Source organism: Berkeleyomyces rouxiae (genome assembly GCF_048999995.1).
Source record: "Berkeleyomyces rouxiae strain 22BRR77 chromosome Unknown BrBRR77_ptg000002l, whole genome shotgun sequence".
Taxonomy (NCBI): Eukaryota; Fungi; Ascomycota; class Sordariomycetes; order Microascales; family Ceratocystidaceae; genus Berkeleyomyces; species Berkeleyomyces rouxiae.
In genome coordinates this window covers 3,959,611-4,498,846 of record NW_027396492.1, presented here as the reverse complement: position 1 = coordinate 4,498,846, position 539,236 = coordinate 3,959,611, and the positions used below count along the sequence as shown (strand labels likewise).

Here is a 539,236-nt window from a genome sequence, read left to right as displayed (position 1 = left end):
AAGTCCAAAAAGGGAAAGTCGACAATAAAAGGGACAGCGAATTGAGCGTCGAGGCCCGGCCATCAACTAAGCTTTTGTGGGGCACCAAATGCGGAATTAAAACGAGAATAAAAACTTCGTACGGACTCTCTTTTTCTGGGTTGTTGCCTAAAAGGGAAGATTCTTACCCCAGACGACAGGGGAGTTGGCGGAGACGAGGGCCCGAAACTGATGGTCCGCGCTTTCTTTTTTTGTGTCATTAAAGTTGCCCAAAGCGGAGTTTACAGCTCCGATAGAAACAAATTTATATGTGTTCAGCATCTATTCAGTTGCGGGAGTTTTGCTGCATGCCGAGCCGGCGCATCAGAGTTGTGAGAAACAGCGGCCGCCAGGTGGGTGAAGGCAGTGATGAAGTCGATGGCAAGAGTGGTAATACAGGATAGTTGATAGTTAGCTGGATGACCTCACAGAACAGCAATAAGAAACAAAGAGTCACACCCGGCCCGGTGGGCTGTATCCGGTGCGTCCGTCAACGACATCCGGGTGCCTTCGGTATGCACCCCGTAAGGGCATGTTCCCGAGTTCTCCGGCACGATATCAACCACAACAGCCCATTGCTATTGTTTATTTCCGGTTATTTTGTCTCGCATGTACTAAATGCACCACTTTGTATCGTTTTTGACAGCCTGGTCGTCTTGTATCGGCGGCAGGCACGTATCAGACGACCTGCCCATCATCAGCCCATATGTAGTGGTGGCGTGGCCTAACCACAAGTCAAGCAGTGTCGTACGACGTTGAAAAGACGCTTGGCAAATCTGACAACACAAGCGATATCTTCAAAAAAGAACTTGCTGACAAAAACTGCATATAATCACGAGCTCTCTTGTCCTGTGATACCGCCTACTCGGAGGTTTACTATGAGTGTCAGATCTCGGCCGCCGAGTGTGTCGTTGGTGTAGGTGTTCCCACCACTAAAATACATGGTGATAATGGCTCTAGTTGCCTTTTTTCCAAGACCCTCCTATTTCCTAGTGCAGCTGCCCCCTGTGAAGGACCTCCACCCCCTGTCGCTTACAGGCGCTTACTGAGTGAACTCCGTCGAAATCATGAGCGGAGGAGGCATCCATAGGCACAATAGGCCTTAGCTTACTCTAAGCCTAAAGCTCTTGGGAAAGACTTTTTTTCTCTTGAAGAAAAAAAAAAAAAAAAAACAGTTCCTCTCTAATTTATATTTGTGTGTGTGATAACAGCCAATGGCATGTAGAGGATAAGCTGATAAGTCTGCCCACATTCTGCCAGTGCCGCCCTCCGGCTCTCGTTTATTTACTGCGATTCTTAGTGCGGAGACTGAAGACTGGAGGGATGGTTAGTTAAGCTGGTATGATCAGCCACATATTCAAACATGACGATCCGATACACTGGTGTGGGGTTGAGAGATGCGGTAATACAGAGTGGGTAACAAGATACAACCCAACCGCAAGATACCAGACTCAGGATTCTAGCTTCTTGTTGGAGGCTCACGAACTTGCTTCCACGACGCCACCGCCTTGCTCCATGCAAATGCTCCATGCGAATATTCGGTTTTTGTACATACAGGTGTACTTGAGCGCACAGACTTTGGATTTCTGGGGGCACAGACTGGAGGATTCCCTCGCTGCTAGCCAATCACACAAAGTAGAGCTGCCATGGCAGAACGGAGTATTGCTTCCTCCGGGCAAAGGCCAGTCAGGTGGACCCAATGGCCCTCAACAATCTTGCGGCGGCGGACGACGCAAAGCACGACACCGCCAACCATGCGACATACACGTACAGACAGATACTGTGTCGGTAGATAACAATCAACACGTCGATGTCTGTAGAACATTCATATCCCCTCCCCTCCCTTCCCCTTCCTCGCCTCTCCTCCCCTCCCCTCCCCTCCCCTCTCCTCCCCTCTCCTCCCCTCTCCTCTCATCTCCCTCGGAGGAAAAGGGGACAGGGCGCCTGTACCCCTTTCACCAAGCCAGTAGAGGAGACGTCCGCGTGGGTGGTGGGTGCATATGCCACATGCCACATGCCTGGTGTTGGGTCCTTAGATTGCATCACATCGCCGGGGGTGAATAGTCCAAAACCCGGATATGTTTGCACTCATGGAGGCGCGTCTACTTTTATTTGTATACTGCGCATCTAGGAAGACCGTGTTTCAGAAATGACCCAACTGTACGACACGCCGACAGGTCCCTCTGGCGCGGAGACTCTCCGTCTGGTGCAAAGCTAGCCCGCCACATACGTACCTGTATGTATGTATGTACATAGCTAGTTGTAGTGTTCTTACTTGAGGCTAGTACCTCTGCGCCCTAACCTCTCTCTCTCGTATGTAACAAAGCTAGGGCTTATTCTACAAGCACCATGTAATGCAAAAGGACGGGCTAGAACACGGCACCGGTTTGTTCTTTTGTTCTGAGCACACTGGTCCCAAGTCTCATACATTTGTGGACCATCAGCAAAAGCAAGGCCCGGTGACAGAGATGAATGGAGATGAGTGAGACGAAGATATGGAGTGCTCATGATGCAGCATGGACAAGGGCCATAGCTTTTGTGTTTCCTTTTGGTAAGACCAGACTCGCATTGGGATGTGTCTGCATACATATTTGAAGCAGCTGTGTATTCTTGAGTAAATGCATGGATGCAAGCAGCTGCAGCACACTTGTCCAAGCTCAAGCTGTAGCCCGAGCTCAAAGCATCGGAATGGATGAGAGGACCAGCCAGAGGAGCAGCACCAGCAGGGAAGGATGGCCACAACAAGGGCGCAGCAACAACGCAACAAATACCGCCTCCCCTGTACTATTGACGGGGTTCGCAAAGCTGATGCTTGTGCACACACCTGCACAACTACGTATGTGTGTATCTATGTATCTGGTTGGATATGTATGGGTACAAGTATTTTAGTTGTCCAAGATACCTACCTACCTGCCTGTACCATGCACCTTCGAAAGCGTCATGGACGCCTGAACGGATCCGCGTTCACGGCCTGCTGCTTCTCAAACATGACCCGGTGACGTTGCAATCAAGCCTCAGAAACAGTCACATGCGAACTTTCTGAGCATCCCGTAATGGGAGAAGTGGCTGGATGGTACAGGCTGTCTGTTCTTCATCACACTGGCCATATATACAAGTACACACAGTAGTTATCAACTTAAAACCTGCCGTATTTATCACGCACGTACAAAGAACATTGCCGCCGTTCTCAGAATCCTAGTACAGAGATCTGGTCATGCAAGCTCAAAAACGGATCATAAGAAATACCCCAGGTTTTTTTTATTTCCGGAATCCGAAAAAGTAACAATGCCACGGCTCGGCCAAGCTAGCAGCACCGGAACGCAGCACAGGCAAAAGCAAGCGAAGCCCACACACATCACGCCAGTCTGGGTTAAGTGTAAGCGAAGCTGCCAGAGGAACCGCTGCTTGCTACGTATACACTATGCTATGACTTTCCCACAAGGCCAATGTCTCTTTGAATATTTCGCTTGTTTGCCTTGGTACTGCCGCAAGTTCCCAAGCCCGGGACCTTGAATCCGGCTGGCATGCGCCAAGTCTCAGCGCGGCCGCAAATAAAACACCAAAAGCTCGATACCCAGGCTGCCCGCACAGAGGGGCCTGGCTTAGCCACCACGGTACTTGGATAAATGTACGTGCAAATATTGATTGCATGCAGCTAGTATTGCATCCAGACAATAGGATAACAAGCGACGGGTTAGATTAGAGTGGCATCGTACAAGGACAAGTACGGGTCAAGAAACTGGGGAAAGACCTTTGTCTTTGTCCCTGGGATCGTGTGGTTGGCGAAGGGCTTGCACATTTGTCGGCTCGGTTGTTGTTTTAGTTCGTGGAAACAAAGGAGCGGGATTTCCGACCGTTTCCGAGTTGAACGTCGATGGCAAAGCCCAAAGTCTTTGAAGTTGTTGTTAAAGACGCATCAAATCAAGGGTTTCCTGGCTGGCATAACCCTTATGTAGGCGAGTCAGGAAACAGCGAGGTTTACACGACATGCATGCTGCATGACGACAACTGCTTCGCTTACAAGCCAAATAGTAGTGGCAGAAAAACGGCCGTAGAGTTGACTTTCTATGACTGGTTTTCCCCTCGCTTTCCAGCTAGATGCTAAAGCTAGCTTCCTCCAAGCAAGGAGAACAAGAACAAAAAGTGTCGGCGTCAAGGCTCCCAGACAAGGGCAAAAGAAAGGGACAGGCCAAAAACATGGAGGTGAATAAGGTTAAGCGCAAGGGCAGGATGTTGGGTGGGCGGAGTGTTGCTGAGTGGGGGTCAGAGACCCATAGATGGGTGGGGCAGCCAAAGGGTTAGCTATGTCTGTGGACCCATGGCCATGGCATTGTTCACCGAGCCACACCGAGTTTACAGGGAAGTCAACAGGCCGCCACAAAGGATCAGTGAGTAGTGGTGGGTACTACAAATATACAAGACACAAAGGTAAGACGCAAGGGAATAGAAGGCCAGCATGCAAGAAAGAAAGGCATTGCATGTCTTTGGTAGAGATGGAGGGAGACGAGAGAAAGACATGGGCAAAAATAGAAATTGAAAAAAAACCTGCTCCTGTTGTGTGGATGTTTGTACGTGTCGTTTGGCATGTGTCGAATGTGGTTGGATGCTGAACTGGCCTCGACGCTCGAGACTCGATGCACAATGCTTGCTTATACTGCTGCGTCTACTATAGTAATACTAAAAGCAACCACTCCCGTCCAAAATAAAAAAGACGAAAGGGCCCGTTGAGAACTTGACACTAAGGCAAATCAGCAAAAAAAAGCCTCAGACAAAAAGGCAAGAAAGACAAGACAAAAGAAGAGATACACACAGGTCCAGACATGGACACATGTATACAAGTCCAAAGCCCAGAAGAGGGCATATTCGAGCCTAGTTCAGGAGCTGAAGACAATCAAGAGCACCTAAAAAAAGGAGGACTTTGCCCCTCCGCACTCGGGGGGCAGTACCCAACATTGTCCGGGATGCCGGCGGCGGCCAGGAGAGCACATTAGCAAAGGGGGTCCTGGCTCGCAACCGCCGGATGGATAAGCTGGCGGCAACTAGGGGATTCTGGCCGCTCTAATTTAGGGGCGAGGGACTTTCTGCGGGGTTGGTGATGTTTCTCGCTTTGAGGGCACCTGTCATGCAGCTGAGGATGTCGAGCCTGGGGTGTTTTTACAGTGTTTTCTCGCGTTGCTGTGCCTGAATCAAGGGCGGCGTTTCTTGATCCCCGCAGGCGTGAACGACATCCCATATTTATGAATTCCCTCGGTTGAGCCTCACATGATGCCAATCGGTATGTTGGGTTGTTCTGTTCTTCTTGTCTTGTCTTGTGTGGAGGGGGCGAGTGAGACTGCACATGAGATGGGCTCGATGGCGATAGTTCGCTGCAGGCATAACAATTGGCTGAGTAGCATAACCACCACGGAATCGCCAAGGTCTGTATGTATGTGTATACTCTTCGCACGCACCTCTCCCCCATCCCTCTTCGGTCTAGCGGTTATCCTCCTTTTCTGGCTCTCTCCTCAGCCGTCGTCTGTGTGCCGTCCTCCCTGGCGAGAACCTTGCGAAGCTTTCCAGCGAACAGGAATCCAGGCTTCCCCAGAAACAAAAGAAAAACAAGAAAAACACTGGAATTTATTCATGTCGGTGTCCCACGTTAATTCATGGCTTTTATTGATGGGCGGCGTTCGAGGAAAGACAGCTCGCATCGATTTAATTGCCGATTTTATAGCCAGGGGGACGGGGCTTTATTCTTCATCTGGGGCACAGGATGCCACTGAAGCACAGCCAAACAACTGAGCATGTATGTATGTACATACATATGTATGTGTGTGTAGCTACATACAGACGTCTATAGTTACAGCTATAGTTGTAGTTACTATAATAACGACGAAGTTGTATGCTGGTAAGTAATAGTGCCAGTAGACAAACGGTAGTCAAATGGCCAGAACATTCGAGTCAGTGCGTGGGCCCAGTTTGCGGCCAACAAGAACTCAGGAGTTTGCCTTGCAGCAAGTCAAAGAAGAATCGAGATGACAGTCCTCCTTTGTGGTTGTCAAGTATCGGGACTGTCTGTCTGTCTGTCTGTCAGTCTCTTACAAAGCCGGGTGTTCTCTTGACCATTGAATTCGGACGAGATAAGAGAGTAAGAACAGCCAGTAAGACACTCCGACGACAGCCACGACGCAATCGAGGGCATGTAAACTTGTACTTTGTAGTTCCTGGTGTTAGCATATAGAACGGGTTTCTATAACCCTATAGTTACAACCTGCCATCTTTCGAAGCTTAGCACGTCAACGAAGAGGAAATCCCGGGTCTGTTAAATACAGAATTTATTGATTGCAGCAGCTCCCTGCATTCAACAAACATTGTCACTTGGTGCAGGTCTGGGACTCTTAGCTCTCCAGCCAGATTCAGAATCACGCAAAATGCGGATTTTGGCAGGCTACCCTGCCCAGACAGTTTTATGTTTATTTATCGGCGATCATGTTCTTGGATGTATTTTTGGGAGGTGACTAGCGCTGTGCACCCAACAAATGGTATTGCATTGTATTTGGACATTTGATGCTGAAAATGTGTGTAGATGTATGTACATACTTACGCAGACTGACTGCGAGGCATGGCGAAAGGTGCAGCCGATGCTGGCTCTGTTAAGCTGACATGATAAAATGAGTGTGAATGCGGGTGTGAGTGTGAAAGTGAAAGCGAACGTGAAAGCGAACGTGAAAGCGAACGTGAGCGTGAGCGTGAACTTGCAGTCACCTGCGCAATGCCCCCCTCGAATCCGCTCCGGGACTCCCTTTTTTGGCTGGTGTTGCCATCTTGGTGCGGTTGTGGTTGCTATCACGGAAGCCTCTGCGTAAGCATTCCAGAGGGAGCGAGAAGTTACGTCCGGCTTTGTAGACCTGTTGATTAATGCACTTTTACTGGGCCACTCTTGGGCGTACCGGTACCTGGCCAGCAGTAGCCGCCGGGGCATGGGGGCGCCTACTTTCTGCATACGATGCTGTGTATTCATTGTTCTCTCTGACTGTTGGTACTCGGCTTGGCCATTGCTTCTTTTTCTAGGACACAACCACTACTTGTGGCTACTTTTTTTCGCTTTTTTTTCTTTCGTCCTGGCATCCCTTGAAATTTAAGCACCGCCAGAAGTGCACCGCGCACCCAAGTAACATAGATAGCTGCCCCCACTCTCCATCTCTCCATATCCCTCCCTCCCTTGACCTCGAGACGACAGCTTGCATTGCATACCTTGCTGCTTTCGTCTCACGATTCACACAGCCAGAGACAACACAAGAAAAGAATCGCAAGAACAAAATCCAAGTACTGGTACAAGTACAAGTACCCGCCCACATAAGCATCAGACCACTGGACTCGACGGCCTGGGAAGACAGGAACCAAGCACGGAACAGGAGGCACCAAAAAGGAAAGGAACGGGAACAAAAAAGCGACGCTATTCCGCTTGGCAGTCACCTCAGTTCAGTCTCCAGCAACACCGCCTGAATTACAGAAGGCGCCCGCCCACCCACCCACCCACCTTCCCAGCGAACAGCAAACGGCCTGTCTTTTTGTAGCGCCTGTTTTCGTTAAAAACGACGCCGCCCGCTGTCTCTGCGCACATTCTTCTTCCTCTTTTTTTTTTCTTTTCCTCCCATACCATCCAGAGTCCTTCTCTACGACCGAGCCTTTGACAAACCTGTCCTGCTGGAATATTGCTCAGGTTTGCCATCTGCCCCGACGAAGGTTTCCTATTTTCTTTCTTGTCTGTCGTTTTGCTTGTTGTTCTGTTCTGCTCGTTTATTATTTTCTGTTATTTTTTCGGAGTATTTTTTTCTCCCTCCCCCCCGCCATCCCACGAACAACGCAAAGCGCCTCGGCCTGACTGCATTGTCGAATTGATTTATTTGAAGTTGAAGTGAAGCGAATCGAAACCCAACTCCCGACGACCACACTCTCGTCCACATCTTTGACATCAAATCATACACACCTACTCTCGTGCAGCTTCCCGCCTCGCTGCTCTTTTTTTTTTTTTTTTTTTCTGGTAAGACGCTCTTTTATCGCTCCTCCTGTTTCAATGCCTCCCTCTTATCGGCCGTCTCGCTCTTGCTCCCGCCGCTGTTTTGTTTCCGCCATCTTTTTGCCACTCCTGATATTCGCTTTTGCGGCTTATCTTTGCTATATTATGCATTTGATTGTATCCACTGGGATTTTTTCTTCCCCAACCGACTAGAAAAAGGACTACTGCCGCATTGCATTGCTTTACATATCACCACACCACCGCCCTTGGTTTCCTTTTCTCTCTTCTCTTTTTTCTTTTCTTGATATTTGCTCTGCGCCTATTGCCTTTCGCATGAGCCTGTGTTTCTGTTCTTTTATTCTGTTTTAATCCATCAGCGTCTGTATTTTCTGCCTCTAATCCAACCCTGCCTTGCTCCCGTCTCGTCGTCAGGCTCGCGTCCGTTTTTGCGTCTTTCTCTGTTTCCTGCTTGCCGTCTTCTGCTTTCTCCCACTCGCATGCTGCTTGCTTCTGCATTGCGTCCATCACATTCGACATCTCCAACAGAACTGATACAGCTAACACGTCACCTCGCTGCTCGCCTGCGTCCCAGTCCAGAATTAGTTCAAGGCTTTTACTAGTCTTACAGATCAAATCAGTCTCCCTTTGTTGAAGCATTGCAGAACTATTGCTTCGCAGCCTGCTAGACAAGGGTCCAGCCATTTCTTTCAGGACACGCCTTGCCGAGATCACACCTCCCGAGCTGGAAATTGCTCCGGTCTGGTCTTTTCCCCATCCCCCATCTTAGACTTCTCACACACAGGGCGACCTCTTGTTCATTTTTGTTTCTTTCTCTCACACAATGCCTTATACGCCCCCTTCTCACTCCCCTGCTGCATCTCCTGTGGCGAGCCGCCGCTCATCCTACAGCTCGTCCTCACCTGCGCTTCCTCGCTCTGCTTCCTACTTAAGGAAGCACAGAAGATCTCCCTCAGCCCCCGTATCTGCTCCTTCTTCGCCCACGCCTTCTTCCACTTCCAACGGCATCGCCTTCTCTGAATCTTCTGCTCTAACTTCCAAGTCCGTTGAGGACATCAGTGGTCGTTTGCTATTGACGCTCCCATCAATCTCTTCAGTAACCGACCAAGCATCTACATCGTCGTCTTCGATACCGGCCTCATCAAACATGGCCACAGCTACTCTGATGTCCGTCAACGTGACGCCTGCTCACATGCTTTCCCCGATGACTTTGTCCCTGCCCGCTTCTCTTAGCGTTCGCCAGTCCCCTCCTCCCATCACCTCTGGCCGCAACATCCCCTCTGGTGCCGTCATCTCCCCACCCGAGTCTGCTTCCGATAGCGATGAGGATGGCCTTGAAATTAGAGGGCGTGACCGTCAAAGTCTCAAGAATCTGAAAATGTCCATCTGCCCTCCTGCGATGGAGGTTTCTCCCGACATGATGGCAAACAGCAGGTCCGATGGTCCTAGCTTTGTATTGTCTCCTAAGCGTGATAATACCGAGGCTAGTGTTAGTGTCAGTGTCTCTACACCTAGATCCTCAGACAATGCCATTGACGGATCCGATGACGAGACTGATGCTGAAATCTACAAGCCCAAGATGGTACGCAAGAAGTCTGGTGAGCTGGTACGCCCGGCACTGCGCCCGTCTTCCAAGTCGCGCAGAGCTATCAGTGCACCTGGAACACCGACCTTCTCCAAGGCTGTTCACTTTGACTCACAGCTGGAACATGTCCGTCACTTCTTGCAGCTTGATCGACCAGCTGCTGTTAGTGCCGGCTCTTCACCCAACGAAAACTACGAGAGTGAAAGCGAGTACCCCTTCTATGACCGCAACACTAGCACAGAGCCGCCCTTCTCCTGGGAAATGATTACCAGTAACTTTCCTGCTTCTTCGCCATACCGGCAGTCCCAGCCAATTTGCCTGGAAAAGGTCTGGTTATCAGATGACCAAAAGTCACTGGTTGGCTCAGTGGCCGTTGCCAACATGGCTTTTCAAAAGCTCGTTGTCTGCCGCTTCACCTTTGACTACTGGAAGACCACCTCTGAGGTAGTTGCTGATTACACTTGCGCTATTCTGCCCAAGATGTATCCCAAGGGTACCGATCGGTTCACTTTTGCTATTCGCCTTTCTGATACCGCAAACCTGGAGAGCAAGACCATGTACCTATGCATGCGCTACAGCATCAATGGCACTGAGTATTGGGACAACAACACTCACCTCAACTTCCAGGTTGACTTCCGCAAGAAGTATCAGAAGCAGAATGGTAAATTTAACTTCCAAGGCAACAAGGTCAAGCCTGTACAGGTGCAGAACCAGTCCAACGGTCTGCCTCGCAGCTCACGCTCGCACTCTGGCACGAACACTTCCACTGGGCCCACATCTACCCCTTCGCAGGGCTCGCTTCCTCGGTCATCTCACGCTCGTTCCAAGTCGATGCCTGCTGGCCTGGGATTTGATGACCTGTCTCTGGGTACCAAGCGCCCCTCGGTCACCAATAACTCGGCAATGAACTCTACCAGTGTACCCAAGACCAGCCCCATTCAGGGCCTCCTGGATGACGAACCAATCACCATTCGCCTAAAGCAACCTCAGCGCGCTGGCTCTCCCGACAGCAAGGGTGACAACTCGTCTACTGGTATGGCGTTCTCCAACCGTTACGACTTTGGTGCCTCACTATCTGCTGCTCGCATGGAACTCAACCCCAACAAGATGAAGGTCAAGGCGGCCAAGAAACCAGTTGCCAAGCCAGACAATGTGCCGCTTGCTCCCCTTACCAACACTAACAGTTCTGCTCCTCGGTCTTCTTTGGCCTCCTCGTCTTACGAGGAGTTGGTCAACAAATACTGCTTCGTAAGTACGATCTAAGCGTGTACTACCGTGTATGCGGGTGTGGCTGCCTAGTTTGATAAAGTACTAACATTTCCCCGGAACTGCAGTTCGGTTCGAAAGCCTCGGGCGCCAGTGCTGACTCCAAGCCCCACAACCACCACAACCACCAGCACAGCGCCTCTGTTCCCCGCCATATCAAGTCTCAGCACAAGATTCAGCACAGCTCTGCCAACAGCCACTCCCATGGACGCTCCCTCAGCTACAACGACCACCAGTACAACTACACCGCCAAGAAACACACCGGCTCCGTCTCCAACTACAACATGATGCCTCTTCAGGAGGCTGCCCTGCGCTGCCAACAAGCTATGCTTGGATTCCCTCCTAATCGCCAGCAGGTCCTCGCCCCAGCTGCCCTAGTGGAGACTAGAGCACCCCTTCCGCCTCAACAGAACCACACGCAGTTGAAGGTTGAGAACAACTTTGTCCCAACTGATGGTTCGGTAACCCCCTCAACTCCTGCCTCTAGCAATGGATCATCACCCACAATTACCTCCGCTTCCCCGAGCTCGCCCGTTTCGCCCCCGAATGTTCTCTCTACTGGCCTTCCTGCAGTGAAGAAGCAGAATGTCAGTCAGTACGGCAATGAAATTCATGAGCGCATATCTTTCGAGCAGTGGGCGGCTGCTCTGACTAGCAATTAGTCGGGTACTCCCCTTGGATTCTTTTTACTTCATTTTACTTCACACTATTCTCTTCGACTTTACACTCTTTTTTCTTTCTTTTACTTCTCACACTCTTTTTCTTTTCCTAATTTCTTCATATCTCTTTTTACTTCTATTCTCCGGCGGAAGCCTTCATTGGCCCCTCTGCCTATTGTCTTTTGATAATTTCTTTTGTTTTCTCTTCTCTCTTGTTCTTTCATTCCTTTTCATCTTGTTTTCTTTCAAGCGACTATATGCCCCTTGGCGGTCGCGATATTTCCTAGCATTAGTCTAGGCCTTTCGACTTGGTAAACTCGGCTTTATCACTTTCTTTTTGAACCTACGAATCTACAACATCTCGTTAACGTTCGCTAGCGATGACATAACCCTTGAACCTCTTTTCTCGACGACCTTTCCTCCGAATATCTCCCGCCAACAAAGCTTCTTCATCTTTTATCTTTCCGTCCCTGACAACATCCTGCTACTTTGGTAGACCCAAAGCCCTTCAACACATGTGGTGGGGTGACCTATTACAGAGCACTCAAAATCAAACACCTAGGAGTGTATGAAGCTCGCTTCATATGTTTTGTTATCCTTTTCTTCTTTTTTTTCGGCTACCTTTCCATCTTGCTTTGCTATTTTTACAAGTTCGGCGCAGCGCTTGAAAGTGGTCATTTTTGTTATGCATATTGTCTCTGCTTTTACAGGCTTTTGACAGCCATCTGGGTTAGTTGGTATGCTTTGATTTACCATCATTTCTTCTCATTTTATGTCTTATTACTAGTTAAGTATTACTCATTTCCTGTTATGTCTGAACAAGTTTTCCGCTTGCTGTTTTTCAGTACTGTTTTGCTGTTTTGTCTTGGACTTGTGGTGTTTTATCAAGACGAGGGCTTTTTCCGTCTTGTCTTGTTTTCTATTTCCTATTATAAAAAGTTTGCCCTAGCGCTGTGTTGCAATCCACTTTCGTCGTTTCACCAACATTCAAATTAGGTTGTTTCTTGTTTTTGCTTGTCTTGGTCTGCATTGTGTTGGGTATAAAGGCTTTACTGTGGGCAATGTGCCAGGAGGCCTGGAGTTTGCTCTTTGCTTATTCTACGTTTTTGATTCTCAATAAATCATTACATTTTTCGAACATGTACACTTGTCCTGTGGCGTATTTGTGTGGCGCTGTGGCGCAAAAGGAAGATCGCGGCAAAACCTTGTCGTGGTAAGTAACACAGACTTGTAGGTCCTCAACGGCATAACCCCGCTGAGGCAAGGAGAGATTGAATAGAAAAGAAATGAAAAGGACGAAGGATAGAATTTTATGGAACACTGGTTTACACCAGCTTCATACTTTTTATTCATTGTTCATTTCTTTTCCATGGTGATGTACGTACATACATACATACATGACTATACAGTTGTCTCTTGTTGCAGTTGGTGATGGGACTGATTGTTGCAGGACAACGTAGTACTAAGCCGCGACTAAGCCCCTCGTGTTCGGGGGACAAGACGACACGAGCAGTATATAGGGAGAGTAAGAAAGAAGGGACAAAAAAAAGCAGAAAACAAAACATTGGAGCACGGCGCTATGATTGGCCTGTTCATTGTGCGAGACAGGACAAATGCGACCTGTTCTTTTTTTAGGCTGTCAACTGCTGGTGGCTATACTACATGTTTAGGTGCTTTTGCAAGTTGGACTGTGCACATGAGAGCAGATGGTTGGTGCTCTTCTGCTCTTTTTTTTTGCTTGCCTTTTTGCGCGTTGTGATGTAATAGCGGGATTGTATTATAGGCCAAAGAGTGGGTTTTGCGCTGTATGTGTGTATGTCTATTGTGAGGACATAGAGGATGTTAATGGGTGAAGAAGCATAAGACGGTTACATCCAGAGTGCAGGCTGCTTATTTTGTGTTTATTCAAGAGGATATATACAAGCATGTGTGTGCATGTATCTGTATGTATGTACTACAATGAATGTCGGATACAGGAGAGATGATACACGTCGGTTGCATTTAGGCATTCACGGAACCGTGGACTATGTAAAAATATGAGTACAGAGGGCCGTCTCGGCAGAGATGCACGGAGAAGGCTCTATCGCGGCTGTCCAACCAGGTGATCACCGGCCAAAGGTTTTGTTCTCACATGTGCCGTTGCCGGAGCTCGGCCACCCTGCTGGCCGGCTGGGATTCTGTGATCCTGTATACATGCACAAGTATGGGTTGCACAATTTACAGCCGCACATGCAGCGCCATGCACGAAGCGTTATAATAGACGACCTGCATTGAATATTGGTGTATTGAAACAAGGATGTATGTCTGCGTGCGAGTCAGCCCACATAGACCCCATCCCCCCCTGCCATCTATGTAACCGGATCTTTACGGTTGTTCGGAAAAAAAAAGAAAGAGCTGTCTAGAGGTCGGCACGGTATGTGGAGATGCAATTCAACCCACTTTTCTTATCGCATTTGTATGCACGACGACGTGATGAGAAGGCTAGACGAAGCAAAAGCGCAGAATTTAGAGGCTAAAGGACGATGCCTGAGCTGCACCCAGGCCTAACTTGCACCTGGGCGGATAGTTGGTGCATGGAGCGGGTTGAGTGTTCAGTGCAAGGACAATGTGCAGATCAAGTCTAAAGAGAAAGATCTGTAGATGATGATAGTGGCGATGCTGATGTTTGCATTTCTAGCGTTACACACTTTGTGGCTTGCAGTTGGGTCTCGATGCGTGTGTCTGATAGACTACGGCTGGACTGGCGCGAATCAGCATATTACGTCGCATTTGTGTTTATACGGGGATACCGCGATGTGGACTTCCTTGTGCTGTCTTGGATACTGAATAACGGCACCCCAACAGGACATGGTAATGAGTAAGTCTGGCTATTATCGGCTCTCTATAGAGCTTAACTCGCGGGCTATTTTTTGAGACACTTGAATGGCAAGGTCGGAGAGAATCAAGCAATCGGATCTTGTGCTGTTGGTATTGATGGTTTGTAGGACATTGACCGGGCGTTGCATCGGGGCTGTCCGTTTCTGTACTCCACATCTAGTCAATGATGCTTTCCCCGCGTCATATTGCTGTATATGATGGCTGAAAAGGGAGTGCAAAGGGTATTTCATGGTTCGTTTAGCTCCCACAATGGCTGAATACATACAACCAGTGGCTAGATTTGGTGTTGTCACTTGTCATTTTCACTCATATTTCTGCGTATGATTGGGCTGTGATGGTGCCATGGTAGCAGACATGTCTTGGATATGAATGAAAGTGGTATGGAGCAGCAGTACTTGGCTTATGGTTTGGAAAAATGCTTCTCTCCTCTACTATATATTTATACCATTTTCTACGTTTAATTCTCTTACCCTCTCGGCGTGTTATTAGGCTGTACAGTTGGACCTGTATCCGTATACACCATATCAGGAAAGCTAGAATGATTCTGCATGCGGCTTGCAGAACCTGTGCTCCTCTGACTTGCCCATATATGCGACTGACTTGTCACATAGATAGACAAGCCACGGCTGCAATTACAAATTCAATTACTTCACGGGAGTTCTGTGACCCACTCTGAAGTGTCTGAACCTTCCGCAAAAAGTGGAGACACCCCGAAAAGGAAGCGTTGGTGACGGGGCTTATAATGGGGCCGTTTTGCGTGACATGTAGTCGAAGATGGAGCCGGAGTGGGGCCGATAGTCCCACACGTGTATTGCGTGAATGTGTTGCACAAAGAATAAATATGGGGCCGTGTAGGACAAAAGTTAGAGAGGTTTCATCTGATCGGTAACTATTGCTTCTAGAACATTGAAACCTTGGCCTGGTCCGGTGCACAGTCCTCTAGTAATGTGTACTTTTATTTCCGTGGATGGGCAAGTTATTCCATCGCCATTGATCGGTGCTAGTATAGCCTGACTCTCGGGGTGCTTATCAAGGTGACGTCGCACGCTGGTAGAGAAAAGCGACTCGATCGAGTCAGTTTTTGTCACCGTCGTCAATATAACGTTGTCATAGGAAACCTTGTCTCGTTTTAGCATGGGCCGTTTGTTTGTTCTCCTGTTTGAAATTCATTTGTCTAGGGTGATATCGATTGGCGTTTACCTTGCCCCCCACAGAAAGTCAGGGGTGTTGTAGTTCGTCGATCTTGTCATGGCGTTTGCCACACATTATGTGTCACCATGTTGTGGGGTTTTTTGATATTCTGACTTGTCAGTTGTGTAACTATTCTTTCTCTTGTAATCCGCTGTGGACAGCAATAAGGTAACCGCATTCGTGAGAATAAGTACTCGGCTAGTGTGAATTATCAGGGATATCCTGACTTGACTAGCGTTTCTTTGTGGTAGCGAGAATAAGCACGAGATTCTAGTGCAAGTTAGTCGATCCTCTCTTAACAAGCCATTTTTAATAGTGAAATCTCCAGATGTATGTATGTACATTGGTCTTTTTGATCTCCATTTAGAAGACAGCAGTTTGGATCCAGCTTCGCGGTAAATTGCTTGCCGTAGCTTTTTCTCCCATTGGCCTTGAAGGGATACCTTTTTGGAGCTGTAAATGGCTACTCACAAATGCCAAGCATCGACTGAATCAAACCTTGACTGGATTTTTGTCGTTGGGCCATATTTTGCAAGAGTTTGAATGCGATAACTCACGAAAAAGAACTCCGTGTCTGTCCTACAGCACTGGGGCAGGTCTTGGTAGGCAAGTCGCGGCTCTTTGCAGTTTTTGGTTTGGCATTGCGGCTTAGAATGAGGCTTGAGTTCAAACTGTAGTCGAGAGCTCAGAAGAAGATACATATGAATTGTCATGTTGATCTATCACTGGAGCGAAAAATGATATTTGAGTATACCCTTGAAATCTGGATCAAGTTTTGAAGACATAGTATAGATTTTTGACTTAGGAAGAGTAACCCTAAATATTTCCAAACTTTGACAGTCCCTCGGCTGAACGAACAAAGTCGAGAAGTATGTCAGTTTCAGATGTCTAAAAGCATATCCATGAGGGGTTCTCAAATTACATACATGGTGAACGCTTTAGTATGACGTCATTTTTATTGACGAACTCCTAGGTCTGATTTGAAGCCAGTGGTTTGTTTTTCATTGTTTCTTTTTCTAAGGCTGAGTCATTTGGACTATGTAGCTGTGAATTTGGCCAAACACCGTAAACTGGGGGTAGCACTGGACCTCAACGTTGGCACAGCATTTGAAGTGCAATGATAATATTTGGACGCAGGATCGGGGGTGCGTAGCAAGAGTAGAAGTGAAACAAATGGATGGGAGATGAGGGCTGAGCCATGGAAGAAGATGGCGGGAAGTGCCAACACATTTTGCTGTATAGATCAGAAGTAATAAAAAGTTGCGAATGAGCAAAAGGCCTCATTTCCGCTGGTTGGAAAATAGGAGTGTGGTCGTGTGTAGGTAGATACGACGCAACACAATGCGATGTATGGCAAGGCGGAATTGCAAAACAAGAGGCCCAAAAGAAGTTTTCGCGCGCCACATCAGGGGGTTGACTACCCATAGAGAGCGGTGCTAACAAATGTTGTTGAAGCTAAACAAGCCAGTATACTCACAACCTTGAGCGCCTGCTAACAAAAAAAGACAGGGCTGCTGTGAGGATTCTTTTAGTATGATTAGTTAGGGTGTCATCGAGATAAAGATACTTGGATGGAGGATAAAAGCACAACGTAAATGGGTTCGTTATACACATGTTGATGAAGAGAGAGTGCGTTGGCAAAAAAAACAAGAGAATAGCAACACTGACAACTCGAAATCATGCTCTCCAGGAAGTTTGCTCGTATCTTGTTTTTTTCAAGCAAGGACGGAGTTCGCCTCTGCCTTCTATATTATCCTTGAAACCCCGAAGAGAGGCTTCCCCAAGAACCCTTATCTTCACAATGATCCCGATATTCTCACCAGGGCTTGGATCGAGAAAATAGGGCGGCCCATCTAGTCGCTCGATTCCATTCTCTAGCAACGGAACCACTGTCGAGTTTGACTCAACAATTTGCGCCGCCCTCCCTTTGAAAGCAAGGCGTGCCGTTGTACTTTAGCGAAATATTCTTTTTCTCAAGAGCTATTCGTAATGCACATAGATCAGGAGGAGGAAAGTCGTCACGTTGGCCGCCTCGCCCACACAAGTGGGAACTTCAAGGCCTTCTCATTGGGTATGCCAGCCAAATCTCAATTCAGCTCAGGAACGGCGCCGCCTGAGATTTTGACCGGGCTTGGGGAGACTTCCGTTTGATTCTCACAATATCTAGTTGCGACCATACTATGCTAAATTTTTATATGCAGGTACGATCACGACATCCTTGTGATATAATTGAATGTTGTACTTGGCTCAAGCGATACTTACGTATATAACTAGCTGTTTCATATGTCAACATCGATACTGTTATTGGCACCAGCCGGCCGCCTTGGCCAACGAGACTAGAACCCAGAGGTTGACTTATTAGCATACCTTTTCGAGAGTTAATAAAAAAGTTTCAACTAGAGGTGTTGAACACAATGATATCTGAGAGATGTCCTCCTTGGCTTACATGGACCTTCTAGTTATAAGACGGAGTATGAGGGGATAGGGGAGAGGGACAGGGGATGTGAAAGGCTTGGAGGGATCAAGTATGTAACATGCGGGAGGTGGGAGTCGTTTATTGCAAGTTGGTCGTTGCAACAAACTTTGTTCAAGCAGACCGGGAACTCGATTCATCGCAATGTGTTTTTCAGAGAAAAATATAACCAACCTTTGTGAGCATGGAATACCCTACTTTCTATAAGATGCTTTCGAGTGCCCCATGAGTTCTTCTCTTTTTAAGGGTGCTCATAACCACTGCAGTACATCATCTAGCCTTGATCTGTTGCTTCATGACGATAACTCATTTTTTATTTTTGCCCCTCAATTGCTATTTCCAAAATGGGTTCCTTCAACCCTTTTCCCCCTCCACACCAGTTGTATCTAAACCCTCTTTCTTCCCAACAAGACTTTCCTCAACTTTCACTTTTTTCGGAGTCACTACCTACAAGATCCCCTGAGCCGTCTTTCAGTACCTCAGCCTGCCTTAACCCGGCTGCCGAACTGCTCGGGAGTACCGAAATCTCAACAGGTGTTGTCGCACACTCCATCTCTGAGATCTTGATTCCGGAAAATACCAATCTGCCGTCCAAGAGACGTAATTCTTCTTTGGAACAGCGCCAGCCCAAAGGAAGCGGCACTACCTGCAGTAAAAGGCAAAGGCATGCCAATCAAGGTACTGAAAACGGCACTGAAAGCAGCAACAACGACACCAATCAGACAGTGGTAAATGGCAAGGGGCCTCATTTTGTGTGTCCTTGGTACCACTGTAACCCTGTTGGTCATCAGGACTGTATCCATCTCAAGCTCATAGAATTCCCACGGCTAAAGCAACATGTTAAACGTCATCTAAATGACTGCTCAACTTGTGAAAAAATGCTCGGGCCTACTGGCCCGCCTACTGACGACTTTCACTTGACGCATGAGCATTCTGAAGGTTGTCTGATCCGTGATGGGCCAAAGGCTCCCATCTACACTATGATGAAGAGCAAGTCGCATAAAAAGTCTGCATCTGACGATTACAGAAGACTCTACGAAGTGTTAATGAAGAAGCCCATGGATAGCGATGCTCAATTCTGTTTCCCATACCTTCCAGGATACGAAATCCTTGTCGGACGTCTCCGGCAGAACGCTATTCCTGCTAGCATTGATATGGCAGCCGACATTAACCAGGATTTTAATCTGAACATGAATGCTGAACAGCTTCAGCGGCTCTCTAAACTCTTGGAAACCGGCTTCACACACAGGCTCCACATCGACGAAAACTCGAGGGGCTTGCTAGCACAGGACCTAAATCAGGCCTTCCAGGATGGATTTAGACCCTCGAGAAACATGGCCTTGTCAACTCCGCAGAGCCCCCAGAGAACTTTACCCAAGACTGAAGTTGAGCAGGAAGATTCCACTCGAGTCACAACCTCCACATCTAGTATTTCGAGCCGCCAGTCTGAGAAGATACTAGCCGATGTGACCAGTCTTGGATTGAGTGGTTTCGAAAATGTCGACTTGCAAGAGGAGTTTTCAGAGGAAACGCTTCAAAACTGGGAGGGCGTCAACATGGATGATATGGAATATTTTAACGGCGCTCTTATGGCCACCGATACATCTGCCGCCAGATAGAGACACAGCTATGGGGTAGAACGTAGCGAGGGGCAGATTGATAGTTACCTAGTTATAAGGTTTGGTTTTAGTTTTGAATTATTAGTTCTATGTTGAGTTTCCAAATAAACTTGGTAAATTGATAGTGTTACGGTCAGTGATGATGACGCTGTTATTAACTATGATGTTGCTTTGTTGTGGTTACGATAAAAAAGATAGTAAAAGTAGGGTGAGGCTATGGAGTACCATTGGACCTCGAAATGCTTTTCCTTGGAGATTTTATGTCGAGTCTCACTCTCCCACTGCTTACTCACCACCATCTACCGTGTTGAGATTTTGCATGGAAATTCAGTATATTCAAGGGAGAGTTCTATGTAGCAGGGCACGGGTTCATGTATGCTAGGAGGAGCAGGCGGGGTATGTAGTCACGTGATGTGGCTGAGCCGTGGCTGGCTTTGTGGCTGGGACTTGATATCACAACACTCCCCCTTTTCCATGCCTAATCGACACAGAAATGTGTCAAACGCTGCTTTGGGCAGGGCTTTTGTGAGCCCGTCAGCAATCATTTGATCTGTGGGGGTGTATATGACATTTATAACCTTAGCCTCAATGGCTTCCCTGAGTGATGTCTGCTTGATGAGGAAGTGTCGGTTCCGGGTAGACACTTTGGACCCATTGGCAACAGCGAGTGCACTTTGGTTGTCCATCTGAACCCTTATGGGTGCCGATTCCTCAATCCCAAACAGCTCTTCAAACAGTGGCTTGAGCCAGATAGCTGTGGTTGCCAGTCCAGCCGCTGAGACGTACTCAGCTTCACACGTGCTTTGTGCAGTCAGTGTTTGCTTGCGCGCTCTCCACATGACCGGTGCCCCGTTTATGAGGAACATATTCCCAGACACCGCTCGTGACGAGGTATTGTTGCCCCAGCTGCTGTCGGTAGATGCTAAGATATCTTTGCCTGGCGTTTTGGGAAACGCAAGACTGTGGGCAGCTGTCCGGTGCAGGTATCTCAGACAATGTTTCAGAGCCTGCTGACAGCCGTCTGTCGGGTTGTGCGTTCTTGCGGCAAGTCGCATCACCGTGTAAGCAATATCAGGGCGCGTGTAAAGGGAAATGTGTAGTAGCGAGCCAACTATGCTTCTATAAGTGTCATGATCGTTCTGGGAGAGAGGCTCACTCTCCTGATCAATGAGGTTGTCGTTGCTTATTGGTATAGACGACCCTCGGCACTGTGATAGATTCATCCGCTCAACTAGTTTGTCAATTTTCGATTTTTGGTCAATGTTGATGGCTGATGATGAGTGACGGATGTTTATGCCCAGGAATGTGGAAACTGGGCCGAGGTCACGAAGATCCACAATTGCGGCGAGACGTACGATGACATCTTGAACGTCACTGGTTTCCTTGGAAAGAACTAGCATGTCATCGACATATACAGCTATCCATACTTGACCATTGAAGAAGATGTTTCCATCGTTCTTCAGCGGGGTGAAACCAATGCTTCCCAGATGCTGTTGTAGCGTCTGCTGCCAGCGCTTAGGAGCGGACCGAAGACCGTATATGGCCTTCTTGAGTTTAAGCACACAGTCTGATGGGAAACCCATGTGGTCGGGGGGTCGAATGTATTCCGGTTTTTCAAGCTCTGCATTGAGAAAAGCGGATTTGACGTCAATATGGTGACAGACCAAGTCACGAGATGCTATGAGAGCCAACACCATTCGGAGAGAAACTCCATGAAGCACATCAGCGCTTATATCCGAGTTGATTTGTTCATCATAGCCACATGCGCACCATCTGGCCTTGTGCGTTCCGTCGTCTTTCTTCCGAAGGACCCATTTTCCGTTCATGGGTCGACGTGGGGCGGCGTGGGCAGGAATAATCTCCCAGGAGCCGTAGGACTCAATGGTGTTTATTTCCTTGCGCATGGCGTCGCGCCACTTATCCTCTTCGGGGCCCGTAAGGGCTTTCGAGACAGAAATTTCAGGCTGGCCTTTTAAAGCCATAATGGACGACTTGTAGGGGAAAACTTTGTCGTTGCAGGACACATCACGCCGCGTAATGACACGCTTGTCAGGTCCATCTTCCAGAACGTAACACGAGTTTGAGGAATGATAGCCTAGTAAGACACCTGAGACTCCTTTGACCGGGACCTTGCCGTTCTTTTTGCCTTCCATCGGCCAAACGGCGCGGCAACCGATAGGATAGAGATTTCCAATATCCGGTAGTTTGCCGTAGACGACCTGGTATGGTGAGGTTGGTACCACCGAGTTTGCCGTCCTGTTGAGGACATATAGGACACCTTGAAGCGTTTCAGGCCACAGTTTGCTTGGAAGATTCGCACACTCGTGGGTAGCGCTCAGTGCCTCACAGACCGTTCGCACGCTTCTTTCAACGATGCCGTTCTGTTCGTGAGCGTAGGCAGCACTGCGTTGCCACAGCATGCCTCGACGTTCTGCCAACTCAAGACATTTGCTGCTTTTGAACTCAGACGCATCATCGGAGTGAAGGACTTTGGGATGTCGTCCAAATTGAGTTTTGAGCTGCTCGATAAAGTTATCTATCAGTATGGCTATATCCTTCTTACTGTGAACAGGAAATGCCCATCTGTATAGAGAGAACTCGTCGACTACCAAGAGGAACTGGTCTGCAAGAGGAAAGTCTGTTGATGATGTGGCTTTGGGCAGTGCGTTTTTACCACCGACCAGGTCGAGATGAAGGTATTCCAACGCTTCTGTGGCGCGCCGAAGCCCTGTTGTAGCTTTCGGGCTGTGTGTGATCTTGGCCTTGATGCACGACTGACATTTGGAGTGGTCGACTTTAAGCTTCAAGCCGTGTTGAGCGAGAGTGCGCTGCACGTAGTGGGTGTTGATGTGCGCAAAAGCGCGGTGCCAGTCTCGGTCGGCCTTCAAGGATGAAACCTTGGGAGTTGGTATGTCGTACCAGATTCTCTTGTTGCGTATGTTTAGTGTTAGTGTTGAGCCTTGGTTGTTGCTCAGGCGTGTGACCTTGTCGGCCAGCGTTTCAAACATGTATCCCATAGAGAGAAGTTCTCCAGCCGATATGATGGCTTCCTGTTGAGGTATGTGGAGCACGTTTTCAATTTTGACAGTGACTCCTTGATCATCGAGAAATTCGACGCTACCTCTGCCTAGGGCTTGCACATGCTTGTCACCAACTACATTAACGTAACTTGCGATTGGAACATACGAGGAAAAATGTTCTTTGACAGGGAGGATGGAGTGATCTGCACCACTATCTACGAGGAAGGCCTCCGCTGTGCGAAGAGAACTAACGGTTCCTTCGGCTTTTGCCTCGGCTTTCGCCTTGGTCTTTCTTTTCCCCTTCCGGGAGCGTCTCCTGCACTCTTCCACGGAGTGGCCATCTTTCCCACATCCAGCACAGCTGAGGCTAGGCTCAGTCGACTCCACTAGTGAGTGTGCACGATTGTCCAGAACATCGAGGAGTTCATCAACCGTTGTACATTCGTCAACTCTTTCGGCCAGTTGGCCATCGATCGGCGAGAGTATCGGTTGAAGGGTCAGAGCCAGCATTAGTCCCAGTTCCGTCAGATAAGTCTCGCATATAGCAACGCGATCCTTTATCAATGTGATGACCTTGGGAAGCTCGTGAATGTTCCTCATCTGCAACGACGCGAGTTCTCTAATTTTTACAGCGGCCGTGGCTCTGTCGATTTTTGCCGCTGATTCCGAGATCTTCTCGAGCATCTTCTTGAGAGAAATGTCATCCCGGAAGGTAACTCTGTGGCTGGACTTCTTGAGAACTTTCATCCAGCAGTTTCTGGCAATCAGGGAGTGAGAGGTCACGTCGACTAGGTCGTCGCCGACAAAGAGGGCAGCGGTGTTGGAAATGATGATGATTTCCTGAAGAGTCTTCAGCCATTTCACAAAGGGAACTTGGCCAACCGCTGGGAGATTGTTATGCGTAATAGATGTCTCGACATCCTGGAGCGGAACAATCACCTCCTTGTTTGTCAACCAATTGCGAGACAGTTCGACAGTTTTGGTATCGATGGTGAGTCCTCTGACGATCTTCTTATCGACCATTTTGAAAAAAATTTAGGGGATTGAGAGGGAGAAACGAGGTAAAAAATTATGCTTTCGCGTATGCACCAAGCGGATGCTGTATCGTGATAACGGGAGGGTGCCTTAATTCGTGAAAGCGAGGGCTCATAACCTGTTGAGATTTTGCATGGAAATTCAGTATATTCAAGGGAGAGTTCTATGTAGCAGGGCACGGGTTCATGTATGCTAGGAGGAGCAGGCGGGGTATGTAGTCACGTGATGTGGCTGAGCCGTGGCTGGCTTTGTGGCTGGGACTTGATATCACAACATACCGCGAAAACTGCAACATTATCCGCCCTCTGCCTCTTCGTAGCTCTTCCGCTTCTCTGATTTGCTCCGTAGTCTATCCGTGGCTGTATGGTATTTCTTCTTTGGGCCATCATTATCCGTAATGTCCCCCTACTTAGCCCCCTAACCGTTTAGAGGCTGCAAATATGCATCCAGAATGCTTTCCGGCGGCTTCTCTGTCGGCAGGTTGCCTCCTTTCTACTTACTCAGACTTTTTGTTGTATCCAAGTCGCGCCGCGCATAGGATTCCTTCCATGACATGTTCTTCTTCCCCCTTGCCGATGAGATGTCGACATGGAGGTGATTATGTATTCCTTCTGGTACATCTAGTTCGTAGACCATTATTGAAATCTGTCTCACGATTGTGTACTTCGCGTTCATCCACTCCAGCTTCCCGTTCGGGCGTCCTCATAGCATGTTCTTCAGGCATAGCCACACTTTGTCTCCGGAGTTCATCACTGGGCCTGGTCTTCTGTGCTTGTTTCTCTACCACTGCATCTGTTGTTGAATATCTGCATCCACCACATAGGCCGTGTGTTTAAGTTCTTTCAGTTTCTTAGCTTTTTTTCTCGACGTCGACCATTCTACCGTCCTATCACTGCCCCACTACAATGTCTCTGTGGGAAGAAAGGATTCACACCCTGGTCGCCTTGGCTAGGGGCTGTTTTTGGGCGCCAAATGTGCCTCTGGTATCCATTCTACCTGATCCCCTTCATCGAAGGCGAACCTGAACTCTCACTTGTCGAGATCCAGTCTCAGTCCTGTGTCCTGCAATCGTTGTACGATCTACGGTACTTTCTCTCAGTGATCTTCCAATGTGGTTTGAGCCCTGTTCTACTTGGAAGGTAAAGTACGGAATATAAATTGTACGGTTCTAGGTGTGGAATAATGGACAAGAAATCGGTTGGCTCAGTTCAGATTTTCATTCTTCTCCTTCTCCAGCCTCAGTCCGTCTATCGTGATATCTGTAGTTGTACAAGTACAAAGTGGGGTAACACCAGGGTTAGCACCGGGACGACCGAAATACCAGCACGAGTGCACTTGCGTGACTGTAGCCTTGTGTATATACCGTGCAACCATGGGGTGGGATTCCGGGAGCGTTTCGCTGTGTGAAATTTAAAATCAAGAAATAATGTACAATTTATTACAATCAGTTACAAAGGTGCTGATATAAACCGTGATATCACTTTATTGTACGATAGAGATAAAAGTAAGAGCATGTTAACGAGATCTTTTTGTCAAGCCCTGGCTTGCCGAATCAACATGTATAAGTGCAACCTGTAACAGATAGTGGTGATATAGCCGTGAACTCACAACGCGGTGGAACAAGTGACTACACACATGTAGCCTACTCGACTGTAGTTGTACTGTTATGAACTGCAACTCTTGATTGACAAAGATCAACGCTTATTTGGGGCCTTTAGCAACAGATTTGTGCAACATGATTGTGTAAGCTAGACTACTTGGCGGGTTGGCAACTAATTGTTAGCTAGACATATGGTTAACTACTGGGAAATATAGACAGCTTATGGATATCTTGGTTACCAGAAACTGCGACACACCGGGGCAACCACGAAGGCCTAAGCTAACTATCTAGCATTCGCTATAGGCTCCCGACCGGCAACCAGCAACTATTGCATGTGTTTACCTCGTAGATGCTTCAGCAACAGATACCTTGATGGATATTGAATGATTAAAAGGATAGGGACACTAGCCGACAACAAGTTCGAAGTGCAGATAACCACACACATAGTAGGTGCTAGTTGCCTGGGCGAGCTGTAATTCGTGAGAGCCCCCCCGTTGCCGTTGAGATGTCCAGTGGTTGGAGGGGAAGAAGGCCAACCAACCAACCAGACTCCACCTCATGTAAGTGTATAAATACAGACTCTTGTCCCTCTGTCATTTCCAAAACCTTTTCCCTCTTTCTTTCTCAGTTCTCTGGACTACAAAACTGCTTCCTTGCTGCCTTCAAACAAAATCTACTCTACCTACTCTACCTACTCTACCTACTCTACCTACTCTACCTACTCTACCTACTCTACCAACCATACACAATGTTTACCATTCTCCGATCCCTTTTCAACCCAGTGACATCGGCATGGACCAAGCTTTATAAGCTGATTTGTTCCGCCGTCCCTGAATTCGAGACGATGCGTCCCTATCTTCGCATTGTTCTAACTTTTACTCGCCCAAAGTACGACACCGGCGGATTCGACGAGGAAGAGGTCCGACAGCGTGTGGAGAAGATGCTAGACGAAATAGCCATGCGACCCTACATGGACGAGATTCGGAAAAACAGGGAAATCGCTCGAAAGGCCGGCGCCAAAGCCGCTCTCAAAGCCGGCAACCGAAACAGCTGTGACGACAAGAACGAGCGCCATATTGCTTCCCTCGACCAGTTGTCGTCTCTATCCGAGGAAACCGCCCAAGATTCTAACCCCCGGAAAAAGTCAATTAGAAAAGCCTCCATCCAGCGCATGGCAACGACAACGTCCAGTGATGACCCGCTTGATCTCTCATCGTCTCACCCACCAAAGCCAAAGTCCGCCCTCCGCCGAAAGCCTTCTACTCAGACCAACGCTCGAGCCGTTCACTTTCTAGGACCCGACAAAATTCACGATATTCCGACCCGCGAGGAGGAGGGAAACACCGAGTGCACGTACAATGTGGCTTCCCCAGGTGAAGACTTCCCCGAGATTCTCGAAGAACTCGATGAAGCTCTCGCTGTCCGAACGCCTCTCCAGCACTGCAGATGGTTCTACTACGACAACGACTATATTCCTCGTGACCACGATGTAGCTCTCAACGCCTTCCGGTATTTCTCAGAGTCCGAGCCTCGTCTCCTTCGCCCCTTCGCGCCAACTGCCCGGTCTCGGTGGGTTTCAATGACTCGCCCGCCAGTTCCAATCCTCTCTGGAGCTTTGCCAATTCGTCTCGCCGCTGTCTCGACCTCGTCTGCTGTCCCTTCTTCTGTTGCCGCCTCGACCGCCAATTTGGCTCCTCCCGCTACTATCGAACCTTCGGTGAACGAGAATTCTCCCAGCGATATTGAGACGCATAGTAACGACAAGTCCTTGACGCCGACTCCGACTACTAGCGAATCAGAGGTCCCTATCATAACGAATTCTTCCAACAATACTCCTCGCTGCCGCCGTGAGGGGCTCAGATCCTCCACTCGAGCTGCTCAAGCTGCCGAAGCTGCCCGTGCCGTCGAAGCTTCTTGCCCATGCCGAACGGGGTTGCGGTCCTATTCTCGGGCTGCCAAGAGTTACCAACCTGATCCGACTTGAGTCAACGACCATATGTAAGTCCAACTTTTAAGCTTGCTAACCATTCTGCACTCGTTTCAGTTTAGGCCCCGACTATGAACGGTATAGACTCAAGTACTGCTACGCCACTTTGAGTACTAGTTATTGAGCCTCCAATCGAGGCGTGTTTCATCGCCGACAGTCGGTCATTTGGCTCAGAGATACAATCTGAACAGCAGGCCCTCTACCAACTGTTTCTGAAATCCAGAGCTAAGTTATTTCCCCCCCCCCCCCCCCCCCCCGTTTCGTTCACTTGCTTTTTAAAGGTTCTCGTTTAGCCATCAGGACTGGAATCACCATTTATCAACAAACCGCAGGGTTTTTTTGGCGCCGTGAGCCTCATGAGCCCCTTGTGGGAGCTGATGACTCCGGTTGTCTCTCCCGTTCTCATGATTAGCTCACACCCCGTCGGGGTTGATGGGTCGCTCCGTCTCTCCTAGTATCGGACTTGATGGCTTCGGCTGTCTGTCCCAGCGTGGGAGTTGGTAGTCGAAAGACCGCCTCTCTTGTCTGCTAAGAAACCTTTGCAGTTTTGTTGATGTGGGATTCCACACTGATGTCTTTCTTGAACCTTTTTAGCTCTATACATACATCCATTTCTATTGATAAAGAATGCCTGCTAACATCATAGTCCATTGTAACATTTCCGGAAAATACTGGCCATGTCCAAGCTCCCTCATTTTTCTCGTACGCCTCTTAATGTGATGAAAAACGCCTGAACCCCATTCGCTCACTCGGCTCCAAGCTAAGCAACGATCAGCTTCTTGACCTGTTGCTAGCTGTCGGTGACATGGATTAACACAGCATGATCTGATTTTATAGAGGCAAACTTGGCATTGAAGCTTAGACGCACGGTGTTTTCGGTTAGATGTAATGCTTGCTTTGGTGGTTAATTATAGTTATGGGTTGATTGCTTTTCACATGTTGCTTTTCGGTTTAACTGCTTGAATTTTGGTTTTACAACTATCAACTTTTCCTATGTGTGAACAATAAGTAACTATGCAAATGAGAGATTGTGTGTACAATCTGGGATGATACGACGGACTGGCTGTGCTGTGTTGAACAATGAACGGAGAGACGCTGAAAATTTCGAGAAAAATCTACCAGATATCTCTTGGAGTTTCTCTTCGTGGTCCGTGTCACTTTATCATTCATTTGGAAAATTCGAAGCTTCTTTTTCCCTATGACAATGTTGCTGTCAAAATATCTCTATGGAATTATATGGTTTGTATGTACATACATACCTACCGTCACAATAATGTGAATACATTCTAGTGCTAACCCTGGTGCCATCCCACTTCGTACTTGTATGACTATAGCTATCATGATAGACGGATTAAGGCTGGAGAAGGTGAAGAATAGAAACCAGAACTGAGCCAAAGGAGATAACAAGCACAGAAACCAGAAAAAGGCGATAGTGAGTAGATTGTGGGATAACAGCGGCCAAAAAGATTCAAGGCTTACATCCTACTTGCACCTTCGATCCAGCGCTGTCACTTTTTGCATCTCACATTTCTTCTTCCTGCAACTAGCTGCACATGTACACAAGTGTTTTCATGTGCAACAAATTGGTCCCGTGAGTAAGACAATGCTTTTGTGACAAATGTGACTTTGGACGTAAAATTGGACTTTGGTGACAAGATGGGAAGCCCTACCAAGTTGTGATAGTTCTCGAAGTTGTTAGACAGGGGTCGCTAGTTGTTAGTTGCCGGAAAAACATGTGTCGCTTTTGTATGTATGTACATCTAGCTGCAGCACATCGTGGTCAAAATGAAGAGGCAATCCGGCTAACTATCTCATGACGCAAAGTGTTGGAGGCTTATAAATGATCCTAGCGACCAAAATTTGCTACTTTTGAACATGTAATGATCGTAGTGAGCTATAAAGTACACCGTTTCCACTCCCCATGCCTTGATACCGATACCCACCACCACCACCACCACCACAGCCCATTAATCTTCATATCGATCTTTACAGCGATTCCTTTCCACGAAAGCATGGGGCAAAACACTGATTCCCAATTTTCGTTTCTTTCAGCCACCGAGACGTTTCGTTACATATTAGATCGACTGAATCGTCAAGGGTACTTTGGGATGGCAGACCATATACACGAGGCTCTCAAGCTTGAGATGAGCTCTGAACAGACCCAGCGACTTGCAATAGATCTAGGCGAATCTATCATTGATCTCTTCAACATGAACAAGTCCTTGCGCGGACTTCTAGTACAGGCTTTGGAACAAGGCATTTCCGCCAGTCCAAGAACTCCACAGTACACATCACACCTTGCACCACAACCACTGAGGTTACGCAGCATTCAACCTGCGGTAGGGACAGGGTTAGACACTGGCGTGAAACCACACTTAGATAGCAGCAATATAGTCAGGAATACATCTCGTCCAGCCAGTGACCTCGAGCTTGCACTTCAGGAAAATCCTCAACAGATACTTACAACGGCTCAAGCGTCTCCGCGGCTTTTATCTTTACAGAGATGCTACCAGCAAAAGCGCTTCACAGCTTGCAGAGCCACGTGTTTTACCAGCCATCCCGTTTTAAGCCGCTCACGCGACCATTGACATAATCTTCGTCATTTTCTTTTCAGGGAATGGACACACCTTCTCGGCAAACAAGGTTTCCACGTTGATATTTTCTTAAGTTAACATGAAACAAGTTTTTTGGAGAGGAAATAGGCTATACATGAGCTCGAGTTATTGTCTAATGGGCAAGATGGGTCATTTTGAAGAATATGAACCCCCGAAGTAGCACAAATACATACACTTATTGCGAAGTATTTTAGAAAAAGAAAAGGCGCTCAGTGGATGGGAGGACTGGTAATGCATTGGATCACACTTAATCTTGGTTGTTATTTAGGAAAATCTATAATTCATTGTTATGTGCAGTTGGTACCTACATACATGGTGTTTCGCTGTAAATCTAGTACACTACAATGAACGACATGGTTTTTTGTTCATTTCATTTCAACTATTTTAACATCAATCGGAGTGTTCGTCAAACACTCATAAGATGACCAGGCAGGTCCTGGCAACCTGGCAGCGGCATAACCGGCTGCCGGGATCCTCCGATTCGGACTACCTTGGTGACCGTAGTCTCCCAGCTCCGAAGAAACTGTAGACGCCGACTCGGGATTTCCCTGTGGTGATAAGCACCTCCTGGCGCGGGATACATCAGGGGGGATACATGAAGACTGTGATAATGAAAAAAAAAAAAAAAAGAATCAGAAAACAGAACAAGAAAAAGAAGCAAGTAATACACGAAAGAAAGCACCCAAAGACAAAACAGAAATACAAAATCACACCACGCCAAACGCCATCGCAGCTGGTCATTCCTCTCTCACCCTCTTCAACTTCTTGAGGAGCTGCTTGCATCCTTTGACTGTAGGGAGAAGCTTTTTAACGAGTCTCTCCGTCAGCCGTAGCCTCTGTGGGATCGAGTCACACGTCCACGGGTGCCATGGGGTCTTCTCCTGTCCACATCTCGGACAATCGTGAGCGGCCCCGGTGTGCTCGAACCTCTGGTGGTACGTGGCAAAGTCGCCGTGTCCAGAAATTGCTGCCATCAATGTGCCAATATCGAGTCGGTCATGTTCCCTGTAGTCCTTGAACTTCCAAGGTTCGACGGGCTCTGGCTTGTCTATATGGGAAGGCCCGTTCTGTGCCCCCCACCACGTCTTGAACTCTGTGGCGGCTTGCTCCCAGCACCAACGTTTTGCCCTGGAGAGCGACATCTCGAGCCCGCCAACTTCAGTCCCAGCAACCCCTCTGGCTAACCGGTCGGCTCTTTCATTGCCGGGGATGTTCTTGTGGCCCGGTACCCATCTGACTCTTGCCTTTGGCGCAAAGGGCCCGCCCTGTCTCAGCTTCCAGCTTGCCAGGAGTCGTCTCGTCTCGTCGATGACTGTTTGGGATGTCCCAGGTCGCCCTCTTCTGCATTCAGACGGTTCACAATGCCCCTGTTGTCAAGACACAGGTAGAGGTCGCCGGTCGTCTCTTGCGGTAGCTCGTGGGCCGCTTGCACGGCGTGTAGGGCTGCGATTGCCTCAGCGTCAGCCACTTCTTGCCAGGTGCCCAATGGTTTGCTACCTTCGGCGCAGGTCGTATTGTCTACCACCAGGGTCCACCCGGCCCCTGCGCCGCCGTCTTTAACTTTCGCCCCGTCTGAGTATGCCCACACCGTATCAGGCCACGCCATGCGCAGGTCTTCTAGATGTCTGGCTACCTCCTCATCTTGACTTGACTTGACTATATTTATCGTCTACCAAAATCACTAAGATCACACGACGCCGGATTGGTTACCGGACGGAAGTTTAAAGTCCTCCGCTCGACACGCCCATCGTTTCTGTGTGTTCGGGATGGCGCACCATCCCCAAGCCCCGAAGAACCAGTGGTCCACACTCCGCTATGAGCAAAAGAAAACAAGTAAAAAAAAAAAAAAAAAAAAAAAAAAAAAAAAAGGGAATAGCAAAGAAAATGAAAGAACACAAAACACGCAGAAACACAGCAAAAAACAAAACCACTCTCATCACCTCCCCCCGCTCCCCCTCGCTCGTTCATCCTCTGAAATTGTTGCGCCCGTTGATGGGGTCGCCTCTCTCGGTGCGTGCGCTCTGTAATGGCGCCATTTCACCTCCAATCTCTTTGCAAGATACTTGCATGAGCTGTTTTTGCGGAGTAGCTTTTTGACAAAGTTCTTCCGCAGTCGTCGCTTGTTGCTCACACAGGACCAAGGGTGGAAGGGTTCCTTTGGCTGCTGGCAAAGCGGGCAGTTCTTCTCGGCCTCTGTGTGGTCGAACCGGTCATGATACTCCGCGAAGTCGCCATGGCCCGCTCGGGCAGTCAGGATGCGAGCAATGGTGGATCTGTGTTGGCCCTTAAGCCAGTCAACCTTGTAGGCGTTTGTCGACTCGAAGCGAGCCCCAATGTGGCTTCTAGGCTCGCAACTCTCGGTCCACGCCTTGAACTCGGCGTTCAACTGCAACTTCTTCCATCTGCGTGCTGACGCAAGGGACATGCCTCCAGGCCTGACAAGCAGGACCTCGCTCTCACATCCTCTCTTTGCCAGCCCGTCGACGAGCTCGTTTCCAGGGACGTTGGTGTGGCCCGGGACCCATCTAACAGCGGCAACCGCTGCATCCAGTGACAAGTGCTCGGTGCCTCCCTTCCAGTCGTGAAGCAACCGGCGGATCTCATCAACCTCTCCTTGGGATGTGCCATTCTTTTTGGATCTGCAGGCGATGCGTTGCGCTACGCCCAGGTTATCGAGGCACAGGTACAGGCTACCCGCCTCCGGAGGAGCATTTTCGACAGCTGCTCGGACCGCGTTGACGGCAGCGACAGCCTCGGCATCCGCAACTTCTCGCAGGGTACCACAGGACCCAAACCCTTCGCAAAGCTTGGTGCCTCCGCAGAAGATCGCCCAGCCTGCTCCTGTTCTGCCGTTCTCGTCGCGCGAGCCATCTGAGTAGGCCCATACAGTGTTTGGGTTTGACTCGGCGACTTCTCTTTGGTGCTGCTCAGCAGCCTCCTCTTTGTCCAGCTGCGGGGGCAGGGGCTCCGGTGGGCCCTTCTCTTCTGGAAGAAGTTTCTCGGACTCGTGTATAGGATTCGGAAGCATCTTCTTGTACTCGTCTATGTGACCACCTAGCTCTGTGATGTACAAAGGGTGGTAGTTGTCTACCGTAGACGCGCGGATGGCAGCAGCCCTCTCATAGTCTCTGAGCAGCATCTCCATGGTCGGCACCGCGGAAAAGATGTGCAGTAGCTTGATGGGCGTCGTGCAATAGACTGGCAGGGCAGCTCTAAGGGCAGCTCTCAGTGCCAGTTCCAATCTCTGAGTCCCTCTGGTTTTATGCATGAAGGAAGACCACGTGGATGACGCATATGTCAGTTGCGGGAGCACGCAGCTCCTCACCACATGTAGCAGGCTCTTCACCGGGGTGCCATGGTACACTCCAGCAAGTGCGCGAAGGGCGTTGGTAGTTCTCTTGGCCTTGGCCGTGACCTGTTTTGCGTGCTCCGCGAAGTTGAAAGCAGAGTCCCACCACACGCCAAGCCATCTCAAGGACTTTGACGGCTTCAGGATGTTGCCATTCGGAAGCTCGACGGTGTTCTTGGCTGAGCAGCCACCAGGCCGACAGTGTAGCAGTCCTGTCTTGTCCCAGTCTAGCTCGAGTTCGTTTTCTCTGCACCACCTATCGACCTTGGACAGAAGTTCGGTGATAGAGAGATTGTTTGTCTTTGCATTTCTTGACGATACCGCGAGCAGGCCGTCATCTGCGTATCCAAGTCCCATGCACGTGCTGTGCAAGTCCGCCATATATAGCATGTAGAGGATGGGGGACACCGGGGAGCCTTGAGGCAGACTGCCTCCTACTTTCCTAGTGACCGCTTCCCCTCCTTCTATGGACAGAGAGACCTCTCGCCCGGTCAGGAAAGATTCGACCCACCTGATCAGCTTCGTTGGCCACCCTTGCTGCCTGAGCCGGCGGACCATTTGTCTTCGCTTCACGGCGTCAAACGCACCCTTAATGTCGTATGTGGCGAAAGTGGTTGTCTCTTTGTACCTTGACCTCCCTTTTATCTTGTCCGCCAGAGCTAGTGTCAGGTCCGCAGCCGCGCGCCGTGGCACTGCGCTAGCGTAGGCGCGGGGGATGATCTTGAGTTCAACTGCTTGGACCGCCAGGCGACGTGCCACCAGTCTTTCCAGACCCTTTCCCAACGTCGAGAGGAGTGAGATGAGCCTGTAGCTTCTTGGGAGCGATTTATCTCGCCCTGGTTTCGGGATGACTACCAGAACGGCTGTCTTGAAGGATTTCGGATGCCAACCAACCTCCAGACAGTCTCGGAACAGTGCCGTCAAGTGTGGACCCAGAACTTTCCATGCGGTCTTCCAGGCGCTGTTAGGGATGCCGTCTGTACCTGGCGCTGTGTTGCCCGGTCGGAAGAGCGCGGTGCGGACTTCCTCTTCGGTCACTTCACCAAGTTCTCGTGCTGCCCTATCTCGTCGGTTGCTCAAGTTTTCGGTTGCTTCTTCTTCTAACTCTTCGGCTTGTGTATGAGTGTCTAGGAGGAGCAGCGCCTTTTCGGTTGTCGTGGACGCCGTTCTGCTCCCTGAAGCCAGAGGAGGCATGCTGTACGTGGCCGCAGCCCGCGTCCATCTCAGTGCCTTGAAGACGTCACCCGGTTCCTGGATGGCCTCGATGTTCCGCTTCCACATTTCCTTCTTGGCCTTGCGCACTTCTGCGTGGAAAATCTTACGCTTGGCCTTGTACAGCTCGAACACATCGTTTCCCCGGTGTGCCAGCCACGCAACTTTCGCTCGGCGTAACTCTCGGACTGCAGAGTCACAGTCACTGTTCCACCATCGTTTTCCAGTCCCCTTGCCAACAGTCTTGGGGGTGGACCTATCCAGAGCCCGGGTCATAGCTTCTCCGATCCTCCTGGCTCCTAGGTCGATCTCCTCTGGAGTTGTCATTTGATGTATTGAGAGGCCAGCGGCTTCTTCTGCGCACAGCTTCAGAAACCTTTCTTTGTCCATCTGGTCCATCTTGTACCTCGCCGTGCGGCCAGATCTTTGAGCGGGGGCTCCTCACGTTGTACCGGTTCGTTTCCTCCGCCCGTTGTTGTTGTTGTTGTTGTTTATTTTTACGCCGTGTGCCAGGGTTCACTGGTCGAATGGGCGTCACAGGCAGCTAGTCCACCTGTGAAAAGAGTATAACTATGAAAAGAGCAGGTCTGCACCTGAACGAAGAGAACAAACAGCTGGAACACGGAGGCTCGCAGCCTCCAGAGTGACCCTAACGTTACCCCAAAGGTCCCAGTAAAACAAATAACGAAATACAAAGAACTAGACAAAGGAAAAAAAGTAAAAAAATTGCTCGGTCTTTCTGCCGGCCTATGCTTGGTTGATGAGGCGTTGCCGCCCGGGGCCCCTCTGTGCCAGTTTGTCGACTCTCTCGGCCAACGTCTTTGCCCCTCGTGCCGTCTTCAATAGACGCTCTACCCATGACCTGCTGTATCTTTTCTGTAGGCCTTTGCATGTCCAAACGTGTGGGCCGTCTTTCTCGGCCCCGCATCTCTCGCACCCCAACGGCGTGTCGTGCTCGAAGCGGACGTGGTACTTGTCTAAGTCTCCGTGCCCCGACCTAGCCGCGAGGACTCTGCCGACGCTGACTCGGTTGTGCTTTCCGGCCGTAGCCTTCCATGCCACCGGTGCTTCCAGATTTCGCCCGGTGCTTTTCCACCATCGATCTGTCGCTGCTTGGAACTCCCGCTTGCGCCATCGTTTCAGTGCAGCCAAAGTCCACAATGGGTTGGGCTGGGCTGTTTCCTCTGTAGTGGCCTCTTTCGCCAGCTGGTCCGCCCGGCTCTGAGATTTCACCTTAAAGTTCGGCTCCGCGGATCCGATTTACAACAAATAACCGGGCAAGATGGCCGAGCGGTCTAAGGCGCTGTGTTCAGGTACATTCCTCCGGAAGACCTTCGCAGTGGAGCAATCCGCGCGAGTTCGAATCTCGTTCTTGTCATAATTTCCTTTTTTTTTCGTTCTGTTTCCTTTTACGAGTGGAGAATCCGGCCGGAGGGAGCGGGCCGCCACATCATTTGGAATGGCCGCGCCTGGTAGCCGCCGGAGGGCCGCGCTAACATGGGGGGTCCACGCCGAGGTTCATGATGGTTTTTCGCTCTTTCGAGAGCCCCCAGGCCACGTCCGCTGATTGGCCCGTCGGCTACATTTTCCTCCATTTTCAGAGGGCACCTTCGACATTTTGACCAAGCTAACAGCTACCATTATTGCAAACTACTTTACTTTATTTTCGCCCCCGACAGGTCCTGTCATCCCTAAGATGATCGCGTCCGTCCACGCGCCCGCGCCCGCCGCGCCCGCGTCCGCGCCTCCGTCATTGACGTATGCGCAGGCCACCTCGCCCGCCAGCGACCCCTCCCCCGTGCCCACCACTGTCCCCTCCTCCGCGTCGTTCTCGCCGAATCTCGCCGGCCAGGCCCCTCAGGGGCTCCCCTCTTCCGTCGCGCGCGTCGCGACAGGCGCAAAACGCGTCAGGAGCGAAGACGCGCCCCTCCCCCAAGAGACCGCCTACGCCCCCATCTCGCTCCCCGTCGGCCCCGTAAAGGCTCTAGCTGACGCCCTCCGCAACCAGAAGGACGCGGAAGCAGCAACCCGTGATAGGATGTTGAACACTTTCTCGGCCATGGCCGACAACTGCCTGGCCGCAATGGCCCCGCAGGCCAGCGCGCACGAGTCGACGCGCAAACTTCTAGACTTCCTGCAACAGGGTCTTCTAGACACCCTCCAGCACGCCATGACAGGCGCGCCCCAGCCTCCCCCCAACCGTGCCCCTCGCGACACGACCCCCTCCCCGGCGCCGCAACGCGAGCGCCCCGCCCGCCCATCGACCCCGTCAGAGGCACCATCAGCCCGCGACCCCCCTGCTGCCGCTCCCGCAGCGCCCACCGAGTCCTTGGATAAGGAATCCTGGAGCACCGTCGCCCGCAAGGGCAAAAAAGCGTCCAAGGCTGCCCAGCCCGCGGCTCCCTCGGCCGGAGCCCCCAAGCCCAGACAGGGCAAAGCCAGCATGGTCCCTGAAAAGGCCACCCCCGCCGACAACCGCCTCTTCGTGGTTGTGCCCACCGATTCCCCCCTCCGGAAGCTCTCGCCGGCTTACATCGTAACGAAGGCCAACGCGGGCATCCCCCGCGGCGAGGGCGCAGGCACCGCCACCGCCACCAAGACGGGCTTTGCCCTGACAGCCGTCCGTGACGTCGGCAAATTCCTCAGCCACGCTGAGCGCATCCGCGCCAACCTGACTGAGGAGAAGGTCCACAAGAGGGACGCTTGGTCCAAGTACATCGTACACGGACTGCCAACCTCGATCACGGTCGAGGACCCCAAGACCCCTGGCGCCGTGATGCTCCACCGGGTCACCCTAGACGATGTCCGTCAGGATATCGAACAGGCCTTTGGAGTCGTCTCCGCCAGCGCCACGCTGTCGAAGTACGTTGGCAAGGCGGGCGTGCCCACCTTCCGCGCCCACATCGCCTTCCACGAAGGCCTTGTGGCCCCGTCTGCGGTTCCCCGTCGCGTAGCGACACTCGGAGAGCTGCACATGGTCTCCCCTGACAACACCCTGGAGCGTTTCCCGTTCTGCACACGCTGCCGGGTCCGCCACTTTGACCGCAAATGCCCGGCCGATACCGAGACGCAGTCGTCTACCCCGGCAGCCGCCGCCCAGGGAGACAAGGCCCCGTCCCCAGTGCCCTCCCAGGCGCCTTCCACGGCCGTCACCTCGGCCCCCCCGGCCCGGCCGTCGTCACAGACGAAGAGCCCTTCAAGCTCCCAGGCTTCCCCCTCCCCTGCCTCCTCGGCGCCCAGCCAGCCACCGACCGCCCCATCACAGGCCGCCCAGCTGCAACCCTACCCCCTGCCCACCTCCAGCGAGTCCCCTGAAACACGGGATTCAATGCAGGTAGACGACAATGACGAGGAACTTCTGTAAATGTTAGGACACCCTAACGACACAGTATTGCAAATGATTTCTGCGAATGTGCAAAGGTCCTGGACCTGTGCACAGTCGTTGCTACATAAGGCGCATGAAGACCAGGTGGATGTGGTCTGCCTCCAAGAGGCCCCGTCAAGCGCAGACCCGGGGAACAGAACGTTCCCTAGGCACCCCTCCTATCAGGTAATAGTCCCGGAGGGTAACTGGCGCTCGAAACCCCGAGTAGCCACATACATTTCGACAAAAAGACACGGGCTTCGCTTCCAAAAGGCCTACATGAGAGAGGAACACCAGGATGTCATCATTGTGGAGGTCCTAATCGGGGGGCGCACATTCAGCATCGTAAACCTTTACAATGCCGGGACAGGTTCGGCTAGGACAGGGGAGGCGCTACGTCTCCTGACCAGCATGCAGCCAGGGCCGCGGTCGGTGGTAGTGGGCGACTTCAACCTCCGCCACAGCGCCTGGGACCCCCGGAGCGACACCGACGACAACGACGCAGAGCTTCTGCTAGCCTGGATGGAAGAGCGAGCCCTCCTCCTTGGCAACGCGGAGGGTGAGCAAACCCACGAGTCCGGAAGCGTCATCGACCTCGCATTGCTGTCTTCGGCACTTTTGTCACGGGCGCGAGCGTCGACCTCCGAGAGGAACTCACCTGCGGCAGCGACCATTTCCCGCTCCTGGTGACCCTTCCTCTGCACGGCCACGCGCCGGCGCCGGCTCCACCCGGCAGGTTCCTTATGGACAAGCTAGACAAGGAGAGGTTCGATGCCGCGTGCAAGGCCGGCGCGACCCGCCTAGACTCCCTTGTCGCGGAGTACCGCAGGGCAGGAAGCCAAGTCCCACAGGACAGGCACATAGACGAGTTTGCGCGACTCCTGCAAAACGTCATTCTGGACGCGCTAATTGCCTCGACCCCAAGATCCGAAGGAAAAGCCAAAAGCTTTCCCTGGTGGAACGACGAATGTCGGGAAGCCAGCGCCGACCAGAGGGCAGCTCGGGCCCGCGTGAAGCACGCCGGCTCGCCCACGGAGGAACAGGAGGCTAGGGCCGTCCGCCGCGAAGCCAAAAAACGCCTGAGGTCTGCTCTCAGGAGTGCAGCCCGGGCCTTCTACGACGACCTCCTCGCCAACGTCGCGCGGTCCCGAGACATCTTCCGGATGGTCAAATGGAGGACGAAAGCGCCGAACCGGCACTCCCCTGCCCTGGCCCCGTCCGATGGCGCGGAAGCCACAGTGCAGGACACCACGGAGAAGATCGCCCTCCTTCGCAGGGTGCACATGCCTTCCGACCGCCCAGGCGACGTCGACCCGCCACACATCGCTCTAGATGAGCAAAGACGGACCCGCATCACCAACGGGGAGTTGGAGGCTGCGCTCCGAAGCCCGCGCAACACCGCACCGGGCCCAGACGGCCTGACCAACAACGTCTTGAAACTCGCGTGGCCTGTTTTACAGAGGCAGATCATGCATCTGTTCAACGCGAGCCTTTCATGGGGCCACCACGCCGCCTCTTTCAAAGAAGCCAAGGTGATCGCCCTCGCCAAACCGAATAAGAAGGACCGTTCTTCGCCGCGGGCCTACCGACTGATCTCCCTCCTCCCGACTCTGGCCAAGTGCCTAGAGAGGATCATCGCCCGCCGGCTCTCTCACTGGGCGCTGGAAGCTGGTCACATCGGGGAGAACTACGCTGGCGCGGTCCCCGGACGCAGCGCGGAAGACATGTGCCTGCGTCTGGCACACTCTCTAGAGTTCTACGCCGACGGCAAGTCAGAATCCTCAGTGCTCACCTTTGACATAAAGGGGGCGTTCGATGCGGTTCAGCCCAACCGGATGGTGAAGAGATTGGTGGAGCTTGGTTGTCCCGCCGAGACTTGCCGCTGGGTGGCATCCTTCTTGTCCGGGCGCACGGCGTCGCTATCTCTCGACGGCGTGGCCGACCCTCTCCAGCCTACAGGCGGCAGCCTGCCCCAGGGCTCGCCCATATCCCCCATCCTGTTCATGCTGTATATGGCTCCGCTGTTCAGGATGAATCTCCCCAGCTCTCTCCGCGGATACGCCGACGATGGCTGCTTGGTCCACTCTAGCTTGTCCTTGGAGGAGAATTGCACCGCCCTTTCTCGCTCGTTGGAACTGGTGAACAGTTGGTGCACAGAGAACGGCATGGCGCTAGACCTCGCCAAGTCTGACCTCCTGCACGTGACGCGCAAGCGCCACGGCCTAAACCCGAGCGCGCGTCTCCCGGACGGTTCCACACTCCAACCGGTGGACCCTCGCGGGACTCTGCGCTGGCTGGGCGTGTTGTGGTCCCGCAACCTGTCGTTCCTGCCGCACATCCGCGACGTAGCCCAGAGGACGGCGCCCGTGATCCGAGGCATCCAGATCCTGTCCGGTTGTTGGAAGGGCGCGCCGATTAGGGGGGCTCTCACGGCCGTCCGCGCCTGCGTGGTCACGAAACTGACATACGCGGCGGCCACGTGGTGGCGCCCTGGCCCCTCGCCAACCAAGCCTTCCTGGGGCCTTCTCGGGGCTGCCCACATCCTGGACCGCACGGTCAGGAGGGGACTACGTGCAGCGCTGCCCTTATATTGCACGACGCCATGTGCGATCTTCAACCTGGCATCGGGGTTCCCCCCCATGAGCTGCGTCCTCGACCACCTCCTGGCCTCGGCCGGCATCAGGGCATCTCTAGCCCCGGCAAACCACCCCTTAGGGTTCGGAGACACCGATGGTGGCAAGCTGGGTACGCTCAAGAGGCTACTCCCGCACAGGATCGCCACGAGCCTCCCTGCTAGGTGCAAGGGAGTGCTCCCGACAACCCGCCCCCCGCTGCAAGGCGACAAGGAGGCCGCAGCCGCGGCCCACCAGCTACTAGTCCGCTCCTCGGACCCCTCAGATCTCTGGATCTATACGGATGGATCCAAGCTGAGGGATGACAAGGTCGGCGCCGGCTGGATGGTCATTCAGGACGGCAGGACCCTGTCCACGGGCAACTGCCCTGCCCCGTTCCGCGCCGAAGTCCATGACGCCGAGGTGCTGGCCATCGCCAAGGCCCTGGCAGAGGTCGACTCATGGGAGAAGCCACAGTGCCGCAAGGTCTGGATCTGCTCCGACAATCTCGCCGCAGTGAACCGGCTCACGTCTCGCTACGCCAAGCCGGGCACCTCCGAGCAGTATCTGAGGCGCGCCCAGATGATCTGCGCAAGCTGGATCAGACCGCACCCAGAGCGGCCACGACCAAGGCCCGGGCCCGACGGCCCACCCGAGGTAGAGGCTATTTGGGTCCCGGGCCACTCCGACATCGCGGGCAATGAGCTCGCAGATGAGCAAGCAAAGCTAGGGGCCAGGACAAACACCTGGCTGGACGGCATGTCGCTCTCCTGGGCCCGCCACTATTTCCGCTCCCGTCTCGACTCTGCTTTCCGCGCCTGGTGGGCAGAGGAGGGACGCGCCATCAGACCCCATCTGCACCGCCCAGTTGAACCCCCCAAGAAGGCTTGGTCAAGTCTCCTTGACGAGACCGATCGCAAGCTCGCCCGCGCAGTGCTGACTGCTCTGTCCGGCCATGGCGACTTTGCGGCCTACCATCGCCGCTTCGAACATGTGGACGCCGTGCTCTCCTGCCCCCTTTGCGGATCGGAGACCGCCCCAGAACATGTTTGGGTCTGCCCCCGGAACCCACAGCGGGTGTCCCGCAGCTTCTTCCAGAAGTTGATAGGCACCAAGCGCGGGGCCACCTGGCTGGCCGCCAAGGCAGCTAAAGCACCCACTGTGCTGCTCGCCCACCGCCGTGCGAGGACTGAGGTGCACCCACAGGCCGCCGACCCTCCCGCTCGCTCCCCGTCGAGCCTACCACCGCCCGCCCCTCCACCTCCCAGTGCGGGGGCTCCCCCGGGCCTCTCGGCTTAGCGCGCGCGCTGCCACTCTCTTCTGTTTGCTCGTTCTCCCTTTCTCTCTCCACTTCCTGTCTTTCCTTTGTCACTTTTCCTTTGTCATGTTCTATCTTTCTTTTGGGTTTGGTCTTCTACAGGGTAAAGGCCGAGGCTTGGGGTCTTGTTTGGGGCCTTACAAGCGAAGGACAGCCATTGCGCTGGGCGGTCGGGGGACCCTCCGTCATTATACTTCGTGCTGTGGGGATTTTCTGTATGCATGATTCTGGGTTTTTGGTTCTTTAGCTTCTGTATGTATTTCTTGGTACTAGTTTTAGTCTCCTGTCGTATGTCGAGAATACCTCGCGAGTAGACAGGTAAAATAAAGACAATCAAATCAAATCAAATGGCCCGTCGGCTAGAGTTTTTCTCGTTTTCCCGCCCTTTAGCCGACGAGCAAATGTTGGTGGGGATGGTAGCTCCACAGCAGGGCTGCCCTGATTTTGGTTCCACCTTTGGGGATGGTTTTGAGGAGGTCTGCTTTTTGTTTTGTTTGCTTTGTTTTTGTACAGCAGGGTTTGGGCCAGGATTCCGGGTTATGTTTGGGGGCTGCACCCACGAGGGACAGTCTTGGTCGCTGGGCGGGTGGGGGACCTCCCGTCATTATACTTCGTAGTGTGCAGGTTCTATAGGCAGATTCGGGTTCTGTGTTTGATAACTGTATGTACCCCCTAGTACCAGCAATGGTCTCCTGTCGTATGTCGAGAATACCTCGCGAGTAGACAGGTAAAATAAGGACTTTCAACTCAACTGCTTCTGTAACGATGTATTCCCGCAAACAATGCACAGAATCATAGGAGAACTCTAGACTAACTACTGCAAACACCCGCTTAGTTATAGCTAACCATCGCAATTATAAACCCAACCAACCAATGAAAAAGAAACTCTAAATTACACACTACTCATCTTCCTTAAACCCCCGACAAAGTCAACCTGGAACGAACTCTTAGAACAGAGACCACAACATCTTTCATCTGGCGGATAATTAAAGTACAAAAGAGCCCAAGTTGTAGCAAAAAGAACATGACTTGTGGTGATGTCTTCATCTTCCAAAATATGGGGAGACCTTGTTCAAGAATCATGCTAGCTATGGATTTATCCGATATTTATCTGCTGATTCCCTAGATCGACAAAGGTTTCTTTGCCCAACCAATCTTGGGGCTGACTGGGTCAAAGACGACAAAGGCGGACTTGAAAGCCGTAGTCCCAAGAACATTGAAGCCAAGTTCATTTGAAGGCTGTAGTACACCGAAGCAGAAATCTGGCTCATCATCAAGTGCGGAATACGTCAGATAGTTACCAGGAATGGTGATTGGGACATCACCAACCTCGAAAGTGAAATCAGGAAGTGTACTGTCGCATGGAAAGATGAATAAAGCATGTTCTTCGAGGTACTTGCAGCCAGGAACCTGTTTGTAGTATGCCGTGTTGTATTGCATAGGAAGCAGAATCAGAGAGCTAACCGTGTCAGCCATGGCATACTCGGTTCTGCTAGTCAAAGGTGCAGTGTCGCTGATGAGACCTCCAATGGTGAAGTTCCAAAGACCCTTTTCGTTAAGCACATCGGAGTATCCAATATCCCCAATGTATCTTTCGGTGTTGATAGTGTTAAACTCAAGGGTTCCTAACTCCCCATGCTTCATGTCGACTGTAAAAACCTTCTCGTCAAGACTTTCCACCACGTTGTCGAAGAAGTTGAGTTGGGGCTCGGGCCTGATCAAGTTTCGGGAGCTGAAGGCCATTCCAATGATACCAGCTACTTCTTCCGTGTAATCAAATTGAGAAATAGTGTCTACCAGCTGAATTGCTTGTCTCTTAGATGCTAGCACAGGATCTATAGTGCCAATGGACACCTCATCTTGGTACACATCGCCAAAGGCGAATTTGCCATTGAGATTCTTGCCTGCCCAATAATAACCTTCCATTTTTGCGGCGCTGGTTGAGTATTCCGGGAGGTGTTTTATGTACCGTTGGTCCTGTGCGCCTTTTTTAGAAAGCGCCCAAACCCCAGCCGATGTCAAATCAAATACGAATTTAAAGGGCTGTTGAAACCGGCTAAGCATGACCCGGACCAAGAAGGCCTTGTCTTCTATGCCCCATATAGATGTAAAGCGGGAGTCACGCTTCTCAAGTCGATCAACGGCGGCCGCAAGGTTCTCGGGCATCTTAACGTCAAATCTTCGGTAAACACTGGCGAGGGCCCTTGATCCATCGGAGCTGAATCTGGTATTGCGAGTCTGCTTCACAGAGAAATCTTCACCGGAAGTCGCTGTGGATCCAATTGCAGGGCCCGGATGGGTAGCAAGATCTTCAGATGAACCGACAGCAGGCAGGGCCAAAGTACAGTGAAAGAGAGTTAAGGCTGTGACCACAGCCGAGGAAATAGATGGAGACATGATGGATTGAAAACGGGGTGGGTAAAGGAGGATAGTAAAACAAAGTTGAAAAAGACAAAGTGATTAGAGAGAGATCTGGAACTTGTCTGTAAATGAGATGAACCAGTGGTTATTTATGCTCGAGGGAAGATGAACTAGTTATACATGTGCAGTATGTTCATATTGTGCTACTCTAGCTTTTGCCTTTGGAGAATCCAACTGCGACCCCTGTGAGCGGAACTCACCATACGCCTGCCAAATGACAGAGTGAAAAAAAAATGAATATTAAGATAGTTTTTGAATCCTTATCGAGCGGAAGATAGGCTTCACGGCGCGGAGAATTTGGGGATAAAGACGCTTGGGTGTAGCCGGTATTTACACCCACAAAGCCCAGGAAGTGAATGAATGGAGGGATCGTTGCAGGACTACGCATGGGTTTAACATGCGATTTTTGCATAATAAAAAAACCGGGACGAAGAAATACAAAACGGATTCTCGGGCATGAACATTCGATCACCATACTAACAACATGGACATGCACGTCTTCATACTTGAGCAAGGAAAATATGGGTTGACAAGGAGCGTGTATTTGCCATGTTGCACAGGCCCGTCCAGGCGTCTAGCTATCGTTGTATTTCCGAGCTAGACCAAAACGAGAGTGGCTAGTACCAAGTACCCTGCACAACTGTTGATGTATTCCACATGACAACCCTGCCGTCTTGAATGTTCGGGACTAACGTCCAACTACATCTACGATTCTCGTCGTCATCATGCCTGGGTGACCTTGTCAAGTTTCGAACATACATTGCATCAAAGGACAGCAACAGGTCCTCATGTCAAATACCAACGGTTTTTCATGTCCATAACCCAAGCTACATGGCATTGGCAAACACCAACAATCCTCTCGCGCACAACTATCCAATGAAACGAAACACGGCAGCTCACCCCAGACACTGTAGGAACAAGGAAGCGCCAGTTACACCCGAGCTTTGCTCTATGTGTACACAAGTTCCTGCATTTGAGTTAGCCCCGCTTAATTCACAAGACAGAAAACTCGTAATGTCCGAGGCATTTCGTTTTTTTATTACCAGCTGCTGAAGGTTTGTGTGTTTCCGTTCTATAAAAAGCGTGGCTGTCACATCACGGATCTCGAAGCGATCTTGTGGAAAAGGTTACCCCAATCCTCAAAGGCACTTTTGATTTTGTTTTCGTACTTATCACTTGTTAATACGACGACTTATTGCTGTCCTTTGACAGGAGTATGTGTCAAAACATGACAAGCTCACCTACAACCAATATTTTGGCGTCGGTGGTGTACCGGGCGGTTGTTGTTTTCGTTGGTTGATTGATTGATTGATTGATTCTTTATTTACCTGTCTACTCGCGAGGTATTCTCAGCATACGACAGGGGACTACAAGTAGTACCAGAAATTACATAGTTACAGAAACAGAATCCAAAATCCAAACCATGCATACAGAAACCCCACGCACAAAGTGTGATGACGAAAGTGTGTCCACCCGCCCAGCCCAAAGGCTGTCCTTTGCTTGTGTGGCCCCAAACCTGGCCCAGAGTCCTGGCCTCGCCGCCGATACAGGCCAAACAGAAAACAACTACAAAGGAAACAATAAAGGAAAGTACAAATGTTTTCGTTGGCCATTTTGACGCCGGGTACCAGGGTTCACTGGTCAAATGGGCGCCACAGGCGGCTAGTCCACCTGTGAAAAAGTAACACTATAAAAGGAGCAGGCCTGCTGTAACAGACGCAGATTTGTAGTTCAAGATTCTATGGTGCATAGGTGGGATCTCTTCCCTCGTGTCAAAGCGTTTAAACTACCACTGCGCCAAAAAGACGAACGTTCACTTAGACTTGCTTACATAGTATGGCTTCTATTTTTCATTATGTACGCTGGGCTTTACTTGGCCACTATGCTGTACGCTAACTGGGTAACTTGGCCTCTTTGTAGTGATTCCGACAGAGATAGTTTGACACCTCGTGGGATTATGGTGAGTTCGTGGTGGGGTAGTATCGGGTAGGTCCAAGACTAGGGGCAAGGATGATGAGCTTTTGAAAACAACTACGATGTATTCGTGAGTGACAAAGAAAATTCCAGGTCAGGGCTATTAAATGTGAAATATCAGCAGTGTTGTCCCTCATTTCCCCGCCTTTGAGTAACTACACGAATCAACCCATAGTTCCAGATGTTTGCGCGCACTCTGTTGTGGCGGATATTGATTTTCTGGCGTTCCGAAGCTTGCCTCCGCCACAGAACCCCAGTAAGTCCTCCTAACCACCATGTTGAAAATATCCCTGGCAAGTAGGCTAGTTAATGAAGAATATCACTGTCATGTAGGAAGTTTCACGTCGTTCTCTATCGTATTTATTCTGAAAGCCCTTCGTTAGTACATAGGATAACATGTAAACTAATCAGCACACAATCCACGTAGTAGCTTGATATTCGTTTCATTCTTATTCATTCAACAGATCAGGTCGTCTGGGTAGGTACATATATACACTAGCGTCACCTCTACAAAGACGCCTTAGTTATAGACTCCTGCAACACCAAAAAAGCCGTCTCTTTGGTTCCCAAGAACCGCCTCTCAGCAGTCTCCCAGTTGATCACATTCCAGATGTTGTTCACATAGGCTGCTTTGCCGTTCAGGTACTATACCAATGCAGTCACCAGTTAGCAAATGTGACATGAACTTTAGCTCCATCTGTTGGGTTCTGCCTCAATGTTTCTCACCTGCAAGTAGTATGCATGCTCCCACATGTCGACACCAAACACCGGAGTCTCGCCCGTGACCACGGGGTCTTGGTCTTTAGTGGTTACAATGCGGAGCGCACCGGTGGTGTCCTTGACCAGCCAGCCCCAGCCACTGCCCTGGATGCTCAACAGCGCCCCGTTAAAGGCCTTCTTGAAGGCCTCAAGATCACCCCACGTCTTGGTGATGCCAGCTGTCAGCTGGGGAGCGGCTTTGACATTGGTGGCATCAGACCCGGTGGGTGCCAAGTTCTCCCAGAAGAGAGAGTGGTTGATGTGGCCTCCGCCGTTGAACTTGATGGCAGCCTGGAGGGCGACTTGGCTGGGCACATCGGCGGTGGAGATGGCGGTAGAGAGCGAGAAAAGCGCGGCGTTGAGGTTGGTCACATAGGTCTGGTGATGCTTGGAGTGGTGAAGCTCCATGATCTGGGCGGAGATGTTGGGCTCCAGGGCCTGCAGGAGTGGCAAGTCATTAGCAGGCCGTTGCAAGAACAAGCATCGGGGTTACAACACTGGAGGCTATTACATTGTAGGGGTACTTGAGAGCGGGTAGCTTGTAAGTAGCAGAAGACATGTTGGGCAACGATTGGGTGGTTTGAGCGGGTTCTCAAGTCGAAAAAGAGATCTAACTAGACATTCAGAGAAGTGAAAAGAGATAGGAACTCGCGGCAGATTTTCATTTATCGAGCAGCTTCAGCCAGCACAGCCTGCTGACAAACAATAGCTGTGGCCAAATGAGGGGTCACTCGATTCTCTGACTGCATCTAGTTCAACAGCCTCAAACACGCTGTGCTCTGATTCCGACGGTGGTCCATCCGGGTTGCGGGTCCCCAGTGTAGTGTAAGTGGTAAACCCTAGGGTTATGTATAAATAGACGCAAACTTGCTCATCAGGGTGCCACATAAACTTGCGCAAGCGCCCCGGCCCAAACCTGGATGGCCACTAAGATGCGGCACCAGGGCGAGTGGCCGGTACTTTGGCCTGGGCCGGATCTCGATAAAGGTGAGTTAGTTTCACGGTTATTTTGAGGCTGTTGGATGGACGTGTATGTATGGCCACGTGCCAAACTAGCTCACATGAGCAGGTTGTGTCAAGATCTGGAGAGCTAGGCTTGACCGGAACGTAAATACATATAAAAGCATGGCGACAATCGAGCAGAGAGCGACATGTTGGTGTTCTTCTCTTTCCACTACGCATCATTTGACCTAGCAGCCCCCAATTGTCGCTTCTTTTCTCTTTGCCTGCAAGCCCAATCCTTCCTGATACTCTTCTCTCTCCCGCCTAGCTCACTCCACCCCACTCACACCATGTGCGGCCCTGACAACTCAACCCGGCCCCGGATCGGCGCTCTAGCCGCTCTCCGGTCTTCCCCCGGCATTGACGATTGCACCGAGTGCGATCTCATCTTCTACACCCCCGGCAGCCCACGTTCTTCTACAGCCACCCATATCCGCATGGAAGCCAAGGGCCTGTTAGCAGAGAAAGATATCCGTGTAATTATTCAGTACGGAACTCCACCCTTTAACTAACGATATGGCGTCCATCTACTAACCGGGACTTGTAGCGAGACTGGAGAACTACAAAAGACCGTCGACCAATGCGGATTCTTCGTCGACTACAGCTTAGGCAAACAGCTTGTACTAGATTCAGACGAAGTCAACGAGTTTGTGCTGCCACAGCCTTGTTCCCTAGAAATTGGTGGCCAGGGCATTATTGGTCGCAGAGTGTCACTTATGTTGGATGATTGTGCAGTGGCAGAGGGTATAATCGGTGTCAATTGTTAAAACAGGTCTCTACTAGAACACGGCATGTTAGGGTTACAGGGGTTTGTTGGGTTTGGGACTGTTTGGAGCAAAAGGGAAACAGGATGGACTTGAGTAACAACCATCAGGTCCAGGATACCACAGTATTGATAGAATTAGCATAAATGAGACGAAGTCATTATAGAAAATGAACCAATAGTTGGAGAATGCGCAAGACTGTCTTGCTAAGAAGTGGCGTTGCGTGTGAAGTTGTTTTTGTTGAAGCTTCTATGGACAGACAGCCATAGATTATCCGACGATACTCCTGCGATAAGATAGCCCGGCTTTTTTTTTGGATTTTTCTCTCAGAGCCGCAAGATGAGCAGCCCGCCAAAACCTGCGACAAGACCTGGTCTCCCTTCCTTTTTTTTTTTCCTTTTTTTTTGGGCTCAATTGTTTGCTATGAGAGTAAGCCTTAACTTGCTTTTAGCATGGCGTCAGAAAACACTTCTTCCGAACCTGTTGCCGCTCCGGCTCCGGCTCCGGCCCCTTCTACCAGCGCGGCCAATGATGAGCAGAAGCCTGGTGCTGCCGAGCATCGCAATGCGAACAAGTCTGGCAACGGCCGAGTCCGCGATGGAGGCGATAGAGGAAAGCGCCAAGGGTAAGTTCCGATTGCTTCCTCGAGACAAAGTGCAGACATTTGTATTCCTTTCCCTCTGCCATTCTGTTTATCATCTTCCAGAAACACCTGCCAACCCATGCTGTGCTAACAGAAATCCCGTCGTCCCGTTCTAGCCGCCACAAGAAGCGCAAGGCCGATTATGAATGGAAAAACACGAACAAGCGATCGCGCAATGACGAGCCCGACGGTGGCTGGCCGCAGCGCAAGCCGCGCGACAATCCCTTCACTGCCGAGGAGATTGCCGGCGAGGAGCGCAAGCCCAAGAAGAAGGTTGCCGTGCTAATTGGCTACTCTGGTACCGGCTACAAGGGCATGCAGATCAACGATCAGGAAAAAACCATCGAGGGTGATTTGTTCGCCGCCTTTGTAAAAGCCGGCGCTATCGCCAAGGCGAACGCTGACGACCACAAGAAGTCCAGCCTGATGCGCTGCGCCCGTACCGACAAAGGCGTCCACGCTGCAGGCAACGTCATCAGTCTGAAGCTAATTCTCGAGGAGGATACCCTGGAAAAGATCAACAGCCATCTTCCCGAGCAGATTCGCGTCTGGGGAATCCAGCGCACCAACAACCAGTTCAACTGCTACAAGAGCTGCGACTCGCGCTGGTACGAATACCTGCTGCCCACTTATTGCCTTCTCCCTCCCCATCCCAAGACCTTCCTGGGAAAGAAGGTTTGGGAGCAGGCCGCTGCCAAGGGTACGCTCGACGAACTGAATGAGCGTCTGAGTGACGTCAAAGGGTTCTGGGACGAGGTTGACGAGAAGGAAATCAAGCCTATTCTCGACTCACTCGACCCCGAGACTCGCGCCGCTGTACTTGATAGAATGCACGCGTCGGATATTTTGACCGGTGGTCTGGTTGATGGTGCTGTCTCTGATGAGCCTGCCCAGCGCAAGCAGAAGGCTGAAGCCAAAAGAGCCTCTAGAGAGGCGTCTGCCGAGACTCCTGTCGAGGCGCCTGCCGCCGCGTCTATAAACGGAGAACTTGAGACAGCTGCTACCGAAAACATCTCTGGGGTAGCCTCTACTACCGAGGAGCTTACTATCGCCTCTGGTGAAGAAGCTACTGGGCCGCGCGAACCGACGCCCGTGGACTTTGCGCTGCGTGACATCAAGCACGCCTACATCAATGCTAAGCGCCGGTACCGCGTTACACCCGAGCGCTTGGGACAGCTGCAGTCTGCGCTAAACAAGTACATTGGCACCCACAACTTCTACAACTACACCGTCCGTACCGACTTCAAAGACGCGGCGGCCAAGCGCCACATCAAGTCGTTCGTTGCCAACACCACGCCCATTGTCATTGGCAAGACCGAGTGGGTCTCGCTCAAGGTGCACGGCCAGAGCTTTATGATGCATCAGATCCGCAAGATGGTCGGCTTGGCCTGCCTGGTCACGCGCTGCGGGTCGCCATTGAGCATCATCGACGCGACGTATGAAGGCGAGAAAATGGCGATTCCCAAGGCGCCCAGTCTGGGTCTATTGCTAGAAAGACCCGTCTTTGAGACGTACAACAGCAAGGCTACGAGTCAGCTGGGGCGTGACTCCCTCGACTTTTCAAAGCACGATGACCGCATTTTGCCGTTCAAGCACGAGTTCATCTATAGCCGCATCTACGAGGTGGAAGAGAAGGACAACAGTTTTCACGAGTTCTTCCAACAGGTGGATAACTTCAAGTCATCCTACTTCTTGTGGCTGACTGCTGGTGGTCTCGAAGCGGCCAGAGCTGGCTCGGGCAAGATTACGGATGCTGTGAATAAAGCTGTGAACAAGCAGATTGAGGGAGAAGAGGAGGAGGATGAGCTTGACGGTGGCGATGGTTAAACGCAGTCATTGAGTTGTCAAGGAGGGGCGCGGAGTTTCGTTTTGACCTGTATAGGGGATATATACCCACGTCATTTTTATATTTCAATAAGAACAGGTATTGAGTCGTGAAAATTAACAAGAGGCAGTCCATATGATTTCGTAACTCGGGTCGACTAATAAACAAACCGCTTCGATCAACAACACCTGACTTGAAGAATTCTGTAATTGAAACACTACAACTCCGACCCCGAAAAAAAAACAAAAGAAAAAAGACAAAACGCTAGCCCAGAAAAAGTTACACCCAGAACCACCTAATTGTGCCCTTCATCGCCTCCCCGTCCATCCTTTGGCATCGGCATCCAAGAGCCCCCAGCCTCCTCCACCACGCCGCGCAACCACTCATCCTCGGCGGCACTGATGATCTGGGCAATATGCTTAACGTCCTGATCGACAGCGGCAGCCCGCTCGCGCATATCGCTGTCCTGCTGGCCTAGCGGGCCAAACACCCACAGCTCCTTGATGCGGCGGCTAAGTGTCAACAGCTCCTTGATGGACTTGTTGAGGCCTTCGAACTCTAGGTCCATGGACATGCCAGACATGGACATTGACGAAAGATCGGTTGACGGCGCGACAGCGCGAGACGTGGCAATGATGCAGAGCTTGCGAAAGCGGGCGAGCACGTCGGCGACCAGCCGGTTATGGTAGTCTGCATGAATATTAGCAGGTGTGGATGGGCTTTCGAAAACAGAGGATGGGGGAAGTTATATACCCAAAATGTTAGTCATGTTCGTTTGGGCCTCCATTTTAACGGCGATTTTGCTTCGCGTGGAAGTTCAACAAGATCAAAATGATAGCTTGAAGCTCGGTTCATGAGAAAGTGAGGAAGAGAAGTTCAAAGTGGAGCTGCGGTTGTGGAAGGGACTCTGTCCACGACAGGCAGGTGTCAAGTATTCCTACAGCCGGCAGCTGGATGTCTGGCAGCTGCCAACATATGCACTACAATCTACCGCCTCTAAGAATACAGATTGACGCAGTCAAAACCTTTATTGCCGACATATTGCTAAGATAAAATGATCATGGGAACGTATACTATCTACTTCTGGAAACACACATCTGACACCTAACACAGAGAAATCTCCTGGACAAACTGCGGGCCATTGGTGTCGGCCGTGCCCCACACGCTGATCGGCACCGATGCCACCTCATCGCCAATCTCTCCATTCGCGCCAATCTTGAGTGCCATCAGGCCCTTGTCGCCCTTCTGGTTGCCGACAAATAGCACATCCTGATCCTGGCATGTGGGCGGCAGACTCATCATGCGGGGCAACTGGCCGCCGCTGGGAACCGTCTGGCTATGCGTCAGCTTGCCGTCCGCGACAAGGAAATGCGTGATTGAATCTTGTGCGTCGCCCGTCAGGCGGTTAGACACGTAAACGTGCTTGCCGTCTGTCGAGGCGAGCAGTTCGCCGGCGCGGGCGTCGGGCTTGGAGGTGCCGTCAGGGAACGTGCTGATGGTCTGGGCCTCTGTGAGAGCCAGGTCGGAACCGGAAGCGGCGACGCTGTAGACGACTACAATATTGTTGAGCTCGCAAACCACGGCGTACATGGTACTATCGCTGGGGCCGGGGAGGAAAGCACCGTGGCGCGGGCCGCAGCCTTCTGGCGCCGAGACGCGCTTGGAGCTGTCGGAGGAGGCGGCGCCAAGTGGCGTGATGACGACTTGGTTCAGGCCGAGGTCGTTTGTGACGGCGAACTTGCCGCTGGGGTCAATCAACGTCTGATGGGGGTTCGAGGTACCCTTGGCGCCCATGGTCCAGGTGCTCTGGAGCGCCAGGTTGTTGTTGTCTCCAATGCTGAAGACGTCAACGACGCCGCTGCCGTAGACTGATGAAATAAGCTGATTGCCAGTCGGCGTAAACTCTAGATGTACAGCGCCCGCAGAGGCGGCAACCTCGGTCACGGGGGTCAAGGTGTTGGCAGTTGTGTCGATAGTCAATTGGCGGATAGTGTTGGAGTTCTCATTGACAGCGTACAGAGTGTTTGGGCCCTTGACAGCCATCCAGCTGGGCGCGCTGCCAGCCAAAACATCTGAAGCCAGGGCGCCAAAGCCATCAGCGGCAGAAAAGGAGAAAATCGTTATGTTGCCGGGAGACCCAACGAGGAGCTTGCGCTGGCTGGGCGTCGCGCGGATCTTCTTGGCAGAGTTAGACGAAGAAGGCGATTCGAAGAAGGAGCCACCCTTGGCATTCTTGGCCGGCGCCGCAGCCGAGAGTGATGCGGCAGCCAGAAGGGCCAAGCTGGAGTAGAAACGCATGTTGAAAGGTTATAAAAAGATGGGGAGGGAGGGGAGTGACTCTGCCGGCAGAGGTGAGAGAGTGTGTGGCGCCAAGATAATGAGCGAGATGCCAAGATAAGAATGAGAGAAAATGGTGAGAGCAGGTATCACCAGTTGTGATTTTTTAAAGAGAGAATAAATAAGCGAGAGAAGCCGGCGCAACACCATAAGACAGCAGGCAAAATCAAATGATGTGGTTATCCCAAGATCATCAAGACAGAGATGTTGAGTGGGAAGCCTCTCTGTATTTATGCGCGCCCTCTAAGCATGTAGACCCTTGCCTAAGTGGCGCATGGGTCCAGTCAGGGGCCGCCCTGTCTCTATCGGATAAAACGGCCTTTGCCTTGGAGAAGCCGAATAAATGTTTCAAGTCTGTGCGATGCACGCAGCTTGATTCGCCAGTATTTGTTTTCTTTTTCCACTTATTCTCTCACATAGGGGTAATGAGGATGCGCACCGGAATGGGGCGAGTCTATTTAGGGTTACGGGGGTTTGATGATCTTCCTGCACACGAAGAACTGGGAGAGAAAAGTTCCGCAGGGAGCCAAAAGTTGTTTCTGATCTTGGCTGAAAGTTACTGATACGCCGCAACGAATTTCCGAGAGCCTGGCACGGGAGGAATCTTCTTCTGCATGTATAGCTAGGCTTCCGCTCCTCACATGATGATGATCATTGGGAGAAGCGTCCCATCTCGTTCTTCTTGGAGCCTTCGCAAAAGGGGTTCTGAGACAGAGAGTTTAAGTCTAAGTCTAAAGTCTAAAAATGTATAACTACGTATATGGGGATCCAGTTGCCGCTTGCCATGATCGGCGTCTACTTGCGTTTCAGATTGAAATGTTCGGAGGCAGCTTATTGGTAACTATATTAGTGGATAGGGTTAACACTGGCGCAGTCCTCTCACACTTCTGTGCAGTGGCAAAAAAATAGCAGCTTCATCCAAGTTGTATTTACGAAAAGTACCCGATAAATGCATCTCCAACCGCCCAACTGTCTTCCTGGACTTCGTGTACCCTATCAAATAAACGCCACCGCGAACATTGCTACAACCGCGGCCATGAAGCTGGCCTTGAGGCAGTTGCTAACACCACCACTGGTCAGAGATTCTGACTGTGTAGCAGTCTGGGTCTCGGTCGCTGTAGAAGAAGAAGCCGCCGTGGTGGTCACATAAGTAGCCTTGGCGGTGCTAGTAAACTCTCTGGAGACTACCGATGTGTGAGTGCTGGTGAAGGTAATAGTTGTATACGCCGCCGTTTCTCTGCTCAGGGTAGTAGTCCACGTCTTAGCCTCGGTTGTCGTGTGCGATAAATACGTGTACGTGCCGAGGGTCGTCGTAACGGTAGTCAGCGTGTATGGGTGCCCGTCCGTTGACTCACTGCCCGCGCCCCAGTACGAGTACGTGAGCGACAGTGTGCATGAGCTGGTTGAGCCGGGTGTGTAGGTATAGCTGTCCAGTGCTGTCCACTCGATGCTAGTGACCGCGACACAGCTACGGTCGGGGAACGGAACGGGATGCGTTGGGAGCTCAGGTACGGGCTGCGTTGACGTGGCGCAGTACAGGTTGGCGTACTTGTCGCAGGTCGGGCCGGCGGCGCCGCACCAGCCAAGAGACTGGTCGCCCTTGCAAGGGTTGTTGCAGACGGCCTCGTCCTGGCGGTTGATCTCGCCGATGGCGTTACCGCAGCGGCAGACGCTGTTTGGGTTAGTTGCGGACTATATTATGGACAGGGACATTGGGAGCTACATCACTCACTCGTTGAAGACACCAACGTAGGAGAATCCCCGACAAATGTATTGGCAGTCCTCGGGTGTCCGACCACCGGCAGGGTGCGCATAAGTCACGTCGAAGTCCTCGGGATGGATTTCAACACAGCCATCGTATTTGAAACCGGATATTACATATTGGCTTTGAGCCGAGACGGCTGTAATTAGAGCCACAAGGGCTGCAGAAATAGAGTAGAGAAGGTGCATCGTGTTCTGCTAAGAGTATCTAATAAGAATTATTAAGAGTTGCCAATGAGCGATGCGTAATGGAGATGAGAAACTGAGGAGAGAATAGAATATGGTGTGAGGGTTGAAGCGGGAAACTATGTGCCTTTTATTCTCCTTTGTATTCGTTGGTATGGCAGGCTGCCTGGGCCTGCTTCTCTGTATCGTTGTACTTCGTCAAAGAACGCATGAAATAAGAGGAGAGACAGAGCGAGGTTCTTGTGTGGAGGATGTATATTCCAACAACACGAAGCTAAGAGGGCACACAAAGACAAGACAGCAGGAAACCATCATCATGCGTTTTCTTTTCCTTGGGATGGAACACAGGACGAATATATGCAAGCTATATCCTTGTATCAAGTCCTCTAGAACTACAAGCGCTTTATGCCAGCTCCTGACTTTCTTTTCGCCCGAGACCATGTATTTCAAAGACATTGGCTAGATGGACGCTGTTTGTCTTGGTGCGAGGCAGAGTATGATTTGTCTCTGTCTAGTAGTCCACTTTTTGCTATTCCCCCACTGACGTGGAACGACAAGCAAGCTTCCAGTTTATGAGAGTCACTACATCTGGACGTACAAAATGTGCCAAAAAAAGTCCTCTTTCTGGTGCCATCTGAACATGTAGAGATGCAGATGCGGTGGCGTTACACAGGCAGCCCGCGTAACCTTGATTCACCATACTACAATGACTTCAGGGTCTTTAGAAAGTGAGAATGTCCAATTGTTGATGGAAGCATATCTGGCTGCCCGAGAAGCAAAATCGGTATCCCATAGTTTGTAAAGCCCAGCTGGTATCATGTGCAACCCAGTTCGGGCATCATGCTAGCAGCCAGGCGTTGTTATCCTGGTGCCCCCAGTCCTCACTTGTACATGTGTCACTGTCTCCTTGGGGCGGTATGTACTGTGTGATTGTCTTTACAGGTTAATAGTGAGCTCGCTTTTTAAAACTAGTTGCATACCGTCGCAAAGGGCATAGATATCACGTGTGGAACAACATCGGCACTTGTATATGCAGTGCGGTGGCTCTAGGGAATCATTGATATGCAAGACCCTGAAATACATGCATCCAAGCCAGTGTTCTCACTTGTTCTAGCACCTGATGTTTCGTCTCCTTGAGCTGGCGGGTAGGGGTAGGTTGACCTGTTCACAAAATAAACTTTCTGTCAAGTCACATGTAAGCAAAAGTCCTTGTTGGCAAGGAGATAGGTAGCGTGCACAGATTCTGAGACAGTAGAGTTACACTCTGGGATGACTTGACAGATAGAGTCAGAATCCAACATTCGTTTCGATACGTACTGTGGAAAATATAACATACTTTGTCCTATCATGTATGGGTCATGGCCCCCAGGCCAACAAAAGCGTCCTAGCACTCCATCAGAGCTCTCTTTACATTGTTATTCTATCATGTTCTAGAGACGAATCTGGCTGTTTTGATTGCCCCTCTTTTGTACACATTACGGCATCAATGCACTCTTCTCGAGGGACCGCCTAGTTCACAAGTCAAAGGGTTATGCACAGAATGCACCGCGCAAACAAGCTCTTTGACGGAGCAAACCGAGACGGAGCCTGTGTTGGCGGAGGAGAATTCATCAAGGCCGCACAGGACGGAGAAGAAAGGAATAAACAGCAAATGCTTTTTCTCATCATATTGGAGGCTAGTGGCAGTGAGACAGCAAAGAGAGAAAAAAAGAGCAAGGGAGAAAACAGAAGAAAGAAATCAACATCATGTAAGAACCGTAGATTCGTTAGAAGATTCAGAGTGACAAAGTATAAAAAGAAAAGAGGAAAAGAAAATGAACAAAGACCATAACGCCGTGAACTCCTTTTGAAAGACTTTTGAGTGGGCGGATGTTTTATATCGCGCGAATATTCAGATCATGGCCGAACAAATGGCGCGACACATGCCGAGAAGAATGGAAACAAAACTAAGAAGTCATCAACATGCGAGCAGAAAGAATTGTCAGCACTCCATCCCGTTGCTGCTTTGTGATCAGCCAAAAGGCTGTCACAAAGTATCATGAAGCATGAAGTTTAGAGACGTGGACTCGGGTGTTTGCCCAAGTCAAGTATGGCCTTGGAACTCTTTCAAGCCATAATGGGCTCAAGCCTTCTTCTTGCGCGAAGATGTTGCCACAAGTTTCTTCTTCATGTGCTTGGGTATCTTCTCCTTGCGTTTGTCACGCTTAGCCTCCTTGACGGCGATCTTGTGTGCCTGTATTGTAGAAAATTGAGTCAGTGACTGGCCCGTCATGGTTGATGTTTCGCATCGCCTTACCTTCTTTTCGTCCTTGTCTTCGTGCTTCTTGCCACGAGGACGGCCCTTCTCAAACCGCTCCTCATCATCAGCGCCAGACTCACTACCGTTAGTGCTGCCGTTTTCCTCATCATCCTCGTCATCTTCCTCCTCGTCGCCCTCCTGGCCGGCAATGACCTTGTCAGCCAAAAGGTTGCGGTAGACCAGGTCATCACCCTGGCCCTGGCCAATCTTCATAGCGTCCTTCTCGATATCAACGACTTGCTCGAGAGTTTGCGGGATATACTGCTGTCTGAAAACAGCATTGGACACCTCGAGTTCCGCTGCAGCCTTCTCCGAGTCTTCGGCAAATGGCTGCTCAGCATATAGTTTCTCCAGTTCCACAGCCATGCCGGCCTCGTCCACGGGGCCCTTGGGCTGTGAAATGAAATCAAAGATGACACGGTCGCTCAGGGTGTTGACGCTCTTGCGGCGGAAAAAGTCGCCAACGTTCTTGATATCCATGCGCAGGAACTCTAGAGAGTGAGGGTGATCGGGCTCCACACTCTGCGACACGTCGATTATATATAGCTTGTTCTTGTAGTAAAGAATGTTGTACTCAGACAAATCAGCGTGCACCAGCCGGCAGACTTGGTACATAATGCGCATTAGACCAAGTAGCTGAGTGTACATAGCCTGCCACGTCTCTTCGGCGTCAATAGGGGCATCACGGAGGCGAGGGTAGGCCCAGCCCTTGCGATCGCCCAGGAAGGACATGACTAGAACGTTGTTCTTCAGGGCAATCGGCTCGGGCGACGGGATACCAGCGGCATGGATTCGCTTGAGGTTACGGAACTCCTTCTCGGCCCACAGCTTGACCATCTTGTGCGAGTTGCTCTTATCGGCTCCCTTGCTGAAGCGGTGCTCGCCGGCAATGTAGCGCTCACGGTCCTTGAACACCAGAATAGAGGTCTTGTAGATTTTAACGGCCTTGTGTACAGGGCGAGCATCAGCATCGGCATCCATGGGGTCGGGGTTCAGAATGGCTTCGTAGACGTTGGCTTCCTTTCCAGTGCTCACAGCACCGTGGACCTCGCTGAAGATTCCACGCTCAATCATTTTAAACAGGATCATGCGCGTACGCTGGTCCATGACCAGTTCCGAGGTGGCACGGTCGCTCTTGTCCTTGGTCTTCAGATCGCGGCTGCTGGGGCCTTCGGAGCCAATCTTGAGCTTGCTAGCATGGTGAGAGAGGGAGCTGATCTGGTCATCAACGCGGGCCTTGGTGTTGACGGTGGGCTTGGAAGCAGCTCCGGCGGTCTGAGGGTTACGGCGGGCATTCTTGGCGGTAGAGTCTTCGATCCATTCAATGTCGGACAGTTGGTCGTCTTCGTCGTCGTATTCTTCATTGTAGGGTTCTTCGGGGGCATCCTGGGAGGCGGCAACGGGAGCAGAGGACGGAGCGGTGACGGGGACGGCAGTTTCGGTAGGGACTTCGGGGGCAAGGGCTTCGGAGGCAGAGATTTCGAGGACAGGGGCTTGTGTGGCAGCAGTCTCGCCAACCGAGGCGGGCTCTGCTGCACTCGCCGGGGTCGAAGCAGCCATGGTCGATAGAGTCTTGGGCGTGAAGAATTGGAGGGTTGTAAAGTGGCGGAAGTACGTCAAAAGCCCTTGTGAGAATACGTAAACAAACGTGCGGAATCTGGAGAGCACGCTCTGTCTTAAGCCTAACATCTGGGTTGGTTGATCTGCTATTTTTTTTTTCGCTGCTATCTTGGCCTGAATAATGCACTCTATGCATACAAGACCGCTGGAGTGGCGAGATGAAACTTTTTTTTTACTATGGAGGGGTAATTGAGTGAGGGTTGCTTATCTTATCGGGAGTGGTGGGATGAAGTGGGACTTTAGGTTATGAGATCATCGCAAGAAGGGCGAGACGGGCTGGTGTTTAGAAGGCCAAACTTACTGGGTAGTAATGTTATATTGTAAATAGTTTGAAATTTGAAAAAAAGACAAAAACTTATGCTACTTTCTAGAAGCATTTTTATGTCTATAGACAGCATCTTCACTTCAATCTTGCAATGAGAATACCGTATGCATACTTATGGGTCGGCGCCGTAAAGTCCATAACTATGTGCACACACCGTCGTAGCATGTCCATCCGCACTGGGACCCCGCCCTATGAAGCCCAAACATCTGAACCAAGCTCCCATGAACCCGGAGTCTTGCCATCATGAACGTGGCGTTGTCTTTTCCAGCTGCATCGTCCTATTTGCGCCGCCTTTTTTCAATATCGTCCAGCATGCAGTCTGGAATTTCTGGTCAGTCTTATTTCTGTCGCTGTTTCAGCTTATTAAAGACCGCTTACAACTGACCACCTTTGCTTTGCTGTTGCTCCCTGTAGCTTCGCAGGAGCTTGTCTCCCAGTTCGGAGAGCTCCAGAGCTCCGACAACCTCTTTGGACTGCTTGCCACGATTAACAACGAGAAGCTCGAGCCGACTCAACTCCTACAGCGCGTCTCGCCCAACTTTGCCGACAACCTTTCCGTTCTTGAGCCCCACCTGAGCGACAACGAAGCGCTCTATGTCATTCTCAAGCGCTACGACTCGGCCCCGACCTTCCTTGCTGTAACCTTTGTGCCTGACTTGGCCAAGGTGCGCCAGAAGACGCTATTTGCCTCGACGCGTCTGACTCTGGTGCGCGAGCTGGGCTCAGAGCACTTCCGCGAGACCCAGTTCGCCAATGCCAAGGAGGAACTTTCGGCTGCCGGCTTTGCTAAACAGGAAGCGCACGCCGCGATAGATGCGCCTTTGACTGAGGAAGAGCAGAGTCTTCAGGCTGTCAAGCGTGCCGAGCAAGAGGCTGGTAGAGGTACAGGGCCAAGAGAGATTCATCTCAGCAAGAGCCTTGCTATGCCTGTGAACGCGGAGGCTTTGGATGCCCTGAAACAGCTTGGCAGCGGATCCATTAATATGGTTTCTTTGGTAAGCTCTCTCCTCTCACATTGTGCTGTAGTGACGATAAACTGACGAATGCCTACTCGCAGAAAATCAACTCCGCCACAGAGACCGTTGAGCTCGACTCTGCCCCCGCCTCTTCTCCCTCGTCCGTCGACGCCGTCGTGCAAACCATCTCGACCACTGAGCCGCGCTTTACCTTTTACCGTTTCCACCACACGCATGCCGGTGCTAATCAGAGCCCGCTGCTGTTCTTTTACACGTGCCCCGCGACACCCGGCACGCGTGCCATTAAGGCTCGCATGCTGTACCCGCTGATGAAGCGCACGGTTCTAGAGGCGGCTGCTAGTGAGGCTAGTGTCACGGTTGACAAGAAGTTTGAGGTGGATGAGCCGACAGAGATCACGGAAGCCACCGTATTGTCAGATTTACATCCCAAGGCTGTGGCACGGACGGGCTTTAGTCGGCCTAAGCGCCCTGGCCGGTAGATGGTAAGCTGGTCAATTTATTGTCTGCTTAGTAGACCCCACGTGTTAAAGTTACAGTGCCAGGTCTGAGTGTGGTATGTATTGCATAAACGAGTATGTATATGTTTGAATCGGAGATAACTACCGATAACTACAATAAACTCGTCATACACAGAAAGCTGCCTACCCTGTCTTCATATAAACTACAAGGGCCTACCAATTACCTTGTCTCTGCTCACCTATCCCTCATACCCCACCTACTCTTCGTAGCTGACTGATTGATGCGCTGGATCCGATCTCTCGATTTTCTCACGCAAGAACTCGTATACTGTGAATGTCACAGCCTGGCCAGGAGCCACGCGCATTATTCTAGGCGTGATGCCCTTGTAGAACGCATGAAAGCCTTCTTGTCTGTAAGCGTAAACAATCGGTTAGTAGCGGCATTCCAGGTGAGACGAGTGGTGGTTGAATAATATGACGTCATAGCTCCGCCGGCCCGAGGTCTCGGAAGGCAAAGCCGCTTTGGAAAATCGGAGAGACAGAAAACTTACTTGAACATGTCTTTGGCAATACTGACGATGCGCTGCCATGCACTCACTCCGGGCTCGGCAGGCGTCTTTTGTAGACGCGTCTTGATGGTATCGATCGGCGCATTACTCAGCGGGCCCATGGCACCACTAACCAGCCCGATGAGCGTAGTCTGCCAGCTGGGCAGCTTCCCGCCGTCAATTTCAGGCTGCCAGCGAAACAGCGCGTCCTTAAAGGCGGTGTAGGCGGTGAAGTTGACGGCCTGGTTGCTGCCCTGGCGCAGCGCCGTCAGCGAGACACCGCGGTACAGGGCGCTGGCGCCTTCCTCGCGCACGACGGTGTAGAGCGCGTGCGCGGCATTGCGGTACTTTGGTACGTCGAGCGGATCGGCCATGCTGTGGTGCTGCGCCTGCAGGCGGATCTTGATGACTTCCATGGGCGTGACGACGGCCACGGCCTCGGTGACGCCGGCGGCCAGACCGGCGAGGAAGGTGCTCCCGGACGACACGGTGCCGGAAGAGTCGGCGAGAAGGCCTTTGTAGGCTTCAAAGGATGTAAATCGAATGGCCATCTTGGGCACGATGCCGGTCATGACGGCGCCAAGGCCCTTGTACAGCGCTAGCGGGGTCTCTTTCTTTACGATTTCGGTGCCGGTGCGGATAAAACCACGGGCAGGCTTTCCGGGTTGTCGTCCGCGGCGGGACAGCTGCATACGGACTTTGATTGTGTCTTTAAAGTGTTAGTGCGAGGGGGGTGCGGGATAACGATTCCGAGTGGGTAGACTCACCTAGAGGGTGGCAGGCGAGGGCCTCCATCATACCAGCGCCACCACCGGCTATTGAGCAACGCTTGTTAGTTTTGCAGTTTAATTTGGGTATATTTCAGGTCCTAGTCGTACCAATTAAGTTAGTGGCCACGGAGGGCTTTTTTCTTTGTTGTGTCATTTTGGGAGATGTGGGCTTGTTGGCGAGGCCAAGAGAGGACGACGACGTATTATTACGGATTATAGCAAAGAAGGGGAAGAGGAGGAGTTGAAGAACACAGGCACTTGACTGAAACACCAGCAGAGCAGAGAAACAAGACGCGCAAAACAATAAAACCGCCTGGAAAAGGGCAAAGGGTGAGAACAAGAAAGACAAGCAAAGACAGGATCTGATAAGTTGCAAAAGAAAATAAAAGCAACGCCGGAAGTCACAAGATTCTTATAATCACGGCCGCAGTGGCCGGCCCCTCATATAACCAACTACCCGTGCGTGTACTTGCAATAATATAGACAGGAACATGTGTCTATCCTGCCGCTCTCTCCAAGTCCATAGGTGCCCTTTCACAAGACGGGGGAGCTGGACAGCTTGTCAGCCGACTAGTCTTCTTCGAGAAGCCGAGCATACGGCAAAAGCCCTGGCGACCGAGAAGTTGGCGGGATTTTGCCGCCCATCCCTTGTGCTTAGCTTTCACGTGTACAGGATACAAGATACATGATGCCGCAGCTGCAGCAGCATTACGCCAGTCGGTTTCCTTCACAGGCCTCGACTTACATGCAGACCTACCTACAAATGCAGCTACATACTGTTGGTACTAGCACGAGAACACTGTATTACTTCCCGGTGCCCCTATCTACAGCACAGCCAATAGAAGCAACTTTGGCCAGCTTCCTAGTCACTCGCTCGGAGAAGAGGGTCTGCTAAATCTGGAGAAACGGCGGCTCCTTTACTTCAACCGGGATGCGGGAACCTGGAGCGAGACAACCTTCATGTCCAGATTCACATGATACATCCCCTTCAGGGTTAGGCGGCTATTGGCTGGGCTTGGGGAGCTTGTGTTTTGGGGTTAACCATCACCTCACACCAAGCCAGCATGATCAAGGCTAGAAACAAGCAAAAAGACAAAAAGATAAAACCAAGCCCGGCCAGTTCTCGTCATGTCTCAGACTCTGGTCAAAACCTCCCTAACTGCTTCGCTGCTTCAAGCAATCCGGACGGACGGACGGGGCTCACATAGGCGACATTACAACCCTAGTGCCACAACCCTAGCCATATTCAACTGACCAAGTCCCGATGAGAAATGAGTTCCCTCGGCATGACCCTGCAACGCTGCACCACAACCGCAGCAGATCCTCCCACCATGTCATTTGGACCATACTAGACGGCTTGCCCTTTTTTTCTTGGCCCCTTCTGGCCAGTGCCGGTATCCCGACCCTTTTCCCCAGAAAATGCAACAAACAAGGGCGAAGGATTGATCATGGCGCAGGGAAGTGTCATATGCAAGGCCTCGGCTGATTTGGGCTCGTCCTGCGGCGATGGATACACAAGAGGCGTCCATATTGCCGGGTGTGTGTTCGCCGTGATGGTTCTTCGGCTCTGATCTTGTACGACTTGTATATCTGCATAGAGGTAACAATAGCGTCGAGTCATGGCTGATCCGGATTCTCCGAGATTGGCCGAGCACTAGTCGGAGTTTACAGAGACTCTGTCGTTTGTATTCAACTCATTAATTCACCTGTTGCCCAGTGCTTACATTCGTCTACCTAAAAACAGTCTGTATTTGGCCTTGCATGTAGAAACCAACCCGTGCCTTTTTCTTTTTCTAGTAACTACGACGCTCTCTGCTGACTAAGAACCCAACAACCACACACGAAACAATAATCGCAAACACACACAGAAAAACGGCGCACAACACACCAGCCTTCTAAACTTCTCCGCTGCTGTCGCCAGACATCTTGCGTTCTTCCATTGCTGTTTCCTTCATGAACGGGCTTCGTGCTCTGATGCTTTGCCCCCACTTCAGCACCGCCAAGGGCGTAGCAACCATTGCCAACGAAATGAACCCCAGCAGCGAGCTGGCCCAGTGGAAGCCGAGGTTGGTGTACATAGACGGAGCAGCCAATGGGACAAGCGCAATCGCCATGTTTTCACCGAGACAGATGGCCGCAATGGCGCTGCCGGCATACTTGCTGTACGCGTCCACGAGATAGTTTGAGATGCTTTGCACCACAGCCGTGGTGCCGAACCCGGTGACTGCCAGCCCAATACTGGGCACTATCCAGTGGATCCCTGGGTATGCGGTCCAGGCATATATAAACATGCCGCCAGTCACGCCAAAGAGACCGCCAACGACGGCCTGGTACAGCCGCGACTCGGGGATGGGCTTGCCCGGAGTCTCAGTGTTGTGTGCGGCTGAGTTGTAGTACCAGTGGTTGGTTGACAAGCAAAACACACATCCTAGGATTTCCCCAATGACAATTGACGCCTGAACGTATCCAGACTTGACTGCGTCCCATCCATACAGCTCGCCATAGACCTGCTCTACCGACTGCGTGAATAGGTAGATGGTTCCCAGGCTGAAGGCCGACCACAGAGTGGACACAAAGACAACCGACTCGGTGCACAGCATGTATAGCGGCCGTTGAACACTCTTTGCGACGATTTGAAGCAAAGGCGTCGTATCAAGTTCCTCGGCTGTATGCGCATTTAGGCCCTGCTGCCGCATACGCTTTGCCTTTTGTCTGAGCAGCACAGAGCTCCGGCTTTCGGGCATGCCAAACACAAACACTGGGAGAAACACGGCTGTCCAAATTAGTTCGACATATCCAATCCAGCGCCAGTCCAAATGATCAAAGATGGCTGCGCCGATGACCGGGCCCGAGCTGGACGCTGCCAGATACATCAATATGTACAGGCCCATGGCCGGGGCACGAGCACGGTCACCGTTGAACACGTTCGTCAGGATGCTCGCCACAGTGTTGGCCAGAATCGTGACGCAGCCGCCGCTGAAGAAGCGCACGACAACCAGCGTCGCAAAGTTACTCGCCACGCCGACCGGGATCAGGAAGCAGATGAAGAGAAAATAGGTAATCAGAAAGACTGTCCGGATGCCAAAGTCCTCCATCATGGGCAGCACCGCCAGCGAAAACAGAGCGCCGCCAACGCCCCATGAGGCCACGGGCCAGTACGAGTGCGGAAAGTGCGCATCGGACACGCCAAATTCGTCGTTGATGGCCTCGTGCGCAACGGTGATGATGCTGCCGTTGACGAGCGAGATGAATGTTGCAAAGAGGCCAAGTCCGGTGGCGAGCCACTTCTTCTGCGGCGACCAGTTGAAGGGGTCCTGAAGGTCGCTGGGGCCGTCCCAAGCGACAATGATGAGACTGGAATCACGCTTCAGCTCTTGGTCTAGGTCTAGGGTGCGTTAGACTGGGAGAACAAAGCCAGTGAGTCGCGATATCTCGGCCTCAGCCTGCCAAGACCAAGAATCCATGTTACATATATGCTTACCTGGTGATGCCGGAGGAGAGGCTTGACTGGTTACACCAGCATTTTGGATAGCGGCCGCCATCTTTTCTACCATCTGCGCCAAGAACCGAAACAAGCCGAAAAAAAAACGCCAAATGAGCAAGCCACAGAACGACAACGTTGCACAAATGTTCAAACAAAGAAGAAAAAATATATATATCACCAAGAAAACCTCGACGCCCTGATATTAAGCTACATGGCACCAGCAAGAAAGGATCAAGAGCCATCTACGGGAAAGCTCTTTGTCCTTTTTATACAAACGCGATCAAGTCTACTCACTAAGAACCCACACTAGCGGATTAAAAAAATTGAGCCGGCGGCAAATCCATACGCCCTTTGCAAAGGTCATCTAAAGGGCTAAAGCCATCTAACAAGGATGTGACTAACAGGAGAAAAGAAGACGAAGGAAAAAAAAAAATAGTGCCACAAAAAGTAAAGGTCTTTCTAAACATGCAAAAAGTCCAACAACCTGTGATGCCACTGCTTTTGGTTGAGTCCAGACAAAAAGACATGGCCCGTCATCGTCGTAATGGTGTGTATTTCTGTCGTGTGGTCTGCATCCGTGGAGCGTGTGGTAGAGGGGTGAAGGGACCATGAGGGCCGTGGAGCAGCAAGCAGAATGCCATTGCCAAGTTCCCTTGTGTCCTGCGGCGAATTCATTGATAGTTTGATGCATACATCTCGGATCCAAGTTCTTGTCCTGGCGAAAGGTCGTGAGCACACTCTCACCTGCATACCTCTACTCTTACAACTGCACACACACACACACACACACATGGCCATTGCGCTCAGTTCGGCATGCGCACACCAAAAGAACGTGAACGAGCCAAGAAAAGGAAAGGAAATTTTTGTGACGAGAGAGGAAAGCTCCTTATTGATAGCAAGTGTCATGATATATAACTCTGTGGCGTCCTTTAGATTTTGTGGTTTTGTTTTTTTTTTCGCCCTGACCGAAAAAAAAGTGCACACCTCCGAAACAAGAAAGCATTGCCGACGGCCCAAAAAAAAGCACCTCCTCCACCACCACTCTCCCCCCCCAAAAAAAAGAAAAAATTGGTATGAGCGAGAAAGAAGTGAAAAAAGAAAAAAAAGAGTCCTGTGGCTACCCGGATTTGATATTGCGTGTACATGTCCTTTCCCCCTTGAAAACATTGACGCATGAAAAAGAGATTAAAAGAAACCAGATAAAAGAGAAGATGGGCAATATAACTAGTGTTGCCACCGAGACCGAGACCAAGGCCACACCGTGCTATGCTATGCTATGCTATGCTCTGCTGGTCTTGGTTAAAGAAGAGAGAAGAAAACAAAAAAGAAAAAAGAAAAGAAAAACGCCGGCTCATATTCATACCATTCATGCCCTCTTATGACGGGGTTCCGCACTCGGCAAGCGCCTTAGTGTTTCCCTCAAACGTGTACAGCCGGACTTCGCCGTCCTCACTGCCACTTGCCATGCGGCTATCGCTAAGACCGACGCAAGTGGCCGGGCCCGAGTGGCCAGCAAACGTGCGTTCGCACTTGCCTGATCGCGGTTCCCACACTTTGACGAGAAAGTCGTTGGCGCCCGTGACGACACGGAGCGTGTCGCCCGTCAGACTCCAGATGCCTTCGACGTGACCAAACATGGTACGCAGACATCTGCCTGTTGCTATGTCCCAGAGTCGGATGGTGTTATCCAATCCAGCAGTGAGCATGTACGACGGAGGCAGTGGTCGCGCTGGGTCTTCCTCGAAGCACTGCCCGAACGTCGATCGCATAGCGGGTAGTGGTGGCGCGGCAGCAGGTTGTCGAGGGTTGTAGGAAGTCTCGGTAATGAGGCCTTTCGGTGCATGTGTGTTGTGGGATTGGGATGATGTGGGCATGGGGCTGCAGTCACGACTGTCGCTAGTAGTGGAGGATGTGTCGTCCATGTTGTTAATCTCTTCGGGCTCGAAATCCTCGGGCATCAGTAAGACTTGTTGTACCTGCCCGACATGGCCATGGTAAATTTTAAGGCACTCCTTGGTGTCCATGTCCCACATTCGAATCGTCAAATCATCAGATGCCGAAAAAATGGTCCTGGACTGGATATCGATACGGACATGATTTACCCAGTCAGTATGCCCACGCAAGCACCACGATTGCCGCGTGTGGAAGTCAAAGAGTTTGACGGTCTTATCTATCGATCCTGATGCTAGCCAGTTATCAACAAAGTGTAGTGCGATGACACCGTCCCGATGTGGCGCCATAGTGTTGATACACTCGCCAGTCTGCCAGTTCCAAACTTTCATTGTTTTATCGAGTGAGCCTGATATCAACTTGGCGCCCTGAAATTGGAGGGTTCTGACGCCACTCGTATGGCCGGTAAGAGTGCGAATAAGCTCGCCTGTTTGCACATTCCAAATCTTGATAGTGTTGTCGTATGAACCTGTAGCGAGGATATTATCATCAAACTGGAGGCACGTAACACCATTTTGGTGACCACGGAGAATTTTGATGGAGCACCGGCCATACTTCCAATTTGAGCCGACTTCAAAACGTTCTCTGTAGACGTCTTTCCATAGCCGCCGCTCTTCTTCCCGGCGCTTTTTGTTTTGGACAACGCGACGATTGCAATCGGCGTCGCTCCTCTTGCGTTTGTTGCTACCAGTGCCTGGAATGCCAGTCTCTGTGTTGGTAGTGTTTCTGGTATCAGCATCGTCAGTATGCTCGTCGGTGACGTCAATGACGACAGCATCAGTTTTTGGCTTCCATTCCTGTAGGCGCTTGCGTTCTAATAATGGTAGACCCCAGCCACACTTAGTGCACTTGCGGTCGATATGTTGAGAACACATACGGTGCCAGACATGGTCGTCATCGGCAAGTTCTCGCCATCGGCGATTGACTTGCGCAGCTTTGCAGAGAGAAACAGTATCCAAGTAGCAGAGAACCTTGTATGAAATCTCAGGTGGCAAGGCAGAAATGAAGTCGATTTTGAGTTGCTCGTGGACTTCTCTGGAGACTGTTGATAGTTGGGGAAAGCAGCACTGGGTTATGATCCCTTGAAGCATGAGTTCACGGTGTTTTGAGGGCGCTGCGGAAAACAGTGACCAAACATGGGTAATGGCTTGTTGGTCATTGGGAGGGAGTTTGTCAAGTTCCTATCAATGTCGAATGTTAGAGTCGGAGCGCGAGAAGAGAATATAAGAATGCGAAATATAGGGCAAAAACAACTGGAACGAGACAGGTTGATGACGCTTCGGTTTATATGGAAAACTCACATTTTGGATCATGGCCATTTTGGTCTCATCAGCGGCACGGCGACACTTGGAGCCCGGTGCGTGCCTATAGCAAAACTTGCTATTGGGGTCTTTGTCCTTGCGAACAAAACCTGTGACAGACAAGTCGGGTTTTCCAACAGGGGCATAGAGGGAAGGGATGTGGTCTTGGAGGAAGGGGGAGACTGTGTTTCCAGAGAGTGCAGTAGTCATCTGGACGAGACGGAAAGAATCAGACTCATCTGAGTGGTGGTAGTCGTCGAGGTCACGATCTTTTTGCAATGTCGCAGCAGAGGCAGCGTAATGGTGGTGGCGAGAATGGGGGTGGGTAGAGTGGTGATGATGATGGTGATGGTGGGGGTGGGTGGAAGAGTGGGCAGAGTTGCTGGTGCGTAGATGGGAGTGGCTGTGGTCGTGGCGGCGATAGTTGCGGTCGTAATGGGCGTTGCGGGTGTCGTGATGGGAATCAGAGCCGTGATGGTTGTCGTCGGCGGTATCGTTGTGGTGGGTGTTGGTTGAAGGCTTGGTGGCAGAAGACGCGGTGGTGGTGGGAGCGGTGGTATTAGTAGGAGAAGGAGTAGTGGCAATGGAAGTCGCAACAGAGAGAGAGGTCGTAGTGTAAGATGGTGTGGAAGATTCTGCTTCAGGTGCCACGGCGGCCGAGGGCAGTGATGGGTGGGCCATTATACACGGGTAGCCGGTTGAGGCGGCAGCAGGCGGGGATACGAATTTGTAGAAGACAAGAATCGAGGTTTCAGCAAGGAGACGGAAAAGGGACAATTGAGCTTTGGCGCGAGAATCGTACAGGATTCTGTCATGTGTTGCGTCATGCGCCAGCAATGGCTAGGAGAAGTTTTAGGCGGTAAAAGCCTGTAAAAGACAGGGCCTGATCGAAAGAGGAAAAGAAATAAAGGGGATAAGCGAGGAAATTCAAGAGGCCTGGGCGGGCTGAGCCTAGGCTAAAAAGGGACCGACCCCAACGATGCGCTGCAATGCGATGGCAAGTTGTAAGTGTCGAGTGATTCAGACGGAGTGTTAAGAATTGAGACTGAAGATGACTGCAGTTTGGGTCTCAGCGCCGTGGCCCGGCCGTTGTTTTTTTCTCTTTTATATCTGGCTGATGCAAATAAGGAATGCGCAATCGAGGAGTGTCAAAGCTCCAAGCACGTCACGATTCGACGGCGAACAGGACAAGACAACAATCAAGCGAAGAAGGGGAGGGGGACGAGAGTGCAGCTATCAACAAAACCCCGGCCGCAGGGATTGGAGGAACGGGCGGCGATAGGATCGATAAGATGCAACGCCGAAGCAGAAGAGCGGGTCTTGCTGGCGCAGAAAGGGCGATGAAGGCGTGCTCGAAAAGACGAAAAGAGACGCGGTTCGGGGCGCTCTGGATGGCGATGGCGATGATGACAAAGGTGAAAAGTTTTACGGGAGAAGAAAAGAGAACGATGCACAAGCAGCAAACTAGCCAGAAGGGAGTTTTCAAATGCAGGAAGACCGCAACAGCCAGAAGAGGCAACTGTAGCTGTCCTCTGGCACGGCGCCTTCCCTTTCCTCTGTTCTTGACTATTAGCTACAGTCTCGCAGGAAAAGTGGCAGGTGCCCGCGGAGAGTTCCTATTCGCTGAAAATGACAGGTGAGCCCGAAGGAGAAAAAATAGGTTGTAGTGCTTTTGGCCTGCGATGGCGTTATCAGCGCGAAAACGAAGGGAGTCAAGTCTCTGGCCGTCGTGCACGCCAAGTCGCTGTTGGCTGCAATGGCGTCTGCCGTTTGCCTGGCGATGCAGCAAACTTTTTTCTTCTTTGTGTTCTTGGTATGTTGACATTCTCGAGCTTTCTTTTTCTGCCCCATAACTGGCAGTTTCCCTGGGTTTTCAGCCCGCCCAGCTGTCGCAAACTTGCACGAGCTGGCTGGGGCTCTGCCAGCTGTCACTCACCGGGCTGTCAGCTGTCTCGCCAGCTGCTCGCTCTTCACAGCAGGGATCTCCATGCTACAGGGGTCTCGGTGAAAAGCCTAGGCCGATGACGCCACTTCAGGATCTTCATCCTCACACGCTCCTCTGTCCTGTCGAGGTTGCCGTTTAAAGAGGGCTTTTAGAGTGCTCCATTTTCGACACGGCCTCCGCTGAGCCTGCGCCCAAAGCATTCTGGCATGAACTTGCCTTTGCCACCGTTTCTTGCACCATATCCGCTATTATCAACGCATCCAAGTCGTGTGAGAGTGAGTCAGCCGCTCTGCGGCTCATGTCCGTTACCAAGCATGCGCTTTCAACTCTAATATCGCCGACACCTTGGTCCTCTGCTCCACGTACCCTGATTCAAATCTGCAAGCTAGTATACATCTCATCCATGCACGATACATACAGCGACAGGCCTCGTTCTAAAATCGTCTGCTACAGATAAGACAATGGCCCTATACGTACAAGATAGTATGTGCTTTTCTGCATACGAAAGACAGGATCTCCTATCACTTATTCCTCTTTTCTCCCCCTCCTTATCCTCCTCATACACTACATGTTAAGCAAACAAAGCTCAGTGACCGCTTCCTACAAGTACATACAATAGGACCCCACAGCATTGTTCACACTTCTTCACGGCATTCCAGGAGCCCGCAGCTGGTGTATCGCGAGAAAGTCATATATATTCTCTCTTCAGGCACCGGATAGACGTCGTTACCAACTGCCACACGGATAAATCGCTTCCTTTGCATCTAGCAACTTGAACTCTCGCTTTCCTCTGATCTTAGCCCTCTTCTTGTCTCAGGTCCTGTCTCATAGGTTGTCTTTCCCTCTCACTCTTTGTATACATCTCGGCTTCGCACTGCCACCTTAGGGTACAACACGCCAGAGTCAAATTACCTGTTTGGGCTTATATTAGTGCTCTGTATAGCTGTGTGCGCCCAAGACCTCCAACATTGCCATTATGCGCCTAAATTGCGAGATCACGCACTGTGCATCTCCCAAGTGAAACTGGGCCTTTTCCCTGGCTCTCCTTCTTCTTTGTCTCTTCATAGCGCCTTTGCCTTCCGTCTTCTCCGCACAAATTGCCAGGCTAAAGGGGGAGGAGATAAATACACACAAGAGAACAGGCCGCTATGCGGAGCACTGCAAAGCCTATTAAGAGTAAAGCCTGATCGGCAGTTGAGTGAAGCTAAAGTCAACCCAGTCTCAAAGAATGAACCGTCCCGCAGTGAACCTATGTCCAGGCCTCTAAAATGCGGGTCTTGGCTCCTGGTGAACAAACATTTCAGACAAAGACTTTCGTGTTGGCTTTCGATGTTCAAGACCTCCTCTCGTTTGCTGGCGAGACAGAACACGACGCCATATTGCAAACCTAATGTATGTAACTACACAATTTTCGCAGTAGTGCCTTATTTCACTTTGACTTTTTGTTTGTCGGTATAGTTAAGCCTTTTCAGATGTGACATAAGCGGCTGATCGCGACAACTTTGTACGTCTATGCATATCAAAAGATTGAGGCGTTGATCTGGGTTAGTGTCGGCGGTTAACCCTACCGGCAGTGTTGCCAGCATCTTCACATATTCACATTCACATTCACATCAGTTGGAACAAATAAATATTTTAACACGCAAAAGATAGTATTTGAAACGGATCTATGGATCCCATGATACATGCATACCAATCATCATCCAAAACCTCAAAGAGAAGATTATTCAAGTTCCCTTGGCCAACATTGGATGATGAATTGGTAGATCAAAAGTCAGCAGACCTGCTGTCGCGCTTTCGAGTCTAAATAAGAGTAGTGAATGAATTTAAACAGCCTAGTGGCATGTGATGAAGCCAATCGCACCACACGCAGGATAGTAGCGGGAATTACGACGTACCTAAAGTCAGACTGGGGTAGGCAAGTGTCTTCCTCGAGTCCTAATAGAATCCAGCGTTGTTAGTAGGGGGCACACATCTTCTAGACAGTTTTCTTCTTACGTCGCAGATTCAGAGGAGTGTTGCACTTTTTGCAGTAAGAAGGAACTACAAGCAACGAAGCGAGGAGTGAGACGCTGTGTTGGCACATGTTGACCTCCAAGGCTTTCTGTAGGGCCTCAGCAGCTTTGCCTTCAAACATTATTTCTGAGAGCTTTTCCGCAGCTAGAGTGGCCTGAGCGATGTCCTTGTGAATATCATCTAGATCCATCATGAGGAAATCTTGGACCTTTGGGAAACTAACGTACTGGTCGTTAGTATGAGCAGTCGCATTAGTACTAGAAGTGGCTTGGTCAGATGACATGGCGACGGTTGCTGGAGCTTTGTGAAACAGGGTGTGAGCGCGGTATTCACAGTCAGAATAGGTTTCTAGAGACAAATGAGGGCCTACTAATCTTGAGTAGAAGAGATAAAGATTGGTGAACATGTAGAGATGGAAAAAATATGGCGTAAGTTAAATAATGATGCTTCAATGTGGTTGACCGGGAGATTTAGGAAAGTGGTGGATAGAGCAATGACTGTATATATAATAAACACCTACAAAACGAAGCTGTTGTTTTCTTCGGAAGTATAAGACCTTGGGTAATCTAAAGATTCATTGTATTCTGAGTTAATGGTGAACGCTTGGTATAAAGAGATTCACAATCTTGTCAAAGAACGCTCTGTGGGCTCGAAACATGGTACCGGCTGTCAGAACGCAACGTAATAATGAAAGGAAGGCAACAAAGATTGAGTCTCTGTGAGTTCTGAGACGACAAATGGAGTTCATTGTTATTTTATCTTTGTCTTGAAAGGCAATTTCAGCAAGGTCAAGGACTGAGCACAACGACAAATGAAAGAATGACGTCTGAAACTCAATCAGATAGCGTAGCACAAAGATGTGTCCTAGGGTTACTAACAGCAGGTACCCTATGCATAAAACGCAGATATGCACCTATCGCAGCCCCATCCCCTATCCGCAAACAGGCCTGGCTTGTCGTCATCAGACTTGGCCGAGGCGCAAAGCAACGAAGCGCATGAAACATTGAAGCTCTTACAGGCACCGTATTTTTCATTTCCAGTTCTCGGAACCCGTCCTGCGCAGGCTGTGCCGACACTTTGTCATCCTGGGCTACACCGAGCTTTTTCTTTATCCTCCAGTCGATAAAATATCGGTGTGCCGACCCTCCCTCCTTTTTGCCGTTGGGAGCCGTCTTCGATTGCGCCATGTAACGAGCCTCGGCGCCCAATATCCCGATAACCAACGCCCAACCAACCAGTCGATGAGCTGCACTGCCGCAGAACCTTTGGGATGATCATTTCCTCTCCGGCGCCTTTTCTTTTGACCGCTGCGCTGTACTTTCTATTGCGATAATATAATTCTCTAGACACCCCCGCCTCGACCAACCAAGCCTCGCATTCTAGGCCTCTCCCACCACGGCCATGGATAGCCCCCGGAGCTCTAACCCGGCCTTTAGCGTCACCCCTACCACCGCCTTCAAGAACGGCTCTTTGAAAAGCGCCAAAGAACCCGTGCCGCTGCGCCAGAGCGATGCTAAACAAGTCCGACAGCAGGCGCAGTCCCACAACTACGCACGCTCCCGCCGACAAAGCCTTGTGGAAACTCCCAAGGCGCCCATTCCCGCTGAGAGACTCATCGATATTCTGCTTGCTGCAAGGAGCAGCCTCGCATCTGTCGCCAATGCCGTCAACGCCACCGGAAACGTCGCCGAAATAACCGCGCTGCTAGAGGATGCCGTTGTCACCTCGGCCCAAACCTCATTCATTGCCCAGGGCATCAAAAGCCAGATTAAGCTCCTGAAGCAGGTTCGGGATAGCTTGCTGGCCACACTGGAAGTGGCAAATGCCGATTTCAAACAAATTCTGGGTGGAATCGACCAAGCCAATGCCCAGCTTCGCGATCGCCTTGCCATGCTTGGCAATACTGCTGTTCATGAGGCTTTGCGGCCGCAGGACGAAGACGTGCGCACTCTGTTAGATTTTGCGGAGGAAGAGAACGTCAAAAGTATTGAGCAAGATGTCAATGTGGGAGTTGAGGAGCTCCAGGTAAGTGTAATGGAGTCCAACAAGGACCAGCCGCATTGGCCAAGCTATGACGTCACCATTATGTGTGTTGACGCTCATTAACACATCCTCTTTTTCAACGCAGGGTGCCCGATCCACTTTCCAGAGCGAATGCGACCGCTTTATATACGATATTCAGACCCTTGAGGATCTCATCGACACTCGCCCCAATGCTAATGCAGCCGACAAGGAAGTACCGCAGGTGTCCTCTACAATCAAGAGCCACGACCCCGAGCTCACGAAGCTTCAAACCTCTGCACAAACCAACCTCGATGATATTGCTGCAAGTCTCGACTCACTATCCAAACACTTCGATCATTGCCTTGTAGCTGTCAAGAGCATGCCAGACGCACTGGCCTTGGCAAATGAACGGGCACCTGAAATCTGGTCGCAGCAGCATGACTCGCTTGACCAGATGAAGCCCGTGACTGCCCAGGAGTTTATGCAGTTAATCCGCGTTGTCGTCGAAGATTCCGCCATTGTCGACGGCGCCAGTGCGCAAATCAACGAGCAAACGCGCATGATTGAACAAGCTCTCTCACAGATGCGCGACAAGCTCGACGACGTGCAGGCGCGCTATCTGCGCACGCTCGAAGCCTTCGCCATGGTCAAGGACACGGGCGCGCGGCTGCACGACCTCATCGAAGCCGAACGCGCGTTTGTCCAGCACTGGGTTCTCGAGAAGCGCAGCGTGCGCGATAACCTGGCCGCTACCGACACTCTGACGCGCTGCTTCGACGATTACCACCGCACGTACCACGCGCTGCTCGTCGAGGCCGACCGCCGCCGCCACATCGAGGAGCGCATCCAGCATGTCTGGGCCAAGGCCCGCGAGCAGACCGAGCGGCTCATGCAGCTTGATGCCGCTGAAACGGAGCGCTTCCGCGCCGATCACGGCGACTCGCTGCCCGGAGACTTGTGGCCGGACCTGGACCGCCCTATCCAGAGCTACCGTGTTGTCCCTGCAGAGGATGACCACCAGGCTGCTGGCGTAGCCGTTGAGTATCGTATGCCTAAACTTCCGCCGGAGCTGGTGGAGTTGGCACGCAAGAGGATGAACGGTAGAGGCGGTAAGGACAAGAGCTCAACACGGGAGCAATATGCGTAAGAGTCTGAATGCAGCTGTTGTAAGCTGGTTTGAAAGTGCGATATCCTTTTTTTCTTTTTTTATTTGAATCCGATGGGTGTTGGGAGCGGCAGCACGAGTATCAGTCTCGTTAGTCTAGTAACTGGTTTCTTGGATGTAGTTATACAAACAATACATGTGCAAATTAAATAACTCCATTGTCACCCGAGTCAAAGATCCAACTAGAATCCGAGCTCCGGCTGAAGGCCGAGAAGACAAGAATTTTTGGATATATATGAGTGCTGCTTTCTTCTTCCCAGTATGCAGATTTGGCTTAGAAAACCATGACCCATCGCTCTCTTCTTTTTTGATAACTACTGAATTCCTACGTTCTCAAATGTCTTTGGGCTTGTGATGTCCTGGAACCGATTTTTTTGACCAAGGATCACGGAAAGTCTCTCTAGTCAATATTGATAGTGCTGTTGCTTCTATTTGTAATTGCTACAACGTGAAGCTGCCCTGGTCTAGCAGATATTTTGTTGTTACACCAACGATCAAGGTTACACAGAACATTCTCGTCGCCTCATTTTCATGGGTTATTGTTCGACGACGCCTGGTGAAAGTCCTTGTTGTGCTTTGTTATGCTTCAGGCATTTTATGTTTTGGACACGACTCAGTCCTGCTAGCTATTAGTTCATTTTTCCTGATATCACTGTTTTTCTTGATTTGACTTGACTTGACTTGACTATATTTAACGTCTACCGGAATCACTAAGATCAAACGACGCCGGATTGGTTACCGGACGGAAATTTAAAGTCCTCCGCTCGACACGCCGCATAGTTTCTGTGTGTTCGGGATGGCGCACCATCCCCAAGCCCCGAAGAACTAGTGGTCCACACTCCGCAATGAGCAGCAAGAAACACAAGTACAAAAGAAAAAAAGAAAAGAAAAAAAAACATTTTCCCCAGATAAACCCTAACCCCCACAAAGAGTTAACCATCCCCACCAACATTCGTTCGACCGAGAAACGTGGCCAGACACAAGGTCGACCATCACAACCAGCGTGGCATGGAAAACCCCGAGTCGTTGAGCAGGTGAAAAACCATACCAGGTGAGTCTCCGGAGGCTGGGAGCGTATCCTTCCGCTTTTCGAAGTGGCCGCCGCACCAAACCATGGCTGAGGCCTGATGCAGTCCCCGAGTGCCACAGCAAGACAAAGGAAAGACAAAGGAAAAAGAAAGACAAAGGAAAAGGAAAAGACGAAGGTGGACTGTCTGAACCTTCAAAGGGACAGTCCCGAGTTGCGAAGATGGATCCACGAGTTGTTGGGTGTGGCGGCGATGAAGGGCCGGCGATCGCGAGGAGGGTGTCGTGAAAAGGGGGCGAGTCGACGGCGAGGAAATCCCTCAAAGTTGGGAGAAAGCGGACTCGGGCTTCGCAGCTCGTTGTCGTGTTGAAAAAAACAAGAATGGCAGCAGCATCGGGATCGTGCTGCTGTCCTCGTGAGGCCCTCAGCATAGGCTCGAGGGGGGGGGAGGCCGACCTCAAAGGTACCCCCCCGAGGGTTGTAGGAGGGAAGGTTGCCGGACTATGACGATTTGATTTGATTTTATTCTTTTACGTCTACCTACTGTTATTTCGCAGCAATACGACGGCATATTCCGGACGGAAGCAGTCGGATGATGTCATCTTCCGAGCAACTCCCGGGCGGTCAGCAATTGTAGGTTCGCAGACTTCAAGCATCTCCTGTGACTTTTTAGGGTCCGGCATTGAAGCCAGGAGGACTTTCCGTCCAGCGCGGCCCGAGGGCACACCTACCTTTCCAGGGTTTGGTTACCTGGTATTTTTGGTTTGCAACAAACCGCGTGAAGTCTAGTCTAAAAGGCCACCGGCTCTCGGCACGTGGGTTTGTCCCCGGACTATGACGTCATTGCGTCTCTATCTATATATCATGATATCGGTCGCCCCAACCACGACAAGCCCTTATAGCGCAGTGGTAGCGCGTGTCACTCGTAATGACAAGGTCCTCGGTTCGACTCCGAGTGGGGGCATTCGAGAGTGGAATCTCTGTCCTGTCCTCATCACAGGGTAAAGCTTTTTCTTTTCTTTCTTTTTGTCTTGGAAATACATTATATTAGTTTTTTTATTATTATTTTTGGTACAGCCGGCAAGTAAAGGGACTATGGAGCCAGTAGAAGAAAAAGAAAAAAAATGTGTGTGTGTGCTAGATATTAGGGTATTCAAGAGTATGTTTTACTACTAGAAGGAAAATAAGAGTGGCGGAGGCAAGGGGAAGGGGGGCTTTAGTTGTGCAGACCGTTCATGACCTGCGGGTAGGTCCGGACCATTTCATCCCAGAGCTCGGGGTGCTCGCGGCGCATGACCTCTGGGTCCCAGCCGGTCGCGACAAAAATGGTGTCAACGCCGGAGGAAATAGGCGTGGTGAAGATGTTTGTGACTTGGAAGCCAATGAGGAAGGCATAGGCCATGACGACGGCAGTGTAGTCGCCGTTGCGGTTATAGACAGGGTCCGTGTAGCGCAGGTATAGGTAGGCCAACAGGGCGGTGACGTAGCCGACCATCATGGCGCCCATGGAGAAGACGGGGCCGAGAAGGCAGTCGTTGACGAGGGCATCGATGCCGCGCTGCTTGATCATGTTCCATGTGTCCTTGGCAGCCTGAATGTATGGTGTGCCGTAGAGGGCGATGTGGGAAAAGGCAAAGCGGTTGATGAAGTCGGCGGCCCAGTTGATGCAGGATAGAATGCAGTCTAAGCAACAGAAGAGAATCCACAAGCCGATATTGTTGTCGGCGCCAGATTGGCTGCGCGCAATGGAGCATAATTGGCGGATAGCCTGGATGATGGCTGTTATCAGAGATCCAAGACTGATAGATCCAAAGGAATAGGTGAGGGCACGGCGCAGAGAGCTGCGCGTCGCATTCTTGGGGAAGTTGCGAGGGCTAAAGTACCAGGATGCATATACACCCGAGACAGTGGTGTGGAGGGTATACTTGAGCCACTCGGAGAACCAGTACATGGAAAAGGTAATGTAGGCGATGAACCCAATCAACTGGGAGCTGCTTGAGTTGTCGTAGCGCACGTACAAGCCAACGAGCGTTACAGAGAAGAGGGCGGCGAAAGCAATACCGACCAGACCGCCGAAGAAGCTGACCATCCAGACATGGCCATAGTTCTTGGCGATATCAGTGGAGGTGCGCAGCATAAAGGCCGAGAAGGGAATACGCTTGCGCCATCCGATAAAGAATATGATCTGAAGGACACCAAACACCAGAAAAACAACGCCGGCGTAGGTAGTGCCAGCCCAGAGGTAGTAGACACCAGTCGCAATGGCAAGCGCAATGTTGAGGATACCCGTCACCCAGATGAACTGCTTGGGGAACATGCGCGCAGCAGTGATGTACGCGTAGCCAAGGACGAAGGCGACAGCGAGACAGAAGCCAAACAGGATGGCAGTGCCAGTGTTGAGGCCAAAGCTCCGATCACCGTCGTAGATGCCATTGCCGGCGCGGTTCGTGCTGGAGTAGCTGGAGAGAGCAAGGGCAGCAATGGCCAAGAATCCGCCCTGGGCAACAAGAAACTACGATTCCCGAAGCAACACACACAGTTAGCAAGACAGCGGCAGATGGGCGACAAGAGTCAAAGCGACTTACCAAAAGGCCGGCCCAGAGGTCGTTCCACTTGGGCTTCTCGATCTTGAAGGCGTCATTGAAGGTGTAGTTTTCCTTATTTTCATTCGTTGGTGGGTAGAAGCTGTAGGCGGGCGGAGGCCCGTTGGGAGGCGGGGCCTGCTGGTAGTTTCCGGGCGCGGGCTGGTTGTTCTCGTGCTGCGGATACGAGCTGTAGTTTGGCTGCGGCGGGTTGGGCTGGTACGGCTGCTGCCAGCCGTACTGCTGTGGCGGATAGCCTGCTTGGCCGTTGTTGTAGGCCATGGTGGGCGGGCGGGCAGTCGGTCGGGGAGGTTAAGTTGATATTGTAGCCAGGCCGGGGATACGAGATACAGAATAGTGGCGGCGCGGGGGCCGAACTCTTGCGGACGGCTCAAGAATACGGAGAGATGGACGATAGCCGAAACAGGTGTGCAGCAAGAAACGCCACGATAGGGGAGATTGTGCAAAGTAGAAAGATAAAGAAGGAAAAAAAAGTTTAAGCGGGCGCACAAGCGGCAGGCGGCGGGGGACAAAAGAAAGCAAAGACCTACGGCAGGAAAGAAGCCCAGGCGGCGTATACGTCCCGATTAGGAAGGAAGCAAAAGAAAAGTGGCGATCTGACAGGAGGAAAGCGCGACGCTTCAAGAGGCAGGAAGATGAAAAGGAAAGAGCAAAAAAAGGGAGGAACAGACAGCAGCTGGCGACAGGAAGGAATGACGGCGGATCGGCCAATAATTAGCACCTGAAGTGCGGGTGCAGGTGCTACAAGTAGCAACAGCCGGTTCCGCTCCTTCCTTGTTTGCATTACCGCTGCCGTGACGTCAAAGGGCCTCCCGCGGGAGGGAGCGCATCTGGATTTGTATGAATGAATTTATGTAGCTATGCAACTAGTTCGCTAACTAGTTAGTTACAGTACTTGGTAGTTATTCTGTGCTATTCTCTGGCCTTCCAGCAGTAAAAAAAAAAGACGACGTCCGAGATGATGAACCTGCCCCGTGCACCGGCTGTCAACAAATGAGAGCGCAAAGAAGGGGGAAAAAGAGAGGCAGAGACCTATAAAATGACACAAAACTATGGCATGTTTCTGGCTCGTGCGTTGCTCTGGGCTTCTGCTGTTTTCATGCGACCGGCCCCAAAAAAGAAGGAAAAAAAAACGACTTGGACAAAAAATATTCTAGTTACATAACGCTTGCTTTTTTGTGCTGAGAATAGAATCATAGGGCAATGTCTCGAGAAAAAAAAAAAAAAAAAAACAAAACAAACAAAACCTCGCCCGCTGTTCGCTTGCGGATCTTCTGTCTTACTTCTCTCTCCCTTATCGTCGTCTGTTGAATACCGCCAAGGAGTCCCATTCCGTCCGCCCTTATCGCGTCAAACAAGACGCGCGCAAGGGGGTTCGGGTTGTTGCACGAAAACATCAAATTTGGCTTGTGTGTGGCCCGGCGCCTGGACCGGTCCCACGCCCTCCACCATCTTTGTTAGCCTGGCTCTTCGCAGAGTTAAATCCAACAACTTGAACTTTGATGCTATGTGGTAGCCGTACGTGCATGAATATTTCCATTTCAACTGTAATTTCCCAAGTCTGATAACACCATGTCATAGCCCCGCCTTACCTTTACTCCGGGTCCGGCACGTCCTCCGGCGCTGGTGCCGTCTTCCCCGCCTCTGCCTCTGCTGCCGCCTTATCCCGCGCCTCCTTGGCAAGCTTGCCCTCCTCCTGGATCTGCGCCTGGCGCTGCTTTCCCTCTTCTGTTGTCGCATCGACCAGCTCATTGACGCCGAGGATGCCAGCGTCGCCAAGCTGACCCACCAGCACCTCTGCGTCCTCAACCTTCATGTCGCCCAGCACCTTGTTCACTTGCTCAAGGCTGCCGCTTTCCAACGCCTTTTGCATGTCGGCCGAGAAGCTCTCAAAGATGATTCTACTCGCCTGCACCTCTGGGTCCGTGCTGTCCTTGGGCGGCACTTCGATGGAGATCTCGGTGCCGGGCTCGACGGCCTCGAGCTGGATCTGCTCGATGCCCTCTGGCTTCGCCGCGCGTTCACGCACGATTTCGCGCGCACGCGTGCGGATACGCATGTATGTTTCCTGCACGTCCTTGAAAAAGACATCCTGCGCCTGGTGGCCGCGCGTGGTGATGCGCTGGAAGAACATGGCGACGCCGTCCTTGCCCAGCGCGCGGCAGTACTGGATCAGCAGGGCCTGGTGCACGTTTTGGCGGCAGAGGTCATCGCGGCCCTCGAGCGCTGCATCAAAGGCGTCAACCATCAGGCCGTCCTGCTCCTTCTCCGAAAGCACCTGGGGGTTCGCGCGCAGGAAGGACAATGCGCCCGAGTGGTCATTGGGCGGGATGCGTGCAAACTGCTTGGCCAGCGGCGATGCGACGACTTCTTCATCGTCATCGTCCAGCGCAGAAGGCGGAGCTCCCTTTTCGCGGCCTGTGTTGATGTCAAAGTTGGGGTTAATGAGCTCGGGCTGGCTCTCCGTCTGCTTGGAGGATCCCGGCTGGCTGGCGGAGCCCTTGTTCTTATTGACGTGAGAACTGTCGAAGCCCGTATGATATGAGTCGCTCGTAATCTTTCTCTCCTCGAGCTTCTCCAGCTCCTCGCACTTTTTGCCGTTCTCCGTGGAGATCTGCTTGATCTTGGCTACATGGACGCCAAGTTCCTCGACAATGGCGCTAAAGCGGTCCTCGGTCGCCACCTTCTTCTCTTCCAGCGTCTTGTTGACCTGGTCCAGCAGGCCCATCAGCATCTCTGTGTAGGTCGGCGGCTTCTTGTCGGCCTCGTGCATGACCTGCGGGCGCGGTGGCGGATTATCGGCGGCCTTGTCCTTGGGCGCCGTCTCCATGATGGCAGCAAAGGCAACCTGGCCAGCATTCTTCTCGCCCGAAGCCACGGCCTCGGCATGCGTCTTGAGGTAGGCAATCAGGGCTTCTATGCGCGCCAGCAGGCCGGCGTCGACAATCTTTTCGTAGTGGTAGGCTTCAATCTGCGCCTTTCGTTGCGCGCGCTCCATGTGGATCTGGTTCTGTTTCGCGCGAATAAACGACTTCTTGTCGACGTTGGGATGCACCTCCACATCAGAGTCGTCGCTCAGCTCGAGAGCGTCCTGTTATAAGGGGCAGAGCGCTGGTTAGTATTGCTTGCTTGTGCGGAGCGAGACCGTGGCAGTGGCGGTGATATCTCGTACCCATTTGCTGTAGTTGAGGGGCATTTTGCACCTAGTAAGACAATGAAACAATGGTAAATGTCGATCTATGTAGTCGTTGGCCTGGGCACAATGAACAACTAGACGGCGAGTATTTCTTTGTAGACGCAAGAAAGATGCAAGTCTTGGATTGTCCAGGCCGCTGTAAAGCTTCACAGAGGTCGGAGGAGGGGAGGCTGCCTGTAATTTAGAAGGCCAAGGAACTCTCCAGAAAGAACTACCCCACCATCCACCCACTGTAGGATTCCCCGAAAGGGGAAGAGCTGGTACAAGGCTGCATGTGGGTCCGTGGGCTCGCGCCAGCCTCGTCTGACATCACCAGACCTACGAGTATTGTTATTCACTGTACATAGTGTAACTACACACAAAGCAAATCAAGTCCCAAGTCCAGAGTAGCGATTCCAATTGACTTAAATGATACACACATACACAACAACGCCATGCTAGCTAGTACTACACAAAACACAATCACAATACAAACACCCCAGTCCGCCTTGTCCCGCCATTTTACTGCATCTTTTTGAGGAAGCCATCCAGGTCGAAGCTCTCCTCGTACTCCTTGTTATCCCACAGCTCGCCAAGCCCGTCGGTCCAGGCCTTCTTTCCGGGCAACCGCACATCGCCCGTTTCCACATCCACCATGTCCTCCTCGCGGCCCTCTATGCCGTTGGCGTTGTTAGCCGGTTTGTCTGATATGAGGTTCGGCCCTGAATCGTCGAGACTGAACAGATCCAGAATCTGGTCGGTGTCCATCGTGGCCAGGCCTGCGTTTTGCTGATTGACCACTGTAGACGCCACGTCAATCTTGAAGCGCTGGAGACTGAGAATCTTTTCTTCCAAAGTACCGCGCGTAATCAGGCGGTACACATTGACCACCTTCTTCTGGCCAATACGATGGGCTCGGTCCATGGCTTGCAGGTCCTTCTGAGGGTTCCAGTCGTGCTCCACAAAGATGACAGTGTCAGCTCCTGTAAGATTGAGACCCAAACCACCCACCGACGTCGTCAGCAACAACACGTCATACGAAGGATCGCCGTTGAACTTGTTGACAATGTCCTGACGCCGGTTCGCCTCGACCGATCCATCCAACCGCAGGTACGATACAGACGGCAGCATGGCCTTGAGCACCGTGTTCTGGACCATGTCGAGCATTTCCTTCATTTGGCAGAAAATCAGTGCACGATGGGGCTTGATCGGCTGGTAAAGAGGGTCGTTGCTGTTTTCGCCTTCAACACCGATGCCGCAATCAACAAGTAGATCGCGCAGAGCAGTCAGCTTGGGTGCATGGCTTGGATCTTCAAGACGCGTGCCCTTCTTGGCAAGCTGTTGCTGTGTATCATCATACGACCTATGTCCGGGCTTCAACACCAGCGCAGGAGAGTTGCAAAGCTTACGCATGTACTGGAGAGCCTGGAAGATGTGCTGCTTAGAATCCTTGTCTTCCTTTGCTGCTTCTTCATGAATCTTTTTGCCTTGGGTTTTGACGAAATCCTCAAACAGCTTCTTCTGCAAGTCCGACATGTCGCAGTAATAGTTCTGCAGAATCTTAGGCGGCAAGTCATTAAGCACCTCTTCTTTGAGACGGCGAAGCAGGAAGGGAAGTACCTGCTTGTGCAAAGCTTCGATGGCAAGAGCACCCGCTTCTTGTTCCTTGGACGATGCTTTGGCGTGGCGAGAAGCACCAATCGGCTTGGAGAACCGATCGTGGAAGACCTTTTCAGCTCCCAGAAAACCTGGCATCAAAAAGTCAAAGAGCGACCACAGCTCCAACACATTGTTTTGAATAGGGGTGCCAGTCAAGATTAGCCGGTGGTTGGAAGCTAGTTTCTTCACGGCCAAAGTAATCTTGGCGCGAGGGTTCTTGATCAAATGGCCCTCATCAAGCACCACATAATTCCATGTTGATCGATCGAGGAAGCCGATATCGTTGCGGCAAACATCGTACGACGTAATCACAATGTCATGTCCCTCAAGCTTTCCTTGCATAGCGCGGCGCTCAGCTGGAGAGCCAACGTAGGCAACGGCAGACAGGAATGGTGCGTAGTTTTTCAATTCCTGAAGCCAATGGCCTGGCAATGTTGGTGGACACACAATGAGGGATGGTAGACGGCGAACATCAGGCGCACCAGTTTTGGCAAATTCCTCGGCTCTTTGGTGATGGTCACTGGAAACAATGCAGATGGTCTGCAGCGTTTTACCCAGGCCCATATCGTCACAAAGGATGCCATGCAAGTGGTACTTGTTAAGGAAGTGCAGCCAGTTGACACCTTCTTGCTGGTAAGAACGTAGCTCGGCCTTGATAGCGACGGGTATCTTGAAAGCCTCAACTTTCTTGGGGTCCAGGAGCTGAGAGATGAATGTCCGCTCGCGATCACGGCCCTTGAGGAGCTCCTCAGAGAGACCCGGGGGGTCGGGAATACCAGCCTCAAGTGGCACCAACTTGACCAACGTTGCAAAAGATGTTGTTGCAATAAGTCGGATATCATTGTCAGAATCACTCATACGACCCAGCACCGGCACAATCAAGAAGATCACGTAGGGCAGGATACCATCACCCATAACTGCGATGAGGTGGTAAATAACCTCAGTGGCACCCTGGCGGTAGTGAAGATCAACTGGGTTGCTGATGGACGGTAGAACCTTTTCAACGAGAGCCGTCATGCCCTGCACCGTAATAACACTGCAAATAGTCGCCAAGCACTTGGCCGCCATGTAACGGAAGACGGACAGTTTGGAGTGAAGGGCCCTGATGATGTACGGTAGCATCCCCAGAACAAACTCGTGTAGATCGGTAGAAATGCTTGGTGTCAATGTACGGATAACAGAAAGAGCGTCAACAACATCCTGTCCCAGTGTGCCTTCGACATCTTGAACAGCCGCAGGGATCTCTTCAGTACTAAAGACTTCCACAAGAGGAGCCTCCATGAAGTGACGCAGGCTGGGAACCATCTCCAGCAGCTTAGGTCCATACGAATGTGACAGCATTTCAAGTGCTTCCTTGGCTCCGCGGCGAGTTATTCTAGCAGCCTTGACTTCCTTGGCCCACTGGACTGCATCAGCATGGTCAGGTCTATCCTCCTCCTTAAGCATTGACAGAATACAGTCTGTCTTGGTAGCATGAACAGGGAATTCGGGCGTCTCGGCGACCTCCATGCATGAGAACTTTACCAGGTTCGCGACAACCTTGTCAGCGGGACCACGGCGACCAAGTTCGACAAACAAGTGGACCAACTGAGCAATGGTACCAGAAGCACGATTCTGTAGCACAAGGTTTTCTTCAGACTTGACGCTATCCATGATGGATTTGATTAGAATGCTAGGCTTCTTAGGTAGAGCTCGAATAGCGACAATGGCGGATGCAGCTGCCGTCTTTACACGAATATCACGGAGTGCCTTGGCAGAGCGAGCGTCTTCGATGGCGTTGCGCGTTGATGTGCGGGCATCTTCGACCTGTGGAGCAACAATCATGCGGTGACCTGGAGACATGGCCTTCTTAAGCTTATCAAAGTCTTCGGCAATGGCCTTTTCGGCATGAGTGAGTGAGAAGGCACTGGGGCCCGCCTCAGCCTCTCCTTGGACGATGACAGGCAACAAAGGCATGCGGCTACTGGACACCTTGCCGTGGTCACGGAAGATATTGAACATTTGCTGACATTGAGAGCGCACTCTCTGGAAGTGGCCGACAAGTTCGCGGTAGGACGGGGGGCGTTCTGAATCGATAATCTTTTGTAGGTGGGGCACAAAGGCTTCCAGAATGCTGGGGTCGGTGCTACTCTTTGCAGTCTCGTCGATAATCATAGCAGCGGTCCATTGTGTCGAAGAGTACGGCCTGCTAATTCCCTCGGCAATGATGGAAGTCAAAGGTTGAACGTAATTGGCAGGCAGAATAGCCAAGATCAAGCCCAGTGCACGAGCACCATACACGCGAGATCGAATCAGGGTGTCCATTCCAACCAAATCAACGTCACCCTGCATCATGTGGCCATCGACATCATGAGTGGTGCCGGAAGCGGAGGGCGGTGGATCCTCGACCTTTGTGGACTTGCGGCGGCGCTTCTGTGGTCTATCGCCAGGAGCCAAACTGTCGATAGGAGAGTTCTTGGGCGGCGCAACAGATGGGATTCCAGGAAGATGGTAAACTCCACCCGAAGGTTTTTGGAACAGATGGGCTTTCATGGGCACATTGTTGCGCGAGGTGCCAATTGGGCATAGGGTCAGTTCAACGAGATCAGTGCTGTGGGCGCCAAATTCGTCAGCCAGAACTTGGGGATTCTTAGACAGGGTGTGTACCAAAGCGGACCAGACCTCCATGGACTTTTCGAGTGTCGGCTTATCTCGTTCAACCAAGATATTCTGGAAAATGAGGCGCAAAAGACGACCATTGAGCCAAGCATTTGAGCTTGCATTAACCTCCAACTTGGCAAAGGTGACGAGGGCCTTAAGCACTGCCAAGCGGACAGAAGTAATGGTGTGACGGAGGAAGGGGTACAGGCGTGGAACAAGTTGGGAGAATGAGCGCTCAGGATCTTGTGCCGCAGTATCTTGCATGATGCGCAGGACCTCGGGGAAGCTGCACATGGTGGCAAGGAGATCCATAATCTTGCCAGTGCTGGCACTGAGATCATCACCCAGATTAGACAAACTGTTCCAGACAATGTCGATGAGGGCATCGAGGCTCAGCGGTCTCATGTCGACAAACTCCTTGGCTATGGGGATTAAGGTAGCAGCACTAGCGGAGCGCACGTCGTCATCGGCATCAGCCAGCCCCTTCATAACAGCCTGGGCAATGCCGTCAACCATTTCTTTGTTGGCTAAGAGCTGGTCCTTGCGAACAGCGACGACGTAGCGCAGACCAATCATGCCACCATGGCAAATACCCCAATTTGAGTTGGGCAGATTGAGATCGGTCTGCATAACCATGCGGTACAGGATTTGGTAGACGCCTTGAATAGAAGATGATGGCAGATGCTTTAATACTGAGCCAAGTGTTTGGCCAACAGTTTCGCGGATGGGAGCTACGGAGGTATCGGAGCTATAATCTGAGAAACGGTCCAGAATCAGAACGCAGCAAAGCCGACATGCTAGATCGTTGAGCCACTGCTCATTCAACTGGTTGTTCTTGTCCCGGGACATGCCACGGAGACGGCCAGCACCAACACCATGCACACGAATCACCTCGCCTATGCCAATTGCAGCACCATGCCGGGTCTCCCAATTGGTGTCAAACAGATCGATTTTAAGGAACTCGCAGAGCCTTTCAAAGGGCCATTCAGAGCCCTCGAGAACATTTTCGGCTTCAATCTCCGACTTGACGGGCGCAATCGGGCCCTTGAACTCTGACACGACCTTTGAATCTTCGTCTACGTCGGCTGGGCGGTCCAAATTGAAAAACTCGTTCACCTTGCCCTTTTTTGAATCGTCGTCGTCACCCCCAACGGCGTCAGCAGTTGGATTACTCCTGCGGATTGAAAGATCGCCGAAGCCCGACTTTCCCTGGGCGGCCTTTTGTGCCTCGCGCTTCCGCTTCCGCTTCAAGACATTCAGCTGGCGAGTACTTAGGCCGGCTTCACCGGGATTAGTAGCACTAGGACCCTCGGTCTTGAGCAAAGCGCCGTTGCCCATTCCATCGAGGTGCATGGGACTACCCACTTCAACGGGCACAGGTATCTCCTCGTCGTTGAACTTGCGGCCAAAGAGACCCAGGCGGCCGTTGAGGGTCTTTTTCAGGTGGTTGAGGCGGCCGGTAGAGTCCAACAATGCAAGATTTACGTCGATGGGACCGCCCCGAAGCAGCTCGCGGCCGTATAGAGCGACATTGGCAATGTTTAGGGTGGCGCAGGAAAATAAGTCGTTGTTCAAGTTCGTTCCGTTTGCCTCCTCCTCTTTTTTAACGGAGCCGTCTTCCAGCGCCTTTACTGCAGAAAGGGACGTATCCTCGTCCTCATTGGGATCATACAGGACGCTGTTCTCGACAATCTTTCCAATGGCATTTCCAGCCGTTACTCTGGTTTCCCAATCCTTGTGTCTGAGGTAGGGGACAACGCGAGCAAGCAGGTTGAACAGCTCTTCGGGCTGTTGCTTTTGCCAGTCGGCAAGCTGGTTGACAGCAGTCTCTCGGATGAGGCGAGTGCTGCCGGTTTCCAATAGTCTAGATGCGGGCGGTTAGATGGTGCAAGGAGTTGGAGTGGGCGCAGGTGGCAAAGGCCTACTCACGTTACAATGCGGTCGAGTCTGGATGGCAGGTCAGTAAATGGGCGCTGAATGGCACACAAGGCAAAGATGCAGGCATCGTAGCCAAAGAAACTTACCTGGAAGCCATGGTGTGCTGGAGTGTGGTGATGTATTAGGTGTAGGTGTAGATGGCAGATGTTTAGGGTTGCTTTGTCATCCTCGAACCAAACACCAGAGTCAGACTAACAGACTGATGGGGGATCACAGCAGATTGGCAGACGCGGTGCAGAACTGGGGCGCGGTGTTAGAGGTCAAGTTGAGTTCAGTTCAGAGGGAGGGAGATTATGCTTTGCTGCAGTGTGCGGTGAGATTTATGAACGCGACGGGAAAAATAAGAGAAGAGCACGGGAAAAGTGCCATGTGAAAAGGCGAGAAGGATGCAGGTGACGATTATATTGGCCACGGGCTTGGGAGGCAGGAACAGGTAGCAGGCAGGCAGGTATTTTATAGTGGGTTGTTGCTATGCTTACACAAAAGCTGCAGGCTTCCTTGTGGGAATTTGGCACTAGCTGGCGAAACCAGACCTGCACAGCACAGATAGACAGATACGTATGTATGTACGTTTAGGAAGGCCAAACGAGGCTGAGGTAGTTACCGCTTTTGAGAGCAGGCAGGCAGCTGTCTACAGAGGGCAAGAATGGGTAACGACGGAGTGAAGGAGAATGAAGAGAAAAAAAGTGATCAAAGAGGCATAGCATGAGTAGGCAGGTCGTGATCGTGTGGAATAGTACAGAGAGAGAAAAAGAAATTAAATAATGGCAGAGGAAGATGCACGCTACAAGTAGTCGTGGTCGTGGTCGTAAAAGCAGGCGGGCGTAGGTGTGTGTAAGACGAACAGCAGCCTTGCTATCAAATCAGACGTGCTGGCTAGGTGCACAAAAAAGCGGCCAGCAAAAAAGATGGAAGAATAAATCGGCGGGAAGAATCAGAGGCGAGGGGGCCGAGGGGCAGGCCGCCCTATAAGTATAGCACATGCTATTTTATACGTGTTGCTGGGCCCATCTTAGGACAGGCCGGGTTTCTGTTGTGTGGTACTGGTACTGGTACTTGTACAAGTACCCTGCAAGTACCGCGCCGCTGCCCACCCGCTCACTTCTCCTAGTCAACTACACCAGAAAAGGCGAAAGTGACTGGCAGGACTTGGCTGGCAACCCCTGTCTATTTGGCCCTAGGTACAAGCGAGGTACTTGTCATCTTGCCCAAAAAAAAAAAAACAAAGAAGGAAAGAAGAGAAAAATTATCACAGCTTGTTAGTCCAGCGGCCTAGGTTGTTGCTCGTTTGCACCGGGCTGTTGCGTTTTGCAAGCTGTGTGTTCTTTTCGGCAGCTGCCCTTGGTCCTCTCTCGCGCTCATTTGCGGACCTGAGCTTCTCGTGATGTCCCAGATAGGAAACAAAAAACTGGGGCAGTGTGCATGTGCAGTTTAGTTTTTTCTCTTTCATTCATTCATCATTTCTTTATTCTCTTTGTAGTGCTGTAACAGACTGACACCGCATTGTATTCAAGGGAAAAATGTGACCGCCGTGGCTTCCAGATCGATCTTCAACGACGGCTGCGGCAGCTACGGGTACGGCAGCTGCCACTAAGCCTTCAACTCCAACTGCAACTACCACAAGCGCACAACTCAACCACCACTCCCACCCCCTTGTGTGGCCAAATATCTAGTCCGTCTTTTGAGTCCCAAGATTCCCAAAGCAGCAACTGCCTGCACTGGCGCACCCACCACCGAGTCTGACTCCTTCCATTCCTGACTGGCATGTGTCTCCATTTTCATAGCGATAGTCGCCCATGAAAAATGCGAAAAATGAAGCCTTTTTGTAGTCTCCATCAGCCGTGCTCCACATTATCACAAGGCTGTGAAAACCGCGTGCCTTCTCCCTCGCTGGAATCGTGAACATCAGCCGACGGTGAAACCACAGATCCACGTCACTATTTTCTTTGTGCTGTCTGTCCTATGATTCTCTGCCACTGGAACTAAAGCCTTGGTGTTCTCGCTAAGCTGCCGGTTGTTTTTCCACAGCATCGACCCTTTCTCTGGAAAATCATGTTCGTCGATAATCACAATCAGTCAAGGGATTTTTTTATTTGTGGGTTTAGGAGGCGTGATCGGGGCCAGCCTGGAACAGAAAAAAAGGGAAAAAGGGGGGGGGCAACGAGCCAGCTGATGAAAAACCACAACTCCGGCGAACCCAGACGATCCAGACGAGACCCAAACCCTCGTGACAAGGCAGCTTCAGGGTTTAGGGGTGCTGGCACAAGCAAAGCAAAGCACCGGTACGAGATACAAGACCTGGGACCCCAGAGGCAGACCTCAACTTGACTTTCATATCCAACATCCACGTCTCCGTGTCTCTTTCTTTCGTGCTTTCTCTGGCTCGCCCATCGTCGCGCTGGTCGTTCCTGGCCGAAGCTTGAACATGCCCCAAAGGATTTGCCTACAACATTAGCGTTCCAGGGTTCTGCCATCCCGTGGATGTGTTCTCTTCCATTCTGCCACTGGTTCACAGTGCCCTGACTCGGTCCCTACCCCTGCCCTGGCGACTGGGGAGAGAAGCTGGGGCTGGCAGTGGGACATAATGCTAATCCAGGGCCTGTGTACAAAGAAAAAGAGCCTGCCTCCTGCCTCGTGGTGCGTGCCGAGTCGAGTCGCACCCAGTCCGATGGGCTCAATCTACAAGCAAGCATACAACTACAACCGTGTAGTTGTGGGCATGGCTGGCTGTTTCCTAGCAAGCTAATCGACACTCCGGCTCTGCCTGCTTTACTGATGCCCTCTGACCTTCCGAGCTACCGATCTTGATAGTCCTCTATTTGCTTTGTCCCGTCTAGCCTGTGCAGATCAGCTCTCACTGTCTGGCTGTGGGGTTTCTCTTCTCTTTTCCCCTGGCCTGCGGCAACTCGACTTGCATATGTCACTTTGGCCTCCCACAGTGATACGGTCTTGGCTGTGCCTCTGTCCTGTTCGTGTCTGCTGACTGGTCACACCCATCTTGATCGCCCGTTCTCCCTGGCCCTCTGCGCCTGTGACATGTTTCTTGCCACGTCTATCTTTCGCCCTAGGTGCCGGCTAGCCTAGGCTTTCTTTTCTTAGCGCTGCTTCTCCGCCCGTCCAAGCTGCAGGTCGGCTCTGGTAATCTGCTGTCCTGTCCCCAGCCCCCGTTGACTTGTCGTCTGATCACACACTGACCGGGTTTGGGGCCATGTCCTCCGGCACTTTGAACAGAGTCACAGCAAGGGAAGAGTGCTGCTGGTCTTCTGGCAACTCTGCAGCACGCGCCGTCTCATTAGCAAGGTGGGAAAAGGCGGCCGTCAACAAAACGACATTGTCACGAATCATCTTAACTCGCTCAATATCGCCCGCTCAGAGAGAGGGAGGGAGCGCCTGGAGAGCCAAAGCTCACTGACCGGAAACAAGCATCCGAAGCCCAGGCCACTGCAATCCATGAGCCTTCTTTCTGTTCGTCTATGCATGTCTCTCTCAGTCATGAGGTTTCATGGGGTTAAGTGGTCGACGGCTCGTGAAATCCCGAGGTTGGGAGCTCTGATGCGCGTTTAAGTTGTCCGAAGCGAGATATGTCTTCTGAAGGATTCTAGGATTCTGGTGGTTAATTGGTCTAGTTATTCGTTGGTTGTCGTTGTCATCTCGTTGGATCTTGGAACGTAATTGACGAGCAGAGACAAGCTTCTGGAAGAAGTGAAGTTTTTTTTTTCACGAATTTTCTCCAGGCGCAATTCGTAAAAAAAAAACCACCACAATCTCGTGAATCGCCAACACACCCAGAATATCCCGAAAAAAAAAAAAAAACAAGAGATAAAAACATGCAGTGTCTCTCTGCCCACGCAGCAAAAATTCAAGCTCTGGGGTGAACCGGGATTGAACCGGTGACCTTTAGATCACTCACTCAATGATGAGACGGCCGAAGTTTGTAGCTTCAGTCTAACGCGCTCCCAACTGCGCCACCACCCCGTTGTTGTGGGATCCGCCATTTTTGCTAGTATAAACTTCAAAATCACACAATAACCCTAACGGTAACCCTCGCAAAGGATCAGCTCTCTAAGCTTCTGTCCTCCACAAGTGCCCAGACGCGTTGCCCTGCACTTTTAACGCGCCACCAACACCGATTGTATTGGATTGACTTTTGGGCAACCAAAAAGGCCGAACGCCGCCAACCGCCTATCTATACATTCCAGGATAGCATCCCCCTCTATTTTTTTTCCCGCCCAGCTTCACGGCGCCACCCTCGCCATCTTCCACGCCCACCGACGAGGCTACACACCCACCACCGCGAAACCACCGATTGCTTTTCCTTCTTTGCCAGCTCAGAATTGACGCCTGACTGTCCGTGTCGCGTCCGATCTTACTTCCGTCTCCTGCGACTCTCCGACTCTCTAACTCATGATCTGTGGTGGCTCTGGTCGCATAGCAGCCCACCATGTACATTAAACAAATCATCATCCAGGGCTTCAAAAGGTGTGTTTATTTGGTGATCGGGCCGATGCGCCATTTGCCTGGCGCAAAGCACCAAGGATATAATGAACCGCTGGACTAACTGCGACTCTCTGGACACATAGCTACAAAGAGCAGATCGTCATTGAGCCGTTTTCTCCCGGCACAAATGTCATTGTCGGCCGCAATGGCGCCGGCAAGAGCAACTTCTTCGCCGCCATCCGCTTCGTACTGAGCGACGCCTATACGCAGATGAGCCGCGAGGAGCGCCAGGCCCTGCTCCACGAAGGCTCCGGCGCTGCTGTCATGTCTGCGTACGTTGAAATTATCTTCGACAACTCCGACGACCGCTTCCCCACCGGCCACCCCGAAGTGGTTCTGCGCCGCACCATTGGCCTCAAGAAGGACGAGTACTCTGTCGACCGCAAAGTGGTCACCAAATCAGACGTCGTCAACCTGCTCGAGGCCGCTGGATTCTCTCGATCAAACCCCTACTACATTGTGCCGCAGGGCCGAGTCACGGCTCTTACCAACATGAAAGAGTCGGACCGTTTGAATTTGCTCAAAGAGGTTGCTGGGACACAGGTATACGAGGCTCGCCGTACCGAGTCATTGAAGATCATGCACGATACCAACAACAAACGCGAGAAGATTGACGAACTGCTCAAGTACATCGACGAGCGTTTAAAGGAACTGGAGGAAGAAAAAGAAGAGCTGCGCGGCTTCCAAGACAAGGACCGCGAGCGCCGGTGTCTCGAGTACGCCTTCTTCCACAGCGAACAGGTTGAGCTACAGGAATCCCTAGATCAGATTGAGCGAATCAGGGACCAGGGCAAGGACGTCACCGACGAGTCGCGACAAGCCTTTATTCAGGGCGAAAAAGCCATCACACGAATGGAGACGGAAATCCACCGCCTGACTCGCGAGATTGACCTGCTCAAAATCGACAAGCGTCAGCTTGAGGAAGACCGCCGCGACACCTCCAAAGCCTTGGCCAAGGCCGAACTGTCCACCAGAACCCTCATTGACAGCCAATCTGCCGAGAAGGACGCGCGAAACCACCAGGCTGCCCAGCTTGCCTCTATCCGCAATGAAATCGCGACCAAGGAGGCCGAGCTCAGCGCCATTATTCCCGAGTATACCCGCCGTAAGGAGGTTGAAGAAAGAACACGTCAGAATTTAGATGCAGCAGACGTTGCACGGTCACGACTGCTTACCAAACAATCGCGCAGCTCCCAGTTCCGCAACAAGAGCGAGCGTGACAGCTGGCTGAACCGGGAAATTCAAGACCTCAGTGTAAACATCAACAGCCAAAAAGCCCATCGTGAAGAAGCCGACCAGGAAGTCACCCGCATTGGCCAGACCATTTCAGAGCTCGAGGCCGAGGTTGATAACCTACGCAAGACCCTTAATAGCTGGGGCGATGACCGCAATGCCAAGTATGAGCAACTGGCCCAGGCACGTGACGTCGTGGACAAGCTTGAGGACTCTCGCCGTCAGCTGCGCAGAGAGGACGACAAGCTCGAGTCTATTCTGGCAGATGCCCGGAGCGAACGGGAGCATGCAGAGCGGGATTTGTCTCAATCCATGGACGGTGCTACTGCGCGCGGTTTAGCCACGATACGCCGCTTGAAGATGGAAAGGGACATTCCCGGTGCATATGGCACGCTATCAGAGCTTCTTGAAGTATCCGACGCCTACAGACTCCCCGTCGAACAGGTTGCAGGCGCCAGTCTTTTCCACTACGTCGTCGACTCGTCCGAGACAGCCACACAGTTGATGGAGTTGCTCCAGAACCAAAAGGGCGGCCGTGTGACGTTTATGCCCCTTGACCGCCTCAAGCCAAGGCGAATTGACATGCCCAGAACTGCCGATGCAATCCCAATCATCAGCAAAATCAAATACGAAGCCAAGTATGACAAGGCCTTCCAGCAAGTTTTTGGCCGCACTATTCTGTGTCCCAACTTGAACGTCGCCGGCCAGTACGCCCGCAGTCACCACGTGGATGGAATCACCATGGACGGCGATACCACCAGCAAACGAGGTGCCATGACTGGAGGTTATGTCGACCCTCGCAAGTCACGTCTGGAGACTGTCAAGTCAGTCAGCAAATGGCGCGATGAATATGATCGTCTACTTGCACAGTCCGAAGACACGCACCGCCAGATGGAGCAGCTCGACCAAGAAATCTCCCGCGCCATGAGTGATTTGCGCAAGGCCGAGCAGACGCTGAGCCAGATGGACCGTGGCCTAGAACCCCTCCGGAACAATCTCGCATCCCATGTCAACCAGCTTGAAGTACAGCGCAACGAGCTAGACGCGGCCATTAAACGCCGCGATCGCATGGGCCGCAACCTCCAGGAATTCATCGGCAATCTCGAGGCTCACCAGGCCGAGCTGGCATCCGACTTCAAGAAGGCTCTGACGAGCCAGGAAGAGGCGCAGCTGCAGAGTCTCGAAGAGGACGTTGTGCGCTTGCAAAAGGAGTGGAACGAAACGAGCATGCACCGCCGCGAGCTCGAGACCCGGAAGCAGGCCTTGGAGATTGATTTGCGCCACAAGCTGCAGCCCACCCTGGATCAGCTAACGTCGATGGTGTTTGAGACTACGTCGGCGACGGCTGGTGGCGCAGGCTCTGTCGAAGAGGCGCAGCGCGAGCTCAAGAAACTGCAGAAGCAGGCGGCTACGACGGAGACTACGTTGCAGTCTACACTCAGACAGCTAGATGACCTGCAGGCAAAGGTCAATGAAATTGAGCATCAAAAGGCCGAGCAGGAGCGTTCGCAGCACGAGATTGCGGCACAGCTCGAGAAACAACAAAAGAAGATTGACAAGAGTCTGCATCGCAAAGCCATGTTGACGCAGCAGCTTTCCGATTGTGCCAAGAACATTCGCGATCTAGGAGTGCTTCCCGAGGAGGCATTTGAAAAGTACGAGTCGATGGAGACCAAGACGGTAAGCCACTAACCCCCCCCTTCCCCTTTCTACCACCTTGAACCAGCGAGTGCGGGATACTAACGACGCATGACCGCAGATCACCTCCCGCCTAAAGCGAGTCAACGAGGCGCTCAAGAAGTACAAGCATGTCAACAAGAAGGCCTTTGAGCAGTACAACTCCTTCACGCAACAGCAGGAGCAGCTCATGAAGCGCCGCAAGGAGCTGGAGGCGTCTCAGGAGTCGATTGAAGAGCTGGTCGCCCATCTCGACCAGCGCAAGGACGAGGCCATTGAACGCACTTTCAAGCAAGTGTCCAAGGAGTTTGCCACCATTTTCGAGAAGCTCGTGCCAGCAGGCCATGGCCGCCTCGTCATCCAGCGCCGTGCCGATCGCCGCAGAGACGACGCCGAGGAGTCGGATGCGGAAAACCGCGGCATGGTCGAGAACTACACTGGTGTTGGGATTAGCGTTTCGTTCAACTCGAAGCAATTTGACGAGCAGCAGCGTATCCAGCAGCTCAGCGGTGGTCAGAAGAGTAAGTTTCTGCATGCTGATCTCTTTTCTTTTTTTTGTTTCTTCCCCCATGTACCAGAGCACTAACACTAAAATGCTACAACAGGTTTGTGCGCCCTGTGCCTCATCTTTGCTCTTCAACAGACCGAGAGCTCGCCCATGGTCATTTTCGACGAAGTCGACGCCAACCTCGACGCGCAGTACCGCACGGCCGTGGCAGCACTGTTGCAGAGCATCTCGACCGACGCCGGCACGCAGTTCATTTGCACGACATTTCGTCCCGAGATTGTCCACACGGCCGACAAGGCGTACGGCGTGTTGTTCCGCAACAAGACGAGTAGCATTGACTGCGTGAGCACCGAGGAGGCGCTGAGCTTTGTAGAGGGGCAGAAGGCGTAGGTGGTGCTGTCAAAAGCGAATACCGGGGGAGGAGGGGAGTGGCTTCTGGATGGAGGGCTATGAATGTTTATGGGTTGGGAGAATGGAGTCTGGTCGGGACATGTGTCTTTTATGTTGTTACTCGCTTGGCTCACATCAGCTGCTCTTTGAATATATGAAATGTGACATCACTACACGCCATAACAAGGAAACTGGTGGACGTGAGGTTAATTCTTTTACATTGTTACAAGTCTAGACATACAGTACATTGGACACTGGGCTCCTCTGCCTCTTCAACAGGCACCGGAAAAGCCCAGTCACTCGCCTCCTCTCTCTACTCCTACAAGCCCGCCATCAAAGTAGCTGTGTACTCAGCAAGGTGGCATGTGCTTTTTCACCGGCAGCACTTACCGGTCAGCCATCATATTCCGCACGCCCTTAAAGTACTCGGGCGCAAGGGTAGCCTCGAGCTCCTCGCGCGTCAGCCACTTGAAGTCCTTGAGACCAAGCGGGTTGCCGGCGAGGTTCGCCTGGCCAGCCATGATTCGGCCCTTGAGGAAGAAAGTCTTGGTGGCAGGCTCGACGACGTGGGCTACGGGTACACGGCCGACAACCCATGTGTTCATGTTGACGCCGGCGGAGGTGTCCATGGCTCTCTTGGCAGCCTGTAGGGGGTGGGGGGAAAACACACAAGTTAGCTATACACTCCGAATCAAAGCCCGATGGGGGGGGGGGACACAGCGGGAAAAAGACCTGGTCAACATACCACGTGCAGGTTCTCCTTCTCTGCCAGCTCAACCGAAGGGAACGTCCAGGTGCCGTCATTATGCTGGACCGTCAGGTACAGCGTGCGGTCCATCTTGCGGTCGAGTCTGCGCACATCGCCCGCGCGATCGGCCTCCGACTCGCGCGGCTGGGGGCTCTCAACGGGCAGGCGGTCCTCGGGGGGGATCTCCTCGGCGTCCTCAGATACGCGCATCTCGGCGTCCTTGAGCAGCGTCTGGGTCAGCGTCGCGGGGGCGCTCAGCGTGTCGCCAACCAGCAGCTCGTCGTTCCACGCATTCGCGCTCTTGCCGTTGTACGTGCCGACCTCGCGCGCTACCAGGCCACCGCGCTCACGCAGCTTGATTGCCCAGTCCAGCTGCGCCGGCGTGTCTGGCTTGAAGTAGAAGCGTTGGCTGAACGGCAGGCACAGCCGCTCGTTCAGCCGCTTCTGGTAGAACCAAAAGGCGCTTTCAAACGCCGTCGGCTCCGCAGTCAGCAGCGGCGCGCGCGTCAGGATTATCCCGGCTTTTATCGTGTGCGAGGGCGGCGTCTCTGGAGCAGGCGGGGATGCTGATGTTGTCGTTGCCGTGGCGTATGTGCGCATGGCCAACGGCCGGCTGATGTTGCGGGGCATCTGGCCGAGGCATTGCATCCCTGGTTGCGGTGCAAAGTTAGCAGTCAGCACATACACAAGTCAAGCGGGCATTGGGCCCCGGGGCCTGCCTCCGGAGCAGACACGTGTGCCGCATCCATCGAGGCAGCCACCAATCGGGGCGGCGGTGGGTGGACAAACGTACTCCGCAGCAGGGCCGAGACGGCCTGTGGTGATGTTCTGGAAGCCATTGCAGACCGAGCGTGTGTGGATGGCCGAAATTCCGTCCTTTTCCTGACGCACACAGGCAAAAAGGCAGATATAGAAGCCGTGGGGAGAGTTTTCTTTTTGCTTCCGCTTCGGCTACAAATTCCTCCAGCCCGCTGTACCCTTTGGCTCTCGGTGTGAAGTTGACCTTTTTTTTTCGCGATCTCTCGATGGCCTGTTAGTCAGCAGGTCCACAACTATCTTGACACCAGCAGAGGCATTTCTCGCTGCTGCTGTGCCAGAAACAAGTCAAAGTAAGCTATCTTTTAGCAGGTCAAGATAAAGCTGATTCCCGCGGTTCGACTAATCCTCATAAAAAGACACAATTCTTCGAGACAAAGCCTCTACTGCCTGCTCATCGTGCACCAGACACTCCTCAACCATCTCCAGGGTTACCACAAGGGTTGTGCTGAATAAGTTTGCGCCTCAGGCGCCAACACAGTGGATCCACCGAGCGACATCAAAACCCGCAGGACACAGCTCGCTTTCTTTGACTTTTTTCTTTCTTCTTTTTTTCTTTTTCATCTTCTATTTTTTGGCACTCCTTATCATCGAAACTACTTTTATTTTTTCTTACCCCAAAGTGTTTTGACCGTTTATGAGTGCCAAGATTGATTGTCGCAGTCTTTTTTCGCTAGCGGTACTCGTGCAAACTTTTGTTTTGCTATACCAACCTACTGGGTTCTGCTGGATAGTTTCTGCTCACATTTCTTGTGCCTGTAAAAAACTTTATATATAAAAATAATTCCTTGATGCCGCAAGACCTCCTTTTTAGTGGTTGAGCCGTCTGGTATCAAAGTCATATCGTAGTAACTGCTATTTCAATTGCGTTTCACTCAGTACATGCATTGACTCGCACGCTTGTGAAATCTGAGTCTAGCTCGCTCCCGTATTATCGCCTAGCCTTAACCCTAAACAAAATGCAACAGCTTCCCAACTCGAGTCAAAATTACGCCTATATATGTACACAACAGGATTCCCGTCGTACTCCTAGAACACCTTAACATAACCAATAATGACCTGCTTGTGGTCCTGGGAGAAGCTAATAAAACGAAAGAAAATTATAACAAAGAGAACCCACACATCCCATAAACCAAAAAAAAAAAACACTTGCTGAGGCTTCTGGATAGCAAAATATCGTGCCTAGGGTAGAAATGTGAACCAAACAAAAAGAGGGAGAAGGAAGAACAAAAGGGAAAAAGAAGAAATCTAAAGCTAAAGACAAGGTGACAAAGAAGAGATAAAAATACACACGAGAATCTGGCAAGCAGACGGCGGGGGAGAGGGGACAACGGCCCTTATGCATCGCCCGAGCTTGTGGCAGAACTCTTTGTGCTTGTCTCAACCGTGGCCTCGTTTATTCGGCGCTGAACCTCGACCGTAGCAAGTTGCACAAGCTTATCCGGAAACCCAGCATCGTCTGTGTTCACGCTGCGCAGCTGTTGGCGCACAGTGGCGAGGGCCTGTGCGCCAATCTGGCCAAACTGCCCGCTGGTCAAGGTGCTGCCGACCGTCATGTGCCGGCGCAGGCTCTGTTGGATGGCTGACGTGATCTCGTCGGGCTCGCGGTTGTAGATGTGCGGAGGGAACGCGAGGGCTTTCATGGCCTCAAAGATTTTGCGCTTTGAGGCGGTGACCTCGTTTTCCCGGAAGCCAAACGGCCCTGTTGAAGAGGCCGAGGAGGAGGATGATGATGATGATGAGGAGGTACCCTGGGCACTAGAGTTGTTGGCGGTGCTACTCGATGGAGGGGGAGAGGCAGAAGCCATTGCTTTGCTAACCCATGTAGGCTCACTTACAAGTTGTGCCTCCTCGGGCGCATCGCGGAGCCACGCCGGAACCCGGCTTCTTGCATGCATAGAAGGCACAGCAGCAGAACTGCGACGCCCAGTCTCTTTTTCCTTGTCTCTCTTTTCGGACTCCCGTACACGGCGATCCTTGGCCTCGCCATCTCGGCCTCGGCGCTGAGAGTCATTGAACATCTGGTTCACTGAGCTATAGTCTGGTTCAATGTGCGATGTCAAGCCAGGCGAGCCTGACTTGTTCATCATAAAGGGAGGACTTTGGCAGCCCGAAGTAGGACTGCTCCCCCGTGACCGGTCAGGTGAGCCAACAGGTGAGATTGCCAAATCACATGTTCCACGGCGCAGATAGTGTCCGACCTTTTCGTCATCCGTGCTAGGCTCGAGACCAACTTCCTTTAGCAGACTCGACACAAACGACGGGCGATCCTCAGCAGGAGAAGCAGCAGCGGAAGTCGAAGGAGCCAAAGCGTTCGCGCGAGCAGAGGGTCCAGAAGCGGCAGCAGAAGAAGACGCAGGCTCGGCAACCTTTGGAGGTGGCCGAGTACAGGGGCGTTTTTGCTTGCGCTCAGTCGGGGGCTCTGGGCCGCTTGAAGGAGGCGCATTTTGTTGTGGAGCAGGGCGTTTTCTGCGGTGCGGTGGGGCGGAGCTGGTGTTGGTGTTGGAACTTGATGCAACAGTACGCGGGTTTCCCGTGGAAGATTCTCCGGAGTTGCCAGTTCCAAGCGCCTCGTCGAGAGCTCCCCATGCATCAACAACGTCTTGGCTCATGGGCTCGGGCACGGAGGGTTGGGGAGAAGGTGTGGCTACGCGTGAAGAGATTGGGAGAGGCGGACGAGCTGGGCGACGAGGTACGACTCTTGTCGAGCGAGAAACCTCTCTGGTGCGCTCGGTTTCGATTCGGGAGCGAATTGCCGATCGGCGTTCGCGCAGCATGTCGATCTCGATGACATCATCGCCCGTGTTGAGATCAATGTTGGTGGACTCGTAGACATGGTTGACGAGGCGGTTCCAATGAGCGCTGGACTCTGGCTGAATGTTTCTAATTACGCGAGAGATATTGCGTAGACCAAGGCGTGTGCGCATGGCGCGGCGTCTGGGTGGAGGACGGGCGCCGTCCAGAGCAGGATTAGGAGCATCAGAAGGGGCGGCTATAAGACCCTGGGAATGGAGATGGGCGCATTCCATGCAAAGCCAGTCGCCAGTAGGCACCTCTTCTAAGCCGATGCAGTACGTGTGGTAGGCGGCACGGCAATTGGGGCCGTCGCATAAAAGTAAGACGCTCTCATCTTCATCTGAAAGACAAATAGGACAAGGATGTGCGTCTTCTAGCTCAATGGAGATGGAGGTGTCAAGATTGTCGACCTGAACAGGCTGCTTCTTGTCCTCTACGCGGTAAGTCTTGATGAGTTTCTCTGTTTAGTGTCAGCAATCAGATACATGGACACACATATTGGGTGTTGGAGGAGGAGTGCAGATGTTGGCAGCAACAGGTTGGCCGGCGTCCGAGTCCAAGGTGTTTGTATGAAGTGCAGGGGGAGTACAGGGATAGGCAGTGAAGTGAGTAGGAGCTGGACTATAGGGCTTATGGGGCAGTGGAGCGCTGTAACAAGACAGCTAGTAGTGGACTAATAGCGGGAGACAACTTACGATTAGGCGGTGGTGTTGAAACATGGATTTTATGAAATTCAACACGGCACATTGGGCACGAGTTGGCGATGTTAGTCCACGGCATGATGCAAGAATGGTGGAAGACATGATCGCAAGAATCCAAATTGGCAATGTACAGGTTTTTGGTGGTTGCAGGGTCCAAGAAGAGAAACGAGTCTGTGGAATTGGAGGAGGAGGAGGAGGCGGTGGTGGTGGAATTGGTGCACGTGGGAGTAGGCGTTGTTGAAGTGAATGCCGACAACGATGTTGTTAGTGGTGGAGAGTCTTTAGTGCTGGAGCCTGTGCTGGAGCTGCCTGTGGCAGCGCTGTTGCTGGCGGCGTTTGGGACGCTAGAAGCCGCTGCAACAAGCGGGTTGGCGACTAGGCCAGCACTATCCTGGACCACTGTAGAGCAGGTGGGAGCCACTGTTAGGGCCTCTAAACATATGGAGCAGCTCTCCTCATCCATTGCTGTTGCCATGCTTTGCGGGCAGGATAGCTGGGCGAAACTGGTGAATATAGAGATAAAAAAAGGAGTGTTGGAAAGATAAGAAACATGAGAGTGCGCGGGGGCTGGTTGCGGGTTGAGAAAGACGGCGGGAGATGGTGGAAATGATGGTTGAAGTTGGAGGTAAAGAAACAAAAACGAGGATTGCGAAGGAAGTTGGGAAACGGGGGATGGAGGTGGGTTTTTGAGTAGTGTGTTTTTTTTTGCTGCTGGTCTGGTTTTTGGTCTTTTGGGGGCTCTGGCTGAGCTCAGGAAGGCGAGTGAGAGAGGAGAGCAAAAAGACAAGGCAGCTAGTTATCGGTATTTGAAGAGGGAGGCATGAAACCAAGACGGGCAGCCGCTGACAGCTGTCTGACAGGTGGTAGGCTGACGAGTGACGGGCTTTTCTCGTTTTCTTGTTGCGCTTGACGTTGGCTACGCTATGGCTACAACGGGCAAGTCCAGCTCCAGCAATTAGCTCCCCAGTGAATGAATTAGTGGGGCTGCTCCCTCCTGCTCCCAAACTATCAGCCAGCCAGCCAGCCAGCCAGCAAGCCAGCAAATGGGTGTGGGAACTAGTTAGGAGAAACGACTAAGCCAGGTGTGACGAAGGAGGGTTGGTAGGGTATGTAAAATAGATGTGATAAAACGTCAAGTAGCCAAGCCCAAAAAATGTCACGGCCTCAGTCAGTCAGTCGTGGTCAGGTCACGAGATAAAGCCAGAAAAGAGATCGAGTTAGAAAAGAGGCTCAATGACGGAAATAAGAACGCGGCGAAGGGGAAGCGACCATCTGGAAAAGACGAACAAGAGACAAGAGTCAGTCCCACGGTGAAGCGAACCGAAAACAGATGGCCATGTACAAATCTTTGCCAAACCTGAGGCAGCACAAACAGCACAGGAGGCGTAACTACATGTCATGCACATACATACATACTGAGTTACTAGGAGATGTCAAGGCGACAGGACACAAAGAGAACAGAACAACCAAGGCAGATAACCAGGGGCCAACACGGACATAGAAACGAGCAAACCCCACACCATGGCGAAAGAACAGTTCGTTCCGTCTGTTCTGCCCTTCAAGGCTTGCATCCTATAATTAGAGAGGCTTTCTTATCACTCGGGTTTTGGGGGAGGCACTGCCAACGAGAAAACCCAATAGTCCTCGGGCCACCAGCACCCGGCCAAGAGAGTCTAGATAGCAGTACTTGGGGGGTACGTTCTCCAGCCCCGGGAGTAGCGCAAAGTCCAAGTACCCCGGTGGTCCCCTCGCCCTCGCTCCCATCTCATCCATCCCATCCCATCAAGCCAAGCCAAGCCCATCGTGACCTCGCCGTCAACCACAGCCATGGACTTCTAGCCTCTTTTACACTATTATTTCCTCAAGCTCCTGATGCCAGTTGATCACACCCTGCCGTCCGTCCTCATCCTCATCTACTTGCAGGATTCATCTTTGAGCACATCCCCGGTCTCCAAATGTCTTGTTGCTGCAGCAAATGTTACAATGTGTGTAGTTAGTCAACCAGTTATGTATGTATGTACATATGTAGACACATACATAAATTTGTGCATCCATCCATTCATCCATTCATGCTGGAATACTTGGGCCAAGGGCCTCTCTATCTCTCTATCTCTCTCCTCGCCCTCGCCCTTCCCTCTGCCGCAGAAAGTCTTGGATCCGACAAGCACAAGCACAAAGAAACATGCTCCCGTCTTCGTCTTGCCCTAGCCTGAGTTCCCTTGTGCCATCTGGGCCAATTGTTTTTCCCAGTTTGCCTCCTTTGTCGCCCGCTTAATTTCGCGCTACGTACTTGACTTGTAGGACCTGTAACTAGTTACATACATGCACATATAACTATAGTTCATCCCTCCCTTTGTTTCCAGGCGACAAAGCCTGTCTGTACATATGTACATAACTAGGACGGTCAAGAGTGACCATGTCTAGCTCTCTGGTTCGACTCGACAAAAACCTTAACACTATGTATGTACAAGTAGTATCCAGACGCTGCAGCGTTGACTAGTTAGTCTGGCCCTTCTGCTCCAACACCAAGTCGGTAACCCTTAACCCTTACATTGGATGTATTTTCTCTTACAAATAAAGGTAACTAACTCGGAGCATCATTTCCTCTTGCTTCGTTACATACATACATCCAAGCACATGCCATGGCCTCCCATTTTTCCTTTTTTTACCCGCTTGTGCTTTCCCGTCTGAAGTATTGCTTTGAATGGATGGATCCTTGTGTCATGCTGCGAGTAATATCAGCAGCTCACCTCTCACCTCTACTGCGTTATTTTGGCCGCAAAGAAAAACTAAAAAAAGCTTTCTATCTCATCAAGCCACCTGAGTCAAATATCAAGCCTATATTGTACCAATGTCTTGCCATGATCCTCACTGCACAAACAAAGAACCCCCACCACCACTCAAAGAGTGCCATGTAGATGAAATAAGCACTTCCCTTGACGCAGGGCATTCATTGTATACGAGACCCAGCACCACCAGTCCTGTCCTTGATACACACTATACGTCCTTACTTGCATGTGTATGCATACAACAGCATCCACAAATGATCATCCCATTTAAGCCTCCCAGCATGTCATACTCTTTCAACCTTGAGCCAGACAGACCCAAAGACGGCACTGGCGTCGGGCCAGCGTGGTCGATATGTCAAGCCATCTTGCCTTTTGATAGCAAAACGCAAAAAAAGGTCCGTCATACAGAAGCTGTTCAGTCTCACAGCTGACATGAACTCAAATCCTTTTTTCCCCCTCAGTCATGACAGACACAGACCTAAAAGAAAAATTAAGCCATTTACACACATGACACAGCGTTTTGATGAAGAGATCTTGATTCTCCTGAAAAGATTTTGACATAGAGAGTCTAGCCGTTACGTTACGCCCGGATCGTTCACGACATCTCGGTCGTTTGCATCATGCCCATAATTTTGCCCAAAAAAAACAATCAGATACCGAAAAGAACAAAAGCATTTTGATTTTTTATTTGTATTGTTCTGTTTAAATCTCGGCAATCTCACGCAGACGACGCAGGGTCGAGCGCATGGTGGTGGCAGCGGGGGTACTACAACGAGAGTTAGCAAATTTATCCCGGTCATTGTTGACGTAGCAAAGGTAATATATCTGCTCGCACTCTGCCACAAATGCCAGCCTTATCCCAACTTGTGTGGCGATGGGTTTACAAGATAGATAGACAGGGCATTTGAGCCTTTTGATAGTATGAAGAGTGAAGATATTGGAAGAGGAGGGTGTTGAGGAGAAACGTACGCCAGAGTGTAGGCACCACCAGCCAGAGTCTTGTTGCAGGACTTGCAGTTCCAGATACCAACGGAGTGACGCTTCACGTTGTCCTTTCCGCAGAAAGCGCAGGTGTAGCGGGCGTGCTGCGAAATCTCGGCCTTCTTGGCGACCTTACGGAGGGAGGAACCGTATCTGACGGTTGGGTTAGTATTTTGGGTCTTGGTAGGCTAAGCTCCATCGCCATCAAAGGATGCTGTTGAGCTTGGTCTTGATCTTAGTCGGAAGCTTTGGGTGGTCTTGGATAAAAGCTCTGGCAGTCGAATCGATAAATTTGATGTTTGTTGTATGGTTGATCATGGAAGGTGGGATAAATTGTGACGTCGGATCCAATTTTCGATGAGAAGTCATGAGTGTTGATGATTCCGAATAGCTTTGATACAAGACAAATCGAACAGCTGTCCTTGCCGCTGGAGCCCGCGAGGTTTTGATTTCGGAGAGAGGGGTGATTCTTACCTGGTACCGTACTGTAAAGTTTTGTTAGCAAAAATCGTTCATGATAGTTTGCCAGAGGTTGAGTGATTCAACGTGTGTCCGACAATGGGACAGCAGCATCATCGCTGAGAGATTAATAACATACCTTGCCGGTAACGCCGACCTTCTTCGTGCGCTTAGCCATTTTGATGTGTGATGTGGTTGGTGAGACTGACGATTGTTTGTCTTGAGATGCGGAGAATGAGAATCTACGCAACAGTGGAAATATCCAGCGTTCCAAGGACGCACAATAATTTTTAGCGTTGTGCGCAAAATTCAAGGGCACTCACGTGATTGTATGGGTCTTCCCCAGTTGTGGGGTATTGTAGTCAGCAGGCTGAATTCTGGAACAAGGTGCTAAAAAGCACCCTTTGAAATGGGCCCGATTACTCATGTCGCCAAAACACCGGCTAAACAGAGGTACCCTAGCCGGAAATTCAGGGGATTAGAAGAGCTGATGGCGGGGCACGCGTAGCACGCGCTAATTGGCTAGTTCCCCTCCATAGGTAGCAGGGGAGATTTTTTGGGTCCTGTATGCTGTATGGCATATGGTAGCCTTTTGGTGGCCTTCAACGAGACAAAGCTCCTATTGCAGATAGTTGACGACACCTCTTGTGACGTTTGTTTTCTGTTGGTCTTGCTCAGGGAGTTACAATCGCCACAGCACATTCGCCATGTCCCTCAACATTCCCAGCGCACCCAGTGCGGGCCTGTTCAAGCCTGGCTACAATAGGTGAGCACTGGCTTCTCAATTGAACTGCAGCTTCATCGGCTGCTGATTCACGCCTCGTACTGTATGCTAACGCCGGCCCAACTTGCCAGCTATGACAACGAAGACGGTGCCGTGCTTCGCAATATTGAAGCATGCCGCTCCATCTCCTCGACACTCCAAACCTCGCTCGGTCCCTATGGCCGCAACAAGATTGTCATCAACCACCTGCAGAAGATGATTCTGACTTCCGATGCTGCTACCATTCTCAAGGAACTCGACGTTGTCCATCCCTGTGCCAAGCTGCTCGTAATGGCTTCTCAGCAGCAGGAGGCTGAGATGGGCGATGGCACTAACCTGGTCATGATCCTGGCTGGAGAGATGCTGAAGAAGGCCGAGGACCTTCTCCGTATGGGTCTGAAGACTGCCGACATTGTCTCCGGCTACGAGATGGCCCAGAACTTTGCCCTGGAGACTCTCGAGAAGCTTGCTGTTGACAAGGTTGGCGATATGCAGTCAAAGGAGGAGCTCAGCAAGGCTCTTCGCACCGTCATTGCTAGCAAGCAGACCGGAAACGAGGAATTCCTCGGTGACCTGGTCGCCGAGGCTGTCCTTTCTGTCCTTCCCAAGAACCCCGTCCACTTCAACGTGGATAACATCAGAGTTGTCAAGATTATGGGTAGCAGCCTGAACCAGAGCCGTGTTGTCAAGGGCATGGTTTTCCCCAAAGAGCCTGCCGGTTCTGTCAAGAAGGCCAGCAAGGCCAAGGTTGCCGTCTACACCTGCGCCATTGATACCAGCCAGACCGAGACCAAGGGCACTGTTCTCCTGAAGAACGCTCAGGATATGCTGGATTTCACCAAGGGCGAGGAGACCCAACTCGAGGCTGCCGTCAAGGAACTGCATGACGTTGGTGTGCGTGTTGTTATCGCCGGTTCCACCGTTGGCGAACTGGCCCTGCACTACCTCAACCGTTACGGAATCCTACTGATTCGTGTTCTCAGCAAATTTGAGCTTCGGAGAATCTGCCGTGTGGCTGGTGCTTCCCCTCTAGCCCGCTTCGGTGCCCCCATGCCTGATGAGATGGGCAACATTGATGTCGTTGAGACCATGGAGATTGGTGGTGACCGTGTGACTGTTTTCCGCCAGGAGGACGAGACCACCCGGACGGCCACCATTGTCCTGAGAGGAGCTACCCAGAACCATCTGGACGATATTGAGCGTGCCGTTGACGATGGCGTCAATGTTGTCAAGGCCATCACTCGTGATGCCCGTCTGGTTCCCGGCGCCGGTGCTACAGAGATCCAGCTTGTCGAGCGGATACAAGCGTTTGGCGACAAGACCTCGAACCTCCCGCAATACGCCATCAAGAAGTACGGCGAGGCCTTTGAGGTTGTTCCCCGCTCGCTGGCCGATAGCGCTGGTCTGGATGCCACTGAAGTTCTGAGCAGACTGTATGCCGCCCACTACGATTCGGAGAACTGGGACACTGGTGTTGATATCGAGAACAATGAGAAGAACGGCATCCTGAATGTTCAAAACGAGGGAATTCTGGATCTGCTCATCACCAAGCATTGGGCTATCAAGCTGGCCACTGAGGCTGTCCGGACAGTACTGTCTGTTGACCAAATCATCGTGGCCAAGCAGGCCGGTGGCCCGAAACCGCCGGCTCCCAACCCTGTAAGTTGATCCCAAGATACAACACATAACCTTCCCGACGATACGAATGCTAACTATCTTACAGAACTGGGATGAGGACTAGTCATTTTGTCTTTCTTTAACGAATGATCTCGGGCATAATGGTGTAATGAATCAATGGTCAAGTCGGAGTCTGGCTGTTTTCAGCTCCCGACTTTTTCTTTTTGGGACTAGCGAACAACGGGACTTGGATGGCTTAAAAATTATTATAAACACGAACAAGACCGACTCTTATCGAGGCCCATTTATGAAGCGTAGGTTTACTTTTTTTGCCTGTAATCAAATACTATCATAATGCATTTATATCTGGTGGAGGATTATTTCATTATTCATTGGGAAGGGAGTAGGGCCTTTAGGCATCGATGATTTTGGTCTCGAGCTTGAAGCCATGATTCGCTAGACGGGTGATGTAGTGGTCTCCCAAGCAAGCGGGTGTGTACACACCGCCTTCAAGTTTAGTGTCAACTTCGAGAAGGACTCTAGCTGCCTCCATAGCTAGAAGGCCAGTCACTGAGAGTGGTTCACTAGTTAATATCCGAGTCTTGCCGGCAAAGTACGTAGTTGGGGGTATGTTGAACACTTACAGTAGTACATGGGCCCAGAGTAATTTACCTGGGAAAAGGCTCTTTTTCCCATAGCATCTGGGGAGGGGACAGCGATGCCTGTGTACTCGATGGTCTCCTTGTTGGCCTGGTCGCGGCTCGGTCCATTGCCAGGCTGGGTGACATATGATCTCGCCCAAGCTCTCAGTGGCGGCGTAGCTATGACCAGCTGCATAGCAATAGTGAAAAAGTGCACCATAACGCCGCGCAAAGCACTACTCGGGCGAAAGTACTCGGCAAAGGAAAAGTCCGGGCCGTATCTAAAAGCCTTGAGCGACGGAACACTCTCCATCAGGCCCCACGAGCGCTCAACCAGCGCGCCATCGGTGCGGGCAGCAAGCGATGTAGTCAGCAGACCAAGGCCGGGCACATTGCGCAGGCCCGTCAGCCTGGCCCACCAGGACTGTGGCGGCGGCGGGGCCGACGTCGCGGGGCGGGCGACGGGCGACCAGGCGTAGGGTGCATACGCGCTCTTCATGTCTGCAAGAGAAAACGAGTCGAGCAGCGAGAAGGCAGTGGCCAGCGTGCCGCCAGACGGCGAGCCGTGGATTTCCAGAGCGACGGTGACGGGGCCTGTGGCAGCGCCGAGCTCGCGCTGTAGCGTCTGGGCAAGCGCCCAGGTGGAGATGTCGACGGGGGCGGACTCGATGCCGCACTGCGGCAGCATGATGGCGCCGCTCTGGGAGGCGGCGCCGGCGTACAGGTCTGACATCTTTTTGGTGTGGACTACCTCGCCGCAGACATCGATGTAGTGGGTGCCATTTTCGGCACAGGCGCGGAAAGCGGGCTCGCCATAGAGGTGGTAGGGCCCCGCGCAGGTGAGCAGAATAAAGGTTTTACGGACCAGGGCAATGGTGGCGTCGGTGCTCGAGTCGCAGACCTCGAGTGCTGGTGATGGTTAGAAATGTGTTGTCTCGAGGGCTCTGGCGGTGAATTGCAGGTGCTCACCGGGAGGCTCTTTCGTGCCATCAAGACTCTTTATGGACTCGGCGAGCTGCTGTAGCTTCTCCGCGGAACGGCCGGCAATGGCCCATTTCAACGACGGCGGGAACTCTTTGACAATGTATTCGCACGTCAAGCGGCCGGTGTAACCTGTGCCGGCGGGTTAGTAGCAGGACAGACAGAAACCTCAAGGGTTGGCCGGCAGATTAGGGTTTACCCGTGGCACCAAGGACAACAATGTCGTATTGGCGGCCATGATCCTTGTCGTACGTCATTTTGGTGGATGTAGTGGTGTTGGCGATGGAAACTTGGATTTATTTGATGGAGTGAGCCTGACGGAAAACACAGAGGCAAAGCACCACCCGGGAAAGCGGGCATTTATAGACGCATCTGCCTTTTTTGTTTTTTTCTTGGCCACTTGACGTCTCCGCTATGCTGCGACATGGCACGCAGAACTAACCAAACGCGAGCTTTGGGCCGTCGGCCATGACTGTAGTTTTGGGGCAGGCTGGCCGGGCTGACGGCCCCGGGGATAGGGTCTGGGAGTAAGACTTAGGGTTTGAAGGGGCGAGCTTATGTTAGTGATGCGAGACGAGCAACGCGTTGGAGAGGAGGCACAGCAACAGGACGGATGGCCTTGAGAGACACGGTGAGGACACGAGATGTTTAGGTTTATTTAGATTTGTTGGTTCTCTGTCTCTGCCTGTTGAACTGAACGTCTCTTCTGCTGTTGCATATTTCTATATTCCCACATTGGCAGATTTGAGGCAAGTTTAACTTGACCCTCGCTTTTCCCGTCTTAGTCTGGCCTGGCTGGAGCCTTTTTTTTCTGCAACGCAGCGCCAGTGCAATTCTTGCCTCACATCCCTCGTCAACAAAAGGATTTGAATTTAAGCCTTCTCCCAGCGCGACTTTGAAAACCTTGCGCATTGCATTTCGCCAGCCCTGCCCTCTTGAATTTCTCCATCAGCTCGATATCCAACACACCGAGAAAACCATTGCCCCGATCCCAATTCAGCACCGTGTCGCATCCGCAGCTTCGCCCGTCTAGTTTCCCGCCACCCGAGCCTCAGCTTCACCGCCCTTGGCCGCTCTGCACCACCGCAGCGCCCTGGCCGCGGCATCTCTCTCGACTGTTTCTATTTCCCTTCCGGTCCGCTCTCTGGCACACACACACACCCTTACACGCACACAGCCCACGGCACCATGGCCCCGCGCGCCAAGAAAGCCGCCCCCGGCGTCGCTCCGGCCGAGTCGTCGGCCGCAGGCAACGGAATGATCCCGCACCCGCTGCCGCCGTCGGTCGAGGAGGCGTACCGGCGCAAGTGCCGCTACCTCCGCCACCGCACCAACGAGATTGAAGAAGTCAACGACAGCGGCCGCCTGCGCCTTGCCCGGCTCAAGCGGCAGGTCGAGAAGCTGCGCCTCGAGCGGGCCTTTTTGCTCGAGCAGATGGCCAAGAGAACAAGTACAAACGTTGAGGATTCCGACGGCAGCCCGAGCCCACCACCAACAGTACGTCTACACTATTCTCCTCAAATCTTGGTGCGCAGTCTTGGAACATTCCATCTTTCCTTCCTTAGTCTTGTCTTGTCTTGTCTTGGCTTGTGATTAATACTCTGTGTTTGATGGATGCTAACCACCGTTTTGCCTGTTTAGCCTAAGGATAAGCCTTTGCGCCTCAAGCGCGGCCACCGCAAGCCTTCCATTGCCGACGACGCTTCGGGAACTGCTGCTGCCGCAAACGGCACGGCGCCTGCATCTCCGACCACCGAAGCCAAGGGCAGTGGCTCGTCCAAGGCCGACGCGGAAGCCGACGCCGACGCCGAATCAGAGTCGCTCCCGACCAGCGCTTTCGAGGTGTACTGCTCGTCAATGCGCCAGAATCTTACTGCCGATAACATGGACAAGCCCGACTTCAACATTGACGATGAGCTAGAACGCGGCTGGAAGGACCTGCCCAATGACCTGCGCGAGGACTACCAGGAAAAGTACAATCTCCTTGTCAAAGAGGCCGAGAAGAAGCAGAGCCAGAAAAAGACAAAGGCTTCTGCGTCGGCTGCTGCCGCCACCAGGGGGAAACAGGCCAAGTCTTCGTCAATAAACGGCAAGGCGGCCGACGGCGACAAAGACAAGGAAGGCTTGGATACGGAGGCCGAGGCTGAGGCCGAGGCAGATGTCGATGTCGATGCCGACGCTGATACCAAGGCCGACGTGGACATTGAGGCTGACGACATTGACCCCGACGCCGAGTCTAAGAGCGAGGCCAAGGCGTCCGAAGTCGATGCAGACGTTGCTGAAGACGAGGACGAGGATATCGAGATGGCCGATGGTCCGGACACGCGTCCGACGTCGCCCAAGAATGATTAGAGTTGGTGTGCGCTGGTGGCGTCCAAGAGATATTCAGACAGACTGTGGTATAATTTAGCTGTGATGTTCGTCGTCTGCCGATATATCCTTGTATGTGTATGGTTGGGTTTGCTGGTTTGGTAACCCTTATTCATATTGGTCGGCCTTTATGGGAGACATGTTGCCATCTCGACGTCGCGGTATGCTTGTTCTTACTTGGAATGTTTGTTATTTTGACTTTCTTCTAGTTACAAAGGGTTCGTTCCCTGTCTTTTGCCATGTGTTTCCCGATGGATTTTATTGCTCTTGGTATTTTTTCTGCAGACGGTTGAATTTAATGACTGGGTTTCTACAATAAACATGTGCGTGCTAGAGAATGCCAAAGATGAGGCCAAGTTGCTGTCTGGCGAAAACAAAGGTGTGAATGCGTGCGGTATAGAGCTAGAAATGGAAGAGTTGGAGGGGATGGTCATGTGGAAAAGACGAGAGATACAGAAGATGCAGCCGGTGCAACCAGACAAGAAGTCCCCGGCTATTCTGGTGATACATAGAGATCGACGATGATATTGATCGTGGCCACGACGACTTCCATGGCGACGAGGATAATGACTGCAGAAGGGCATGTTAGACAATGAGCACAACGCGGGTCTCGTAGTAAAAGGACGGCCTACCAATCCACTCCAGCATTTCGCCGTGGCCATGGGACAGCTGCTCTTTGAGCACAGCGAGCAGGTCTGCAATGACATCGAGTCTGTCTGTGAGGACGTTGAGGCGCTGGTCCAGCTCGAGATACTCGCGCACTGCCTGGTACACGGGCTCCAGGTGTGGCTCTGTCCAGAACAGCTCGGGCGTGTCGAGGACCGAGCCGGTCAGGTGAATGCCAATGCGGAGGTTGAACAGGTCGGCAATGGCCATGTTTATTTGTTTCCTTGACAGGTCGATCTTGCCGGTGAGGGCGATTTGTGAGGGGATGTCTTTGCATTCTTCAATGGCGAGGCCGACGAGGTCTTCAAAGAGGGATGTCTGTGGGGTGATGGGTCAGTAAGAGGATATACGGATGGGATGGGCATGGGAATCGGGTTAAACCTACTTGGACGCTTTGTGCCAGCGCATGCGAGATAGCCAGCTTGGTCATGTAGTTTTGCCGGTCGCGGAGCGTGATAAAGTCGTTGTAGATGCGCGCCTGGTATTCGTGGGTGTAGTAGAAGTTGAAGAGCTCGAGTTGTATGGCGTCCTTGCTGCGAGGCTCAATCTCAAATTTGGAAATTTCCTTGAGGAAGCGCTTCTCGTCAATCTCAGACATGCCCCAGATGACGACGACGCCGTACTCAAAGACAAAGACCTCGGGCGTGTGTACTTTGGTGTCGAGCGTTGGTGAGTCGTCAATAACCGAGTCAGCGCAGTGCTCTGACGAGAGATTGAGCAGGTCGTTCCGGTTGAAGCCGCCGTCCATGTCGCTGCCGGTGCTATGGCGGCGTTCGTACGCCTGAACGGGATCGTCGGGTTGTTGTATGTAGTGGTCGTTGGCGCTGTGGGTGGTGGTGGCCGAGTAGGAGACTTCGTCAATCAGATGCGTGTATGAATATGGCGAGTATATGCACTCGTCAAAGAACTTGGGATTGCCGCCGCGTTTCTTTTTGCCCTTGAGGAAGCGCAGGACAGCCTCCATATTGAAGTGCTCGGCGGTACTGTAGGCCGTGACGCGGGGCAGCCGGTTGCGGTCGGCCTTGCCGAGACGCGCAGCATCGCGGCGGGCAGTGGGGTCCTTGATGCGGGTGTACTGCGAGTAGACGTCCCGGCCGCTCTCGTAGTCTTGGTCGTCGTTGTCAACCTCAGGGTTGGGCAGGATCTTGAGCTTCTGTGCGTTCTTGGTTGTGCGCTGCGGGCCGATCTTGGGCACCGGGATACCGGGCGACACGAGGGCTGTTGAGGCGGGCGATGTGCCGGCCGGCGTGGTGCTATTCCGGCGGCGCAATTTACTGTTGAGATTCAAGGCGGCCATGACCGGGGCTCCGCCGAGGCTGTGTGGCGATTGTGGCGAGGGGCGGGAACGCTGGCGGCGGTGTTCGAGGGCGTCGACTTCAAAGGTGCGTGTGACGGGATTCGGATCGAAGCTAACGGAGCGGGCCTGTTTGCTGGCATGACTTGAAGAGACATTGGCGGCAGCGGCGGCGGCGGAGGCATTGAGGGCAGAGGAGGACGAGGGCGGCTCTGGGCGTGGAAGCAGAGGACTGCGCTCACTGGTCGATGACGGGTCGGTGCTCATGTTGGAGGAGGCTGTGGTGGAGGGCGGGCGGTGAGCTCGGTCGCTTGGAGGAGGACGTGTCGCTGTCACGAGAGAAAGCCCAAGCAAGAATCGAGGCGCGAGTGGCTGTCGGCGTGTGTCTTGTAGCGGTACTTGAGAGTATGGAAGATGGAGTGATGTACTTGTGGTTAACTAGTTACAGAGTGTTACTGGATGAACATCCGCTTTGAGCAAGGCATGTAATAATAGTGCCGCAAACGGACTGGCGGCAGAATCAAGCAGAGCCAGGGTGCCTCGACAATTGCGAGAGCAGGGAGAAAAAAACCGGTGGATAATTAAGAATGTTGTTGCGTGTGGTGGCAAAGGCCGCTTTGGCTAGAGATAAAAACGGCGAACAATGCAAGTGCAGAACCAAGTCGTGAGAAAAAAAAAACAATCCAAATTACGGGCGGCGCACTGAGCTTCGCCTATACACAATAAAAGTGGGTCCCAGCAATCAATGACGCGGGCTGTAGTTTTGCGCAGCGGGCCGGCGCTGTCTTGGTCTTTGAGAGGGGTGGTCCTTGTGCTTCCGGGGCCCGGGAGCCAGGGATCGGGGGTCTTTGTCTTGTATCCAGAGACTGTGATTATGGTTTCGCCTGTCAGCCAGTCTGATTTGAGGTTGTGAAGCCGCACTCCGAGACCACGCTTCTCGCCATCTTCGTTGGCTGCTTGCGCCTGCCAACTGTCCGCCAGCTGTCGACGTTTCACAAGCCCAATTTCCTCACTGCTAGAATTTTCCCAAACGACGTCACTGACTGACAAGCCCGTCCTGGTCCTTGTCTGTTCTGCACAGTCAAAATTGCCGGCCACTCACCGACACCTTTGCTACAAATGCTGTCTGCGCTCCTACGGCCAGTCGGCACCAACGGCGCCTTTTCCGCCTCGGCAGCCGCCCGGTTGCCAGCGGCTGTTGCGCCCAGCGTCCGTCTCTCCACGGCCGTCTCCGTGCGCAGCTATGCATACGCCCGCCGCAGCACACCCTCGCGCATGGTGCTATCCAAGACTGTTGCACGCCCGCCCATGGTAGGCGGCAAGACTAACAAGCGCATGGTCGAGGGCCCCTTTGGGAGCATGAACCAGACTGTTGCGAGACTGCCGTCAAAGGCTGCGCGCGCCGAGAAGCACCGCCGCCAGGACGACGAGCGCCACGACCGTAACCAGCGCCAGTATGCCCGCAGGGACGACCGCAAAGCCTTGAAGATGCAGCAATCGCTGTCAACCATGCCGTACAGCCGCCGGAATGAAATCAAGGACAAGATGATGCGCTTCGAGTCCTTTGACCAGTTTGATCTGCTGCCCCAGGTCCGCTCTGCTGTCTTCTCCGATGTTTTGCGGGGACTGGTTGATATCAAGCCCACTCCCGTCCAGAGGCTCGCCATTCCCGCTATACTATCGCAGAGCAAGGCAAAGACGCGCAGAGAGTACCTTCTTGCTGCCGAGACAGGATCAGGAAAGACGTTGGCATACCTGATCCCCGCCGTTAACGCGTTGAAGACGGCCGAGAGAGATGATCCTGAGATTGCCGACTACAAGGAGCGCCAGCGTGTGGCCGCAGAGAGTATCCAGGGCAACAAGTCGGCTGCGCCCTTTGACGAGCCCCATCCTACAATGGCGCGGCCCAAGGTCGTCGTGCTTGTTCCAACAGCCGAACTGGTTGACCAAGTCGGAGCTGTCGCCAAGACTTTGGCCCACGAAGCCAAGTTTAGATCAGAAAAACTGTCTTCACAGCTAAGCCCACTCGTGATCCACCGGAATCTGTATTCTCCACGAGGAGTCGATCTCATCGTCACCACTCCACATCTACTTGCCTCCATAGCCGGCTCAGACCCCAACGTCCTTGCGCGTGTGACTGATCTGATAATCGACGAAGCCGATTCGCTGTTTGACCGCTCGTTTACTCCCGTCACCACGACTATCCTCGAAAAGTCGTTGCCCTCAGTCAAGCGCCTTGTAGTTTGCTCAGCTACTATCCCCAAGCGCCTAGACAAGTACCTGGCCGAACACTACCCCGATATGATTCGCATCGCCACGCCAAACCTACACGCCATCCCCCGTCGTGTTCAACTGGGTGTCATTGATGTCTCAAAGGACCCGTACAGAAATAACAAAGATCTTGCCTGCGCCGATGCCATCTACAGTATTGGCCGTGAAGCCATGCGCCAAAACGACGGATCCAGATCCGAGGATGATGATATCGAGGTGCGCCGTATCATGGTCTTTGTGAACGAGCGGGAAAAGACACAGGAACTGGCCGAGTATCTAAAATCCAAGGGCATCAATGCTGTAGCCATGAACCGCGACACGCCCGAGCAGCGCCACCAGGCCGAGGCTCTGAATGAGTTCACCACGTCCCAACCACTGCGTGTGCCCAACAAGCAACTTGGCATCAAGCCTGGCAAGTCTCTGCCCAACGTCAAGGTGGTGGTGGCTACGGATCTCATGTCGCGGGGAATCGACACGGTCGCCGTGCGTCACGTCATTCTGTACGATGTGCCGCACACCACCATCGACTTTATCCACCGTCTGGGCCGTGCTGGTCGTATGGGCCGCCGTGGCCGTGGAATCGTCCTCGTGGGCAACGACGACCGCAAGGACGTGGTTGCAGAGGTGAAGAACAGCATGTTCATGGGCCAGGCCCTGATTTAACATGTTGTGTTTGGTGCTTGTATTAGAGGTCTGGCGCTTGCTTGCATGTACGATTATCCCCTGGTTCGGCGGTCATGTAACTATAGTTAATAGCTTTTGTTTTATGCTTCCCCAACACAGTGTGAGTGGCAGTCTGACGTCGCTTTGCCGATTGATAAGATGACGGATATATGTAACTATGTACATAGTTAATGTGGGGATGTGGGGCTGGGCTGCTAGGGCCTAAGAAGCAGGAACGCGCCTCAAGCGCGACACGCTGCCAGAACAAAGCTTTACGCGTTCCTCCCAAAACGGGGCAAAATGGGAGACAAAGCTGATAAGCTCTCTCCTTGAATGGGGCTGGCTGACCCTGTGCCTCGTCTTCCCGCTGTGTATTCCCAGTACAGTTTTTTTTTTTCCCCAACGTCACAATCCTCCGCCTTGTCGCATCTTGCGCTGCACCGATCGAGCTTGGTAGCGCCCTTTTCTCTCTCTTGTCGACTGTCGAAAACCCTCCATCAGCCCCGACCCTCGGAACACGATGCCTCGCCCAACACGGACGCGCCGCATGCGCGGAGCTCCCACCGCCGAGGTGCCGCACCCCACTCGCACATCTCCTGCTCCCGCCGCGCCTGAAGAGAAGACTGGTGCATCGCCTGGTACATCATCGCGCCTCCGCAGCATTAGCAGCGATATATACAGTGCGACTCCGCCGCCATCCACTGCGCCCAAGACAGGCAGCGGTCCTAGGGAAAAAGAAAAGATTGAGCTAGCATCGGCATCCACAGACTCGACGGCCCGCCGCTCTACTCGCGGTAGTCTAGGGGGCTCCAGGTTGCAGTTGGAGGTGCAGATCAAGCAGGACATGCGCGGCAAATCTACCCGGATCGAGACCAAGTCTACACCACAACAACCGTCATCTGTGCGCCGCAGCCGCGCATCGCGTCGAGACACATCAGGCCTAGACATTAATGATGAAGTCTTTGATGATTTGGGCTCCGACTTGAGCGACCTGGATGCGGATCTCGACCTGGACCTCAATGACACCGACATCGGGCCAGAACAGGCGACCGTTTCAGCAAATACCTCGACAATAAGCGTCAGCCAATTCAAGCGTCGTGGGCGTTCGCGCAAACCCAGTTTTGCAGGCAGCGTCTCGGGCCCCATACGGCCAAGCAGTCGCGGCACTGGCAACTCGTCAACCATTGCGTCCACATTCAACATTGGCCTGTTCCGCCGGCGTGCGCGTGAGCCCAGTATTCTGGGCGCAAATAGGCGGCGTCGCGCCAACTCTGTAGCGACAGACAACTCGGATATTGGCACGGACATTGGCACTGATGTGGAGCATGCAAAGGACGACGCAATAAGCGACGGCGACGATGATCTAGAGGGCATGGACGACTTCCAACCAGATGCGATATCGACTCCGCTGAATAAGCGCCGAAGTACGGGCCACCAGTCACTCGATTTGGTGGCGTCGGCGAGTAAATCAACTATTCCACGGAAGCGCAAGACTTCCGAAGCGCACACGGAAATTGGGCAGGCCGAGAAGATTGCTCGCATCGAAGTCGAGCCTAAAGTGGAATCCCAGGCCAAGCCCGACGAGGCTGCCGAAAAGGAAGCCGAGGCAGCCTTGCCGATAGAAGAGTCGGGTGTGGCCGAGGTTGAGGTGCCTGCATCCGCACCTTCTTCGGGCATAAGTCCTGAAGTCGAGGTCCCGGCTTCTATTCCTCCTCCAACTATTGCAGAATCTTCGGCGCCAGTACCATCCATTGAGCAGTCTTTTGCACCCGTAGCACCAATGGATATCGACATCCCTGACGAATCGCTCAGCGATGCCAGCTCCGATGAAGAGTCTCTCCCTTCTCCCCTCTCCGTCCGCAGAGTCACCAACGTCCGCCCCTCCACGCCCACTCCCAACTCAGCCGATCTGGCGCCGCCCATGAGTAGCAGCTCAGAAGTAGGCTCACCAGTCGCCTGGCCTTCCATCCGTGATGTCGGCCGCCGACGGCGTCACGCCGCTCCCACAACGCCAATCCGAGCACGCAACGGCGCCGGCCAAAGGGGACCAGACCATGAGAACTCGTCGCCTCTTTCTTCGCCTCCGTCCCTGACGCACTCGCCCAACTACGGTCCCGTACGCCACGCAAAGGCCAAGTCGCGCCAAGCGCCCAAAGTGCCGCCACCCAAAGTCCTCACGGCCGAGCTGCAGACTCTTCTGCCGCAGCGCCGCACGCGCACGCAGCACGCCGAAGTACACGAGCTCGAGCCCGGCGCCGACGACGACGAAGACGAACTGGTGCGTCCCATGCGGCGCAAGAGCGCCAGCCGGCCGACGAGCAGAGGCAACGCGGCGCCCTCTGCCGCATCTGCACCTGTGACCACTCTGGCCCAGCGCAAGCGCATGCAGTTTGAGCCGTCGCGGCGGATCAGCCGGACATATGGAACTCCCAAGGCGCAGACATCGGCACCCGAGGCGGCTGCGGATGCTCCCTCGGGTGTCGTGGCCGCCGCGGAGTCCCCTGCAGACGCCTCTCCGGAGGAAGAGGCGGAGCGCAGCACGTTTATCCCGCTGCCGGACGACACTTTTACGCAGGATAGTGGGACGAGCTCGGGGTCCATGTCGAATGGCAAGTCCACAGAGCTGAAACAGGCTGTCAGAAAGTTCAAGGAGGTGGATAAATGGGAGATGGAGTTTGAGGAGGTTACGGAGCCGGAGTCGCCGCCGAACGCGCGGTAGCTACCTTTGTGTCGTTGGGGGTGATTCTGGCCGGGAGTGCTATCATGTCTGTTGCTCGGTATGCAACTCGTGGTGGTGTAGTCGATGGTGTAGCTTATGATTACTAGACCTTACGAAGAGCAAAATGCATGTGTTATTGTTATCAAAAAGACGGGTTGTTTGACCATGCCTTGTACTAAGCTGTTTTGACGGATTACCTGAAGTATATAACATACGAAGAGAAAAGAAAAGAAAAGAAAAAGATGCCAACCAAAATGCCGTTGCTGTATGCTCCAACCCCAACGCTCGCTCCCATGCTCCCCCCGACCTTCTTTTGTTGCTTAGTCCAGTCCCTCTGTCCGAGGGGCAAGACGCTTAGGTCTTTAGGACCACCTCATCTAGCTTTCCGTCGATTGGCTTGATCAACGATGCAATGATGTTGGCATCACGCAGAGCAATTGTGATGTCGTCTGCTAACCGGCCCGTCATCTGGAGGGACTGTGCAGATATGCCAGGTCAGTAGGGAGAGTCGCCAAGAGCGCTGCTGCGGTTGACTTACCTGTTTGATGGCGTTAAAAGGCGCCTCGTTGATAGTGTACTCGCGGATGACGTGGTCCGTCTCAAAGTCGACGTAGACTCTGGTATCCCGAATGCGCACCAGCACATTGTCCAGGCGCATAAACATGCGGGCCAGGAGAAGCATGCGCTTCTCATGCACGCGCACCTTGACGCTGTAGATGGAGATGCCGTTGTCGTCCAGTTCGCTCTCGTACAGCACCACGTCCTCGAAGAACAAGATGGGGTCCCGGCGCTTCAGCAGCTCCAGCGGAATCAGCGTCTTGCCCTCCCCCATCATCGCCGCCGACTTGGCATCCAACGTTCCGCTGTACGGCGTCGTATACGACCAGTCGTACGGCTTGACGACCTCGCGCACGTCGGCGTTGCTGGTCTCGCGCGACGATGACCAGTCGCGCGCATACGACACCTGCAGCATGTTCTTCTCCGTCTTGTCGACGCCGTCCAGGGCGTCAAAGGCGTTGAACTCGATGCTCCACCCGGACGGCACATGCTCAATGGCCACCATGTTGTCGCCAAAGATCATCTCCGGCACGGGGATCTGCAGCTTGGTCTCCATCTCGCCAATCGGGCCGGCCTTGGAGATGGGCAGCTTGCGTGTTGAGATGCGGAAGTTGCCCTGCGTGTGTGTCGTCGTGGACGCCGAGCCTCGGCCCGGCGTGGGGAACTTGGTGTCGGCGGGGCTCGTCATCATGTCGGTTGCGGGGATGGTCAGGCTCGGGATGATTGGCTATGCGCGCTGTGGCCTCTGCAGACTGTAGACGGGATCGGGAGGGCGGCAAATGTGCGTCCGTGGATGGCTCGGCGGAGCGTCTCGAGGACAATGCGGTTCAGCTTCGGAGCTTGGTTGCTGCCAGGTGTGGGGCACTTTAGCTTCGGTCAGCAGCTTGAGTGGGGCGGTGAACACGCTCACCGGGGCTCACCGAACATGCTGTCCTGGCAGAGGAACAGACAGACGCTTGGTGTGCGCACATGGATCTGGCTGTGTGGCTCCAACTAACTACGATACAATGAGCGTCTCTCCAGAGGCGACCTGCAGCTGTTACTTAGACGACGGCGCTCGTTGCAGCCAGCAGCGTGCGTGTCAAAAGATGCAGCCCCAAACCCTAACGTGCGTCATCCCTTCAGACCCTATCGCAGGCCGTTGCTGGGTCAACGCCACATCCAAAAACTCAGCAACAATCCCTGTCTTTGACGACAAGGGGTGAGGGGGGTCTTGACATCTTTTCTTTGCAGCAAGCACAACGACAAGGCTTTGTCTATGCCTTTAATTCGCAGTCTTATAAGCCCAGTGCCCAGAGACGTCTAATTTGTGAATTTTTCGTTCTTTTTTTCCCCCATTTTCCGCACTTCAATTTCACATGCCATCATCGCCAGACACAGACATCACCACTCGTCATATCACGACCAATTGAGCAATTACCGCCCTCGGCCTTCCTGCCCTCGCTGTCCCATCTTGTATCTTGTATCTTGTACCCCCTCCACCGCCTTTGGGACCGGCCTAAGTAATTCTCTCACTCTCACAATTCATTTTCATTCCCCTCCGCCATCGCCCATCGCCCATCGCCCATCACCCATCACCCATCGTTTTCTGCGCCCGCCGCCCCCCACCGCGTCGCAGGCTTCCGTCGTCATCACGATGGCCACTCGCGCGCTGGAATCGCGCCTTGAGCGTATGTCGGTGCATGACGAAAATGCCGACATTTACAGCAAGGGCAAGGTGAGCTCGGATTCATCAGGCGAAGCCACAAGCCACTCCAGAATTCTTCCCTCCACGACGCCACCCACGAGACGCCATCAACGCGGTGCCGCCGACTCACGTACTGACTGCTTTCTGTTCTGCCTGCTACTAGACCATGGCCTCCCAAGCCAAAGGCACCCGGCCAACCCTCGTCAAGGTGGCCCTCCAGTCACAGACCACCAGCTCCCACCAGAACTCACAATGGAAAGCCTCGGTGTCCAGCATGAACTCGCCCCTGCGAAAAACCACGGCATCAACAGCCGGAGCCTCGGCAAAAGCGGCCGAACGGGAACGAGAACGAGAACGCGAGCGCGAACGATTACGAGACAGCGACCGCGCCAGTTCGGACGCAGCAGAGGCCGAGCGTCGCTCGCTGGCCACCATCGACCAGCCAGCACCGCCCAAGCAGTTCCATCTGGGCATGTTTGAAATCGGCCGGCCATTGGGCAAAGGCAAGTTTGGCCGTGTCTACCTCGCCCGCGAACGCACTAGCGGCTTCATCTGTGCCCTCAAGGTCTTGCACAAGGCCGAGCTGCAGGTCGGCTGCGGCGTCGAGAAGCAGGTCCGCCGCGAAATTGAAATCCAGAGCAACTTGCGCCACCCCAACATTCTCAAACTCTACGGCCACTTCCACGACAGCAAGCGTGTCTTTCTAATCCTCGAGTTTGCCGGAAAGGGCGAGCTCTACAAGCATTTGCGCAAAGAAAGGAAGTTTCCAGAATGGAAGGCTGCCCAGTATGTGTCACAGATGGCCTCTGCCCTGTCATATCTGCACCGTAAACACGTCATCCACCGCGACATCAAGCCCGAGAACATCCTCATGGGCATCCACGGAGAAATCAAAATCTCCGACTTTGGCTGGAGTGTCCATGCGCCCAACAGCCGCCGAAGGACCATGTGCGGCACTCTCGACTACCTCCCGCCCGAGATGATCAAACCGGGAAGCGCAGATAACTCATACAACGAAAAAATTGACCTCTGGAGTCTGGGCGTCTTGACCTACGAGTTCCTGGTGGGCGAGGCGCCGTTTGAAGACACGCAGGTCATGACACAGCGGCGCATTCTCAAATGCGACATGACAGTTCCGTCATGGGTCAGCCCTGAGGCTAGGGATCTCATTAAAAAGGTGAGTCTGCTTGTACAATTGCCTTGTTTTTTTTTTTTGCGCGGCATCTTTGCTAACTGAAAACCAGCTGCTTGTACTGGATCCCGAACGCCGGCTGCCACTCGACCAAGTCCAATTGCACCCGTGGATCATCAAGCACTGCGTCAAAGGCGAGCGAGCTGCTATGCGCGAAGCTTCTCGGTGACATTGCTGAGACCCCAGGCGTGAACCCGAATCAGAACCACATCACTTACAACTTACGAACCCAAGCATATACCTCATGGAGCACAACATCGATCGAGACTGTGCGCATCACACATACATACCACATGCATACGCCCATTGATGATTACCACGCCACATGTCGCCTGCTGTTTGAATCTTATTTGCGTTTCGCTGCCCCTCCCTTTGTTATCTGTGGCGTGGCTATCGCGGTGAGAGCAGGTTTAGCGCTAGCGAGGAGTGGAAGAAGCCCCAGATCGTTATTCAAAAATGTCTTTTTTTTTCCCGAGTATGTAATCTTCAACTTGTTTCCTCGTCATGGGGATCTCTTTGACAGTGGTGACAACTGTGGAATGGAATGTCCATAACTTTCTACCACATGGAAGCGGTGTATTGGTTCTATGTTGCTACTAGTATGTAACCTAAAAATACAAGAGACCAAGGTCCCGGCGCACAAAACACAGAAGGGCGTGATACAAGTATAATATTTGAAATGAATAGATAGACAAGCAGGACAGGCTAGGCCCTGCGACCGGGCTGCTGCGCTTGGCTATCTGTAGACCTCATCAAACGGACGGGTATCAGCAAAACAAGAGTCCCAAACCTCGTTGACGACTTTGGTTGCTTGGGCCTCGTCCTGGCATTTGGCTCTGGCCATGACCGACTGTATTGCCCGGCCGCGCACGCAGTTTTGGAACTGCGCCGAGAGCTTCCAGTTTCCTCGTGTAAAGACTTCTCGCGTCCACCGGCACTCGCCGCTGAGCATCGAGGCACGGATCTATCATGTGTGTGTTAGTAGGCAGCATGTCCCGGGCCGGCGGTCTTGCTCGTGGCGGAGCACAAAAGCTCGCTCACCTCTGTACAGGCCGCATGGCGCAGGTTATTCTCAGCGTCCATCTTCCAGCGCAGATGGTCCCAGGCGTGCACCATTTCATGGGCCAGGGTGTCCTCCATGTGTTTGCGATTGCGCACCTCGTTGGCGCAGATGAGGATGCCGTGGTCGGGGCTGAAGCCGCCGCCGATGCGGTGCACGTTGCCGTCGTCGGTCAGCCGCGTCGGGCAGCGCCGGCAGATGACGTTGCGGCTGTCCAACTCGCCGTGCAGCATGCCCACCTTTTCCTGCATGAAGCGCACCACGGGCGAGAACTTGAACAGCCAGTCGCGGTACTTTTCGCACCGCGCACAGTCGCGCGCCTCGTTGGCAATGTACCGGCTCTCGCGGTAGTTGAGCATCCCCTCGCCCGTCATCTGCCCCGTACACGCCCGGAAGAGGTTCGTGTACCAGGCGAGCGCCGGGTCGAAGCCGGTGCGCTTCGGGTCGTTGACGAGGGTCTTGGGACCGGCGCTGGAGGCGGGGTCGGACATGGCGGCGGCGGCAAGAGCGACGAGATTCAAAGCAGGAGGAAACCAGACAAAACCCGACAAAGTCTCGGCACACAAAATCAAGACGCCGGCGAGTTCCCGCAGTGCTCGACTTGGTCGTTTCTGCGGAGCCAGAAAGTCGCCAAATTGAACATGCCCCAAGCTCAAGTCGCACCAAAAATTCGTAGGCCGGAATTGAGTGGGGCAGGGTTAAAGTCTGGCACCGGAATTAGCACAGGCTGGAAGAAATTGACACGCGCCTTTTTGGGCCCTGGCAGGTTTTGGTACAGCCTTGAGCAGAAGGCTCGAAATCTTTGCGTCCCGGCATCACCTCCCACCATCACAAACCTCCACACAACCAGCGCCAGCATGAGCGAAGAAACAAGCGCGCGGTCGCTGGCCGACCTTTTGCAGTTTGCCAAGGACTATGCGTCCAAGGAAGTCGACCTCTACGACGTCCTCAAGATCGACTCGACCACCAGCGACAAAGACGTGCACCGTGCGTGGCGGCGGCAGAACCTCAAGTACCACCCGGACAAGACGCGCGACAAGTTCGACCCGGTGATCTACGAGCTGGTCGGCCGCGCCAAAGACATTCTCACCGAGCCGGCGGCGCGCAAGGCCTACGACGACGCGCGCGATGCGCTCGCCAAGCGCCGCGCCGAGCGCGACGCCCTCAACCAGGGCCGGCGCAAGCTGATTGACGAGCTGGAGGCGGCCGAGAAGGCGGCCCGCGAGCAGCGCGACGCCGATGACGCGCGCCGCGCCGAGCTTGAGCGCGAGCGCGTGCGCATGCAGGCCGAGGCCGAGGAGCATGATGAGGCGCTGCGCCGTGCCGACAAGGCTGAGCGCGAGCGCCGCAGGCGCGACATCGACGAGCTCGAGGAGCAGGAGGCGGCGCTGCTGCGGCGGCTACAGGAGAAAAAAGAGCGGCGTGCGGCCAAGAAGAGCGCGCCGGCGTCGTCGGAGGCGGCTAGCGCTGAGGTGTCGGGGTCGGACGTCAAGATGGCTGAGGCCAAGACCAAGAGGAAGAGCAAGAAGACCGGCGGCTACTTTTTCACGCGGGATCCTACGCTTACTTACGATGAAAAAGTTGCTGGTGTCATGGGGAAGCTTCGAGAGGCGCAGAAACTTCGCGATGCAGCGACGGCATAGAAAGGTTCCGGGGCCGCGATGCCTGATGGCTACTGGACGGTTGGCGATTCACTTTTTATATCTCTTCTTCTTTGCAAAGAATCTACATTATAGACCTCCTGGGCTGTCGGCGACATTCTACTTGCCCGTCAGATTCAACACCCGCACGGCATTCCCACCCATTATAGCCCTCGCCTCCTCTGAGCCTTCCCCTACCGCCTTGCTCACTGCCTCGGCATTCAGACTGACGCTCTCCCATTCTCCCTGAGGGTCTGGCTCCAGCGGCGGGAAGAACGGGTGATCCGTACCAAACATTAGTCGGTCAGAGCCGCTGGCCTCGATAGCCGCCTTTAGGCCTACAGACGAGTACACCACTGCATCCAGGAAGATCTGCTCCTTCAGCACCGCCCACAACGACCGTCCCTTCGGGCCAACCTTGCCGGCTGCCACCAAGTGCCCATCGTGCAAGATGCAGCTCTCGATGCGGCCCGCCAGAAACGGCAGCGTGCCGCCGCTATGCGCCAGAATCATCTGCAGGCCCGGCACAGCATCGAATACGCCGGCTAGGAACATGCGCGTTACGGCAATGGTTGTCTCCATCGGGAATCCCATGGCCAGCGGCAGCACATGTCCGTATTCGGTGCTGGCCCGTGGCCCCCACATTTCGTTCGGCAGGCCGTAGTGCGGGTGCAGGAACACGGGTAGCCTGCTCTCGGCCAGCTGCGAGAAGACGGGCAGCAAGGCCGGGTCGTCCAGACCGGCGCCGAGCCCCGACGTGCCCAGGATGATGCCACGGCAGTAGTCCAAGCTGCGCAGCTCAGCCACAGCAGCCACCAGGTTGTCCATCGGCGCTGTCAGCGGCAGCGTGGCGAAGAAATACAGGCGGCCCGGGTGCGTGGCGCACATCTGGCTGAACTCGAGGTTGATGGCACGGGTCTGGGCCGCAGCCGTGGCTGGGTCCAGGAAGTCGCACCACGGATTCGCGAGCGAGATGACGCTGATGTCGATCTTGTGGGTGTCCATAAAGTGCAGCTTCTGCTGCAGCGAGGCGTAGTGCGTTGTAAGCGGCCGGCCCGGAAGTCCGGCTGCGGCGTCCTTGCCGGCCTTTTCCAGGTTCTCGACCTCGGCCTCGAGAAGGATCAGGCGCGGCTCGGCAGCTCCAGGAAAAGAGCGCACGATCGGAATAGCCGTGCGCTTCTCCAGCATGGCGAGGTATGATGGAGGGTACATGTGGGTGTGGATGTCCACGACGGGGGCAGCAGGCGGAGCCATTCTTCTCGGGCCGCTTCGGGATCGGGCGTATCAGGCTCCGGGTAAGTGATTCTGGGCAGCGGTGAGCACGAGAGCCGGCGATCAAGAGGCTGTTGGCAAGGAAATAAAATTGCTGTAGGGCAAAACAAAACTCTACTTGTACACACACGAAAAGATACTCAACCAGCTTAGTTCAATCAATCCGTCGATAAAATAAACTCTTGCAAGGGAAAGCGCCTGTTCTGCCACCTTGGCAACTTCCTCTCCCGCCAAACACGAAGCGGGGCTCTTTTGTCTCTGGCATCAACGGGCCCGCCCCACCCTCCCCCCAAAGCTCACAAAGGGCCCATTGCAGGTTGCTGGGCAATTGCCTGACGTTGACCTGCATTGTTCAGGTGCTTATCGCTAGAACCTGCCAATTAGAACAAAGACAAAGTGCCGGGCATGTGAAGGAGTGGCAACTGCCCTCCACAGGAGCCGATTCCTCGGGCGGGGATTGGCTGCAGCTGGCCGACGGAGCATCGACTGTCTCACTTGCAAGGCAAGTTCAGACTGGAAGACACCGTTCTTTCTAGTTACAGCCAAGTAACTATGTGCGCTGATAACAGAATGGCTGGGCCGCCCGATGCAACAAAAAAGAGAAATGGCGATAATAAAATCGTAGTTGCTTGCTTATCTGTCTGTACCTTTGACTGTGTAGCACATGAAAACTTTCTCCTCGTGACTCTCTGAAAGTCTTGATATCAGCTCTTCTCCTCTAGTTTTTTTAGAGCCTTGGACACCGCTTGTCGCCATGTCTCAGGACGCAATCAACGAGGACGGCCTCGTGATCCCGGTTCATCTCCCCCCGCTCCGCCCCGCCGCCCCGCTCCGACTAACACCGATGTCAGCTGATCGACTTCTCTGCCTTCCTCGGCGGCTCCGAGGCCGCGCGCAAAGCAACAGCCAAGGCGATTCTCGCCGGCTTCCAGACCGCCGGCTTCATCTATCTGCAAAATGTGCCCATCACGCCCGAGTCCCGTGACGCTGCCTTCGCCATGTCGGCACGCTTCTTTGAGCTTCCTATGAAAGACAAAATGGCTCTCGTCTGGTCGACTCCCCAGGCCAACCGCGGCTATTCGGCATTCGGCCGGGAAAAAGTGACAGATCTAAAGACCAAGGCCGAGGTCGATGCTGTCCGCAACACTACTCCCGACATCAAGGAGAGCATTGAGATTGGCCGCGAAGGCGAGGAGGGATTCCCCAACCCCTGGCCCGAGGAAGACGGCACCGCCTTGGAAGGTTTTAAGGCCAAGATGACGGGCTTCTTTGCCGAGTGCAAGGAACTCTACATCGACATCATGCGGGCTATTGCGATGGGCATGGATCTAGACGTCAACCACTTTGACCGGTTCACGGACAACGGCGACAACACCCTTCGGTTGCTCCACTATCCACCCGTCAGCTCCGATAAATTACAGACCGCCGTGCGGGCGGGCCATCACACTGACTACGGCTCCATCACCATGTAGGTTAGCCACGGAGGAGAGGGCAAAATCAAGACAGGAAACCAACTAACTGGCCCGATTGCCATTTGTACAGACTCTTCCAGGACGATAGAGGCGGCCTACAGATCCGCAGCCCCAACGGCACGTTTGTCAACGCCACGCCCATCAAAAACACCGTCGTCATCAACGCCGGCGACTTGCTGGCCCTCTGGAGCAACGACACAATCAAGAGCACCATGCACCGTGTTGTTGAGCCGCCGGTGAAAAGCGCCGAGTACCCGGCCCGCTATTCCATCGCGTAAGTACACAGACAAATATGAAATGGCGACGAGAGCCCTAGCTGACAGCAAGATAACAGATACTTTTGCAACCCCAACTTTGCTTGTGACATTAAAGCAATTCCTGGAACTTATGCTACAGAGTCGGAGAAGAAGTATGAACCCATCAATAGCGGCGAGTATCTGGTGCAACGTCTAGCGGCTACATATTAGTGGAAGGGTCATCGGCATAGGGTTATAGCATAGTAATTAGGGTCCAGTGAAATGTCTCAAAGCTGCAGGCAGCATAGAATCATGTGCCGAATTATATTCTGGATCGTCACCAAAACAACAGAGCCACAAGAACTCTTTTCAATAATGGCGAAGAAGACGCTTTTGCTTTGTTTTATTCACGGCTTCAAGGTATTTATATCGCGTGCCGAATCTACCGCGTGGACTAACTAATACCCTTCTACTATAATCCTAGGGAGACGAGAAAACATTTGGTGAAGACTATAGCTTCACGAGAGTATTACGGGACATTGTGGCGGTCGAGCTGCCGGACGTTAAGGTCAAAGTTCTAGTCTATCCGCGCTATGAGACGCGTGGTAATCTCGGGGAGTGCGTGGGCCGGTTCCGCGACTGGTAAGTGACGTAGACATCTGCTCGACTGTTGTTTCTTGGCGCATCCCTACCATGGATGGTTATGCGCTATCGTTATCACAGTGCCCAGACCTTAACACCCGTCCGTCCCTTTAGGCTACAAGAGAAAGTCATCGATCTAGAGGTGGAGGCCGGCACGCATTCACCGACGATTGACCCGTCTATCCACACAATCCTCATTGGCCACTCGATGGGCGGCATCGTCGCCGCTGAGACGGTGATTGCGCTGACGTCCGACACGCCGATCCTGCCAACTACCAGCAGCAGCCCCACCACCGACGACGACAGCACCGGCTGCACGACCGGCGCCACCGACGCCAGCGTGCCCTTCTCTAACGGCCTGATGTTCCCGTACGTGCAGGGCGTGCTAGCATTTGACACGCCGTTCTTCGGAGTCTCGCCCGGCATCGTCGCGCACGGCGCCGAGGAAAAGTACAACGCCGCTTCGGCGCTGGCCGGTCAGCTCGGCAGCTTCTGGGCGCAGGCCGCAGGGCCTGCTGCGGCGCCGGGCGGCTCTACGCGCGGCACTCCAGCAGCAGGCCCGGACGGTGCGGCGGCCCAGGCGGCTGCGGCTGTCGCCGCCACTACGGCCGCAGCAGCGGCCGGCTCCACGTCGTCGTCGTCGCGCTGGGGCACTTGGGGCAAAGTCGCCATGGCAGCCGGCGGCGCGGCGGTGGTCGCGGCGGGCGCGGGCGCGGCCTGGTACAACCGCAGCAACATCTCGACGGGCGTCGGCTGGGTCAGCTCGCACCTCGAGTTCATCGGCGTGCTGGGCAAGCCCGAGGAGCTGCGGCGGCGCGTGGCGTACATGGCGCGGCTGCAGGCCGAGCAGGGCACGGGCTTTGTCAATGTATATACGCTGCTGGGCCGGGGCGCGGCGCAGGCGAATATCGCGTCGTTGCTGTATAGCAGGGACCGCACGTTTTGCGTGTTGCCGACGGGCAATGCGCCGTGTGGCACGTGGCGCGAGGCGAAGAATGATAAGGCGGGCGATGAGGTTACGGCGCACATTAGTAAGTACAGGATAGGCCGATGTGGTGCAGCAAAAGGTCACAGAAAGGATAGGTGGGCTAACAGTGGTACAGGCATGTTTGAGTCTGAGGAGAACCCAGGCTACGAGGACTTGGTAGAGGCAGCGAGCGACTACATCTCTGCCATGGTGAGGCCAACAGATTGGTACAAGTCTGCGGCGCAGAAGAAAATCACTTATGAGCCCGAATCGTTGATATGAGGACGTTGGGAACTTGATGGAATTATTATTACGAGCAAATAGAGATAGCACTCCATGGGGGCATGTCTGTTATGCTGCTCAACATGGACTTTCCCCAAGACTCTCTCTCTCTCCAACGACCGAGACCCATGACCAACGGAATAACTTGTGGCATTGGGACAAGCCGGGCGCTTACTCTCTCTTGGAATCAGCCTGGGCCAGGCGAGCAAGCACCTTCTTGCGTTGGGACATCATGTGGGTGTAAAGGATATACGATCCTAAAGAAGCGAAGCAGTCAGTCATCCATGTCTCAAGCACAGCATTGGATAACTCAGTGAGCAGGGAGACTTACCAGGCACGTAGACGGCCAGAATGACATAATACACCAGCGGTGGGACGGGGCCGAGGGTGCGCGCGGGCACGATGGCGTCCTTAATCATGGAGCACTCACTGAGGATGCCAATGGGGTACAGCACGTAAAAGGTGCTGTAGCGCAGCCACACGACTGACGGCGGCTCGGAGCCCAGCAGTGACATGACAAAGTATCCGTAGCGAATGACCTCGGTCGCGCTCCAGGCCAGCAGCATGGTCGAGTAGGGCAGGTTGCGCGCCAGGAACGGGTACTGGTCGACGACGCCCCAGACGAGCAGGATGCGCGAGGCGACCTGCATGAGCGTGGTGAGCGGCGATGTGCGGACGATGCCTGGAAGGAGGGGAGGGAGAGAGAGGCGGGGGGCGCCGGGTTAGCTGTCAGAGAAAAGAAAAGAAAGGGACTGCGGGCAGCCGGCCGGCCGGCCGCCGACCTCACTCACCCGTCATTGCGTGCACAACCTCCATCAGCGCCAGCGTCTGCGTCCACTTAGTCCACTCGCCGGCAACCGAATAGACAAACACAGGTCCGCGCAGCCCGAGGATCGCCACCACGCGGCCCAGCACCGTCATCCACGCCACCAGCGACGCCAGGTTGTACGCGACCAGGTACGTCGTTTTGAGTGGGCCGTTTTTGCGGGCCGGGCGGCCGGCGGAGGCGGGTGGAGGGGCCATGATGAGAGGGCTGGAGGGGCTTTTTTTTTTTCTTTCTTTTGGAGAGGAGGCCGAAAGTGTAGCGGTCGAGAACGACGGAGTCGCAACGAGGTAAAGCCTGTATTTTTTCTTTTCGGTACGCGTGGGGAAGGAAAATAAAAGATTGTGTGCGTGAGGCTGACGGGCGGGGTGGAAGCAAAAAATCGTCGAGAAGGACAAAAAGGGCGGTCCTGCTTTTTTTTTTTTTTTTTCAATTCACGTGACGTAGTCAAAGCGGGCGGTCTTTGATTTCCTTTTTTTATCGGTGGTGGATGAAAGAAGATTTGGAAATCTGGCAAGAGCCCAAAAGAAGAGAGAACTCGGAAGTGAAAGTGGTGCAGCTACCCTGAACAGAAAAAAAAAGGACAAAAAGACAGTCACGATCTCCTGGTGCCACTTTTCTGTCATGGCCCAAACAGGAAGTCACCTTGGGAAATCCTCCTGCTCAAGCTCCTGCCTCGAGTCCATCACGGCCTGTGATTGGCCAGAGCTGGTGCTACCATGCTTTGTGCTTTGCAGTTGGCACGAGCTGATACGATGCACTCCATGGGTAGTGCCGGAGATTTGCCGAGAGAGCCCATGGACACATGTGTAGCAGAAAGTATCAAAAAAGCCCATAAATCGAGAAGAACGGCTAAAGGTAGGACCCACTTTAGACGACGTGAGCACAAAAAGGCGAGGCCTAGTTCTGATGTCAGGGTCGCCACTATTTAGCACCGGTGCACTTTAGGCCATGGGCTGGGAACTTCTTTTACTTTAACAACCGGTGGCATTGCTTGATCGCCAGACGCCCTCTTGTTCATCCGCTTCCTACTATGCCAACCTTGGCACTCGCCGGCGGCACTTCGCCTAGCCTAGGCCGTGCAATTGTCACCGCCGTCTTTGCGCAAACTTCATGGAACGTGCTCATTCTTTCGCGCTCGACCCGCTCGCCCATCTGGCTCCGAGCAATTGATCAATATACTCAACGCTACAAGATTGCGGCGGTCGACTACGCTTCCGTCGACTCCGTGGCCAGAGCCCTTGCAGGCCAGGAGGTCCATACCCTCGTCTCTGTCACCTCGGCAGTCGACGGTACGCAAGCCCAGACCCAAATCAACCTCCTCCAGGCGGCAGTGAGCGCCGGCTGCAAGCGCCTCGCTCCATCGCAATGGGGCTTTGGTCACAAAGGCTGGGCCGAAGTGGAATCTCTCCAGTGGGACAACCAACGCGTTCGAGAGGAATGCACAAAACATCAGGATCAGATCGAGATCGGCTACTTCAACCACGGTTCTTTCATGAATTATATCGGCCACGGTATTTTCGCAACCCCGGAGCCCAAGGACTCTGTCGACGAAGCCCTAGCCCGATACCGAGCCGGCGAAGGCTATAAACCGGGCGAGGACGCGGCATGCGAGGGACTTCATCGACAAGGCCCGTTGGCGGACCAGTCTGGGGCTTACCTCATTGGATTGAAGAACGGAATCGCAGAGCTTCCAGTCAAGGATGATGGGCGGTGGCCGCGCATCACCTTCACATCCATGACGGACGTGGGTAAGTTTGTTGCCGCCGCCCTTGACCTACCGAAGTGGGAGGAGGAGATGAGTATGGCCGGGGACACCTTGACGATGGGTGATCTGCTGGCTACCGCCGAAGTTGTCACGGGGAAGAAGTTTAAAGTTACTCAGCTCAAACGGCAAGATCTTTTGGAGAGGCTGGCAAACACCAGCTACGATGACTTCATGGCACGTTTGTGGATCGAGTTCAACCTAGCCTACATCCGAGATAGGGACGATGAGGCAGTTCTGCGCCCTACGCTGAACCGACTGTGCCCAGCTGTGAAGCCTGTTTCTATTCACGAGTACATGGAGAAACACTGGAAAGAGTCTGCGTAATATTGGGCTTTCTTAACCTCCCGTTGCGAGGCGCATGGTTATCGCTGTAGAACCTGAAGTATTTTTGATAATTCCACCAGCCTGGATGTCTATTGTCCTATGCTGCTCAGGGTTCGACAACCTAAACTCCTTTGATTCCCATTCCCCTTTACGCCAATATACTTTCTGTTCCCACGATGTAGCTTCTCTATGTCGGGCTAAATACGGCTCTCGTTGGCCAGCAGCTAGTCAATGGGCGGGTGACTATCCAACGGCCTGTGGTGATCCGCCTACTGCAAGATTGTAGGGCGAGTAGAATGAGTTTGGAGCGTAAATCTCACAATAGGTAATGTATTAAGCATGGAATGTGTAGAAACAAACGTATCCCAACCGTATTACACCCCACTTCTCCAAAGTGGACTCCAACTATGTTTTCGTCCATCCCTAAGGATCGTATTACCTGGTCAAATGCACTTACCACCCTCTCGATCCACTTTCAAAAAAAACATCACCACTTACACATCGGATGCTTCATCGCGTCGTAACGCTTGCAACAATAAGTCAAATCTTGCCAAAAATTGGAGGCCATTCTAAGCCATGCAGTGTTATTCAAAGAAAAAAAAATCCCGAAATCTCTATCGCAAAAATGGCGTGTCAATTTGCCGTCTTAAAATACGTCTTCATATCGCGTCTTCATTGCATCTGTCCAGCCAGAGGAAAGAAATCGCCATATCGGCTGTTACCTGATACTGAAGAGAGTACTTTAATACTTCCTCATCAAGCGGCTCTCACCGGGTGCATATCACCACACGTCTCGGCTCCGTAGAATTTTTCCTTGATATATTTAATTCCCATGCAAAATCATCACATCAAAGCGCCACCCTTGAGGAGCTCTGCACTGTAGGCGCAAAGCTAAAGACTTGGTTGTTTTACTTTGTATTTTGTAGTTACAGAACTAGAGAACCGCCTCAACCTCTCTGGAAGCCATTTTGTTTCTAGCCAGCGCAGACTGGAGATATTAATACATTAAATTGAACATACAGTACACTAAAAGTACAAAGGATACGCAGAGCGCTGGTGCCACAGACACGTCAGCCAGCCTCTTGCTGACGGCTACTCATCGACCTCTTCAATCTGTCCAGCCGCTTCAGCCGGCTTCTTCAGCTGCTCGTTCAGCCCGCGGACCATCCACTCGGGCACAAACGGCTTGACGCGCACTGTCTGGTCGACCTTGCCGTCATACCAGCGAACCTCGGTGATCGGCTTCCCGTCCTCGCCCACAGGACCCTCCTTGATGCCATCCGGACTGCCGACAGGGACCTCGACCGGCACCTTGCCATCGACCTGGAACTTGATGTCGAACTCGGCAAACGGGTTGTACGTGGCCGGCGCATCGGCGTCTTCGCCTGGGATCTCCAGCCCCGCCATCGCGTCGACGCGGCACAGCGCCAGCCCGATATTCCCCACGCCGGCAATCCACTTGCCCGTGGGCCTGATCCTGCGCTTCGCCACGCGGTAAATGTCCGTGTTGCGCGGCACCGGGCCCGCCAGGTCCCGGTCGCCGGCGTACGCCAACTGCGCCGGCGCCGGCGGCGCCTCGTCCCGCGCCTCGTAGACGACGCACGGCAGCAGGCGCTTGCGCACGACGCCGCGGTGGCGCGTGCGAATCGTCAGCTCCTGGCCGACGTAGCAGCCCTTTTTGAAGTTGATGCCGCCCAGCAGGTCCATGTTGACCTCCATCGGCAGCGCCTGCGCGCACACAATCTCCGCCTGGCCCTCGGCGATGCCGTGCAGGTAGCGCCGCAGGCGGTACGCCTCGGGCGCCACATCGGCGACACCAAGCGCCGCCGCCGGCGACTTGCTGCTGTCGTGCGCCAGGATGCGCGAGCACAGCTGCGCCAGCCGCGCGTCCGGCGCTGCCACCACCTGCCCGTCGTAGTACCCCTGCAGCGCATCCTGATCGAGCACCGGCCCGTCCTCGCTGCCGTCCCACGCCGCCCACAGGCCCACCTCGCCGTCGTCGAGCACGCGCGTCGTGAACTTGGCCCGCAGCTGGTACTTTTTGATGTGGCTGGCCAGCAGCGGCGCGTGGTTGGCGTCGACCTCAATCAGAAACGACGCGTCCGGCTCGCCCCGTCCCACGCCCAGCACGTCGGCGTAGATAAAGACGTCGGTGAGCACGCGCCCGCGCGCCGTCAGGAACCCGGCGTACTGCATCGGCACCCACGCCCCGCCGCTCGTAATCTCCGCCGTCACCGCCCCGTTGAGGAACTTGGCTGCGTCGGGCCCCGACACGGAAATCAGCCGCCGCCCCGGCAGCGCCGCCACGCCCGAGCGCTCCACCCGCGCCGGTATCGCAGCCGCCGCGTCCGCGCCAGCCGGCCCGTCAGTGAGCCAGCGCGTCTGGAGAATTGCCCGGCTGCCGCACGCCAGACCCACGGGCCGGCTCGGGCTCTTGAGCCGGGCGCTGAAAAGGCGCCGTACAACATTCATTGCTCAGCTCGTCCCAGACTCCTGCCCAGTAAGCGAAAGAAATTTTGCAGGGAACAGAAGAAAGCTTTCTTGGTAAGGCAGTCCCCCTCCCCAAAAAAAAGATTTGTAAGACGTCCGGCCAATGGGTTAGTCTGTTGCCTATTTGTGGCAGTGCATGGAAGATGCAAGCATGCAGTCAAGAAAAACGACAAGGAGAAGAAGAAAAAAAGAAGGGGCTTCCGGAGGCTTCCCGCAGGCTCGGATGGTTGCTTCACTCAAACACGTTCGAACATGGAGGGTTTACAGCTAGCGATTAATAATGTAGATGACAAGGTTCACATTTAGCCGCGTGTTTAGCCATTAACCCTAATGACTGTACCTGTATCAACTGTACATGTCTACAAATTACAAAGCTCTCCAACCGAGCATCGCAAAAAGGGTCTTTGTAGCCGAAATGTCAGACACCGTAGGCCTTTCCAACATTGCACATCTATGTCTGTCTCGACAGTTCGAGACGTCCCGTGCTCCCCTGTAAAGACACCCCGAAGCGCATGTTTCTGGCAAGACGAGCAGCGAGCCCGGGTCGGTAACGCCAGCGGAATCCTGAGAATGTGCTTAGCCCTCGGCGCCACATCGCGGCATGTGTCCTTGTCTAGTTGTAAGCTACCCAGATAACTAGTTGTGCATTAGTCAGGCTTGCTGAGAGCCGCCGCAGACAGGGTGTCATTGATTTTTGGGTAGCAGCAAGTGTGAGCGCAAAAGGGCGCTTGTAGAGGTCCAGGCATCAGACATGAACGGCTTTGTCGACGAGGTCCCGGGCCAACAATGAGCCCGCCAGCGCCGTATGGGAACATCTTCCTGATAACGGGGCTTCTCTGGGTGTCGGTCTTGACTTGTTTGTCAGAAAAGTGTCTGGGCGGTCCGTGTCTTACAAGCTACCGATCTAATGAGTGGGCACCTGGTACATGTCTTACAAATCAGCACATTACACAAGTCTAGAGACATATGTGGCCACAGGACACACAAACACCAGATCTGGCAGTCGAAGGAGAGAGAGAGGATGGGTGCTGCGAGGCGAGAGGTGAGAGGTGAGAAGTTGAAAATTCAAAGGTTTGGAGTATATAAAAGGACAAGGCCGTCCCAGACAGACCATCGTATGCCTTGATATCCAGACATCTAACTCAATTCAACTCAATAACCATCACTTCGCACACAAACCCCTCCTCCGTTCTCACATCTTATTTTTATTTTTCTTGCCTCCCGCAAATTCACCCGCCCCGCCTCCACCATGTCCACCAAGAACATCTTCATCACCGGCGGCACCGGCTACATTGGCGCCGAAGTGACCAAGAAGGCCATCGCGCGCGGCTGGACCGTGCGTGCGCTGTCCCGCAGCGAAGCTAGCGACACCAAGCTCCGCGCGCTCGGCGCGACTCCTGTGCGCGGCGACCTGACCTCGTCGGACGTGCTGGCGACGGAAGCCGGCAGCGCCGACGCCTTTATCAACGTGGCGTACGACATGGACCTGCGCAACCCGAACAAGAGCTTCGATAAGGCGACGGCCATCGAGCGTGCGATGCTCGATGCCATTGTGCCGGCGCTGCGGCCCGGCAGCGCGCTGATCCTGACGACGGGCGTGCTGGTGGCCGCGATGCAGGCGGACGGCGAGGTCGATGAGACGGCGCCCTTAGGACAAAGCGTGTTTAGCGACCGCGGGCACAACGAGGAGTATGCGCTGGCCAAGGGCCGCGAGCATGGGTTCGCTGTGAGCATTGTGCGGCCGGCGGTCTTTGTCTACGGGCTGCAGGGCAGCGGCGTGGCGATGCTGATGGCGCCGGCGGCCAAGAACGGCGCGGCAACCTATGTCGATGACGGCGCGGCGCAGGTCAGTGCGGTGCATGTGCGTGACTGTGCCGAGGTCTATATGCTGGTGCTGGAGAAGCGCGCCGAGGGCGTGTTCAATGTGTCGGCGGACAGTAGCGTGTCGTACAAGCAAATCACCGAAGCCATTGGCGGCATTCTCAAGGTCCCCGTATCGGGCATTCCAAAGGCCGTTATGGAGGACATGATGGGCCCGATGATGGCGTCATTTTTGTCATCGTCGAGCCGCGTGTCGGGCCGCAAGGCGAGAGAGCAGCTGGGCTGGAAGCCGGAGGAGAAGTCGCTGCTAGATGAAATTACCCAAGGCTCGTATGTTGAGCTTGCTGCGACGCTCAAGATGCAGGCTCAGGAGGAGCAGGCCAAATAGGACAAACAAGTGTCAATGTCAGCTTGGGTTTGTGGGTGTTTGGCCAGTTCCGTATGTATATAGTTTACAAGCTCAATATAACTACCGCTTGTCTGCTTTCATCATGTTTCGTTGTAGTCGGTGTTATGAAGGAGTCTGTCCCTCTAGTCTGTGTCAATTCCGATATATTCCGCACTTGCAGAAACATGTGGGCCACTGCGGAATGGCAACAGCCAAGCGGACTTTAAAGCCACGGGATTGTCTACAAATAGGTCTCCATCTCAACTCCGCCCAAGGGTATGCAGACCGGTACAGAAGATCCGCAGTAGTTTCAGCATGGCAGAAGATTTTGGCGTAGTAGATAGTTACAAGCAGTGCATGATGGACGCATGGTGTGAATATCCCAAACAAAAAAAAGAAGAAAACAAGAAATCGACATAGCGGCGCGGAAATATTCTTCTGTCACTATTTCAACAACCAGCTACACATGATTGTTTTGACGTCCCTGTTTGCCGGATACTGACGCTGAGACGATACGTCCTACGGCAGAGGTTGCAGATGCAGATCTAACCTAAATCTTTGTTTCGAGAGGTGCGGCTCGGCTGCGGCTGTGGCTGCGGCTGCTTGTCAGTTTGAGAGAGCCGCAAAGAGGGACAGAAGACGGAGAGGGGCGTGTAAAGTACAGTCGGTAGATGACTAATCGGCGGGGCAGTTTGAAGAAGGTCTTTGTACTTGAATGTATTTCAATTTGTCGTTCTTTTTTTCTTGTTGAGACCCCTTCCTCCCTTGCATGTACAAGGTCACCGCTACTTTGTCTCGGGTCGCCAGATGGTCATGGCAATCAGTCATCAGCTATCTGTGCTCACGCAAAAAATAAACGGCCATATAAAAGAGCTTTGGCCAGTGTGTCGTATGAGTTGTCGGGGCCTTTTTGTTTTTTTTTTCCTGGTCAGGCAAAAAACATTAGGCGCCCATGGGTTGTTGCGGCGGACAGAGCGGGCAACAATGAGTGAGAGTGACCTAGGCCAAAGGAAGAAGGGAGAAGGGAGGAGGGAAGATGATCCCACCTGGACCCAAGGTCGATCCAGCTTACCCCCGGGAAAGATGGTCGGGGCTCTTTCTTTCTCGGCTCGGCGAGGCGAAAATGTCCGTCTGGTGCGCTGAAGGGGGTGCTTGGTCTTGTTGGGACGGTGGTAGATGTTTCAACGAGAGAGAGAGAGTTGGTGTGCTTATGGGGTTTTATGAAGCACAAGCTATAGTACTTGGAGTATATGCGGGTGTGATATATGATGTCGAAGTGTGTCTCACGTTGGATATGCTGTCACAAGGGAGGGAGGCTCCTCACCGCTGGGTGTCTCGAGAGAGAGTGTGTGTATGTGTGTATGTGTGTATGTGTGTGTTGCTCTCTATATGTGTGGTGCTTTTGGCATAGGAGAGATGGGCCGAAGCAAGCGAAACAAAGAGATGCATGTACAAGTAGTTAAAACTACAGGTATAAAGAAAGACTCGCACAAATCATGATTGCCTGGACATTGTGTTTTGAGGTCAAGCTTAAGCTCAAGCCCAAGCTCAGGCCTGGGAGTCGAGGCTCAGGTCCAGGGCCACCCGGGTCCATGCAAGCGCTTTAATAGTGTCTCGCACGCGTCTATGGAGTATCCATCCAGGTACTAATTATGCTACAAGGACAAGCAGCCGGTCCCGACGAGTCTCTCCCTTTCTGTTTAGCCGCACCGCACCGCACCGCACCGACTTGGCGAGCAGGGTGAAGAAAGCGGTTCTCGGTCTGGCCTCGTCTCACGTCGCCTGGGCCGACACCTTTCTTGGCTCGGCAGAAGGACAGACACTTTGTTGAGTGGTGAGTACGGGCGGCCCTTTAATTGCCCTGGTTCGTGTATCTGATGCAGCCCAGCTTTTCGCAGAAGGGGAGCTGCATGACATGGATGTGTGGATAGGTAGTTAGTTATGTGGGTGGATACATGCAGATATGCTCCAGACCGAAGACTAGGACTGAAGGATCTGGAAGAGCAGCTGGAGGGATTCGGATTCGTTAGTCGATGCGAAGAGGACAGGACGGGCAGGACTGGCCTGGCCTGGTCTCGCGGTTGTGAGTCTGGGATATTCCTTCTTTGGGGATAGACGGCAGGCCAGGGAGCGAAGAATGAGAGCAGAGCGTGCGTGGCATTGTGGAAAAGGCACACAAGCAGACACAGACAGGGAAGAGCGAATATTCTCGGTCAGCCGGGGAGTTGGTCAGGCGGAAGTGCGGGCTGACCGGGAGCCGGGGTGGCTGCGGAAGATGCGGGGGAGAAGAGAGATGGAGGGAGAAAAAAATAAAAAATAAAAAGAAAAAAAAAGAATCAGAGTCAGAGTCAGAGTTTTCGTCGTTTGATGCCAGCCAGCTGGTCAGGCCGAGTTCCACAGAAAAAACGGAGTTTGTTTTTTTCTTTTTCTTGGACAATGGACTTTTGCCCAAAGAGGAAAGAAGGAGAGACTACATAACGTAAGCGGAGCAGATAAAGTGGGGCTGTCTAACAAAAAAAAGAAAAGAGGTCACATGAGCACATTGTGTCTTTTTTATTGTTTGTTTTTTTTTTTCTCTTGGCAAGAATCGTGAGATTAGTAAGAGAAAAAAAAGAAAAGAAAAAAGGTGGTATTGCGACAGGAAATAGTGGAGTTTTTTTGTTTGTTTGTTTGTGAAAGAAAGAAAAAAAAAAGGAGAAGATGAGTTGTGGTAAATTGAGGCCCCGTGAAAGAGTAAAAACGGTGGGTTTTACGAGAGACAAAGACCAGGCCGGTCATCTCCTAAGACCAAGAGGAGAAAGAAGAAAAAACAAGAAAAGAAAAGAAAAAGGAAAATATCAACATCGAAGAAGCTTGGCGGTTCAAGGCGATTATCAATCAATAGCTCCTCCATCACAAACCCAAGCGAAGTCACGGTTTTTTTTTACTTGACACACATTCACAGTTGGGCAAGTCAATCATAAAAGTCCTTAGAAGTAGAAGAAAAAAAGACGGTTCGGCCCCATCAGGAGGGTCGCTGTCTTTCAAGGTACATGTATTCCAGAGTATCAAAAAAAATAAAACAATAAAAGAAATAGATGACTCGACCAGAACTGCAGGCCGTCTATGCGGGCCCAAGACTGGGAGAAGTGTAAATAAAACATGCAGGACAAAGTCCACCAGAACAAAGAAGAAAAAAAAAAAGACCCAGAGAAATATGGCCCAGAGTACGCTAAACGGTACAGCCCGGTACTGTAGAAGAGGCCCGACAGGACATGGAAAAGAAAAAAAAACAAAACGCCTTGCCCATATGCAAACAGAAGAAGAAATTGGTTGAATAGAGACAGGAAATAAAAGAACAGAAAACACAAGTCATAAGGCGTCAGTCAGGTACGCAAACAAGGTACTGAAGGGAGTATAACAAGCAGCATCGAAGCAGGCGGGTGTATGGAACAGACAGGACAGGACAGGCAGAAAGGGAAGCTGGAGCAATGAGCTGAGAAGTGTAGCAAGCAGAAAAGAGGGGAGATGTGAAAAAGCGCGGTGCTCGTCTAATACACCGACACATTCGTCACCAGCCGGGACGGACTCCGCGGCGGCACAGTCAGAAACAGCGACTCCTTGCCGCTGGACTTGCTGCTGGAGCGGTAGATGTCGATGGTAGCGGCCGGCGGCGAGGGTGGCATGTCGGCCTCGTCGTCGGACGAGGAGTCGTAGTCCAGGTCCAAGGCCAGGTCGGGCGGCGAGCCGGAGGCGCTGCCGCTGTGCGAGGGCGTGCGCACGAGGCTCAGCTGCGACAGGTCCTCCTCGTCGTCGTCCAGGTCGGCGTCCGAGTCCGAGTCCGAGTCGACGGCGGAGATGGTGACGACGGACGGGGAAAGGGGCGGCGCGCTGGAGTGGGCGGGCACGCGGCGCAGGGCCGAGCAGGTCTCGGTGATGTGGTCGTCAAAGTCGTCGTCAAAGTCGCTCTCGTCCTCGTCCTCGGTCGAGGACACGTCCCAGTCGTCCGACGACGAGTCGGAGTCGTAGTCGGGCTGGCTGGCATACTGGTCGGCCCATTGGATGTGGCGGGCCGGCGCGGAGTCGGCAGAGGCAGTCTTGGCCGGCGCGGGCTGCACAGGGCCGTTGTACCAGGACTCCTGCGCACGCTCGGCGTCGGCCAGCTCCAGCATCAGCGTGTCCAGCAGATTGGCGTGGCCGACCAGCACGCGCAGGTTGTGGTCGGAGCGCGAGGCCTCGGCGCCCAGCTTGGAGCGGGCGCGGTGGGCCAGGTAGTAGGTCTGGGTGATGGACATGGTGGAGCGGTTGACGGAGACGGCGGGCGATGTGGAGGCGGTGGACGAGACTGAGGAAACCGGCGAGGTGGCGGCGGGGCTACTGGAGGCAGACGCCAGAGGACTGGAGCGCAGGGGTCTGGATGTGGATGCAGAGATCATGGTGGACAGGAGTCGTTGGGAGGGCGGCAGGCGCAACAGTTATATAGGCCTGAGGCTGGAGGAGATATGAGGCCAGGCGGGAAAAAAAGGTACCCTGGCAGCGGTGGTGGTTGCGGACTGCTCAAAGCACTAGCCGCTATGTGTGTGACAAGGACGAAGTTATATTATATAGCAAAGGGGGAGGGCAGAGGAGAAGAGAGGAGAGGAGATGAAGGTCGGTTGAGTGGTTGGACGAGACGGTGATGGTAGAGGCGCTGGATCCCGGAGGTGTGCGAGAGAGCAAGTCGGCAGCGGCGATGTGAGTGTGATGAGACAAGATGGAGAGCTGGTCAGACCTGGACACGAGAAACGGGGGCCCGGCGATGTTTTGTACTTTTTGTGTTTCTTTTCCTTTTTCGACGGTGCTGCCTTGTGCCTGCAAACTCCGTCCGGGCAGCCGATTAAATGGCGGATTTTTAGGCCTAATTCTGCAGTTATTAATCCACCTATTTCTTTTTTTCGCTGCCGTTGGCGGAGGCTTTTTGCCTGTCCTAATTCCACCAACACCCCCTCCCCCTGTCTTTTTTCTGCTTCCACTACATCCCTTGGCCCCGAAAAAATCTCTGACTCAATAAAAAATAGGGGGCGTGGCCACAGGCTCTCGGTGCCACGGAGCTTCTGAGCGCCCTTGCTGCCACACCAAACACTGCTGCGACGGGCCATCCAGGGAGGCGTGGCCGTAGCAATCTGTGTGCTCTGTCAGCGTGAGCCTCAACTTTCTCGCTTGCACGCTGCGTCTGCCTCTGTTTCTGGCTCGCCGCTATGGCTCATCGTGAATCTCAATGGTGGAATCTGACGTTGGTCCGGGGGGAGGAGGCAAGGGAAGGAAAGGGCTTTTGTCATGTCCCCGCGGGGCCGTCACGGAAGTCCCGCGACAGTATCGTGGCACGCATTTCACGGCGGCGCGGTACATGCGCGGTACATTGGGCCGTCGGCCTGGTTTGAAATCAAGTGCGGAAGTAGTCACGATGATTCAAGCAGAGAGGAAGAGACATGTCGCCAGGTCAGCGGGAGACAGACAGAGAGACAGAGGGGAGACAGACTCTCCATCTGTCGTCACCGGTGCCTGGCTTCTGCTGTCAGGGCTTTTTTTGCCAGCCAGTCTGCGACTGTCCCTGTTTGTATACGAGTATCCAGAAATTCTAAATTCTAGGCAGTCCGTCTCTCAGCGCTTCCTTGGGCTTCCAGGCTGCTGCCAATTCCTGCAATAGGACTACATGCTAGTTAATCCCACTAGGCACGCCGGTTTCTGCTTCTGCCTGCTGCTATGTCTACCACTGCTGCTGTTATTGCTACTACTACTGCTACTACTGTTACTGCTTAATCATCCCATCCCCCCCAAGCACCTCGGCATTTAGCCCGCCCTACCAACCGAGCCCAGAACCTAAAGCCTACAACACCCAGAGGCTTCCCTTCTGGGGGCACCGGCGTTTAGCACCAGCCCGAAGGCCTTTTTTTTTTTCTTTTTCTTTGTGTTTGTCTGAAAAATACAGGCCTCTCTCTCGCCCTGGTTACAGCGCCCGCCCACTAAACAATACAAGCCTCTCTCGCCCTCGCTTGCCCTGTCACCAAAAACTTCAGACCAAAAACAAAACAAACAAACAACCTCTCCAGATCCGCAGGCATCTCTTGTAACTACATTCTCTTCTTTCTCTCTCTCCCTCTCCCTCTTTCTCCCCTTTCCAGCATCTTCTCTCTTCTTCTACGCCGGCCCAACAAGACTCCGTTTCCTTCTGTCACAAGGCTCGGGATTCCTAATCCTCGCTTACTCACAAACCCCGACTCGACTACCAGCCCAAGGCCCCTTTCCCTAACTAGGCCTGCCAAGCTAGCCAGCTGTAACTGTATTTCTAAGCTCATCAGAAGAAGAAAAAAAACATCACCACCACCACTACCCAATTCCGCTCTCCCTCCATCATGTAGTTCTGTCATCTATCCATCCCTCTATACCCTATACCCTATGTCATATATCCTTCCTGGAGATACTCGGATTTTACCGCCACCTCTTCTGCCTGCACTGCACTACAAACTGGGCCAACAACAAGCTTCGGGCTGTATAAACTCATCCAACCCGTTGGTACTTTTCAAGTCGGACTTTTCAACTACCCGACACATCTAATAAAAAAACCAGACATCCATCCCGACGCAAACCAGGGTCGGCAAACTCCATGTTAACCCTAGTTTAATAGGTAACCCTTGCGCGCCTAATAGCTCTGCGACTAGCAATCCAGCACCATAAGCACAATCAACTGCACTCTGATATTTCCGTTTCCGACCAAGGCTATTCACCAGGTCGCTTACAGATTTCAGATTCCGATTCAGATTCACAATCTCCTTTTGGTGTAGCCCACATCCCGGCCCCTAAGATTTGCCAGGCCCTCCTTCCCTGCCCTTCCCTTTCAAGGACTCTGTTGCCGTGATGATTGGCAGAATTACCAAATCTAAATCACCAACACATGGGATGAAGGGCTTTTCCGGAATGAGGGGGGGAGACAAGGAACAGTGAAAGGCTTACAAAGGAGAAAGAGAAAAAAAAACCCCGCGATCCGAGATTCAAATGCTGTTTGGTGATGTCGTTGGTGTGCAACTCTATTTTTCTTTTACACAACAGCCGATACTCGTGTACACCACATAAGAATAACCATGTGACCTGGCGTGGCTGGCTGGCGGACGTATGGTTGGGGGCTCTATCCAAGGACACCAAATTCCTACTATCGTGACCGTGACTAGTCGTCCGTCGTGCGGCTCCTCTGGCCGCCTGTGGCCCCCTCAACAAACCCTCCCCCCTCCCCCCTCCCCCCTCCCCCGATATCTTGCTCTTATTACCCCACAAACCACGGCGCATGTTCTTCATGCACTCATGAACAGCCAGCAAGCGACACGACACGACACAACCGGTCTGGCCTGGCCTGTGCTGGTCAAAGGTTCGCAAGGAGGGCAGTGCAGTGGCCAACGATCCCTACCCTATCCTGCCTACGCCTACCGAGTCCAAGGACAGCCCAGCCAGAACAAGGGGACAGGACATGGATGAATACATATGCTTGGCCAGACACACACACACACGCATACTCTATACTCTGTCCCTCGGATGAATCTGTGCCAAGTTGTCTGACCACATACATATTGCCGATGGATGCTCATGCTCATGGTTCCAGCAAGAGCCACTCGTGTCCACCACACGCCGAGTTCATCGTCGATCCCGGGGCATCTGCTGGCCACGGTGTCCGAGAGAGAGAGAGAGACTGCTGTTTTCTTTTCTTTTCTTTTCTTTTTTTTTTTTTTTTTTTTTTTCAAAGACGACGCCGTCTGTGTACCTACGAGCATATGCGCATATGCTCCCATTAACATCACCACCACCCACACTCACCTCCGCAATCACATCATCCTGCTACCCAGACCAAATTAAAAAATCGACAGCTCACAACATGTCAGTCTTGCGCGAGAAGCAACCCAGACAAAAAAAGAGCCGGCCAGCCCAGGGCCTAGAATGCCGGCTGCAAGGGTCTAGAACTGCCCGGTTGTCACTATACTTATGGCTATGACTGTGACTATTGTGACTGCATATTTATTGGTGCTGTGGTTTCTTGTTCGCCTTTTCTTTTGCTGTTGTTGTTTTTTTGCCACTGTGTATCAGATAGACCTGCGGATTGACTTCATCTGTCTGAGAGTGCACACGTATTGTATTTCTATATATCACGGCCTGGGACTTTGCTTTTACTGCCCGAGTTTGCGGCTCAATATCTCAGGTCTGCTTTGCTTGCAGTCATTATCCGTCTTTCGAAAGGCGGAGGAGGCACAGCCTCGGAAATAATGGGCAAAGAAAAAAAAAAAACTGACACGCACTCGGGGGCATCGTCGGTGTAGTAAATTCCCGCAGTTTTTCCTGTTCCTTTTTTTTTTTTTTTTTTTTTTTTTTTTTTTTTTCGATTTTCGATTTTTGTCCCTATTAAGCGCCACGGCCATGACAAACTAGGCAGCTTCCTCGCCGGCTCGAGTCACAACCGAGTCGAGTTTGTCAGCTCCTCGGAATTAGTCATCGTCCGAGATTCCAAGCAAGTCTTCTTTCTAGTCTCTTCTTTTTCGGACTTGGCATCGAGCTTTTAGTCTGGCTTCTAGAAGCTCTGCCTGTTGCCTAGCGTAGAAACACCACCACCAAAAAACAAAGAAAGCCAGTACGACGTCGGATTTCCGCTTATTTCCTTTGAATGGCTCCTCTGCCCCATTTCCGTGTGTTATTTTTGTCTCGTGGCAGCTGCCTACAAAACGGAGATGGGCCGAAGCTTTGCCAGCCTGGACTCCAAGTCTCTGTACATTGTCAATCAGAAGAAGTTTTTCTTTTTTCTTATTCCACCTGTCTGGTCTCGGCCAAATCCCGCCCCCAAATCTGCTCACCAGAAAAAAAACCAAAAAAAACCCACCAAAATTGCATGCCTGGCTTTCAAGCGCGGAAATCCACGCCCAGCTAAGCCCTTTTTGTGGAGCCGAGCCACGTCTATCTTGTTTCTTAGTAAACTAACTAACTAGTTCGTTAAAGTTCAGGTATTGGTCGGCTAAGCCCCGGGGCTTTGATTGGGGACCGAGTACTGCTACTTTGGCTACGACTACAACTCCATATACTCGGTGCTCCTGAGACGCCGGTATCAATAAAGATAAGAGCCAAGAGCATGTACCGAGGAAAAGGTTGTCATGAGCTATAGCACAGAAAGTGTCCGTGTAACTATAGGACTGTACACTGCTGAACCAGCTTTACAGGACTGTACACTATTGAATCAGCTGGCTAATGCCGCTTTCGTCGTGGATGCGGGCTTCCGCGCAGGAGCAAGACAAGCTAGCCCGAGAGGCCAAGTCCCTCGCTGTATCACAAGACCCCAAGAGCAGGAGAGACTGGTCGGACCAGCAGCTCGACGACGCTCGCGCCGATTCTGGAGACGGATACACGCACGCTTGGAGACAGGCACGAGTTGGGAGTACCAGGTGTCTGCTTGTAACTATTGGTGCATGCCCAATTCCGCCCCGGCCGTGCCCTGGACAGCCAGACAGCCGGTGTTGTCAAACGACCCGAGACAAAAGCCCCGCCCAGCAAATTCCGAAGCCGAACAAGCGACGGCGAGGCGCACTCCACACCCACACCCGCAGCGCAGCATACATATTTAGACCACGGCCAGGCATAAGAGAAAGACGGGGCGCAGAGGAGGAGCCAGATGCACAGCGATCATTGCATCCAAGCTCCCTCGGACCAACCCCAAAGCAGGTATTTGCAAGGCGCGTCTGTATAGCCACACATACAACCACATACGCGGCGGCTTGCTCTCGCTGTCCAGGCCTCTCGCTGTGCGTATATATTTTGCCGCTGCTTTGCTCTCCTGCCGGTAGGTACTTCTGTTTGGTGCACGGGGCAGGCCAGTCGGCCCCAAAGACGCCACGCCACTCTGCGTCCTGGCGTCTCCCTTCCCGCAGGTACTTTTTTTTGCTATTTTTGGGAATTGTCACAAAAGAGCCAAGCCCTGAGTATTTGTGCATCGCCAACTCAGGGGGGAGGGGGGAGAGCACGGGAGAAAATCGGGCGGAGAAGGGAAAGGGAGGGGCTCCTGGGAGGGGCTCTGCCATCGGAGCTGGAGCTGGAGCTTGAACCAGGCCGATGGAGAGCCCTCCTTCTCCTCCTCTTCTTCCTCCTCCTCCACTCTCTCTTCCCCGCTCTCAATCTCAGCATCGGAGTCACTACCACTGCCCTCCACCGACTCTTCAGACCTCACCACCTCCAACACCCCGTGCTTGATCCATGCTTCGTTCTTATCCTGCCCCCCTCTCCTCCGACTTGGCTTCAAATCTTCAAGCATCTCGCCCGTGCGTGGGGATTATGGCCGCAGATATGAGGCGTTGGTGACAGACAGACAGGCGCTGTGATATGATGTGATGTCCCCCTCTTCCTCCTCCTCTCAGAAGAGCATTCGGACTTGCATGTAGTCAAGGGCCTTTTTGGCTCATGGCGGAATTAGAACAGAGGGGCGTGTGGCGGTGTTTCCCTTTTCCTCTTTTCCGTTTTTAAACATTTGGCTGGTAGATATTGATAGTCCTTGTATACATGTCCACCCACACACACACACACTCTTTCTCTCTATTCTGCCCATCCCCAGCCCCAATCTATCGACACATGGCCGCATGGCTCTTTTGTTTTGCCACAGACAAAGAATCACGCATGTGTAGATTGGCCGTATGCTGGGAAGTGGGCAATCGGTGTTTCGGTGCTCATTTCTTTTTTGCTTTTTGCGTCTGTGAGGCCCCGGGATTTCACAGCAGTTCTGGCACATTGTCAGGATAGACGCAGAAAGGATCGTAGCAGCTGTCAATAAAGCAGGGCATAAAACAAGCTCAGTGGCAATGTTGCGCCTATATATGTATGTACATACATGCGCTGCGGCTGCGCACAATAAGAACTCTCTCCCATCGAAAAGACTTGCTCGGGTTCTCAGAGCCGAGCTATCGCGTCTCTCCTGTCCGTCCGTTTTGTATCGTCTTGTTGGGGCCTAGTAGCATCTGTCTGCAATATCGATGCACTTGCGCCTAAATGACGTCATATGACAGGTAATACAATATATCGACAACCGCCCAAAAGTCCAAACGCGCGGAACTTTTGCTGCGGCAGCACTCTGCCTGCCTTGCGGCTTTCCTTGGTCTCCGGGGCGTGAGTTTACTGCTGGACGGCAAGCATTGTATTTCTTGTCTCTTCCCTTGGTGCTGGTAGGAGCCGACCTCGGAAGGCTAAAGCCTCGGGAGACTCAACCTCGGGACCGATGGACGAAAAGCTAGCCGTATGTGGCGAGGCTAATGACAGCTGAGGCCCAGATAGCGCGATGATCGTGGCGTGGCGTGGCAGGGCTTACTTGCACACTTACTGGCTTGGGGAGATAATGTAAAATATCCAAGGGAGCAAAAGGTAAACACTAAATTAAGTTGTGCCTTTGAATATGGACTTTTCTTTCGCTTTCTATGAGATAGTTATGCTATGTAATCAATGACTTTTCTTGGCTGCTGGTTCAGTGTCCGTTGCCGTGGCCGAATGAGGAAGCATCTGAGACTTTCCGCCTGGCCTAGAACCACGAGCGTGCTGGGATTCCCTGGACTATCATGGAAATAGAGAGCAGCGCGGCCAATCCCGGCCAATCACCCAGATCTCGGGTCCGGGTCCAAGCTGCGAGCTCTAACCAGCAGCGCATTGATAAGCTCACCCTGGCCTTCCTCTCCCTGCCTCGCGCAGCCGAGCCACCCGGGGGGCAAAGCCCTGCGCACCTGGCGGGGCGTCTAGGCCCTCAGTTTCTGCTTGGTACGCTTGCGCTTGCCGCCCACCTCGCGGTCCTCCTCGACCTCGAGCAGCGCCTCGCGCTTCTTCTCGCTGACCAGCTTGAGCGCGTCGCGCAGCACTCTGGTCTCGAGGTTGACGCCCTCCTCGGTCCACTCCTCCATCGGCCGGCCGACGCGGCTCTCCACGCCGAGCACCAGCTCGACGTCGCGCTGCCCGACAAACGTAACAGCCTCGCCCTTGCGGCCCGCACGCGCCGTACGACCCACGCGGTGGATGTAGTCGTCTGGGTCGCGCGGCACGTCGTAGTTGACCACCAGGCTGACCTCGGGGATATCCAGACCTCGCGCCGCCACGTCCGTGGCCACCAGGATTCGTGCGGCCGCGGCGCGGAACCGGCCCAGGTTGTCGGTGCGTTGGCGCTGCGGCAGGCTCGAGTGCAGCGAGGTCACACGGTGGTCAAGCAGGCGCAGCATGTGGTGCAAAAAGTCGGCGGTCGTGGTGCGGTTGCAGAAGATGATGACAGTCTTGTTGACGTTGGCCTCGGTCAGCAGGAACATGTGCAGGTAGTGCTCCTTGTGCGTCACGGGCACCTTGAGATGCATCTGTTTCAGCGTTGCGGGGATGGCCAGCATCTGCGTGTCAACCTCGCACACAAACACGGGCTGCTTGCCCTTTTTCACAGGCATGTTCTGCAGCGCCTTGACCTCGGCCGTCATGGTAGCCGTGAAGAGCAGCGTCTGGCGCTCGGTCGGCGACGGCAGCACTGAGATGCACTCCTCGACGTCGGGCAGCATGCTGCCGGGGCCCTTGGCGTGCAGCAGGCGGTCGGCCTCGTCGAGCACAATAAACTTGACGCGGCGCAGGCCGCAGATGGTGTCCTCGCCCGACGTGCGGATGTGGTCGGCCAGACGGCCCGGCGTCGCAATGATAATGTGCGGGCGCTTCGCCAGTGCAATGGCCTGCTCGCGCATGTCAGCACCGCCAGTGATGAGCACCATGCGCAGCGTCTGCGGGGCTGAGATGGCCTTGAACTGCTCAAAGATCTGGAGCGCCAGCTCGCGCGTGGGCGTCAGCACGACGCCGAAGATGGCTGACGGGTCCTCGGACCACTTTTGCAGCATGGGCACGGCAAAGGCTACCGTCTTACCCGAACCGGTTCGGCTGCCACCGATGCAATCGCGGCCCTTGAGAATCTCGGGAATGCAGCCCTTTTGAATACCGGTGGGCCGCTTGATGGCCATATTGGCCAGCGACTGCACCAGCCACGGACGCACCTCGAGCGAGCCGAATGTCATGTTGGGGTCGGTGGGCGCGAGGATGGGGTTCGCCGTCATGATTTCGCTGACGGGCGGCTGCTCGGGTGCATCGGGCCCGCCAATCTTGGGCACGGCAGGCGCGTCGGCCTTTTTCTTGATTCTGGACGGCACAGCCAGGCTGGCAAAGACGCTCTTCTTAGGCGCCAGCGAAATGGGCGCGCCATCGTCAGAGTCGGAGTTCGAATCTTCTTCGTCGAGCTTGACATGCTGATCAGCAGCAACACGGCGTCTCTTGCGCGGGTCGGCGCTGTCCAGATGATCGGACTCTGAGCCCGAGCTAGCATCGCTCAGCAGGGCATTGTCGTTTTCTGGAATGGGAGGCATGGCGGAGAGGAGTATAAATCGGCTGGATTTTGGCGGAGAATCAAAAGATGCAAATGCGCCGTCCAGGTGATTTTTTTCCCTTCTAAATGCGCCAGCTGGATAAGAAAAATTTAGCGTCGGTGAGGGCTCGGTCAGCAACAGCGGCTCCACTTCCCTGGACAATCAAACATCGGCAAATTGCCGTGTAAACCTGCGGGTTCTCTCTCTCTATTATGCTAACCCTTGACCCTTGCTGTGGTAACGATCGAAGACTAATCGGCACAAGATCTGCTTCATGTAACTACGCAATGTGGCATTCTTATGCGTGATGAGCAAAAAAAGCGATGAAGCGAGTGGTCTAGAATGGCAAATCACAAGAGAGCACAGCCAATCAGAGACGGCAGCGCTGTATATGGCAACATCACGACAATGCAATAGACGCGCGTTTACGGAGGGAGGGATGGGGGCTTATATAAGTATGCTTTGTAGCTCGTCCGGATTTGCCCATGTGTGCCAAAGTAAAGCGGACGAGATTCCACGTAAAGCTCCAGTTGTCTGGTGTTTGCTGACCACTGCTGAGCGGGTGCATTAGTGATACTATATGGCTTGCTTAGGGAGGCGGAGAGGCGGGAGGCGGGGGACGGGTACTCGGACTTGTGCGAAGCAAGCAGCCCAGCACATGAAACAGAGGGAAGGGTTGTGGCGTTGGGATTTTTGAAACAGGACCCTCTCGTTCCGCCCAGGAGCCGTCGTGCATGCAGGAGGGGAGGCGGGAGGAGAGAGAGAGGGAAGCTTGGTAGATGTGTAGATGGCGTTGTTCATGTGGTTGTTTCTGGGGAGCGGAGGAGAGGGTGGCCAGTGTGTGTATAATTGTAGTGAGAGTAGTGTGCAGTTATAGTGGGCGCAATAGTTGGTGTTGGTGAGTGGTAGCTGTCGTGATCTGGCGGGCCTGAGCGGAACACCAACACTCCCAAGACAAAAAAAGACACGTGCGAGAAACACTGCGGGCAGCCTGGCAACTGTGCTTCTGTTTTACGCTGAAGAAAGAAAGATTGAGAGGGTGCGAGAGGAACGGTCTGGGTATTAGAAAGGACCGGCTAGGGGCAAGCCAGGGCTGGACGTGCGCGGGGGCGACAGGCCGCTGGTCAGCGAGCAGCTTAGAGTGCAGTTAGAGATTGTGTATGCTGCAACTTACAGGCCCCCCCTCTGCAGCTCCAGCGCCCCAGCTCTGCTCGCAGGCACTGGCCAGCCCCTGCCTCTGCACTTTGGGCCAGTGCTGCACCTTCACTGCCACTGTCACTGCCACTCTTTACAAGCCCGCCAGCCTGTAACTGACTCTGCGCTCTAGGCTGTGTCGGCACTCTATCTAGTGGACTCTGCGGGGTCTCACCACCCACCAGCCACTGGACCCCTCACTATGCTCCCAGTGGAAAAAGGATCCCCCCAAAAAAAGCACCATGCCATGGCCCCGCGAACTTGAAACCCCAAGCCTGACCACGCACTAAAACTCGCTCTAGGCATCTTGACACAGAGCTGGCCGGCCAATTCGCCTGCATCCTTTTTTTAAGCCTTCTGGATCCCTTTTTCTCCTTCTCCTCCCCCTTCTCCTCCCACTTCCTCTCCTGTCGTGCTGATCAATCCCATCCCATCCCGTCCCATCTGAGTCCGAGTCCGAGTCCGAGTCCGAGTCTGAGTCTTCTGTACAAGTATCTTTTTTTCTCTGTCTTCTCCCTCAGAGAAGAAAAAAAAAAGACACCCCCTCACGATAGTACCATCCTGGGCACATCTTCGGAAAAACTCTCGACCACCGTCCACCATCCAACATCCACCGCCGGCTCTCCATCATCGAGACACATCGCCTTGTTGTCTGGCTCCAATTCTGGCTTCACAGCCTCGAACCCTCCCGCTCCGTCTCCTGCCCTACGCTCTCCGCCTTTGCTGAATCGCCTGCCTCCGTCTCCTTGCTCGAGCCTCTAGCCTCTAGCCTCTAGCCTCCAGCCCTCTTTGTCTGTCTCGAGCCACCAATTCCCATCTGCAATGGCCGACCAAGCCTCCTCCCATCCGACGCCGGCCGACAGCCTGACTGTATGAACCCTTCGTGCCTTCTTTCTCTCTGCGTCTACTAACATCGCCCTCCCGCTCCCCCTATTCAAGGTCAAGCCGCTCATGCCCTCCCCGGCCGGTCCCTCCGTCCCTAACCTGGGCGTGGGCCCGCCTATGCTCCGCCCGGCTCTCGGCGGCGCCCGCAGTGCCAACCGCGCTCCCAGACTCGGCCTCTCAATCCCGACGCCGCCCAGTGCTAAGCCCGTCAACGCTCCGGGCTCCCGTCCTGCCCTGCCCACCCTCAAAGTCGCCACGCCCCAAGGAAGCAAGACCACGCCCTATGAACAACCCCCCAGACTCTCCACGAATCAGCTCAACCAGTCAGCCAGTGGCGGCAGCGAAAGCAGTGCCGCCCACTCCAGGTCAGGCAGCTTTGGCCCGCTCGACGGCCGCGCCAGCAACCCCACGTCGGCCGCCTCACAATTCTCTGCTCTCTCTTTTGCTTCCCAGTTTGGCATTGGTGTCACCCGGCCACAGGGAACCCCTGACCCTGCCTCCGCAGCCGGCTCTCTCTATTCCGAGCGCAGCGAGACCATGGAGCGTGACGGGAGTACCCAGGGGTTAGAAAAGGGCATGGACAAGTTATCTCTACTAGAAAAAATCCGCGACAAAGATGTTGAGGACCTAGACGACGAGGGCTGGCGGATTGCCAGCTCTGAAAGTCGAATCGTCGAGCTAGGAAGCCTGGGCGAAGGCGCTGGTGGAGCTGTGACCAAGTGCAAGCTGGAAGGCGGAAAGACTGTCTTTGCCTTGAAGGTACGCTTCTATTTCTCTGTTTCTCTCATTATTCCTCCTGCTAACCACCTCCCCCACAGGTCATCACATCCAACCCCGACCCCGATGTCAAGAAACAGATTCTCCGTGAGCTCGGCTTCAACAAAAACTGTGCCTCAGAACACATCTGCCGCTACTGGGGCGCCTTTGTCGATCCTTCCACCGCCACCATATCCATTGCCATGGAGTTTTGCGAGGGCGGCTGCCTCGATAGCATCTACAAAGAGGTCAAGCGCCTTGGCGGCCGGACAGGCGAAAAGGTCCTGGGCAAGATAGCTGAGGGCATTCTCGGCGGCCTAACCTACCTGCACAGCCGAAGAATCATCCACAGAGACATCAAGCCCTCAAATATCCTGCTCACGCGAAAGGGCCAGGTCAAGCTCTGCGACTTTGGCGTGTCAGGAGACTTTGGCACCAAGGGCGAGGCCGACACCTTTATCGGCACCAGCTACTACATGGCTCCCGAGCGCATCACCGGCCAGTCGTACACCATCACGTCAGACGTCTGGTCGACGGGCGTCACGCTCCTCGAAGTTGCCCAGCATCGCTTCCCCTTCCCCGCCGACGGCACAGAGATGCAGCCCCGCGCCGGTCTGATTGACCTGCTCACATACATTGTCAGACAGCCCATCCCGAGACTCAAGGACGAGCCTGACGGTGGCCTGGTGTGGAGCGATAGCTTCAAGTACTTTATCGAGTGTTGGTAAGTCACGCGCCCCACGACAACTCCTTTTTCATCCCCTCCCCCCTTACTAACCACCACCTTGTGATATTAGTCTTGAGAAGGATCCCGCCCGCAGAGCCACCCCCTGGCGCATGCTTGAGCATCCGTGGATGGTCGAGATGAAGACCAAGAGAGTCAACATGGAGAAGTACCTCGCCCAGGTCTGGGGCTGGGACGCCTGATCTCCCGCGCCACATTCATCCGCCCGCTACACACACACACACTCCATCCATTCCTGGGCCGACTATTCGACACCCGCCCGGCCTCTCAGCCCATCCCTCATCTGCGCCCGCTTGCTGCTACTGCTGCACAAAAATGTATATGCCTGCCTGCCTCTACTCGGCGTGCCTCGATGATCCTCTCTCCTCTACAAAAACCTACAGCCAGGGCGGGGGAGGGCACCAGATGGGCTTCTCTGTATCCTAGGGCGGGCTATATACTCTCCTTCTCCCTCTCTTTTTCTCCTTGGGCTTGTGGCTCGGGCAATCTGCAGTCGCAGCAACATTAAATACTAGCAGTCAATGCTGATACTCTCTCTTTCTCTTTCCCCGTTTGGGCTGGGTTGAAACCCCAATTAATCCTCATCATCACCCATTCTCTATGATGTACTCGGAAGCGAAGCGACTTGTTTTTTTTTTACTTCTTCTTCTTTTTTTCCTGTCTCTTTTTTTTTATTACTATTATTCGTTCGACGATATCCTTCACATCTCTCAACTTACCCTTTTTTTTTCTTCTTCTTCTACCTCGGTCTGTCAAATATAAAACAAAAACAACAACAAAAAAAAACTTGGGCAAAAAAAAAAAAAAAAAAGGGCAGGCTTCTCATTTTTCGTGCAACGTCAGACAGAAACCTGCGACTTGCCAAATAGACAAGAGTGTACATTTCCTTCTTTTTTTTTTTTCTCCATTTCCTCAAAGTCCTCCTTTCTTTCCCAAGGTTCGCGTTCTTTTCATAGAACATGTTCCTTGATTTGTTGTTTTCTTCTTCTTCTCATGTATCCATCACATCTATTCCTTCCAACATCTCTTTCCCTTTTTTTTTTCTTTTTTTTTTCCATCTACTCTTACATGTTTTCTTTCCTTTTTTTTATGTATATATCATTTCACACGTTCTGCTGCAGCATTTCTTTCTTCAGTTTTTTTTTCCATGGAACAATATCGTTGGAGATCTATCTTGATAAATCACTACTAGATATGCACTTTCATATATGTTTATATATACCAACCCATGGCAACTTCTAAAACGAAATCAAGACTAACATGGGCCCATTTTGTTGGTGTTGTTGGTTTTTTCACTGTAGAACATGAACCTCTTTTTATTTGTTCCCATCTTGTCCTTTCCAGCTTGTAAATTCTCCTTTTTTTTTTTTTTTCCCCAGTAGACACAAGGCAAAACGCACCCATCAAGCCGTCGCTCCCGTACCAGGGGGAACACCCATCAGCTCGCGCAGCGCCACCGTTGCATATGCGCTCTTGGCTAGCTGGAACTTGACCACTACCGCGATGCTCTTCTTCTCGACCGGCGCTTCGCCCTCTGCCTCTGCGCCCGGGCCGGGGGCCGCTGCCGCCGCCGCCGCATCGGTGGTCTCGTCGACCTTGACTTTTTTCGTTTCCATGGTGGCGGTCTCGCTGGCGTTGGACGGGCTACGCGGGCGCTTCTTTGTTTCCGTCGGCTCGGGCACAGCCTCCATCGTCGTCGTGAGGTCTACCCGTGAAGTCCCTGCGGCTACGGCTGCGGCTGCAGCCGCGCTGCTGGCCGCATCGCACTTGGCCTTTTCCTTGAGGAGGTCCAGGTCCGTGGGCGTCAGCTGCTCGAGCTCGTCGGCGCAGGCCCTGACGAAGCCGCTGGGCGGTGCGAGGAAGCGCGCCATGACGCGGCGGTAGCGGCCGGTCAGCGAAAACTCGCGCTGCGGGCGGACCATGTTGTCCGGATCGATGCCGCCGTTGGCCTTCATGAAGGCGCGGTAAAAGTCGCCAATCTCGTTGGTTGGGAGCAGCGTGCTGAAGCCTGGGGTGGGCAGCACGACGTCGAAGATGGAAAAGGCGCCGCTGGCTGCTTCCTCGGGGGTGACGAGGCGCGCGTGCAGGGACTGGTCGTCGTCGTCGTCCCCGAAGCTGGCGTCGCGCGAGACGTTGAGCACTTCTTCGCCGTCTTGGTCCAGCTCAACCGCCGGGCCTGCGCCGGCACCGGTGTCGTCTGTCTTGGTCTGCTGCGCCGAAGCATCGTACACGAGGTCGCCGGCAACAACCTTGCCGCCGTAGAGCGCCCAGCGCTTACTGGCGGCATAGTTCCAAATATAGCTTTGGTACGCGTGCAAGTACATGGTGCGCAGGCCGCGGGTGATGCGCAGAATGGCGCCCATGTAGTCGGTAGGACGCTGAGATAGGTGGCGGATAATGGTCATTTCGGCGCCGTAGCGACGCGGGAGACGGCGGAGGGCCTCTTCGGCGTTGGCGGTTTCGCGGAAGGTGCGGCAGGCCCAGCTGCGTAAAGCCTCATCTTTGATGGAGCGCTCGACTGGGGAGTTGGATCCGTCGATGCGGTCGGCTAATGCAGCATCGTACGACAGTAGACTCTCCACGGCAGCCTTCATATCGCCCGACAGAATCATGCGGCCAATGTCGTGGGTGCCGATAGCAAAAGTACCAAAGCGCTGGTGACCAAAGTAGTTGATCCAGCCGTGCTCGTGCATATGGGCCAGTGCGGCGTTCACATTGGCGTCAAGCGTAGACACTTTATCGGCAGTGCTAAGATGGGCATCATTAGGAAAGGTGCAGCCCTTGAGCGCAATGGTAAACTCGTTCCCAGCAAGCATTCCAAGGTGAGCGGGCTCTGGGCCGTAGCTAAAGTCGCCGATGCAAATGTCGTACAAGCGCGCGTTGAGACGGTCCAACTCGTGTGGCTTGCGACGACGCACAGAACAGCGCTGCACAGTCACAGCACGGCGGTCCTTTGTGCCGGCATACTGTATCATTTGAGGCTTGAGGTTCAGCTGCTTGGCAATCTGGGCAGCGGCTTCCATGGTATCACGGTTCATCTTGTACAGGTTAAAATGCAGGTACTCGCCCGTGCCCGGGCAATCAATCTTGCGGAAGTTGGAGGCGCGGCCGCTGTTACTGTCGCCGCGACGGCCAATACCGTCAGAAGCGCCATTGTTGGCGCCCCCACGGCGGCCGCCCTTCTTGGGCATTATGGTGGCAACGATGGCACCGTCGTTGTTGGTGGTGGTGTCCAAGGTAGAATTAAAAATGCGTCGCACCTCTTGGTGAATCTTGGATCGCACAGCTTTGTCCTCGACAATTGGGCTGGAGGCTGAGGGACCCTTGCGGCCGGTCAAAGTTTCGGGAGCGAAACTAGATGTGTACAGATTCAAGAAGGACTCGGTAGCATCTGGGCCGAGAAGCTCAATCAGGGCAGTCTTGTCAGCTTCGGAGACGGCCGGCACCTCGGGCTTAACGGGCGCCGCAGGCTCCACGGGTGTTTCAGACCCGGGCACTTGAGCAGTGGCAACATCAGATGCAGCGGGGGCAGCGGCCACCTCCTTGGGGCCCTTTTTAAAGTGGGTGACCTCTACGGGCGTGAAGTTCTTCAGATGCAGAACAGTGCCATCACGCTGGATTTCATTTACCAAGAAGTCGGTGAATCTAGAGCGGCGGTTAGCAAGGGCTTCTTGACGGTGGATGCTTACGACCATGGCAGGCATATAAAAGACCAAAAGGCATACCTGCGTCTCAACGTACCCGACCATGAGAACTGTGACGAGCTAACTCGCTCGGTGATGCCAATGGCGGCGTCGTCCGGGGCGGATCTCTGGTTCTGGCTGGAGGAGGCCATGTTGGTGAGAATGAGAGAAGAGGGAGGATTGGGGTAGAGGGGGGAGAAGTTGGGATGTGGCCGTGTTGGGCAAGATTGAACGGGGCTTGTTCTCGATGCGGCGCTGATGGACTCAGCAGAAGCCAAGAAGACTTTTTTTTTTTCTTCAGAGGCAGTCTGGAACGCGACGCGCTTGGGGGGCTTTGGTGGGGCAGGATTCAAAGGTGCTATTTGCGCAGTCAGGAGACGTGCACCCAGCACTTGGACATCTATGTCAGCAGAGAGGAAGTAAAAAAAATTAAAAAAAAAAAAAAAAAAAAAAACCTCCGGCTGTGACGGTATCCAAGCAAATGGCGATTGACAATGGAGTGCGGCAGATTGAAACCGAGTTTTCTCTCATTTGGCGATTTTTTCACAGGCCAATTTTACAGGAGGTGGCCAGACAACTAGTGGACATAGGCTTGGGGTAGCTCGTGCGCAAAGAGTACCTGCAAGTACGATGATGCAAGGCGCAGTTTTGCAGCGGCAGTGATGGAGCGCAAAGTAGCGGCTGTTAACAAGGTACAAAGGGCACAAAGCACGTGTTGTGTCGTCTCGTACAAATCGGGGGGATCCATACTCGACCGTCTTCGTCTTGTTGTTTTCGCTTAGTGAGGCATTCTTGACGATGTTTTGCCAAGTTTTGTGCTCTCATCTCGTTCTGGTGTGTGGTGTGTGGACAGGCCAGTCGGGGTTTTGCCGTGAGAGATGAAAGAAGCCGAATGTGGTTGGTTGATTTAAGAGGATCTGGGCCAGCCAAAATAAGAAAATGAGAAGAGGATAGGGATCTTGAAGAGGAAGGCAAAAAGGGACCGTCACAAATGAATTGCCGATTGTAGGATGAGCAAACGAGCAGGGGGTTGGATAATAGCAAAGCGGTGGGGACCAAAAAGTGACGAAAGGGCAAGGGTAATAGTGTAAATCTAAATGGCAGGGACAAACAGAACCAGAACAGACAAGAAAGAGGTTTATTGTGGGGACAGGGCGATATGGCGGCCGGCGACTGGCCAGATAAACGAACCACAAATTACATTGCATTACATCGAGGACAGTTTCCAGCAAGCAACAAGCAGCAAGCAGGCAGGGCAGGAACACGAAACGTCAAAGAGAAATGAGGCGCTAGGCGTGACGTTAGAAATGACGTTGAAAGCGGCCTCGGACATGGCTTGGAAGGCAACTTCTCGATCTTTGCCCAATCAAAGCCTTGGACCTGGTGCTATCTCTGCAGCCAATGGCACAATGGCAATGGCGGGACTCCTATCATGTGCCCCGCGTGATATTTTTGCCAGAATATTGTGATGTGCAACTGCTCAATTGACAATTCACTAGTTAGCAACTAGTTGATGCTCTTTCGATTTTGCCTGCTTGGCCCCTGGGTTTGACCCACCTTAGGGTTTTTTTAAGGCCAGATCAGGTCAGGTCTGGCCTGGCCTCTCCTGGCCTGTCAAGGAGCACGCCCAAAAGCTCGGGTAAAAAGAAAAAAAAAAAAAACAAAAAAGAAGCAAAGGCAAATGCGACCTTGCAGAAGGTTATCTTGGGCCTGTTAGTCTCCTCTGTGCTCTGAGACGTAACGTTAAAAAAACTGGTCAGTGCTGAGCAAAAGCCGCCCACAGCGCGAACAACAGACCACAGCTTACAACAGTTAGTTACAACTTGGACTTGGTGCTACCGTTACCTGTAGCCGTGGGGCTGGTGGGCGGTCCTCGGCAGCGGCAAAAAAAAGCACGTTAGGGTTAGGGGAGGGCACAAGTGGGCAGCCCAGGTGGGCAGTACAAGCCGGCAGAATCTAGATCTGGGGTCTGCAAACAAATCTGACGTTTGGCGGAGGGAGGGAGCAGGTAACGGACTAGAGCCGAGTTGGGCTTAGTGGAAGGGAGTTGACAATTGTCAAACTAGGAAAATGGCTCGGGTCGGACAAAGCAGAGCTGGAAAGTACCGGTACAAGCACAAGCACTTGATTGGCTGATGGAGAGAAGTACCTGTGTACATGGATATCGACAGTCGGTCTGGCTTTGGGGCACTCACTGTCTGCGCCTGCGTCTGCCCGGCACGGCAGCCGGAAAGCCAAAAGTCAGCCAGGGCCCGGCAGGGCCTGGCAGGGCAGGCAAAATGTCAGCCAGACGGGAATTTCTGGGTTGGGCAAACAAACGTGCGTGTGTGTGACTGTGACGAAATGCTATCAAAGGGCATGGCGAATATCTGTGATCTGTGATCCATGATCTATGTGGTGGTGTGGTGTGTGGCCTAAACTTGTACTTGTACGAGGCAACGTAGTTATGTAAGCGAGCTGAATTTGCAACAGGTAAGAGTGAGGATTTTTTGTTTGCCTTCCTGTTTGCCATCCATCCTCCTGGCTCTGGTGTTCTTGCTGCTTTCTGCTCGCTTGTAACGTTGGGAGAAAGGAAGGAAGGGTGCATGTACGTCACCGGCCAGCTGAAGGCAGGTGGATTGGTGGATTGGTGGATGGATGGATGGATGGATGGACGTGCTGTGCAGGCAGGTAGGCAGGGTAGATATGCAGGTAGTTACTAGTAACCAGTTGCTAACTAGTTGCTAGTTGGCTATGCAACTGTAGCTGCAGCTGCTGCCTTTGGCCTGGGCCACCCGTGCTTGGTTTGTACTGGTACCTGTGTCTGCACTTGTGCTTATACTATGCAAGCGGTAGCGTGACTTGTTGCAGCTGCGCTTAATTACGTGAGTCAAATGGTGGGAAAGGGGAACCTTCCGCCGCCGTCACAGCCAGTGACTGCAACTGCATCATCTACATACAAGCAGTTGCCTGTAGCTACCAGCAGTGTTTCTTCGTTTGCCACCTCCTCTCAAAGCCGCTGTTCCTTCCTATCCTGGACGCTGCCTTCCTGCAAGTTTGTTTGCTTGGATGAACGGCTTTTTGGCCGGGGTCTTTATGAGGCTGCTTTTTTTTCTTTCTTTTCTCTCTCTGATTTCTTTTTCCTCCTTTAATTGCCTTATCTCACACACACAATTTCTCCCTTTATGCCCGGCCCGATATTTGTTTACTTTGGCTTTGTACTTGGTTGTTTCGATTAGTTACGCCATCCATCCATCGCTACCACAACTTGACGATTTTCTCATTCTGCATTTGAGTTTTTGTGCATGCATCGCACATGCGCGCACTTTTGTGGTCTGTTCCTCGTTTAAAAAAAAGAAAAAAAAACCCTCGGCCTCATTCTCCTCGGCTCTTTGCCGCCCTCCAACCCTCGATGAAAAAAAACTTCCACGCCGACGCCATCGTCCCTCTGTGCTTGCTGACCGCCTAACCTCGTCATCAGAATCAGATTATCTCCCACGAATCGTATCGTAGTCTCGCTCCAAAACGGCGCCCTCTTTTATCCCCCTTCGGGTTACGGCCTCCGACTCACTGCTCCATTCCAAGCAGCCTCCGAGCTTGAGCCTGGGGCTAGTTCCGCCGTCTCGTCCCTGAGCTCGTTTCTGGCTTTGTTTTGTTTCCTGGTATTTAAGCCGCTGGCCTGTAAGCCGCTAAACCCAAAACAAACCAAGGGTGAAAACGCCTGGCGGAAACACGGAAAAAGCCCGGGCCCTGTTGCTTGATTTGATCGTCCTATTTTTTTCTCGATTTTTTTCTCGATTTTTTCTCCCTCATCTACAGGCCCAGAGTTACATATATCTGTCTGCCTCGATGAACCAGATCAAGTCCCAGGCTGCCCTCTCCCTTGTTTTCATACTTTGCACAACCCACAACTCACACTCACCCAATCCAACCAAGGGATCGCAGCCAACGCACACCTCACCCTGAGCAACCCCAAATCTCACCAATCGCTTCGTCAACCACATCCGCTTCGCTTGCACCAGAAAGCGCCTTCGCTGCGATCCTAGGTCCAGAGCAGCCTCCCACACCACTCGGCTCATGGTCAAATCCCGGGGCGTCCTGTTGCATGCAAAAAGGAATCAAAGGAACGCATCACACCGACACCGCATCGGAAGTCTTTGCCCGAACCGACAGCCAAAGGAAGAAGCCCGTCTCCATCTCAACGCCGTTGTCTCCCTCTCGCTACCGCTGCCGTTCTTGTCCTGCTGGGCCTTGTCGCTGTCTCACTTGTTGGGACGGTTTGTTGTTTTCCAAGCTGGCAATTTCTTGACTGTTTGGTGCTCCGTTGTCCTGAATTTATGCCCACTTTAACTTCTCTCTGAATTCTTTTTTTCCTCCCTTTTTTCTCTTTTTCTTTTTACCCTTTTTCTATCTCTTTTTTTAAGCTTCGCCTTCTTAAAACCTCAAACCCCCCACGCTCTCCTTGGGCTCGATTAACACAACACCCCCAGTCGCAATTCTCCGTTCTTTTGTGCTTGTACCACCACCTCGTTTCTTTTGCGTCTCTTCTTTTCTTTTCTTGTCCCCCTCTCTGTTATCTTGCACATGCCATCATCGCCATGGCCAACGTCCATATAAACCCACAGCCCAATCAAGCTACCATCGCCAACAACCAAACCCACCTCCTCTTCCACAACAGCATGGCGCACTACAGATCTCCAACATGGACCAAGAGGTTCTCCCGACGGCCCTCCAGCTTTGACGACCACATCTCGCCACGCCATAGCCCGGCGCTTACTGCGCTCCCCAACGACACTATCCGCTCCGATCGCCCTCGCTCAAACTCCACCAACATCGATTATCGCAGCCCCAACTCAAGCCCACGCATATCGCATCACGATTCTTTGCCAGACCTCATGGCCGAGGTCCGTGGCGAAACCAACTCGTCCCAACATTACCAAACAAAGACCAGAGATGCCACTGTTCACCACAGACTCTCCCAACAGTCTCTCTCAGACCAAAAGACCCTCCACGAATCTTCCGGCCGCTCATCTTCACAATTCAAGCAGGAACATGGCACCATCAGAACATCTTCCTCGCAACCAAATCTCTACGAAAACACCGCTTCCAATACTTCTGAACGCCGCCATTCCGACTCTGATTCTATAAAATTCCTCCCAGGATAGTAAGTTTTCCCCCTCCCCTCCCGCTCAGCACACTCTCTTTTCACTTAACAACTTGCGACTAATACTCTATTAGCTGGTGGATGACCCTTGACGCTGCTGAACAAGATGGCATTGTAAGCGCTGCTCGCGAAGTTGTGAGCCGCTGCCGTTTTAGCAGTACTCGTGTCCTTCCCTTGATGACTGGCACTGAAAACACCACGAACAATGCCGATGGAATCTCACAATATACCCGCTACGGCCCTTGGTCCACCATGCCACTTTCTCTTATTTCGGCCGTGGGCTCCGTCATAATGGTTCTGCGTGGCTCTGAGCTTGTCTCGAGTCTTTCCCCTTCGGCCGGTGTGCGATATGATGGCTACTACAAGGTCATTCAGTACGGCAGTAGCATGGACTCAGAGACTGGCCAACACTGCTGCAGAATCACGCTCCAGCGTGTCGTTGGCCAAACCAGCATTGAAGACCTGCGTCACATTCCACGCCAATCACAAGTCGAGGACTGGATTTTGTACGACCGTCTCGAGGCCATGTCCGATTCCTCTGGTCGGAGCCGAGGCGACCTCATGCACGAACTGACCCAGGAGTATTCGCGCAGATCTTCTGCGTCATCGGCCGAACTTACACTGCCATCTCCTCCTTCTGCAGCTGCAGAAGCCCCCCCGCCCCCCCCACTAGCCATGCCGCGATCCTTCCCTCTTGCTCCTCTATCACTTCCACCTCCAGTTCCCATCAAGGATATCGTGCGAACTTTGCCTGCTGTAATACCCGAGGATCCGTTGGAGGAAGAGTTCGAAGCTCTCGACCTTCATCAAGAGCGTCGCGGGAGCGCCCTGTCAACCTCGTACAAGCTCTCTCCCTGATACCTTGAATGTGTTTGTTCAATTCCACACTTGCTTTTCATGTTTCATCATCGACGACACCAGACTTTTCACACATATTTATCCTAGCATGGCGTTTTGTTTTTGGGTCAATCGGGTTGGCTGGCTTTTCAAGGCCTACTGCAGCGCATAGAGCTCTCTCATCATTTCACTTTTTTTTGGTTATTTATTTTCACAACTACAGCGGGGCTCAACAGGACCACATCATGATTTGTTTTTCATTTAGATATCAACCGGCATGTTATAAAATCAAGACACATTTTTCATCCCATTTACACGTACATACTCTCCAACTCGGCGTGTTTTCTCTCTGCTCACATTGTCGTGATGTGGTGTAACCGTGAATGCCTGTACATTCCGAGTGCCCAGACGCAAGGGTTTATCCGTCCATGCCGCAGTTGACAGTAGGGTTAGGTGTTACACTGCTACCCCTCCGAATAACTACACAGAATCTTATGGACAAGATGTGAATTTTCTGATGCTCTTTTCCCTCTTGTTGGCAGCACAACATTGGAACTGGCCTTGTTTATACGGGCTTCATCTGCAATTGAGGCCAAACTTGTACAATTGTTTCCACATCCTTTTTTTTTTCTTTTTTTCCTTGAACACTCGAACTAGGCGATTCCATATTCAACTCCCTTCGACAAGCGTTTTAATTTTTTTCTTCCCGACTCACGCAATGGCGAAAAAGGGAGCCGATTCAGCCAAAGCCAAGGGCGGTGCTGCAAACAAGGGCGGCAAGGCAGACGACAAGGCCGGCAAGGTCAAGGGCGCCCAGAGCATCAACGTGCGCCACATCTTGGTAATGTCTCACCCTCCGTTGCGTCTGTTTGATGTCGAGTAGTGCAGAATGAAGGGGGAGAGGGAGAGAAAGAGAGAGTGTGTGGCCGTGGCACCGGCAAACAGTGACGACAGCAACGGGCGTATCAGGAAGAAGAGGAGCGGGAGGGAGGCTGATGCGGCTCGCTGGCGTCGGCACTGGTTGCTAGAGGTGCTTCAGAGGCACAGCACAGCAGCAGGGAGAGAGTGAGAGGAGGAGGGGCCACGGAGTTGACGTGGCTCTGAGAATCGAAAGGCGAGAGCTGTGATGTGTTCTCTATTTTTCTTTGCTGACTGTTGTTGAATGTCTACGCCGGACACCACTGGGATAGTGCGAGAAGCATTCAAAGAAAGAAGAGGCCCTTGCCAAGATCCGCGAGGGCGTCAAGTTTGACGAAGTGGCTCGACAGTTCTCCGAAGACAAGGCGAGACAAGGTGAGCAATGTCTTCTGCAACCTGCGACTCTCCCCCCAACAGCTTGGACCTTGGACTTGCCGCTTGCTACACTTGTGCCATCCGATATATCAGCTGCTGCCCCTTTGTGTCCGCAGATACGAGAATCACACCCATCTAACACCTCCACTCCATTCCTTTTGCAGGCGGTGCCTTGGGCTGGAAGACCCGCGGCGGCCTGGACCCCAAGTTCGAGGAGGTTGCCTATGCGCTGGAAGACAGCACCACGGCGAATCCCAAGATCGGCGAGGCCAAGACCGGCTTTGGATACCACATCATCATGGTGAGTCTCGTGCGAAAAAGAAAAAAAAGAGACACGTATTTATGTGTGTGTGGCATGGTGTGCTAATCAGTTTGTCACATGCAGGTCGAGGGCAGAAAATGAGCGGCAGTTTATGCTTGTGGGAGCCCGGCTCCGTCTTGCACGTCATGTAGGTTCGACAATGCACATCGCAACTTCAAAGAGTTGACCTGAATACCAGAACTTGAAACACCAGAAGCCCCTGACGTTGGTAGGAAACTGAAAAATAAGAATTCAGCCTGGCCATGTCTGAAATTACACGCCAGCTGATAATTCATGTGTGTCCAAGACAACAAACATTCCCTTTGTATTGAAAACTTCACCCAGACCCAACGACGTCATAGCTAGTAGCCAGTGTTGGTCTTTCTTTCCCCCGCCCACCCACGTGAGAAGCATCGTGCATGCCTCGCTTATGCCAGAATGCAGACCTTGGTCCCGAACAAACACCACGAAAGACATGCGGGGAAGAGCATGTCAAGACATTCAAAAGCATGGTCACATGGTCACAAAGAGATGCAGGATACGTTTGTTGGTCGAAGAAAACTTTTCGTTGTTCATTGTCGCATGATAACCGGTTTCCCCTATTTAGATGCTGATATGTAGGGCAGCATTATATCTTTTTTTTGGTTGGGTAGAGGCAGAACGCGCTTACTGCTCCGACTGGAAGTAGTTGAGCAGGATGCTGCGCTCCTGAGACTCCTCACCCCAGTCCTTGACGACAACGCAAGAGCAGTTGACGACCTTGCGGGCGTTGCCCTCACGGTCCAGAACGCCTGTGGAATGAACGTGTTAGTTGGCTGTCATTGCATGTGCCAAGAGAGGCATGCGCCCCTCCGGCCGATAGAAATTCAAAAGGTTGTGTGCAACTTACAAAGACCGGCCCACTCGCCGAGCTCCTTGCCATCAGGAACCTTGATCAGGGGAATGTTGTGCTCCGAGCAGAGGGCGATGACGAGCTTCTTGTAAGCCTCCTCCTCGCAAGCCTCGTTCAGGACGCACATGTGAGCCTGGCGACGGTCCAGGGCCTTGGAAGCCTCACGGAGACCGCGGGCAAGACCATCGTGCATCAGAGACAGCTTCAGGACACCCTTCAGGGCCTCCAGAACGGTGATCTGGCCCTTGGGAGCGGCATCGGCGGAGACCTCGACCTCCTGGGGAATGTTATCTTCTACGTCCGACTATACGCAGAGAAAGACTCGGTGGTTAGCATGACTGTCCGTGGGTAGGCTTTTTGTGTCCTTTGATTTGCCCTCTCATCACATGACGAAGCCTGGTGGACGACGCTCGGCTCATGCAGACGGCTGCGCAACTTTATCGACGAGGGGGCCGTCGTAGCTTGTCGTGATGGCGATGAAGAGGAACAAAAGAGATAATCGAAAGAATTACAGCCGCTGTCATCCACGACAGCGGCCATCAAACACGCAGCTCAACTCACCATCTTGACTGTTCGTTTCTCAAAGAATTGCCAGGATCGATCCTCGAAGAAAGTTGTGTTTAGGTGGAAAGGAGAAGAAAAGGAAAAATAGAGCACGACGAGAGTTGATAAAATCGTGCATCCCACTCACAAAAAAAAACCTAGACTTTCGACTTACTCCGCTGGCCACACTAGTTTGCCCACATAAACGCTGAAAACCCGGTTGGCACTGCAAGTGGGCGTATTTGTGGGTTAGCAGCCCCTCACTTGAGCCTTGGCTGTAGCGCCACTTCGCCAGAAGCCACTCATTTTGCGCTGGTGTGGCTTTAGGGCACGCAACCAATATTCCAGTGGGGCACACCAATTTCCAATTGGACACATAATTGTGGAGTTTTTGTGGGTAGGCAAATTTTCCTGGCGCTAGGTGTGCTGCGTTGTTGTTAATAGCTTCTGGCCTTGCTCCCTTGGCCTCTTGATTCCTGCTTGATCGCACCATCGACTTCATCGTCCACAAGAGGTATGTGAACAGACAATTATTGGGAGAAAAAAAATCGACTCGAAGGCGGTTGTATTGTCGGACAGGACTATGGCAAGCCTTTTCACGATGGCGGAGGAGAGCAATCAGGCCGGCTGATCGACCACACTGAACCGCTGCGGGAGTTGGTCTACTCGCGAAAGAAATTATTCGACGACAGCTCTGTGAAATGAGCCGAGCCATCCCCGCGATGCCTTCAATGGCAGACTAGCTGGCGCCTGATACGCTTCTCCTCTTCAATACTGAGCGGCAGAACCCTCGTCACAATTCAATCGTCGATCGAGGGCACTCTCCTCGCTTTTTGAGCCTCAGCGAAAGGCTAACCACATCGCTTCGCACGTTGGCAGATACCTCACTTCCTCACCCGATTTCCCACGATTTGAGAATCTCACAACCGCCAAAATGGTTCGCGCTTCCGTCCTCCACGATGCTCTTAAGACCATCAACAACGCCGAGAAGGCTGGCAAGCGCCAGGCCCTGATCCACCCTTCCTCGAAGGTCATCATCAAGTTCCTGCAGGTCATGCAGAAGCACGGTAAGCCGCCATCATATGATACAACTTGGACAAGATGCATCAAAGAATAAAAGTCGACAGCCCAGCAAGATCAACACAGCATCTCCTTTCCATTCGGCATGATAACTAGGGCGAACGTCTTAATTCCCACGACTCAGCCCCTATAAACTGCCGATATATCAACTGTGGAGATCTTACACGGGCTGTTGACGTTTATTCTTCCGTGCAACTTTTCGTTTAAATCGCCACGACATTTCAACTAACCGTTGTCTTTTTTTAGGCTACATTGGCGAGTTCGAGGAGGTCGATGACCACCGCTCCGGCAAGATTGTCGTTCAGCTGAACGGCCGCCTGAACAAGACCGGCGTCATCTCCCCCCGCTACAACGTCCGCCTGGCCGACCTCGAGAAGTGGGTTGTCAAGCTGCTGCCCGCCCGTCAGTTCGGCTACGTTATCCTGACCACCTCCGCTGGTATCATGGACCACGAGGAGGCTCGTCGCAAGCACGTCTCCGGCAAGATCATTGGCTTCTTCTACTAAGAAGTATCTTTGGACCTGGCGAAAAAAATAAAAAAAGGAAACTATTTTCATAAAGCACAAAAGTAACGACTTGTTTTTTCTTTCATCTATGGGACGTGTGTATTTAAAGACGAGGCCAATGTACGGGATGGACTGTTAAAATGGCATGGCGTTCTCGGGGACCGTATGCAGATCAATCAATTCTTTGACGAGCTTCAAGAACAACAAACACAGGCCAATTGCATGTCCATGCCCGTGGTGTGTGTCGGCACAGACTTGAGGCGGGGCACATGTGTACTGGCCTACAGATGGGTGTAGTCAGGTTGAACGTGTAAAGTTTCGGGTCGTAAAATGGAGTGCAAAAACACGTGGTTGCATGTAGCAGCCGGGAAGAGATGTGGTGCGACTCTAGGGCGGGTGATTTCTTGCAGAGCCTCATCTGATCTGGAGGGCATGTTTGTATTGGGGCTGAGTTGATGGTTGATCAAACCAGGGCTCCGACGTGAGGAGGCCTTGGCGTCCATGGGATCAATGGGCGAGTCCAGGGAAGCATAGCTGGACTGATTCGTAGGGCTGTATATGGAAAAGTGAAATTAAAACAGCGAAGCCATGGAAGCAACCACGCAATGCGTGCGCGTTTGGGGCGTGGCGTCTTGAGCCATTTGGATGGATGATATTTATTGGTGGACAGGGCCCAAAGGGAAAGGGAAAACGAACACGAACGGGCCCTGGTGGCTCAAAACCTGGACCAAACCAAGTGGGAAGGAGCGCAACACGAGTGTTTCCAGTTTGCTGGCAGTGCAGTAATTGCTCGCAAGTGTTATCAGAAGATAGAGACTCTGTTCTGGACAAAGCAGTTTCTCCTTTTGATCTCAAGAGGTTTTCTGGGCAAGTGACACGAATATCAGCTTCTCCTTCTTTTCTTTTTTAAAAACTTTCTCATCTCGTTTGTTCTTTGTGACAGCGGCGCTTATTTCTTCTTTTCTCTTTTACTCGTCTCATTGTTTTTGGTTGCTTGGCTGCTTTTTTGTTTTGGTGTACAAAGTTATAGCCGCAAATCGCCACCCGTTGCCATCGTTTTCATTGTTGACTTACAGCCCCTAAAAAAACAACACAAGAAATCCTCCCCTCCTCTGTACGAAAAGAAATACGGCCCCCCACACGTCGATCCCGCACTTCCGGCGCCATCATGATAGCCGCAAGCCATGTGATGGACGGCGACAAGTCGACTGGCCGGTCGCTGGCGAGCTTTGTGGCCGCGCAAGCCGGCGCTGCGAAAGAGCTCTATGCACCGATCCGGCATTCGCTGCTGAGGGGCTTCGCCAGCCAGCGCCGCAGAGTCGTGGTGGTGTGGCTCGTTTTCGTGATGCTGTGCATTTCCAGCCTCAACTCTCCCGTATCAAACTCCGCACCTTCATACAGCCCCGACGGCACGCTGCTGGCCGGCGAGACGGACGAGGACAGGGCCCTGGACAGCTTGTTTGCGGCAACACAGTCCATGCTGCACCCCGCCATGCGCCTAATCAAGCAGGCCGAAGCTTCGTTCCAGCACAAGGCCGACCACCAGTCCAAGACACTGGAAGAGGCCGTGGCCGCCTACCGCCATCGCTATGGCATCCCGCCGCCGCCGAACTTTGATACGTGGTACCGCTTTGCCACCGACGCCGACTTTCAGCTGATTGATGAATTCGACACGATCCACCACAACCTGCGGCCGTTCTGGGGCCTGAAGCCGGCGACGCTCCGCGCAAGAACTAGGGAGGCGCTTGGCCACGGCAATGATTTGCTTGCAATCTCCATCCGCAACGGCGAGGTCAGCTACTCCAGAGGCAGCCGCGAGTGGCAGGTCAATGCTACCGTGGCCATGATATCCAAGTTCATCCAGTACCTCCCCGACATGGACCTGGCCTTTAACGTCAACGACGAGCCCAAGATCTACCTTCCACACGACGACCTGACTCGTCTGCTCAACAGTGCTGATGCGCGCATGGCAAAGGCCAGCCAGGCCACCAGTCTGGAAGGCACATTTAGTGCCAGGCCCGAGGACATGGGCGCTGGGAAAAGTTTGCTGAACCAAAAAACTACGCGCTTCAATGACATCTCTCGCCAGCAGAGCTGGGGCCTGTCGCGCATGACCTGTGACCCCGCCAGCCCGGCGCGCAGCCTAGAGGAAGATGCGCAGGACGATAGCAGCGAAGCCTGCTACACCGACATGTGCTTTGTTTCGAACATGACGGCCTTTACGGATGTCTGCAGATCGCCATCACTCGCGACGTCGTATGGCTTCTTTGTGTGCCCAAATTCCCTGACTGTGTCTCATGACCTGATCCCCATCTTCTCGCAGTCCAAGTTCTCCACAAGCGCAGATATCCTGTACCCGTCGCCGTGGTACTGGGCTGACAAGGTCAAGTACAATGAAAGCGCAGATCGCAGCTGGGAGGAAAAGGAAGACGACTTGTACTGGCGAGGATCAACCACGGGCGGCTACTCGCATCGGGGCGCATGGCGTCGTCAGCATCGACAGAAAATCGTCGAGGGGCTCACAGTTGTATCCTCCGACGTCAAGATTCTCGCCAACAACGGCACAGCCGAGGAGCCAGCCTGGGTCGAGGAGACGGCCGTCCCTGCGCTGCTAGCCGGGGCCGCCAACGTGTCCTTTAGCCATGTCGGCCAATGCGAAGAGGGCGACTGCGCGGCGCAAAAGGACTTTTTCAAAATCGAAGAATACGAATCCTCAGGCTCGGCCTGGGCGCACCGCTTTCTGCTCGACATGGACGGCAACGCCTTTTCCGGCCGCTTCTACGCCTTTCTACAGAGCCACAGCCTGCCGCTCAAGTACGCGCTGGCGCGCGAGTGGCACGCCGAGCGCGTCCTGCCGTGGCTGCACTACGTGCCACTCAGCCTGCGCGGCCGCGAGTGGTGGGAGCTGCTGCGCTGGCTGCGCGCTGAGCCCGAGGGCCGCGCGTGGGCGCACGAGGCGGCTGAGGCTGGCCGGGACTGGGCGGCCAAGGCGCTGCGCAAGACGGACATGGAGGTCTGGTTCTTCCGGCTGCTGCTGGAGTACGGGCGGGTGATTGACGATAATAGAGAGGATATTGGGTTTGAGATGCCGCGGGAGGCGCCGGCGGCGCCCGAGCCACATGTGGAATAAGATCTGGTACATGTGTACATACATAGGCAGGTGTTTTGTTTTGTGATTTTAGGCCTTGATATATTCTTAGACGCAAGTTGATTCTGGGAGGGCGGATGGCAACTTTGATAATATTCAGCAATGCTTTAAACATTTACATATTTGATTTCTCTAACGGCCCTCAAGCAACAAGACGTCCAAAAGCCTTTGTTTTTTTTCCTTTTCTAATACGATCATGGCAAGACTTGAAAACATGGAATATCACAGGCCAAAAAAAGAACAAGTAAAAAGAAAAGGAAAGAAAAAGGCAATAAACAGATAAAGACCCATTCCAAACTCCAACTATAAACAACCATTTCATATCTGCTCGCCCAAGAGCGCCCGTGGCGCCTGGTGAATCGGTCTAACACATACACGACAAACTGGTCTGGGCGCCTCAGTCGTCGTTTGCGCCGCGATCGCGGTCCTGGTCCTCCTGCGTAACGGGATGGAGGTCGTCGGGCTGGTCCTTGTCGTGGTAATCAGCGTCGGCGTCGGCGTCGAGGCCAGCCGCAGCCTCGGGCTCCAGGTCGACCTGGGCATCAGGGTCAGCGTCGGCGTCGGCGTCGGCAGGCTCCTCGGCGCACGGGTTCTCCTTGAAGGCGAGCATGGCGTCGCGCATGTCCTCGGGCGGCTCCTCGATGCGCACGTCGAGCGCGTCGAGCTCCTGGCGTTCCTCGTCCTGCTGGGTGAAGCCGCGGTGGATGTCGAGGCGGCGCTGGCGCTGGGGGCGGATGGCGGAGCGCTGCATGACGGGGTAGTACCACATGGCTTTCTGGGCGGGGGCAGGGGCAGAGTCGGAGCCGGCGTCCTTGCCGTCGGAGAAGGCCACGAGCAGCTCCTCGGCGTACTTTGTAGTGTGGTTGAGCTCGACTTCCTTGGCGGTCTCGTAGCCGCGCACGCGCTCGAAGCGGAAGCACGGCCCGTTGTCGGACTTGTGCGAGTAGAGCGCGGCGTCGTCGTTGTTGGGGTTGTCGGGGTTGAACTTTGCGCGGAAGCGCTTGGTGTCGGCGGTCGAATGGGTGAGGAAGAAGTCGTAGTTCATCATGGGCGGCGGCTTGCTGTAGTTGAGCGGGTCGCGCTCGTGCAGCTCCAGCGCCTGGTGGTACGCGGCTTCTTCTGACGGCGTGGTCTCGACGGGCTTGAGCAGGCCGTTGATCAGCCGCTCGTCGTAGTGCGTGCTGGGCGGCACGGGGTTGGTCAGGAACTTGATGGTGACGTAGGCGCCCGAGTCGGGGAAGGCGTCGAGGTCGGGCAGGATGGGGAAGGCGTCGACGAGCTTGAGGTTGCGGTTTTCGGGGTGCTTGACGGACGCGGGGTTCTTGCGATAGGCCTCGGCGAACTCGAAGCTCTTGTCAATCTTGCGCCGGATGCCGGCCGGCGAGTCGTCGTCCTCGACGGGCGCGCGGCGCTTTTCAATGCGCTTGGGCCCGCCGGCCTTGCTGTCGATAAAGGTGCGCTTCGACGACGTCGCCGAGATGTACTCGGTGCGCCGCAGGAACGAAACCGCCACGTCGGCCGGCTTGGGCGCGCCCAGGCTGTTGACCGGGCGCAGCAGCGGGCGGTCGCGCGGGTGGACGGCGGGCGCGGCCGCAGGTGCTTGGATTGCTGGCGGAGGGGGGCAACAGGGTCAGTCGGAGTAGGAGAATGGCGGAGCCCGGGGCAGACTTACAGCTTTCGTCGCCGTCGAACACGCCCGGCATGCCGACCAGGTCCAGCGGCATGCCCAGCTCGGCGTCAGCTTCAATGTTGAGCAGCTGCTCGCGCACCATGCGGGTTGTGAAGCCGGGCCCGGTGTACTGGCCGCTCGACAAGCCGGTGTTGGGAATGTCGAGCAGCTTCGGCGGCAGCTGCGGCGGCGGCAGCGTATTGGCGTAGCGCACGCGCGCAATGTAGTCCTGGTGGACCACGCGGGAGCCGTTGCTGGAGGACGGCTTGGAGCTGGACATGGTGGGCGAGTGCCGGAGGGAGAGTGCCGTTCGGAGAAGGCCGTGGATTTCGTGGGTCGAGTGAGGGCGTCTCGGGCTCGGGGCGATCGCTGGTGCAGAAGTGAGGGTGCGAGTTGTCTGCAAGCAGGTTGGCGAGATGCTGCACAAGGCTGAGATGCAAGGCTGAAAGCACGAAAAAAGAAGTGGGGCTGACTATGATTCGGGTCAACAGAAGGCAACGGGGCCGGGAAGGCCGGCGGAGGCTTCGCGGACGCTAGAAACAGGCCGGCAGCATACGGAAAGCCGTGCGGAGCTACGGGAGAGTCCATTGGCCCAGCCGGCGCCCACCTGGCCGAGCCAATTGCCGTGGTCGCCGGCATCGATGGTAGGGTCACGTGACCACATGGCCAGCTGCTGAGTCAGCGCTGTGCCGCCCAATCAGAGCGCACGAGATTTTCATCATACGACTTAGCCGGGCAGACGAAGCCGCAGCATCTTCGTCCCGAGAGAAGAAAAAACCTTTAGCTCATCGATCTTTGAAGACGTGTGTAGAACTTTGAGAAACGCCGCCAGCTGCTGCTTTTTTTCTTCTTCTTCTTCTTTTCTTCTCGCTGCTTCACGCTCAACCACCGCTTGGACTCGGCCGCCTCCACTTCTTGTGGCACATTTATTTTTTTCTTCTTCCTTCTTTTTTTTTCCCGGAATAATCAATCCCCTCTTCCATCTCACTCCTCCTCCACCCGCCACCACCATCCGCCACCCGCCTCCCGCCTCTCGAAATTCACCATGATGCGCTCTGCGACCTCGTCCCTGCTCCGCCGCTCCGTTACCCGCGCCGGCATGCCGGCCGTCGGCACCCGCGCCGCCTCGACCGCCCTGTCCAAGCCCACGCTGGCCAACATCGAGAAGCGCTGGGAGGGCATGCCCATGCAGGAGCAGGCCGAGCTGTGGATGGCTCTGCGCGACCGCATGAAGGAGAACTGGAACGATCTGACTGTGCAGGAGAAGAAGGCTGGTGGGTATTTCCCTTGATACACGCTTTCCCCTCCTCCTCCGAGACTCGCCGAATTCCCTCCGAATCAACAAACAAGCCCGCCCACCCGATTGCCCGAGCCGCACCTCCGTCTGTTTCCGCTTCGTCCAATTGCTGCCAATTGGCCTGTCTGCGGCACGTTCAACCCCCCCTCTCGGACGAGCGGATGCGGCCTGTTTGTTTTCTCGGCCAGCCCAGCTCCCACTACACCCAAGCTAGCCCGGCCCGCCCCGGCCGCCCATCACGTCTCCCCGGCGTCATTGCGCTAAAAGCAATTCCTTCCCCTCCGACGGCCATATATACACTGCGTGGAACAGGACTTTGGTATACTAACTGCTTGCTTGCCCCCCGCCCATAGCCTACTGGATCGCCTTTGGTCCCCACGGTCCCCGCGCCGAGGCCCCCGCCGGCGAGAAGGCCCGCGTTGCCACCGGCACCGCCATCGGCATTGCCGCCAGTCTGGTCATCTTCCTGATCATCCGCTCGCTCGCCAAGCCTGCTCCCGAGACCATGAACCAGCAGTGGCAGGAGGCTGCCAACGAGAAGCTCAAGGTGCGTTGCCCGCCGACAGACACAAGCCCCCCATGTCCGCCGCCCCGATTCCCCCAAGACCAACGTGCTAACCACTTCTCTCTCCCTTTTTCCCCCGCCACAGAGCCAGAACGCCGACCCCATCACCGGTATCTCGTCTCCCGGCTACTCCGGCAAAGGCCAGGTCCAGTCTCCTCCCCGCTATTAATTTCAGCTACTCTCTAGATATCAGTCATTATTCATCCGAACCACCTCTCTTTTTTTTGTTTCCTTTTCTTCTTGTTCTTTTGCTCGCATTCTCTCGCCTGTTTGCTTCTTCCCCATTCGTCAGTAGACTTCTTCGGGGTGATTCAGAGTCTTCTTGACACACACTTTGTCTTGCTTCTTTTCTTTTCGCAATATTTGGTCTGGCTTTGCTTGGGAGTGCGTGGCTTTGTATACTACCATTACCCCCTCTGCTTGTCATTCACAAGAGGCGAAGAACAGAAAACAACCCTTTCTACTCCCCCAAAAAAGAATACTACACCTTGCACCATCTCTCCCAGCAAAGACATGGACAGACAGGACAAGAGACCCCGTGAATGACAGAGACGAAGGGAAAGAAGAAAAGATACAAATGTGTAGTACTAGTCCATGTATAGCATGTAAAAAAAGAAAAACAAAAAAACGAACCCCTCCAGTCGCTTGCATATTTGGACTGTTGGAACTTTGACAAGTATAAAAAAAAACGCTAAAACTGGTAGACAATATCAACAAAAGGCAAAACGAGTGAAAGCCCCGTCCTCCGTTTAACCACCACGGACAAGGAGAAGCGAGAAAGATGGAAACAAAACACTGGGCTCGAGACCCCAACCAAACCAGCCCTTCGGAGTTCGGAGGCGCCGGCCCGGCCTATGCGTCTCTACCGGGCCAAAGGTGCCTGGACGCTAGTAACTAACATGGAATCAGTATCTCTACGCAGGAGGGGAGGCCAAACCCACTGCGGTCCCGCGCCGCCGCTGGCAACAGACTATGCGCTGCCCAGCCCAGCCATCTTGCCCTGCGGCTCGTCGTCGGCCTCGGCCAGCACGCCGGCAGCGGCGCCGTGCACATCGGGCTTGTCCTCCTCCTTGACAAGGCGCTCGACCTCGAGCCGGCCGTCCTTTCCCCAGTACCCGGGCTTCTCAGCGCCGCGGACACAGGCCTCGGTGATGAGGACGTAGGGCATGGGCGCGTCAAAGATGGGCTCGGCGAGCACGCGCTCCATTTCCATCTTGAGCCCACGGGCGCCCGTCTCGGACTTGGCGGCGCGCTCGGCAATGGCGCGCAGGGCCTTGCGCGTGAAGAAGAGGCGCGACGGGTACGTTTCGAACAGCGCCGTGTACTGGGCGACGAGGCAGTTGCGCGGCTCGGTGAGCACGCGGAAGAGGTCGTCGACCGAGAGGTTGCTGAGGGCGCAGATGTTGTGCACGCGGCCAATCAGCTCAGGGATGAAGCCAAAGGCCTGCAGGTCCGACGGCGTCGTCAGGTCGAGCGGGGAGAAGTGGCTAGAGGGCTCGAGCGCGCCGGGCGGCTGCACGGGCTGGTGCGGCAGATGGCGGTACATTTCGAGCGGGAGGGCCGCGGCGCCGCCGCTGGCCTTGGCCTTGGCGGCAGTGCCGACGTCGGCGCCGAAGCCCAGGGCCGGGCGCGAGACGCGGCGCAGGATGAGCTTGTCGAGCCCGACAAAGGCGCCGCAGAAGACAAAGAGAATGTTGCGCGTGTCGACAGTGTACTGCTCGGTCTTACCCGACTGGCCGCCCTGTGGCGGCGGCGGCGACGGCGGCGGCGGCACTGATCCGTAGGCGCCGGGGATTGGCGTGGCGGCACGAGACGAGCGGTTGTCCTTGATGTTGAGCGTCACTTTGGAGCCCTCCACAAGCTTCAGCAGCGCCTGCTGGACGCCCTCGCCGCCGACATCGCGGCCGTTGTTGGTCTCCCGGCGGGAGATTTTGTCAAACTCGTCCAGCACCACGATGCCGTTTTCGGCCGCCTTGACGTCATAGTTGGCCTCGATCAGCAGACGCTCGATGCACGTCTCGACGTCCTGGCCAATGTAGCCAGCCTGGGTAAACGAGTTGCAGTCGGAGATGGAAAATGGTACGTTAAGCTTCTTGCTCAGAGTCCTGGATTATTTGGGGTAAGTGGTTAGCTGACGACTCACAGACCGCTCTGGACACAGACCAACAACATACTCGAGAATATACGTCTTGCCTACGCCGGTCGGACCAATAAGCAGCAGGTTGCTCTTGTCAATGTTGACTCGGTCTGGGCTGTCGGTGGTGTCAGCAAGCTGGAGGGACGCCGAGAGCGCAGCATCCAGATTCGTCTGGGTCTGGCTGTGCGGGAAGCCGGCAGGCGAGGCGGACGGCGAGTATTGCAGCGGGCCCGAGGCCATGTAGTCGTGCGGTGTCGAGTCTTCGGGGTCGTAGCGGGAATAGACGGGGTCGACGTCTCGGGCGTGGGCATCGGGCCCGGTGGCAGGCGACAGCGTGTCTGCATTCCGCAGGTCTCGCAGCTCGCGGTCGCGGGCGATTTGCTGTCGCTGGAGCTTCTCGTAGGCGCTGCGATCCTCGAGCTCAAGCTCGGAGCGGCGGCGGACGGCCTGGTAGTGGTTGAAGATGGTCGAGCAGATGGTCTTTTTGGCGCGGTCCTGGCCCACGACGTACTCGTCAACCTTGGCCTTGAGGTCGCGCGGGTAAAAGGGCGGCACGCCGGCCGCCTTGCTCTTGAAGATGGGGCCGCGGCGGGACTCGACCGAGGGGTCGTAGCTGTTGGTAAAGCCGGAGCCGAAGTCGCGGGTGCGCCGAGGGGCGGTGAGGCGCGGGGCAGCGGTGGAAAAACAGCGCACAGCGGCGGCGACGCCGGGGCTCACTGCAAGCCGCGACAGCGTGAGCCCGGCGGGCGGCGGGCGGGCGGCGCGGCCACCGGCCAAGCGTGGGCGCATAGACAAAGACGATGTCGGAGTCGGAGTCGGAATCGGCGTGGGTACCAACGACGTCATCGGCGCCAAACGGGGGGCGGTGTGGACAGGAGCACGGAGACACGGCATCGTCGAAGCAGATAATGGAATATGAGGGGCGAGCAAGCAAACACGGGCGGAGGGGAGAGAAAGCAAGAATGGCGTATTATTGAGACAAAGACATACATACATTGATGCATATACAGGCCAGTAGTGATGTGTAGTTGACTAGTTATAGTACGTACGCATGGATGTATGTATATAGTCGCCGTTCGCGGCTCCCACAGGCGCAACAATGGGCAGCGGCACAGACTACAGACAGCAGACAGAACAAGAACAAGCCCAGGCGGAGGCGGAGGGGCTCTGGACAGCGCAGCAGGGCAGGGGGAGGGAGGGAGACAAGACAAGAAGAGACAAGGCGAGGGCGTAGTTAACTAAAAGCTCAAGTTTAAGATGATGGGGCGCAGCGAGCCATTTCTTTCTGTCTGGGGAGGCGTGGTGAGACTGTCAGACTGGGAGATGGGGGCAGAGAGCGAGAGAGAGAGAGGAGAGAACGCTGGCCGCAGAGAGCTGTGTACATACATGCAAAGATACTTGATACATATCTAGACAGGCAGAGGTTGTAGTTTGTTGTGATGATGGCCCAAAGCGGCAGTTGATTGTGCGCCCTGGAGTTGGTGGATGCACCAGTGGGCCCAGGGGGCGGATACAGGGGCGGATACAGGGGCTGCTACAGGGGGCGGGGCGCTGAACAGCGCCGAGTGACAGCGCCGGGCCCAGCAGATCAGCGGCAGCTGTAGGGGTTCTGGGGTGCTAGAGTGCTGGGGGACTGCTGTAAACAGCGCCTGTGGAACGTACAAGACACTACCAATGCCATTTAGGGTTAGGGCAACAACATGGGCCATGCTAGTTAGGGATGGCCTGGTGGAACTCTGCTCTGCTTCGGGTGCTGTGTGGAGAAGATACATGTGTATGTACATACAATAGCCAACTATACCAAGAAACACAACCCGCCTGGAGCATCTCGTCTGCGGCCTGCGAGTCTTACTGCGCTTCAGTGGCGTGGTTGAGCGTTTTTCAAATCTGACTCCCCTCCCCCGCCTATTGTGCGACAACATGTGCTGTGTACATATCTACGTAAAGAGACTGGAACAATGCCATTCACCAAGACCAACCGACAGGGGGCTTCACTTCAATCCGGACGACTAGCCAGGCTCAAGCCAGCAAGCAAGCAACCAGACACTTGGATACTTGTCCGGTCTCGCTCGACTCTGGAGCTGGAGACGGAGCGCAGCTTGAAGTCTTGTACATACTTGTACTTGTACCTGTACTTGTACTTGTGCTCAAAGCTCCTCAGTGGGCAAGTGAGTCCTTGGCTCGCCTTGCTCTCCCTGCACAGACAGCTTTTTATGTGTACGTACATACAACAACAGCGGTACAGGCTTGGACTCTGCTCCTCACTTTTGCCACCGTCCTCCTTGCACATCTACTACCCAGACTTGTGCAGTCTGTCTTTCCCCCTCCTTTTCTTTTCACAGCCGTGGGCACCTCACATCCCCATATATGCATACTCTCACTTGTATGCCTCCAGGCCATGCACCCGTCTGCTTGTGTTCAGGGCCGCCAAGTGCTGGCAGGCCCAATAGCAAAAAGCAGCAGACCCTGCGCATGCCGGCAACCCCTCTTCTCAACCAGTCGCACCCTGCTTTCAGCCTCTTGCATGGCGCCGGGGCTGCGAGCGAGCGAGCGAGCAGGTGTAAATGTGCGTGTGTATGTACATAACTATGTGTGTATGTATGTAGGTGTGTAGAGCGGCCTGGGCTTGGTTGCTTGCTTGGGCACCGGTGCCCTCTTCCTGCTTCTGCTGACGGGCGGGCAATGGGCAATGGGCAATGGCGGCGGACGGGAGTGCTTGGGTAGTGACAACAAGTAGAGTGCCCTTCAGTATGTATGGAGATGCTTGTTGGAGACTGGTCAGTTCTACTGTGTATAGTTAGTTATAGGTGGCTATATGTAGTTGAATGGACGTGTAGCTATACATGTGTAGTTGTTGTCTGATATTGGCTGCAGTGGTAGTTGCTTCATTCCCAGCCCACCTTCCGTCCTCCCTTTCTGCTTCCTTCCTTCCTCTCTGTTCCTTCCTCTGGGAACCTCGACCCTCCAATTCTGCCCTTGTATACAAGTACCTTCAACCTCCTCCTCCTCCTCTCCCAATCCCCCCCCTCCATTCCTCTCCTCCAGAAGCCCTCCATCTCTCCTGCTCTCGCTACATTCTCTTTGCTCCCCCTCCATCCCACCTCCCACCTCCCCGCATATCGCACATTCCCTTGCCGCCTTGTCTTTCCCGACATTGACGCCCTCATCTCTCCCTTTGGGCCTCCCTCGACGTTATAAAAGCTTCTCCACCCTCTCGCATCTCACAGCTCCATCTCAGAGCTCCATCCTTCTCCGCCATAGCTCTCTGCCACAGCTCTCTGCCACAGCTCTCTGCCACAGCTGCTCCAACCTCCAGCCCTCACTTCCAGCCCTCATCCCCAGCTCTCAGACTCCCCGCTTCATGATGCCGTCTGCCACTCATGGCGCGCTCGTCGAGCTTGCGCCCAATGTCACGCTCGATCTTGACAAGGTGCCCAAGGATGGCTCTGGTACGTCGATATCCACATCCCCGCATTCACGCTCCCGCCTTCACGCGCAATCTGCTAACCCCTCCCCCCAACCTCACAGGCATCACCTCTCTGGATCCCTACCTCGAGCCTCACAAGGACGCCTTGAAGCGCCGCTATGCAAAGACCCAGGAGTGGATCAAGAAGATTGATGCTGCCGAGGGCAGTGTTGCCAACTTCGCCAAGGTGAGAGAAGAGACGCCCCAGCATGACATCATCGCCATACCCTGTCCATCCATGCTAACCCGAGAGGACATAGGGCTACGAAAAGTTCGGCTTCAACGTCGACAAGGACAACAACATTGTCTACCGCGAGTGGGCGCCCAATGCCACTCAGGCCTTTCTCATCGGAGAATTCAGTCAGTGTGCCCCATCTGCCCATGTATCCTGATGATGATTGTCTTGAGCGTCTTAAATCTACCCATGTATCCTGTAAATCTAACATTTCCATCTTCTAGACCAATGGAACAGACAGTCTCACCCCATGAAGCGCAATGACTTTGGCGTCTTTGAAATCACTCTCAAGGCCGAGAATGGCCGGCCCGCCATTCCTCACAACAGCAAGCTCAAGGTGCGCACCTCAGCCAGCCATCTCTCCCCCAACCTCCAGGGCCACATACTAACCCCCCCCCACAGATCTCCATGAACCTTCCCGATGGCCGCCAAATCGACCGTCTTCCCGCCTGGATCAAGTACGTGACCCAGGATCTCTCCGTGTCTCCAGCCTATGATGCTCGCTTCTGGAACCCCCCGCCCTCGGAGCAGTACAAGGCCAAGAACCCCCGTCCCAAAAAGCCCAAGAGCCTCCGCGTCTACGAGGCTCATGTCGGCATCTCCTCGCCAGAGCAGCGCGTAACCACTTTCAAGGAATTTACCAAAAACATGCTTCCCCGCATCCGTGATCTGGGCTACAACACCATCCAGCTCATGGCCATCATGGAACATGCTTACTACGCCAGCTTCGGCTACCAGGTCAACAGCTTCTTTGCCGCCAGCAGCAGATTTGGCACTCCCGATGATCTCAAGGAACTCATCGACACTGCCCACGGCATGGGCATTGTTGTGCTGCTTGATGTTGTGCATAGTCACGCCTCTAAGAATGTTCTCGACGGCCTCAACGAATTCGACGGAACCGACCACCAGTACTTCCACGGTGGCAACAAGGGCCGTCATGACCTGTGGGACAGCCGTTTGTTCAACTATGGCCACTACGAGGTCATGCGTTTCCTTTTGAGTAACCTCAACTTCTGGATGACCGAGTATGGCTTTGATGGCTTCCGTTTTGATGGTGTCACGAGCATGCTCTATGTCCATCACGGCATTGGCACGTAAGTTGAACAAGAACCCGCCACCATGCTCCTGTCTGTCTTTTTTACACCTACTAACCAAATTCACAGCGGCTTCTCCGGCGACTACAACGAGTACTTTGGTTCCCAGGTTGACGAAGAGGCTGTTGTCTACCTCATGGTCGCCAATGAGTTCCTCCACAGAGAATTCCCCGATTGCATCACCATTGCCGAGGATGTGTCGGGCATGCCAGCTCTCTGTGTGCCCGTGAGCCTTGGCGGTGTTGGATTCGACTACCGTCTGGCCATGGCCGTGCCTGACATGTGGATCAAGATTCTCAAGGAGCTTAGTGACGACCAGTGGGACATGTCCAAGATTTGCTGGATCCTGACCAACCGACGTCACGGAGAGAAGACGATTGCCTATGCCGAGAGTCACGACCAGGCGTAAGTATCAACCAAATATTCTCCCTGTCTAGACCATGTACTAACCCCTACCCCTTGTAGGCTTGTCGGAGACAAGACTCTGATGATGTACCTTTGCGACGCTGAGATGTACACCAACATGTCTACCCTGAGTCCCCTTACCCCCGTCATTGACCGTGGCATTGCCCTGCATAAAATGATCCGCCTGCTGGTCCACGGCCTTGGTGGCGAGGGCTACCTCAATTTCGAAGGTAACGAGTTTGGCCACCCCGAGTGGCTTGACTTCCCCCGCGACGGTAACAACAACTCGTTCTGGTATGCGCGCAGGCAGCTCAACCTCACCGAGGACGACCTGCTGCGCTATAAGTTCCTCAACAACTTTGATGCTGCCATGAACAACGCTGAGGCCAAGCACGGCTGGTTGAGCTCTTCCCAGGCCTACGTCTCGCTGAAGCATGAGGGCGATAAAGTCATTGTCTTTGAGCGCAACGGCCTCGTCTTTGTCTTTAACTTCCACCCTACCCAGAGCTACACTGACTACCGTATCGGAGTCGACACGCCTGGCGTGTACCGCATAGTGCTGCAGACTGATTCAAAAGAGTTTGGCGGTCACAAGCGCCTGGACGAATCGACCCGCTTCTTCACCAAGGACGAGGAGTGGAACGGCCGCCGGAACCACACGCACGTGTACATCCCGTGCCGCACGGCTTTCGTAAGTTGAGACCAAGCACGCCTGAGCTAAGCTCCATGACCGCGACATACTAACACCCATGTGCTTTTCTCTAGGTGCTGGCGAAGGAGTAGACGCCCCGCAGATTGTTTGTTGTTGGAGCCACGGATACGATACACGGAGCGACTTTTCACGCCGGGGAAGTGGTGGAGGAACGCGTCTGCTTTTGCACCAAAAAAAAATATTAATGCAGTATATGCCGCAGGTTGTAGCCTGGGCTCATGGGCTACAGGACTTTGGAATGAATAACTAGTTGGACACATTTGATTGATTATGAGTTGGACGAGACATTTTGATGAGTGTGCATGAAGTTGACAAGGGTTTTAGGGTTTGGTTTCCAGCCAACTACATACATGGCTTTGACAGTTACAAATCACACAGTACCAAGTTCTTGACTTGACTTGACCACCTCTAACCTCAGTAGCAAGTCTATAAGACCCAAAAATGGTCAAGACTTCCCTTATTGTTGTTGTTTACTTCCTCGCCACCATTTCGTGACATGTTTCTAAAAACGGAGCAATATTAACGTGGGCCTTCTTGCTGGCAGGAACGGAGGCAGGAATTGGCAGGAACACGGACAGGCATTGGCAGGCGTCGACCCCATTCAGAGCGAGCAACTGCGCTGTCCTCTTTTTTTTTGCGCCTCAGGCCGTCACACTCTGGCATCAGGCCTCGACAATTTTCCATGGACCCCACCTATGCCACCCCGAACCCCTGCGGCCACCACGTTGAGAAGCCAGATGCTCCCGACCAGCGGCGAAACTGCGGCTAAACCCGGTCGGGCGCCCAATCAGGTTTAGCGCTCGAGCAATTTTCGGCCAGAGAGCCCGTCACGTGACGCCAGTTCCAGCAAGCTCTCCAGATCTTCCAGCGTAGTTTTGGTTTCTCCAGACAATTCTGCTCACTCTCTTCCAACGTCCCTCTCCCCGACTACCAACCTTCATCTCCACCCCATCCAGATACGCTCTCCGCCGTCTGTAGAGATGTTCAAGAGGTGTGTACTAGCATCGCCGACGTGTTTAGACAGGCCAATGGGCTTGATTCGACGCAATTGACGCTGACCGAGTCTCTTCTCTCCCCTCATAGCGGCATTTCTTCCTTCGCGAGAGCAGCTCGCCCTGCCTTCGCGGCGGCGCCCCGTCGCGCTGTCCGCACCCCCTTCCCTGCGCTGAGCCGCTTTGCCAGCACTTCCAGCGTTGGCAACGGAAAGATTCACCAGGTTAGTCTTTGATTGCTCTCCCCGCCGTCCGCCGGCCCATCCGCGGCCGCCAATGGCTCGGCTCCACGACCGCCGAGCCTGCCCGAGCCTCATCCACCTGACCCGGAAAACCCATTGGTCCGCTAACATTGAAAATCCTGCAGGTCATTGGTGCCGTCGTCGATGGTTCGTGCTACGCCCTCATCAGTTGCCATTGCCCCTTGGCTTTGAGCCAATTGCCCGCCCGCTCGCCCGTTCGCCCGCTCACACTTTCACAGTCAAGTTCGATGGCTCCAAGCTGCCTCCCATTCTGAACGCCCTCGAGACCCAGAACAATGGCCAGAAGCTCGTCCTTGAGGTCGCGGTAAGCTCGGAATCCCTGCATCCGATCGTCCGGTTCAACAATGTCTAACTCCCTCGTAGCAACATCTGGGTGAGAGTGTCGTCCGTTGCATTGCCATGGACGGTAAGTCAAAATTTTCTCCCCTCCCCAACCACGTCGCCCTGTAGCCAACATCTCCGCCTCCCTTGCGTGGCTTCATCACCACCATCCACTCTTCACTCCCAGCTGCTAACAAAATCTGCACAGGTACCGAGGGTCTCGTTCGTGGCGCCAAGGCCATGGACACTGGTGCCCCCATCACCATTCCCGTTGGCCCCGAGACTCTGGGCCGTATCATGAACGTCACTGGTGACCCCATTGACGAGCGTGGCCCCATTGTCGCCAAGAAGCACGCCCCTATCCACGCCGAGGCTCCCGAGTTCACTGAGCAGTCCACCGAGGCCGAGATTCTGATCACTGGCATCAAGGTCGTCGACCTGCTTGCCCCCTACGCCCGTGGTGGTAAGATCGGTCTGTTCGGTGGTGCCGGTGTCGGTAAGACTGTGTTCATCCAGGAGCTTATCAACAACATTGCCAAGGCCCACGGTGGTTACTCCGTCTTCACTGGTGTCGGTGAGCGTACCCGTGAGGGTAACGATCTGTACCACGAAATGCAGGAGACCTCCGTCATTCAGCTGGATGGCGAGTCCAAGGTCGCCCTGGTCTTCGGTCAGATGAACGAGCCCCCTGGTGCCCGTGCCCGTGTCGCCCTGACTGGTCTGACCATTGCCGAGTACTTCCGTGATGCCGAGGGACAGGATGGTGAGTCTTTCTTTCCAACAGAATATGTGTCCCCTGTTTTTGAACGCCATCTAATCCACACTCCCTAGTGTTGCTCTTCATCGACAACATTTTCCGCTTCACCCAGGCTGGTTCTGAGGTGTCTGCCCTGCTGGGTCGTATTCCCTCTGCCGTCGGTTACCAGCCTACTCTGGCCGTCGACATGGGTGGTATGCAGGAGCGTATTACCACCACCAAGAAGGGTTCCATTACCTCGGTCCAGGCTGTGTACGTGCCCGCTGACGATCTGACTGATCCTGCCCCCGCCACCACCTTCGCCCATCTGGACGCCACCACTGTGCTGTCCCGTGGTATCTCGGAGCTGGGTATCTACCCCGCTGTCGACCCTCTCGACTCCAAGTCCCGTATGCTCGACCCCCGTATCGTTGGTGAGGAGCACTACAACACTGCCACCAAGGTCCAGCAGATCCTCCAGGAGTACAAGTCCCTCCAGGACATCATTGCCATTCTGGGTATGGACGAGCTTTCCGAGGCCGACAAGCTCACCGTCGAGCGTGCCCGTAAGATTCAGCGTTTCCTGTCGCAGCCCTTCACCGTTGCCCAGGTCTTCACTGGTATCGAGGGTGCTCTGGTCGACCTCAAGGACACCATTGCTTCGTTCAAGGCCATCCTGAACGGTGAGGGTGACTCCATGCCCGAGGGTGCCTTCTACATGGTTGGTGACTTTGCCTCTGCCAAGGTCAAGGGCGAGAAGATTCTGGCCGAGCTCAACGCTTAAGCGTTCTCTACACTTTTTACCGTAGAACGTGGCGGCGAAAAGACGAAAGGAGATTAATGGGACGGACTGAAAAAGCGCGCCCTCTGTATAGCATTCAAGGGCTCTCAAGAAGCTTCGATTCGGAGCGGCACTGGACCCTGGATCTAGTTTCTTTCGTGAGCTGTGTACAAGACATTCAATTTGTTTCTCGTTATAATGACTGGTAGCTGTAATATCACTGTGAGGTGTGTGCGGGTGTGTCTTGGAATTTCGTGTTTAGTGTGTGTGTACAGAGATGTTGTGGAGTGTGATAACCCTAGGGTTTCGCTGATTAGTCATGAGAGGGTTGGACGCGCCCTGGAACGCGTCTGAACGTCCAGCATCACAGGAAGGGTTAAAGATGTTGAACGATGGGGAGCCATAGCCCAGGGTGGCCAGAATTGGCATTGGGCAGCTTCACAGAGTGTCATCAAAGGCAACAGACCCGATCGACTAGAGCCTACTCGCAACAATGGCAATCTTTGCGGCGCCCGGACTGGAGCTAATGCAGGACCTGCTGGAGACGCATCCGTGCAGGTCGCTCCAGATTGAAACTCTAGCTACACTGCTGCATGTAAGTCACGGAGATTCGCAAAGTCGGAGATGGTGCGTGGTTGGTGGAATGGGCTCTAACACTTTGTCTCTCTCTCTCTCTCTTTGTGAATAGCCGGACGCGGCCATGGCGCGCAACATTGTCGTCTACGGGCCCGAAGCAACGGGCAAGTCGAGCATAACGCAGGGCGTGGCGGCGCGCATCTCGCGGGCGTCGGCCGGCGGCGGCGGCGGCGACTGGCGGATGAAGCACGCGCAGGTGAATTCGGTGCAGTGCATTACGAGCCGGCACATGTTTGAGCGGTGTCTGGGGCTGGTGCGCGAGGCGCTGGGGGAGGCCGAGGGCGCGGGCGAGGGCGAGACGACACGCGCGCCGGCCAGCTGCGAGAACCTGGCGCAGTTTACGAGCGAGCTGGCGCAGGCGCTGGGCGCGTGGGCGGAAGCGGGCGCGGAGGCGGAGGAGCGGCGGCATTTCGTGATGGTTTTCGATGGGGTGGATGTGCAGCGCGAGGCGCCGGCGTCGTTGGTTGCGGGACTGGCGCGGTTGTCAGAGATGGTATGTCCTTTTTTTTTTTTTTTTTTCTCTTTTTCTGTTTCTTTTTGAGCGGTGGGAGGTGGGAGAGAGGAAGGCGAAGAGGGGGGGAGGCCACATGGATGAAGACGGGCCAACGCAAGACGAAGAAGAAGAAGAAAAAAAAAACTAACACCTGGCTCTCTGTGTGCCGCATAGATCCCGTGTCTGACGAGCGTCTTCATCGTCGCCGTGCCGCCGCCGGCATTCCTACGCACGACAGCCGTTGTCCACGTGCACTTCCCGGGCTACGCCAAGCACGAATTCGTCAAGATCCTCGCGCAGACGGCGGCGCCGCGCGCGGCGCTCGCGGACCTCAGCGCCGCCGACACGCTCGACCTGTGGGTGCGCTTCTGCGGCACGGTGCACGACGCGCTGGCGCGCGCTGCCGTGCGCTCGCTGCCGCTGCTGCGCGACTGCTGCGAGCGCCTGTGGCCGCTGTTTGTCGCGCCCGTCGAGCTGGGCACGCATGACCCGCGCGAGTTTTCCAAGCTGCTGATTGCGGCCAGGGTGCACTTCCAGGACGAGGGGCTGGTTAATCCGTCGTTGGTGAGTGCGGCGCCGGTGGCTACTGGCACTGCGGCGGCGGCCACGACGGCGGCGCTGCCGCCAAAGACAGACCTTGCCGTCCTCCTGCCCACCATGCCGCGCCTGATCCTGCTCGCAGCCTACCTCGCCTCGCACAACCCGGCGCGCCACGACGTCGCCGTCTTCTCGACCTTCCACCACGGCAAGAAGAAGAAGCGCGGCGGGCTCTCCAGCACGCTGCCGCAGCAGTCTAGCGGATCCGGACGCGGCGGCGGCGGCGCGCGCGCCAAGCACCGCAAGATTGCGCGCAAGCTGCTCGGCGCGCACAGCTTTGTCATGGAGCGCATGCTGGCGATCCTGGCGGCCGTGCGGTCCGAGTGGGCGGCGGCGGCCGGCGTGGCGGCCGGGCTGGGCGCGGGCGTTGATGGCGATGTTGGCGTGGCGATGGCTACGCTTGCGAGTTTACGCTTGCTGGTGCGCGTGGGCTTGGGCTCGGATCTGATGGATCGTGGTGCCCGCTGGAGGATTACCGTCGGATGGGACGATGTCAGGGCTATTGGAAGGAGTGTCGGGCTGGAGATTGAGGATTGGCTGGTTGAGTAGGGCCAAGGAGTGGCGAATGGGCTAGACATGGGAAGCAATCAGGGCTTCTGGCGGCGCGGCGGGGGGATGACGACATGGCTTGGCTCGGACTGCACTTTTTTGTTCTTTTTGCTTCAGGGTTGGATAACAATGTTTGGTTTCTCGTTGTATAGACGTGTTTGAGTCTTTCTTTTTTCTTCTTCTCCCGCTCCACCACATGATATATATATATCTCTCTCTTTCTATAAAAGCGCTGGCTTGCAACATTGGGAACATCTGCATAGAGCCAACGAATCTGCCATGTGATACACTCTGCGGACTGTGGGGGAAGGTCATGTGTAGTTCGTTTCGTCATGATACATGCGGGAACACCATCGAGGGCGCCGACGACCGCAAAGGACGGAGTTATAAGAAACAACGAGTAAAAAAAACAATGAAAACAGCCCCAACGGAAGTCTCCCCGTCCCAAAAAAAAGTCTATCAAATCAACCTTTCCTCTAGAAAAAAACAAATTCAAGACAAACACAAACACAAACACAAACACAAACACAAACAGCAAAAAGCAACACAGTCGGGGCCTTCATCACGCGCTCACGCTGTTCATGATGCCGGCTTGCTGGTCGCCCCGGCGCCATGTATCCTCCTGCTTCGTGCCGGGCGGCAGCCATGTCGGTGCCTGGGTCTGGCGCACGCCCGCATCCTTGGCTGAGGGGAAGCCGTAGCCGGACGCAGCAGCGGCCGGGGCAGCCGCGTACGGCACGTTGGCGGGGCCGGAGGTGGCGGCGGTGGCGCTCGTGGGCAGCAGCGGCGAGGCGTGGGCGGCGACGGACATGGTGCGGGCCTTGCGGTCGGCCTTGTTGCCCTCGTTGGAGCGGTCGTAGAGCCACAGGCCCACAAAGGTCAGGGCGATGCCAAAGGCCTGGATGCGCGTGGTCGGGTTGCGGAACCAGATCAGAGACGCGATAATGATATACACGCGCTTGAGCAGGCTGGCCACCGAGTAGGTCACGGGTGAGACCATGCCTAGGAGCACAAAAGCAATCAGGTTCTGGCCAAAGTGGAACGAGCCGTTGAGGAAGAACTCAAGCGTCAGGCGGCCGTGGTCCATGGCGCCGGGGCGGCCGCTGAGATCGACGGCGCCGTCGCTGAAGAAGTCGGCGAGCAGTGTCCAGCCCTCGGAGAAGAACCAGATGGGCAGGGTCAGGACAAAGGCGATGCCGGACGAGTAGCAGATGAGGTTCAGCTTGTCGAGCTTCTTGCTTTGCATGCCCAGGCCCTCGGCCTCGGCCTTGGCGCGGTCGTTGAAGAGCTGCTTGGAGTAGATGTTCTGGGTGACGAAGATGATGGCCGCCAGGAGGGCGTAGATGACGCCCAGGAACTGGCCGCCAAACGTAATGTTGCCCGAGCAGGCCAGGCAGACTCCCAGCGTCAGCGGCACTAGCGAGACGTACGTGGCCATGGGGTAGGGGATGTTGTACAGCATCCGGTAGGCGACGACGGTGAAGAGCGGCGAGAGGCCCTTGATGGTGTGCACGAGCGCAACGGGGATCATGGACGTGGCGTTGGAGCTGAGCAGGTGGCCGCCGATCTGGAACAGCGCCATGGGCAGCGTGGTGCGCAGAATGTCGCGCGAGGGCTGGCGGATGGGATACTTGAGCGTGGGAATAATGCGCTTGAGTCTCGGGAAGACGGAGGCCAGCCACGACCACAGCAGACAGTACGACGAGACAAAAACAAACTGCACCAGGGTCAGGGTCGCGGGCTTCGGGAAGGCATTGAGGATCGACTTGGACGACGTGTTGGTCAGCAGCGACGTGGTCCACCAGACGAGGCACAGGAACTGGATGGCGCGGACCGAGACGCAGGGTTAGCATGGCGGCGGGGCACTGGCGGGAGGGCCCTCGGGAGGCCACCGAGGGGGGGAGCCGGGAGACGTACAACAAGCGTGGGCGAGATGGGCGCCCGCAGAGCGCCGGCAATGTCGGCCTGGCCGATGCTGCTGTTGCGGACGCGGCGCAGGGCCGTGGACAGGCTGGAGCGGCGGCCGTGGGCCATGGGCAGATTCGCAGAGCCGTCGGGCTTGGTGCGCGACGAGATGCTGCCGCTGTGGTCGCGGCGAGGAGTCCAGCGCGGGGCGCCGCCAAAGGCTGAGTCGTGGCCTGTCTGAGAGGTCACGGCCACGGGGGTATCGACAAAGTCGGGGAAGCGGTCCATTTTTTCGTGGGTGGTCATGGTGCCGGGCGGCGGCAGCTCGGAGGAGACGGAGACGGAGGCGGAAGCGGAGGCGGAGGACAGAAGAGCGTGCGAGATGAAAGTTGCGCGGGTGCGGGAATACGGGGGCAACGGCGCAAAGTAAAAAAAAAAGAAGAAAAAAATGACAAAGTCCAAGATCCGGACAAACGAGAGACAAGAATGGCACTAAACGAAAGACAGCCTGGGCGGGGGCGGAGGCGAGGGTTTGAAGATGGAGAAGGAGACACTCTCAAACAGTTCCCATCACAGAAAAAAAAGAATAAACCCCGGCAAAAGAATCCGAATTTCGAACGAGGCAGGAGGGCTCATAAGTCTCTCCCACAAGGTAGCTGCCGCCGGAATATCGCAGGCTAAAACTCCCAGCACATACACAGACACAGACACATGCATGCACGAAATTCGACACGGTGTACACCGTGTACACCGTGTCTACCTGGCACTCGTACGGTACGTACCTGCGCCGCCCAAGCTCAGCGTCCGAGCGAACCTCATCGACGAACGAAGCGCCCCGAAATGAGCTCCATGCTTGCTATGCGGCCTGGAGCTCAGGAAAATGCGTCTTAAGAGCGCCGTTGTATAGCGTCGTCGCCATCACGCACTCTCAACACCGATTGCAGGAGAGACAAGACTTTGCTTTTTTTTAGCCGCGCCCCCTGCATCCGGCACTCAAGGGATCCCTGAGCTTGCTGAAACCCCAACCCTGCAAAGATCACGTGGGGCTGCCAGCTGTCACTGCCAGCTCGGCCAGCTGCCTACAAATCACGTCGCGCTGAGGCCTGGCGTCGGTGGAACTCGACAAGGCTGAGACGCATAGCCTCGCCCACACTCTGCAAAAAAGTTTGGCCTCACATCTGCAAGTCAGTCCACCATCGCGACCGCTCCGACCAGATCTCTCCAATCAGATCGCCCCAAGCCCTACCGCCGTGTCGTCGAACCCGAGTCTCGAAAGCCCTTCACAGTCCCGCCAGCCTCCCATCACGAGTCACGTGGCAACGCCATCCACTGCTGCCCACCATGGCGGCCGCCAAGATGACCAAGAACCAGATGCGGCGTGCAAAGAAGAAGGAGCAGAAGAAGATTGCCGCCGCCGAAAAGAACGACACGTCCGAGGAACAAGCTGACTCTGCGCCTTCCGCGGATAGGCCCGATGCTCCGTCGACCGCGCCCGTGCCTGCCGATGCCCCGGCCAAGTCCGGCACTGCGCCCGAAGCGCCCGCTGTGGCCGAAGCCGAAATCGACATGCCCGACGTCAGCGACGACCCGGCTTTTGCGCTGTTCAAGGATATTTTCAAAAAGTTTGGCGCCGACTTTGAGCAGGACGAGGTGGCGCGCGAGGCCAATGCCGGAAACCAGGGCGAGGTGCTGTACAGCGACGACGAGATCCCCGACGAGGAGGAGCCGCTGCGCATGTCCAAGAAGAAGCGCAAGATGCTGACCCAACTGTCGATTGCCGAGCTCAAAGCGCTCGTCAAGGTGCCCGAAGTCGTCGAGTGGCAGGACGTCAACTCGCCCGACCCGCGCCTGCTCGTCCAGATCAAGGCCCAGCGCAACGTTGTCCCGGTGCCGGGCCATTGGTCGCTCAAGCGCGAGTATCTATCGTCCAAGCGCGGTGTCGAGAAGCCGCCGTTCCGCCTGCCCAAGTTTATTGCCGAGACCGGCATCACCGAAATGCGCGATGCCGTGCTGGAAAAGCAGGACGCCCAGTCGCTCAAGCAGAAGCAGCGGGAGCGCGTGCAGCCCAAGATGGGCCGCCTGGACATTGACTACCAGAAACTCTACGACGCCTTTTTCCGCTTCCAGGAAAAGCCCGAGCTTACCCGCTTTGGCGAGGTCTACTTTGAAGGCAAGGAACTCGAGGTCGACTACCACAGCTTCCGTCCTGGTGAGCTTAGCGACGAGACTAGGGAGGCCCTGGGAATGCCCCCGGCCGCACCCCCGCCGTGGCTGATTAACCAGCAGCGCGTTGGCCCCCCGCCCTCATACCCCACGCTCAAGATCCCCGGCTTGAATGCGCCGCCACCGCCTGGCGGGTCTTGGGGCTTCCAACCAGGCCAGTGGGGCAAGGTGCCCGTTGATGAAAACAACCGCCCCCTATACGGCGGTGATGTGTACGGTCTGACAGACATGAACGGGAAGCAGCTGGCTGTTGCCGCGCCCGAGCTCATCGACCGCACGGTGTGGGGCGAGCTCCGACCGCGGGAGGAAGAATCCGAAGAGGAAGACTCGGATGAAGAGGAGGAAGAAGAAGACGATGACCAAGACGAACCCCCCTCACCTTCGGGCATTGAATCGCCCAGCGGCTACGCCACAAACGTGCCAGCCGACTACGGCGGTGGCGTCGAGACGTCCATTGCCGGCGACATGGACTTGCGCAAGACGCGCCGTGGCATTGAAACCGAAGAGCACTCGGGCCCGCGCTCTGCCTACACCGTGCTGCCCGAGCAGCGCGTATCCGGCGCCGCCGGCCTCTTTGGCAGCGAGCGGACATACGACCTCAACGCGGCGACGGCGGCGGCGCGCGCCCACCCCGTGCTCGGCGTCGACGACGAGACGCGCAAGCGCAAGAAGCCCGGCGACGTCGACGTGGCTATTGACGTCGATGCGCTGGCGGCCGGCGGCGGCGCACTTGACAAGGAAGAGCTCCAGCGCAAGTTTGCCGAGAGCTCGGCGCGCGAGGGCGTTGGCGCACAGTGGCGCGGCGGGCCCAACGGCAACGACGATGATATCGCCGACATGATTGCGCAGGAGTCGCGCAAGCGTCTCAAGATTGACGAGGAGCGCCAGGAGAAGAAGAAGACGGCCAAGTACCGGTTTTAGAGGACGAGGGGAGGAAAGGCGTCTCGTCTCCCTGCAAAAAAAAAAAGCAAGACTTTACTTATAATCAAGGGACCCGGGGCCGCCACCAATCCTGTTCTCGGGCCGGTTTCTGTTTATTTCTTTTTTTTTTTTTGGTTTCTCTTCGGTCTCGTCTTTGCGTCTTTGTTGCTTCAACAGGGTGGTTTCTGGAGTTTTGGAGCTAGAACTGGATGGGGTTTCTTTTGTCTTTTCGTTTTGTTTCTTCGAGTCTTATTTTGCATTCAGCTATTCTGTCTGTACCCGGCGCACTGTAATACTACTGTCAATACATCACATCACACACGCTCACCTAGGTCTCGGCGACTCTCCGTCTCTATATAAATCGTTAATCAGTCTCTACGCAGTCTTGCATTTGCCGCACCTCCACGCCCGCGAAAACAGGCCCCGTTCGCCCTTTCCTTTCAGACACCGCCCGTGGAATTCCGCCATGCACTCGGCGCTGGCGCACTTGACCACCCACGCACCCACCAAGATCTGCTTGCTACATGCTGCGCACTGTGCCTGTGGACGGGCCGAATGGATCGTCGCCGCCAAGCCGGGCACCGCCGCCGCTGGCGTGGGGCCCGCAGCATCTGCGTCGCGGCCTCCATGGCGCTTCAGCAACATCCCGGGGGCATTGGACCGACCGGCCCAGGCGGCCCAGGCCTGTTGGACGAGGCGCAGTGCGGCGTCGTGCGTGTCCATATCGAGCACGTCGCAGGCCGTCAGGGCCGCAGCGTGGTGCATGACCTGGTGCACGAGTTCGTCGCTCGCAATCAGCCAGGCCAGGTGGTCGTGCAGAAACGACAGCCAGATGCGCGCGACGGTGGCGCGCGTGGTGTCGTGCGCGAGCGCGTACGTGCTCCATGCGAGAATGTACGCCCGTTCGGCGCCGGTGATGTCGGTGAAGTCGCTGAGCGCGCATTGGTGCCGGTAGATCAGCCACGACTTGTCGAGCCGCGGTTGTGTGTGTTGGGTGTCGGGGGTTAGTTGGGTATGTGTGATGTGGTCGTATATGGCGACGCCGTTGTTGGGAACCGTAAATGTCTCTGGCGCATCGGGCGTGTATTTCTGTGAGGCGTGGGTTAGACTTGGCATATAAGCGGGTGCTTGCAGGAACTAGCACATACACAAGGCTCAACATGGGTCATCGAAGCCACTAGCCCGGGATCTCCAAGCGCCGAAGAATGCTGAGCCGAAGCTAAGGCCAAGAGCCGCGGCAACGGTCTAATGTATATTCGCGGCGCCGCCTCTGAATCGTGCGAGTCGTTCTCCTGGCTTTGGTCTAAATAAAATTCTATATTTTTGTGTGCTGAGTGCAAGTGTTGCGTAAGGTTGCTTGCTGATGTGTGCAGCTGGCCGCAAGGCAGACAGCGGAAGCGATCACGAGACACCCAGCAGTGGTCAAAGTAGTACTTGACGAGCCCTGTTCCAGATTTTGGCGCTTTGCGGGATTTCCTAGACTTGGAAGCGGTGGTGGCATCACTGTCGGGCGTGTCCTCACGGAGTCGTCCATGAGACAAGTCCTCGAGGTTATGTGTGGCGTGTTGCTTCCTCTCACGCAGCCTGTGCTGATTAGCTTCTCCGCTGTCACATGATAGTTCACCGGATACCGACCCGTTTCGGGAGACTGTGGGGATGAAGCTAGTCGATGTGACAGGCTCTGGCAAAGACTCTTTATTGGTGATCAAGGGCATGCTCATGTCGGCCGTTTCGGGGTCACGTAACAGTGACAGAGGGCTAGACTGCTTTTTCGTGTCATCTACATCTGTCGTGCGGGGGAGGACATGCCTTGGAATTGGCGGAAAGGTAGTTAATAGGCTACTGTGACGATTCACATTCATTGTGTAGAGTGGGGGCGTAGCTTGCTTTTCTGGCTTTATGGCCGGCTGTGCCGAAACAGCATCCGTGTCTGACCCAGAAGCCGTGTTTATGATTGGCGGTTTGTTACTTTGAGACGCGGGCGTTGGCTTTGGTGGTGAAGTTGACGCATCCTGGGGATTCGGAGCACAATCGGACTGTACCCGTGAACCAGTCTGATTTGAGAGAGCCTGTTTTGATGACCTCTCAGGTTGTCCATCAGAGGCACTACTAAGAGATTTCCCCGCAGACACAACGGTAATTGGCGACGATGGTGCAGGCAGCGTCCTTGGCCGTGGTGCCGGTTGCGTCGAAGGTAGCAACCATCGCAGGTCTACTTCAAGGCGATACTGTGTCTTGCTGGCGGGAGTATTGTAGTCATAGCCATGCGTAGTGCGCTGCACGCGGCTCGCCTCAAAGAGATCAATCCTGCTAGCAATCAGCGAAAACAACTTTGGCCTTGAGTCTTCCGTCACGTCAAGGACCCCGGGCGGCGGCCAGGCCGGGCTGCAGGCGGCGGTGATGTAAACATCCAGCCGGTACCTGCGGGACATTCCAAAAGACCCATTGGGCAGGAAAGTCAAGAAATTACGCTCGGCAAAGAACATCTCCTCGGCTCGGATAGGCACATCTATCGGCTCCTTTTGCCGAGTTCCATCATGCACTCGGGGAGGCATTATCAAGCACGCCAGAGGCTTAATGAGCAATTCCTGTGGTTGCCCAGATGCATAGTCCATGATTTTAATCTTGACCTGAGCCTTGACTTCGGCGTTGCCTTGGGCTTGGCCCGCCAGGGCGTCATTTTTGGGGTATACCTGTCCCGATATGCCCACGAGACGCCGGATGCTGATGCTGAGCCCTCGTTCCCTTGGCCTATCCCAATCATGGTCTGTTGGAGTTGAAGCGGCAGCAGGGCCGTCCGAGCAACTGGTCAGTGCGGGCGTGGCTACGGATTCCCTGGACGACCCTCTCTGGCTGCCATGTCTGTGCATCTTGGCCATGCGCCTAAGTGAGCGGTTGAGATAGGGCACTTCGAGACGGGCCGGCGTGGCGGAAGAGGCGGTGACCATTGACGCAAGCCACGGCCATTGAAAAGGATGAAAACGGCGGCAAACAGGCCACGGGCCACGACTCTCAATTGTCAGTCCGCGAAAATAAAAAGCCGGCGGGACTCGGTCGCATCGGTCTGAATTTCGCGGCGGTTAAAGCGCAGTGCTCACCGAGAGTTTAAGGTTCGAGATGGGGCCCACTTTAAAGTAGGTGATGTGATGTTTCCGGCCGCCACGCCTTGTGCAACATGCCAAAGAGCAACTACGCGTTGCGGCATCACAGTACGTGTAGATACGGACACTGTAACGGCTCTAACCCTAGGGTCTGGCTGATGCGGGCTGCTGTGATGTGATTGAGCACTTGCCTGCCGCCGTTCTCCATCCAGAATCGTGATGTCTGTCAGCTATTCGAGAGGGAATTTCCATGTGAAAGCCAAGCTCTTTCCCTCTGCCGAGTTGCGGGCCGCTGTAAACGCACAAGAAAAAATTCTCCTTTGATTTTTTTCAGTCTGTCCGTCTTTAAATTCAAATTCGTCTCCGGCTTCCCTCGCTTCACCGGCGGTTCCTCCTCTCCGCCGATTCGCCCAACACTTATACAAGGGCGATCCCAAAGGAAACCCTGAGCGAGAAAACATGCGCTCTAGTGGCTTTATTGCGAGTATCTGACAGTCCAAAACCGCGCCAAAAAACCAGCTCTTCTTGAGCTCTTTTCTCAGCACTCCTGATCCTACTCCCGGAGCCTGATCCACTTTGTCTCCATGTCGGAACGGCGCTCCTCCCGGATAGCCGCTCTCGGCGCCACCGCTGACGCAGCCCGCGCCCGTGCCCGGGCAAGTCTCGAGGTTGACCCCGAAGAAGTCCTCCCGCAGCTGGAACGGACCCGTGCACGCAGCCATGCCGCTGCCGTTGCTGTTGTCTCCGAAGTCACGCAGGAGCTTCAGACCATCAAGACTCGCCAACCTGGCCGCCAGCCGCCCCATCGGCAAACCCGCAGCACCGCCAAGCGCCGAAAAATGCACATGCTGCCAAATTATTCCCCGGTGCAGCGACGGCACAAGCGTTCGGCTAGCGCCACTACCGCTGATGCATCTGCCACGGATGCGTCTACACCATACGATGCCTCGCCTGCAAAAATCCCAACATGGGACAACGAGCCCATGCTTGATTGCTGGTCCTTTATCCTGTACTACGCTTCGGCCAACGAAAAAGGCGTCATCGACATGACATGGCTGTTAAAGACCGCTACCGTGTGTAAATCCTTTGCATATGGAGTTGATCAAATCATCTGGTCACACCCACGGGTGAGCAACGCTCGTGCAGGAAATCGCTTGATTTCAGCCCTTTCAATCCGAGATTCATCGCCCGAAGATCCATCGCCCCAAATCCCGTATCTCGACCAGAAAGACAGAATAATCCGCCGTCTGGCCATGGCCCGGAGTCTTTCTATTGGCCCCATGCAAATACAATCAGCAAGAATTTGGACGTGGCTTCTCAATTCCTTTCCACGGGTCACTGAGATAGACATTACTTTTCCCATTCATCCAGAGCTGCGAAACAGATGTTCCTACCCCCCTGATCTCTACTACAGCTTAACCGAACGAGTTACTGACGCCAGGACAACTGTTCGCCAGCTTGAAACTTGGCGTTGGAATCTAAAGATTCTTGATCAATCGTTTTTCCACTGTTGGGATAAACTCCCTTCACCCTATGCCGTAGGTATTGAAATTGCACTTCGGATGCATTCCCAAGGTCCTCTCCGCGAACTTACGACTTTACATCTAGAGGACATACCGACCTCATGGGTACAACATGATAATGGGGGTCGTGCTGAGGAACCTTGCACTGAGAAATTGTCGCTTTTGGTATCAACGCTCAAGAATCTTCATACCTTGACTTTGACAAATTGTAACACAAGCCTGGATTTTATCGTTGGTCTGCCACCCCAGCTTCAACATATATCCTTGGATAGAGTATACATACATGTTACAGACGACCAGTTCTCCCCCGATGAATCCATATACAACTATACACCGTTGGAGCGCTATATTGTGAAATCTGGACATTTGCTCAGATCTCTAAGACTAAGCGAAACCTTTGCTGCTGGGACTCTAGGCATCCTCAACCGTATCGCCGAGCATTGCCCCTATTTCGAGGAATTATACGCGGACCTAGCTTCTGACGACGACCATCGCCTCCTCTCAAAAGACTGGCTTCAATATTTCCCCATTGCCTGGCCAAAGGGCCTGCAGATCCTCGAGCTATGTATAAGAGGCATCGACATGGAAACGATCGAGCACTTGTTGAGTGACCTTGTGGCCTCGGCTGATAAGCTACCCCATCTACGCCGACTCAGTCTCAGAATCACAATGGAATCTCATTGGCGCGCCCGCGCTTCCTTCCGCGAACGATGGCATACTGTTCTAGATCATGTCTTTAAGCGGCGTGTCACACCACCTCTGCCTTACTCATCACTTAGCCAATATAAAGCCTTGTTTGGACGGAGTTGCATCCCGGAGAACAGCGCGTGTGTCGACAAAGAGCAAGAATCCCGGCCCACGTTGTCTGGCTTCACTCCCAGTGACAAGAACAAGTCAACGTGCTCTGCAGACCCCGGCTTCGAAAGTGACTCGACCCTATCATCGATCCATTCAGACAGCGAGTGCGAACTGAGTGCCGACGATAGCGAGACACCAGAATCCAGGTGCCTGAGAGAAATGACGGAACGGATCCGCAAGAATCTCAAGCTCGACGACTTGAAAAAGTACCATTCACACCGCAATAGCGACCTCACTAGTAAACCCCCCCGAGACCTGTACGGCCGTCTCGACGTGCTCCCGACGCCACGGCAGGTGCACAAACTGGACTTTGTCGTCGACAATATGAAGCCAGCACCCGTGATTTTCGGCATGGCCGACTTTTTAGACTTGCCAGCGGCGGACAGCATGGATAGCGAGTATGAGGATATGTCGGACGACGATAGGTTTGACTTCGATTATTCAACGCAGACCATATGAATGGACGAGGGACGTGTCAAGAGGGCTTGCCCTTGGCCCGGCTGATGATGCTTTGGTTGGCTGAGTGTCGTCGGACTTGGGCGTTGGCTGGTCTAAGCTCTGTGAGGTTTAGGAGTATTGATTTCTTTCATGCCTTGCATGTATTTATCCCACAAGTTCTGGAACAGTCTTGTTATACTTTTTTTTTCAATTTCAGTTACATACGTACCAAGAAGGATGGTCCCTGGCTGGCCACGTTTTTCATGTTGATAGTGAGACACGTTCACCAAGTAAATCCGTAGTAGCACACATGCTCGCAATGGGATATCATTAGCCGCCTCCCTTCTCCCCTCGGGTATCTATAATCTCTTCCCCCACCGACACGCGCCTAAAAAGCCGGTCCCGAAATCTCCCCATCCGCCAACTTCTCTAAGCTTCTCCGCGCCTCATCCGTCCGAATCGCACACGCCTTGGCCTCGCGATCTAGCCGGTCCCAGACCGCCAAGCTCCTGCGCAGCCGCTCCTGGCGCCCACACAGATCCTCGCGCAGCCGCTCCTCCTCCTCCTTGAGCCGGCGCATGGCCGGCTCCTGCTCGCGCGTGACGCCGTACAGCGACATGGCCGCCTGCGCCGCGTCCGCGCGCCCGCCCGCCACCAGCGCCGACAGCGACGCCAGCTGCACCTGCGCGACTGACAGCTTGGGCCCGGGCGGTGGCGCGTTGGCGAAGCCCTTGGCCTGCGCGCTGCCGGGCGCCGCGGCAGAGGCTGAGGCAGATGCTGAGGCGGACGCGGACGCGGCGATGCCCCGTGGGCCCGTCGGCACGCCGCTGGGCGCCAGCGGCGTGCTGCCTGATGAGCTGGCATGTGCGTGGCGCCCGGGCCCCGCGCCCCAGGACTGGCGCGCGCCGCGTGGAGGGTAGTTCCCGCCGGCGCCACCGCCGCGACCGCCAGGCGGGATGTAGCCGCGGGGCCCGACGGGGGGGTTTGCAGCGACGGCAGAGTCGCGCGGAGCAGGCCGGGCGTGCGGCGAGACCGAGCGGCCGCCGGCACTAGAGGAGCCAGCGGGCGGGAATCGTGCTGCTGCTGGCGCGCCGGGGCGGTAGGGCGCAGAGGAGCGCGGGGAACGCGGGTAGGCGTCGGGGCCGGCCATGTCGTCGGGTGCAGAGCGGGGGTTGTGCTTAGGCGAGCGGTCGTAGGATTGCTGGTGCGACACGCCCGGCGACCGGGCCACGCTGGGCCGGCGGCCGGCGCGCATTCTACCGGACTGGGGCGATTGGCCGGAGCCGCCGGAGCGCGGGCGATGGGGCGAGGGCGAGCGACGCGCGGTGGTGGTGAATGGCTGTTTGTGGTCGCGCGGCGACCGCGGGCGGAAGGGCGCGGTCATGCGGCTGCCGCTGCCGCGGTTTGGAGGGCTGCGGCTGCGGTTTCTGTAGGCGGCGTTGGGCGAAGAGGCAAAGCCTCGTGGTGACCGCGTGCGCATGGGGGTGCGGTCGTTCATGCTGGGCGGTGAGCGTGAGCGGCGGTGTCTCCCGACAGCGGGGCTGTCGTTGCTGTCAAATCGGGGCTCGTCTCTTGCGCGGAAGCTACTGCGACCCCAGTCTCGGCCTCTGTCTCTGTCACGGTCTCGGTCTCTGTCAAGGGTGCGGTCGGATAAGCGTGGCGGCTGGTCTCGGATCAGGTCACGCGGCGGTTGGTCTCGATCGAAAGAGGCTGTAAGAGGGCCGGCGGCATCACGATCGCGGTCCCGCAAGGGTAGACGTTCTCTTTCGCGCGGCAGGTCACGTTGCGGGGGGGGCTGCGACTCGCGGTCACGGTCCCAGTCCCGCCTCGGCGGTGTTCTGCCTCGATCCGCACGCCCCAAGCCCTGTCTCAGCGGCAACAGCGGCGACCTGGAGGCTCTGCGATGGACAGAGTTGCGGCGCGGCGAAAAGCGGCGCAGGGGCGGCGATCTAGTGCGCTCCCTGCGGCGCCAGTCACATCTGTCGCGCGATCTCTCGCGGTCCCGCAGGTCGGCGCGCGGCGGCCGGTCCTGGCGGTATCTGTCATTGGGCCGCGGCGAGCGGTGGCGCGGCGAGCGCCCCGGCACATAGCTGTCCGACGCGACGTGCGGCGGGGGGCTGCGCGGCCGCGGGCTGCGGAACGGCCGCGGGCTGCGTGGGAGCCGCTCGCGCTCGGCTACGCGATCGCCAGCCGGGGCGCCGCGCTCGCGGATCGGGCTCCGTGGTCGGCGGGGCGACCGGTCTCTGTTGAATGGCCGCCACGATTCGCCGGCGCCGTACATTTTTACCTCGCCGTCGTCGTATCTGCAGAGGAGGGTCGGAGTGTTAGTCACGGCGCATTTGATGGCGGTTGTCGTTCAGGGGCCCGGCGGACTCTGTTTCGCCCTCGGCTGCTTTGAGTCAAAACACAGTCCGCCGGGCAACGCCAAAGTTCTACTCACCTCCGGCTGCGCGGGTCGCGCTCTCTTTCTCGATCCATGTCGCGGCGATTTCTTCACGAGACTGCAGTCCTGGACAAGGAAGAAAAAAACGAAGATGTAGGAATTGTCGTGGCCCTCAAGATGGAAACAATAAACAAAGTATAAAAAAACTTAAAAAAAAATCGAGGCTAACGTCCCCTCATTGGAAGCAAAGAGGCAACTGCTTTCAGATGAACGTGGTTTCCCAAACTAGGCGCGACTTGTCAAAAACCCGGGTCTCGCGGTCACGTGATTCAAATTAACAGGTACTGTTCGGGTTTAGACATGTGTGACAAGAACAAGACAACATTTAGACGAGGACGCAGCAACAGTGTATCACCGAAAAGATGAGAGTGGCATTGTTGCTAATATTGAGCCTGTGGAGTCTCGTATTGTACCTCCTTGGGGTGTTCTCATATTACTTTTGAACTGAGAAAAAAAAAAACAAGAGAGATTGAACTTGCACAAACATGTTGGTATACCCTAGCATAACCCTACCGACTTCGATCCTCAGTTTACACAACTACTACTCCCCCCCTTGATCACTCTTGCACCATGCTCTCACTCTCAGTCAACTCCCCCGGCGTTTCCACACGATCGAGGATCCACTCCTGGACCTCGGCCGAATGCTCATGCAGCATATGGTTGAGGCCGTTCATCTTGCTCTCGATGACTGTTCCGAAGCGGCGCTTGGTGACCTTGCGCTTGAGCGTTTCGTCTTTCCAGCAGGCGTGGTCGGCGCCGACGTAGATGCGCGAGTTTTCCTTGTACCATGCCGACAGGCCCTCGTCGACGTCGGACTTGACAGCCTTGAGTGTGCCGGTGACAAAGTTGACGACGCCCGAGATGCGTTCCTTGCAGTCGGCTGGAGGGGTTGAGTTAGCATGGAGGGGACGTAGTTTGTTGTTGTGCGCGGGGCTTTGTTGGGGCTTTGCGGGAGGGGAGGGACTCTGCTTACCGCGGCCGGTCAGTAGTGTTCGTATGCCGAGATAGGCATTGCCAACTCCCATGAGAAAGATCTCGTCGCATTGGTCGTAGAGCTGGAGATAGTTATCCCAGATGTAGCAAACTAGATCGTTCATCTCACTCTCCAAGACTCTCTCTGTCACGCGAGACGTGAAGGCTTCTTGCTCCTGGTAGTGTGTTAGATCGGACTTGTGTGCAAGTGCCCGGGCGGGAATCTGCGTACCTCATCCTTGGAAATGTAGCCGGGGATGTTGACGTCCATGACGCCGAATCCATTGGTGATGGCCCAGTCGATGTACTGAGATAGCTCGTCAACCTATAGAGCCAGAGAATCTCATGTTAGTGGGGTAGCCATGGTTATAGAGCTATTGAGATTTCGTACCATCCAGGCATTGTGTGGCTCAATCATGCTGTCGTCCACATCGGGCTGTGCAAGAAGTTGGGGCCTACGATACAGTTAGCAATGAGCAACGGAGTAGCCAGCTAGTCGCTATGTGCATCTTACGGGTCGTGAATTATAAATAGCAGGCGTTTTGCTTCGGTGAGCTTTGGCGTCACTAGGACTTGGTTGTTAAACATGTGCGACATGTTCTCGCGGTGAATGTACAGCGGGACCATCTGGTGCTTTTCCTGCAGATCCTGCCGCTGATGGTTGCGCACGACATCGTGGAGCCTCGACGCATTAAGTTTCGACACGTCGTCGCGCATGTTGACGATGCCGGCCTTCATGCAGTCCCAGTACTGTGCCTGGTACGACTGGACCTTGGCCAGCACGCGCGATGCCTCCTTGTTAATCTTGGGCACCTCCATGCGCGGCGGCGGCTCGCCCATCAGTGTGCGGGCGACAGATAGCGCCGAGGTCGAGATGGCCTTGAGATTGTAGCCGCCTTCGAGGCACACGGCCACCTTGCCATCGGCCAGAGACATGAGCATGTGGGTCATGTGGGCGTAGCACGTCGGCGTGACGAAGCAGCCGCCCAGCTCGTCGCCGTCGGCAGCGTCAAAGCCGGCGGAGATGACGACCAGGTCGGGGTTGAATTCCCGGGCAATCGGCATGATGATGCGCTGGAAGGCGGCCATGTACTCGCCGTCGCCCATGCCCTGGCTGTGCCAGCCAATGTTGATGTTGCGGCCAAGGCCGGGGCCACTGCCGCAGTTGTTGAGGCCGCCGTCGGGCACGCCGTCCTTGGGCTTTCCCGGGTAAAATGTCCCGTTTTCATAGACATGGATGGAGACGTACAGAACATTGGGGTCTTCGTAAAAAATGTTTTGGATGCCGTTGCCGTGGTGTACATCCCAGTCAAGAATCATGACTTTGCGACACGTCTCAGGGTAGTCCATTTGGCACAGGCGGACGGCCACAGGCACGTTATTGAAGAAGCAGAAGCCCATGGGCTCGTCCTGCTCGGCATGGTGGCCCGGCGGGCGGATGACGGCAAAAGCGTTGCGCAGACGGCCCTCGACCACATGCTTGAGCGTCTCAATGGCGCCGCCCGTCGAAAGAAGCGCGGCATAGTACGACATGCTGCCGACGTAGAGCGACGTGCGGCCGCAGTCCATTTCCTTGGTCAGGTGGCGGAGCTCGGCGTAGCTCTTGGTCGCCAGGCTCTGGACAAAGGCGTAGTGGGCGGGCTGGTGCACCAGGAGGATCTCGTCCTGGCGGGCCTCGCGCGCGGGAATGCGCCACATGTAGCGCGTGGGGTTGTCACGCAGAATCTCGGGCAGCTTCTCTGGTGGGCCGGTGTAGATCAGGCCGTGCTTCTTGAAGGTGTTGAAGATTTCTTCGATGCGCCGCGGGTCCTCGGGGTGGTGCGGGTGCGGGCTCCAGTCGGCGTTGACGTGCAGCTTCATGCGATCGTCGTAGCAGCAGCCCGTGGGCAGCAGGCCGCGGCGGAGCACCTGCTTGAGCGAGCTCCCGACAAGCAGCGCCACATCGTTGTCGTTGGCGGCCGAGTCGGTCGTAGTGCTGTCGGCGTCGGTGGGTTCCCGCGACGCCTGGCGGCCATAGCCATTGCCGGCAAAGGCCGGGTCGTCGGCCATGCCCATGGGATGGTCGACATCTCCCGCGGCGTAGTTGTCCATGGCGCCTCGGTAAGAGCCCAGAGATGCGCCCGGAGCGTGTGAGATGCGATGCGCTTGACAGAGAGACTCGGTGCGAGCTAGTCTGGTTCAACGTCTCGAGTCTCTATTTGCCAGTCAAGATCAGTTCTGGTGAGTAGTCACCAATGGTCACGAGATACACGGGAGCTCATGAACAAGTGAGAGAGAGGCGGAGATGGAGATCTGTATGCGCCGGGTTAGCAGTTGAACCAACGGTAGAGTAGCGAGGCTTTGCGGGCTCGCAGGGCCACGAGAGCGGCTCTGGTCCATGTCGCGGCACGCCCAGGGCGCCAGAACCCAGGGCCGACCTGGCGCTCGGCATACTGCGCCTATGCAAAGAGAGCTCTGGCTGCGACAAGGCTGAGCCAGGACCACAGCCTACAAGTACGTACAATAACGAGGGCGCGCGAGAGCGGGTATGCCGTGTACACTTCGGTGCACGGAAGGCTGTGTGGGGAGTGGCCGGCCTCACAAAAGCAATATCAGCACTTACTGGAAGCGCTACGACTGGTTCATGCAGCTCAAACGGTCTCGGCGCGAGCCTTGCAGGTGGTGCTGTGAGAATCCGCAAAGTTGTGGTTTGGACGGGAGTTGTTGGCGAGCTTGTCCTGGTTGCTGGCGCAGGAAAGTAAATATGGATACAGGCCAACCCCTTGTGGCAATTTGGCAGCGGCCTGGGCCTACAATGCAGAATTACAATGAATGAACATGCGGTCTTTGAGAGTCGCGGATATGGCAAGCCTGCCGGATCAATGGATATGTGTATGCACATGATGATAGAACATCGACGGCTATGTCTACAAAGCCCTAGACGTGTGGCCCTTTTCTTTTGTGCGGCCTGCTCTCTGCGCGAGCGCGAGCGCGAGCACGAGGAGAGACCATCCACATGTACCAAAAACTTCATGGCAGCCATCACAGTCTACGCACTGTACCACTCTCCACCCTCCACTCGCCAGACAACAGATTGATCACAAATGCTTCCAATTATTCATAGTTGACTATCCCAAAACAAAACAAGCAAGAAAACTCAGGCCCCCCTTGACGCCGGTAAACGGATGACGTAAATACTGCCAGACCCCAGCCAGCTGGCCCTTCTCTTTTTTGTCTCTTCATCTAGCGGTTCCCCTCCCTCCTCTACGCAAACAGCTCGCGCTTGTCCAGGGCGTTCTTCTTCTTGGAGAAGCCGTCAGACCGCAGGCCGAGGTCTCTCTTCTTAGACGAGCGGCCCAGGGAATTGTCGATGCGCGAGTTGTGCTTGGCCGACTTGGCCTTGCGCAGGTCCGAACGCACCTGGTTGGGCGAGACAAACGCCTTGTTCTCGTAGATGATGGGGCCGCCAAACGAGCCCTCCTGGATGACAATGGGCGTCATGACGAAACGCGGGCCAATCTCCACCAGCTGGATGTCGGTGTTGAGGCCGGGCATGCCGGCGTGCTTCTTGGCCGTCTTCTTGGCCGTCTGCTCGGCCGCATCGCCGCTGCCCTCGCCAGCCAGCTTGCCGGCTTCCACCTCGTTGATCTGGTACGTGCGCACCCAGATCTTGCCGTCGACGTAGCTGAAGCCCATGACGTGGTCGACAAAGGGCTTCGACTTGCGCGCGCCTTCGGGCACGCCAAACGTGTGGAACATGAGCTCGCGGATCAGGCGCAGGTGCGGCTCGGTCTCGAACGCAGAGTCAAAGGATAGCACGGGCCGGGAGCCCTTGAGGCAGTTGCCCGTAAAGCGCAGCTCCTCCATGGTGTACACTACAGGCAGAACAAAGCATTAGCGGAATGGCACATTTTACAAGCGAGACTGGCCGTTGGGTGCCGGTGTCACTGGAGCCAGACTAGAGGGACGGGAAAGACATACGACTCTGGATGTGCATCTTGACGGTCGGGCCGTTGGGGATCTTGCTAAACCAACAGTACAGATCCTTGCCCTTGCGAGCCTCAAAGAAGAAGACGTTGTTGCAGTTGTACAGCTCAGCCAGCTCGTTCAGCTGGTACAGCTTGGACTTGGAGTCAAACTTGACGTCTTTCCGGGCATGGGGCATCATTTGCGCAAGGTCGTTGAGGAGGTGGCGGTGGCTAGACGAATCAATCACAAGAGGTTAGTCTCTGTAGTTTTGCCTGTCGTGTTTGGGCGCAATGCGCTGGCCCTCGTGAGGAGGGGCGACAAGGCCTTCTTGCGCTGCCACTCTGGGCTCACGCAAAGGCCTGGATACACACCTGTACGTCACGCCGCGAGACGACAGAACGAGCACTCTCTGCTTGTTCTTGCGGGAGCCGGCGCTGGCAACCTCGGGCTTCTCCTCGGTGCCGTTGGCCTTGGCGATGGACTTGTAGACGGCGGCCATGGTGAATATTTGAGAGAAACGGGGAGTAAAGTAGGAGCACTTGAAGAATAGAAGAAAAGACAGAGTCGGACAACCGGAACAGGCCAAAGAAAAAGAAGAAAAGAAAAGGGAAACAATGCGAATGCAATGCCGGCTGCGCAAGAATATTCAACTTCAGAAACAAGCCTTGATAGTGATGATGGCTTTTTTTTTGCTCTTTGCTCGTCTTTGGGAAATTTTTGGACGTTGTCAAGGAAAGTCTTGGACTGATAAGACTCTTATCGGCGCGCCGGCCAAAATATCATAAGTACTCTGACACGCTGGGGTCCCCAGGCTTCATGGGGCTAAAACTGGTGATGCTGCGACCCTAAAGTTGGGCAGCTGATGCATTTATACTAAAAAAAAAAAAATAAAAGAAAGAGAAAATACAGATCAAGACGAAACACACGGCTACCCCTCAGTGCATTATTTCCGTTATCGCCATTCCATGTCAAGCCGTCCATCCGGCACCGCCGCGCATCCAGTTCGTTCTCTACAGCTCTTGTCTGTCTACCACTACATTAAAGTTGGATCAGCCAGGTGTCGCCTTGCTTCACCGCAACTCGGGAGCCATAGCCGCTGCGGAATCCCCTCGCCACTACATACACACATATGGGGCGGGTTTAGCCACCTCAAAGACTCCCGCTACAACAACAAAGGCCGGCCAGCACCGCCATGCCGCTTGGATATCAAAAGACCATATCACGTCAAGCAAGGACAAAACAAAGGCATCCAAGATAATAACAATTCAAACGAGGAAAAGAAAAGCTTTGCCCGCGGGCACCAGCTCACCATTACTTAGCATAGTCTCGGCTTTGCGAGGCTGCCCTGCACACATTATCAAGCCGGTAAGAAGATAAAAAACAGCATAGGCCAGTGCCGGAGGACTCATGAATAGCACATCAGGGCATAACACATGAGCAGGATAAGAGGGAGAAGAAGGGAACGGAGGCGGAAGGGGTCGTGGGGTGAGAATTAGCAGCAGCCGCTCTTGGCGCTGGCATCGTCGGCCGGTTTGCTCAGCGAGATGTTGGTGCCAGCACCGATAGTTGCCTGCGCACCCTCGCCGCTGTCCAGAGCTTTGCTGGAGACAATGCGGTAGATTTCTGCGCAACGCTGTTAGCTTGGGGGCATTTGGGCCGGGTGGGATCCGGGGCTGCGTACCAGTCAGAATGTTCTGGAAAGCAAGCTCGACGTTGCTGGCGTCGAGGGCCGAAGTCTCGATGAAGGAGAGGTGGTTTTCGCCTGTGGGTGGGTTACGTTAGCATTGCAAAGGGCAGAGAGGGGCTGCAGAGCATCGGGACATACTGGCAAAGGCCTTGGCCTCCTCGGTCGGCACAGCTCTGAGGTGTCGTAGATCGCTCTTGTTTCCGACAAGCATGATTACGATGTTGGCGTCGGCATGATCTCTCAGCTCCTTGAGCCACCGCGTGACGTTCTCGTAAGTCTGATGCTTGCTAATATCGTAGACGAGGAGAGCTCCGACAGCTCCGCGGTAGTAGGCCGAGGTGATGGCACGGTACCGCTCCTGGCCGGCAGTATCCCAAATCTGGGCCTTAATGGTCTTAGAGTCGACCTGGATCGAGCGTGTTGCGAACTCGACTCCAATGGTCGACTTGGAATCAAGGTTGAACTCGTTGCGGGTGAATCTGCTCAGCAGGTTGGACTTTCCGACTCCAGAGTCTCCGATCAGGACAACTGTTGCATGGTGTTAGAAGCCGTAGCCGTATCATCGTGGCACGTTCGGGGCAAATGGGCGACAGGGAATAGCTGGAACGAGGGGTACACTGGACGGTGGTGGTGATGATGGTGATGGTGGGGAGGCACGTCCAGCGGAGAGAAGAGGGGGAGGGGAATGTCAACCTTTGAACAGGAACTAGCGAGAGCGCAAAAGTCAGTACACCGCATCAAAGCAACAAAGGGGCCAGTCGAGACACCGACGACAACGTTGCCATCGTCGGCTTCAGGGGGCCAGGTGGGAGAGTCCAGAGTCCGGATGCCACTATCACGGAACGGAAGCAGAGACAGCGCCACGTACATCATACTCGTCGTTGGCCATGGCGAATGAATGGGCTTGTGTTGCAGAGGCTTAAATTAAAGCTAGCGTACAAAAAATAATGGAAAAAAAGGCGTCGGGAATGAGGGTAAACACGTCGATAAGAGGCGATGATAGAAGCTCGGCGCAGAACGTAGCAGGAAAAAAAGGATGGAAAATGGATGTATGTATTGGCACACGCAAAAGCAGAGAAGCAGACCTCAAGTAAGATACGTTTTGCTTCTTGTTGGCGACGCATGCATGACAGGAACAGGAACCCAAGAACACGCTGCGTGCAAGATGGTGCAAGCCAGGCAGGCCTGCTGACTGCTGGATTGGCGTCTACAGCGCTGGAAGCTAGTGGCCAGTCAGTGGCTCTCCCAGCTCTCAGCACGCTGTGCTCACCAGTCTGCCGGCCTGAAACTCAAGCCCAGGCCAGCCAGGCAGCCCAGCCATGGCCTGTTTGTTCTAGGCTGCCAAAGGGGAAGGAGGGGTGCAGGAGCTGCAGTGTAAACGTAGAGTTATATGGCAGGCTAAATGTGGGGTTCTGTTCTCCCCTCTCCGGCTAGTCATCATCAGCTAGCTTCTCCGAGGAATGCATCCGGGACGCTGGAATGGGCTCCCTCGTCCAAGTCCGCCACTGCTACACCAGTTACTCTCGCCGAACAACGCAATTAGGTATTTGACAGACACGGGCAACTATAACTAACTAGTGACATACAAACATAAATCCATGCTGCATCCCCTCACCTCGTCGCCATGGGAAAGTTCCGGGAGCTCAGCAGTATCCCCTTGAGCTTGCGTATGTTGTCTCTCGCAAGTTGCGTCTCATCCTTCTCATTCTTGATGCCAACAGTGTAGCCATACTGCCCATGGATTCCAAGGCCGTTATCCAGCGAAGACTGTATGCTACTGATGCGCTGCTCAAAGTCCGTCATCTCCTGCCACAGATCGCGCGCCATGCCCGTGTCCTGATCGCCCAACTCCGCCAGGTCCTCCGACATCTCTGCCACACGCGCAATCTTCTTCAGCTGCGTCTGAACCACCGGCTCCATGGAGACCAGTGCCGTAGACTCCGCCGTATTCAGCCGCGCCCCAAGGCTCGGCGTGCTTCCACCCATGGCCCCAGTCACCGGGCTGCGCGCGACAGGCGTGCTGGTCTGAGTGCCCATGTCCCGGCTGAACAGCTCGGCCGGGTCGTCAACCTCGCTCATGGCATCAGACGCGACGCCAGGGCCAGTTGTAGCTGCATCCTCAGGCACACGCGACACTGTCTTTTCAAGGAGGCGCACGAGGTCGTCGAGATTCCTGGATGTGGTCTTGTGCAAATCGATGCGCGCGTCGGTGGTGGCGGCAACCATGGGCTGAATAGCGTATTTGCTAGTCCCGTAGACAAGCGTCGAGAGTCCAGTAAAGGCGTACAGCGTGTTGAGAAGGGTTTCCGTGGATACCAGTGGCCCGCGCGGTGGAGCCGGAGGCGCGAGAAATTCGGGATACGTTATTACGGGGACTGTGTCCGGTGACTGGTCTGGTGACTGGTCTGGTGACTGGTCCGCATCACCGTTTGAAGGCGTAGAGTCTGGTTCGGTTTTGGCGTCAGATTCGCACTGAGCTACAGTTTCATGCTCGGAGCCCTGAACTTCTGCTGGCTGCTACATACGGATAGCATTAGTGAATGTTTTGAAACACCATGTTCATGTGCCCGATGTACACGTACCGAAACAACTGCCTTGTTCTCGTCGTTGGCCAACAGAGCTTCCATCTGCTCTTCGTTGAGGTTCTTGGTCCGCAAAAACTCAATCTTGCTTTCTCGTGTCGCGTCCTTCACCAAGTCACTTTCGAGAAACCGGCGCGCTGTCTCTAAAAGTGCGGCCTCATCTTGCTGTTTTGACGGCGCATCAGCAGGAGAATCATCGCTATTTGTAGATGCTTGATTCGCTACTTTGGGCGTCTGGTTGTCTGTGTCGCGGCTCATTGTTGCAGGTGGTCTGGACTCGTGTAGATGGAGATGCTGCTAGCCCGATTTCAGGGACGCGATAAAGTTGTTGATTTGGCCGGCTAGGGTTTGGTTGACTGGGCTATGACCTCATTTACCCCGACGAGACCTCGGCTAGTGGCGTTGCTTCACAGGCCAAGTGGCTGATAAATCTTGCTTATATAATATAGCGTCAATGCAGTCACATGATACTAAAACCCTACATTTGACAAAGTCCACCTCTGTCCATGTCCTATTTATCGCGCCACCACAGCCGTCGCTCCCTAAAGCACGTCTAGCTCCAAGATTTCTCAACTCAAGTTGCTTATACCAGCTTCATTTTCTTTTCATTCTTCAGCCATCACCACTACTTACCTACGCCTACTTCATCGCTTTTCTTTACTGCTGAATTCCCCCGCTCTCAGCACCCACAAAGACTGCGGCGCATCTTGTTCATGTAATCTTGGTCTTAGCGCATAACAAACAGAACATCTTGATCATGGTTCAGTCATATCCGTCTTCACCGCCCGCCAAATCGCGTCGAGGCGCGGGTCGAGGCGCGGGTCGAGGCGCTGTCAACCCATACGCCGGCGGGGATATTATCGAGGGCAAACGGAACCGTGGCGGCAAGAAAAACTATGTGGTCGACTCTACTGATGACGACGACGATGATGATCTTGATGCCGAGGCCGAGGCCGAGGATGATGATGACCTTGATGCAGATGCAGACGCTGATGCCGATGCCGATGGAGACATTGACATGTCCACCCCTGCTCCTGTTTCGAAAAGAGCCGCAAAGCCTGCACCTAAGGGCATTCTCAAGGCGGCATCTCATGTACAAGACGAGGATGACGACGATGATGAGCTCAGCGATCCTAACATGGACGCCACAAACTTTGGCTATGGATCCGCCGACGAAGACGCAGAGGGCGAGGAAGACGATGACATTGATGCCACCATGCCGCGCCGTGGTAATGACGATGAGGACGATGACCTCGGAAGTGACGATGACATGGACATGAGTCGCGGTGATCCGAATGATTTGTCGCGCATGACGAAGCGACAGCGGGCGCGCTTCGCAGAAGACGAGGGTCTATTTATGAAGCTTTCAGATGGTAAGTTGCAATGATAACCTGTACATTTGAAATCCCGACTAACCCAAAATCCATCACCGACAGAGGTCCAAGTGAAGAAGCACTTTACTGCCGAGGAGCTCTCTATGCGGCGCACCGAAATGGCCCGCCGCCGCCGGAATCTGAGCGACAAGCGTAATGAGGAGGTTAAGGTATGCCATGCCCATCGCACGACAGCCATGCTAGATGCCACCCCAAGACACTGGCATGTACTGAGACACCTATGCTAACTGTCCCGCCAATCACCTAGATGGAAACCATCAACAAACTGCTTAAGAAGCAAGCGCCAAAGACCAACAAAAGAGCCAAGACGGCAGAGGAGGAGCTTGCCGAGGAGGAAGCTCGGAGGCCCGATCCTCGCATGATTCGCTGGGTCAGCTCCAAGGCTGGCATCACCATGTCTGTACCAAATCAGATACTGGAGGGCCCATTAAACGAAGCTTTTAAAGATACTTTAAAACCATCACCCCGGGCGCCAGCCAAGATGATAGAGGAGATTGCCTGAGATGGACACGGAAACCTATGCAATGCCCTTTTTACCGGCCTGAGCTGAGGGTCCTGTCTCGAGGCTGGACACGCATATTTTGTGTGCACAAGCGGCTGTTATTTGCGATGAAGTTTGTGTGGCCCAACAAGATCGCCATGAGTCACGACATCGACATGTTTTAGCTTCTCTGAGTACGCCCGGTACTTGGGCTTGAATAGACTTTCTCATCTGGGTATTGATTGCCCTCTTAAACCCCGCAACCATCACAAAGCTAAGCTCCCGTACATAGGGGCCACTTGTCGCTGTTCTGGATATCAACGCCTGCCTTGATAACTCCTTCATACACACAAACACAGGCAAGGTGTCTGTGGATATCTAGGTCCGGCTTCTCTCTGGGGCTCTCTTGTTGGCTTCATTTTCCTTTTCACTATAAAACCAGCCTAGGCTAGTCGGCCGCAACATACACAATCCCCTTCTTTGCCGCAGCCACAGAACATGGGCTATGGATGATGAATTTTCGACCCAAGAGTTTTCCTTCACTGCTGAAAGCTCACATTCCTTTTCTCGGGATGCGCCCTTGCCTCTCTTCGATGACCTGGCTGCGGGCTAGGTGCCCAGCCAGGCTGAACAGAACCATGGGCAGCCCACACAGCAGTACGGCGGGGATCCTCGATGTACTACTCGAAGTGGCATATTGAATCATGGTGAGTGGAACCCGCTATTTCCTTTTGCTGGGAAATACCGCTTCTCTATCTTCTGCCTAATATCTCTGCATCTAACATACATGTTGCGTTCTCTTTAGAAACCATTGCTCTTCTCTCTGCGGCTGCTGAGGAGCTTGATACTTTAGAAGAAGCTGAGGCGCAATTAAACAAGCTCGAGCAGGAGATTCGTCGAAGGGAAGCGGCTTCCTTTTATATGGGCGTTGAATATGGCCGCAAGCTTAGGAGTGATATTCCAGTCACCCAATGCGGAGACTATTCACAACCACCACCCCAAACCAACTCATCTGCCCATGGGGATTGGTTAGCCCAGATCAATCCCTCTTTCCGTCCCGATAATCCCACGTATGTGCCCCGGATGACGTCTCCAGTTCTTCCACAGAGTGGTGATCCCCCGCCTTGGTCTTGCCCTCTCTCTCCGCCTGCTTTTCCTCACCCAGACAGTCTCACCTCTGCTGAAACACCTGTCATATCCCCATGTGAAGTTCTCATTGCCGACGCCCTCCCAACCATTTCTTCTCTTGCCAGTCAGCTTGACGATGATGATCACTCGTCTTCTAGCACCCCAAATTCTAACCTCCCTAAATACTCTGACTCTTTCGACGGATGCTGGGGCGAGGTGCTTCTCCCCTGGGGAGTTCAGCCTCAGGTGGCTCAAAATCTCCGCCCCCGTATAGAAATCCCGATAGGACAGAAGTCAAATTGGGTGGTCAACCGACAAATTCCCATTGTTCCTCTGGAAAGTCCAGATGATGTTCCCGAGGTTACAAGACCAGGTCCAGGGAGACCCCGAAATCTCACTCGAGTCCGGCAAGAGCCAACAGATCGGGCCGGGGTCTCTGATTGAACCTGTTCCTGATATGGAGAACGGCCATTCTCCAGTATTATCTTACTCCCCTGTTGTCTTTCCAGAGCTATTAGTCATTGAGAATAAGGTCTACTGCTGGTACATATGTATGTATATGTACTACATACCTATGTACATACATACATTGTTCAAGTGTAGCCGCGTTGTTCCTTACTAGGAAAACAAAACTAGTTGACTACAAGTATAACTACTTGTGCTTGTACAGCTACACATTAGCCGCCCTCCCCTCTCTCCTTGACTTGCCCAGCGAGCCTGTGTCACTCCCCTGCGTTCTAAATCCTGTCTTGTCCACCAAAGCGTGTCTAGCAGTGTATGGATGAGACCTTGAGAAATACACGCGAGTGTCTTCCAGGCGAACTAGCTAGTGTACACATGCTTCCTTTCGTATTTTATATGCCCGCCCCTTGCAGCATGTTTACTTCATGGCCCCATTTCATGTGAATGTTATGGCAAACTTTTGCTTTATTGGGGTCTCTTTATCAATATACCTACTACTCTTCAAATTGCGAGCTTCTTGTTGCTGGAGCGCTTCCTGGGGCTAGTCTGAGTCCATGTGCTACAAGTATATACATCTGCAGAGTGTTATCTTCATTAAAGCTATCGGGTTTTCTGCAAGTGTTCTATTATATAACCCTAAGTATTTTGCCCGAAACCCTAGCTAGCCTCTGAGAAAAAGTTTTAGCTCCTAGTGAGAAATGCTTGTGATTAGAACGGGAAGTGATGATGTCTCATGCCTCATTAACAACCATATTCTCTCCTAGTTGTTTGGCAACTACTCCAGATCCAATTTTCTGCCGTGCAAGCTTTTCTGTCCGCCTTTTCCTCCCTCCTTCAGTTTCGGCCCCGCAAAGAATTTTCTCTGCTTTCCTTTTAACTCTGCTGTATATCTACCTTCGGCCTCACTCCTGCGCTCAGAGACGTCATCTTGTCGCCTGATCAGCCCATTCATCTATCGCTGGCCCCCTCCAGACCGACGCACATCCTCATTTTATAATCCTATAGCTAGTGATCCCTTGGCAGCCGGCCTGCCAGCTTCACACACACGCCAAAGTGCAGCCAAACTTGCACACGCCACGACGAAACGACCCCGGGCTTCGCCATCTCCCCATCGCCTCTCAGTTATTCCGGGCGAACCAGCACATCACTATCACCAATTGGGCCTTCTACGGTCTAAAGAATCGGCAACCCTGCAACACCTGATTCCATCAGCCGTCGTTGCTGCAGCTTGTCGTCTTCTTTTGCTTGATGCAACGGCACTTGGTAAGAGAAAGCCCATTTCAACCTCAGAACATGACAAGGACAGGGTCACGGCTCGCTGTCATGTGGCCCGCCCGCCCTCTCTCTGTCTGTTCCGTTCCATTCCATTCCAGCCAGCCTAGACCAGGCCTGGCTTGGTCCTCCCTTGTCTGTGTGATCGTCTTCCCCGCGTTGGCCTGCTTTTGTCCACATTTTTCTGGCTTCCCCCCCGCCCCTCTTTCTTTGAACCTGTTCGCCAATGTGACAGCCAATCACACATGGCTTCAGGGCGCGAGAAAGACTCATGGAACGGCTGTTGCGCTACTTGCACCTGTACACAAGTATCCAAGACGGGATGGAAGGATTAGAGAGGTTGGGGTTATCCAACTTTTTCTTACCGTCCTGTCATCTGCTTCACTTGCACCGCATTGCACACAGACTGCCACCACCACCATCTTATTACAATGGAATCTGGGGATGAAGCAAGGTATCACAGGCATAAAAAACCTCATATCTCAAGCCGTGCCCACCAAAGAGCCTGTCCGCCCTAGCGTAGAAAGCCATCTCCTTGACTAACATATCTCCCTTACTTCTTTGCAGCCCAGCCGATTTACAAAATACAGGGAATTGAAACACATTACTGAAAATCTACTTGAACCTTCACCACCTACCCAACATCGCTACTAAGAATATTTTCTCTGTATTTACACCACGGTTCTCTTGAAGTTGGCCGTGTTGGTTCATACTTCTATTCTATTTTCACAGTTCGTCGTTGCATGAACAGAACAGAAGTGGTCATGGCATCCAATATTGCCTCAACTGACACACCCGCTTCTGGGGTTCTGCCATGCCTGGGTCAGAACCCAGACCAGGTCCTCGGCCAAGACCTGGGGCAGAGAGACCAAGTCGCGAACAGCCAGCTTAAAGCCGTGCACAGGGAACTTATAGACAAAGACGGTAGGTCCAATCTGCGATGTGTGCCTCTGCCCATGCTTGTGTTTATTCCTACTTTTGCTCTTCTCCATACCAACCACAACGAACCTTGAAGTCTCAAGTCACTGCTTGCTTTACCTACTCCCCAAAAATGGGAGGCCAACAACGACAATGGCCGGCCGTTACACCAAGAACGGTCTAGGACATTTCAGAGAATAAGTGGCAAGTGCGTGGCTTATACTGAATGGTCTGGACGCTATATTTGGATTTACAAGTCTCTCTTTTTCTGTTTATGCGATAGCGTTCGATTTCACTACACTGTCTTAGCGGGCGGTAATTATTTCTCGACTTGTGAGGCACTACTAGGCTTAGCCCAGTTTTTCTCCATAACCGCGAGTAGAAATCAATCCTTTTAGCTCCCTCATCTACCATTGACGGCGTGGGCTTGAGATGGGCCCAACTGCTCCAAGACATTAGCCTTCAGCCCCTTGGAATCACCACAAATACCCATCCAAGACCCCCTTGATGTCTGCTTGGTCATCTCCAGCCTCTACTTTTGCTGCCTTTATTTGGGAAATGCACCTGGCTGTGTTTGCCTTTGCCTTTTCTTTCCTACTGGTCCAGCCTGCTTGACATGTCGTGTAAACCTTTGCCAACCCATTTCTGCCTCCACAACCCCAGATCAAGTGTCAGATGATTCCTGCCCCATGCTCCTAGTGTGTGTTGCCTGTGCATTGTACCATTACATTGCATTTGGGCGCAAGCTTACACCCAAAACGGGCTCTCCTTTTTCGAGTCTTTTTATCCTATGTTTGCATCCGAAAGAGAGCTAAGTCTGCGTTGTCTTGAGCGGTAATCGTTGTTTCTGTTCCCAATTTTCTTTTGCCTCTCATTCTCCCTCCCAGCTCGCCTCTTCAACCCCCATCGCTCGCCTTGCCCATGCACCACACCCTCCCCTCGCAAAACTGCAACCAAAAGTTACCGCTTTTCTACACTTAACAATGTACCCTGTCCGGGCTTGGCTCATGGCCTATAACCTTACTGAACGCTCCGCCTTTGACCCTTGCCACTCCACTCCGCCAGGAAAAGGAACAGATCCGTTGTCTTTGCCTTTACCCAAGTCAACAAGAGCCACCGCCAAAGACATGGGCATTGCTTTTGCGACAGCCTCCGCTGTGACCACCTGCGGCAACTCCCCACATGTGGTAACATTTGAAGCTAATGCAGCACCAGAAGGAATTCCACCAGCACCACAAGAGCCAGACACTCTTATCAAGGATACGACTCTTAGCACAGACGCAGACGCAGCCGCTGCTGGCGCTGGCGTACACGACTCCCAAAACAGTGACAATAAGACGAAGGACCAGCCTTCGACTTCTCACCTTGTTGCCTCCACACCCTTGACTTCTTTTCCTCCTGCTTCTCTTTCTTCCCTTTCTTCTTCCCCTCCTGTCGACCTCAAGAAAGGTCTTTATCCCCGCCCTCAGCAAATTCCTGAACCACAGCTTCTCACCTTGAGGCCTGCATTCTACCAACCCAAAGAATTCAACTCATTTGACCACCCTGCGTCACCTCCTCTGAACAACGATTTTGACATCTCCTCCCCCGGTGCTACCACTACATCTGCATCGAACATGATCTTCACCGAGCTCTATCGCTCTCGAAGGGCGACCTTGTCCAAAAAGAGGAACAGTCAGATTATGAACACCACCGCTAACGATGCCTCTACTGAAGACTTTGATCCTAATCTTCTATCCCGCGACAAGAGCAAGCAACGAGAAGCAATTCGCAAGCATCTTGCCAAGAATGTGAAAAACGACTGGAACTTCAAATGGACGCGCACCGATGTACCGGCCTTACCAGTTGTTGTGCGTCGGCAAGTCGCTAATGGTGTCGTAACTGAGGTTCGGTACCATGATCCTGATACGCCCAAACCCGCATCCACCACTTCCCTTGCGCAAGTCCTTCAAGACCGGAAAGTGAAATCCCCAAGCGACGAAACCCCCATTACCTCGCGCGATTCTGGAGAGGAACCCGATTCTGGAGAGGAAAATGAAGATGGCGCCGACGATGACGACAACGAGTCAGTATATTCAATCTTAACGGAAGATGAGTCTCAGTTTAAGCCCAGGCTTGAGTGGGACTCAGAGTTTTCTGCCATCGACTCGATATTAGAACCCGTCAGCAAAGAAGTGATGGAATCTGCATCTCCTGATGAGCTGATGCTCATAAACAAAGAGCGCCGTCGCAAAGCTATCAAGGAAGAGATGACGTGGAATCAAGGTCTTGCCTGCTTCGAAACCAGACGCAATCAGTGGACATGTGCCAGAGTTGCTCGACTGCGACCAAAGCCTACCCCTGCTCCTGCTATGAGCAACTCCCCACCGCCGCACCCGTCAACTTCACCTCGCTCTCCCCGCCGGCTATTCTTTCGACACTCGATTCACAGTACCACCTCGCCTATCTCCCCCACATCAACGAATGCCACCTCGATCAACAGCGATTCTGACGCTGCAGCTAATTCTGCCTCGAAGGCGTCAATAGAGACAGGCGCATCACATCCCACAACCGCTACGGATGACAGCAAGAGAGCAAGCCTGGCTTCGAACCACGATGTATATCCGATTGAAACTCTTCTACCCATTGCGCCGCCGCTCCTGCCGCCCCAGAATCCTATGCGCGCATCCATTACTCCCAAGCTCTACCTCGCCCTTTACGACCGGACCATCACTCAATCCATGACCCCCAGCTGCCCCATCAACCTAGCTGACATGCTCCCTGCATGCGTTGCTGGCTGGATGCGCGATGGAGAGTGGCCACCCAAGACTGTTGCTCCCCCGCCCCCACCGCCAGCGCGCAAGACAACCGACACATCGCCAGCCTCGAGAAGACGCAGCTTTGGGTTCCTCACCACGCGCGAGGACGAGGGCGCAGGGGCGTCCAAGGGGTTCCGAAGAGGCATTCAAAAGGTGCTGGGCTTGGGTGGCGGCCCGGTGGAGTAGTAGAAGAGACAATTGCCGAGTTTCTTCTCCTCCCCCCCCCTTCTCTCTTCTTTTTCTCCTGTTCGCTCTTTTCTCATATTTGCAATACGCGTGGGGTGCTTTGTTTGTTTGTGATATCCAAGTTTGGGGGAGAGGGGCTCTGCTTGCTTGCTTGTTGTTCCCACTCCTTTTCCCTTTTTCTTCTCCTCCTTTCTTCCTGCCCCTCAGCATGTGCAACATGACCAAGTCCCCCCCATCTCCCTCCTTTTGCCTTGTGGCCCCTTGCTCCTATTTTTTTTCTTCCTCTTCTCTCTTTCCACATCCATCGTCATGCTTTTTTGTGTCACTTTTGATGGCTATGTATATGTACCTACATATTAAGTTTGTCTTCTTGAACTATTATGCATTAACTAGTATTTTCGGAACTTTTTATTTTTCTCAGTTATACTTCTTCTCCTGCTTTGTATCTTGTGCCGAACCGAAAGTGTCATGGCATCAGAGTGATCTTAGACCCCCGTCTGGGAGAGAGAGAGGGAAACTGCGCACATATATGTCCACAAAAGGGAAATGAAACTTTGGGGAAAAGGGAAAAGCTCCGGTGAGGACAAAAAGTGTGTGTGGGTGTGTAATGTGTAATGTGTAATATGATAATACATGCCGGTATTAAAACCTGGGGAACGGGAGAGGAGCTCTGTTTGGAGAAGGGGCATTTCTTTTTCTTTTTTCGATTCTTTTTTTATATCATGATTTGTGGTGCATAGATGGAGGAGAATGTATGTTGTATGTAGTTGGGTGGAGAAGATGGTGACATTGTCAGTCTTGAGAATTCATGGACAGGAGCGTTTTTTTTTTCTTTTTCTTGTTTGTGGATACATTTCAAAAGAAAGATATATCGGGGTTTACTTAAGAATATAACTAGGAACTTGGAGTAACTACAACAAAGACAAGAAGAACAACGGAGAACAAATGACGTTAGACGATGAGGACAAAGGAAAAGAAAAAAAAAAAGGGAAAAAGAAAAGAAAGACGAGCTCAACAGCGAATACCTAGCGAGCCATATACACAAATATGGCTACTAAAAAAAAAGAAATCAAAAGAGGCTTTTTTTTCATGTCAACTGCGCTTTCAGCTTTGCAAACTCCCGCCGCATCTCCTCCATTGCTGCCTCTGCTCTATCGACACGCAAGTGCAACTCGCGGTTAACTTGGTCCTGCTGCACCAGCTTGTCCTCGAGCGCGCGCATAAGCGACAGATGGCCCGGGTCTGGGCCCGAGCCCGAGTCGCGGTCCACGCCCACCAGCGTGCCGTCGGCTAGGCCATTGGGTTTGCGCGTGGGCGCGGGTGACGAGCTGGCTAGCCGGCTGTCTGCATCGTCGTCGTGCGGCATGTGGATGTGCAGCGGGGCCGAGGCGAATTCGTTGGCGGGTGTGGGCGGGCCTGAGTCGTACTGCGATGAGGTCTCGGAGTTGGGCGTGGGAGGGGAGCGGGTGCGGAGGAGCGGGGGCTGGAGCGTGGAGGGTGGCGGTGGGGCGAGGGGGTGTGTGTGGGTGGGCTGGTTCGGTGGGGTGGACGGGGAGGGGGTTTCGGGGAACAAGGGGCCTTGGGATTGGCCGAGGAGCGTGTCAAAGACGTCCTGCATGCGGTCTAGAAGCTCGGCGGCTGTGTGTTTCCATGATTCAAAGGTGACGACTTCGATGATCATTTTGTTGCCGCGGGGGAAGGCTTGGATCTTCCACTCCCTCAATGGTTCTTCGTGAAGATACAGAGTTTCCGTCTTGCCTCCGAGGCCGTTAACCAAGTCCAGGTTTTCGACGTGGTCGACATCCTGGTGCACGACAGTGTCAAACCACTCGGCCGATGCCGGCCAGCAGCCGTCGCGAATTAGCTCCGTGATGCCCACGCCTTCATGTGCCGAGGTGGCCATGTGCTGGGCTTGCACGAGCTGCAAGAGGCCGAGCGCCGTCATGCCAGGCACAAACTTGACTCGCGTGGGGACGTACTGCCATGTGGGACCGACGACGGTGTCTGCATGTGGAAAAGCAATATTGCGCCCCGAGACTACTTCGCCAAAGACCACGTCCCGCTTGCCTAGCATGCGGGCGAGACACAGCGCCCAAGCTGCCGTTGGAATGGAGGCAGTGGTGATTTCGGCTGGGCGGCCTGAGATGTCGAATTCTCGCTCAATACAGTAATGTCTGCGCTCAGTCAGCGGTGTCGCTGGCTTGAGAATTGTTGGCTCTGAGCCGCGGAGGAGGTCACGCCAGTACGGCATGCTCTTGGGCACAGCTTTTACTACGTGATTGGCAAAGGCTGAGAACGGCCGCAGTTGCGGTGTCGGTTGGTTTTGGTAGAGGGCAGCTAGTTCACGCAGGATAAGAGGAAGACAAATCTCGTCGTACTGGGCATGTGAGATGCGGAAAATGAGGGCACTCTTGGTCTTTTCGCCATTGGTATTGTAGGCCTGGATAAAAAACCATTTGATAAAAGAAGAGCCATGCGGCATGGGAGAGCGGACATCGACTTTGCAGAGATCATGACAGTAGTCCTTCAGGTCAAACTGCTCATCAACGTTGTGGTAGGAAATGGGCACATCGATTTTGTCGAGAACGGCGCCGTAGCATTTCTGTTTCAAGTCGCGGAAGAAAACCGTGCGGAGAATCTCGTTGCGTTGAACTAACTCAGTGCAGGCGCTGGCCATCTTGTCGGTATCCAGAGGCAGGTCAAAGTACATCATCTCATACCGAGCCGAGAACCGGGGGAACTGCACAGTTCCATCGACAGCAATCTCCTGCAGAGGGCGGGTAGGGAGAATGTCGGTGATTTTCCAGTGCTGGTTTTCACGCAACGATTGTTGAGCAGCGGCTTTGACGCCGTCTAATTCCTTCATAGGAATCAGCGCAAAAGGAACAACTGCTTTGTTGTTGGTGTCACTGTCTTGAAGCTCCTCCATAACATTAGACATTTCATAGAGAGTGCGGCTCTGGAACATCTTTGCCACCGAGAGAGTGACGCCGGCTAGGCGAGCTTCAGAGACCAGCTTCATGGCCGCTATAGAGTCTCCTCCTAACTGGAAGAAGCTATCGCCAAGTCCAATTTTGTCTTCGGGCATTTTTAATACACCAGCCCATAGACTACGGAGTTTGCGCTGCTTGGCTGATGTCACCAAAACTAACTTATTCTTTGGTATAGCTTCATTAACCGTGGCAGGTGCAGAGGTCTGCTTTTTGTCTCCCTTGAATACAATCAGCCCTCTCTCATCAATCATGGCCAGTTTGCTAGTCTTGAACAACTTGCTCGGAAGGTTGGGGGATATGTCACGAAGAGACTGAGGGGTTTTAATTTGCGACAACTTTCCGTTGTCAAAAGCTCCGGAGTTTTGGTGCGCACTATCTGGAACTTGGATGACGAGCTCACCAACACCACCGACGGCGAGGAGACGGGAGGTATCGACCGGGTCAACAATCCACGCAGATTCAACATTGGGGTAGACAGCAGTGATGCTGGAGATGGCACTTTTGCTGAGGCCTTCTAGCTGCTTGATATCTTCATCCATGAAGAATTCGATTTCATGAAGAGCTTTGTCGCCTGCTTCAACCATCTGCTTGGCTACATGGGCAAACTGGCGTAGAGCCCTTGTCAAAACCCGAGACCGGACAGTCTTCTGGTCGAAGCTAGCCATGACCAAGAAACCCTTGGGATCTAAGGAGCATACCAGCATCAAAGAGAAGGTGTTGAACTTGAGCGATTCTCTTGCAGCCTCAGCTTCACTAGCAGGCATCAACCGATTAGCCGGGTATGCTGGCCGAGAGTCATTCGCGTTGGTCGTATCATCAATGCTTGGGTGCATGACTAGTCCTGTTCGCAGTTCACAGGCATGGAGAGCATCAGGACTGACACGGCGAATATTTTGTAAGCCAAAATGTTCATGGGGAATTTGCTGGGTAGCCATGGCCTGTATATCACTGAGATAATTCATGACAGTAGATTGGGGCTGAACTTGGATGCGGACCGGAACAGTCGTGATCATGGGGCCCTCAATGCTCTCGACACCATTGATGGGCGCATTGCGGCCAGTCAGCGTCTCGCCAAGGACAACATCTAAAGAACCCGAGTAGCGACTTGCTACCAGAGCCCAGGCACCCCTAACCACAGTAGCAGTTGTGATAGTTGGCAGTCTAGACCCGAGTGTCACATACTGCTCGAGAAGAGAGTCAGACTGCACCTGATAAGAGGGGTACGGGAGGACAGGGAACTGAGGGCCCGTCGCGTCTTTGAGCTGATTCTTCCAAAACTTTTCGCTAGATGAGCGGTCTGTCGTTTGCAAATAAGCAATGAAGTCTTTGAAGGACGCAGGCTGTGTGGTGTCAAGGTCATCGTAGGCGCGGTTGATGCGATCGACTACGAGAGGCATGCACCAACCATCATACAGAGCGTGATGCATAGATAACACGAAATGCTTCCGGCCGTTGTCATTAATCATAGCATAACGTACCAGCGGCTTGCCTAGACCCATGTGATCATTGCGGTCTAAGGCTAAATATTCGTGCAGATCGTTCGTACAAGTCGTCCACTCAACGCCCTTGTTAAGGACTACTTGGACCAGGCCTTCACCGGGAAGTTGAATAATTCGAGTCCGCAGAATGTCGCAGCCCATGGTAGCTTTGTTGAACGCCTTGACGATGCGGGTTGCTATCTGATCGCTCTCGAGCTCAACAACACGCTGAGCAACAAATGCCTCTTCGACTTTAGCCGTGAGAGCCATAAGACCCTCTTGGAGAGGGGAGCATGGGTAGATATCAGCGATCTCGTCCATAGCGATGTCGCAGAGCTCGGAAGCCTGCAGCTGTGCAGCAGCTACATCGACATTGGGACCGAGCAGAGAAAAGGGCGATACTTCTGTCTTTTTGAGGTTATCAGAACTGATGAGCTCAGCATGGGAGGCCATTTTCTGTAGAATGGGGTACTGGAAGATGGTCGCAATGTTGAGTTGAACCCCGTTTTCGCGGGCCAAGCCAGCCAGTTTCATGGCCTTGAGAGAGTCGCCGCCTAAGCTCATAAAGTTGTCATATAGCCCGACGTTGACGTTCTGGCCGAGAAGAGTCCGCCACAAATTCTGCAGTTTCTTCTCCATCGTGGTTTGAGGAGCGGCATGGTTGTTGTTATGTTGGTTACTACTGGCGTTTGAAACCCGTAGGCTCGCTAGCTGATCACGAGTCATCTCGCTACCAATTTCTCGGAGTCTTTTGCGGTCGATCTTTCCCGACACAAGTGAGGGGAGACTGTAGAGTGGAATGAAAGCAGCGGGAATCATGTATCGAGGTACATCAGTGCCCATGTTCTTGTCAACGTCAAGAATAGCTTGACTCATTAGATCAGTGAACTCGGAAAAGAGGGATGTTGTAGCAGACAGGCGATTTTGAGAAGTGTGGCTGTTGTCAGAACTCGAGGCGGATTCTAAAAAGGCCACAAGAATAGGGTCAGCACCGCTAGGCTTGATAACCTCAGCAGCAAGTTTGACGCCCTGAGGCATAGCCTTGCGTAGATGGAATTCAACTTCGGCAAGCTCAACTCTCTGGCCTCTCAGCTTAACCTGCTGATCTTTACGACCCACAAACACAATGGAGCCGTTGCGGCATGGGTCGTACTTGACGAGATCACCAGTCTTGTAAAGCTTTCCGTATCGCCCTGGGGTATTCTTGTTTCCTGCTCTGAGCCAGCTGGGTGCGTTGATAAAAACTTCGGCTGTCTTTTCAGGCTCATCTAGATAGCCTAATCCAACAACAGGACCCTCAACAATGAGCTCACCGACCTCGCCAACGGGCATCAGCTGGTCATGATCATTGGGATCCACAATCCACATGGAGCCTCCAACACCATAGCCTAGATTTGTACACTCGGCATTGACTTTGTTGTTAATGGTGCACCCCACGGTACACTCTGATGGGCCATAGGCAATAATGATACTGGTATGCTTGCTCCAGTCAGCAGCATCGCTAGGCGACACAGCCTCTCCACCGAGACCCATGACATCGAGAGACGGTATGATATCAGAGTCGAGAACACGGGCAACGGAGGGAGTCATGTGAGCCATATTAGCCCGTGTCTTGCGGATAGCACCACTCAGGTCATTCATACGCTCGGCATCAGTAGGGATACACAAGCAACCACCCGCAGACAGTGTACAGATCATGCAATCGATGCTGACATCAAAAGCATATGACGCAAAATCAAAGACTCGTGAGGAAGACTGGTAGTTAATCTGCTCACTGCGAGGTAATGCGCCGCTTGTGTAATTCACATGGGAGACAACAACGCCCTTGGGCTTTCCAGTACTGCCAGATGTGAAAATGACATACATGGGCGAGGTTGGTGGAACTTTTGGGAGAGTTATAGAGAAAGGATGCGGACTTAAAAACAAGCTGGCGTCTAGAACCATAACTTTGGCATTGTTGGAGATTTTGACACCTAGTTGAGCCTGTTGGTGGGAGACAACTAGCTGCTTGGCATGGGTCTGCTCTACGATCGTTCGGAGGCGACTTTCAGGCTGCGCAGGGTCGGTGAGAGAAAAAGTTGCGCCGGACTTCATGACTGCCACCACTGCAATGACAGTCCACTTGCACTTTTCAAAGCACAAGGGAACAACGTCACCAAGTCGAACCCCGTTTTGAATCAGAAGAGCAGCAAGTTGAGTGGAAAGCGAATCTACCTGAGCATATGTCCAGTTGCCATCCCAAGACTCTACCGCAAGAGCTTTAGGCTCAGCTCTGGCCTTTTCGCTGATGATGTCATGCATACAGCATGAGATTGTGGCAGGAACGTCTTTGTTCCACTTCCATATCAAGTCGAGATCAGTAGGTCGAGCACGAACTGACTGGACAACTGTAGTAGTGCTGCTGGCTTTGAGAATGTCGCTGAGAACGTTGGAAAAGACTTGCAAACGGAGATCGCTTGCTTGGGGGGTTAAGTTTGGGTCTTGTGACACAGAAACTAGGAATATGGAGGTGCAGCGAGGGTCGGATGAAATTTGGATCTCATAAGTCCACTTAACCAAAAATATCAAAGTCAGCTTTCGTACGACATTGGTCATTGGCCTTGTGGTGATGATTGTGACTTACTGAGCCCTGAGACTGGCCATTTTTCGAAGCCGATTCACACAGAACAATTGTCTCGGGGGTGGGGAAAGGAGAGGGCCGGTATCTAGATCCAAGCTTTTGTCTCAGGTCCTCGAGGCATGAGGCCAAAGAGACGTTACGTGGGAGATCAATGATAGTTGAGGGCACATTGTCCTGCTCTTTGGTATTGTTCAGTTGCGATATCGTCTCGCACACGAACGAAGGCAACGCCGAGTCTTTGTCAAAGCAAAAAGCAATGAGCCAGGCCAGAACGAACTGAGCGCGGAAGTCGGATATAGAGGCATTGCAGTTGAGGTACAGATTTTGCTGGGAGCGGTGGATAGCACTGTTAGTGCCATTCTCATCAACTGGGGCCATTGTGAAGGAGAAGCAAGAGAAACGTTGTTCAAAGAGAGTGACACGACGTGTTCGGGTTGGCAGTGAATCTAGGAACTAGAAAGTATATATGTCGCGGATAAATGGCGAAAAGAAGATTGGAACAGTGTATCCATCGGCGCAAGAGGTGCCACAAAGAGAGAAGCGAAAGCTACGATGGGAGCAAAGGCGTCAAGTAACCACACTCACTAGTGGTCATGCTCGCCCGAGATTTGATAAAGAACAATAGCCGGATATGGCTGCTCAAAAGCGTCTCAGTGGCTAATGTGGGCTGACTTTCAGGATGCCATACTATAACAGATGCTCTGTGAACCCTCCGGACATCTAGTGACACTCTCATATCGCTATTTAAAGCGTTATGCAAACAAAACCCACCCATGGCACGGAGACATAACGCTGTCAAGTAAGAAGGCTGTTCTCACTAACCGGCTCCATCCAATTGCCTTTTCTGGGACTACGACATAAAGCAAGTGCTTGGAAGCTGTAGTGGGGGACAGGTTGGGATCAGGGGCCAACGGGATCGGTTCGCCCATGCCACTCACTGCCTCAACGTTGCGGCCCGATTTCGGAAGCCAGGCACATACAAGCTCTTTGTCAGAGCCGACGAGGAAACCCTTTCAAATACAGGCATTTGTTTCGTAATGCGGGTTCTTCTTCCTGGGTTGCAAGTATCGCCGAGGCGTAATCAGATGCTGGGCCGAGTTAAATGCCGAGTAAGAGAAAAGGCGCCAGTGGGTGAAGGATCCGAGACGAAGAGTAAGGTCAAGACGAAGGCAAAATATCTTTTTTTTGATCAGATAAAAATTGCAAGACGGCATGTATCATCAGTCGGATCGATTGGGCGGATGAGGATGTAATTTTGCGGAGGATGAAAAGGCGAGGGGAGAGGCAGAAGGAAGGAAGGAGGCCTGTACACCAGGTGAAGAAATTTTCTCAACGAGCCCTCATCACATGATTGATGGTGGTGCAGAATAAGACAACTGCTTAATGTCCATGGAGGACTGTTGTGTGTGTGGAGAAGCCTCGATGTGTAGAGCAGTTGCCTTGATTCAAGACACAGCTTTTTCGTGCCTCACTTCCCACTTTGCATCGACAGCCGGCCGAGGAAGGAGCTGAAATCCTACGTCTTCATTAGTTGTCCAGTCAGTTAGTTCTTCCTTCCTTTTGGTTCCTTCCTTCATCATTCACGGACTAAATATCACATTACGGCAGCAAATCTTGGACACGCCTCCGTGAGGTGTGGCATTTCTTCCGTGTCTGAATTGAGACAGGGTAGACGACCTTGCAGCATGCTTATGGCAGAGTTTGTGGTGATTTGGGATGATGGAACTTTGGCGCCCGGCTGATCCTGGCGGTTTTACGGCGCCCAGTATGAGTATTTGCTGAGATGAGTAGAGAAATACACACTTGATCAGGCCCCGAGACAGAGGCCAACCTTGCAGCTGTAGTTGTATCTAGCGTCTTGAGAAGGCACAGAGGAAAGATGCCAAACAAAACGTCAAGCATTTTAAGTTGGCTTGGCTGCATGGGAATGCAAGTCGGGACGAGTGTTTGGTTGGATTTCATCGATTTTATCATTGACACCTCCGAGTTCATGCAGGGAGCTATGGCGTTCTCAAAGGAGCCAAATTTTCACGCAGCGGCCAGCCTGATTCGGACACCCGGCGGCCTGTTTATCAGATTTGATCCCTTTGATCTCTTTTATCAATCGCGTGATTATCTGATCGTCGGAAAAATCAACAGCTTTTATCGAGTTTATGACACCTCAGAGCCACATTGCCGTTAATGCCAAGGGCTGTCAAATATTGTAGTATGGGACCGAGCTTTCTTTTCTTCACAAGGGTCAGTTAACCTCCGAAGCTTCGTGCTATCCAAACAGAGAAGGCAGTCCGGGACCGGGCGTGCGCAATGGGCAAATGAAACCCGTAGACCCTTATCAGACCTCTAGCGACGTGGTTGTGTGGATAGAACAGACGGCCGAGCCAGTCTCTATTTCAAGTCGACAAGTAGATTAGAGCTTTCATTTTCTATGCCAGTAGCTTTCTCTGCTCATAATCCCAAGCTTTGGTTGTAATACGCACACACACTACCACATCACCAATGGCGACCCAAACACGCATTGACACGCCGGCACCGTCGACCGAGCGCCAGAAGCTGTCGATTCTTTACGGCCCTACAGACACACCGTTGGTTGACTTGACCTTGGGCGATCTTTTGGAACTCCAGGGCTACCAGTACGGCAACCGAGAATGCTTGGTAATACCCTGGACGGGGGCGAGATGGACGTACAATGACCTCAACCGCCAGAGTTGTCTCGTTGCCCAGGCACTGTTGGATATGGGCGTTGGAGTGGGCGACAGAGTGGGGATCATGGCTGGAAATTGTGAGCAATATGCCGCTGTGTTCTTTGGAGCGTGTAAGATTGGCGCCGTGCTCGTTATTCTGAACAACACATACACCGCCACCGAGGCCATGTATGGTCTCGGCTTTTCAGGTGAGTTGGGCTTTTAAGGTTGAAAGATTCAGATTCAGAGTCAGAGTGCTGATACGCCTGTTTAGAATGCAAGGTCTTTTTCACCACTCGCAAGATTGGCCATGTGGATAACACCAAGCTTCTTTCCGAGTTGGATAACATGGCTGTCAACGCGCCCAAAGTCATCATTCTGCGGAGCGGGGAGAATGAAAAGTATCCGACATATGCCGAGCTAGTTGAAAAAAGCAAAACCAGAGATCATGCTCGTTTGGTCGAGGTCATGTCGAAAGTGCTCCCTCACCAGGTAGCCAACATGCAGTTCACCAGCGGCACCACTGGCCACCCCAAAGCTGCAACATTGACCCATCAGTGAGTCAAGTCGGCATTGACTTTTGTGAACAAAGCCGGTCTCTAATAATTCCTAGTAATCTTGTCAACAACGCCCGCTTCATTGGCGATCGAATGCGCCTGACACCCGACGACGTCTTATGTTGTCCGCCCCCTCTGTTCCACTGTTTTGGCCTTGTGCTGGGACTGCTCAGTGTGGTGACCCATGGCGCCAAGATTGTCTATCCAGCCGAAGTCTTTAGCCCCGTGGCAACTCTGAAGGCCATCACAGATGAATGTTGCACAGCCATCCACGGCGTGCCGGCCATGTTCGACACTCTACTCGCTCTGCCCCGCCCCGAGGGCTTCAAGCCACGTCTCCGGACTGGCATCATTGCTGGAGCGCCCGTGCCACGCTATCTCATGGAGAAGCTTGTTAGCATTCTAGGCATGACCGAGTTTACGAGTAGCTACGGCTTGACCGAAGCGTCGCCGACCTGCTTCAACGCCTTCACCGACGACGCCCTTCACAGGCGACTGAGCACAGTAGGCACACTAATGCCTCATGCCATGGCAAAGATTGTTGATCATAACGGCAAGATTGTTCCAATTGGACAGCGCGGCGAGTTGTGCATGGCGGGCTACCAATTGCAGACAGGCTACTGGAACAACTCAGCTAAAACAAACGAGTGTATGGTGCGCGATGCAGCCGGAACTTTGTGGCTTCATACCGGCGACGAGGCCATGTTTGACGAGAATGGCTACTGCACCATCACCGGCCGCTTCAAGGACATCATTATCCGGGGCGGCGAGAACATTTACCCGCTTGAGATTGAGGAGCGCCTGATGGACCACCCGGCCATCTCGCGGGCTATTGTGGTCGGCATCAAGGACCACCACTACGGCGAAGTCGTGGGCGCATTTCTCGAATCTGAGGAGAGCGAGACCAAGACTGTGCCGTCGCGCGATGAGATCCGTGACTGGGTGCGCTCGCGGCTCGGCAAGCATAAAGCGCCGAGCCACGTGTTTTGGCTCGGCCGGGACGGTATCCCCAAAGATGTGCCGTTAACGGGCAGCGGAAAAGTGCGCAAGTTTGAGATGGCGGCGCTGGGAAGTGAGCTGGTAAAGAGGGCGGCGAACAAGCCGGCAGCCAAGCTCTGATGCGGAGAGGCTCAGATTGTGAAGATGCAGAATGGGTGGTCCAAGCATGACTTGGCATAACTTGGTTCGAGTCTGTAGTGAGATAGTGCACAAAAGTCGGTATTATGAAAAGTGGGTCCTGCATAAAAAGATCGCATGACTACAATCCCAGGATCTGATAAACCAGCTTTGATCCCTTCTCGCCAGAAAAGCGCACAACCGCCGTTGGGCGACGGTTTTCCGAGGCAGCCTGCATCTACTGGACAGCGAAAAAAAAATGGCCTAGATGAAGACCATGCGTCTTTTTTTTCATTCTTCTTTGCACAGTTTTTCAGTGTTTCGTTTTTTTTTCTTCTTTATTTTGCTGCTGTTGAATTCAAACTTCGTTTCTAATTTGAGTCGAGGCAACTGCTCTGTTCTCAAGTCGCTCTTTCACTCTCTGTTTCTTGCTTGTTAACGTCTGCGAACTCGATTTTGGTGTTTTCCCTTCAGTGAGCAATTATCCGAAGCACCAAGCTTCACGAGCGAGTTTTTTTGGTGCTTTTTTTGCGTGGCATTTCTTTCCTTCTCCGACCAAACTTCCTGCACTCAATATCTTTATCGTTGCTTTCCACCCGATAGTGTCCTTCATTCTACAGAAATGGCCGATAGAGAGCCTTTCCTGCGGAACAGCAATAGGCCCCGAGACACAGATTATGGAACTGGAACCCTGTCTGACGGCCGTAATACCGAAGGCCTCCAAGGACACGGCTTTCTTCCGATAGAAGAGGAAAGCTCCTCCAGCCTCCCTGCCGGAGTTGTCGGGGCAGAAGCCGTAACCTTGATCTGGACCACCCGCGACCTCAAGATTGCATATGCTCTGATATGGTTCATCTACCTCGTAGACACGCTGCAGCAAACTACCACAGGCAATCTGCTTGCTTGGGTAACATCGGACTTTTCTGCACATTCGTTGACTGCCGCAACTACTGTGATTTCGTCTCTACTCAGCGGGCTCCTAAAACCGACCTTGGCCAAGGTGCTTGATGTATGGGGCCGGCCACAGGGATATGCCATCTCGGTAGCAACTCTGACAGCCGGGTTGATGCTGATGGCAGCTTGCAACGGCGTGGCCATGTTCGCTGCCGGCCAGGTGTTTTACTGGATGGGGTACAACGGGCTCACCTATACCTTGAATATCTTTATTGCCGACACGTCGGCCCTCAAAAACCGGTCCTTGATGTTCGCCTTTTCCACATCGCCCTACCTGATCACTACTTTTGTTGGTGGATTTGTGGCAGACGCATTTCTCGACGGACCGGGCTGGCGGTGGGCATACGGCGTGTTTGCCATCATCACGCCTGTAACCACCATGCCGCTGTTTCTTCTCATGTGGAACAAGCTGACTGAAGCCAAACGGGTCGGTCTCGTCATTTCTAGGCCGACTGACAGGACGCGCTGGCAAGCCTTGCGGCATTATCTTGTCGTCTTTGATGTTATTGGGCTCTCTCTGGTAATCACAGGCTCGGGCTTTCTGCTACTGCCGTTCAACCTGTACGCTCGCCAGGAGAAAGGCTGGCATTCGCCGTTGATAATTAGCATGCTTGCCGCTGGGAGTGCCCTGATTATTGGATTCGTGGTACACGAGGCGTGTTATGCTCCAGTCAAGTACATACCATATCGATTTTTCAAGGACCGCACCATAGTGGGTGCATTCTCGCTTTCTGCCATCCTAATGCTCTGCTTCTACATCTGGAACTCGTACTTCTCGTCGTTTCTGCAGGTCGTCAACAACCTCGACGTAGTGCAGGCCAACTATATTTCCAACATCTTTACCATCGGCTCGTGTCTCTGGTCGATTGTCACGGGTGTGGTAATCCGCAAGACCGGTCGCTTCAAGGGACTTGCCCTGTACTTTGGTGTGCCCTTGACTATTCTGGGTGTAGGGCTGATGATCAAATTCAGACAGCCTGGTGTCAACATTGGCTATGTGTGCATGTGTCAGACTCTTATTGCGTTAGCTGGCGGCACTCTCGTCATCACCAAAGAGATAGCAGTAATGGCGGCTGTTTCGCACGAGCACATTGCGGTGATCTTGGCCGTCGAGGCCATGTTTGCCAGTCTCGGCGGTGCTGTCGGATCAACCATAGCCTCGGCAATCTGGCAGCACTCGTTCCCCAAGCAGCTGCGCAAGTATCTCCCCGACGACGTCAAGTCCGAGCTGTCCAAGATCGTGGGCAGCATAGCAGTACAAAAGAGCTACCCGGTTGGGTCGGCAGCCCGAAACGCCATCGAGCAGGCGTATTCTGAGTGCGTACTTCGGTCCTATTTTCGGTGTCTAATTCCTTGCTAACTGCCGTTTTATGAGACAGTACGCAACGCGTCATGCTTGTAGCCACGTCTGCCGTGTTAGTCGCCGCAATTGCATGTGTTGCCGTCTGGCGGGACTACAACGTAAAAGACGACAAACAGGTCAAAGGAACTGTCATCTAGCCCTGAGCCAGAAGACTGCAAGATTCCGGCAGGACGAACGAAATAACTAGTGCGCTGCGAACAGCGTTGGAGGGCTTCTGAAAACTTGTTCATTTCATGTAAAAAAAAAAACAAGCCCTTGGTGTTTTTGTTGCGAGGCGCTTAGGGTTACTCAACCGCTGAGGCTGTCAGGATGAGTCATCATCCACAATTCCATTTCTCAACAATCATCAGGGCATGATCCCTGCCCTCATTCTCTCCCACAATGATATTAGATTCTCCTAACTCCATCAGAGGTATAAAAGCGATGCTACCTCTGATCTTCTGGTAATTCACGATCAGTTATGGGAGGGTAGCGAGTTTTGATTTTTTTACTTAATTAAGTTAATATATTCTTTCATTCATCATCTTCACAGTTTTCGTTAGTGTGGCAAGCTAGTACTAGCGCAGGATTCGAGGACCCCTTGTCTCCGTTGTGGCGCTTTAGCTCCACCAACGCCACTCATTTGGCCATTTGACATAATCACGTGATCTTCCGAGTACGACCCTGCACAGTTCTGGAGGGGGCTTCCTTGTTTATCAGATGGTGTTTGACAATGTTCCGACTGCCCCACATGCCCCACATGTGTCTGATTGATAACAAAAAAGTTGGGGGAGGGGTGCGAATATAGGCGTCCTAATACCAAATGTACCCGGTGTCAAAGACCCGGCGGGCCACCACCACTAACACTGGCTGCCAGACTGGCCAAAGGCAACCTGCCCCGACAAATTCTCCTTCTCTGCAACCGTTTTCTTTCTCCCTGCGAACACTCCGGCCTTACACAAACACTCACAATGTCATCTCTCACACAGCAGGCCTCTGCCATGGCTACAGGAGCCCCCGTGCTGGCTCTACCGCATCCATATCTGTCGACTTACGCACTTCGCAAAACTTCCGACGCCCAATGCGCCATTGACGAGGCCTCGGCACCCAAAACTGCGCTTCCCACGCCAGTAGTCCGCGCGGACATACGCCTTGGTGATTTCATCGAGCTCAAGAGCAGCGAGACGCCCGCCGGCTCCAATAACAGCGCCTGGGCCCGCGCCCGCCGCTCACCTCTCAGCGTTGTCTCGTGGACTGCCTCGGCGCCACCCTCCGTGGCCCAGCTATGGCTGGCAGTCTATGTGCTGTTCACAGTGCGCCCAAATGTCGAGTTCTTCCGCCTTGGACTCCAGGGAACTGGCGCTGCTACGCTCCGCGCCCAGCTCAAGGCCGTCTCGCTCGCGACCGACCACCCGCTGCCTACAGGCAGTCTTGAGACCGAGACTCCCGCGGCGAGCAAAGACACGCTTCTGATGCTGCGCAGCATGTTCTGGCAGGGCGCCGGCTCGCCTTTTGGACCGCGCTCGGTGTGGACGCCGGCTGAGGCACAGATGCGCGATGGCCTGGCTCTAGATAGCTTCCCCCCAACACCTCTGCAGCATACCATGACAGTCACGCCGGCAGGCGACCCGTTCAACCCGCAGCGCTATCACCAGGCGTGGCACCCGCTGCGGCCCGCCAAACCGGCACCCGGGACCGTGGTGTACTCCCGCTTCATTCCGCACCTAGGCGAGAACTTCTCCATGGTGGCCATTGACTATCGCGACCAAGAGCACCTGAAACTGTTCCACGAGTGGCAGAATGACCCGCGCGTGTCGCAGGGCTGGAACGAGACTGGCACTCTCGAGGAGCATGTTGAATATCTGCGCCGGATCGACCAAGACCCGCACCAGTTCTCGGTGTTGGCGCGCTTCGACGATACGTGCTTTGCGTACTTTGAAATATACTGGGGCAAGGTATGTGCAACAGCAGCTCGGCTGTATTTCTCTCTACATTCACTTTGATACACATACTAACTCGTCCACTCTCGCTACCCGCAGGAGGACCGTCTCGGCGCCTACTACACGGCCGGCGACTACGACCGCGGCCGGCACTCGCTGGTCGGCGACGTGCGCTTCCGTGGGCCGCACCGCGTGAGCGCCTGGTGGAGCTCGCTAATGCACTTTTTGTTCCTGGACGACTGCCGCACGCAGTTTGTGGTCGGCGAGCCAAAGGAGACCAACAACACGGTCGTCGCGTACGATTTGATGCATGGCTTCGGAATCGAAAAGTTTGTTGATCTGCCGCACAAGCGTAGCGCCTTTGTCAAGTGCTCGAGAGAGCGCTTCTTCCAGTTTTGCCCGCTCGGCGAGAACGAGAAAGTGGTGGGCGGCATGCGCATTGGTCTCGTAGCCAAGTTGTAGAAGTTTAAAGTAGTGTGCAAGGGATTTATCAACAAAGATGAAGCTCTACAGAGTAGTTTGAGGCATCCCTGTAATGTCGTTGTTATAAGTAATAGGGTTAGGGTCGAGACAACACCAGCTAGTTATCATTAACTACTGAATCCAATAGTTCTCCATCGTCAGGTCTGTTATCCTTTCGTAATCTACCACAGCTACAAGTTATTCGACCTTAATTCCCTTTCTCTTCGCTCTTTCTTCCGCCTAGCCCCATGTAGTCCCAGCAAATGGTAAAGCCGAGGTCTTCCCGGAAATACATCTGCATTACATCTTCGCCAATCTTGACGTCATCAAGGCCGCCGGTAGCTAGCGCCTTCTTTCCCACGGCCAGCCCGATGACGGGCGGGAACTCGTTCAAGTTGTTAAACTCGGGTTTGTAGCCAGCCACCAGCTCGCCGAGAATCGATTGGTGCACGTTGTAGGCGGTGTGATAGCCCATGTGCATCGCTCCGCCGCAGCGCTTGATACCGCTCCACTGGGCAATGTCTCCCAAGGCGAAATGGGCTTCGTGGTTAGGCGTACCCTCGGAGAAGCGCAGACTGGGCTCAATCTTGACGTACCCCTCGGCATTCACTGCGCTTTTGGGCAGATATCCGGATGTAGGACTTGGATTGGACAGGGCCATGATGACTTCACTGACCTCGAGCTTGTGGCCGTTTGTAAATGTCACCTGCTTGATAACAGAGCCATCGGCCTCTACTACTTCCTTGACACTCCCTAGGCGGTGTTCCATAAGAGGCTCAACGCCGGATTCACGCACAAGATCCAGCGAGGCATCCTTGGCAGCGTCGCAGAGAGCCTCGGCAGACAAAAGCTTGGCACGGGAATGGGCCAGCCAGACATTGATTTCTGGGTGGAGAACCTTGAGCTCGGCAGCCATTTCAATTCCAACAGCACCTATGGGAATAGAAAAGCGTTAGTGATGCCCGTAGAGCCAAGTGAATATGACGGACTGCAACTCACCTCCACCGACAACCAACACGCCCTTGGGCGCCTTTGTGGATCGGTCAATCTGGCCCTGGGCCTCTTTAAGGTACTCTTCGCGCGTAAGACTCAGCGGCACGCTCGGGAAGCGGCGGCGGAGGCCTGACGAGCAGAGGATATAGTCGTACGTTTCCTGGCGTGGGGTTTGCGACAAGTGCTCAAGAATCGTGGCAGACTTTTGCGCCGGGTCAATTTTCTGTACACTGCCGTGGATGAAGCGTACATTTGGCCGGTGGATATCAGGAATATCCTTGAACTTGACCCAGAACCTTTCAGCAAACTTTGTTGATGCAAAGGCCAGCGGGCCGCCGATGAGGTGGACTGAGAGTGTGTGTTAGTTACGGCGTCTTTGCACAACGATCCAGCTGACCCCGGAAACTCACAGAAGCCATCTCGCTCGTCAACAATGGTGATGTCAACAGGCACGGTCTTGGCTTCGGGGTGGTGCTTGTACTCAGAGTGGCCAGTGCGAGGCTGCAGGCCACTAGTGAGGTCCAGGAGGTTGACTGTAGCCGAAAGGCCGGCATAAGAGCCGCCAACTACCAGAACTCGAGTAGCAGGACGAACCAGGGCAGGCATAGTGTAGGCGAGTGTCTGGACGAGCGGAAAAGCCAAAGTAGATCTGCTTGTGAGAAAAGGGCCAGAGTCAATAGGGCAGAGGGGGTAGCGAGGATAACAGCTGGGTGGTGCAAGGGAACAAGAGGGAGAAGAAAAAGTGAGATGTGAAGAAGCGAAAGTACAGGATGCTTTGTCGTTCAGGCAGACAGGCAAAGAAGCTGCTGCGAAACCGGTGTTGATTAGCGCAAGAAGAGGAAATATAGGAGAAGAATGCAACAGGAAAGCGAACGCCAGGCTCAAACCATCGCCCATATTGAAGCACTGCTAAGCTCTCCTGACAAACCACATTGAAGTAATGGCGTCCTACGTCGACCCCCCATTTTGAGCTCTTTCTTTGCTGGGCTCATATTGGCTTTGCTTCTTTCTTTTGTCTTAATACGTAAACCTCGTGCTCCGAGCATAAGACCTGGCCCAATATCCACGCCGGCTCGGCTTTTAGACCAGCGCGACAGAAAAGAAAAATTATCAGATCCATCGGAATAATGTGATTGGCTGGCTGCAAGGTAGCCGAATTAGGCAGGCACCCGACCCGAAGGCAAAGCTTTTTTCTGTCTCTGCTTCTTGCATCAGTAATTCTGATCCTCGTTCCTTCCTGCTCGAGTCTATAGCTCTTGTGGTACGGGGTCTCCCGTCGGCGGAAAAACAAAAAAAAAAAGAGAGAAATGCAAAAGTAGTCGAGCTAAGTGGGTGGTACAAGATAATCTTTGCCAAGCCTTTCTTTTCCCGCCCACTTGGACCCGGTGCAGGATTTCAGTGACAGCTCCTTGCTCCGGCAACTGCCTATTTGGGTAGCTTCCCAATCGGGCAGGTGCTCCTTGGCGCCTTCCTTCTGGGTGCCACATCGGAGTGGACCCCGGAGCGTGAAATTAGCACTGGCCATCCGGCGGATTCGACGTTACGTGACCGGGTTTAGGTGGTAGTTTGGCTGGACTGGCGGGTGGGCTAGATGGATGGATGAATGGCTAGCTGAAGGAAGACTCGTTAAGCTGGTGTATGACAAACTGCAAAGTGCCAAGGCAAATTATCTGATCAAACTCGGGCGGCTGTGGGGGAGGTTAGCCCGTCCCGACGTCGCAATGCCAGAGGAGGAACGACATGCCAGCCCAGAGGCAGAGAGCCAGGATACTGTGGCTGGCTGGTAACGGGCCTTCTGGGTTTGGTTGTTTCTTTTCCCTTGGCTGTCTTCTTTCTTGTCTCGCTTCTTCTTTCTGTTCTGCATAATCTGATCTGATTAGCCAACCGGCCCTGACTGCAGAGATCTGATAATCGTCTACACGCCCAAGGGAGCGTACCTGTGTTGTTATCCAGGCTTTTCGAATCTTGAAACTTGCCAGGCTCCAAGTCTACTTCCTCTGTTCTTTCTTCTTTTTCCTGTACGACTGGCTAAGCATTGGCTCATATCTGAGATCATGTCGTTCGGCCGATCTAAATCAGGCGCATCTGATGCCTCTGAGAAGAACAAAGAGGCTTTGGCTGTGATCGAGGTATGTCATGTATTATGCCAGGATTTTGCGCCGTTTCTCTGCGCTCTCATAGATTTAGCCGCTGATTGCTGACAGCTGCTTGTTGACAGGAATCACCCAAGAAGAAGTCCTCTAGTCTTTCCTACTTTCGCCTTCTCCTCTACTCCAACCCAACATGGTTTGACATATTCCTCCTCACAACAGGCTTTTTCAGCTCCATTGCTGCCGGCATCCCCATGCCGCTCATGGCAATTCTCTTTGGCGAACTTATCGATGACATGAGCGACATGACCTGCGCCAACAACAACGCCAACTCAACCTCCAACATAAACAGTTTAGAGCTACAGAGCGCCAAGAGCCGCTACCAGAACCAGGTCAACGACAAGGTTGTCTTGCTGCTGTGTGCTGCTGCGGCCGGCCTGCTCCTGATATACATCTACGCGGTGGCCTGGTCCCTTTTCAGCCAGCGGCTCTCGCATCGCATCCGCGACCAGTACTTTTCCGCGCTGCTGCGCAAAGACGCCGAGTTCTTTGATACACGGCCCGCGGGCGAGGTCTCGTCCAAGCTCAACAACGACATCCAAGTGATCCAGACTGGCACCAGCGAAAAGGTCGGCCTGTTTACCGGCAGCTTGTCCTTTTTCGTCGCAGCCTATGTCGTGGCGTTTACCCGCGACGCCCAGATTGCCGGAATGCTGGTCTCGGCGCTCCCGGCCTTTTTGCTCATGGGCTTCTTTGGGTCGAAGTACACGCAGAGATTTTCGGTAGCCATGTCTGATGCTCTCGCCAAGGCGTCGTCTACTGCCTCAGAGGCGCTGTCGCACGTTGCTGTAGTCCAGGCTTTTGGAGCGGCTACCCGCCTCGAAAACAAGTTCGCTGCTGGCACCCTAGCAGCGCAAAAATCAGGCGTTCAGAAGGCTGTGGCGGCTGCCATACAGGCTGGCCTGCTTTACTTCATTGCTTATTCGGCCAATGCACTGGCTTACTGGAAGGGCGCCATGAAGATCGCAGATACAGTTGCCGGAAAGACTTCGGGCTCATCTGTCGGCCAAATCTACTCGGTTGTATTCATTCTGGTCGATGCCTGCATTGTCTTGGGTCAGATCGCCCCTCTTTTGCCTGTCTTTGGTGCTGCTGCAGGAGCCTTTGACCGTCTTATCGAGGACATCGAGCACAAGTGCAAGATTGATGGCGACGACACATTTATGACTAGCCTGCCTAGCGACAGTCTCGGCGACCTGGAATTCAACAACGTCGTTTTTTCCTACCCCTCGAGACCAGAAAATCCTGCTCTACGCGGGATTACCTTGACATTCCCGAGTGGAAAGCACACGGCCATTGTTGGCCCATCTGGCAGTGGTAAGTCGTCGCTAGTTGGCCTCATGGTTCGTCTGTATGACCCAACCAGTGGAACCGCCACTATTGATGGTTGTGAGCTCAAAAGCGTCAGTCTCCGCAGTCTCCGTAGCATGTTCAGTTTGGTACAACAAGAGCCCTCGCTGCTCGATCGCTCGATTTTGGAAAACATTGCTCTCGGCCTAGTGAATTCACCACGCCCCGAGCACCAGGCTCTCCAGGAAACCCTCATGGGCACTCAACTAAAAACACTGGCAGAGAGAGTCTGCCAAGGCCAAGACATGATTACTACTGCCGAGTCCATGGACCTCAACACTGGTGTCATTGCGCGTCTAATCCAAACGGCGGCGGAGATGGCCGATGCCTCTGTCTTTATTGGACGCCTTAAGAACAACTATGGTACCAATGTAGGTGCTCTGGGTGGTTTGGTTTCTGGTGGCCAACGTCAACGACTTGCTTTAGCCCGTGCTCTTATTCGCAACCCCAAGATTCTCATCTTGGATGAGGCTACTGCATCATTGGACTCTATTTCCGAGCAGCGCATTCAAGCTGCTATTGACAAAGTTGCCCTGGGCGGACGGACCATTATTTCCATTGCGCACCGTCTATCGACTATCAAGAACGCCGATAACATTGTCTTCCTCAAAGAGGGACAAATTCAGGAGCAGGGAACACACACTGAGCTCATGGCTTTAGACGGTTTATACGCCAGTATGGTGCGCCTGCAAAACATAAGCCGGAGCCAAGCTATTGAAAATGGAGAAGCCTCCAAAGACAAGAGCACTGCAGAGGAGTTTTCAGAGACTCATGTAGATAGCGATGGCGTATCTGAAGATGTTAACAAGTTGGAACCTACAGTTTCCAAAGCCTCCGTAAAATCTCAATCCGAGCAGGAAGAAGAGGTTATCAAGAAGCTGCAGCTAGATGATCACCTCTCGTTTGGTACTGTCGTGAAGCGTCTTTTCAGCCTTGTCCGACCGAACATCATGTGGCTTTTTGTGGCCTTTTTTGCGGCCACCCTCGTTGGCAGTGTGTTCTCGGGCGCCGGAATCATCTTTGGCAACACAGTTGGGCGTCTCAGCCCGTGCCGCGAGCCTGACTACATCAGGCACACGGGTCGTCTATTTGGCGGGATGATGTTTATGCTGGCTGTGATTGAGTTTTTTGCCAACCTTGTCTCATGGTCCGCCTTTGGATACGTTGCCGAGAAACTCTTGTATCGGGTTCGGGTTTTGGCTTTCCGCTCTCTGTTTGAGCAAGGAATGGATTTCCACGAAGCCGAGAACCGTACCCCATCTACATTGCTGTCCCTCATTACCAAGGACACTGCGGCGTTGGGTGGCTTCAGTGGATCCATTATGGGCCAAGGCTTTGCAGTGTTTGTGAACTTGGTCTTTGCCATCATTCTGTCGCACATTGTGAACTGGAGAATTGCACTTGTATGTCTTGTTGTCATCCCGCTGATGCTTGGTGCCGGCATCCTTCAGTATCGCGAGTTGGCCAAGTACGAAATCCGGTACGCCGGTGCTTTCAGCAGTGCTGTGGCCATCTCGGTGGAGGCAGTCAACTCGATCAAGACTGTTTCTGCGCTCTCGCTCGACGAGGAAATTCTTGGGTCGTATCGACGTGCGCTGGACGAGCCTCGCAAGGGTGTCTTTGCGGCGGCGGCTTTTGCAAGTATATGGCTGGCTTTGGCCAACTCTCTTGGCAACATCATCTACGCTTTTGCGTACTGGTGGGGTGCTAAGCAGATTATTGCTGGCCATGCTACACAGGCTGACTTTTTCATCATCCTGATTGCCATGCTTGTTGGCGCTCAACTGTGGGGTCAGATGTTTGCTTTGGCCCCTGAGGTTTCACGGGCCCGATCTGCAGCGTCCCGTCTCATCAAGATTATTGACATGGGCTCGACTGATTGGAGGTCGGCCCGGTACTTGGGCCATGAGTCGGATATCGAAGGCAATGGGAAGAACCATGATGAGGAATTGGGTGCTTTTGCCGACGACAAAGCCATTGTTGCAGAGAGCCCTCGTACTGGAGTCAACGTTGAGTTTAAGAATGTTTCCTTTTCGTACCCTGCGCGCCCCGACATTAAAATCCTCAATGACACATCCTTCAGTATCAAGGCAGGACAGTTCTGTGGTCTAGTTGGCCCATCGGGCGCTGGAAAATCTACGATTATGGCCCTGGTCCAGCGCATGTACTCTTGCACGTCGGGCAGCATCACATTGGGCAACAAAGAGATTTCCAGCGGAGACGACGTCTCCTTCCGCAGCGACGTTGCAGTCGTGCCACAGGATCCCACGCTCTTCGATGGCACTGTGCGCTTCAATGTGGGCCTGGGCGCCAAGCCTGGAACGGATGCCACAGAAGAAGATATCATTGCCGCCTGCAAGCTTGCCAACATGCACGAAACTATAATGGCCCTTCCCGACGGCTACGACACCGAGTGCGGCCCCAACGGGTCTCGGCTTTCCGGTGGTCAAAGACAGCGCCTGGCCATTGCGCGGGCTCTGGTACGTAAACCCCGGCTTCTACTGCTGGACGAGTCAACATCGGCTCTCGATGCCGAGAGCGAGCGCATCCTGCAAGACAGCATCGACAGGGCCGCTGCGGGCATCACCGTCATTGCCATCACGCACCGGCTGCACACGGTCCGTAAAGCGGACGTGATTTTGATGATTGAGGGAGGCAGCGTTGTTGATCGGGGGACTCATGATGAGCTCATGGAGCACAACGAGACGTATCGCAGCAACGCAACACACCAGATGCTGGATGCTTAGTGGCGAGGAAAACCGGGCGAGCTGTAGTTAGAGATACCCAAGCAAAAAGGAGGCTAAATAATAATATGAATTTGTAATGTGTAGTTGGTACACGCCGTCGCGTCGATAGTAATGAGAGTCCGCATTTGTGCATTTTTTTGTGGATTTATGCATTTGTGCATATGTGCCACATTACGCGGGCATGAGCGGCTACATGGATATTTATGCATGTAGCCGTCGGGTACGTACCGGTTGTTCCTGTTCTTCTTGTTCTTCTTGTTCAACCAGTTCCTATGATCCTGGACCCTCCACGAGGCGCCCCACAAAATCGCATGCAATGAAGGGTTAGTCCGTTTTGAGCTATATCCTGGCCCTCCTGGTTGCACCACGCTGGCGGTAGCTATTTTGGTCTCCCGACTCGATTGCAGCCTCGCCAATACAAAGTTCTGGAGCGCTTTGTGCACAGACCTGAACCCGTTGTTCTCCATTCTGTGCCTCTGAAGTGTATCAAGTTCTCGGTCCACAGCCAAGACCCAGACTCAGGCCGCCCAATCACTCAGCCCAGCCCCCTCGCACCACGGCTTAGTCATCGCCAGCGCCCCCCCGGACCCACCCAGTGGCCGCCTGTGATTGGTGGTCCACAGGGGCCCTTGCCCTTTATCGCAGCCCGTTATCGCCAACCTTTGGATCGATCGTGCTGGAGCCATAGTTAACACACGCTGGCGATTCGACTTGATTTTGGTGGAGAGGGCTAGCTGATTCAACGTTAGTTAAGCTGGGCCCAGTCTAATAGCGCAGCACTGACTTTTCTTCCACATCCGTTTTATCGTGCGAGCCTATCAATCAGGCTATCAATCAAGCCATATTCTGCTCCATATTCCGCTTCCCTTCTCCATTTCACTCCATCGTCACCGTTCGTCCCTCTTTAATTCTTCACCATTCCGTCCCAATCTGACCCGGCAGGCCCCTCCTCTACAGACCTTTCATCTACGGTACCGCCCACGACGACTGCTGCTTCCACTTTGCATCTCGGAGGAGGGAGCAACCATCACTACACCGACGACGTCGAGCTTGCACCGCTCGACTTCCGTCGCGAGACCCAACCCTCGCCCCGACAGGTTCTCCAGGAACAGAAACGACGCGACAAGAAGCAGCGGCTTCTACAAAACGACGAAATGCGCTTCTCGCACAGCATCCAGTTCAATGCCGTGCCCGATTGGAGCAGTCATTACATTGCCTACAGCAATTTGAAGAAGCTGTCAGTCTCCCCCCTCCCCCCGCCGCGCCTTTCTTGGGCCTAAGCTCCAGTACTGACCCTCACTCTATAGCATCTACTCCCTGGAAAAGAGCTCCCATCTGGCAGCTGGCGGTGACTCCGAGTCGCGGCCCCTAATCTCGCGCGAAGAGCCCGAAGTTGTCTTCTCGCGCGCCCTCGATGTCGAACTCGAAAAGATTTCATCCTTCTTTGTCGCCAAGGAGGGCGAGCTGGACGATGAAATGAGCCAGGTCCTCCACGATGCCGACAACTACGACCAAGAAGCTGCCGAGCAGCTTGAAGATGCCCGCAACCCGAACGACAGCGAACGGCGCCGCCTGCGCACTGGAAGCATTGGCAGCATCCGCTCTCAAGACGAATATGCCGCCGAGGACTCGGATGAACGCGACTCAGATGACGAAACCACTGGCCTGAACAAGTCTCGCTTGGGCCTCGGCCGCCGCCGCACTGCACCGACGAATCCCATGCACTCATCCATGCACACTGCTACCGACATTACGGCTTCAACTGAAATCACCCGCTCGTGGCGCCGCACAAGCACGGCCATGGACGAATTCAACGAGCGAAGCTTCCTCTATTCGTCGGGCATTCTCCTTAAAAAGCGCATCATCAGCCTGTACGTGCAACTGTGCGAGCTCAAGTCCTATGTACAACTCAACAAGACGGGTTTCCGCAAAGTCCTTAAGAAGTTCGACAAGATTCTCGACAAGAAGCTGCGTGAGCAGTACATGACCAAAACTGTCGAGCCAGCATACCCCTTCCGCCCCGAGGCGTTGGAGGCCCTGGAAACACGTATTCGTCGCATGGAGGAAGCCTATGCCGAGATTGTTACCAAGAGCAATATTGAGCTGGCACGCAAGGACCTCCGCTCACATCTTCGTGAACACGTCGTCTGGGAGCGAAACACGGTGTGGCGAGACATGATTGGTATGGAACGCCGTGCTGAAGCCGCCAGTCTCGGCAAAACGCTTCTTGGCCCTGATTCTGCGAGCCGCCGTCTGCAAGGCGACGATGACAAGATGCCAACCAAGAAACAGCTGCGCACGCCGTTTGGCCGTTACCAACTTCCAGCTTGGCTTATTAGTAGCACCATGGTCACGTTATTAGTATCCATGTTCTTATTTGCAGCGCTGCTCGTCATCCCCATCATGGAAAAGCCTGAGCAACAAAACTGCCTGGCAATGCTGGTGTTTGTCTCAGTGCTGTGGGCAACCGAGGCCATCCCACTTTTTGTTACATCATTAATGATTCCCTTCCTCTGTGTCATCCTCCGTGTGGTTCTATCAGACGACGCCAAGCAACACCGTCTGTCTGCCAAAGAAACGACCTCCTACATCTTCTCTGCCATGTGGACCCCCGTCATTATGCTTCTGCTGGGAGGCTTCGCTCTGGCTGCTGCGCTGTCCAAGTGCGCGATTGACAAGCGCCTCGCGACATTCGTCCTCAGCAAAGCTGGCACTAAGCCTAGCACCGTGCTGCTGGCCAACATGTTTGTGGCCGCCTTTGCCTCTATGCTCATCAGCAACGTTGCTGCTCCTGTTCTATGCTTCTCTATCATTGAGCCAATGCTGCGCACGCTGCCTTCAGACTCAAACATGTCCAAGGCTGTCATCATGGGCATCGCCTTGTCTTCAAACATTGGCGGTATGCTTTCGCCCATTGCGTCGCCGCAGAATGTAGTCGCCATGGGCATCATGCAGCCAGCGCCCACGTGGATCCAGTGGTTCTTCATCGTCATTCCCGTGGGCATTGTTTCCATTCTCCTTATTTGGGTGCTGCTCATTGTCTCATTCAACCCAGGAAAGAACACCACCATCAGCCCGATCCGCTCGGTGCGGGAGAGCTTTACTGGTGTGCAGTGGTTTGTTGCAATTGTCACTATGTGCACCATTGGTCTCTGGTGTGCTAGTAAGAGTCTGGAGTCCATGTTTGGCGACATGGGCGTCATTGCCATTATCCCAATCGTACTCTTCTTCGGCATTGGCATTCTGACCAAAGAGGATTTCAACAACTTCCCCTGGACCATCATTATTCTTGCTGCTGGAGGCCTGTCGCTGGGTAAGGCTGTCAAATCTTCCGGTCTCCTAGACACCCTTGCCCATCTTGTTTCCGAGGGCGTCGAGGGCATGAGCATCTACGGTGTGCTGATTGTCTTTTCTACTCTGATTCTCATCATTGCCACTTTTATCAGCCACACGGTGGCTGCGCTGATTGTGCTGCCTCTGGTCTACGATGTTGGAATCGAAATGGATACGCCGGCTCCCAACCTGTTGGTTATGGCCGGTGTCCTGATGTGCAGTGCTGCTATGGGTCTGCCCACAAGCGGCTTCCCCAACATGAGTAAGTTTTGTCCAATCCCGGTCCCTCGGCCATTCAGACGCTGTATTTCTGGCATGCATACTAATAGTAACCTCTTCTCTAGCGGCAATCATGAAGGAGGACGCCACCGGTCAACGCTACCTGCAGGTAAAACATTTCATCAGCAGAGGCGTCCCAAGCTCAATCCTGTCGTTGATGGTGGTGTTGTCATTGGGCTATGGCCTGATGAAGGTAGCAAACTTGGATTAACTATTGCTCATATTCTTTTCTTTTGTGTGTTTGACTGGTTATCCGGTTTGGGGCTGTGGGTTAAATTAATGATAGATCTAGATTCATCCATCTCCATGGTTGTCAATGTCGATGTGTTTGATACCCAGTGTATTGTATTCTGATGTTTAACTTGAGTAGTTAGTTTCTTGGTTTGTCGGTTGTTGTTTATGAAATCGAATCGGCCATGTTTTCCCCATAGTTGAGTTGTTCTTTAGAGATATACGTAGCTCTTCTACCAATAAGCGGAGCGCTCCAGTATCAGGCCCTCCATCCACCACCAACCAGCCTTGTCACCAAGTTCTTGACACTTCAGCTCGGTGGCAACCTTCCCAGTACATCTTTCATCCTCGAAAACACCGCATCTCACCACTATTTTCAGTTTTGTATTTCCTGGCTGTTTCTCTCACATTCTCATTGCATCGCGCTTCAACGCCACGCAACCATGGCTTCGGTAAGCCGGCCGTCTTTCGGTCTCTCTGCAATCCTAACCGACCGTTTTCTGTGACTTCTTTCTGACCAGTCTACCGTCTTTTTCTCATATAGCACGGCATCGCCCGCTCAGAGCGCGTCCGGACGGAAGAACAGCGCCAACAGGATCTTATCAAGATTTATAAGTATCAACAGCTCGAGAATGACGTCCGCTCCAGGGTAAGTCGCATGGCCCTACTCTTACTCTGGGCTAGCATGACAAACACAACCCTTGAACCCTTGATATGACCCTAGTAAAGGCATTGTCTGCGGTTAGGGTCTGATGTCATCGCCCAGTATCCCCATCCCCATCCCCGATCTCCAAGATGGTTGCATGTTCCACCCGCCAGTAAGACACAACATGGGCCTGTTATGCGATGCATGCTGCACGGACTATCTCCCACATTGCTGCCGCTGGTTCTTTTGATTTCCCTTGCTCGACAAAAAGACTCACTCGTCCACTCAAATCTCACCTACCACCCACCCACCTACCTACCACACGCGCCACGGCTGATGTACGTCCGGCTCACATGATCCCATGATTTTAACTCTCATCCTTTCATGGGTACACCTAGGCTCAATCTCAAGACTTCTCCATTGAAACCTTTGACCTAACAACACGTCTTCTTCGCCTCAATCCCGAATACTACACAATATGGAACGTGCGCCGGCGATGCATAACCTCGCGCTTATTATCCGAACTGTGGGCTGGCTTCTCCTCCTCGATGGAATTGCCGACTTCATCGCCGATTCCCACAACATCTCCCTCTACCGCCGACTTCTCCAAGTCATCGTCCCGCGAGACCCAATGCAGCCCCAAATGCCAACCGACTGGGAAGCCTGGTACAACAGCTGACGGGCCAGCTACCGAATCCCCCGGCCTAACCGCTCCCCATAAACAAGACCTCTACATACTCAAGATGGAACTTGTTTTCACAATCCCCCTGCTCATGGACTTTCCCAAGTGCTATTGGATCTGGGATCACCGTATTTGGGCTCTGGAGCAAACTATCAAACGACTTCCTGCCGAGATTGCGCGCACGGTATGGGAGGAAGAGCTTGCCCTAGACAGCAAGATGCTCATACGCGATCGCCGGAATTTCCATGCCTGGGGCTATCGTCAAAAGCTCACAGAGCGGCTGGAGAGTGCTGAGCTTCTTGGCTCCAGCATGGCTGAGGCCGAATTTGATTATACCACGCTAATGATCAATGCGGACCTCTCTAATTTCTCAGCGTGGCACCGTCGAGCAATGCTGATCCCGCGGATTCTAGCAGAGCGCACTGCAAGTGATCTAGACCGCCTCTATTTTCTAGACCGAGGTGAGAGAATGAATGTTGCGGCCCAACAGGGCCAGCACAGCATGACTTTGCAAACTAACTCAACCGCGTGTAGAATTTCATCTTGCCCACGACGCGCTTAATGTGGGCCCTGAAGACCAGTCCCTCTGGTACTACCATCAGATCCTTATGCTGAACGTACTGTCTTCTGATCCCAAGAAGTCGTTTGCACCTCGCCTCTCCGTTGACGAAGCATGCAGTTTTGTCGAGGAGGAGCTAGAGTTCATACACGACCTTCGGCAAGACTTTGACGACGTCAAGTGGATCCACGAAGCTTTGTTGGAGTACACGCCGTATGTCGCCAAGATCCAGGGCCGCGAACTCAAGGATGACGAGAAGGCGGAGCTTGCCAAGTACCTCGACAAGCTGGAGAAGCTCGATCCGATGCGGAACGGCCGGTGGAAGGATACTAGAAAGTCTCTCGGCCTCTAAGACGCTTAGAAGCCTGTCAGTGTGTCTGTTTATGTATTTATAAAGTATCGATTATAAACCGGCAAACATGGTACGATTGGGGATTCTGCCGCCCAGGCCATTGTCGCTGTCACAAATGCTCTCCTCTTGTATCCAGGGTTAGGGTTCAGTTGATTAACCCCACTTGACACTATCCCAAAAGTGACTCTCTCCCAGTGGCCGACGCCCGCGGGAAATCTGGCGAGCTTCAGTTTCTTTTGCAAGAATTGAACAGCTTAAAACATAAGATCTCTCTCTTCCTTTTTCTACTTTAGCATGTCGTTCATCACGGTTGCAGCTGCGACGCTACCCAGCGTGCCGCTAGACTTTGGCGTACGTACACAACAGTATCTCATCCGTCTGCAAACTTGACATTATCTACCACTAAAACTTCACGGCTCCAAGTGGTAGAATCGGTTCGTTGTACTAATCATGATGCGGGCTTTATAGGGCAACAAGGCGCGCATCCTCGAGTCTATCCGCGTGGCCAAGGAAAAGGGGGCGTTGCTGCGGACCGGCCCGGAACTAGTAAGTCGGCCTGGCCCCTTGTCTGTGGGCATGGTGATCTTGACTTAGCTGACACTACGACAGGAAGTCCCTGGCTATGGATGTCTGGACCATCATCTTGAGGTACATATAAACACTAGTGAAGCAGTTCCTGGTCTGCTAGTGACCTGTTAACACTGCAGCTTAGGGCGACACCTTTCTCCACAGCTGGGAGGTTGTCGCTGAGATCATATCGGACCCGATTTGCAAGGACATGCTGATTGACTTGGGCCTGGGCGTGCGCCACCGCAACGTGCAAGTTGTCCCTCTTTTCCGGCGCCGACATCTGCGGTGTTTCTATCTCCCCTATGGCTCTCTAGACCGCGCTATCTAACACCACTTGACCACCAGCCGCTACAACTGTCGCGTCTTCTGCACATATAAGAAGATCTTCCTCATCCGGCCCAAGATGTCGCTGGCCAATGACGGGTTGTACCGCGAAACGCGCCACTTTACCGCGTGGGTCAAGCCGCGCACCACCGAGACGTACTACCTGGAATCCATCATCCGCGACGTCACGGGCCAGGCGAGCGTGCCCATTGGCGACGTCGTGTTGTCAACGCCCGACACGGCCATTGGATGTGAGACTTGCGAGGAACTGTTTACTGTGAGTTGGTCCTTGTGAATTATTCAGTGAAAGAGAGAAAAAGAAATGTTGTACTGACGAGGAGGTGCAGCCTTTGAACCCTTCAACCTACATGGGTCTGAACGGCGTGGAAATCATTCTCAATTCTAGTGCCTCGCATGCGGAACTGCGCAAACTGGAAACTCGTCTGAATCTTATCACCAACTCAACTCGCAAGCTGGGCGGTGTCTATGTCTACGCCAATGCCAGCGGTGTCGGTACGTATGGTTCTTATCCAAGTTTTCGCCCCCCCCCCCCCCGCCATGTGACTGACACTCCCTTTTTTCAGATGGCGATGCCCGTATGATGTTTGACGGCTCATCCATGGTTATCTGCAACGGCGGAGTACTTGCTCAGAGCGCTCAGTACTCTCTGGTAAGTCAGAACGTGACTATGACAAAAGATTCTCTCAGGGGAAGCATTAGATTAAAACACTAACGCCAACAGCGCCCTGTCGATGTCATCACCGCCACCATCGACATAGAAGAAGTACGCAGCTTCCGCGCCGGCTGCTCACGCAACGTCCAAGGCGCGGAGCAGCCCGATATTCCCCGCGTGGAATGCGACCTGAAGCTCGCCCGCCACGCAGACGAAATCTACCTCTCCGACGACCTGCACAAGTCACACGCCCAGGCCCTGCGGCTGCTCGACCCGATGGAGGAAATGCACATGGCCGAAGCCGTGTACCTCTGGCAGTACCTGTCGCGCACCAACTCGCCCGGCTACTTCCTCGCGCTGTCCGGCGGTCTGGATAGCGCGACGGTCGCGCTGTTTGTCTACGGCATGGCCCAGGTAGTCCTCAAGAGCATCCAGAGCGGCGAGACGACAACGCTGGAGGACCTCAGACGCGTTACGGGCGAGCCCGAATTTATGCCAACGAGCGCGCGGGAAATCATGGCTCACATCCTGCATACGTGCTACATGGGCACCGAGCACAGCAGCGACGAAACGCGGCTGAGAGCAAAGAACCTAGCCGAAGCTATCGGCTGCGTCCACTCGGAGATCAAGATTGATAATGCCGTTGCGGCTCACGAGGACATTATCCACCAAGCTCTCGACTTCAAGCCCAAGTTTGCCGTGCACGGTGGGTCCAGAGCTGTAAGTCCGCCGGCCCCTGGTCGTCCTACCCACCGGTCCAGCCCCTGTACTAACAGTTCTTGTAGGAAAACCTCGCCAAGCAGAATATCCAAGCCCGGAACCGCATGATTGTAGCCTACGAGCTTGCCGCTCTGTCAACCACTTCCCGAAACACTAACCGTGCTGGAGCGAGCATGCTCGTCCTGAGCTCAGCCAACGTTGACGAAGCTCTCCGTGGCTATCTGACCAAGTACGACTGCTCGTCAGCCGACATCTCACCGCTAGGCAGCGTGTCCAAAAATGACGCCAAAGACTTCCTGCGGTGGGCCAAGAAGACGTGGGAGATGCCTCTAGTTGGCGTACGTATATCCCCTCCCTCCCCCAGACCCCGACTCTAGCATTGACTAATACGCACCCAGGAATTCATCGAGGCGACCCCCAGCGCCGAACTCCTCCCGCTCTCCGCCGGCGTACAGAGTGACGAGTCCGAGGGCGAAATGGGCCTGACCTACGCCGAGCTCAGCGTCTTTGGCATCATGCGCAACGTCCACCGTCTCGGCCCCTGGAGCTGCTACCTGCGCCTGCTGGGCGAGTGGAAGGAGCGTCCGGGCTTTGGCCCGCGCGAGATTGCCGCCCGCGTCTTGCGCTTCTACCGCTTCTACGCCATGAACCGCCACAAGGCCACCGTCCTGACCCCTAGCATCCATCTGTCAGCGTATAACCCCGACGACAACCGCCACGATCTACGCCCCTTTTTGTACGTCGTCTCGTGGCCGTGGCAGGCGGCCAAGATTGAGGCGCACGTGAGAGAGTTGGAGGCCAAGATTGCGGCGAAGAATGAGAACTAGAAATAGAAATAGGAAAATAGGATTTGATTTGAGTGTCTTTATTCCAGCTAACTACTTGTGAGGAATACTGGTTAAACTAGAGTACAAAAAGACAATATTGTTGAGTTGATGTAAGGGTACAAGGGTAGCACGTGACCAAGATCACGTGTCGTAAGGACCCACAGCATCCCACGACATGGGAATATAAAGCAAGGCTTCGGGCATGGAAGGGAATAGGAGTTGATAGTTGAAAGGATAACGATTTACTAATTTATTCGCCCTACCCCAAAAGATATTTATGATCAACTTTAGGGTTAATGATATCAACAGACCCTAAACTAGGAGGGATGATCAAAAAGGTAAACATGAATCACCCGAAGATGAACCGACAACGACAGGATTCGAACCTGTGAGGGCGAACCCATATGATTTCTAGTCATACCCTTTAACCACTCAGGCACGTTGCCTACTTGCTAGTTGTTGAAAAAATGATAAATATCTGAGTATTTAAAGTGTTTGTTTTGCCTGGCTTTTGAAAAAAAAATCACGTCACTTATACAGACGCTGAGCTTCTTCATTCCCAAGAGCTCGGAACCGACAAGGCCTCCTGGTCTCGCTTTAGCAGGTGAAGGATTTCCGGATCGCCCATGCCATGCCTTGTCTTGCCAGGGCAGCCGCCTGTGCGAGAAACACGTGAGCTGGCAGAGCCGCACTTAGAATGTGGTACATGGCCCTGCGGGCTACGATTTTTGTTCTGCGTGAGTCGTGCACGGCTGCTGATGGTGTTCCAGAGACACCAGTCTTCATTCTTTTTCTTCACTCTCCTCTCAGGCGAGTACAAGCAGGGGGGAGGGAGGGGGGAAGGGCAGACGAGAATTAAGCGTCACACGAGCTCGGAACGCCCCTGGCTGGCCCGTCAGCCGAATCCCGAAAGTTGGCCGCAGCACTATGGGTTTTGCTCGGCGAGACAATGGGAGGGAGGAAAGGCGCGACAAGTGGAAAACTAAGCCGAACGCGGCATGGGGCATGTCAGCTGTGAGCGAGCCGGCCTATTGGCCAGGCCAGGGAACAAGCAAAATAAGAAGAGAAAAAATCGGGAAATACCAGCGGGCAGACGCTTGGTAGCTGTGGCTGATCGGCAGCGAGGTTTCCAGGCGAGGCCCACACGAGGAGGCTATACCCGCGTTATACCCAGAGTCATGGCTTGGCGGTTGACGTTGGACAGCGTTCCAGAGCCTAGTCCAGGGCGATGGGCCAGCTTACTGGTGCTACATGTATTATGTCAAAGGTCTTCTCCGGCTAGCCGAACTGAGCCCGATAGACCACCGGGGCTCGTGGCTTTGTGCCAGGTGAGGTCTAGTCGTGACTGGCTCGGCGGCATGGCGCTTGTAACTCGGTGTAAGCTACGGGAAGGGAAGATAAAGACCACCTGAGGAAGATAAATAGCAGTGGTGCGCCGCTTGTCGAGAAGCTTGTGGTGTTGACATCACAGCCTTGCTTGTCACTGTTGTTTGTGTCTTGCACCTTCTCTTTCCCCCGTTTAATCTTTGGATATAGACCTTGCATTGCTCCTTTTTCTTTTTCTTATATACCCGTAATGGAGCCCACTTCCCACGCATCTGCCGGTTCTGCTGTTGTCGAAGACGACACCCCAGACATGCCCCCAATGGCGTCTCACCTCCACCGTTCAGGATCACGCACCTCACACACAACGCACACCACACACCACTCCCTCGGCTCGGCTCTCAGTCATAAACAGACCTACGACCCAGAGAACGACCCAAACCTTCCATACCGCACGGTATCGGCTGCAGCTAACCTCGATGAGTACCGCCACGAGGTACCCAAGGGTCAGCTACGCGGCCCGCCCATCCCGGGCAGTCCTGGGCGCTATTACAAGCTGGTGGCCTTCGAGCCAAACGATCCAGAGAACCCGAAGAACTGGAGCAAGGCGTTTCGCTGGTACTGTACCATGGTTGTGGCGGTCACGTGCTTTGTGGTTGCTTTCTCATCATCGGTTATCACACCTGGAATCAGCGGTGTGATGGAGAGATTCGACGTCAGTAGAGAAGTGGCACTATTGACTATCACGGTGTTCGTGGTCGGCTTTGGTGTTGGTAAGTGAACAACAGACTGTAATCAAGTCTTCAAAAACCGTATGCTAATCAATTAGGCCCTATGGTATTCGCGCCGCTGTCTGAAATCTACGGCCGTCGGATTGTCTAGTAAGTTGTCTCAAGGTATACCAAACATTGTGCGATTTCAACTAACTCCTTTTCCAGCGCCATAACACTTTTTGTCGCCGTAATTTTCATCATTCCTTGCGCCGTCGCCACCAACATCACGACTCTCATTGTATGTCGCGCAATCGACGGCATCGCCTTCTCGGCGCCCATGACGCTGGTCGGCGGTACACTAGCCGACATGTGGAAAAATGAAGAGCGCGCCGTGCCCATGGCTGCCTTTTCCGCCGCGCCGTTCCTTGGGCCCGCCATAGGCCCCCTGGTCGGCGGCTACCTGTACGACGGGTCGTCGTGGCGCTGGCTGTACTACATCCAAATCATCATGGCCGGCATCATCTGGGTGCTCATCACCTTCACCATGCCCGAGACCTACACGCCGACAATCCTGGCTCGCCGCGCTGAGAGACTCCGCAGGGAAACGGGTAGCGAGGAATGGGTTACGGAGCAGGAACTCGACAAGCGGCCGATTGGCGAGACGCTCGTCGTGTTCATTCTGCGCCCGTTTCGACTGCTATTTGGCGAGCTGATTGTGCTGTTGATCTCGCTTTACATGTCGGTGCTCTACGGCCTACTGTACATGTTCTTTATTGCCTTCCCAATTGTCTATGGCAAGGGTAAAGGATACTCTAATGGCACCACGGGCCTCATGTTCATCCCGCTGGCCGTTGGCGTTCTTCTCTCGGCCTTATGCTCGCCCATCGTAAACAAGCACTATATCAAGCTGTCCGCAAAACACAACGGCCGCCCTCCTGCTGAGGTCCGTCTGATTCCCATGATGTGCTCGTGCTGGTTCATTCCCGTCGGCCTGTTCGTTTTTGCCTGGACCTCGTACCCGCGGCTATCGTGGGTTGGCCCGGCCCTGGGCGGATTCCCCGTCGGCTTCGGTTTCATCTTCCTGTACAACTCGGCCAACAACTACCTCGTCGACTCATACCAGCACCAGGCCGCCTCTGTGCTTGCCGCCAAGACGTTTATCCGCTCAATCTGGGGCGCCAGCTGCGTCCTCTTCACAGGCCAGATGTACGACCGCCTTGGGGACCAGTGGGCGTCGTCCCTGCTGGCCTTTTTGGCTCTAGCTTGCTGTCTGATTCCATTCCTGTTTTGGATGTATGGCGCCCGCATCCGCGCCAGCTCAAAGTACGCGTATATCGAACCTGATGAGGTGCCCGGAGCTCTTGACGAGGAAAAGGCTCGCCCTATCAACACAAGCGTGCCGGTATCTGTGCCTGCTCATCATCAACGCAGTGGCAGCGTGAGCAGCCGTTCCGGACCGAGCTCGACCATTGTTAACGAGCCGCATGCGGAAGCTTAGTCAGAGTCTGCACAGTCGCGAGGACTTTTCCGGGCGAACTTGGCATTTAGTTTGGGCGAAAGACATAGTCCTGTCCGCCCTTGAGTTTTTGCTTGTGTTTGTGAAACGTTAAAGAGTTGGCCTTTTGCACTTAGATTTCTATTCTTCACAGTTACACAAATCAGTATTAGTAATACATTAGTCATAATCAATCATAGCAAAGAAGCAAAAAGTCGCGAGCGAAGTCTGAAGACCTGAACAAGGAGGTATCTGAACTCCCCGCGGGACTCGAACCCGCAACCTTCAGATTAGAAGTCTGACGCCCTACCATTGGGCTAGGGGAGCGCTGTCACTGACTGAGATATTAGAAATAGAGAAATCTGGTGCTATATTGGGAAACGATGGCCGTTTTTTTTTTTCTGTTCTCTTCTCCACCCATTCGACCAGTGAACCCTGGGACACGGCGTAAAAATAAACAACAAAAAATCTTTTTGTTTTTTTTTTGCTGCTCATAGCGGAGTGTGGACCACTGATTCTTCGGGGCTTGGGGATGGTGCGCCATCCAGAACACACAGAAACGATGGGCGTGTCGAGCGGAGGACTTTAAATTTCCGTCCGGTGACCAATCCTGCGTCGTCTGATCTTGGGGATTTGTGTAGACGTTAAACATAGTCAAGTCAAGTCAAGTTTCCTTTTGCGAATGGCTCGGACAATTGAGAATCAGAAAGCAGCTGTATAGATCAAGATAGTCACAAACACTCTTGTATGAAGCTTGCGGCAGTATGACTCAGATCTAAGGCTACTCATTGCAGGCGTCCTTGGTGAGTCCAGGATATCAGGCCATGTAACGTATCAGCAATGAGTGAAGTGATGTGGTGACGATCACATGGGAGAGGAGCCAGCGGAGACAAGAGTCCACGGTGAGTACATGCTTGTAAGCCCACACAATGCACTACACTCTACAACGTGTTTGGATGCCGGTGCCCGAGACAAAGAGACTTTACCACGAAGGACATGGGTTCACGAAGATAGGGAGTTGGGCTGCACAAAGCTTGGTCATGCAAGCAGGTATGGACTTGTATGCACGACGCCAGCAGCCGTAGGAAGCGGTTGCGGCTACGCTATGCTGCGGCGCAGCGAGAAACATGGAAACATACAAGCACGTATGCTCGTCCGTGGCATAATCATCATCCACTGACTGATAGATGGCACGGCCTTTAGCATGGGCAGGCAAAGGTGTGTACACCAAACCCGGCTGCATATCAGAGGATCAGAGGTTAACACACCACACACGACAATGACGACGTCTGGTCGTCGCAGAGGTGTGACATGTATGGTTGGCTGCTTCTACTTGTACTTGTAAATAAATGCCTTGCAGCCTTATCCAAGCCGGCTGGCTGGGCCTTTGCTGTCGCATAAAGCCGCATAAAGCAACGATCAGCAGCCGGGAGGGGAGGGAACAAGGCAGGGGGGGGGGCTCCTTGTTTTTGTCTTCCTGTGTGCGTGTGCGTCGTTCTAGGCAGACTTACACGTACATTCAAGTGCCGGCGTTTCCATTGTCATTCATGATTATCGCTGCAGCATTAATAAAGACTCCTCACTTGGACTTGGCAAGATATTATCATGGGCGAGGACAACGCGTGGGGTTCACAGGGGAGGCACAGCCCAGACCCGCACGGCAACATGCCAGGATGCTCAGCCTGCTATTCAGTCTTTCTGTATCGAGTGATTCGACAAGCAAAGATTGCCAGTCCCTGGTGGTGGCAATCGTCATTCTGAGGGCGTGGGCGGTTATGATCCACATTCCCGGACATCCTGGAGCTGGACTCAGAAATACAGCAGGAAACTGGTGGTGATCGACGACAGGTAGTTAAAAAAAAGTACATGCGACGTACAACGTAGGTTGTATGTTTTATTGTTGTCTGCAGCCCACCCCGTGTTGTGTCTTCTATGACATGTCGGGCAGCAAGCCAATGCCACTTGAAGAATCATGACGAGTGCGTGGCCAGTTTCGGGAAGTAATTGGCGGCGGTGAGTAGACGGATGGGAGGGTGTCAAGGTTTGCAAGCAGATAATCAAGTAGCTAGCTACAAGTAAAAGAGACTTGTATGTCCTGGTCCCTTGCTTGATAATATGGAAATAGACGGACGGGGTGCCGGTAGTGCCAGCACTAGTGGCAGTACTAGTGCTAGTACTAGTTGGTAGTTAGTTATAGTTATACATACAATCTGGACAGAACAAGCCCGCACAGCCGCACAGAGTAGAGTGTAGACTGGCCCCAGGCAGGTCCGGCTCACGTCGGAAGCAGTTTTCCCCGTTGAGCATAGCATGAAGTGCAAGAACGGCCAGCAAGGGCTGACAAAGCCGGGGCTGTTTGTTGCTTGGCTGCTTGGCTGCTTGTATAGCTTCGTTGACGTCGTTACATTGGGAAAATACACATCTGACATGCACATGCAAAACACCAGCAGTACAGCAGCCCTGTGTGCCCGCTTACTCACATGCGCATACATGAAGATATAAGCACAAGCACACAGGCACAAGCATAGTTACAGAGGGTTACAGGAGCAAACTTGGTGAAATCTTCACTCGTTATATAACAGTCGTCTCGCAGCGTGGAGAGGCAGAGTTGCCGGCTGGTGGTGCAGTAGGTAGGTGGGAAGGTAGTACACACATAATATTTGTACTGGTACCTACCTACCTGTACTTGTCTCTCCCGGTAACTGCCTGCTTGGTTGGCCCGGGCCTCTTCTCTTTCTCGCAAACTCCAAGCACGGGACAAGCAATCTGGGCAAGTACAAGTACGCACGTAAGGAAGTTGCTTTGTTAGGCCTGAGCCTGCCTTTTGTTTTTCTCCTCCTTCTTCTTCCTCTTCTTCTCTGCAGGCACTAGCGTTGTGCAACTGTCACTAAATTCTGGTCCATGTCTGTAGTTAAACCATTTTTGAGCTTCCTCAATTAACTCTTGGCCTTTTATTCTTGCGCCTTTGTCACCATGGCGCGCGGCACTAGTCTCAGAAACAATGTCCAGCGTCCGGCTTCCAGAATCCAACATCCAACTTGCAGTGCAATATGTATCACCACTGTATAGCTAGGGGTTTGGCTTTTGTTTCTGCCCGCCCATCCCAGCTCCGTTTGGAGCCAGCTCTTGTGCCTACTCTTTCTTTTGTTCGTGTCTTGTTTTGCTTTGTAAGTGTGGATTGAAGTTTCCTTGTCTCCCTGCCGATCTGCGCCTGGCCGGTTACTGCTCCCCCGCGTCACTCCTGTTCCATCATGTTCTGTGCCGCGCCATCAAAAGTCTAGATTCCGGTCTGCCCCCTCATGATTTCCATGGCTCTCATTGGCCGCATTCCTTTACTTTTCTCGAAAACTCCACTGATTGGAGCGACAGACCTAAACGACGACGAGAGAAGGAGGAGGACGGGGCCACAAGCACAACCCGGGAGCTTCAGCCGAGCTGAGGGCAAGTATATATGTAATATATGTATGTACAGGTACAAGACTTGCCCAAGTATGTGCCAGTACACAAACCCGACAACGACGGACGACAGCCATCTCCATAACTATCCACTAACTATCCGGTATCTGCTATGTCTCCAGGGCCTGATCCACTAAAGCTATAGGTGTCTGTCAGGGGGTGAGGCGGGGGATGCGGGGGTCGCGTCACTGCTAAAGCCTGCCTTTTTGAGCGTGAAAGATGTAGCTGATACTTGATACTTCCAACTAGTAGCTAATGATAGCTGACTACATAGGTGCGACAGTACATACATACGTGTGTACATATATACATAGTTATATATTGCACATAGCAGGCCGGCCAGCTTGTTATGCGTACAGCTAAGCGGGCAACTTTGGGGGCCCACCCTGCTACCCTGCTACCCTGCCACGCATCATTGCACCCCATTCCGCTCTTGTTGCGTTCGGCGCTTTGCTGGATTCAGTGCCATGAGCCGTGTCTGCATACTTGTCTCCGGGCGGGCTGATCTCGTTCGGCAGACGGGAAATGAAGAGATGTAGCAACACCGAGCCCCGTGCCAGCACCAGAGCCCAAGCAGTACACATGTAGGTAGGGAGGGTAGAGGTAGAGCCTTGTTTTGTCTTGTCTTGTTGCTCGCACCATGAGCCCTCAAACCATCCATGGCGTGTTGTGCTGTGCGGTGCGGTGCCGAAATATACACCATGACCCCATAACCCATAAGCTTCGTTTTGTCTAACTATAGCCTGTAGACTAACTCGTTACTCCGTTTCTTTTCTCAGGGCCCCCCTCCCCTCTCTTCCCCACCCCCTTGTCTGGTGTTCTGGCTCTCTCGCTCTCTCTTTTTCTCTCTCCACCCACAGATGCGACTCTAAAGACCATCCCAGTCTGTCATGCAAGTACGAATAGCTCGACCATGTACTGACCTGTACTATAGCTCATTAGATTCTGCCAGTCTGGTGGCACATTCTGCGGAGCTGGTGGTCCATGTGCTTCTATGTTCTGGATTGGATGGCTTGGGTGTGCTAGCAAAAGTACAACCATAGTTAACGATACACTGTGCAAATAGCATCTTGAAAAAAAAAAAAAACATTGACTGGATGAATGTAGATGTGTATGTTTTCGGTTCTTTCCCTCCTCTCCCCGCGCGCAATTACTATACGGGCAAGCGAGTGTCCTTTCTGTTCTTGTTGCAATTTTGCAAGTACCGGTACAAGAAGCCTCCACCTACCAAGTCCAGGCAGGCCAAGTAAGGCAAGTACCTGCCTGCTACTGGCCTGCCTTCTCTTCTGCTCTTCAACTCCTTCTCGCTTCTCTCTTTTTCTTGTCTCACTCACATATATCCGCCGACTTGTACAGACCTATATCAACGCCATTTTATCGTTCACGCCCGACTCTCACACCCCTCCCTCCTTTGTTTTCTGTGGTGTGACTGGTGAAAATGAATGACGGCCTTCAAAATGAAATACTTTTTTTTTGCACTCACCTACCTCATCAACTCAACACCCGTCCGTCGCAAATGTTGTTCAGGCGAGTAAATAAATACAAGACAGACGACACTTCCCTCGAAAAAAGACGGAATAAATCAACGACACAAATTGGTAGTTGCATATAACTCTCCAGGTGCTGCCTGTACTCATACCGTAACTGCCTCCTGCAAGCCACAACACCACCTTCCCTTTGTCCTCGCGCCAAAACTGTCTCTTCTCTGTCGAGACTCCAGCCGGCCTCTTTTCTTCTCTTCTTCTTTTCTTTTCTCTTCTTGCTTCTCCTTCCGTCTCTTTGCCTCTCTGGCTTTGCCTCTCCGACTCTCTGGCCTTGCCTCTGTGGTGGCCCTGGCCCTACCTCCCAACTGCCTGCCACTTTAACTTGGACTTGGACTTTGCCTAAATTCTTTATCGCGCTCCCACTCTCGGACGGCACAACCTCCTTCCCTTTTTCTTTTTTTTTTTTTTTTTTCCTTCTTCGCCCTTCCTCTGTGCTTCTTTTCATTTTCCGTATCGAGAAATTGCTTCCTTGGTCTCTCCTTCCCTTTCTTGATAAACTCCGCTCCTCATCGCCATCCGGCCAAGTCCGTCTCCTTCGCCTTGATATTCATCTTCGCTTTCTCCCCGCCGGTCCGTGCAGCTCGGCTGTCGGCTCCCCAAGCCAAGCCCTTCCTTTTTTTTATTTTCTCTTCTTCTTCTCCTTCTTCCATTGCTGCTTCGACTCTCCGGTTTTCGCTTTCTTTTCCCTTTCCATACCTTTTTCTTGCATCTCCCTCACATATCCAGCCTTCCGCCTCGCCATCCAATTTGACATCACCACCACCACTGCTTCCTCCGCCCAGATCATAGCTTGCAATCCTGCCGCCTCTCTCTTAATCTCCGCAACTACCACTCTCCAAGTACAGGTCCTTCGTTTTCTAGACGGCCGTACATCCTAATGCGCCAAGCCCTTCCAACATGGAGGTCACATTCATGACCATGAACGGTATGTCCCTTGTACAAGTAACTGCGTACACAAGTACTACTTGTAGCGCACTCACTAGCAAAGCCAACCTGGTCAACTCCATCCCTCCCTTTTAACCTCCACACTTCGGCCTCTCTTCAACCCTAGCCGGACCACCTCGCCTGGCAGTCTAATCTTGCATTCTATCCTTCCACTCTCTCCTTCTACCCTCTCCCCCACCCTCTCCCCCCCCTCTCCTTCTACTCCCAACTAACCACCACCACCAGATCTCACTGAAAAGTGCAGAATCATCTTTGCCACAGACTCTGTTCAGGACATTCTCGGATACACTCCCGAAGAAGCCCAACACCGCTCTGCTTTCGACTTTATCCATCCCGCCGAGCTAGAAACCGCACGGCGCGTCTACAGCAGAGCCATCTTGCTGGATAAAGCTTCCGTTCTACACACCCTGCATCTCCTGGACAAGAATGGCAACTATGTCAAATGCGAGTGCTCCTTTACCGTTGTCAAGGACGTGCTAGTATCTCGCATTGGTTTGTATGAGCACACTCCCAAGAGCGAGCGTAAGTTACCCTCTCTCTACACCCATGGCCACACTAGTCTGACCCCCATGAATCAGGTCGCGCACACGATGCTCCTCGCATCCGCCAGCTCTTCAAATGCTCAGCCAAAGACCCCATGTATCACATGCTTGAGCAGCTGTCTCCCAAGTACAAGATGCCGCCGACGGTCCGAGAGCCACGGGCCTTTCTCATTCTCAATCGCTTCACTCGCACCCTCACCATCCTGTTCGCCACCGAGTCCGTCTTCGACATCATAGGCCTCACCGCTGACGAGATCACCAACGAAAGCTTCTACAAGTTCATCCATCCGAGCTGTTTGTCCGAGTCCATCGGCTGTCTTGAAAACGCCAAGGCAAACGACTCCCTTGCCTACCTGCGTTTCTTGTATTACCATCCTCGAATGGACGACGACCAGAATTTCCAGGAAGATAGTTATGACGAATACAGCTACGACGATAATGACTGTCACGACTATGAATACGACGATTACAGATACCATGACTACACTAACGAAACACACGGCATCCGCCGCTCCATCGAAGACACCATACCCATGCAGAGCCGCAACGACAGCAGCAGTAATGCAGCACCAATCAAATCAGAATCCTCCCCCTCTCCCAAACGACGTCGCCTGCAGAATACTGCCTGGCGCTCCGCCACGTCATATCCGCCATCCTCCGCCATCAATCCATCTTCAGCCATTCCCGAGGTCCTCGGCGCCATGGAAGCCGAAGGCGAGTCGTCGTGGCTTTCTCGCCCGGCCCGCCGTCGCCGCAGTAGTCCGCGGCAATTGCATTCGATAGAAGTCGAAGCCGTCATCTCATGCACGTCGGATGGCGTCGGCGTTGTCATCCGTCGGGCACGGCCCCCGATACCAACAGCACAGCCACTAAGACCACCACCACCACCCGGCTACAGCCGCGATATTGCTGCGAGTCCGTATGGCTCCGATCATCGCATGAGCCCTTTGTACGATGCGCCAGACAACATGTACACTTTCCAGCCCCAGCTTATGCCACCCGAAGACAGCGACCTGGATCCAGCAAGAGATCAGTACAACAGAATCACCAGGTAAACTTGGAGACTTGGGTTTGGCTAGTTATAACGAGATGCGTGTATTTGTGTATTTGGGAGGTTGTTCGCGAAACTACATGTTCATTATTTCCATCAAAATCATTGCCAGGGAATGCCCCTGGTGGGCTAATACACGATCCTGTTTGCTTGCATGGAGGCTCTTGACATTGAATGTATCACGGGTGTGTATGTGTATATTTGTACTTGGATTTGGACTTGGAGACATTGGTAAGAATATTTGGCTTGGTAATAAGCTTAGTTTTCTGTCAGCTCTAAGCCTAGATTCGTATTATTGTCCCGTTTTGCGTGAGATTTTGACAATGTCGTTCTTCTTTTTTGTGCAATGCAGGAGCACAAGGGTCAGGACTCACAGTGTGAAAAGTAGAACACACTATATGAACACACTGTCACGTCTTCCTTCCTATTACGCATCTCTATGGATCTCCAGATTCCCTGCCTCGCTTCACTGCTTTTGCTTGGAGCTTCTGACATTTTCGTTCTTTAATTTTTGCACCAAAAGTCCAATTGTCAATTCTCACCGACTAGCCTCGAGTGCCTCTTTTTTTTTACTTCGTCCTCCGCGCGCGCTAGTTTGATACTGGCCCATACATTTCCTCTTGGGCCCTCTGGTGGTTGTTTCACAAGTCCATCTACGTGTTCTCTGCCCGATTGATTTGCTTTAGCTAGAGCTTCCTTTCTGCTTCGGATATCAACATCCAGGCTGCCGCTATTGCCGAAACCGAAGGAGACATAATCTTCAGCGCCGTCGTGCCAATCACATCGCCTCGAACCAGCTTTGCAATTCGAGCTCACGAGTCAAGATGGCTCCGCCTGCCAGCAATAAAAAGCTCTATGAAGAGCCCACGATTGATGACGATGAGATGATTGACCCTGATGATGGTATGCGCTGCTTTCTGTCTCTTTCAGATGCTCCATGGAAAAAGAAACTTGTCTCTAACACAAAATCTTCCTCCCACAGCTGATCTCAACGACTTCGATGACCCTCTCGACACCCGGCCTCTCAACGGCCCCTCTTCTAGCAGCGCTGGCGCTTCGTCATCACACACCACGGGCGCCCCGATGCGCAGCGCCAACAGCGCCACTGGAAGCTATCTGACGTCCCGCATTGGCGGCGAGGACCGCCACGCCGCGCAAAACACCATCGACGAGTCGGTTTGGGCGACGCTGCGCCGCGACATGTTGGCCATCTGGGGCAAGATGCAGGAGGTGCTGTGGCCGCGATACATTCTGGGCGGCTCCATGTTCGAGTCGACCGACGGCCTGCGCGGCGCCTATGCAAACCTCCGTGAGGCCGGCATCACGGGTGCGCGCGACGAGATTGCGAGCCTGGCTGGCAGAGTCATGGACGCCGAGGCGTTGGTGTCCACGAACCACATGACGCCGGGTCTGCGCGACTGGGACCTTTGGGGCCCGCTCATCTTTTGTCTGGCCCTGAGCGTGTTGCTGAGTGTTCACGCTCGGCCTGAGCAGAGAGATGCCGTGTTCAGTGGCATCTTTGCCATGGTTTGGATTGGCGAGGCAGTCGTGACGCTGCAGATCCGCCTTCTGGGAGGCAGCATGTAAGTGTTTCCGAAGAAGACACAAAAAGAACAACAAAGGAAGCAAAAGTACTAACCATGATTATTTTTGGCGGATGAACAGATCATTTTCACAAAGCGTCTGTATCATCGGATACACTCTTTTCCCGCTTGTTATTGCTGCCCTACTGTCGGCTTTCCGCCTGTACTGGGCTGCCCGGATTCCCATCTACATATTCCTAGTTCTGTGGTCCATGGCAGCAGGAATCAGCATTCTGGCAGGATCTGGCGTTGTAAAGAACCGGGTGGCTCTGGCAGTCTACCCGCTGGTTGTGTTCTACATTGGCATTGGCTGTCTTTGCTTCATCAGTTAGAGGGGCAGGGCGACCACCAGTCAGTCCCGCCCAGCCCAGCCCAGCCCAGCCCGGTCTGGCTCGGCTTCTGCTGATACATCAAGCTTGTTACAGTTCTCGGAGCAGGGGAAGTGGCTCCTCTATACCGCATCCATTCTATTCATACTCTCTTCTGTTGTGTTCCGTTCTCTCTCTGTTGAAACTGCCTGCTCGTGTATCTGTGCAAATCCTGGCCCTGCCAGCCATGTTCGGGTGTACCGTGGACGTGGATGGATGGCGGCAGACTAATGCCCGTGTTTGCTCAAACTGTAACTAACATCCTCGTCCATATGTATGTAATAATGTATGTACATACATATGTACACAGCCATGTGTGTATGTAGCTGCGTGCTGGCACGCGGAGGATGTGCTGTGCTGGACAATAGCCCCGCTCTCAGAGCCTGAGCAGGCCAAGCTTAGGCGATGGTGATGGGATGGGGCTCTGTGTTTGGGGTTGCCGCTGGAATTTGGGCTCTGGGTGAGTGCAGAAGGGGCCAGCAGCCGCTACAACCCGTGCAATGGGTTGGAATTGTCTTGGTCGCAGCTGGACTAGTCAACATAAACGCGGCGGCCAGACTGCGCTGTGCATGGCTGCTGGGCTGCTGCTGGGCCGCCGGGCCTCATAGCGGCCCGGCCCTTGCAGATTGAAAGCCCTCCAGGGCTGCGCGGCAGGGCTACAGGCCTGTTGAAGAGCACTGTCCACCAGGCCCACCATGCCGCCTGAACAGAGCGGGACTAAGAGTCCACAGGAGTTAAGCTTGCCCCTGTGCCAGCTGGTGAATTCTCAATCTACAGCTGGCAACAGATGGGTACAGCCCAGGGACTCCTTCCTCTTTTTGCAGGGTTAGTTGGGCGGCTTGTCTCTGGATTGGCTGGCTCTTGGCTTGGCTGAATTGTCAACTGGCGACTGCCCGAATTGGCCCAAAAACCAGGGCTGGCCTTTGAATTTGGGTTGGACTGGATTTTGGGTTATTGCCCGTTGTTCACCTTCCATCTTGAATTTCTCCTCACACCTTCCCGCCTTCAACCTCCACTGACCAAATTTTCTTCTTCTCTTTTCTACTTCTCTTTTTTTTCTTCTTGTGGCGTCTGCTGTCCCAATTCGCCGTCTTCGATTCGTGTTCCTTCATTATCCGCCGATTCCAATATTATCGACTTTTAATACTCCGGCACTAATTCCTCGTCCTTGGTCTCTTCGCCCTTCTCCTCACGCTGTTTCTCCTCTCCCCTCCATACAAATTGGCCATTCCCCCGGCGCTAGAGTTGAAGCCTTTTCTTTCTTGGCCTCCCAAAATGACCACGAAACCCATTGAGAGCCCGTCTTCCAGTGATCGCGCTGACTCAGCGCCAGCGGCCGAGGACGCCAACACCACTGCCGCCCGCAAAGAGCTCAAGAACGCCTCCATCTCCGAATCCGAAAAGGAAACGACGGCTGCGGCCCCGGCCGGGGCGTCCAATGGTACGCCCACGTCGGCGCCCGCCACGCCCGACTCAGATGCTGCGTCGGCCACTTCAGATTCCAAGGCTGACGGCCTCCGCGAACAAGTCGCCTCGCCCAAGAAGAAGCGCGCGCATGACCAGATTCTCGATACGCCAGACAAGGCGGCTGCTTTGCTAGGCAAGCCGGATACTGCAGAGCCCGAGAAGAAGCGCCCGCGAGATGACGAACAACCGGTATGAGCCTGCCCCTCCATCTAATCAATTTAACTCCAGCTATTCTGTTAACTAACCTTTCTTGCTGCCCCATTTGCTAGGCCAAAGACCAACCCTCCGAGGACAAGCCTCTCCCGTCTACTTCCGCCTCTGCATTCGCCAAATCAGGCTTTGCTGCCCGTGCAGCGTCAACCGTCTCACCCTTTGGCACGTCCAGTACCTCTTCTAGCATCTTTGGTGGCGGTGCCGCATCCACCACTTCTCCGTTTGGCTCATCCGCTTCCTCGACATCTGCCGCGCCCAAAATGTCTTTTGGTTCTGCCGCTGGCTCCGGCACCTCGTCGCCCTTTTCTTCTTTAGCCGGCGCAGCGGGTTCCGGGGCCGCCAAGCCCTTCAGCTCGACCCTCGGCGGCGCATCGGTGTTTGGTGGCGGCTCGGGAGGCTTTGGTGGTGTTGGCGGCAGCAAACTATCATCCTTTGCCAAGCCGGGTGATTCCTCATTTCCCACAAAGGCTGCGAAACCCTTTGGTGCGCCAGAGAGCGACAACGAGAGCGATGCGTCTGGGAACAATGATGACGATGACGCCCCAGAAACCGGCGACGGTGAAGAAAAGGAAAAGGAAGAAAAGGAGAAAAAGGTTAGGCTTCACAAGAGTAAGTCAATTTGAAGCTGCATGGTTTTCTTTTTCCTTGTTCAGACCAGCTGGTGCTAACGCAACACCACACAGTCGAGGTCAACAATGGTGAATCCGGCGAGGCCACCATCATATCAGTGCGCGCGCGCCTGTATCATCTCGATGCTGACATGGGCTGGAAAGAGCGTGGTGCCGGAAACGTCAAGCTCAATGTACCAAAGGATAGCGTTGACTACGACACCACGGGAAGCGTCATCCCCGGCACATTTGACGCTTCGACGCTCGAGGGCGACGAGGCCGTCGACAAGAGCAACTTCAAGGGCGCGCGCATCATCATGCGCCAGGATCATACAGGCCGTGTGATTCTCAACACCGTTCTGGTGCCGGCCATGAAGTTCCAGCTCAAGGAGGGTCTCAAGTCGACTGGCATCATGTTCACAGCGCTCGAGGGCGGCAAGCCGATCAACGTGCATCTCAAGGTAAACATAGCCTCTTTTGTTCTTGCTGTAGTTGCATCTCGGTACTAACGCCTCGGATAGATGACGGCAATCAACGCCAAGACGTGGATGAACGAAGTCAGCGTCGTGCAGCGCGAGCTGGCCGGAAACTAATCAAAGAAGCCTACACAAGGGAAAAACGAAAAAGAAAAGAAAAGAAAAGAAAAGACAGATGCCGACGGTTGACTCTTTGTCCTCTCTCTCTCTCCAACCAAAATATATAATCTGTTCTCGAGACCGAGTGCAATCTAAGGGCAAGCCAGGGACACAAAAATAAAACCTGGATGCCTTCCATGAAAAAAAGCCGCGGCAACAAGGGCTGTCATAACAGCACGTCTGTCTGCTTTCTCTCTCACCCTTTTTCTTCTTTTTTTTTTCCTTAATTTGTTACAGACTTGCGGAGACGGCGACCTATCAAAGTCACGTCAGGAGAAAAGAAAAAAAAAAGAAAACCTCTGTCTGTACCACTACTTGCTACACTACTAGGCCTTTTGTTTTTTTTTCTCCCTTTTCCTACTCACACGGCCTATGGTCATCGCGTTGGGCGATGGCCAAGAAACGCTGCCCTCGTAAAGAACATCTGGGCTACTAGATGTAAATAGGGCCAATGAACAAGCCAGGGCGAAAAGAAAAAAAACACTCTCTAGAGATGCTGCTGGCGGTAGTATACTATAGTCTATGATGTCGAAGAGTATATGCCCAGTTTCATATCCCAATCACGTAGCTCATCTAAATAAATACCTATGAAGAACAAACAAGACAAAAAAGACTTCATGTAACAACACATTTATAATCAAATCTCTAAAGAAACATTGGTAGTATATCACCGCACAATGTCCAACACATGCTCTTCTTCCCGTCGGTTCTAATATACCCCCCCCCCCCCGTCCTCCTTACCGCAACGGTCTCGGCCCACCCACAATCTGCCGCCTCGTGGAGCCAATGCCTCCACGGTCCGTCCGATTCAAATTATCGCCGCCCGTGTACCCCGCAAACTGACTCACATCCCAGCGTCCGCCGACGCCGCCGCCGATGCCATCGACGCCCGCCGCATCGCGCGGCGCCTTGGCCGTCTCCTCCTGCGCCGACTCCCACTCGCGCTGGCGCTCGCGCTCTCGCTCCATCTCGCGCTCGAGCAGGAGCGACCTGCCGGCGGCCAAGCCAGCAGCGGTCCCCGCAGGCCTGTCGCCGCTGGCGGCGCGGCCGCGCTGGTCCGCCGCGTCGCGCCCGGCAGACGCGTCGAGCTCGCGCGCATACGTCTGGTGCGTTGGCGGCGTGGCGGGCGCCGCCGTGGATTGCGCGGCTAGCTGCTGTTGCGGCGGGCTCGCGTGGCGCGCGGGCAGCGGGCGCGGCGACTTGGCCGCTGCGGCGGCGGACTGGTGGGCGTAGGCCAACGGCGAGGGCTTGGCGGTGGTTGGTGTTTTCGGGGTCGTCAGGACTTCGCGCTGGTCGCGCGACCACGAGTCGTGCCGGCTAGGCGGGCGCGCGGGCGCGGCGCTGCGGCTCTTAGAGCGCTGGCGCGCGTCGAGGGGCGCGCTGCGGATGCCCAGACGGCCCTGGCGCTCGCGCTCGTACTCTTGCTCGCGCTGGCGCGCTTGTTCTAGTTCCTTTTCGAGCTCGCGCACGCGGCTTCGGTAGTCGACTTCGGCGTTTGGAGCGGCGGCGGCGGTGGCAGCGGCGGTGGTGGTTGGCTCGGAGTCGGATGCGTACTGGCTGAGGAATTGGTCGGTAAGGATGGAGTTTGAACTGGTGGGCCGCGTGTTGGAGCGGGCTCTGCGGCGCTCATCAGCAATGCGGCGCTCGGCTTCGGCCTCTTCCTGCTTGCGTTTTTCTTCGGTGATTTTCCATTGGCGCTCTTCCTCCTCCCACCGGCGCTTTTCCTCTTGTTGTCGCTGTCTCTCTTCGTCGCGTGCGCGCTGGGTTTCCTCCTCCCACTTGCGCTCTTCTTCCAGACGGGTGCGTTCTTCTTCGGCTACGCGCTCATTCTGTCGGCGGCGAGTCTCCTCTTCCATTTCTTGTTTCTGGCGTTCTTCCTCTTCGGCTTTCATTTTGCGGGCAAGCTCCTTTTGTTGAAGGCTAGGCACACTGGGGCCAGAGCCAGTTATTTGTCGTCTGCCGCCAAATGCAATGCCAAGGTTTCCCTGGCTGGCGCCACCAATGTATCCGTACTGTGCAATGTTCCACGCTGGGGATGTGCTCCCCTCTTGATCCTTCTTGGCCCAGGTCGAGACCTTGCGCGTGGGGCCTGGTGATACAGGGCTGAGACGATCCGAGCCCGGGTTGCCGGTGCGCATAGTTGACAGAAATGGCTTGGGGGCGTTTGAAGAGGCGCTGCTGGCATTTGAAAAAGCACGGCCACGGGCGGCCTGGCTGCCAGTTGGCTCTGGGCTGAGGGTGCCATTTGGGCGCGACTTTGGCGGCGGGCCAATAGCGGTGGGGAACTTTGCGGGATTGGCCAGATGGGCCGCGCGACTGAAGGATCCTATGCACTGGAGAACCTGGGCGGGATCCTTTTGTTCGTAAAGATCGACGGTGAGGAACATGTCGTGCTGCAAGAGATTGAAGGGCGGCGACTGGCAGGCTTTGAGAAACAGAGAGATGTTCTCCATCTGCACAAAGGGCATGGCAGACTTCTTGAAGCGCAGGCCTGGCGGCGGGAGGGCCAAATTGACTAGTCTGGAGAAGCCGCGCGTGAGTTAGCTGGAAGAGAGTCGCCAAAGACGTAGAGCCACAGGGCCAAACACATACCTGCAGAGAGCAACGCCATCTCGCAAAGCCTCTAACAAATCGTCAGAGGCCAGCTTCTCGCCCAGTGAGGACTCAATCCAGCTGCGCACTTCGTTGACGCTAGAGACGGTGTATTTCTCAAGGCGCAGGCGGCGGAGGTCTTTGTCTAGGGATGATACTGAGGCCATGATGGCGGGCGGGCGAGTTGTCGATGGTGTAGGAGATGGTGCGGGTGTAAATTGGTCTCGGATCTGGATATGCAGGTTATGATATCAGATAATCTTGCGTGTTGATGTGTGTGAGCAAGCGACTTCGTCTGGTCTTTGCAGCCAAAGCGGGGCGAGCTGGCGGCGATGATGGAAGCACGGGGAGCTGATATATCGCAAAGAGGTTGCGGTCAGCCAGGCAAAGGGAGATTCCAGAATATCCACGTAAATGGGGAAAAAGGCTGAGCCAAGCGAGACGCGGCAAATCAAAGAAAGCTACAGCAACGAAAAGGGGCGGTTGGCACTGTCAGGCCTCACTTTTTGGGTCTGCATCTCCATTCCAGGTGTGATGACGTTTCCCGGGGAGCGCCACGTACGCTCATCTCAGATGTGGCGCAGAGCTGGAAGTGTGGCGCCCAATCACATGTCTGCAATTGAGCAGGTCATCATCATGCTTGGCTGGAGCTTCACCTTTCCCTTGGGGCCAGACTCAAGCTCGCCCGCTCCCCCACCGATATTCTCTTTTATGCCTGCACTTTTGCTCCGCTATGCAAATCAAGCACCCATCGCCTCTGCGCCTGGCCTGGTACCGCTGGAAAGCCCTCTCGCTGCCCTGGCGCAAGCGGCGCTTTGTCGGTAAGCCGGCCCTCCGACTCCGGCTGATTCCCGTCTTCTCTGCGATCGCACTCTAACCCCTCTTTCTGCAACAGGCTACGACTTCCACGGCAACACCTTTTGGATCTTCCGCGACCCGGGCGGCTACGTTCCCGTCGACACGTGGCGCCGCATCGTCCAAGCCCCCGGCAAGTCGCACTTTTCCGACCTCAAGGTGCCGCCGGTGTGGCACCAGTGGTTGCGCCACGTGCGCGCCGAGCCGCCAACCATTGAGGAGCAGATTGCCGACGTGCGGCGCCAGGAAGCTACAGCCCAGTTGGCCCAGCGCGCATCGGCGCGCTGGGCTGCCAAGCCGCGCGTGGCAGACATGACCGAGGCCGAGCGCAGACTGTTGGAGGAGGCTCGCAATGTGCTCGGTTCGTCGCGGCCCTCGGTGCATGTGCGGGCTGGCGCTGGAGTGCCGGAGGATACGGCGTCTCGTGCCCGGGAAACAGAAACGCAGGCTGTGCCGGCTACTGCTACTGCGGAGGACACGGCCCCTCCTTCTCGGCCGTCCGACCCATCCCCAATCCCACATGCTCTTAGCGAGCTCAAAAGAGTCAAGGCAACGCTTCCCCTTGGCATGGCAGACCCGTGGGCCAATGCAAAGAACCCTGGCGATAACTGGCAACCCGAGTCCTGGGTCCCTCCAGTTGTAAACAGGCGGTGAATCAGCCTCTAGCCTACACAGATCCAGATGGCCTTCGTCTATGTAACAATACAGCACATGTACAATATGGAACTTAATACAGTCACAGAAGTAATGAGATACTTCAACCACAATAAAACCCAGACCCTCTCAGTCTTACTCATGTGTCGTAGCCTTTTCTTTGTCGATGTTTTCCAGGATAAACTTCATCCGGGCCGGTGCCTGCTCGAGATATTCCTTTGCTGCTTGGTCGGACATGCTCAGTCCCCTTTTGTGTCCACGAGGGTGCTTGACCCTCTTCATGCGCACAGCTGTTCCCTTCTCGGCCGCCTGCAACAACGACTGCGTGCAGAACACCATTCTCTCCGAGTTGAGTGCGATGATGGTCTGCTCACAGAGAAGCTGTAGCTGTGCGTTGTCACGGTACGTGACCGTGGCAGCCGGCTGCTGCAGATAGCACTCTTCGAGAATCTCCTGCGTGATTGAGCCGGCGACCTCGGCCGCTTCGTCAATGTCGGACGGCTGCATGCAGTTCGGCGGAAGTAGCTGGTCAAAGAGCTCGCGCATCATGTAAATATACTGCGGAAACTGCATCGATGTGGCGGTGAAGCTTACAAATACCTGGAAAATGGCAAATGGGTGCTGGCGCATCTCGCGGCAAATATCTTCATAGAAGCTATCGACAGACACAAACTCGGTCTCAAGGATGGCGGCTGCGTGCGAAAGCATAGATATCAACTTGATTCGCACGGGGATAGACTCAATGTACAGATCAACCTCTTCCTTGTCGAGTTCCGAGTTATCGAACGATTCTGACCCGTCGTCCAGTGGGTTGATAGTGTCACTCTCCATCATGGAAAGGTCGCAGTTTTCATCGCTGTCGTAGTCGCCAAACTGGTTCTTGCCGAGCTCCATGGTCTGATTACGCTTTCTCTTGGTCTGTGGACGGGACACCCCCTTTGTCTCATTGGGGAAGACTTCCTGGAATATTGAAGCGGACCCTCCCTTTCCATCGGCAAAGATGGCCTTTCGAACCCATTTGAAACCGTTGCTATTGCGGCCCCCCTTGTCCGAAATATACATGAGGAGCATAGACCTGCGCAGAATCTCCATTCGAACCTCATGGTCAAACTCAACGGAAGCGTCGCAGTAGTAATACCAGTCCTCCAAAATGATATCAATCATGAGCTCCAGCCACGGGTGCCAGTACTCCCACCGCCCCGGATGTGCAACGCTGCAATTCAAGGCCCAGCCGACAACCGACCAAAAGTCCGGGCTGCTTGTCCACAGAGTTGCAGTGGTGCCGCCAACGGCGTCGTCTTCATCCAAGTCGCTGCTCCCCGACGTGCTCTCGGGCACAAACGCGCCGCGCTGCCGCCGGTTATTCTGTGGCTTGAAACGGAAGGCCTGGCTGAACCGGCTGCCAATCGGGCCGACCATGTGTAGCAGGTTCTCCAGATATACCTGCGCCTGCGTGGCGGCGTGGCGCGCCTCCAACGTGTCGGCGCGTGAGGTCGTGCGCGGATGCACAATGAGGTTACATATGAAGCCCAAGAACTGCGGTGGCGGCACGGGCCGAGGTTCACAGGAGCATTGCTCGGAGGAGGCGCCACTTGCAAGGACATTGTTGAGGAGGGTCAACCCAAAGGTATCTGATATGCCGTGTTAGCGGGCGCCTGGATCCACACAATTCGCTGTTGGGGGACTCACACAGCTGTTCTTCAAAGTAGATCTGGACTTGGTCTTTGAGCTGTCGCGGCAGGGGCTTGGCCTCATATGATTCGGGCGCCATAGTGTCGAAGATGCTGGAGCTAGTCGGCTGATGACACAGTGGTGGCACTGTTGAGGATTCTTGATCAGGAGTGTACGTCCTCTTATTTGAGGTATTGCTTTGTTTCTTTAAAAACACGGCGTCACGTGCAGCAGGTTCCAGGCCAACGTCCAATATGCTGTGATTGGAGTTGGTTCACTTTGTGGGTTGGAAGAGAACATTCCATGACAATATCAGTAGGGTTAGATGTACAAAATCGGTATATTAGGGTTATACATCCGTGACCACATGACGCCGTTTAACGCGTGCTGGATCACCAAAATACGCAATGTGGGAGATCACCATCTTTGGCCGGCGCACAACTTCCGGGAAGAAGTTTTCATTTGCAGCCCCAGCCGTTTTTTACAGAGATGGCGACGAAACATCCAATTTTCGACATTTGTTCTAGCATGTAAGTATGACCGACGGCGAGTAGAGAAGAGGTCACATTCGGTTGATTTTAGTCATGCGGAAAAGTGTAAAGAGGAAAGGGGAAAAAAAGACAAACCGACGAGGGGCCTGCCGGCTTATTTGAGGGAAGAAACTCGCGGCGACAGCAAGGGCCAGAAGTGCACGTGGTGATAGCGATAAAGAAAAAGAAAAAAAAATAGTGGAGCGCTGGAAAACATCAAAAAGGCGGCGGAAAACTTTTTCTTTGCTGTGAATTTCTTCTTCCTTTCCAGATCACTTTTTTCTTTACATTCTTTTTTTTGCTGTTGGCCGCTTGGGTTTGGACTGAATCTGGTCTCGCGTCTTTTTCCTTCTCCTCTTGTCTTGAGATCTCTAGTGTCTCAAAGCGTTTTATTTCAACGACGACCGCTTGCGCCGCAGCGGGTTGGAGGAGGAGAGGTGAGATGACCAGGAGACCAGACTAAGCGGCGCTCACGCCGAGAGCTTCAAGTGAAGCTCTTCCAGGCACAAGTTCGGTTCCGGCAGGACTGTGTCCCAAGTTCCAGGTCTTTGACTGCAGAAACCCAAGGCTTGAAATAGAATAGCCAGAAAGAAAAAAAAAAGCCCCACGAAATGCCTACACCTCGCGGTTTTCTCTGTCCGCTTGTGTGTTACTTATTCTTATTCGTTCGTATGTGGGAGAGTAAACAAAAGGGTCTAGACAACCCGTCCGTTCCACCCTGATAGCGTTGGAAGCTTTTCTTTAGTGCGCCAATCGGGACTAAAACCGGACAAACAGTTTTTTGACACAACAACCATGTTGTTTTTGTAGTTTGTTGCATGTAGCCATTGTTCCTGTGGACGGCTTGTCTGTGAAATGCAACTTGCAGCTGTGTAGTGTGTCTCTTGAAGCAGCGTTCCAATACACTCAGGATCTCGGGGCCCACGCCAGCTTTGGCCTGTTTCTATGGCTGTGTGCTTTTTTTTTCTTTTCTTTTTCTTCATATTTTTGTATTGGCTTCTCTTCTCTGAGGTTGACCATGATGCTTGCACCTGTCACTAATATGAGCCCCACCATGTACCACACTAAAAATAAAATAAAGCAAGCAAGAAAATCCATAGTTATTCGCTTCTTCCTTCGAAGAAAGTGGATACGTACTAGTGACAGTAGTACAACAACAATATTATTCGACCACCCATTATGGGAGTCTTTTTTTTTCCTTCTATTTTTCCCTTTTCTTTTTTCTTCAGAAAATTAACAATAAAAAAAGAAATGTGGATTCCGCAGAATTTCTCTTATTTTTTTCTTTTTACCCACAGGGGAATCTGATCTAGACCTGTACCTAACTCGATGTACAAGATGGGACGGAGGCTCTGCCAATCCCTCGGCCACTTTTTTTTTTCTTCTTCTTCTTCTTCCTATGATGGATCGCCCAGCCAATGCACCAGAGTGGAACGTGCAGAACGAACGTGTGGAAACAAGTGGGAATTCCATCATCGGAGCCAGAGACCCAGAGACCCAGAGATAACTGAGGCTCTTTTGCAGACCGCTTGTGCGCCGGCCGTAGCTTGGCTTGGCTTACAACATGAAAGGAAGCACGAGCATCTCTCGGGTGCAGATTTACTCTACGCATGCATGTAGTTAACTCTGACTACATGGCTGCATAATTGACTCCATGCTGTAGCCCACCACACAGCTACCACGCGTCGGCGCGCTGGACGACGGCAACGATGATGGCCAGACGGAAGGTTTCTCTCCCTCGCTCTCTCTCTCTCTCTGCCCCCCTCTCTCTTCTTCCCCACTCGTACTTTCTACTTCCCGGTCCCGCCTCTCGCTCTTGCCCCAGTAAATCTCCTCTCAGTATGAATGGAGGCTCGCTGATCCTCCGTGGCTTACCCGGCCGAACACCAGCGATCGAGACGCTTCTTCACTTTGTTTTTTTTTCATGGGAAGTGAGACTGATGTTCTAGCCCATGCTGTATCATTGTTTTGCGTCTTCAAATAACTCGCCGAGTCACTTGGTACATGTAAACGCATGCTGGCTGGCATGTGCGGCTACCAATCAACCTTATCTCAACAACGCCGTCAAGGCGGGCGGTGAATGAATCAGAGCTTCATAGCCATGCATGAAAAGAACAATTTTTGGGCTTGTGTCTCAATATTATTTGAAAAGGACCAACCGCCAGAGGTTGTGAGTTGGAACCTTTCGTTCTGGGTTATTGTATGTGTGTGTGTCAAGATGATGATGTTGAAAAGAAGCCTCCCACCATACGCCCCTGCCCGTCCCTTCCCACCAATATGTATAAAAAAAAGAACTTTTCCTTGCCTCTAATGAAGAGAAACGACAGCCGGAAAGCAGACAGAACGACATGAAAAAAAGAGGAAAAAAAGGAAACAAAAAACGGAGATCAGACGATAGGGGAATCCAAAGGAACCAACTCCGCCAGGTAGATAGATGTAGGAGTAAATAGCAGCAAGAAGAGAAACAAGCAAAACCTGGGATCCCCAATAGCCCTGGCCAAGATGATGAGACCTCGAGAGAGCTTGATATATCAAAGGCCAGAATGCGGATACGCCGAGGGGGGAGGGGAGAGCTCTTTGGTGTAGCAGAAACACGAAACAAAAAAGAGAAACAGGAAACAAGGAGTAAGGCCATGTCTGAGACTTCTGGCGGCCATATCCAGGAGCGAACCTGGCTGTTTCCCAGGCCTCTCTTGTTGACCCAGAGTGCATGTAGACTGCAACAAGGACAAGAGGCCCGGAAAACCAAAACAAAAAAAAGGAGAAAACAGTAATTTAGGTAACAAAAGAAAAGCAGAGCAAAAAAATCGCGAGGACTGCCGGCATTGAACGAGAGTTGGGGGGCAGCCAAAGCCCCGGGCCCTGGTGTTTGGCGAGCCTGCGTGCAGGTTGGCAGCCGTAAGCAATGTCATGAAAGCGTGATGAAAAAAGAAAAGAAAAAGGGTTCACACCCTTCTTCTTCTTGCTCGGACTTTGGGTGAGCAAAGAGGGGAATGGCCGTGTCTAATAAATTTCTGTTGCTGTAGAGCGGAAAAGAAATCAAAGAAAAAAAAGAATCCGCAGGCGCGGGGGCGCAAAAGATGAAACAAGAAAGCAGACGATACGGGAGAAAAAGATGAAAAAAAAAGAAACGACAAGATGTCATCAGAACAAGGGAGGACGGATCAAACACGGAAACGAACAGAGGCGCGTTCCTGGATCTGCTTCTCGGTCGAGACGTAGAGACGGTCGAGGTAGTCCATGGCCGAGGCGTCCTTGAGGATCTTGGCAACCTGGATGCCGGCAGAAATCAACTGCAGAATGTTGCGGTCGTCCTTGAGCGGGCGGCTTTGGTGCTTGGAGGCGTGTCTCATTTCCAGCGAGTTCTCAAGCACAGTGACAAACTGCTTGATCTGGCCGTTGTACAGAACACGGGCCGGGATGCGGCGCTTTGTCGCCAAACGCTTCAGCAGGTACACCCACTCGGTCCACTCGCGGTCCTGGGGTCTTTCGACGGGCCGCATGTCGTTGGTTAGCGGGATGGGGAACTGGTACTTGGCCACAAAGTCGTAGGCGCATTGCGAGAGACGGTCGTTGACCTGGTTCAGCACGTTATCCTGCTCCTGGACCAAGAGGTTAGTCGGGAGATGGGGCAGCTCGCGCTCCTGGCGGGCAATGTAGTCGGCGGGCGGGCGCTGGAGGAACTGGTGAGGGCCATCAAACTCGTCGCGGTTAGAGGGACGGCGTTGAGAGCGCTTCGGGGGCCCGTTGTTCTTGGCGGAGTGGGTGGAGCCGGGGCCGTTGTCGAGGGCATAGTCGGACAAGGGCGAGGTCAAGATGTCGTCGACGCTATCGGTAGGAGAATAGCGATCTTGCTCCCACTGGCCGGGAGGTTGCTGGAAGGCAAACGGCGCGGGGGTGTTGGTGAAGGGCGCGGCCGTAGCAGGAGAGGGGGTTGCGTAGGCGGGAAAGGTAGGGTACACCCCCTCTACTGATCTTGTCATGTGACTGGGCGTTCCGACGGGGACAGAGTAAACGTTTTGGGGGCCGGGGCCGGGCGGACTTGGGGGGAGGCGGGGGCATGTTAGAACAGGCGGCAGACGAGGAGCGGGGAGGACAGGAACGCCGACTTACTTATTCTGCCAAGGGGTGGGATCAAAGTGGTAGGCTTTGCCGTTATTGTTGGCGGCAACAGCAGCGTTGTTGTTGTTAGTGGCGGCGGCAGGGTTGATGTTGTTGTTAATGGTATTGTTGTCGGGATATAAAGGACTACAGGCAGGATAACGGGTGAGTATGGAATCATGCACGCGGCGGCGACGAAACACGATCAAGGAGTGTGTGTCTATTATGTCACATGTGGAAGCAGACAGCGTGGGCGGGCGGGCAGGCGATGATTGCGTGCATGTGACGAGACGAGGGGGACAAGGCAAAGGGAAGAAGAAGAAAAAGAAGACGAGACAGAAAAGGGAAGACAGAAAGGCTTACCTCCGGGACGACGGGGGGCCCCAAGGGTTGCCGACAGCAGACACGGAGCCGTAAAAGTCGGGCGTTTTGAGGTCTTTGCGATTCATGTTCACGTGGGAGATCATAGGCGATGAGGGGGGGAGGTCAAAGAAGAAGGCCAGAGGGAGTAGGTGTAGGTGTAGGCGGCAGTAGGGCAGGCGAGATGACGGCTGGCAGAAAAAAAAGAAATCAAGCAACGCAAGACATCAAAGCCGGCTAGAGACAGGCGAGTGAGTAAGCGGGAGGGAGGGCAGAGTGTGAATGGAGAAGAGAACCCTGAAAGAGATGGAGAGAGAAAGGCAGAGGTCGAGTCGAGTCGAGACGAGGTCAAGTTAGAGTTGGAGTAAATGGTCGAGAGCGAGAGCGAGGGCGGCGCAGGCCAGTCAGTGTAAGAATGCAAAAAGACAGAATGTGCAGGACGGACGGACAGTGCCCTGGCAAAGTAAAATAAAATAGAAGAGAAGAAGTGTGTTGTGTTCAGTTCTGCTGTGTGCCCCGTGCCGGCGAAGGAATGAGAATTTTTCTGGACAAGGGCAGCGGTGCAAAGCGAGTGAGAGAGAAGAGATGGATGGACTAAGTGTGAGATGGATGGGAGGATGGCGTCAAGGAGAAAAGAAAAGTGGGATCGAGGGGCAGCAGTAGTGGGAGAAAAAAGAAGACAAAAACAAATGCCAGAATAATACAGGCAGTGAGTGTTGTCGTGGGGAGGCAGCTTTAGGGCATGAGGCTTCACAGGCTCCAGGGCTTACAGGCTCCAGAAGGGCCACAGGCAGTCATAGTGAACAGAGTCCCCCAAGAGCCTGGAAATGTCTGTGCCTCCATGCCCCAGAAGCCTGGAAATCTGCACCGTCAGCCGCCTGTCCTGCACTGTGTCGTGGCTGCCGTGTCGTGTGTAGCTGGCTGTGCCTGCCACTATCGTGAGTCTCCCATCACCCTTGTACCCTTGTACCTGTGTACTCGTCTCGTCCTCGCTGTTTTGCTCTCTTGCGACGTCTGCCCTGTCCGTCGTGGCCATGACGCTTGCCCTTGCTCTGTGCCCTCTTTTTTTTCTCCGATTGTAGACTCACTGTACCGACTGGCTGATAAGAGTCCCGATTAGATAACAAAGCCAAGCATCTCTAAACCTGTGCTAGCTACCTTTTGATCGCTGCGAGAACCTGGTCGAGACCCCTTTTTTAATTGATTGGCAACTACACATGTGCCCATTGACGTTGTTGCCGGTGGAACTCGATGGAATATTCATGGAATATGATGGAACAATCTGAGAAAAAACCAACAACAGCAAAAAAAAAAAATGGAGATGCAAAAAACGGCATCTAAAAACCTTAGATAACTAGTCACGGGAGCAACACTAAAAAGAAATACACGGAAAACTGCAACTTTTATCATGCTTGTGCCAATCCACCCCGTTTTTTCCCACTCCTGTCTTGTTCCAGCAGGAGGTCAAGGCGAAGAAAAAAAGAAAAGAAAGGAAAAAGAAGAGACGATAGGAGGGGCCAACCCAAACTTCCCTACAAGTTGCAATAACTATAACAAGCCAAGCAGCGAGAAAACAACCCACCATGTTTGATGTCCGACAGCCTGAAAGCAACTGCCAAATCGAGGACATCCCAGCTTGTCAAACCACATTAAATCACAGGATACAAAAGCACAAAAAAATCCTCAACCATGTCAAGACAGCCTTGACGGCAGATCTCGCCAGGGAAATAAGAATTAGTCAAGCCAGCCCCAATGACACGCTACAGATGTATATATGCACATAAGTTGATGCCGATGCCGCCAGAAACAGGCCGGCATACACAACAAGACAAAACAAGAGCACAATGCAGCCCTGCGCGAGCCGGCCGTGCTTCTTCTTTGTTCTCCTTGATTCTGTCAGTCTGTCAGCCTGTCTCGCCTTTCGCCGCTGCAAAAAAAAAAAGCAATTGCTCGTCCCGGGTCCCAACGCCATTTCCGGCTGAAAAAATAAAATAAAAAAAGTTCTGTCACTCTGTCAAAAGTCGTCACCCACAGTTCCTTCCCCTTCCCTGTCCATCTCATCTAGCCTGGCAACTGCTCAAATCTTCACGGCTTTCCCGTCCAATCAGAAACCACGGTGGCGCTTCTTCCCAACGCACCGGGCTGTGCCTGTGTCTGTGTCGGCTGGTACCTTTCCGAGCAACTACCCAATAACTACGCCATGTAGTAGTTACTGCAACCGACAAGATGGCCGCCCTCGAGTACCGATGTACTACAATGCATGACCAACTACTCATCCGTAAAATAATTGTTTTTTTTTTTTTAGCTTCTAGAACAAACTGACTTCAGTGCTAATATGCATATCCACACATATTGACCTGTGCACACTTCATCGAAAAGCACTGGCACTCAATACTAGTCGAAGACGCTTGGTGAAATCATGACAACAATCCTAGGGCCATCTATGTGCACATGGGCATGCATACCTACATATATGTACAGACATATAACGACACATACACACAAGCTCCGTCTTTGTGCTTGGGTCGCCGGCCTTTGACAGGCCTGGCCTGCGTCGTCGGGCCCAGGTCTGCTTATCCTTATTCAACTGTATGGACAGTGCTGTGCTGCCGCTCTCTGCATATCCACCCATGCCATACACCTACGCTTCCGCTTCTCCATCCATGCTCTCCTTCCGCTCGACCACTTCCGGGTCCGCTCAGATGGATGAACAAACGGCCCCGTCGCTGCCACCTCTCCAGAGACTTCAGAGTTGGCCCACCAAGACCGACTTTGGTCAGGAGCGGCTACAGTTGCGAGTTTCAGTGCCGATATAAAAAAGGCGTCACCGCCTAATGCATGCTGCTCTTTTTTCCCGTTGTTTATGCCTTTCCCTGCATGCACCAAAGCGACCTTGAAAGCATCTCACAACTAGCAACTATGCATCGTTACAAGTAACTCCATGTACACATACATGGCCTTTACATAAAAATGAGCGCACGACTACGATTTGCATCAATAATCTGTCAGCTCATCACATATCACTTTCATAATTCCAGTCGCCTCATCTGCTAGCCATGGTCGAAAACAAGGCAAGCGCGTTGGCGAGCTCGCCAGGGCAACTTGCGGTGAGATTGGCTAATGTTGGGCATCAAGAAAATCCGAGTCCACAAACACCACGCAACTTGGTATCCCTGCCCACGCAACAAACTAGCTGTCTTGGGCTTCTGACTGGCCCGACTCTTCTTTTTGTTTGGTAGCTATCAGTATAGTTAGCTAGTCCTAACTAGCATACATACTTACCCAATGAACCCCCATAGAGATCTACAAGTAAATGAGGCCCCGCGTTTTGACTGACGTCCAACAAACTCATCGTCATTATCCTTGGACTCAAAGTTTGACAGGAAATGAACAAAAAGGAAATACGAAAGGTATAGTCGAGGCATCTACTGGTCCGTGATACATGGTAGGTGGTAACCCTGGGCTCCTCCATGACAAGACACTCACATACACATGTTAGATGGCGTTCTCCTGTAGCTTTACTTTGAGGACACCTGCATGATCCCATGCCATCACCATCTGCATGTGACTACATGTCGGCCGAACTAGACGTTTCCACAATAGTTCTGATGACTGGAGAAACTAGTAATGGCCAGGTAGTTGAATGAATACAATACATACGGGCCATATGCACTTGTACGAAGCCTCTTGACCCCAAACGCCTTGTTCAAGGACAACTGTTACGATGAAGGCTATATCGTGTTAGGCTCTGGATGATCTTGCCCTAAAGCCCATCTGTTAATCACAGCCACCCACCCCACGTTATCACGATCTCCGCAATAGTTGTCTAAGGGAGCAGAGCGTGGGGGTGTCTGCATGAGGCATTGCATCAAAGCCAAAATTTACCATCCATATTAGGCATCGAAGTATGCAGAACCTGCATCTTGATTAGCACATGGCCAACTAGATGACCCAAAACTGCCTTTTGAAAGAGTTGGTTATGGGGTTTTTATAGGGCTTCTGTCAACTCTACGACTAAGAACATACAGGCCATCGTTTTGTCATGGAACTTATGACCACTGACTACATGCGATGCATGCCCAGCTCACACGCATGTCTGTCTTCGCTTGCGCTCCTTTTGTCCCAGCCTTGGGAAACAATAGAGCGTTGAATTTACTTTGGGTCTGACAATGGAGAGAGTGTGATAAAGCCTGATCTACGCCCACCAATCCGACAAAGTTGTATATATATCCGGGGTTCTCGTCCTTTGAATTCATTCTATCCCAATTGCTTTTAATTTGTTCTAGAGTCTAGACTCCCAACCCTGTATCGCAATTGCTGGCGTCTACTTGTCGCCTACTCCACCTACACGACGCACATCACACGTCTCTGCTTAGTCTCGCCGTCCCAAGCCATAGTTCACAACAGACCAATTCGTTCCCACACTGTCGTCACTTCTTGTATACCAGCTCGACACTTGGCACACATCCGGCGAAACTACCCCTCCTTCTGGTTATGCCAATGAAGTCCTAGAAACTTGACGAGTCATTCATGGCGAATCATGCTTGCCTCCGTACGAGCTGTCGTTCTCTCAAAGACTGGCGCCCATGACTCAAAGGTCACCAGCACCAATGTCAAGGTATGATTTACACAAAATCCCCAGTCGCTTCACATTCGAGCCGATGCTCTACGCCCACCATGATCTCAATGCCAAACAAACGTAACTATGGTTCCGGCCGTCTTGAGATATCTGCAAGTGGCGAAGCTTGTTGCCTCGTGCTTCACTGGCCCCAAGTCGCACAAAGGCAAATGATTCGCTGGCGGCTGCAGGTTGTCAGCTTTAGTGTCTCTTGTGTTGCCTGCCAGCTCGAGGTAACTATTTAGTTAAAAGGTACGTACTCATGTTCCTTTGTTTCATCTCATGCCTAGTGCCAACGCAGATGACAAACCCAAACCCTTGACCTCCCCCATTCCCTGTGCCCTTTCCCTCTCCATCCGGCAATACATCGTCGTGAGTCACCTTCGATCCCTATGCCCAGACTCCAAACGCCTATTCACTACTTGCTATCAACTAGCAATCCAGTACCATGCCGTTTTCTCTACAAACAACCGCAGCCCTTCCTTGAAAATCGCGAGTCCGCCCAGGCCAGTAACCTGGCTGCTTCCGGTTCGCCCCCTCATCCCTACCCTCCCGTTCCCACAACCAGGCGACAGAACATGTCTTGGTTAAATCTTGTACTACATCACCTTCTACAAGTGTAACAACCACGTCTCAAGCACCGGCTACCCTGATCTTCAAGCAAATCCATTCTTACGCTTTTGCACAAGCTCACCATTTCATTCGCCAGTATCTCTCGAAGTTTGCGTGATTCCTTTGGGCGACTCGTCACTCATCTGCGAGCCTAGGATGATGGAAGCGGGGTTCAATGAGCCACTTGTCCACTGTCTTGGTGTTGGTGAAAGGCGGAAGAAGCAGAGGAAGAAAAGAAATGGATGAAGAGAAAGTGACGATAAAAGAAAAGAGAGAGAGAATTAATCTGAACTGCCATTCATATTATCAGTCCATTTGTTTTCATGCCCAGTCACCCACTGCAAGCCCCATCGTGGAAGTCCTGTGACGTCAACAGAACTCAGCGTGCAGGCTCAACTTGATGTCTCGAGCCAACCCCCAACAACTTTGAAGATAGCAGGCGCCATGCTCTTTGTTGGACTCATTACCACTGCTAACCATCAATCAGAAGGTCGAAGAAGACACCCCCATGGACAAAGGTGGTCAAGAAACAATTTAGAGAGGCTTGTACTTTCCTTTACTAGACGCCGCCCCTAAACACCATTGACCTCGAGCGCCCTGTTTACTCGACAAGCTGATGTCCCCTCTACGATGTTACCCCTCCTTCACGTTTTTCATAGTACCACATCTGACTTGGCTAGCCAGTCTCGGCCAGCCTCAGCACATGCTCGTCACACGCATCGTCCAACCAGCTGGTGTCGTGCAAAGTATTGGCTCTCCTGTTTCCAGTTCCCTTCACCGGTCGCAGCATTAACCAGCTCCCTAATAGTCTTTGTGTACTTGAATGGACGTCTACCCTGCTCAGAGCTCGGGAGGCGCTTCCACAAAGCGCTTTCCACGACAGAGAATGCGCTGTGATTCGACAGACTCCATGTTGCAGCCGAGCATCTGCTTGCCCCTCCAAGCTGCACTCGCTGCATTCTCTGCGACGGAATCCACGTACCACTTGCAACGAAGCTGGCAGCAGAGACTGCCAGCGTGTCTAGTGTGGCGCATGGCGAGACGTATGTTGGGCGAATGGGAAGCACGGAAAGATGCAGACTCACGTCTGTTTGGCACGAGGTATGTCTTTTTTTTCCTGTTCTTTTTCGTGTGGTCATGCCCCTCACCACCTTTGGCGTGCCTTTGCCACCGCAAGTTCCGGTTTTTTTTTTTTCAAGCGAAGCCTTTGGCCGGTTTCTTGGCCTGGCTTGATCCACGGGCTTAATAGCTCAGATATTCATGGCCGGGCAAGGGTAACAGACGTGTGGACGCAATATGACTGGACACAGACACTGAGGCCAGTCCGGCGACAGCAAGATCGCACGCAGAACAGAATGCCTGTATTTTGTATTGACCGAGTGGTCGCTGTCACTGGGCTCTCGCGAGAAGTGCAAGAAATAGAGGCTCGCTTTCAGACAGCGCGCATGGCGCTGCATGCATCGGCCGTCGCATGTAGACAGCGGGCGCAGAGAGCGAGAGCGCCATCGTCATGGCCTCGGGGCCTGTGGACTGAGCGTGGGCGGGCAGGCTCTTGATTCGACGGGCCCGCTGGCTGTGATAAGTTCTCTGGACTGTTTCGTGGCTGCATGGTGAGTTGGCAATGCATGGGCTTGGCCAATCTCACACGGGACTGGGGTTCCCATAGGCCAGAGTGTGCAGTGTCTGCAAGACCCCCGCTTTAAAAATGCTACAAGGTGGCTTTGGACCTATGAGAGGGAGAGCCTTGCCCAAGATTCATGCATGCTGCGACCCCTCACCTCACCTCACCTCACACGACCTTGTCTCTGAAACGGGTGCATGCCCTGGACCTTTGGTGCTTTGGTGCGGAGTGGTCTCTGGCTGCGCCAGTTTCCGGCCGCCGTCGACGTGGCCGCAGGTGGCAGCACCAGTGAGGCGAGGGACTGGACTGAGGGCTTTCGACCTTCCAGGGAAATGCAACCTGTGGCTGTGATGTGATGATGCGTCTGTGGGAGTACAAGGTACCTCCAAGAATATGCATGCAGAGCCATGTATGTGTGTCCTTTTTAAGCAGAGGCTGTCTCTCTTGTTCTCCTTTCCTTCTCTTCCCTTCTTTCTTTCTTTCTTTTCCTGCAAACTGTCAACAATCACCATCTCTCTTCTGTCTCTGCCTCTTCGGCTCTCCACGCTGTCCAGTCTTCTGTTACACCATCCACCACTATCACCATCTTCCTCTTCTTCTTTGTGCTACGCACCCCCTCCGCTCTCCTTCTGCTCCAGCCGTCTTCTCTTTTGTCCCAAAAGACTCTGCTGTCTGCTCTTCTCCCGAGCCATCACTTGACCTTGCTCTCCAAATTGTCAACACCACGACCTCCGCAATGGATCGTGCCGACTTCATCTACGACCCAACTCTCCAGTTCGGCGACGAGCTGAACTCTCCCAGGTATTACTTTTTTTTCTTGTCTCTGCGTTGCTTTTGGTTTTTGTTTTCTGCCGTTTCTGCGCCGTGTCTTTTCTTTTTTGCAACTTTCCATCTGGCGACAACCATCCCGCCCGGGATTTATATTTTATACATTGGACCGTACGGAGGACGTGGAGGTCCTCTTGAATCTAAGCTCCGGCCGCAGTCTTTGCACTCGGTCCTCACACATTAATTTCATGTGTACTTCTTCTCTTCTCCCCCTGGACTTCGACCCGTTTACTTTGGCGCCAAACTTCCTGGAACTTCTCGGACCATTTTTTTCAGAAAAAAACCCTCTTTTCGGACCACATTTGGATTATACAAACTTGCATGCCTTTCTGCCACTGGACAACACTGATACGGACCATTTTTGCTTTGCGTTTTTGCTTGACTTTTTTTTTTCTTTTTTTCTCTGGCCTCGCTCGCTTCCCTCAAAAGCAGCGTGATTGAAGATGATTTAATTCTGATCATCGCAGCACTTCTTGGACCATGCTGTTATATTTCTCTCTTTTTTTTTTCTTTTCCTTCTCTGTGCCCCTTGCGCCAAGGGCCTTGAAGTCAAGATCTCTGTTGATCTCTGCCTTCGTGAGATGCCCGTTAAACCCTAACCCTATGGACCATATCGCCAACTCACTCAAGCCTGGAACTGTCGACCCAACCTTGGACGTTTTTGTTTTTGCTTTTGCTTTTGCCTCTGCTTTCTTTGCTTTTACTCCGTGGATCTCGCACTTGTTTTTGCCTTGTTGTTTTGCTTTGTTATCGCCTCGTAAATGACCCTTCATGTGAAGGGTTTGTCTTATACGCGGTACAGACAGGTTCGTATCACCCCCGGTAAGCCCCGATAACATAGTCAATGGTGCCACTAACATGTCAACAACCACCACAGGACCAAAGTTGATCCAGTCTGAGAGATAAACACTGTGGACGACATCCCAGATGGCCACCGCCATGGATGATCCCGACCCACCCCCGCCCCGACCCGAACCACCCAACTAACCACCCATGTTCACAGCCAATTCAACAACTTTGCCGACACCATGGCACACACGGGATACTCCTTCCCGCACAACTCGTACATGGTCAACATGTCGCCTGTCTTTGGCGACTTCAACGCTGCGGGCTTCATGTCGCCCGAGCTGGAGCCGGCGGACCCCCAGATGTACACCTTTAGCCCCCTCGCCTCGGCCAAGCCGGACGACTTCATGCTGGCCCAGGACGGCTTCAACATCACCAGAACATCGTCTTGTGACATCCCCTCGGCCACCAAGCCGTGTGGCTCCAAGAACGTCAAGTTACCCAACCTCTGCTCTTCCATGGACGCCGGTGCCTTCAAGGCCGAAGCCTCCATCAGCCCCATTGACCTTGCCCGCATCTCCCCTACCTTTTCCAACGTGCCCCCTGACGTCGTCTTCTTCAACGACCCCGAGATGCAGTCCCCCGCCGCCTTCCCTGGTGACATTGCTAGCCTGCAGCTGTACCCCCAAGAGTACAGCCTGCCTCCCTCCCAGTACACCCCTCCCGAGTCTCCTGTCGATGTCTTCTCACCCCACTCAGTCGAGGAGCTCGAGGAGCAGAATGTCTGCAGCTCGCCCAACCTCAAGTTCTTTGCTGGTCCCGAGGCCGAGTCCCCGGACTCCCCCGAGGCCGAGAATGCCCTGTCGCCTTCCAGACGCATCAAGCTTGACAGCGATACTGCCAGAGACCATGCTCTCTACAAGGACGCGCACCCCTCTGCTGACGGCCTTTTCCACTGCCCGTGGGAGGGCACCAGCGACTGCAACCACAAGCCGGAAAAGCTCAAGTGCAACTACGAGTAAGTAGCTCCCAGTCCCTTTCACCATGGCCCCCGTTCCTATCCGCGGTACTAACGACTCTGCCACAGCAAATACGTCGACTCCCATCTGCGCCCCTACCGCTGCAAGATTCCCGCCTGCGAGGCCACCCGCTTCTCGTCCACTGCCTGTCTCCTGAGACACGAGCGCGAGGCTCATCGCATGCACGGCCACCGCGCCCTGCACTGCCAGTACCCTGGCTGCGAGCGGTCCATTGAGGGCAAGGGCTTCCCGCGTGCCTGGAACCTGCGCGACCACATGCGCCGCGTCCACAGCGACACCTCCTGCCCGCCCGAGCTAGCCGCTGAGGCCCAGAAGCCCAAGCCGCGGCGCAGCAACAAGGAGAACGCTGCCCGCGTCCGCAAGCAAAACAAGGCCGCCGCCGCCGCCGCTGCTGCTGCCGCCGCCGCCGCTGCTGCTGCTGCCGCTGCTGCCGCTGCTGCTGCTGCAAAGGCCGAGGCTGAGGCGGAGGCTATCCGCATCAAGGACGAGGAATGGCTCAACGACTACAACGAGCTCGAGGATATTGTCCGCAGCCTCACCAAGCGCACCGAGGCCACCAACCCCGAGCAAATCAAGGTCGCGCAGAAGAAGCTGGAGAAGATGGCGTCGCTGCTCCAGGTCAACATTGTCTCCGCGGCCGAGGTCCTTGAGAACAGCCGCTCGCTGCAGGTCAAGGTGGAATAAATCCAGCAACAGGACACGTTGCAACCCTTTTTTTTTTTTGAACCCATACGTATCTGAGCGCCTCGATTTACCTCGTTGGCTTGATCAGACGTAACTGAGCCGGAGTCGGTTCTTTCTTGGCCTTTCGTGGCCGTCCACTCTTCCCCCTGTAGCCGGGGGTCCTCCTCCCCGTTGGGAAACAGGTTTTCAACCACATGTATCCGTTCGGGATAGCAGCCGCAGCAGACGGGCGTTTTGGCCCACGCAGGGTGCAGAATCGTTCTCTTGTCATGTCTGACAAGACGTGAATTCACAGCAACGTCCCTTCTTCTGGCCGGCATCGTCCATTCTGTTCATGGCATGTTTGGTCCAGGGATCGCGTTCGCCGCTCCGGCGGACTTGCTTGATTCTGCTCCTTCGTTTTTCTTTTTCCTCAAGTTTTGTTTTCTCTTTGTGTGTGTGTGCTCGGGACTTCTCTCGTGCTGGGGGCTACAGCAAGCGGCTTTGCGTTTGAGCAAATGCCCTCCAAGGCTTGCTGTTGTTGAAAACCCTCGGTGCCCATCGTGCATCCGCAGTGGCCTGGAACGGCACTGCGGGCGGGGGGTCTGTCGACTCGGCATAGTACGCCGTCTCTTGACCTCGCCGATACACGGGACAGCGGGACTTTTCAAGTCCCCCGGAGAATGTCTTGAGCGAAGCCGTGGTCCATTGGCTGTGCCTTTGTGTCTCTCGATATGCTGTTTTTTTGTTCTCTCTTTTTCTTTTCTTTGGCTTTGCTCTGCTTTTGCACGACACGTTTACGACTTACGACTGTTCTTTCTTTTTTTTTTGTTTTTACGGGTCTTTTTTTTCGCCATCATTTTTGAATGACTTATGAGACGACGTATAGTTACTTGGGTTGGGGAGAAAAAAGAAGCCCGGTGGTCGACCGGGCAAGCGGAGCAGGTGGAAAATAGGACTTGTTAGACTTGGGGCGGACGCGCGGGCTTGATGATGATGATGACACCACTTTTTGTGGCTGACGATACCTAGATGATGGATGCATTGTAAGGCATGATACCATGACGCGGTGTTTTAGTTTTGTTTTAGTTTTCCTGTTTCTTTGGTTGAAATTTGTTTCTTTTCGAGTTTTTCTTTTCTTTTGCTTCTTCACCCCTTTCTTCCTTGCCTTGCTTTTGAGCAAAATAACTACCTACTTAACTAGATATATATCTGCTGTTTACACCAATGTGCCCGAACTTGTATGCGTGAAACCCAAAAAGAAATACCTCATGTCTCTGTAGTCCAACGACTCGACAATGCTTACGAGAGGCAGGGCAAGCTGGGCAAAGCCGGGGAATTGGCACATAGCGGCCAGTTTCTTGTTGATTTTGCATTTCTGACTCCTGGAGTGGATTGGTTTACTGGAGAACAGAGGAAGCGTGCTGGAGCATAGAAGAAACGTACTGGGAGTGTTTTGATCCCGCCATGTACATCTACGACGACTACCAAACAACACCTGTCTTTCAAGCTATTACATCAGCTAACTACAGAGGAAGCATGCTAGAAATCACGTAGAAGGCTACATGTAACTAGGCGTAAGACCAGACAAAAAAAGACCCTGAACCAGTCCCTTCACCCACACGCCTTGTCAGCAAGCACAATGGACTAGGCCGGTTCTGGAAAAGCAACAGTCTTTCCGGCCAACTGCTGGCGAAGCCGCGAGCAATCACGCCACCTATGACATTTTCTGCCGCCAGGCATGTTCTTTTTTGAAGCCACTGATAGCTTCTACATGTCCAAGTATGTACATGGCTAAAATCCGCTACTAGCCGAGACTCAGAGTCTTCCAAACCCTCAAAACAAGCTCAGAAAACGACACCAGCGTATCTATCTCCGCATGTAACCGAGTTCCAGGCTAAGTCTACTCCACCGACTACCAGTACGTGTGCGAGAGCGGGAGCGTGTTTTGGCCGTCAGAAATTGCCAGAAATCAAGTTGCATTGGGCGTCCAAACACAACCCTTGATTAGACCATGCGAGTACGATTGAATCGACAGGCACTCGGTCAGTGTCAGAAGAAGAGAGAGTGCGGGCGTAGAGATGAACTTGCTGGACGGAACTAGCTTGCTGTCATTGTGTCAGTCCCTAACATAGACAATGCCAGGGTTGACACGTGTGATGCTTCAACAAAAACTTAAAATAGAAGCCAGCTACAGCCCTAAACACCGCAAGGGTAAGACTAACTCAACGTTCGTCACAACAATCAACATTTCCACTGGAGACAGAAACTAGGACATACACTGATAAATACACCACGAGGCAAGGATGGAGCTAGTTGTCGACATGAATTGGAGAAGAAGTCTATTCATTGAGCCTTTTAAGGAGAAATAAATATTGAGGCAGTTGAAAGACCTCAAGTAGAGTCCTAGCGAGCTGTGAAAGAGAATCCCATCTTCCACAAGGCCTGTCTGCCTGCCAAAACGCGACATTCTTCATCAATATCATCTTGAATGTTGCTGATTTCAGTCGACACAGCCATTATCCGCCGGAGGGTCTTTGGGGACCGACCCGGGTTGAAGACATTGTCAGGTGGTGAGACTTTTTCAGAGAGACCAATCGTCAGTGCATATTGTAGAGGAGAGAGGTTGATAGAGGAAAAAGACCTGCCTAGGGCACATCACCAAGTATATCGAGGTTAGAGAAGAAGAGTTCCTAGGAAGTCCCAAGGAGCCACCGTAGTCCTTTCCATATGTGCCCCAACCTTCAGGGTGTAACTCAATGTCAACTGCTAGATTTGGAAGCGCCTCGGCGTCGCAATATTGTCTTCTTGGGCTTTTGTTTATTTGTTGTTCTCCTCGGTGCCATTCAGAGCGCACTAGCAACTACGCTATGCCGTCATTCTCCAGCAAGCAACAGCTTTGTCACAGGCACGGGAAACTTGGCCACACCACAACAAGCAGTCTGGCAAATCAGAGCCTTAGGAATTAGGAGCACGCAAGCGGCTTCCCAAAGACACTCGATTGTGGGGTCTAGGTATACGCAAGAACTTTCTTAGTTACAGGAGATATACTAGAAATCACATAGAAACTTGAGCGTGAGATAAGAAAATGTATAAATAGCGCTTCGTTGTATAAAGGCAAAAGACAAGAAAAGAAGACTATGCCACCTGAGGGCCTAGACGAGAAAGCAGGTCATGGCGATAACGCGAGCAAGGATAATGAAGCGGGCGAGGACGAAGGACTTCAGATGAAGGCGTTGGGAGCCGGAAATAAGAAGGCCATTTCAAACAACATTCTCTTCTCGGCCAAAGCGCGCCGTCCATCTTCGATGGCACGATGCATTCCCCAAACCTTGGCCGACAGGGTGTTGATTTCCTGTTCGACCGCTTCCATCTCCTCCTTCTTCTTGAGCCGGTATTTTCGGGAGGCCAACGCAGCCTTCTCCGCCTTCTTCGCCTTCTCCACCTTCTTTGCCTTGTTCGCCTCCTTCGGCTTCTTGGGTCTTTTGGCTGCCGGTGGGTTTTGGACAGCGCCAGAGTCCGCAGACACGATGGGGGAGGTGGTGAAAACAGCAGGAGCCCCAACCACTTCGGGGGCGACAGGGTCCGCGAAAAGGGTGGTGGTCGTGATGGGACCAATAGTTTGTTCCGCAATGAAATTTAGTTCTTCAAAACTGAGGACACCAGATTCCCAGTTCTCGGGCAGAGGAGTGCCTGACATGGTGATATAGACAAAAAGAATATGTGATAAAAAGGTGTGCTGATAAACAGAATATATGGTAGAAAGATATGTTTGTAGATCGTTTTCAGGAGTGGATGTTGGGTGTCAGTGAAGAGGGTAACTTGATCACTCAGATCGGGTCGGAAGAGGCTTGTATTTATAGTTGATTCTCAGGCCGGTTCATATGACGATGGCCAGCTTGACAACGCGTAGAATGGTGTGATTTCACCCAATGATGCCGCCATTGCTGACATCAGGTTACTGGAAGAGAACATAGACTAGGCGGTATCACGAACGTCTAGTTCCAAGCCCCGTGGTAGGGTTTCAGCCTCATCTAGCACCTTCTCATACACGCCCTGTCAGCAAGTACAGTGGGAGAGGCCGGTATTGGAATAGCAACCACCTTTCCGGTCACCTGCTGATGATAGAGGCTCAAAAAGAGCACGCTACTTGATGATGACTGGGGCGAGAGGGCGCTCGCAATTCGGGAAGTTGAGCGGGGAGACGCCTGGTCTGGGCTTCGCTTTCGACTGGGGCTCTTTGGGGACCGGAACTAGACAGGGACCTTAGCAACTTGTTGATTCGGCCTAGCCCTATGTACATCAGGTACAGGTTTTTGAAAACGCTCGACGTTTCTAAGCCCTATCCGTGTAAGTTTCCAAATTCGTCTGGTATTGGACAGCATTGCAAAAAGAAATGTAAGGGACAGAAGTCGTAGGGGGCCAATGCCATGCTACGCTTCACTCAGGGAAGTCCCCTTGTAGTGACGTAGCTCTGAGAATACGAAGGAAATAACCGGGAATTGCCGAGTCCAGTGGTCGAAGTAAAGTTTAAGATGCTTAACTAGTCTATGTTACCTGCGCTTATTGACATAGCCGCTTCAAAATTAGGCGCCGGCTCTCTAAGCAACAACTGCGTGATTCTAAGCTGCCAAAAGAACAAAGTCATTTACATGATTTTAAATGTTATTCTTAAAGACACTAAAGAACTCTACAGCCGTAAAGACTTTCCGTAAGCTACCCCCCCTACCTAGTGCGCTATCTCTAGAACCTCATAGAATTTGACAGTAAACTCAGCACTCTAGTGTCTGAGCATGTGTCTTTAAAGATGCCGAGCCAGTGATTCTAAGCCGAGGTCCTTCTTTCACGATTTTTCAAAAATTTCCACCTAGTTCGACACCTCTAATAGCTTCAACAGAGGCTTCTTTTCAGAATTTCATGGCACACAGGCTGCCAAAAATTGAGTTGGTTAGTTAATGTTGTTGTTACTTGGCTAAGAAGATGGTGTAACACAAGACAGTTCCACTAAACAGTTGGTAGAAACTTTATGTCTCAACACGTCTCAGACGAGCCCATGACATTAGCGAGGGTTGGTTGACTTGCTACAACGTTTAACCCTGCCAGCCTAATGCCATACCCTAAATGTGTATGTCACGTGTGCTGAGGTTTTTCTACACTTGACTAGTGAGGGAGACTCTGTTGACCCGTTAGGATATGGATATAGAGATGAGAAACGCAATTAATAAAAGGAGAAAAAATCAGGACATCGCTATCATGGCTAACTAATGCATTGTGAGGCCCGAATGCCTCCCCGAGCGAGTGTGGTTAGATGATGGCACGAGGGTCAAAGCTTGGCGGTAGAAAAAAGGCGCATCGGACAGCCATTTTGGGACAAGGGTTAGCGATAGTGGCCCAAGGGAGCTGTATTTTTTTAGCTGTCTTCAGGGTGGTTACAGGCTGGCTACAGGCTGAAGGGGGGCAGTACTGGCGGGGCAAGTGTAGGCGCTGGAGCAGCTAGAGAGACACTAACTGGTGCCAATTAATTCTGGAGAGCAGCTACCAACAGGCTCCGAGCGAGAGCGAGCGAGAAAGCTCGTACGAGCGGGTGGTTTTCGTACCCCGCCGCTGGCTGGTGGTGGCAGTTAGGACCAGCTCTTCTGATGATTGCCTGTGGACTCTCGGGGCCTGTTTTTATAACAACCAAAACTTCTCTCGTCATTTCTACTCCTCTTCCTTCTTTCTTTTTTTCTCTCTTTTTCTCTGCATCACCGAAAAATAAACACCTTTTATCCTCTCCAATCTCTTCATAAATCAATCAGAATGGCTCGCAAGTTCTTCGTCGGCGGCAACTTCAAGATGTATGTACTTCTCATTTTCCTTTTTTTTTGTTCGGCCTGCTCCAGCTGCTGTGACAAGCCCCTCAATTTGGAGGCGCTGTCGGCCGCGAGGAAACCCCGCTGCATTTCGAGCCTCATTTGCCCGAAGCCACACGCTGGTTGATCGGATAGTCGGTCTGGCTCCTCTCCGCTCCCCCGCAGTCGGCTAACTCATTCTATGCAGGAACGGCACCAAGTCGTCCATCAACGAGATTGTCGAGAACCTCAACAAGGCCACTATTGACTCTAACACGGGTATGTTTAGCTTCCAACGTCTTGGCTGCCAACGTGCTTCCACTAACACACACCAGAGGTCGTCATTGCCCCTCCCACTCTCTTCCTGCAGAGCGTCCGCGGCAGCGTGCGCCCCGAGATCGAGGTCGCCGCCCAGAACGTGTACAACAAGCCCAACGGTGCCTTCACCGGCGAGATCAGTGTGTCCCAGCTGAAGGACTCCAACGTCAACTGGACCATCCTGGGCCACTCGGAGCGCCGCACAATTCTGGGCGAGACCGACGAGGTTGTTGCCACTAAGACCAAGGCTGCCATTGACGGCGGTCTGTCCGTCATCTGGTGCTGCGGTGAGTCGCTCGAGGAGCGCGAGGCTGGCACCACCATTGCCGTCGTCTCCAAGCAGCTCCAGGCTCTGAAGGCCGCCATCTCCGAGGCCGACTGGGCCAAGGTTGTCATTGCCTACGAGCCCATCTGGGCCATTGGCACTGGCAAGGTCGCCACCACCGAGCAGGCCCAGGATGTCCACGTCGCCATCCGCGCCTGGCTCAAGGACTCGGTCAACGCCAAGGTCGCTGACGAGACCCGCATCCTGTACGGTGGCTCCGTCTCGGAGAAGAACTGCAAGGACCTGTCCAAGCAGGCCGACATTGACGGCTTCCTGGTTGGCGGTGCCTCGCTGAAGCCTGCCTTTGTTGACATTATCAACTCCAACCTGTAAATACTAAGTGCTACGAGACGCCCACGGCCATGTGTCTTTTGAGGGAAAAAAGGATGGGGCCATCATAATCTTGTGCTGAGTTTGTATCATGCCAAATCAATAAAGTAAAATCACACCACGTTTGCACCACTTGTCCATGCGCTTCAGCACTTGACTTATAATGTTGACAGGGATAAAAAAAGGAAAATATGCTCGTGGTCGTCACATTGTTGACCTAGTGTGTGTGTATTGTACAGTTTTTGCCTCGTCGTCTCGGACTATTCACATGCGTCAAAAGTCCCTCCCAAGAACCGCTCTCCTCCGACCTACACGGGCGTTCCCGTGCCGTGGTACGGACTCCACACGCCTCTGACACTCTCGGTAATACTGGTGACAGGCTTGCTGACGCGCTTGTTCTTCTCGCCCGTGGCATCGCGCAGAATCTGTGCCTTTTTGAGAATCTGGTCAGGCTGCAGGTTGCGCACGCAAATGGAGCGTTCCTTGCCGTTGACGTAGTAGCCCGTGATGACGGGGTGCTTGCCGGGCCGCGGGGACACTTCGATTTCGACTTCGGGGTTGGCGGCGGCAAAGGCGGAGAGTTTAGACTTGATGAAGCCGCTGGTGAAGGGGGGTGTGTGTTAGTGCGAGATGCTGGGATGTAGGTGTGGGCTAGAGGCGTCCTGACGTACTTCATTCCGACGGAGCTGCCGGCCCAGTCGCAGTAGTGGAAGTTGAGCTTCTTGCACTGCAGCACAAAGGCGCCAACGCCGTTCTATCGGCCACTCTTGTCAGCTTCATGTGTATGCGCCGGGGCAGCGGACCGTGGTCGGGGTTATTGAGCCCGGGGTCGGGTTCGCGCAGGGACGTACCTGGCCGGTCGAGACGGCCCGCAGTGCTTGTATCGTCATGGTGGGGGAAACGGGAGTGTGTAGTGAGTAGCGGTTCGGAGGCGGCTTTCGTCCAGGGCAGGCCGGCCTATGTGCCTCTCGGGCTTGTGGTCTTGGATTTTTTGCCTGTGTCGTAGAGCTGCCAGGGTCTGTGATCGGGTAAGCACCGGGTGAATGTGCGTTAGGGTCTGGAACGTCTTTGTTGTTTGCAGCCTGGTTGGTCAGGCATCATGGGGCGGTTTCTTTTTTGGCTTGGATTGCGACCAAAGCTTTGTTTGGGAGCTTTGCGCATTTTCGCCGCAAGGAAGGAAGGGAGAAGAAAAAAACAGGGCCCATCGCTAGTTTCACGCAGGCACCGAGACCGAGACAAGGCTGTGCCTTATTGCATCTGCATCTGCATCCACACGAAAATACATCGCCAAAACGTGAAATCCAATAGTTTCTTTGTTTGGGGCTGCGTACACGCAAAAAAAGGAACGCGGCGTACACAAACCTTTCGGGCTTTTTTTTTCTTACTGGCTTCCTTGAATTTTTTTTATTCTTCTTGAGCCTTGGCCAAAGGTTTCTCGACGCGCGCCTTCCGGCTGATTTGAAGATTGCTTCCTGAGCCTCGCGCTGTCGCGTTTTTTTCTTTTCTTCTGCTCCGACCCCCCACGCCCGAAAGCCGTAACCGCAGCCATGACGGACAAACTCCCGCCCAATCTGCTGATGCTTTTTGCGCCGCGGCCGCCGGTGCGCTACCTCAAGCCTGTCGACCATGCCGCGGGCGACCGCAAAACGATGCCCATTGACGGGCTGGCGCAGTTTCTGCCGGCTCTGCGCGAGTACAAGGAGACGGACGAGTACAAGCCGACCGAGAGCTGGCTGCAGCGCAAAGACCGACTGAAGCGCGAACGCGAGGCGGCCGTTGAGGCGCTGAAGACTGCGCCATGTACGTTTGAAACGGGAGAGAGAGAGCGAGAGATTTCCCCCAGGGGGCTCTGCGCACTGGCGCATTTCATGATCGCGTCGTAGCTGGGCTGTATTGCTAACGCGGTTGTTCCAATAGTTAATCCGGCGGAAGACCCGAATATCCGCGGCGATGCCTTCAAGACGCTCGTGGTGGCGCGGCTGAGTTACGACACCACGGAACAGGACCTCGAGCACGAATTCGGGCGCCACGGCCCCATTGAAAGAGTACGCACGCGCTTTGTCTACTTCCACCTGCTTGGCCCCGCGGGCACATGGGCTAACTCCACCTCTAGATCCGCCTGATCAAGGACACACACGCCGACGAGAAACCCGGCAAGAAAAAGAAGGCCCATCGCGGCTACGGCTTCATTGTGTTTGAGCGTGAGCGCGACATGAGAGGTAATTATAGCCCCCCGCCCCTTTCGACCATGTCTTAGTGTCCCCCTTGTGTGTGCTTATGCAGAACGCTTTACTTTGGTCTTCTTGGACTTGACCGAGCCCGATGCGGAGCGTCAACAGCCTTTGCCAACTCACAGGTCACCTTCATACCTGTCTGAGCTGGCTTCAGGTCTTGAGTTGTCCATGGCACTTGAACGTATTGGGTTCACGGCCTCAGCTCTACATTGATACCTGAATCTTTACTACCCCTCCCCCCTTAAAAGTATCGTCTTGGTAAGATGGAAAATCATGACTAACACAAGCGCCTTACGCGCATCTTCGTGGCTTCAGCTGCCCTGGAAGCCTGTGACGGCATTAGACTCAAAGGCCGCACCATCAAGGTAGACGTGGAAAGAGGCAGAACCGTCAAGGGCTGGAAGCCCCGCCGACTCGGCGGAGGCCTCGGCGGCCGCAACTACACTCGCGCCATGCCCACGCGCCCCTCTGGCCCTGGTGGATTCCGCGGCCCGCCCGGCGGTGGCTTCCGCAGCGGCTTCGACGGCGGACGCGGCCGAAGTGGCGGCGGCGGCTTCCGTGGTGGTCCACGCGGTGGCGGCGGTGGTGGCTTCCGCGGCGGCGACTTTGGCGGCGGGCGTGGCGGTGACCGCAACGGCGGAGGCCCGCCAACAGGCCCAAGTGGCGACCGAAACGGCGGCTTCCGCGAGCGCGACCGCGGCTTCGACTCGCGCGGCTCGTCAGGCCGTTTTGGAGATGATCGGTACGGTGGCGGCTCGGGCAGACGCGATGAACCCAGACGCTCCGGTAGTAACGCCGAGCCGGTGCGGCCGCGCGAGAGCGGCTACCGCGGCGATAGGGGCGATAGAGATAGGGGCGACCGCGAGCGGGATCGCGATAGAGACCGTGGCGGTGACAGAGACCGCGGCGGCGATCGCGACCGCGGCGACCGTGGTGATCGCGGAGGTGACAGGGACTATGACCGCCCGAGAGACGATGACCGCAAGCGGCGCTACGACGAGGGCCACAGATACGATGAGCCGCGCAAGATTCGCCGCTACTGAGCGCGGTGTTTTCGTGTGCGTGTGTTTTTCTGCCTGACTTTGGAGGTTTGCCGCGGCGCCATACAAGTCGGCGGGCTACTTACTTTCTTCCCTTGTTCTTTGTACGCTGCGGATTGCTGGCTTATTGTACTCGTATGCGTGGGGCGTCGTTGGGTAGGTTATTCATAACGGGGAATGGTTGAGTATATTCTTTTCTTTCCTGCTTTTCTTTATCCCTGTTTTTTTTCTTTTCTTTTCTTATTCTTCCCTTTCTCTCAGGGGCCACCTCCTGTTTGCGATCGTTCATTTCTGCTTCGTCTTCTCTGGTTCGTATCGTTTCCTCTGTCTTCGTTGTCGTCGTTGTTTTTTTCTTTCCTTTTTGTCTTATACAGCACCGGGGTGAGGACCATATTTCGCTTCAACCCAACAATCCGGCACCACTTCTTTCTCCCCCGCCTGCCGCCCTCTCACTGCCACAAAAACAAAAGAAATCAAGTATCTCGAGTTATTCTAGAAGAAGCCAATGTCTCTGCGGAGACTCAGTAAGGTGAGATGTGAAAAAGGTGAGACAAAAAAGGACATGCATACACACAAGGCCTGGAGTGCATGAGGCCGAGATTCAGACAGTTTGGAAATATGGCTCTACGAGTCGTAAAGGCAAAAGCCAAAAGAAAAAAACAAAAAATTCACCATGTCCTGTCCTCGCTTCTCCTCAAAAGCCCAGCCAAGGTTTCTTCATCTCCATCTGATATCAACAACTTGTACAAAGGCGGTGAAGGGCCGCCTTTTTTTTTTTTCGCTGAAGGTACTCTTATCGATAAGACTTTTTTTTTCTTTTTCTTTTCCTGTCTAACTACACCGAGTCTAAACTCCCCGCTAAAGGAAAAAAAACGGCGGCAGCAGCCTTTGAAATTTTTCTGCCGCTCGGTGAAGCAGCAAAGAAAAAAAAGTAGCGGATAGAAATTATAAGTTTTTTTTTTTGTTTCTTAGACAACCCTCCTCCAAAACAAGAAGTTTGTGATCATTTTCTTTGATTTCCCTTTTGTTTTAAAAAAACATTTGATCTTGTTGTTTTCCTAGTCGGTTGAATCATCTTTTTCCACTTGATTTATTTCCACAAAGCTCATCAACCGCCGGCCTTCTCTCTCCAACACAAGCCGCTCTTCGTCGTCCTCCTCCGCCTCCGCCACTCCCAACCCACAACCCACAACACATCAAAGCCACAATGCCCAAGTCCCGGCGCAACAAGTCCATCTCGCTGACCCAGGTCGACAAAAAGGGCCGCGAGCACAAGGACAAGCTCTTTGCCAATGTGCGCGAGGCCGTCGGCGAGTACCAGCACTGCGTGGTGTTTAGCATCGACAACTCGCGCAACAACTACCTGAAGACGGTGCGCCAGGAGCTGAATGACAGCGCGTGAGTAGGCTCTTTTATTTTCTGTTTTTGTTGTGCTGCTTGTTTGTCTTTTTTTTCTCTTTTTTCTTTCCTCGTCGCCGCTACCGCAAACCCCCGCCGCTAACATCACCTATGCGCCTCTCCCCCCCTCCCACAGCATCTTTTTCGGCAAGTCCAAACTCATGGCCAAGGCCCTCGGCCTCACGCCCGAAGAAGCCCAGGCGCCCGGCCTCGAGCACCTGACGCCGCACATCCACGGGCAGGTCGGCCTGCTGTTCACGAACCGGCCGGCGGCCGACGTGCTCGCCTACCTGGGCTCGATCCACGAAGCCGACTATGCGCGCGCCGGCACGCCCGCGTCGCGCACCTTTGTCATCCCCGCCGGCGTCGTCTACGCCACCGCCGGCGCCGTGGCCCCCGAGCACGACGTCGTGCTCGAGCACACCCTTGAGCCTGAGCTGCGCAAGCTCGGCGTGCCCACCCGCATGGTCCATGGAAAGGTCGTCCTTGGCGAGGAGGACGGCTCGACCGAGGATTACGTCGTCTGCAAGCAGGGCCAGGTCCTGGATTCGCGCCAGACGCGACTGCTGAAGATGTTTGGTGCGCCGATTAGCGAGTTCCGCGTGCGTGTGGTTGCGTAAGTTGTCTCCCCTCCCCCTTCTCTTCATCACATTCTTGTTTGCTTTACTGCCGCCGCCTCGGCACTCCCAGATCCATGGCTAACATTCCATCCCCCATCCAGGTACTGGAGCGCTGCCACCAGCAAGGTCACCGAAGTCGAGCCGCTCTCCGCCAGCGAGGCTGCCGAGTCCGAGTAAACAGCCTGCGCAGCATGAGCCAGCTCTACTCGCACAGCACGTCTACGCCGTGCATCTGCGGCTCTCTCTCGTTCCCGCACCAGCGAGAGTGGCAATCTCTCTTTTTTTTCTCCTTTCTAGAATCTCTGAGCATCGGAGAAGAAGCAAAAACAGAAATAGAGAAAAGAAGGAAGGAAAAAGGGCCGTTAGGGGGGGAAGAAAGAAAAATCCAAGACTTTGTCACTGTTGACATGAAAGAAAGGGAAAAAAAAGCGGCCGCATCATGTTTCGTTTTGGCTGGCGTTCTTTGGCGTATCCATCTCGTTGCTTCTTTGGTTTTTTATTTTTCAGTTCCTTCACATGTATCGTCCTGTTCTGTTCAAGTATGTACATCTGATTACACACACGATGTTTTTTTTTTTGAAAGAACCTGTTTATAGTTTTATGCTCGGTTCAAAGAACCTGTCTTTTTATCTGTGAAATCAATTTATAGATGCAAGCAACGACTATGTCCAGGCTTCAACTACAAGTACAAGAAGAGCTGAGAGGTCAATAAAAAGAAAACAAGGAAATACAAGGTGGCGGACCGAAACTAACTCCCCCCTCGCAAAAAAGAAAGAAATGCAAACAGGAACATGAGCCAGACTGTGTACTCCGAGTACGTGATGAATGTGTTGAACGGTACAAAACAGGTAAGCCGAGCACAGCTCAAGACCAGAGTTTGCCCGAGATTTGCCACACACAAACTACTGCCCGCCAGCGTCGACGCTGGTAAAGCTTGTGTCGACAATCACCGGCGCCGCAGTCAGAGCATCAATCTCCGTCATCATGGACTCGTCGTTGGCCATGCTGGTTATGACCTGGTCTGGCGTCAAGCCCATCCAGAAGCCCGGCATCTGCGACTGGGCCTTTTTACCGCGGTAAATTTCCTGTGCCACGCTGCGGACCTGTCCGCAGGCCGTGCTCGCGGCTTTCCACACCTGTGAAAGCTTGTTCAGAGCGCCAATGTGCAGGCGGATTTGCTGGCGCAGATCATCGTCGTCGTAAGGGACAAAGTAGAGAGCCCACTTGCTGAGGTGGATGATGGACGAGTGTGTGATGACGCAGGTGAAAAAGTGCGTGTGTGATAGGAGCGGGACCCTGTGCGTAATCATCTTGCTAATGTCGTTGGCAGAGCTAATGGTGTGCCGAGTATGTGCGTTGAAGTCGTCGCCTGATGTGACGGGCTGGTGAGCTGCGCAAGAGTTGACATTGCGGGTGCTAGAAGAGTCAAGCTGCGAGAACGGCTGATGCAACATTATGGAGATACTGGGATGGAAACAAGTAGTGTCAGTCAGGTGATCATAAGCGTCAAAGTGCCAGTTATACATACGTTCTGTTCATCATGATGGCCTGGAACATCATCTCGTCCAGTTGCAGGTTCTTACTCAAAGAACTCTGCTTACTTGGCGGCAGATGCAACCTCCAGTTGGTTAAAAGAGTCTCAATCTTGTCAATGTTTTCGTCTTCGGGGCCGAAGAACTCTGGTGTTCTCATCATCTTTCCTAGAATGCGGCCCGACGCAATGCGGTATGCAAACGACGAGAACTCACGGTCCTCCCCGGAAAAGTCTGCATCCTCAAGGTCTTGCAGATACATGGGCGTCGGGATAGTCTATAGGTGAAATCAATCGTTAATATCAGTCTGCGCGAGACACTTTGTGGGATAGTTTACCTCGTTGGCATATTGGTCTTCTTCGCAGGGCAAGGCAACATCACATAGGATATCGTACAAGGCAAAGTTGGTTTCTCTATGAACACCAGCAATCATGCCATCAATTACATAGAGATCCCACCAAGTGCGGCGCCAGCTTTCCTCCAGCACTGGGATTCCTCGGCCATGCATAGTAGCAAACGGCCGCGTGTGGAGGTTAACTTCAATTGCCAGCTTTTCAACGTCCAGCAGTATTTTCTTGGACTGTTGGCGCTGACAGTTTCCGTCTAAACCAAGAAGCAAGAGCATCATGGCTTGAATAAGGAAGCCGTCTCTGGGCGTCGACACATCGTAGCATCTGGCCATAGCCTCGTCAAAGTACAACACGCCAGCGGAGCCAACGCTAATGAACAGCGAGCCAATGTAGCGCATGGCCATTAGCAAGTGGTTGATTTGTCCATCCTTGGCAAGACGTAGCAAGTGCTCCTTGGGCAGGACAAATGGATGTGCAGCAAAGAAATGGTGGTAGAAAGAGTCCAGGCACCTGTCAGCCACAGACATGGTAGAGGTCTGGGCCGGGACCAGTCCGGTGCCTAAAGCAGCGGCAGCAGCGGCAGCAGCAGTCGGAGAAAGGAGTAGATGCGACGTATCATAGCTGCGAGTAAGTTTCAACTTGGCTGGCATAGGCGTTGCTGAAGCAGAGTATGGCGAGCTACCATCGGTGCTGGAGCTGGCGAAGTTGGAGCTACCAGTGGATGTCGATGCAGTGTAGTCGCCCATGTTCGCAAGGGATCCCATGGATCCCGTGACCGGGACACCAGAATTGTGGCCCATCACCATGGGGAAGGTAGAAGTAGTCGTTGCAGTGCCAGCATTGAGCGACGATGTCTCCTCAAGCTCAGACTCTGCACGGCGCTTGTTGGGGTTATTAGCGGCAGGTTTGGCTCTGGGGCCCTTGTAGCCACGTCGAGAGGCAATGTAGACACATTCAGACTGATTCGCAGTGCATCGACTGCACGGCGTCTGTCCATTACACTTTAGGTGTTTGGCGCGCTAGAGGCTGAGTCAGTATTGGAAAAGTATCTCAGTAATGCGCATGTCACCCGAAGTGTTCATACCGAAAGTAGAGACACTTTTGGTTTCGTGGGACTTGGAACACTTTTACTTACGCAAGAAAGACAGGCGGCGGCAATGGCTTGAGACATGCCACTGGTGTTAGGGTTTCCATCAGCAGAAGAAGGCTTGCAGGTGGAGTTGTCGGGAGGAATCGGTCCAGCAGGACACTCCCTTTGATGGGTCATTGACATGTCGGCAGACGGTGGTATGATACCCTGAACTTGTGGCTGGAGGTGAAGATGGTTGAGGTTTGGCTGGTTGGCAGAAGCTATATGTTGTTGGGGGTGGCTCACGTTTGACTGCGGACCCGAGGTGGCCTGCGCTGCATAGAGATAATCACCGATGTCTGCATTGGGATAAGACGCAGTTGGTCCGGCAACCTGATCAAAGTCCACTTTGGCATGTCCATGCTCGTGCTCATGTGCAAGTGAATGCATTTGCGGTTCCATGTTTCTGGCACTCTGATTGCTATTGTTAGCACAGGTGGCCGCATCGGTTGCGGCAGCGGCAGTGGGAGCCGAAGAGGACGCGGGCTTGGTGGTAGCGTTGGCATAGAGGACGCCGACGCCAGGGGCTGGTGGTAGCTGGTGCTGATTGTGGTGCATGTCCTGGGGCGTGTTCTGAAAGTCTTGGGATAGCGGCTGGGTTTGGATCTGCATTTGCATTTGCATTTGCAGCTGGTGCTGGTGCTGGTGCTGGGTCGTATCCAGGCCCGTATTTGAGGTCGGCGATGTCAAGGGATGGGATCCCGGTGGAGAAGCCAAGGTCGCCGACGTCGAGGTCGCCGATGTGGAGATAGCCGAGAGTGCATGCAGTTCTGGGACTAGGCCCAAGCTTTCGGCGCTTGACGCCACGCGGCCAAGCCCAAGGCCAGGATTTAAGGCTGACTGCACAGGCGTGATTTGCTCCTGCTGGCAGTGAGGGCCAGACATATAAAGGGCGTTGCCCATGGCCTCGGGCTGGATCTGGACTTGCATCGGCACAGCCATTTGCTGGTGCTGGTGCTGGTCGTGAGGGCTCTCGAGCCGGTGGCCGCTGTAGCCCAGCAGCTGGCTCTGGCCAGCCAGAATCACGTGCTGGTCATGTTGGTGGTGGGGGTGATGCTCGGGCGCTTGCGCGTGAAGCGCCGAGTTTTGGCGGTAATCTCCCAAGTGCTGGTGTTGATGATGGCCGTCCTGCTGTTGGCGATGATTCATAGCCATGTTCACCATCTTTTGGCTGGTCTTGTCTAGCCTGCCCCGCTATTGGCTGGAATGGCAGATCCGTTGTTTGCTCCTCTCTCTCCTGGAGTCTTGGTGCCTTGTCGCCTTAGTGCCTTATCGGAGAAGCAGAGCAGAAACAATGAGTCTTCTTTTCTTCTTTACGCGTCACCGGCTGCCTTGGCACCGACAGCTTTCAGGAATCACGATGAGGTAGATGGAGTTTGGGAAGAAGTTCAAAAACAAGCGAGAGTCAGCAGACGTGTTCTGGAAGCGAGCGAGGAAGCAGGGGCCCAGAACAAAGACCACGGCAAAGGCAAAGATAAAGACAACAGGGCTTGGCCTTGGGCTTAACATGCAAACAAAGGACAAAGGGACACCCAATCCATGCCATACAGCAGTGGGCGTCTTTTGCCCTGGATGCTCTTCTTGTTCCTAATCAAGCAAGCCCAGCAAAAGAAAGCACAGCAGCAAGCCTAGTCTGGCCTTGGCACCCACAAAACAGGGCTTGTTTATCAGTCTTTCAAAGTACCATGTGCAGGCATACGGACAATGGACACGGACAAGTGCCGGCCGGCCCCGCAATGTGCCTGATTCCCGTCTGTTGTCTTTTGTCTTGATCAGGGCAAGTAAAAGCTCACGCAGATCAAAGCCCTACAATATCCCCCCCAGAAGAAAAACCCTAATAGCCGGCTAGGTCTCGAGGGAATAGGCGCCACCTCAAATACCAACAGCCGACAAGAGCCAACAAGCCGTAGAAAGAAGGACCTGTACAGATACTGACGCATGGCGGCCTTGATAGTCAGGCAGTAACAAGCCTCGACGTCGCACCAGACCCACAGCTGGTGGGAGAACAGATTTACAAGTAGTTCGCTACAAGTAGTCACCACAATCAGCTAGTTGGTTATACAAATGTCCAGCTACACTCTACTCTCTCTCTACACTGCCTCTCTCCGCTTGCATTGGCTTTGATAACTGCTTTGTTTCATACATTATTGTATCCAGGGGTCTAGTTTCCAAATTCATTATGTTCCTCCCAATGCATCTACCTTGTTAGACTCATTCTTTTTTCCTCTGAATTAGTGTCTTTCAAAAAGACAAAAAAAAACCCTCCCTCACAGCATTCTTATGCCAGGACGTCCTTGGAGCCCCGGATGTTGTTCATGCGGGAAGCCCAGTTGGCGAGGTTGGCCCGAGTGTTGGCGATGGCACCGAGAAGACCCCACTGCGAATCAACGCCGTCGATTCTGTGAGTCGAGTTCAGGTTCTTGACAACAGTAATTTGGTAGCAAGTGGCACCACCCTGGCGGGAAACAATGGTCGAAGAAGCCAGGAAGTACTCCCAAATCTACGCCATGCAATGCAAGCGTTAGTAGTGAGACACGGAGACGCAAAAGAAAAAAGAAAGAAAAATAACTTACGCGGAACCAGCGCTTTCCATACTTGGCCTCAACCTTGTCTCTGTTGCCCATCCAGTTGCGGTACCAGCGCCACAGCGTAGCCGAGTAATGCACGCCAATGGTGTCAATGCTCTTGATCTCGAAACCAGCAGCCTCCAGACTGCTGATGTAGAATCCCAAGGGCGTAGAGGCATCGGCACCCGGGAAGACGTACTTGTTCATAAAGATGCCCCAGTTCAGATCCTCGTACTGCCAACTCTTGCGAAGACCAGCCAGCTGCATGAACATCATACCATCGTCGTCCAGCATGTTGTAGCACTGGGTCAGGAAACTGTTAAAGTGGCGAATACCAACGTGCTCGGCCATTTCAACGCAAGTGATCTTGTCGAAACCGCCCTCAGGAACGGGAATATCGCGGTAGTCCATGCATAGAATGTTGCTCTGTTCCTCGGAAACGCCCGACTTGCGGAGAATCGAGTTACCCCAGACTGTCTGGTTACGGCCAAGAGTGACACCAATAGCACGAGCGTTGAAGTTATGGCTGGCAAAGTTGACTAGAGTGCCCCAACCGCAACCAATGTCAAGCAGAGATTCGCCCTCCTGCAGCTGAATCTTCTCACAGATGACAGCCATCTTGTTATCCTGAAGCTCCTCTAGGGTTTCCTCGCGATCGGGGTCGGAGACGATGCCGGAAGTGTAGACCATGCGCGGGCCCAGAAACCAGCCGTAGAAGTCATCGCCACGATCGTAGTTGTCACGGACCTGTTCCTCGTCTGTAGGCCAAAGCGTCAACATTACAGAGTGCAAGGGACAATGCGGATTGGAATTGTAACTTACCCTGGGAGCGAGTATGCATGATGGCCTCGGGCAGCAAACCGGTAAAGACAAACTTAATCATGCCCCAGGTGAAACGGAAGGTGCACCAGTCGTGACGCCACTCGAGAATCTCGAGGGCATCGCCATTGAATTCCACCAAGCCGTCAAAGTACATCTCAAGGAAAGTTTCCATGGGAATCTTATTCTTGCCGCGGTACTTGAGGCGGTCAGGCTGGTTCTTGAAGGTCAAGTAGAACTCGACGGGGCGGCCAGGGAGCCGGGCCTTTTCGTTGCGGCGGGAGGCCATGGCGGAAACAACCAACCACCAGGCCGTCAGAACTGGGATAGTGGTGAAGATGGCGAAGAAGATGGCGGTCTTGATACCACCACCGATCTTCCAGGACATGTAGTAGGGGACCAGGAAAAGCAGGAAGCCCATGCCCAGGTTGCTAAAGGTATCGGAGCCGGGGCCATCAGCCGGGAGGGGGGCATTGTGGATGGTGGGTTTCTGGGCGAAGCAGGAGTTAGCACCGGGCGAGCGAACAATGAAGGGGGAAGGCGGGTAGAAGTATAGGTATAGGTATAGGTACGCTGGTTGGAGAATGCCATTGGCAGACCACGGTGGCTTTGGGAGGGGTGGCAATGGCGGTGGTGATGACAGTTGGGGTTGGCGGTTGGCAGAAGCCAGGTGTTGTCCCCATCGACATCCACCAAGGCCATGCATCACCATCACATCACCATAGCACACAACCGCCGCCAGCTTCTCCAAACGAAGCAAAACGAAAACGCGGGGCATGGATGGATTGGTGGATGGATGGATGAATGACAGGGGAGGGGAGGGGAGGGCAGGCTTCCATTGGCAAAACTTACACTGGTGGTGCGCACACCGCAAGGCTCCGCCTTGACGAACTTGTCGCCGGTGAATGGAGGTGTGGGAGGGAACTCGAACTCTGACTTTTGGGACGCCATGATGGGCAATCGTGCGGGCGAAAAGGTGGAGGTGGATGAAGGGGGAAAAATCAAAATGGTGGGAGTGGAAAAGGCGAGCTTTTTGTGGTGGGTGGAAGGGGACAGCTAAAGGCACCGGATCCTAGAGCAGGACCATAGGAACACAGGAGCAGGAGAAGGAGCAGGAGCTACACAGCAAAAAAGAGAAAGCAAAAAGCCAATTGGACAAGTACCAAGTACCAAGTATACTCACTCGTTCACTCACTCAGTCGTCCACTCGCACAACTCGTAGCCTTAACTGTGACGCCTATTGTGGGCTGCCGGGATGTTTCACAGGGCCAAAGGCGCTGGGGGAGCTTGTTTGCCGGCCATAGCCTCACTTAGGTAATCAGAGAGCGACGAAACGGTGACTGCCTAGGTCTGGGCTGGTCGCCTCCTCATCTCATCCGTCTACGGCCTGTCTTGTTGGCAAATTGCAACCAGTGTCCAAGTACACACGTGTGAACTTGGATTTGTGCCTGTGCCCGTGCCCGTGCCGTTGCTGGTCGTCTTGTCTTGGCTGGTCACCCACCCACACCCACACCCACGGCCTAGTGACGGCGGCTGTCAGTGCGCTGGCGCCCAATCAGGAAATGCGGGTCTTGTGTTCTTTTGTTCTTCTGCAGAGTTAGGGTTATAGGGCGGTTATCTGGGCTTCCCTGCCCCACATCTGCGTGTCATCAAGGTATCACGGATCGTTCACTAGTAGCCAACTACCTCACACCTTGAAGTTGTTGTCTCTATAAAACCGTCTAGGTATATTGCCCACCCCCAGCTTAGAGCTGCAATCTCTTGCATTGCCCTTTGATACCACCGTGTTGCTATCTCAGGCCCTACAACTCCAATATTGCTTCCCTGTGCTGGCCACCGGACCCAGCCGGCCAAAGGCGGACCCCGAGAGCCGCTTCTATTCCTGTGCCATGCCTAGACCTGGATGCTGTTCCCGCTCTTGGCCCCCAAGTCCACCAAGACCAAGACCAACACAACCACACACAACCACACACAACCAGACACAACCAGGACCGCAGCTCAACCCACCCCAAGAGCCACTTGCTACCACGTTGCATGGCTCGCACAACACATGCAGGCTGCAGTCAATGGCCAGACAGGCCTGGGAAAGCCCTGTAGCCACGGGCCCTAACTAACCACCCACCAAACCAAACTGCCTCCTGTACCTGTCCCGTTACTCCATGCTGTATCTAGGTGTCCCTGTACATATATGCATGTATTCTAGCTGAACTATTCGTCAGCCTGTCATTGGTAGCCTAGGCCACTCCAACAATTTACAACCCGGCCGGATCAACACTCACGCTCACGCTCACACTCACACTCACACTCACACTCACACTCACACTCACACTCACACTCACACTCACACTCACGCTCACGCTCGTTCGTTCTGTGGGTTGTGGTTGTCGGCTGCTGCTATGTTTCCTAACAACAGCACAAGTACCACGGTGCACGTGCTTTTATTTCCTTATGCGTGTGTGCGTGAACAGGTAACTATGTACATATGTACATGCATAACTACAGGCGTTTACCTGCTTGTCTTGCTATGACAGCCTGTGTTTCCCCGATGGTATCCCCCGAGATATGATCAGCTGGAGTAAGATGGCGCAGTTCATGCCGTATATCAGGGTCGGATAAGCAAACGACTACTTTTCGTGAAGCTAATCTTGACAGACAAGGATAAAAAAGACAGGTTGCTGGCTGTCTTCAAGTGCTGCCTAGACACGACGTAGACTAGACTCTGATAACACTCCCTGGGGAATGAATAACTACTAGTGAGTTGGCAGCTGGTACTTGTAATCTGCAGGAGACAGGTGCTGCCGGCGGCGCAGGGAGATGTACATACATACAAAGACAGCTAGCTTCACGCTTGGGGCTATGCACCGCACCCCAGTAGGGGGCTCGCAAACAATTGTTACAGCTGTGTCCCTGAGCTTGAGTCTGAGCCTGAGCCTGTCGCTATAACTCTTCAAATCCGCTCCTGTTTGAGTACAGACTTCCTGACTTGTTAGTTACAGACAGGGTCGGTCAAAGTTGAGCCCGTAGGACCGTGCTGAGCCCGCCAAGCCCACGCTGACATCAGTATAGATGCGATAACACTGAGTATGTTCTATCCTATGCGACTGCATGGAGACATCTTAACCTCGAACTAGCTACTTGCTTACACCTATTCGTCCGAGTCCTGTAACATGCATCATTCGCTGCTACAGCTTTCTCCTTGTGGAGCTCATGTCCCCAGCCGACTATTGGTCCTTTGCTGCATTGTTGGGGGGCAACTTACACGTATGCCTTAATGACGTAGTATTCTTAGGGTTATGTCCAGCATTTGATGTATTAGGGTCGTGTCCCCCACATCTGGTCCTGAGCCTCAGTTTGGACGACAACCAAACACGGGCGAAACAGGCTTAAACATCCTACGGAAAAACAGACCTACGCGACAAAACAACAAAGACTTGAACAAACTAGTGATCCAGGCACCAAACTGTGAGATTGCAGGTTGAGGTCCAGTGCCTGTCACCGATCAAACTGGGCCCTGACATTGAAACAAGGCATTACATCAAAGAGGAATCCGAGAGCGTGTAAGTGGCTAGGGTTGACTAGGGTTCCGCCCGACTGACCAGAATTTCCCTGGCAGGCGTTGCTGGTGGGAACTGGATCGCCATGAGGTCGTTGAATCAGTCTTGTAGCATTGATCCATGGGGATCCAGAGTGTCTGATAGTCAGAGCCTGAAGCGGGGGGCTGAGACTAGCTGGTGAAACGGCGTTGCAGAAAGCCCGGCCGGCCTGCACAAAGGGCGCCGGAGGAATGAATTTGACGCTTCACAGTCATGATCATCAGACAGTAATGCACATCGCGAGACCAGCGAGTCCAGGGCGCTTGCCATGAACTTTACTTTGACTGCATACAGTCGAGGCGCCTGGACCACCGCTCCTGCGCCCGGAGCTGAAGCACGTCCTGCGTCGAGTATGCGTGAAGCAATAAGGGCTGACAGACAGGGGAAGGTGGAAGGGGCCCGGCGTGTGGAAGAGGGACAGGCTTGGTATTGCTGGAGGAACTGGAGGCCCTAGAGGGTCTGGGTCCGAGTATCAAAGACCGGTGCAACCAACTGGAGCCATGCCCAGACGGCCTACTGACAACGGCATATAAAGGCCAGTCCGTCCGCCGGTCTCCTGGCTGTTTCCTCTCGCTGTTCTTCACTCCGCAGTCATCTATTTGCCGTGGAACTACTCAACACACTTGCGTCCCTTCTACTTCTTCTCTTCCTTTCTTCTTCTTTTCGTAGGCCTTGATACTCTCATCGCCCAGCCCTGGTGGCTTTTTTATCCTCTTATTTTACTTCTAATATTACGAGCTGGTCTTTTGTCTATTCTTTCTACACACTTCTAATAATCACAAAAGCTCAACACACACACTCCTCCTCAAACGACCATCCCCTCCCTCAAAATCATGGCGTTCAAAGTCCAAGCGTTCCTCACGGTCTCGTCCGTCTTCCTCCCTCTCCTCCCTGCCCTGGCTGTCGCTCAGGCCAACACCGCATCCACCTTCACCGATGCCAAGTCCGGCATCGTCTTCCAGCGCTTCTCTGCGCAGTCAGCATCCGTCGGCATGGCACTACCTGAATTCGCCGAAGACAGCTTCATCGGCCAGATCTCTGTCCCGCTCAGCAATGGTGCCGGATGGGGCGCACTGGGTCTGAACGGTGCCATCGACGACGGCATTTTTGTCGTGGCCTACGCCAACGGTGCCGACGTGACCGGTTCTCTTCGTAGCTCCGACCAGTCTGAGATCAAGGGCGACTACAAGATCCGTACTATCAGCGAGTCCACTAGCGCTGACAAGGCTTCGTTGCTGTACACCTTCCTCTGCGAGAACTGCCTGGACCCCGCGCTCGGCGGAACTCTTGACGGCTTGGCCGATTCCGCTACCCTGGGCTTTGGCTTATCCGTAGCCGCTGTCTCTGACCCCACCTCCACTGCTGCTACACTTGGCGGCTCTGCCACTGGTGGCAATGGCACTTTCTTGATTAATCTGGCTGCCGCTCGTAACGCCGAGTTCCCTACCTGGGCTGCTCTGGCAGCTCCCGTCGCCCCTAAGGCTGAGCTGAAGAGAAAGCATCTGGACGAGCGCAAACCTCTGGACCCTCGGTCGTTCCCTGTTCTGTCACGCCGCGGACTTGAGGCCCGCCACAGGAGGAACCGCACTGGCTCTGGTCGGACCAAGGGCGCTGGTCGGGGTGCTGGTCGGGATGCTGGGAACAACGGTGGTGCTGCTAACAACGAAGACGACGCTGCAAACAACGGCGGTGCTGCCAACAATGAAGATGACGCTGCCAACAACGGAGGCGCTGGTGGCAACGAGGATGATGCTGCCAACAACGGAGGCGCTGCCAACAATGAAGATGACGCTGCCAACAACGGAGGCGCTGCCAACAATGAAGATGACGCTGCCAACAACAACGGAGGCGCTGCCGGTAACAACGGTGGTGCTCATGGCAAGAACAAAGGCGCTGCTGGCAACAATGGAGATGCCGCCAACAACGAAGACGACGCTGCAAACAACGGCGGTGCTGCCAACAATGAAGATGAAGCTGCCAACAACGGAGGCGCTGGTGGCAACGAGGATGATGCTGCCAACAACGGAGGCGCTGGTGGCAACGAGGATGATGCTGCCAACAACGGAGGCGCTGCCAACAATGAAGATGACGCTGCCAACAACAACGGAGGCGCTGCCGGTAACAACGGTGGTGCTCATGGCAAGAACAAAGGCGCTGCTGGCAACAATGGAGATGCCGCCAACAACGAAGACGACGCTGCAAACAACGGCGGTGCTGCCAACAATGAAGATGAAGCTGCCAACAACGGAGGCGCTGGTGGCAACGAGGATGATGCTGCCAACAACGGCGGTGCTGCCAACAATGAAGATGACGCTGCCAACAACGGAGGCGCTGCCAACAACGAGGATGATGCTGCCAACAACGGCGGTGCTGCCAACAATGAAGATGACGCTGCCAACAACGGCGGTGCTGCCAACAATGAAGATGACGCTGCCAACAACGGAGGCGCTGCCAACAACGAGGATGATGCTGCCAACAACAACGGAGGCGCTGCCGGTAACAACGGTGGTGCTCGTGGCAAGAACAGAGGCGCTGCTGGTAACAATGGAGATGCCGTCAACAACGAAGACGACGCTGCAAACAACGGAGGCGCTGCCAACAATGAAGATGACGCTGCCAACAACGGAGGCGCTGCCAACAACGAGGATGATGCTGCCAACAACGGCGGTGCTGCCAACAATGAAGATGACGCTGCCAACAACAACGGAGGCGCTGCCGGTAACAACGGTGGTGCTCATGGCAAGAACAGAGGCGCTGCTGCCAACAACGGAGGCGCTGCCGGTAACAACGCTAGTGCTGCCGGTCGTGGTGCTGGCAACAGAGGTGCGGGCAACAACGCTGCTACGGCCAACAACGAAGATGCCGCTGCCGGAGGCCACACCCACAACCGCCGCAGCCCCTTCGACATTGACTCGCTGCCTGTCCTCGCGCGCTCCGACCTTGAAGCGCGCCACAAGAACCGCACCGGCCGCCGTCGCAAGAACCGCACTGGTGCCGCCACCCGCAAGAACCGCACCGGTGCCTCAACGCGCAAGAGCCGGAACCGCACGGGCGCTGCCACCCGCAAGAACCGGAACCGCACGGGCGCCGCTACCCGCAAAAACAAGGACGCCGAAGCCGGCGCCGCCGATGATGCCAAGTCTGCTGCCCGCTCCACCAACCTGTTTGAGGCCCGCCATGCCGGTGGTAACCATGGAGGCGCGGCTGACAACAACGGCGGCGCAGCTGCAGACAACACCGCTGGCGCCAACGCTGTCAACAACGAAGATGCTACTGCCAACAACGCTGGTGCTGCCGGTCGCGTTGCTGGCAACAGAGATGCGGGTAGCAATGCTGCTACTGCCAACAACGGAGATGCCGCCGCCGGAAGTCACACCCACAACCGCCGTAGCCCCGTTGCCATTGACTCACAGCCGGTGCGCGCGAACCGCGTGCAGCGTGTGCGCTCGTTTGTCGATGACTTTTTGCGCAGCCGGGCTGTGCCTGTGGCGGAGCTTGAGAATGGCGATGACGACGATGACTTCATTTAAGGCTTGTCGGGGACGGTTTGTGGCTCGCAGGGAGTCGGTGGCGGAGCAGGGACGGATGGGGCGCCTCTGGTAGGCTCTCTTTCTCCGCAGGCTCTTTGATAGAGCGGGCATGTTGCCAAGTCGAAAAGAAACCTGTTTTGTGACCAAATTCTTGACCAGGAGCAAAAAAAAAGAAATGAAGAAAACTATATTGCGGAGGGATATAATGTAATGCAGTCGGGCCGGGCACTAGGACCAAGGGTGGCTAGAAGAGAAAGTATATAGCTATATATGTGTGTATAAATATGAAGTTCATCAGACAATGACAAAAACGCCCTCATCACCGTGAAAGAGAGAAAAGAAAGCAAAACAGAACACAAAGCTACCCAGAGACGGGAAAGGGGAATAAGCGGTGGACAAGGAAAAGAAAGAAAAAAACAAAAAAACAAAAAGGGGATACTAGTAGAAGAGTGTAGACGGCGCTTGAATCACGGCTCCAATCCCACATCCCGAGCGACAGATCTCCCTGCCGAGTCTCCGGAATCTACCGAGCTGCGCAAACTCTGCTCACCACTTAATCTCCCCGCACCGGCGGCAGCGCCCGTCTCCTGCTCGCCACCGTCGCCGGCACCCAGGAGTCTCTGGCCCTCAGGCTCGACAGGGGCATCGTGGTCAGCGCGGTCCTCAAGTGCGCCGTCGTTGATGCGGAAGACAAAGGCGGCAGAAATGAGGACAAAGACGCTGCCGAGCGCAAAGACATAGGTCATGCTGCGGTCGCCGGGGGTGCCGCGAGGCTTTTGCCAGATGGAGAAGATGACGCTGGAGCTGATGTTTGCGACAATCTGGGGCGCGGCAATAGACATGTTGTGGATGCCGAGAATCACGCCGGCCTCGTCGTGCTCGGCGGCCTCATCCATGCCCAGCTCGGGGCTGTGGGTGTTGTCGAAGCTGCCGAGGCCCGACGGCGTGCGGAAGGGAAACCACTGCGACGCTAGTTCCTGCTGCTTGAGCTTGCGCGCGCGGATCAGTGCGTCGCGGCGGCTGATTTCGGCCGAAATGATGGCCCACGGCGCCCACAGCGTCAGGGCCCACGTAAAGCCGATGGAGCCAACCAGCGCGGTCGCAAGTTTGACCGAGTGGATGAACAGTGTCATCAGCAGAGTGACTGCAAAGAAGAGGAGTGAGACGAACCAGGCGCGCTTGAGCGTGAAGCCAGGGATATGGAGACTGTCAAAGGCTGAAGCGAGCTTGGGGCGGGAGGGGTCGTCGCTTGCGGGCGCCTTATCGTACGTAGGCGCGATGAAGAAGGGGAGAAAGACATTGGTCGCCAGGGTCACAATCGCGTTAATAAAGAGGGCAAGAGTTCCAACACGCGTGGCCTCTTCGTAGAGCCTTTCAAGGTCCTGGTCGCTCATGTTGGGGTTGGCCTCGAGAAAAGGCTCGACGTATAGTTCGCCAATGTAGGACGACGTGTAGAAGAGGAATGGGAACCAGCCAATCCACGAGAACAGCTGCACAAAGCACACGCGTTTGATCTGCGCGGGCAGGCGGCGCATGGAGTGGAATAGCTCGCCGAAAAAGGCGACGATGCCGAGGTTCTCCTTGGGCGGCTTCCCGTCGATTCGCGGGTCGCGTTCGGGGATCAGCGTGACACTCAGGCAGATGGTCACGGCTAGGGCAACGCTGGCAATGGCACACAACGCCTGGAACTGGGTGCTCCCCAGCCAGGGAACATAGCGCTGCAGCTCGACATAGCCCGCTAGGTAGCCAATGATGTTGCCAAAGCCAGTAATGCGGCTTGCCATGGCGTTTGCGGCTTCCTGCTGGTGGGCTGGTGCGCAGTCGACGATGAAGGCACGGATAGCGGCCTGGACTGTGTTTATGGCGAAGTCGAGCACGTACACGCCTATCACAGCCACAACGATGACGGCGTTTCTGGCGCCGCTGCTTTCGGTGCTGAAGCCAAAGAGAGTCAGTACAGCCGAGACAATTTCCTTTGTCCAGGCCAGAAACAGCAGCGATGCCACTGTTGCGAGAGTGCCGCCCAGCATGAACGGCTTGCGCTTCCCCCACGGCAGCCGGCAGTTGTCGCTCAGCATGCCGACATATGGTTGCACAAGCGTTCCGCTCAGCGGGCCTGCGATCCAGACCAGGGCCATCAGAGACTTGCTGAGGCCAAGCGACAGCAGATACGGCGACCCGTTGCTCAGCTCGACGGACCAGGCAATCTGCAGGCCTCCGATGCTGATGGTCAGCAAGATCAGGTACCACACGCTCTTTGTGGCTTCGTGGGTCTCGTCTTGGGCGACGAGAAAAGGCGACGGCATTTGGCGGCGGGCCTGGGCGGCAGGAGATGCGCCAGCCATTTGCGCCTCGGAAGCAGGCAGCAGGCGCTCGGCGTGGTTCAGGTTAGGGCTTGCGGGCGAGAGCAGGGGAGAGTGTTCGTTGAGCGGATCGTCGCCGGTGTCGATGAACTTGCGGCGGATGGGTGTTGGCGGTGAGTGGCCGTTGCTGGAAGACGACGAGGAAGACATGGTAGCTTGGGCTTGTGGAAGCGGTCTTGGTCAAGCCAAAGGAGGAGCGCCCTATGAAGAGGTCGGCGGGAGGAGCGCGAAAGTTAGAGAAGCGGGAGCACAAGCTGGACACAAGTCAGAAGAGCGCTAGGGAAGATAAAAAGAAAAAAAAACAGGCGGTCGCGCCCAAGGAGAAGCAGCACGGCACGGCGGCAAATGACGTGTGGGACGCTCCCAGCCAAGCTGCTCTCGCTCAATCAAAAAGAGGTCAGGATACGGGCCTTTGTAGCTCTGGGGCGCACAGACCTTTGGTGTGCTGTGCTTTCTTTAGTTTCCGAGCTGGCTGGAGCGATTCAATCTGGGATGGATTTGCGCAGCCGCAGAGAAGCGATGGACGGGATGACAGGCTGAGGGAGACAGGGCTGATGGGGAGCTGGGTTTGGCCAGGAAGAAAGAAGGAAAAATTCTCGTCTCAGATGACATATTTGCTGGTTAAAAGGGTAATAAGCTGTTTTGGATCAAGGAATGCAACTACCTGTGCTTGGAGATGGCAGTTGTGGTTACTAACTATGGAACAGCTCGAGTCGCAAGGAAAGCCGGACCAGGCAAGAGCCTAGTTTGGCTAGGCCCCCACTTCCCACTTGCAGAGATGGGAAACCCGAGATTGTAGCCCAACCTTTGGGGGACTTTACAATTCAAAATCCAGACTTCAGGCTTCAGACTTGACTCGAACTTGACGACAAGACCACATGTAACTAGTTACGACCACTGTTAGTCATTGTCTGTCTGCACAACCCAGGCTCTCCTCTCGCCCAAAACCACCACCTCCCCCACTCTGGCGCCTCCCATCACGACTCATAGCTCCAATCCCACCCTGTCTGGCCCAACAGGATCCGTCACCAATGCACGCCCGCGTTATCAGTGCAACTCTGCATGCGACCGGGTCGACGAGACGCTGCCACGAGAGCTGCAGAGCAAAAGAAGCGTGCATGTGCAGGAGTGCATGGGAATATAGAGACGCCCATGCATGCACAGATACTGCTTCTACTTCTACTCTAGGTGTAGTCAGTCACTCATAGCCTGGCTGGCCCCTCAACTCCATGTCTAGGGCCGCCTGTGTCCCTCGATTGCTCACACCGCAGTCAGTCTTCTCTCTGTTCTCTGCAAGATACTAGATGGCTTCCGACGACAAGCGACTACGGACCGGTACTGCACTGCACCTCACGGCTCTCACACCCGTCCACGCCAAGTCATACTGCACGGCTGCCCATACCCATATACCCATTCACATACATAGACCCCACACCATTGTGGCCGCCTTGGTTGTGGTTGTTATCCGCATCTGCCGTGTTGTGAAACTCTCTATTCCATTTCCCGCCTATACTTGTATACAATGTAGCCCAACCAAGAAGGAGAAGAAAAAATGACGTAAAACAAAACGAAAAAAACAAGGAAAGCCGAAACAAGAAGAAACCAAGGGTACCAAAACCCCCCCAAAAAAAGAGAAACTCAGAAAACGCTAGCGCATGATCATACCGCTGATCCTCCTCCAGGCCCGCCGCCGCTGGCGCCTCCTCTATGACTCCCCGAGTCCAACAGCAGATGCGGCTTGATAAAGCCCTCATCCAGCTGCCTAAACAAGCCCGCCGGGTCTTCTGTCGTGAGCAGCTGGCGGAACGACGGGATAACCCCCGTCGTCTGGCCCTCGGGCGCCGCCCGCGCCGCGTGCGACTCGAGCGGCGCTGTGTTGGAGCGCAGCAGCGGATTGCTCCGGCGCCGCGTGGGGTTGTGGCGCGCCGGCGGCGGCAGGTCCGACGTGTCAATGTCGCTGCCGATTTCCGAGTCGGTTAGGGTGCTGGTGCCGTGGCCGAGCAGCTCGCCATGCTCGTTGTCCGAGCGCATGCGCGACAGCGAGGTCGACGAGGCTAGGCGGCTAGGCCCGGCGGTCGAGCTGGCCCGGCGGCCTGACGCGTTAAGCGAGGCGTTGCGGTAGGGGTTGTATCCGACGCCTGTATCGGAGCGCTTGTAGAGCCCGCTGTTGAAGGTCTCAATGTCAAACTCGTCGTCGCTGTCAATCTCATCCACGACACCAGTCTGGATGCCGAGGATTTCCAGCATGCGAGCAGTCGTGCCGCCAAAAATGATGACGGTGAGCACCACCACAACCAATACCGTTGCGCGCAGAGCAGGCGCGTTATCGCCGTCCATCAGCGCCGCCAAGGCAACACCGACAGCGCCGCGCAAGCCGGCCCAAAACAGCATGGCCTGGTAGCTGTAGGAAATCTCTTCGGGAACAGCGCCGCGCTTTGCGGCACGATAACGAATTACCTTGTTGATCAGGCTGGACAGGGGGAATACGGCCACGTAGCGAGCCGCGCAGACAGCCATGACGCTGACGATTATCAGAGGCGGCTGGAACACCAGCGTGTTGTCAGTGAAGAGAGAGAGTCCGAGGTAGATAAAGATGAAATTTTCAGACAGTTGCGCCAGAACTTGGAACAGGTACTTGGTGGTCAACTGCGTGCGACGAGACATGTTGAAGTAGGCGTAGTGCTTGAGAGTGATGCCGCAGAACAGTAGCGACACAATGCCTAGAGACGGAGACGTGTTAGCAAAGAGGGGGGAAAAGCGGAAGATTCGTATTCCGACATACCAGACATGTGAACGCCGTTGGAGAAAAAGTAGCTAGCATACGCAATCAAGACCACCAGCGAGCTCTCAATCTTCTGGAAGCGGCGGATGTAGGTAAACTTGAGCAGCAGGGCCGTCCCAACACCCACAAGCACGCCAATCAGCATACTGCCGAAAAAGACAAAGAGGAAAACACCGATACCCTCAAAGAAGCTAACGAGCCCGAGGTTGCCCGCCTCTCCCTTTTTGTACTTTTGCGCCGTCTCGAAAATGACAATGGCAATGGCATCGTTGAGGATCGACTCGCCAAAGATGTACGTGTACAGCGTGGGGTCGACTTTGTACGAGTTGAAGATGGCCAGGATGGTCACGGGATCGGTCGCGGAGAGTGTTGCGCCGACGGAAATAGCGTCGACGAAGCTCATCTTGAGCGGGCCGGGGAGCATGGCAAACAGCCAGAGAATGACGCCAATGACGACGGCGGACAAGAAGGTGCCGGCAAAGGCAAAGGTCAGGATGACGCCAATGTTGCGAAAGAAGTTTGCTTGGTGCAGCTCGTAGCCCGACGACAGGATGATGGGCGGGAGCAGCAGATTGAAGAAGATCTGCGGACTGAACTTGATGATGTTCCGGATCGAATCGCCAGGTGTGATGAGGAGGATAAGACCAACAACCATGCCTATACAGACCGGGGAACGGGTCAGTCAGTAAGTAGTTATAGAGCCATTGGACAAGGGAGTTGGACAAGGGACGGGCCACGGGCAGCGCATACCGGCAAAGATGGAAATGACAGTCTCGTGGATCGCTTCAATCTTCTTTTCCTGCAGCAGGTAGCTGGTCAGGAAGGCCGCAATCAGCAGCATGATGGAAATGAAGATGGCCCATGAGGAAATCGCCTCGCTCTGGGTCGAGTTGCCGTCTACACGGCGGTGCGGGGGGAGAGGTCAGCAAAGGAGAGCAGAGAAGAAGAGAGCTGCGACTCTTGCGCACGGGGAGTCGGAATCGGCATTGATGGATCGCGTACCTCCAGGATCGACGTCGTCGTCAATGGCCCGCGCTAAAATAACAGAACAGGGAAAAAATGGTTAGCTCTGGGGTTCGGCTGGCACGATGATGTCATGCGAGCGTATGATCTCTTTGTCTGGGACCAACAGCGTCCATCACAACTGCGCCTTTTTCGGCAGGGGAATCAATCGGCATTCTGGCCTGGATGCCACATACAGATAATGTGCAAAGCACCCGCGGCCAAGTGGTGCGCCATTGTGGCTGTCGATTTTGGCTTGTGTCTCGTTCGTTCGCGGACAGGCCTTCTTTTTCGTTGAAAAGGTCGTCGATCGGGGTTATCGTGACTTGGAGAAAAAAAAAAGAGGGATGGAGATCGACAGAGAACAAGGCTACAGATGAGAAGAAGAAAAAAAGAGTAGCGAGCGGCAAGGCGTCGGAGAGGTGGACAGAGAGAAAGAAGAAGAAAAAAAAAGGCCGACAAAGGACAACGATGAGAAAAAACAGACAACAAAAAGGAAGGCTGGACAAAGCAAGCGATGCGGAGTTGAAAGAAGAGAAAAAGAAAAAAAAAAAGACAAAGACACAACAAAAGAACAAGTCAGCGGCAGAGCTCTAAAGAGCACTAGCCTGGCTGTCACTGTAGCCATGATGCGGCTCCACCCACTGCACTGCGGCCTGCCTGCTAAATAAGCTGCGACAGGGGCCAGTGCTCTATAAAAGGCGGGGCAGCCACTACAGGCCCCCCGCGAAATGTAAACACACATACACAAGCTGCCAATCGCATAACATGCTTGCTTTCACCTGCAAAGTCGATTATTTAAATTTGATAGCTATTCGTTAAAAAAAAACACCTCCCCGCGGCTTTCTAACCTACTACCAAGCAGTTCTGTATAGGGGTCCTTGTGGAAGAAGAGACGAAAAGGATAATGGAAACAAAGTACTCTACATTGGCACAGAGACACCGAGAAATACAACACGAGATAGACAGCCCAACCATAAGATAAGAAAAGTCCCCAAGGAAAACAAGACCACCCAAAAAAGAGCAAAAAAAAACAACCAAAGGCTTCTACCACCAAAGCAGCGTCAAAGTATGTAGCGAGGCAGAGGGGAGACAGTAATAGACGATAAAAATGCGCCGCCCGTCGGGCGGGTTTTGGGCGGCGAAAGAGGAGAATCGATAAATCAGAGAGATGTAGGTGTGTGGTGGAGGATGATCCATCCCTACGGCTGCCCCCCCACCGCACGATCTGGCGCTCGTGGAGGACAAGGGAGGAAAAGAAAGAAGAGTCGCATGCATGCAGCCAAGACATGTTCGTTTACATCACCCCGAACCCAGCTCCCCCGAATGTGAAACAAAAGACTGAGAAACCCCCCGCGAACCAGAGACATATGGGCATACATACACACACGGCCAACAACGTCATCACTTGCTAGTTGGCGTCGCGCTCCCACTAGCAACACTCGCCGCGCGTTGCTCCGCCTGAGACGCCGTCGGCAGAACCGGTATCTGCGGCTGCAGAGTCGGCGTAGAGACCTGGCTGGTTGTTTGCTTTGGCGTGTGACCCGAGGCTTGGCCCTGCGCGTGCTGCTGTGCGAGAGCTTGCAGCTGTGCTTTATGCTGCGCTTGTACTTGGGCAGCAGCTTGTGCTTGAGCCTGAGCTTGAGCTTGCGCTTGAGCTTGCGCAACTGCTTGTGCCTGTGACTGCACCTGAGGCTGCTGGCTTTGGGCCTGCGCTTGCGCTTGTGCCTGGGCAGCCGCCTGGGCAGCCGCCTGAGCTTGAGCATGCTGAGCCTGAGCAGCGGCAACAGCCTGTGCTTGTGCTTGCGCAAGAACCTGTGCCTGTGCCTGTGCTTTGGCTTGCATCTGGGCGTGGGCCTGAGCCTGAGCCTGAGCCTGAGCCTGAGCCTGAGCCTGAGCCTGAGCCTGAGCCTGAGCCTGAGCCTGAGCCTGAGCCTGAGCCTGAGCCTGAGCCTGAGCCTGAGCCTGAGCCTGAGCCTGAGCATGTGCCTGCGCTTGCGCCTGATGTTGAGCATGCTGATGCTGGGCTTGAACATTAGCCTGCGCTTGAGCAATCTTAGCTTGAGCCGCTGCCTGTTGTTGTCTAAGAATCGCAGCATACTGCTGCGGGCTGGATGTTGATACCATCGAGTTGGGCATGTTGGAAGCCTGGATGCCGCTCGAGGCCGCCGTCATTGCCGTTTGGGAAATGTTCTGCTGTCGCGCAATCATCATTCTAGTAAGCTCCGTGGTAGCAAGCTGGCGGACCTGGTCGGGCGCAAGTGTCGGATGCTTCTGCCGAATCGAGCCCTCCAGCATGTTGTACGTGGGGAGTAGCGATGGCGGAATCGTCAATTGACCTGTGGGCCGAGGGGTCGCGTTCGCTGCTAGAGCGGCAACAACATGTGGGTTACGGTTAGGCGCAGCAAGATTGGTGCCATTCGTAGTATTCATCGAGCTCATAACTGCCTGTGCATTTGCAAGTATAGCTTGTTGCGTCAGCGGCACCACAGGCCGGACAGGAGGTGAGTTTGCCGCCATCGTTGCGCCTTGGGGAAGCTGTGGACTCGAATGTGGACTCTGGCTCTGGTTGGGAGTTGACTGTTGAGGAACCGGTTGTTGCTGCTGTTGCAAGGCTCGCTGTTGCTCAGTAATCCTGCGTACCTCCATAAGCACGTCAGCTTGAGTTGCAGGCTGTTGCTGCTGTTGTAACCGTTGCTGGGCCGCGGCGACCATGCTGGCACTCAAAGGTACCTGCCCAACCCCATTCACTGGCGCATTAGGCATAAGGTGAGTAGGTATATTCTGTAAGCCATTTACTCCAGGAGCAATCGGAATGCGCGGCCGGGCTTGACCACCCGCAGCTGCAGCGGCCGCGGCAATCATGGCAGAGTTTGGCACACTGATACGCCCATTGCTGCCCGCTGCGAGTTGGGCACTCATGGCTGCATTGAGGTGGGCAGCAGCAGCAACATTAGCATGCTGAATCTGTCCTCCATTAGCAGTCGCCAGCATGTGGTTTTGACGCGCCATGATTTGTCTCCGCTGCTCACGTTGCGCCGCAAGCTGTGTCATCATTTTACCAGTTAATGCTTGATCGCGCTCGTATCGCATAAGGCTGTAATCGCGAGGTGTCTTGGTTGGTCTTGGTTGTGCAATGTCCCCTGGCTTGCGAGCAGTGGAAGCATTAGCAGCTTGCTGTTGCTTCTGTATGGCAGTTTCACGCTTCTTGGCTAGCTTCCGCATGGAGTCAATTATGCTCATGTGTTTTTGGTTGCGCCGACGCTCCACCTTCACAGGAGTCGATTGTCTTCGTTTTGGGGGGGTTGTAGCTCCATTAGGATTAGCTGCTGCTTGTTGTTGCGCCAGCTGGTATGACTGTAAGAGAATGCGCTGGGCGTTTTCGATACGATTGTTGTACGCCTTAAAGTACTGTGTCTTCTGCATATCCGGTGGAAGACCATCAAGCATTATCCAGCGCTCAAAACACTCCCAAGGCGTCCTTCTTTCCGCGGCAGATACCAGTTGAGACTTCCCGCTGACAAGGCTGGAAATAAGAGACCAGTTGTATGAATATCTTTGCACCAGCTCACACAATTCTTCGTCCTCACTCTGTGTCCACATGGACGAATGTCGGTTTTCGAAAAATGATTGTGATGGCATCGGGAATTCCGTCGGAGGTCTGAACTGGTGGCCAAGATGAAGTCGATCGCGGGTTTGCCGATGTTCTGGTGAAAAGAGAGCAACTTCGGTGGACTGTGATGGTAGGGGTAAGGCTTTCACATGAGGCGTATCTTCATCCTCGTCATCCTCCAAAGCGTATCTGAATCGGCTAGTCTTCGCGGGAGGTTTCGTCATCTTTAGTTCCATCCCATGTTCAGCATACTTGCTCAGTGGGATTGCAGGACGTCTCCAGTGAGCGTCAGGGTCGAAATCTGGACACGTGGTATCGAAACTTGGTGTTTTTAGAGGCGCACCAAACATGGGTAGCTCGAGAAGCATAGATTCTGTGACAGGGCTATCTTGAACCTCAAATATAAAGTCGTCCATGCCCAGATCGAACAGCTCATAGGGTGGATTCAGGTCGAGCAGCTCACGGAACTCCCCGGGATCTGCCGGTGTTGTCACTGAGCTAGAAGCGACAAGATCCGGAACAGGCGGCGCATCTTCGCCGTCTATGTCCATGGCATCAGTGGCTTTGGGGGGAATAACAGCACGAACTTGCATGGCAAGGCGTTCTTCCCTTGATGATGCCACCCACTGAGCGCAGTCTAGCGCAAAACTACGGGCCGCTGTCCGTTTCCACTTCCTCTCTTGTCGAAAGTCGGTGCGCATCCATATCATTTCCTGGAGCAGGGTGTCCCGGTGTGATGGTTGACGAAATGGCTCCGGAGCTCGCTTTGGTTGTCGCAAAGACCACTTATCTCCTTGTTGAAGATGGTACACCCTACGCAGAATGCGACACGCCTGTGTATCTTGAAGGGAAATATTTAAATCTGTCGTAGTGATGGTTTTATGCGCCTGGTGTAACAGCTCATCTAATGGTCGCATCCATTTTGAGGACTGGATAAAGGTTTGAAAAAATAAAGGCGTGAAATAGTTATCGCTAGGTACATAGCCTCGTTGAGGTTGTATCGGATTCGCATCTTCACATCTTTTAGGCTGCTTTCCAAATACCGCCATGCGCCTAGATGGCTTCCTCTCAGACTTTTCGTTGACTCGTCTTGGTAACCTTAATGCGCGGGATCTAGTTAATTGTGACTTCTGTCCAATAATTTCGGACAAGGTTTTTTGTCGCCTAGATGGAGGCTTCCGATGAGTCGGCTGTGAGGTTGCCTGGGTTGCAGATTCTTGGTCCGGTGTACTTTTAGGGCTGTGTGAGATTTCCGGTGTTGGTGAAGGCTGCTTGATTTGTGGAGCGTCGTGGACCACAGGCTTGGTTTGAGGATTGTTTTTAGTATTTGTGATGCTTGAGTCTTGGCTGTCAGGTATCTCTTTGTCATCAGATACAGGCGAAGGAGGCAATGCCTGGTGTGATGCGCCGGTAACCTTGGGAAGCTCGCTGGAGGTAGACGGAGCAGACTGTTTTCTGGTCAAAGCCGCCGATTCTTCAAGAAGTTGGGCTCGAATGGCTTCAGATGTGGAATCAGCATCTTGCTTGTCGCTAAGTCTTGACCGTTTTGTTGATGGTTCGCCTGTCTCGCTGTCATCCACTTCTTGGCGCTCCACAGAGGCGATGTCGTTTCCTGGGCTAGTATCCGCAGATACTTCATGGACGGCTGGGGTTGTCGCAGTAGCTGCCACTGATTCTGGAGAAGAAGCTTCGGTGTTCATGCCAGTGATATCATTACTATTCGTTGCGGTGGGCGCTTTTCCGTTGCTAGTAGCAGTCGTCGGGGGTGAAGCCGTAATCGCACTAGTAGTCGCCGTCGGGGTTTTGGAAACCTGAGAACTTGTTGGAGCTGAACTCGTCTCAGTTTGCGATGTGATACCGTTCGTATTTGTGGTCGTCGTAAGATCGGAAGTTGTTTGTGACGTGGGATTTGTGGTAGGATTTGTGGTAGGATTTGTGGTAGATGGCTGTTGAGAAGGCTGTGGCGCTGGAGATGGAGTTGAGCTCGGGTTTGAGCTAGGAGCTGCGATTGCGGGAGGTTTCAATACAGCAGCGGGAGAAGTTCGTTCGGTAGAAGCTAATGCTGCAGGTGTTTGTGATTTCACGGCGATGAACGGAGAGCGAGAGTTCGTAGCGTGCGAGTTTTGCGCCGCGCTGGATTTCCCGTTAACAGATGTGGGATGCGCCGTTGTTTTTGGTGTCGCCTGGGGAGCAGGTACGCCCTCGAACTTGAATACGTCGCTCAGTGATAAGGATGGCTTTATCATATCGATATGGAGGTTAGGTGGTGTTTGGACGGTAAATATGTGGGAAGACTTGTTCAACCTAACATAGCAAGTTCCAACGTTAGCAAAGCCAGAACAGCAACATCAGCACCAACGCAAAATACTGAAGCTTGCATGAATACACCTACGTCAATAGATCATCTGCTTGGATGGGGCGCGACCCGTTGTGGGGAAGCGCGTCGCCTTTAGGTCCAGCATCGTTGACGTTGAACTCGCAGCCGTGTGCGACAGCCCATAATTCACGATACTTTCGCTTTCGCGGCGGAATAATTGAACTATTGGACATGAAATATTTAGTATGATGCATCGCTGTGGTCGGAAAAAATCGCCTTTTCCAATGCACTGGAACTCTACCTTTGCTCATGGGTTCCCGATCGCATCAGCCTCGATCCGTCGGCAGGCCCAACCAAACTCATAGCACTCAGCACCGCGACATCCGTTTCGCAAAAAAACGGATGCACAGTTTGATTCCAGGCGATTTTACCAGTCGAAAAGCGCTGGATGGTTAGATGAAATCGGGCGCTAAGGGTGTTGTTTTGATGGAAAACGCGACGTCAATTCACCGAAAGTCCAATAATGGTCGGCCTGGATGGTTGTATTTGGGGCGTGTTCGCAGGTGGTGATAGTGGTGGATTTTGGCAGTTCACCAGCGGCCAAAAGCAACTTGTTAGTGGAGCCCTTCAGCGGGAGACTGGGCAAAAAGAAATGGCTGCTGGTTGGGATTTAGACCAGCAAAGTTGATCACAGGGGAAAAAAAAGAAGGGAAAAAGCGAGAGGAACCGAGCACATAGCATTACTGGTTAAAGGGGGCCGTGGGGCATGTCGATAAGAACCTCTTATCGCCCAAGCACTACTCCACTTCCAGCAGATTTTTCCATCCAAATGAGCAATAACGCTCCACCCCAGTCGGCAGGGAGCAAGGGTTAAAAGCGTCGTGCCTGAAGTTTGGGCGCCAAGTGTGGCTGAAGCACAGACGCCACGCTATGTGGCGGCTACTAGTTCAGCATCATTTAGGATGCTACGCTCTACACATTTCATGTTGCCTTTACAACTTCGCAATCAATCAGTTTCACGCCCATCTCACAATGTCAGACTCCGACCTTTCAAAAGCGCCTCGAATCGCCATCAAGCTGAGTAGCAAGTCTTCCCAGGGTTTCTCTGGAAATGCCTCTCGCAAAAATCCTGCCCCTGTTCTAGGCAAGCGGCCCCGAACCCACGGCCTGGGAGGAGGCTCAGATTCTGAAGCTTCCGATGGCGAACATGACGGTCGACACGAAACTATCACGGGCTTAGACAGCAACGGCGCAGAAACCAAACGGGATACCAACTCTTCAAAGAAACGCTCAGCGCCGCTTACAATTACTCCACAACCCACACGTGACTGGAGGGCCGAAATCATGGCGCGACGAGGCGGCAAGCCTCTCGAGACCGACAGTAACAAAGAGACAGATGTACCCGACGGCGACAAAAAAATATCATGGGGCCTAAACCTGCTTGAGAAAAGAGACCCAGAAGAGTCTACACCTAAACAGCCTCCTACGCCGGCTAGCCCAACCAAGAAGGCTGTCGACGAAACGCCAAAATCAATAGACGACCAAGCTTTGGATCGGCTTCTAGGGAAGACAGAAAAGGAAGAAATCAAACGAGTCATCAAGATCTCCGAAAGCGAAGCCCTCAAACGCGATATTGACAGTGCAGCCGACGTCCCCGACCTCAAGGATTATGATGACATGCCAGTAGAAGAATTTGGAGCCGCCCTTCTTCGCGGGATGGGCTGGAATGGCGAAGACACACGTCCAAAGCCCAAGGCCGTCACCCAGCGCCCCAACCTCCTAGGACTAGGTGCCAAGGAACTCAAGGAGGAAGAAAACCTTGGTGCATGGAACAACGGCAACAAGCGCCGCCCGCGACTCTCGGAATACAACGAACGCGCCGCATCACGAGACGACAAAAACAAGGGCCGAAGCAGCTACAAGGAAGAACGCCAACGTGAAAAGGAGCGCGACCGCGGATACTCTGGACACCACCACCACAGCCGCGAGCATGGCAAGGACCGAGAACGAGATGCGGATCGGGAACGCCGGTTCCGCGACAACGAGAGACGCCGCGACAGTGATCACAGCCGGGATCGCGAGCGAGAGAGGGATCGGGGTCACGGTCAAGATGTGCGCAGAGACAGAAGCAGCAAAAACAGCCGTGAAAGCGGTCGGGACCGCAGTTTCTGGTCCTCACGACGATGATTCCACCAAGAACCTATAATGCGCAACGTGTCTTTTCATTGATGCATGATTTCTGCAGTCAACCAACACCACCCTTGGCGAGAAGAGAAAAAAAAAGACATCATTTTCCCATACAACAGGCTCGGGGGACAAGTGCTAACGGCTGATGTGCAATACAGATGAATGCAATGTACGTTCGATCACATGCGCATATCACGCAAGTGGTATTGGTTACTATCTAAAAGGCGGCATACGTGCTCATGAGTCTTAGTCAAATAGAAGAGTACAAGAAGGTGAATTGAGATTTCTCTCAACATTTGGAGGAGAGGGGGAGAACAGGATGAAAGCTAAAAAAGAAACACATTGATTATATGTCAGGACATGAATGTCGATCAATATTTTGTCCTGTGTTGTCGGAAAGAGAAAGGGCAAGATCATCGTAGTTGAAGAAAACTAGAAAAACAAATCGTAACAATAGGGTTAACTAGAGGGAAACAGCAAAACAGCAACACCAACAAAAAACAAAACAACCAGAAGACCACCTGGCATGGATCACAGCTGCGAACCTGCGCAGAATACAAAAAGAGACATTACACAATGCGACAGAATGAAGAGCATGAGAACATCAAACCAAACGTAAGGCATTTAGTCTTCTTCCCCGAACTAATCAACTTGATCTTGCGATGTGACAGTCAACCTTCTCTCCATCCGTCTACGCTGTCTGTTAGTCTCCGCCATGGAATCCGTTGCCGACGGGCTCATGACACTCTCCTGGCTCTCCATGGGCACAGGCTCCCTGGCGCCGCCCATGGAGTTGGGGCTTGCCGGGTATGGCGGGTTATTCCTACTAGAATCCGGTCGTCTGCCATGACTTCCGTAGGGATCGTTACCAAGGCTGCCGCGGGCCGAGTCTCTGCGGTAGCGGCCGCCCGTGGGCGTTTCGTTGCCCGACAGGCTGCTCGACGAGTCGCGGCGGTAGCGGCCCTTGCGCGCCGCAGCAGCCTCTTCGTCTGTGAGCCGGCGCAGGGTGACGCGGTCCTTGTCGCCTTCCACCGTGACCTTGACGCGTGCGCCGCTGCGTGTCGGGGTCGTCTCTAGGACGGACGAGCCATCCTCGTCGTCGGAGCGCCGGTGTGGTGGCTGCGAGTACCTGCCGGTCTTGGACATGTGCTTGGCCTGCTCTCGCGCGAGAACGCTGGCCGAGGCGGCTGCAGCTGCTGCAGCTGCATCATTGGCTCTTCTGCGGCTCGAGGAGGTTCGACGGACAGGTCGTGTGTTGGAAGGAAGAGATGTCATGGAGTCGCGGCGTTCACTGAGGTCTGACTCCTCGTAGTGCCCCCGTGGCGGCCGGGATATGGAGCGGGCGCGTCTGTGGTCAGAGCGGCTGGCATTCGGAGGCACGCTTGAGGCGGCGTACGAGTTGACTTCAGACGCGGGCATACTTGACTGGGCAGCTGAAGGCGGCACGCTTGATCCCGGGGGTATGACGGATCCATATCTCGAAGAGTATATGCCAGATGAGGACTCGTCTTCCGAGAAGTAGGAGCTTGCTGTGGTTACCGTGGTTGCCGTGGTTGCTGTGCGCGTAGGTGCGCGGTGTGATGATGGCCTTCTGGGACTGTTCCGGGGAGATTGAGAGCTAGTGCCAGTGAAGCGAGAGCCACTGACACCGGATTGGAAGGCTTCCTCGTCTCGATGCAGGCTCTCTTCCTCCTCCTTCCTGCCACCACGCCATTTGTTTGCTAGCCAACCCATACCAAGACCGCCAAAAAGGCCCTTGGAGACGTTTTCCTTGGAAACCTTCTTTGCAAGACGATGAGAGGGACTCTCATAACCATCGTCATCATCGCCATAATCCAGCCGAGAGCGGGCAGCAGAGCGAGAAGGTGACCGATGGCGGTGGGGAGGCGATGCGACTGAGGACGCGCCTCTGTAGGTCGTGTCTTCTCCAGCCGTCACTCGGGAATCGGTGTACACCGTGTTTCGAGATGCAGTTACAGTAGACGGACCCACACGGGATTCATAATCCTCGGTGAAGTAGCTCTCCGTATCTTGTGGGCGGCGAGGGGGGGGATTATGACGAGAGAATTCAGTCGAGACAACAGAGTATTCTTCGTCGTAGTGGCGGCGATCCTCCCGCTTCTTGCCCCAACTACTGGCGGCCTTGGCACCGCCAATTGCAGCACCAGCAGCCATCAGCTTTCCAAAGAAGCCGCTCTTCTTTTCCTTTTCAGGCTTCTCGTTGTGGTATATATGGGAGCCAGAGTTATAGTGAGATGTACCGCCGTAGCTAGGGCTGTAGGATCTTGAGCGTGTGCGCCCGTGACTCCGGGATCTGCTACGGCTCCGACTGTGGCTGCGGCTGCGATCCTGGGCCTTGTTCTTGCTCATGCTCTTAACCATGAAGGCACCAGCAAGTGCAGCAACAGGGGCAAGCCATTTTCTTTCATGCTTATGCTTGCTCTTCCTCGAATCGTAGCTCCCCGAACCACCACTGCCATCAAAGCCATATTCGCGGTGTGATGACCCATAGGACCGGAAATCTAGGACGAAGTAAGCGACCAGCATGAAGGCAGTGTGGATGGAATACATGATGAACCACACTTTTGAGGTACCGTAGAGTGTGAGACCAAGCGGAACCTGAATGATGCCCAGAAGTGTGAGGAAGCGGCCTCCCCACATATGGATGTAGCGTCTAACAGAGCGCTCCTTTCGGATGTTCTCAACCAGGCGGTCGCCCACAACATAACAGACATACATGACGAAGAGTGCGACACCAATGCCGTGGTGGGGGTTTGTCAGGTTGCGTTCGGGACCAACAGCGAAGAAACCGAGCATAAACGACGCAAGGAGCAATAAGGAGCCGAAAATGAGCAACTGGTTGTGCCACTTTTTGCCGCGACTGGCTGATCGGAAGAAGCGCGTCCCGTATATGGCAAAGGGAACCAGAAATAGGAAGACTATGGCTGCCAGGACAGCGTGGGCGACTACGAGGCGTCGATACTCGGACCACGTGGAAAAGCGATTGGCCATGCCTGTCAACTAGTTAGCAAGCGCCGGTCTCGCGCCAGAGAGCCATGTTCCAGAGAAACGTACCATTGTATCGCATAGTGTCGAAGTTCAAGCCCTGAAGGTTTGGAAGCAGGAATGAGTTTTTGCTGAAGTCCCAAGTCCCATCCCCAACCGACATGGTGTCAGATTCATAGGTGACGGTCCCGGGACTGGACAGATCGTCCGCGGCGGACGCCATAGTGGCAAAGGCGCCTGTGCAAAGGTAAAAGGGGTTCTTTGGCTTGAAGCAAGTTCAGTGATCTTGCGCTTCACGAGATCCGGACCGTTGCAGTCGTAGTGTGTCTTGTGACTGAGACGCAGCATGCAAAGGCGGTGAGGCCTTGTTCAGGAATGCTTCTATACAGATTCGACTCGCGGGAGGAGAAGCGCAGCTGGAATGGAATACTGCCAAGAGGCTGATTGGAATGTAGGCGATCGCGGGGAAAGATGTTGTACGTGGAGACGATGCGCACAGTCTTGCAAAAGCAAGGAAATGCGATATATCGAAGGAAGCCGGTCAAGCAATCAAGATTTGGATACAGGCCAACCGCAAGCTCGAGTCAGTGTGAAAATGCAGACCACATGAAAAGTAAACAGAGCAAAAAAAAAAGTACACGACAATGACGCTGTCGGCGGGCAAATAACGCCAGCAGAACTGGCAAAAAGAAGTCTCAAAACTCTCTCCCTAGAAATACGAAAGAGGGCTTTTCAATGTAGAGACACCACTTAAAGAAAAAAAAAGAGACAAGCAACGGGCGGAAGCCAGGAGTCCAGTGCCACGTCGGCGGGGTGATCAAATCGCACGGTGCTGTACTACCGTTGACCAGGCGACGCTATCACAGACCCACATGAGCTTCTTATCGGCACGTGCTTCCAGTTTCTTTTTTTTTTTTTTAATTCAGGGACGAAGTTTTTTTTCTGGAGTGCATCGCACAAGCAAACACTTTGCTCCTTCCCTTGTTCCTTGTTATGCGCCCGTGGCTGGGCTGGCGCCTGTCCTATACAGCTGTCGTGTCTCCCGGGTAACTGCTTAAACGTCTACAAAGCGCTTGTTCGCCAAATGTGACTAACTCCAGTTGTGGGGACAATGAGAGGTGGAACAAATGGAAAGTTAACTAGTTACAGCGTCTAAAATCTATGTTTGACTATAGTTGGCGAATACAGCACAACACGAAATCCCGCCCCACACAATCATCTATTTAATCAGCCCAGCCGAAAGCATCCCCGATCGACATGGTGTTGCAGCGGGTTCCAACAAGCGCAACAAGAATAGCCACCAAGTCCACCACGAGTAACACAGTGCCTGCCATCATGAAACGGGGGCTGAAGATCCGGTATAGCATGAGATGACGCCTCAGATAACCTGCCCAAATCATGGTCGCCAGTGCTTCCACTGCATAGAATGCAACGAATGAAGCCAGGGCTGAGCCGACACTCTCCAAAACACCGCGGCGCTTAGGGCCAACCTTCCAGAGAACAACAAGGGGCACAACACTAGCGGCAATAATCTGGCCGGCAAAGGTATTCAGCACAATGAACAGCGGACTCCAAGGGTAGCGCACTCTCATCAGCGGAATAAATGCCGCATCCCACTGGATAGAGCTAAGTGTAGCCTGGTGTCCGGTGGTGAAGAAGTGAAAGTTGCCGAGGATTGCAAGCATGATGGGACCAATTGTTTCGTTGGCCAAAAAGTTCAGGTCAAGAATCTCAATCAGCGACAGAATCTGCCAAAGCATGATGGCCAAAGAACCAATGCCCACGGGCTTGGAAAGAATGATGCAGGCACCGATGACGTTGAGGGGCAGCAGAAGATAGCGCGCGCCATTGGCATTTCCGTAGCCCAGGATAATAAATTTGTTGCCTTGGTCCTTTTCGCGAGCAGGGACAATGGCCACGCTGGGGGGAGCCCACGTAAACGCAGTTGTTCCAGAAACAAATATCAAAGCAAGTGCAATTTGAGCAATATAGACGCTCGCAGACTTGAGAGACCCTTCGGGGAGGTTAGCGAACCAGTTTCCGTTACCAGCAGCATCAATGACCCAGTAAAGCGCAGACATGGCCAGACAGCAGCGGAAGAAAACGTTGACCCAGACAGGAGCAAACCCTTCATATGATCGTGACGGCACCAGGAAGGATTTGATGATCATGGGAAGCACCAGAACTGCAATGAAAGGGATTGTCAACTGCCAAACAGACGACGTTGATGAGGAAGCCGAGCCGTAGTAGGTCGATGTGCAGTATGGAATCTGCTCTTCGCGACAGAGCTTGGAAACAGAGGCCACACGAGCCAAGAGTACAAACATGACAGAGTGATAGACTGCGACGGTTCGGTCCTTCCATGAGCGAATCTGTAGCGACGCAACAGCTGTGCAAATACCAAAGGTCGAGATCATGAAGAGTGAGATAGAATCCTCCCAGATGGTGTATGAGTTGGAGGCAAATCCAAGAGACTGTGCCGCGGTAAAAGTGAGTCCGAGCCAGCCCCAGAAGTTGGTTGGCAGAATGTTAAAGACTGACTTTTCAGATTGGTGTATACCGACGAGAACGCCGAACGAACTTGCGATACAGGCGGCAGCCAAGGCGTACGCCCATGGCAAAGAATCGAGAGCCATGGATGCAGCAAAGACGAGGCCACCAACCGGAACGCCTCCAATGATAGCACGGGTAACCAGTCGTTTGTGGAGCGTTTTGTAAGCAATCTCCTCTTCCTGACCACCGATGCCACTCATCTCAAAACCGGTTTCAGCAAACTCAAGATCCAGGTTCTCAAAAATAGCAAAATCTTCGTCTTCGTCTTTGGATGCATACGCGACAAGCACTAGAACTCCTATAGCCATGACAATGATTCCTGTAACCATCATGGGAATATCAAAGCGAGCCCATAGACTTTTGCAAACAGCGAGAGTTTCGCTCTGGAAGAGGGCAAACGACTCAAACACCTTTTGGAAGTCATTCGCGTCGACTTGGTTGGCTTTATTCCAGAGGCTGATAGGGCTTCCATCAGCCGAAGACTGCTCCAAGCCACGTGCCGCATAGTATGAGTTTTGGTAACGGTGGATCTGGGCGCTAACAATGCGCGATACTGCTGCGAGGCTATCCCAAGTCTTGCTCTTCAGCCCAACAAATGCTTCTTCAATGGGAGCGCCTAAACTGTTGTAGGGAATGGGAATTCCCAGAAGGAGAGCCAACGTAGGGACCAAATCAATCTGATTGACCGGATGGATCTTGGCATGAGTTGGTGGCTGGATAAACTCGGGTTTGGTGCGACCAAATAATGGAAGCTTGGAATACATCCAGAGAGCTGCTTCAACTTCGTCATCACTCTCACCACCGTGGTCACCCTTGGAGTCCATACCATGATCTCCCATGACGATTAAAAGAGTTTTTTCATCAATCTTTTCGGTAACCTCTCTGAGAAACTTGTCCATTTGGCCAAGCTTTGATGCCATGGCGGCGTGCTCTGGTCCGTAGCGGTGACCAGCGTGATCCACACCAAGAAGATGGCCGATTAGTACATCCCAATCGCCCTTCTTCTCGTCTTCCAACAGGGGGAAAATGTGCTCAATTACACCATTGTCTACAGTATGCAAGTCCCAAACATTAAAGCTATCATAAGCATGACTAATGTTGGCCTCGAACTGGTCAGGGAAAAGCGATAGCCAAGTGTCATCTCCAAGATGAGCGATACGCTTTCCGTTCTTACGAAGCTGAGCTATAAGGTTGTCCTCCTCAATGGCAGTCCCGGCAAAGTTGCTACCGGCATCGATGAAAGTTGGCAGAGTTCCCGTCGTTAATCCCTTGATACGCTGAAGGGTGGTAGTGGGGGGGTCGGCGATGAAGGGGCGAAGGAAAGCATTTTCGGGAGTTTTGATAGCAGACTCATGGAGGTATGTTAGCGCATTGTGGTAAACCTCAGGCTGGACCGATTCCGGTGGCGGGACTGTAAAATCATAGCGAAGAGCATCGATCAAGATGATGACAGCTTTATCAAAAGACTTAGAGTGCCAGCACCCATCATCAACAGATCCAAAACCAGAACCCTTTGGAACAGGTGAAGTGACTGGAGATATAGAGCACTCTGACGACTGGTCCAATATTAGGCGGGTAAGCAAAAAGCCGCGTGTGAATAGAAAGATGCCGATACTGTGAACCAGTAGAATCCACCCCCAAAAGCTTGTGGCCCACCACCAACGCTTCTCATAAGCTGACTTCTTCTTGGCCTTTATAGCTCGCCTTTGGAGTTCTGATGCTGCGCGCTGTGCCTTGGATTCAGAGGTAATGGCCTGAGGGGCACTAGAGATTCTGCCTTTCTTAGCGTCGTGCCTGTTCTTGATCTTTTGTGCTCGTGTCCATTTCTTTGCTATGGCTTTGTATTCGCTGGCGGGCGTGGTACGCGGCCCGGAGGACGACATGATTCCGGTCGTCTGGAGGTAGCTGTCCTGTCAAGTATTAATGGCGTGGCAGTTCAGGCGACAGAATGCGATCGAATAAGACGCCTTGACTGATTGTCGGGCGGCGAAGACAGGCCGAGAATGCGGGTGGTGGATGGAAGCTTCCGGGGAGACAGTATTAGAGGTGCATCACCGGGCCAGAGAGAAGAACAGCAAAACAGCAGCAGAGCAGGCCAATGAATGTAAGGAAGACTCTTTCTGACCAAGAGAGACGGCTGATTGGTCGACCCAATGGATTCAATAAAGAGCGACTAAGGACATGGGAAACAGCAAGACGGAGGGCTTACACGAAAAAGGAAGAGAAAAAGTTGGAGCTTGACAATGGCAGCGAGAGTGATGATATCAGAGCTTGGCCCGAGTGGCCTTTCGTACATTAGCCGGGGTTGATCCGCGATTTTTTTTTTGACGGGACCCTCTCCAGACGATGGATCATGTTGTCAAGCTCTTTGTTCGGATTATCGCCGGCTAAATACAGTCACCATCGTCAACCACCAAGGTTATGGCAGTTTGGACCGTGAGAATACAACTAGGGAGGGGGAGTGATACCCGCGAGATGAAGAGTGCGGCTGATTGTCGAGTTATCAGCTAGCTATAAACCAAATCATTCATTTGCTTCGCCATTGGAGGGACACCGCTTGAACTGCCATGGCTTGAGGCCGGCACATCAAGCGTTGACGCGTTATGTCAAAACTCCAGCTCCATCTCGTGTGTGTCTCGGGATATTGATTGCTACAATCCCACTGCCCATAAGGGCTTGCGTCTGTCCATGTATAACTTGCCCAAATACACAACATAATGCTTCGCGGGCCAATCGCGGGCTGTTCGGAGCCCAAGCCGTACAGGCTGCCAAAGTTTGTGCGCTGCTTGCCGACTGGGCCATCAAATCCAAGCTTGCCCAAATCATCCAGGTACCCGTACCCGTGCAAACAATGCCCAAAGTACCTTGTACCTTTTTTTCTTTTTCCATCCCTAACCCACACAGCCTTTTCGTGCTTCTGTTGTCTTACTTTTTTGCCTGGTACTTTTTTCCCACATCGCCTCCCTCTCTTCAAGCTTTTCTGCTCTTCCCCATCACCTCATCTCCATCATCTTTTTCTCTCTGCCCTGTGCCGCTATTCTGTGATTGCTGCCGAGTCAATTTCTCATCGCATCGTATCCTCTGCTCCCCCTTGACGACGATCTCAAAGCCTTGAACCCCCCGCAGTTGCTGCAGCTCCCTGCATTCTCATTTTCGCATCAGCTTGACCTCCACGACTACTCTCTGCCAACCCATTGCACTGTCTGTGTGTGTTCAAACTCGCTGTGACCATCAATAGCACTCAAGCCGACATCTATGCTGTTGAATAACCCGACGAGATAGACCGAATCTGAGCCTCCGTTTGCCTCCTGCTTGACGTCCCGCCATCAACCCCTCTATCAGCCCTCGATCAATTGCCGCCGCACCTCATAACTACCATCCCAAAAAGTCCCCCCATACAGTTGCAATGATGTCAACCAACGGAATGCCCAGCAGTCAGGACCCTGAGCACCAGTCCTCCAACGCCAACACGACCCAGGAGCCCACCAAGGACGAGGTTGGCTGGTTCTTTGTCGAGCAGTACTACACCACTCTAAGCAAGTCTCCTGAAAAGCTTCACGTAAGTTCTACTACCAGCTCTATCGTGTGCCCAGCATTGGCCGTGTCTCTAACCCGATTGCAGCTTTTCTACACCAAGAACTCTCAATTCGTATATGGCGAGGAGGCCCAGGTCTCCAACGTCTCTGTTGGCCGTAGCGTAAGTTCCACATCTTGCTGCTTGCAGGTAGTCCGGCACCTCTAACATTGATTTCCACCATAGTCCATTGAGCAGCGTATCCGCGAGCTTGGCTTCCAAGACTGCAAGGTGCGCGTAAGCAACGTGGACTCTCTTTCCTCCTTCGACAACATCGTCATCCAGGTTATCGGCGAGACCTCAAACAAGCAAGAGCCGCCTCGCAAGTTCGTCCAAACCTTCGTTCTGGCAAAGCAAACTAGCGGATACTTTGTTTTGAACGACATTTGGCGCTTCATCACCGACGATGAGGAGGAAGAACCCATTGTTGAACAGACTGCTGATGAGACTGTAGAGGCTGTTCCTGAGGCCACTATCGAGGAGGAAGTTGCTCGGACTGTCGAGCCTGAAGTAGTTGAGGAAGCCCCCCAGGTCGAGGCTGAAACGGCTCCTGAGCCTGTCGCCGAGCCTGTCGAGACTGTTGCCGAGCCTGTTGAGGAGCCTATTGAGGAGGTTTCTCAGGAACCTGAGGCTGTTTCCGAGCCCAGTGTTGCCGAGGAAACGACCTCGCAGCCCACTGAGGCTCCCAAGGAAGAGACCGAGACTCCCGAGACACCTACTAAGACCGAGGATGCTAAGCCTGTAGCTGCTGCTCCTGCTCCCAAGGAAAAGGCGACTGTTGCGGCCAAGGCTTCTGAGTCTGTCCATCGCCCTATCCAGCCCGTCGTGCCTATGACCTGGGCCGGTCGTGCTGCGGCTGCTGCTGCTTCTGCCAGTGCCAAGGCTTCTGCTCCTACTCCTAAAACTGCCGCAGCTCCTGCTAAAGCACCCGCTGCTGCTGCTGCTGTGGCAGCTGCCAACAAAGCTCCCATTGCGCCTCACGGCGCCGCTCAGACCACGGCCGCCGCTAACCCTGATGGCTCAACCGGTAGTGAATGGCAAACTGCCGGCAGCGACTCCAAGCGCCAGAACCGTCCCCAGTCGATGGTGGCTGGCTCCCACGAGAAGGAAACTGTCAACGCGTACGTCAAGTCTGTTAGCGAAAAGGTCAACGAGGTTGATCTTAAGAACACTCTGTCAGCCTTTGGCCAAGTCGTCTACTGTGACATCAACCGCTCCAAGGTAAGCTCCTCCCCAATATATATGCCTACAGTGTAGTGAAAACCAAACTAACAACCCAACAGAGCTGCGCCTTTGTTGACTTTGCCAACATGGACGGCTACAAGGCCGCTTTCAGTGCCAATCCCCACACTATCAACGGCGAGACCATCACGATTGAGGCTCGCAAGCCCAAGTCGGGCGCCTACGGAAACTACACCGGCTCCAACTACAACAACCGTGGTGGTATGGGCCGTGGCCGTGGTGGCTACAACGACCGTGGCGGCTACACTCCCCGTGGCGGCTTTGGCCGTGGCCGTGGCGGTGGTGCTCCTCGTGGCCGTGGTCCTCAGATCTCTAACGCTTAGAAAGCTGCGTCACCTTAGTCAGACACGCATGTCGATTCCAAGAATCAATATCTTGACCACAAAGACAGGTTCACGAATAGGCCGCCAAGGGTGCTTTTTCTTGAATCGCAGAACCAAGTTCCAATTCAATGTTTAGCCCAGCAAACTCCAACGGATATTCTACGCCAATATGGGTCCTCGTTGTAGCGTGTGCTGGCCAGGACCCAGATAGAAAAAAAAGAAAAAAAAAAAGAAAGAAAAAAAGATCAACATCAACAGCAATACCAACTCATGCAGCGAATCGGCAGAACAAAAAGGCATCATATCATGACAGAATGAACAGCTTTACTACTTGGTCGTGCCACAGAGTGTCGTGGAACCAATGTACTGCAAGGCCTTCTTTTGCGATTGAGTGTCTGCCGTACTGGTTAGTTCTTTTCTTTTTTGTCGTTCTTGTGCGCTTGGTACTTTGTTTTTCACATGTCATGGGAGTCGGTGGCGATTATTTTTTTTTAGCATTGCATCGATAGGGTTCTGCTTCTTCTCGAAAGGCGTCAGGATTTTTACGGTTCAATTTCACATTATGCATTTTCATTTTTCAGCGGGATGTATACCAATGGAAGAGAAGACATTACGAGTACATATAAGTTAGTAAGATACTATGTGGACAAGACGAATGAGTGGCCTGGTGGGCGTTGTTGGAGTTGGATGTTTGTGATGTGATGTGACATGTTAAAGTGTGGCACGAAACTGGCGCGTCGATAATCCACTTTACACGGTTGTTTACTTTGAACCCTTGCTTTCGCTAGTCAACGAGTTTGTTTAGTTGACAGACTGGTCACAATGAATGTCAACCAACCCCCGCCGAGAAAAAAAACCGAAAACAAGAGCAAAACAACAATCTTGGCTTTGAATGCGTCATTGTGCAGTTTCGGACTCAGTTAAAAATCGGCTCTTTTTGGTCCTTTTCTCTTGTCAAAACCACTGCAGCCCCAGAAAGGACATCTACTGGTCTTTACACACTTTTCCATATTTTCTCAAGTATAACTACAAACGGCTCAGCTACCATGACGGAAACCGAGCACCAAGAACCCCGCAACCATGAAGAGCTGCAGTATCTGGATCTCATCCGCGAGATTCTCCAGACGGGCGAGCACCGGCCTGATCGGTAAGGTGCAGTTGACCGAGTACACGGAGTCAGGACAGGACTAACCGGCTCTCTGCCCTCAGGACCGGAACCGGAACGCGGTCGATCTTTGCGCCGCGGCCAATGAAGTTTAGCCTAACGCGGGACGGGCAGGAAGTGCTCCCGTTATTGACGACCAAGCGCGTGTTTACGCGGGCCATTATCGCAGAGCTGCTCTGGTTCATCTCGGGCTGCACGTCGTCGCTGCCACTGAGCGAAGCCGGCGTCAAGATCTGGGATGGCAACGGCTCGCGCGAGTTCCTCGACAGCGTCGGGCTGGGCCACCGCGCAGTCGGCGACCTGGGCCCCGTCTACGGGTTTCAGTGGCGGCACTTTGGCGCCGAGTACGTGGACGCGACGACGGACTACACGGGCCAGGGCGTGGACCAGCTGGCTGAGGTGGTGCACAAGCTCAAGACGAACCCGTTTGACCGGCGCATCATCATGAGCGCGTGGAACCCGGCGGACCTGAAGAAGATGGCGCTGCCGCCGTGCCACATGTTTGCGCAGTTCTACGTGTCGTATCCCGGTGCTGCCGCGGACGGCGAGCCGAGGCCAAAGGGCCGCCTGCACTGCCAGCTCTACCAGCGCTCCTGCGACATGGGCCTCGGCGTGCCGTTCAACATTGCGTCGTATGCGCTGCTGACGCACATGATTGCGCGCGCGACCGACCTGGTCCCGGGCAGCCTGACGCACGTCATGGGCGATGCGCATGTGTACATGGACCATGTTGAGGCTCTCGAGGAGCAACTGAAGCGCGAGCCGCGCGAGTTCCCGGTGCTGAAGATTGGGCGGGAGAGCGGGTGTAGCATTGATGGGTGGAAGGCGGAGGACTTTGTGATTGAGGGGTACAACCCGCACAAGGCGATATCGATGAAGATGTCGGTGTAGTCAGGCCAGGCAGACATGTGGACAATGGGTCAGGATGAGGGGGGTTTGGGATACATGCAGCATGCAGCATGCAACATGATGAGGCAGGGAGGCAGTCTCGGGCATTTTCAAACAGGTGTTTTCGGAGGGACGTTTCTAGATGGAGTGGCCCGGGGTTCCTGGTGTGGCCGGCGGAGATGGGAGTACGTGGGGGGGGGGGGGGGGGGGGGGGGGGGATTTGGAGATTAGGGTAGCATTGGTGTGTTTGACATGAGCTGAGAGACAAGAAAGACAGACTACAGCTACATACAGCGACATGAAATGTCTGGGACTTTTGGCGAAGGCCTCATGAACTTTTGATGCGTGCAGAACTAATGCAGACACACGTGCTACTGTGTGGGCGGTTTGTTAACGAATATATGGAACTATGCATGCGGTGACGGTAGAGCAAGTCTCTCGTTGCAGTTCGTTGGTTATGACTAAATGGTTGATAGTTATTTGTCAAGTGTGTGTGTTTTTGCGTGCTTGTAGCAATGGGGCCGCCGGCGTCCGATGGGATGGGATGGTGAATGGCAGATGACGTGGCCTGAAGCGTTGGCGATAATAAGCCTGACAGGCACTGCAGGGAAGGCGGGATAGTGGGGTTGGCAGTGGGTTGGCAGTAGGCTGGGGCTCTGTTTACAGCGGGTCTACAAGGCCTGCGGTGGGCTGGTACAGTGGGTAATAGCGCCACAGTGGCAGGCTGCTCAGGGTCGACAAGATCAAATGTTATGACACTCGGACGTCTGAGACATGGCTGATGAATGTGTGAGTACATGGTTATAATTGATTGATTGCATGGTCTTTTGTCGGAACAGATGTTGGTCGGCCGGAGGGGAGGGAGGGAGTCGAGGCAAGCTTTGAGGCTGCGAGAAGAAGAAGACGAGGAAGAAGTACTAGTTGGTTAGTACAACCAAATCCAATGAATATAGTCCATGTCTTTGTATATGCACTAAATAAAGCCCGTCATCCAGACAGACCCTTGCTTCTCTCTGGACTTGGCATGTTCTTTTGTTGTTCCCTGGCACTACTGGCACGAGTGCAGCAATGTTCTTGCTTGTCTTGTCCAAAAGAACCTTTGACCAGGCTAGGCCAGGCCCGGGCTTTTCTGATCGACCCGACCAAGACGCCGCGGACAGGCCAGGAGGCAACAGGCAGACCAGGATGTGTGGGCGGGTGGATGAGTGCGAGTGTTTGTGTGTGTACTTCACCAGCGGACTTTGGGCTTTCCGGCTGGTTGTCTATTGAAGATAAGTTGTCAACACGCAAAAGTCCAAATATTCATCTACCCGTTCTTACCCTCGTAGTTAGTTATGTATGTAGTCATGTACTCTCGGTAGCTATGATTCTCCCAGGGGCACTTTTGTGACCCTGTCCGTCTATCTGCCCCTCTCCGGGCCTGGGATTCTTTTTTTTTTTTCTCTCAGGGCACGCCCCCCTTGAACTCTTTCTCTTCCTTCTCTCCAAGCACCTTTGTTCATCCGAAAAAAAAAAGTCCATCATTTCAATTGGACAATCCATTTGCCAGTTCCCTAGTTTTCTCTCCCATTCTCTCTCTGCAAAAGTCCTGAGACCTTGTCCCCTAGGCCCTTTTTTTTTTTCTTCTTTCTTGTTCGGCAAAGAGGATCACGCACGCTTCGCTCTTCTGGGCTTGTTCCGCTTTTTCCACGCTGCCCTCGCCCTCGTCTGTTTCGACAAAAGTTCGGCAGGCCAAGTTGGGTTTAGCAGCCAAAAAAAAAGCTGCAGGAAAAAGGAACACATCCCGGGCGGAACTTATTTTCCACGATATTCCCCTCGCTCGCTCGCCTGTGGGTTTGACGTCTCCCTCGGCCCTGGCTGCATCATCGCCATAGCCACGGACAGATAGCCAGAACACCCTGCAGCATACGAATCTTTGTCCTCACCCTTCGCATCGAATGGCCGGAATCCTGCCACCTCGCCGAATCATGGTCCAGACTACACGCTGTACTGCCCAACGACAGCCAGAAGTACAGGGACAGCTGACCACTGTCGGCCACTAGGAGCCTCCTGGTGCTGCTGCTGCTGCTTCTGGTGCTGTGGTACTTCTGCTCGTGCCCGTGCTTCCGCTTCCGCTTCCGTTTGTGCTTCTTCTATTGCCCAATAGAGCCACGCCCCCCGAGGGCTTTCCATCCAGATCCCGGTCCTCCATATAACTGTTTACATATATGCCGCTGCCGACTATGTCCATGGATCGTCTGCGTTTATCCTCTTCAAGCTCGCCTTTCTCGTCTGCGTCTCCCTCTGTGTCTCTCTCTGCCTCTCCCTCTGCCTCTGCCTCTATCTCCATCTCCGCCTCCCACCACCACCGCACTCCCGCCGCGCAATCTGCCACGCCGTCCTCAGCATATGCCAGCTCATCGTCGTCGCCTCTCGGGCGGCGACTCTCTATCGACGAAGACCTTCGTTACCACACGATAATGGCTTCTCATGGCCCGTCTCAACCGCCTCATCCTCCGCCATATCTCCAGCCGACCATGCCCCGACAGCCGCCCAACGCTGAAGCGAAGCCGGAACCTACTGCCATGTCGTCCCCTGCTCTCCACCGCCAGAGCAAAGGCGGCCCTCGCGACATCCCGCCATCCTACACATGCAGCGTCGAGTGCGAAGGCGTCTTTGAGCGCAAGATGGAAATCGAAAACGCGACCAAGCGAGCAGAGTACCGCAATTGGCAGTCGGTTTACATCACGCTCGTCGGGACTGCCCTGTCGGTTTATGCCGCAAAAAAGGACCGCGGGCTGGGGAAAAAGGGCGGACCCAGCATTTCTCCCGATAACCCGCCGTGGATAAAGCGAGGAAAGCTCCTTCAACAGTACAGCTTGATGCACGCCGACGCCGGCATTGCGGCCGACTATGAAAAGTAGGTCCGAGTCTCTGAGGTTCTGCGGTTCTGCGGTTCTCTGGTTCTTGGTTCTGGAGACAACCGCCAAGCCAACCATGCACCATGCATTCAAGTCCCGAGTCGAGTCTTGGCACCTGCATGTGCTTGAATCCCTACACCACCACGAAATAGGCCACAACAAACATAAACCCCCTCGCGCAGCCTGCTAACCTCCTCTCCTCCAGGCGTCGATATGTCATTCGCATCCGCGCAGAGACCGACCAGTTCCTCATCTCCTGCGTTGAGCTCTCGACATTTATCAAATGGCTCGACGCCCTATTTTCCGCCATCGACGTGGCCGCTCCCATCGAGGACCGCGATTTCCCCAGAGACCAGAGTATTCCTAGAATACAAAGAATACGCTGGCTGCGCGGCGCCCAGCACAACTGCCCCGGCGACGGCCAGCCGCGACAAGACTTTGCACTCGACAGCCCCTTGGACCCGGCAAACAACCCGGAATCGCGCTTCATACTGCAAGATTCACAGCAGGACTTTCAAGAAGAAAACTACGCCCTCGAAAATGACATGGATAGAGACGCCGCTGCCCTTGCCAACGGCAACATCCCACCACCACCACGACTACCACCATCACAACCTCCCACTACCACTCCCCACCGACCCATGCTCCCCATCCACGGCTTCTCCGTCGCCACCAGCAGCGACTACGGCTCTGGCAAATGGTCCCCCAGCCACGCCTGGACAAACACCCACGACCTGCTGTACGCCAAAATGTGCTACTCGGTGCTGTTGTTGCGCAGCCCGAGAAAGTCGCCGTACGTCATTAGCAAGGGCATCCAGTGGAGGGTGGACTGGCAGACTGGCCAGATGACGCGCGTGCTGCCGCCGCAGTACAACACCGGCAACACGACGCCGTGGGAGATTATCCACACACAGAACATGCGCCGGCGGTAGCTGGACTCGCCGTGTCTACACCACACCGCATACTACACACACCCTCTCCTTTTTCTTTCTTTATTTCCCTCCCCCTTCCCTTTCAACAACTTTACTAGACTTTTCTGCGCATTTCCACAACTTTCAACCAGTTCTTCACTGTTTTTTTTATGACACCCACTCGTCCTTTCCAAGCCCCTCACAGCGTGCTTGTCCTCCTCTTTTTCTTTGTCTTATTAACGATCACCACATCTCGGTCAACCCGGTTTCATCATGTCTAGCATTTTCTTTTCTCTTTATATTATTATACCTTTGGCCTCTGCTCTTCAAGTCTCTTTTTATGCTGCACATACTACGCTTATTCAATCGCGTGAATTAAATATATTAGTTGGATTTTGGGGTTTTTTTTTTGAGTTTGGGATTTGGTATTCCTGATGGCTGCTTGTTGTCAAGGTTGTACATACTTGGACTGTGTCCGAGGAAAATTTGACCATTGCAAGGTCAGAGACTTGTCAAGCCTTTGGGTCTTGGCTACCTTGGTTTGCTTAGTTAAATACACTTGAGAAATGTGTGCTCTCTCACCACGTCTGCCACCAACCGTGAATACTCAAAACCAGGCTTCATGTAAACTCATCATTTGAGTTTTTTTTTTCCACTATACACTCCGCAACCAACGCGCCTCCAAACTATCTGGGTATCAAACACCACACTCCTCCGCCGTGTCCCCCTTCAATCCCAGCCTCACACCCCCGTCATCTCCACCTCGACATCCCTCGCCTCGCGCGCAACCTCGTCCGCCACGCCGGTCAACAACCCATTCGCTCCGTCGACATCCGCCAGCGCGCGCTCCAGCGCCGCCAACAGCCGCTCAATCTCGGCGCGCTGCTCCTCAATCTCGCCAAACAGCCGCTCGTTCAGCGCCTGGTTGTTTTGCAGACGCGCGTTGAACTGCGAGCGCTGCGCGGCCAGCGGGCGCGAGATGTGTGCGGCGACTATGGCTTCTGCGGGGAGTTGGTGGGGTCTAGCGTGTTGTGTGTGGGGTTTTTTTGTTAGTAGGTGTGTGTGTGGTACGCAAGCTCCACGACTGGGAAGAAAGAAAGAAGAAGTGAATAGATGATGCTTTGCAACTCACGGTATCGGTGCCTCTGCCCCTTCCTCGTCGCCCACGATCCTCCTCGCCGCCGCCTCGCTGACCAGGCTCTCGAGCTCATTAAGCTTGGGCACGACGTGGCGCGCCTCCAAGATCTTGTCAAACTCGCTCTGGCAGCGCTCGTGCAGGCGCGCGACCATGGTGCTGCGCACGTCGCGCAGCAGGTTCGGCGCGTTGGCGGCAATCGTCGGGTAGCACGCGGCCATGTTGTCCCAGCTGATTTTGTTGAGCGTGTGCCGCAGCGATGTGGCGAAGAGCTCTTGGAGCCGCGCGGCGCGCGGGCCCGGCGTGATTGGCAGGTGTTTTGCCGGGAGGGGCGGGGAAGCGGGTGTGTCCGAGGTCGAAGTCGAGGCGGAGGGTTGTGATGGCGGTTCGGATGGTGCTGCGCGGTGCTGGTCCGGTTCTGGTTGCTCACGCTCGTGCGGGGGTGTTCCGGGCTCGTTCGTCTCGGGGCGTGAGCCGCTTGCCTGCCCTTGTGAAGTAGCGCCCGTATTCTGAAAAGCCGATGGTCTGGTTGAATCGCCGTTGGGTAGTGAGCCGGTCGCGGGTGGCTGCGCGCCTGATGGTTGGCTTGTCATTGTGCGTTATAGTCGACAGAATGTGGGAGGGGTTGGTGCGTATGACGACGTAGTGTATTCTCAAGGACTGGGTTTGCCGAGCGTGGGTGATGTAATGTTTGGCTGGCTTGTTTCTTTGATTGAAATGGAGGGGAAGTTGAAGCCGCGACACACGCGATAAGACCTGACCTTGTACAACCTGAGATCCGGTACCTCCACGTGCTTGCCGCGTTAGGGTTCTTTGCTGAATCTGCCTCTGGTAACCCAGGACCAGAGTCGATCTCGTCAACAACAGAGCTCATCGTACCAAGAATCAACGCCAGCAAGCTTTTAATCTTCTGCGCAAAACTGCACTCTCAATTCGGTTATATTCCCTTCTGTTTCTGGCTCTAATCCCCTAGCTCCGGCCCTGCTCGCCAATCCCACGCTGCAGACTTGCTGGACTGGGCCGTGCCCCGATTCCGCGACAAGCCCGCATGTGCATATTGTATGTACGCTACCAAAGGGAATGCATGACTCCCCCCTGCTGCCCACCCAGCCTTGAGTGAAGCATTGATTCTAGCGTCTAGCATCTGGCGCAGGCGGTGGAAAGCAGCGGCTTTAGCACAGACGGCCTGATCCGGCCTGCTTCACATGCGGCCTCATAAACACCCAACCGACTTGCCCGGCTCCTTGCTAATCTGTGCTTCTTTTCCACCACTGTGACTAGCCATTCAAGAGCGCTGGTACATGACATTACATGCGTGGTTCTTTTAGGTATTTTTTCTCTGCTTCGTAGGGCGCCATTCTTGCTGTCTCGGCATTTATTCGGAACCTTGTTCCGCCCGCCACTCTCACCACCACCGCCATCCTCTGCACCCAGCCTGACCCATGTCGTCCTATCGCAAGCCCGCATTCTCCTGGGCCTACGTCCTCCGTGCCCTAGACCCTGCTCCGGGACCCGCAGCGCGCACGCGCTCAAGAGCCTGGTCTGCACCAGGGCACCCGCCGCACGCCCGCGTCCAGAAGCGGGGCCATGCCTCGTTCCCGCGGCACGGCAAGGCCGTACAGCCGCCAGCAGCCCAGCAGCAGCAGCAACAGCAGTCGCCAGCTGAGGCCGACGGCGCAGCGAAGCCGGCAGACCCAACCGACGAGACCGCCGAAAAGCCCAGTGCTGAGCCCACGCCAACGCTGATCTCCGAGATCCTCGGCCCGCCGCCACCGCCCAAAGCTGCCGCCGCCACCGCCACCGGGGCTGCAGAGCTGCCGCCAATCGGCGGCTCACGCATTCTCTCTGGGCTCCCCAACACCCCGCCATTCATCCCTCTCGGGGCCACACCCGCCGGCACGTCCATCAACTTGGACTCCGGTTCCGCCCCGAGCCCAGACGACCCCAACCCGCCCACCGCCGCCCGCGACAGCCCGCCGCCCGCGCTCGACGACCAGATGCAGCTGATCGTGCACCGGCACGACGACGAGGCCATGCAGCGCGACACGGCGCGGCGCCGCGTGCACCACTTCGACAGCTACCAGTGCGTGCAGAAGCTGCGCGCCGGCGCATACACGGGGCCGCAGGCCGTCACGCTGATGAAGGCCATCCGCAGCCAGCTGGGCACGCGGCTGGCGGCCGCGCAGGCGGCGCTGCTGAGCAAGAGCGATCTCGAAAACGAAATCTACCTGTTCCGCGCCGCCTGCTCTGAGCTCGGCAACGAGGTCAAGCAGACAAGGCGCGTGGCGGACGAGCAGATGCGCAGGGAGCGCACGCATCTGCAGCACGAGCTGGATATTCTCTCGCAGAGCTTGGGCCAGGAGATTTCGAGCATGAATGACGCCGTCAAGGGCATGGTTGATGATCGGAGCATGTCGCGGCGAGAAGAGCACAAGGCTCGAGACAGCGCTGTAAGTCCTTTTCTTTGTCTTTACTTCCCCCCTCCCCGCGCGACCTCCTCCTCCTCCTCCTCCTCAAAAAAAAAAAAATGCATGCTAACTCTACCCGCCCCAGATCCAACAACTCAACTACAAAATCAGCATCATGCTCACCAGTGACGTCAAAGCCGACATCGAAACCATCCGCTGGATCTTGATCCGCCGCGCCATCCTCGGGCTCGTCTTTATCGGCGCCATCACGCTCTCGCTGCTGCGCTACTCGACGCTGGCGCGCAGGCGCCGTGACCACGAGGCCGAGGAGCTGGAGCGCCAGCGGCGGGCGGCGGAGGCTGCGCGGTTGCCGCCGGATTTGATGCAGGGCCATGCGCCGCCGGTAGGAGGGACGTGAGACGAGGAGGCGGGAGTTGAGTCTGGCGTTGTTGGGGAGCGAGGAAAGTTTGTTTATGCGTATAGATGTAGGAATAGAGAAGAGTATCAAGACCGCAAGCAGGTTCTTTTTCTTTCAACATGGTCTGGAACACTCAAGTACACATTTTTTTCTTAACAGACAAGTTGAACAACTAATGCGGCAAATCACAAAACTCAAGAACAAAAAAAAAGTTCATATAGATATGGAAGTTTATTACGGCGTTGATCGCTATCATCTACTCCCCGGATGTTTCCGTTACCACCGGGTGATTATTTTCTAAGAAAAATGTAAAAAAAAAAACAAAGAGCCAAAAGGGGAAGAAAGCATAGACGTGACAAAAGATGAAACAAGGCAAAAAAGACAAGAGACATGGCGGCAACAGTAGCAAATGGCGCAAGTTATTCAAGACAGAAGGAAAGTCTGAAAAAGGAGCATGAGATGTAGGTAATATGGGCGCAAGACAAGGAAAAGGACTAAAAAGGAACTCATCACTGCAGACGCTGCCGAGTACGCTCCACGAGTTGGTCGACTTCGAAAAGGGTTGTTTATATACCGGGAACCACCCAATTCCGCGCAAGTCCGGCTAGTGTACATTCGGAAGGGAAAAAAAGAAAAAGAGAATGTGGCCTGCGCGGGGAGGGGGGGGGGGGGGGGTGATGTCAACTCAAGCGGTCGGTGGAGAGCGGGCGTGGAGAGACAGGATAAAGGAGAGCAAAAAGGACAGGCATTAGTACAGAGACAGTACCAGATGGCGGTGTCGGCCCGATGAGTGTGTAGTAGACACAATGTACATGGAAGAGGATGATGGCAGCTGGACGCCAGGGAAGGGGAAGATATGCAAAGGGTGGGTGTTGGGCGGCAATGAGGCTCCATTTCAGGTCGTTTCAAATGGGGCGCCGTCATCACAGCCCACCGCAGGAGACGGATGTGGTCCAGACTCTGCGATTTACGCGTTTCTGCGGGCGCTAGAGTTGGCGGCCACGCCATTCATGACAGCCTGGGTATATGAGACCGGAGCCTTGCGCACACTGGGCGACGAAGGGTCGGGCGTGGTGGCAGGGGTGGAGGCAGGAGTGACGTGATCGAGCTTGTCCGCCGTCTTGAGCGCCACCAGCTTGTTCTCCAGCGCCTGGAGCTGCTTGGCAGCCAGACCAGCGCCGAGCTTGGTGATTTGCTCGCTGATCTCGGCCGCAAAGGCGGCCTGGTCACGGCCCTCGAGGCATACCAGGAGGGTCTGAATCACGTAGTTGCCGAAGCTGTCCTTCATGAGGACGGGCAGAAGGGGCCGGCCGTCAACAGACGAACGGGCCTTTTCCAGGATCGCGCGGCGGACGGCATCGGTGCCCTCCTCCTGGTTCTTGATGACGTTCTCGACAACGTTGGAGGCGTACTTGTGCTTGGACAGGGTGGGCAGCTGGGCCAAGACGACCTTGGCAATCTCGCGGCGGTCCTCGGCGTTTCCGTAGACCATGACGTGCTGCAGGACATAGTTGCCGTACTGGTTGACAATGAGCTTGGAGGCGGACGTCAGGAGCTCATCAAGAATGACGCGCTTGTCCTCGGCCATGAATCTTTCAAGCATGCGCTGGACAACTCGGCAGACGTACTGGTCGATGGCCAGTTGGTAGAACTTGCCGCTGAAAGCCTTGACCAGGAAGCGAACCTGCTCAGCGGGGCAGACCTCGATGGCTCTCTGCACCACGTGGTTGCCGTGGGCATCAAGAACAAGCTTCATGACGTTCTCCTCGATCTCGTCAATGAAGAGCTGGCGCTGGTCAGCAAGGACCTGCTCAAGCGCCTTTTGCACTACACGGCAAGCGTAGGAGTTCTGAGAAAGGTCGACAATTCTGCCAAGCATGAGCTCGGCGAGCATCTTCTTTTGGACCTGGCTGCCGTGGTCGAAGAACTTTTGGATGACATAGTTGCCGAAGAGGTCGCGCATGATGGGAATGGCGTTGGGGTAGATTTCTTTGAAGAGCTGCTCCTTTTCCTCGCTGTTGGCCTGGGCAAGCTTCTCCTGGATGAAGCGCGAGCCGTTTTGGTCGCCAGTGAACTCGACGACATGGCCGTAGATGGACTTGAGCTCCATCTGCATGCCGCCGTTCTTGGACTGCTGGAACTCCTGGAGAACAGAGCTGACCGAGGGGCGGTTGTTGTCGTTGGAGGCGAAGCCAAAGTTCGCGAGGGGCGCGGCGGGGGCGCTAGTATTAATGTTGGCGGTTCTGGGATCAAAGGCAGGCGTCACGGGGACGCTGTTATTCAGAGCATGCATCTGGGGGTTGAACTGGGAATACATGCCAAGGCCGCTGACATTGTAGGCCTGGGCAGAGGGGTTGATGATGTTGTACATGCCAGGAATCTTGACCATGTCAGGCGCAGGGTAGCCCATGCCAGAGGCATGGAGGGCCTGCTGCTGGACAGCTTGCTGGTAGTCGAGGTTGTTGAACACGGCCGAGGCGCCGGGGAGCATGACGTTGGCGGGGAGCTGCTGAGACATCTGGTGCAGGAGCTGCTGGGGAATCTGCTGAGCCATTTGCTGGGCAGCAATCTGGTAGGCCATCTGCTGCTGGACGATTTGCTGAGGAGTCATCTGCTGGGGGACAAAGGAGTTGACGGCGGGGCGAGTGGTGCTCGTGTAGTCGTTGGAGGTCGACGAGGGTCTGGAGGTCCATGGCTGCTGCTCGTTGTAGCTGGCAGGCAGGGTATTGACCAAGGGAGCCATGGAGAAGGCCTGGGCGGACGTGGGGGGCCTGGTAGAGGCAGTCGCAAAGGCGCGCTGCATGTTCATGAACTTGTTGTCGGCAGTCGAAGCGGGAGGGTATCCATCAGTCGAGGCGGTCTCAGTCTGTCTTCTGAGGTCCGAGACAAAGTCGGGGTTGGTCCAGGCAGTCGCAGCGGCGGCCGCGTGGGGGATGTAGTTGTTGTTCTCGGGCGACTTGACGGGAGCATCGAGGTCGGACATGGCAGAGCGGCCACTGCGGGGCGGGAATGAAGCGGCGGCGGACGACGCCGGGCCTGAGAGATGGTAGTCATCGACGCTGCTGGGGCGCGATCTCATGTCGGCACCAACGGCACCGAAGCGGCCGCCAGAGGCATTGGAGTCGGCAGGGCCGTCGCGGCTGCTGCGGTGGCTGCTCGAGCCACTGTGGGACTTTTGCAGCAGGGTCGAAGAGGTGGGCTTCTGGCCATCGAAGAGGGCGCGGGGGCGGGTGGGCGAGGTCTTGACGCCGCCGTTGAGCGACCAGTAGGACGGGGCATCGACGGATGAAGAACCGAAAGCTGTGAGGGGTCAGTAAATGCAGATTCTTTGGGCAGCGGGCAGCCACGACAGAGCCGGGACTGTGTGTGCAGGCATGTGACGGGCTGCGGGCCGGCACGGAGGCGAGCCCGATGAGCAAGTTTTCCGGGGTGAGGCGCATGGGTTGGCATGAGGGCTTACTGTTCTGTCTGGCGGGAAAGCCAGCGCTGCTTTCAGGCCAGGCGGCGGCCATGTTCTCGAGAGTGTGGGCGTGGGCGTGGGCAGACATGGCGGCGGTGGTGGTGAGGTTGGTGATGGTGGTGGTGATGGTATCGACGACACGGAAGACTGTACAGTGCGAGCAGGCGCCAAGCGACGTGGACAAGGTTAGTCGGATGCGGTTTTGCGGTCGTCCAAAGCAATAAGACACGGAAGAGAAAACACTCAAGCAGGCGGCGGCAGCGAAGAGTGAGCGTGGTCTGGGAGAAGTGAAAGAGTAAAAGATACAGGGCGAAAAAAAACCAGCTGAGATAGAATAGAGGCAAGGCGAAACTGGGAGAAGAAGACACAAAGAAGCGCAAGGAAAAGCACGTGAGAAGTGAAGAAGATGAAATGAAGACACAATAAAATAAAATAAGGAAATAAACAATAATGAACAGGAAAATGCAAAGGGCGGGCGGAGATGGCGGTGGGTGGAGAGGTCAAGAGCGGGAGAAAGACGAGTGAAGTTGAAGGGGGAGAAGCCACCTGATAAACAAAACGGTTGTAAGAGGCAGAAAAAAACGGCAGAGGAAAAGCGGCCAAAAATACCAGGAAAGGATTAAAACGCGGGAATGAGGCAAGGCACAGAAATAGGAATGGGATTGGGCTTGTGGTTTCAGTGGGCATCAGACCGCAGGGTCGCCGGCCGGGAGATGGGTGGCCAGCGGCCAGCGGCCAGGGTTTAGCGCAGTCTATAGTGGGTGCATAGCGCCTGCATAGCGCGTCTTACACCGCTGCAGCCTGTGCTTACAGCGCTGCCAGCTGGGTGGAGCCCTACTGGCCAGCTAACCCTTTGCGTCCACAGGGGCGGTGGCCACTAACGGGACTCTTGACTCTTGACTCTTGACTCTTGACGGAGGGGAGGGCCATGCAGTCAATGTCTCTGGACTGCTGGTCCCGAGGAATGAATGCAAAGCAGGGCGTCCTAAGGGAAGCCAGGCGTGCAGGACCAGACCGACTGGACTGGAGCTTGGCTGGCAGCAGCAGGACGAACAGAGCCAGCAACAATACTGGAGTCCTCGACCACTAACACCGGCCAGGGTGCCGCCCGCCGCCCAGGCCCAGGGTCCTCTCCTGTCCTCTCGCTGCAGTTTTAGCTGCTCTATTTTGGGTGTTGGCCAAAGCCCCCCAGCATCTTCAAGCCGAGCCAGCCCAAGAACAGCCAGCCGCTAATCCAGGCTCTCTAACAAAGGCAAAAGCCAAAGGCAAAAGGCACAGCAGCCCGCTTACAGGCCAAGCATAACACCACCCTGGACAGTAACGAAGCTTAGGCCAAGCCCGGAGCATGACAAGAAAACAGGGCCTGCTTCTTTTTTTGCTCCAAGCACACAGGTAGCGAGTAACTGGGGCCAGGGAGCAGCTATCTATGAATGAATGTACACACACTTGCTTGTGTAGGTGCCAAAGGGGCGTGGCGAGGTGAGCGGCGAGGGGATCTGGGATTTTGACGGGGAAAAGAAAGTGCTCGCTGGCTCTCATCCAAGTCAAGTCTAACAAAGATAGAGTGCAACATTGGGAGGGCGGCAGGGGTTCTATGTGTGTAATGGGGGCCGAGGTATCTCTTCTTCTGTCTCTCTCTCTCACTGGAACAACTTACAAAAACTGTCACTCACAAGCGGTGGCTGCGTGCGTGGAATTTCGGTCTTGAGAGCACGATGAGATGCACTACACACTGCTGCAGCGTCAAGAATGCAGGTTGCCGGGAAGGGAGGCGATGAAACAGCGGCGGATGCGAGTAAAAGCAAAAAAAAAGTGGAAGAAGCGGTCGAGCAGGCCTGCGACAACCACCGGAAGAGCTGTGATGGACGATGGTGACAACAGTTGAGCAAAGCTTTGGCGCCTGGAGTGGAATATCGAGTGCAAAAGCAGGGATGGTAGGGCAATTATGGTGTCTTTGCTAATAGTAGACAGACAGACAGACGAACAAGGCCTTGACTCTGGACGAGCTAGCTAGCGATACAGGGCGGCGAGACGAAAAATAAGAAAAAGATCTAACAATAGCCGATCGGTCGGGTCGGTAGGACGACGAGCGAGCAAGGAGGAGATGAGTGGGCGGGAAATAAAAAATAAAAGCGTAAATAAACGGAGACTGGAGCGGTGCGGGTGGTATAAGTATCGCGTGTGTGCTGGCCGGCCGGAAGAGAACAAGTGACAGTGTTCTTGACTTGATAGATAGGGACCTACATCACATGAAACAAGGTCAGAAGAGGCGATCAGATCAGAGCAATTAACAGCAAAGAAGCACAGGACATTTGCTGTGAAGATATGGACGACAGGCAGGAGGAAGAAGCAGATCTTTCTGCATTGCCCGTGCTCTCTTTTTTTTTTCTTTGCTTGGTGGCCACTCGCCAAAGCCAAGTCAGAAAGGCGAAACGAGACATGGGCACAAAAGCCAGCAGCACCACGACCACGGGGATGCTTGCTTTGCTTGCTTGCTTTTGGCATGACTTACACGAAAGAAAAAAATAATAAAAAAATAAAGAATTAAAAACACAGGCGGTAGCTGTGGTGGTACGGCCTATCAACGCAGAGAGACAACAGCCGGTGGCGATTAAATGGTGCGAGAGACTGCAGAAAATACACAAATGTAGTAGAAATGTCCAAAGAGTATATGCAAGGTGCCGAGAAGAAAAAAAGAAAAAGAAACGAAAAATCACTGGCAGCTGTGTGTGACAGATCCAAGTGGCTTGGGGCTTCTTCCTTCTTCTTACTCCCCGCTGGCAGACTCCCGTCTTCTTTATATCCTCGCATCCGCCGCGCTGCATCTGGCCTCTCGCCTCTCCCTCGTCTGCCGCCCCCCGCGTCAACCCACAACCGAACGTGTACATATGTGCCAACCGATATATTGGCTGGCCACTCTCACTGGCACCCGACCTACACCGAGCCTCCAGGAGAAGATGTCCACTTGGAAAACCACCAAAGGCCCCACGCCCACGACGCTAGAGAAGCCCAAATAGCCCGCCACCAGAACCCCCAAGGGACCGCCGCGCCAACGGCAATATAGCAAATCAGCCTCCTGTCTTTGGGGCGGCGTTTTGCTGGCCCAAGGGAGACAGCCCAGTCCAAGTATGCGCCGCTCTATAATATGTGAGCTTGACCGAGCAGATTAGTCGATTGAAGGTTGAGATAGACTGGCCGAAAGCCTCAATGATCTGGCAGGCTAGAGCTCAAGTTGGCAGGGCGCCATGGTGGCTAGTATTCTTGGGATACAGCTACGTACATAGTTAGTTGACTAGTTGGCTAGCTACTACATCACATAGTCATGTCGTTATGTGCTTTCACACATAGTGTTGAATCTGTCAAGCCTGTCTTAGGGTAGCTTAGGGTCTGACCTGCGACTTTTGATTGGCTCATGTTTCTGTCAATGAGATTGAAACAAGGGTTTGTGCCAAGGGTCTACGACAAGGGTCATGCCGCCGCCAACATTAAACAACGATATGACGTCTCGAGCCGCGACTCACCTCACCTCACTTATTCTTTTTGCTTTCGCCCTTTTTTTTTCTTGCGACTGCTGCTGCCCTGCCCAACAAGCCTTCAATGCTCGATTTTTTTCTGTCGATCAAACACGGCTCTAGGATGCTCTCCTTTCAACTCCCCCCTTCCCCTCCCCCCCTCACGAACTCGTTGTTCATGCGATGAAATGTGGTATCCTTTCATGAAATCCTCTCTTCGGCTTGGTTTCATGGACATCTGAACTTGGATACTCAACTTCAGACAGATCTTTGCCCTGGTGAAGGTTCACAGGCATCACCAAGACAGCCAGTGCGGCAAAACAGAACCGGTCAGAGACATTCGACACTTCTGGGGGCAAGTATAAAGAAGACTTTCTACTATGGCTGTGAGGTCGGACAAGACGAGATGCTGAATATCAATGGGCACAAAAAACAGAAAAAAAAACACACACTGAAAGATAGCTACCGGCAAATAAAGCACTCACCTCGCTCCTGGCCCGTATCCATATCTCTGTGCTTCTGTTACAAAAAAGTGACAAAAAAAAAGTCTTGGCAGCCCATGGATCACCACCCTGGCCACCACCACACCAGCATTTTTGGCTTTGGTGGTCTTCTTTTTTTTCTTTCCACCGTCTTTCTCTGCCTCTTCCTGAGCGTGTCTTGTATTCGCTTGTTTCAGAACCAACTGGAATTATTCATAATTTTCTTTGTGATATACCTGCATTCCACCAAAGTACCTCCCGGCCGCCGTGCATAGTACAAGAGATGCCCCTCGCTTCTCACTTGATTACCTCCACTACTCGTGGCTATCCATGTCTGGGCTGCTGGAAGGTATATCGTAGGATCTCTTATTTCGTTCGCAAGCGAGCAATAAGAAAAAAAAAAAGAAAAAAAACAGGCGGTCTGCCTCTTGCTTCTGCGTCTGCTACTCCGGCGAGCGCGATCGAGGCGCAACATTATCTCCCGAGAGACAACAAGAGCTGTCGGTACCTGCACAAAAACATATCTTATCTTGTCCTATACCCTCTCCTACCCTTGTTAATCTGCGCGGATGCATGTCTGCAAGCATAGCATCCGTACACAGTGTGTCCTTGTTCTTAACAAGGGCAAGGGACAATCTGGTGCAGTCCCCCAACTCTTTGTCGCCGTAGAAGCACACTGCTGTTCTGTTCATTCTCGACAAGCAAATACCATACCCTCCCTATCTGTCCGTCCGCCCGTCCGTCTCTTGTCTGGCCTGGCCTGCTTCGACCCTGCCCTGCCGCTGCTGTACCTTGACAGGAATTCCAATGTCTCGTTTGCGTCGTCCTGTACATAGAAAGCCTGCATTCAAGTCACTCAAGCCGGGATCCGGTCCTTGTTACAATTGGTGTCTGCATCTGATACACCAGAGTCCAGTCTTGAGAAGGGCGCCTCTCTACGGGTACTACATGATACTACATGCTTGCATAACTACATATTTGCAGGGACTTACTTACACATGTGCACCACACCATGAATCACTGTCTCTGCACACAAGTATTGTATCATGCGACCCCCCAAACTTCCCTTTTTGCTACCAGCCTTGTCTACTCCACGGTATGTTAAATGCAAAGTGTGCCTGTCACTCTCTCAATGTCAGCTGCAAGAGCCACTTTAGTACTACCACTAGACTCTTCCCGGTCTAGTCGCCCTAATGCTAGGGACACCCGTTCGAGACTCCCCTCCCCAACCCGACGTCTGTATACAACAGCTGCTTTTCTTTTCGTTTCCCTTTCCAATCCCTTCTTCACGATAGCTTGGGCGCTTTGGTTTCCTCAATCACGGACTATTATTTTCGTCTCCTTGAAGAAAACAAAAAGAGCCCCGAAAAAAAACACCCCAATCTCTAGTTCAGGCCCTCAAAGGGCTTTGAGACCCTAGACTCACCAACCTTCCTCTTCCCTTTCAAAGGGACACTTGGCGTGCCCTACCCCATCAGAGCTAGATAGTACTCTGCGCACTAGATCGCAAGATTGCCAATAAGTAATAGCGGCAAGGTGAACAGGTCTTGCAGGCATGCACAAGTATAAAGGTAGAACCTTTCTTGGCTTGTGGTGTCATTATGACAATATACGGTATGAAAGACCTCGTGGTATCAAGTTCCATAGAGCCATAGAGTCTCCCTAGCGCCCGCGCATAGTGCATTCCAGCCACAAGACTGTAGTGATTCCCACATGTGCAACTACAAGTAGTTACAACCGCACATGCATACATACTGACACATTTGTTTGGAACGCATTCATAAAAGTATTCGACACTCGGTACGAAGCAAAAGACATCTACAGAACAGCGCCTTGCTTGCACATGCATACATACATACATATGTAAATACCTACAAACATACATGTATACGTACGCATGTCTGCTCTGCACCATGTCCATCACAGCTGAACCTGCCAGCCCTGTCTCTCACCGACTATGACAAGACGTATGCGACAGTTCCCTTATCCCATTCACCTTGTGCAACCTCACGCCGACACAGCGAGTAGCAGCGTGTGAATATCGGGTCCCGTGTGTCGACACTTACATAGTATTCACATAGTTTTCAAGATATCTCTGGCCCTTGCCATCCAACTATTCCAACAGACTGGGGTTTTTGTTGTTAGCTACCACAAAACAACAACAAAAAAGAACAAGACACAAAACAGGGGTGGTATGATGGCTGGCTTTCCCCGCCACTCCGTCTCCCGTCTCCTGACCGTGAGGGGCCGCGCTCAAGGGCCTTTTTCTACTTCATCGTATTGGCCAACGTTCTTGGCCAATGTGACAGTTGCCATGATGTTTTAAAGAGACTCATTGCGCATACATCTTTGCTGGTATCAACTGCACGACAACTAGCTATAGGCCCTGATACTGAGTTACAACTTCACATACGACCACAGCCTGTAGAAAGCACGGGATCCCGTCCGCTCTCCCTTAGTTAACCTACAGAGCGCTGGACCAGTAGTACGGTGGGTGACCACGTGCGAATCCCCAGTGTTGTATGTTATTTTGATCCTTTTTAGTGTCAAGCCCCCGAAGCTCCACGTGATAAGTTGTGATCGCTGGTTCGCCTATCACATACGACCACAGCTTGTAGAAAGCACGGGATCCCGTCCGCTCTCCCTTAGTTAACCTACAAAGCGCTGGACCAGTAGTACGGTGGGTGACCACGTGCGAATCCCCAGTGTTGTATGTGTATCTTTTGCCCGATTTCTTTTTGTTTGGTTCTTTCCTGGACGTGTATCCTTTTGCTTCATGTGTCGTCTGTTTCCCAAATCGACGACCGTCTTTTGGTTGTTTTTTGTGTAACCACAAGGCGTCTACCTCAGCCAAGGTGATCAACAACGAAATAACTTGCTCTTGAGTAAAGATCTTGATGCTTCTCACCATCTTACACTCTAACTATAGTTTCTACATTCATCACTCGCCAATCACTGAAATCTTTTGGCATTTGTCAACAGGTCCGAGCCATAGTCAGTGAAGTCATCGAGTTCATGTATTGTCCTGTGTAACACCAATTACAGATTCAACCCCCCATTCTACAGAAGTTCATCTCAATATCGGCGTAGGGATCACTTACCATTGTCTATGCGAGAAGTGGTGCCGTAGGCTATTTATTAGCAGGCATTACATCTTTTAACGTGTTCGAGAATTCCAACACGCAAAATTAAGGTACCGTCCAGGTACTCCGAGTAGATGACTGACTCATGTGCTTGAAATCGTCGCAGTTCTAGTAGGACGGAGTCTAGGCGATGGTTCTGGCTCTTCTCTTTATTTATAGTTGACTGCTCAAGACATGTTCTAAAACTGCAGTCCGTCTATTATTATAAATTGAATCTATGATGAGTCACTGGCCTAAAGCGGGCTTGCTTGCTTGCTAGACTTCGCTTGTACCAACCCACGTATGCCGAGCCGCAGTTCAGCTTAAAAAAAGCTTCATGTTTAATCTGCAAGCCAAGTTTATTGCCATGGTTTATACTGTATATATAAGGCGGTAGTCTGACATCATGTGTACTCATAGAAGAAGCACAAGAATGGAATTCGGATCTTCGATAACGGGCTCGTTTTACTTTTAAAATGGCGGGGGAGATTCTAGGTTCTCGATGGGCACCAAAGGCTAGCTTACTTGTCCTTTATCATATACGTTTCTTGGATGTTCGAGGCTTCCGTGCCGTTGAAGCGACGCCTCTCTTACGGGCCGGCTCCGCCTCCTCGTCCTCTCCCTTCTCCGCCTTCCACTCCTCCAGCAACTCCTTTGCCACCCTGCGGACATTTGTTTCTGGTTCCCAGCTTTCCTCCGTCGATCCCAGCCACTGAATCAGGTATGCCCGGCCACGGCCTGACTTGCGCTCACGCTTGATTTTGAACATATACCACAGATCCGGGTCCTCGACGTATATTTCGCGGCCGCCAATATTCTTCCAATACTTAAAGTACGCATTCGGTGCGTCCAACATGATGTCTTCTTCTTGAGCCCAAGTGCGGGACGACTTGGGGTCGCCTGCAGCCCATACAATCTCAAGCTCGAATTTGTTAGGGTCGTCTTTCAGTGGTCGATGACTGTGGATAGAGTGAAATGAATACTCGGGTTCTTTGTCGAGTTCACTCGTGTCATCGGCCGTTGCCAAATCGCTTCTTTCCGGGAGCCGTAGACGTCTGGAGCCTTCACCCAGTAGCTGCGCGGCAGATGCCGCATCATAATCATCATCATCATGAAGCCCAGCGTCCACTGGGCTTTCGTCCCTTGTGGCCTGATCACACGCGGGCAAGATGTCATCAAGATTTAGCGTCATCTGTTCGTTCTCATCTAGTGTTTCGGCGTCACTTGCGTCTTCATTCCTCACTGGAGACGGTGAGAGGCTTAGTTGGTCTTCGTGGGATGCTTTGAAAACCGGTTCTGGTGATTCTTCCGTCGCTTGAGCCATCGGATTTGACACACTGGGGGTTATTGGTGTGTCAAAATCGGTCTCAAAGTCTCGCAAGTCTCGTAAATGGGGGAGGGTTGAGCCCTTGGGCCGCGACAGCCATAATGAGTCTGTCAGCCCGCTGGTGGATTGTTTGGGCGACAGCGGCTTCCTGACACCCGTCGGCGACCGCGATGTCTTCCTGAGCGACTTTGCAGAGCGTTGCTTTTTCGAGAGGCCCACCGTGAACAACGACAACTGACTCTGGGACGGCGTTTCTGTATCGTCTTCATCGGCCGACCCAGCTTTGGCCAGGCCTCGCCCAGGACGTGAGTTTGGCGTTTCTGGTAATGGCATTAGCACTTGATTCACTGCTCGGCATTTCCAACAGAGTCACTGACTATCCACAGTCTCACACAGCGCATTTTGCGCCGTCTTTTGCTTGGATGTTGAAGACAGCCCCAACGACGACCGACTGCGCGACGACCTGAAAACAGATGTCATATTGGAACTATTTGGGGCAGAGATAATGGTAAAGCACAAAATCTGAGAGCAAGCTTGGGTCGTGGGAATTCTGATGACTACATTGTACGAAACAAATAACACTGTTGTACTCAGTCGGTTCGTTTATCGTCACCAGCTAAACATCCAGGACTTGTGACGTGATGCAAGACACGTTGAGTACCGGAAAATCTTCGGCAATAAATTTAGCAATGCTAAATTCCCGACATTTAACACCAAAGGCCAACCATGTAACCCTAGAAAGGCTAAAATAACCCAAACGAAACAATAACAACTAACTACCTAGTTAGTTAACCATGCCATAACATAAATACAATCCATATGTTCCCATGCTGTCCTCTTTATACTTCTTCCATAACACCAGTTCCGATTGCCTTTCTATACTTTGTGCCAGGGAAGCGGCTCTTCGGGGAGACTGGAATACCTTTCCAACGACTGTTTTTCCCATGACACTCGATGCCCGAGATCTTCTTCATCTGATGTGCACTCCGGGTTTCCGGACATGTACGCCGGGATGCCGACCGTCTTCCACCGCAACTTGCTGCGCATCTTCCGGATTTTCTTGGACGAGCAAATGACGCAGTTGCGTGGGCTTGTGTTCTGGCCAAAGCACAGCAAGCCCTCCTTGCCATCGCCTGCTATGTTGTCGATAGCTTGGCGACTCAGCTTGCTCAGCTTGACAGTCTTGATCTCGAGCAGTACCGCCATAGTGCCTGCCTTGATGCTGGGGTCTGCGTTTTCCTTGACTCCCTGTGGAACGCAGTGCTCGCATCCCCAGTTGCTAAAGGTAATGTAGCCAGCCTTGGACTCTATGCGCGCCGAGTCCTTGTACATGGAGCCATCAGGAGCAAAGATGCTGCTGGGGTACTCGGCGTAACCTTGGCGGCTTGGTAGCCAGCGTTTTGGCCCAGACGAAACGACGAGAATGTAGTCAACGTTGTTCTTTTTTGAGCGCGATGCGTCTCGCAGATCCTCAATTGGTTGTTGGCCATGGGCGGCGGACTTTCTCCTGAAGATGCGTCGTGCAAGGTGGATGGGAGAACTCAGTGATTGTATCATATTTATGCTCGAGATTTGGAAAACTATCAATGTACTGCAACAATGAAGCAGCTGAAAAAAAAGTTCTCCAGTGTAGAAAGAAGAATGAGGGGTAGTATGAGGTGGTCAAAGTGAAGAGCAAGACTGAAGTCTACCGACAGACCTACTATTATATAGTTGCTACTTTTGTATTCTGCGAGCATGTCGATCATCGACACAAGAATAGCATCACAACGTGGATGATGCGGATGTCTTGGAACCTCTCACTCAAAGCCCTTGTTTTACCGCACCTTATGCATCTTGGCGATGCGACCCATTGGTTATCCCTACAGCCAAACAGCTCCCTTGCTATCTTTGTCCTCAATCCAGGCGACTAAGGCTAACAATGGTGTCGCGAAAACAATGGCCAAGTTGTTTTTTGAGCTGTCCCAACGACACAATAGCCCAGATCTTCACCGCCAGTTCAGAGCATGGCAGATATAGACGATATAGACCTGTACACATGTATACAGGTACAACACCGCATGCTTTGTGTCTTGTTTCAGCTGCCGTTCGAACCATGCATATATTAAAAGGTTCACAGCGCAGCTCATGCTGAGTGGGCGATAGCCACGCTTGGTCGGTATGATCCCTTGCGCTGGGAGTAAAGGTCGAGGCCGCTGTGTCTCAATCAATCAGTGAGCAGAGGCCAGAATCAAGGAGCACCTTGTGTATTTGCCTTCCAGTGATGAAATGCATACTTATCTCGAGTTCCGAAATAAAACTATATCAATTCCGTCTAAATCTTGTTTTTCCTCGTGTCCATCTATATATACCCCTTACGCAGAGCCACGCACCTCCTCCAGGCACTTCTTGATTGAAGCTAGAAGACGAGTAACCTCGTCTTCTGTACCGATTGTGATTCTGAGGCAGCCCAAGCAGCCGTGTTCCTTACCCCTGAACCGCACTACAACACCCTTCTCCTCGGCCAGACGTGTGTATATGGCCTGCGCGACAGTGTTATCCGGCTCGCCCTGGGCGTTGAGCATCTCATATAGCAAAAAGTTGCTGTCAACACCGCCACGGAGACGGCCAACCCCAGCAATCTTGGGCAATTCTTCCGTCAGGCGTTGGCGCTGGGCGAGAATCTTTGCACGGTTGTCCCGCATGATGGAAAGGCCAGTGGACACGGCATATTGTGCCAGGGCGCTAGTAGGTGAAGATATGTTGTAAGGGGCCTTCAAGCTGTTCAGGAGGCGGGCAATGGGAGGAGAGGTGAAGGCAGCACCAAGACGAATTCCAGCCATGCCAAAAGCCTTCGATAGTGTCTGCATGACAATCAAGTTGGGAAATTCCAGCACATACTCGGCAAGTGAAGCACTGTCATCTGAGAAATCAATGTATGCCTCGTCTACGACAACAATTCCGTTCCAGGTGGGGTGGTTGAGAACCTGGGTGATGTCATCCTTGGATAACAGGGAGCCAGTGGGGTTGCCCGGCGAGCAAAAGTAGGCGACCTTGATATCCTTTTCCTCGCTGAGAGTCTTGATTATAGCAGGGACGTCAAGGCCAAACGTCGGTGCAGCAAGGAGGGGAACCTTGACAATATCAAGATCATTGACCTGGGCCGAGACAGCGTACATTCCATAAGTAGGAGGGCAAGTTAATATGCGGTCTTTGGCGGGGATGCAAAAGCACCGAAGCACAGCATCAATGGCCTCATCGCTGCCGACACCGCAAAACAGGTTTTCGGCACGGAGTGTCTTGGAGGTGTGAGCATGGGTGTTACGCAACTGGCACAGCAGTTCCTTCAAAGGCTCCTGGTGGGGGTCTGGGTATCTATGCAGGCCAAGGAAGTCGTCGCTGGAAAGAAGAGAGTCACTGGGAAGATTGGTCGTAGTGAGCGAAGGGCCAAAGGCGTTCTCATTTGCGTCCAAGAGAATGTTTTTGCCGTCGTCCTTGTAGTCACTAACACAGAGCATCAAAGTTAGCAGGCCACTGGGGCTCTATAGCCAGGGGACATGATATTATGAAAGACGAACTCGCGAGCGCAGCGGTACGGCTGAAGCGCAAGGATGTTTGGACGCGCGCAGGTTTCCAGGTTGAAGGGCGACATGATGGGCAATTGACGGTGAATCAGACAAACAGATGGCGGGATGGATGAGAGAGACAAGCCACCATGGGCAACGTATCGGCGGTGGGAAATATATATATACTATGGAGTACCCGAGTTCCTCGCCAATTCAGAGTCAAAGGTTGGCGACTGACGTAGGCGGGGTGACTCATGTACTATAGATGCAAAACCTCGATGAAACCTTTGCTGGAGTGGTGGATATGTTTTTATCGGGGGTATGAACTAACTGATCTTGGAAGCGTTACACAGCAACATTGTGTTGAGCTTGTAGTCATCAATTACAGTAGGGTTAGCCATCAGGGGTTTGTCGTGTATTGAGAACAAGCAATGTCCATAATCCTGAGCAAATAGAAACTCAACAAGATTTGGATCTCTGTCGAGACGCAGTACCAAACCCAGGAATATGATATCAATCAATTTCCAAAGGCTTTCTTGCACACCGTCACACTTTTTGTCAGGTTGATCGTGCTGACGCCACACAGCGCCACAGGCTGGCGCTCTCTTAAAAGACTAACCAGGCTGAACTAGACCTGACCCACCCTGCGCCTTCTGCACTTTTTTATTGGTCCAAAGCAATGCGCGTCTGCTGCAAACCTGCATCTTCCCTTGTGGCAAGGTTCAACCAGAACTTGCCTCCAGCAACACTACGAAAGCGAAGCTTGAAGCCATCCCGACGCGCCCATTTCTATTTGTACTTGTACACTGCATCGCAGCCTTGAATCTGACCTGACCGGCTCACGAAACCGGTTGTTAGTGGCTCGTCAGCCTCACGTTGGATCGCCAGAATTTGCTGTGTCTCCGAGAACGGGCCACACGCTCAGGGCCATAACATTTGCCTACACACGTTGGATTCGTCCTATTTTCTTGACTATACTGTACTCTGTCGTTTTTTTTATTGTCCTGATCGCGCGCTGATTGGCGACCCTGCATGCGAGCAAGAAGAGCCTAGGAACAGCCGAATATTATCGCGAATTACGCAGCCCAATTCGCCTGTCGCAAAGTCCGACTATCAACCGCGACATTCTCTCCCAGCCTCAAGGAACTGCCACATGGCATGTTCTGAACTTGGGCTACCTGTGCCAACTTGTCTCTCGTTTATTTCTTGTCGCCAACGCTGGCCCGTCGCACCTCTTCACGAAGCACTGTCGTAGCCGCTTAATTCGCCAGCCTTGCGCGTGCAGTCCTGGAACACCATTAGCTCTCGTGTGCGCCCCAACTTTGCGGCTGCAACATATCTGGATTACTGGCCGCCTCATTCGAACAGCGCATCAGACACATCTAACTCGACGCCAAAATGTATCAAAACCCGGCCGGATTCTTTCCGGGCGCGCCGTCCAGCTCGCCCGGTGGGTTCAACCCGCAACAACACCCGCAAAACCCGCAAATTCAGCCCGGAGGACAGCCCGGGAACACCATGATGTTTAATCCTCAGCAATTCCAGAATATGGGCGGCCAAAACTTCATGCCTGGAAACCCGGCCATGATGGGGGCCCAAGGTGGCATGATGCAGAACCCGGGTATGCAACCAATGGCTGCCAACGGCCAGCCCAGTATGTGACTAGATTCCTCCCAATTCGCGCGACAGCGTGATCGAGCGCATGAGGCTCGATCGCGCCCATATCTTTCTGCGGAAGCACTGGCTGCGACACGGATGTGTGTCACAGTGCGCGTGGCTGTATACTAACAATTCTCGATAGGATTTCCGAACACACAGTTTCAAGGACAGCCCTTCCCCGCGAGTACGCCGTCGCCGTCAAACACGCAGCAACCTTTCAACCAAAACTTCATGATGGGGAATTCGATCGGATTTCCAGGTGGCAACCCCCAGATACAAGGCCAGTCCCCCGCCATGCAACAACGGCACGGCATGCCTCAAAATGCTATGCCCGGACAGATGAACATGGGGACACCACAAAGGCCCGTGAGCGTTGCTTCCCAAGGGACTCCTACGCCAATGCAAAAATCGCAGTTTGCGGCACCTCCCACCCAACCTCAGGCGACCATGCAACCGCCTACCACTCAACCAAACGCAAACATAACGACCCCCCAAACACCCACCTTTCCAAGTTTTGCGGGACCGACGCCTGCAGGACAGCCTGCCGCATCTCCGGTATCACATAGCCCGAGATCCGAAGCATTGCAAAAGGAAAGGTTCTCTGTATTGCTTGATATCAACCAAGAGTTACTTTATGAAGCCATCCAGCTGCAGTACACACTGGCCGAGGCTAAGAAAGAAGGCGACAAGGTTTTGGAGGAAGAGGCCAGCAAAGATAACAACCAGTAAGTATTATCTATTGTTTTGTTTGTTTTTTTCATCGAAACCTTGATGTGGCACATGAGCTAACAAATCCCAGATGTTTGAGGCGATTGAGCTCAAACCTGCAATATCTTGCTGGTCTAGCTGATCCCAAGTTGAAGGGTTTACCTCGGCCAAGTCTCCTGACGCCTCCCCCGTTGAATCTTAACTTGCGTCTTAGAATCAGCCCCTTTGGCATTGATGGGGAGAACGCGCCCAGTATAGATGCTGTGGGTGAGCGGATGGAGCGTGATAAGCTGATCAGAGAGTTGTACTCTAAGCTACAGGCGTGTTTCCCAGGCATGGACCCCAGTAAGGAAATTGCCTTTAACAATACACGTGCACCGGGTGGCCAACCTCACGGTACTCCTCAATCACAGGCACAGCCTCACCTCCACCAGCAGGGCCAAAATCAGGGTCAATCACAACATCAGCCGCAGCCTCTGCAACAAAATCCCAAGGTCGTGAATAAGCCCCCGGTGCAGCACCAACAACATCCTAATAAGCCGCCCACGCCACAGCCGTCGGGCCAAGCCCCACATCACGCGCCCCAGGGCCAACCCACTCCTCAGCAACAGGCAAAACAACTGCCGGGTCAGCAGCAACCACAGGCCCAGCACCAGCAGATGCGCAACATGAACCAGCAGCCTCAACTGCCGCCGCAGCAAATGATGCCGCAGCAACTGAGTGCCCAGCAACGGCAAATGATGGCGATCCAGCAGCAAATGGCGCACATGGGCGCAATGAATCCCATGGGCCAGGTCCCCCACACACAAATGGGACACATGCCGCAAATGGGCCACCAGATGGGCCATATGCCCATGAACACAATGCCAATGGGGCAGATGCCTATGGGGCAAATGCAGGGCATGGCGCCCATGAATTCCATGCAGCACCAGATGCCACCGCAAATGCACATGGGGCAGATGGGCATGATGGGCGGGGGTATGGGCCAGTTTGAACATATGGGCCAGATGAACCCGATGCAAATGGGGTCCATGGGCGGCATGGGGCAAATACCGGGGCCGTCTAGCATGCAGCAGCGGCCGCCGATGCCAGGCCAGGGTGGCGGGGGCTCGGGCATGTCTTAGGACGACATGACGGCAGAGGGATCCGAGACGCAAAGCTGGCTGGCGGGGAATGTATGAAGTGGGTGTGGGTGTGGACGTGGAGTGGTTTAGTGTTTGGTTAGTGATGGCCATTGACGCGGGTCGGTTGAACTGGACAGTTGGCCGGTTCTTCCTTGGCTGGCTATCAGTGGGTGAATGATTAGCGTGGGCGGGCGGGTGAATAGCATTCATTGTATTGTTCAAGTGAACTATGTAAACATGTTTGTACATAAGTAGACGCTCCGGCTGATACAGACGGGCTTTGCCTTTAGGTTTTTTTTTTTTTTTTGGCGCATTGTTTATTGTTGGTGTTGGTGTCAGTGATGGATGATGAGACGGGGGTTTAAGCATTGGCCTGTGAATCCGTGCGTATTCTCTCTCAAGGCAACGAAGCGCGGCTATCTCGGTATCGCATCCGTTTCTGGGCTACGGTCTGAGGTTACGGGGGAGGAGAGGAGTGTCGATCAATCTGTAGACGAATGGACGAGAAAGAGGTTTTCTTTTTTCTCTTTTTTTTTTTCTTTTTTTCTCGTTTGGCATGGCGAGGCCGATTCGATGATGCGCTTCCATGCATGGATGCATGCATGAATGAATGGACGGATGCATCTGCATTTTGCATTTTGCATGTGTAGTTGAGCAGAGTTGATCAAGACATGGCTTGTGAGCCGGAGTATCTCCGGCTAATACATGGCTGTCAGACGGGTGTGTCGCGAGGCGATCTGTGCAGGCGGTGGAGCTGTCATGGACCTCAGTCCGCCCATATATACGTGTGTAGTTATTAGGGATTCAACGTCTGGGAATCTGTCGCGGGGCCATCGAGTATGGCATGACGTTGGGCCTTTTGCCGTGGACGCAGCATTGCATAATACCGTTCAACCAAACCAACTAACTAGTTCACTTGATCTGGGCAAGATTGGTGTTAGAGGATGGATGGTCAACTATAATAAGCCCTAACTAAGACGCAGAAGCAGCAGTCGATGAGAAACAAACGAGCATATCTGAAGCAGAGAAACTCAGAAACAAGCAGGCTTCAAGTATAAATGGACGTCTGGCGGGGAGGGGGCCGGATGGGTGGATATTGGTGTCAATTATCAGACCCCTAAAGGTCCAGACGGATCTGATATAACAGGACTTGGGGGGGGGGGGGGGGGATAAAATAGCCGATGATCCTCCTTTTCTGCGCTCTGGAGCAGGAGGCAAGTCTGGACAAGCATATATCAAAGCGGCATTGGGTGAGCGTGCTTGAAAATTGAAACCGGCGGACCTCCCTTGGCCAGTAGCCGCGGGCACCTGGTGCTGGTGGCCATATGCAGCGTGTACCTACCACGCTAGACAGGTTGGCAGTGATGGCAGACAGGGTGAAGTGGGAGAGGAGAAGACAGGTCTGCGGTGAATATAACCAACTACATGTATGTATATGTATGAATGTGTAAGAGATGGCCGCGAACTAGGGTGTGAGGGGAGGGACAGCAGCAGGGGTAAAAGGAGTCCCGAAATGCTGCAGCAGCCAGCCAATGGGCGCAAGGAAGTAGGGGCTCGGGGTTCTGAGACCCTGGGAGGCAGAGGCAGAGGCACAATTTGGCTGTTCTCCTTTCGGGGAGAGGAGAGGTGAGCAGCTGGCTATAGAGTGTAGGTAGGTATTGTAAATCTCGTGCATTAAGCTTTATTACGCTTCGCTGCGCTTGTGCACTGTCCACGCCAGCCAGCCCTGGTCTCTGGTGTTTTATCTTGTGGAATTCCCTTTGCACGATATCTCGAGCTGGGACGACAGGCTGACAGAAAGACTGAACTGGCTGGTCCTCCTTTTGGCTGCCGTGGGTTGAATATTGGCGATTTCTGCCTGTGCCTGTCTTTTTTATTTTTCATTATTAATTTTTTTGCCCGGCACGTCTCCTCCACGAACTACCTGGTCTCTCTCTTTCTCGCTCTGCATTGAAGCCCTTCTTCGTTTCTATTTACGCTTCACCCTGATCGATACTATGATGCCTTGAATCTAAAATTACACCCGCCCAAGAAACACCGCTCTTGCTACCGTCTCCTCCCGCCTTCACCATCGCCTCGATCTCGCGCGTACTGTCTCTCCGCCACTTGGCCCGCCCCATCTTCGCGTATTCTTTATTGTCGTAACTAGCCAGCCAGCCATATTGCGCCTCTCGTCCGTTTCAGCCAAACCCGCCGCCTCGAGCCAGCATCTCGCCTCGCGCCTTGGGCCTGCCCGCCTGGCTTCACGGCCGGCCTTCTCTCTCTCCTCCTCACACCACACACACAGTTTGCTGCGAGCTCTCGGCTGTACAGTCGCTCCCTCGAAACAAAAAGAAAAATGGCAGCGTCAAATCCCGCCCTTCCAAACGCAGTCTACCCGTCAATCCGAGACCGCATCAAAAACCTCCAGTCCGGGGCCAGCGCTTCTCTGAAACTTGCGACGTCTGATGCCACGACTGTTTCCGCCTCTGTTTCTGCCCTTAATAAAGACTCGGCCACCACACCTAAGACGAGTCCTCGCAAATCCCCAGCCTCACCATCCGTCCAATCCCTCTCACCAGTCCGCCCGTCCCAACACCACAAACCAAGCGAGACCACGGCATTTAAATTTCCCGCCGCCTCTACCTCTGAGATCACCACAAGCTCAAGCCCATCCCCCCCAGATACCATTCCCGAGGATCCTCTCACCATCGAGCCCTCGCCACAGGAGACCACTGCGCCGTTAATACCAAAGCCCGAGAGCGACGACGCCGGCCGCTCCCCGTCACCAGCCTCCAAGCCTGAAGTGCCGCAACAAACAATTCAGGAGCCCGAACCAGAAGACGAAGCGCCAGAATCCCCACATGACCAACAACCAGTCTCCATGGAGGCTTTTGATCAGCCGCAGAAAAAGCAATATCAGCCTGATGCTTACTCGCCGGGCGCTTACTCGCAGCACGCCGAGAGATCGCCCCTTGGAATCACACCCCCCGATTCGCCAAAGACAAAACTATCCATAGATACCGACAAAACCTCAGCTATAGACCTCCACCATGCAACAAGCGAGCTCCAGACACCCACAACTGCCAGTCCGGCCAAGACCTCTGGGCTTGACCTTGTTTCCCTCGCGACCGAGCTTCAGATGACTGCCGACAGTGTAGATTCTGACGTAGAACTGCGAATATCTACACCGAGTCTCCAGACAGTTGACTTCAACTCTCAGTCCCCAGTATCAGATATATCCCGAAACTCACACAGTAGCGACGCGAAACCCCACCTGGATAACGCAAGTGTTTCTGAGGCTGTAGAGGTGGATGATGCCCACGTGACGACTGACGACCCCGAGAGCGACCTGGACGAGGCCGTCGAGGACATCATCAAACGGGCCGTTCAGAAAGCCGTGCTTGAAGTGGATTCAGAAGCATCGTCTCCCGTGGGAGCCATCAGCCATCCATCTCTGGAAGACGAAGCAATGAGTCCGGTGTATCCTGTTGGGCTTGACCCTTCAAATTTAGATGATGCTGAGGATGTGAATGCTTTATCTCGAAAACAGACCAGTGAATCGGTGCCACCAACAAAACACAAAAGCATTGACGCGGCAAGCTTACATGAGACTGAAACCGAAGCTCCCAACCTTGAAACCTCTATCCTCAAGGATTCAAAGTTCGACGACCCAGACCGAGCTAGCCAGGCTTTGTCAGTTGGCGAGACTTCTCATGATCTTGGCCATGATCACGAGACTCAGACCCACAACTCTGGCGGCGATTCCTATGTGCTGCCTGCCGTTCAATACACCGAGTCTCCAAAACACCACGAATACACTTCCCACGATGAGGCACTCGATCTTCCGACCAGCCGGGAAATTGAGCTCTATGACATGGAGCATGCGAGTGAACGACTTATTCTCGAGACCACCCATCAGGAATCCCGGTCCCGTACCCTGACGCCGGAGCCCAGCGCTGGTCTGAATTTGGAGATTGATCAGATCGAGCCCATGTTAGGACTCCATGTTGACGCTCCGCCATCTCCATCACCAATCACGGACAACGGTATTATAAACATTCCAGGAACTTTGGATGAGGAGCTTGAACGCGCCTCCCTGAGATCCCCGTCGCTGCCAGACTCCTGCGAATCTATTATCGAATCACCTACAATGGACATCGACTATCCCTTGCAGGATATCCCTTTATCGCCAGATTCATCTGACCAAAGAGCCGGAAGGGAAGATGTAATCGATGTTTCTTCCTCCCCTGGCGGCTCTTCACAGCCTATAGCTACGGGAATAGCGATGTCAAGAGGCTCTGCTCAACTTTACACGTCCATTTCAAAACCCAAGGGTCTCGAAGTGATAACAGAAGGGAACGATCAAACTGACGGCGAGGAAACTGACGAGGTTGACTGGGAGAAGCTCCAACTGAAAGAAGCGGCCACCCCAAAAACACCCGGCGACGATGATGTAGGCAATCTACCGAACAGTCTTTTTCCACGTGGTCACGAGTATGCTAACTTTAATAACTATCTAGACTACTGCGCTTCTTCTTGCGCGTCTGGAACAAGAAAATGCAAAGCTGTCTGTGAAACCCCATGGAGTCCAAAACCCTGATCACCAGGTACCATCAAGTAGCCAAAAGACTCCAGCTGAACAGAGACGCAAGTCTCGGCCTCCCTCCATGGCGCAGCTGCGTAAAATGGTGCGCAGCCCGGTCCCTCAAAACCTTCGGTACTCCCAAATCGAAATGCCTCAGATGACCGACTTGGAGTTTTATGCTGCAATCGTCCAAGACTACCAGCAAGCCGCGGCGCGCTTTCCGACATTACTTTCCCACAAGATCCGCAAAGGCATTCCACCCCCTCTTCGTGGCGTCGTCTGGCAGAGCATGGCAGGCGCTCGCGATACTGAGTTAGAGGACAAGTTTGACGAGCTTTGCAAGCAAGACAGCCCGTACGAGCGCATCATCAGCAAGGATCTCGGCCGCAGCTTCCCTGGGGTAGACATGTTCCGCGATCCCGATGGCGAAGGACAGAAGAAGCTGGGTCGCGTGCTCAAGTGCCTGAGTGTGTACGACCCCAAGATCGGGTATTGTCAAGGGCTGGCCTTTGTGGTTGGCCCGCTATTGATGCATATGCCTGATAAGCAGGCATTTTGTGTTCTTGTCCGGTAAGCTGGACACTGTTGAAGGGCCACATGCTACACGAACGGAGCTAACAATTCTATTATAGGCTAATGGAGCACTACGACCTGCGGTCTAGTTATCAACCAGACCTTGCAGGACTCCACGCTCGAATCTTCCAGTTCCGCAGCCTGTTGCAGACCATGGTGCCCGCAGTGGCCAAGCACCTGGAGGACCTCCAGGTGGAAGCTGCGTATGTATCGCAGTGGTTCCTCAGTGTCTTTGCAGTCACGTGCCCACTGCCGATGCTGTTCCGCATGTACGATGTTCTTTTTGCAGAGGGGGCACACGAGACGCTCATGCGCGTGGCTCTGTCGCTGATGAAGAAGAACGAGGCGCGGATCCTGGCGTGCCGCGAGATGGAAGACGCCATGCAGCTGCTGCTGTCGCGGGGCCTCTGGGACTGCTACCGCTACAATGCCGACGAGTTTGTCGACGAGTTTGTGGCACTCTCAGATGCAGTCACCCGCGAAAAGCTGCAGGCGCTGGAAGAAGCTTATCGCGAACAGCCGTCTGAACGAGTCGCTTCTGCACCAGCGTCCTCTGCCTCGCTGTCACAGACCCCCCGTCCTTCTGGATCGTCCAATGGAACGCCCAAAATAGCTGCAGTATCTGCTGCGGCATCTCGCTTCATTGGCCGCATTTGGGCTGCTAATTACAACCCACCAAACCCTGGGACACAGGGCCCCACTTCTGATCCAGGGGCACCGACTTTAACCTCTCCCCCTGATTCCAATTCTGCGCCAACCTCCCCATCGCAAGGGGACGCGGGACTGAGATTTGGCCTGGGATCTGGCCTGGGCCTGGGAATCCTCACAGGCACTACTGGTCCGCCTACTGGACCTGGATCTACACCAACCTCATCTTCCTCTGTGCCCACTAGTGGCGCCCCCTCGTCAACTGCGTCAACTGCCTCTGAACCTCCCTCTGCCCCTGTTGTTCCCTCGGCGGGCAATGCCAAATCGTCCGTTGAGGTTGTGCCTGCATCTCATCCGCCGCCAACACAACTTCCTTCTTCCTCTTCTGCTGGCGTTGGCTCCAATACTCTCAGTCCCGGTCCTGCGCCCACGTCGCGTCCGCTGAGCATGTTGCATCGTAGTGCAAGTAAGCAGAGCCTGGCCAGCACCCTGAATTCCATGGAGGCGGCCAGCAACTCCAGCATTCTCAGCTCAGCGTCCACCACGTCTACGTCCACCGAAGCTACTACCGTCTCCATTTCCTCGCACGACTCCATTTCTGTCGAGTCTACGGCAACCGTGCTCCCTCCCGCAACCAAGGTTGCGCCGGCGACAGCAGCATCCACTAATGTCAAGTCCGCGAGCATCCTATCAACGTCCAAGAACCAGACCGATGAACGATATCTACACAACCAGATCGAAGACCTTTTGGCCGCCCTGACACAACTGCAGCTTAACCACGCTATCCTGTCTTCTGAACTTGAAAAGGAGCGAGACGAGCGTGAGGAAGACAAGCGGGCTGTGCAGACATTTATCAGCGGACTACGTCAACAGCAGGAATCATCAGATGAAGCCAAGCCCGACGCATACCTCGACCAACATGCCGATCTGTTCCTTACCGTCGAGAAGCGATTTGCCCTAGGCGACACCAGCGACGACGTCGACGACGACAACAAGCCGGCTGCATCGCCGACAACAGGAATGTCCAAGGCCGACCTGGAAGACGAACTGCGCTCTGCCCAAGATCAGATGAATGCGGCCAAATCCCAGTCGCAAGAATTCCAACGCAAGATTTACGCGTTAGACAACGAAGTCACCTCGCTCCGCGATCAGCTCAAGGACAGCCAAACCCGCATGCGCACCATGCACCAGGACAAACAGCGCATGGAGAAGCAACTACAGACTATGCGACTATCTCGTGGCACCGCACCGACAAACTCTATCAACGTTGCGACTGGCGCTGCCGAAACCATCCGAAATGCTTTTAATGCAGCCGCCGGCGTGCCCGGTGCGGACGGCGACAAGGCCGGCGGCTCTGGGCTTCGCGAGCTTCGGCTCGGCCGCGGCCCACCGTCGCCCTCGCCATCGCAAACACAGTTCTCCCGACGTGCCTCGTCTGTCCGCACCCGCGACTCGGTGGCGCTCTCAGCAGCCACAGCGGCCGGGGCCACGCCGACAAGCGAGCAGGATGCGCTGCTTCTGCAGCTCGTCCAGGCCAAGACGGGCGAGGCCATGGCCAAGCAGGAGGTCGAGGAGCTGCGGCAAAAGATTGACTCGCTTAAGAAGCAGTACGGCGTCTCAGACATGCATACGCCGAACCGCACAAACACGGCGGCCAGTGCGCCGGTGAGCAACGCCGGCGGTGGCGGTGGGTTTTGGGGCGGATGGCGCCGTTAGCGGATGCGTGGCGGATGGATGGATGGCGCATGATGCATTGTATTGCAGCGTGTTAAATCACATGCATCATGCATCCTACGGCGCGGCTTTGTGGCTGCCGCTGTCCTGTACTGCCCTTGGTGCCCTGCCGCTTGCCGACTCCCTGCAGGCATGGAAGGTCGGCGTTTCTTTTGGCGACAACGGTCGATGATGACTACCACGAGAACATGTTGACTGACGAACGACTTAACTATTACCCCTTTCTATCTTCCCCGTATACATACAACTCCGAAACCTTATACCCAAGGAGCAGAGCCAGGCTTCTACCAACACTGTACTTCCCCCTCCCCCCTTCTTTGGCTGTACCCTTCTACTATGCTGTCTTTTTTTTTTCCTTTCGAAGCGTTTAAACACTTGCATCTCATTCATGTTTATTATTAATAACTATCTTATTTTTGGTTCTTTTCTGTGGTACGCGTCTTTTTTATAGTCACAAACACGGCCATTTGCGTTCTCCTCTCTCGGGGGAGTCGAAGATGATGATCCAGGTCAGCCGCATGCAGAATACATGTTTTGCAGTCTTTTTTTTTTTTGAAACAGATGTCAGACAGTGACAGAGAGGTGGTAGTTGGATGCTGTTCGTGTGTATGCATGTGTAAGTACATACACATGTACATTCTGGTCCCAGAGTTCGTTCGGAACGCTCTGTCCACCTGGCGGCCAGCGACCCGAGAGCCCAAGAACCTTGTCTTTTGTGGGCTGCGGGCCGCCTTCACGAACAGGCAAATAGCAAAGAAGAGCCTGTTTGGGAAGTGTTTTGGGTTGCCCATGCCATGTAGCGCACGGCGGGCCAGTGGTCTGGGCTGGGGCTTGGAGGAAGCAAGCAATGAAGGGACTCGGGTGGAACTACAGGTCTGTAACTATACATTTCTCAAAGGTCTGTAGATTTACACAGATTGTTCTCAGGCTTCCGCCGATTCATGTGTGAGAGAGCCCGTCGATAAGCCGGCGTGGTGTTGTGATCTCGGCTCGTTGCTTCTTTATCACATGCAAATCCTGCCCTGCTGTAGGATGCAGCCGCACGAGATCAGCAGGAAACGAACGTCTTTTACGACTGCCCCTCTTCTGTAAAGGATGGTGCCTATCTGCGTCGATAATCCAGGGTGAAATTGAAATGGCTTGAAGACGCGGGACGGGAAGACCAGAGCGTAGAGTTATGCTGTAGTTTGTTCTCACTAACTATATAAATGCCTCCATGCGTAATCGATACTTGCTATCTCCGGCTTCTTTGGGCCAGGCCGGCTGTCGGGGTCTCTGGTGGCAGCTGCCACGCAGTCAAAGTACCGGGTACTCGTGCTTACGGAGAATTTTGGTGGAGAGCCAGCTAGAGGCCATGTACCCAGTACCTCTGTTGTCTTGGGTGCAGTGGGTCTTGGCTCCTCTCACGGGCGGCATGTCTCTGATGGAGAGTTTCAGGCTCTCGTTGCTGGTGGTTTGATGTGATCTTGTGAGGCCGGTAAGATGACAACATACAGGACGTAAACACATGAATAGCCATAAGCTCACCAAATCACTGCGTGCAATAGAATAGCTAGATATTTTATGTGTGCACATCTCAGCTTGTGCTGTGAATAAAGTCACGCTCAAGCTGTGCTGGCTGACAAAAACGCAGCTACCACGGACCGAGATTCAACAAGCCCAACGCCAGAGCTCCAAAGCTGGCAAGAGCTCAGGCAAGCTGGCATCAACCAACCACCCAGCTAGGCAAGTGCCTGCGGTTGTTTTAACTATCTTGAGCTAACACTAACGAAGCAAGTGCTCGGGCTTGTTTCTATCCCAATTGGCAGCTTCCCCAGTTGCGTGTAATACAATGGATAGACATTTAGATAGTTAGTGGCGGCCTCTGTGGAAACTACCAGCAGCACCGTCCGTGAGAGTGCGATTGTCATCAATCACATCAACCACCATCCAAGTTGTTGCCCTCCTGTGTCCAATTGTCCGGCCGGTAAAAAAAGCAGCGTTTAATATGTATGCATCCTCCTCCTTCCCCTTCAGCTGAGCCCATGCGAGCCAGGTAGAGCCCACTTTGCCTCTTAGTTGCTCCCTCCCCTACATTCGCCTGTGGCATTAGTTATTGCCTGTGTTGTCTTCCCCCCTTCTGTTTCCGACTGTCCCTGTGTCTCTGTCTCTGGGCTCTGGCCTCTGTTTTCGCAGCAACTACCCAAACTGCAAAACCAGAAACCCACATTCTGGCAAAGCTCCTTCCTTCCTCCCTCCTTCTCTCTTTTTTTTTCTCTCGCCTCTCCTTCCTCTCTTCTTTCCCTCCTGCAAAACCCACCGGAAGACCACCTAAACCGCCAATCTTCATCTTCATATTCATATCGCCGCCTATTTTACTTTGCACGCACTCACTGCCGCCCGTTCCAGCGCCCTGATATCGTTGTTGCTCCAGAGCTCGTGACTCATTTCCTTCTTTGCACGCATCCACATCCACAATGGCTGATGCTAAGATTAGTAAGGTATGTTGCTTCTGCCCTCTCTCTCTCTCTTCGTCTTGCCCCCGCCTGGCCTGCCACGTCCATCTGATCCAGCCCGAGACGCCCGCCGCTCGGTGCTTTGCGAGAGAGGCCAGCTGATTGCTCCCGTTCTAACGAGCCATGAATCCAGTTTCATATCTCTATCCTGCCCGCCGCCGCCGCCCCTTGCCTCGTTGATATTGCGGCATCTGATACCGCCAACGCAATCATCACCACATTCCCCTCTCCGTGGGTGTGCTTCTCGCTAGAGCTGCCAATCCGGGCTTGAAAGACCGCATTATCCGTACCCCTCACTACAGCCAGATCACCTGCCGTCATTTCTATTGCATCATCGGATGCCGCCCACGTCTCCACCGCCACACCACCACCGCTCATGCTAACCTGCTCTCTCTAATAGCCCCCAAGCCTGCAGGCGAGACCTTCAGCTCTTACTTCCAGTATCTTCTGTCGTGGAACAACCCCCGTGAGTAGCCCATTCCCGTGCCTCTGTTTTTTTTTCTTCACCACTTATCAGCTCGACGAACCCCACTTGACCCCTGTCATGTTTATCTGCGTGCTTCTTGTTATCTAACAGCTGTTCACAGGCGACTCCGGCATTGCCTACGGCTCGATTGTCACTGCCATCATCCTGTTCAGATGTATTGATGTCCTGCGCTATGCCTTCAAGCTCACCTACCTGACTCTCGCTGTTACTGTTGCCGCCGAGGTTCTGGGCAAGCTGGCTATTGGCAACGGCTTGACTTCCCAGATGCGCCCGCACAAGTACTGGACCATTTCTCGTGATGCCACCGAGGCCATGGCCAGCGATCTTCATGAGCTTGCCAACTTCATTTCCACCGAGTCCCAGAAGATCATCTACGTTGAGAACGTCTACGTCTCTGGTGCCGTAAGTCGACTGTCCATTTTCCAAGTTTGTGTACCAAAGGATCACCCACAAACTAACAGCCCTGTTCGCATATTTAGGCCCTCATTGGTGCTTTCCTGTCCTACCACCTTGTCAAAGTTCTTCCCTACTGGGCTCTGGGCATCATGACCGTTAGCGCCATCTTCTTCGGTCCCTTGGTCTACCGCGAGAACCAGGAGGTTATTGACGCCCAGATTGACAAGCTCTACGCCCTGATTGCCCAGAAGAACGCCGAGCTGCGCAAGACTGCCACCGAACTCACTGTTCAGGCTGGTGACGTTGCCAAGCAGCACTTTGGCAACTTGTCCACCAAGGCCCAGTCCATGCTGCGTGGCCATGCCGAGAAGATCAAGGTTGACGACTTCCCTGCCGCCCCCACTAGCGAGCTAAAGAAGGAGGTTGCTGAGCAGAAGTCCGTCGAGGTTCCCGAGGCCGAGCCCCTGCTGGCTTAAGCTGGTTCAACTTGTATCTTCGCAGCCGTATAATGCGCCATGTATCCTGCTCTGTGAAATACTAAAAAAGACAACAATTTCCACCAAAGAAACCCTGCTCCGGCCTCGTGCATGGTGCCACGTCTGAACTCAGGCCCTAAACATCCGGCCGAACATGCAACTGTTTCTCGGTTGACCTATGGTATCCCCGGGTTCTTCGGGTTCCCTGCAAGACAAAAAAAATGCCAACCCTGTACAATTGTCCAATTGCAGCCGACACTTTTCTACCTTCGCCTGCATAGGGATTGATTCCAGAACTGCATCTCCCGAAACCATGCTAGTGGCAATCCCGCGCTACCTCCTAGCCACCTCTCTCTCTTTGTCTCTTGTTATGTCACCAATGTTTCCTGTGCTTTATTGCCTTTACTCCCCTCCCCCCCTTCTTTTCTTTTTGCGTGTCATTATTCCCCATGATTTCTGTGTCGTTTTGAGTTAGCTACCCCCTCTCCCTCCTCCTTTGCGTGCCTCGAGACCTCTGGTGTGTGCAGTTTTTTTTGTGTGTATACATGTATGTCATCTCCTCAGCAATAGGATAAAGAAGAAGGGACAGTTAAAAAAAAAGTTCAAACTATGTACTCACGGCATGATGCGTAGGGATATCACAAATCATTCAATCAAAAAAGAAAGACAAGAGCGTGGTAAATGAATATCAACATTAACAAGCGAAACCCCCCGCCCCTTCCCCCCTAGACTCTCAAGAGATATCAACATTATAAAAAAACATGGCATCAAAAAACTCGGAATTTGTAAGATGCAAAAAAGAAAAAAAAAAAAAAGAAATAGCAAAGCTAAACAAAGATAATCCCACAGCTTAATCCGACCCCATCTCAAAGTCGTCATCGTCATCCTCGTCATCCGATAGCTCCAGGTATCGCGCCGGCTTGCGGGCCGTCGAAGCCTTGCGCGTCGGCCGCGCCGACGTGCGAACGGGCAGCGTATCGTCTTCGTCGTCGTCGTCGTCGTCGTCGTCGTCGTCATCGTTAGCGTTGTCGTTCATAACAACATCGTCGTCGTCGTCATCGTCGTCGTCGTCGGACAGGACGGCAGCCCGGCTCTTTTTGGCTTTGGACGAGGAGGAGGCAGCTGCCTTGGCCTTGACGGTTGGCTTGGCAGCTGGTTTGGCGGCGGCGGCGGCCCGCGAGGCCGAGACCTTGCGAGTCGGCTTGGGTGCGGGTGGGGGAGAGTCAGACGCTTCCTCATCCTCTTCTTCCTCTTGCGCCGCATCTGATTCGTCGTCGCTAACGACAAATTTAGAGGACGCCTTTCTGGCGGCATAGGCTTTGGCAGCCGGAGATAGCGCTGTTGAAGAGTTGGACCGTCTGACGGGCGCTTGCTTGGCCTTTGTGCTGGCAACTGGAGCCGACGCAGGCTTGCGAATCTTCTTTGTACCCAGGGATGCTAGCACGCTCGAAGTGCTGGAAGAAGCACCTGATCTGCGAGTCAGCTTTACGTCGGACAGGTTAAATGGATCCTCCTCTTCTTCGCTTTCATCCTTTGTAGTGTCGCTCTTCTTGGGCTTGACTGGGGACGACTTGGCAAGCATTTCGTAGTTGGTATCATCGTTGCTATCGTCAAAATCAAAGGCAGATGATTTGGAAATGCTGCTTGCCTTGCCTCGACTCTTGGGCAGAGCACCAGCTGCAGCAGCCGCAGCAGCCGAACCACTGGTAGAAGACATGGAGAATTTAGAAAGGCGGCTCTTGTCATCGGCCTCAGAGTCCTTGCTACCAATGCCCTTTACCATGTCACCGACATCACCAAGAAGACCGTCTTCATCGCTATCGTCGTCAGAGAAGCTAAAAGTCTTCTTAGATGCTTTGACAGCTGCTGCGCGACGAGGAAGAGTTGTCTTGACAGGAACGACATCATCGGATTCGTCCTCCAAATCATCCAAAGACTCATCCTTGACTAATTTCTTTGAGGCTTTTTGGGAAACAGCCGACGATTTCGAAGTGGTTGTCTTTGAAGAGCTGGCTTTAGATGTGGTGGGCTTGCTACGCTTAAGAGCAGCAAAGTCTCCATCTGAGAGATCAGACATGAAATTGTCGTCTTCCTCCTCTTTCTTGACCTTAGGCTTTTTCTCTTGGTTGTTGAACATTTCCTGGAAACGCATATGGGTTTTCTCCGGTGCAACTTTGGCAGCAGCCGCTGCCTTTTTGGTTCCGCCACGGGCACCCTTGGCTGTCGGGTTGTAGTCATCATCATCGGCCTTCAAGGCTTTCCGACCACGACCAGCACCAATTTTCCTAGAGGCTCTTCTACCCTTGCGACGAATGTCTGTCCGGATTTCAGCATCAAGACGAAGCTGGGTTTCCCATTCTTCGCAGAAAGCATCAAGATCAACTATCCAAAGATCCTTGGCTGTCTTGGCCTCTAGCTCGTCATATTCGTTTTTCTTGCGAGCTATCTGCTCAAGCAGGCGCTCTAGTCGTTCCTGTGTGAGTGACCAAATGGGCATCTTTCATTAATGTTAGTCAAGTTCAAAGAAGTAACAATCAGCGGGGGGTAGTACTCACAGAAAGAAGATAATCGTAGTCACCGGCGCTGCCAAGATCGTCATCATCCTTGTTCTCCGGGTCGTTTTCGTTGCTTTCATCCGTCGACTTCTTTGCCTGTTTCGGGAAAGGCTCGTAGTTGCGATCGCGCAGCTCCTGGACAAGAACATCCTTCTTTTTCTTGTAGACCACAAACTTGCCGTCAATGATTTCCTGAACGAAGCGAGCCTGGTTCTTTAGCTTGCGGTAATCGTGGTGGTAGACATCCAGCCAGTATTTGCGGCGCCTCTCGTACATGTCAAGGCGATAGTGGTAAAATTCTTCCATGATTTCCTCGGTGTTTTCATACTTGTGGATTTGGCCTTGAGTGTTGAAGGCGACCATATTAGATGTAGCGACCTGCTTGTTGAGCTTGAAGCGGTCGAGAATGCCCTCATCTATAACAGACTTGACAGACTTTTCGTCCAACATGACCTCGAAATGCACATTCTGGTGGTCGTTGAACTCTTTGTAATCTTTGATCCAGCTAGCTCCCTTGGTACCAGCTATGACTTCCTCCAGTCGGGCCTTGAAATCATCTGTCCACATACGGACAGGCAATTCTGTGATAATGACTTCCTTGGGGTTGTTCTCATTGACCTCGGCCAAACCATTAAACTTGAAGCGGTCAGGGCCTGCAGCTTCAGGCGTGCCCTTCCAGCCACGGAACCAGGGCATCATTGGCTCAAAGGGTATTTCTTCAGGGTTCTCAGGATCATAACGGCCCATGCGGCGTTTCAAGTTTGTGACGATGTCAATCGGATGGTAGTTTGGAATCGAGGTACTCCAACCCGTACCAATACCATCAGCACCGTTGACCAAAACCATAGGAATAACAGGGGCGTAGACCATGGGCTCAATCTTTTTGCCGTCAGAGTATTGGTCTTCGAGAATGGGTTCATCCAGAGGGCTAAAGACTCTTCTCGCAAAAGGTGAGAGGCGAGTGTGGATATAACGAGCAGAGGCAGCATCAGAACCACCGGCAAGACGAGAACCAAAGTTACCACTAGGCTCTAAGCAATTGACATTGTTAGAGCCCACAAAGTTCTGGGCCAAGCCAATAATGGTTTGCTGCAGAGACGCTTCTCCGTGTTGGTATGAAGTGTGTCCAGAAACAAAACCAGCCAATTCAACCACCTTCATATCTTGGACGATATTTTTGCTGAAACAAGCATAGATGACCTTGCGCTGACCAGGCTTAAAGCCATCTAGCACTGACGGAATAGATCTGATATTGTCGGCCATGGAGAAGAGAATCAACTCCCGGTTGACGAAGTCGGTGTAGGTGATGGACTTTGTCGTATGATCAAGGTATGTTCCAGGAACAAACCTACCCAGCCATTCTTTACGGGCATCAGCCTTCTTTTTCGAAAAAGCCAGCTCGAACAAGTTAGACTCCTCCATCTTCATTGTTTCGAAGACCTTCAAGTGGTCGTCAAGATTGGTGAAGTATACCTGGGCATCTTCGTTGGAAGAAGTACCCAGACCCTTGTAGTACTTAGAGTGCCACTTCGGCTTGTCGTTTTTGTGGATTTCGTTCCACTCATTGTACTCGGGCTGAGTGAAGAAAGACTTCATGCGTAAGGGCCGTTTAGGATTGCTACCTTGCCACGTCTTGACAATTGGCGTGATGAACTCCCTGAAGAAATCGGGGATTTTTAAAAGTGACGGAAACTGCACCTGCAGAAAGTTGATTAAAAGACCTTTAATATGGGAACCATCGTGATCCTGATCAGCCATGATCATAAGGTGACCATAACGAAGGCTTTTGGTGTCGGTGTATACCGCCTTGTGCTTCAAGCCCAAGAACTGCTTGATGTTTTGGATCTCTTGATTTTTGGTGATCTGGTCTAGTGATGCATCACGGACATTGAGCATTTTACCACGAAGGGGGAAGACACCAATGCGGTCGGGATCGAGAATAGCACGACCGGCAACAGCCAAACTTTTGGCGGAGTCACCTTCAGTCAAAATCAGGGTGCATTCGTGACCATGCTTGGTACCAGCTAAATTGGCATCGACAAGTTTTGCGTTGTTGATACGGGAGCGCTTGTTTCCATCACTCTTGGCCAACATCTTATCAGCCTTTTGCTCAGCATAGCTGACAATCTTCGCAATAGCTTCTGAGGACTGAATCTTTTTCAAAAAGGAATCCGACAACTGACAACGACTGCCAAACTGGCTGATCTTTGTAGTCATCTGTTCCTTGGTCTGGGAGGTGAAGGCGGGGTTATCGATCAAGCAGTTGATAAAGATAAAGATGTGATTGCGAATGTGATTCTGCTTGAGCGCGTGTCCCTTTTTCCTCTTGTCGAGATGGGCCAGGAGGGACGAAGTGATCTGATCGGCAATGTAGTTGACATGTGTACCTCCAGACGTGGTGGCGATGTTGTTGACAAAAGAGACTTGCTGGAAAGTACCGTCCGACACAGTGAACCCAATTTCCCAGCGAGGGCGTGTCTTGTCAATATCAGTAATGACAGTGGTGTTGGGTTCACCGCCCTCCTCAGCCTCGCGCTCTTTAGCAATGGCTTTGGCGTACAGTTCACTGTACGCCGCAAAGTTCTTGACCTTGATCTGGTTGTTGTTTAGATAAACCTTGACGCCACGGATGGTACCAGCCATATCGTAAATGCGGCGCATGAGAAGACTTTCCAGATCATCGTCAATACCATCAGGCATACCAAAACGGACAAAGTCGGGCTTGAAGGTGACACGGACGAAATCCGAAGACTTGCTACTGGTAATCTTGGCTTTTCCAATCTGGCTCATGTTTTTTGTCCAAATTTGCTTGTATCGCTTTCCATTTGTGCTATCTTGCACCTCGAGTGTGAACTGTGTGCTGAAAACGTTGCAAAGCTTAGCACCGTAACCGTTGCGACCACCAACTGTCTTCTTCTCGTCGTCGTCATAGTTTGAACCGGTAAGCAGATGACCAAAGATCATCTCAGGAACATACATGTCCTCTTTCTACAAGGTTAAGAGCTGGTTAGCACCATAAGCCGGGATTGGAATATGCTACATTAGTGATGGGCACTTACATCATGCATTAATACCGGAATACCTTTACCGTTGTTCTCAACAGTAATCTCGCCCACCTCACGATCAATGTTGACCTTGAGACTGGTCATAGGCGCTTGGCCATGGGCATCTCTCTGCTTGTTATCAGCGGCGTTGACAAGGATTTCATCAAAGATCTTGTACAAGCCAGGAACGTAGCGAATCTTACGGTATTCCATCAGATTGGTGTTTTTGTTGAAAACCCACATTGGTTGCTCTGTCCTTTCGGTAGAGCCAATGTAGGTATCGGGGCGCTTAAGAACATGCTCGAGTAGTGTCAACTTTTGGTACTGCTCTGATGCTGTCTTGTCTTTGCCATCTTTGCCTGATGCTGGGACGGGAACTTCCACCTCGTCCATGAAGCTAACATTCTCCATGTCGGCCAATGTGGCAGCAACAGCCGACTTTTTTGTAGGGGCCTTTTTTTGTTTTTTAGAGTTCGGAGGGGTGTCATCGAGTCCGGATATTTCATCGTCGTCGTCACTGGCATTGAGGGGTTTCGTTCGTTTCTTGGTCGCCGAAACTTTACTACCGGTCAATGTGGTTTGGACAGTCTTTTTCGGGGCAGCCTTCTTTGGTGCAGCTTTCGCCTTCTGTATGGAGCTGTTAGAACATGTTTACAGAATGACCGCAGCGTTAAATATATCAACGGCCACTTCTTCAACGACACAAGATTTAGACGAGATGGTTAGAGGACAACTTACGGCAACTGGCTTCTTCTTTTCAGGAACAAAGGCATCAGACTCATTGTCGTCGCCCATTCCAAAGCTTGAATCATCTGAGAAGTCGAACCCCATTGTTGATTGACGATGCTGGCTAGGAGTTGTCGTTGTCTCGGGAGGCGAGGGGAGGGGGTAAATTTTGCTGGAAGAGAGCGGTGGCCAGCAAGCAGGTGAAACGGAGGCCTGTTGTATTCTGCCGCAGTAAAAGGGTTGGGTTGATGGGAAAAAGTGGACAAGTCAAATCGCGCGACTAGAGCCAAGTATATGGAAAATAGGGCGGGCGTTGTGGTAAGGCCTCGATCGATTTGAAGCTGGCAACAAGGTTTTGCGGATGAAAACCCTTGTTGAAATGACAGAGAATCTTGGACGGCAACTTGGGGAGGGATGTTGTGGCTGTCGCTCGTTGTTGGGGAGGTTGCTGTTTTCCTGCGCGTAAACAAGTCAGAAAAAATGCCTTTCAGGGTTAGACCGAGTTAGGGTCTGTTGTGCTTCCAGCTTGAACAGGTAGACCCATCTACGAACTCACAACTAGCTGGTGTTTTACTATAGCTCTCTTGTCATGGCGCAGCATTTTCGGCAATGTTAATACCAAACATCCCGCGATGATACCTAAAGTCGGGCGATCGGTTCATGCACAGAATGAAAACTGGTGCTCAGCTTTAACCCTAAGCAGTGGTTTGCTTCGTTTTGGAGGTCTGAACATATGGCCCAATCATTGTGATCGCTGCGTCCCCACTCCTATCCCTGCTTGCATAAGCCATTGTGCTCCTGTGTAACACCACATGTTCGCCCTGGATTCTTTAAGCTTGACCTCGTCTCTGACTACCTCCGACACTCAGGTGAGACCTAGGGCACAAACAAGCTGCACCAACGTCGATTGCTGCGAGCACTCATTTTATGTGGTTACCTGTGAATCGTAGTAGTGCTAGCATGGATGTATCTAGGCTTTCACGGTGCTATGTGTGACTTGTGCTTGTCCATGTATGCTGTCCCATCCATTCCTTTCATTAGTTCTTTTGCTTGATTTAGTTCGCCATTAATTGATGTTGACTGCAAGAAAGGAATGATATTCGAATTTTACTTTGTTTTTGCGTACCGTTGCTTTGCAACGGTGCACGCGAGTAGTACTTTCGAACTTTCACGTCTCGAGTGCTGTTATGCACAATAGAAACAGCCAATCGTGAAGCTTTAATAGACTGAGGTTGCTGAAGTGATCTCTTCGCTAGCAAGCTTCTAAGAAAAAAGAGTAAATTTCAGACACGTGGCAATTGTACGGCTTTCTGAAATTCATAATAGTTTTGCCTTTAGCCAAATATTGCACTAGTTCACACTTTGAGATGAGGGCTTTTACCAAAAATAAAAAGCATACACTACACTTGGCACTTTGTGTCATTTACATATGACTTGGGGATTCCTTCAATACGTGATGTTGACTTTCCCATGTGTATTTGTGTCTTGTACTACTCTTCTACCGAAGACACGCCACACCCAGCAAATATCCCGAAGCTGCTGCACAGGGCCGCGTTCCGCCCGACTATTTTTGAAGACAAAAATGACATGTGAGCTCTATATCTCCCTGACATTGCTCGCTTACTAGGCCCTTTTCCTCGTCTTTCTTCCTTGAATTCCTGTACTTCGACGCTTACCTGCTTATGCCTCGTCGTCCATGCAGCTAGGAGGTAAGGGGATTGTTTCCCTGGACCTTCTGTCGATGCTTCTATGCATACTTTTTTCCCTTCATCTCCGCGCGTATGCGGCTCCTTTTAGCTGTAATACACTCCTGAAACTGGAAGAGTATATGTAAGGCTTTTGCCATCTACATCTTCCTGTCTAGAAGTTGTACTAGTCACCTACGCGAGATGGGGGATAAAGGAAGGGGCTCAAACTTCCTCGACCAAAACAAAGCAGGAAATATGGCCATGAATAATGGAAGCGACACAGGAGCACAAAAGGGATTAGAAAAAGCCCACGGCATATTGCGTGTCTACGATACTGAAAACGAAAGCCTGCCGCTAGTGTATCGTAGCATACTTGCAAGTAACCGGATTGAAGTAAGAAACGAACCGGGTTTTTGAGCCAAACGAAGCCTGACAAGGTTGCATCCAAACACCAACCGCTGGACGGCAAATCTGCACAGCAAAGAGTCTAAGGTCAACCAATACTTTACGCTTGTCTCGCTAGGGTTGTGTTTGCTACATTTGGCACTCTCTTGTAAGGGGCCACAAACAAAACTGAATTTTTACCTCCACTGACATATGGTACAGTCCTTCTCAGCGTGTATAAGCCATGTGTATGCCTTTCACAAAGAGTAAAATTCGTACCACTAGCCTAAAATGGAGCTTTACCATGAGTATTGAGGTAGACAATCAGACTCCGGTTTGCGGGCCGATGCAGAAACAACCTCCTGAGCGATGTCTGCCGCTGCAACCAAGGAAATGTACATGAAAGCATCACATCAAAAGTATGGCCAGACCGAGATCATATGGAAGAAGAACCTGTTCTAAGGGTGTCCCTGCGAAAATGCAAAGATGGTACAATGGCCTCCCGAGTCCGATGGCAAGCTGTGGTATGCCGCGTGGAAAACAGGCACATAACCACGTGGGCGAAAAAGTGGAGTATTAATGGAGTACCAAGTTGTTCCGGAAAAGTAGAAGAACCAAAGAGATTTCAGATGACAAGTGGTTGGGGTGGTGAAGACATCCGCTTGTGCAAGTTGAGTTTGCGTTAACCCAGGTATGAGACCCTAACTTGAATGAAAACACAAGTTACGTTTGAGCGGTCAAGCAACAAGCCATGAATTAGACTATGTTGTGCAGAAGGGAGCCATTTGGTAAAGACCTTAGACGCAAGAGCTATACTGCAAAGTCCCTCTTCTTCGAAGCTATTTAAATAGTCACAAACGTCAACCAAAGTTTATTTGTCGAGCATGAGATAGTTTTTAGATAAAAACAAGGACAGTCTGAAGATATGTAGATGTATCGTAGGGTCTCTAACTATATCATAGGTAATAAAATCTGTTGGATAATAATATCGAGAGGAGTGTATTGTCCTCACGATATAACAATTCTAGATATCATGATAGCAAAGTGAACCAAATCCAACGGTCAACAATGGTCAAAAGTTCATTCGTAGTACATCTTCAGTCTTTTTGAAACGCTTTCGAGTTGATGTCATGGGCAAGATACATTTTCGTCTTTGAGAGATGTGTTAGTCCAAAGCTTTGGACAGGCAGCGTCATTGTACTATCTGGAAGAAGCCTCTGACTCTTGGTCAATACATGCCTTATAAGCCACAAGTCAATAATTGTGCTGTGTAGAAATATTAAAACAGGGCAACAGTAAGGCCGGGGTCCTCGCTTCCACTTGAGAGGAGGGTAAGTAGACTGAGAACCTGAACAAGCTTCCCGAACACTCTGGGCATTGATCACGCAGATGAGCAACGAGGTGGCGATTGCAGACTTGAATTGAGCGGTCAGAATAGTCTTAGGCCGTCACAGTCAGAGTTCCAGGGTACAGAGCCAGGCGTCGTCTACTTGAATTTATATTAAATGCATATAGTGGATGTCCGCTGTGTGGCTGGATGTTTCTGGTCAATATGATCAAAACGACCAGGGCTGAGAGGCGAACCTATAGTCAATGGTTATGTCTGCACAGCCAAAGCCTTTTGCTGACTCGTATCATATCATAATATCAAATCCTTTGCTGTACCCCTCCCCCACTGGCTCTTAGTTTCACGTCTATTGGCACCAAGGGGTGGCATGTCAAGATCCGAGACGGGGACAGTGGATTAGAAGATAGCAGACAGCATGAAGAATTCTCCACAGCTTTCAAGACTTTCTATTATCCCAGTATTGCTCTCGGGCTGGTCATCATGCGTGACCTGTATCTTCCATTCTATGAAGTCAATGTCGATGCCCATGGTCTCCCATATCGAGCTAGGCAGAGTCGGCCAAGTCCGAACCCTTGCAGTAGACAAGAGAAGAAATAATGCAAATAATATAGATGCGATGAGCCAAAGCATCCAACAGAGTAAGAGACTGGGATGTAGATTATCGTTCACGCTCAGCAAGTGGTGCTGTGCTTATAAGTGGGAGGAAAACTTGAGTAACATTAGACAAACGGCGGCGGGCGGGACATTTGTTTATACGCCATGGGTAGAGCCAACACTAAGCGTGAAAACGGGCGAGCATCAGAGAACGTGTATAGTGCGTTGCGGACCGCACAAACACAAAAGTTAGCGGTATTTCCATGCCCTAGATTACCCACCGCCTACTCATGGAGTTGGATTCCAGATCCTCAGCGGCTGCGGACATGTGCAGGCCAGGATGCAAGTAGAGATACAAGACATCCCAAGTTGCTCTAACCAACACCAACTACACGGAAAGGGGTTTGCATGTAAATAGTAAGCGTCGATGTCGCCGGGATAACAAGACAAAGGCCGGCTTGGCTTTTCTGTACAAGCTGGCACCAGGCTAGGGCTGCTTAGGGACTGGCATAGGTCACTTTGCGGCGATGACCGAAGCTATTTACAATGCTGGTGAGAAAATACTGAGCAGATATGTGAGGTGGAGCGAGTTAATTGTGTATCTGTTTCTACGCCCATTACAATCAGCTGTCTTGAGATTTCGATAGAATCAACCAACTCTAGAGTCGGTCGACTTTGGGCTTGGGAAACTTGCCGTTTCTATGCTGGCTGCATGGTGCCGAGATAGACATCTATTCTTGTCCGATTCTTCAAGTAGTTGCTTCTCCAGACGCTTCGCGTTTCCCTGATTGCCCAAGACTTTCCCTTTTCATCTTGTTCACCACGTACCTGATACAAGCACAAGTTTGACAAGCAGGCCCGAAACTAGCAAAGACCATGTACCTCTACCTGGGCTCATTAATATTCCTGCTTGTGTCGACCATGTCCTGTATCGCCAGGCAAACACCCCAAACCTCTTCCGTCGGCCTTTTGATGTTCGTTTTGATCTAACTACTCTATATGTACGTACCTTTTCCTAGCGTGGCTCGCTGGTGCATTGTGTAGCGTCAAAGAAGGTCCCTCGGACGAGAATGGCAGTTGCTAGATTCCCGCCATATTCCTATCATATTCCGCTCGCCTCTTGGGCCATTTTCTTGTATTCACTTACCAGGTCTTGCCTTCAGTCTGCTCAACCATGCAGTTAGCCGCGAAGAAAGCTCCCAAGAAGAAAGAATGAGACCAGATGGAAGATGGAGTGGGCACTGGCGTGTTTCTAGAGAGATATTTCAGCGGAAGTCTTTGGCCAATCGATTAAATGAGGTTGAAGATGAAAACCGCGTGAAAGTTCAAGGAGGGTGTGTAGCGGGATTTAGACCTGTCACTATCTACCACCTCCAGTGTTGGCATTTGTCTTGCGGGCTGGCCTCTCCGACCTTGCTCATTGCTGGGTACAGTCGGTCACGGAGAGAGGAAGGAAAGGAAGTGGTGGTTAGTTGAAGTTTGAGGCAGTTTCGCTCTCACGATGCCAACTGCCTATTACCACACTTCTACTCGAGCGACTGCCCTGAGCCATAATCAGGCAGGCGCGATACTAGATGGGAAGTATCCTGAGCAAACAGGCAGTGAGTTTCTCCATCTTTCTTTTCCTGGTACCTGTTGCCCCCATCCTCCCATTACTGTTTTGCTTTACTACACCAACTACACATACAGAAACAAACAGCGGGCCTTGGAAATAGTTCCCTCCGAAACCAAGGCGCCGTCTCGTACTTGGAAGGGCAACGGTGGGAGGCAAGAAAGGACAAAGGAACTGGCCTTTTGCAGAATTGGGATCAAACCACAGGCATAGGCAGTTGCGGCTGGCTTCTCCCCCGGGTGATTTCAATTACCTGTCACTTTCTTGGTCTCTCAGCTGTCACCTGGACCAGCCGTCGTTGAGCACACCCCCAAAATCAACCTGGACTCTGGGTGTCACTTCCTGTTTGGAGCGCTCTTTCCTATAAGTCAGACAGCTCCCCTCTCTGGAAGCCTGCCGGCAAACGAACGCTCTTTCCCATTTTCTTCCTCTCCTCGCTCTTCCCGTGTCTTGCCCTTCCTTCACTTTGCACTCTTCTCTCTGCTTCCATCATCCACCCCGACTTTTGCTCTTCGTTACTTGCATAGAACCATAGAAACCTTCCTTCCCTCACTTCCTGTTCCCCCTCGGCGCCATTTTTCCCTCGTCTCTTCACTTCACATCAGCCCAAGAACCTTCTTCCTGCTTGTATTTCTTCACTCTTGCGTGGCCCATATTCTCGAATCTCCAACCTCCATCGTTGCCATCTACTGGCTGTCAGTCACCGCCGAGATCAGTTGTGATTCATCTGAAAGCTGACGCCTGCAACTACTTCAACTCGAACTAGACATCGCCAAGTCGAAAGTAAGTGACAAAATCTCGTATCAAGACTGACAAATCCATTGCCATCCCAACCCCGAGAGTGCCCTTGTCCGCCATTATGACCATTGCCGTCCGAAATTTTCCACGGCAAACGGTATTGATCAAACACCCAGTTATCCGCTTCGTTGCTAGACGCCCGGCTCAGCAAGGACAAAGCTTCTTGGGGGGAATCACCTACTAACCTAGATTGCTACCTCTAGAAAATCAGTTCAACCATGATATCCCTCTCATCTCTCCTCAACCCGGTGGAGCCAAAGTCTCCCCGACGTAAGCAGTTGATGTTAGCACCGCCCGGTGTAACCTCTCTCAAAGCCAACATGACTGCCCCCCTGCTGACCCCGTCTTGCTTCTCTGGATCTGATGTGATGCCAACTCAGACGCAGTCGACTTCATCGTCTCGGGCGGTCTATGTGTCAGAATCCACATCGTCACAGTCTATGCACCCTACATCTGCAGGCTCATCATTTTCTGGCCTCCATTCCAACCATGGCAGCTCATGTCGTGATTCTTCAAAGTCATGCATTTCACTATACTCTCCATCTCATACTTATCCTCGCCAGCCCCAGAACCCGGACTCATACACGTGTACATCTCCTGTGCCAGGTAACGCAATCACAGAGAATTCAAATTTGAAAGCTTTAAATAACACGACGACAACCCGTATCTTTCCTGGTCCCTTGTCATCATCTCCGACTACGATCCCTTTGAAATCAAGAACTGTTCTATCTACTGCTCAGATCAGGGACATTTCCTTTACCAAGTCGCCGATCAATGGGCCCGTAAACTATTCTCCATTCGAGAACCTGGATCCACGAATGGCTGAATATGTCATGACATTCAAGGTCAATCCGTTCGGCCAGATTCAGCAGAACAGTTCACATATTCCCTACAACAGTGGCAAGAAAGACTTCTTTGAAAAGACTGGCCGTGAAAGCTTCGAAGGTAGATTGCCGACATGTAAGCTACACAAGTGTTTACTTCACTAACACTTTTTTCACAGTCTTTTCATACAGTTTCTCAGTCCCTGGCGAGGAACTCGAATTCAACGTCATGTGGGATTATAACAATGGCCTTGTCCGCATGACGCCCTTCTTTAAATGCTGCCGTTATGGAAAGGTACTACCCCCATAGTTCGCTTCCTTTTGTTGCTAGTGTGTATAGTTAGAAGTTAGACACTAACTTCATTTAGACAATGCCTGCAAAGATGCTAAACCAAAATCCAGGATTGAAGGATATTACCCACAGCATCACTGGTGGCACCATTCTTGCTCAAGGTATGTCTGACTCCTCCACTTGCAACTCTCCATCTTGATTAAGTATGTTCCTAACACAACATATTCCTCTTTTACAGGCTATTGGATGCCATACGAATGTGCAAAGTCTATTTGTGCCACCTTCTGCCACCGAATTGCTGGCGCTTTAGTTCCCCTCTTTGGACCACAGTTCCCCCAGCAGTGTGTCCCTCCAGATGCTCCAGAGTTTGGCCACATGGTCATTAACCCTAGCATCATTGCGAAAGCTGCACAACAAGCCGAGGTCTACCGTCACGACTATTCCTTGATCTCCAGTACTAGACATCTGTCACCCAAGGCGAACAGCTTGAGTCCCGGACACAGTCGCAGGGTAGCCAGAATAACCCCCGATAGCCCCTACCTAGGCAGGGCCATAGACAGCCCTTACACAACAGAAACAGAAGAAGACAGTCTAGCTTCGCCTGCTGGGGAGTATGACTCCAAGATACTTGGCCCCCGGAGAAGCGCTAGAGGCAATGAGTACTCATCTTGCGCTTTTTCTTTCCCCCCCGCCCCCACTAGCAATGGCTGGACTACTATCAACAGTTCATACTCCTGTGCCAACAAAGATACTCGCCAGTCACCAGTCATGTTTTCACGGGACGCTTCCTGTGAGCCCCGGCTTCCGCACCTTGGACACACTCCTCGCCTGAAGCTTGGATCAGTGTCGCCTTCATACAACGCAAAGTCTGTATTCTCAAGATCTGGCATGTCTAGATCCGTAGCTCCTTCTAATCAAGCATACCAACTGCCTAACCCCACGCTGCCTCAACTCATGACAGGAAAGCGCCGCATGGATGGTGAACATTCGGCGTCTATGATTCGTTATGATCGCTCCTGTCGCAGTATGCGCTCGGATCCGAGTGCCTACAAGTATTCAAGAAATCAACGGATAGATTCACCCATGTCCTCTCCCCCTTCCCGTGGCCCGCAACGCTTTCATTTCACAGGCCCCGAGCCCCCGCTATCTGCCCCAGTTAGCCACCCCGGCCGACCTTTAGAGGCAACAGGCAAGAGGGCAGCTGCCATTCTTCTTATGGGCCTTAGCGGACAGGAGGAAGGGTCGCCGACGGTTAGTGTTCGCCGAGAGGGCACTCCGATCGGCTCGATTAGCGCTGTTGCCGAGCAGGCCATGGGGCTCCTGGCTACAGGAAACAGAAAAAGGAGCATCTAAGGTCCACACAAGTGGTTCATTGTTCCTTTCTGTCAGTTGAATAGACACAGCGTCGTGGGTGAAGATTGTTTTCCTTCCTTCTTCATTTCTTTGTGTGTTTTTTCTGTTTTTTGTTTAGGCATCGTATTTATTGCATTGGTTTTGTCAACCCCATGATGATTTGTTTCTTCTGTAACCATTTCTTTCTTGTCATTTCATAGTGACTTTCATGGTCATTTCTCAAGAGCCACAAGATTTGTTATACTTGCCTCAGGGCCAGGTCATGTTTCTATTGTACTGTATTCTTACTTTCTTTGCCATAACTGCAAGTTTTCTTTTTGATAGAATTTATATTTTCGACATATTGCTCGCACCTCGACAAACAAAAGTCTTCAAGTTGGCTTTTGTATTGATCATGTAATGAATGGTTAGTTTTGCTTTTCTAGGCTTTTGTTTGCTGCTTGCTCTTGGCCTCTTTAAACTCTTTTATCCATGTCTCTGACTTGCTCTTGGGCACAACAAAGATCTTGACAACCTGATCAACAACTTCAACTTTGCCGCCACTCAGAACTCTCAGCAAGGAAAGTTTCTTTCCAACCTTCATAAGACCGCCAGAGATAGTCTCCGCGTAGCACTCGACATTGGAAATGGAGTATCTGCCCTCGGTATCCCATGGTAAAGGAAGGATATACTCAAGATGAGCTTGGAGCGTGTCCAGCTCGTTCCATGCCTTAATGAAGTCCGACTCGTAGTCTGCCGGATACAGCAGCATAGTCGGGAAGGTCAACGAGCTCGTCGGGTCATCTTCGTCCGGGCTTAAGCGAATCGCAGCGTCCTCCATGTCCGGCGGTTTCTCGGTGGTGCGCGTGACGATATTACGAGCAGCCAGGGCCGTCTTGACCAGGAGCTCTCTGCGGCTTTTGGTGCGCTCACGCTCCTCGTCGGCCTTTTTCTTTGCCTCGACGGCGGCGCGCCGGGCATCCACGGCCTCGCGCACAAGCAGCAGCGACTTGTTGTCCGGGTCGCGCGCCAGGCCGCGGGCCAGCGCGTCGGCGGCGTCGTCCAGGCGGTCGACGGACAGCAGCGCCTTGCTGCTGCGGTACCAGCACTTGACGTTGGCGGGGTTGAGGCGCAGGGCGCCCGTGCAGTCCTGCCAGCAGGCGCGGAAGTTTTTCAGCTCCAGGTTGCATGCGGCGCGGTTCGAGTAAAGGCTCTCGAGCGTCTGCTTCTGCCGCGCGATTTCGTCGGGCGAGTCGGGGATGCGTGTGTCTGGGTTCTTTGTGATTTGGCCGCGGCTGCGCTTGCGCTCCTCGATCCACAGAATGTCTATCCCCTTGGTGTAGTACTCACGCGCATCTTTCCACTGCCGGGAGCGGAAGAAGTTGTTGCCGCGGTCCTTAAAGTCGGAGGCGTTTTCTAGCGGTGTCCCCTCGTAGTCCAAGGCCTGGAAGGCAGCAATCGCATCGTTGTCCTCAATCTCAGTCATGAAGAACGGCGTCGACTTCAGCTCCTCGTACATCTCCTCGGCAGTTTTGCCAGGCAGCGGCATGGGGCCGATGATGGCAGGTGCCGGGTCCTCAGCCGAGGCCGGAGCGGTCGCCGTTGCCGCAGGGGCAGCAGGCACATCCCCGGAAACGCTGAGCTTTTCAGCCACTTGGTCGGTTACTTCTTGTATCTCTGCCATTGCAAGTCTTATTTGATGATGAGAGAGACTGTGGCGGCTGAAAAAAAGTTCTAACAGAGATTGGAGGGGTTGTTCCCAAAGCGGCAACGACTGTTTTTTCTGCGTTTTTAAGCACCGCGCTTCCTTCCGTTTTGGAAGCAGGCGCAAAAGAACACCGGAGAAGGTTCCAGCAATGAAAATAGTCACACAAGTATTTGCACTGCAGTTGCGAAAATAGCAAAGCGAGTATCACTGAACAAATTATCAAGACGAATCGGCACAAGTAAAAATTCACCCCAAAAAAAAGATGTCAGTTACCGTTGTCAAATGCAAGTACCGTCCATTAATTTCCCAGGCCGACCCTAACCCTGCTGTAATATCTATAAAACCCAAAACTCCAAAACTCCAAAAAAAAAACCACGAGGTGTTGAATAAACGACCTCTTCTATCTGTTTTGCCCCGCGGATTCCCGTGGTACTGTGTCACTTACTGGGACTCGTTGATTTCGCCCACAGTTTCCTCATCCGTAGCCAGTCTACACGGCTTGGGTCTCTCAATGCTGAAGCACTGAATGGCTCCAACAATGGCCACAGCCACACTTCCGTACCATGCGATAGCCGTGCAGTCAACAGAGCTCCCAAACGTGTACAAGAAGCCAGCGATCGGGGGCGCAATCATGCGACAGGCCGCTCCGGCGCTTGCAGCAAGCCCGTTGACCTTGCCCAGGGCTGCAGAACTAGACGGCGTAGCATCCTTGATGAGGATGAGCAAGATGGGGTATAGGAGGATAGAGAGCAGATTGCGCAGGGTCAGGCAGGCGTAGATGGCGGGCAGCAGGAGACTTTCCGGCACAAACAGCAAGCCAGGCACAACAAGATAGGCGAGAGGATGCAGCACCACCACTACAATGAACAGTCGGAAGATGCCGATGAATTCGGCGGCCAGGGGGAAGACTACGGCCTGCACAAACAGCGCAATGATGCCGTTGACAGCCATTATCATGCCGACGGTGCGGATGCTCAGGCCAAGGCCGCCGGGGCCCGGGGCGAAAATGAAGCCAAAGGGGGAGGACGAAATGTGAGACAGGGCCATGGGGACACGTGCGCGCGAGTCCTCAAGGAAGATGGGCAGCAGGTGATCGTAAGTCATGGAATGGTAGGTGAATATGCACAGTGAGACAATGAGCGCGGTTATGCGCTTGGTGAAGATATTGACAGGCTCGTCGGAGGGCTTCTTTTCGGAAAACTGGGCAACGCTGACAAGCCCATACTGTGTGCTGGTGTTGTCGCTGTCGTAAGTGCTGGCAGTTTCGCTTCTGCTGCCCTCCTCGCTCCCATTATGGCTAAGAAGACTGGTGTGCTCGGAGATGAACTCGGGATAACTCTCATACTGACTGTCACATAGGTGTTTCCCGTTGAGCTCCGGATGGGTCTCCTCTAACAAAAAGTAGCCCATAATGACACTCAGCAGCAGCAGACCAGCGCAGATAGCATTCGGCAGCAGAAAAGGAAAACGGGTGAAGAGATTAGATTCGCCGAATATACCGGGGAATGAAAGATTGGGGTGGGCAAAGGTGCCGCCAATGGCCGGGCCAAGAATGGTTCCCGCAGTCCACACAAACGGCATCACGGCATAGGCGCGAGCTAGCAGCACGGTCAGTTAGCGGTTCATTCATTCTGGATACCAGCAGCACATGGAGAACAAGAAAGACTCACGCTCGTGCTCAGGATTGGTAATCATCTCGCCAACCATGGTCTGGATGACGCCGATGTTGCCGTTGAGAAAGCCGCCAATGGCTCTTCCAAGCACGGCAACCCAGATGTTGCTGGCAAAGCCAACAATCAAAAGACTGAGCGTCGTGCCAAAGCAGCCAATCATGAGGACTGGCTTGCGGCCAATGCGGTCCGACAGCGAGCCCCAGTACATGCCCATGGCGGCCTCGGCGACGGAAAAGGCCGAGATCAGCAGGCCCGAGTAGAACGAGGCATTCTCTTCGTTGCCGACCTTGAGGTACTTGATCAGGGACCAGGCGTACGGGAAGATGGACGTAAGCGCTATCGGCTCGGCGAGGCGCACAATGGCAAGGAGAAACAGCTGCATAAAAGGAAACGCCGGGCTCGGGCGTGAAGCACGGCGGTCACACGGACAAGCGTCGCGGCCAGACCTGGCATGGGAGTCCATTGCTTCTGCTGGCACCTCTGCTGGCGCAGGCGGTCCAGATGCCATCGCCATGATTCACAGTCACGAGTTGGAGAGAGAGAGGTAGAAAGTCAACGCTGAAGATTAGCTAGGAGAAGGACATGTTGGGAGCGGGCAGATGGAAGGGGGAGGGAGTGTCTGGGATATAAATAGGAGAGTCTTTAGCGGCGCAGCACTTGTACCCAAGGGCCAGGCCGGCCCTGATCTAGACTACAAGGAGTTAGGTAATTCTGCTTAGGCCATGTTTGAGGGGCTCTATTGTTCGACAGAGAGAGATAGCGGTATCAAACGAGGAGAAAGGAAAATAAGAAAAAAGGCCGTTTTTTTGCATAAGTGCATATGCAGGTGTGGCAGGACTTGTGCGAATGGATGGCAGATGTGCAAGGTTGCTCTTCGTTTATCCCGAGTCCTGTGTACAGGGCCACAACGCCAAGTGTTCTCTGCCAACAACATGTCACTCCAGATGAGGATAGCCAGACCCAAAAGAGCAGTGAGCATGTTTTAGGAAGGGCCTTGCATTTGCCCCGGCACGAGCTGATAAGGAGAAGAGCAACACGAATACCTACACACAGATCCTGGACTGCAAATGCGAGACAGGCGAGAATCGAGACCATCAACAGCACAACGGGAAGTAAAGGGGGGAAGTGCCGGGCACACTAGGCCAGGAACAGAACAAGCGCATGCAATGGGAAAACAATCGCCTGTGGAATGCACTCAGGCCGTCCTCGCCGTGTGGCTCTGCCTCAGCAGCAAGCAGCATCTGGCACAACTGAGACACAGCGTGCTGGGCTGGTGCTGGCTATTCGGCATGTCAGACCCGGGCGAGGAAAGCGGCTTTCGCAATCTGAAATACAAAGTCTCGGAGGACATCATCAACTGCCGCTTTCAACGTGGTGCTCTGAGGGGCCGAGACACTGCGACGCCTCGCGTCCGCTCGAGAGGCTCAAGGCCCGGCCACCCAGTTGTCTTGCCCGTCCTCGCACAGGGACAGATACACGCTTGTCCCCTGCATTGGACGGCCAGATAGAGCCCAACCGTGCATGGATATAGTATAGTTCGCCATGCAATACTATCGAGGCCAAGACCTGGTGTGACACAGCGTGAGCCGCCTGTACTAGCAAAAGGCCAATCAAGCACCTGGCCAGTTGAGCCTCATGTTCCAGGCTGGGCCTTCTATTCTACGGCCGCCCTTGGCCATCCAAGATTCCCTCTTCGGGCCGCGAACCCCTGTCCGGCGTTCTCGACTAAACGGTTAGAGCTAGTGATAGGGCAGCTGGCAAGGGAAGAAGAAAGGATGAAGCATCTGGGTGGAACAGAGGCTCAATGGCTCAGCGGCTCCCGGGCTGGTTTGGGCTGCCAGCATTCTAGCTACAACAAGGAGAAGCTTGGGGGCAGGCTGGCGGCGGCTCGTGCTGGCAAAGAATGCGACCTCCGTTCTCGCCTACTCCTCTGGCCACCAAGATATCGTTCCGCCACAAGACCAGGGCTTTCTTTCGTCTCCGTGAAGCATTAGCTCATGTCTGACAGGCCGCAAATCCTTCTCTTGCCAAGTTCGAGATGCTGCATGATGTGATCCGCCCGCAACAGCTGAAGCCAGAAGAGAGCAGCCCAGGCCAAAGTCTGGCCCAGTCAGATCCGCAGTCCACTTGCTCTCTCTCACGGCGCAGATCTTGGATTGTCCCTCCCATTGGCATCCAGCTCAATTTTCAGGCGCCGTCGTCGTCGAGCATGACACGAGCCTCAGCCAATCGTTCGCCGTCATGATATCTCTCCGCATGCTGACCCTCGATGCCTCCTCTCCCCCCTGGCAAAGTTTATCCTTTTATGCAGTCCACAGGTGAAGCCCAAGTGCAGATTTTTTTCCTTTCTCCTTCTGTAATCATCCCATGTCTCAACCCAAGTGAAAAATCTGCACTTGCAACCACCTTAGCGGTGAGGCTTCTTTGCATAGACGCCATGCCCCCCTTGCCTTGGGGCAGCATCACATCCACCCTTTGCGATGCTTAAATATCGATTTCCCCCTTGTTTTCGTGACAAATGCTTATTCCTTCCAGGCTGATGGGCTTGCTTGGCTTAAATGCAAACATGAAGCCGACGTACCTCGTAGTCTGTGTGTGATTTTCTTTTTTGGGTGCTGTTATAGAATGCGGACGGCTTGACGATTTTCGCACTAGACCATCAAGCAAAGAAATACACATGGCGAGCACAGAAATAAAGTTGGTAACCAATCCCTCTCACGATGATCATAGCCCCCAAACTATAAAGCCTCCCCTATGGCCTGCGAGATCCACTTCCAACGTCAAAACTCACTTGTTGTTCATCGTGGTCGCGAATCAAGAACCTTCCGATACTTGAGCCCGTTGGTTGACCTAGTAGACGCGGTACAGCCCGTGACGACGGTCTCCCGTTGGGAAAAGAGACTGTCGAGATGGCTGGCACTTCATGTCCTCTCTCTAGTCATTGCACAAAGTTAAGTAGCCTATTGTCATTAGATGTCGCAATCTTCAGTCTCTATGTGAAAACGCCTGTGTAACACCTAATGCTCCAACAGCTAAAGGGGGCTATATTTACACTAAAAGAGGACCAAGTGGTGCTTCTTTGAACAATGCATTTCTCATTACTTGAAACTCGAATTTACATGTCGTCGTGATTATGTACAATGAGCTGCTACTCCTTCTCCTTCTCCAGAAACCCAATTATTTGGTGGCTCTGGCAGCAGCAATACCGCGAATGGCGTTGGTGGCCACCTCTTTGTTCCAGGTGAAAGAAATGCTGTCGTGGTTGGCCGTGGCCTTGGCCCATTTGTAGAAAACGGGCGTCTTGGATTCAACGAGAGAGTTCCAGTTCGCAGGGAACTTGAACTCGGGGATGGCAAGATCAAAAAGCATTGAGAGGAAGGGGCCGGTCAAAACCTGGTGATATGTCAGTAAAGGTTTCATGCATGTCACGTTTCCAAACAGTCCTGAAAACTAACCTCGACCAAGGTGAGCTTGTCGGAGCCGCCAAAAAAGGGCTTGGCAGAAGCCAGCTGGGGCTCCAGCGTAGTCGCGATCTTGTCCAGGACCTCATCAGCCCTCTCGCTCGTCATCTCAATACCGGCAAAGATGGTGCCCATGACGGGCTTCTGCGCCAGCTCCAGGAACTGGTTGACAAAGGCGTCATACTGCGCGCGCTGGGCCTCGGCGCCCTCCTCGCCTGGGATCTTGACCAGGTGGGAGGGCTCGCGGTCAGCAAAGAAGCGGGTAATCACGTCGCTCTCGCTAACAACCTTGTCGTCGTAGACCAGAGTAGGGACCTGGCCCTTAGGGTTGATCTTGAGGTACCAGTCGGGCCGGGGCTTGCTCAGGTCGATGGTCACTTCCTCGACTTCAGTGCCCAGTTCGTTGAGGGCAGCGTGCACACGGCGGCACCTATACGGCCAGGCGTTAGTGGTGGCTTCTCGGGTCCATGGACCATCGTAGGCCCGGATGAGAGGTCGAGCTGGTAGCCACTTACCAGGGGCAGCCACGGTTGGTGTAGAGCGTGAACTTGGGGCTAGAGGCCATTGTGGGTAAGTCGAGTGTGTAAAGAGGCGAGTGTAGTGTGGTGTGAAGAATGAGTGAGACATGAGGAAATGTTTTGTCTGTGACGACGCCTGCCGTCCGCTCTTTTTATATCCCAGCGGCCATCATGCACCAAGCTCTATTCTGATTAGTTGGCTGGTACAAGTTGATTCGTACATGATGAAACCCCTCTCGACATCGCGACTCCGCCATATTATCAAACATCCGCCCTATCATTTGCAATTATCCTTGGTAATCGAGCCGAGCTACCAGCTGCCTAAGCTCCCCACATTTACTAAGCACGGTTCACCTACCCGCGCGCGGAAACAAACTGCTGACTGGCGGAGGGAGTGAACCTCAAGTCACTGGCATCTAGCTAGTTGAGGCGTGCTGGGTATGTACATGTGTACATACATACAGTTCTGTTGACTTTGCCAGGGGACCCGAGAGTGGCTATTCACGCACCTGTTTTGGGCCGACGGTGCTGCGGTGTTTTAGGCAGGCCATCTCAGTCATAATTAACGATGCGCAGCGGTGCCGAGAGCCCCGTAGCCGTGGTAGCTACAAAGCACGGGGAGGAGATAGCAATTCACCACATCCCTCCCTGCGGCTTGTCGGAATTACTCGACTTGATTTGACTCTATTTTACGTGACTAAGCAACATGAAAAGCATTACACGGCCCGTATCAGAATTACTAATGGCCGCTTTTACTTCATGATTGATTGATTGATTCTTTATTTACCTGTCTACTCGCGAGGTATTCTCGGCATACGACAGGGGACTACAAGTAGTACCAGAAATTACATACAGAAACAGAAACCAAAATCCAAACCATGCATACAGAAACCCCCCGCACAATGTGTAATGACTAAAGTGTGTCCACCCGCCCAGCCCAGAGGCTGTACTTTGCTTGTGTGGCCCCAAACCTGGCCTAAGTCCTGGCCTCGCCGCTGATGCAGGCAAAACATAAAAACAAATACAAAGGAAACAACAAAGGGAAGTACAAATAAAGAGAGAAACAAGTAGGAAAAAGGAGGTGATGGCAGCGTAAACGCGCTAAAGGGGAGACCGCGAGGGTACGCCGTCTCCAGGTGGCAAAGGAAGAGTAAGAGGGCCACGTCTTGCACCTGCGTGTCCGGCCTCATGTGGCGGTGGGCCAGCAGGGCCGGAGGCTTTGGCTGCTTTGGCGGCCAGCCAGCAGGCTCCGCGCTTGGTACCGATCAACTTCTGAAAGAAGTTGCTGGACACCCGCTGTGGGTTGTGGTGGCAAACCCAGATGTGCTCCGGGCTCGTGTCGGCCCCGCAGAGGAGACAGGAGAGCACGGCGTCCTCGTGCTCGAAACGGCGGTGATAGGCCGCAAAGTCGCCGTGTCCTGACAAAGCTGTCAGCACCGCGCGGGCGAGGTTACGATCGGTCTCGTCCAGGAGACTTGTCCAAGCCTTCTTCGGGGCCTGCACCGGGCGGCGCAGATGAGGTCTGGTGTTGCGACCCTCTGCCTCCCACCAGGCGCGAAATGCGGTAGTGACCCGGGCGCGGAATTCACTGCGTGCCCAGGAGAGTGACATGTCTGTCCTTATGGTGATTATGTCTGCGCCCCACCTGGCTTGTCTGTCGGCGAGCTCGTTGCCCACGACATCGGAGTGGCCTGGAACCCAGATCGCTTCCACCTCAATGGCTCCATCTGGCCACGGTCTTGGCCGCGGATGGTTGGCGTCGGGACGTAACCAGTCCGCGCAAATTGTTTGGGCTCTCCGAAGGTGTTCCCCGGAGGTTCCGGGCTTGACGTCCCGGGACGTGAGTCTACTCACCGCTGCCATGTTGTCTGAACAGATCCAGACTTTGCGGCACCGCGGTTTGTCCCGCAGGTCGACGGCGGTTATGGCCTCGGCAATGGCCAGCACTTCGGCGTCGTGCACCTCGGCGCGGAAAGGGACCGGGCGGTTTCCCGAGAGCAGGACCTGTCACCCCTGGATAATTACCCAGCCGGCGCCAACCCTGTTGGGACTCAGCTTCGAGCCGTCTGTGTATAGCCACAGGTCTGAGGGGGGGAGGAGCTGGCCAGAGCGAGGTGTGCTGCAGCGGCAGCCTCTTTGTCACCCCGGATGATGAAAGTCTTTATTTACCTGTCTACTCGCGAGGGATTCTCGACATACGACAGCTTGTCACCCCGGATCGGGGCCCGGGTCGAAGGTAGCTTGCCCTTGGCCACGGTCTTGGCTGCGGATCGCTTTTAGTTGATTTGATTTGATTGTCTTTATTTTACCTGTCTACTCGCGAGGTATTCTCGACATACGACAGGGGACTAAAACTAGTACCAAGAAATACATACAGAAGCTAAAGAACCAAAAACCCAGAATCATGCATACAGAAAATCCCCACAGCACGAAGTATAATGACGGAGGGTCCCCCGACCGCCCAGCGCAATGGCTGTCCTTCGCTTGTAAGGCCCCAAACAAGACCCCAAGCCTCGGCCTTTACCCTGTAGAAGACCAAACCCAAAAGAAAGATAGAACATGACAAAAGAAAAGTAACAAAGGAAAGACAAGAAGTAGAGAGAGAAAGGGAGAACGAGCAAACAGACGAGAGTGGCAGCGCGCGCGCTAAGCCGAGAGGCCCGGGGGAGCCCCCGCACTGGGAGGTGGAGGGGCGGGCGGTGGTAGGCTCGACGGGGAGCGAGCGGGAGGGTCGGCGGCCTGTGGGTGCACCTCAGTCCTCGCACGGCGGTGGGCGAGCAGCACAGTGGGTGCTTTAGCTGCCTTGGCGGCCAGCCAGGTGGCCCCGCGCTTGGTGCCTATCAACTTCTGGAAGAAGCTGCGGGACACCCGCTGTGGGTTCCGGGGGCAGACCCAAACATGTTCTGGGGCGGTCTCCGATCCGCAAAGGGGGCAGGAGAGCACGGCGTCCACATGTTCGAAGCGGCGATGGTAGGCCGCAAAGTCGCCATGGCCGGACAGAGCAGTCAGCACTGCGCAGGCGAGCTTGCGATCTGTCTCGTCAAGGAGACTTGACCAAGCCTTCTTGGGGGGTTCAACTGGGCGGTGCAGATGGGGTCTGATGGCGCGTCCCTCCTCTGCCCACCAGGCGCGGAAAGCAGAGTCGAGACGGGAGCGGAAATAGTGGCGGGCCCAGGAGAGCGACATGCCGTCCAGCCAGATGTTTGTCCTGGCCCCTAGCTTTGCTTGCTCATCTGCAAGCTCATTGCCCGCGATGTCGGAGTGGCCCAAGACCCAAATAGCCTCTACCTCGGGTGGGCCGTCGGGCCAGGGCCTTGGTCGTGGCCGCTCTGGGTGCGGTCTGATCCAGCTTGCGCAGATCATCTGGGCGCGCCTCAGATACTGCTCGGAGGTGCCCGGCTTGGCGTAGCGAGACGTGAGCCGGTTCACTGCGGCGAGATTGTCGGAGCAGATCCAGACCTTGCGGCACTGTGGCTTCTCCCATGAGTCGACCTCTGCCAGGGCCTTGGCGATGGCCAGCACCTCGGCGTCATGGACTTCGGCGCGGAACGGGGCAGGGCAGTTGCCCGTGGACAGGGTCCTGCCGTCCTGAATGACCACCCAGCCGGCGCCGACCTTGTCATCCCTCAGCTTGGATCCATCCGTATAGATCCAGAGATCTGAGGGGTCCGAGGAGCGGACTAGTAGCTGGTGGGCCGCGGCTGCGGCCTCCTTGTCGCCTTGCAGCGGGGGGCGGGTTGTCGGGAGCACTCCCTTGCACCCAGCAGGGAGGCTCGTGGCGATCCTGTGCGGGAGTAGCCTCTTGAGCGTACCCAGCTTGCCACCATCGGTGTCTCCGAACCCTAAGGGGTGGTTTGCCGGGGCTAGAGATGCCCTGATGCCGGCCGAGGCCAGGAGGTGGTCGAGGACGCAGCTCATGGGGGGGAACCCCGATGCCAGGTTGAAGATCGCACATGGCGTCGTGCAATATAAGGGCAGCGCTGCACGTAGTCCCCTCCTGACCGTGCGGTCCAGGATGTGGGCAGCCCCGAGAAGGCCCCGGGAAGGCTTGGTTGGCGAGGGGCCAGGGCGCCACCACGTGGCCGCCGCGTATGTCAGTTTCGTGACCACGCAGGCGCGGACGGCCGTGAGAGCCCCCCTAATCGGCGCGCCCTTCCAACAACCGGACAAGATCTGGATGCCTCGGATCACGGGCGCCGTCCTCTGGGCTACGTCGCGGATGTGCGGCAGGAACGACAGGTTGCGGGACCACAACACGCCCAGCCAGCGCAGAGTCCCGCGGGGGTCCACCGGTTGGAGTGTGGAGCCGTCCGGGAGACGCGCGCTCGGGTTTAGGCCGTGGCGCTTGCGCGTCACGTGCAGGAGGTCAGACTTGGCGAGGTCCAGCGCCATGCCGTTCTCTGTGCACCAACTGTTCACCAGTTCCAACGAGCGAGAAAGGGCGGTGCAATTCTCCTCCAAGGACAAGCTAGAGTGGACCAAGCAGCCATCGTCGGCGTATCCGCGGAGAGAGCTGGGGAGATTCATCCTGAACAGCGGAGCCATATACAGCATGAACAGGATGGGGGATATGGGCGAGCCCTGGGGCAGGCTGCCGCCTGTAGGCTGGAGAGGGTCGGCCACGCCGTCGAGAGATAGCGACGCCGTGCGCCCGGACAAGAAGGATGCCACCCAGCGGCAAGTCTCGGCGGGACAACCAAGCTCCACCAATCTCTTCACCATCCGGTTGGGCTGAACCGCATCGAACGCCCCCTTTATGTCAAAGGTGAGCACTGAGGATTCTGACTTGCCGTCGGCGTAGAACTCTAGAGAGTGTGCCAGACGCAGGCACATGTCTTCCGCGCTGCGTCCGGGGACCGCGCCAGCGTAGTTCTCCCCGATGTGACCAGCTTCCAGCGCCCAGTGAGAGAGCCGGCGGGCGATGATCCTCTCTAGGCACTTGGCCAGAGTCGGGAGGAGGGAGATCAGTCGGTAGGCCCGCGGCGAAGAACGGTCCTTCTTATTCGGTTTGGCGAGGGCGATCACCTTGGCTTCTTTGAAAGAGGCGGCGTGGTGGCCCCAGGAAAGGCTCGCGTTGAACAGATGCATGATCTGCCTCTGTAAAACAGGCCACGCGAGTTTCAAGACGTTGTTGGTCAGGCCGTCTGGGCCCGGTGCGGTGTTGCGCGGGCTTCGGAGCGCAGCCTCCAACTCCCCGTTGGTGATGCGGGTCCGTCTTTGCTCATCCAGAGCGATGTGTGGCGGGTCGACGTCGCCTGGGCGGTCGGAAGGCATGTGCACCCTGCGAAGGAGGGCGATCTTCTCCGTGGTGTCCTGCACTGTGGCTTCCGCGCCATCGGACGGGGCCAGGGCAGGGGAGTGCCGGTTCGGCGCTTTCGTCCTCCATTTGACCATCCGGAAGATGTCTCGGGACCGCGCGACGTTGGCGAGGAGGTCGTCGTAGAAGGCCCGGGCTGCACTCCTGAGAGCAGACCTCAGGCGTTTTTTGGCTTCGCGGCGGACGGCCCTAGCCTCCTGTTCCTCCGTGGGCGAGCCGGCGTGCTTCACGCGGGCCCGAGCTGCCCTCTGGTCGGCGCTGGCTTCCCGACATTCGTCGTTCCACCAGGGAAAGCTTTTGGCTTTTCCTTCGGACCTTGGGGTCGAGGCAATCAGCGCGTCCAGAATGACGTTTTGCAGGAGTCGCGCAAACTCGTCTATGTGCCTGTCCTGTGGGACTTGGCTTCCTGCCCTGCGGTAATCCGCGACAAGGGAGTCTAGGCGGGTCGCGCCGGCCTTGCACGCGGTATCGAACCTCTCCTTGTCTAGCTTGTCCATAAGGAACCTGCCGGGTGGAGCCGGGGCCGGCGCGTGGCCGTGCAGAGGAAGGGTCACCAGGAGCGGGAAATGGTCGCTGCCGCAGGTGAGTTCCTCTCGGAGGTCGACGCTCGCGCCCGTGACAAAAAGTGCCGAAGACAGCAATGCGAGGTCGATGACGCTTCCGGACTCGTGGGTTTGCTCACCCTCCGCGTTGCCAAGGAGGAGGGCTCGCTCTTCCATCCAGGCTAGCAGAAGCTCTGCGTCGTTGTCGTCGGTGTCGCTCCGGGGGTCCCAGGCGCTGTGGTGGAGGTTGAAGTCGCCCACTACCACCGACCGCGGCCCTGGCTGCATGCTGGTCAGGAGACGTAGCGCCTCCCCTGTCCTAGCCGAACCTGTCCCGGCATTGTAAAGGTTTACGATGCTGAATGTGCGCCCCCCGATTAGGACCTCCACAATGATGACATCCTGGTGTTCCTCTCTCATGTAGGCCTTTTGGAAGCGAAGCCCGTGTCTTTTTGTCGAAATGTATGTGGCTACTCGGGGTTTCGAGCGCCAGTTACCCTCCGGGACTATTACCTGATAGGAGGGGTGCCTAGGGAACGTTCTGTTCCCCGGGTCTGCGCTTGACGGGGCCTCTTGGAGGCAGACCACATCCACCTGGTCTTCATGCGCCTTATGTAGCAACGACTGTGCACAGGTCCAGGACCTTTGCACATTCGCAGAAATCATTTGCAATACTGTGTCGTTAGGGTGTCCTAACATTTACAGAAGTTCCTCGTCATTGTCGTCTACCTGCATTGAATCCCGTGTTTCAGGGGACTCGCTGGAGGTGGGCAGGGGGTAGGGTTGCAGCTGGGCGGCCTGTGATGGGGCGGTCGGTGGCTGGCTGGGCGCCGAGGAGGCAGGGGAGGGGGAAGCCTGGGAGCTTGAAGGGCTCTTCGTCTGTGACGACGGCCGGGCCGGGGGGGCCGAGGTGACGGCCGTGGAAGGCGCCTGGGAGGGCACTGGGGACGGGGCCTTGTCTCCCTGGGCGGCGGCTGCCGGGGTAGACGACTGCGTCTCGGTATCGGCCGGGCATTTGCGGTCAAAGTGGCGGACCCGGCAGCGTGTGCAGAACGGGAAGCGCTCCAGGGTGTTGTCTGCGGAGACCATGTGCAGCTCTCCAAGTGTCGCTACGCGGCGGGGAACCGCGGACGGGGACACAAGGCCTTCGTGGAAGGCGATGTGGGCGCGGAAGGTGGGCACGCCCGCCTTGCCAACGTACTTCGACAGCGTGGCGCTGGCGGAGACGACTCCAAAGGCCTGTTCGATATCCTGACGGACATCGTCTAGGGTGACCCGGTGGAGCATCACGGCGCCAGGGGTCTTGGGGTCCTCGACCGTGATCGAGGTTGGCAGTCCGTGTACGATGTACTTGGACCAAGCGTCCCTCTTGTGGACCTTCTCCGCAGTCAGGTTGGCGCGGATGCGCTCAGCGTGGCTGAGGAATTTGCCGACGTCACGGACGGCTGTCAGGGCAAAGCCGGATCGCTTTTACTTCAAACTCGACAACAAAATTAATCGTGATAGTCGATTAACCTAAAAAAAAAAAAAAGAAAAAAAAAAAACAGCACCAACTAACTCGACAAAAAAGTACAAGTCATCACTTCGTCTTGATCGTGGCAGGGATCGAACCTGCGATCCTTTGCGTGTAAAGCAAATGCCTTAACCACTGGGCCACACGACCGTTTTGGAACACTGTGTGAATGAGGCTCCCAAAACGGCCTTATTTTGTTCAAATTGAAAAAAAAAGATGGGAAAAAGGAAAAATAAATGCCTGACTCCTCCTTGGGAGGGGTCCACATCCCAGGATACAAACGGGGCCATTCGGGGATCGAACCCGAGACCTGACACATTCACGGTGTTCCGCGGTGGACTGTAAAGCCCGAAGCATCAATCATACCACTAGACCAATGGCCCGTTCCTTGTTGAAAGAGGGTACTGTATTTTGCTCTATAAGGTGCTCAACTTCCCGGGCAATTTGTTTTACAGAGATGATAGTACTAACTACTGAATCAACCTCTTCAGTTTCTTTTGAGCTGAGAAACTACAGTCACCTGTAAGTGAACGTTGAATGTTGCCAAAATAGATCAGTGTTGGATGGAAGCCCACAGCCACAGGAGCTTGTAACTTGTCGGTTCATACTTCCTGAGCAAGTCACCACCTCCTCTGTCAAGTACACGCATACAAACTCTAGATGTCGTAAACCAGCTTGCGGTCTCCCATGGTGCTCCAGAACTCCTCAACCAACTCCTTCTGACCACATGGCGCACCGCGCACACACAGATACTTTCTGCTCTCAACCGCCGGCTCCCAGTCTCCCGGGTTTCCACTGACCATTCTGCCGCCGGCCTCCGCCAAGATGCACCAAGCCGCACACACATCCCAAGCCCAGCATCCACCCTCCCAATAAATGTCCAACTGGCCGGCAGCCACAGCGCAGATGTTGAGTGCTGCGGAGCCCAGTGCGCGCGTCGAATGGACCATGTGGCCGCCTTCCTCCTTAGACGCCGTCAGCTTACGGAAGACGTCGACCTTGAGCGCAAAGTTGTCGCCGGAGCGGTCCGAGCCAATCTCGAAGCCGACGAGCGCCGAGTCGAGCTTGTGTAGGTCGGGCGGGCTGCCGGATAGGGGGAGGCTGCGCTTTGGCCCGCCGGCACGGACCAGATAGGAGCCCTGGCCCTTGACTCCAGCAAAGAGCAGGTCCTGGAATGGGTTGTAAACGACGCCAACCACGGGAGTTCGCTCGACGGCAAGACCCAGTGAGATGCAGGCGTTGGGAAAGCCGTGCACAAAGTTTGTCGTGCCGTCAATGGGGTCAACAACAAACGTAGGCTCGGGACCAAGGGTCATGCCAGGCTTGTAGGTCTCCTCGCCCATGAAAGACACATGGGGGAACTTTTCAGAAAGGGTGGCAGAGACCATGGCCTCAACAGCCTTGTCACACTCAGTCACGATGTCAGCGGCTGAGTCGCAAAGCAGATGATGAGTTTGTCAGCTACGATCCCGATCAGAGGTGAGCACGATGATGAAGCCCGCTTCGACCTACAGTTGAGCTTGGTGTCCTTGTCAAGATCCTGTGGGTTGGCTGAGATGATCATCTCGCCAGCCTTGCGGGCCAAGGTGACTAAAAAGTCATGAATTTCCTGCAGGTTAAGGTCTGACATGGCTTGAAGTTGCAGCTCGGTGTTGTTTCCTTTTGGTGAAATCGGTCAAGCTGGGCGGGGGGACGGGGGGGGGGGGGTGAAGCAAAAAGGGGAATTCGGAGAGCTGCCGAGATGGCGGGGTAGAAACAGGGCTACGGATTTATGTATTTTGTACATTGAGATCGAGCTACGTCTACTTGTGCAACCATGTATAAATGTCTAGGCATGTACATTTGTGCGTATTAGCGGGGTGGCTGTTCGCCACTGCTACCGAGCAACCGGGTACAAATGCTGATAGAGCCAGGTTCCTAGGTATAATAGCTATACGTACCAGGGCCTATCGCCAGTCATGAAACACACACGGAGCAACGGGAAATCAAAGGTGGCCGAGATGAAGATCATTGGTATTCATAAATGACAAAAGCAGCGCAGAATAAAAAGACACCATAATACACCACGCAGAAGACACAATGGGACATAACCGTGTACCTAAATCAAATCCGGCCCCCATGCGCACCAATATAGCGCAGAGGCCAACGCGTAAAAAAACAGGCGTGCACAAGATGCAGCAAATCAAACAAAGATACAGATAGTTCGCCAGTTTTGAAAGCACAGAGCTCAAAGAGCATGTTGCAACATTGGAGGGAGCTCAACAGGCAAGCTATCCATCCTAGAGCCCTGGAGCGAGGCTTGGCCTCGCCCTCATACTTCCTCGCGGAAGATGGAGCGCCGTTCTGGACTTGAGTTGGTCGGGCGTGGCGTATGCGACTGTGCCGGCGTGTGATGGTCCTGCGGGGCCTGGCCGTAGGGGCCCAAGCTGTGTGTTGACATGTTGCTGGGCTGGGCATCGTCGCCAAAGGGGTTCGATCGCGAATGCTCGGCGCTTGGCCCGCGGCTGCGCGACCGGCCGCGGGGCTCGTCGGCATCGGGGTCGAGCGTGGCCCGTGTGGCGGCGGGGGTGGACGACGTGTTCATGTTGTAGCTGGTGCTCTGCACCTGGTAATGGGTGTTTTGCTGGAAGCGGCCATCTTCAAGCTCGGCTTCGTAGCCGTAGGCGTCGGCGTGTGCGTCCCAGGCCTCGTCGTCGTGACGCGCACCCTCGTAGGCGCCGACGGCCGATCGCTTGTTGCGGTTTCTGAAGGCGCTGATGCGCTGCTTGACCCATCCGGCGGGGCCGTGGCTGTCGGGCGAGTATGGGTCGAGACTCGACGACTGGAACGGGTTGTATGACGATAGCGATGGAGGGGGCAGCTAGTGAAAGGCGCATGGCTTTAGCATGTTGGAAACGAAAAGAAAAAAAGGCAAAGCACTCGGCAACTTACTCCCAGTTTGCGCGCTCGGATCTGCGTGTATCCAACCCATCCAATTGCCGCCGCGCTGGCGAGGATAAGCATGGCTATAAAGAAGCCGCCCACTGTTGAGACCATGGTGGATGGTTGATCTGGCCGGCTGTGGCGAGAGGTTAGGGTAGACAGTGAGGAGGTAGTAGCAGCGAAAACAAGACGGGTCGAGTCAGCGCTGGCGAACTGGTAGAATATCGCAGGTGTAGCAGGTGGTCGGGATAATGGGGAAGAAAAAGAAGGGCGTAGCAAAATCAAAGCCAAAGGATGGCGAAAGGATGATGTCGTAGGAACCAGCGAATTGGGTGGAAATGACTAAGTGGGCGTATGTCTGATTGTAGGCACATAGAAGCCCGCTCACTCACGCAGGCGGGCAGTTAGTTAGTAGCTAGCTAATCGCTGGGCAAAAGGCGAGAGAGCTCTAGAGTCCAATGTGCCACCGTCAGCCCGTTGGTTGTTTATGCTGGCCAGATCGGTTGGTTGCAGTTGGTTGGTTGGGTTTTGGCTGCGGATTTTCTCTGGCGTTGTGTTTCTGGGGTCTCTCCTTGTCAGGTTGAAATTGGAAGGGTTTCTTTAAATGGAATGGCAAATACGACAGAAGCAAAACGAACAATCTGGCTTCTTTCTTTGCTGATAGCAATAGTGATGGCACCAGCACTTCAAAAAAAGAAAAACAGAAAGATCTCGTCGTAATACGAACAGCATTGGAATGGAAGAGACAGCGGGAATTTCAGAAATAGTCTTCGTATTTCAATGCAGGCAGCCATGTGCTGAGGGGCAACGAGGAGTTCTGCATAACCCTAACTATGTATGTGGTGCCTTCACATGACAACCCCAACCCTGGATTGAAGCCAATCCATCAAAGAAAACACGCAGGTTTTGAACAAGAGAAAAACACCTGACTCGGTCTGCATTATTATGACTAAATAAATATATATCAACGATCCAAGCACAGCGCACCGCTGCCGCCATACCCCATTCAAACAAAACACTTGTTCCAGTTGCCGCCGTTGCGCGCAAACTCCATGCTGGCAACCCACTTGCTTAGCTTGCACCGGCCCAGCGCATCGGCGTCACATCCGACCAGCGGAATTACTCGATCGTTGAGAATTATGCGTACCAGCTCCTCGGCCGGATCCTCGCCATCTCCCTCACACTGCATCTTTTCTACGTACAGGCGTGCGGCAAAGGGAACGACCCAGCTGGCCGAGAAGCCGCCCGTCTCGGTGGGCGCGACGCGCTTGTCAGTCGGCAGCTTCATGTAGCCATCAAAGAGGCGAAGGGCTGTAAAGATTGCCGCCATGTCATTGTCGTGGCTAAAGTCGGCGTACAGCGTGAGGTTGAGAGGAAAAGTCTCGGGCGACGAGTCCAGCGTCTGGTTGACCGAGGTGTGGTCCTTGACTGGCTGACCAGTCAGGCGAGCAATGAGCTCGTTGACCCAGCCAACACCAGCAGTCGCCGCCATTCCGTTTCCTTCTCCGAAACCGTAAAACTTGTTGAGGGTCTGGTAATAGTCGTAGCTCAGCCACTCACCAACGGTAAACAAATTGCAAAACTTTGAAATAGTGGCATTGATCGAAGCAACCGTATGGTACGGGCACAGATCCATCATCTGGATAGCTTCTTCATTTTTCAGATTGGCACCAGGAAGATTGGCGTTAAGACGCGCGGTAACAGGGCCAATAAAAGTAGCAAGGAACTCGGCCTGGGCCTTTGCACTAATTTCTGAGTATGGGCCGCTCTTAAAGGCCGTGCAGAGATTGTTATTCAGCGTGTTGTTGCTGGTATCGCTTTCCTCGACAATAATCATCTTGCCACGGAGCTTCTCGGGGCTTTTAATGCCGGCTTTGATACGGGCATCGTAGAAGCCCTGCGTCCAGTTCACTCCCGACATGACGACGCGTTCTTGGCCAGATGCGCGAATGAATGGGACAGAATTCTCAGCCAGAGAGCGATAGCGCTCAAAGAAGTGTTCGCCAGACACAAACAGCTCATGTTGACCAAAGCCAGTAAGTTGGTCGGCACCGAGCGAGTAGGTGTAGTTTTGAATGAACTCATAGCCGGGGCCATATGAGGTGACGCTGGACTGGATACGGTGGATAGTGGCGTTGTAGGCTGTTGTTCTGGACAGCGTAGGGTCACGAGCGCCGTGCCGGGAAAGCACATGGCCAAAAGTGAGCTTGCATTGTGCCGGGACCGCCGCATTAATGTCCGAAGGGACCGAGAACATGGGAGAGTACTGGCCCCATAGAGACGGGTTGACGATAAATAAGCACTCAAAGCAGGCGGAATAGCTAGAAACAAGGTTAACAAAACTGCTGGGTGAGATTATGCTGACTGACATGCCCAATGCCTTGATCAGTCACCAACTACCGGCTTACCTGAGGCCAATAACGACTGCGCCGGCCAACAGGGCGGCCGCAGCAGCAAGCGAAAACTGTACCTTGCGGCGGTTTCGCGGGGCCAGCAATACTTCAAGGGGCCCGTGGCGCCGGGTGCCCCCAACTGGCTGGTACTGAAACCGGTGCGGATTCAATACAGACTGGGCCGCGTCGTAAGCGCTGGCAATGAAGCCCATGTTGAGCAGTCCTGGATCTTGCTTGTTAGAGCTACTCAGATAAAGGGGGGAAAAGCAGAGGCCGGCATATGAGCATCTGTAGCAAAATCATGCAAATGTGGGCGTGCAGAAACCAGAGCAAGACGGCTGGCTGGTGATACAAAAACAAAAAGGTCGCACATAGGATTCACAATTAGGGGGACTTCGCACCTGTGAGATTCGGGGCCTAGCGCCTGGAGCAGCGAGCAGTGGGGTTTGGGGCGAGTTTTACTGAGTGCGCTTGGAGGATGAAACAACCTGAGAGAATTAGTTGGACGAGTAGCCAAACTATCGATTGGAACATCAAATTGCATGGCTTGGCTTGGTTCTACGATAAACAACCATGGCCTCCGGATGTAACAAACGGGGTTATGCGATTAGCGCGCTCTAGACCGTACTATGTGGGGACACGTGACACAGAATCATGTCCAAGTAGTTAACATCCCAAATTTTTGATGTGGCAGTTGCACTTTTGCGTTTCGGCGAAATAGAGACAAGCTGATGCTTTATTCTTGAATTATGTAACTAAATGATATTTTTCGTGCTGTTGTGTTGCACGCAACACGATTAGCGACAAAAGAATCTGTTCACTATCTAACTGAAGAGTACCCGCTAACCCTAGCGCGTGAAGGAGATAACCCGCCGCCGTCGACGGCCGCTCAAAACGCAGCGCCAACACTTGGGAGAGTCTTGACCTTGGAAAGGGGCGACAGGCTGCTCGAATCAATGGAAGCAACACCGCGGGTCGTGTGCCGGCTCATTGGCGGAGTAAAAGCAGTCCACGTCTGTGTGCTTTTCAAGCTGTGTACGTCATTCTCGCTATCCCAGTCAGGGACCGACATCTCGTCGAAGCTTCTGTCTCCTGTCAGCGGAGGTGTGAAGCACTGGTAAAAGCCATCCCTGCCTGTGGTGGGCCGGGGGCTGTTTGTCACACTGTCCAAAGACAGGTCCTTTTGGTAGTCATGGCGTGAGTGTTGGTGTTTTGAGAACCACGACGAAACCCGCGAAAACGGCTGCTTCTTGCGTAGGGGAGGCCTCAACACCAACGGCAAGGGAGGTGTGATGGTTGTGATGATCGGGCTGCTGTCGGAGACTGTTGGAAAAGGCGAGTAGAGTGTAGCGGGGGTTTGAGGAAGGCTGCCACTCATCATAGGAGAGTAGCTAGAGGGCGAAATAGACAACAAGGGGTTTGTATGGTGGACTCGTTGAGAGAAGCAAGTCGCAATAGGAGGCAGGGCGGGAACGGAGGGTGTGCAGTTTTGGATATCTAGAGGCTTGGTTAGCATGTGTATTCAGTCGTTACTAAATGGGCGGGTGAGACTTACCAGTCATGTCGGAGATGGTTGCAACTCGTGATACCGCTGTTGAAGGGCGGCTGTTGAAGTAAATACTTTCACGTTCTATACAGTCTTCGATAGCTCGTTCCAGACATTCCTTTTCAATCAATGCACTGGCGATGCGCTCAACAACATCTTCGGTCTTGATGATAGTGCTTCCAAAGTTGGCACACTGAGGCGAGTCACAAGTATCATTTTCGCTTTCTTGGTTTTCGACAATGGCCTTTTGGTGTTCGCACTGGGGCGTATATATGGCGCGGCGGGGGATGTGAAATGTCATGGCCCGGGAAGGGGGACGCTCGGTCATATCCCAAGTGGCCTTTGAGTGGTGGTCTGACGGGCCAACAGAGGCGGCGGTCTCGGGTAGTCGGAAGTGGGACATGAGAGGAGAAAGCCTGCGAGCAGGCTCATGAATAGTGAGTTCCAGGAGATGGAGCGAAAGGGGCCGTTCGCTGTCGGCACATGTCATTGTCTCGGACATGCGTGTGTATGTGGTAGAGAAAGATTGTGAAGCCACATGCCGAAAGTTGGTTGGGGCTGATATCTGAAGAGACCGGTTTGACGAGGCGGTACCAGACCGCTCACGCTGTTTCTTCTTCCAAGAGTCCAAGACTGAACGCATGCTTGATATGCTGCCGCTTGAGCTCAGAGGTTTGTGTGTGGTGTAAGCCCCGAGCCCAACTTCTCGGACACTGGCGTCCGGGACTGTCGGCAAGACAGGTTTGGGGGTTAGGACGGGCTGCTTTTGTTCAACAAAAGGCTTTGGGTTTGTAGGCGGGTCTATATCACAAGGTTAGCGAGTTGTCACCGGGACAAGGCGAACTTTAGCAGACTGACTTGGCTGGCTGGACTGGCTTTCAAAGCACGGGGCCCAAGACACACAACACCGAGAGAAAAGAGAAAGTAGGGAAGACGACGTCTCAAATACAGACTTTGATAAAGGCTGATCCGGGACGAGCAAGTCGGCAGAAGGAGGGGAATTAATGGGAGTACGCATGATGAAGAGGGTCTTGGTTGTTTATGCAAAGTGCATGCCGGAGTTGCTTTTGTTCTTCCGCCTGCATCAGAACATGCACATTAGGACCACGCCATATAGTAAAGCAAGGGAAGAAAGAAAAAAAGGTCGATACAGGGAGAGACAAGAGAGCAAGAGAAAAACAAATGGAAGAAAAGAAGAGTGCTCCAAAAGAATATATCAAGAAGTGTGTAGAACAGAAATGTGCGCTGGGTATAAGTGGCAAAAGAAAACAGGTCAGAAAGCAAGGCAAGGCGAGAGAGGTGATATGAGCCACAACAGAGTCGCAATAAAAAACAAGAAACGAAAACAGCAGAGCATAGAAGAGGCAAAGAAAAGAAGAGAACAAGAAGTGAGGGGCGTAGGCCACTACATAAACGCGCAGCAAGCAGGCCAACTCCAGAACCTATCGGCTGGTTTAAGCCCAAGACTGAGAGGGCAATGCAATGATGTATAAAGCTATGACTGGCAGGAGGTTCAAGAACAGGAGAACCAGGGCTGTCGGAGAGAGAGCGATCGAGATGAATAAATACCCACGCGGGCGGCCATGGCAGATGGCCATGTGAAGACCCAGACGCCCAGTCGTGGGAGCAGCCGAACTACGCAGTGCACCAAGTAGCACAAGTCAGTGGCCGCGGAGGACCCTGGAAGGCGGCCTGTTATGTAGGAACAAACAAGCACAGGCACATGTAGTATGCAACTATATGTTAGTTATTAGTTAGTTAACTAGTTATGTATGTATGTATGTATGTATGTATGTATGTATGTATGTATGTATGTATGTATGTATGTATGTATGTATGTATGTATGTATGTATGTATGTATGTATGTATGTATGTATGTATGTATGTATGTATGTATGTATGTATGTATGTATGTATGTATGTATGTATGTATGTATGTATGTAACTGGCCATGTATAACTCTGTAAACCTGCACATGCACGGCGGCCTCCAGAGGGTGGCCCGGGTGGCTCTTCATTTCCATTGTCGATTCATTTAGTTCCATGTCGCCGTCCACTGGCTTACACCGGCGGCACTTTCTTCTTCGACATGTAGTCAATAGCAGTCGTAGTACCTGTATACAAAATAGAGAGACAGGGTTGTGCCAGATCCTCTTTGCATCCTCATGCCGGTTTTTTTTCAACGGTTGCCGGCAGGTCATGTTACAGAAGACAGACTGGTGGGCTTTGGGCTTTATGATTGGCTTTCGGTTCCCAGGGACACTCTGTGTATCCAGCGCTTAACTGGCACTGTCAATTTGCCGCAGTTTCAACACCAGTACGCCATAAACGGCTGATAGGGCGCGTTCCTGTTTCTTGACCCTGAGGCTATGCCCTGTGACAAGACAACAAACAAGAAAAGGGCGGAAGGGATGAAGTTGCCTCAACCAGACTGTGGAAGTCTGTGTGTGTGGACATGTTGTATATACGTATCCTTGTATTGGCAGGTATTCCATGTAGTTAAGTACTATGTGGTTATAGTTGACCTGGACATGTTCTAGTTGCAGCCCCCCTGCCCCCTCTGCGCTGGCATTGGCTGTTAACAGACAGAGTGCACGGACGTGAGACGAACAGCAAAAAGAAAACAACGGCCAGTAGAGCCGGGAGTCTATGGCCGCCGCGAGCCAATCAACTCGACCTTCCATGCAGGCTTGTGTTTCCTTTCGCTGGCCAGCCAAGCAAGGCGTACCAGCGGCCGAGGGAAACCCAAAGCCATATGCCGAGGAGGCCCGTCTCAGGACCAGGCGGTGATATGTGTCGTTAGGCCTGGCGTGCTATTGCTTGGGATCCGACAAGTATGAGGTCCCGGGTCACCGCCAATGTCATGTTGCATTTTGAGAGGCAGTCTCCGGTTCGGTTGAGGCAAAACACTCACGCTCCAGGAGCCTAGCGAACGAGATGGTTTCTGGTGGAATCTTGGACATCCAATCAAATCAGGGGCGCCCATGCCATCCACCTTGGCTGTATCTTGGCCCCTGCGCCGAATCATCAACGACTCACGGGCTACATTCAATTTCTAAAGTCATTTCAATCTCGTGTTGGGGAATGGTGCCGTGATATTACACTCGGGTCATATCACGTGTATGAAGAAGAAAAATCGTTCGTCGATCTTTAACGCCGTGATCTCAGTGTTCATGAAGTCTGGTAGCTACAATTCATAAACTTGTGTCTTTCAAAAAGTCCCCATGTAACTTTGCTGGTTGTACAAGCAAGCCAATGTTCACCCGAAACCAAAACTGGCAAGACCCTGATCTTCTTTCCTTTGTTCCATGTGCTGAGTCATCTATCGATAACAAGGACCCCACTTAAATTTTGGTCCATCGCAAGACCAAAGGCTTTTTTTTGCACACGATGACGGATGGCGAGCTGAGCTCATGTGAGCCAAAAGTCTTGCCATAGCAGTGACCTTCCACGACTCTCCTCTTGTCTCTTTCGCTCTACAGCCTTGCCATTCTTTTCGACAGCCGAAGATGGGTAAACGACAGCCCCGCGACCGCGAGGCCGACGCGCTCTTCCAAGATGGCCCAATGTCCATCCGCAAAAAGCAAAAGATTATCCACGAGGCGCCGACCTCCGAGCCCATCACAAGCAGTCGCCAAATGCGCATGCTGCTCTCCTTTGATCAGGACGCGCGCAAAGCCCGCCACGGCTTGCAGTCATTTAAACTGTTCCTCGACAGCCTCAACTCGGCGGCGGAGGGCGATGCCGAAACGGCTAAGAACCACGAGATGCTGGCACTCTACCTCGAGTCTACCCAGCCTTCGCCAGATGACGATAATGCAGTATATCTGGACGGCGTCTTTCAGACCTGGGCCAACGCGGTCCAGACGCACAATGATGGGCTTTTGTCTAGTGTGGCCGTGGTCCTCTCCTTGTTACTCCAAGTCATCTCTGCAGACCTGAGTCTTGTCCGCCATGGTATGGGCATATGCGAGGCCTTGCTACAAGAGCGTCATCTTAGACTGATAGCCCGGAACCTCTCTTCCGATCCTTCCAAGGGCTTCGTGATCTCGCCGACACTACGCATGCTTCGTGAAGTCATCAGCTTGGACGGTGGTGTGTTTGCCCGCAGAGTATTCAGAGGCCGCCAATACACGCTTGCAGAGTTCGTGCGTAATCTCGAGGTTAAGCACAACTCCGAAGGCATGGAAGATGTTACCAAGGCTTCAGTGCGCACCAATTCTATAAGACTGTTCACAACCCTCCTCAAATACCTACCAGCTAACGACAGAAAGGAGCTGGTTCTGACGCGAGGTCTCATGTCGCATCTCACTTTCCTATTGAAGGACGATGCTCCCTCTGTCTTATCTGATCTCATTGAGAGCTTCACCAAATACTTTCTCACCGACTCCAAAATTCCCCCGCAGTCCAAGTCTCTCGCATTCTCGGCCAAGATTCTCGCTCGCCTCCTCAATCTCTACAACTACAGTCATGACGCCAACAGCCCCGTCACTATCTCAGACAAGATCCACAGCTTTCTCATGCTGGCTTGCACATCAAAGGGCTCTGGAATTATGCTGAGCTCAACTGGCTTTTACCCCGAAGGCTTAGACTCCACAGCTGCCAACTCGACTCGCGACTCGGCCAGCATCATGGGCGTTGAGAGTCTGTCATGGATGGATCGCTACAAGAGCGAAACCCCCGTTGTCAACGCAGCCTTACTCGAATTCACACTCAAGCTCCGACCATGGGCTAACCTCAAACACAGCGAGCTGCTGGTTGGCTGCTTCAGCGCCTGTCCCGAGCTTGTCGCTTCCTACTTCCAAAAGCAGATTGCCTTTACATTCGACCCTAAGCTATCCATGACCTGGATTGGATATGCTGCCTTCCTCTTCAACACCATTCAGCTCTCCCTGCCCAAGGACTTTGGCGATGCGACCCGCCTTGCTGCCGATATCCCACCGCCGGCTTCAATTGTGCTTGACAACATCCTCCCTCCCGCTCTCAGTCAAAAGGTTCTCACGCGCTGCTTGGATCCCAAGAGTCCTCTTGTTTCCTTCTTTGCTACTCGCTTACTAGTTGTCGCCATGCAAAAGCTGCAAGAAGCTCTCAAACTCCACCAAGAGGCGTCTGAATCGCCTGTTTGGCGCTATGCCCAACGTAAACTCTTGGATGACTTTTGCCATCGCATTCCCGATATGAAGGAAGTTATTCGCTCTTATAAGGCCATTCCTGCAGGGAGTGTGCTCCATAGAGCCACGGCTAGCCATCTTCTTGCGCTTTACTACAAGCAGATTCCCCAGGTGGCTCTTGCTGCCAACTTTGATGCTTCTTCTCTTCTCATCAGCACACTGAGCCGCCTTGAGACAGAGTTTGAAAATCCCAAGGACAAGGCTGTCGTTCTAATCGAGCTTGAGAACCTACTCGAAATTGCCAGTTACTCTCCCGGCATGCGTTGGTTCACCAAGGTCGAGGGTCTTCCCATGTCTCCGTTTACAGCTCTTCTACAACTCGCCTGCAACAAATCACATACCTTTCACTCAACAAGGTTAGAAGAGACGCTTTTGTCTATTGCTTCCGAGCACCAAGTGGTTTCAAAATATTCAGGACTAAAGCCATTGATAGAGGCTGTCAGACAAACTGAGGATATATCCGAGGAAGAATGGTCTATTCTCGACAACTGTATACAAAGAGCATCAGCCTCTCCTCTCAAATACCTCGATCTTTTACAAGAGTTCAGTGGAGAAGGCAATGTTGTTGGATCCGAAAAGCCGAGCCTGTTACTGGTCGCGCTTGCTGACCAGGTGCCTCATGCATGCAAAACTATGGATGATGATGTGCTTGAATCTCTTGCTGGGTTGATATCAGAATACGCATCTCTTCTAGTTTCTTCCAATGAATCAGTCTCTCTAGTCACGGCTCTTTGCATCAGAATGAAAGAGCATCTTCCCTGGTTGTCACTACCCAAGGTTTCCGAAGCCACACAGACAAAGGGTGTTGTTCCCTCTAACGGCACTGCTATGGACGTTGATGCTTCAGAGACTGAAGCCATATCTAGCACCGAATATGCTACTGCTCTAGCAGCTATCTGTGCAGACATGGAAGATTTCGAACTTGATAACTCGGCTCTCACTCGGTGGGTGAACAAGAACGCAGAGGACCTCATCGATGATGGTTACGCGGTGTCCGTGTTTAGACTTTTACGGTCCGAGCACACTAGCATTCGCCTCGAGGCTCTCATCAACCTGCGCAAGATGGCTGTCAAAATCAAGGAGTCATCTCATCCCGAAAAGGAACAGGTCTGGCTTTTAATTTCAGAGCTGGCTGAGTCCTGCCAGAGCTTGGTATCCCGTAGCCATGCGCCCTCGCAGTTTGTAGCTTTTGCCTCTCATTCTCTCAGCATCATTGCAAATCCTCTTCACGCCTTGTACCCCAAGATCAACCGGTTCCTCACCAAAGGCCCCATCTGGTCGGCCACTAAGCTCCCTGTCATCCATGACATTCTCCATGGCGAACCTTCAGAGGACGACAAGCTTTACATTGAGCTCAGTTGGCTGTTTTCCTATCTCCTTGACTCTCTACAGACCAAGGAGGATCTTTCTATTTTCTACCGCAACAACTGGCTGGAAAAGATTCTGTGTGCTGGCTGCAATCCCAACTTCCGGGTGGGCCTTCGCGCAAAACTGCAAAAGCTGGTGTACAAAATCACGTGCCTGGAGGGTGGCAGCACGATGCTGATTACTCGGTTCGGCATTATCAGCTGGTTGAAGACGCAGCAGGCACAGATGCGCCAGGCCTCGGAAGTGGCAATCTACAAAGCTCTGATACGACGCTCGTGGGAAACATGCAACAAAGAGCACGTTGAGAAATGGAGTGGCGAGAGTGTCTCTTGGGCCGTCGATGCGCAAGACAACGTTGGGTCGGCTTGAGCAAGAGGTCGAGGACCTTTGCTTCAAGGACTGAGGGGCACGGAACAAAAATGCATAGGTAATACAATATACATGGAAAGGTGTAGTTAGTGATGCAGCACAAAAAAGGAATAAAGTGCGTTCAAATGCCCAAATCCAGAACCCCTTTTATGATGCATGTCTTGATCGAGTCCATGTCTTAGGGTCTGGCACGTGACCCTGTCAGCACCTCCAACCCTAGGCGCAGTGCTACGCTGCGCCGGCGTTGGAGACGCAGGCAGGTTGACAGGCTCAAGCGAACCCTTTTTTGGATGCAGTGATGTCGGAAGAGGCCAGCGAGGACTGGTTCGGAAATATTGTGAGGCTTTGTGTGTGTCGGAAAGAGGCCCAGGTATGTGGACGCTGGAAATAGCACATGGCTGTCGAAGTGGTTCGACAAGCAGAATAGAGGGCAGTTGGCTTGACTGAGATAATAATAGGTGCAGTAAATAACTAACTACAGAAGTTTGAGCATCTTCCCCCCTCCCCTACAGCGCAAAGGCCTAAATAAAGCCACTGTCTGAAGCCTGGAGCCTGAAGACTCAAGCCTAAACCCAGATGCCCGCTGCCTTTGCCTGCCGCCCTCCTTCAACGCTTCCCCCTTGATAGCACAGCAAGACAAGACAAGGCCAGCCTTTTTATTCGGAGCTGAAACCCTTTGGGGTGATCTCATACAGCTCCGTTCCAATCTTCCCATAGTCTAATAACTATGCTAATATTCCCACCCACCTGGCAAACTATCTTAACTTATCCGCCTATTCATCCATCCCATCCTCCCATCCACATCCACACCCACATCCACATCCACCTTTTGACACCACCCACCACCCAACCCTTTTGCCTCGCAATTTTTCTCGCTCCCACCTCCAATCACCGCAAACTTCATCAACTGACGGCCGCCTGCTGTCCTGACTCACCGCTCTGTATTTCTTACGCTCAACTTTAAAACTCCCTGTCCAGTTATCGCCGCTCCCGCCCAATCGCCCGCCGCCAGAGAGAGAGAGAGCACCCGCCGAAAAAAAGCTGTCTGGTGACTCTTTTCACAGCCGCACTGTCTCTGACACCGCGTTGGCCGGAAAGTCTCGCCCGGATTGCTACGGCACGCCGTTTCTTTGGCTTCTCGCCCTTCGACCCCCCGCTCTCATCCGCCACCAATCCCGCATCAACTGACTCAATCTGTCCCCTGCCGGATCTACCATTTCTCCGCCCGCCGCCCAAGAACCGCCTTGGCCACCAGCGGCTGTCTCATCTCCCCCCCGCCTTCTCTGCAAAGACCCGTGATATGTGCTGCCGGCTCTGATATCCCATTCTTCATAATCGACCCCCAACCACCAACCCGACAATGGCTATCCGATACGAACATAGCTTGCTCCTCTTCCTGCGGGACTCTCCATTGTGTGTGAAGCCGAAATCGCTGCCGCCAGAGGAAAGCTGGATTGGGTATGTTCTATTCCATTTCCATTGACTAAACATTGTACCATTGTTTTTCAGTAGCAACTAACATGTGGCCACTACGCCTGCTAGATCCAGGCAAGATCGCCGCCAGCCTATAAAGACGCCTACCCACCAGCCCAAGATCGACTCCCCTCTTTTCACTTCCACCCGCCGCCTCCACGGCGACCGCAGCACCTTGCCCCGGCACAATGGTATGTCCATCAACCCGTCCTGCACTTCCCCCACTCAACCCTTCATCTTCTAACCCTGCAGCTCCAGACTCTGACGATCCCATTGGCCACTTCCGCTCTACGTTTGCCTCCTCGACTCCAAGATCAAGCAAGTTTTCTGAACCTGACAAACAAAAAGATGGCGAATTCCCCGACCGGTTTTCCCATCACCGAAATAACACCGATACAGACTCGCGCGATACTCGTGGCTTCCGTCGCCGTGACGACCAGGACTCCGAGGGCTGGAGCACAGTCCGTCCGCGTAAGAGCTTTGGGGCCGAAGGCGCCGAGCGGTTCATTGGCCGCATGGGCGGCGGCGATCGGTACAATGAACGTCGAACCCGCGATCTTGACCGCGAAGACGATGGCGAGGGACGCCCACACAATGCCAACGGCGCCCACGGCCCAAAGTCAAAGGACGGAACTTGGTTTAGAAATGGCAGTTCCGAGACTTCTACCGGCCGCACCAACGACCGTCTCGACAAGGTCAAGACTGCCAGGAGCTGGCGCGATCGTGACGACTCCATTGAAGATTCATACTCCGGCAACAACCATCGGAACTTTGAGCGTCGGTGGGCTCGGGGCGAGCAGTCGCAGCGCCAAGAGCGCAACCCAGAGTGGATGGATGAGCCTGCTGGAGAAGAGTCCAAGACCCATAATGCGGAAGACTTCCGCAAGTTCATGGAGGAGCTCAAGAGCCGCGAGAACCGAAAATCTGGCAAGGAACCCGATGGTCACGGCGAAGGTTCTGCTGAAAATGACAATGATCACATAACATTTGGCTCCAACGATGATGCGCCCTCCACTCAGCAATCTATGCCTCCCAAGAAAATTGATTTGGGCCCCGACAAGTTCTTTGCTTCGTACGCCAGTGGAACCACGACTGAGAAGGGAACCCCCACCGGTGAACCTACTGAAGCCGCGGCAACTGGCAAAGGCGGCGGTAAATCGCGCTTCATGTCGCTATTCAATGCCAGTGCTTCTCATGAGGACGGCCTGAGACCTGAGCACTTTCAACAGGGCCCTCTTTCCGCCCCCATTCCCGGCCACGCCCCCATTCCCGGACTTGGTGGTATGCTTCCCGGCATCCCGCTCCAGGAAAATAGTGAGTCCTCGCAATCGAATGACCAGGCTGCTTTCCAGCAGTTGCTGTCAAAACTGAAGATCTCGCAACCAACTCCAGGCCCTGGGACTCCAGGCTTTCAGCCTCCCTCACAGCCCCAGTCGCAGCCCCAGCAACCTCGTATGGGTATGCCGCTTCCCGCTTCCCATCCTCCAAACGACTCCGAGTCCGGCGTTGAACCTAGTCTTGGCCCCGCTCCTAGCCAGGCCCCTGTTTCCGGTCCTCCTCCTGAAATATTCCACCAGTATGGCCGGGAACCTCCTATGCCGCCTCATACCATGCATGAAGCAATGACGCCTCAACCTATGATGAACCCTGTTCCTCCGCCCATGCAGCTTTTGCAGTCTATTGTGGGCAACCGCCAACAGCAGAGTGCTCAAGGCAATCGTGCCGATGCCAATGGCAGCAACTCTAACAGCAACACCGAGTTTTTGATGAATCTTATGCGCAAACAGCCCGAAGCTCCTATTGATCCAAGAATGCCACCTCAACAGCAACCACAACCTCAACAACAACAGCAGCAGCAGCAACAACAGCCCATCCAGGGCCACTCCATTCCCCAACAGCAGTCCGCTCCGCCTATGATGCAGCAGCAGCCGCCCAAACCAATGCACATGCCCACTGGTCCCCATGGCCTCAGCGAACGCGATGAGTTCTTGATGCAGCAGCAGAGACTGCAACACAACATGGTCGCCCAACAGCAAGGCCGCGGAATGCCTCCAATCCCACGCGGCATGCGCCCTCCGGGCTTCATAGATGATTTCCATCACGAAGGTGGCGACCCGCGCCAGCAGCAGATGCCCCAGGCCAATCAAATGCTGCAGAGAGGCCCGCCCAACGTTGAGCCCATGGCTGGCGGCCCTGGGCCCAACCCGAACCAGTGGATTCCCGGCGGCCCTCCGCTCCCCAACCAGCAGCGTCCGATGATGCCTCCCCCGGGTCTGGCCGCCGGCGGTCCTAACCTTGGCCGCAACGCCCCTCCGCCTGGAATGTTCCCGGCCAACTTCCCCATGGCCGGCTTCCCGCCCGATGGCATGCCTCCTGCCGTTATGCCGGGTATGCCTCCACGCAACATGATGCCCCCGCCCGGCATCTACGGCGGTACTGCGCCACCGCCCATGAACTTCTACCCACCCCCCGGCATGAACTACCAGGGGCCCCCGGGTCCAGATGTCTCTGGACACTACGGCCCTGGTCCCGGCCCCGGTCCCGGCGGCCCATACGACGCTCGTGGTGTGCCTCTTGGAGGACCGCAGCGCGGCGCTTATCCCCGACAGTAAATAAACCCCACCTGGTAGCTTTTTTTCTCCGCAAAGCACTGCTGCTGCACTCGTGTAGCAGGCGTCCGTCCTACATTTGTCTAGCGAGGGTAGTGTGCTCATATCAATGAACCAGATGGCTCTATATCGAAAGCATTGTTTCAATATACTCAAAGTCGGGTGGTATTTCCTTGGCCTCGTGATTTTTTCTTTTTTTTTTCTTTTAATGCAGTGAACGTGACTGAATGTGTGAACTGTCCTTTGATTAATGCAAGATGGGTCACGATGGGTCTAGAAAAAAAATTAGGAAATGCAAGCACTTGTGACAATGTAGTTATCTGTGTATAAAAAAACGCTTCTTCTACCTTGAGTAGTACCTCTCCTGTCTGCACGTCCAGCAACACGCAAAACCACTACAAGAAAAAGCCCACTCTCACTTTTTGAAAAAGTGGCGCTTCTTCTTCTCTTTATCCTTCTTATCCTTATCCTTCTTCTTCTCATCAGGCGAATGAGCATGCGACGCACTAGACATGGCCGAAGCCGACGACGGATGCGCCGCGTGCATGGGCCGCTGCGGCTGCTGCAGCTGCTGCGGGTGCGGGTGCGGGTGCGGCATGCCTGGCGCCGATGTGCTCAGCTTCATCTGCGACATGGCGGCGGTCGGCGGCATGCTGCCCCCCGTGGGGCGCGGGGGCATGCCGCCCTGCGGCGGAGGCATGCGCTGCTGGCTGCCGCTGGAGGGCATGCGTTGGCCGGAGCCGTGCGGAGGAGGCGGCGCACCGGGGCCGCTGCCGGGGCCGCGGCCATGGCCCGGCTGGGCGGTGGGGTTGGGCGGGGGCGGGTTGGGGCGGTGGTTCTCGAACAGGTGGGCGGGGGGGCGTTGCCTGGGGCGCATCATGGGGATATCGAGGGTCTTGGGGGGCATGCTAAGGTCGGAGATTTGGCGGACAAAGAGCGCGGGCGTCTGCATGTGGCTGGAAATAAGGTAGACGTCCTTGTTGTGCTCGTGTGCGATTTCGTAGCAGCACCTGCTTTCGCTGTACGTGGCGCCGCCGGCGACAAAGATGAAGTTGCGCTGGCGGTTTTCGGGCTGGCGGCGGCCCGAGGCGGCCCAGTTGCCGCGAGCGGTGCGCAGAGAGCCGGATTGCGCGGCGATCAGATCTTCGTTTGGGTTCTGCGGCGGGATGACGTAGGGGAAGGCGTCTTGGCGCAGGGTGCCCTTGGAGATTTCTTCCAAAACGTACTTCAGCACGGGTTTGAAGCGGGAAAGCGTGTATTCTTCGTCGACGGGTTGAGTGGTGTCCGGGGCGAACAAGGGTTCTGGAAGTGGTCTGGGGTCCTTGAGGTCGCGGGTGGCCAAAGCTCCAAGCCCATTAAGGTTGAATATCAAGTCACGATCCTGGAGGGGCAGTTGGGAGTGTGCCAATAAACGGTTGATGTCCTCGGTAATGATGCCATCTCTGAAAAGAATGTACATGATGACGAGGCGCAGGCGATCCGAGGACGGAACAGCATCGTCGTCGAGAAGACGGACAACCTGCTCCAAAATACCCTTGGGCTTTCGAAGGTCCTCGTCCAGGCCAGTAGCCAGCGTCTGTTCGACAGCGGCAACATCTGGTAGCTTGCGCTGTTGGAAATAGGCCATGCACTGTTCTGCCATGTTGATGTGTAGTGAGTAGGCCTCTTTGGTCTCCTGGAACTGGGGAAGCCCGGCCATCATGTCCTTGATGGTATTCAAGGTAGTCTTGCTTTCATCGGGATTCACAAAGTTGTGGTTGGCAGACATGAACTTTTGCAGCTCGGACATCAATCTGCCGATTGTATCCTTCATGTGACGATGGCGGTTTTCAGTCCAGACTTTATCCTTTTCTTGGAGCTCCATGACCTTGTTTTCCTCTTCGGGGGTGCCTTGGTTGATGACGACGGAGTAAGTGACCTTGTCGCCTTCCTCGATGGACAGCAGATCATGTGCCATGGCCTGGTAGGTGAATTCGTGTAAGATGGGGGCCATGAGATCCATGGACCGGTCGGTGATTAGGAGGGTGCCTTGGGGACGGGAGGTCTTTGGTGGGAAGTCAGGGAAGCGGCGGGCATAGTTGTCGAATTCTTCCTGGACGAATCGCGCAAGATGGGTGCAGAGTACCGAGGCTTCGTGGCGGGGGTTTGGCGGCATGTAGTATCGGACTTTCGGGGCCTCGCCCATGGTAATGCAGACACTGGCGATCTATGAGAGAGACAGGGTCAGCTTCGCATCGCATTTGCATGAGCCGGGCCGGCGCGGACGGGACGGGCAAGAAGGAGCGTGGCGTACCTTTTGGGCGAGGACACGCATGTGAGGCGCGACAAACTCGTTGCAAGCAGAGTGGAAGAGCAAAGGGAAGCTCCACGGATCTTTGAAGACTACCAGGTGCGACTCGCGGGGGTGGAAGTCGATCATGAGCACCTCGAAGCCGCGGATCATGCGAGCAGTGGGCGACTTGTGGATGCGCTCCTCGTCCTTGGGCAGCAGACGGCCGGTCCACAGGAGATATGCCGAGCGGTAGCGACGGTGTTCCATGTCGGCAAGAAGGCAGTCGACGGCGAAGGAGGTGTTGGAGAGGAAGTAGATGGCGTCCATGTCGGGGTTGGGTTCTCGGCGGTCCTCGAGGATCTCGATGTCTGGGCACGGCAGAGAGCAGCAGGGTTAGCCGGGGAGCGAGAGCAGGGCTTCTGGGGGGCGGGTGCGGGCGACGCACTCATGATGTTCTTGTTGAGAATGTCATCGTCGGGAATGACGCTCAGCGTCTGGCGGGAGGTCTTGTCGCAAATGAGGACTTTCCACTGTGCGCAAGCAGGAGATCAGTACACGGACGGCGGCGGCGGCAAGGGGCGGCAGGCTACGTACATCTCCACGAGTAACTCTTTCGATGGCGCTCAGCATCACTGGAGACGCATGTGGCAATGCCATGTGTTAGATGTCATGTTGGCGGGCTATCGGATTGTGGGAGCGGGGTCACGTACCTTGGCGATGCTCTTCGATGACGGATGACGACATGGCGGCAGATACGGGGCGTGCGGCAGATACAGAGACGCGGGGCCGGAGGCGTTGATGTGGCAGTCGTCCAGGAGCGTCCGGGCGAGGGCGGGCGGGCAGAGAAGAGAGAATGAGGCTTGTGTGGTGTGGTGAACAGGGAACAGCTAACCAGGCCCGGTCTCGTTGTTCTTGCAGAGGGGCTTTGCTGTTGTCACACGGCCAGGCGGGGATGAAGCGGGACTTTCAGCGGGTTGGAAACAGCCTCGGCGGACGGCGGGCGGCGGCGAGCTGAGGACTTGGGCACAGCGGAAAATGAGCGGCGGAAGACGAACAGCAGCAAAGGCCGAGAGAGCTGGCACAGGTAAATAGAACCCCAACTCCAGGATTCCAGGGGCTGGCCAGCTGAAGCTTGAGCGCTAAGATTGAGGGCCGTCGGGCCTCAGGTTTTGCCGCAGGTATTCTGGTGGGGTTTCAGGGCTCGCGTGTGTTTCTGCAGAGGCCCCTGGCGCCCTGGCTAGGGCATGGCAGCACTATAACACCGCTGTAACACCGCTGTAACAGCACGACTGCAGTGCAGCCGCGATAGCCGCTGTAGCCGCGCTCTGCTAACGCCGCCGTTATGCACTTGTAGTTATGATAGTCAACTATACGCTCAGATTACCAGCTCCCAACTACATGCTCCCCTTGGACAAGTACCGCAGCACGTCATCCTTGGCAAAGAATTCGTCGTGAAGGCGCCGCGCCTTCTCCTGCTCCGCCTGCCGTGCTTTGCGCTTCTCCTTTGCCGTCGGTACGGCCGGCTTTGCCTTGGCCACACCGCCCGGGCCCGGCTTGGCCGGATCTTGTTTGTACCCAATGCCCGTGCTGCTGTCCTTTGCTTTGGGCTTGATTGGGTACTGCATCCCCTGCTCTTCGACGCCCAGGCCGTGCCGCGAGTCCGGATCCCAGCCATACGCCCGCAGATAGTTCAGTCCCATGCGCGATCGATCCAGCGCCGAGGGCGGGTGGGAGTGAGGAAGCGAGAGCTGGTGGGCTAGCGAGGCCTCGTGGTCGCTCCACGCCTTGGGCCCTCTTGCTGTGCCGATGGTGATGTTGCAGATGTTGCAGAAGAGCGTTTCTGGTGTGCCTGTAGACTCTGCCGTCGAAGCGGCCTGGCCGTCTGGCACTGCATCGCCAGGATCGGCGCCGGTCTCTAGCTTAGGACCATCCTTCTCCCCCATCACAAGCCGCAAATAAGAGTCAGCCACGCTGGCATCGCGGGCATTGGTCGTAGTGTTTTGGGCAACTGAAAATGTACCATCTGGGAGACTGGCCTCTACAAAGACAACCTTTTGTCTTCTTATTCCAGACGAGAACGGTCTCTTCAAGTGAAGGGGGATATCATCTGAGTCTAGCTCATGTTCGCTATTATTATCAGCTGGGCTCATTGAAAATGCGACAAAGAAGACGGGCGCTGCTGGACGAGAAAAAAGAACAAAAAAGAATAAGATGTCTGGTTGGGTTGACGTTGGCAGTTTTGGTACATTTCAAATGGACGAGTGCAAGTATAAGGGTTACCAACTGCTGACTAACCCACGTTGCTTACTTTCACAACTGTTGAAAGTAGAGCTCCCCAGGAAGTACTGGAAGGTTCCCTCAGCTCGCTCGTCTATTAGTTACTTAGCTGCCACTTTTGGCTCTGTGGCCTTTCCTTGCAAAGCCACCACCACGCCATTCCCCGATTTCGCCTTGTTGGACTGTCCGCCGAATTCCTTTGCCAGCTGCAACAAGAAATGCACACGCTGAATTAGCCCGCCATCGCCCTTTTGCCTGTGCGTGTCTCTACTTGCCTCGAACACCACCACCAACAATGCCCATTCCCTTCATCTTCTACGTCATCGACCACGGAGCGCCGCCATGGCTGGCCAACAACTTCTTGACCATGATCAAGGTCGCCGCAGCCGTGGGCCTTTTGACGCTCGTCCGCCTCTATGCTGCTGGCGCAAAGAATACGTCCGAGCGCGATATGCATGGAAAGGTTGTCTTGATGACGGGCGGAACGTCCGGGATAGGTGCACATACGGCCTTTGAGCTGGCGAAACGGGGCGCCCAGCTGATTCTACTGACCCAGAACTCGCTGGGAGAGTCCTACGTGGCAGACTACGTGCATGATTTGCGCACTCGCTCCAAGAATGATTTGATTTACGCCGAAAAGGTTGACTTTTCCAGCCTCCACAGTGTCCGACAGTTTGCGACGCGATGGATCGACAATACGCCGGCACGTCGTCTTGACTCCATTATCCTGTGCGGTGCTGCAATGACCCCGCCGGGAAACCCTCGCCGGCTGACGGGCGACGGCCTGGAAGAGTCTTGGCAGGTCAACTTCTTATCCAATTTCCACCTACTCAGCATATTGGCCCCCGCCATCAAGGTCCAGCCCTTTGACCGTGATGTGCGCATCATCTACACCACATGCTCTTCATATATTGCGTCAGAGACCCTGAGCGAGGGCCCTCTTGTTCTCAGCAAAAAGGAATGGTCCCCTGGGAAGGCCTACGCCAAGAGCAAGTTGGCCATGATGACGTTCCTCAACTTTTTCCAGAAGCATCTCGATGCCCACAAGCGGCCTGATGGCCTGCCAATGAACGCGCGTGTCATTATCGTCGACCCTGGGTTTGCCAGAACTCCCGGAACTAGACGCTGGCTGACGCGCGGGTCTCTCTGGGGTCTTTTCCTGTACCTCATTGGCTATTTCCTTCCCTGGCTACTCCTCAAGAGCCCCCAGGAGGCTTCTCAGTCGATTCTGCACGCCTGCATGGACCAATCCCTCGGCGCCAACATGTCGGGCACCCCCGGTGGACAAGTGCGCCTCGTTAAAGAGTGCATGCAAGTGGACTATGCCCGCAAGGATATTGGCATTGAAGAGACTGCAAAGCGACTGTGGCAGGAGAGTGACAAGCTCATTGAAAAGACCGAGAAGGAGCAGGCGCTGGTTCGCGCGCGCCAAAAGAAAGAAGAAGAGGAAAGGGAAAAGGAACAAGAGGCAAAGCGCAGACTCGAGGAGATTGACGGGCTCGTCCAGGCCATCAAAAAGGGCAAGAAATCGGACGCAGCCAAGGCGAAGCAGCGCAAGAAGGGCAAGACGGTCAGCTTCATGGATGTAGGGGACAGCAAGAAATAGGGCAGCCCCCGATAGATTAGAGCTTCGTTTTTGTTGCGTTGGAGTTACTGGACTGGGTTTGGTGGTATTAACTTGTATTTGTACTTGTAACTACAGAATATGAGCTAGTTCGTTGCTAGTTGTCAATGCGATCTTTCTGACGACCGGCTCTCCATTGTTCTTCTGGCTATGGATGGGCGAACTCTATCACGTGACTCCTCTTTTGCCTAGTTAGACCTCGGGATACCATGGTTGCATCATCCGTATCACGCATAGTTATTTGCAAGTTAACAGCTAGTTACTCCATACATTGGCTAGATCTCTTCCCACCCAGAACATCTCCTTTGCTCATCATCACCACCAAACTCGGGAAATGCCCTCGCTTCCCAGCCTCCCACAAGCCCCGAGGCTGATACCATCTCTCGCCCCCACAAGCACCAGAAATCCAGCTCTGTTTGACCCCGCTGTTGGCCATCCTATATTCTTCACGGAGCGACTGCAACCTTCGAGTCTTGCCCACGGCCACCCCAGAATCAGCTCGCCGGCCACCCATGGCTACATGTACGTTCCGTTGAAGGGGAACCAAGCCTCCAGGCCTTCCAAGCTGTGAGAGGCTATGCTGAACGGTTGTTTTCGGCATCGGCGGAGGTTGGCGGACAACTGCGGTTCATAGAAGAGCAGATAAATCACATGGCAATGCGGCGCAGATGCAATTAATGAGAACTGAAATTCAAGACATCTCCCAGCGACTGGAAACACTAGGGGTTGGAGATCTAACGATATACTATATGCATGGCTTGCTTAGCTGCAGAACACAGGAGAAACGAGAATGGGGAGTTAATAATCAACACAGAATGGCAATGCCCAACCCCAAAACAAAAAGAACAAAAAAGGCCTGTGAGCCGGGGTCTTGTATCCTACTAGCCCCGAAGAGCAAGGACAATCACCAAGATGATAATGCCAACCACGCCGCCAATCGTCGCCATAAGCTTCACATTCTTCCACCACATGTCGCGTTTGAGCCCTCGGCTGCGGACGCGGAACTCCTGCGCATTTCCACCCAGTCTGTCGGTCCGATCAACCAGCTGGTCCATCCGCTCGCCGCGCTCCATGAGGCCCTCAATGTTGCGCGTCATGATGCCGCGGACATCCTCGATTCCCTGCTTGACCGTGTTGAGCGAATCGTTGTGGCCGTTTTGCGCCGAGCCAAACTCGACCATGAGCGACTTGAGATCGGGGTTGAAGCTGGCGGCGCCATAGTTTGGGAGATCGGCGTAGTTGAACGAGGCCTCGGGAAACTGTGCAAAAAACCGGTTGCGGATCTCGATCAAAAAGGCAAACGGAACACGGCGTCCGAGAGCCGACTCGGCGATGACGAGAAAGGTCAGGCCGCCGGCTGACGGCTGTGCGCCATGCTCCGATGGGCTTTCGGAGATGTAGTGGATGTGGTTCGAGCCGTGGGTGTAGGTGACCTTTTGCGAGGTGGCGTGGTCAATCTTGGGCAGGACGAGAGAGGCCAGCGAGGAGGCGCCGGACGCAGCCGAGGTCGTTTCTTCGGTGAGAATGGTGGTGTTATGCGCAACACATGCGCTGTTTTTTCCCCTGGTCAGTGAGAGCTTGCGAAACATCTGGGAGACTGGGGAGAGCGTACTAGAGCAGAGGTGTAGCGTTGGAACTAGAAGAGGCCATGTTTGCCAGGAAGGGTTAATACGGCTCTAGGGCGGCTGAAATGAGACTGTGGACGTTGTGTTCGTGGTGCCGTGTTGGAAGCAAAAGATGCAGCGGTTTGGTGGGAGAGTTTGCAAAAGGGCAAATAAGCCTTGGGATGGGAATTGGGACAAAGGAAGACGCAATGACGACAGCCACCTCAGACAAGTAGCAGATTTTTTGGGATTGAGAGGCTGCTAACCCCAATGCAGTTAAAGTGGCGGGTTAGGTGGCGAAGACGGTCACGTGTACGCGCTGGCGACAGGGGTCCTCTTGGCGTCGGTCGCACACTGCCGGTGACATTTTTTTTTCGTCTGGTGGAACTCTAGCGACATCTTGAGGCTGTGTGAACCATGCAGAGATCATGTTTTCCAGGAATCTCAATCGTTTATCACAACCGCCAATCGCCCACTTAAGGCGCCACCGTGGCGTGGCCGCGGCGACGCCGTCTGCGTCTCACTATGAAAGCATCAGTCTGCTGAGAGCCTTCTCAACCACGCCGGCTCACGAGAGAGGCAAGGCGAAGCAGAAGCATGTCCACATGCAAAAGTTCAAGCTGCATGGCACCTACAAAGTGCCTGAGGAGGAGGTGCGGTTTGCCATTGAGACGGGCGAGGTGCCTGCAGTTCGACCGCGGCCCAAATCAAAGCACCAGCTGTTCCACGATGTGGTCTTGGTGCAGTTCGCCAAGCTCGCGCCCGGCAATGCGTCGGCCGAGATGGTGAAGCAGCAGTTTGGGTCGTTTGGAGTGAAAAACCTGTCCCAGTATCTCAAGGAGCGCGCCCTCTTCCGCCAGGCAATCGACCAGTCTCTGACCTCGTCGGCATCCGGGTACCGTGGCAAGGGCGATAACCCGCTCTACTATTCTCTGCGCCAAAAGTTCATTCGCGAGGGATACAAAGGCCTACAGGTGGGTCTTTCTTACGCCTTTCAGATGTTCTTGTCCCGCCACCACTTTTCCGAGTCCGTAACCGCACACCAAACGAAGCTCGCCGACCTCCGGTTCCCGTGGGAATGGTTCCCTGCTACGCGCGCCATGCAGAGAACTGTCCACCTGCATGTTGGTCCCACAAACTCGGGAAAGACTTACCATGCCCTCAAGGCTCTTGAAACCGCCCGATCAGGAATCTACTGCGGTCCGCTCCGACTGCTAGCACACGAAATCTACTCTAGATTGGAAGCCAAGGGCAAGCCGTGTGCGCTCATGACTGGAGAGGAACAGCGGATCCCCGAAGACGTCGATGACTACTACATCAGCTGCACGGTTGAAATGGCACCTCTTGGTAAACAGGTGGATGTTGCCGTCATTGATGAAATCCAAATGATTGCCGACACGGACCGAGGCTCTGGCTGGACCACGGCCTTCTTGGGTCTGCAGGCCAAGGAGCTGCATCTTTGCGGAGAGGAGCGGACGGTTGACATAATCAAGTCGCTGTGCGAAAGCATTGGTGATAAATGCATTGTCCATCACTACAAGAGGTTGACGCCGCTTCGGGCCGCAACCACGCACATTGAAAAGCGGAACAACTTTGCCGATCTTGAGCCGGGCGACTGTGTCGTCGCCTTTTCTAGATTCGATCTCCACGATCTCAAGAACACTATTGAAGAAGCAACGGGCAAAAGATGCGCCATCATCTACGGCAGTCTCCCCCCAGAGGTGCGTGCCCAACAAGCATCGCTGTTTAATGATCCCGACAACGACTACGACTTTTTGGTCGCCAGTGACGCCATTGGCATGGGCTTGAACCTGGAAGTCAAGCGCATCATCTTCAACACGACAACAAAGCACGATGGCTATTCGTGGAGACAGCTTACGGTGTCAGAGTTGCGTCAGATTGGTGGTCGTGCGGGCCGCTTCAAGACTGCTCGGCAAGGCATGATTAACGATGACTCTGAGGAAAACAAGGTCGGCATTGTCACGGCGCTGACAGAAGATGATTTGCAAGTGGTGCAAGAGAACCTGTGGAAGGACGCACCATCCATCAAGGCAGTCTCTGTGTTTCCTCCAGTCTCTGTGATTGAACAGTTTTCCCAGTACTTTCCCGCCAACACGCCCTTGCAGTTTGTCCTACTCCGGCTCAAGGAGCTGGCGACGCTTTCCTCGCGCTTCCGCATCTTCATCAAGGACGAGCTGTTCAAGGTGGCCGAGATTATCCAGCCTTTCCCCATGTCAATCCACGACCGCTGCGTGCTCCTCACTGCGCCCGCCTACCTGCGTGATCCACAGATGCACAAGGTCCTGAGAGCGGTGGCTCGGTGCATTTCGCAGATGGACAATGGCGAGCTCCTTAAAATACGCGAGATTCTAGTCGAGACCCTCGACATCGACCCCAAAAACGTGCCGGAAAAATCGCACGGCGACTACCTCCGCGCGCTTGAATCGCTCCACGGCTCCGTCGTGCTGTACCTGTGGGTGTCGTACCGGTTCCCGACCGTCTTCACCAGCCAGAAGCTGGCGTTTGAGCTGCGTCGCAGGGTGCAGGCTAGAATCAACGACGCGCTGGAGAAGATGAAGTCTATTGATCTCGAGGCTCTGGAGCGCCGGAGAATGAACCAGCGCACGCTTGCTCGTATGCGCGAAGAAGAAACCGACGGGCTGGTGGACAGAGAGCCCGAGGAAGTCGAGTCGATTGCAACGTGATGGAGTTTAGCGACGGGCTCCCTTGCTTGTTCTCCCAGAATGGCCCAAGCCTGACGATAGTCCATGCCGGCTTTGTGTCAGTCGGCACTCTCGCCGGGGCTGCTTGTATTCTACTTGTATCAATATCTACATAGACACAGTCTCGCTCTGTGCAACAACAACAATCCCCATACAGACAAAACTCGATTTGCGGTTCTGGTCGGTTGTCCTTTGTATTTCTTTTTTTTTGGCGTTTTCTTTTCGGGGGAGGGGTTTGGCTGCCGGAAAGAAGTTTGCTCATCTCGGCCGTCTCTGTATGATAGAAGAATGAAAAAAGAGACATAAAATGAACTTGGCCAAATAGCTGTGCTTGCTTGTATCTGAATGCCTGTCAGAAAAGCGAGTAGTTGCCATTCTGCCCCTCTGCCCCGCTTTACTGCAGCAGACCAGGCTGGGCTTGGAGGAAGCTACCCCCCTGTCTGCACCTTCCATTTGCAGGAGCCGGAATAGCTATAAAAGCCCGCCTGCCACATGGAGATCTCGAGGGTTTCTTGACTCAGCCCCATCATCTTTTTTTCATCTTTTTCTTTCTTTCAATAGACGCCATCGCTCTCTGCGCCATGGCCGATCCTGCCCCCAACGCCATCTCGTTCGTGCCGCTCGAGGCCAACCCGGAGCTTCTGACTGCGATGCTGCACCATCTCGGCATGCAGAAGACGCTGGGCGTCCATGACGTATGGTCGCTGACCGACGAAGAAATGCTCAACTTTCTGCCGCGGCCCGCGCTCGCCCTGCTGCTTGTGTTCCCGGTTTCTGCCAAGTACGAGGAGCACCGCCAGGCCGAGGATGCCGACAAGCCGCTGTACAACGAGCGCGGCGACGACCAGGTTGTCTGGTTCCCGCAGACCATCCGCAACGCCTGCGGGCTGATGGGCCTGCTGCATGCCGTCAGCAACGGCCCGGCCCGCGGGCTGATTAGTGAGTATTCCCGGTGTGTTGTTGTGATGACGCTTCTGTGGTGGCTAACTGCTCGTGTTTCCACGACCTGCTGCAGGCCCGGACTCTATCCTGGACAGATTGCTGCAGGAGGCAATCCCGCTGCCAGCCCGTGACCGTGCAGCTGTGTTGGAGAAGGCCAAGGACCTTGCTGTCATCCATGCCAACACGGCCGGCCAGGGCGCGACGTCGGCGCCCGAAGCAACAGACGAGGTTGATCTGCACTATGTCTGCTTTGTCAAGGGCAATGACGGGACTCTATGGGAGCTCGACGGCAGACGCAAGGGGCCCCTGGAACGCGGGCATCTCGGCCCCGACGAAGATGTGCTGAGCCGCGCAGCACTGGAAAACGGGCCCCTCAAGTTCCTAAAGGCAGAGGCAGAAGACTTGCGATTCAGCTGCGTGGCGCTTGCTGAATGAGTTTTGTAGGACGAAATACACGTCACGTCAGCCAGATGGCTTGATTCCGGATGCACATATCAGAGATCAACCAGCAATATGGAAGCGACAAACACTGTATTGTTCATTGAAACGTTTAGTAGCGACATGAATTCATACTCCTGCTCAACAGATCCCATCTCATCAACTAGCTACAAATATCAAAGACCTCATGAAAAAGAAATAGAAAAAAAAAGGACAGCGTGAATAAAGGGCATGGCGAAAGAGTCGACGAGAGAGGGCAAACGATGGGGGCAAAGAGGACCGGTTTCCGATGCAGATGAAGAAAACAGACAGAACGAGGAGAAGACCGGAGGGCTGTGGGATCTTGAGCGCAAAAGAAGGCCATGTCATGTCATGGCTCAAGCGAGGTTGAACGTAAAGGGTATGTAGTTGAATCATAAACAAAGAAACACAAAATCAAGCAAGCAATACGGCGTGTATCATGAGAAGCAAACATGGAGGAGGCGGTCGTTCATGGGCCTGGAGTGGCACAGGCTCAGGGAGATGATTAAGGCGGAGAGGGAGGAAGCGAGGCAGTCGGGCCGGGCCGGGCCGGCTGCTTCAGCGCGGAGCGCGGTTAGGCCTCCGCGTGCCATAGGGCGGCAGCGGCGGGAACGGGTCGTGCTCGTAGTCAAAGTCGGCAAAATGGTCCGGGTCTTCCTCGGCAATGGCCGACTGGTAGCGCCGGCCGCGGGCAGCATGCGGGTAGTGCGACGACGGGGCGCTGGCCAGCGACAAGTGGCGCGGCGGGCTGTCGGGCGGGATTTCGGGGATGGTCTCAAACAGGCCGGGCAGCTGCAGGCCGGCCAGGCCAAAGCCGTTGTCGCGGAACAGCAGGTTCTCCTCGCTCGCATAGACCTCGGAGTCGACCTGCTCGAGGCTGCGCTTGTCGAGGCGCGCGCCGGCGTGCGGCGCGGCGTCGTGCGCGTACGGCGCCGGCGCCTTGAGCGCGCCCGACTGCGCCTGCTGCATGTAGTAGGCGCTGGTGGCGTCGCGCGAGCTGTGGCGCGTGAGCAGGGCGGCGAGCATGCGCTGGTCGGGTGTGGCCGGCACTTCGATGGACGTGTTTTCCGTGTAGCTGGTGCGCGGGCGCGGCGCGGAGTTTGAGTGCAGCGACGAGTTGGTCGGCGTCGTCGAGGACGAGACGGACCAGTGCCGCGCCATGCTGGAGTGCGGCCGGCCAAAGTCTTCCGGCTCGTCGTCGTGCGCGAGGGGGCCCCGGTGCGGGCTGTAGAGCAGGTCGGTGGTGCTCCCTGTGCGGTAGCTCCGGCGGAGTACCTCTGGAGGGGCAGTTAGCGTCTGGTCGGCGGTGGCGGTGGCCGGCGTGGATATGCATTCATGTGAGTACTTACGGGGCGATGGCGCGGCCAGGGATTCGGGCAGTTCCGCGTCGAAAGAGTCACGGAAATCGATGTTCCCGAAGCCCGCCGTTATGGTGTCGACCAGGTTTGCCGGGCTGGATCGCGCATCAGCCGGCTTGTCGGGGGTCGACGGCCGGGGGGATCTGCTCGCCAGGCGGTGGTGGGTGTGCTTCCCCCTGAGTTGCTCGGGGCTTTGGCCCTCTTGGCTGTCGCGGTTCCATGCCTGGACGCGGTTGATGACTGAGGACGAAGGCGACTGGCCGCGGCGCGGGCTCAGTTCCAGTTGGGAGGCGTCCACCAGGTCGCGGGCCCAGGGCCGGTTCGGCCGCGGCGAAGCGGACGGCGAGGATGGCATGACAGACGAGTGGAACGCCGTGAGGCGGTGTTGGCTGATGATGGACGCCGAGTCGGAGATGGCGTAGTCGGAAACAGCACGCCGGTCGCGGTGTGATATGGCCGTGGCAGGGCGCAGCCTGGACGATTCAATGGAGCCCGACCTCCGCATACGGCCTGTGCTCTCGCGCGACGACGAGGGCCGGAGCGGAGGCGCGGGCACGGCCAGGTGGGCGTACGGGAGGGCAGTTGAGATGGCGAAGCTGTTGCCGGCATTGTTGCGGTCGGCCACGTCTTCGCCGTAGTCTCGCACGCCCGTGGCCTGCACGCGGGACAGCAGATTTGAGTGCTTGATGACGCTCTGGGCGTCCAGCACGTCGACAAAGGCGCGGTTCGTGCGCTGGGCCGAGCCCAGCGTCGAGCTGTTGCGCTTGTGGCTGTGCGGTGGCGAGACGGAGCTGGCCAGCGGCTTGACGGCCGGGTGGTTGTCGAAGACGGGGTCTGGCGCGGGCAGAAGGCGTTTGTCGGCGGGCGCGGGCACGGCGTCGGCGGTGCCGATCGAGGCGGTGGAGAATCGCTTGGACTTGCGCGACATGGGCCGCGATATTGACGGCGTCCGCCAGGGAAACGAGGACGTCGCGGGCGACTGCGGCAGCTTGCTGCCGACATCGAAGCTGACGCGCGTAGAGGGCGGGCTGGGCAGCAGCGGCAGCGGGACTTGGTCGCCGGCGTCACTCCGCGGGAGCGCGTTGAGCTTCAGTGGCGGGAGCAGCTGGTCTCCGGCCAGAGCCGCGGGTTGCCTGCGCGCATCGAGATCCGGGCTAGAGATGTTCCTCTCGCTGCCCACGTCCTTTGCTGCGAGAGCTGGTTCCCAGGCGTTAGTGCGTGTCACGGCGGAGGATCGCGGCCGGCGGAGACCAGCAACGGGCGCGTCCACGGCGCCCTCGCGATGCACTGGACTCTTACCTTTGAAATACTGCTCTGAGGAAATAGCAGCCGCTGCTGCTGCTGTCGGCGGCCGGTCACGCTTGAGGAACCTGAAGAAGCCCATGCTTGGTGCGTGGATTGCGGGAGTGGTGCACAGGCTCTCTGAGCAGCCCGAACGTAAAGGCTTCCCGGGCCGGGCAACAGCCAGATCAGACGCTGGCTGAGGCCGCCAATGGGGCACAAGCGGTGTTCAGGCGTGGAATGGCGGTCTTGTGGGCTGCACAGGACAGCGAGTCCCGCACGCTGGCGTCTTCCAATGCGCGGTGAAGGGCGAGACGAGACGAGGCGAGGCGCGGCGAGAGAGCGAGGCGAGTGAATGTGCAGTGCAGCAGTGTGCGGACAGGATCAAAAGGGATACTGGACAGACGCTGTGAAGTGGGTTGGAAGAGCAAAGAGTGAGCGAGAAGAATGCTTGCCTTGCAGGGAGCGGGCGGCGTGTGGATAAAAGGAGCATCAATATGTACTCATCATCCTGGCGCAGGTTGTAGTTATAGTATAAATCCTGGTTTTTTTTTCTTTCAAGTGGCAGAGGCCAGGCCCAGCTGATCGAAGGAAGAGCGCCAGGTCAGCCAAGCAAAGAAAACGAGCGAGAATTTAAAAAAGAGACCAGACGCAAGAAATAAAAGCACCAGACAAGATAAGCCTCAAGTGGCAGGACAGTTCCAGTCGGACGGGGGGGAGCGGAGGGAGAGTCTCTTTCTAGCTTTTTGTTTCTTTCTCCTACTCGCCTCCTCCTGGCGCCCCTGTCGCGATCGAGGCACAAGGAGCCAGGGGGGAGGGGGGTTCGCACAGAGAACCAACGACCCTGGAGCTGACGGCCAGCGACAATAACACATAGAGCTTGGCTCGCTAAGCGTCGCACGCCCGCAATAGCACCAGAAGAAGAATAACGGCGTTTCCTCGTCCATGGCGAATGGCAAAGACCGGCTCGGAAACATGACTTGCTGCCCATCTCGCGCCCGCCAAGCGGCTGCGTCATCGTGGGGCGGGCGATCAGACACGATACGCAGCCCAAGCAAGCGAGTCGACGTCCAGCACGCACCCAGAGCACCGGCCAAAGATGCCCCAGACGCTGGGCCGGGCGCACGAGTGGCGACAGCGACGCGGGCCAGACGACGCCGCAGCCACAGCCGCAGTCTGGCAAGCCTCACAAGCCCACCCAGGAGGAAGCAGAAGAGGTCGGGGCGTGGATTGAAGCAAGCGGCGCCGAGATGTCGTCCACCAGAGCAGAAAACACACACTTGCCCACGCCATTTACGGGCCCCTGGAGCGAGAAGGCGGGTGCGACCAGGTGTCCAGGTTCACCCCGGCCTCGTGGCCACGGACCCTGGCATGTCTCCCCTTTCCAAGAGTGCCTGTCTCTTGTCTTTCTGCAGCAGCCGGAAGCTTGTGCAGCACCACTATCCATGTCTTGCCTTGCCCACGCCTCGATCCAGAACAACAGAGAGACAGAGAGAGACATGGCCTAAACACCCAGTCACGCCAATGCCCTCACGGTCTCGTTGGCTGTACATCTCAGTGCTCTGTTCTACTCAAGAAACCTCAACGAAAAAAAAAGGGGAGAAGAAAACTACAACATGCGGGTTCATCGGTTGTTAAGGCTCGGGAATCCTTACTTCACCAGCACTCCGAAAATGTCCGTGCAGCCAAAACAGTGACATGAAAGTGGCAGACGGGCTCTCTCAGCCCTCGATTACACCCACAGAACAGCAATCCCTTCTGGTGCGGCCGCCGGGAAAACAATGAAGCCAGAGTTCCACCGATCATGCGGCCTCGCGGCCAACCGCCGATTCTCAACCAGCTTCCAACGCCCTCCACGTCTGCACAAGACAGCGGCAGCTCCTCGTCCCGCGCTTCTTCTCTGCTTCTCCTGCATCTTCTCTGCTGCGTCTCAGTTGCACATGAAACGCCTGTACCTGCATTCGCGAGTTGCTTAGACCAGTCCCGAGTGACTAGCAGTCGATCGGGTTCTCTTGCTCGGCGCTAAGAACCAGGTCCCTCCTCGGGCCAATTTTAGCACAGGACCCTTTCTCATGTCGTAGCCCAACGCCCGTACAAACCAACTAGTCGGTTTGGTCTACCGCTAGTTGGCTAACGAACTGGACCTGTGGAGTCTGAGAACATCATAGCGCCCTCTGCCCCGCCGAACTGCACCAACTCAGCACGTACGCTGGTCCACTCTTTGACACACACGGGCTGTCTCTGCTGACATCTACCCGCACTTGTTTCTCTGGGTCATGCTACCCAGGACCTCCAGTGCTACCATTGTCTTGTCCCCGCCCAACTCCATGATGCCCAAACACACACCAGCCCAAGAGTAACGGCCTTGCCAGTCTACAATTACATACACAACACACTATAGCGTGCTTGTGCCAAGTTGGCTAGTCAGCCAAAGGGGCCCGGCACCATACCAAAAACCCTCTCCTCCCCGTTTGAAGCCAACCAACCAAGTCCAAGTCTCTTGCATGTCTCGGTAAATCCCTCGCCATTCTCCTTTTTCTTTCCTCCCACTCTTATTTTGCCCATGTGCCGTGCTTGGTGTCTCTGCCCCAGACTAACTCCATGCAAGACATTCCCATACGAAGAAAAGAAGAGAAAAAACAACATGGCCAACACATCAATTGAAAAAAAAAAAACCTATAAAAAAACTAACACAGCCAAGCACACTCAACACTAACAGATGAGCACAGGCCTTCTCGGCCAGCCCTCCCCACCCCCTGTCCCCAGATCTACCAGACAAATACACACACAACACACATCCAAAGCCGCAAGCCACCGTCCCGTCCCCAGCGTCTCTCTCTCTCTCTCTCTCTGCTCTCTCTCTGTCGCCACAAGTATGTACAAATCCGCTGCCTGCTCCACTTTTGTCTTGCTGATCGACATCCAAATATCACCAGGTTTTAATCCTTTTCATGAAGTCTTGCTGGCTTTTCCTTGTTTGCTTTTCGCCTTGTGTCTCTGTTGGTCATCTTCTGGACTGCGTACATATCTGTCTGTGTTTGTGTTAGAGCCCCGTCCCATTTCCATCTTGTCCGTGTTTTGATTACCTCCGGCGTTAAACGTAAACACTACGCCGGCTGCAACAATCCCCCAAACACTTTCAATCAGCTATACCACACCCTCCATTTCACAGTTTTCAGCTCGCCAAACATCGCGAAATCACAGGGCCTTGGGCTGACTCCCCATAACTAACTAGTTATGTCATGCATGAGATCACTAACCACTAAGCAACGTAACCTAGTAGTCTAAAAGGCACCCCCCTTCCATCCACCAACCCCAGTCTAACCCTAATGTCCACTCAACCTCGCAGACAATGACACCCAAACTCTGCGCGGAACTCGGTTTTGTTCATCGTCTTGAGCACCTCCAGAGCCTCGAGAGCTGCGCGAAGCTTGGCGAGCCGCGCACTATCAGATTCGCCTGTGGCAACCACCCTGCCGTGCACCAGTATGCCAGCCACTACCTGCGACTCCTTGACCACCAACGCCCCAGCATCCAAGTCCACAGGCTGTTCTTTGACCACAACCTCCCAATCCTGGCAGCGGAAATCGGTTTGAAATTTCTTGACCAGGAACGTGACGGGTTGTTGGCTGGCGTACGAGTCGTAGAGTTGCATGTCCTCAAAGTACGGCCGGATGTACTGCGTGAAGAAATCATACACTGTCGAGTAGTTGTAGCCAGAGTCGACAAAAACCGCCCCCACATATGCTTCCACGATGTCAGGAAGACATTTGGGCGGTCGCAGAGAGTCGTCTGCCCAGTAGTTCTTCTCAACATACCCGGATCCTGAAACCTTTGCTTCTTCCTCTGCGACAGAACGTGCCGCCTGGAGTTGGTCCGAGTAAGATGCGATGCTTGCCATGATGTGTGCGCTTGTAGTAAGCAGGTAACTATGGAATCCAACCTCCACCGAGAGACAGCCCAAGAATCGGTTTGATACCATGGCCATCTTGTGCTCAGTCAGCCACTGTGGATCTGATCTGGGGAATGTCTTGTATAGAAAGTCAATCGTGGCCATGTCAAGCAACGCGTCGCCGAGAAACTCAAGGTTCTGGTAGTGCGGGACATCCTCCCACGGATAAGACGGATGCTTGAAGGCTGACCTGGCCAAGAGCGGATTCCGGAATTTATACCCAGTAATGTCACCTAGCTTGTTAGCGAAATCGGCCTGGGGGACTGTGGGGGTCGCTTGAAGCCAGGCCGGGGCCTTGTAAGCGTCAAAGTAGTCTTTGAAGGCCGTCATCCTGTGGTTCTCATGGTTCACCATTACCGTGACGGCCTTGACGGCCATGTCAAAGTTGCGAGCAGAGGTGGCCAGCCCATCAGGTGATTGAAAGGCAGACACATACGCAGCGCCAATGAAGGCCTCGCACACATCGGCAATTGACTTGTCGCCCAGGGCTTGCGAGCCTTGGATGTCTGTGGATTTTCCTTGCCTCAGCACCAGGCCCGTGGGGTACCAGCCTCGCCTATCGAATTTCTTGGTGCGGATAAACTCATGTAGTCCCAAGTCCATGGCATTATTGAACATGTTCTTGTTGGAAATAAGAATCATTCTCTCAACATGGTACTCAAACTCATTGGAGCTTGGCATTCGAGTGAACAGAGACACTGTCGTTGCCATTTTCAAAAAAGCATCTCCAAGGAACTCGAGACGCTCGTAGTCTTCATACGTACTGCCTTGCTCAGTTCTGTAGGATTCGGTATTTTCCTTGGTTTTTGTGAGAGCTGCCAGGGCAAGGTCTGGTCTAATCGTCAAGCCAAGCGTACAGCTAGCCTCTAGCGCAATTAGAGTGCTTTCGATACGGTGTATGATGGCTGGAAAGGTCCCGGCGATAGCCACAGTGGCGGGTGGAATCTAATTGATGAAAACTGTTAGACAGCACTCGAGCGACGAGTTGCCCAGGCAAAACTTACTGTCGAAATTTTCAATGGCTCCATAATCACAAAGCATGGCGAGTTTGTTTGTCCGTCATTGTCTCCGTCTCCAATCTCCTCAAGTAGGTTTCGTCTCAGAGACATTATTCGTCCTTCGACAACTAGCTGATTGTCTGACCAGGCTCTCTTGGCTCGGTTGGGCCCCCATATGCTGATGCTGTACTCTTTTATGTTGTGTGTAACGTTTCTCCAGGCGCGGAATCTTGGTTGAGGTGCTTCGCTAGGAATAGGGTCCAGTGGATGGAGGTCCGCTCTTACTCCTATGAGAAATAGCTTCCGACCTCCATCGTACGGGTCTATGCAGAACTTGTCAGCATAAAAGGCCTCTGGAGGTTTATTTCCAATTTGGAGGTACTCGTTTTCCTCGCAGACTTGCACTGTGTCCCAGTCGACTACATCATACAAGTTCATATTGACGGAAAGCGATTCGTGCGTCATGGTCGATGGTGCCAAAAAGTAAGGAAGCTCAGACTTGTCTGCAACAAAGTCTTTACTGAAGACATCACGAAATACTCGAAGTGTAAAGTTTTTGAGCTGTGGAATCTTCGAGCTCGGTACCGTTCCAATCAACGGGCGAATCTGGGCAGATGACTCTCGGTCTGGACCAAGAAAAAGATGTATGTCGGGAAGAGAAGGCATCTTTGCGTGAGAAAGAAGAATGAGAATGTTGGATCTTCGCTGGAGAGCGTCCGGGTTTGATAGCGTGATGGCCACGCCATTCAGCCAGTCTTTTGAAAACCCGTCGCCATTGACATTGTTCCAAAAGCTTGGCTTGACAATCATTTTGTAGACCTCTTTCTTCTTTTCGCTAATTGCTAATCGGGCGTTCCGCATGATAGGTAGCACCTTTTTGAAGATTGGCTCTAGGTTTTCATCAATGAAGCCTTGGTCAATGAGATTGACACACATCTGAAATGCTGCGGCGCACTTGGCGGAGGGCTTTGAGGCCTGTGGGGATCCTTTGCACGATGATATTGGTGAAGACGATGGGAGGTTAATATGACAGGAGAACTCTTTGCCCGATTGAATGACATGGTACTCTGGTCTGGGTATTTGTCCACATTGCCGCTGCTCGGTAGTTGCCAAGTGGGCTGTGAACTTTTCCAACACACTGACGCTTTCTACCCATCCCAGCCGTGCACCAGATGATGGTATTCTGTAGTTGATATGCGCGTGCTCTTGGAAATACCTGTTCAATGTCACAGACGGATCTGCTAGAATGCGGTCTTTCGGTAGCTGAGCACAGAATCTCCGAAGCACATCAGCGTTGCGCGCTGCAAAAGTTACTTTGCGCACGTGGTCGGCATTCCCGGCCTCCATCATGACATAGTACCGAGAGTCTTGATGTCTGGCTCGGCCTCTTGATTGTATGTACTGGATCATGGTGTTGTACAGATCGAAGCGAATCACCGTGTCGCAGTCGGGAATGTCCAGTCCTTCTTCCGCAACAGACGTTGCGAATAGGCAATTGAGCTTCCCCAGTCGGAATTTGTGAATAGTAATGTTCTGCTGGACATTTGACATTCCTGCTTTGCCAGGCGATACTCCAAACTAGTGCGGCATGTTGTTAGTCCCTGGTTCATGATGACGTGAAAGAAGGTTCTTACATACCAGAGGAGCGGCCCTAATCTCAAGCTTGTTGATTGCCGGTTGCTTGAAGAGATCGTCAAGCATGATTGCTGTGTATCTCATGTCCACGAAAACGATACACTTGTGTTCATCACCATGTTGGAAGAGATCACTGAGAACTTGTATCAGTGCCATCACCTTGGATGATAGATGCCGAGAACTGATCTCGAGCGGCTCGAGCCGGAGACTTCGAACTGCATCAGCTATGACTCGGATATCGTGAGCTGGAGCCACCTTTTCGCCAGCATATAAAGAGTCAACTGCCTCGCTCTTGGCCGTGAGTCGCAGTACATCTTCCTCAGTCACCCAAACTTTCCACAGTCGATCAACACACCAGGAGCCGAGGGTAGACACCGCCTGCTCAGAGAATACAAGAAGCTTTCTGAACTCTTGATTTCGGGCAAGAAACCGCGAAATTGTTTTGACAAAATCCGTCTGAGACGGAGGGTCCAGGAAATCGTACTGTATCTTGATCTGCTGGTGACCTCTGTCGGAGTCGTCTCTCAAGGTACCCCCCTCGACAGTGGCAATGGTGCTACACAGGAGATCTTCGAGATCTTGAGCCGCAAAGCGAACGTCGTCTTGGGTATCTACTGGCGATGCTGTCATACCCAAGATACGTGGCCGTGTAGCTTCTGCCTCACACAGATAAAAGTCCTTGATGATGCGTGCATAGGGGTGGTTCTTCTTGGCATGGTGAGCTTCATCCAAGACTAAAAGGTTTATCTGTGACATCTTGACGTAGGCGGATTCAAGGGCTCTGCGCAGAATTGCGGCTGTGCAAACAACAATCATGTTTTCCTTCATGGCCGTGGCCCATTCTTCCTTTGCCCATGAGCGGTTTGTCGAGCTACCCCAGATGTGTGTTGTTGGGTAGGGCAGGTTGTTTTTAATGACATGGTACTGTTGGTTAACAAGAGAAACTTTTTCAGCCTGGAATACGTCAGTGTACAGTTAAATAGAAGCCAAGGGGAGGGGGGGGGGGAAGATACCAAGAAGAAAGACACCCGCCTATCAAGCCCTTCCCCAGTGCGCTGAAGCTCCTGTTCTGCAGTGTATCGCAAGAGCAGGACCGATATCAACGTCTTGCCAGAGCCTGCAGCAAATAAAACGTTAATAGTTAATAGCGATGATTTTAGTCAACAGAGTCCAAGATTTTCATGTACCTGTATCAAGGACAATAATGGTATTTTGCTTTTTTGCCTTTTCAAAAAGATCAAGCTGGTATTCGCGAGGACTATCAATGATTCGCTGCTTTGCAGTTCGCATCAACCAACCAGCGGACCAGGGCTTCACCAATGCTGTGTTAGCACTAGAGCTGTCGGTTTTCTCCAGCTGCCGTTGCTGAAGAAAAGACGAGAAGGCAATATCATCGCGAGCTTTTTTATCCTCGTCGGAGGAGCTATTCTTCTGACGGCTGTTAGGATCGGCGGGCCTGCTATCTAGATGTACAGGTGGAGGAGGGCTGGATTCTTTCAGTCTGTCAGCTGTAACAATCGACGGTGGGCTCGAGCAAAGATCTTTGTTTGCTGATTGGACTTCATTATTGGAAGATGGAAGCAACAACGAATAGCCAGCTTCGCTGATTTGAGGCGAAGGGGGCGCAGAAAAAGTCATAAGATCGCTGTCCATGGCAATGGCACTCGGGGAAACGAGCTAGAAACCGGCGTGAAAAGTGGCAGATCGAAAGTGAATTGTATTTGGCAGAAAACCCTGGCATCTTTACAAGAGAATGCTTTGGAGGTTGAGATGAAAAACTTGTCGTGGTGTAACCTGTGAATAGACGAGTAGTTGCGTTATTCCATATCCAACCACTCATTACTCTCTGTGTAACAAAAGATCATGATAAGCAATCAGACAAACAAACCATTCTCCAAGTGGACGGTGAGATAGAAATAGGCATGGCACATAGAACATTAACCACAGTGAAGATACAAAACCAAAAGAGGTGTGTTGATATTGTTTAAATTTGTCTATGGATTTGAATGCGGTTATTCAACCAACCCAAGAAAAATGAAGCCTATCGGTGTCCAAGGGGACCCTAAAAGTATGAAAACGCCATTTATATACCATCCAACCATAATGTGTTCAACGCAAGCCCTGGAATGAAGAAAAGAAAAAAAGATGAATGCTGATATGAGTAAAAACAAATCACGAGGGCGTCAAGTGACAAGACGAAGACGGCCCATCTCTTTAGTCCTCCATGTCCTCTTGGACGCGGCGGACAACCTCAACCATCATGGGGTGAAGCTTCTCGTTAGCCTGGAGGCCGCAGACCTCGGAAACAACGTCGTGAGGGGCCTTCTCAGCCATGATCTTGGCAAGCTCGTGGCTCTCCTCGTCGCCCTCGACAGACTGGAAGCGCAGAGCCATCTCGGCGGCCTCAAGCAGACCAGTCACGTCGTGGCCCTTTTCGGCGAGCTCGGCAGCAGGGCCAATGAAGCGCTCCTTGCGGCTCAGCTTGCGAAGGGGGGCACGGCCAACACGCTCGACAGCATCCTCCAGATGGGGGTTGCCAATGCGCTTGATGATCTTCTCGGCGTAGGCCTTCTGGACCTCGGCATCAATGCCGTGCTTCTCGACAATCAGCTGGCTGGTGTGTTCAAGAGCGCGACGGACCTCGGTCATGATGCTCTTGTCCTGAAGGGCGTCGTAGACGGTAGCCTTCTGGCGGTTGTAACCGTGGTAGGCAGCAGTGGCGTGGCCAGTGTTGACAGTGTAAAGCTTGCGCTCAATAAAGGGAGACAGGTTGTCAACCCAGTTGACACCCTCAATGTGAGGAACAGCGTGGTCAGCAAAAGAAGTTCTCTCGACAACCCACTCGTAGAACTTCTCCAGAGTCACGTCCAGGCCAGCGTTGGGGTCCTGGGCGGGAACAATGCGGTCAATGGCAGAGTTGGCGTAGCGGGCACGGCTGTCGTGTCCCTCCAGGCGCTCTGCGGGGGTGTTCTTGGGGTCGCGGATGAAGGAAGCAAGAGTGTCGGTGGCACCGATGGCATTCTCGCAAGCAATGACAGCGAGGGGAGCACGGTCCGAAGATCTCTTGTCAATACCCTTGGCAATGACAGGGGCAATGAATCTGAGGATGTTGGGGCCAACGGAGCAGGTCACCAGGTCGGCAGTGGCAATCTCGTCAACGAGGTCCTGTTCATGGGTTCTGGAGTTGATGGCACGGTAGTTGGTGATGGTCTTTTCTGACGTGCCCTCGACGCCAACCTCGATGACCTTGTAGGAAGGGTTCTCGTTGAGAGAGTTGATCAGGGCGTCCTGGACGTCGGCGAAGACAACCTCGTAGCCAGACTCGTGCAGGAAGCAAGCGACAAAGCCACGGCCTAAAAAGAAGTGGGTGTTAGTTAAAATCCGGGGTTGGTGGGCAGATTTGTGGGGTACAATGCAATGCAGTGCAATGTAAGGTCATGTAATGCCATGCCATGTAGCCCGGGGCAAATCAGGGGCACATGAAGACTGGTGACGATGGGACGGTGCCAGGCGGGACAGGACATACCAATGTTTCCGGCACCGAAGTGGACGGCCTTGAGAGGAGCGGGGGCAGATTGAGAGCTCATGGTGGCGATGTGGAAATGAGGAAGTGGTTTAGGGGAAATGGAGAATACAAAGCGCTACGATGGGGGCGCTCGAGAGGAATAAAGATGTTTCGGAAGGAAAGCGAGAAAAGGTAGAATTGATGAATGCTGAGATGATGTGATGGAGATACAAGCAGCAATTTTGAGCACGAAAAAGAGGACTGGCCAAGTCCTTATATATTCGCAAAAAGGCAGGTGCGTTTCTGGCAAGCACGATGATGACGAGCCGTGCTTGCCAAGTTAGTACAAGTACCGCCGAGAGGGACGGATTCCTTGCAGAGCAGTTGCGTTTTGGCGATAGCAGCAGACCAAAACTACGGATACACCCACATCCATACATATCCATCCATGCTGCGCAGCCATGGCTTACATCTCGCTCAAGGTATACTTAGTGTGTTGATATACACGCAGGCTAAATAAATGCCAAGCTGGGAAATAGTAGGTAGACGGCCTTTGAAACGGGAGCAGAGCATGCAGCAGAAGAGGGCGGGCCCCACTCTGGCTGTGCTTAGACCAGGAGAGAGGTGACAGACTGTCTAAGCCTGGGCTATACAGACAATGTTCAGAGTAGAAGTAGAAGTACAGATACAGGTGCTCTGACATGACTTTTTTTGGCATCTGAACGGCAGGAATCCAAGTCGGGCCAACCACGGGCTACGGTGGGCTATAGTATACCGCCTGAGCCCATGCCCACCAAAGGCACACACTCGCTCACACACTCCGGCCTGTATGCCCTCTCCCGAAACTTCCAGAATCCAACAGAAAGCCACATACCTACACCAAGAGCCGTGTCTGCTCTGTTCTCTACTCGTCTTCCAAATCATATCTCGCGATAAGAGCTGGCAGACAGGATCCGCATTAGTCCCGATTCAGTCTAGACGTGCAACTTGAGCGATAACGTAAGGAGAGGGGGGGGCATGGGAGGCTGCTAGAATCAGGTTCGGTCGGTCGGGTGGCTCGTTTCATGCAGGATACTTGACAGTTGTCTCGAGGCGAGGGGTTAATTTTATCAGCACAAAACACACACACACACATATGCCATGTCACAGTCTCGGTCCGCCTTGACAACCAACGTCTCTTGTTCTCTTGCTCTCTTCCGCTGGGCTTGACTACCAGACATCAGATTGGCTGGCAACGCACCAACAACGTTGTATCGGCTACCGCACTCATACAGCCCAATAGCCGTCTGCAACATGCCCTGGGGCCAAATATTTGCGTACAGACAGCGCCAGTGACAGCGCCCCACCCAGCCTACACGGGCTCTTGTACCGAGCATGTACACCATGGCCCCGGCTTTCCTAACTCGCAGGGGTATTAGTGCCGTCTGGGGTACCCACAGGGTACTTACACCAGGCAAGCCATCTCGCCGCTGGCTGTCGTCCATAGGACCAGAGCACATAGCACCGGAAACTCCGCCGGGCGTCTCATGCATTCAAGGCTTTGCAGCCAATCTGACGAACTAGGGATGTTTTGAGCCTTCGGATCCTCTGAACCATACATGTGTAGCCAGTCATGTACTCACAACTAGTCAACTGCTTGTAACGATCTGTAGGTTTGTTGTCAATGCCTCAACGCGAATCATTCATCTTGCAGGACAGCCCCGAGCTGAGCTGGCGCCCGTTGCTTGGAACTGGGACTTGGAGATGGATTTACACCGGCCGGCCGACACTTGTGCAGCTCCTGATAGAGAGGTGTACATATGTATGTATGTATGTACATGCCCGGTTCACTCAGCCCTACTGAGCGAGAAAACTGGACAGCAGACTCGGATCCAGGGAGAGGTTGTTGACGTCAGAGAGGCTTTCAAGCAGCAGATCAGTTTAACCGGGATCCTTTCGCTACATAAAACAGCGAGCGTCCAAGGCCGGACAACGTGCTAATTTAATTCTCTTGATTCACATGCTGTGTCTGCTCTCGATTAGCCAACTAGAGCCTCTGGACAAATCCCTTGGGCAAAAATGGCCGCCCGCACTAGACTAAAAGTAACGATGGTGATGTGGTGCTGGGGCGTCCCAAAAAGCACTCATCCGCAGCAAACATGGAAACGTGAGCCGCACTATGTGCTCATGGCTGAAACGGGCGCGCAGAGCGTATGAAAACGACGAAAGATCTCGTCATGGTCCCATGGGCCGGGCTGGCATGTGGTATCACTACTCGCAGGACTTTTTTACTTTCTTCTTTTCCCGTGTACAGGTGCTACAAGAACATGCAACTTGGCACTGCAGAGCCACCACCGCCGAGATGTGTGGTTGAAAGTGGAAAGGCGAGCCCAAAAGGCCAAAGATATGCGTGCACCAGCCCGCTTTGACTAGAAGCAGCAGCTTTGTGCCTGGTGCTCGTGCTGGTGTGTCTGTCCATGATCTGTCTGCATTCCTGTCAACAGCCCCAAACGGCCCGACGGCCGAAGATTATCGTGGCAATGCGCGTGCATGTGCATGTGCGTCAGGTCCAATCTATGCTGCCTGTTGTTATCCATTGTCTGTACTCGGGCGAGTAGCCGCACACGTTGTGGTGGCAAGAGAGAGAAAAAGCCACATGCTGGGCTGGTTTAGCCATTCGTTAGAGCCTCAAGAACAATCCATTCTGTCGCTAGCTAGTCGTTGTTTGTTCTCGATGTGGAAGTTTAGCTATACGGCCCCATGATTGAAGCCAGCACGAATGAAAACAACATCAGAAGAGATAGGGTTAGTTTCAGCCTAACCCCCAGACAACCAGGGTCAGTGACTCTCTGTTTTGGCCGTAGTTGCTTGCATTGAGGCCAGCTGCAGCGACCATGGCCCCACTATAAAAGACTTGGCATGCGTCATTTAAATGGGGCTATTAGCATACCACGAGAATATTCAGGTGTGAGTTCTTTTTTTTTTCTTTTTTTTCTTGCTGTAAATCCCAGAGACATTGAATTGCCGGACATTTTGTTCTTTTGGCATTTCCAACGTCTGAACTGAATTGCCGGAGACATTGTGATGGGTGTTGTTTGGTGGCCCACTACGCATTCGTCTAGTGCCATGCGCCGAAATATATAACAAGCCGAGACAATGACTATACTATAACTACTTGGGCTCCACTGCGTCCAACACAGAAAGAAGAAAAAAGAAATCCGGGGAACCTCTGGGACTCCGGCGCTAGCTGCACAAACAAGGGCGGAGCACGCCTTAAAGGAACGCCCGTTCGTTCGTCAGTTCGTTTCGTTCTCATTCGTGTCTTCCCGGCTTGAGCCATGGCTGGCGCCGCCCTCTTTGTTTTGGCCTCAATAAAATAATCACGATCGTTGACATGCGACTTTTTTTTTTCTTTCCAGGGCAGCCCGTCAGCGACCGAGAAAAGAAAAAAAGTCCCCTCTCCCCTCCACAGCACCCATCTCGTAGTCATAGAAACTAAGTCCATCTCCATTCTACGGGCCGGAAACCTCCGCCGTCAACCAGACCGTGTGCCCTCAAGCAGATCCCTCAAGCGGGGCTGGCTCTTTGTCCCCGTCCACACAGTGGAGGCCTTGACATGGTACCCCGGCCGAATTAACGGCCACACTCTTGATTGAACAAAGCCCAGCCTCACGATGGCCATCATCCTTCCTGAAGGCGCCTCCCCGGGCATAATTCATTCGTATTATAATGGTGGTGGTTTGTGCTTATGTTGGCCACCATAGGACATATGCAGGGTCCCAACTCCCGATGTTGTGTGAAGGCTACCCACCAGGCCATCTTAAATGGACCGCATGCCAGGAAACCCAAGTAATAGGCCTGGATTTATCATAGTGGTAGGTAGACGTTGAAGAACTCAATCAATAATTCATCGCAGTATCTATCAATCTTGTGCCTGCACCTACATACTTATCGCCGTCCAATTGACCATATGAAAGAGGATCGTGTAGTATTGGCCCAGATCTGCCTTCTTATGCATGCCACAGAGTAGCATGATTATCGAAAAACATGGGCGATGGTGGCCAGGCCATGCAAACACAATCAACTACACATGCATCCGCCCACTTCAGTCCTCATATTACCATGTCTTCTTGCATCATGCTTGTATCGTGTTCATACTCTATCCTACAGTGTTGCCGTTTGCAAATTTGACAATCTGATAACCAACCCATTCCATACAGTGTACATGCTCCCCATACAGACAATCTCCTTTGTTGCAGCTATTTCTCTCTTCTACGCTGCCGATATTAGCTTACTGGGAAAACTGCTTGAAAGCAGAGATGAGGCTGCCGGTTGAGGCATCGTGGCCCGAGCCGTTGCCGGGCTCATCAAGCTCCTTGAGAATCTTCTTGGCGAGAACCTTGCCCAGCTCAACACCCCACTGGTCAAAGGAGTTGATGTCCCAGATAGCACCCTCGGTGAAGGTGAGATGCTCGTAGTAGACAATCAGAGCACCCAGCTCGGCAGGGCCAATAGTGCCACCAACCAGGATGCTAGTGGTAGGCCGGTTGCCCTGGAAGACCTTGTGGGAAACCAGGTTCTCTGGGCAGCCCTCGGCTCTGACCTGCTCGGCCGTCTTTCCGACCATCAGGGCTTCGGCCTGGGCCAGGTAGTTGGAAGCCAGCATCTTCTGGTGCAGGTTGTCCGAGATGGGGTTGTGCGACTTGGCAGCCAGAATGAAGTCGGTGGGGATCAGCTTGGTACCCTGGTGAACCAGCTGGAAGAAGGAGTGCTGGGCGTTGGTGCAAGGCTCGCCAAACAGAATGGGGCCTATATTCTTTGTGTTAGCAAGAGATGTGCGCCAAGTGAGAATAGTTCTTAAATAGTTGTAGATATTTACCAGTAGTATACTTGGCAGAAGAGCCATCAGAAGTCGCGGTCTTGCCGTTGGACTCCATAGAAAGCTGCTGCAGGTAAGCAGGGAAGCGGTGCAGGTACTGGTCGAAGCTACATGAAGAGAGTGGCGTAGATTAGCATTAACTGATCATCTACCACCATAACAATTCCTTGGGCGCGCAAACTCACGGAGCGACGAGGTGGGTCTGAGCATCATAGAAGTTAGAGTACCAGACGCTCAGCAGGCCACCCAGCACAGGAATGTTGTCCTTGAGAGGCGTGTTGCGGAAGTGGTTGTCCATCTCGTGAGCGCCCGACAGGAACTTGTGGAAGTTGTCAAAGCCAATGTACAGAGCAACACTCAGGCCAATGGCGCTCCAAACGGAGTAGCGGCCACCGACCCAGCTCTCGAAGCCGAACATGTTCTTGGGGTCAATGCCAAACTTGGTGACCTCGGCTTCGTTAGTCGAGAGAGCAACAAAGTGCTTGGCAATGTCGCCCTTGTTGGCAGTCTTTTGAAGGAACCACTTCTTGGCGGTGTTGGCGTTAGTGGTGGTTTCGGCAGTAGTGAAGGTCTTGGAAGCAATTAGGAATAGAGTCGTCTCGGGGTCGGAGCTAGCCAGCGCCTCGGCCATGTGAGTGCCATCAATGTTGGAGACAAAGTGAATGGTCATGTTGCGGTCAGAGTAGTGCTTGAGAGCCTCGGTCACCATAACAGGGCCACTATACGATCAAGGTTAGCACTTTTGGGAGCATCGTTTTGGGCCAAGGGTAGTGTAGAGACCTACAGATCCGAGCCACCAATACCGACGTTGACAATGTTGGTCAGCTTCTTACCGGTGAAGCCCTTCCACTCGCCACTGCGCACTTGCTCGGAGAAGATCTTCATGTGCTGCAGGACTTCGTTGACACCACCAGGCACGTTCATAACATCCACACCATCGACCTTCATGTCAACGCCGCCAACGTTGCGCAGAGCGGCGTGGTAGACAGCGCGCTCCTCGGTGAAGTTGATCTTCTCGCCAGCAAACATGGCATCGCGCTTCTTTTCCAAGCCAGCCTGCTCGGCCAGCTTGACCAGAAGACCGATGGTCTCCTCGGTAACCAGGTTCTTGCTAAAGTCGAACAAAATGTCATTGGTGGCGGCGCTCTTGAAGGTAGTGCTGAACTTTGAGAAGCGGCTGGCATCGCTAGCAAAGGCCTCCTTCAGGACAAAGGACTTGCCAGAGGTGTCGCGGTGGTTCTGGAGTTCGCTCCAGGCGGAAAGAGAGCTAGCGGGGGCCATTGTGAATTATGCGATTGAAGGTGTGGCGTAGTACACTATATGGCAATGCAGTTGATTTAGTAACGGAAGAACAGTAACAGACAGCTTGAAGATGTGGTCAAGTGGATAGACCAGTGGTTATATGGTTTCAGATAAGTAAAAAGAGGGGCGTTTGGTGGTGTTCTAAAGCAGCGTGATCCGATAATGGCATTGGGAAATGCGTGGACCTTGCATTGAAGGCACCAGTGGACAGATGCGAGGCCAGGAATGGCCAAGGTTCGCCTGCACCACTTTTCTGAGAATGCTTCGTGCAGTTGGAGCGCCATGGTCTGTGTGGGTTGAAGGAAGCCGACCCAGGTGGCGGCTATTATGCCGATATTTTGGGCCTGCGGCTGCACTTGCAGCATGGGAAAGCCATGGCAAATGAGAGCGACAAGGAGCCAGCTGCTGGAGAGGCTACGATGGGATCCTGGGAGCTAGAAGCCAGAGGAAGACTGGTAGGTCTAGGGCAGCCGGCGTAGGTCTGGGGCCCATGGGCGTAGCGGATGGAATTGGGCAGTAGTCGGGGCCCCATTGGATCCGGAGAAGAGCTTACCTTGGGAATGCGGGCACAGTGGCTTTGGTTGCGGCAAGGACAAACTAGACTATCGTCACAGGGTGGCTTTGATTTGAAGCTTGTATGCAAGAGAAAGAAAATGTAAAGCCCACTAGCTACAATGATTCACAGCACTGGGAGCCGAAAAAGCCATGCAGGCAAGCTTGGTGAGCTGATTCGCCAAGCCCCGCATTTTTTGCGGCTTAAAAGGTGGCGTGCGGGTCCGCTCCAATGAGAGGCCGATCCGCAGCGGGGTCAAACCACGAAGCTGTCAGGTATTCATTCATCCATTCAATCACTCATATATATGCCATGACTATATTGTGCACTTCTCAAACCACCGCAACGGCTGATGCGGCTTTTCATGCTGATAATCATCCACATCCAAACCACACCAGCAGCGCTTATAGCCCCTTCATTATTTTGCTCGTAGCCACGGGCGTTGCAGCATAGGTCTCGTGGCTCGGGTTGGGGTCCTGTCAATGCTATCAAGTACGCGCCATGTATGGCCGGGGATACTCCGAGGTGCGGAGCAGCTCCTGTCCTGTTTTTTTTCTGAGTCTGGTGGGGTTCTTGTGATGACATAATCAGTGGAGCTCTTGGGCGTAAAAGAGGGTTTACTTTGAGATCTTGAGCTTCTGAAACTTTGCCGTGCGTCATATGTTGGACCAATTGGTGATGTGTCTTGCTTCACGTTGCTGATATTACGTGTGTAAATTGTTACATATATGCGTGTAGATGGCGCTGTCGCTGCCTCTATCTTTGGGGCTGGGAGTATGCGTCCGAGGCCTTTATCCCACTAAACGGGCACGCTGGGGCTTTCGGCGAAGTCGGCGATGCCTTGTCGGCTTCAGCTTCAACTTCATCATCACTTGCACTCAGAATCTTCTTGCCATTGAGAAACCCTTCTTTCTCAATGACGATTTCCTCGTCGCCCTCGCGGAATTCGTCTGCCTCGCGCACTTGCCACTTGGCAAAGAGATCATTTTGGATCCAAATCACCTTGTTCAAAGCCTTGATTAAGGCCATTTTGCGCTGGATATGAAGCCGGGGATGGGAGAGAATAGCCTCTGTCATGATGTCGCTGATAAAGGCCAAAGTTACTCCCAGGTGGACGTACTCTATATGAAGCGGATGGGCCCGGCCCAGTCCGACGTGCATCATCCTATGGCGCATGAATTAGCCTCGCACACCACTCAAGCATCAAGTCAACGTGCAACTTACGCTACTTTGTCCAGGTATTCCCAGAACTCCATCTGCGATGGATCCGAGCACAGCTTCTGCAAATAAGCCCGCAGGAACATCTTGCGATGCAAAATCTGGGGGCTATCTTCACTGAGATCTTCATTTGCTGGCTCCTTGGAATTGGTACTGTGGTCTGTAAAGGCTTGGGCAGTGATGTCATAGGACAAGAGTTTCTTGTACACAATATTGACAATGGCAGGGATCAGCGCCTTGATGTACTTGGCTCCTGTAATCAGTGCTTCAATATCCCCTGGTCGACAGTGCAAGTATTAGTGTCTAGGTGGTTACATTGGACAAGGTGATGATGCGATGGCTTACGGCTACTGAAATCGAGAAAGCTGTGCATATATTGAATGCGCGCCTCGAGATTGGTGTAAAGATCTCGGCGGTCGACGTGTTTGACGGGAAGCCGGGACGCCATTTTCAAGCGGTCTGGGCGGGAATAATACAGCGGTATTTCAAGGGACCTGGGGCCTCAAAAAGTGACGATAGTGTGTAAGACGAAGTAAGGAACAATGCGCGTTGTTCAATCTGCGTGTCTGAGTAGAAAGCACGGAATAGTCCCAAAGAACAAGCTCATGTTTTCTTAATTTCGAGCAGCAGCTTTATAGCAAAGTCCGGCATACAAGGGCACGTAACATTTCGCAGCGGCAACGCAAAACTCTTGAGAATACAACAATGGCCTGATTTGTCGTCTTATTATGCTCTTCTCAGCAGACCAAATGGCCTGAGAGACGTGCCGAGCAGGGGACAATGACAGGCCACAAAATACCCGGTAGCACAAGGAAGATTACATAAGCATGGCCGAGATGTTACGGAAATTCTTCGGCTGTGTCTGCACGGCATATCACGCCCATTAATGGCACAACATGAATAAAAGTGCACTGCATATCAAGCTGCTACAGATTTCAATCAAGTGCAATACAAGTCGCAAGACTGCTTGAAACTCACTCGCAACATGTACAGGTCGGTATAGGGCGCTGAAACCGCCCAGAGTCGAGAACCTTTCGTCTTTTGTACAAGTGAACTTCGGGCCAATCAAGATATTTCAAGACCCGAGACCCGAGACCCGAGACCCGACTCGGCCCATCCATCCATCCAGCCCATAGCTAACCTATACCCAATCTAGACCGGCTGAAAAGCGAAAACTTGCCCGGGTGCCGTGACGAGACTAAGCAAACCTACGCTATATGGCACAAGAAGGCGAGAGGCTCGAGGTACGAGACGCTTCAACCAAGCTCAGGCCCGATTTCTACTTGCAGTTAAGCCACCAGGTACCACTATGACAGGACGGGCAGAGGGATTCCTTGTTCTCAAGTCCGCCATTAGCTTCCGGAGATACAGACCTAGCCTGTAGAGAACAGGGAAAACCTTTGTGCCATTCCGTCTCGTTTTTTTGTGATCTTGTCTCCCTTGTCTAGGACGCTAGTTGCGTTTTAGTCCGGGCCAGACAGCTGCCAAGCGAACAGGGCAAAAGCAGTAGAAGCGGCATAATTTCCCTCTTCGCTAAGCATATGCTTAATCGTTGCTCGTTTGCTTGAGCTGTCAACCCAAGGTCACAGTAACTACGCAGAATATCGTGTGGTCAAGTATCAACTGTCTGGCGTCATATTGTGTCGGCAAAACATAGATGTGGCTTTGTCACATGGGCTCTTTTCCTAATCTTGAGATCGACACGCAACACAGACAAATATCTGATTCCCTTGCGTCACATACGAACTCCATTTTCATTTTCTCGTCCAACCAGATTGTCCAACTCTTCCCTATTTTCCACTTCCATGCACTAGCAGACAGCGAATGGGCCGAGACACAAGGCAAAAGCTATAGCAGCTTCATATAGTTATGCACATTCAGATAGTTGCGGCGATTGTAACTTGTAAATCCCTGCATCCCATCTTGCATGTCCCGCGTCACCAATGCACAGTGATAAAAAGAAAATCAAGATTGTCTGGCTCCATATTCACCCACATTCCACCTAGAGGTAGTGATAGATAGCGCTTCGTATGTTTACCTGTAGCCACCAAGCTCCCTACTTCATAAATATCAATACAAGCAACCAACTAGTCATTTGCTTCCTTCAAGTAGTATGAAAATCACACTCTTTGCCCAGACCAGGCTTCGGCTGTATCTGGACTACATGCACACATAAGATGTGCCACGAGCTTTTTAGTCTATCTTCTCGTGGCTATCTATCTACGCCCTTTTGGCAGTAGCTGAGATCCATTGAGCTTAACCCCCAGTGGCAAAGTTCACCATCAACAATACCCCTTAAATCGCAAGTTGATCCAATCACCATCTCCCTACCAATGCAAAAAGACCGTTAGCTGCAAAGTTGACAAGTTCGCCGGCTGTGAGGTTTGCGAATGGCTTACATGTATCACATCCCACTCCACACAAATCTACTCCATATTAGCTTCATGCCACCAACTAATCCTTTACCGGTGAACAGTCTTCGCGCGAGAGGGTTTTTCACGAGCCCTCCAAGGCGGAGGAAACAAGGAACAAGTGCGTATGTTCTATTGAAGGGAGGTTTGTTCCACCGTCGGGCGTCACTGGCATTTAAACGTACTCGTAGTTCAAGTTCCTAGGAACCAGAGGTTTCCTTCTTCTCTCAGTTTCTTTTAAACTTGCATAGGCGCTCATGTTCCCGTGCCCCTCCCGATCCAGCTTCTGATCGTCCATGCTTGTTCTCGAAGACTACCTCTGCGACTCACCAATATGCCAACTAACCAAACCCGCCAAGATGGAACTATCATCACAAGTACCGTACTCGTTTCAATATCTAGTACGTCGTGGAAGTCATCGCACTCTGGTTGTGCTCCAGCCACTAACGTCGTGTAGCTGTTGTTGTCATGGTCCGCCTCATAACGCGATGTTTGGTTATCAGAAAACCTGGGTGGGATGATTTAACCATAACCTTTGCTTGGGTACGTTTTGTTACCTCTGAACTACGCGTTTGGCTTTTTCTGAGTTATACAGGGCAACTAACTCGCCTTTGCATAGCTTGGTATTGTTGCGTACATGGTTCAGCTTTTCATTGGAAGATCAAACCATATAGGCTTTCCCATGGAGACACTTTCGTTGGACAACATGACTACGCTGATGAAAGTAACGCTGGGCATTGAAGTGACTTACTACCTGATTGTCTCCTTCATCAAGATTTCCATTCTTCTCATGTATCTCCGGTTTGGTAAGCTCCTATTTCCCAGCCAAACAATACAAAAACTCGTGCTTTCTTTCCAGACTGACCTCCTGGATGCAAATAGCCGTGGATCCGCTGTTTCGCCGTCTCACAATCGGCACTATAATATTTCACTGTGTGTTTTGCGTTGTGTGTCTAATCGTCACCACCAATCAATGCACACCACTCAAGAAGTGGTGGGATATGTCTGGTACCATTGACGGCCATTGTATCAATACAACGGCTTTCTTCTATTGTAGGTCACACAAACCTGACAACTCGGAGATCTGAACCGGCGTGTTACTGTGTAACATGATATTGGTAGTTGTTGATGTTGATATTAACGTGTGTGTTGCTAGCTACGTCATCCATCAATATTGTAACCGACTTTTGGATTCTTGGCCTCCCAATTGCCAGCCTTGTCAAGATCAACCGCTCGCAAAAGGAAAAATATGCGCTCATGGCAGTCTTTGGCGTGGGCTGCTTTGCGGCCATCACGTCTATTATCCGACTAAAGAGCATCCGGGAATACACGCAAGCCACAGACCCCTTCTTGAGTGCCCTAAGTGTAAGACTCATGAGACGTTCAAAGAGTTCAGCGTTCCCTTTAACCTTGCCACTAACATTTCGCTCGCTCCTCGTAGGTCAATCTTTGGTCGATGATTGAGACTAACACTGCCATCATCTGCGCAAGTGTCCCTGCCTTGAAGCCTCTTTTCAGTCCCAGCCGACTCCGTGGCTCGTCCAACTCAAACAACAGCGACGACTTTTCCAAGCCCAACAAGCTCAGTGGAACGACTCATGTCAATAATTCAAGTATGCAAACAAGTGGCAGTGACGAAGTTTACGACCTTGAGCACGATTTTGTTGCTGGTCACTCTGCCAACTTTCAGAGATGTAACTCTATGAAGACATCTCAAAGCACAGAGAAGATGATTCAACATGACGCTTGTTAACTTTTTTATAAATGGATTTCGATATGAAGACGGCCGATTAGGATTACAGAACAATAAAACACGTCTAAGTTTTCGATAACTACAGGTTTTGTTTACCGCGGCATGAACAGCGTGGTGGAATATAGCGCCGTACGTATGTGTTTTTTCTCGGGGGTCCAAGCCTCGGCAGAGAGATTTGGGTAGCATCTAAATTTCAGATTAGTTATGCATTAGCCAAGACCATGTGCTGTGTGGTATCTCTACACTGGCAGCTAGTCACTGGTAGTAGTCGGACTCAGGAAAGTCCGCCCACATTGGGTTAAGATGCCGTTGTGTGTCCCAACCCTAGCAGAATATTTTCTCAAACAGCAGCGACGATGAAAAGTGATCATTCGTTCCAAGGACTCGCATTTTCTTGATACCTTGTGTTTTTCAGGCGCATGTTTGTAAGAGTAGGATATGACGCAGACCGCAAAACTGGCGTATGGGTGGTCATTAACGCTTTAAACCCCAAACTCAGAGCCAGAGTTTCCCATCGCTGATGTCACTCGGAGCCATGCACATGTGGCGGACATATTCGTCCATGATCACGGGCCAATAACAACGGTAAGAACACAAGGAGAAAGGAAAGCATGAATCACACCCCCCCTGACCCTGCGTATACCCAAACGAAGGCGATCTTCAAATCCGAAACGAGTCTCGCAGAAGTTCTACAAGGATCCCAAAGATCAACGCGAATGAAGCGCATGCTCGCTAAGATTTGAGCAGCGTGCATGGCTCGTAACCGAGCACATCACTCTCTCTCTCTTTCTTTCTCCGTCCCTATCTTTGTCTGTCTGTCTGACGGCCGCCGAGAGTTACTTGAGAGACATGGGACTTTTATGTTTGACGTTCGGACATGACCATGATTCGATTATTCCAGAGGGGGCGAAACCGCGATGAAGAGATAGAGTTGTTGTCTCCGTCTGGCTTCCAACTATATTAGTCGATATTGCAACGGTTTTGTTTTCCTTTTGCTTTCCTGTTCGTGTAGCAATACATGGGACGTTTCGAGGCGTTGCGAGCTTTTTATTCCGCAGGGCCCCGCGCGGGAGATGAGCCTGTGGACAACGCAGATGTACGGGACTTGCTGCTAGCCAGTTTGACCAGGTTAGCGATGTCTGTGGGTCACGTGGTTCTCGAATTATCCGTCCAAGTTGCTTTTTTTCTTTTCTTTTCCCGTGGTGATCGTTGGTGCGAAATCGAGGCAGGAAACACAGACCACTCGACATGAGATGGATTGATGGTGGCATTTGCATCGAGAAACGTCGGCCAGGATGCTTTTTGCGGAGCTGGAGCCCCGAGCATAGCTAGAAGCTGTGATTTGCAGCCCGGGCAGCGGTGGGATCAGTGAGATATCAGCGCAGGTTTGGCGTCGAGTATTTTGCGGTGGCCGCTGAGGGCAGAGGGCATGTGCCCTGCTCGGCCGGTTCGCGAGTTTATTCTTCAGGCTGGCTTGACCAAGTCGATGGCGGTCAGAAATGGCAGTCTTTCGTCAGAAATCAAGAGAAACGCTATACGCGAGACTTGCGCTTGCCGCGAGCCGAGCGAGGACGCTGGACGCCCGGCTTCAAGCAGATCTGCCTGTTAGGGTTTGCTGGACTCGCACTAGGGTGCTGGTGTCACCTCAACCCCTGACGAGCGCATCAAGGGACAGAAGAGACGCGTCCCTTGTTTCAAGTGGAAAAGCTGCAGGCTTGTGTGTGGGGAAAATGTGCAGAAGCGGAGGAGGGGGGGTGTAAAGGCACAAGCCAAGCGGGAAGCGGATTTTCTTTTTCTTGTTCCTTTTTCTCTCTCCCTTTTTCTTTCTCCATGTACTTCCAGCATCTGTGCTGTCCTGCGTGTTGTTTATGTATCTGTACTTTTTGCATGTACTTGATCAGGGCTGAATCTGCGCCAAGACAGGCCCCCCCTATTCCATCTGTGTAGTTATGTACTTGAACGTGAACAGCGCGTCAGGTCAGAGCAGGAAAAGAAAAAAAAGAAAAGCATGGTCATGACGTGGGCAGATTTTGCATGGCTCACCAGCTATGCATCTTTGTAACAACCGACTTATTGTTTCCGTCTTCTCTCTCGCGTGCAAGGGCCAAATCCCGCGCGCCTATTTTTGCGTTCGCCTTTTGCTGCGCCAATGACAGCGAGTGTCACTCGAACGAAATTGTCGCTAGCTGCAAGCCGTTTAGGAATCGCGAAAGCGGCATTCCACATGCCGACAATGCCTGTTGTATCTTTCTGCATGGGTTGCTTGCTGTGCGTGCGTCGCCCCCAGCCCAGCCCACGCCAAACGAAGCATCCCTCTCCCTCCCCTTTGCCGGCCGGTTTGTTGCTGTTGTTTATACGACATCGATGATGTGTCCGCCCCCGTTGCCACTGGCGATATTTGCCAATTACACAGACTCAAGTAAACGGCAATACTGCGCATGTGGTACGGTACCACATGTCGTCCAGATTTGGGGGTGCTTGTACTACAGCCACGATCCACCAACCAATCACCCACCGCCAACTGTCCACCAACCACGATCCACGATCCAGCGTCCACGGCCCACCATCTACTATCCACTAACCATGATCCACTATTAACCAACCACGATCTACTACCATCCACCACCCACAACCTCGGCCCTCTCCCTCCCTCTCCCTCTGCTCGGGCTGACTCACGCTTGGCCTGCGGAAAACCCGCTGTAGGCTGAAACCCGCACGTTGTGTTCCAATTTTAGGTGCATGTGAATCTGCAGTAACAAATCACTAGACCAAGTGGAAAGCAACTAGTTACACATGGCTGGCTACATGTAGTTATTTGTTTGTGCTTGAGGGGATGATGAGAGAGTTCCTGCTCCAGGCTAAGGACTGGCTACTCTATTCTGATCCCTGGTACTTGGACATAAACACACGCACAAGCTCCAGGCTCCCTGCTGTACTTCGCCGTGTGTCTGTCTGTCCGCCCCCAAGCTGTCCATCGTGTTCGGCCCCCCTCCCCCCCGCTCGGGTTGACTTCCTTCCTTCAGGCCATGTCTGGCCCAGCCCAGCCCAGAACATCCACCTGTCTTGTCGACCACAGCTACACGGAGTGGAATGGCCTTGTATGGGCTTGCTTCTTGGCCACCCACAAGTTTGAGCCAAGCAACATCCTATCGTCCATGGTTAGAGGTATCGTAATCCAATCCTGCACGTTCCCCTTATAGCACCACCCCCTGTTGATGGGCTTCCCTGATTCTCTACTAACACACACACCTCAATCCTTCAATATCACACATCCTTCGACCCCTGTAACTAGCTCTTCCCTGGGGCTTTATTTGTGGTACCATGTACCGTCTGGTGCTGCTTGTAGAGGTGGGAGCAGCCATCTCAGTTCTCATATTAGAACAGGCACATCTGCCATCTTCCAACGCCGCAACTTGGCTCTTCTTGCTCTTCGTCTTCTTGGAAAGTTCCTTCATTCATGCTGCGTATTCTTCGGTGACGCCTTTTTTTTATTTCCTGCTTTGCCTCTTCGGCCTTCATTCCTTTCGTCTGCCCCCCACTTCTGCGTTTTCTGGTATCTTCAATAACCAGCTGGCTTACACCCTCTTCTATCCTCATTCTTCATTCATACCCAGTGCCCATTTCTTCTGCATTTGTTTGTTGTGTTGTTGGTCTCCCGTTTGTACGCTACAAGTTTCCTAGTCAACCAATCCTGCTGCCACTAGGCTTCCCATTCAAAACATCGTCAACGTACTTCAAACCCCGCCGTTCCTCGTACTGCAGCACCGCCGAAACTTTCCTGGCCTGACGGCCCTTGTTGCGACACGTCTTAAACACTAAGCAACTGGTCCATTTCTGAACAACCTCATCGAATCTTTCGCCATGTCTACTCCCGCCGCCGCCGCCGCCGCCACCACCACGGCCGCTGCTGCCAGTGGCTCATCGACTCTGTCTCCCACTGCTGGCAGTGGAAACGCAACAGCCGATGCCGCCAAGGCTGCCATGATGGCCGCCAAAAAGGTCATGGCCGAGCGCAACGAAGACCTCTCGCACTACCTCTTCATCATCTGCGGCAGTCTCGGCTTCCTGTTGATGGTATGGACCATCGTCGGCGCTTCCCACCGCAGAATCCGCCACATGGTGTGCCTCAACAACGACAAACAAAACTACTTCTCCCGCGCCGGCACCATGGCGTGGTTCAAGAAGCACATCATGTATTCGCCCGTCTTGAATAAGCGTCACAACCGTGAAATCCAGCTCTCCACCGCCATCAACATGGGCACGCTGCCGACCCGTCTGGAGCTCGTCTTCCTGGTTCTCTACTTTGCTACCAACATCGTCTTTTGCTTGATCGAAATCCCCTACTCCGGCGACACCGCCACTGCCTACAGATCGGTTCGCAACCGCTCGGGTGCTCTGGCTGTTACCAACATGGTATGTCCCAACATCACGACTGACTATCCCCATTTGTCCAGTATCGCTGACCACAATTGCAGGTTCCTCTCTTCTTCATGGCCGCAAGAAACAACCCGCTGATTGTCATGATGGGTCTTTCCTTTGACTCGTTCAACCTCCTTCACCGCTGGATTGGCCGCATCGTCGTTTTTGAGGCCCTCGTGCACACCGTCACTCACTTTGCTGCCAATGTTCAGAGCATGCCCTTGAGCGCCGCCATTGACGCTGCCTTCAAGGTCGACTACTTGCTTTGGGGTGTCGTTGTAAGTGTTGCCAAACAAAACGCCTCCCTCCCTACCTGCTCGTGGCCTAGGAAAATAAATGTACAAACTAACACTCCGTGTCCAGGCTACCATCGCCATGACCTTTATCCTCATCCAGGCCTACAGCCCCATCCGCCATGCCTTCTACGAGACCTTCAAGATCCTGCACATTCTCGGTGCTACCGCAGCCGTTGTTGGTGTCTGGTACCACATGAAGATCAAGGACTTCCCCCAGCGCCCCTACCTGACCACTGCCATCGCTGTCTGGGCTTCCGACCGTGCCCTGCGTGTTCTTCGCATTGTGTACAACAACTTTGGCTCTGGCGGCACTCGCACCCTTATTGAAGCTCTTCCCGAGAACGCCGTGCGCATTACCGTCACCCTGGCCCGCCCCTGGAAGTTCAAGGCCGGCCAGCACGCCTACCTCTACTTCCCCTCCATCACCGGTCTGCAGTCTCACCCCTTCTCTGTTGCTTGGAGTGAGGACGCCACCGACCTCAACGCCGAGCATCTGGCCATGACCAAGCAGGATGTTCTTGCCATGAACAAGACCTCTGTCTCCTTCATCGTCCGTGCCCGCACCGGCGCCACCATGAGACTCTTCCAAAAGGCATCTGCCGCGCCCGAGGGCCGCCTCTCCACTCGCTGCTTGGCCGAGGGCCCCTATGGCCATCTGCCCAGCATGGCGTCGTACGGAACCGCCATGATTTTCGCCGGCGGTGTCGGCGTGACCCAGGCCATCCCCCACGTCCGCGAGCTCGTCATCGGATACGCCAACGGCACCGTTGCCACGCGCAAGGTCGTTCTGGTCTGGGTCATTCCCAACCAGGACCTGCTCGAGTGGATCCGGCCCTTCATGACCAGCATCCTCGAGCTTGAGAAGCGCCGCGACGTCCTGCGCATCATGATCTTTGTCACGCGGCCTCGCTCCGCAAAGGAGGTGCACAGCCCCTCGTCAACGGTGCAAATGTTCCCGGGAAAGCCCAACATCCAGACCCTCATCTCAACCGAGGTCGACACCCAGGTCGGCGCCATGTGCGTCTCGGTGTGCGGCCCTGGTGCGTTCAGCGATGAAGTCCGTGCCGCAACTCGCTCACAGCAGCTGCGTAGCGAGATTGACTTTGCTGAGGAGGCGTTTACCTGGTAAAAGGCTAAGATTGGTGGAAAGCCTGCCGTGGAGGCTCACTCTGTTCTTTCTTTCTTTTCCTGACACTATTGTTTTTTTTTGTTTTGTTTTTTTATTTCGATGCCATCTCACACCAGCTCCTTGTTTCTTTTTTTTCTTTTCATGCCTTTTTACTGTCAACTTATATTGAGACAAAGGACTCAATTTCCCGTACCATCTTCATATGTACATATCCCATCAGCTGTATCATTCCCTTTCATATTCACTCATTGTTACGACAGGACCTGCGTTGTAGATGATAAATATTCTTCACTTTCTAGAATTTTGTTTTTCTCCTGTATTGTGACGACACTGTGATCTGTATTGTGTAACCATGTAACCCTCATGCCCAAAGTCAGCTGACCTCATGACCACCTAACCCCAACCAGTCAAACTAACACATCCCTAGCCAGCCCATTCCCAGTATTCTTTTCCTCCGCATGTCGTTGTTGGTCATCAGGCTGGAACCAACCCCAAAACCTATTCTCGCCCTACTTTTTTTCCTTCCCTCTGGCTTTCATATTGGCCTGCTGAAACCGTGACTCCATAATCATCTTTGTCCTCTTGTGTGGAATGTTTGCGCCTTTGTCTTCCTCAAGCCCCTCCTTGCTCCAATCAGCCGACTGACTGACTATCTTGCCCATCCCATCCCATCCCTTATACAAGCATCCAGTTTGCTTCCAATATACGTGCCTTGCTCTCCAAAGAGATTTCATTCACCCTTTTGTTCCATCGACTACTGAAACCCCAAAGACGCAATCAGCCCGTGAACTCGTTACTCCTCGTGAACTTCGCCAACCACCTTGGTCAGAGTCCTAGCAAAAGAAACAAGAAAAAAAGAAAAGAAAAGAAAAAAAAACACACATTCCCTTCAGTTGCTCAGGCCTACTCCTGCCTGGCCAATCTCCTACAGCAACAATCATGGGCCTCAAATACAATGTTTTTCTCAATAACAACACAAAGATCTATCACTGCAAAAAATGCCGCACGCATCTCTCCTCACAAGAGAAGATTATAAGCAAGGTAAGTGCAAGCCTCCCCTTCCCTCCCCTCCCCATGAACCTGTTTCCTTTCCCTCTATGATGGCCGGAAATCTAAAACAAAAATCCTTTTTTTCCCCTTGGTCCTCCAGAGTTTCCGAGGAGCACACGGCACAGCATATCTTTTTGATGTTGTTGTAAACATTGAATACGGCCAGTCGTCTGAACGAGACTTGACTACCGGCCGCCACGTCGTCCGTGACATTCTTTGCCGGCAATGCGGCCTGATAGTCGGTTGGACGTACGACAAGGCGTATGAGCCGCAGGAGAAGTACAAGGAAGGGAAGTTTATATTAGAGATTAACTTGATGGTGTGCGAGTAGTCCACAAGGGCCCCAACATCAACACATGCTGATTTCACACATGTCGGCCTTGTGCCGCCCGCATATTCACAATATACATACATGCTGTTTAATCTAGAGAGCTTGGTGCTAAAGAGTTGATAAATGCCATGTAAATGCCATGTGGGTACAAGTCAATATACCTCGAGTCGGCAATGCCGAGAAAAAAAATAGAGCCTAGTGATACTACATGTGTTCGATGGGCTCCTCATGGAGGAGTTCTTCGACCGGTCCTTCGCGGCGGAGCTTCTCAAACGGGGGGTCAATGATGCCGTTGAAGATAAAGGTGAAGTACACCAGCAGGACAAAGCCAGCCACTTGAAGCCACTTGAAGGATTCCCAGCCCAGCACAAGAGAAGCCATCCAAATGAAGATGGTACGGCAGGTGTCAATGGTAGAACGGGATGTAGCGCTGACAGAGCGAGTAACTGACAGACCAAAGAAATTGAACCCGCTGTTGGTATCTTGTGTTAGTGTCAAGTTTCTCCATCATGGAACAAAAATCAAACGAACGTCACTTACCCGATGCTAATCATGATCAGTACGCTGGAGACCATGAGCTCACGACTCGACACCATTTGTCTCCAGCCCTCTGCCATGTCGAAAATGCCGTTGCGCCCTTCGTCAGTCCGACCACGGAAGAAGTGCATGACAACCATTCCCATCAACGTGACCAGCAGGCCGAAAATGCCCTCCCAGCCGACCACGGTGATTGGGTCGACAGTCGAGTTTGCCAGAATATACTCCTCCAGCACAAACTGTGTGGCAGTGAAAATCTGGGCACCAGCAATGAGCAGAACACCGACGACGGTCAACGCAGCTGAGTTCTCAGTTGGCTTCTCGCCACCAAGAACCTTTTCAATCCCGTGGCGCGTATCGGGGTAAATCGCACCAGCAAGACCAACTGTAGCAACGCCGATGACGACACCGCCCAGAGATATCCACTGGAACAGGTGGAGGCGGTGGTGCAGGAAGACAACGCTAAAGAGGCCAACAAACAAGACGAGGGCACCGCGCGTCATTTGGTAGATGGAGGCAGCTACAAGCAGCAGCCCAACATTCATCAGAGTGGTGCCGCAGATGTCGCAAATCGCGGGCAGCGACAGCAGCAAGATCCGGCGGCCCCTGAGCACATTTTCGGGCTTGGGCGAGATAAGCTCGGTCTGCTCGGTAGCAGCGGGCTCGTCGGCCGCGAGAGCCTGGTATCCCGCATCGGATCGTTTCGCAAAACGGTTGTACAACGCATTCACGCCGATAACGAGCCAGCAGCCCATTTCGCCCAGAAACATCTGGACAGTCTGCCAGACGGGCTGTTCAAGGTGGCGGCGTTTCGTGGGGTCGGTGGCATCGCAGTTGGCTACACATTGCTTGTCCTATAACACAAGACGGAAACGATGAGATATCGCGTCAGTCTCAGACACGGACACGACAAGTACGGGAAAAGAAAGGACGGATCGCGGTGCACAACACAACATACCTGGTACTTTGTGAGCATCGTGTTGGAGACGCCGGTCAACAGCATCATCGCAACGAGCACGGGAACCATCGTTTTGCCCGCCATGTTGAGGCGATATTAGAGCACTAGGCCTATACAAAGCAAAGATAAGAGGGAAAAAAAAAAAGGAAAAAAAGAGCGCTGGATAATAACAACACGGATCGGCGAGGCGGGCAGAGAATATTATTTCTCGGAAGCAAAGGCAGATAGATACTCTTGGTCAATTATCTCTTGCAGCAAAAAGAATGAAGTCACGGACAGGCCTGAGCTTCACGATGCTCTTGATAAGAATGCATTATGACGCGTTTGTTCCAAGATAGGAAGGCAGGTGACGCATTGGTTTGATTGGGCGATAACGAGCCCCTGACGCTTAGTCACGTGACGGATTGTTGGTTGGTTAGTCAGCTTCCGGATTTCAAGTGCATCCTTCAGCTTCCCCTCAATCTCACTGGCTGCTGTCAAAAGCAAGGGAAAACGCGTCAAGTGAAGAACAATGATGTATAATGTATGAATTATGTGTGTGCTATAGCATGATAAAATAATATTTGAAAAAAGAGAACCACTACTTAATGCCGGCGTCTCGTTATTTTGAAGACGAGTCTTTGGTCGACGTCCGTTGTTTCTCGGATGAAACTTTCGGCTTCTTGTCATCGATATTGTTGTAGTGCGAAATGCCTAGCTCTTTGTCGCGGTTGAGCTTGGCGATATCGCGATCAGTCAGCGGGACGCCCTCGACGCCTTTGACGCGCTTGCCCTCGACAAAGATCAGAATGCCAACAATGATGCCGGTGCCGATGCCCATGGAAACCAGGAAGCCGGTAACCCATCCGGGGCGGTCAAACCGGTTCATGCCCCACATGAAGGCCGACAGCAGGATCTGGAAGATGGTGTTCATAAAGTTCATCCACACCAACATGTCCATCTTCCAAACGACGGTCGGCGACGCACGTTCGCCCGTCAGCGGGATGCGGGCAATCGACTCGGGCGGGAACGGGACGGTGGCGCGGTCAGTGTCGGCCGGCCACTCGCTGACATTCTCCGGGCCGACATTCAGCGGCAGATGCTGGGAGCCAGGAAGGCGGAACCACGAACTGTAGAGGCCGGCCAGGCGCTGCAGGCCCACAAACTTTTTCCCAATACGGTACTGCATCAAATACCACAAATCTCTAGTTCGCCAGGGCGCAAGGCCGAAGCCAGTCACGCAAAACAGCGCGTTGATGATTTGCTGGTCAACCTCTAGCCACTTCCGTCGAGGCGAGTTGATGTCATTGCACGAAGGATGGCACATGGCGGGCGCGGCGTTGCAAAGCAGGAGGAAGAGCATGCCGCCCCATGCAATAACATTGAGGCCGTAAACAACAACGAGGAATCCGACAGGGGTTAAAAAGTAGCGCCAGAGGACAACGGAAAAGTGTTTTGTGGACTCCCATGCAGTGTAGGATGGCGGGAAGTGGTAGCCATTGTCGAACTTTGCCGTGTCAGAACGAACAAGACAGTCGACATTGGACGCCTTCCCCTCACTTGAGTTGGACGCAGGCTGCTTGAAGGATTCCTGGGTGCCGGTTACGAGTACCGCATCCTCAGGGCCAGTTGGCGTCTGGGTGGCAGTGCTTGCAGATGCGGTGGTGGGCGTGGTGGATTCTATGCCTGATGGGTGCTCCTGGACATCGGACAGCATCGGGGTCGACGGGCTCGCCGACAGGGCAGCGGACGGCATCTGGCGAATGGTGTTGGCCCTGTCGTTGGAGGTGGTGCGCGAAAACGAGCCGTGGCGCGGGGAGCGGGTGTCGTCGGAGCTCTTGACGCTGCTGCGGCGGCGCGAGGGCGGGTTGACGGCGGAGGAGGCAATGGATCCGGTGGCAGCCATGAAGCCAGGCGGGATGTCTGATTCTTCAAAGGTCTTGGACATGCGGCGGATGGTGGACGCCAGGCCAGACGACGATGGCAGGCGGCTCAGACTCAGCTCAGGAGGCCGCGAGTCGATGGGGACAGGCGTTGGGGTGGCTGGCGCGAGCTGGGGGAACGGCTCGAGGGCGCCTGGGGTGGAAGGCTCGGGAGTAGACATTTTTAGAATATGAATGAATGAATAGTTAAATGAAGCGACAGCGACAGCGGCAACGCCAGTGACAAGTTTATGCGCGTGAAGCGTTGGACGCGAGATTCATGCAACCAGCAGAACAGGACGGGCGTGTCTCTGGTCCAGAGCGTAGATGGAGATATATGCCGGCTTCCAAGGGAAGGACTGAAAAATGCAAGCAAGACCAAGACGCAGCAAGCCGAAGAAAAGAAGGTCGTCGAGTTCGGCAGGCCAAAGACGAAAACAGAATGGGCCACAGGTAATATAATATGTATGTGTGTACATGCGCTTAATCCGAGTCAGTCCAGATGTGAAAGCGAGCGAGGGCGACCGTGCCTGGGTACCCAGGTACGTGAGGGTACCTGCGCGCACACGCATAGCCCGGTTGAGAAACGTGTACCCTGCTTGTACCTGTACACACAAGCCGAGATCACTCGCCATGCTTAGGTCACTTGTTGTCTTTTTCCCCACTAAAGGGGTGGCCTTGACGCTCTCACTTTAGGCCGCCTTTTCAGCAGTGGTTGGCTGACAATTTTTGCTCCCTAAACTCCGAGACGCACGCCAAAGGTCTGACAAACCGGTGCACGCGTTTAGTGAAGAGGAAAAAAAAAAAAAAAAAAAACATTCCCCCCCCCCCAGCATGGAAAAATCCCAAAACCTTCACGGCATATCCATTACCCTATCGATCCCTGTGACACGACCCGCCGTCTCGTCTCGTCTGCCATAATTCCGTGGCACACCGTGAACCCTTATGGCCCCTGTAACCCTACCGCTCCCAGCAGAATCTAGAACTGCGCTTTCTGGCATTTGGATATCTGTACATGGGTTTTTTGGCCCCGTGAAACCGAACCGCGAATCGCATGGAACTTTGGTGCAGGACAACATTGGACAGCACATCCCATTCAGCACCGCTTTTGGCGTTAAGCTAGCTCCGGTCATCAACGACGGGCTGTAAAACCCGAGGCCCTCGCAAAAACAATCACGGCCAAGGGGATTTCTCCTCCTTATTGCAACCAGACCTCTGTGTCTGTCCGTCCCTGGACTCGACGCCAACGCGAGGCTTATTTGGCGCTCCCCTCTTTTGTTGTCATCGCCACCTCGGAGGGGAACGCACGCCTAAAATCTGCATTTGCCACTGCAAACAATACGAGAGGATTGGGGGCTAAATGCTTATATTGCAGCCGCCTAGACAAGCAGAGTAGCCCATGCGCCTTTCGGGACTGGTGGGCATAATTAGAGTTGATCTCGGCTGGTGCGTCGAGGCGGGCTGGGCTGGGCTGGGCTGGGATATCAAAGTGCCGGACAGCCCGAAACCGAGAGCCTCCTTGCGTAGTTGACGCCAAAGTTCGTCGCGGAATAAAAGCAGCATGGAATGGATGAACTGACGGGCTGTCATGGGAGGATGGAGGTTATTTGACGTGTTTGTCCACTTTTTCTTTTGTTCTCTTTTTTCTTTCTTTTTTTTTTTTTTTTTTTTTTTTCCCAGAGACTGCATCGAAACAATGCTCGCCTGGGGTCTGACAGGAACTAACAGCTGCTGACAGCTGACTACTACTACCTGCAAATACACTGCCTCGGGACCCAGCGATATAAAAAAAAACCAAAAAATCTTCCTTGAGGAGGACCATGGTGGGTGGACTCAAGCTTGAAACGTCCCGACCGCGCTCTCTCTGGCTGACTGGCATGCTTCAAGGCCGACTACCTTGATATACTACCTTGTTTCCTGGCTTAAAGTCAGTCATGGCTGCTGCCACCGTTCCGCCATCAACTTCCATCATGCAGGCGTCGTCCCCGGCGTCTGTTGACGTCACCATCTCCAACTCGTCGACGCAAGACCTTACAAATCTTGTATTGCACAATCTCCAGAACCAGCATGAATGGTCCAACCTTGAGATTCACAAGCTCCATCACGCAGCCGCCGCCAAGCTTGACTCTGGGCTTGCGGCTCTGTACAAGAACAATGCCCCGCGGCCGCTCATCAGCGGACTGCCGCCGCGCCGGATGTACATCCACCCCGACGAGCAGATTGCCGCTCTCGAAATAGAAAAGCAGACGGGCACGCGGCCCACGCTCGGCCCCGAGTTTGAGTGGGTGCTTCCCGTGCACATCAGCGAACAATGGGCTGTCAAGGACTTTTGCTCCATCTTTGCCGTCATTGATGCGCTCGGCGACACCAAGGCTCGGCCAAACTGGACCCGCGCGTTCAAGCAAAAGCGGCTGATGCTGGGCATCGTGCACAACGACTCGACTGTTGTTTACTATCTCTTGCACGACGGTGCTGTCAAGCCCCGGCAAAACTGATGGAAAGCAAGATATAAAATATACCAAAGTCATTCATCAACTCAGAGTTACCATTCTTGATATCAGCTTAGATGGTAGCAAAGGCCAAACCGCCTGAAAGAGCATCTGATGAACCCAACCTGATTTGAGTGCCTGTACAAGGTCGTGTTGATATCGTCTCAGCAAGGTCGAGCGTTCTGCTCTGATGTGTAGCATACCCAACAGCGTTTTCTCTTTGATTTTACCGGTTCAGACAGCCAAGACAACTCGACTGCTTCTGTCTGATCCTCCGAATCAGATCTTGAGTTCGCAATGATCTGCAAAGTTTGAAACCTTGATAGGAGCCTTTGAGGATAGTAATGAACAGACTGGGCCTTTCAAAAGGTAAGCTTTGCAGAGTTGACAGAGAGACTTGGCCACACCACACAACTTGGGCAAGCTAGTTCATCTTTTAAATCAAGCTTCATACTGTTTGATGTTACCGCTGGTGGTGACTAGGCCACCGTAATTGGTTGTCTGGGCCATTGTGTCAACCAAGCAAGCCAAACTTCGGCTACATGACTAGACCGATCACCAACGTATTCTACAAGTTTGAGACGCTTAGTTTTCAGCACTTGACAAATGAATGTCTGGGGAGTTTGAGGGCATATCTCAACCACGAAGCAGCAAATAATAAACAAAGTCTGAAGCCAAGGTTGGCATGTATTTATAGTTGACTAGGTGGAGGTTGGTAGCACTTGTGTTTCTTGTGTTACCTATGAACCTCGGGAAAAAGAAATAAAAAAGAAAATGCTTGAATTGAGGCTCTTGTTCTTGATATCTTTATGGGTCCTATGTGAGAGAGAGAGAAACATGGATTTTTGACTAGTTGACTGTCGCTAGAGAAAAGGGTCGCCTCAAATCTCAGGAAGAGAAAAAAAAACGGAAAAGAAATAAGGAAGAAAAAAAACCTGAAGCGATGCAAGTGTGACAATGTGGAGAACCAATAAATTGGGTAACAAAAAATGAGTTGCAAACAGGAGGCAGGAGACAGGAGGAGGAGGAGAAGGAAGCAGGCAGGAGCAGAATCAGCGAGTGCAGTTGGAATTTGGAGAACGTTTCGAGGCTCTGTTTGAAATGTGGGGTTGGAGTCGATAGGATGGGGAAGGAAGGAGGATCGGGCTAAAATGAGGTGGCTAATTAGACCCCAATTTTCAGACATGACACGTGAGCCGAATATTTTCCTCGTGCATGCCCAAGTACTTGTACAAGTAGAGGTACCGGTACATGGCAGGAGATTTTCTGCAGCGACGTCGTATAAGTTGTTGGTTAGTTGCATATTAGCTAACGAATTGGCTTAGTTTGTGGTGGCCCGCGTTAGCGCATTGTTTGGGGCGGTCTGGTCTGATTGGGAGACTGGAGGAGTGGGCTCTGTTGTGGAGATGGGGAAGAGGATGGGGAGGCGACGGGGGTGGGCGATAAGATAAAACAGGAGGTGAAGTGAACTGGACTTTTTGACTGACTGCCAGGACAGGCGAATGAAAAAAGAAAAAGAAGAAAAAAAAAGAAATGAGAAAAAAAGAAAAAGAAAAACAGAGCTGGCCGTCTGCACGGTGTTGTCTCGAGTGGCTCTTCAGTCATCGTGTGGTCTCTTGTTGTGGTGCAAAAAGCATAATACAACACCCAGAAAGTACTGGTACAGCAAAGGAAGCAAAACTTGAGGCTCCAAATACTTGGCATTGGGACTGTCTCCACCGACTTGGAAAGAGAGCGAGATGAGCCGCATGAGCAGGCAAGAAGCATAAGCACAACTGAGGGAGCCGGAATTTGGAGAACGGGTGGGACTGGAATTTCTGTATTATATCTGAGTGTATTATATGAGAAACCACGTCTGTATTGTGTGTGTGTATGTGGGGAGAGAATGAATGGGTTGTGGTTGTGGTTGTGAAGGGCTTTTCTCTTCTTTTTTCTTTTGGGGAACGCTTTGGTTAATTAATCCATACCCCACAACCAGTCGAGTCAAGAAATCTCCGCCTAAAATGGCAGTTGGTTGGTGTGGGGGAATGCACAGGGGGCTCTGCTAGTGTCTCCACTAGACCCTAGCCCTAACGTGGAAGTACTGGTACATTGGCATCGCTAGACTGCCATACAACAGCACCGCTACGTCTCGACGCAACTTTGTACCGGGACTCTAGCAGACTTACGTCAGAGCCAGAGCCACGGCCTGTCTCCTTTCTCCTTCGGCAGGGTGCTCTTTTTCTTCTTCTTCCTCTTCCCACCCGCCATTAAGCTCGCCCGCGTCTCTGCTCCTGCGCCCAAATCCTTCCTTGTCTGCTTAATTCATCCTCTTGGCTCTTTGTCCGCCCAGCCCAGCTCCAGCCGCCCTTCTTGGCCGGCCCCCCTCAGCGTCTTCCCCAGATTTTCCGCCTGTCTCCTGTCTTCTGCCCCAGTCCCCAGTACCCCATCTTTCCACCCCAGATTTCGGCTGGTCCCCATTTCGCAATATGCATAAGAAGAACAGGCGTTGCAGCCATGGCTGGGCAGGGTCTGCATCGTGTGCTTTTGTGTTCTTTTTTTGTTCTCTTCCTCTCTGAGCCCTCCCCGTCTACTTGCCCAGTGCTCTGTTATTCTTTGGGGACGTCCTCTCTGAATACTGCGTGCCTGGCTCACCATCGTGCCAGAGTATTATTGTACAGGCCCAGGCCCGGGTCCAGGCCCAAACTTCCAGCCCGTCCGTCAGTCGGCTCTCGTCGTCCCATTCCGCATCACACGACCAAACCCTCGCCTGCTAATCGGACGAGCCGCACACTCTCACGGCGTCTGGAGCCCCTCCCTCTCTCCCCCTTATTCTGCTTGTCGCGCCACCACCACAGGCCCAAGTACAAGTACAACCGCTGCCACAGCTACAAGTAGCCGGCCGGCTGGTACATAGCCGCGTCTTCTCCCCCAGAATCCTTGCAGCAGAACCTCAAACTCGCCAGTTGGAGCAAGCCGGCTGTCTCCATTGCTTGCTGGTCTCCTCGACCCGGACTCGCGCGCTGCCACTAAAGCCAAGCCCTGTCTTGGCCTGTTTGAGTCACCAGGACTGGGACTAGCACTGGAACTAGGACTAGGACCCTCCCTCCCCTTTCCCTTTCAGTCTGCTGCTGTGCTGCTTCCCCGGATTTTCACGGCTGTTTATATCGCTGAAAAGCCACACCCAGGAGCCGCCTCTCCAGCCAGAGCCACAAGTACAAGTACTCCCTCATTCCGGCCCTGGCCTGCCCGCCCGCCAGGAACCACCCACCACTCTTCGTTTCCACGCCAGCCTGCGGCTTGTCGTTCCCCTGCCTTTTCCGTCTTCCATCTTCTATCCAAGTGTTCTGCCGCTGCCGCCAAGACCTGGCACGGCCATCTGCCATATACGCTATAACATAACACCAGAGTCGGAGTCCCATGACCAGCCCTTCTCCAAGTCGCCTGTTTTCTCGACTGTCCCCCACAGTTGTCGGCCACACTTATATTGCCGTTGCGACCCATCGTGCTGTGCTGGCTTAGCCTTATTCCTCACCCAACCTCACCCACCGTCTCACGCCCTCCCAGCCGTCATCTTCATCTCACCCGGCTCTTCACTCGTCGTTCTTCATTCTGCACTCTCACCTCGCCTTCTTCTCACATTCTTCACTCCCGTCTTAGTCCCCCCCCTCGTATCACACCTGCCTTCTTCCTCCTGAAATGGCCACCTACTCCAGCTCTAGACCATCGCCATCAGGGTCCTATAACACCAGTCATTCAGACTCCGACAACGACACGCCGTTTGCTCGCCGTAGTCCCGATCCCAAGTACGCCGCTGCCGCGTCCAGGGCCAGGGGCCGCTTACACCTTCAAACCGCCGACACCATCGGTGGATATCCGCCGCACACTAACATGCGTTCACACTTCTCTCACCCCATCTACGAGCACAGCCAGCCTATCGACAACGCGCTGCTGTACGAGATCTCCGCCGACTCCCACTCCGCCAAAAGCCCCGCCACACCCTACCGCATCCCCGCCATCTCGCCCACCCGCAGTGACAGGCCGAGGCTCGGCTCTGTCGACTCCGACGCCTTCTCTGCAAACTCCGCCTCTTCACCGCCACGGACTCTCCGCCACATGGCCATGCAAGCCATGTCGGCCTCCAATCCTGCGTCAGACGTTTCCGCCCTAAGAGACCACTCCAGCCGCTCTGCCGGCTACAACGGCTCTCACTACCTCCGCACCTCTTCTCTCCCCTCGGCCAGCCCACTCCCAATCCCCGTGCGCAGCTATCTTCCGCGCCAGCACTCTATCTCCGGGGGCTCTCCTGTTCTGCATTTGAATACTTCGCGCGATGCCCTGTCTTCACACAGCCTGCCGCTTCATTCTTCAGGCCCGTCCACAGCCCGTGAACCACTACCATCTATTCAAGACATCTTTGGCGAAGACCAGCTCTATCCTCCACCACTCGACCGCTCTACCCGGCCCCGCGGCTCTACCTCCCGCGCGGATGCCTGCCCAATATCCCCCGGGCTCTACGGCACTAGCCCCCACAGCCTCTCCATTTCCACAGCTTCATCGTACCAGCTCAGCTCGTCGCAGCCTACTTACAGTGCAGACGGGCTCTCGGCTATCGACAACACCTCTGCGTCGCTCGCCTTAGAAATCAACGAACGCATGCGCCTCACGAGCCCGTCGTCCACCACTGCTCCGTCTGCGCCCAAGCAGACCGACTTTCGATGCCACTTTGAAGGCTGCAAAACCCAGCCCTTTTCCACTCAGTACTTGCTCACGTCTCACATGAATGTTCATTCTTCCTCTCGCCCACACTACTGCCCGTTTCCTGGCTGCCCCCGTGCCGAGGGCGGCGAGGGCTTCAAGAGAAAAAACGAAATGGTTCGCCACAGCCATATACACATGTCTCCTCGCTATGTGTGCCCGTTCTGCCCAGATCAAGACAGAAAATACCCACGGCCCGACAATTTGCAGAGGTTAGTTAATCCATTATTCCTAGTGCTGCGTTTTTGGGCGTTACTTGTTGTTTTTCATCGCTTCTATGTAAATATTCACTAACATGATCCTAAATTTCCAGACATGTCAGAACTAGACATGGAGAAAAGAGCATGGACGATCCTATTCTTCGGGATGTTCTTTCGCAACGGCCAGATGGGAATAAAAAGGGCCGCAGAAGAAGGACGGGCCCATAAAGACTATCGAGTTTCCCTCACCAATGTGTACCATCAGTTGTCATGCCCAAAATCTTATTTACCCTCAAAGTACATACCAAACACACTTTAATTCAGAGGACAGTGTGATCTGATCGTAGCTCTAATACCAACGTCTGTCATGCCATGAAATTAATTTCACTCTATCATTTCCCATGTCCCGACTGCCAAGAGCCTATCACTAAAAAGCTCGACCTGGACCGTTTCAGCACTGAACCGCCCCCCAATTCGGTCCACTACAATCCAAAGACCACTGTCGAGAATTCGCTGAGGTTCAATATCGAAGTCAGGCGTCGACACAGGCACCTTGAGCTCCTTGAACTCACCGCCTCCAGTCACGGCCACCTGGCTTTCTGACAGCCCCGATCCGTACACTACCGAGAGCCTGAAGGAAGACGACGACTTGGACAGGCTGTGCGGATCAAACACCATGTGCATCATGGCGTTGGCGCATGAAAGATGGTTGCTGCCAAGCGGGATACGAGACTTGCTCGTCCCTTCTGCAAAGACGAGCGGTGGTAAGCTGGCGGGGAGCTTGCCCGCGTTCGTGACGGGGACAAGGTCCAGGTGGATCTTCTCGTCGCTGCCGACGATGAGTGAGAAATTGGCAAACTGGTTGGGCTGGAAGGTTGAGCAGACAATGTTGTAAGTGCCGGCGTCAACGTGGATCTCGTCGGCAGACGTAGAGCGCCGGACATATTCCTGCGAGTCGGCCACGACTATCCGCCGGGGCAAGGGGAACTTGCTGCGTTCTCCGGGCGCCGTCCAGACCAGATCAAAGTGGAGAGGCACATTGGGGGCACTCGAAGAGAGCAATACGGACAGGGTAGTGGCTGACGCGAGGGTGAATTGATACTGGGGGTTGATGCCGTAGCTAGGGAACGACGAGTTTCCCCCTGCAGTCCGACGGCCCCACGACGCGTCCTTATGACACCAGTAGACTCGCCTTTCTGGTGCTGTCATTACATTGACCGGAGACATGGTGAAGAAGGATAGGGTAAAGGAGTAGGAGGGCAAAGGCAGTTTGTCGTGAAGAGGAACAACGGTATACTTGGTATTGGGATCCAAAGTAATCTTTGTTAGAGTCTGGTGCGAGTCAACAAAGTCGCCTCCCTTGGACCCAGAAACAGGCAGTTTGAAAAGCCTCTTCCCATCCTCCACCACGGCAACACTCATGTAGCCTAGACTGCTGTCGCTGCGCGAGAAACTTCGTTCGCGCGCGAGCTGCAGCTCCTCGTCGCGATGGTGGCGAGCGAGAAGAATCCACGCAGTGGTTTTTGTTGGCGCAGAGATCTGGTACTGTGGGTTCTTGAAAATGGTGTCTGACATGTTGTCATCGGAAGCAATGTTCCACATGAAGTGGTGGTCTTGTCGAAACTTGAACAACGAAGGGTTCCAGTTTAGATACATGGACTCGAAATTCTGAACCATGTCTTCAAAAGTAACCCAGAAAGATCGCGTCCCGGCCTGTTGCGGGAGAGCGGTGCTACCAGAGTCTGGGCTCTTGTGACGCACCCATGCAGGACCGGTTGACCATGGATTCTTGACGAGGAGCCGCCGTGAGTTTGCGGTACTTTCAAGCTGTAGCACGCCGTATCCGTGTTCCGCAACGAGCCCCATGGCCCTTTCCTCAGATTTGGACATGCGCCCGGTGCCAAGAGTGATGATGACAGTCCTCGTCTCGAATCCGGACAGAAGAATGTTCCATATTTGATCTAAATTAAGATCTTCTCTACAGAGGCTGTTAGTTGCCAAAGCCTCGAGGGGCGCATTATCAAGCATTGTACAAAGGAGGAAAGGTTTAGCTCACTTTTGGAGAAACACTTGTTCGGGTATCCAGCCCGTTAGAATCCAGAGGTCTGCGCAAGAGTTGCTGCCGGGGAAATCATAGCCCCCTCGGACTTTGAGATATGCTTTTTCGATAAGAGCGGGCCACATTGATGTTGGGTTCTTGAGATCCATGACAAAGAGAGTTTTGTCGCCCTCCGCATAGGGTAGACGGTCGTCGATGATAACTTGGCGTGGACACCCGTTGAAGTGAAAGCGAAATATATACTTTCCGTTTTCCGAGACAGCTGGTACTCCAGTCTCGTCATCAAACGGATAAATCATGCCAGCAAGTATCTGCATGTGTCAGTGTAAAGCCCACATGGCTGTGCTGGAGACGGGCTTACGGAATCTTTCCCAGGCTTCATGTTCCTCACAGCAGAGCAGAGACTGGCTACTACAGAGCAGTCTGTTGTGATGTCTTGTGCCAAATCTATGTCGTAGTTTAAGACCATGGATATCTCGCTCTGGGGACCCTCTCCTAGCTTTGCTTTGGTGATCTCCAGTGGGCGCTTCCAGCCGCCAAAGTTTTGAGATTGGAGGGGAGACAGAGAAAACTCGGTTGCATCACTAGACGTCAAGGTCAGCCCGGTTTAAAGTTCTGTGACTATCACGGGGTACTGCGTAACTAGATGATCGTACTTGAATAGCATGCCGCCAGGGTCTTTTTTAAACACATGATCGGCAGGCGCATGGTCCCATGGAGGGTACTTGGAGCCGTGGAGATTCGATGCATGTGTGAGGATAGCTCTCTCTCGCGCCGATAACTGGCGGCCAGACGGGCAGGCGACTGGAGGCTTTGCTGCGTCCGGGGCCTTGGGCGCCGCGGAGCCATCCCGGGGAGTAACGCTCTTCAGGGCCTCTGCAAAGGTGAGCATCTCCTTGCACTTGGCGCGCAGTCTCGTCCGTTCCGGGCCCGGCTGGGCTTCGGAAGCAGCTTTGAGATAGAGCTCGGCGGCGGCGGTCGCATGGTGCAGAGCCTGTGCGCCGCTGCATTGAAAGGCGAGAGCCTCTTGTCCCTACGGGCTCACAGGGTTAACATCGATCGGGTCTCCAGAGCTAGGGACAGTACCTGTGCCTGTTTGCGGGTCGACATTCCGTCCGGTTCCAAGATGGAAGCTTCGATGGAGAGGAAGAGGTGTGGCGGGCTCGCATCGCAGCTGAGCCGATTACATAACAGCCCGAGCAATTATTGCTATGTGCATGGTCTCCAGCTCCTGCAACCTTGTTCATCCGTGCCGGGTAATCAGTCATTTGTCCCGCCCCACTACATGCATACCCCCGATAGCCAGCTAGCATGTGTCGTCCCCTTGCGTGACAGCCGCAACTCGGCAGCTTCCTCATGCCGCATAGTTTACCGTCATTATCGATTCCCTGGGCCGAGGTAACTTGTACTACCTGCAGCTAGTTACTGGTAGTGACTCCAGATCAACTTGCCGCAACTCCAACGATACCGGCAATCGTATTTAATCGTTGATCTTGTACAATACGCTATTTGCTCAGAATTAATTCTCTCTTACGACGGCTCCCCCATCAGTCTTATCCCTCAACTGTTGATTCGCGACTTTCCACTTGGATGTGACTGGCGCGCTGCTGAAAGACGCTGCCTGCGCGCGCCCACTTTTTTTTTTTTGGCGCATCCGTTTGAAATACATAGCTCCGGTTCCAACGCCAGCCGGCAACCTTTTTGCTGCCCGCTTCCATATCCGTATCTTCATTTTCTGCCATGGCCTCGCAGTCCAAGGTTGCTGACATGTCCCCTTGGGGCAAGGCAGCTGCTGGCGCTACTGGAGCAGTTCTGGCCAATGCTTTGGTGTATCCGCTTGATATGCAAGTCAACCCTTCCCCCCTATCCCCCCGCGCGCCCATGCTCGCGTTCTATAATACCGGCAGCTTTCTAAAGACACTGCCCGGACTCCATGGTGGGCCTGCTTTGAGTGATCATACATGTTAACACTAGCTATAACCACCTGCAGCGTCAAGACACGCCTGCAAGTCCAGGTTAAAGACGATGATGATGATCAGTCCATCGAAGATGCGCCTGTCCGTAGCAGTAAAGCCCATTATACCTCCACTATGGATGCCATTACTCGGATCATGAGCGATGAAGGCGTCCAGGGGCTGTATGCCGGCATTGGAGGCTCGCTGATTGGTGTCGCATCGACCAACTTTGCTTACTTTTACTGGTACTCCGTTGTTCGGAACCTGTACATGAAGTCACCGCGATCGTCCCAGCACGCTTCGACTGCCGTGGAACTCGCTCTCGGCGCGGTGGCCGGCGCTATAGCTCAGCTCTGCACAATCCCCGTAGCCGTCATCACGACAAGACAGCAGACGCAGGCCAAAGAAGACCGCAGGAACATGACTGAGACAGCACTGGAAATTCTGCAAGGCCCTGACGGCGTTTTTGGTCTTTGGAGAGGTCTCAAGGCCAGTCTGGTTTTGGTTGTTAACCCTGCCATTACATATGGCGCCTATGAGCGATGCAAAGAAGTTTTTTTCCCTGGAAAAAAGAATCTCAAAGCATGGGAAGCCTTCAGTATGAGTTTCCCCTGCAGCCATCTTTGGCCTATGCACATGACAACATCGACTAACATGCTCGCTTATAGTGCTTGGCGCCATGTCAAAGGCTTTGGCTACCATCGTCACCCAGCCTCTAATCGTTGCCAAAGTTGGCCTTCAGTCAAAACCACCGCGCTCCCGGAACGGCAAACCCTTCACGAGCTTTGGTGAGGTCATGAAGTTCATTGTTGCTAAAGAGGGGTACTTGGGTCTTTTCAAGGGTATTGGCCCTCAGATTCTCAAAGGCCTCCTCGTACAAGGAATTCTCATGACAATTAAAGAGCGGTACGTCTCAGTCACTCTCTCCGAGTCCATGTATTACTAATAACTTGCTAACAAATTCTTCGCATGTCATGCAGTATGGAGCTTTTGTTTATTCTTTTGTTTAGGTACTGGCGTACACTTGGCAAAGGCTCAGTTCTCAAGTCTGCGTAGTTAGTGGAACGATACAAGTACAATGCTTTCTGTGACCGACGCTCTGTTTTTCTTAGTCAATTAACCCTAAATTCTTAACCGCTTGCTCTTAGTGCCTTGTTACCCTCCAATCCAGAGTCACATGGCTGTGGCGCTACCTTTTTGTGACCTTGAACTCGTTGTCTCCACATTTGACAACATGTGGGTGGGATAACGCCACACAAATTGTGGCGCTAACCTGGCCGTTAGGGCAGGAATTTTCTCCCCACACAAATTTAGCTAAGGAAACTAAGAACAATATTCGGCAAAACCGATTTTTGACCCGTCAAGCGCAATTCATTGAAGCCGGATTATCACGATCATCGCAAAGATTAGCAGCCATGGCCAGTATGTGTCTACACAAGACCTCGTCCCTCCAAATGTGTTTCTTGATCATCGGTGCTAACATTTGAACAGAGTCAAAGAACTCGTCTCAGCACAACCAGTCCAAGAAGGCCCACCGTAACGGGTAAGTTGAACATGTGGAAATTTGCTCGAGAGTCAAGTACTGATATCTAGCCGTCAAACAGTATCAAGCGCCCTGCGACCTCCAGATACCCTTCCCTGAAGGGTACTGACCCCAAGTTCCGCCGCAACCATCGTCATGCTCTGCACGGCACCATGAAGGCTCTGGTACGACACATCCATTTCCATTTTTAGCACATGTGCAAATTCACGCACCCGCGTCCAACAACCATACGACCTATTGCATTTTTACTAACTGCTTTGTAGAAGGAGCTCAAGGAGGGCAAGCGCGAGACTGCTTAAGTTAATCGATCACCCGTACGAATCAAAAAATAGAAACGATCAAAAACTGCATTTCACTTTGTCGAAGACCCGAAGAGTGACCACAACCAATGGCGAACGCATTGTAGATGTGGATTGGGGATCAGGGGAGGTCTGGTTGGCCGCCTTGAGCTTTCCCAATTCTGGTTTTCAGCACCATCGAATATACTTGGAGGCGACAATATGCTAATGACGTTATACCACCGACCGCCGTCTCTCTCAAGCAAGTGTTAGAGATGTCAGATGTATCAACTGCAGGCAAAATACTACTACGTGAACTACTGTGAAGGCCCAAGGTCGTCGATGTATTTATTTCATTAGGAATGTACGTGACTTTGGCTTTCCCCCTGACATTGCGAGGACAGTTGCACACGTCCGGCTCAACATATCTCCAAACGGACTCCCGCATTCCAGCTTTCTCTTGCATGCTTTAGTTTGCATCATTTGGGCGTGAACTTGCACAAAGTTTTGCTAACTCGACAAGCCTTGGGATGGAGCTGGAAACGTATGCTCCCACAAGAACAGCCCTCTTTGTACGATTAGCCGGTCTGTACAAACCCCGCTCGAGGCTCAGTGTGCAAGTACATACATAGCTTGTCCAAGCTCCGGGTAGATGGATAGAGCAAGCCAGACCTGTAACATCTGTTGCAGCAAGCAGTCTACATCCGTCTCTATTTTTCGTGCATGTGTAACAGCGGCAGGCTAATATTAACCATCATAGCCTGATACATGTGTCCTGAGATGCGTGCAGCGCGCAGAAGGGGCCAGGAAAAGGAAAAGGGGGAGGGCTTTCGACTCGCTTCACGCCCAGTAAACTGGCTGCCGAGTATTCTTAGATACCGTGCGCTAATCTGAGTTGCTAGTGATGAAACATCAAGGAAGCATGGGTGGTGGATGGTAAGCACAACTATCCATCCGTGCATCATCGGCACGGCGAGTAATCGCAAGACATCCCATGTTCATGTTCATGTCCATGTTCAGGCCGGCTGTGTGCACGTCGTCTGGGAGTCGGAGGGTAGGTCGGTTTAGAGCGTGAGCTACATGCATGCTTTATTGGTGTGCGGACATTGGAGATGCTATATTTATACAGGCATGGGCGTGTGAGGTAGTTCATGATCGAGACGATGGTTCTATGGTGTACATCTGTCCCGGAACATAGGCGAGTACAAAATTGGGGAGAGTCGGCGTTTGAGCTGCTGTGATTATGTTCACACAAATAACCACACAAAACTCGATGTGCAGGTATGCCAAGCACTGCCGCTTTGGTTCTTTGAATTTGCGGTGCTTCTGGTTCCAAGCCTATGGATGGGCAGAGTGTGCCTGTATATGTGTGTCGTCCTGGGATTATCGGCTCGAGGGAGAGGGCCAACGGTGGGGTTATCCAAGAGAATCAAGAGCCAGAGAACAGCCCATAGACTTCTGTCGACGCAGAGTCTTTGCGCCTGGGATGCTCAACCACGGAAATAGAAGCCCACGCAGAGCCCGCAGCATGCTGGGCATCTCCATCGTGACTCGAAGCTTGTAGACTGCCATCAGACTTCTCGAACGGTTCTTCTCGCTAGCGTCATCCCCTGCGAAAAAAGGGCCCGCCTCCTCCTCCTCCTCAGACCCCGTCAGTGCTCACGGCCCCAGTCCAGCCGAGTCTCCTGGGGGCAGTCCCTGTGTTGTGTTCCTTGTGTTCCTGGCCAGGATGAAGAAAAATAGGGGAAGACTGGACTGGCGAGATGGAGAATGGCTGTACTGTGTGTGTCTGGCTGCTGTGTACCTGTACATACAGACATACATACAAAGGTACATAGTATGCTTGAATGTATGTATGTGACTATGTACACATGCAACTGTAGCGAGTTGTTCTGTTGTTCCTTTCAGGCCTTCTTTTCTTTCCTCTGTTTCGCGACGTGGCCAGCTAGCTAGCTTCTATTTTTTGCCCTGTGGATTTCTCCGACCAGGCCTCCCTCTCTCTCTCCTTGCCCTCCACCACATCGTCTCATGTTTGCCATGTTCTACAAGTACTTGTACTAGCCATCGCCCATCTCGACCTTTGTTCTGTTTTTCAACCTCAGCGATTGCAGCCTCTCCATGAATAACCAGCATCTTTTTGCATAGTTACAACCGCCACCCAGACAAGGAATAACTAGTTACGGCTATTTGAGGTTAGCTGGTTTCTGCAGACGCCTGTCTGTCTGTCTGTCTGTCTGTCTTTCTCACCACGTCTCGTTCCTTTTGGCCTGTCTTTTGTCTCGTGTCGTCTTTCCGCCCCCCCCCCTGTCCTATCTTGAGCTTTGGTCTTCTCAATATCAAGCCCAAACTCCCTCAGCTTCTTTTTTTCTCTTTCTGAACTTGTTACCACGTTGAGTTACCGTAGGCTTGCATCTCCTGCTTCTCGCCTCGCCTTCGTTTATTTACACCTGGCATTTGTTTCTTTGCTCGCTGGGCTTTCCCTTCTATCTTCACTTGCGGCCATTGCAGCCTCTGACCATTTTCTATTCAACCATCTTTTCTCCCCCGAGAACCCCCAATTGTATTACTGGCCAACTCTCCACAACACATCCTCGCTGCGTACACCGCCCCCCCTTTACTCGACCTCGACAACGCTCCGCGCTCGCGCCATGCTCAACATGTCGACCGGACAGGTTACTGGAAACCGTAACAGCACACCAGAGGCCGCCTCGTCTTTGCGACCTCCTGCCGCCCGCAGTGCAGCGCCGTCCCACCTTCGCGCCTCCGCCGACATGACAGGCGTTGCTGGCCCGGCTTCGGCAAACCGCATCCGCCCGTTGTCCGACTTCTACGGCCAATCGCAAGGTGGCGCCGCTGCCGGCCCAACCGCCGCGGATGGCGACTCGCAAGACTCTGCTTCGCAGCAATGGATCGCTGACATTGACCAATTCGAAACAACCCTAGAGGAAATGGCTGCTGCCACCCTCGACCAGGACTTCAAGGAGGAGCTGAGCGCCATTGAACAGTGGTTCCGTGTCTTGAGCGAAGCCGAGCGCACTGCTGCTCTCTACGCTCTGCTTCAGCAGACTACACAGGTCCAAATCCGCTTCTTCATCCAGGTCCTCCAGCACATGGGCAAAAGCCACCCGATGGCCGGCGTTCTATCCCCCACATCTTTCGAGAAGGGTAACCACATTCCACCCCGTTTTTTTCTCCGATGATAAACTTCGTTGCTGACTTCTCCCCCTGCACTCAAGACCCCATGTCTAGTCGTCTCAGTGATGCCATGGGCAAGCTCAGTGTCGAGGGCTCTCGTGGCGCTGCTGCTCGCAAGCCCCCGACCGCTGCTAACCGCCAGTCTGGCCTCGACACCTCCACCATAAATGCCATGTTCCCTGATGCCGCGGCTGCAATCGCTACTGAAAAGGCCAAGTTCACCCAACAGACAGGCAGCCAACCCTCCGCGACTCACATCAACCCTGTACCGGCAGTTGACGTTATCGATGCTTCACAACGCTCCCCGTGGAATCCCACCACTACCAACGATGCCACCAAGACAACCATGGTGCAGGCTCCTATGGGCCAGTTTGCCCAGCCCCCAACCGCCGGCCTGAGATCTCCACTGCCGTCAAAACTGACTAGCAACAACACTATCCAGAGCACCACCTTGACTACTGGTGAGAAGTCGGCTGCTGATCTGCCTCTCCTGTCACCCTACGGCGCTGCAGGCGGTAACTGGGCTAGCATGGTCAACACCCCTCTGGTCGCCAACTTTGGAACTACCCCCAACAACCAAGCTGACATGGTTGCCAATGCCACTGCCATGAAACTGGCTGCCCTTTCTACAGTCAACAATCGCTTCGCGTTGGACGATGTTCGCAAGTACCGCCGCGCTCGGTCCAACGACCCGGGCAACGCGTCAGGTCAGACCTTGCCCCCGGGCCTTAATGGAGCCCCCCCGGCTGGCATGTCGCAACTGCCTGGCGCTAACGTCGTCATGATCAATGAGCATGGCCATGTCCTGACCCATGATCAGGTCATGAATATCCAGGCCCAACAAAACTCAGTGCTCGCCAACCAGAGGTCGCGTCCTAACTCGCCAGGTCTTCCCTTGGCAGGATTTGGCAGTCTTCCTACAGCAAACTTCACCTCGCCTCAACATAATGGCTTTCTCAGTGCGCGCGATATGAGTTCTCCCCTCATGGGTGCCATTTCCCCTATGAACATGGGTTCTCTGTCTGTTCCTCCCGAGGGTTACATGTCGGATCACTCTGACATGACACGTGGCCGCTCACCGCGCGGTCGGCGGGGAACCTCCAAGCCTCCGGAGGACCCCACTGACCCTACTCTGCTTCAGGACATTCCTAGCTGGCTGCGTAGTCTGCGGCTGCACAAGTACACCGACAACCTCAAAGATATGAAGTGGCAGGACCTTGTTGAGCTTGATGACAAGGCTCTCGAGGATAGAGGTGTCAATGCTCTTGGTGCCCGGAGGAAGATGCTCAAGGTGTTTGAGCAGGTCAAAGGTAAATTCCAAACTCACAGATTACAACTACAATGACTCTTGCTAACCCCCGCCATAGAAGCGAAGAAGGACGGCAAGCTGGCTTAACCTCTTCACGCCCGCAACTCCCAAAATATCTAAGAGGAACCTAATACTCCATATCAGGATTATTGCCTGGCTGCTAGTCCTTTGTGTTCATAGCACTGTTAACTTTTTTTTGCTACCGCCTTCCCTTCGTTTCTACAATCTTGCTTCAAGACTGGTTTTCTTGCCTTATTCCTTTTTGTTGAGCTATATATCTCGAATTTCCGCATCTCAAGACCGTGACAGAGTCCGAGTCCGAGTCCTACATCAATCATTTGTACCTGCGTTCTTGTCCACTCAATGAGGTTTTGCAGTATTACTTTCTTGGGCTGGCCATACCTTCGTCCACTGTTATTTTATCCTCGGGCGAAATATGAAGTGGGACACTCTGAATGAGTAACTGGATATGTTAGAAGCCAGACTATGCAACATGCTTTTTAGACGACTACACGAATTTAACTTGAAGTTTTGAATACACTCACTGAACCCTTTTTACTTTCTATTGTTTTATTCCCCGTTCAATACCCGCAAACTCTTGGGAGTTGGCTATCTATTATTCGCAATCTTCATAATCTCCTGTGTTTCTGACGAAGCTCCAGGAATTAAGCCATATATTCTAACCCCATCTTTCATGGGGAGACCCTAGGGTTAACACAAACATGCACCACCGCAGTTTCTCTTCGCTTTGTCGCATTGTTTATGTTCTCAATCTTCCCTGAATCTTTTTCATTGACTATACACACCACACAAAGACAACTAAAGAACATCGATAACGTGGTCTAGATGATTGATACACCATGGAGTTTGATGACGATATCGCCGGCTTGATGCGCAATTCTAATGCGTTGATTGAATCTATCAGAAATGAAGCGTGAGTATTGCATTCCATTAGTGCTGGTGTTGAAAAAGAGCATAACTCTAATACTCATTTCCCATCAGTGGAACACATGGCGATTACCAGGATGAAGAGGGTGAGATTTCAGATGCTGACTCCGATATGATGGAGCTGGAGAACGACATCGAGAAATACAACAAGTCTGTCCATGACTTTCTCGCCGCTCATCGTGGAGAGACCGCTTCAACTGTGGCCAAACCTCAGAAACCCAAGGGGCCTTTGCGCGGTCCTCGCAAGGCTGCAGAACCTCGAGGAGATATCAAAGCGCGTCTCTCAAAAGCCAACCAGGCCTTTCTGAGTGGCAATTACACGGCGGCCCGGAACTACATCTTTGAAGTTATCCGCATCAATGCCGAGACACACCAGGCATGGACTACACTTGCCTCTATTTTTCGCGAAGAGGGATTGCCGGACAAGGCTCTCATGTCCATGGTCTACGGTGCACATCTACGACCCAAGGATGTAGCTAGCTGGTTGAAAGTAGCCCAGTTTGCGCTTAGCATGACGACCGATGTTGAGAATGCGCTCACTACGGCTCGCCTTTGCTACTCAGCGGCTTTGCGAGCTGACTCCAAGAATATACCAGCTCGAATGGGACGTGCTGCTGTGTGCCTTGAGCAAAACCAGGTTTCGCTGGCTATTGCTGACTACCGTATGGTTTTGAACCAAACGCCCTTGGATATTGACGTCATACGCAAGTTGGCCGATGCTTGTCTGGACAGCCCTAATATCCAGACTTCAGCACCATTTGCGATAAAAGCATATCAGGAATTTGTTGAGTTTGAAAAGAGTCAGATTGATGCGCAAAACCGAAAGTTTTCATGGAATGATATCATTTTCTACACAGAGCTTTTGTCAGCATCTAATCAGTTTCACGAGGCTGTGGTTGAAGTTAAGAGACTGGCTAGATGGCTTCTATCTATGCCAGAGGATTCTTTTTGGAGTACATGGACTGAGGATGACCGCGAATTTGATCTTGAAAACACCCGCCGCCTCCAAGTATCAAGCGATCCCCTGGATAAAGTTCAATACGACGAGGACCAACTACCGATTCAGTTGCGCGTGAGACTTGGCACAAACCGATTGAAACTAGGCGATATTGAGGAGGGCTTGGTAAGTCTTCTGAACATTACAGACTATGCGTATACAAAATTTCAATGCCTCAGTGATACTAACACGCTCATGGCCTGTTTAGATGCATCTCGAGTGCTTGCATCCCGACACACCAGGTGCACACTTGAAAGCTCAAGAGTTTCCTTATCTCATCCAGGTTGCTGCTGAACAGGTCTTCGAAACGGATCTACTGGATCGAGCAACACCATACTTTGAACTCTTGCGAGAGATCGTTGGCCCAGAAGATGCCTATGTCTTGTTCCATCTTGGGCAATGCTACATGGGAATGGGTAACACAGAGGCAGCCGAAGAGTGCTTCTTGGCTACAATTGAGGTTGATGAGGGCAACATTGAAGCTCGAATTGAACTGGCCAAGATGTATGAAAGTGCCAAGGAAGGCGAAGAGGCTCTCATTCTGGTTACCGAAGCGCTCGCACTTCAACATGCCCAAAGGGGCGACGAAGCTGGAAATGCCGATGGAGAAACCGGCAATGGGTCTCAGCCCAGAGCTAGAAGCAAAAATACTCGGAATCCAAGGCGTCGCAGGAGGGCTCCGGGTATGATGCCTGCACGATTCAGGCCTCGCCGCCTCGGTGACCCCAGCCAACGCCGAAAAGCGGAACAGGAGCGCATAAAGGGCTTGTTGGACAAGTATAGCGAGGCGCAAGCATTGAGGAGCAAGATTTATCAAGGCGAAGGCGATATGGTCCCAACATGGATCATAGTCGTAAAAGAGCTTATTGATGACTTCCGCAGTTCTAAGAAGTTCTATACTTGGGATAAATATCTCAAACTGTTGGGGCGTACGTCAGAAACAGACGAATCGCAAAAAGAGGGCTCCAAATCTGCCTTGGATGAGATGGCAGAGCGGTTGACAAAAGGTAAGTCTTTACCATCAAGAAAAGCTATGAATGTAGCAGCTATAACGGCTAATCACTAACATACTATTTTCACTGCAGCTGTACTTCCACAACCTTCTGAGATCCCCGAGCCAGTTAGTGCTACGACCGATGACAACTACCTCGGTATACCTTTCGAGGACTGGCTTGATCTTTTCTTAGATTATGCCGTATGTCTGTGTCGTGAAGGGCACTATGATGAGACGGCTATCGTCTGTGATGCCGCTAGAGATTCTACTGTATTCAGGACGTCAAATGATTTCATGATTCGTATTTATTTGACCTGGGGAGGTAAGAATAGGCACTGCTTCGCCCCAGATATATCTTTCACTGTGCTGACATTCTTAATTTGATAGCCTGTGCTGCATTTGCCGGCGATGAGGAGGCATGTGTGTCAATCTCCAGAAACCTGATACGAGACAACCCGACTTCTGCGGATACCTACCGCATGTTTGCAATCATGTCGCGAATCTGCCAGTCAACAGCGTCGTGGTACAACTCGGGCCCTGCTCAGAAGTTTCTTCTCCGACAGATCAAAGCCATGGACGGACCATTGCTGGCGTCTGATACAAGTACAGATAACCCACAGAATCTATCAGAGAGTCCCGATGTCAACATTCTCATGCTTTACGGGCACATTCTATTCATGTCAACAAGTTACACATACGCCCTACGTAAGTTCCATAAGCCCTAGCCAACTATAATTCTAGAGCAAGCATGGCTAACGGATTCTAGACTACTTCATGAGAGCACGATCGCTTGACCCTACGAACCCAGCAATCAATCTAAGCATCGGTCTGGCATATATTCACTATGCACTGAAAAGACAATCTGTCAATCGGCAGTATCTCATTCTCCAAGGCATTGGATTCATCATTCAGTACGCGCAAGAGATTGAACGAACCAAGCCAGAACACATTTCTGAGGCACGATACAATGTTGCGCGTGTGCTGCAATTAATTGGACTACCCCATCTCGGCCAGGCGTACGCAGAACCACTTTCCACGCCGTCAATATCATCTAGCATGACCGACCTGGAAGTGCTCGCAAGATACAACATGTATATTACGCACTTGCTGGGTAACTCGAGATCAAAAGGGAGTGGACGGCAATTCCAGGGGTTACTGATTCTATAGTTAATGTGCATGACAAGCCACCTTCAACAAAACGAAGCTCCAATGCAAACGCATCTGAACATCTTTCAAAATCTATAGGACCGTGCCAAAGGTCGCTCCAACTCCAGCAGCCTGAATATCGCCTATCTCGGAAGAAGCCTTGGCCTAGACGTGCGTCCCTACGTAGCGAGAACCATTATGCCATCACCACCCCCGAGTCTGCAGTTCGTTTATTGAATCTGAGTATGCGCTTTTCTGGGGCGGTTGGCCTGTATAAAAAATGGGCCCACAGAAAAGAAGCACAATGAGTTGATCTGATTGGTCGCATGCTGCCCTGCCAAATTTGCCAAATTTGGGGGAAGCTTTACCAAATGCCTTCACGTTTTTAACCACACGACGTGAATGAAAGCCAGATGGCAGACTTTTTCAAATCAGCAACAAAGCGCCCCAATCGACTCTCAGGCTAAGCCTAATTAATTTCACAGTCGATAGTATGAGCACACGACATAAAATGATACAGAATTGAGTGCGTGCACCAAAACAAGAGGCAAGACGCGGCTGAAGCTCAGCCTGCATGCCCCGGCACGATGTGTTGGCTGAGACAGCCAAGGGTAGCCGTCGCTTCACGAAGGCCAAGCCTCTATGGAGACGTCTACTGCTCCTGACATCACAGCTATTGAGAGCACCATAGCTAGAGTTTTTGCGACAGCCGATGAGACTGACGTGGCCAGTCGTCTCGACCCCTCGACTATGACGATTACTGCTGCTACAACCTCCGATGACGATGCGGCAATGGTTATGCTTCTGACACATTTCGAGAATTCACGAGTACCATTGACTAATGATGGTGAACTATTGTTGCTAGCGCACCCAGACGCGACACAAGGGTGCCACGGAGGCTACTACCACGACTACCGCTCCCGCTCCCGCTACCACCTTGAAAAGCCGACTGTGTCGGCAGCTCGGCCTACCGAAGCTAGAAATATCTTGCTGCACGTGCCGACGGCGGAGCTGTCAAGTGTACAACTTCCAATAATATTCTGCACATGGGCAAAGAGCTACGATGTTTTGGCGCGCGCGAGCTCACGCGTGGCTCCTCGACAACAAACACTACGGCACACACACGCCGTCTTGCAAGCTGCGCGTCCCCATTCATCGCGTGCTAATTGAGGCGGAGTAGGTTCATACACAAATGACAACGTTTCCCCACTCTTAGCGCAATTTACAAAGCATTCCAGGCTGTTAGTAGGACAATACTGGAGGCCGGTGCGACTGGCAGTGCCAAAGTTGGTTGCATCTAGGAGCTTCGTACCCCGCTTGTCGGAGCCCTCAATCTTCATCATCACTGGTGGAACTCCCGGCGAGAGCATCCTCATGAAGCACAAGCTGACAACTTTGCTAACTACCTGGTGACACAGAATGCCACTCCTCTACAGGAGACAAGCTCCGATTACTGGGCCATCAGTTTCGATTACGCCAGCACGACAGCAACAAAGACACTTACACGTCGCCCGGCGTTCAACACCAAGACGGCCGACTGGTCGCTGTTCCGCAAGGAATGGTTGGCTGACCAGGCTGATCTTGAGCTTCAGCTGTCGCTGGTAGAGATATCTGCAGGCGGTAATGCATGCCGGGGAATAGGCACAATGCACACGCGAAGCCATAGTGGATGCCCAAGCTACAAACACAACGTCAGGCCGCAGCGCGCGTGGAGAGAAGATGCAGACGAGGCAGGCTGTCGCTGCTTGAGTTTCACTCGATTCGCAACAAGTACACCCATGCTGTCGAAGATGCTAAGTCTACTCACTGGACTACCTTTCTTTCTGACGCTGACAACGAAAAGGTCTACACAGCCTGGAAATACACCAAGCCAGCTACGGCGAGTTACTTCCCCCCCATCCAGGGGCCAGACGGGTTAGCCAATACCCCCGAGGAGAAGGAAAAGGCTTTCCTGACGCTACTGGGTGCTACGTCTAGCGCAGGTGTCGACCCCCGACCTGACGTTGCGGATACACACGACCCCCATCACGACCCCCATCACGACCCCCATCACGACACCCCCCACGACACCCCCCCGAACGACACCGACCGAAGCATATACCCCTGGCCTGACCTTACAGACCACGAGATCAAGGAGGCAATCATGTCCGCCAACGCCAAGAAGGCCCCCGGGCCCGACGGCATGAACGCCAAGATCATCCAGATCGCCTTTGAGGCCCATCCCGCGCCCTTTCTCTCCGTCTACAAAGCCCTGTCTCGCCTCGGAATACACCCCACACTCTGGAAGCAAGCTACTGGGATTGTGCTCGCGAAAGACGGAAAGGCTGATTATTCAGTCGTAAAGTCCTACCGCATCATCTCACTGCTCAACTGTCTAGGCAAAGTGCTCGAGAAAGTCTTTGCGACCCGCTTAGGGTACCTCGCCAATTGCCATGACAGCTCGCTTCTAGACGACACTCAACTGGGAGGCCGCAAACAGCGTTCAGCCATGGACGCCGCTCTCGTATACGTCAGCCACCTGCAGAAGGTCAAGGAGATGAAGCTCGTTCCAAGCACTCTCTTCCTTGACGTCAAGGGCGCTTTCGACCACGTGTCAAAGCCCTGCTTGATGCGCAGCTTACGTGAGCTCGGTCTTCCCCTGGTGTTCCGAAAATGGGTTGCTTCGTTCCTCCAGGACCGTACTGTCGGCCTGCACATCGAGGGTCAGCCGTTTCCGATGACCCCGGTTAACATCGGCATCCCCCAAGGTTCCCCCATCAGTCCTCTACTCTTCCTGTTGTATGCTCGGCATATAGTGGCTCGGGTGGCCGGCGACACACCACAACTTCAGCTGTCGTATATAGACGACTTCAGCGTAACCGTGGCGTCCAAAAGCCCGAGGCGTTCGGCGGCGCTTCTCGAAGAACTCGTGACGGAGCTGCGGGCCAAGGCTCGTGACTACGGCATTGAGTTTGAAGAGAGCAAAACTGAGCTGATCCACTACACCGATGCTGCAAAGTGGGCCTCCCAAACTGTCCGAGTAGGTGATGTCACTGTGCGTCCCCAAAAGATGGTCAAGTGGCTAGGTTTCCATTTCGACAACAGACTTTCGTTTAAACAGCACGTCCAGGCACGGACCCAAAAGGCTGAGATCGCGTTCCGCGGCTTGCTTCGGCTCGCTTCGAACACGCGTGGACTGTCCATCGCGGCACTCCGTCAGCTCTACATCTCCTGTGTGGGTACCGTCGCCGATTACGGATCAATTCTCTGGTATGACCCGTCAAAACCCCAGCTCAGTCTGCAAAGGGTATACCAGAAACTGCAAAGCCAAGCTGCCGCCCGTATCCTAGGTACATTCCGCGGTTCACCAACACGCGCCGTCGAAGTCGAGGCCGGCCTCCCGCCCCCCTCTATTCGATTCGCCAAAGCACGCATGGCCTACGCCGCTCGCACTCTCCGCCTCCAACGCAACCATCCCGTCCGTGTTGCGTCCCAACCCGACAAGGACGAGCTTGCCCCCGATGACTCAGAGCTGCCTCTCCTGGGGCATAACATGAGTGTCAAGACTCGACTCGGCTGCATCATGCGCGAGTTGAAGCCATTGGTGGCAGGCATGTGGAGACGAGAACGTCGCCGACAGAAGTGGGATAGTCCCTGGCAGCCGCTACTGACCGACCGCATCTCTATCGTCGTCGACCCTGGACCCAAGGAGGACGCTGCCGTCAGGCATGCCCAGTTCTTGTCAAGGCTTCCGGACGATGCCGTCACCGTGTATACGTACGGCTCTAAAGAAGGCTCCAGGTGCTCACTTGCAGCGTGCGTGGTTGATACAAAAACAGGTGAAATAAAAACGAAAGTCAGTCATCGATTGCAAGATGTGGAGGTTGCAGACTGCGAGAGCGCCGCCATCATGGAGGCACTCACGCTCCTTGCCAAGACAGAAAAGATAACGAAGCAAGCTCGCCCCTACTATGTGTTTGTCAACAGCCAAGCTGCCATTGCGCGGCTCCGCAAGCACGGTCACTTCGCGTGGCAGGCCCGCCGCGTCCTCGGTACGTTCACGTCGCCGGTCACGGTGATGTGGTGTCCTGGACACATGGGCATAGTGGGGAACGAGATTGTAGACGCGGTTGCACGCCAGGCTCTCGAAAGTGAGGATGAACGCAAGTTCAGCTCACTGGGCAGTGTCTTCGCTAGGGTTAGGAGGTTTACTATGGACAAATGGGAGACGCTTTGGGCCCACGAGTGAGACATTGACTCTGGTCCCGTCCATGGCTCGCATTACCTACATGCCGTCGGTTGTGACCCTGTCCTCCGTGGCAAGGTCCCTAAGGTTTCCAGAACTAGATGGCTAACATCAGCGTACTTCCAGATGAAGGTGGGTAAAGGCAACCTGTGTAAGGGCTTAGTCATAAAGAGGACGAAGTCGGACAGATGCAGATAGATTGTGATGCAGAGGAAAATAACGACTAACTAAAAGCTAGGCGAGAGCAGCAGCTCTTTATAGAGCTTAGGTAGATGAACTGAAGCCAGCCAGGTGGACCCAAACTCAATGAGTTATCGAGAGTTCAGACTATATCCGATTAGACCACCTCAATTCGAACCGTCGATAGTCGAGCCATGGCCGGCTCGGACAAGCACACTCCAACCATCATTGCTCAGGTCATGTCGGTCGGAACTCGGATAACCTGGCAAAGCCTTGACCCAGGTCTTCCCGACCTCCACAACGTACTATTATTCGGTAGACCGACTTGGTGTTTCTGCTTTACCTATTCGCACGACTGTATGTTGCGTCTCTGACTTACTCTATTCGCCGAATTGACTCGGCATCTCTGATTCCTTTAGTGCTATACTGACTTGGCGTTTCTTATCTTGGCTTATATTAGACCATGCTTAGCACCTGTATATTTTTCATTCTGCACGATCTGCTGAGGCAATCGTAACAAGCCTTACGGGTAACGAGAGATGGTTGTCAATAGGGTTTCATCATCCGCAGGCTGATAATGCAACGGAGAGGATTAACCAAGAGATTTTGGCATATTTGCGGGCGTTCATCACTTACTCGCAGTACGACTGGCCAGACCTGCTTCCGCCATGTTGACGATCAACAACCGCAATACCTCGATGCGAATTAGTCCGTTTTTCCTGACGCATGGTTATCACGTCAGCCCCATCAAGCAAGTCACTTTAGACGAGTCCGTTCCCTGAAGGTTAGAACATCGGGACGCCGAGAGATTCACCGAGAGGATACATAAAGGCTGGGAGCTAGCGCAAGTGGCGCAAGTGGCGATGGCAGCACGACAACAAGACATGGAGGACTAGAACAAACGATGTTCTATCTTATACTTTGTTTTATTTTCATCGGATGAAGTTTGGACTTGGATCCAGTCCAGAGATGCCAAGTTCCCCCTGTTCCCCTTCGCCCATGTTCCATTCCGCATCCGAAGATAATTTGTCGTCTATTGCAGGCCCCGCTACCCTGGCCGACGACAGAATGGAAGACACTACTCCCCAACCTCGGCTGCAAGAAGCGACCCCGAACCAGCCCGTGGCCGGTCTTGAAACGTTTACACCCGCCCAGCTGGCGTTGATTCAGCAACTCCTTAACCTCCAGCTCGCTGCCCCGCTCCCGCTCCCGCTCCTGTTCTACCCCCCGTCCCTGTCAATCCCCGCTCTGGCCATATCCCTTGGCCAAAGTGGGACGGTCAGACGCGCTCGTTCCCTCGCTTCTACAAACAGCTCAAAGTCAAGGTGAAGGAAGACCACGTTCACATGGGAACCCCGAGAAAGGTTTGCCTCGGGATTTATATGAGCATCCCAGACAGTCAACAAGCTCGCGTCGACAACTGGTTTAACAGCGGGGACTATTACGAATGGAATTGGCGTGCATTTTTGATTCATATCCAGGACCAGTTCAAGAGTCAGAATGCCATCCAGAACGCAGGACAGAAGCTCTCTTCCATGCGTATGGGCGCAAACCAAAGTTTCGCCTCCTTTTTGGTTGACTTCGAGTACCAGCTCGGCATTTGTGAGGGCCTCGCCTGGCCGCATCGCAGCAGGATCATTCACCTGAACAATGCCCTCAATTCAACGCTGAAGTTCCACCTGGCAGCCAAGAACCTCCCTGACGACAACTACGACAACCGGGTCAAGAAGGTGAAGAGAGTCACAGGCCGTGTGGAGGGCCTGTCAGGTCACAAGTCCAAGGACGCAAACAAGGCTGTGACTTGGCACGAGAAGTTTACTTCAAATGAAGGCAAGCAGGCCGAAAGCTCCTCGTTCGATCACGCGCAGTCGCATGTAGATGCCGACGGTGATACTAGGATGGCAGGTGTCAATGCTACGCTTGCAAAGCTCACCGCTGCCGTCAACGCTCTACAGACCCAGGGGCAGTCTAAACCCCTCCAGTCGAAGAAGCCGCCTGTGTAAGGCTTTACGAACTAAAGGAGAGCGCTTTTAGAACAGCATATAATGAATTAAGAAACAGATAACGAGGAAAGACTAAGTTACAAGGAAACAGACAGGACAACACCATCTACATATACACGGTCCAAGAAGTGACGCGCACCCATGTCGACAAGGAGCGGGGCACAGAGGGAACACAGGAGCGATGCGCTGTCACGGGGGTCGGTGACGTGGTTTCCGCTAAAGCAGCGATGTGTTGTCAGGTCGGCGAGGGTGGAGCCTGAGCCTGCCTCGATCCATGGATCGTTACACGATCCATGGATCGAGGCAGGCTCAGGCTCCGCCCTCACCGCTGTTTACACCGCCGTCCACACCGCCTTGCATACCGCCGTTACTCACCGCCTGCCAAACCCGTGTGCACACCGCCGTCGTCAAGGGTACGCGTCAAACCTCTACCGCGTGTATATAGATAGTATTGTTTCCGCCTGTTTTCTTGTACATTAGTCTCTTCTCCTTATCTGTTTCTTAATTTATTCTATGCTGTTCTAAAAGCGTCCTCCTTTAGACCGTAATGTCATGAATAGCCATTCTTGCCATTGCCATTGCATAGGGTTATGCCTGGCACCTTACCCCGCTTCCGTTGTGTCACGCTAATGTTCCAAGGACGTATGATGATACGGTTATACCACTTGGTGGTCTGTGTAACCTTGAGGTGTCACTCCGGTTTATCTACTCGGGTGTGGCCGGCTTGCACACTATAGATCATCGCTATTAGGTAACTCGGTACTCTGCAGTTGATGCAGCTTATTCTGAGTTGACTGCTATTCTCGTTCCTTTTGTGTCAACAGCGTTTGAGCGTGGGGCCCACACCTGTTAGGCCGATATCGCTGTAACGCGACATATCGTTGCCTGGGTGTCTTGAGGGATTTTCAGTTCTGCTGCTGCCGTGTTGGTTTATCTCGTGAACTAACATCCGGTTTGATAGTAGCGTCTGGTAACGTTGAGTTACGTATGTCCCCACTTTCGGTTATCTGTGATTTGGTTCTAGCTTGGGAAGATCTCTGTTGTCAGAATCTGCAACGCCTTAAATAGCGTTGCCTTCTGCCCTGTGTGATCAGGTTAACTCTTGCTCCCCAAGCTTAACAATCACATACACCCCTTTTGCCATTCTTCTTTGTATACTAGTTTATAGTATCACTTCTTCGATAGTACCTTCTTCTTTAGTACTATATCTTTAATTATCACTTGTTTCTTGATAGCCTTCATTGCATCAGTACCTTCTGTCGTCTTCGTTACCTCAGTGTTCCTGTGATTGTTTATTCCCTTCCGTGTGTTATAAGATCAATTAGTTGAGTGTGCCTCTTTACCTCAAACCGACCATACGACCTAGAGAGTTCTATCCTCTCCTCCCGGCCGTATATCCGCGCAGGCCTGACTGTCCACCTCTGGAACCTATCATTGTCCTGAGTCGTTGGCTTTCTAGAACCCTAATGGTTTCCTTGGGCCCTATCCGTAATATTTTGTTAAGCTTCATTTAAAGACTCACACATTCTTCCAACTCTTTGTTATTCTTTAGCACACCTTATTCTTCTTTTCGTTCCGGCTCTCGACTACGGCCGATATCCCGTCTTCCTATGATCATACTAGCGCTGCTGTTGTTACACAACCTTCTTCGTCCGCTAGTCATAACTCGGCTCTTTCTGGTTCTTAGTTGATTCCATTTCTCAATCTACTTCTCTTCTTCTGTGGACAGTCAGTTGATGGCACTGTCTCTGTCCCAGCTCCTTTAATTTCGTTGAAGCACTTTGTTCCTCTAGGCTAATGTCGTCTCAAGCTTTGCGTTCCACTGCAAGCAATGAGAACCGGCGGGCTCACCGCACTACCGCTGAGCAGGTTCTCGATCCTGTTGATCAGGATGACCTACGGCTAGAACAAGTGCACAAGCGATATCCCGAATGCAGTTCGGACAGTTATTATGATTTGCGTCCGGTGTTCTTGCGGGATGGTGTACCTTCAACCACCTCTTGTCAAGACGCAGGTCATGCTGTTAATCTTGTCTCGACTGCCGAACATATCAATACTCTTCCGTCTGATGATGCACATCTAAATTTGCAACTTGTCAAGCAAAACCTGGATGGCATGCTCACACGTGGCTTCATTGCCCCTACTTCTTCAGTGTTGGCTTCTCCGATTCTTTGTCCTCGGGAACCAGGCAGTGTACGATCTTCTGTTGATTTACGGGCGGTCAACTACCTTATTTTATAAGCTGTTCATTTGGTCCCGCATCAACCAGTCGTTACAACTTGCCACATCTGAACGGGGGTTTCCAGAAAGCCATGTCTACCAGCTATGCACCTTTTGGCTTGCAGCAATGATGTTGCCAACTCCCAGATTACTTTGAGTTACAACATGGTACCTGAGTGTATAAAGTGTTGTTGTTGAGTTTACTCACACACCTGCCATTGTGCCAAAGCATGTTATTGAGTTCTTGTGGGATTTCTTGGACAGTTTATGTCTGTTTTTAGACCTCTGTGTCTGTATTTCTTGGCCTTTGTCTTGCCTAATTGTTTTGACTCCTGTTGGGTCTATTTATATGATATCAGCAGCTAGTGTCTGTTCTTTGCTGAGCTCGTTGGTTCTACGAACAGCTCGTGTCTGTTCTTTGGGTTGACACCTCTTAATGCCTCTTCCTTGTGACACCGTGTGTCCATCGGCGACTGCTTTTTTTGTGTCTCTTCTTTGACCACTATGGTGCTTGCGTTTGACCCCTGCTGGGTTATAATTGCCGACAGCTCGTGTCTGTCCGGGTATTGATAGTTTATATCTACTCGCTTTGCTGACAGCCCGTGTCTGTCTGGGTATTGACAGTTGCTGTCTACTCGCTTTGTTAACAGCTCGCTTCTGTCCCACTTCTTGACAGTTATGTCTAGTCTTCGTGCCACAGTTGTGTCTAATGCGTTAGGCCACTGTTCGGACTATTTTCTTTCGGCTGTTGTTGTGTCTACTTACGACCACTATACGTCTACTTCTTGTGACATGTTCTGTGTCCTCTACTTTGGACAGCTCTCTTGCCTGTTACTTTCTTCGACTCTGTTACGTCTACTTGCGACTACTCTATGTCTCCTTTCTGCGACCTCTTTGTGTCTTCACTTGGGCCTACTCTCTGCCTCTCTCTTTTGGACAATATCTTGTTGTTTTTCTTCTCGTTAAAAGAAACACGATGTCCCTCTTCGAAGTCCTGCCTATGGTGGTGCAGGCCAGTCTTGTATCTTGTGCTGAAATACTGCCAAGTTTGACAAGCTGACTTTACCAATTTCTTGTTTTCCCCTTTCACCAATACTCTTTACGGATCCTGCACGTCTTTGTTTCCATGCTGTCTGTTGTCATATACCAATTACCCGATCGATGATGAGTCCCCATTACACATGTTAGTCTATTCTCCCACAACCGGAATCGTGTTCGTTTACATCCATCGAACCATGTCCCAGGGGGTTCTTAGCTATTGTGGAGGCGATTATGTCGCGGCGATTGATGATTGTGCCAACTGAGTAGCCACTCTGGTGTACACTTGTTACCAGAACTTGGTAGTTCTCAGGGGACCTTCTGCATCTTGCAGGCAACAGATTTATGGGCTATGGAACTGAGCGATTGTTGTTTGTTATAACCTACAGGCCTGGCTCTTACTTCTATGACCAATGCCATAACTAGGGAGGACAACAAGGTTGAAAAACCTTTGCCTTTGCGGGTACTGAGCTGCGTTCTCAACTTATTCCCACTTAAGATCCTTGGTGCTGCCCCTCGGTTGATGAGGTTGCCTTTCGTTATTCCCATTCTTTTTTACCTTCCTCTTGTCTGTGGACACGAGGCCCTTACGAAGTTGTCGTTGCACTTCAAGGCCTTGTTTTATGTTGATCAGATGTACAAGCTTTCATGCTAGGGATTCCGTTGATCCCCTATACGTCACGATGTTGTTGGTGCATCGAGATCTACAATTCTTGCCTGCGGAGTCATGCTGTGTCTAGACCCGTATGGTTGGCTTATTCCTTCTGTTCCGATTCTGCAAAGCCCGGTGGACTTCCGTGTCCCTAGATGCCCGGCTTCCTTTTGCGAATTCTCCGACTTGATTCTAGTCTAGGATGTGGCGATCTTAGTACTGCTGTGGAAATCAGTCATTTAAAAGGAGCATACTGTCATGAATAGCCATTCTTGCCATTGCCATTGCATAGGGTTATGCCTGGCACCTTACCCCGCTTCCGTTGTGTCACGCTAATGTTCCAAGGACGTATGATGATACGGTTATACCACTTGGTGGTCTGTGTAACCTTGAGGTGTCACTCCGGTTTATCTACTCGGGTGTGGCCGGCTTGCACACTATAGATCATCGCTATTAGGTAACTCGGTACTCTGCAGTTGATGCAGCTTATTCTGAGTTGACTGCTATTCTCGTTCCTTTTGTGTCAACAGCGTTTGAGCGTGGGGCCCACACCTGTTAGGCCGATATCGCTGTAACGCGACATATCGTTGCCTGGGTGTCTTGAGGGATTTTCAGTTCTGCTGCTGCCGTGTTGGTTTATCTCGTGAACTAACATCCGGTTTGATAGTAGCGTCTGGTAACGTTGAGTTACGTATGTCCCCACTTTCGGTTATCTGTGATTTGGTTCTAGCTTGGGAAGATCTCTGTTGTCAGAATCTGCAACGCCTTAAATAGCGTTGCCTTCTGCCCTGTGTGATCAGGTTAACTCTTGCTCCCCAAGCTTAACAATCACATACACCCCTTTTGCCATTCTTCTTTGTATACTAGTTTATAGTATCACTTCTTCGATAGTACCTTCTTCTTTAGTACTATATCTTTAATTATCACTTGTTTCTTGATAGCCTTCATTGCATCAGTACCTTCTGTCGTCTTCGTTACCTCAGTGTTCCTGTGATTGTTTATTCCCTTCCGTGTGTTATAAGATCAATTAGTTGAGTGTGCCTCTTTACCTCAAACCGACCATACGACCTAGAGAGTTCTATCCTCTCCTCCCGGCCGTATATCCGCGCAGGCCTGACTGTCCACCTCTGGAACCTATCATTGTCCTGAGTCGTTGGCTTTCTAGAACCCTAATGGTTTCCTTGGGCCCTATCCGTAATACGTAAAGCCTTACAATAGAAACAGATCTACCCTTGTTTACACTGTCCTCGTTTCTTTTACCCTGTCTTCGTACCTTTTCCTCGTTACCACCCGCTACCTGTACATCGTTTCTCTCTGTTCCTCTTTTGTTCCACCGTCACATGCCCTACTGTGCACCTACCACCGACTCCGACTCTGACACCACTTCCAACAACACCGTCTTCTTCGACTCTGAGCCTCCTCCGACAGCCATGTCCGATCCTACTGTCCCTGTTCCAGCCCCGGCGGCCCCGTCGCTTCAAGATCTGCTGCAAGCCATCCAGCAGCTCAACGAGAAGCACGACCACGCGCAACAACAATTGCGCGACGAGTTCAACAGTGGCCAACAAAAACGAGATCAGGCCATCGCCGATCTCCAAGCTTTTGCCCGTGCTGCCACCGCTACTTCCGCTCCCGCCGTCGTCCCTGCGTCCCCTGTCCCCACTGCTGTCCCCGCTGCTCCCGTGCCCGTTGCAACTACGGAAAGAAACCTCGAACCGAGGAAGCGTGCCCTCCCGGATATCGCCTTGTTTTCCGGCCAACGCTCTGCCTACCGCGTCTGGGCCCTGAGTGCCCGCTCCAAGCTTGCACTGGACAGCGAGTCAATCGGTGACCACCGCAAGCAATACGCGTACCTTTTTGCGCGTATGACGGTAGAAGCCCAGAACCTCGTCGTGGCGTACTTCGAGCAGGGCTTGCTGAACGACACCGGGCCCCACCAGTTCCCGGAGTACTTGGATGTAAGATTGTTTGAATCAAGGACCAGCTAAGGTCTCAGCACTAGGGTTGATACCCAACGAGGAAGCTGAGATCCCAGCAAGATGAGACAACAAACGGGAATAGAGTGAGTCCGTTTTGGATGTAAGGCTTTACGGTCTAAAGGAGGACGCTTTTAGAACAGCATAGAATAAATTAAGAAATAGATAAAGAGAAAAGACTAATGTACAAGAAAACAGGCGGAAACAACACTATCTATATACGCGCGGTAGAGGTATGACGCGTACCCTTGATATTACGGATAGGGCCCAAGGAAACCATTAGGGTTCTAGAAAGCCAACGACTCGGGACAATGATAGGTTCCAGAGGTGGACAGTCAGGCCTGCGCGGATATACGGCCGGGAGGAGAGGATAGAACTCTCTAGGTCGTATGGTCGGTTTGAGGTAAAGAGGCACACTCAACTAATTTGTAAGGCTTTACGGTCTAAAGGAGAACGCTTTTAGAACAGCAGAAATAAATTAAGAAACAGATAAAGAGAAAAGACTAATGTACAAGAAAACGGGCGGAAACAACACTATCTATATACGCGCGGTAGAGGTATGACGCGTACCCTTGACAACGACGGTGTGCACACGGGTTTGGCAGGCGGTGAGTAACGGCGGTGTGCAAGGCGGTGTGGACGGCGGTGTAAACGGCGGTGAGGGCGGAGCCTGAGCCTACCTCGATCCATAGATCGTTACAATCGCCTCCTCCTCCCTCTCCTCCGGGGGACTGCTGGCAACTTCCAGGGGCACTCGTGGGTCTGCTCGTATCTCTCGAGCGCTGCTGTGTCTAGGACGTGTGACAAGGGTTCCCATGTTGGCTCTGCCCATCCAGTCCACTGGACGAGCACTTTGTGACGTTTGTCGACGACCTTGTGTTGTAGGATCTCGTCGACAAGGTACTCGCCAGCCACTAAATCGCCGGAGGCTTCTTCGGGCGCGATTGCAGGTGGTTCCGGGTTGGCTAAGACTTGGGAAGGCAGAGGGTCATCACGGGCGCGGCGGACAAGACTCACGTGGAAGACGGGGTGGATACCGGTGGGCGTGTCTAGTTTGACAGCGTGCGTACCGACGACTTGGATAACGCGGTAGGGCAAGGCAAGCCAGTCGAGTGTCTTCGAGGGGCGGATGGTGCGCACGTTGCGCAGACGCAGGTAGACTCGGTCGCCGACTTTGAAAGCTTCCGCTGCCTGGCGTCCCCGGTTGGCATGTCGTTCCTGTGTTTCAAGGGCGAATGCCATGGAGGCCTGGGCGAACGCGGTTGCGTCGCGGTGCTTGGCGAGCCAGTTGTGGCCGGCAGTGGCGGGGGAAACGGTGGAGCCTGGTTCGTGGTCGGTAGTCATGTCAAGGGGGTCAATGTTGTAACCATGGGTGAAGAAAAAAGGGGAAAGGCCAGTGGCAGTAGCGGTGCGATTGTTCAGGGCGACCTGGGCTTGGGGGAGAAGTGCAGCCCAGTCGTCTTGCAGGAAAACAGTGAAGGCACGGAGGTAGGTCTCGATCTCCTGGTTGGAGCGCTCTTGGGCGCCGTCGGTCTCGGGATGGAACGCAGTGGAGAGGCGGCGGGTGATGGAGAGCTGGCGACAGACTTCTGTCCAGAATAAACCGGTGAACTGGGGACCTCGGTCGGACGTGATGGCGCGGGGTAGACCATGGTGGGCAAAGACGTGTGTGATGAAGGCTCTGGCTACGTCAGAGGCAGTATACGATTTCAGCGGTATCAAGATTTTACTCTTTGACAGCCGGTCTGTAATACCTAAGATAGTAGTGCAGCCTTCGGACTCAGGGAGACCGACGATGAAATCCATGGCGAGTTCTTGCCAGGCACGGTCCGGGACGGGCAGGGGCTTCAGGAGGCCACGCTTCTGGTCGCGCCAAATCTTGCTTTTACCGCAAGTGTCGCAATTACCAACGAAGCGGCGGACATCGTCAGAGAGGCCAGGCCAAGCGTAGGAGCGGCTGACTAGATCACGGGTTGCTGATCCTCCAGGGTGACCGGTGAGCGTGGAGTCGTGGACTTGCTGGATGATACGAGTGCGGAGGGGCTCGTAGTACGGGATCCACAGGCGGTCACGCCAGAGGAGACGGGTGGCGGAGTCGAGAGTACACTCGCTGATTATTACGGATAGGGCCCGAAGAAAGGATTAGGGTTCCGGGTACAGCCAACGACTCGGGACAATGATAGGTTCCTGAGGTGGACAGTCGGGCCTGTGGAGGAAGACGTCAGTTAGACAGAGTGCTAAGACGTATGGTCGGTTGAGATGAAGAGGCAACACACAACTTAGATGGCTATTCTGAGAATAGAGCGGCACAAAGAGGAAGGAGGAGGAACAATCACACACTTCAAAGAAGAAGAAAGGTTGAACTGCAAAGAAAGCAAGAACAGAATGGTATAAAGAAGAAGAAGAAGGTAAGCAAGTGCATGTGATTGTTAAGCTTGGAGAACAAGAGTAAACCTGATCAACTCAGGGCAGGAGACGACGATATTTATGTTGTCGGCGCTCCTGACAAAACTCTGTCTTCCCAAGCTAGAAACAATCAACATCTAACTACGAACAAAAGATAAGTCTCGTGTAAACAAGACGTAACAGGTTCGTAACAATCGAACCAGATAACAACCCCCACCTAAGCACGCAATGGCAATTGCAACAAGAAAACTCCGCAGCAGCAGAACAACGTCTATCAGAGCACCCGTGCTCAGCACATCCCACGACAACCTCATATCCGTTGATCAACTCACGATCTACACAGACCAACCTGTGCCATAAGCGCATCTTCATAGGTCGCCGACCTTCGGCGTTGTGGAAAAGAAGAGTGGGGTAGGTCTCATGCATAACCCTTAGCATGAGCAGTGTCAGGATAGCTATTCATGACAGTAGCCCCCCTTTTTATGACTGATTTCCACAGCAGTACTAAGATCGTCTGGCGTTAGGCATCCTCTTGTAGAATTCTGCAACCTTCTCAGGTGCATTGGCTAAATGGTCCAGAGGTTCCCAGGAGGGTCCATCATGTTCATAGCCCTCCCAAACTACTTGATATTGCAGAGGGCCACGCGAAGACACGCCTATAATTTCCTTGACCACAAATTCTTCCTCGCCATCTACTATGACGGGAGGAGGAGGAGGGTTTTTCTGGCCAGGAAGAGGATCCGACGCACATGGTTCCAGCAGACAAACGTGGAAGACGGGATGAACCTTCATAGTGGCAGGGAGTGCCAACTCGTAGGCATGCGAAGACACCTTCCGTAGAATCTTAAATGGGCCAAGCTTCTTGAAGTCCAACTTCTTTGAAGGACGAGTAGTTCGAATATTTCTACTCAAAAGCCACACTAAGTCCCCTTCTCGAAGGAGAGGGGCGGAAGATTTGTGTCGATTCGCGTACTCGGTCATCCGCTCACGGCTCCACGTAATTTCAGTCTTTAAAAACTGACAAATGTTGTCAAGCTCTTTAACAAAGTTCCGCAACGGGCCTTTTTCCACAGAGACTGGGAGCGACTCACGCCCACTTCTGGGGTGAAACCCGTGGTTCGCAAAGAAGGGCGTCAGCATAGTAGAACTGGACTCGGAGTCATTGTAAGAGAACTCCGCCAAGGGCAAAAGATCAGCCCAATTGTCCTGTCTATAGTTGGTGTAACCCCGCAGGTATTGCTCCAAAATAGAGTTCACACGCTCAGTCTGACCATCGGTCTGAGGGTGGAACGCAGTACTCAGATTTTGCTTTATGCCCAACAGTTTGGCTAAAGCCTTGGAAAAAGCCGACGTAAACAGACTACCCCTGTCGGACACAATGTCCAATGGCAGACCGTGGAGCCTATACACTGCTGACAAATAGAGCTTAGCAAAACCTGCAGCATCCAGCGAGGAATCGCAAGGTATAAAGTGAGCCATTTTGCTAAGCCTATCGACGATGTAAGGCTTTACGGTCTAAAGGAGAACGCTTTTAGAACAGCAGAAATAAATTAAGAAACAGATAAAGAGAAAAGACTAATGTACAAGAAAACGGGCGGAAACAACACTATCTATATACACGCGGTAGAGGCATGACGCGTACCCTTGACAACGGCGGTGTGCACACGGGTTTGGCAGGCGGTGAGTAACGGCGGTATGCAAGGCGGTGTGGACGGCGGTGTAAACGGCGGTGAGGGCGGAGCCTGAGCCTACCTCGATCCATAGATCGTTACAATCGCCTCCTCCTCCCTCTCCTCCGGGGGACTACTGGCAACTTCCAGGGGCACTCGTGGGTCTGCTCGTATCTCTCAAGGGCTGCTGTGTCTTTGACGTGTGACAAGGGTTCCCACGTTGGCTCTGCCCATCCAGTCCACTGGACGAGCACTTTGTGACGTTTGTCGACGACCTTGTGTCGTAGGATCTCGTCGACAAGATACTCGCCAGCCACTAAATCGCCGGAGGCTTCTTCGGGCGCGATTGCAGGTGGTTCCGGGTTGGCTAGGACTTGGGAAGGCAGAGGGTCATCACGGGCGCGGCGGACAAGACTCACGTGGAAGACGGGGTGGATACCGGTGGGCGTGTCGAGTTTTACGGCGTGTGTGCCAACGATTTGGATCACGCGGTACGGCAAGGCAAGCCAGTCGAGTGTCTTGGAGGGGCGGATGGTGCGCACGTTGCGCAGACGCAGGTAGACTCGGTCGCCGACTTTGAAAGCTTCCGCTGCCTGGCGTCCCCGGTTGGCATGTCGTTCCTGTGTTTCGAGGGCGACAGCCATGGAGGCTTGGGCGAACGCGGTTGCGTCGCGGTGCTTGGCGAGCCAGTTGTGGCCGGCAGTGGCGGGGGAGACGGTGGAGCCTGGTTCGTGGTCGGTAGTCGAGTCGAGGGGGTCAATGTTGTAACCGTGGGTAAAGAAAAACGGGGAAAGGCCAGTGGCAGTAGCGGTGCGATTGTTCAGGGCGACCTGGGCTTGGGGGAGAAGTGCAGCCCAGTCGTCTTGCAGGAAAGCGGTGAAGGCACGAAGGTAAGTCTCGATCTCTTGGTTGGAACGCTCTTGGGCGCCGTCGGTCTCGGGGTGAAACGCGGTGGAGAGGCGGCGGGTGATGGAGAGTTGGCGACAGACTTCTGTCCAGAATAAACCGGTGAACTGAGGGCCTCGGTCGGAAGTGATGGCGCGAGGTAGGCCGTGGTGAGCAAAGACATGGGTTATAAAGGCTCTGGCAACATCTGGGGCAGTGTAAGATTGCATCGGTATCAAGATTTTACTCTTCGACAGCCGATCGGTGATTCCCAAAATTGTAGTGCAGCCTTCGGACTCAGGGAGACCGACGATGAAATCCATGGCGAGTTCTTGCCAGGCACGGTCCGGGACGGGCAGGGGCTTCAGGAGGCCACGCTTCTGGTCGCGCCAAATCTTGCTTTTACCGCAAGTGTCGCAATTACCAACGAAGCGGCGGACATCGTCAGAGAGGCCAGGCCAAGCGTAGGAGCGGCTGACTAGATCACGGGTTGCTGATCCTCCAGGGTGACCGGTAAGCGTGGAGTCATGGACTTGCTGGATGATACGAGTGCGGAGGGGCTCGTAGTACGGGATCCACAGGCGGTCACGCCAGAGGAGACGGGTGGCGGAGTCGAGGGTACACTCGCTGATCTGCCAAGGAAGGCCCCACTCGTTGGGGAACGAGCGGGCTTGTTCTTGGACAGCTTGTCGCGCTTGCCAATAACGTTCGTTACGGGTAAGTGCCGAGTGCCAGAGGGTCTGGAGTTCCGGGTCAGCAAAAGGGGCATCTAGGGCAGCGTGGTCGAGGGTCAGGGTTCCTTCAGGGTCTTTGTCAGGCTCTTTAGCCCAAACGGCGGCGGCAATGACGAAGTCGGGCCCGTCAGGGCGCAGAACTTGGTGGACACGGGACTGGAGGCGTTCATCGGAGAGGTCTTGGGGCAGGTCTTGGTCGCGGCGGGAAAGGGCATCGGAGGTCACTTGAGTAACGCCGGGTCGATGAATTAACCGAAAGTCGAACTCGGACAATTCATGGGCCCAGCGGCGTTGGCGTTCTGACAGGGTTCTTTGCTTCTGGAAGTACAAAAGGTTCTGGTGGTCGGTGTGTACTTCGAACGGGATGCCAGCGAGGTAGGAGCGCCAAGCGCGGAGGCAGGAGTGGATGGCCAACATTTCCTTATCGTGGATAGGGTAGTTGACTTCCGCTGGGCTGAGCTTTCGCGAGAAGTAAGCAACAGGACGCCAAAGAGAATCAGCACCTTGCTGTCTGAGGGAACCTCCCAGGGCCCAGCCGGAAGCATCGGCTTCAACGATGGTGGGGAGGTCAGGGTCAAAGGTGGCAAGGAGCGGGGCAGAGACAAGGGCCTTCTTCAAAGCTTCAAACGAACGGAGTTGTTCGTCTTCCCACTTGAAGGGTTGGTCCTTCTTGGTCAGCAGAGTCAGGGGAGCAGCGACGGTGGAGTATTCGGGGACAAAACAGCGGTAGAAGTTGGCAAACCCAAGAAAACTACGGACTCCGCGGACAGACGTGGGAGCCTCCCATTCCTGGATGGCTTTGACTTTGTCTGGGTCTGCACGGATGCCGGAGCCGGGTTCAACAATGAAGCCGAGGTACTTGATGGACGGGGATTCGAATTCACTTTTGTCCCAATCAAGTTGCAGGCCAGCATCTCCAAGAGCGCGGATGATCTGACGGACAAGGTCACGGTGGTGTTCGTGGGAGTCAGAGCTGTAAATCACTACATCATCGAGGTAAGCGGAGCAGGATATTCCAAGCCAGCGGGAGAGAACATGGTTGATGAAACGTTGGAACGCAGCAGGAGCACCAGTGAGACCGAAAGGGGTGACCAGCCATTCATACGCGCCGAGGTGGGTGCGGAAGGCCGTGTAGGCTTCACTGCCTTCTTTAAGACGGAGGCGATGGAAAGCAGAGATGACGTCAACTTTGGAAACGTACTTGGCAGCAGCAATATCACGGAGGGTGTCGTTGATCAGTGGTAACGGGTAACCATCCTTCTCCGTGACGCTGTTCAGGGCACGGTAGTCTACGCAAAAACGAAGACCACCACCAGGTTTCTTCACGAAGATGACGGGGGCACCGCCTTCAGCACTACTAGCTCGGATAAAGCCAGCGTCCAGCAGGTCGTAGAGGGTTTTCCGGAGGAGCAGCAGTTCTTCTCGGCTCATTGAGTACAGAGGACACGAGGGCGGGGACAAGCCTGGTTTAAGGCGGATCTCTGTATCAATTCCAGGGCGGTTCGGGGGAAGCTCAGAAGCTTTCTTCCTATCGAAGGCGTCGATGACGGGAAGAAGCCACTCGGGACAGTTGGCACGGGGGTCGGTGTAGATCTTGGCTTTGAGAGCTTTCTCAATGTCATGGAGCGTGGCGGAGAAAATGCGGACATTGGGAGAGCGTCGGGCTCTCAACTGGAAGGCACGGATGGCGCGGGCGGAGACGGGGAGAACGTTGGGGTCAGCGGTGGTTGTAGTCAGGCGAAGAGGCGTGGGCAGGCGGATGAATACTTCGTTTTGCGCGGGGCGAAGGGAAGCATCGTGTTTGGCAATCCATCCTTGACCGAGGATAAGGTCTTCAGACTGACCGGGGACGATGTAGGCGTAGAGTTTCTCGTCCAATCCTCCGAGACCAAGATCGAAGACAGCAACTTGGTCTATGACGGGTGGATTTCGGTCATCAACTACTTGAGCAATTGGACGAGGGCAGATGGGCAGGATGGCAGCGTGGGCGCGGGTAGCGGTGCGCGGAGAGACAGTGGCAAGACACAGGCAACCGGAGTCGACGAAGGCAGAGGTAGAACAAGTTTTATTTAGAACAACATCTATATAAGTACCCCTAGCCCCCATTTCCTCCCGAGCGATCTTCTCTCCTTGGGGCTCTAGACGGCGACGTTCGCCTAGAGCTCTCCATTTCCCGACATGTCGCGGGGCACGGGCGTGGGCGCAGGCGCGGGCAGAGGCAGAGGCAGAGCCGGGGTCGGCATAGCAGGCTGGTAAAGGTTGGCGGAGCGGACAGGGACAGTGGTAGTAGGAGCAAAGTTTAGCGGGCAGTTCTGGCGCAGATGGCCAGTCTGCCGGCAGCGGAAGCAGGCGCGGTTGCGGCGAAGGCGCTCGCGCTCCTCGTCGGTCAATGGCTTCAGGGCCGTGGTGGTGATGGTGGGGGTCCAGTCCATGGCGTCGGGGTGGCGGACAGGTGCAGGGTTGGCAGGGAAGGACGGGGTTATCCTGCTGGAAGAACGCTCGAGGACGTTGCATTCCTCCAGCTTGGAAGAGACGGTAAACAACTCGGACTTGTAATCCTCGTAGGTGTAATCCGTCCTCGGGTTCGCCATGGCCCGACGCAGTTCTGGACAGAGGGCGGTGCGCAGGATAGAGATGCTGGCACGGTCGGAGTCAGTACCAGCTTCGCCGAGCAACTTCTCGAACTTGGGCAGGAAAAGAGCGAACGGCTCGTTATCCCGCTGGCGGAGGTTCTGGAGTTGCGTGGAGGCGCGCTCGGCAGCATACGGGTCGATGAACATTCTGTCCAGGTATGCGAGGAAAGTGGCAGCGGTGTAGCCCATCTCAAGGCCACGGGCAAAGTAAACAGCAACAAGGTTCTGGGCTTCGGTGGACATACGGGCAAAAAGATATGTGTACTGATCCCCATCGTCACCGATGGAGGGACCGTCACGCGCGATCTTTTGGCGGGCGTACATGGCCCAAACGCGGTACTCGGCTCTCTTGCCGCTGAACAGGGGAATGTCGGGAATCTTGGGCTTGGGGCGTTTGACAAAGGCGTCAGCTGTGGCAACGGGGACGGACGGAGTAGCAAGAACGGGGGGAGCAGGGGAGGCAGTGGCAGCGCGGGCAAAGGCCTGGAGATTGGCGATCTCCTGGTCCCGCTGTTGTTGCGCGCGGGAGAACTCTTCGCGCAGTTGTAGCTGTGCGCGTTCGTTGTCTGCGCGCAGTTGTTGCTGCGCACGTTCATTTTCCTCACGCATGGTCTGGAGGGCTTGGAACAAGTCTTGCATGGAGGGGCCTGCGTTGCTCGGGCCGGGGACAGTGGGGTTGGACATTGTTGCGGGAGGCGAGGCGGGGTCAAAGAAGACAGAGTTTTGAGAAGCAGCGTCAGAGTCAGAATCAGGGTCTTGAGGGGGGACGCGGTAGGACATGTGACGGTCACAGGAACGTTGGGAACGGAGGTAATTGGCGTTGGACGAGGGGACAAGGTGGGAACAGGGTCTGGTTCAAGGAACGTAGTCGAGGGACGAGGACAAGAAACGAGGTCGAGGAACGAGGACAGGGAACGGGGTCGAGAGGACGAAGAAAGATCTGTTTCTATTGTAAGGCTTTACGGTCTAAAGGAGAACGCTTTTAGAACAGCAGAAATAAATTAAGAAACAGATAAAGAGAAAAGACTAATGTACAAGAAAACGGGCGGAAACAACACTATCTATATACACGCGGTAGAGGCATGACGCGTACCCTTGACAACGGCGGTGTGCACACGGGTTTGGCAGGCGGTGAGTAACGGCGGTATGCAAGGCGGTGTGGACGGCGGTGTAAACGGCGGTGAGGGCGGAGCCTGAGCCTACCTCGATCCATAGATCGTTACAGACGACAACGAGAATCATGTCAAAAGAATTGGAGACCGGCAAGCCGGTGATAAAATCAAGGGACACAGATGTCCACCGAGCTTGCGGAATGGTCAGAGGTTTCAGTAGACCGTAGGGACTATGTCGCGCGGACTTGATCCGTTGGCAGACCTCACAATTTCGGATGTACCGGATGACATCACGACGCATCCCGGGCCACCAGTATTCCCGAACAAGAAGTTCAAAAGTGTTCTTTTGTCCAGGGTGTCCGCTAGGCATAATATCATGACAATTCTTCAATGCACGAACTCGTAGATCCTCGTTCGGCAAATATAGAAGGTCGTTGACAAACAAAAGACCGTCATTGTCAAGCCTGCAGACACTGAGGTCCACATCTGGAGGTTTGGTCGACTGGCCTCGAAGAGCAGAAATAACATCAAGAGCCCACTTGTCCGTGGATAGCGCGATTTTTACCTCGTCTACCAAAGACATGGTACCAATAAAATTTTCAGGGGGAATAATAGGAGCACACAGCTCTTTATCCTCCTCAGAAGAAGAAGAAACGAGGTCTTCGTAGCGTCTGGTCAGGGCATCAGCTCTAGAATTCAAGGAGCCAGGCCTATAAGTGATGACATAACGGTACTCGCTCAGTTCCATAGCCCACCTCGCTTGCCGTCTGTTCATGGCCGGAATTTGCTTAAGAACGGCTAAATTCCGATGGTCCGTCAATACCAGAACAGGTTTTTCCAGACTTTCAACCATGAATCGCCACGACTTTAGAGACTCCACAATGGCTAACAACTCCTTGTCACCTACGCCGTAGTTACACTGGGCAGGATTCATTTTTTGAGAGAAATAGGCCACGGGGTGTAGTAGAAGCCCCTTGTCAGTCGGGTGGTATTGAGACATGACGGCAGATATTACACGGTCAGACGCGTCTGTTTCAATAACAGTGTCCAACAGGTAATCAAAGTGCTTGAGGATAGGTTCAGAGCAGAAAAGGTCCTTCAGGGTGTGAAATGCTGCCTCACATTCAGAGGACCAGACAAAAGATTGCGTCTTTTTAGTCAACTCGAAGAGAGGTGTGCAGATTCTAGAGAAGTCACGGATGAACCTCCTATAGAAATTGGCAAAACCCAAAAAGGACTGGACTCCCTTAACAGTTCGGGGAGCCTCCCACTCACGGACAGCCGCAACTTTAGCGGGGTCCATCTTCAGAGCATCGGCTGAAATAACAAAGCCAACAAAGGTAGTTTCAGTCTTGTCGAATTCGCATTTTTCACCCTTGACAAACAGACTGGCCTGCGCTAATTTTAGCAGGACTTTGCGCACATGAACATCATGTTCCTCTTGGTTCAGAGAGAACACCAGGATATCATCCAAGTAACAGACACAGAATATGTCCAAATACTCCGACAAGACCTCGCTGACATATTTCTGACACGTGGCAGGAGCATTGGTGAGCCCAAACGGCATCACATTGTACTCAAAAATGCCATATCGAGTTCTGAAAGCTGTCTTGTATTCATCACCTTTCTTGATGCGAATCAAGTGGTACGCAGCTCTCAGATCCAGCTTTGTAAAAATGTTTCCCGTAGCCGCCGTGCGCAGTGATTCATTGATCCGAGGCAGAGGAGTTACGTCTTTGATGGTGATATCATTGACGGCTCGGAAATCAACACAGAATCGTAAACTGCCTGGCTTCCTAGCAAAAAGAATCGGGGAAGCCAGCGGCGAAGAGGAAGAGGAAATAAAGCCTTTAGCAAGCATGCCATCTAGATATTTTTTGACAGCCTGCAACTCGAGTGGAGTCATATCGTACAGCGGGGCCTTGGGGTATTTCGCATCGGGAACGAAGTTAATCGCATGATCAATGTCCCGGTGAGGTGGTAGTTGATCAGCACCTTCTCGAGAGAACAGAGGAAGTAGGTCATGGTATTTCTTCGGGATGCGTTCAAGGAGCCGTGCATGCTCTTGTTCCGGAGTTAGGTCCTCCTGATTGAGATAATCCAGGACTTCCTGAGCGGTGACACGATAAATCTGTAGTTTCTCAGCTTTGGCAAAGCGATGCAAAGCCTGAGACGACACCGTCACACAGGAACAAGACACAGCTGACGATTGTGCAATAAAAGAAGGAAGGGGTGAAGTGGCTGAAGCAGGAGCAGATCCCTCAATCTGACTGCCAGCGGTAGAAGCAATATTTTTGTCGTTTTTTGTATAAGAAAAATCAAACGAAGCGCCAGAATCAGTAGAAGCAGTCGAAACAGAAGAAGAAGAAGAAGAAGAATCAGAAGCTGCCACAGCATTGCCATCGGCGGTAGAAGTAACCGATATCTTGAGCGTATTGGAAGGCCAAGAAATTTCCGGGTTATGGGCGTCGAGCCAGCATTTCCCCAGGATGATGTGGTAGCCCCCAAGCTTCGTGATTTGAAAAACCAAAGTTTCTGAATAATTAGGAAAAGAGAGGGACAAAGGAACTTGGTGGGTCACTTTACCCGCAGCAGTTTCACTACCATCAACAACATGGAGCGACTCGGCTCTGGCCTTGAGAACAGTAGGAATCTGATGCCTTGCTATAAATTCAGAATCCACAAAACAAGTTGTTGATCCCGAATCCACCATAGCGTAGGCCTCAATGGAATTATTCACTGTCACAGGAATAACCAGAGGGGGAGAGTTACCATAATCGATAGCATTATCAAGAGAACAAGTGCTGATTCTCAAGAGACCCTCATCAGCAGCGTCAGGGCTAGCCAGGACCAGAGGGGAATGGGTCGGTAGCCCTTCTAGTTTTTTGACGCATCAGGCGCAGGGGCCGTCGAGGGAGCCCGGGTAGAAGTGGAGGGAGAAGGGACAGTAGCTGCGCGAAGAGCAAGGTTGTTTTTGGGGCAAGCCTTTAGCATGTGGTCCTTTGCGCCACACTTCCAACAAACACCCTTTGCCATTTTGCCGTCAGCAGTCTTACGGAAGGGTAGACCGTTGGCATCGGGACCTGCAGAGGTACCCTTAGCTGGCTTGGTGTTGGGGACAGCTTTTTGGGCGCCAGCATTTCTCGAACGAGAATCTTGCTGAAAGGGGACCACACCAGGAGGCGGTTGGATTTTCCCGTTGTTTCCCCGGGTTCGGTTGTTGATCGTATTGTCCAGCGTGTTGCAGAAATTAGCGAACTGATCAAGCGTTCCCTTAGGGGCAGGATAGGTGTTCCAAGCCAGAGCGTCCTGTATGTGGGGCTTGAGGCCTCGCTGAAATAGTGCAATGGTGAAATCAGCGTCGGCCCAACCGAGTTTCTTCAACAGCGTTGTAAAAGCAGAGTGATAGGCAGTACAAGTACCTGTCTGCTTTAAGTCGAAGATCTGCTGGGTCGCAGTCATGCGCCAGTCAGGGTCATCGAAAGCCTCAGCTAACGATTTCATAAAATCGTCGTACGTTTCAAAGTTCATGTGTCCAGTGGCCGGGTCCATCCGAGGCATGGCCCAATCCAGAGCGCCATCTCTAAGGTAGGAGAAGGCAGTCATCAGCTTGCGCTGCTCCGTGCGGTGGTGCTTGGGTGCAGCAGCAAATTTGACCGCAAGTTGCCTCTGGAACGCCTGGAAGCCTTGCTGATTGCCATCATAGGGCACGACATCAAGATGCTTGTCGGCCTCTTTCAACGGATCGGCATCCTCTTCCCGTTTGACTCGGGGAAGAGACTCAAGGGAGTTGAAGCGGGCTTCAGCGCCAGCCTGGAACGCAGCCCAGTAAACCTGAGCCGCATCAGGAACAGAGCCAACGGGGATGGGCGGGGCACCATCGTCGGTGCGCAGACCAGACATGTAAGCCGCCACAATAGCCATTTTGATCTCAGCACTGAACTCCCTAGGAAGGGCACCGAGATGCCAGTTCTCAGGAGTTCGGTCAGGAATCGACAGGAGGAACGTATTGAGATGCTCGATCATTTCGCGAGTGAGGGCCATTGCGAGTTGAAACGTAATAGAGAGGGAAAAATAAATGAGGAGAGAAAAAAGTGCCAAAGAGAGCCAAAGTTGTAATAGCGTCGGGTCTTCAAATGAAGCTTAACAAAATATTACGGATAGGGCCCGAAGAAAGGATTAGGGTTCCGGGTACAGCCAACGACTCGGGACAATGATAGGTTCCTGAGGTGGACAGTCGGGCCTGTGGAGGAAGACGTCAGTTAGACAGAGTGCTAAGACGTATGGTCGGTTGAGATGAAGAGGCAACACACAACTTAGATGGCTATTCTGAGAATAGAGCGGCACAAAGAGGAAGGAGGAGGAACAATCACACACTTCAAAGAAGAAGAAAGGTTGAACTGCAAAGAAAGCAAGAACAGAATGGTATAAAGAAGAAGAAGAAGGTAAGCAAGTGCATGTGATTGTTAAGCTTGGAGAACAAGAGTAAACCTGATCAACTCAGGGCAGGAGACGACGATATTTATGTTGTCGGCGCTCCTGACAAAACTCTGTCTTCCCAAGCTAGAAACAATCAACATCTAACTACGAACAAAAGATAAGTCTCGTGTAAACAAGACGTAACAGGTTCGTAACAATCGAACCAGATAACAACCCCCACCTAAGCACGCAATGGCAATTGCAACAAGAAAACTCCGCAGCAGCAGAACAACGTCTATCAGAGCACCCGTGCTCAGCACATCCCACGACAACCTCATATCCGTTGATCAACTCACGATCTACACAGACCAACCTGTGCCATAAGCGCATCTTCATAGGTCGCCGACCTTCGGCGTTGTGGAAAAGAAGAGTGGGGTAGGTCTCATGCATAACCCTTAGCATGAGCAGTGTCAGGATAGCTATTCATGACACTGATCTGCCAAGGAAGGCCCCACTCGTTGGGGAACGAGCGGGCTTGTTCTTGGACAGCTTGTCGCGCTTGCCAATAACGTTCGTTATGGGTAAGTGCCGAGTGCCAGAGGGTCTGGAGTTCCGGGTCAGCAAAAGGGGCATCTAGGGCAGCGTGGTCGAGGGTCAGGGTTCCTTCAGGGTCTTTGTCAGGCTCTTTAGCCCAAACGGCGGCGGCAATGACGAAGTCGGGCCCGTCAGGGCGCAGAACTTGGTGGACACGGGACTGGAGGCGTTCATCGGAGAGGTCTTGGGGCAGGTCTTGGTCGCGGCGGGAAAGGGCATCGGAGGTCACTTGAGTAACGCCGGGTCGATGAATTAACCGAAAGTCGAACTCGGACAATTCATGGGCCCAGCGGCGTTGGCGTTCTGACAGGGTTCTTTGCTTCTGGAAGTACAAAAGGTTCTGGTGGTCGGTGTGTACTTCGAACGGGATGCCAGCGAGGTAGGAGCGCCAAGCGCGGAGGCAGGAGTGGATGGCCAACATTTCCTTATCGTGGATAGGATAGTTGACTTCCGCTGGGCTGAGCTTTCGCGAGAAGTAAGCAACAGGACGCCAAAGAGAATCAGCACCTTGCTGTCTGAGGGAACCTCCCAGGGCCCAGCCGGAAGCATCGGCTTCAACGATGGTGGGGAGGTCAGGGTCGAAGGTGGCAAGGAGCGGGGCAGAGACAAGGGCCTTCTTCAAAGCTTCAAACGAACGGAGTTGTTCGTCTTCCCACTTGAAGGGTTGGTCCTTCTTGGTCAGCAGAGTCAGGGGAGCAGCGACGGTGGAGTATTCGGGGACAAAACAGCGGTAGAAGTTGGCAAACCCAAGAAAACTACGGACTCCGCGGACAGACGTGGGAGCCTCCCATTCCTGGATAGCTTTGACTTTGTCTGGGTCTGCACGGATGCCGGAGCCGGGTTCAACAATGAAGCCGAGGTACTTGATGGACGGGGATTCGAATTCACTTTTATCCCAGTCAAGCTGTAAGCCAGCATCTCCGAGAGCGCGGATGATCTGACAGACAAGGTTACGGTGTTCTTTGCGGGAGTCAGAGCTGTAGATCACTACATCGTCGAGGTAAGCAGAGCAGGAGATACCGAGCCAGCGGGAGAGCACATGATTGATAAAACGTTGGAAAGCAGCAGGAGCACCAGTGAGGCCGAAAGGGGTGACTAGCCATTCATACGCTCCGAGATGGGTGCGGAAGGCCGTGTAGGCTTCACTACCTTCTTTCAGGCGGAGACGGTGGAACGCGGAGATTACATCGACCTTGGAGACGTACTTGGCGGCAGCGATGTCACGGAGGGTGTCGTTGATCAGTGGTAACGGGTAACCATCCTTCTCTGTGACGCTGTTCAGGGCACGGTAGTCTACGCAAAAACGAAGACCACCACCAGGTTTCTTCACGAAGATGACAGGAGCACCTCCCTCAGCACTACTGGCTCGGATAAAGCCAGCGTCGAGCAAGTCGTAGAGAGTTTTCCGGAGCAGCAGCAGTTCTTCTCGGCTCATTGAGTACAGAGGGCACGAGGGCGGGGACAAGCCTGGTTTAAGGCGGATCTCTGTATCAATGCCAGGGCGGTTCGGGGGGAGCTCGGAAGCTTTCTTCCTGTCGAAAGCGTCGATGACAGGAAGGAGCCACTCGGGACAGTTGGCGCGGGGGTCGGTGTAAATTTTGGCCTTGAGGGCCTTCTCAATGTCGTGAAGAGTGGCGGAGAAGATGCGGACATTGTGAGAACGGCGGGCTCTGAGGTGAAAGGCGCGGACGGCGTGGGCAGTAACAGGGAGGACATCGGGATTGGCAGTACAGTTGGTAAGACGAAGGGGAGTGGGCAAGCGGATGAAGACTTCGTTCTGGGCAGGGCGGAGGGAAGCGTCGTGCTTGGCAATCCAGCCTTGACCCAGGATGAGGTCCTCAGTCTGACCAGGGACGATGTAAGCGTAGAGTTTCTCGTCCAATCCTCCGAGACCAAGGTCAAAAACGGCGACTTGATCGATGACGGGTGGGTTTTGGTCATTAACTACTTGAGCAATTGGACGAGGGCAGATGGGCAGGATAGTAGCGTGGGCGCGGGTGGCGGTGCGCGGAGAGACGGTGGCAAGACACAGGCAACCGGAGTCGACGAAGGCAGAGGTAGAACAAGTTTTATTGAGAACAACATCTATATAGGTACCTCTAGCCCCCATTTCCTCCCGAGCGATCTTCTCTCCTTGGGGCTCTAGACGGCGACGTTCGCCTAGAGCTCTCCATTTCCCGACATGTCGCGGGACGCGGGCGTGGGCACAGGCAGGGGCAGAGCTGGGGTCGGCGCAGCAAGCTGGGGAAGGTTGGTGGAGCGGACAGGGACGGTAGTAGTGGGGACAAAGTTCAGTGGACAGTTCTGGCGCAGATGGCCAGTCTGGCGGCAGCGGAAGCAGGCGCGGTTGCGGCGGAGGCGCTCGCGCTCCTCGTCGGTCAGGGGCTGAAGGGCCGTGGCAGTGACAGTGGGAGTCCAATCCATAGCATCGGGGTGACGAGCAGCAGCCGACGGGGGAACGGAGGAAACAAAAGGGCCAGCAGGAGCAGGGGAAACAGGGTGGGCAGCGTACGGAGAGTAGGTCGTGTTATCAGTGAAAGCGGAGTAGTGGCCGCGGCGGGGACGAGGTAGGAATTGCTCAGCCTTGGAAGCGACGTTTTGCATGCAGTTGGTAAATTCAGGGTACGTCGCGGGGACGTTGACATAGACCATCGCTTGTCGGAGGGCAGGCGCCATGGCGGTTTGCAACTTCGAAATGCGGTTGCGGTCGCCAATGATGTTGGCGTCCTGGAGGACTTTTTCGAAGCGGGGCAGGAACAAGGCGAAGGGTTCAGAGGGTCCCTGGCGCATGTTGTCCAGGTGGAAGAGAGCACGGTCAGCAGCAAAGGGGTCGATGAATATGGAGTCCAAGTACTCCAGGAACTGGTGGGGCCCGGTTATTACGGATAGGGCCCGAAGAAAGGATTAGGGTTCCGGGTACAGCCAACGACTCGGGACAATGATAGGTTCCTGAGGTGGACAGTCGGGCCTGTGGAGGAAGACGTCAGTTAGACAGAGTGCTAAGACGTATGGTCGGTTGAGATGAAGAGGCAACACACAACTTAGATGGCTATTCTGAGAATAGAGCGGCACAAAGAGGAAGGAGGAGGAACAATCACACACTTCAAAGAAGAAGAAAGGTTGAACTGCAAAGAAAGCAAGAACAGAATGGTATAAAGAAGAAGAAGAAGGTAAGCAAGTGCATGTGATTGTTAAGCTTGGAGAACAAGAGTAAACCTGATCAACTCAGGGCAGGAGACGACGATATTTATGTTGTCGGCGCTCCTGACAAAACTCTGTCTTCCCAAGCTAGAAACAATCAACATCTAACTACGAACAAAAGATAAGTCTCGTGTAAACAAGACGTAACAGGTTCGTAACAATCGAACCAGATAACAACCCCCACCTAAGCACGCAATGGCAATTGCAACAAGAAAACTCCGCAGCAGCAGAACAACGTCTATCAGAGCACCCGTGCTCAGCACATCCCACGACAACCTCATATCCGTTGATCAACTCACGATCTACACAGACCAACCTGTGCCATAAGCGCATCTTCATAGGTCGCCGACCTTCGGCGTTGTGGAAAAGAAGAGTGGGGTAGGTCTCATGCATAACCCTTAGCATGAGCAGTGTCAGGATAGCTATTCATGACAGTCGCCGACCTTCGGCGTTGTGGAAAAGAAGAGTGGGGTAGGTCTCATGCATAACCCTTAGCATGAGCAGTGTCAGGATAGCTATTCATGACAGTAGCCCCCCTTTTTATGACTGATTTCCACAGCAGTACTAAGATCGTCTGGCGTTAGGCATCCTCTTGTAGAATTCTGCAACCTTCTCAGGTGCATTGGCTAAATGGTCCAGAGGTTCCCAGGAGGGTCCATCATGTTCATAGCCCTCCCAAACTACTTGATATTGCAGAGGGCCACGCGAAGACACGCCTATAATTTCCTTGACCACAAATTCTTCCTCGCCATCTACTATGACGGGAGGAGGAGGAGGGTTTTTCTGGCCAGGAAGAGGATCCGACGCACATGGTTCCAGCAGACAAACGTGGAAGACGGGATGAACCTTCATAGTGGCAGGGAGTGCCAACTCGTAGGCATGCGAAGACACCTTCCGTAGAATCTTAAATGGGCCAAGCTTCTTGAAGTCCAACTTCTTTGAAGGACGAGTAGTTCGAATATTTCTACTCAAAAGCCACACTAAGTCCCCTTCTCGAAGGAGAGGGGCGGAAGATTTGTGTCGATTCGCGTACTCGGTCATCCGCTCACGGCTCCACGTAATTTCAGTCTTTAAAAACTGACAAATGTTGTCAAGCTCTTTAACAAAGTTCCGCAACGGGCCTTTTTCCACAGAGACTGGGAGCGACTCACGCCCACTTCTGGGGTGAAACCCGTGGTTCGCAAAGAAGGGCGTCAGCATAGTAGAACTGGACTCGGAGTCATTGTAAGAGAACTCCGCCAAGGGCAAAAGATCAGCCCAATTGTCCTGTCTATAGTTGGTGTAACCCCGCAGGTATTGCTCCAAAATAGAGTTCACACGCTCAGTCTGACCATCGGTCTGAGGGTGGAACGCAGTACTCAGATTTTGCTTTATGCCCAACAGTTTGGCTAAAGCCTTGGAAAAAGCCGACGTAAACAGACTACCCCTGTCGGACACAATGTCCAATGGCAGACCGTGGAGCCTATACACTGCTGACAAATAGAGCTTAGCAAAACCTGCAGCATCCAGCGAGGAATCGCAAGGTATAAAGTGAGCCATTTTGCTAAGCCTATCGACGACAACGAGAATCATGTCAAAAGAATTGGAGACCGGCAAGCCGGTGATAAAATCAAGGGACACAGATGTCCACCGAGCTTGCGGAATGGTCAGAGGTTTCAGTAGACCGTAGGGACTATGTCGCGCGGACTTGATCCGTTGGCAGACCTCACAATTTCGGATGTACCGGATGACATCACGACGCATCCCGGGCCACCAGTATTCCCGAACAAGAAGTTCAAAAGTGTTCTTTTGTCCAGGGTGTCCGCTAGGCATAATATCATGACAATTCTTCAATGCACGAACTCGTAGATCCTCGTTCGGCAAATATAGAAGGTCGTTGACAAACAAAAGACCGTCATTGTCAAGCCTGCAGACACTGAGGTCCACATCTGGAGGTTTGGTCGACTGGCCTCGAAGAGCAGAAATAACATCAAGAGCCCACTTGTCCGTGGATAGCGCGATTTTTACCTCGTCTACCAAAGACATGGTACCAATAAAATTTTCAGGGGGAATAATAGGAGCACACAGCTCTTTATCCTCCTCAGAAGAAGAAGAAACGAGGTCTTCGTAGCGTCTGGTCAGGGCATCAGCTCTAGAATTCAAGGAGCCAGGCCTATAAGTGATGACATAACGGTACTCGCTCAGTTCCATAGCCCACCTCGCTTGCCGTCTGTTCATGGCCGGAATTTGCTTAAGAACGGCTAAATTCCGATGGTCCGTCAATACCAGAACAGGTTTTTCCAGACTTTCAACCATGAATCGCCACGACTTTAGAGACTCCACAATGGCTAACAACTCCTTGTCACCTACGCCGTAGTTACACTGGGCAGGATTCATTTTTTGAGAGAAATAGGCCACGGGGTGTAGTAGAAGCCCCTTGTCAGTCGGGTGGTATTGAGACATGACGGCAGATATTACACGGTCAGACGCGTCTGTTTCAATAACAGTGTCCAACAGGTAATCAAAGTGCTTGAGGATAGGTTCAGAGCAGAAAAGGTCCTTCAGGGTGTGAAATGCTGCCTCACATTCAGAGGACCAGACAAAAGATTGCGTCTTTTTAGTCAACTCGAAGAGAGGTGTGCAGATTCTAGAGAAGTCACGGATGAACCTCCTATAGAAATTGGCAAAACCCAAAAAGGACTGGACTCCCTTAACAGTTCGGGGAGCCTCCCACTCACGGACAGCCGCAACTTTAGCGGGGTCCATCTTCAGAGCATCGGCTGAAATAACAAAGCCAACAAAGGTAGTTTCAGTCTTGTCGAATTCGCATTTTTCACCCTTGACAAACAGACTGGCCTGCGCTAATTTTAGCAGGACTTTGCGCACATGAACATCATGTTCCTCTTGGTTCAGAGAGAACACCAGGATATCATCCAAGTAACAGACACAGAATATGTCCAAATACTCCGACAAGACCTCGCTGACATATTTCTGACACGTGGCAGGAGCATTGGTGAGCCCAAACGGCATCACATTGTACTCAAAAATGCCATATCGAGTTCTGAAAGCTGTCTTGTATTCATCACCTTTCTTGATGCGAATCAAGTGGTACGCAGCTCTCAGATCCAGCTTTGTAAAAATGTTTCCCGTAGCCGCCGTGCGCAGTGATTCATTGATCCGAGGCAGAGGAGTTACGTCTTTGATGGTGATATCATTGACGGCTCGGAAATCAACACAGAATCGTAAACTGCCTGGCTTCCTAGCAAAAAGAATCGGGGAAGCCAGCGGCGAAGAGGAAGAGGAAATAAAGCCTTTAGCAAGCATGCCATCTAGATATTTTTTGACAGCCTGCAACTCGAGTGGAGTCATATCGTACAGCGGGGCCTTGGGGTATTTCGCATCGGGAACGAAGTTAATCGCATGATCAATGTCCCGGTGAGGTGGTAGTTGATCAGCACCTTCTCGAGAGAACAGAGGAAGTAGGTCATGGTATTTCTTCGGGATGCGTTCAAGGAGCCGTGCATGCTCTTGTTCCGGAGTTAGGTCCTCCTGATTGAGATAATCCAGGACTTCCTGAGCGGTGACACGATAAATCTGTAGTTTCTCAGCTTTGGCAAAGCGATGCAAAGCCTGAGACGACACCGTCACACAGGAACAAGACACAGCTGACGATTGTGCAATAAAAGAAGGAAGGGGTGAAGTGGCTGAAGCAGGAGCAGATCCCTCAATCTGACTGCCAGCGGTAGAAGCAATATTTTTGTCGTTTTTTGTATAAGAAAAATCAAACGAAGCGCCAGAATCAGTAGAAGCAGTCGAAACAGAAGAAGAAGAAGAAGAAGAATCAGAAGCTGCCACAGCATTGCCATCGGCGGTAGAAGTAACCGATATCTTGAGCGTATTGGAAGGCCAAGAAATTTCCGGGTTATGGGCGTCGAGCCAGCATTTCCCCAGGATGATGTGGTAGCCCCCAAGCTTCGTGATTTGAAAAACCAAAGTTTCTGAATAATTAGGAAAAGAGAGGGACAAAGGAACTTGGTGGGTCACTTTACCCGCAGCAGTTTCACTACCATCAACAACATGGAGCGACTCGGCTCTGGCCTTGAGAACAGTAGGAATCTGATGCCTTGCTATAAATTCAGAATCCACAAAACAAGTTGTTGATCCCGAATCCACCATAGCGTAGGCCTCAATGGAATTATTCACTGTCACAGGAATAACCAGAGGGGGAGAGTTACCATAATCGATAGCATTATCAAGAGAACAAGTGCTGATTCTCAAGAGACCCTCATCAGCAGCGTCAGGGCTAGCCAGGACCAGAGGGGAATGGGTCGGTAGCCCTTCTAGTTTTTTGACGCATCAGGCGCAGGGGCCGTCGAGGGAGCCCGGGTAGAAGTGGAGGGAGAAGGGACAGTAGCTGCGCGAAGAGCAAGGTTGTTTTTGGGGCAAGCCTTTAGCATGTGGTCCTTTGCGCCACACTTCCAACAAACACCCTTTGCCATTTTGCCGTCAGCAGTCTTACGGAAGGGTAGACCGTTGGCATCGGGACCTGCAGGGGTACCCTTAGCTGGCTTGGTGTTGGGGACAGCTTTTTGGGCGCCAGCATTTCTCGAACGAGAATCTTGCTGAAAGGGGACCACACCAGGAGGCGGTTGGATTTTCCCGTTGTTTCCCCGGGTTCGGTTGTTGATCGTATTGTCCAGCGTGTTGCAGAAATTAGCGAACTGATCAAGCGTTCCCTTAGGGGCAGGATAGGTGTTCCAAGCCAGAGCGTCCTGTATGTGGGGCTTGAGGCCTCGCTGAAATAGTGCAATGGTGAAATCAGCGTCGGCCCAACCGAGTTTCTTCAACAGCGTTGTAAAAGCAGAGTGATAGGCAGTACAAGTACCTGTCTGCTTTAAGTCGAAGATCTGCTGGGTCGCAGTCATGCGCCAGTCAGGGTCATCGAAAGCCTCAGCTAACGATTTCATAAAATCGTCGTACGTTTCAAAGTTCATGTGTCCAGTGGCCGGGTCCATCCGAGGCATGGCCCAATCCAGAGCGCCATCTCTAAGGTAGGAGAAGGCAGTCATCAGCTTGCGCTGCTCCGTGCGGTGGTGCTTGGGTGCAGCAGCAAATTTGACCGCAAGTTGCCTCTGGAACGCCTGGAAGCCTTGCTGATTGCCATCATAGGGCACGACATCAAGATGCTTGTCGGCCTCTTTCAACGGATCGGCATCCTCTTCCCGTTTGACTCGGGGAAGGGACTCAAGGGGGTTGAAGCGGGCTTCAGCGCCAGCCTGGAACGCAGCCCAGTAAACCTGAGCCGCATCAGGAACAGAGCCAACGGGGATGGGCGGGGCACCATCGTCGGTGCGCAGACCAGACATGTAAGCCGCCACAATAGCCATTTTGATCTCAGCACTGAACTCCCTAGGAAGGGCACCGAGATGCCAGTTCTCAGGAGTTCGGTCAGGAATCGACAGGAGGAACGTATTGAGATGCTCGATCATTTCGCGAGTGAGGGCCATTGCGAGTTGAAACGTAATAGAGAGGGAAAAATAAATGAGGAGAGAAAAAAGTGCCAAAGAGAGCCAAAGTTGTAATAGCGTCGGGTCTTCAAATGAAGCTTAACAAAATATTACGGATAGGGCCCGAAGAAAGGATTAGGGTTCCGGGTACAGCCAACGACTCGGGACAATGATAGGTTCCTGAGGTGGACAGTCGGGCCTGTGGAGGAAGACGTCAGTTAGACAGAGTGCTAAGACGTATGGTCGGTTGAGATGAAGAGGCAACACACAACTTAGATGGCTATTCTGAGAATAGAGCGGCACAAAGAGGAAGGAGGAGGAACAATCACACACTTCAAAGAAGAAGAAAGGTTGAACTGCAAAGAAAGCAAGAACAGAATGGTATAAAGAAGAAGAAGAAGGTAAGCAAGTGCATGTGATTGTTAAGCTTGGAGAACAAGAGTAAACCTGATCAACTCAGGGCAGGAGACGACGATATTTATGTTGTCGGCGCTCCTGACAAAACTCTGTCTTCCCAAGCTAGAAACAATCAACATCTAACTACGAACAAAAGATAAGTCTCGTGTAAACAAGACGTAACAGGTTCGTAACAATCGAACCAGATAACAACCCCCACCTAAGCACGCAATGGCAATTGCAACAAGAAAACTCCGCAGCAGCAGAACAACGTCTATCAGAGCACCCGTGCTCAGCACATCCCACGACAACCTCATATCTGTCATGAATAGCCATTCTTGCCATTGCCATTGCATAGGGTTATGCCTGGCACCTTACCCCGCTTCCGTTGTGTCACGCTAATGTTCCAAGGACGTATGATGATACGGTTATACCACTTGGTGGTCTGTGTAACCTTGAGGTGTCACTCCGGTTTATCTACTCGGGTGTGGCCGGCTTGCACACTATAGATCATCGCTATTAGGTAACTCGGTACTCTGCAGTTGATGCAGCTTATTCTGAGTTGACTGCTATTCTCGTTCCTTTTGTGTCAACAGCGTTTGAGCGTGGGGCCCACACCTGTTAGGCCGATATCGCTGTAACGCGACATATCGTTGCCTGGGTGTCTTGAGGGATTTTCAGTTCTGCTGCTGCCGTGTTGGTTTATCTCGTGAACTAACATCCGGTTTGATAGTAGCGTCTGGTAACGTTGAGTTACGTATGTCCCCACTTTCGGTTATCTGTGATTTGGTTCTAGCTTGGGAAGATCTCTGTTGTCAGAATCTGCAACGCCTTAAATAGCGTTGCCTTCTGCCCTGTGTGATCAGGTTAACTCTTGCTCCCCAAGCTTAACAATCACATACACCCCTTTTGCCATTCTTCTTTGTATACTAGTTTATAGTATCACTTCTTCGATAGTACCTTCTTCTTTAGTACTATATCTTTAATTATCACTTGTTTCTTGATAGCCTTCATTGCATCAGTACCTTCTGTCGTCTTCGTTACCTCAGTGTTCCTGTGATTGTTTATTCCCTTCCGTGTGTTATAAGATCAATTAGTTGAGTGTGCCTCTTTACCTCAAACCGACCATACGACCTAGAGAGTTCTATCCTCTCCTCCCGGCCGTATATCCGCGCAGGCCTGACTGTCCACCTCTGGAACCTATCATTGTCCTGAGTCGTTGGCTTTCTAGAACCCTAATGGTTTCCTTGGGCCCTATCCGTAATATTTTGTTAAGCTTCATTTAAAGACTCACACATTCTTCCAACTCTTTGTTATTCTTTAGCACACCTTATTCTTCTTTTCGTTCCGGCTCTCGACTACGGCCGATATCCCGTCTTCCTATGATCATACTAGCGCTGCTGTTGTTACACAACCTTCTTCGTCCGCTAGTCATAACTCGGCTCTTTCTGGTTCTTAGTTGATTCCATTTCTCAATCTACTTCTCTTCTTCTGTGGACAGTCAGTTGATGGCACTGTCTCTGTCCCAGCTCCTTTAATTTCGTTGAAGCACTTTGTTCCTCTAGGCTAATGTCGTCTCAAGCTTTGCGTTCCACTGCAAGCAATGAGAACCGGCGGGCTCACCGCACTACCGCTGAGCAGGTTCTCGATCCTGTTGATCAGGATGACCTACGGCTAGAACAAGTGCACAAGCGATATCCCGAATGCAGTTCGGACAGTTATTATGATTTGCGTCCGGTGTTCTTGCGGGATGGTGTACCTTCAACCACCTCTTGTCAAGACGCAGGTCATGCTGTTAATCTTGTCTCGACTGCCGAACATATCAATACTCTTCCGTCTGATGATGCACATCTAAATTTGCAACTTGTCAAGCAAAACCTGGATGGCATGCTCACACGTGGCTTCATTGCCCCTACTTCTTCAGTGTTGGCTTCTCCGATTCTTTGTCCTCGGGAACCAGGCAGTGTACGATCTTCTGTTGATTTACGGGCGGTCAACTACCTTATTTTATAAGCTGTTCATTTGGTCCCGCATCAACCAGTCGTTACAACTTGCCACATCTGAACGGGGGTTTCCAGAAAGCCATGTCTACCAGCTATGCACCTTTTGGCTTGCAGCAATGATGTTGCCAACTCCCAGATTACTTTGAGTTACAACATGGTACCTGAGTGTATAAAGTGTTGTTGTTGAGTTTACTCACACACCTGCCATTGTGCCAAAGCATGTTATTGAGTTCTTGTGGGATTTCTTGGACAGTTTATGTCTGTTTTTAGACCTCTGTGTCTGTATTTCTTGGCCTTTGTCTTGCCTAATTGTTTTGACTCCTGTTGGGTCTATTTATATGATATCAGCAGCTAGTGTCTGTTCTTTGCTGAGCTCGTTGGTTCTACGAACAGCTCGTGTCTGTTCTTTGGGTTGACACCTCTTAATGCCTCTTCCTTGTGACACCGTGTGTCCATCGGCGACTGCTTTTTTTGTGTCTCTTCTTTGACCACTATGGTGCTTGCGTTTGACCCCTGCTGGGTTATAATTGCCGACAGCTCGTGTCTGTCCGGGTATTGATAGTTTATATCTACTCGCTTTGCTGACAGCCCGTGTCTGTCTGGGTATTGACAGTTGCTGTCTACTCGCTTTGTTAACAGCTCGCTTCTGTCCCACTTCTTGACAGTTATGTCTAGTCTTCGTGCCACAGTTGTGTCTAATGCGTTAGGCCACTGTTCGGACTATTTTCTTTCGGCTGTTGTTGTGTCTACTTACGACCACTATACGTCTACTTCTTGTGACATGTTCTGTGTCCTCTACTTTGGACAGCTCTCTTGCCTGTTACTTTCTTCGACTCTGTTACGTCTACTTGCGACTACTCTATGTCTCCTTTCTGCGACCTCTTTGTGTCTTCACTTGGGCCTACTCTCTGCCTCTCTCTTTTGGACAATATCTTGTTGTTTTTCTTCTCGTTAAAAGAAACACGATGTCCCTCTTCGAAGTCCTGCCTATGGTGGTGCAGGCCAGTCTTGTATCTTGTGCTGAAATACTGCCAAGTTTGACAAGCTGACTTTACCAATTTCTTGTTTTCCCCTTTCACCAATACTCTTTACGGATCCTGCACGTCTTTGTTTCCATGCTGTCTGTTGTCATATACCAATTACCCGATCGATGATGAGTCCCCATTACACATGTTAGTCTATTCTCCCACAACCGGAATCGTGTTCGTTTACATCCATCGAACCATGTCCCAGGGGGTTCTTAGCTATTGTGGAGGCGATTATGTCGCGGCGATTGATGATTGTGCCAACTGAGTAGCCACTCTGGTGTACACTTGTTACCAGAACTTGGTAGTTCTCAGGGGACCTTCTGCATCTTGCAGGCAACAGATTTATGGGCTATGGAACTGAGCGATTGTTGTTTGTTATAACCTACAGGCCTGGCTCTTACTTCTATGACCAATGCCATAACTAGGGAGGACAACAAGGTTGAAAAACCTTTGCCTTTGCGGGTACTGAGCTGCGTTCTCAACTTATTCCCACTTAAGATCCTTGGTGCTGCCCCTCGGTTGATGAGGTTGCCTTTCGTTATTCCCATTCTTTTTTACCTTCCTCTTGTCTGTGGACACGAGGCCCTTACGAAGTTGTCGTTGCACTTCAAGGCCTTGTTTTATGTTGATCAGATGTACAAGCTTTCATGCTAGGGATTCCGTTGATCCCCTATACGTCACGATGTTGTTGGTGCATCGAGATCTACAATTCTTGCCTGCGGAGTCATGCTGTGTCTAGACCCGTATGGTTGGCTTATTCCTTCTGTTCCGATTCTGCAAAGCCCGGTGGACTTCCGTGTCCCTAGATGCCCGGCTTCCTTTTGCGAATTCTCCGACTTGATTCTAGTCTAGGATGTGGCGATCTTAGTACTGCTGTGGAAATCAGTCATTTAAAAGGAGCATACTGTCATGAATAGCCATTCTTGCCATTGCCATTGCATAGGGTTATGCCTGGCACCTTACCCCGCTTCCGTTGTGTCACGCTAATGTTCCAAGGACGTATGATGATACGGTTATACCACTTGGTGGTCTGTGTAACCTTGAG

The 539,236-nt window shown here is 53.3% G+C and overlaps 160 protein-coding genes across 160 annotated transcripts; 74 read left to right on the top strand and 86 right to left on the bottom strand.

Moving 5' to 3' along the window:
* Positions 1-8,858: 8,858 nt before the first annotated feature.
* BROUX77_002842 (uncharacterized protein) lies at positions 8,859-11,548 on the top strand (the record flags this gene model as incomplete). The annotated part of the gene is made up of 2 exons (XM_073747427.1): positions 8,859-10,868; positions 10,955-11,548. The coding sequence occupies 2 exons, from the start codon at positions 8,859-8,861 to the stop codon at positions 11,546-11,548; spliced, it is 2,604 nt and encodes an 867-aa protein (XP_073607924.1).
* A 7,416-nt stretch (positions 11,549-18,964) lies between these two features.
* BROUX77_002841 (uncharacterized protein) lies at positions 18,965-19,705 on the top strand (the record flags this gene model as incomplete). Its single annotated transcript, XM_073747426.1, has 1 exon — positions 18,965-19,705. The coding sequence occupies one exon, from the start codon at positions 18,965-18,967 to the stop codon at positions 19,703-19,705; it is 741 nt and encodes a 246-aa protein (XP_073607923.1).
* A 404-nt stretch (positions 19,706-20,109) lies between these two features.
* BROUX77_002840 (uncharacterized protein) lies at positions 20,110-23,748 on the bottom strand (the record flags this gene model as incomplete). Its single annotated transcript, XM_073747425.1, has 1 exon — positions 20,110-23,748. The coding sequence occupies one exon, from the start codon at positions 23,746-23,748 to the stop codon at positions 20,110-20,112; it is 3,639 nt and encodes a 1,212-aa protein (XP_073607922.1).
* A 2,360-nt stretch (positions 23,749-26,108) lies between these two features.
* BROUX77_002839 (uncharacterized protein) lies at positions 26,109-27,344 on the top strand (the record flags this gene model as incomplete). Its single annotated transcript, XM_073747424.1, has 1 exon — positions 26,109-27,344. One exon carries the CDS (start codon positions 26,109-26,111, stop codon positions 27,342-27,344), a length of 1,236 nt encoding a protein of 411 aa, XP_073607921.1.
* A 4,582-nt stretch (positions 27,345-31,926) lies between these two features.
* On the bottom strand, positions 31,927-34,850 carry BROUX77_002838 (uncharacterized protein; the record flags this gene model as incomplete). The annotated part of the gene is made up of 2 exons (XM_073747423.1): positions 31,927-32,034; positions 32,094-34,850. 2 exons carry the CDS (start codon positions 34,848-34,850, stop codon positions 31,927-31,929), a joined length of 2,865 nt encoding a protein of 954 aa, XP_073607920.1.
* A 955-nt stretch (positions 34,851-35,805) lies between these two features.
* On the top strand, positions 35,806-37,887 carry BROUX77_002837 (uncharacterized protein; the record flags this gene model as incomplete). Its single annotated transcript, XM_073747421.1, has 2 exons — positions 35,806-35,836; positions 36,125-37,887. The coding sequence occupies 2 exons, from the start codon at positions 35,806-35,808 to the stop codon at positions 37,885-37,887; spliced, it is 1,794 nt and encodes a 597-aa protein (XP_073607919.1).
* A 411-nt stretch (positions 37,888-38,298) lies between these two features.
* BROUX77_002836 (uncharacterized protein) lies at positions 38,299-41,798 on the top strand (the record flags this gene model as incomplete). Its single annotated transcript, XM_073747420.1, has 2 exons — positions 38,299-38,492; positions 38,555-41,798. The coding sequence occupies 2 exons, from the start codon at positions 38,299-38,301 to the stop codon at positions 41,796-41,798; spliced, it is 3,438 nt and encodes a 1,145-aa protein (XP_073607918.1).
* A 1,141-nt stretch (positions 41,799-42,939) lies between these two features.
* On the bottom strand, positions 42,940-44,214 carry BROUX77_002835 (uncharacterized protein; the record flags this gene model as incomplete). The annotated part of the gene is made up of 1 exon (XM_073747419.1): positions 42,940-44,214. One exon carries the CDS (start codon positions 44,212-44,214, stop codon positions 42,940-42,942), a length of 1,275 nt encoding a protein of 424 aa, XP_073607917.1.
* A 2,505-nt stretch (positions 44,215-46,719) lies between these two features.
* Positions 46,720-47,530, bottom strand: BROUX77_002834 (uncharacterized protein; the record flags this gene model as incomplete). The annotated part of the gene is made up of 3 exons (XM_073747418.1): positions 46,720-46,857; positions 46,939-47,409; positions 47,483-47,530. 3 exons carry the CDS (start codon positions 47,528-47,530, stop codon positions 46,720-46,722), a joined length of 657 nt encoding a protein of 218 aa, XP_073607916.1.
* Positions 47,531-48,263: 733 nt separating this feature from the next.
* Positions 48,264-48,740, top strand: BROUX77_002833 (uncharacterized protein; the record flags this gene model as incomplete). Its single annotated transcript, XM_073747417.1, has 2 exons — positions 48,264-48,460; positions 48,521-48,740. 2 exons carry the CDS (start codon positions 48,264-48,266, stop codon positions 48,738-48,740), a joined length of 417 nt encoding a protein of 138 aa, XP_073607915.1.
* Positions 48,741-49,189: 449 nt separating this feature from the next.
* Positions 49,190-51,207, top strand: BROUX77_002832 (uncharacterized protein; the record flags this gene model as incomplete). The annotated part of the gene is made up of 2 exons (XM_073747416.1): positions 49,190-49,362; positions 49,497-51,207. The coding sequence occupies 2 exons, from the start codon at positions 49,190-49,192 to the stop codon at positions 51,205-51,207; spliced, it is 1,884 nt and encodes a 627-aa protein (XP_073607914.1).
* A 293-nt stretch (positions 51,208-51,500) lies between these two features.
* On the bottom strand, positions 51,501-51,992 carry BROUX77_002831 (uncharacterized protein; the record flags this gene model as incomplete). The annotated part of the gene is made up of 2 exons (XM_073747415.1): positions 51,501-51,895; positions 51,959-51,992. 2 exons carry the CDS (start codon positions 51,990-51,992, stop codon positions 51,501-51,503), a joined length of 429 nt encoding a protein of 142 aa, XP_073607913.1.
* A 317-nt stretch (positions 51,993-52,309) lies between these two features.
* BROUX77_002830 (uncharacterized protein) lies at positions 52,310-53,503 on the bottom strand (the record flags this gene model as incomplete). The annotated part of the gene is made up of 1 exon (XM_073747414.1): positions 52,310-53,503. The coding sequence occupies one exon, from the start codon at positions 53,501-53,503 to the stop codon at positions 52,310-52,312; it is 1,194 nt and encodes a 397-aa protein (XP_073607912.1).
* Positions 53,504-54,538: 1,035 nt separating this feature from the next.
* On the bottom strand, positions 54,539-55,492 carry BROUX77_002829 (uncharacterized protein; the record flags this gene model as incomplete). Its single annotated transcript, XM_073747413.1, has 2 exons — positions 54,539-55,214; positions 55,275-55,492. 2 exons carry the CDS (start codon positions 55,490-55,492, stop codon positions 54,539-54,541), a joined length of 894 nt encoding a protein of 297 aa, XP_073607911.1.
* A 2,119-nt stretch (positions 55,493-57,611) lies between these two features.
* On the bottom strand, positions 57,612-59,477 carry BROUX77_002828 (uncharacterized protein; the record flags this gene model as incomplete). The annotated part of the gene is made up of 2 exons (XM_073747412.1): positions 57,612-57,722; positions 57,786-59,477. 2 exons carry the CDS (start codon positions 59,475-59,477, stop codon positions 57,612-57,614), a joined length of 1,803 nt encoding a protein of 600 aa, XP_073607910.1.
* Positions 59,478-60,045: 568 nt separating this feature from the next.
* Positions 60,046-61,189, top strand: BROUX77_002827 (uncharacterized protein; the record flags this gene model as incomplete). Its single annotated transcript, XM_073747410.1, has 3 exons — positions 60,046-60,064; positions 60,148-60,728; positions 60,791-61,189. The coding sequence occupies 3 exons, from the start codon at positions 60,046-60,048 to the stop codon at positions 61,187-61,189; spliced, it is 999 nt and encodes a 332-aa protein (XP_073607909.1).
* A 236-nt stretch (positions 61,190-61,425) lies between these two features.
* Positions 61,426-62,640, bottom strand: BROUX77_002826 (uncharacterized protein; the record flags this gene model as incomplete). Its single annotated transcript, XM_073747409.1, has 4 exons — positions 61,426-61,579; positions 61,720-62,425; positions 62,484-62,531; positions 62,595-62,640. 4 exons carry the CDS (start codon positions 62,638-62,640, stop codon positions 61,426-61,428), a joined length of 954 nt encoding a protein of 317 aa, XP_073607908.1.
* A 1,741-nt stretch (positions 62,641-64,381) lies between these two features.
* Positions 64,382-66,040, bottom strand: BROUX77_002825 (uncharacterized protein; the record flags this gene model as incomplete). Its single annotated transcript, XM_073747408.1, has 2 exons — positions 64,382-65,865; positions 65,968-66,040. 2 exons carry the CDS (start codon positions 66,038-66,040, stop codon positions 64,382-64,384), a joined length of 1,557 nt encoding a protein of 518 aa, XP_073607907.1.
* A 1,306-nt stretch (positions 66,041-67,346) lies between these two features.
* On the bottom strand, positions 67,347-69,902 carry BROUX77_002824 (uncharacterized protein; the record flags this gene model as incomplete). Its single annotated transcript, XM_073747407.1, has 2 exons — positions 67,347-69,101; positions 69,222-69,902. The coding sequence occupies 2 exons, from the start codon at positions 69,900-69,902 to the stop codon at positions 67,347-67,349; spliced, it is 2,436 nt and encodes an 811-aa protein (XP_073607906.1).
* Positions 69,903-73,144: 3,242 nt separating this feature from the next.
* On the bottom strand, positions 73,145-73,465 carry BROUX77_002823 (uncharacterized protein; the record flags this gene model as incomplete). The annotated part of the gene is made up of 1 exon (XM_073747406.1): positions 73,145-73,465. The coding sequence occupies one exon, from the start codon at positions 73,463-73,465 to the stop codon at positions 73,145-73,147; it is 321 nt and encodes a 106-aa protein (XP_073607905.1).
* Positions 73,466-74,583: 1,118 nt separating this feature from the next.
* On the top strand, positions 74,584-76,333 carry BROUX77_002822 (uncharacterized protein; the record flags this gene model as incomplete). Its single annotated transcript, XM_073747405.1, has 2 exons — positions 74,584-75,207; positions 75,311-76,333. The coding sequence occupies 2 exons, from the start codon at positions 74,584-74,586 to the stop codon at positions 76,331-76,333; spliced, it is 1,647 nt and encodes a 548-aa protein (XP_073607904.1).
* A 2,261-nt stretch (positions 76,334-78,594) lies between these two features.
* BROUX77_002821 (uncharacterized protein) lies at positions 78,595-80,242 on the bottom strand (the record flags this gene model as incomplete). The annotated part of the gene is made up of 2 exons (XM_073747404.1): positions 78,595-79,890; positions 79,964-80,242. The coding sequence occupies 2 exons, from the start codon at positions 80,240-80,242 to the stop codon at positions 78,595-78,597; spliced, it is 1,575 nt and encodes a 524-aa protein (XP_073607903.1).
* A 1,333-nt stretch (positions 80,243-81,575) lies between these two features.
* On the bottom strand, positions 81,576-83,177 carry BROUX77_002820 (uncharacterized protein; the record flags this gene model as incomplete). Its single annotated transcript, XM_073747403.1, has 2 exons — positions 81,576-83,072; positions 83,154-83,177. 2 exons carry the CDS (start codon positions 83,175-83,177, stop codon positions 81,576-81,578), a joined length of 1,521 nt encoding a protein of 506 aa, XP_073607902.1.
* A 501-nt stretch (positions 83,178-83,678) lies between these two features.
* Positions 83,679-89,490, bottom strand: BROUX77_002819 (uncharacterized protein; the record flags this gene model as incomplete). Its single annotated transcript, XM_073747402.1, has 3 exons — positions 83,679-89,319; positions 89,385-89,402; positions 89,480-89,490. The coding sequence occupies 3 exons, from the start codon at positions 89,488-89,490 to the stop codon at positions 83,679-83,681; spliced, it is 5,670 nt and encodes a 1,889-aa protein (XP_073607901.1).
* A 4,344-nt stretch (positions 89,491-93,834) lies between these two features.
* On the top strand, positions 93,835-97,698 carry BROUX77_002818 (uncharacterized protein; the record flags this gene model as incomplete). The annotated part of the gene is made up of 4 exons (XM_073747401.1): positions 93,835-93,872; positions 93,974-96,803; positions 96,883-97,321; positions 97,406-97,698. 4 exons carry the CDS (start codon positions 93,835-93,837, stop codon positions 97,696-97,698), a joined length of 3,600 nt encoding a protein of 1,199 aa, XP_073607900.1.
* A 386-nt stretch (positions 97,699-98,084) lies between these two features.
* BROUX77_002817 (uncharacterized protein) lies at positions 98,085-99,285 on the bottom strand (the record flags this gene model as incomplete). The annotated part of the gene is made up of 3 exons (XM_073747399.1): positions 98,085-98,342; positions 98,444-99,096; positions 99,240-99,285. 3 exons carry the CDS (start codon positions 99,283-99,285, stop codon positions 98,085-98,087), a joined length of 957 nt encoding a protein of 318 aa, XP_073607899.1.
* A 1,314-nt stretch (positions 99,286-100,599) lies between these two features.
* Positions 100,600-103,234, bottom strand: BROUX77_002816 (uncharacterized protein; the record flags this gene model as incomplete). Its single annotated transcript, XM_073747398.1, has 2 exons — positions 100,600-102,518; positions 102,754-103,234. The coding sequence occupies 2 exons, from the start codon at positions 103,232-103,234 to the stop codon at positions 100,600-100,602; spliced, it is 2,400 nt and encodes a 799-aa protein (XP_073607898.1).
* Positions 103,235-106,250: 3,016 nt separating this feature from the next.
* BROUX77_002815 (uncharacterized protein) lies at positions 106,251-107,166 on the bottom strand (the record flags this gene model as incomplete). The annotated part of the gene is made up of 4 exons (XM_073747397.1): positions 106,251-106,314; positions 106,518-106,682; positions 107,004-107,014; positions 107,128-107,166. 4 exons carry the CDS (start codon positions 107,164-107,166, stop codon positions 106,251-106,253), a joined length of 279 nt encoding a protein of 92 aa, XP_073607897.1.
* A 529-nt stretch (positions 107,167-107,695) lies between these two features.
* BROUX77_002814 (uncharacterized protein) lies at positions 107,696-109,492 on the top strand (the record flags this gene model as incomplete). Its single annotated transcript, XM_073747396.1, has 3 exons — positions 107,696-107,754; positions 107,844-109,410; positions 109,475-109,492. The coding sequence occupies 3 exons, from the start codon at positions 107,696-107,698 to the stop codon at positions 109,490-109,492; spliced, it is 1,644 nt and encodes a 547-aa protein (XP_073607896.1).
* A 288-nt stretch (positions 109,493-109,780) lies between these two features.
* Positions 109,781-111,247, bottom strand: BROUX77_002813 (uncharacterized protein; the record flags this gene model as incomplete). Its single annotated transcript, XM_073747395.1, has 4 exons — positions 109,781-109,938; positions 110,013-110,918; positions 110,979-111,122; positions 111,190-111,247. 4 exons carry the CDS (start codon positions 111,245-111,247, stop codon positions 109,781-109,783), a joined length of 1,266 nt encoding a protein of 421 aa, XP_073607895.1.
* A 931-nt stretch (positions 111,248-112,178) lies between these two features.
* On the top strand, positions 112,179-113,342 carry BROUX77_002812 (uncharacterized protein; the record flags this gene model as incomplete). The annotated part of the gene is made up of 2 exons (XM_073747394.1): positions 112,179-112,487; positions 112,632-113,342. The coding sequence occupies 2 exons, from the start codon at positions 112,179-112,181 to the stop codon at positions 113,340-113,342; spliced, it is 1,020 nt and encodes a 339-aa protein (XP_073607894.1).
* Positions 113,343-113,853: 511 nt separating this feature from the next.
* On the bottom strand, positions 113,854-115,587 carry BROUX77_002811 (uncharacterized protein; the record flags this gene model as incomplete). The annotated part of the gene is made up of 3 exons (XM_073747393.1): positions 113,854-113,930; positions 113,993-114,344; positions 114,412-115,587. The coding sequence occupies 3 exons, from the start codon at positions 115,585-115,587 to the stop codon at positions 113,854-113,856; spliced, it is 1,605 nt and encodes a 534-aa protein (XP_073607893.1).
* Positions 115,588-116,439: 852 nt separating this feature from the next.
* Positions 116,440-118,254, top strand: BROUX77_002810 (uncharacterized protein; the record flags this gene model as incomplete). The annotated part of the gene is made up of 1 exon (XM_073747392.1): positions 116,440-118,254. The coding sequence occupies one exon, from the start codon at positions 116,440-116,442 to the stop codon at positions 118,252-118,254; it is 1,815 nt and encodes a 604-aa protein (XP_073607892.1).
* A 520-nt stretch (positions 118,255-118,774) lies between these two features.
* On the top strand, positions 118,775-120,973 carry BROUX77_002809 (uncharacterized protein; the record flags this gene model as incomplete). Its single annotated transcript, XM_073747391.1, has 1 exon — positions 118,775-120,973. One exon carries the CDS (start codon positions 118,775-118,777, stop codon positions 120,971-120,973), a length of 2,199 nt encoding a protein of 732 aa, XP_073607891.1.
* Positions 120,974-121,327: 354 nt separating this feature from the next.
* Positions 121,328-122,222, bottom strand: BROUX77_002808 (uncharacterized protein; the record flags this gene model as incomplete). The annotated part of the gene is made up of 2 exons (XM_073747390.1): positions 121,328-121,450; positions 121,512-122,222. 2 exons carry the CDS (start codon positions 122,220-122,222, stop codon positions 121,328-121,330), a joined length of 834 nt encoding a protein of 277 aa, XP_073607890.1.
* Positions 122,223-123,167: 945 nt separating this feature from the next.
* On the top strand, positions 123,168-124,579 carry BROUX77_002807 (uncharacterized protein; the record flags this gene model as incomplete). Its single annotated transcript, XM_073747388.1, has 3 exons — positions 123,168-123,248; positions 123,382-124,395; positions 124,463-124,579. 3 exons carry the CDS (start codon positions 123,168-123,170, stop codon positions 124,577-124,579), a joined length of 1,212 nt encoding a protein of 403 aa, XP_073607889.1.
* Positions 124,580-125,146: 567 nt separating this feature from the next.
* On the bottom strand, positions 125,147-125,961 carry BROUX77_002806 (uncharacterized protein; the record flags this gene model as incomplete). Its single annotated transcript, XM_073747387.1, has 2 exons — positions 125,147-125,374; positions 125,452-125,961. 2 exons carry the CDS (start codon positions 125,959-125,961, stop codon positions 125,147-125,149), a joined length of 738 nt encoding a protein of 245 aa, XP_073607888.1.
* A 366-nt stretch (positions 125,962-126,327) lies between these two features.
* Positions 126,328-127,113, top strand: BROUX77_002805 (uncharacterized protein; the record flags this gene model as incomplete). The annotated part of the gene is made up of 1 exon (XM_073747386.1): positions 126,328-127,113. One exon carries the CDS (start codon positions 126,328-126,330, stop codon positions 127,111-127,113), a length of 786 nt encoding a protein of 261 aa, XP_073607887.1.
* Positions 127,114-127,230: 117 nt separating this feature from the next.
* On the bottom strand, positions 127,231-128,364 carry BROUX77_002804 (uncharacterized protein; the record flags this gene model as incomplete). Its single annotated transcript, XM_073747385.1, has 1 exon — positions 127,231-128,364. One exon carries the CDS (start codon positions 128,362-128,364, stop codon positions 127,231-127,233), a length of 1,134 nt encoding a protein of 377 aa, XP_073607886.1.
* A 772-nt stretch (positions 128,365-129,136) lies between these two features.
* BROUX77_002803 (uncharacterized protein) lies at positions 129,137-130,321 on the top strand (the record flags this gene model as incomplete). The annotated part of the gene is made up of 4 exons (XM_073747384.1): positions 129,137-129,178; positions 129,234-129,850; positions 129,925-130,128; positions 130,189-130,321. The coding sequence occupies 4 exons, from the start codon at positions 129,137-129,139 to the stop codon at positions 130,319-130,321; spliced, it is 996 nt and encodes a 331-aa protein (XP_073607885.1).
* An 81-nt stretch (positions 130,322-130,402) lies between these two features.
* Positions 130,403-131,981, top strand: BROUX77_002802 (uncharacterized protein; the record flags this gene model as incomplete). Its single annotated transcript, XM_073747383.1, has 4 exons — positions 130,403-130,510; positions 130,575-130,732; positions 130,847-131,763; positions 131,836-131,981. 4 exons carry the CDS (start codon positions 130,403-130,405, stop codon positions 131,979-131,981), a joined length of 1,329 nt encoding a protein of 442 aa, XP_073607884.1.
* A 171-nt stretch (positions 131,982-132,152) lies between these two features.
* On the bottom strand, positions 132,153-133,004 carry BROUX77_002801 (uncharacterized protein; the record flags this gene model as incomplete). The annotated part of the gene is made up of 3 exons (XM_073747382.1): positions 132,153-132,238; positions 132,313-132,663; positions 132,773-133,004. The coding sequence occupies 3 exons, from the start codon at positions 133,002-133,004 to the stop codon at positions 132,153-132,155; spliced, it is 669 nt and encodes a 222-aa protein (XP_073607883.1).
* An 833-nt stretch (positions 133,005-133,837) lies between these two features.
* Positions 133,838-134,896, top strand: BROUX77_002800 (uncharacterized protein; the record flags this gene model as incomplete). Its single annotated transcript, XM_073747381.1, has 1 exon — positions 133,838-134,896. One exon carries the CDS (start codon positions 133,838-133,840, stop codon positions 134,894-134,896), a length of 1,059 nt encoding a protein of 352 aa, XP_073607882.1.
* A 1,092-nt stretch (positions 134,897-135,988) lies between these two features.
* On the bottom strand, positions 135,989-137,368 carry BROUX77_002799 (uncharacterized protein; the record flags this gene model as incomplete). Its single annotated transcript, XM_073747380.1, has 1 exon — positions 135,989-137,368. The coding sequence occupies one exon, from the start codon at positions 137,366-137,368 to the stop codon at positions 135,989-135,991; it is 1,380 nt and encodes a 459-aa protein (XP_073607881.1).
* A 1,267-nt stretch (positions 137,369-138,635) lies between these two features.
* Positions 138,636-139,595, top strand: BROUX77_002798 (uncharacterized protein; the record flags this gene model as incomplete). The annotated part of the gene is made up of 1 exon (XM_073747379.1): positions 138,636-139,595. The coding sequence occupies one exon, from the start codon at positions 138,636-138,638 to the stop codon at positions 139,593-139,595; it is 960 nt and encodes a 319-aa protein (XP_073607880.1).
* A 3,530-nt stretch (positions 139,596-143,125) lies between these two features.
* BROUX77_002797 (uncharacterized protein) lies at positions 143,126-144,010 on the bottom strand (the record flags this gene model as incomplete). Its single annotated transcript, XM_073747376.1, has 1 exon — positions 143,126-144,010. One exon carries the CDS (start codon positions 144,008-144,010, stop codon positions 143,126-143,128), a length of 885 nt encoding a protein of 294 aa, XP_073607879.1.
* A 7,338-nt stretch (positions 144,011-151,348) lies between these two features.
* On the bottom strand, positions 151,349-152,989 carry BROUX77_002796 (uncharacterized protein; the record flags this gene model as incomplete). Its single annotated transcript, XM_073747375.1, has 1 exon — positions 151,349-152,989. One exon carries the CDS (start codon positions 152,987-152,989, stop codon positions 151,349-151,351), a length of 1,641 nt encoding a protein of 546 aa, XP_073607878.1.
* A 2,016-nt stretch (positions 152,990-155,005) lies between these two features.
* Positions 155,006-156,751, top strand: BROUX77_002795 (uncharacterized protein; the record flags this gene model as incomplete). Its single annotated transcript, XM_073747374.1, has 4 exons — positions 155,006-155,053; positions 155,123-155,827; positions 155,887-156,548; positions 156,622-156,751. The coding sequence occupies 4 exons, from the start codon at positions 155,006-155,008 to the stop codon at positions 156,749-156,751; spliced, it is 1,545 nt and encodes a 514-aa protein (XP_073607877.1).
* Positions 156,752-157,972: 1,221 nt separating this feature from the next.
* BROUX77_002794 (uncharacterized protein) lies at positions 157,973-160,404 on the bottom strand (the record flags this gene model as incomplete). Its single annotated transcript, XM_073747373.1, has 2 exons — positions 157,973-160,214; positions 160,295-160,404. The coding sequence occupies 2 exons, from the start codon at positions 160,402-160,404 to the stop codon at positions 157,973-157,975; spliced, it is 2,352 nt and encodes a 783-aa protein (XP_073607876.1).
* A 4,425-nt stretch (positions 160,405-164,829) lies between these two features.
* Positions 164,830-166,253, top strand: BROUX77_002793 (uncharacterized protein; the record flags this gene model as incomplete). Its single annotated transcript, XM_073747372.1, has 2 exons — positions 164,830-165,395; positions 165,470-166,253. The coding sequence occupies 2 exons, from the start codon at positions 164,830-164,832 to the stop codon at positions 166,251-166,253; spliced, it is 1,350 nt and encodes a 449-aa protein (XP_073607875.1).
* A 697-nt stretch (positions 166,254-166,950) lies between these two features.
* On the top strand, positions 166,951-167,928 carry BROUX77_002792 (uncharacterized protein; the record flags this gene model as incomplete). The annotated part of the gene is made up of 4 exons (XM_073747371.1): positions 166,951-167,073; positions 167,423-167,525; positions 167,690-167,826; positions 167,911-167,928. The coding sequence occupies 4 exons, from the start codon at positions 166,951-166,953 to the stop codon at positions 167,926-167,928; spliced, it is 381 nt and encodes a 126-aa protein (XP_073607874.1).
* Positions 167,929-168,492: 564 nt separating this feature from the next.
* BROUX77_002791 (uncharacterized protein) lies at positions 168,493-168,911 on the bottom strand (the record flags this gene model as incomplete). The annotated part of the gene is made up of 2 exons (XM_073747370.1): positions 168,493-168,617; positions 168,716-168,911. 2 exons carry the CDS (start codon positions 168,909-168,911, stop codon positions 168,493-168,495), a joined length of 321 nt encoding a protein of 106 aa, XP_073607873.1.
* Positions 168,912-170,195: 1,284 nt separating this feature from the next.
* Positions 170,196-170,847, top strand: BROUX77_002790 (uncharacterized protein; the record flags this gene model as incomplete). Its single annotated transcript, XM_073747369.1, has 2 exons — positions 170,196-170,328; positions 170,588-170,847. 2 exons carry the CDS (start codon positions 170,196-170,198, stop codon positions 170,845-170,847), a joined length of 393 nt encoding a protein of 130 aa, XP_073607872.1.
* A 1,168-nt stretch (positions 170,848-172,015) lies between these two features.
* Positions 172,016-173,977, top strand: BROUX77_002789 (uncharacterized protein; the record flags this gene model as incomplete). Its single annotated transcript, XM_073747368.1, has 1 exon — positions 172,016-173,977. One exon carries the CDS (start codon positions 172,016-172,018, stop codon positions 173,975-173,977), a length of 1,962 nt encoding a protein of 653 aa, XP_073607871.1.
* A 415-nt stretch (positions 173,978-174,392) lies between these two features.
* On the bottom strand, positions 174,393-175,944 carry BROUX77_002788 (uncharacterized protein; the record flags this gene model as incomplete). Its single annotated transcript, XM_073747367.1, has 2 exons — positions 174,393-175,603; positions 175,668-175,944. 2 exons carry the CDS (start codon positions 175,942-175,944, stop codon positions 174,393-174,395), a joined length of 1,488 nt encoding a protein of 495 aa, XP_073607870.1.
* Positions 175,945-176,709: 765 nt separating this feature from the next.
* Positions 176,710-177,695, top strand: BROUX77_002787 (uncharacterized protein; the record flags this gene model as incomplete). Its single annotated transcript, XM_073747365.1, has 3 exons — positions 176,710-176,938; positions 177,315-177,508; positions 177,612-177,695. The coding sequence occupies 3 exons, from the start codon at positions 176,710-176,712 to the stop codon at positions 177,693-177,695; spliced, it is 507 nt and encodes a 168-aa protein (XP_073607869.1).
* Positions 177,696-178,496: 801 nt separating this feature from the next.
* Positions 178,497-180,557, bottom strand: BROUX77_002786 (uncharacterized protein; the record flags this gene model as incomplete). Its single annotated transcript, XM_073747364.1, has 2 exons — positions 178,497-179,631; positions 179,701-180,557. The coding sequence occupies 2 exons, from the start codon at positions 180,555-180,557 to the stop codon at positions 178,497-178,499; spliced, it is 1,992 nt and encodes a 663-aa protein (XP_073607868.1).
* A 2,470-nt stretch (positions 180,558-183,027) lies between these two features.
* BROUX77_002785 (uncharacterized protein) lies at positions 183,028-188,671 on the top strand (the record flags this gene model as incomplete). Its single annotated transcript, XM_073747363.1, has 14 exons — positions 183,028-183,112; positions 183,192-183,316; positions 183,390-183,489; positions 183,589-183,701; positions 183,767-184,458; positions 184,528-184,863; positions 184,924-185,554; positions 186,532-186,566; positions 186,659-186,791; positions 186,935-186,956; positions 187,049-187,134; positions 187,194-187,236; positions 187,360-187,914; positions 187,983-188,671. The coding sequence occupies 14 exons, from the start codon at positions 183,028-183,030 to the stop codon at positions 188,669-188,671; spliced, it is 3,645 nt and encodes a 1,214-aa protein (XP_073607867.1).
* A 490-nt stretch (positions 188,672-189,161) lies between these two features.
* Positions 189,162-190,943, top strand: BROUX77_002784 (uncharacterized protein; the record flags this gene model as incomplete). Its single annotated transcript, XM_073747362.1, has 3 exons — positions 189,162-189,263; positions 189,357-189,797; positions 189,972-190,943. The coding sequence occupies 3 exons, from the start codon at positions 189,162-189,164 to the stop codon at positions 190,941-190,943; spliced, it is 1,515 nt and encodes a 504-aa protein (XP_073607866.1).
* A 562-nt stretch (positions 190,944-191,505) lies between these two features.
* Positions 191,506-193,154, bottom strand: BROUX77_002783 (uncharacterized protein; the record flags this gene model as incomplete). Its single annotated transcript, XM_073747361.1, has 2 exons — positions 191,506-192,762; positions 192,861-193,154. 2 exons carry the CDS (start codon positions 193,152-193,154, stop codon positions 191,506-191,508), a joined length of 1,551 nt encoding a protein of 516 aa, XP_073607865.1.
* A 1,035-nt stretch (positions 193,155-194,189) lies between these two features.
* Positions 194,190-195,992, top strand: BROUX77_002782 (uncharacterized protein; the record flags this gene model as incomplete). The annotated part of the gene is made up of 1 exon (XM_073747360.1): positions 194,190-195,992. The coding sequence occupies one exon, from the start codon at positions 194,190-194,192 to the stop codon at positions 195,990-195,992; it is 1,803 nt and encodes a 600-aa protein (XP_073607864.1).
* A 375-nt stretch (positions 195,993-196,367) lies between these two features.
* BROUX77_002781 (uncharacterized protein) lies at positions 196,368-198,940 on the bottom strand (the record flags this gene model as incomplete). Its single annotated transcript, XM_073747359.1, has 2 exons — positions 196,368-197,081; positions 197,141-198,940. The coding sequence occupies 2 exons, from the start codon at positions 198,938-198,940 to the stop codon at positions 196,368-196,370; spliced, it is 2,514 nt and encodes an 837-aa protein (XP_073607863.1).
* A 737-nt stretch (positions 198,941-199,677) lies between these two features.
* BROUX77_002780 (uncharacterized protein) lies at positions 199,678-201,933 on the top strand (the record flags this gene model as incomplete). Its single annotated transcript, XM_073747358.1, has 1 exon — positions 199,678-201,933. One exon carries the CDS (start codon positions 199,678-199,680, stop codon positions 201,931-201,933), a length of 2,256 nt encoding a protein of 751 aa, XP_073607862.1.
* A 367-nt stretch (positions 201,934-202,300) lies between these two features.
* Positions 202,301-204,390, bottom strand: BROUX77_002779 (uncharacterized protein; the record flags this gene model as incomplete). The annotated part of the gene is made up of 2 exons (XM_073747357.1): positions 202,301-204,215; positions 204,353-204,390. The coding sequence occupies 2 exons, from the start codon at positions 204,388-204,390 to the stop codon at positions 202,301-202,303; spliced, it is 1,953 nt and encodes a 650-aa protein (XP_073607861.1).
* A 522-nt stretch (positions 204,391-204,912) lies between these two features.
* On the bottom strand, positions 204,913-207,418 carry BROUX77_002778 (uncharacterized protein; the record flags this gene model as incomplete). The annotated part of the gene is made up of 5 exons (XM_073747356.1): positions 204,913-205,235; positions 205,329-205,503; positions 205,560-205,652; positions 205,719-205,782; positions 205,842-207,418. The coding sequence occupies 5 exons, from the start codon at positions 207,416-207,418 to the stop codon at positions 204,913-204,915; spliced, it is 2,232 nt and encodes a 743-aa protein (XP_073607860.1).
* Positions 207,419-208,570: 1,152 nt separating this feature from the next.
* BROUX77_002777 (uncharacterized protein) lies at positions 208,571-209,774 on the bottom strand (the record flags this gene model as incomplete). Its single annotated transcript, XM_073747354.1, has 3 exons — positions 208,571-209,181; positions 209,288-209,505; positions 209,647-209,774. The coding sequence occupies 3 exons, from the start codon at positions 209,772-209,774 to the stop codon at positions 208,571-208,573; spliced, it is 957 nt and encodes a 318-aa protein (XP_073607859.1).
* Positions 209,775-210,767: 993 nt separating this feature from the next.
* On the bottom strand, positions 210,768-211,851 carry BROUX77_002776 (uncharacterized protein; the record flags this gene model as incomplete). Its single annotated transcript, XM_073747353.1, has 5 exons — positions 210,768-210,898; positions 210,957-211,037; positions 211,101-211,490; positions 211,694-211,794; positions 211,838-211,851. The coding sequence occupies 5 exons, from the start codon at positions 211,849-211,851 to the stop codon at positions 210,768-210,770; spliced, it is 717 nt and encodes a 238-aa protein (XP_073607858.1).
* Positions 211,852-212,573: 722 nt separating this feature from the next.
* BROUX77_002775 (uncharacterized protein) lies at positions 212,574-213,802 on the bottom strand (the record flags this gene model as incomplete). Its single annotated transcript, XM_073747352.1, has 2 exons — positions 212,574-213,479; positions 213,545-213,802. 2 exons carry the CDS (start codon positions 213,800-213,802, stop codon positions 212,574-212,576), a joined length of 1,164 nt encoding a protein of 387 aa, XP_073607857.1.
* A 499-nt stretch (positions 213,803-214,301) lies between these two features.
* Positions 214,302-215,440, top strand: BROUX77_002774 (uncharacterized protein; the record flags this gene model as incomplete). Its single annotated transcript, XM_073747351.1, has 3 exons — positions 214,302-214,917; positions 214,981-215,087; positions 215,186-215,440. 3 exons carry the CDS (start codon positions 214,302-214,304, stop codon positions 215,438-215,440), a joined length of 978 nt encoding a protein of 325 aa, XP_073607856.1.
* Positions 215,441-220,182: 4,742 nt separating this feature from the next.
* Positions 220,183-222,183, top strand: BROUX77_002773 (uncharacterized protein; the record flags this gene model as incomplete). Its single annotated transcript, XM_073747350.1, has 1 exon — positions 220,183-222,183. The coding sequence occupies one exon, from the start codon at positions 220,183-220,185 to the stop codon at positions 222,181-222,183; it is 2,001 nt and encodes a 666-aa protein (XP_073607855.1).
* Positions 222,184-223,270: 1,087 nt separating this feature from the next.
* Positions 223,271-229,652, bottom strand: BROUX77_002772 (uncharacterized protein; the record flags this gene model as incomplete). Its single annotated transcript, XM_073747349.1, has 2 exons — positions 223,271-229,204; positions 229,278-229,652. The coding sequence occupies 2 exons, from the start codon at positions 229,650-229,652 to the stop codon at positions 223,271-223,273; spliced, it is 6,309 nt and encodes a 2,102-aa protein (XP_073607854.1).
* Positions 229,653-231,770: 2,118 nt separating this feature from the next.
* BROUX77_002771 (uncharacterized protein) lies at positions 231,771-233,631 on the top strand (the record flags this gene model as incomplete). Its single annotated transcript, XM_073747348.1, has 3 exons — positions 231,771-232,164; positions 232,230-232,512; positions 232,569-233,631. 3 exons carry the CDS (start codon positions 231,771-231,773, stop codon positions 233,629-233,631), a joined length of 1,740 nt encoding a protein of 579 aa, XP_073607853.1.
* Positions 233,632-234,250: 619 nt separating this feature from the next.
* On the top strand, positions 234,251-236,082 carry BROUX77_002770 (uncharacterized protein; the record flags this gene model as incomplete). The annotated part of the gene is made up of 2 exons (XM_073747347.1): positions 234,251-235,899; positions 235,962-236,082. 2 exons carry the CDS (start codon positions 234,251-234,253, stop codon positions 236,080-236,082), a joined length of 1,770 nt encoding a protein of 589 aa, XP_073607852.1.
* An 813-nt stretch (positions 236,083-236,895) lies between these two features.
* Positions 236,896-238,326, top strand: BROUX77_002769 (uncharacterized protein; the record flags this gene model as incomplete). Its single annotated transcript, XM_073747346.1, has 2 exons — positions 236,896-237,879; positions 237,964-238,326. 2 exons carry the CDS (start codon positions 236,896-236,898, stop codon positions 238,324-238,326), a joined length of 1,347 nt encoding a protein of 448 aa, XP_073607851.1.
* A 208-nt stretch (positions 238,327-238,534) lies between these two features.
* On the bottom strand, positions 238,535-239,925 carry BROUX77_002768 (uncharacterized protein; the record flags this gene model as incomplete). Its single annotated transcript, XM_073747345.1, has 3 exons — positions 238,535-239,259; positions 239,326-239,667; positions 239,730-239,925. 3 exons carry the CDS (start codon positions 239,923-239,925, stop codon positions 238,535-238,537), a joined length of 1,263 nt encoding a protein of 420 aa, XP_073607850.1.
* A 1,448-nt stretch (positions 239,926-241,373) lies between these two features.
* Positions 241,374-245,566, top strand: BROUX77_002767 (uncharacterized protein; the record flags this gene model as incomplete). Its single annotated transcript, XM_073747343.1, has 2 exons — positions 241,374-241,448; positions 241,538-245,566. 2 exons carry the CDS (start codon positions 241,374-241,376, stop codon positions 245,564-245,566), a joined length of 4,104 nt encoding a protein of 1,367 aa, XP_073607849.1.
* A 316-nt stretch (positions 245,567-245,882) lies between these two features.
* BROUX77_002766 (uncharacterized protein) lies at positions 245,883-251,648 on the top strand (the record flags this gene model as incomplete). The annotated part of the gene is made up of 7 exons (XM_073747342.1): positions 245,883-245,889; positions 246,524-246,803; positions 246,874-249,161; positions 249,244-249,371; positions 249,954-250,058; positions 250,454-251,198; positions 251,272-251,648. The coding sequence occupies 7 exons, from the start codon at positions 245,883-245,885 to the stop codon at positions 251,646-251,648; spliced, it is 3,930 nt and encodes a 1,309-aa protein (XP_073607848.1).
* Positions 251,649-251,942: 294 nt separating this feature from the next.
* Positions 251,943-252,347, top strand: BROUX77_002765 (uncharacterized protein; the record flags this gene model as incomplete). The annotated part of the gene is made up of 3 exons (XM_073747341.1): positions 251,943-251,999; positions 252,117-252,194; positions 252,258-252,347. 3 exons carry the CDS (start codon positions 251,943-251,945, stop codon positions 252,345-252,347), a joined length of 225 nt encoding a protein of 74 aa, XP_073607847.1.
* A 79-nt stretch (positions 252,348-252,426) lies between these two features.
* BROUX77_002764 (uncharacterized protein) lies at positions 252,427-254,762 on the top strand (the record flags this gene model as incomplete). The annotated part of the gene is made up of 7 exons (XM_073747340.1): positions 252,427-252,467; positions 252,564-252,819; positions 252,890-253,055; positions 253,127-253,212; positions 253,285-253,935; positions 254,001-254,273; positions 254,334-254,762. 7 exons carry the CDS (start codon positions 252,427-252,429, stop codon positions 254,760-254,762), a joined length of 1,902 nt encoding a protein of 633 aa, XP_073607846.1.
* A 1,576-nt stretch (positions 254,763-256,338) lies between these two features.
* On the top strand, positions 256,339-258,296 carry BROUX77_002763 (uncharacterized protein; the record flags this gene model as incomplete). The annotated part of the gene is made up of 3 exons (XM_073747339.1): positions 256,339-256,858; positions 256,915-256,966; positions 257,024-258,296. 3 exons carry the CDS (start codon positions 256,339-256,341, stop codon positions 258,294-258,296), a joined length of 1,845 nt encoding a protein of 614 aa, XP_073607845.1.
* Positions 258,297-264,190: 5,894 nt separating this feature from the next.
* BROUX77_002762 (uncharacterized protein) lies at positions 264,191-265,835 on the top strand (the record flags this gene model as incomplete). Its single annotated transcript, XM_073747338.1, has 3 exons — positions 264,191-264,218; positions 264,464-264,760; positions 264,817-265,835. The coding sequence occupies 3 exons, from the start codon at positions 264,191-264,193 to the stop codon at positions 265,833-265,835; spliced, it is 1,344 nt and encodes a 447-aa protein (XP_073607844.1).
* Positions 265,836-266,655: 820 nt separating this feature from the next.
* Positions 266,656-267,746, top strand: BROUX77_002761 (uncharacterized protein; the record flags this gene model as incomplete). Its single annotated transcript, XM_073747337.1, has 3 exons — positions 266,656-266,734; positions 266,814-267,414; positions 267,497-267,746. The coding sequence occupies 3 exons, from the start codon at positions 266,656-266,658 to the stop codon at positions 267,744-267,746; spliced, it is 930 nt and encodes a 309-aa protein (XP_073607843.1).
* Positions 267,747-269,057: 1,311 nt separating this feature from the next.
* BROUX77_002760 (uncharacterized protein) lies at positions 269,058-270,663 on the top strand (the record flags this gene model as incomplete). The annotated part of the gene is made up of 4 exons (XM_073747336.1): positions 269,058-269,438; positions 269,519-270,071; positions 270,146-270,531; positions 270,592-270,663. The coding sequence occupies 4 exons, from the start codon at positions 269,058-269,060 to the stop codon at positions 270,661-270,663; spliced, it is 1,392 nt and encodes a 463-aa protein (XP_073607842.1).
* A 779-nt stretch (positions 270,664-271,442) lies between these two features.
* Positions 271,443-273,464, bottom strand: BROUX77_002759 (uncharacterized protein; the record flags this gene model as incomplete). The annotated part of the gene is made up of 2 exons (XM_073747335.1): positions 271,443-273,225; positions 273,298-273,464. 2 exons carry the CDS (start codon positions 273,462-273,464, stop codon positions 271,443-271,445), a joined length of 1,950 nt encoding a protein of 649 aa, XP_073607841.1.
* A 566-nt stretch (positions 273,465-274,030) lies between these two features.
* On the top strand, positions 274,031-274,806 carry BROUX77_002758 (uncharacterized protein; the record flags this gene model as incomplete). The annotated part of the gene is made up of 2 exons (XM_073747334.1): positions 274,031-274,118; positions 274,193-274,806. 2 exons carry the CDS (start codon positions 274,031-274,033, stop codon positions 274,804-274,806), a joined length of 702 nt encoding a protein of 233 aa, XP_073607840.1.
* A 135-nt stretch (positions 274,807-274,941) lies between these two features.
* On the bottom strand, positions 274,942-276,577 carry BROUX77_002757 (uncharacterized protein; the record flags this gene model as incomplete). Its single annotated transcript, XM_073747332.1, has 2 exons — positions 274,942-276,437; positions 276,496-276,577. 2 exons carry the CDS (start codon positions 276,575-276,577, stop codon positions 274,942-274,944), a joined length of 1,578 nt encoding a protein of 525 aa, XP_073607839.1.
* A 3,594-nt stretch (positions 276,578-280,171) lies between these two features.
* Positions 280,172-281,575, bottom strand: BROUX77_002756 (uncharacterized protein; the record flags this gene model as incomplete). Its single annotated transcript, XM_073747331.1, has 3 exons — positions 280,172-281,048; positions 281,121-281,255; positions 281,472-281,575. The coding sequence occupies 3 exons, from the start codon at positions 281,573-281,575 to the stop codon at positions 280,172-280,174; spliced, it is 1,116 nt and encodes a 371-aa protein (XP_073607838.1).
* Positions 281,576-289,055: 7,480 nt separating this feature from the next.
* On the top strand, positions 289,056-291,657 carry BROUX77_002755 (uncharacterized protein; the record flags this gene model as incomplete). Its single annotated transcript, XM_073747330.1, has 3 exons — positions 289,056-289,120; positions 290,151-290,951; positions 291,021-291,657. 3 exons carry the CDS (start codon positions 289,056-289,058, stop codon positions 291,655-291,657), a joined length of 1,503 nt encoding a protein of 500 aa, XP_073607837.1.
* A 3,202-nt stretch (positions 291,658-294,859) lies between these two features.
* Positions 294,860-295,336, bottom strand: BROUX77_002754 (uncharacterized protein; the record flags this gene model as incomplete). Its single annotated transcript, XM_073747329.1, has 1 exon — positions 294,860-295,336. One exon carries the CDS (start codon positions 295,334-295,336, stop codon positions 294,860-294,862), a length of 477 nt encoding a protein of 158 aa, XP_073607836.1.
* A 2,099-nt stretch (positions 295,337-297,435) lies between these two features.
* On the top strand, positions 297,436-298,443 carry BROUX77_002753 (uncharacterized protein; the record flags this gene model as incomplete). Its single annotated transcript, XM_073747328.1, has 3 exons — positions 297,436-297,473; positions 297,676-297,746; positions 297,803-298,443. 3 exons carry the CDS (start codon positions 297,436-297,438, stop codon positions 298,441-298,443), a joined length of 750 nt encoding a protein of 249 aa, XP_073607835.1.
* Positions 298,444-298,748: 305 nt separating this feature from the next.
* Positions 298,749-299,330, bottom strand: BROUX77_002752 (uncharacterized protein; the record flags this gene model as incomplete). The annotated part of the gene is made up of 3 exons (XM_073747327.1): positions 298,749-299,040; positions 299,112-299,194; positions 299,292-299,330. 3 exons carry the CDS (start codon positions 299,328-299,330, stop codon positions 298,749-298,751), a joined length of 414 nt encoding a protein of 137 aa, XP_073607834.1.
* Positions 299,331-299,987: 657 nt separating this feature from the next.
* Positions 299,988-301,717, top strand: BROUX77_002751 (uncharacterized protein; the record flags this gene model as incomplete). Its single annotated transcript, XM_073747326.1, has 4 exons — positions 299,988-300,240; positions 300,358-300,485; positions 300,554-300,659; positions 300,990-301,717. 4 exons carry the CDS (start codon positions 299,988-299,990, stop codon positions 301,715-301,717), a joined length of 1,215 nt encoding a protein of 404 aa, XP_073607833.1.
* Positions 301,718-302,921: 1,204 nt separating this feature from the next.
* BROUX77_002750 (uncharacterized protein) lies at positions 302,922-303,909 on the top strand (the record flags this gene model as incomplete). The annotated part of the gene is made up of 3 exons (XM_073747325.1): positions 302,922-303,112; positions 303,249-303,728; positions 303,834-303,909. 3 exons carry the CDS (start codon positions 302,922-302,924, stop codon positions 303,907-303,909), a joined length of 747 nt encoding a protein of 248 aa, XP_073607832.1.
* A 725-nt stretch (positions 303,910-304,634) lies between these two features.
* On the bottom strand, positions 304,635-307,907 carry BROUX77_002749 (uncharacterized protein; the record flags this gene model as incomplete). The annotated part of the gene is made up of 4 exons (XM_073747324.1): positions 304,635-305,196; positions 305,261-305,541; positions 305,602-306,633; positions 306,750-307,907. The coding sequence occupies 4 exons, from the start codon at positions 307,905-307,907 to the stop codon at positions 304,635-304,637; spliced, it is 3,033 nt and encodes a 1,010-aa protein (XP_073607831.1).
* A 1,114-nt stretch (positions 307,908-309,021) lies between these two features.
* BROUX77_002748 (uncharacterized protein) lies at positions 309,022-311,080 on the bottom strand (the record flags this gene model as incomplete). Its single annotated transcript, XM_073747323.1, has 4 exons — positions 309,022-309,243; positions 309,317-310,068; positions 310,133-310,736; positions 310,982-311,080. 4 exons carry the CDS (start codon positions 311,078-311,080, stop codon positions 309,022-309,024), a joined length of 1,677 nt encoding a protein of 558 aa, XP_073607830.1.
* Positions 311,081-314,555: 3,475 nt separating this feature from the next.
* Positions 314,556-317,252, top strand: BROUX77_002747 (uncharacterized protein; the record flags this gene model as incomplete). The annotated part of the gene is made up of 1 exon (XM_073747321.1): positions 314,556-317,252. One exon carries the CDS (start codon positions 314,556-314,558, stop codon positions 317,250-317,252), a length of 2,697 nt encoding a protein of 898 aa, XP_073607829.1.
* A 467-nt stretch (positions 317,253-317,719) lies between these two features.
* BROUX77_002746 (uncharacterized protein) lies at positions 317,720-319,765 on the bottom strand (the record flags this gene model as incomplete). Its single annotated transcript, XM_073747320.1, has 1 exon — positions 317,720-319,765. The coding sequence occupies one exon, from the start codon at positions 319,763-319,765 to the stop codon at positions 317,720-317,722; it is 2,046 nt and encodes a 681-aa protein (XP_073607828.1).
* A 1,509-nt stretch (positions 319,766-321,274) lies between these two features.
* On the bottom strand, positions 321,275-323,636 carry BROUX77_002745 (uncharacterized protein; the record flags this gene model as incomplete). Its single annotated transcript, XM_073747319.1, has 5 exons — positions 321,275-322,335; positions 322,398-323,054; positions 323,148-323,294; positions 323,400-323,432; positions 323,597-323,636. The coding sequence occupies 5 exons, from the start codon at positions 323,634-323,636 to the stop codon at positions 321,275-321,277; spliced, it is 1,938 nt and encodes a 645-aa protein (XP_073607827.1).
* A 1,167-nt stretch (positions 323,637-324,803) lies between these two features.
* On the bottom strand, positions 324,804-329,692 carry BROUX77_002744 (uncharacterized protein; the record flags this gene model as incomplete). Its single annotated transcript, XM_073747318.1, has 3 exons — positions 324,804-329,316; positions 329,405-329,551; positions 329,631-329,692. The coding sequence occupies 3 exons, from the start codon at positions 329,690-329,692 to the stop codon at positions 324,804-324,806; spliced, it is 4,722 nt and encodes a 1,573-aa protein (XP_073607826.1).
* Positions 329,693-330,361: 669 nt separating this feature from the next.
* On the top strand, positions 330,362-331,516 carry BROUX77_002743 (uncharacterized protein; the record flags this gene model as incomplete). Its single annotated transcript, XM_073747317.1, has 1 exon — positions 330,362-331,516. One exon carries the CDS (start codon positions 330,362-330,364, stop codon positions 331,514-331,516), a length of 1,155 nt encoding a protein of 384 aa, XP_073607825.1.
* A 642-nt stretch (positions 331,517-332,158) lies between these two features.
* On the bottom strand, positions 332,159-334,745 carry BROUX77_002742 (uncharacterized protein; the record flags this gene model as incomplete). The annotated part of the gene is made up of 2 exons (XM_073747316.1): positions 332,159-334,530; positions 334,592-334,745. 2 exons carry the CDS (start codon positions 334,743-334,745, stop codon positions 332,159-332,161), a joined length of 2,526 nt encoding a protein of 841 aa, XP_073607824.1.
* Positions 334,746-335,745: 1,000 nt separating this feature from the next.
* BROUX77_002741 (uncharacterized protein) lies at positions 335,746-338,958 on the bottom strand (the record flags this gene model as incomplete). The annotated part of the gene is made up of 1 exon (XM_073747315.1): positions 335,746-338,958. The coding sequence occupies one exon, from the start codon at positions 338,956-338,958 to the stop codon at positions 335,746-335,748; it is 3,213 nt and encodes a 1,070-aa protein (XP_073607823.1).
* A 1,526-nt stretch (positions 338,959-340,484) lies between these two features.
* On the top strand, positions 340,485-342,214 carry BROUX77_002740 (uncharacterized protein; the record flags this gene model as incomplete). The annotated part of the gene is made up of 4 exons (XM_073747314.1): positions 340,485-340,634; positions 340,698-340,772; positions 340,836-341,870; positions 341,933-342,214. 4 exons carry the CDS (start codon positions 340,485-340,487, stop codon positions 342,212-342,214), a joined length of 1,542 nt encoding a protein of 513 aa, XP_073607822.1.
* Positions 342,215-343,260: 1,046 nt separating this feature from the next.
* Positions 343,261-344,270, top strand: BROUX77_002739 (uncharacterized protein; the record flags this gene model as incomplete). Its single annotated transcript, XM_073747313.1, has 2 exons — positions 343,261-343,361; positions 343,424-344,270. The coding sequence occupies 2 exons, from the start codon at positions 343,261-343,263 to the stop codon at positions 344,268-344,270; spliced, it is 948 nt and encodes a 315-aa protein (XP_073607821.1).
* Positions 344,271-346,489: 2,219 nt separating this feature from the next.
* On the top strand, positions 346,490-348,099 carry BROUX77_002738 (uncharacterized protein; the record flags this gene model as incomplete). Its single annotated transcript, XM_073747312.1, has 2 exons — positions 346,490-347,166; positions 347,373-348,099. 2 exons carry the CDS (start codon positions 346,490-346,492, stop codon positions 348,097-348,099), a joined length of 1,404 nt encoding a protein of 467 aa, XP_073607820.1.
* Positions 348,100-348,819: 720 nt separating this feature from the next.
* Positions 348,820-349,806, bottom strand: BROUX77_002737 (uncharacterized protein; the record flags this gene model as incomplete). The annotated part of the gene is made up of 2 exons (XM_073747310.1): positions 348,820-349,099; positions 349,211-349,806. 2 exons carry the CDS (start codon positions 349,804-349,806, stop codon positions 348,820-348,822), a joined length of 876 nt encoding a protein of 291 aa, XP_073607819.1.
* Positions 349,807-350,655: 849 nt separating this feature from the next.
* On the top strand, positions 350,656-352,039 carry BROUX77_002736 (uncharacterized protein; the record flags this gene model as incomplete). The annotated part of the gene is made up of 2 exons (XM_073747309.1): positions 350,656-351,663; positions 351,767-352,039. The coding sequence occupies 2 exons, from the start codon at positions 350,656-350,658 to the stop codon at positions 352,037-352,039; spliced, it is 1,281 nt and encodes a 426-aa protein (XP_073607818.1).
* Positions 352,040-353,006: 967 nt separating this feature from the next.
* On the bottom strand, positions 353,007-355,587 carry BROUX77_002735 (uncharacterized protein; the record flags this gene model as incomplete). The annotated part of the gene is made up of 2 exons (XM_073747308.1): positions 353,007-355,339; positions 355,500-355,587. 2 exons carry the CDS (start codon positions 355,585-355,587, stop codon positions 353,007-353,009), a joined length of 2,421 nt encoding a protein of 806 aa, XP_073607817.1.
* Positions 355,588-363,150: 7,563 nt separating this feature from the next.
* On the bottom strand, positions 363,151-364,422 carry BROUX77_002734 (uncharacterized protein; the record flags this gene model as incomplete). Its single annotated transcript, XM_073747307.1, has 2 exons — positions 363,151-364,262; positions 364,320-364,422. The coding sequence occupies 2 exons, from the start codon at positions 364,420-364,422 to the stop codon at positions 363,151-363,153; spliced, it is 1,215 nt and encodes a 404-aa protein (XP_073607816.1).
* Positions 364,423-364,818: 396 nt separating this feature from the next.
* BROUX77_002733 (uncharacterized protein) lies at positions 364,819-365,499 on the bottom strand (the record flags this gene model as incomplete). The annotated part of the gene is made up of 1 exon (XM_073747306.1): positions 364,819-365,499. One exon carries the CDS (start codon positions 365,497-365,499, stop codon positions 364,819-364,821), a length of 681 nt encoding a protein of 226 aa, XP_073607815.1.
* A 797-nt stretch (positions 365,500-366,296) lies between these two features.
* Positions 366,297-367,573, bottom strand: BROUX77_002732 (uncharacterized protein; the record flags this gene model as incomplete). Its single annotated transcript, XM_073747305.1, has 2 exons — positions 366,297-367,455; positions 367,500-367,573. 2 exons carry the CDS (start codon positions 367,571-367,573, stop codon positions 366,297-366,299), a joined length of 1,233 nt encoding a protein of 410 aa, XP_073607814.1.
* Positions 367,574-368,885: 1,312 nt separating this feature from the next.
* BROUX77_002731 (uncharacterized protein) lies at positions 368,886-370,978 on the top strand (the record flags this gene model as incomplete). Its single annotated transcript, XM_073747304.1, has 3 exons — positions 368,886-369,141; positions 369,289-369,871; positions 369,946-370,978. 3 exons carry the CDS (start codon positions 368,886-368,888, stop codon positions 370,976-370,978), a joined length of 1,872 nt encoding a protein of 623 aa, XP_073607813.1.
* Positions 370,979-373,316: 2,338 nt separating this feature from the next.
* Positions 373,317-378,482, top strand: BROUX77_002730 (uncharacterized protein; the record flags this gene model as incomplete). Its single annotated transcript, XM_073747303.1, has 3 exons — positions 373,317-375,413; positions 375,481-376,115; positions 376,178-378,482. 3 exons carry the CDS (start codon positions 373,317-373,319, stop codon positions 378,480-378,482), a joined length of 5,037 nt encoding a protein of 1,678 aa, XP_073607812.1.
* Positions 378,483-380,956: 2,474 nt separating this feature from the next.
* Positions 380,957-382,354, top strand: BROUX77_002729 (uncharacterized protein; the record flags this gene model as incomplete). Its single annotated transcript, XM_073747302.1, has 4 exons — positions 380,957-380,975; positions 381,396-381,461; positions 381,583-381,884; positions 381,962-382,354. The coding sequence occupies 4 exons, from the start codon at positions 380,957-380,959 to the stop codon at positions 382,352-382,354; spliced, it is 780 nt and encodes a 259-aa protein (XP_073607811.1).
* An 850-nt stretch (positions 382,355-383,204) lies between these two features.
* On the bottom strand, positions 383,205-388,784 carry BROUX77_002728 (uncharacterized protein; the record flags this gene model as incomplete). Its single annotated transcript, XM_073747301.1, has 4 exons — positions 383,205-384,851; positions 384,910-387,897; positions 387,969-388,580; positions 388,692-388,784. The coding sequence occupies 4 exons, from the start codon at positions 388,782-388,784 to the stop codon at positions 383,205-383,207; spliced, it is 5,340 nt and encodes a 1,779-aa protein (XP_073607810.1).
* A 6,537-nt stretch (positions 388,785-395,321) lies between these two features.
* BROUX77_002727 (uncharacterized protein) lies at positions 395,322-397,572 on the top strand (the record flags this gene model as incomplete). Its single annotated transcript, XM_073747299.1, has 4 exons — positions 395,322-396,048; positions 396,107-396,222; positions 396,296-396,380; positions 396,458-397,572. The coding sequence occupies 4 exons, from the start codon at positions 395,322-395,324 to the stop codon at positions 397,570-397,572; spliced, it is 2,043 nt and encodes a 680-aa protein (XP_073607809.1).
* Positions 397,573-397,993: 421 nt separating this feature from the next.
* On the bottom strand, positions 397,994-399,235 carry BROUX77_002726 (uncharacterized protein; the record flags this gene model as incomplete). Its single annotated transcript, XM_073747298.1, has 1 exon — positions 397,994-399,235. The coding sequence occupies one exon, from the start codon at positions 399,233-399,235 to the stop codon at positions 397,994-397,996; it is 1,242 nt and encodes a 413-aa protein (XP_073607808.1).
* A 465-nt stretch (positions 399,236-399,700) lies between these two features.
* On the bottom strand, positions 399,701-401,395 carry BROUX77_002725 (uncharacterized protein; the record flags this gene model as incomplete). Its single annotated transcript, XM_073747297.1, has 2 exons — positions 399,701-400,857; positions 400,930-401,395. 2 exons carry the CDS (start codon positions 401,393-401,395, stop codon positions 399,701-399,703), a joined length of 1,623 nt encoding a protein of 540 aa, XP_073607807.1.
* Positions 401,396-404,109: 2,714 nt separating this feature from the next.
* Positions 404,110-404,958, bottom strand: BROUX77_002724 (uncharacterized protein; the record flags this gene model as incomplete). The annotated part of the gene is made up of 3 exons (XM_073747296.1): positions 404,110-404,325; positions 404,388-404,823; positions 404,909-404,958. 3 exons carry the CDS (start codon positions 404,956-404,958, stop codon positions 404,110-404,112), a joined length of 702 nt encoding a protein of 233 aa, XP_073607806.1.
* Positions 404,959-406,012: 1,054 nt separating this feature from the next.
* Positions 406,013-406,522, bottom strand: BROUX77_002723 (uncharacterized protein; the record flags this gene model as incomplete). The annotated part of the gene is made up of 1 exon (XM_073747295.1): positions 406,013-406,522. One exon carries the CDS (start codon positions 406,520-406,522, stop codon positions 406,013-406,015), a length of 510 nt encoding a protein of 169 aa, XP_073607805.1.
* Positions 406,523-407,557: 1,035 nt separating this feature from the next.
* Positions 407,558-411,058, bottom strand: BROUX77_002722 (uncharacterized protein; the record flags this gene model as incomplete). Its single annotated transcript, XM_073747294.1, has 1 exon — positions 407,558-411,058. One exon carries the CDS (start codon positions 411,056-411,058, stop codon positions 407,558-407,560), a length of 3,501 nt encoding a protein of 1,166 aa, XP_073607804.1.
* Positions 411,059-411,469: 411 nt separating this feature from the next.
* Positions 411,470-412,602, bottom strand: BROUX77_002721 (uncharacterized protein; the record flags this gene model as incomplete). Its single annotated transcript, XM_073747293.1, has 2 exons — positions 411,470-412,215; positions 412,587-412,602. The coding sequence occupies 2 exons, from the start codon at positions 412,600-412,602 to the stop codon at positions 411,470-411,472; spliced, it is 762 nt and encodes a 253-aa protein (XP_073607803.1).
* A 337-nt stretch (positions 412,603-412,939) lies between these two features.
* On the bottom strand, positions 412,940-413,913 carry BROUX77_002720 (uncharacterized protein; the record flags this gene model as incomplete). Its single annotated transcript, XM_073747292.1, has 2 exons — positions 412,940-413,712; positions 413,796-413,913. 2 exons carry the CDS (start codon positions 413,911-413,913, stop codon positions 412,940-412,942), a joined length of 891 nt encoding a protein of 296 aa, XP_073607802.1.
* A 681-nt stretch (positions 413,914-414,594) lies between these two features.
* Positions 414,595-415,319, bottom strand: BROUX77_002719 (uncharacterized protein; the record flags this gene model as incomplete). The annotated part of the gene is made up of 2 exons (XM_073747291.1): positions 414,595-415,143; positions 415,215-415,319. 2 exons carry the CDS (start codon positions 415,317-415,319, stop codon positions 414,595-414,597), a joined length of 654 nt encoding a protein of 217 aa, XP_073607801.1.
* An 892-nt stretch (positions 415,320-416,211) lies between these two features.
* On the bottom strand, positions 416,212-417,810 carry BROUX77_002718 (uncharacterized protein; the record flags this gene model as incomplete). The annotated part of the gene is made up of 2 exons (XM_073747290.1): positions 416,212-417,526; positions 417,614-417,810. The coding sequence occupies 2 exons, from the start codon at positions 417,808-417,810 to the stop codon at positions 416,212-416,214; spliced, it is 1,512 nt and encodes a 503-aa protein (XP_073607800.1).
* A 677-nt stretch (positions 417,811-418,487) lies between these two features.
* BROUX77_002717 (uncharacterized protein) lies at positions 418,488-420,162 on the bottom strand (the record flags this gene model as incomplete). The annotated part of the gene is made up of 3 exons (XM_073747288.1): positions 418,488-419,095; positions 419,154-419,945; positions 420,003-420,162. 3 exons carry the CDS (start codon positions 420,160-420,162, stop codon positions 418,488-418,490), a joined length of 1,560 nt encoding a protein of 519 aa, XP_073607799.1.
* Positions 420,163-422,653: 2,491 nt separating this feature from the next.
* BROUX77_002716 (uncharacterized protein) lies at positions 422,654-426,052 on the top strand (the record flags this gene model as incomplete). Its single annotated transcript, XM_073747287.1, has 1 exon — positions 422,654-426,052. One exon carries the CDS (start codon positions 422,654-422,656, stop codon positions 426,050-426,052), a length of 3,399 nt encoding a protein of 1,132 aa, XP_073607798.1.
* A 1,360-nt stretch (positions 426,053-427,412) lies between these two features.
* Positions 427,413-430,137, top strand: BROUX77_002715 (uncharacterized protein; the record flags this gene model as incomplete). The annotated part of the gene is made up of 3 exons (XM_073747286.1): positions 427,413-427,510; positions 427,595-427,716; positions 427,784-430,137. The coding sequence occupies 3 exons, from the start codon at positions 427,413-427,415 to the stop codon at positions 430,135-430,137; spliced, it is 2,574 nt and encodes an 857-aa protein (XP_073607797.1).
* Positions 430,138-430,549: 412 nt separating this feature from the next.
* On the bottom strand, positions 430,550-433,150 carry BROUX77_002714 (uncharacterized protein; the record flags this gene model as incomplete). The annotated part of the gene is made up of 5 exons (XM_073747285.1): positions 430,550-432,340; positions 432,428-432,774; positions 432,852-432,936; positions 433,001-433,038; positions 433,117-433,150. The coding sequence occupies 5 exons, from the start codon at positions 433,148-433,150 to the stop codon at positions 430,550-430,552; spliced, it is 2,295 nt and encodes a 764-aa protein (XP_073607796.1).
* Positions 433,151-433,800: 650 nt separating this feature from the next.
* Positions 433,801-434,556, bottom strand: BROUX77_002713 (uncharacterized protein; the record flags this gene model as incomplete). Its single annotated transcript, XM_073747284.1, has 1 exon — positions 433,801-434,556. One exon carries the CDS (start codon positions 434,554-434,556, stop codon positions 433,801-433,803), a length of 756 nt encoding a protein of 251 aa, XP_073607795.1.
* Positions 434,557-434,978: 422 nt separating this feature from the next.
* BROUX77_002712 (uncharacterized protein) lies at positions 434,979-436,289 on the top strand (the record flags this gene model as incomplete). Its single annotated transcript, XM_073747283.1, has 1 exon — positions 434,979-436,289. The coding sequence occupies one exon, from the start codon at positions 434,979-434,981 to the stop codon at positions 436,287-436,289; it is 1,311 nt and encodes a 436-aa protein (XP_073607794.1).
* An 899-nt stretch (positions 436,290-437,188) lies between these two features.
* BROUX77_002711 (uncharacterized protein) lies at positions 437,189-437,957 on the bottom strand (the record flags this gene model as incomplete). The annotated part of the gene is made up of 2 exons (XM_073747282.1): positions 437,189-437,858; positions 437,920-437,957. The coding sequence occupies 2 exons, from the start codon at positions 437,955-437,957 to the stop codon at positions 437,189-437,191; spliced, it is 708 nt and encodes a 235-aa protein (XP_073607793.1).
* A 559-nt stretch (positions 437,958-438,516) lies between these two features.
* Positions 438,517-440,616, top strand: BROUX77_002710 (uncharacterized protein; the record flags this gene model as incomplete). The annotated part of the gene is made up of 1 exon (XM_073747281.1): positions 438,517-440,616. The coding sequence occupies one exon, from the start codon at positions 438,517-438,519 to the stop codon at positions 440,614-440,616; it is 2,100 nt and encodes a 699-aa protein (XP_073607792.1).
* A 599-nt stretch (positions 440,617-441,215) lies between these two features.
* BROUX77_002709 (uncharacterized protein) lies at positions 441,216-442,011 on the top strand (the record flags this gene model as incomplete). Its single annotated transcript, XM_073747280.1, has 2 exons — positions 441,216-441,573; positions 441,650-442,011. 2 exons carry the CDS (start codon positions 441,216-441,218, stop codon positions 442,009-442,011), a joined length of 720 nt encoding a protein of 239 aa, XP_073607791.1.
* A 582-nt stretch (positions 442,012-442,593) lies between these two features.
* On the bottom strand, positions 442,594-444,777 carry BROUX77_002708 (uncharacterized protein; the record flags this gene model as incomplete). Its single annotated transcript, XM_073747279.1, has 1 exon — positions 442,594-444,777. The coding sequence occupies one exon, from the start codon at positions 444,775-444,777 to the stop codon at positions 442,594-442,596; it is 2,184 nt and encodes a 727-aa protein (XP_073607790.1).
* A 3,234-nt stretch (positions 444,778-448,011) lies between these two features.
* BROUX77_002707 (uncharacterized protein) lies at positions 448,012-452,912 on the bottom strand (the record flags this gene model as incomplete). Its single annotated transcript, XM_073747277.1, has 5 exons — positions 448,012-449,571; positions 449,631-451,202; positions 451,263-452,213; positions 452,273-452,376; positions 452,447-452,912. The coding sequence occupies 5 exons, from the start codon at positions 452,910-452,912 to the stop codon at positions 448,012-448,014; spliced, it is 4,653 nt and encodes a 1,550-aa protein (XP_073607789.1).
* A 561-nt stretch (positions 452,913-453,473) lies between these two features.
* On the bottom strand, positions 453,474-454,846 carry BROUX77_002706 (uncharacterized protein; the record flags this gene model as incomplete). Its single annotated transcript, XM_073747276.1, has 2 exons — positions 453,474-454,612; positions 454,786-454,846. 2 exons carry the CDS (start codon positions 454,844-454,846, stop codon positions 453,474-453,476), a joined length of 1,200 nt encoding a protein of 399 aa, XP_073607788.1.
* A 4,188-nt stretch (positions 454,847-459,034) lies between these two features.
* BROUX77_002705 (uncharacterized protein) lies at positions 459,035-460,903 on the bottom strand (the record flags this gene model as incomplete). The annotated part of the gene is made up of 4 exons (XM_073747275.1): positions 459,035-459,552; positions 459,623-459,729; positions 459,808-460,341; positions 460,407-460,903. The coding sequence occupies 4 exons, from the start codon at positions 460,901-460,903 to the stop codon at positions 459,035-459,037; spliced, it is 1,656 nt and encodes a 551-aa protein (XP_073607787.1).
* Positions 460,904-462,233: 1,330 nt separating this feature from the next.
* On the bottom strand, positions 462,234-463,143 carry BROUX77_002704 (uncharacterized protein; the record flags this gene model as incomplete). Its single annotated transcript, XM_073747274.1, has 3 exons — positions 462,234-462,642; positions 462,702-462,972; positions 463,041-463,143. 3 exons carry the CDS (start codon positions 463,141-463,143, stop codon positions 462,234-462,236), a joined length of 783 nt encoding a protein of 260 aa, XP_073607786.1.
* A 2,297-nt stretch (positions 463,144-465,440) lies between these two features.
* BROUX77_002703 (uncharacterized protein) lies at positions 465,441-466,859 on the top strand (the record flags this gene model as incomplete). Its single annotated transcript, XM_073747273.1, has 6 exons — positions 465,441-465,507; positions 465,564-465,649; positions 465,726-465,912; positions 465,989-466,159; positions 466,263-466,471; positions 466,548-466,859. 6 exons carry the CDS (start codon positions 465,441-465,443, stop codon positions 466,857-466,859), a joined length of 1,032 nt encoding a protein of 343 aa, XP_073607785.1.
* A 3,861-nt stretch (positions 466,860-470,720) lies between these two features.
* Positions 470,721-472,703, top strand: BROUX77_002702 (uncharacterized protein; the record flags this gene model as incomplete). Its single annotated transcript, XM_073747272.1, has 3 exons — positions 470,721-471,272; positions 471,335-471,556; positions 471,642-472,703. The coding sequence occupies 3 exons, from the start codon at positions 470,721-470,723 to the stop codon at positions 472,701-472,703; spliced, it is 1,836 nt and encodes a 611-aa protein (XP_073607784.1).
* A 939-nt stretch (positions 472,704-473,642) lies between these two features.
* BROUX77_002701 (uncharacterized protein) lies at positions 473,643-474,084 on the top strand (the record flags this gene model as incomplete). The annotated part of the gene is made up of 2 exons (XM_073747271.1): positions 473,643-473,744; positions 473,854-474,084. The coding sequence occupies 2 exons, from the start codon at positions 473,643-473,645 to the stop codon at positions 474,082-474,084; spliced, it is 333 nt and encodes a 110-aa protein (XP_073607783.1).
* Positions 474,085-474,288: 204 nt separating this feature from the next.
* On the bottom strand, positions 474,289-475,663 carry BROUX77_002700 (uncharacterized protein; the record flags this gene model as incomplete). The annotated part of the gene is made up of 3 exons (XM_073747270.1): positions 474,289-474,556; positions 474,625-475,475; positions 475,580-475,663. The coding sequence occupies 3 exons, from the start codon at positions 475,661-475,663 to the stop codon at positions 474,289-474,291; spliced, it is 1,203 nt and encodes a 400-aa protein (XP_073607782.1).
* A 517-nt stretch (positions 475,664-476,180) lies between these two features.
* Positions 476,181-477,662, bottom strand: BROUX77_002699 (uncharacterized protein; the record flags this gene model as incomplete). The annotated part of the gene is made up of 1 exon (XM_073747269.1): positions 476,181-477,662. The coding sequence occupies one exon, from the start codon at positions 477,660-477,662 to the stop codon at positions 476,181-476,183; it is 1,482 nt and encodes a 493-aa protein (XP_073607781.1).
* A 1,752-nt stretch (positions 477,663-479,414) lies between these two features.
* BROUX77_002698 (uncharacterized protein) lies at positions 479,415-479,975 on the top strand (the record flags this gene model as incomplete). Its single annotated transcript, XM_073747268.1, has 1 exon — positions 479,415-479,975. The coding sequence occupies one exon, from the start codon at positions 479,415-479,417 to the stop codon at positions 479,973-479,975; it is 561 nt and encodes a 186-aa protein (XP_073607780.1).
* A 3,672-nt stretch (positions 479,976-483,647) lies between these two features.
* BROUX77_002697 (uncharacterized protein) lies at positions 483,648-485,134 on the top strand (the record flags this gene model as incomplete). Its single annotated transcript, XM_073747265.1, has 2 exons — positions 483,648-484,918; positions 485,020-485,134. The coding sequence occupies 2 exons, from the start codon at positions 483,648-483,650 to the stop codon at positions 485,132-485,134; spliced, it is 1,386 nt and encodes a 461-aa protein (XP_073607779.1).
* A 156-nt stretch (positions 485,135-485,290) lies between these two features.
* Positions 485,291-488,075, bottom strand: BROUX77_002696 (uncharacterized protein; the record flags this gene model as incomplete). Its single annotated transcript, XM_073747264.1, has 5 exons — positions 485,291-486,884; positions 486,963-487,276; positions 487,327-487,549; positions 487,622-487,998; positions 488,052-488,075. The coding sequence occupies 5 exons, from the start codon at positions 488,073-488,075 to the stop codon at positions 485,291-485,293; spliced, it is 2,532 nt and encodes an 843-aa protein (XP_073607778.1).
* Positions 488,076-488,705: 630 nt separating this feature from the next.
* Positions 488,706-489,976, top strand: BROUX77_002695 (uncharacterized protein; the record flags this gene model as incomplete). The annotated part of the gene is made up of 4 exons (XM_073747263.1): positions 488,706-488,854; positions 488,956-489,518; positions 489,589-489,826; positions 489,901-489,976. 4 exons carry the CDS (start codon positions 488,706-488,708, stop codon positions 489,974-489,976), a joined length of 1,026 nt encoding a protein of 341 aa, XP_073607777.1.
* A 3,413-nt stretch (positions 489,977-493,389) lies between these two features.
* Positions 493,390-495,332, top strand: BROUX77_002694 (uncharacterized protein; the record flags this gene model as incomplete). Its single annotated transcript, XM_073747262.1, has 3 exons — positions 493,390-493,906; positions 493,978-495,246; positions 495,304-495,332. 3 exons carry the CDS (start codon positions 493,390-493,392, stop codon positions 495,330-495,332), a joined length of 1,815 nt encoding a protein of 604 aa, XP_073607776.1.
* Positions 495,333-496,105: 773 nt separating this feature from the next.
* On the top strand, positions 496,106-498,909 carry BROUX77_002693 (uncharacterized protein; the record flags this gene model as incomplete). The annotated part of the gene is made up of 5 exons (XM_073747261.1): positions 496,106-496,179; positions 496,248-497,316; positions 497,399-498,197; positions 498,276-498,506; positions 498,572-498,909. 5 exons carry the CDS (start codon positions 496,106-496,108, stop codon positions 498,907-498,909), a joined length of 2,511 nt encoding a protein of 836 aa, XP_073607775.1.
* A 1,063-nt stretch (positions 498,910-499,972) lies between these two features.
* Positions 499,973-503,558, top strand: BROUX77_002692 (uncharacterized protein; the record flags this gene model as incomplete). The annotated part of the gene is made up of 3 exons (XM_073747260.1): positions 499,973-500,350; positions 500,749-500,931; positions 501,027-503,558. 3 exons carry the CDS (start codon positions 499,973-499,975, stop codon positions 503,556-503,558), a joined length of 3,093 nt encoding a protein of 1,030 aa, XP_073607774.1.
* A 1,176-nt stretch (positions 503,559-504,734) lies between these two features.
* On the top strand, positions 504,735-505,738 carry BROUX77_002691 (uncharacterized protein; the record flags this gene model as incomplete). Its single annotated transcript, XM_073747259.1, has 2 exons — positions 504,735-505,013; positions 505,217-505,738. The coding sequence occupies 2 exons, from the start codon at positions 504,735-504,737 to the stop codon at positions 505,736-505,738; spliced, it is 801 nt and encodes a 266-aa protein (XP_073607773.1).
* Positions 505,739-510,988: 5,250 nt separating this feature from the next.
* BROUX77_002690 (uncharacterized protein) lies at positions 510,989-511,636 on the top strand (the record flags this gene model as incomplete). Its single annotated transcript, XM_073747258.1, has 1 exon — positions 510,989-511,636. One exon carries the CDS (start codon positions 510,989-510,991, stop codon positions 511,634-511,636), a length of 648 nt encoding a protein of 215 aa, XP_073607772.1.
* Positions 511,637-512,320: 684 nt separating this feature from the next.
* BROUX77_002689 (uncharacterized protein) lies at positions 512,321-519,425 on the bottom strand (the record flags this gene model as incomplete). The annotated part of the gene is made up of 3 exons (XM_073747257.1): positions 512,321-513,734; positions 514,536-515,545; positions 515,838-519,425. The coding sequence occupies 3 exons, from the start codon at positions 519,423-519,425 to the stop codon at positions 512,321-512,323; spliced, it is 6,012 nt and encodes a 2,003-aa protein (XP_073607771.1).
* Positions 519,426-519,475: 50 nt separating this feature from the next.
* On the bottom strand, positions 519,476-520,732 carry BROUX77_002688 (uncharacterized protein; the record flags this gene model as incomplete). Its single annotated transcript, XM_073747256.1, has 1 exon — positions 519,476-520,732. The coding sequence occupies one exon, from the start codon at positions 520,730-520,732 to the stop codon at positions 519,476-519,478; it is 1,257 nt and encodes a 418-aa protein (XP_073607770.1).
* A 246-nt stretch (positions 520,733-520,978) lies between these two features.
* On the bottom strand, positions 520,979-523,777 carry BROUX77_002687 (uncharacterized protein; the record flags this gene model as incomplete). Its single annotated transcript, XM_073747254.1, has 1 exon — positions 520,979-523,777. One exon carries the CDS (start codon positions 523,775-523,777, stop codon positions 520,979-520,981), a length of 2,799 nt encoding a protein of 932 aa, XP_073607769.1.
* Positions 523,778-523,941: 164 nt separating this feature from the next.
* On the bottom strand, positions 523,942-525,108 carry BROUX77_002686 (uncharacterized protein; the record flags this gene model as incomplete). Its single annotated transcript, XM_073747253.1, has 1 exon — positions 523,942-525,108. One exon carries the CDS (start codon positions 525,106-525,108, stop codon positions 523,942-523,944), a length of 1,167 nt encoding a protein of 388 aa, XP_073607768.1.
* An 817-nt stretch (positions 525,109-525,925) lies between these two features.
* On the bottom strand, positions 525,926-528,187 carry BROUX77_002685 (uncharacterized protein; the record flags this gene model as incomplete). Its single annotated transcript, XM_073747252.1, has 1 exon — positions 525,926-528,187. One exon carries the CDS (start codon positions 528,185-528,187, stop codon positions 525,926-525,928), a length of 2,262 nt encoding a protein of 753 aa, XP_073607767.1.
* Positions 528,188-528,237: 50 nt separating this feature from the next.
* BROUX77_002684 (uncharacterized protein) lies at positions 528,238-532,745 on the bottom strand (the record flags this gene model as incomplete). The annotated part of the gene is made up of 3 exons (XM_073747251.1): positions 528,238-528,939; positions 529,963-532,508; positions 532,634-532,745. The coding sequence occupies 3 exons, from the start codon at positions 532,743-532,745 to the stop codon at positions 528,238-528,240; spliced, it is 3,360 nt and encodes a 1,119-aa protein (XP_073607766.1).
* An 852-nt stretch (positions 532,746-533,597) lies between these two features.
* BROUX77_002683 (uncharacterized protein) lies at positions 533,598-534,764 on the bottom strand (the record flags this gene model as incomplete). Its single annotated transcript, XM_073747250.1, has 1 exon — positions 533,598-534,764. One exon carries the CDS (start codon positions 534,762-534,764, stop codon positions 533,598-533,600), a length of 1,167 nt encoding a protein of 388 aa, XP_073607765.1.
* Positions 534,765-539,236: the final 4,472 nt, after the last annotated feature.